General features: G+C 51.3%; 38 protein-coding genes and 5 long non-coding RNA genes across 94 annotated transcripts; 22 read left to right on the forward strand and 21 right to left on the reverse strand.

Annotated features, from left to right (window-relative positions):
• The first annotated feature begins 1,510 nt into the window (after positions 1-1,510).
• Positions 1,511-16,932, forward strand: ADGRA2 (adhesion G protein-coupled receptor A2). Its single transcript, XM_052701899.1, is given in 20 exon segments — positions 1,511-1,871; positions 1,874-2,246; positions 6,502-6,573; positions 9,200-9,271; positions 9,360-9,431; positions 9,700-9,771; positions 9,875-10,038; positions 10,137-10,350; positions 10,647-10,811; positions 11,206-11,407; positions 11,495-11,644; positions 11,756-11,917; positions 12,015-12,224; positions 12,294-12,495; positions 12,638-12,846; positions 12,976-13,103; positions 13,201-13,324; positions 13,438-13,583; positions 13,719-13,808; positions 13,993-16,932. Coding segments are annotated over 20 exon segments (4,341 nt in total). The 3' UTR covers positions 15,146-16,932.
• On the reverse strand, positions 16,876-20,159 carry BRF2 (BRF2 RNA polymerase III transcription initiation factor subunit). Its single transcript, XM_052701904.1, has 4 exons — positions 19,966-20,159; positions 19,108-19,167; positions 18,374-18,695; positions 16,876-18,028 (listed from the first exon to the last, which is right to left on the reverse strand). The coding sequence occupies exons 1-4, from the start codon at positions 20,117-20,119 to the stop codon at positions 17,317-17,319; spliced, it is 1,248 nt and encodes a 415-aa protein (XP_052557864.1). The 5' UTR covers positions 20,120-20,159; the 3' UTR covers positions 16,876-17,316.
• A 596-nt stretch (positions 20,160-20,755) lies between these two features.
• On the reverse strand, positions 20,756-33,722 carry RAB11FIP1 (RAB11 family interacting protein 1). Its single transcript, XM_052701900.1, has 6 exons — positions 33,326-33,722; positions 29,641-30,083; positions 28,263-29,049; positions 25,469-27,328; positions 24,747-24,852; positions 20,756-23,743 (listed from the first exon to the last, which is right to left on the reverse strand). Exons 1-6 carry the CDS (start codon positions 33,670-33,672, stop codon positions 23,525-23,527), a joined length of 3,762 nt encoding a protein of 1,253 aa, XP_052557860.1. The 5' UTR covers positions 33,673-33,722; the 3' UTR covers positions 20,756-23,524.
• Positions 33,723-35,446: 1,724 nt separating this feature from the next.
• LOC128089998 (prolactin-releasing peptide receptor-like) lies at positions 35,447-39,569 on the reverse strand. Its single transcript, XM_052701905.1, has 2 exons — positions 37,511-39,569; positions 35,447-36,209 (listed from the first exon to the last, which is right to left on the reverse strand). Exons 1-2 carry the CDS (start codon positions 37,915-37,917, stop codon positions 35,582-35,584), a joined length of 1,035 nt encoding a protein of 344 aa, XP_052557865.1. The 5' UTR covers positions 37,918-39,569; the 3' UTR covers positions 35,447-35,581.
• A 123-nt stretch (positions 39,570-39,692) lies between these two features.
• On the reverse strand, positions 39,693-41,747 carry LOC128090001 (nucleoplasmin-like). 2 transcript variants are annotated; one of them, XM_052701909.1, is made up of 6 exons: positions 41,299-41,747; positions 40,879-40,967; positions 40,678-40,760; positions 40,474-40,593; positions 40,210-40,303; positions 39,693-40,060 (listed from the first exon to the last, which is right to left on the reverse strand). In XM_052701909.1, exons 2-6 carry the CDS (start codon positions 40,940-40,942, stop codon positions 39,963-39,965), a joined length of 459 nt encoding a protein of 152 aa, XP_052557869.1. In that variant the 5' UTR covers positions 40,943-40,967; positions 41,299-41,747; the 3' UTR covers positions 39,693-39,962. The 2 variants fall into 2 exon arrangements, with proteins under 2 accessions (XP_052557869.1, XP_052557868.1); XM_052701908.1 differs by lacking the exon at positions 41,299-41,747 and having other exon boundaries at positions 40,879-41,275.
• A 115-nt stretch (positions 41,748-41,862) lies between these two features.
• ADRB3 (adrenoceptor beta 3) lies at positions 41,863-44,753 on the reverse strand. Its single transcript, XM_052701903.1, has 3 exons — positions 43,426-44,753; positions 42,962-43,029; positions 41,863-42,585 (listed from the first exon to the last, which is right to left on the reverse strand). Exons 1-2 carry the CDS (start codon positions 44,670-44,672, stop codon positions 42,990-42,992), a joined length of 1,287 nt encoding a protein of 428 aa, XP_052557863.1. The 5' UTR covers positions 44,673-44,753; the 3' UTR covers positions 41,863-42,585; positions 42,962-42,989.
• Positions 44,754-50,438: 5,685 nt separating this feature from the next.
• On the forward strand, positions 50,439-54,633 carry EIF4EBP1 (eukaryotic translation initiation factor 4E binding protein 1). The gene is made up of 3 exons (XM_052701911.1): positions 50,439-50,660; positions 53,041-53,211; positions 54,246-54,633. The coding sequence occupies exons 1-3, from the start codon at positions 50,513-50,515 to the stop codon at positions 54,275-54,277; spliced, it is 351 nt and encodes a 116-aa protein (XP_052557871.1). The 5' UTR covers positions 50,439-50,512; the 3' UTR covers positions 54,278-54,633.
• Positions 54,634-58,583: 3,950 nt separating this feature from the next.
• NODAL (nodal growth differentiation factor) lies at positions 58,584-59,997 on the reverse strand. Its single transcript, XM_052701893.1, has 2 exons — positions 59,314-59,997; positions 58,584-59,226 (listed from the first exon to the last, which is right to left on the reverse strand). Exons 1-2 carry the CDS (start codon positions 59,989-59,991, stop codon positions 59,074-59,076), a joined length of 831 nt encoding a protein of 276 aa, XP_052557853.1. The 5' UTR covers positions 59,992-59,997; the 3' UTR covers positions 58,584-59,073.
• Positions 59,998-61,645: 1,648 nt separating this feature from the next.
• ASH2L (ASH2 like, histone lysine methyltransferase complex subunit) lies at positions 61,646-68,450 on the forward strand. Of its 3 annotated transcripts, XM_052701929.1 has the most exons (17): positions 61,647-61,781; positions 61,860-61,938; positions 62,010-62,155; positions 63,010-63,098; positions 63,387-63,481; positions 63,606-63,701; positions 63,828-63,923; positions 64,135-64,210; positions 64,741-64,758; positions 65,886-65,979; positions 66,074-66,291; positions 66,488-66,655; positions 66,965-67,158; positions 67,260-67,352; positions 67,508-67,606; positions 67,962-68,021; positions 68,302-68,450. In XM_052701929.1, exons 1-17 carry the CDS (start codon positions 61,654-61,656, stop codon positions 68,407-68,409), a joined length of 1,857 nt encoding a protein of 618 aa, XP_052557889.1. In that variant the 5' UTR covers positions 61,647-61,653; the 3' UTR covers positions 68,410-68,450. The 3 variants fall into 3 exon arrangements, with proteins under 3 accessions (XP_052557888.1, XP_052557889.1, XP_052557890.1); XM_052701930.1 differs by lacking the exon at positions 64,741-64,758 and having other exon boundaries at positions 61,648-61,781; XM_052701928.1 differs by lacking the exons at positions 64,741-64,758; positions 68,302-68,450 and having other exon boundaries at positions 61,646-61,781; positions 67,962-68,283.
• Positions 68,442-73,032, reverse strand: STAR (steroidogenic acute regulatory protein). Its single transcript, XM_052701935.1, has 7 exons — positions 71,467-73,032; positions 71,020-71,133; positions 70,677-70,804; positions 70,437-70,595; positions 70,029-70,213; positions 69,737-69,830; positions 68,442-69,656 (listed from the first exon to the last, which is right to left on the reverse strand). The coding sequence occupies exons 1-7, from the start codon at positions 71,528-71,530 to the stop codon at positions 69,543-69,545; spliced, it is 858 nt and encodes a 285-aa protein (XP_052557895.1). The 5' UTR covers positions 71,531-73,032; the 3' UTR covers positions 68,442-69,542.
• Positions 73,033-73,527: 495 nt separating this feature from the next.
• Positions 73,528-74,972, reverse strand: LSM1 (LSM1 homolog, mRNA degradation associated). The gene is made up of 4 exons (XM_052701936.1): positions 74,807-74,972; positions 74,629-74,697; positions 74,033-74,148; positions 73,528-73,965 (listed from the first exon to the last, which is right to left on the reverse strand). The coding sequence occupies exons 1-4, from the start codon at positions 74,850-74,852 to the stop codon at positions 73,795-73,797; spliced, it is 402 nt and encodes a 133-aa protein (XP_052557896.1). The 5' UTR covers positions 74,853-74,972; the 3' UTR covers positions 73,528-73,794.
• Positions 74,973-74,992: 20 nt separating this feature from the next.
• On the forward strand, positions 74,993-78,073 carry BAG4 (BAG cochaperone 4). 2 transcript variants are annotated; one of them, XM_052701931.1, is made up of 5 exons: positions 74,993-75,120; positions 75,202-75,294; positions 75,700-75,942; positions 76,258-76,482; positions 76,778-78,073. In XM_052701931.1, the coding sequence occupies exons 1-5, from the start codon at positions 75,073-75,075 to the stop codon at positions 77,279-77,281; spliced, it is 1,113 nt and encodes a 370-aa protein (XP_052557891.1). In that variant the 5' UTR covers positions 74,993-75,072; the 3' UTR covers positions 77,282-78,073. The 2 variants fall into 2 exon arrangements, with proteins under 2 accessions (XP_052557891.1, XP_052557892.1); XM_052701932.1 differs by lacking the exon at positions 75,202-75,294 and having other exon boundaries at positions 75,041-75,120.
• A 983-nt stretch (positions 78,074-79,056) lies between these two features.
• On the forward strand, positions 79,057-87,624 carry DDHD2 (DDHD domain containing 2). Of its 5 annotated transcripts, none has more exons than XM_052701923.1 (18): positions 79,573-79,715; positions 79,847-80,043; positions 80,889-81,127; positions 81,836-81,925; positions 82,060-82,180; positions 82,526-82,615; positions 83,417-83,552; positions 83,783-83,991; positions 84,089-84,156; positions 84,254-84,373; positions 84,577-84,672; positions 84,794-84,877; positions 84,965-85,120; positions 85,192-85,294; positions 85,370-85,534; positions 85,628-85,790; positions 85,914-86,031; positions 86,240-87,624. In XM_052701923.1, exons 2-17 carry the CDS (start codon positions 79,854-79,856, stop codon positions 86,002-86,004), a joined length of 2,121 nt encoding a protein of 706 aa, XP_052557883.1. In that variant the 5' UTR covers positions 79,573-79,715; positions 79,847-79,853; the 3' UTR covers positions 86,005-86,031; positions 86,240-87,624. The 5 variants fall into 5 exon arrangements, with proteins under 5 accessions (XP_052557887.1, XP_052557883.1, XP_052557884.1 ...); XM_052701924.1 differs by having other exon boundaries at positions 87,360-87,624; XM_052701927.1 differs by lacking the exon at positions 79,573-79,715 and adding an exon at positions 79,057-79,076 and having other exon boundaries at positions 80,937-81,127; positions 85,914-87,624.
• Positions 87,625-88,080: 456 nt separating this feature from the next.
• Positions 88,081-90,720, reverse strand: PLPP5 (phospholipid phosphatase 5). Its single transcript, XM_052701933.1, has 8 exons — positions 90,547-90,720; positions 90,364-90,472; positions 89,988-90,078; positions 89,666-89,729; positions 89,183-89,307; positions 88,906-89,076; positions 88,609-88,813; positions 88,081-88,501 (listed from the first exon to the last, which is right to left on the reverse strand). The coding sequence occupies exons 1-7, from the start codon at positions 90,714-90,716 to the stop codon at positions 88,644-88,646; spliced, it is 900 nt and encodes a 299-aa protein (XP_052557893.1). The 5' UTR covers positions 90,717-90,720; the 3' UTR covers positions 88,081-88,501; positions 88,609-88,643.
• On the reverse strand, positions 90,706-127,411 carry NSD3 (nuclear receptor binding SET domain protein 3). 11 transcript variants are annotated; one of them, XM_052701914.1, is made up of 25 exons: positions 124,606-124,763; positions 123,080-123,315; positions 117,481-118,199; positions 116,877-116,945; positions 116,387-116,546; positions 115,786-115,940; positions 114,620-115,123; positions 113,682-113,814; positions 110,185-110,285; positions 107,733-107,778; positions 107,037-107,167; positions 106,417-106,545; positions 105,950-106,076; positions 105,368-105,565; positions 104,633-104,803; positions 102,443-102,592; positions 100,022-100,178; positions 99,250-99,452; positions 98,685-98,797; positions 97,969-98,238; positions 97,386-97,502; positions 97,020-97,161; positions 96,714-96,820; positions 96,234-96,438; positions 90,706-95,756 (listed from the first exon to the last, which is right to left on the reverse strand). In XM_052701914.1, exons 3-25 carry the CDS (start codon positions 118,153-118,155, stop codon positions 95,515-95,517), a joined length of 4,305 nt encoding a protein of 1,434 aa, XP_052557874.1. In that variant the 5' UTR covers positions 118,156-118,199; positions 123,080-123,315; positions 124,606-124,763; the 3' UTR covers positions 90,706-95,514. The 11 variants fall into 11 exon arrangements, 10 of the variants coding, with proteins under 10 accessions (XP_052557874.1, XP_052557878.1, XP_052557872.1 ...); XM_052701918.1 differs by lacking the exons at positions 123,080-123,315; positions 124,606-124,763 and adding an exon at positions 127,389-127,411; XM_052701912.1 differs by lacking the exon at positions 123,080-123,315.
• A 205-nt stretch (positions 127,412-127,616) lies between these two features.
• On the forward strand, positions 127,617-133,331 carry LETM2 (leucine zipper and EF-hand containing transmembrane protein 2). 2 transcript variants are annotated; one of them, XM_052701846.1, is made up of 10 exons: positions 127,617-127,789; positions 128,262-128,685; positions 128,846-128,989; positions 129,137-129,271; positions 129,440-129,643; positions 130,192-130,311; positions 130,879-130,983; positions 131,116-131,202; positions 131,649-131,723; positions 132,277-133,331. In XM_052701846.1, exons 1-10 carry the CDS (start codon positions 127,731-127,733, stop codon positions 132,325-132,327), a joined length of 1,404 nt encoding a protein of 467 aa, XP_052557806.1. In that variant the 5' UTR covers positions 127,617-127,730; the 3' UTR covers positions 132,328-133,331. The 2 variants fall into 2 exon arrangements, 1 of the variants encoding a protein (XP_052557806.1); XR_008210734.1 differs by having other exon boundaries at positions 127,629-127,789; positions 131,611-131,723; positions 132,277-132,323.
• Positions 133,332-137,381: 4,050 nt separating this feature from the next.
• FGFR1 (fibroblast growth factor receptor 1) lies at positions 137,382-159,635 on the reverse strand. Of its 4 annotated transcripts, none has more exons than XM_052701843.1 (18): positions 159,450-159,635; positions 154,731-154,893; positions 148,487-148,750; positions 147,433-147,516; positions 147,002-147,177; positions 146,138-146,261; positions 145,444-145,634; positions 143,076-143,220; positions 141,973-142,169; positions 141,441-141,586; positions 140,536-140,657; positions 140,326-140,436; positions 140,056-140,246; positions 139,850-139,972; positions 139,695-139,765; positions 139,435-139,572; positions 138,655-138,760; positions 137,382-138,573 (listed from the first exon to the last, which is right to left on the reverse strand). In XM_052701843.1, the coding sequence occupies exons 2-18, from the start codon at positions 154,819-154,821 to the stop codon at positions 138,400-138,402; spliced, it is 2,454 nt and encodes an 817-aa protein (XP_052557803.1). In that variant the 5' UTR covers positions 154,822-154,893; positions 159,450-159,635; the 3' UTR covers positions 137,382-138,399. The 4 variants fall into 4 exon arrangements, with proteins under 4 accessions (XP_052557803.1, XP_052557802.1, XP_052557805.1 ...); XM_052701842.1 differs by having other exon boundaries at positions 141,441-141,585; positions 141,966-142,169; XM_052701845.1 differs by lacking the exon at positions 148,487-148,750 and having other exon boundaries at positions 159,450-159,628.
• A 26,908-nt stretch (positions 159,636-186,543) lies between these two features.
• TACC1 (transforming acidic coiled-coil containing protein 1) lies at positions 186,544-207,904 on the forward strand. 5 transcript variants are annotated; one of them, XM_052701870.1, is made up of 15 exons: positions 186,544-186,755; positions 188,344-188,416; positions 194,592-194,814; positions 198,015-198,957; positions 200,145-200,180; positions 201,888-201,948; positions 202,073-202,271; positions 203,082-203,134; positions 204,371-204,505; positions 204,596-204,672; positions 205,006-205,049; positions 205,126-205,286; positions 205,425-205,531; positions 205,746-205,866; positions 206,043-207,904. In XM_052701870.1, exons 3-15 carry the CDS (start codon positions 194,643-194,645, stop codon positions 206,109-206,111), a joined length of 2,178 nt encoding a protein of 725 aa, XP_052557830.1. In that variant the 5' UTR covers positions 186,544-186,755; positions 188,344-188,416; positions 194,592-194,642; the 3' UTR covers positions 206,112-207,904. The 5 variants fall into 5 exon arrangements, with proteins under 5 accessions (XP_052557830.1, XP_052557829.1, XP_052557831.1 ...); XM_052701869.1 differs by lacking the exon at positions 186,544-186,755 and adding an exon at positions 187,324-187,342 and having other exon boundaries at positions 194,714-194,814; XM_052701868.1 differs by lacking the exons at positions 186,544-186,755; positions 188,344-188,416 and having other exon boundaries at positions 194,308-194,814; positions 198,015-198,659; positions 198,765-198,957.
• Positions 207,905-209,468: 1,564 nt separating this feature from the next.
• Positions 209,469-210,254, forward strand: LOC128089984 (uncharacterized). Its single transcript, XR_008210738.1, has 2 exons — positions 209,469-209,804; positions 209,917-210,254. It is a non-coding gene; the product is annotated as an uncharacterized LOC128089984 (long non-coding RNA).
• A 762-nt stretch (positions 210,255-211,016) lies between these two features.
• PLEKHA2 (pleckstrin homology domain containing A2) lies at positions 211,017-223,938 on the forward strand. Of its 2 annotated transcripts, none has more exons than XM_052701877.1 (12): positions 211,017-211,103; positions 216,024-216,187; positions 216,773-216,829; positions 217,495-217,543; positions 217,629-217,726; positions 218,892-219,041; positions 220,313-220,459; positions 220,579-220,647; positions 220,756-220,826; positions 221,524-221,587; positions 221,691-221,768; positions 221,916-223,938. In XM_052701877.1, the coding sequence occupies exons 2-12, from the start codon at positions 216,047-216,049 to the stop codon at positions 222,225-222,227; spliced, it is 1,236 nt and encodes a 411-aa protein (XP_052557837.1). In that variant the 5' UTR covers positions 211,017-211,103; positions 216,024-216,046; the 3' UTR covers positions 222,228-223,938. The 2 variants fall into 2 exon arrangements, with proteins under 2 accessions (XP_052557837.1, XP_052557838.1); XM_052701878.1 differs by lacking the exon at positions 211,017-211,103 and adding an exon at positions 213,130-213,243.
• Positions 223,939-225,995: 2,057 nt separating this feature from the next.
• On the reverse strand, positions 225,996-227,243 carry TM2D2 (TM2 domain containing 2). Its single transcript, XM_052701886.1, has 4 exons — positions 226,980-227,243; positions 226,817-226,904; positions 226,623-226,738; positions 225,996-226,510 (listed from the first exon to the last, which is right to left on the reverse strand). The coding sequence occupies exons 1-4, from the start codon at positions 227,183-227,185 to the stop codon at positions 226,297-226,299; spliced, it is 624 nt and encodes a 207-aa protein (XP_052557846.1). The 5' UTR covers positions 227,186-227,243; the 3' UTR covers positions 225,996-226,296.
• Positions 227,244-227,446: 203 nt separating this feature from the next.
• Positions 227,447-230,539, forward strand: LOC128089987 (uncharacterized). Its single transcript, XR_008210746.1, has 3 exons — positions 227,447-227,558; positions 229,412-229,497; positions 230,237-230,539. It is a non-coding gene; the product is annotated as an uncharacterized LOC128089987 (long non-coding RNA).
• A 2,220-nt stretch (positions 230,540-232,759) lies between these two features.
• Positions 232,760-254,300, forward strand: ADAM9 (ADAM metallopeptidase domain 9). Its single transcript, XM_052701866.1, has 22 exons — positions 232,760-232,932; positions 238,765-238,862; positions 239,836-239,900; positions 240,641-240,719; positions 241,966-242,042; positions 242,666-242,858; positions 243,556-243,621; positions 244,103-244,174; positions 244,801-244,970; positions 245,465-245,546; positions 245,835-245,968; positions 246,109-246,280; positions 246,379-246,471; positions 247,458-247,653; positions 248,138-248,243; positions 248,745-248,928; positions 249,132-249,212; positions 249,299-249,404; positions 250,706-250,844; positions 251,330-251,432; positions 251,746-251,873; positions 252,279-254,300. The coding sequence occupies exons 1-22, from the start codon at positions 232,845-232,847 to the stop codon at positions 252,391-252,393; spliced, it is 2,547 nt and encodes an 848-aa protein (XP_052557826.1). The 5' UTR covers positions 232,760-232,844; the 3' UTR covers positions 252,394-254,300.
• Positions 253,108-260,115, forward strand: LOC128089957 (disintegrin and metalloproteinase domain-containing protein 32-like). The gene is made up of 20 exons (XM_052701840.1): positions 253,108-253,126; positions 254,539-254,603; positions 254,798-254,859; positions 255,038-255,116; positions 255,197-255,273; positions 255,345-255,501; positions 255,728-255,793; positions 256,027-256,098; positions 256,195-256,361; positions 256,468-256,549; positions 256,659-256,795; positions 257,409-257,595; positions 257,813-257,902; positions 258,120-258,318; positions 258,473-258,581; positions 258,829-259,012; positions 259,108-259,188; positions 259,279-259,396; positions 259,791-259,938; positions 260,011-260,115. The coding sequence occupies exons 1-20, from the start codon at positions 253,108-253,110 to the stop codon at positions 260,111-260,113; spliced, it is 2,202 nt and encodes a 733-aa protein (XP_052557800.1). The 3' UTR covers positions 260,114-260,115.
• A 106-nt stretch (positions 260,116-260,221) lies between these two features.
• Positions 260,222-266,950, forward strand: LOC128089958 (disintegrin and metalloproteinase domain-containing protein 18-like). Its single transcript, XM_052701841.1, has 19 exons — positions 260,222-260,267; positions 260,858-260,943; positions 261,140-261,201; positions 261,662-261,740; positions 261,982-262,058; positions 262,131-262,323; positions 262,448-262,504; positions 262,652-262,723; positions 262,981-263,147; positions 263,233-263,314; positions 263,424-263,560; positions 264,123-264,507; positions 264,647-264,845; positions 264,987-265,095; positions 265,228-265,411; positions 265,628-265,708; positions 265,982-266,102; positions 266,181-266,337; positions 266,818-266,950. The coding sequence occupies exons 1-19, from the start codon at positions 260,222-260,224 to the stop codon at positions 266,948-266,950; spliced, it is 2,427 nt and encodes an 808-aa protein (XP_052557801.1).
• On the forward strand, positions 266,869-271,786 carry LOC128089967 (disintegrin and metalloproteinase domain-containing protein 32-like). Of its 2 annotated transcripts, XM_052701873.1 has the most exons (18): positions 266,869-267,113; positions 267,205-267,283; positions 267,630-267,706; positions 267,803-267,977; positions 268,161-268,226; positions 268,474-268,545; positions 268,660-268,826; positions 268,921-269,002; positions 269,160-269,296; positions 269,385-269,565; positions 269,696-269,785; positions 269,919-270,117; positions 270,267-270,372; positions 270,497-270,680; positions 270,878-270,958; positions 271,078-271,177; positions 271,268-271,412; positions 271,542-271,786. In XM_052701873.1, exons 1-18 carry the CDS (start codon positions 266,983-266,985, stop codon positions 271,585-271,587), a joined length of 2,118 nt encoding a protein of 705 aa, XP_052557833.1. In that variant the 5' UTR covers positions 266,869-266,982; the 3' UTR covers positions 271,588-271,786. The 2 variants fall into 2 exon arrangements, with proteins under 2 accessions (XP_052557833.1, XP_052557832.1); XM_052701872.1 differs by lacking the exon at positions 266,869-267,113 and having other exon boundaries at positions 267,235-267,706.
• A 571-nt stretch (positions 271,787-272,357) lies between these two features.
• On the forward strand, positions 272,358-278,313 carry LOC128089983 (indoleamine 2,3-dioxygenase 2-like). Its single transcript, XM_052701891.1, has 10 exons — positions 272,358-272,531; positions 273,252-273,347; positions 273,767-273,886; positions 273,984-274,102; positions 274,393-274,407; positions 274,930-275,029; positions 275,164-275,281; positions 275,497-275,548; positions 276,505-276,653; positions 277,678-278,313. The coding sequence occupies exons 1-10, from the start codon at positions 272,433-272,435 to the stop codon at positions 278,025-278,027; spliced, it is 1,218 nt and encodes a 405-aa protein (XP_052557851.1). The 5' UTR covers positions 272,358-272,432; the 3' UTR covers positions 278,028-278,313.
• A 12,652-nt stretch (positions 278,314-290,965) lies between these two features.
• On the forward strand, positions 290,966-292,121 carry TCIM (transcriptional and immune response regulator). Its single transcript, XM_052701889.1, has one exon. It carries the CDS (start codon positions 291,026-291,028, stop codon positions 291,344-291,346), a length of 321 nt encoding a protein of 106 aa, XP_052557849.1. The 5' UTR covers positions 290,966-291,025; the 3' UTR covers positions 291,347-292,121.
• A 295-nt stretch (positions 292,122-292,416) lies between these two features.
• LOC128089988 (uncharacterized) lies at positions 292,417-376,130 on the reverse strand. The gene is made up of 3 exons (XR_008210747.1): positions 375,927-376,130; positions 361,202-361,260; positions 292,417-293,511 (listed from the first exon to the last, which is right to left on the reverse strand). It is a non-coding gene; the product is annotated as an uncharacterized LOC128089988 (long non-coding RNA).
• LOC128089985 (uncharacterized) lies at positions 302,032-322,232 on the reverse strand. 4 transcript variants are annotated; one of them, XR_008210741.1, is made up of 3 exons: positions 319,778-322,232; positions 306,628-306,890; positions 302,032-305,526 (listed from the first exon to the last, which is right to left on the reverse strand). It is a non-coding gene; the product is annotated as an uncharacterized LOC128089985 (long non-coding RNA). The 4 variants fall into 4 exon arrangements; XR_008210740.1 differs by having other exon boundaries at positions 306,081-306,890; XR_008210742.1 differs by having other exon boundaries at positions 302,032-302,929; positions 304,631-306,890.
• On the reverse strand, positions 322,243-358,344 carry ZMAT4 (zinc finger matrin-type 4). The gene is made up of 7 exons (XM_052701884.1): positions 358,098-358,344; positions 347,255-347,356; positions 338,944-339,033; positions 335,549-335,705; positions 330,926-331,150; positions 327,675-327,771; positions 322,243-323,306 (listed from the first exon to the last, which is right to left on the reverse strand). The coding sequence occupies exons 2-7, from the start codon at positions 347,354-347,356 to the stop codon at positions 323,291-323,293; spliced, it is 687 nt and encodes a 228-aa protein (XP_052557844.1). The 5' UTR covers positions 358,098-358,344; the 3' UTR covers positions 322,243-323,290.
• A 3,195-nt stretch (positions 376,131-379,325) lies between the features above and the next one.
• On the reverse strand, positions 379,326-389,466 carry SFRP1 (secreted frizzled related protein 1). The gene is made up of 3 exons (XM_052701879.1): positions 388,905-389,466; positions 385,701-385,778; positions 379,326-382,317 (listed from the first exon to the last, which is right to left on the reverse strand). Exons 1-3 carry the CDS (start codon positions 389,425-389,427, stop codon positions 381,995-381,997), a joined length of 924 nt encoding a protein of 307 aa, XP_052557839.1. The 5' UTR covers positions 389,428-389,466; the 3' UTR covers positions 379,326-381,994.
• A 10,874-nt stretch (positions 389,467-400,340) lies between these two features.
• Positions 400,341-404,624, forward strand: GOLGA7 (golgin A7). 2 transcript variants are annotated; one of them, XM_052701888.1, is made up of 5 exons: positions 400,341-400,563; positions 401,070-401,222; positions 402,031-402,132; positions 402,598-402,661; positions 403,400-404,624. In XM_052701888.1, the coding sequence occupies exons 1-4, from the start codon at positions 400,453-400,455 to the stop codon at positions 402,643-402,645; spliced, it is 414 nt and encodes a 137-aa protein (XP_052557848.1). In that variant the 5' UTR covers positions 400,341-400,452; the 3' UTR covers positions 402,646-402,661; positions 403,400-404,624. The 2 variants fall into 2 exon arrangements, with proteins under 2 accessions (XP_052557848.1, XP_052557847.1); XM_052701887.1 differs by having other exon boundaries at positions 400,342-400,563; positions 403,403-404,624.
• A 223-nt stretch (positions 404,625-404,847) lies between these two features.
• Positions 404,848-407,046, forward strand: GINS4 (GINS complex subunit 4). Its single transcript, XM_052701885.1, has 7 exons — positions 404,848-404,990; positions 405,198-405,284; positions 405,481-405,594; positions 406,000-406,097; positions 406,425-406,513; positions 406,768-406,858; positions 406,943-407,046. The coding sequence occupies exons 1-7, from the start codon at positions 404,898-404,900 to the stop codon at positions 407,037-407,039; spliced, it is 669 nt and encodes a 222-aa protein (XP_052557845.1). The 5' UTR covers positions 404,848-404,897; the 3' UTR covers positions 407,040-407,046.
• Positions 407,047-413,269: 6,223 nt separating this feature from the next.
• On the forward strand, positions 413,270-414,606 carry LOC128089973 (protein phosphatase 1 regulatory subunit 3C-B-like). Its single transcript, XM_052701881.1, has one exon. The coding sequence runs from the start codon at positions 413,270-413,272 to the stop codon at positions 414,134-414,136; it is 867 nt and encodes a 288-aa protein (XP_052557841.1). The 3' UTR covers positions 414,137-414,606.
• Positions 414,607-417,032: 2,426 nt separating this feature from the next.
• On the forward strand, positions 417,033-423,555 carry GPAT4 (glycerol-3-phosphate acyltransferase 4). The gene is made up of 12 exons (XM_052701876.1): positions 417,033-417,197; positions 419,704-419,773; positions 420,063-420,360; positions 420,514-420,588; positions 421,007-421,096; positions 421,190-421,283; positions 421,515-421,630; positions 421,743-421,798; positions 421,992-422,077; positions 422,321-422,449; positions 422,531-422,610; positions 423,183-423,555. Exons 1-12 carry the CDS (start codon positions 417,033-417,035, stop codon positions 423,289-423,291), a joined length of 1,368 nt encoding a protein of 455 aa, XP_052557836.1. The 3' UTR covers positions 423,292-423,555.
• Positions 423,556-426,080: 2,525 nt separating this feature from the next.
• NKX6-3 (NK6 homeobox 3) lies at positions 426,081-428,340 on the reverse strand. Of its 2 annotated transcripts, none has more exons than XM_052701883.1 (3): positions 427,560-428,340; positions 426,675-426,784; positions 426,081-426,606 (listed from the first exon to the last, which is right to left on the reverse strand). In XM_052701883.1, exons 1-3 carry the CDS (start codon positions 427,936-427,938, stop codon positions 426,376-426,378), a joined length of 720 nt encoding a protein of 239 aa, XP_052557843.1. In that variant the 5' UTR covers positions 427,939-428,340; the 3' UTR covers positions 426,081-426,375. The 2 variants fall into 2 exon arrangements, with proteins under 2 accessions (XP_052557843.1, XP_052557842.1); XM_052701882.1 differs by having other exon boundaries at positions 426,675-426,844; positions 427,560-428,334.
• Positions 428,341-429,710: 1,370 nt separating this feature from the next.
• Positions 429,711-479,600, reverse strand: ANK1 (ankyrin 1). Of its 16 annotated transcripts, none has more exons than XM_052701855.1 (45): positions 463,278-463,356; positions 462,201-462,293; positions 453,834-453,935; positions 450,338-450,436; positions 449,573-449,671; positions 448,719-448,817; positions 448,431-448,616; positions 448,196-448,294; positions 447,892-447,990; positions 447,442-447,540; positions 447,031-447,228; positions 446,819-446,917; positions 446,437-446,535; positions 446,195-446,293; positions 445,844-446,041; positions 445,594-445,692; positions 445,411-445,509; positions 444,204-444,401; positions 443,916-444,014; positions 443,652-443,750; positions 443,272-443,370; positions 443,090-443,182; positions 442,806-442,878; positions 442,458-442,481; positions 441,561-441,663; positions 441,179-441,326; positions 440,876-440,973; positions 440,572-440,796; positions 440,233-440,387; positions 439,841-440,052; positions 439,520-439,724; positions 439,271-439,367; positions 438,890-439,118; positions 438,681-438,806; positions 438,482-438,601; positions 438,278-438,362; positions 437,971-438,045; positions 437,691-437,822; positions 437,356-437,502; positions 435,471-436,023; positions 434,631-434,889; positions 433,473-433,556; positions 433,018-433,182; positions 432,601-432,724; positions 429,711-431,899 (listed from the first exon to the last, which is right to left on the reverse strand). In XM_052701855.1, exons 2-44 carry the CDS (start codon positions 462,225-462,227, stop codon positions 432,626-432,628), a joined length of 5,802 nt encoding a protein of 1,933 aa, XP_052557815.1. In that variant the 5' UTR covers positions 462,228-462,293; positions 463,278-463,356; the 3' UTR covers positions 429,711-431,899; positions 432,601-432,625. The 16 variants fall into 16 exon arrangements, with proteins under 16 accessions (XP_052557815.1, XP_052557814.1, XP_052557817.1 ...); XM_052701854.1 differs by lacking the exon at positions 463,278-463,356 and adding an exon at positions 462,867-463,062; XM_052701857.1 differs by lacking the exons at positions 462,201-462,293; positions 463,278-463,356 and adding exons at positions 461,572-461,666; positions 461,744-461,762.
• On the forward strand, positions 455,256-473,261 carry LOC128089986 (uncharacterized). 3 transcript variants are annotated; one of them, XR_008210745.1, is made up of 4 exons: positions 455,256-455,859; positions 455,978-456,115; positions 465,004-465,172; positions 471,156-473,261. It is a non-coding gene; the product is annotated as an uncharacterized LOC128089986 (long non-coding RNA). The 3 variants fall into 3 exon arrangements; XR_008210743.1 differs by lacking the exon at positions 455,256-455,859 and having other exon boundaries at positions 455,900-456,115; XR_008210744.1 differs by lacking the exons at positions 455,256-455,859; positions 471,156-473,261 and adding an exon at positions 467,370-468,503 and having other exon boundaries at positions 455,900-456,115.
• Positions 479,601-485,618: 6,018 nt separating the features above from the next.
• On the reverse strand, positions 485,619-518,307 carry KAT6A (lysine acetyltransferase 6A). The gene is made up of 18 exons (XM_052701847.1): positions 518,197-518,307; positions 516,533-516,582; positions 515,651-516,421; positions 503,742-503,850; positions 503,159-503,274; positions 502,832-502,913; positions 502,034-502,169; positions 501,072-501,385; positions 500,009-500,127; positions 499,709-499,824; positions 498,238-498,379; positions 497,679-497,840; positions 497,429-497,522; positions 496,484-496,715; positions 495,331-495,535; positions 493,910-494,599; positions 493,081-493,399; positions 485,619-490,846 (listed from the first exon to the last, which is right to left on the reverse strand). The coding sequence occupies exons 3-18, from the start codon at positions 516,251-516,253 to the stop codon at positions 488,259-488,261; spliced, it is 6,027 nt and encodes a 2,008-aa protein (XP_052557807.1). The 5' UTR covers positions 516,254-516,421; positions 516,533-516,582; positions 518,197-518,307; the 3' UTR covers positions 485,619-488,258.
• LOC128089982 (uncharacterized) lies at positions 503,861-506,349 on the reverse strand. Of its 2 annotated transcripts, XM_052701890.1 has the most exons (4): positions 506,302-506,349; positions 506,137-506,169; positions 505,967-506,103; positions 503,861-505,606 (listed from the first exon to the last, which is right to left on the reverse strand). In XM_052701890.1, exons 1-4 carry the CDS (start codon positions 506,336-506,338, stop codon positions 505,568-505,570), a joined length of 246 nt encoding a protein of 81 aa, XP_052557850.1. In that variant the 5' UTR covers positions 506,339-506,349; the 3' UTR covers positions 503,861-505,567. The 2 variants fall into 2 exon arrangements, 1 of the variants encoding a protein (XP_052557850.1); XR_008210737.1 differs by lacking the exons at positions 503,861-505,606; positions 506,302-506,349 and adding an exon at positions 505,666-505,806 and having other exon boundaries at positions 505,972-506,103; positions 506,137-506,213.
• Positions 518,308-521,764: 3,457 nt separating the features above from the next.
• AP3M2 (adaptor related protein complex 3 subunit mu 2) lies at positions 521,765-530,208 on the forward strand. Its single transcript, XM_052701880.1, has 8 exons — positions 521,765-522,156; positions 523,737-523,908; positions 524,228-524,365; positions 524,881-524,966; positions 525,643-525,776; positions 526,778-526,985; positions 528,158-528,302; positions 528,535-530,208. Exons 1-8 carry the CDS (start codon positions 521,884-521,886, stop codon positions 528,633-528,635), a joined length of 1,257 nt encoding a protein of 418 aa, XP_052557840.1. The 5' UTR covers positions 521,765-521,883; the 3' UTR covers positions 528,636-530,208.
• A 401-nt stretch (positions 530,209-530,609) lies between these two features.
• Positions 530,610-540,420, reverse strand: PLAT (plasminogen activator, tissue type). Its single transcript, XM_052701875.1, has 13 exons — positions 540,319-540,420; positions 539,533-539,572; positions 538,985-539,116; positions 538,511-538,624; positions 537,475-537,649; positions 536,822-536,913; positions 536,401-536,575; positions 535,976-536,061; positions 535,406-535,601; positions 534,805-534,941; positions 534,573-534,713; positions 532,894-533,042; positions 530,610-532,141 (listed from the first exon to the last, which is right to left on the reverse strand). The coding sequence occupies exons 1-13, from the start codon at positions 540,397-540,399 to the stop codon at positions 531,983-531,985; spliced, it is 1,677 nt and encodes a 558-aa protein (XP_052557835.1). The 5' UTR covers positions 540,400-540,420; the 3' UTR covers positions 530,610-531,982.
• Positions 540,421-548,156: the final 7,736 nt, after the last annotated feature.

The raw sequence follows: 548,156 nt of genomic DNA on the forward strand, positions 1-548,156 counted from the left end.
CCCTGTGCCTGCAGTGGAGAAGGAGCACTGTTACACCCAAATGAGGGCGAGGGGTACCGGGTTTGGCACTGCACATCCTTGATATTGTGGCTGAGGATGGGATGCTGCGTGGTCTCCTTGCAGGAGGTGTCGGAAGGGGCTGGAGGGGCTCTGGGAAAGTGTGGAGAGGGGTTGGAAGCACTTGAAAGGACCTGGGGCTGAGCCACGTGGGGAGCCCTGCTGGAGCTGAGCAGCCATGGGGCCAGGCAGCTCACATTATGGGCTTGGACAAAGTTTTGACTGTTCTTAGAGGTAATTTTATAGGGGATTGGGATTCTGAAGACCACGTAGAGTAGCTTGATTGCTTCAGTGTGTGGTGGAGACAGCTCCAGTGCTCTGACCACCCTCAGACGGTGACAGCACTGACCAGTGTCCTCCAGGGCTGAGGGCTGTGCCAAGTCCTGCCGTGTTCATGTATGGAGAGCCCCCAGTTTAATGCTGAAGTTCTCCAGAGCCCTCGCAGCCTTTGGTTATGGAGTCACTGCCCTCAGAAAGAAGAGGGGCACCAGGGGTCGGGGTGATGTGAGCAGCTTCCCAGAGGAGAAATGGCACATCCTTTACAAACACTGCAGGGTGATGAGAAGTTGTTGTAAGGCTTGATCTGGTGGCAGAGCATTGCTGTGTTACCTACAGGAGGAGGAGGAGGGAGCACCGCTCGTGCTTTCTGCAGAGCATGAAGAGGAGGCAGGGCTCAGTGTTTGCTTTGGGGGTCAGTGGAGCCTCTTCCTCCCATTGGCCATCACCTGTTCATGCAGGATCTCAGGGCGGATGCTGGATACAAACAGTTTCCTGCTGCTCCCAGCTCCAGCTGTGGGGTCCGGGCCCAGCATCCTGAAGCAATGAGCAGTGGGAAATGATTGCTGCAGTGGAAATTTTCCTCAAAAAAAAAAAAATAAAATAAAGAAAAGGAGTGCAAAGGGGCACGGTGTGCATGACTGTGACTTGGTGACCGAGCTCCTGGAGCTGGGTTTGTGCTCTTATAATGATGGCAGTGTGATGAGTATCTCCTTACACCCACCACCACAGTGAGATCTATTTATTTAGAGAATGGAGTAAATTTCTTCCTCCTCCATACGCTGCTGGTCCTGGAAAGAAACTGCTTTCCCCAATCAGCCTCTGCCTCCATTCCATGGCCCTCTTCTCCCTCTTCCTGGAGGCGTCCCAAAGAATTCGTTTCGTGCTTTGATCGCTTTTGATTTGGAGCTGCAGTGAGTGGCGTGCATGGAGAAGATGAACGTGGGGCTGGGGGAGCACAGGGGACAGTGGGGACGTGGGAGGGAGGGAGCAGGAAGGAAAATATTGAACTTAGCATGAAAAGCACTGAGGCAAACAAAGTTAAAAGCGAGCAGGGAGGAATGCTGACTGCAGAGAAGGGGCCGGGAGGGAGTGAAGCAGTGAAGTGACAGTGAAAGTTTGTGCATTGGTTGCAGTGTGGGGCCCTTGGGGGCCAGCAGGGCTGCATGTCCCTGGGATGCAGTGTTTGTCACTGCAGGGTCACGTCATGGTCTGTATGGACCATGTGAGCTCTGTAGGTGCGGGGCTGCATCTTTTCTTGTGGATACGTGGAGCTGCATCTCCATCTCTCTGCACGGAGGCACAGGGCTCCGTCTCTCTCTGTGTCTCTATGGATGCCCAGCTCTCCATCTCTCTCTCTCCATGGATGCCCGGGGCTCCATCTCACCCGCTGGACGCACAGGGTTCCAGCTCTGCGCTTCGAGCCCCGCTGAGCCCTTTGCCCCGCAGCTCCGCACAGAGTCCGACGCCTTTCTGCCCCCTCGGGATCCCCGTTCTTCCACCCCACCCGGGGCCGTCCGGTGGTGGCCGGGCCGGGGGGAGGAGGAGGAGAAGAAGAAGGCGGTGGCGGGGGGCGGTCCGGGGGAGGCGCCAGGGCTGGCGGCGGAGCGCTGCAAGCGGGGGAGGCGCCGCCGGAGCCGCCCCGGGGCTCGGGGAGCCGGAGCTCCCGGTGCCGGGGCGATGCGGGGGGCGGCGGCGGCGGCTCTGCTCTTAGCGGCGGCTGCGGCGCTGAGCGGGGCTGCGGAATCGGCGGCGGTGCGGAGCTGCGCGGTGCAAAGCGTGGGCTGTAAGTGCGCGGCGGAGCGGCACAAGGCGAGCGGCCCCGCCGTGCCCCGCCGCCGGGTTCTGTGCAACGGAGCGGCCCTCCCCGCACCTCCCGAACCGCGGCTGCTGCCCGACGGCACCGCCACGCTGTGAGTACCGCGCACACGCGTGCCCGCGTCCCTTCGTCCCACGCAGAGCGAACTCTACCGATTCTCGTGAGCTCGGCTGCTCTGCTCCGAGACTGTAGCGGTTTTTCTGCTCTGCGTTACGCGGAGCGCTGTTCGATGGGGTTTTAAAGCCGTCGTGGAGCCGCCCCGGGATCTCTCCGTCTCCGTGGGCTGGAAATGTGGGTGCGCAGCGTGGACCTGATGTGGAAGCGCAGGAAACGGGCTCCATCCCCGCGTTTCCTTCCGCGATATTTGCTGATCGGAGCGCTGGGGGAGGATGTTTTTGTTTGAAAGCTTTTTACTGGGAATATTTGCTCCAGACGGATCTGATGTGCCGTGGATTTGGGCTTTGCGATGGGACTGAGTTGTCGCTTCTCCCCCTCCGAGCCCGCTCGGCCATGGGCAGGGGAGCTCCCGGCTCTGGGCAGGCGCTGGCAGCGGTGTGTGTTTATTTATAACTGCGGCAGGGAGGTTTGAATTAAAGCTGCCTGGGAGGGCAGTGACGGCACGGCCGCTGCTGGAATCGGCACTTTCACCCGTCCCACCAGAACCTTGTCCTGCTTTTGAGGTCCTGCAGTGCGCAGGGTGCTCCCGGTCCTGCCCAATGACCACGTATTTGCTCTTGCATGGGGGTCCTGTGGCTGCTTTGGAGCAGTTCATGTTTTCCCATCTGCCCTTCGCTGTGCAGGGGCTTCATTTCAGGGTGATGATGTTGGCCTGGTGAAAACCCATAAATACGGAGCATGTCCTCAAAGCTCATCCGAGCTGTGTGGCACCGTGAGCTCTGAAATGCAGTGGTCACAAGGGAAGCATCGATGGCCCCGAAGCTGTGCTTCTCATGGTCCCATCCCGTGCTGCTGTGCTGGAGCTGCACGCTGCAGCAGTGCTCTCCCCACGCTGCTCTGCTCTTGCAATCCCTGCCCTGGGGTGCTGTGACGTGTCAGCCCACTGCAGGCACCCACAAGGGTTGGGAGTGCTTTGTTGAGTTGTATTTGGGAGCAGCGTCCCATTCCTCGCTTGCTCTTGAGCTTCTTTTTGGGGTGACTGCATGGCAGCATCAGGACGTGACACAACCCCACTCTGACGTGACACGAAACCTACTGGCATAGACAGAAACCTACAAATACGTGGTGACCCTGGGCTCTGCTCTCTCGCAGTAAACATGATTTATGCTAAACCCTTTCCAGATGGGACAATCAAAACCAGAGGCTCCAGGTTCACCCAGCATCTCCCAGTGCTGCCAGGTGTGGTTAAGGCTGTGAGGACATCCCTCTGCGTGCCCCAGGGGCAACTCGACCGTGGGGCACACGGTGCATTTTGTGCAGAGCCATGCAGTTCTTTGCTGCAGTGCTGGCCAGGAGCACGCATGGGGTTTGGTGACACAATGCCCCCATGCAACCTGAGTGCTCTCTGCCACCCACCCTGTGCAGTTCCTGCACCTCTTTGTGCTTTGCTTCCCGTTGTGCTGCTTGCCACACGTCCTGCTCCAGTGGGCATCATCCATCCTCCTGGGACTGCAGTTTCCTTGGTGCTGGGCACTGGCATCTCGGGGCATTTGCTGGGGATGTCCCTGCAGCACTGCTGCCTTTGCTAATGGGGCTGAATGCCCCCCCTCCACCCCGTGCTCACACCCTGATGGAAGTGTGCTGCGTCCCCACCCGCCCCAATCACCCTGTTGGCCCTGCTGTCACACGGGCAGGAGCCCAAACCTCTTCCAGATGTGGAATCCCAACGCAGGCCTCATTTCTGCACACAGCTTGATTGCACCGAAATTACAGATTGTCTGCAGGGAATGGAGGGCTTTGACTTATGACCAATTTCCAGTTCTACTTGAACTCCCCTCTGCTTATCGTGGGCCCTGCAGGCGCTTTCTTTTGGGAACCTTTTGATATTGATTGGGCAGTTTTTAGGGGTCGGTGGGTTTTTTTCCTTTCCATCCCTACAGACCGGGGACCCTGTGAAGCCGTGGGGCGACGGGGACGTGACGTCCCCAGGGCCATCCCTGCACCGCTCCACTCTGACCACTTTTCCCTCTCTCCGGGGCTCCTTTTTCCTGTGCTGAGGGTTGGAACAATAATTTTCACCATCCGAAATAGCCTGGTGTGACGTGAGCTGGTGGCACCGCCCCGGTTTGGGGGGGGGGGGGGGAAAGGAGGGGGTTGGGGAGCACCAGGGGCCCCCGTTTCACCCTTCCTACAATCCCCCGCCGGCGGCCGAGCGCCGCGCAGGGCACGGCCCTATCTGCACACAGCATATGCTTTAAATTAATGCACTCAGAAAGCAAAGCATAGCTGTGCTCCCCACCCCCACCATCCTCGCCCCACTATTAACCTCCGTGCCGCGTCCTCCTCCCGCTGCACGCCGGCTGCGGGGAGCGCGGCCGCTGCCTCCTTTTTTGGTCGGGGACATAGGAAGTTTATTGTTCCAGCAGGCCGGGTTCTGGAGCAGTTATTTATCCAAGTGGATTCCAGCACGCTTGAAAAAACAAGCTTGTTTGGGTTGTTTTTTTTTTTTTTTTTTTGTGTGTGTGTATTTTGTTGGTTGGGGTTTTTTTAGTTGGTTTTTTTGTTGTTGTTGTTCCATTTTTTGGCTCCTCTTTTTTTGAGATGAGGGGAAGAAAAATGAGAAGGGAAAGGGATTTCTCCATCTCTGCGCCTGCGCTGGTGCCTCGTGGGCTCCGTGCCATTGGTAATGGGGTCTGGGGAGAGGAGGTGGGACCCAGTGGGACCCATCACCCACTCCTTGCTTTTCCTTCATGCTGTGCTCTGTCATCTCTGCATTACCCTTGGGGAGTGATCCAGCATCACTCGATGAACGCAGCGTCAGCCAACGGGTTCCTGGGTGCTGCAGAACCGTCCCACTTCAGTGCCATGTCCTGCTCGTGGTTCTGCACTTTCATGGTGTGCCAAGCCCTGCAGGCAGCCTGGGCACAGGGACCACAGGGTCCCCCTGCATCAATGGCTGTAAGGAGCCTGACAGGGACCCACTGCCATGGCTGGATCCCTCCTGCAGCCCCATGCATCCGTCTCATGCATTCAGAGCTTTCTTGGTTCCCTGCTTTGAGTGGTGCCAGCAGAGACACATCACCACTAACTCATGGATCTCCGTGGAGCCCAGTGGGGCTGCCTGGGAAAAAAGACCAGCATCCTTTGGTCACTCATTGGGAGCTTTGTTCCTTGCACAAATAGGGGCAGGGGGTCCCAGCTCCATCAGGCACAGGATGGAGGCTGCTCCCGCCTCTGCTCTCCCCGCAGCCTGGCTGCAGATCACACAGGATACTGATTTCATCTTGGACAGCCTGAGCTTTGCCTTTTATGGAGGGGAGTTTTGTTTTTATGGCAGAAACACAGCTGATGGTCCCAGGGGTCAGAAGAACAAAGACATCTCCTGGCATGGGGGCTCCTTCCTGGGGCCCATGGTGGGCTGGGGGCCATGTTCCCAGCTGAGTGCAGCCCTGGTTGTAACCCCAGCCAAAGCTGCACCCTTGTGGAGAGCACACGGTGGTGGGGACACAGTGGTGAGTGCAACATCCATGGAGAGCAGCGTTGCTCCACTGCAGCAGCATCCCTTGGGGGCTGTAGTGAGGGAACTGGGTGCCATGTGAGTGCCATGGAATGGGATGGGGCTGAGCTGCTGCTGGGGTTAGGTTGCAACCCCTCTGGAGTCCCCCAGTCTTGGCTGCGATGCGGGAATGGGGCCAGGGAAACCCGACGTCTGCCCCCTGGGACTGGGATGGTGCGGAGCTCGTCCTGTCTGCAGCACACAGTTCCCATTCAGCACAGCTGCAGGGACGGCCCGTGTGTAAACAGCCCTGGCACAGCCCTCAATGAGGCCTTTTTTCCTGCTGCTCGCCCCCGGATGGGGTTCCCGGGGAGCCCTCCCTGCTGCGGTTTCCCTCTGCACTTCCTGCCACACTGATCTCTAATGGGGTGGGGGGCTGAGGATTCCTTGATGCTGCTCAGTGCAGGTTTGGGGGTTCTTATAGCCTACACGTGCAACTCTATGCTGTGATGCCCCAGGTGCTGGTACAGCCCTGGGGACCTCCAGCCCAGTACCACCATGGCATGGTGTCCCCACAAGGGTGCTGTGTGTCCCATGTCATCCCCCAGCAATGCCACCTTGCCACAGATCCAGCTATTCCCAATCCCCCAGCCTCACTGATCCTTGGGCATCTCCATCACAGCCCATGTAACAGCACCTTCCCTCTCCTTCCATCCCTGTGCTCTCATCCCCACAGGCTGCTGAGCAACAACAAGATCACAGTGCTGCAGAACGGCTCCTTCTTCGGGCTGCGGGCGCTGGAGAAGCTGTGAGTGAATGGAGGCTGGGGGTGGTGTGGGTTAGGCTACTCAGTGAGCCTCTGGGCATTGGGTTTGCCACCAGCACCCACAGGCATCCTGGGGTCTCTGGAAGCTGGATTGGGGCAGAGGCACCGGGGGGGCCACACTCAGTGGGGGCTGGTATGAAAAGCGACATTGTCCCCCCAAACAAAGTCAACTTTCTTATCTCTCCATGAAAGGCATCTCTATGATGGGAGCGTTAATAAGAGGAGATTTATGGCCCCCATATGGATCTGATCTGTAGGTTTTTAGGAGTGGGGACAGGCACACTGAGGGTGTTTTGTTCCCCTTCAAGGGGCTCACACATTCCTCAGCCCCACAGGGATGGGATGACACTGGGGCCGGGGGGCTCCAGCTGTGGGGACAGCCCATGGGTGCCCATCCCTTTGCAGGAGGGTTCCTGCAGGGCACTGTGCCTGCACCATCCCATGGCACATGGTGCCACGGATGTCCTTATTCCTTTGGGGTGCAGGGACCCCTCCATGGTGCCCAGGCTTCTGATTGGCACCACAGCACCCATTGGTCCCAGCCCCACTGCCTAGGGGTCTCACCACTGCTCCCCATGGGCAGTGGGATCAGCACAGCCTGGGTCTCATTAGCTCAAACAAGGAAGCATTTATGAACGTGAAGCTTGTTTGAGTTATGCAGTGTGCACCTGCCCTGGCCAGCAGAGGCCAGCTGCTCCATGGGGAGTGGGTGTGCAGTGCTGGTCAGGGCAGGAACTGCAGGGCATGGCATTGCCTCTGGGCTTGTGTTCCCAGTGCATGGTGTTGAGGCTGATGTGAGATTTTTGAAGCCATGAAAATACGCATGGAGCTGTTTTGGGATTCTATTTGAAGCAGTCATTTTGAGGACCCAAGTTTCTCCCACGCTGTGGTCGAAGTATGGGGTCACATTTAGGCTCCTGGCACTGAATTCTCATTAACGAGAGAATTAATGAGCCTGGACAGGGAGCAGCCTGGCCCAGGGGCAATACCTGGGGACCGCAGCCCCTGGGTGCAGCAGGTCTGCACATCCCCATGCCCTGAGGTCTCTGTGTGTGTAGCATGGGGTAGCTTCCACTGAAGCTCAGCACAGCCATGGGCAGCATCCCCCCGTCCCCCAGCCTGCACAGGGCTGCGCCTGATTGCTCCCGACAGCAGCTCTAATTGTATGCATCGGGTCGGTCCAGGGCTGCAGCACAGAGAAGCCCCGCAGAGGGGCTGTGCTGGCACCACAAGGACCTCAGGGGCCCCCTTGCTTTGGTCATGGGGCCATGGGGGTTTGGCGTCCCGGTGTGACGCAGTCATCGGGGCTGAGCTGTTTCCAGAGTCCCCAAGCCATTCCCAAGAGCCCCACGCCCACCGCCCCTCTGGGCTGGCAGCTCAGCATCACCACTGATATGTGGCGGCGTAATGAGATTAATGAGTGTGAGCAGGGCCGGTATGCGGCCACCCTCATTAGCGCAGCCCCAACTGGGAGTGCCGTGCCCTCCGCCGGCACCACCGTGCTCAGGGGCTGGGATTTGGCCAAGATGGGTCCCTCGATGGCCCCATACAGGACCGTGAGTTTTGGGGTAGCCCCGTGGTGACAGTGGCTCCTGTCAGCCAGGCATTGGGCACTGCGCTGAAAGGCTCTGATGGGAGCGAGCACGGGAGAAAATCACACTCATGGTAACTCCATCCCACGTGCTGTAGATGGGGCTGGGAGCACAACTAAAAGCCTGTGTGAGCTGCCTGCACGTGGAAGCACTGGGAAAGGTCCAACAAAGGAATGAATGAACAACGCTGTTGTGTGGGGAGGGGGGACGTTGAACGGTGCCGTGTGCAGAGTTGTGGAGATCCCACAGTGCCGGTGCCGCAGGTGTGGGGTCTGTCTGTCTGTCTGTCTGTCTGTCTGTCCGTCTGTCTGTCTGTCCGTCCGTGGGGCCAGGCTGCTGTCCCAGGGTCAGGTGTGTTCTGTGATGGAGGGTTTTTGGGGTGGGGATGGTTGTTGGGATGGCTGGGTTTGCACTACAGGTGTGGGTGAGTGGAGCTGTTCCTTCAGCACTGGGGCTCACCTGAGCCACCCCTGTAAATCTGCACACCCACAGCCCTGCACACCCACAGCCCTGCACACCCACAGCCCTCCACACCTCTGCACCCTGCCCAGCGCCCTGAGAGCTGGCTGTGTGCCTTGTACCCATGGGACACCTCTGCTCAGCAGAAGCGCAGCAGCTGAGAGCTCTCCCTACGTCCCTACTGCAGCGGCTGCTGCGTGCCTGGCGTGCCTCTGATAAGATACATGCCTGCAATCAATGTAATAACCCAATCGAGCTTCCTCCGGGCTGCAAAGCCACTGTGAAGCTGCGCTGACATTTGCAGCGTGCTCTTATCCTAGTAGCCTTGCTGGGATAAGGCTGCTCTAGAAACAGCTCTGCAGCAGGGAAAGGTGAGCACGGTATGTGTGGGGCTCTGCTGTGTCCCTGGGGTGCCTGGCTCTGTGTGGCTGCAGTGTGCTGGGAGCGGGGCTGCGTTCCCCAGGCTTCCATCTGGCTGGGAGCACTGTGGAGCTGTGCTGATGGAAGGGGCAGGATGCTGGCTGCACGCCCTGAGCTCCGTGTCTGTCTCCCCTCAGGGACCTGAAGAACAACCTGATCAGCACGGTGCAGCCAGGCGCCTTCCTTGGGCTCCCTGAGCTAAAGCGTCTGTAAGTACCTGGGGAGTGCAGGGCAGCCTGTGGGGATTGGGAGCAGCTCAGCATCTCCAGCTCTCACAGCCCTTCTACCTCCTTGCAGGGACCTCTCCAACAACCGCATCGGTTGTCTGAGCGCCAGCGTCTTCCAGGGTCTCACCAACCTCCTCCGACTGTAAGCAGTGCCGTGGGCTCCCCTAGAAGGGCCACCATCTCCCACACACTGTGTTGGGTGGTGGGGGCTGTAAATGGGACACATCAGGGGGCTCGGACTCCTGGTCCCCTCCTAAAGGCTTTCATCTCTAGGATTGGGTTGGGACGGGATGGAGGTGGGGATGAGGATGCCCAGACCAGTGGGTGACACTAGCAGCTCCAGGATGTGAGAGGACTTTAGGTTTTCCAAGCATGTCCCAGTCTCCTCCACAGCTTTGTGCTTCTTGCAGTAACATGTCAGGAAACATTTTCTCCAGCCTCCCCCCTGGCGTCTTTGACGAGCTGCCCTCACTGAAAGTCGTGTGAGTACACCACGTCCACCCCCAAACACAGACCCTCTCTGAGTTGTGCACAGCTGTGCCACCTCCGCCTTCAGCCTCCCCACACGGCTGCTGACCCTTGCAGGGATTTTGCCACCGAATACCTGACGTGTGACTGCAATTTGCTCTGGGTGCTGCCCTGGGCCCGCAACCGTTCAGCGCAGATCTCGGAGCGGACGCTGTGTGTGTATCCACGGCACCTGCACAGCACCCCGCTGCGTAGCGCACAGGAGAACCAGCTGCAATGCGGTGAGCAGGAGAGGAGAAGGGTGTGGGTAGTGTGCCAGGGCCGGGGGGGCTCACACCACATGTGTGTGTGTCCCGTCCCCCCCCCCCCGCCCCTGCAGCCGGCACCCCGGAGCTGCACACCCACCACCTCATCCCGTCGCTGCGCCAGGTGGTGTTCCAGGGGGACCGACTGCCCTTCCAGTGCACCGCCACCTATTTGGACAACAGCACCCAGATCCATTGGTACCACAACCAGCAGCGAGTGCAGGAGGATGAGCGGGCGGGCGTCATCGTGGAGGAGAGCCTCATCCATGACTGCACCTTCATCACCAGGTGGGAACAGGACGGGATCGGGATTGAGATGGGGATGATGGGGATAGAGATGTGAATGGGGGTAGGAACGGAGGTGGGATGGGGAGAGGATTGAACAGGGATGAGGATGGGAATAGGGATTAGGATGGAGATAGAGGTGGAGATGGAGTGCATATATGCTGGGGACAGTGCAGGGCTTGCAGGTTTGCGGGTACCAAGTGCTGTACGTGGGATGCAAAGTGTTGGCATTGTTTCTTGGTGCATGTCCCTACTCCAGGGACTGCCCCTCCATGCCAACGTGTCCCCTCTGCCCACAGTGAACTCATCCTCTCCAACATCCACGTCTCCGCCAACGGTGAGTGGGAGTGTGCCGTCTCCACCTCGCAGGGCAACGTCAGCAAGAAGGTGGAGATCGTGGTGCTGGAGACCTCTGCGTCCTACTGCCCCGCAGAGCGCGTCACCAACAACCGAGGGGACTTCAGGTAGAGACCAGTAGCAGTGTGGCCGTGGCCGTGTGCGATGCGTGCCGGGCAGGGGGCTGCCTGCAGGCGGGGGCCCACAGGTGCCCAATCATCTGCTTGCAATTAGCAGCCACAGGGAGCATGAGCGCCTTTGAAGGCCTTCCCGTGCCGGCAGCGCAGCCAGGCTCCAGCAGCAGAGGTGTTGGAATTTCTCTGGCACAAGACGAAAGGCTCTGGGCGTCTGCCGTAACCTCGGCAGGGCTGTTCCAGAATATAAATTACTGCTGCAGTCAATGTGGCTTCGATTAGCGGTGCCCCCCTGCGCTGCTCTGAGCCGAGCAGGATGTGGGATGGGGGGACAGCAGCTTCGTGGGGAGCATTGCCCCACTGTCACTGTGTGTGTGTGTGCATCCAGGTGGCCCCGCACACTGGCTGGCATCACCGCCTTCCAGTCATGCCTGCAGTACCCCTTCGCCTCGGGGCCAGCAAGTGGGGGTCCAGCAGCAGAGAAGCAAGCGTCCAGGCGTTGTGACCGTGCGGGGCGCTGGGAGGAGGGCGACTACTCCCACTGCCTCTACACCAACGACATCACCCGTGTGCTCTACACCTTTGTGCTGGTGAGCCAGGTGTTCAGCCCGCACGGCTTGCTGAGGTTGGGGTCAGGCACAGCAGTGATCGTGCCCTGTTGTTGTGCCACCCTACAGATGCCCATCAATGCCTCCAATGCACTGACACTGGCTCACCAGCTGCGCGTCTACACAGCCGAGGCTGCCAACTTCTCGGATATGGTTGATGTCCTCTACGTGGCTCAGATGATTGAGAAGTTTATTGGCTACGTGGACCAGATCAAGCAGGTAACGCTGCTGTTCTTTGCTTTCCCCATCCGTGCATGGTGGGTACTGGAAGGGAAGCATGAACTGGGGATGAATGAACTGAGCGCGACCTGCAGCCGGCTCTCCTCGCAGCTCACCGATGTGATCGTGGAGATGGCAAGCAACATCATGCTGGTGGACGACCACATCCTCTGGATGTCACAGAAAGAAGAGAAGGCATGCACCAGCATCGTGCGTTCCCTGGAGAAGATCGCAGCGCACACCCTCAGCACCAACTCCCAGCACATGGCAGTGGTGAGTCCCTGCACGCGGTGGGGGTCCGTCCACTTACACGTTAGGGGTCTCTGCCCATGCTGGGCTGACAGCCGCCTCACTGCTCTGTGCCTGGCAGAACTCACGCAACATCGCCTTCGAGGCGTACGTGGTAAAGCCTGAGAGCTACGTGGGGCTGAGCTGCGTGGCGTTCCAGCGCCGGGATGGGGGCCCTCCTGGGCGCACGGCCCTGGCTGAGCAGGCAGCCGAGCCCCAGCCTGACCAGCAGCTGCGGCTGCGCTGCACCACAGGACGCCCCAACGTCTCCCTGAGCAGTTTCCACATCAAGGTATGGGTCTGATGGGGGTGAGGGGTTTGAGGGTGCGGCTTGATCTCACCGATGACTGCGTGCCCACAGAACAGCATTGCCCTGGCCTCCATCCAGCTGCCGCCCAGCCTCTTTGCCAGCCCCGTTCCACCCACCCCGCTGGCCGACTGCAAGTTGCAGCTGTTGGTGTTCCGCAACGGGAAGCTCTTCTGCAGCACGGGGAACTCCTCACGTCTAGCAGACGACGGCAAGCGGCGCAGCGTGGCCACACCAGTCATCTATGCAGGGACATGTAAGGGCTGTGTGCCAGCAGGGCTGCCTTTCTATGGAGATTAGAGCTGTTCTCCGCAGCGCTCCTGCAGAGCAAAGCTATTTCTTGTTGAAGGGAAGGTGGTGGGATCCCCCTGGCTCACCAGCTCTCTCCATCCCTGCAGATGGCTGCAGTGTAGGGAACCTGACGGAGCCGGTGGCCGTGTCGCTGCGACACCCCGGGGAGGGTGCAGACCCCGTGGCTGCCTACTGGAACTTTGAGGTGCTGGGGGGCATGGGGGGCTGGAGCGCCGAGGGCTGCCAGCTGGCTGCCCGTGAGCCCAACGTCACCTCCCTGCACTGCCGGCACCTCAGCAACGTGGCTGTGCTCATGGTAAATGGGGCAGCAGGTGGGGGGTGAGCACTGGGGCTCTGTGCTCACACTGTGGAGGTGTATGATGTGTGGAATTGCAAGCTGTGGGGCTATGGGGTAGGGTCTGACGGGCTGTGTGGTGCCGTGCAGGAGCTGAGCGGGTTCCCCAGCGAGGCGCGAGGTCCAGTGGAGGTGCTGCACCCAGCCATGTACACCTGCACAGCCGTGCTGCTGCTCTGCCTCTTCACCACCATCATCACATACATCGTCCACCACGGGTGAGCATCACGGCGTGGCCTTGGCTGTAGGTGGGGGTATGGCTGGAGGTGGACGGCCCAAGCCAGGCAGCTCACCGCTCCCTTCTGCTCCCTCCAGCACCATTCACATCACGCGGAAGTGCTGGCACATGCTCCTTAACCTCTGCTTCCACATGGCCATGACATCAGCAGTGTTTGCAGGAGGCATCACCCTCACCGGCTACCTGGTCGTCTGCCAAGCGGTGGGTGCCACTGCTGCAACAGGGACCCCAAATGGGGCCTTCCTCCAAGCTGAACAGTCGAGCCTCGCTTGGCTGCATCACCCTTGTGCTGACCACATCACCTCGTCCTGCAGGTCGGCATCATTTTGCACTACTCCTCCCTGTCCACGCTGCTGTGGATGGTGGTGAAAGCCCGTGTCCTCTACAAGGAAGCTACCTGGAAAGCACCTCGGCAGCCAGATGGGGATTCAGCACCGCCGACCCCTCGGCCCATGCTGCGGTACTGCCATCCCCTGCCTGGGAATCCTCCCTGGGTCCTCCCCCGCTGGGAATTGCACTCGGCTGCATGGCATAATTTTGGTGTGCTCTGACCCAGCACTGCATTGTGTGCTCTTGGTGTGCTCTTTCTTTTCAGGTTCTATCTGATTGCTGGTGGGATCCCCCTCATCATCTGCGGCATCACAGCGGCTGTCAACATCCACAACTACCACGACAACAACCCTTAGTAAGTGTCCTGCTGCCTTCCTCAGCCTGGGCAAGGGGAAGGGAAGCCAGAAGTGCTGGGAATCCAGGGAAATGCTTGTGGAATCCATCCCAGGAGCTGTCCATGCATAATCCATGGAGAGAGGCCATCGGGCATGTCAAGGGGCTGAAGCCATATTGATTGGATCCTTTTCTTTCTCCTGCAGCTGCTGGCTGGTGTGGAGGCCCAGCCTGGGCGCCTTCTACGTGCCGGTGGCCTTCATCCTGCTGGTCACCTGGCTGTACCTGCTGTGTGCTGGACTCAGCCTGCAGTGCCAGGCTCCCCGTGGGAAGGAGCCCCCGGAGTTGCCAGGCACACCGCCGAGGCTGGGGACCAACGGGGAGCTGCTGACAGACTCAGGCTCCATCTCAGTGACGCTGCACTCAGGGACGCATTGCCCAGAGGTGGATGGTGTGTACTCACTGCAGGCGCAGCTCTGGGCGCTGCTGGCTGTGCACGCCATGTATGTGGCCTTATGGACGTTTGGAGCCATGGCCGTGTCCCAGCGTGGAGATCTCAACGTCGTCTTCAGCTGCCTCTACGGGGTGACGGCCGTGGCGCTGGGACTCTTCATCTTCATCCATCACTGCGTCCGTCGCCGGGACGTGCTGGGCTCGTGGTTCTCCTGCTGCCCCTCCTACCGCTCTGCGCTGCCCATGCAGCCCTACAGCCACCCCGGCACGGCGGCGGTAGAGGACGGCTCCCAGATGTTCATCAGCTGCGATCCCGAAGCCGCCCGCAGCGCCACGTCCTCCTCCTCGCCCAGCAGCACGGGCTCAGCCGCCGGCCGCTGCAAGCTGACCAACCTGCGGGCGGCACAGAGCCAGGCTGAGGAAGCGGAGCACGGCGACGGGGGGAGAAGCTCCGGGGTGGGGAGAAACGCCAACAACCACCGCAGGAACCACAAGAGCAGAACTAAGCAGCACCGCGAGGGGAAGCACCACCGCTTGAAGGTGCTGCGGGGCCCCTCCTCCGAGCAGAGCGAAAGCGGCAGCGTGCACAACAGCCATTCCGAGAGCTACCACAGCAGCAGGAACAGCCCCATGAACAACTGCGCTGCGCAGCGAGCCGCGGGCACCCAGGATGGGGAGGTGGCACCCAGCCAGTCGGAGGGCAGCGACGGCTTTCTGGAGGCGCGACGGCGGAGCAGAGACAACGTGAGGCAGGCGGAGAGGGAGGCGAAGCGACGCTCCTACCCCCTAAACGTGGGCAGCCACAACGGAGGCTTGAAGGGCAGCAAGTACGACGTCAACCTGGCCGGTGCTGACGGCGGGGCCGGCATGAGAAGCGGGCTCTGGAAAAGCGAAACTACGGTGTGAGGGATGGGGAAGGAGCAGATGGCCATAGTGCTGCAGCACGTCCTCCTAGGCTGGAGGCTGTGCACGGAGGAGGCTGGAGAGAGGCTGCGAGCGTGGCTAAGTGCACTACGTGGGGCCTCATCCCCGCAGGACGGGCGTCACAGCCTGCCCAGGTTGCAGCACCGAGAGGCGGAGGTGAAAGGCAACCATTGCTTTTCAGCAGCACGAATTGCAGCCTCGCTTCCGTCGCTCCCGCACCTCACTTCAGACTGATCCTAAATGCTATTTTATAAGATACAAAGGAAACAAATGTCTATTTTTCAAATTTCTATATTGGTGAATGTATATATGTATAGACTCGATGCAAGTGCCTCCGCCTTAGCAGCAATGCTCTCCCACAGCCACGAATGCAATACTCCCAAAGACGTAGGCAGGTCGTGCGGACGCTTGGGTGGCCCCAAATGAGCTTTTTCTGAAAGAGTCTCAGTTTGAAGTGTTATGAAAAGCAAACGTTGCTATCTTAAAGGACAGCACTGAGCCCCGAGGGTTGCCAAAGCAAAAGCCATATTGCGAAGCAAGCACAAGGTAAGAGAAGGCACTGATCCGAGAAACTGTCTGCACTCTGTGGATGTCAGACACTAAAAGCACCGCAGGAAAATGCTCCCAAACCCTCCCAGGTGTGACCTATGCAAACGGGTGGAGCAGCAGCACTGCTCTGCCTGAGGTGGACACGGGTTGCCCATCTCCTCCAGGAACCAAAGAGCCCAATTGGGCGCAGGCACCAAAGCAGGTCCTCATCCTTCACCCATGTGTGCACACAGGACCCAGCAGGCTTTGCTCCCACAAAGCCAGGACACCAACAGCGCTGTGCTGAGCCACCTCCTGTCCCTCCAGTGTGGGCTCCTCCCTCACAGGAGGCTGCTCCTGGACAGTGAGATGCCCACGGTGCTGTCAGGGCCCTTCCTAAGGACTGCAGTACGTTCAAAGGGCTGGAACTTTGCTAAGCACTTATTCTTCCCCATTTAAAAACAGGTCCCCCTTTTTTCCAGCAGGCAAAAAAAAAAGCCAGACTCACTGCAGGCTGTAGGAGGCTCTAGGAGCACTCCCAGGTCTCCATTTGCTTAAAGGAGAACGAGGGGAGTCTATCTGTGCTGTTTTCAGCCTCAGTTCTCTCACGTGTGCAAATGGGTTTAATTATTTACCTACCTCCCATGGGGTCCCGGGGAGCAGCAAAGGACTGCAGTGCTGGGAAGCATTCAAGCCAGCCCTCTGCTACCCCACAGCCGAGGGATCCAGGAGTTAGCAGAGCAAAATAGCACTTAGAGGCAGATTTTTCTCCCCTTCAGAATCCAACTCCTCTCCCTTTGGAACCCCTCATCCTGCAGGGCTGCAGTTCACTTGCTTTGCTGCAGCTCTGCTGTCCCTGGGCTGCCAGACTTCCCTGACCAAACAGCCTGCTTCATGCCACGTTTATTGTGCCTGGAATTCGATGCAATTTACATCCTTATGTCAATTCTGCAGCCCACACAGTCTTGCTGATGCTGAGTTGTTATATATGCTTGCTGCACTGTGACAGTATTATATAAAAAGCTTGGTATTATTAATTACACTTTTTTTTTTGTATGTTTACATTACAAGCAAATGACAGATCAACAGAGAGCTTCTTGCAATATACATGGGGGAGGGAAGGGAAAATATGCCAAAGAAATGTCTTTAAAGGGGTCTTTTTGCATTTTTATATGAATAGAATGTTTCTAGCAGATACGTTTTGTTTAATATATTAAAGATTTGCAAAATCTGCCAAAAAAGTGCTGTTATTCCCCACAGATTCTGCATGCAAACACAACAGCCCGTCAGGCAGACACAGGTCACTGCCTCACAGTGTGTGAATTAAACAGCCAGCAATGCTTTGCTCATACACCCCACTGCTGTCACTTGGCTGCAGATCCCCACTGGTTTCCCTGTCCAGCCGACGCCAGAGCAGCTGAAACCATTCGTGGCACCTTTGTTTCTATTTACTTCTAATTAAAATGACTCATTGTGATCCAGAACACGAAAGAAGCCATCGCCCACTCCCCACCCCACCCCATTTCCTCCCTGCAGCACTCCACAGCTCTTTAACCACCAGGATTTACGCTTTTGGTTCCAGACTCTCTGGTGCTCCGGTGTTGCTGTTCCAGTGACGTTCATCTTTACTGCCACGCTTTGGCCCTCCTGAATGCCCTGATCTCCTCTGGGCCCCTCAGGTACTGCTCTATTTCACCGTCAGAGATGGGATCGTCTCCAGTGACGCCAGCATCCGAAGCGCTCAAGGCTGCAGTGCGCAGCCTCTTCCTTGGATGGAGGAGGCAGGGTGGCAGTAAGGGCCTCCGGCTGCCCACAGCCTTCTGTTTCCCTTCTGCGGGACGGCCCTCGGCCTGTGCTGTCCCTGCTGCTGCTGGAGGATTGCTGGAGGAGTCCTCGGCCTGGGCTGCCCTCTGCTGCTCCTCCACATCTGCTGCACGGAAGGCATTTTTCAGCAGGAAAGTTCGGTGCTGCAGCAGATCCCCGATGTATTTGACCACCGTCTTCTTGTCCAAGTTAAGCACCTTCAGCCAAGCGAGCTCAGCTGCCATCCTCAGGAGGACGTCGTAAAGCTCCTTCAGCCTCAGGCGTGCTGGGGGGGGCAGGTCGACGCCTGCTGCCTTGCAGAACTGTGTGAACGTGCAGGTGAGGCGGGCGGAGGGCTGCAGTGACTGCCAGGACAGGAAGGCTGCAGCTGTGACGATGGGGACGGGGTGCCGGCCTGTCACCAGCCACGTCTCGCTGGCCAGCTCCACCACCTGCATGGTCCGGGCGAGCATCGACTCCTTGTCCTCCACAAACAGGACAGGGATGTCCTCTGTGTGCTGGAACAGCCGGAAACTGGAAGAGGAGGAAACCCACTGTTAGCAGCAGGAAAAGCATCGGGACGTGGCTACAGCAACACGGCTCAGACTGTGAGGGATTTCTGCCCTCAGCCTCCTGAGGGCTTGCTGATACTCCACCACAGTGGCAGCCACTGTCATCCATCTAAATAAACACCAAGAAAGCCACAGTGAGGTCCTTAAGGGCAAACACACCCTGCTCTCGAGCTAAGCAGTAGCTCACCATGCCTAAGTCCCTCACTGCCTGCTCTCCAAACAGCTTTCCACAGCAACTGCATCCGGAAGCTCCTGCACAAACCAATGTTGCACACAAAGCACCACACGGGTCGCAGGTTCCCATTACCTGTTAAGATGAGTCTTCACCAGATCTGAAAGGCTCAGCGCCGGCACTGAGATCCCGAGCTCCTTCTGAAGGCTCAGGTAGACGCTGGTGACCAATTCCTGCTTTGCATAGAGGAGCGAGCAGATCGTTCCCAATGTCAGTGGCCAGTTGTGCTGCCGACAGGTTGCCAGCACGCAGCAGCCCACCAGGAGCTCCTTCTTCTCCAGGCTGACCAGGCGGAAGGAGGGGTGCTGCAGTGCTCTCTGGAAGTAGGAGATGGCCGTTCCCTCAAACACCGACGGGAGCCGAAGAACCTTACAGAGATCCTGGACCCGTCTGATCCCTGAAAAAACACACTGCCCTTAAGGATCAGCAGAACTAACTCCTTCCTTCGTGTTCGACTGTCAGCTCCTGAAGGATTTTTACCATTTCAGAGGTGTGTTAGAATTACAGCAAAGCAGAAATGATCCAAAGGATGGAACACTGCCCTGTGAGGACAAGCAGAGCATGGGCATTGTGCAGCCAGGAAAGGGAGGGCTCCAGACAGGCTTGAGAGCAGCCCAAGGGGCTGTAAGAAAGGGGCAGATCCTTCAGCAGAGCCTGCTATGACAGGACAAGGGGGACGATTTCAAAATGAAAGATTTAGGCTGGAAATGAGGGAGGAGCTGTTTGCAATAAGGGTGGTGATGCACCAGCATTGGTCGTCCAGAGAAATGCAGCCCAGAGAAACCCAAGCTGGGGGTGTCTGCCCTTACCTCGCTGCTCACAGCGGTTCAACTGCTCCTTCTGCCCGGTGCTCTGCGAATAGGAGACCTCTGAAAGAAACAGCAGCAGTCAGCGCCGAGTGCACCACAGCTGTGCAGAGAACCACAGAACCATAGAATCACAAGGTTGGAATCTGCAAGATCATGCTGTGCAACCGCCCTCCCATCACCACTGCTACCACAGGCACTAAACCAGACCTCGCAGCTCCTCATCCAGACGCCTCTTGAACGCTGCCAGGGACGGCGACTCCACCACCTCCCTGGGCAGCCATTGCAGTGCCTGAGAGAAAAAGTTCTTCCTTATGTCCAACCTAAACCTCCTCTGCTACAACTTGCGGCCGCTTCCTCGGGTCCTGGTTGTTGCTTGGGAAAAGAGGCCAAACTCCTCTTCATCACAGCCTCCCTTCAGGAAGCTGTGGAGTGCAATGAGGTCTCCCCTGAGCCTCCTCTTCTCCACGCTGAACAACCCCAGATCCCTCAGCTGATCCTCATAAGACTCGTGCTCCAGACCCCTCACCAGTTTCGTTGCCCTTCTCTGAACACGTTCCAGGGTCTCAATGCCTTTTTTGTAGTGAGGGGCCCAAAACTGAACAGAGCACTGGAGGTGCAGCCTCACCAGTGCTGAGTACAGAGGGATGCTCACCTCCCTGCTCCTGCTGGCCGCACTATTTCTAATGCAGGCCAGGATGCCGTTGGCCCCCTTGGCCACCTGGGCACACTGCTGGCTCGTGTTCAGCATCAACCAGCACCCCCAGGTCCCTTTCCTCTTCACGGTCACCCAACCACTCAGCCCCAAGCCCATAGCGCTGCACGGGGTTGTTGCGGTGACCCGTTCGGCACAGCCCTCACCTCGCAGCTGCCCTTCGTCGCTGTAGGTGGTGGTCAGCAGCCCCTCGGCCAGCACGCAGCCGCACGCGGCGCACACCAACTGCTGCTGCGCGTAGTGCGCGTCCTCCAGCAGCGCAGCGGAGCCGCACTCGGGGCAGCGGCCCTGCGCCGCCATGGGGACCCGCGCGGGGGGCGCACCGCTCTCAGCCAATCACAACGCCGCGCGGTGCAACCCCCGTCCAGGTCCGGGCGGAGCGCCGCTCCCGAGCTTTCCGTTCCGGTTCCGCGCGTTCCGCCCCACGTCGCTGAGCGGCGCCTCCCTGGCGGATCTCCGCGGAACTGCGGCTGCTTTTGCTCCCGGCCGAGGACCTTTCGCACATTTTCCGTTCGCAGAAACTCTCGGCTCCGTGATGAGCTCGCCCGGCAGGTTTTCCCCACCCCGTCAGATGTTTACATCACGGGCAGCGGGCAGGGATGAATGCAACACAAAGGAGCTGCAGGGCGAGGACGTTCAACACGAGGAGCTTTGCCTGCAGCAGCACAGGCTGTGGGTTCAGGCTGCGGGTCACTGTTGAGCCATTGCTGCCTTTTTCACGTTCTCAATAGGCACAGCGTGCTTCAAAGTCCCCTCTGCCCCACAGCTGCCAGGAGACAGAACATACCCAGCATCCCACACCTCAATTAGGAGATGTTATCCAGAAATCAGGTGACTCTGACCATCACAAACAGGTTGAGGAAGGGCCCGTGGAGCTGCGCTCAGACATCCGCTGCCTTTCCCTCTGACACAGGAAAAAACACAGCGATGAGAACATTGGAATTAAAGTAATTTTATTGTAGTGTTCCACAAAACCAAAGGGGGGTTAAAAACAAACAGTACCTGCAAATAAAAGCAGACCCCATAAACGGAAAAATACATATAGGTCCTTCAGTAATCAAACAAGAAAATGCACTCGATTCTTAGGTCCCTTAAAATCAAGGTAAGCACCCCTTACACCAAAGAAAAGCTTTAAATAGTGTTGCTAACCAAAGATGGAGGTCTGAGGTTTGTGCCACGTTTCCACAGCTGCGGAATGGAAGTGTGGCTCATCCAGGAGCGCTGCCTGCAGCAGCACCTGTCACCACAGGAGATAACCCACCACGCAAAGGCCATACACCTCAATGGGCAAAGAGGTAACTGGCAAAGGACAGTACAAGTTTTAAGGCTTTGTCTCTAAGGAGACTCATTAATCAGTGTTTTGTTTGCGTGCAGAACCTCGAGATGCCCATTGCTGCCAAAAGGAATGCACAAAACCCACTGTAAAAGCTTTGTGGAATCCAGACTGCAGGAGCACTGCGCACAGCATCACAGAGTGCAGCAGGAACCACAGCAGTGCCCTCACTGCTGAAGTGAGAACCATAAAAGCACATCAGGCCTTCCTCAGCCTGCGTCCAGTGATGACTACCAACAGCAGCATCTGTGATTTGGAACTGTTAACATTGTTTGAAGGCACTACTGGTTTTTCTGTCTCTCTAAACCAGAAAAATCAGGAAGGTAGAAGTTTATCCATGAGGTATTGGGAACCATTTCTTTCCAGAGATCCACAGGGAGGAAGCAAAGCACTTCTCCACCCCGCTGCCATTTCCAGGCAGGAGGAGCAGCATCCATTCCCAGCAATGCCGAGCGGAGCCACCCAAAGCCCTGCAGGAGCTGAAGGTACTGCTCAGAACTTCTGCATCTCAGAGCCATCTTTCACAGAAGAGGGTACAGAAAAGCACCACCTCGAGCCTTCAAAGACTCTTAAAGATGCTTAAAGCAAAAGGGTTTCCTTGATTTGAGCTTCTGATGCAGGAGAGCTGCCAGGAGAGCTTTGATTTCAGCCATCCGCCCAATTACAGAAAGAAAATGTGATTAACAGCACGCTTTGAGTTTTCCAATCAACAAACATCTCTAGGATAATATATTAGCTACTTTTCACTACAAAAATACAGTATTTACTTGAGAAGACTCCAGTAATTTTCAGTGTTTTATGAAACTAGTAAGATTATTGCTAAGAGGTTAATAATCAATCCCTCAATAAAGTGCTTTGCTGTAGGAAAACTGTGTTAGAAACTCCTTTCAGGCTACGTCAGAAGTGACCTAATTAATAGATTACTTCAACCACAGAAGGTAGGAGTGCTCACTGTGTTCCTCTGCTGCACACTCCTTTGGTATTTCAGCTTTCTTTCAAGGCATTCACAAACGCTGGTGAACTTAAGAGCTGCAAAGAAATTCAGTTTGTTGACCTTGGACAAGAGATGACCACAAAAAACAGGGGCATGTTTAATTTTCAGTGGAGAAAGCCTGCTGCAGTGGCTGCTTCACAGCCCTGTGCTGCTGTTCTCTGCCTGAGGCAATGCTGAGAAGCATTTGTCTCTACTGAGCTGCAAAGATGCCACAAATTAAGGAATATTTGATTGTCTTGCAGAGCCAGCAGCACGAAATTTTCGTTCCTTTCTGAGCTCAGGTCACAAAGAACACAGCAGGATCTGAGTGCTGATATTCTGACTGCTCCCATCCCAAGGGGAAGAGTGGAATTTGGTTCCTTTTGTACGCTGGATACAAAAAAAAAAAAGAGATGAGTTTTAAGCCTGATCACCCTTGAAGGCTGCTCCAGGGGAAGCTCCAAAATTCAAGGCACTTACATGCAATAAACTGCAATGGTCTGACACCAAAACCATCACAGAACTTTCACACAGGAGCCACAGGCCATGCGTGTGCACACAGAAATCCACCCCAACCCAGGAGTACTGAGCAGAATCCAGGAGTTTCCACCTTTGCCTTCCCTGTTCAAACAGCCTTCGAATCAGGAGTTTAAATCCAGAGGAGAACAGCTTCCACCACAACGTACCGTCAGCCCAAACCCAGTGCTACTCCTTATTCCCATGGAAGACAAACATCCCACAGCATCTGTGTTTAAAACCCTGTAAGCCTTCCTCTTGGAGAACTGCTTTGTTTGTGTTGTCTCATTCATTTTGCTTTGTTTCCTCCTTTCCAAACTGAGGTTTAAACTCGCACCCCGTTCCAGGGCATTAAATTGCTTTTAAAATGCAGCCCACACGGCTCTGTTCTTGAAGCATTCATTCTTTGGATTCCTCCAGTGTCAAAAGATAAAAGGAAAAATCAAATCCTCGAGCTCTACTGTATGAGATTTTATATTGCACTACAACTTCAGGTGCAGACAGATGAGTAACTGATCTATCAAAGCAGCTCAAAAACAGCAGAGAAAAAATCTTCATCGAAGGATCAGCAGCGCTTTGCTGGCAAGGGAAACACACAAAACAACAACAAACCCTTCATCCTTCCTGTGGCAATCAGACTTTGGGTTAAATGCCTGAACAAATCTTCCCCAATCATGGAAAAAGACCTAAAAATAAATATGGGAAATGATTCTACTTCTGGAGCTCCATGTACGTAAGCACTACTCCAACTGATGGCTGCTCAGAAACAGAAGAGCTCATTGTCTGCAGGCAGCACAGCGGTGTCACCTATTTCATGTCGTCTCCTTATTAATCAAACTCTGCTGGCAGGATCTCAGCCCTTTGTTTGACGTCCAGAGATCTCCTACATCTTCCCAGCTTTTCTGTTTCCAGAAGTTGAAACACGAAGAATGTTTGGGGTTTCTTCCATGACTCTGACAAGCAAGTTGTCGATGTAGTCTTCAAGCTCACGCACCTGGAGATCCTTCTTGGTGATTGTGTCCCTCTGTTTCAGGACCAGCTGGATCAGCTCATCATGTGTGAGCTGAGCATAAGCATAGGCAGGATCCGAAGGATTGTATTTCTGCAAAAGAAAGGCAGGGTCATCTCACACTGCAGGTAAGAACTGAATGCTGTCCAAGAGGTGGTTTGGAGTTCAGGCAGCAAGGAACTGCCTTGCACGTCCATCTGCCAACACAAAGCTGCTCTTCAGAAGTATTGCTGCTTCCCACCTTTGTAGAGCTACATCCAACCTCAGTGGATGCTGCTCATTGAAACCTTATGACTGCACAGACCTGAAATACGCTGAAGACCTGGGAGGTCAAATTCAGGTGAAACAGCACAAACCCTCCCACAGGCCTCAGGCATTTTGCTCTCCTTCAGATTATCACCACAAACACACTTGGAAAACTCTGCCTTAAACTCCACAGATATTTCAACATGACAGGTTTCTACCATTTAAATTAAACTTTCTTCTTTTCCACTTGTCCCGGAAGGAGGCACTGCAGGATTAGCTTTAGAGGTCACTTGAGACCAAGATTATCAGAAGAATAACCCACTCATTAAATCTGAATGGTTATACAAGCTGCACAGCGACGCTTTTAGGAAGCAGAGGATATAAAATCAACAGATCACAAGGCAGCAGCCACCCCAGGATACCTTTTCCCCATCTTTAAGATCCACAAACCTACTTCAGGGCAAAAAGAAGCTTTGCAGACTAATCACGTTTGCGTATCGACAGTGACCAATTTGTCCAGTCCTTCCTGCTGATCCAAGTTATGCAGCTCACAAGCAGGACCAGCACAGCAGCATCACTCAGAGCTGCAGCTCTGAACGTCCTGCTCACCTCTGGGCAGTCAGGCAGCAGCCTTCCATTCCCTCCACTCAGAAACCCCTGAGCAAACAGGAGGCTCTGATGCTGTTACTGATGAGATGCAAGAAAACAATCAAGAATGCCCCCACCTCTAAGGGCAAAAGGAAGCAGCACATTCCCCATGGTGTGAGCACAAGCACAGGGATACAAAACAGGAGACACAAGCCTAAGCAATGTGTGGGAGCTGAGTTTGAAGTGCTTCTCTCCACCTTACCTTTACGTTCATCTCCAGCAGCTTCTCATTCATAGCGCTGATGACATTCAGGTCTTTGCTTTGGGACTTATTTGCTGTGGTGTTCATTGGCTTCACAGGATGAAGTCTGTAACATCACAAAAGGCTCGTGTCATTCAAGCAGGACGTTGATACTGGCATTACATCTTCAGAGTGAAAACAAATGCAGTGAGAAACTGGGGGAAATCCCTACTCTGCGCTCCCTCCCACTCCAGAGATTAAAGATTCTACTTTGGGAAGATCGAGCATCTCTGCCTCAGCTCCTCTAAGTGCACTCCAGTTCTTTCTGCTGTCTTTACTGACTTCAGGCATAAAGAACTCCATAAGACTTCAGGAGATAAAGAAGCAGTAACAAGGGAAATATATCCTAAACAATGTCACAAAGGAAAAAGCAAGGTCAGTCCACAGGAGAAGGCAGTAATACCAGCAGTTATTCCCATCTTCTGTGCACCAGTGTTTGAGTTCTTAATGAATCTGTGGTTCTTTCAAAACACCAAATGCTTCTGCTCTCATGCAGGCAGTGCAATTTATCCGATGGGATTTTGTGCCATAAAGTGTCAGAAGGTGTTTTATTGCTCAGGATTCGTAGTGCTGGTTCTAACAGAGAAGGAAAAGGCAAAGCTCACATCTAAGGCAAGGCTCACATCGAGGGCAAGGCTCTCAGCACTGAGGTACCTTCAGTGTATTTCCCATGTTTCTCTCACCTGTGCTTAGGAGACACGGTTTCACCACTCTGTTGAGTTTGGTTAGGGTACGTTTCAGAGGGTGAAACCCATGCCTGAAGAAGCTTCTTCTTGCCAGAATTTCCTGCTTTATCTGCGAAGCCCTCTGCTGTTGGCTTTTTCGGAGACTCTGCTCTCTGACTTGGGGTGTCAGAGGAGAGGGAGCGAGAGGAGGAGCGAGGCTGGGAAGAACACGACAGGGAAGAAGAGGAAACAGAAGGCTCAAAGAAGTCACTCTCTGCACGCTCCCCAGCACCAGCACTCCTTTCTTGTTTCTCAACATGACTTTGCTCACTGGAATGAGGCGTCATACCTGAGTCAGGTGGCTGCTTACTGACCCCGTGGCCGTGCCCTCCTGCAGGCAGCACAGGCACAGCAGTTCCTCCTCCTGCACACAGGGTTACTCTGCCTGCAGCAGAGCTATCAGAGCTCTCCTCCTGGTTCTCATGCAAAGGCATTCTATCTACAGGCTCTGAAACATCCTGATCACCTGCAGCAACGCCGTGGTTTTCCTGACAGTCACCCTGCAGCTCATCATCAGAGCCTGCCTCAGGAATAGCAGGAAGGGCAGCCGACCTCAGGCCGTGATCTCCGGTAACTGAAAGGGCAGAGTGCAGATTCGTGAGAGAATCAAACAACTCCTCGTCCCCTTCCTTCCTCACACGTCTGCTAAGGCTGTCAGCTCTGAGTTTTACTGGTGGGACGAGGGCTGCCACTGAGCCGTTCTGGGGGAGGGACCCACGAGCACCAGGGCTTTTCTCATCCTGTAAAGCAAGGCCAGATGCAGAGCCTTCGCCCTCCCCTGAAGGCCCGACACTTAACTCGTCAGCCTGAGAAACTGGGGGGCATTGCTGCATTAAAGACAGCCGTGGTGCAGGCTGTGGTGCGACAGCCCCCTCCCTGCCAGCTCTCCCTGCTGCAGCTTCCTGAGGAGGCTGCGTGTGGGCTGGGTTCACAGATTGCACTGGAGATGCAGGAGCATCCTGAGGCTCTGATGTGGGTGAATGCTCCTCCCTCCTCTTTTCACTCCACGCCTCCTGCTTCTCTTTGAGCTTACTCTCAGAGGAAGGTGACTGTTCAGCACTGTTCTCTGTGTAGAGCACTGACTCGCTTGTATTTAAAGAAGGGTCCACCTGCCCCTGTACAGAATCACACTGATTCTTTGGAGCCACACCAAGGTTGACAGAAAGAGTGCCAGCAGGGTTTGCTACAGCATTTACATTACAGGTTGAAGCCACACTCACACCTGAAGCAGCGACAGCAGAGTAGCTCAGATCAGCAGAAAGTCCTGCTGAGGAATTGTCTCCATCACCAGGAAGGCCAACAGGGGAAGAAGCAGAGACAGCTGTGAGACCTGGCTCATCCAACCCCCATCCAATCTTGGATAGAAAGGGGTTATTGCCATTAAAGCGACCACCAGAATGGAGAGAAGGTGCAGGCAGAGGAGATGTGGAAGCACGTGCATCAGAGCCTCCAGGATCCCGGCCCCATTCAGAAGCAAAAGGATTATTGCCACTGTGAGAGACCTTTGGGAGCCCTATGGGAGCAGAGGCTGCAAGGTGATGGGATGAAGGGATGGCAGTGTGGTCAGAACCCGGGGCTGGGGACTCCCTGCCCCAGCTGGGATTAAAGGGGTTCTTGCCACTTAAAAGCTCTGCAGTGAAAGGAGAAGGAAGAGATACAGAAGTAACGCCCTCGGAGCCTGCTACTTTCTGTCCTAGTTTAGGAACAAAAGGATTGTTGTCACTACTGATGTGGGGCACAGGCAGATAAGCAGGAAGGGAATCAGGTGCAAGAGTAGGAAGAGTGGCTTTGGTTTCCTCCTCTGAAGACAGGCCCAGTCTGCAAAAGGGACAAAAAACTTGCATGTCACCTGTGGATGCAACACGAGGCAGCAACAGACAAGCTTCAGCACCAGACTGCACCACTGCCTGACAATGGAGATAAATTACACAGCAAGAGAGCCAGGAGCTTATCTAACAGACTAAATATGCTTAAGTGCTCCTCACAAACACCTGATGGATGTCAAAATGCTTCTGCTGCCATCTGCACACTCAGGTTGCCTCAACTTCTGCATCCCAAGCACTTTCATTAGTAGGACACTTCGTGTGCAAGATGTTTAAACAGGAAGAAGCACTGAAAACAGAGAGTTAGAGGCAGGCAAAACATAGCCTTATTAGTAAGACAGATGTATTTACACACATATATATGATACCACAGACACAGATATGATACCACATACACACAGGAAGGAGCAGAATTTCCGAAAAAGCCTTGAGTACAAAATGCCACAGATGTACTTGCTGCTGCTGTGAATGTCAGAAGCAGAAGGGCTCCAAGGTTAACTCTTTTGAAGACCACAGCAAATAACAGAAGGGAGAAGCAGAGATGTTAGAACTGATATTTCAGCCCTTGGATGTGTTCCAAGCCACGCAGCTCTGACAGAAGAATGTTAGTTTCTGCAAAAGGAGCCAGCAAGAAACTTACCCCAGACTGTGAAAAGATGCTTGTGCTCAGGGAACTGCTATTTTGGCATCACTCACAGGTAATATCCCTACATCAATCTATTACTCACATTGAAAAATTAAAAAAAGAAATACCTGTGAGCAATGCCTAGCTCCAAGCCCCCAACTCCCCTCCCCCTGAGCAGCACGCTGCTGCTGCGTGCAGCACATCAAGCTCACAAGTGCTGCTCTGGGGTAGGAAGCACCCTAACTAAACCTACAGCCACTGAGTGTCACCATTTATGTCAGCACGTGGAGCAAAAGTCACTGACCTGGGTTTGACAGCTTTGGTCTTTGCTGGTGCAGCTGCTTTCTCAGGTTTCCGTTCTTCACCAAAAGGGTTGAGAGGCTGCTTACTTGTGAAGCCTTCTGGCTGGATGTCTTCCGAAAGGTTTCCTCTGTTTAACTCTGTTGGAGGTTCAAGGCATTTGGCTTCCTGTTCATTTTTCTCTTCTGTGGCTTTGTTTTCCTCTTCCTTCTGAGTTCTGTCTGGAATACTTTCAGCATCGCTGGTTTTCGCTGCTTCCTTTTTCCCCGTCACCAGCGAAAGCAAGGCAGACTTTTTCTGGTCTGTTTTTTTGGTCTCTTTGGTAACTTCAACACTCACAGGAATGTTGGTTTCCGCACATTCCTCACTGCTCAGCAATTTGTACGATGGCAAAGACATAGCTTTAAAGGTCTCCAAGGATGCAGACCCAGACAAAGCATTGCTGGGAGTCGTTCTTTCCATCTCCTCAGGTCCTTTAGCAGACCTGAAAGAGAGATTCTCTTCTGAAGCAGAAACCTGCTTCTTCCTGAAGTTGCGAGGAGAGGGAGAAGAAGCTGGAGTGCTGTCCTTCAGGGTGCTCTCCTCCATATAAACATGACTGCCATTGATACACAAACTGGACTTGGAAACCGGATCGTTTTTAGATTTAAGGCCGCTAAATAAAGAGAGCCCTTCTTTCTTGGTGTTGCCAGCAGCTGGTTGGTTCAGCTGCCTGCTGTCCAAAGTTGCTGCTTTACGATGTTTAAATACAGAAGGAGAGGACTTCTCATCTAGAGGAATTTCAAAGGTTCCTGGAAAAAAATAAATAGGGGGAAATTCAAGATTTCTCTGATGTTTGCTATTAACAACTCGTTAACTGATCACAGCTACATGAGTGTGACTCCTCTGGGTCCCTCAGTGCTGCCAGCCCTCTGCACGCAGCTTCTCAGCACCTACAACCATCAGATATCCACTATGGAACCACACCACTGCAGGTTAGGCTCACGGCTGCTAAGCCAGCCCAAGATAAGCTTAGCTGAGAATGTCTGTACCTGCAGAAGTTCCAGGTCAGGCTGGATGCTGCTCTGAGCACCCTGTGGTGCCCCTGTTCATCGCAGGGTAGTTGGACCAGATGGCCTTTAAAGGTCCCTTCCAACTCAAACTCCTCTATGACTCACAGAATGGCCAGGGTTGGAAGGGATCTCAAGGATCACAAATCTCCAACCCCCTGCCAAACGCAGGGCCACCAACCTCCACGTTTAATGCTAAACCAGGCTGCCCAGGGCCCCATCCAACCTGGCCTTGAACACCCCCAAGGACGGGGCATCCACCACCTCTCTGGGCAGCCTGTTCCAGTACCTCTCATGGCTCTGAGCCCCGTGCATGCAGGGTGCAACACTCACCTTCTGAGGTCGGAGAGGTCTCCGAATCCTCATCATCCCACTGCGGCTGGAAATCCGTGGGTCTGAGCCTCACCCTGGCAGCCACGGGCTGAGGTGTGGGCAGCACCGACATGGACTGGGAGAGGGAAGTCTTCTGGAGGCCAGGTTTGGAAAACAGCGTTTTGAACTTGGATTTCTTCTTTTCCTTCTCAGATGCTTCATCTTCGCTGTCGGCAGGGGAGTGCGTGGTGTTGGGCACGATGGCTGAGGCTGTGTCAGAGAGCCCACTGCTCCGCTTCCCCTTCAGCTTGTCCTTGAGTTTGCCAAACGGGGAGCGGGCCTTGTCCTTCATGGACAGATCAAACATGCTGGCAGTCAAGTTGCTCCTCATGAACTGGATGTCCACTTCGATCTCCCCTCTCTCCTTTTCCTTTTTCCCTGGTTTGGAGCGCAGTTTGTACCACCTGCAAGAAAACAAGGAGATTTCTATCCTCAATAAGACATGGTTGAGGACCAACGATGTGAGCGACCCCCAGACACATTGAGAAATTAACAGGAGGTGCTGTAAGAATGCAAAAAGCCTACAGTGCAGAAAAAAAAGCAAAACCTTTAATCTTACGACGACGTCACCATCCCAGAACCCACAGGAAAACACTTTCTTATTGCAAAGAGAAAGTTGTTAGCGAAATTTGTCTTCTTGTTTGGGATCACAAACAACACATGGAATTGACGTGGGTCAGCTCAGCCACTTTTTTTCCTGTACTTTCTTCAGGCTTCCTGAAATTCACAGATTTAAGGCTTTGAAGTGGGTGCAAAGGGAGCTGCCGAGCTGTACCAGAAAGGTTACCCATGCCTCCCACACCCTCATACCATTCATTCCAGCTCCTTTTCAGCAGCTATGGTAATGCTTCTTAAGCTAAAGAACCCCTAATCAACACAGCAAGATCCAAAACAAGAGTTACAGAACGGCTGGGACTGCCACTCAGCTCTGAGAGAGAGCAACTGGGTCAAACCATGAGATCTGCTCCAGGCAGAGCCTTATTCCCTTCTGAAACACAGCACAGAATGGGAACCAAGCTGCAAAGCCAGCACCTGCCTGCACTGCACTTGCTCAATTCCTGCTCCTTACGTCCCCCTCAATGACATTCAAAGCACAGTAGTGCCAGAGAAGGGAGGTTATCAGTGCTGCATGCCAAAGTATTTGTTTATTTTGTGTCTATTGAGAGAGCTGCAGGCGTCCTCCCTCCACTGAGTTGATAGAAAGGACGCCTGGAGAACGCTGACATTGCCTTGCAAAGGGCAGAACTCCATCGAGTTCACACTTCAGTACTTTGTGTGGAGGAGAATAAGAAAAAGCAATTTGCTCTGATGAACAAAACAAAGCAGAAGTGAATGAGCGAAGGCTGTGGGAAGCTGGAACCTCCCTGGACAGCCCTCTGTGCCCATGCTTGATGCCAGCAAAGTACAGGGCAGACTTTGCTCTGCATCGTGTAGTTTCTAGGAGCTACCTGTATTGCATAGGCAAATTTTAGCTGCAAACAACCAGCGCTGTCAGCCACTCCAAAACACAAGCCGTGGCTCTGGCCAGCACCCAGGTCACAGCACAGGGCTCAGCAGCAGCCCCTGATGCTCTGTGCCATCACAGCAGCTACGTGATGGTGGAAGGAACAGGCTGCAAACAGGAAAGCAAGAGCAAATCAATGTTAATGATGGGGAATACCATCAGTTTTCCCAGGAGCACCAAAGTAGCATTTTTCCATGCTTCTCCCTTGGTCCCAACACAAAGAAAGGAGCCCATGCCAACTGGCTGGCTGTAAGCACGAGGCTCTGCATGTAAACACATCACAGCCTGACACAGCCCCTAATGACAGCTATGTGCTAATTAGGACTTCACAAGCTTTGTTAACAAACACGACCCAGACCTGGCTCTGACCAAACCGGTGTGAACAGCACAGGAGGAAGGTGACTCAGTGCTTGTTCTCAAACCACATCACAAAGTGCTGGTGCTGTCCCAAGCTCCAGGAACCACCCCAGGGCTTTCAGGACACCGCACAGCTGTGTACGTCCAAAGGTGTAAGTATGACACAGAGCTGCACAGCCTATTAAAGGAGACACCTTCCTGCTCACAGCCTAACAGCCAGCAGTGACAGGAGCCCATATAACGCCGAATTATCTGCTCTTACACGCAATTAAGCTCCGCTAAGCATTCATTAAGACAAATCCATGTGTGCTGGCAGCACTGTGCTTTCGTTCCCTGCCTGAACTAAGTCTCAACTGAGACAGGGGAGGTTTGGGTTGGATATTAGGAGGAAGTTTTTCACCCAGAGGGTGGTGAGGCGCTGGAACAGGTTGCCCAAGGAGGTTGTGGATGTCTCTGCAGGCATTCAAAGCCAGGCTGGATGTGGCTCTGGGCAGCCTGGTCTGCTGGTTGGCCACCCTGCACATAGCAGGGGATTGGAACTGGATGAACAATGTGCTGCCAACACACAGAGCTTCTCCAGATAACTTCATCCCTCTCACCGTGACCTGCAGGCTCTCACATGTAAATATTTAAAGAGGAAAGCTGAGCACAGCCCTGAGGTGATCGCTCGGATCACCAGCAGTGCCACAGCAGCGGGGCTCAGATCCCCATTGCCCCCCACATCATCAGATCCCAATGCAGCCCTACAGGATGGATGCCACCATTCCCTCAGGCATTCCCAGCAGCGCCCTCAGCTCCTCCCTAAAGGGCACCCAGAACCACTCAAATCCCTTCAAGAGCCCCCTGGGAGCCTTCACAGAATGGCCAGGGTTAGAAGGAACCTCAAGGATCACAAATCTCCAACCTCCTACCACACGCAGGGCCACCAACCTCCCCATTTAACACCAACCCAGGCTGCCCAGAACCCCATCCAACCTGGCCTTGAACACCTCCAGGGATGGATGGGGCATCACAGCCTCTCTGGGCAGCTGTTCCAGCACCTCACTGCTCTCATGGCAAAGAACTTCCCCCTGACATCCAACCTAAATCTTCCCTCCTCAACATCAAACCATTTCCCCTTGTCCTGCTTTCATCTCCCCTTTCAAAGAGTTGATTCCCCTCCTGTTTGCAGGCTCCCTTTAGGTACTGAAGGCTGCAATGAGGTCACCCCGCAGCCTTCTTTTCTCCATGCTGAACAAGCCCAACTCCCTCAGCCTGTCTTCATTGTGGAGGTGCTCCAGCCCCCTGACCATCTCTGTGGCTCCTCTGCACCCTCTCCAGCAGCTCCCTGTCCTTCTTGTCCTGGGGGCTCCAGCCCTGGACGCAGTGCTGCAGATGGGGCCCCACAGGAGCAGAGCAGAGGGGGACGATCGCCTCCCTGTCCCTGCTGCCCCCTCTCTGCTGTGGCCCAGGATCCCATTTGCTTTCCGAGCTGTAATCACACACTGCTGGCTCATGTTAAGCTTTTCACCCATCAAGACCCCCAGGTCGTTCTCTGCCGGGCTGCTCTCAAGGACCGCTCCTTCCAGTCCGTATTGATGCCTGCCATCCCACCGGCCCAAGTGCCAAACCTTGCACTCTGCCGTGTTGTGGTTCATCCTCCAAGCCTACTGAGGTCCCTCTGAACGGCATCCCATCCACCACTCAGCTCGGTGTCATCAGCAAACCCGCTGAGGCTCCTCCCAACGACCCCCCCCCCCCCCCCCAGGGCCCGCAGTGCCACCGCCGGTCTCTCCGTCCCCTCACCTGCAATGCCTCCGCCCTCCGTCCTCCCTCAGCGCCGCCAGATCGACTTCGGCGCGGCCCAGGAACTTATCGAGGCCGACGAGCGCTCGGTGCAGCACGGTGAGGCGCAGCGCTGCGGGTCGAGGCGGCGGCGGCAGTTCGAACGTCGCCTCCTCCCTCCACAACGGCTGCCCCTGGCATCGCTCCGCCACCGACGTGGAGAACTTGTCGCGGCCCAACGCCATGACGGCGTAAGCATCGCTGCCGCCATGCCCGTCGGCCGCTTTGGAGCGCAGCCCCCGCGCCTGAAGCACCGTCACCTGGACGTGGGTCGGCACCCAGCGCGGGGCCGCCGCCGCCGCCGCCATGGCGGGCGGTGCGGAGCGATGAAGAGCCGGAAGCTCCCGACGCGGTGTGGCGTGAGCCACGCCCTCGATCTCGCGAGATATGCGGTGTGGGCGGGGCTTGGCGAAAGGGGGTGTGGTCTCGTTGTGGGCGGGGCTTGAGAGTGCGGTGTGCAGGTGTGTGTATATAAAGGTGTGTGCGCATATAAAGGTGTATGTGTGCATATAGAGGTGTGTGAGTGCAGGTGTGTGCATATAGAGGTGTGTGTGTGCATATAGAGGTGTGTGTGTGCAGGTGTGTGCATATAGAGGTGTGTGTGTGTGCATATAGAGGTGTGTGTGTGTGCATATAGAGGTGTGTGTGCAGGTGTGTGCACATAGAGGTGTGTGTGTGTGCACATAGAGGTATGTGTGTGCAGGTGTGTGCACATAGAGGTGTGTGTGTGTGCACATAGAGGTGTGTGTGTGTGCACATAGAGGTGTGTGTGTGCAGGTGTGTGCACATAGAGGTGTGTGTGTGTGCATATAGAGGTGTGTGAGTGCAGGTGTGTGAGTGCATATAGAGGTGTGTGAGTGCATATAAAGGTGTGTGAGTGCAGGTGTGTGCACATAGAGGTGTGTGCACATAGAGGTGTGTGTGCACATAGAGTCGTGTGAGTGCATATAGAAGTGTGTGTGCGTTTGCATATAAAGATGTGTGAGTACATGTGTGTGAGCACAGGTGTGCATGTGTGTGCATACAGATGTGTTCATAAAGGGCACAGGTTTGTGTGTGTGCATATAGGGGTATGTGTGTAGGTACACGTGTCCACACAGGAATATGTTTGTGCACAGGTGCATGGCAGGAATGTTTCCAACCCCTTCTTCACCCATCCCTGCCACCAGGAGCACCTATTTCTCCTCCTTTTCGTCCTCCTCCACCCCCAGAACCCACCTGGGCTGTGAGCCCCACATTGACCCCCATACTATCCATCCCCACTACCTATTTTACCCCCAGATTCAGCCCCCAGGCTGCACATGGGTCGCCCCACCTGTGCCCACACTTCTGCCCTCCCCTCTGGGCCATGGCTGAGCACAGCCCCTCCAGCAGCTGGAATTTAGTATGAAAACAGCAGTTTTGGAGCTGTGTCCCTGCCTTGGAGAGCAGAACCCATCAGCTATAAATAGCCAGCTCCATTAGGTACACAATGTGCAATCACAGGCGGTGCAAATTGAGGCTCAAGCCCTCAGCAAATTGCACCCAGTGGCCAAATGAGCCAGGGAAGGGTCAGCATGGCTTCTGCTGCCCACAGCTGCCTGGAATGGGGACAGCTCCAACGGTGTGGGTTGTAGGGACAAGGAGCTGCACCTGAGAGCACCTTTTGGTACCCAACAGGGCTGGAAGGAAGATGGGGACCAACGCTTCAGCAGGGTCTGTTGTGACAGGACAAAGGGGAAACAGTTTCGAGCTAAAAGAGGGAGATTTAGGCTGAGTATAAGGAAAAAGCTGCTTACAGCAAGGGTGGGGAGGCGCTGGCACAGCTAACCCAGAGAGGTGCAACCTAGAGACATTCAAGGTCAGTCAGCATGGGGCTCTGAGCATCTGATGGAGCTGTGGGCACCCCACTTCATAGCAGAGGAGTTGGACCAGATGGCCTTTAAGGGTCCCTTCCAGCTCAAATGACCCTATGACTCCATGATTCCATGACCCCAAGCACAGCTCCATGCGTGCAGGGCACACACTGCCAGCTTGCTGGTACGCATAGAGACACGCCAGGTGTGACCACCTCATGCAAAATTCCATTCTCAACACCCAATCCTGGATTTAATGGAAGTCATACTATTAAATTAACACGACAGGCAGCTAATCACAACCCAACCAAACTCCTCCTGGCTTTCCCAGGGCCTTATTTCATTCATTCAGGACTACAACACCCCAGTGCCGGAGCCAAGCTCAGAGCACAGCAGCAGCACAGTGGCTGGCAGGGAGGATTCGTGGCTCACAGGAGAACATCTTGCGCAGCTCCCCACGGAAGCGGTCGTGCAGCCAGGCGTAGAGGAAAGGGTTGCAGCAGGCGGAGCTCATAGCAAACCAGTGGCACAGCAGCTGGATGAGCAGGAAATAATGCTTGTCGATGAGGTCGATGTCGATGTCACGGATGATGTTGAAGACGTGGATGGGCAGCCAGCACACCCCGAAAGCAGCCACCACCAGCACGATGAGGCGGAAAATCTTCCTCTTCCTCAAGCGGTCAGACTGAGCTTGGCTCTGCGTGGGATGCCCGGGCACCACGCGGTTCCGCAGCTTCACGGAGATGCAGAGGTAAGACAGAGAGACAGCAGAGAGAGGCAGGATGTAGGTGACAATCAGCGTGCTGTAGGCGTAGGCCAGGCGCTGCTCCTCCTGCTCCATCCAGAACTCCTCGCAGATGGCAAAGCCCTGCTGCTGGAACTCCACGTGGTACGTGTGGGCCACAGCAGGGGCCACCAGAGCACAGGACAGCAGCCAGATGGCCCCCACCACGTAGATGCAGCTGGTGAGCGACAGGCGCTTCTTCAGGGGGTGCACAGTGGCATAGTACCTATGAGAGAGAGCACCCATAGCCCTTAAAGTGTGGGGATGGAGGGTTAGGGAGCGTTTCCCACCTCAGATCATCATCACGGCAAGGCTGGGATTTCATGTGGCTCCTTCCCATTCTATCCTGCATGACAGCTGTGCCTCACTGAGGGAGAAACTGAACCTTCTGCCTGCGGTCAGGGCACAGCCACTGAGCTGGGCATGGGCTGGGAGCGCAGCAGAGCTCCAGCCAGGGTGTGCCACAGCCAAAGGGACTGGGATGAAACCACACAAGATGAAGCTCAGCAATGATTCACGGTGAGGACCGTGGATGCCTCTGTAGTAGGAAGAGCTCAAATTTCTGCTTCCATCCCCAAAAAGCAGCTTTGATGAAGAGCAAAAGAACAGGGCAAGCTCATGCAAGTTATACCTCAAACCCACCAGCACAGAAGCTCAGCTCCACAGAGTTTTCTCAGCTATTCCACCTCATCCTCCCTTGGTTCTGCCTTTCCCCTTTGCTCTAGGGCTCTCTCTCCCAATATCAGTGGTTTGGGCTCTGCCTGGCTTGTGCAGCTTCTCTGATGAAGCCATGTATTTATGGAAACACAGTTTTCATACATTCCCTCCTCCTCCCCCCCACTACCATCAGGTCCTGCCTGTGTCCATTTCAGAAAGCACAAGCACTCTCCATCCAGGTGACAGAACACAATGTAATTTTGGTGCAAATTGGTGCAGCAAAGGATGAAAACCCGGGAGGAAAATCTCTCTGCTCTGAGGTGGAGGAAGAAGGCTGCGCAGGGGCACTTTGCTGGAGCCCATCCCTGCTGTGCTCAGATAGAGCTGGTGGCATGGGAACATTGCAGACCCAGGCGTCAGCTCCATTGGCACAGTCACAGCAGTGCCACCACCATTGATTTGAGCATAGTAAAGTTGCCGGGACAGCACAGCCTCCCATTTTAGGTCCATGGAACTTTTATTTGGGGGCAAATCTGCACATTTCTAAACCACAGGCATCACCAGAGAAGGCAACATCCAGCCTGAGCTCAGAACAGGGGCACTGCTGCCCAGTGACAAAGCCCCTGGATGCCCACACCCAGTATGGTAGCATTGCCCACTGTGTAGTGCAAACAGCACCAGAAGTGCTACAGCTGGGAGCATGAACCCATCAAACAGCAGCTCTTCTGTAGCACCCATGCAGCAGAAGCCCTGGGATTTTCCTTTTCCAGCTCTGTGCCCAGCACTGAACACCCTGAGCTGCACCACCGAGCAGCATCAGCCCCATCCTGCCCACGGTGGGGACCCCGTGCCACCCCCATGTCCCCTTACCTATCAACTGCGATGGCCGTGAGTGTGAACACAGAGACATAGACTGTCATGGGCTGCATCAGGAACACAAAGTAGCACAGGAACTTCCCAAAAATCCATCCCTGCGGATTGAAGGCGTACGCCAGGGTGAAGGGCACGCAGGTGGCACACATCAACATGTCCGAGAAGGCCAGGTTCCCAATGAAGAAATTGGTGACGTTGTGCATCTTCTTGCTCTTGCAGATGACGTAGAGCAGCAGGTAGTTGCCGAAGATGCCGATCAGGACCACCAGGGCATAGCAGGGGATGATGAGGGGCTTGAAGGACTGGATGAGCTGAACCCCAGTGAACTGTGTGCTGCCGTTGGGGCGGCTCTGCAGGGCCAGCCCAGAGGAGCTGGCATTGGCACCATCGCCACCGGGCTCCATGGCCTCTTTGGGGTGGCTGTAGGATATCCCAGGACCCCAAAACCCAATGGCTCAGGTGGCTCCGATGGACATGCCCTGAGCCTGAGTTCTCCACTGCAGCCTGCTGGCAAGGGAATGGTGTGCAAGGGGGTCAGAAGAGAGGCAGTGCCAGCAAGCAGCCCCTCAGGGATGGCAGCACAAAGTGGAACAGCTCCACGGAGGGAAGAGAAAGGAGAAAGAGGAGCTCTTGGCCCCAAAGCTGGGAGGGATGCACTCACCTCAGCCCGGGCTCAGCAGCAGAACACGGAGCACTCCGGCGGCACTGCAGGAGGGAATCGCAGCTCCGCCAGAAAGGAGCTCCTAATGCTTCTGGAAATCACAAAGGACGTTAATGGGTAAACGAATAAGGATGCTCTGCTACTTTTGCACTGTTGCAGCCCTGCGCGCCTGCACTCCGCTCATCCGTCCCCGTAACGAGATTAGCCAGGCAATCCAAACGTCAGGGCTGGCAGCAGCCGGGCTGCACCGCTCCTCTGCTGCGATCCGAGAGGCTGCACTGAGGGTAACCCGCCATCCTCCCCGAAGCCACTCCGGACTTTCGTTCAATCAGCTGCAAAGGGAAAGAGAGGAACGGGGAGGGGAGGGAAGGAGGGAACTCACCGGCGCCGGCTCTGCCCATGGGGAGAGAATCCCCAGCACAGCACAGCTTCCCCCCCAACTGAATCATCTCAAACCACACCGCAGGCAAACTTTAATTTCCTGAGCTATTTCCACACATCGCCTCCCACTCTTCCTCCACACAGAGCTCACAGCTCTGACCGTTTCTCCCCGTATCAGCTGTCGTTTGGCTCTCGAGTCCGACTAAGTGAAGAAAAACCCACTCCAAAGACTTCAGAAGTCTGTGCTGTGTGCTGAATGAACTGCTCAGGGCTCCTATTGGTGTCAGCCCCAACCTTCACCTGCACCCAGTGCCACCCTCACAGTGACACAGATGGGACCACACACCTCACACTGGGGCACCAGGAAGGTGCAGAGCCCAGCACCCTGCTCACTCCTCTTTGGTTCCCATGGCACTGAGTGCCATCTATTACTTACCTGGCAGTTGCCATGGTTATGCCAAAGCCCTCTCTGTGTTGCAGGATGCGGCCATAGGAGGGGTGAAGGCATGGCCAAGCACAGCCCTCCTGTTTCAGGGCACAGCTGCAGCCATGCAGGGACCACACTGCTTTTGCAGCCAGGTCTAATTGATGGCTCATGGTTTGTGCAGAGTGAGTTCTGTCCCCACAACCCCGTGGGGCAGAGAGCTGCTCCTTTCAGGGTACCACAGCAAGACAAGGAGCTGCATCACCATCTAACTGCACTTTACCTGTTTGCTTCTCCTGTCAGCACACAACAGGAGAAACTGTCACCCTTTGATTGATTTTTGTTAGAGCAGCAAGGATGGCTCCCACACAGGGCTGGGGTATTAAAACCCAGAGTAGGGAAGGTGAGTGGGGATGCACTGCTGTGCCCAGCGGGCATCTTTGCAAACTCATCCCATTGCTGTCAGCCCAGTGTGCCACCAACCCACACCCAGCTCCGCTCCTCATTCCGCTGCAGAGAAATTCCCAGCCAGCTGCTATCATGCAAATAACTGATTTGGGCAATTTTCCTCAATTAGGAGCTTTAATTTGATTACTTCAATGGCTGCTTGTTCTGAACGGACTTTGGCTGCATCTCCCTGGGCTGCTGTGAAGGCTGCAACGTAACTTTACTCTGTTTATCCAAGCAATTGCCAGAGTAATTCCTACTGGAACAAAACCACCATTATGACTGCAGATGGATTGGCAAAAGGGCTGCACAGGGGGGACACAACACACACATTTTAAGACCATCTGGGAGGTGCCAGTGTAGGGAAGGGGCAATGGTGCTCAATAGGATGCTCTGAGACCCACAGCTCAGCAGCACAACCCACAGCATCTCAGCAGCAGCACAATCAGAACACGACTGAGATGGAGAGAAGGATCTATCCAAAGCAGAAGCCCGTTGTGTCCTTGTGTAAGGATCCATCCCATCCAGAGCTGCAACTATTCTCCATCCTGCACTGCCCTGGCATCGTCCTCATCATCTCCATCCATATCCAACAGCTCTTCCTTGTGGACTTTGCACTTGGGGACATCTTCCACTATGGGGAGAAGCATAGTCAGGCCCAGCACCCTGTTGTGGGTGCTTTCTACAGGGCAGGACTCCCCATCCCCAGGGCAGAAGCTGTCACAAAGCCGCTGCAGGACCATCCCTGCTGATATCCAGCCCCATAGCCCAGTTGGGACTCACAGGTAACGTGCTGCCCGCTGAGATAAACCGGTCCAGTTCCACACTGCAGCATGAAGGTGACAGGAGGGACAAACTCCAGACCTTTGAGACTGATCTGCAAAGAGCCAAAGCTCAGAGCAACCCCCCAGATCCACCCAGCCTCCACAACAGCCACAGGACAGGAGATGCTCTGCAGCACAGAGCGCTTTGCAGGCACAACCTGGACAATTCCAGAGCTGGAAAAAGCCCACAGATTACCCAGGGTGAATCATTCCTTGTTCTTACCATGGGGAGCACTGAGACACGCAGGGATGCGATGGGCACCGGTTTGTGGTCTCCGTAGGTGTTCTTGGACTCCACAGCCACCACGTGCAACTCATCCCTGGCATTGGCCCCCAGGGAGATCTGTGGGTTGGGCAGAGCCCCTATGACAGAGCAGAGGCCCTACAGTGGGGCAGCAAGGTGATAACAGCAAACCCCACACCTTACCGTCTTCAGCAGGACCAGGTGCTCTAGGAAGTCATCGTCCTCCTTCACCACGCAGCTCTGGCTGTTCACACCCAGCTCACAGCCTGTGGACACACAGCCCAGTCCCTGCGTGCACCAGCTGCAAACCTCAGGGGTGCAGAAAGCAAAGGGAAAAAGCATCCCTTGCTGCCCCCCTGCAATGCACTGGAGGCTGCTGCTCACCCCATAGCACAGCAGCTGTCCTGTCCTCTGACAGCAACCTGAGAGCAGGGGAAGAGCTGCTCATCCTGCACAGCACCAGGAACCAGGCCCTACAGAACAAGCACCAGAGAAAGCAGCCTTCAGCTGGCCTGTAATTGTAACAGGGGGAAGAAAAGTGACTTTAGAATGCTTAGAGAAGGTTCCCAAAGTCCAGAGCCAGGGCAGCATTATGCTGGCAGCTGCCACCAGTACAGTTTGCTTTCTGCAAGAGTTGGAGGCAGCTAGAGCAATGCCTTGTTAGCTGGGATAGCACTGTTAAATGAGAAATAAATCCACAGTGACAGCATTAAGAACAGCACAGCCTATTGAAGGAGACTCCTCCAGCACTAAGGTCTCAATGAAAACCAACCCCAGCCCCAAGCATTGCCCTGCAGCCCCCACCTGGCCAGAAAAAGCACCGAACACGAGCTCCCCTTGTGCTGCAAATAAAGAGCAGGCAGCCCATCAGCGCTGTAATTCGGAAATGCAGCGCAGGTGCTGCGGAGGACAAATAGAGGCTCTCAGGTGCTGTCAGTGCATCCTTAGATGCATCCTCTTTTGCTCAGCGCTCGAGGCGGCTGCAGAAAGCAGTGAAGAGCTACAACTGGTTCGAAGCTGCAGGACCGCCCCGGCGGATTTGTTTTTCTCTTTATTCCCGTTACACGTTACGAGTTCCGCGCAGCGCCGGGAGGTGGCACTGAGGCTCCGGATGGTGGCCGTGGCTCTGCTCAGACCCCGCAGCCTGATTCCAAATGTGAATGGGGCGATGCGGCTGTTTGCTGGGCCGGCAAACCCTAGGATGGGGCGCAGAGCCTCCCTGGGGCTGTGAGCAGCACAGAGGCTGTGCCCGGTCCTTGGGAGGGACCCCCAGGTGCTATGGGGATGGGTGCCCGTGGGCATCCAGCCTCAGGCAGCCCCCTACCCTTAGGAAGGGCAAGGCGCCGGTGATGCAGGTGAAAGCTGCCGAGTGATTCCAGAGGTTTATTTCACACAAAAGCATTACAGTCACCACGACGCACGTTTACAACCGATATCATCCCCCAAGTCCCAGCGAGGTGGGACGGTGCGGTCACAAACACCCGTGTTTGCACAGCGCCCTCTGTGCCGCTGTGCTCCGTGCTGTGCATGGAACGGCCGTGCAGCGGTGCGGTGCTGCTGCCTGTTCCTACAGCACGCAGAGGCTTCAGAGCAGAGCATCGCTGCCAGAACCCACAGCATCGTGCAGGGCTCTGGGGAAAGCCTCTCCCGCAGCACTCTTTATCCCTCGCTCCTCTCCTGCCTGTGCTTTTCCCTTGCTGTGGCTCCCAGCATCACACCCGGCTCCGGGAGCTCACTGCAGTGTTTGGGGCAGGACCCAGTGCAGATCACGGAGCAATTTCTTGCCAGCAGGAGATCCTCTTTTCCTTTGCCAACGACACAACCTGGGAAGATGGGGTCCCGTGGGCGAGCAGAGCTGCTGGTCACCACGTCCCAGTGCCAATCCATCTGGGGTGGCAGTGTCCCCATCCCCAGAAGCTGTGCTGGAACCTCATCGTGAAGGTCTCAGGATCTTTTTGCTGCTGCCTTTATCTCTCCAGCACCAGAGGAGCCCCTTTGCTCTCCGTGTGGGTGCGTGCACCAGAGGGTCCTTCCAGCGTTGTACCCTCAGTGCCACTCCTCCTTCCCCACACAGCATCCCCGTCCCAACATCTGCAAGAAGACAGCAGGAGCTGACGGTGTGCATCCCCCCAGCATCACAACTCTGGGGATGCAAAGCAACCACTCCAGGAGCTGAGCCCCTGGAAGGAGAGAGTGCAAAGGAGGGTCTTGGCCTCAGCAGCAGCATGCAAGCACTGCAGAGCAAGCTGCTCTGAAGGGGGTTAAGCACTCTGGGCAGCACAGAAACGTGTCAGTAGACGCCTGCGTCAGCTCACATGCCCGATGCAGGCACATGGCTGTGACCCAGCCAAGGGCTGAGCTCCCCCAGGGAAGGGGACAGCCAAGCTGGTCAGAGGGGACTGCTGCAGAGACAGGGGTGGCCCTGCTGCAGCCACACATTGGGGTCTCCTGTGGAACACACACTTACAGTGCTCCCTGCTCTGCTGCATTCCCAGTCAGACCGAGGGACCCGCTGGCATCTCTCTGCTGGTGAACCTTAAATGAGAGAGCATAGAGAGTAAAGAGCCCACATCCTCCCCATAACAGCAGGGGCTCCCTGAAGTCATCGGGAGTGAGGGGAGAAGGGAAAAGATCCCAGGCACAGGAACACACTCCTGGTGTCCCAGCAGCGTTTTACTACCTGAGGAAATGAACCTCATTCCGGTTGTTGGGGCACTCCCAGAAAGGGACAAAGTGCCCAGGGAGGCACAAAGAACCTCAGCTCTGCAGCCTGGCAGAGGGCTTTAGGGAAGCCCAAAGGCATTGGGCAGCAGTTCCCATTCTATACCCCATCCCAGTGCTCACCAACTCTGCATTCATCAGACCACAGCCCCATCACCAGCAGTCCCCCAGAACAGCACCCTGCACCCCAAGCACGCACACAGTACTCACTCATCCAGCTGCTCGCACAGCCTGCTCTGCGTGCCCTGCAGCCAGCACTCGCCCACAGGCCGCTGCTGGTGGCCACCAGCATGGGATGAGGCATTCTCCTCCCTCCTGCCGCTCCCCTGCACCTCGCTGTCCTCCCTGAGCTGCCCGGGGTCCACAGCCTTGCCGTCCTCCACAGGGTCCCCCCGGGGGCTGAAGGCACAGGAGCAGTGCTGTGGGTCCTGTGGGGCAGCGTGCAGCCGGCGGTCGGCGCGGCGCGGGCAGCAAAGCAGCTTGCGGAAAGCGCTCCTGAAGTCGGGGCTGCGGCAGTAGATGATGGGATTGAAGGCTGAGTTGACGTAGCCCAACCAATTGAGGAAGAGGAACAGCTGGTCGGGCACCAGCGGCCGGCAGAACACCTTGATGATGTTGGCCACGAAGAAGGGCAGCCAGCAGAGCGTGAAGGTGCCCATGATGATGCCCAAGGTCTTGAGCGCCTTGTGCTCCTTGATGGCCAACAGGCGGGAGGGCCGACGCCGCCGCCCTCCCCTGGAGCTGAGGCTGGGGTTCTCCTGCAGGAACCTCACCTTGTCCTTGCCAATGAGCTGGACGTGGCGTGTGGCCACAGCAAAGACACGGACGTAGACGAAGATCATGACGAGCAGCGGCACGTAGAAGGAGACGGTGGAGGAGACGATGGCGTAGGTCATGTTGGTGACAAAGTCACAGCAGCGTGGATCATCGTAACAGCGCACCGCCTGCTCGTCCGCCCCGTCCCGCCACCAGTGGTTCATGATGGGCAGGAAGGAGATGAAGGCAGAGATGGCCCACACCATGCACACCACAGCCCACGCTCTGCCCTTGGTCACCAGCGCCTCGTACTGCAGCGGTGCCGTGATGGCCAGGTAGCGATCCACGGCGATGGCGCACAGCGTCTCGATGCTCGCCGTCACACACAGCACGTCCAGAGAGGTCCACAGCTCACACACCACCGTCCCGTAGGGCCAGTGGCCGCTCAGCAGGATGGTGGCCCCCGGTGGCACCACCAGCAAGCCCATGACCAGGTCGGCGCAGGCCAACGAGGTGACAAAGACGTTGGTCATGGTCTGCAGCCGCGGCGTCTTGGCGATGGCCACGATGACCAGCAGGTTGCCGGCCACGATGACCAGAATGGTGATGCTCAGGGCGGCTCCCACCGCCCACTGCCGGCTCAGAACGGCGGCCCAGCTGCAATTAGGGACGGTGCCGTTGCCTGCGGGAAGCGGGGTCATCGCTTCGGCGGGGGGGCGGGGAGGGAGGCCGCCCAGCTCCGTGCACTCCTTTGCCCCCCGTGCGCTCCACGGCTGCCGGGGCCGGAGCGGGGCTCGGGGCGGCCGTCGCCGTCGAGGCTGCACCGACGTCGGACTCCGTCCGCGGCCGCTACTCGGAGGAGGAGCCTTTAAAGGCACGGGGCGGCCCCGGGCTGCCCCTTTGCGGAGATCAATGAAAGCAGAGCGGGAGCACCGCCTCCCCCCTGCCCCCGGGCCGGATACCCCCGACACTGCGCAGCCGGACCCAACTGCGCCCCTCACCCCACTCGCCCTTATTCTCCCAGTACACGGCTCCTAGTTCCTCACTGTGCATCCTGCCCTGCATCCCAGCTCTTTGCTCCGTGCTCCTCTCTGTTCTCCTCGCATTCCAGGGTACGCAGTGAAGACACCGACCCGACTGCCATCAGAACAGGGATGGCAAAATGACAGCCTCACCCCAAAGAAATCATCCCACAGCCGCTCTTTCACCCCCCCATTTAATGCCCGAACCCTTTCCCCAGCTTCTGTAACCATGCACTGCTACCCCCTTAAGTTTGAGTCAGTGCTGGTGATTTTGGGATCCCCATAATCCATCCTTTGGGATGCCCAGGGAGTTGTGCACCGTGCTGCTCCCATCCCTGCCCCTGTTCCCAGTGCTGCTCCTTCCGAAGGCCCCTGGGCAGACTCCAGGGCAGGGCAATTTTTTCACTATCAGCTATTTATACAAATACTGGAACTTCTAAGACGGGCGCTCTCCAAATATGGCATTTTGAAGTTTCGGCCAAATGGGGGGAATGTTGACAAAGAAGGAAAGGAAATGTGTAAAAAATTATCCAGTTGGCATTTCTTCCCATTCATGAGCTAGCAAAACAGAGCCCGCTTTTTTTACAAGCTTTATCTTTACAAGGCTGTTTGGGTTCTTCAAAGCGGTCAGATGAACTCTTGATGCAAACAACCCCTTCAGCTCCAGCTCTGGCACTAATTGCTGGCACAGGCTGAGTTCTGAGCTTACTATTTCCAGTGTGAGGTGTCACTGGGCTCAAACGATGCATGGCATGAGCAAAACGTGCAGAGGGAGAGCCACAATCTTCTTAGTGTGATGGCACACGTAACCCCAGTGTGTGTTGGCACGTGGAGCCATAATGAGTGTGTATGAAAGAATAAAGAAGTGCAGTGGGAATGGCAGTGGATAACAGAAAATGAAGGCTTTTGGGTGTTTTACTGCATGTTCATGGCACGCTCTGACCACCTGCCTGCTGCCATGTGGATCCTTCCCTCACCTATATGAGATCCTTCACCTATATGAGATCCCTCACCTATATGAGATCCTTCCTCCTGAGCCTTCCTCCTGAAAACACTGAGTGTGGCTCAGTGTTTTCATCCCACTTCTGCAGCTGGAAAAGCTGAAGCCCAGATGGCTGCTCCACCAGCACAGCATTCGGCTCCTGGCAACAAGCAGGAACCCACCAGCAAAGAGGCTGGAAATGCCTCTTGCAAAACAGAGATCCTGCACAGCTCTCTCTTGCTTTCTCTTCCTGCCCCCTTTGTCTCCTTGCTGTCCCCCTCCAAGGCCCAGCAGCCACCATGGCATGTGTCCCCTCTGCCACCTCTGCCATGTGCCACCTGCACAGTGCTGAGCAGTGGGAGCCCTGCCAGCCACGGGGACCCATGGGGTCAAGTGGCTGTTTGGAAAACTCTGGGAAAATATGTTTATGCCACAGATCAGAGCAGCTCCCTTGGCTGTTGCTACAGAATAAACAATGGATGTTTTAAAAATACATCTTTATAGATAGAGACAGGATGGATTAGAGAAGATCCCTTCTTGGAGAGAGCAGAATTGCAGTGGGAACAGGCAGAGCAGCACAGCTCTGTGCTCTGGGAGCTACCAGCACCCATGGGTGTGTTTGGAGGGGAGAAGCCCTCACCTGGTCCTGACAGTCTGGGCACAGTGGCACTGCTGCCTATGGGGATGTAGAGCCAGCTAGCTCCTGTCCTGCAGCCTTCCCCCATGCCAAGGAGGCAGCGTGCACACAGCAAGCCCTAACAATGTGTGTAAGGCCCACAGGGAGTGTTCAGGTCCTATTAATCCCCTGTACCCAGTGAGGGGGTGAGGCATACAGCAGTGCCTGGCACAGTGCAGGTAGTGGGGAGCACTCCTGTGAGCTTTAATCCTCCACCTCTCATGTTCAGTTTGTAACTGCACCCATGAGCCCCATAGAGCTGGCTGCGCCCTGGCTCCAAGGCATGGAGGAGGCAGAGAGGAGGGAAGGCAGCATAGAAGTGATGGGCACACGCCAGCTTCTCCTCCCAGCGTCATTAAAAGCAGCACACTGAATCCTGCCAAGCCTGAGTCAGGCTGATGCCACATCAGGATAAAACAAAAGCTTTTTATAGCTGGGAACTCTTGCTCTCCCCAGCGCACTGTCTGCACGCTTGCTGTTACAGAACAAGTGATAAAAGCAGCGTGAGCCACTGCAGGCTGGGACACAGGCTGGGTGCTGCCAGCTCCTCTTCCTCATCAGGACAGGAAAAAGAAGAGCTCTGCACAGAGCAAGGCAGAGCTGCACCCAGTTCAGCTTTGCACCAGTAAGGGATGGTGCCAAAGGGCTGCTGGAGCCAGGGTTGCATTGCAAAGTGCAGCGCATCCCCAGGGCCACACGGCCACGCTGGTAGGGCAGGAGTTGCTCAGGGAGCATGGATTTACCCCAAACCCTATGGCGTGGCATTGGGATGGAGCACCGGGGTGGGCAAGGGGCAGGGCAATGGCAGTGGCTGTTGGCAGTGGTCCCTCTCTGCCTTTACTGTTTGTGCTGGTGATTAGACTGGGGCTCGCCGTGCTGAAACATTGGGAATAGTTTCCATATCGGATTCCCAAATCTTTCTTTGAAGTTGTTTGGGACGATCTGTCAGCACGTTTCCTTGTCAGCACATAAACAGGCTGTGAGGGAGCATTAACCCCTGGGTACTGCCTGTCCCAGGAAGGCCGGAGGAAGCACTGCATAAACTCTGAGCTCTCTATAAACTCTCCTCCCCAAGGGCTGTCGGATGGGCTCAGCCAGCTGCAGGAAGTGAAGCATTCTCTGCACCAAACAATTCAAACTAATAAAAATGGGATGTTCTGCTGGCTTCCGTGCAAGCAGCCATTTTTAGAACCAAGTTGGCCAAGGCAGGCTCCAAATCCACCACATCTGCAAGGGATGCACGGTGTGCTCCTGCTCTTCCCATCCCAGCCCTGTGGGGTGGGTGGATGCTTCAGGTGGGAGCGCAGTCAGGTATGGAACACAGAGCACATGGCAAAGCTTCCAGGGCATTTCCATCCCCTGGGCTGAAGGGATTTGCTCGCTTTTATGTGCTCTGCCAAGGCTTTGCAGACACGCTCACAAGTGCTTCTCCCTCTCTCCTGCTGACTGGTTTTCCAGCAGCTATTGCTGAAGAAAAACAGAAGTGGAGGGGAAGGAGGGATGAGTCTGCAGTAACAGCGGCACCAATTTCACACACACACACACAAAAATAATAATAATAATGTGGAAAATTCTATTAAAAAAAAAAAAAAAAACAGCAAAAATAACATCTGAAAACAGCTGGGTTTGCAGACAGAGAGGGCAAAAAAATCCTTCGGGTGACAGCAGGGTGAGACCAGGCAGTGTCTCCAGACTGGGGTTGGATCCTGCTGCTTTCAGATATCCAAATACAGCCCCACGCACCACCTGTGCCATCTCCATTCCCATCTTTATCCTCATCTACCACAGCCCTGCAGCCTGCCCATGCCTGTCCCTGCTGTGTTTGCTCCATGTGCAGAAACAGGGAAACAACAGCAGCAATGGCAGCGGCCACGTCAGGCTCAGCTCTCCCATGTCATCACGGCTATTTTTCACCCCACGCTCCTCCTGGTTCTGGCAGCTTTCTCAGAAATGTGTTGCAAATGGGGAGAAGGTTCATTCCTGAGGGCTGTGCTGCTGGGTTCAGGCAGTGGGCAGGAGTTAGCAGTGGGGTTGTGAGGGATGCTCCTGCACCTGACGTGTGGCTGAACCCCACTATTTGTGCCAAGCAGCCGTGAGCATGAGACGTGGCTCCTGAAAACACAGCTCACGCTGTGCCATTCCCTGCCGTGCCAAATTCCTCTGCAGAGCACGAGCCAAGCAGCACCCAGGGTCCATTTAGGGGTGCAGAGCATCCCCTGCACACATCGTCCCCAGGATTTCTCCCTCGCAGGGCGGAGGCACTTCCCATGGGCAGGATGGGTTTGTTTACTGGGGGCAACTTTGATCTGCACAAACAGCCCTTGGGCGGGCAAAGTGGATGTGGGTTTGGCGTTATCTGCACTGGTGATCAGAGAGGAATGTAAACACGGATGGGGTGGAAATGCCGCAGCACATAACACCCCCAGCCGCCTTCCCCTTGGCCATGGGTGGGTGCCATGGGGCACCCATGAAGAAATACCCAATATTTCATGACCCACGGGGTGTGTTCTCTATGAGCCACAGCAGGGAGCTGCCTCCAATGGGAGCCTGCCAGGGGAGAAAGATTTTCACAACACCCCTTCCCTGTTTCCACAGGCAGCAATTCCCAGCAGTGGCCAAATCAGCGGTGTGCAGAAAGGATAAACACCTACAAGTGCGTTTCTGTTCCCAATTTAGAAGGCAATAAGGTGATAACCTTCTATCGCACGAGGATGATAAAGGCTTTCCAGCTCTTTTGAAAAGATGAAATACCCCAGAGATGATCACGTTGTCACCAGTGGGTGCTGCCAACATGAATTGATGCTCCCAATGTAAGTGCCTTATTTCCGATGGAACTACTGCTGATGTATTGCCCACAGTTGGCTGCTCCTGCCCTGGTCCAGGTGACTCCTCCCCCTTCTCTCTGCTTTTTATCTTCAGTCCAAGTGGGAAATGAGTGGCAGGGAGGGATGAGGAGGAAGGGCCATTGTTAGGACTGTGCATTCCTGAGGCTGCTCAGTGCCAGCTCCATCCCTGATGCAGAGATGTTATCAGTATATATGGGAATGACATTGCTTCCAGCTCAGGGCTGTCCCCTGACCCTCTGTTGGGGCTGGGGGCTCCCAGTAGCCCACAGTCCTGTCCCCCCTGACCCGAGATCCCATGGGATGCCAGGCGCCGATGCCAAGACAGCACAGAGATCAAGGCTCCCAACCCCACCCCAGCCAGGATTTGCCCCAACAGACGACCTCCCCGCAGCTCCTTGACCCCATAATGGTCTATTCTCTGTGAGCAGGAGGAGGAAATGGCCTCAGGCCTCGTTAAGCGGTGCCTGGGCGCCTCGCTGGGTCGGGGGTCAAGGCTGATGTCACCCTGCACGGCCGGACGTGGTGTTTTCCTGCCCAGTGCACGGTGATCGACGCAGCAGACAGCGAGGAGAGGGGTTGGGCGCTGCCACATGCAGAGACACTGGGGTAGGCAGGAGGCACTGGGACAACTGGGGGCAGTGGGGAATTCTTAAGTGCACTGGGGGGTTACTGGGAGCACATGATCCCTGTAACACCGCATTGATTTCGCGTCCTGCAGGACCATCCGGTACCGGTAAGGGGCACCGGCAGCAGCGGGCACAGAAACCACGCGTGCTCCGCCTCTCTATAAGCCCCGCCCCCTCATTGGACCACGCTCCTGACGTCACGCCCCTTCATTGGACCACGCCTCTCGCTCGGCCACGCCCTCAACAGCTTAGGCCCGCCCATGAGTGAAGACACCCCCCCCCCAATCCGTTTCCCATCGCACCGCGCGGCGGAAGGGGCGTGGCTTGCACCGGAAGCGGCGGGCAGGCGGCGGGGCGGCCGCAGCAGCAGCAGCCCGCGTCCCGGCGCCATGTCGGGCCGCTGCTGCCAGGGACAGACACCGAGCCGCGACATCCCGGGCCCCGGCAAGCGCCTTGCCCTGCCCGACGGCGCCCCGCTGCCGCCCGGCGATTACAGCACCACGCCGGGGGGCACCGTCTTCGGGACCACGCCGGGCGGTGAGCGCTTGGGCCCGGGCTGTGGGCCTGGACTGGAGCTGAGGGGTCCGGTGTAGGGGGGAGGAGGGCTGTGCTGTGGGGCCGTGGGTTGGGGTTTTTTTGGGGGGGTTTCTCCTTTGCGGGGGTCCTCGAGGCCCAGCGGGGCCGTGCCGGGGTTTTCGGGGCCGCCCTCCTGCACCCAGGGCTCGGATTCGTGCTTTTCTCTTTTTTCGCCTCTTAGAAAATCAGCCCCGCTGCTGAAAAAGGTTTGATGTGAGGAGCGGGAATGATGAAACCGTTCTTGAAGCCGTGCCAGGAGAACAAACCGAACGGAGGCAGAGCATTGTGTTCTGTGGGCCGTTTGGGCGTACGTTCTCTTCACAGCATAAAATGTTCCGTGGGGTAAAACGTAGAGAGAAAAGGGAAGTCGGTGCTGCTGATGCAGGCGTGTTTTGGGTTGGGGAAACTGAAGGGTTTGTGTTATTTCTGCCACGTCCTCCCTCGGATGAAAGCAGCGAATAGCTGAAGGCACTTAAATAGCACTCACAGTAATCATGTCATGGAAGAGAGGAGAAACAGAATGCTTCTCAGGCGTGCTCCAAGTAGCTGAATAGAGATGGATAATAAGGCTGCAGTGCAGCACAACGAGCCCTCCAGGGTTATCGCTTGTTTTTCTGTGCTGCAGAGTTAATGAATGTCCAGAGTGTGGAAGGAAAGCACGGAGCTGTTTGCTATGAGGGTGTGCACGCCTGGCAAAGCCCTGGGCTCTCCTGTGACAGCGCAATGCTTTTGTGCCCGGGTCCCAAAGGAGAGCAGTTCTGAGTGTGGTTTTCAATTCCTTTCACATCAAACTGCCTGTGTTGAAACACTGAGGTTCATTAGAGGTGCTTGGAGGTGAGCCAGCTCGAGCCTGGAGAGCAACAGCAAATGTCTGCTGAGAGAAGCCTGGGACTTACTGCAAAGTTGCTGAAGTCAGGAGGAAGAAGCAAATCATTACCGGGCCAAAGAATAACTGAGCACTGGGATCTTTGAAGCCCCCTCTGCCTGCAGGCAGCGCTTGGCTGAGGGGTGGAAGGAGGGCTCAGGGCCAGCCTTACTGGGGCAGTGTCAGCCCCAGCGATCTGCAGGGTCAGCAAAGGGTTGGTGGGGTGAGGAGAGTCCCTGATAGCACAGGAAAAAGCTGGTTTTCCTGACTGTGGGCAGCAGAGGTTAAAGAAAAACAACAAGCACAGTGTAAGGGAACGAGGAGCGTGTAAAAGGTGACGTGTGACCTCTCAGCAAAGCCCTGTTCTTTGCTATTCCCTTCATGCTTGTCTTGGCACCATGCCCTTTGCTGAGGGCACACTTTATCTTTCCCCGAGCCCACGTGTGCCTCAGCAACATGCAGCAAGAGCTGCTCTGTGCATCCAAACCCCTTTTGGAAGCTTTGAGCCCCTCTGCTCTGCTTGCTGTGGGTGTCAGCTTTCAGGAGCGCCGGGCACGTGAACCAGCAGATGAATGCATGGGAGGGAGAGCTGCGTCTGCCCATTATGGACTGTGCTCCTGATACTTGGTACATGAGCTGCAGTTCTAGGAACTGCTGTCCTTGCTGTTGCAACCTCCCTGTAATTTAACACTTAGTGCTCAGTTGTCCTTATCGAATCCAGGCCAGCTGCCACGCTGCAGTTCTGAATTGGATTCATTCCCCTTTGTGATCAAGCAGAACGGCTCAAACTCAAAATATTTTACTGGGGAGTAGCTTCCATTTGTTTTGGGAGCTCATTAGCAGGGTGATTCGATGTCCTTGAAACGTAATACACCGTTGCTTGGGGTTTTTTTAACAGTGCTTCAAAACAAAGTGAGTTTCATGTTGCTGGGCAGATGTTCTTGGAGTTTGTTTGCCTGCATTTGTGTGCTTGTAGCTGAAGCTTTTCAGGCAGTACTCAAGAAGTTGCTTTTCCCTTGTGCCTGGAGGGAAGCAGAGCAGCAGGGCGGTTTGCAGCATTCCTTCTAGGGACAAAAAAGATGTTTGTCAGTAATTCCCTGAATGAGGGCCGTGGTCTGTTTGGAGGAATCCAATTTTCTGTGCGTGGTTTTGAGCTTTTTCCAGCACCAGTTCCTTTACTAGGAATGTGCTGTTGGTTCTGGTGTTATTCCTAGAAAACAGCACGGAGTCCCAGCTCTGCAGCTCCCTCTGTGCCTTGCTGGAGCTGTGCTGCTCAGGCAGGGGGGGCAGGATGATGTCCTCTGGTTGAACATCCACTGTTTGCTGTGGGTTTTCCTGTGCTCTGCACCATTCTAACATAAGATCCGCTGCAAGCAGAGATTTGGAGTCTCTCTTTTCCTCTTTGCTGCTGCTTGGGAGGTGACACAGATGTACATCAAAATACTGAAATCTGACCTCGTTGCTTTTTCCTTCCAGGAACCAGGATTATTTATGATCGTAAATTCCTGATGGAGTGCCGTAATTCTCCGGTTGCCAAAACACCACCTTCTGACCTTCCGGACATTCCAGGTGTTACCAGCCCCATTGTGGAGGAGTTAAAGATTGAAAACAACCACGTCCAGAACTACGATGAGAAAGCAAACGTAGGTGGGTACATGAGCACAGGTGAGCGTGCTGCTGCTTCCTACATGGAGCCAGGAGATCCCTGTAAACCACAGCTAACACCGACAGGCTCTGAATCATCTCACTGTAATTTGTGCTGTTGCTACTCGTTAATTAAGCATTGGGGATCTCTCCTGTGGTGAGAGAACGGGTGCAGCTGTTATTTTTGGCCTTTATCCTCTGCCACATCTCAGCTGTTTGTATTTTTTTTTAATCGAGTTATAATTCAGGGCAGGAATTGGTTGGGAGTTTTTTGGGTGCTTTCTGCAGAAGCTTGCAGCTCTGCTTCAGATTGCAGGGTGGAAGTTGGTTCACAGCAGAACAGAGGGCATTGACCAGTGTGCACGTGAACACATCTGAAGTTATGGGAGCAAAATGAGCAACTGCTGTTGTTGAGATTGCTCCTTGAAGGAACCTGAACCTACCCAGTGTGATTGATGGTCCTAATCCCTAAAAATAAAGGTCTGAATGCTCATTAGCTGGCTTCCCTGCTTACTCTAAGCAAAATCTTTGCAGGGTCACTATTGCTTAATGGCTTTTTTGCACACTGGTGACCTTTAGTGGCTCACTGGCAAACTGAAGCATTGGCTGCATGCTGTGTGCCTGCTTGGCTCTGCCTTTTTGGTTTTGAATCCAGAGAAGTTCTGGTGTCAGAAATAGAGCCCTGCTGTTCCTGCTGGCATCCTATCAGGTTGCATGAGTTAGGGAGACATCTATACAGGTAACTGAGGTAAAATATCTCTCCTGTCACTGGCAACAGGAGTCTGCAGCAGTGAAATCCGGGTGTAGAAGTGACACAAAGGGCATTTCTTCTGCTCCTGGCTGTCTGCCTGAGGTTCACTCTGAGCAGAGGGCCTGTATTCTGCTTGCACAGGCTGCTCTTGGTGCCAGACTCGCTTCCTGACTGCAGACCTGAAGTCCAAACGTTTCTTAGGCACGCCTGAAGGCTGTTTGACTGCAATATTTGGTGCTTAATTTGAAGCTTTAAGGACTCTCAGACGTTTGCTCTGTCTCAACAGGTGAAGAAGAGCAGTTTGACATGGACATCTAAAGCACGTGCCCTGAGAGTGCTTCTCCAATGAAGAACCAGGACCTTGTTTGAGGATTCCCACCAGCCAGGCTTACAGCAGCCCATGCCTTCAGTGCCTTCCTGTTTCTTGGGAAAGGCAGTTTATTCCCTTCTGAGAACAGAGTGCATCCTGTTACAAGGACTGAAGCTCAGCCTCTCCGTGTGGGTGTGAATACAGTGCAGACCCTGCTGATGGTGGGGTGCCAGGGGAGACAGCCTCAATGATTGTTTTTGTTTCCAGTTTTATGCTTTTGTTAATCATTTTAATACTGTAAAAGTTACAGAAATGCAATATGAGGGAGAAATAAATCATTTGGACTCTCCTGGTATGCAATAAATATTGGTTCTGGTCTGTATTCATTCCAGCTCACGGGAACTAGCAGCCTGTTGCAGAATTGGGGTGGTTTTGCAGTCAGGCTTGGGATCAACACCTGATGACTGCAGGAAATGTGTGCTCTGAGCCTGCTTCCAGAAACAGTGATCAAAAACTCTCCATCGTGTGCTTTCAGATCATTCTTTTGCCAGGTCGTGGTGCAGATGTCCCTGAGTTTTTTCTCCTGCTCATCCTCTCAAGGCTCAATCAGGCTTTAGGAGAAGTGTCTCATCGAGTTCAATAGGAGCCACCTGCACCTGAGTGCCCTGGTGCTCTGTGCTGCAGCTCCTGCCTTTCCAAAACTGCCCATCTTCTCCAGCATGTGAGCAAACTGTCACGTTTCCTAGGCTTTCTTTAGGATTCGTGCTGAAACTGGTGTCTTTAGGTATCCTTATCATGTGATGGGAAGGAATTAAAGCTTGTGAGTTTAACTTGGGAGGCTGGAAATAAATTTGCTTGATTTTGAGGGATTTTCAGCTCTCCCCAAAAAGATACATTTACATTTCTGGTCTCTGTGTAGTATAACGAATGTGAATTATGCAGTAGTCTCTAACGTGCTGCTTCATTGCTTTAGAGGTGGTGCTAATGCCTGAGGAGGTGTTTCAAAGGGAAAGAAAGCCTGTTAGGACATGGCCTGAACTTGGGACTTCCTAAAAGACAATGAGCGTCTCTTTAAATCTCTCTTGGCCGATAATACTTAAATATCTGCTAATTGAGCTCAATGGTGGCATTATGACCTGCAAGCCTTTAATAACGAGTAACAAAAGAAACAGTCGGAGCAATTGATGCAGATAAAGCTCGCATTTGTTAAGATAAGATTCGGTGGGTTTTGAAGCCTTAATGGGGACGCATTCAATTTCCCTGCCTTCAGTGTCACTGGGTTTTGAGGTGAGCAGCTGCTCTTGCTGTTTGCTGTGCCCTGCAGCTGGGTCTGCCTCATCTTTCCAGCTCGAATTCATGCATCCAGAGGAAGGACGCTGCTGAATTGCAGAGGCTGCAGCTCCTTGTGTGCTTGGAGTTAACCTGGAGTTCACCTGCTTTCTACACAACCACAGCAGCTCCAGCTGCGCTTTCTGGTCCAGATAACAGGTTAGTTGAGAGGAGACCTCGCCCCCGTGGTGTTAATTTGTCTGATCTGGTTGTTCTGGGTAGAGCAAAGAGCTGTGACAGGCTCACAGGATGACGTTTGCAGCAGTGAGCTGCGTGCATTTGGTGCTGCAGCTTGCTGTCCTGCTGTGCCCTAACCTAAACGTTTGTCATTCATCACAAGCACGGCTTTCCAGCTTAAAGGAGTTGCATGACCTTTGAGATCAGGCGTGGTAGAAAAGCAAAAGAAGTCCCCTATCTTGAGGTGAACAGATGCACTTAGTTATCTGTAAGGTACAGAGATGGGCAGAGCCCTGCCAAGTGCTCGTGCCTTTGGGTGCTGCCTGCTGGTGCAGACCGTGGGTTCCTGTATCAGTACAGAAGCAGCTCTGAGGGTTTTGTTGGTTTGTTTTTTGAACGAGTGACAGCTATTGCAAGTAATTCCTCTAAGCCCTGTTACCTTCCCCCCTGTGCTCAGGGGGTCACAGCATGCAGCAGCGTGCATTTAGGTGCTAAGTATTTTGTCCATGCCCAAGATAGCTATGCATCGGTGTCTGCGTGCATATGTAGATCTGGGGGAGCATCAAAGCCCCCGCTGCCCACCCCAGCGATGTGGGGCAGAGGGAGGAGCACCTGGCCAGGTGTGAATCGGGCTCTGTGCAGGTTGGGATTCCTGCAGGATGGGCAGAGTGGGGCCCTGGGGCCATGGGCACATCAGTGCCCTCAGTGCTGCACCACGCAGCTGCGGGAGGTTGGTGGTGGTGTGTGTGGAACTGTGCGTCCCCAGCGCCTCTTTGCAGCCCCACATCCTTCAGCCAGGCTTTTTGGGTTGATCTCCTGCGTGCCTGGGGCCCCGAGCCAAGCAGAGAGCAGCTTGGTGCTCCCACGAAGGCCCCTTCTGGGTCAGCGTTTGCTCCTCACCCACTGCTTTGCACCAGGAGAGGGGACAGGCGGCGCTGCTGTGTGCACGGCAGGAGGTGAAGTGGCTGTGGGTGGCTGCATGGCACAGCTGGGATGCTCTCAGGGTGGTACAAGGGGACAAGTGTTGCTTTTGTCACTGCATTTTCCCTCCCTGCCCCTTTTGTCTGCAGCAAGGCAGAGCGGAGAGCCTCCGTCCTGCTCCACGTTCCAGTCATGGGATTGGAGCTGCCTGCCCGACCTGAACAGTGCCTTAATCAACCCACTGAGCAAATATTGCCCTGTGCCTTTGATAAGCCCTTCCATCTGTTTGTTCTCACTCCTTCTTTCCCCGTGCATCCAAAATAAACTGCGCTTATCATCGCCTCCTGGGGCGCGTGCAGCCTTGGGCTCTGCAGAGCAGAGAGCAGCAGCTGGGTACAAAACATGGGGCAGGAGACGGTGCCACAGAGAGCTGTGCCCATGGGAGGGCTGTGACGGGGTTGGAGCCATTGAGCTCCTGCATCCCCTCTACCCATCCCTGCCACGTGTTGCCCCTGATGGAGTGCTGAAGGGTTGACACAGGTTGGGTCTGAGGTTAGAGTTGGTGTTGGGCCCATGAGCACAGCCTGGCCGTGCTCCCTGGAGAGCAAGACCCCACAGCAAGCATCACCAAGGGCTGCAGCTGCCCCTACAGTTTGACTGTCCTGAGTCTGTCCTGCAGTTGATGTGTATTGGGCAGAGCAGCTCGCAGATCCATCCCCATCCCCAGCTCTGATACCTGTCACGGCGCAGCTTTGATGTCCCCAACAGCCACAATCCCAGCCTGTGTTTCCCCCCCCCCGGCTCTCACAGGGCCCGTCTGCCCACGATAACTTTTGAACCCGAGTCTCCTCTCAGACAGAGGTGATGGAGGGGCTGAGATGTCGGAGATACGGCTCCTGGAGAGGGTCTGGGGGCCACGAGGGGCTGCGAGGAGCAGAAGGCAAGCTGGCAAGCAAGGCAGGGAGATGCTCGGTGCCCTCTGGGTGCAATAGCATCTAAGAGCGCATTCCTAGAATGCAAAGGAAGGGTGAAATAATGTGGGATCCATCGCAGGAGGAGCGCAGAGCCCAGACCGCGGGTGTGTGCCCCCCGCCGGGGGTTAGCAGCACGGCCGCCCTCTCCCAGCGCTTAACAGCTCCCGCAAATGACCCTCTAATGACGGAGAGGGGACACAGACGAGCTTTGTTTCCCCGCCGCCGGGATGTGGATTGGAGATGTGGAATCGGGGCAGGGGGTCCGACGGGGCAGCGGTTTCAGCCCCATTCCATCCTCCCCCCCCCTCCCTCCTCCCGGCTGCGAGAGCGCAGCCCTGCCCTTATCTCCGAGGGGTAAATAAATGGAAAATCCACTCAGCCTTCCACTTCCCTTCAAAGGCTGCAGGTGCTTCCCGGCTTGCTGTTGAGCAACCCCCAATCTGCAATCAGGGTGGGAACTCCTCCTTCATCACCCTCGTTTTCCCGTTCCTGGAGCAGGCAGGGCGATATCTATTGCCGTGGCATCGTTTGGGGGTCCCTTTGTTCTACAAAAGCCCTTCTTGTTCTGCACGCAGGGAGCCCCCAGACCCCCCCCCAATGCCTGAGGCTGTGCCTCGTGGCAGAGCACTGGGGGGGCTGCGATTGTGCATTGCTCCTGGGAGGTCGGGATACCCATTTGCTGCCCAGCTGCTCGCACCAGAGCTCGGGGGGTGCATCCCAAAGACCACCCAGCAGCGAAGAGAGGAGGGGTGAGAAGGTGGGAAGAGGCACAGATTGAGCGACTATTGCTTAAATACATAATTTATTGAGGGGTTGTACAAACACAGCTCTTTCTCTACCACCCGATCCAGCGAGGGGCTGGGAAAGTGTGAGCCCAGTGCAGATGGGAACGGCAATGGATGGGGCTCTGGGACAGGAAGGAGGGCAGGGGGGCTTGGATATGCTGCTTCCAGGGGCACCCAGTTCACCTAGGCTTTTACTGGAAACTTTTAATACAAATTGGATAGAATTTTATTCCAAGTACAATAGAAAACATCAAAGAAAATGCCCAGAGCCTTGAAGAACGCTGCAAATCTCAGTTCTTTGGATGCTGAGCGTGGATGGATATCAGTGCTGCAGGTGTCCCTCGGAGATCCTCCAGCACCAGGAGGTGTTCATGGTGTGCAACACACAGAGCCCTGCACAGCATTCACCAGGAGGGAGCTCGGGGAGCTCAGACTTCTCCCGCAGAGCAGCACCCAGTGACTTCCCCACGCATCACCTGGGTCTGGCTGTGCCCTGCAGCACCGCCACTGCAGGGACGTTCCCTGCTGCATCCCCGCTCCTTTCCCAGCACAGCCAGACCTGCAGGCATGCGGGATGCAGAGGAGCTGTGGGCTGGGTGCAGTGGGGGCTGAGCTCCCTCAGTTGCAGCCGCACTCCTCGATGACCATATCCTCGTGGTGGCGGACGACGATCTCGCCCTTCTCGTAGTACAGCATGGAAAGGGGGCTCATCCTGACGGGGGAGCAGGCAGGGCACGGCACCTGGTTGGGCTTGTAGAGCTGCAGCAGGCTCTGCGGGACACATGGGGACATGGCATCAGATCCCATCCCTGTAGGGCGCAGGGAAGGTGGGAACAAGGGGCAGCAAGACCCTCTTACCTGCATGTACGCGTGATTGGTGGGCTTGAAGCTCTCATCCACAGGTGATGGGCACAGCCCCTCGCAGCGGTAGGCGTTGTACTTTTTGGGGTAGACGATCCAGCTGCCCCAGCCCGTCTGCTCAAAGTCCACCGTCATGTCCACCCTCCTGCACAGGGACTTGGCCTCGTCCCCCTGGCTGGCAGCAGGAGCATCGTTCATCCTGAGCCTCTGCCTCTCCTTCCTGGTGCGGCGGTGCCGACGGGTGCCGACATCCCTGGGACCATCACGCATGATGTGCTTGGAGTTCTCCACTGCCCTGAGGAGGCTGTGCTCTCCAGGTGCTTTGTCCTTGGAGAAGACGAGCAGCAGGACGCTGTCTGCCAGCTCCTGGGGCACTGTTGTCTCTTGGGGGTCCGGTGGGGCAGTGAGCGGGGCGGCTGCAGGATCAGGAGCTGTGTCCTGGTGCAGCCATGCTCTGAGGGTGCTGGTGATGTTGAACACTGCCCAACCGGCCTGATGGGATGAGGGACCACCAGCCACGGTGCCCAGGAAGAGTTCCTTGGTGCCTTGGCACGGCTGCCGCGGGCTGTGGTAGATGTCCATGGTGATGTTGTGGGACAAGGAGAAGGACAGAGCATGTGGACGGATGCGCAGCTCGGCCAGGCTCACCTCCTGGCTGCCAGACAGGGATGTCATATCAAAGGAAAAAGCCCAGCGGGAGCCGTTCTGCAGGGAGCCTGGAAGGCAAGTGGGGACAGTGAGCACCCATGGGGCTGGGATGAGGATGCTCAGGATGGAGATGCTCGGGGTCAGTGCCTGTCCTGAGACAGGGAGGCATGGGGACTGTGCTGTTCCAGTGCAGAGGGATGTGCAGGGACAGCGCCAGTCCCGGGACAGGGATGCTCAGGAACGGGGATGCTCACGGACAGCGCTGATCCCGCGGTAGGGGAGCTCGGGGAAGGAGATGCTCAGGCATCGGGAGAGATGCCGGTCCCGGGACAGGGGTGTGTGAGCACAGCGCTGTCCCAGTGCAGAGGGACGCGCAGGGACAGCGCCGGATCCGGTCTGACTCACCGTGCGGGGCGATGCTGAGCGCGGTGGCGGAGGCTGCGCGGAGCGGTGCGGGGGGAGCGCGGAGCAGCTGCAGCATCAGCGGGGGACAGCGCGGGGGTGCAGAGCGCAGCAGGACGGAGCCGCAGAGAAGCAGCAGCAGCAGCAGCGCGGGGCGCAGTGGGGTCTGCATGGCTGCACCGGGACGAGCACCGCTCGCTATTTGTAGCGAGGACCCGAGCGCCGCCCCGAGAGCCCCCTCCCCTCTTTTTCTCGTCCCCATCCACCCCCCATCCCTCCTCCTCCCCACCCCTCCCCGCCTTCCCATCCCTCCCGGGATCCCCCAGCCCCACTCTTATATCCGATGGCACAAAAACTCGTTAATTATTATTAGTAGTGCTTATTTATTTATGTATTTCTGAGCAGATCCCCTGCCTGGCCATCTTCTCCACGTTTACCAACCCCAACAGATTTCTCGTCTGTATTTTGCTCTCGGATTTAGGCCAGTGTTAAGCAGTCAGTGTTCTTTGGCACAGTTCATCTGCTCAGCTTTATCCCCTGCATGCAGCACCGGCGCTGGAAGGAGCCTGGGGGGGCTCACAGAGCTTCTGTTGATTCCTCCCAAGGAATGAACGATCCCATCCATTCCCTTCCTTCTCTAAATAATCTCCACTGGGGCTGCAGAGCCCCACGCAGTTATGGGGCGTTGTGCTGTAGAAGCCATTGATGCTCTCCTCTGGACTCCTCCACTTTCACTGTCATTTCAAGAAGAGGGGATCAGGAGAACCCGCAGAGCCCATGTGGGACTGGTCTGCCTTTCTCTGCTCTTTTCTTCATGATCTCCGACACGTGATTCACCTTTTTTCAGCTGCTTCTGGGCTGTTTTCATCTGTTGTAACTGTAACTACAACAGTTACAGCAGGGCAGCCCATTGTAGGTGTTCTTGCTGAGCAGAGTTGTTGTCCCACGCCACCCCCTGATGTCCCTTCCAACCTCAGTCGCTTTGTGATCTTTTTGGCTCTTCGTCCCATTTCTCTACCTCTTAGAGGCTCTGAAGCCCCGCCCGCTGGCCGGCTGACTGCGTGACGTCATGGCTGAGCATGATGACATCACATTTACGCGGTGACGTCACATCCCTCCCTCCGCCTGCCGCCAGTAGGGGGCGCCGCCGCCCTCGGGATGTGGGTCCCACCGCGAGCATCGCCCTTTTAAGCCGAGAATCGCGCGAGAGCAGCGCTTGGGACCATGAAACCGGGAATCTCGCGAGAGTTGGTCCCAAGCGCTGCTCTCGCGAGAACGTCCACAGCAATGGCGGCGGCGGCGGCTGCGGCGGCGATGGCGGCTCCCGCGGAGGAGAGCGCTGAGGCGGCTCCCGAGCCTCCGGCCTCTGAACCGCCCGCCCCACCCGAACCGAGCGCAGCCGACGCCGAGAGCGGGTAGGGCGGGAACCGAGCGCGCGGCTGGGAGGCCGCGGCCCGGGGTTGAGCCGCGCTGAGTCGTTTGTGGCCTTGCAGGGGGGAGGCCGCGCCGGGGGACGCGGCCGCCGCCGCCGCCGCTGTGGAGACCGAAACCGCGAGCGGAAAGGACCCGATGGTACGTGGGGTACATAGCGGGGCGGGGGGTGAAGGCTATGACGGCGATAACCGGCGCTGTGCCGCCCGCAGGAGGCCGCTCCTGACGGCCCCGAGGCCATGGACACACAGGCGGGGTCGGTGGACGAGGAGAACGGGAGGCAGCTGGGAGAGATCGAACTGCAGTGCGGCATCTGCACCAAGTGGTTCACGGCAGACACCTTTGGCATCGACACCACGTATGTGTGCGGCGTGGGGCTCGGGTGGCCCTCAGGTGCCCCACTGGTGGCCCCTTGTGTGGCTTTTGGGTGTTGATGGCCCTCAGGTGCCCCTTTGGTGGCCTTTGGGAGGCTCTCAGGTGGCCCTTGGGTGCCCTATGGTGGCCTCTTGTGTGGCCCTCGGATGTTGATGGCCCTCAAGTGCCCCATTGGTGGCCCTCAGGTGGCCCCTTGGGTACCTTACAGTGGCCCCTTGGGTGCCCTACGATGGCTCCTTGAGTGGCCCTTGGATGTTGATGATCCCCAGGTCCCTCTTTGGTGGCCTTTGGGTGGCCCTCAGGTGCCCCACTGGTGGCCCCTTGAGTGGCCTTTGGATGTTAATGGCCTTCAGGTCCCTCATTAGTGGCCTTCAATTGGCCCTTGGGTGCCCTACAGTGGCCCTGTGGTTTGGCATTGGCAGCCCCCCACTCATTTCTTTCAGAACCAAACCTCCTCCCTGCATACCACATGAAGAGCTTTCAGTTGGGGTTGCCCTTTCCCCTCTCCTGTCAGAGCTCAGAGTTGCTGGAGGCAGCTGTCAGCCACACAGGCACTAAAACCCCACGAAGACAAAAGTGTGAATGTTGTTAATGAGGTCTCTGTGCTTCTGTGCAGCCCTCATTGGAGCACTGCGTGCTGCTCAGTGAGATTCAGTGGTTAGGCAAAGAGGTAGAGGAGGAAAGAAGCTTACTGTTTTCCAGCGATCAACTTCATCTGCTGCAATGATTGCTGACACAAGAAAGTGTTATTTATGGAGAGAGGGAGCATTCATTTCTTACCTGAGGCAGCACATAAGGCATGCAGTAGAACTTACAAACTGATCTGCTCTTTTCCAGCTCCTGTTTGCCTTTCATGACCAACTACAGTTTCCATTGCAACGTTTGCCACCACAGTGGGAACACGTATTTCTTAAGGAAGCAAGCAAGTAAGTGTCAGAGTTTCACTCATGGAAGCCTTGCATGAGGTGAAGTTGCCTGATGTCAGCTGAAACTGGCAGAAATGACCAGAGAAGTTAGCAGCAGGCATTGGGCAGCTCTGTCTGAAACATTGCTGCTCTGCTGCTGACTTGATAAGGCGTGGAAATGCTGTGTGTGGTGTGGGATGAGGCTGGGTTTGGAGTGGTGCTGTGCATCCAGTGAGGCTGTGCTTGTGTTTGTGTGCTGATCTCCTCCGTGGAATGCAACTGGAGCTTTGGGTTATCTTTGTTTTGAAGATCTCAAGGAAATGTGCCTTAGTGCTCTGGCCAACTTAACGTGGCAGTCAAGGACACAAGATGAGCATCCAAAAACCATGTTCTCCAAAGATAAGGTACTTGTGTCATAACAGCACGTGTTCAAGTCAGCTGTGCTTTCACTGAAGAGCAGCTTCAGCCAAATGTTGGCTTTCAGACTCTGTGTTTAAGACTGGATTTGGGTGGGTTTTTTTTTAACAGGATATTATTCCATTCATTGATAAATACTGGGAGTGCATGACCACGAGACAGAGACCAGGGAAGATGACTTGGCCTAATAATATTGTCAAAACTATGGTAGGTAGTTGGGGTTCATGGGGGGTTTTCTGTGAGTGAGAACTGCGGCCTGATGCTCAAGGAGAGCAAAATGGGGAAGATTTGTTAACAAAACTCGATATGATCTCATTCTGTTCTCTGTTTCAGTGTAAAGAAAGAGATGTGTTCTTAGTGAAGGAGCACCCAGACCCAGGGAGTAAGGATCCTGAAGAAGACTACCCAAAGTTTGGGCTTCTGGACCAAGTGTGTGATGGCAGATGGAAGGAGAGCATCCTGACTGGGGTTGGGGGGAAGAGGAGGGGATGGAGGCTGGTTTTGCTGCTGTCTTATGCTGTGTGAAATAAAGTATCCAAGATCACATGAGCCAGTGTTGTGCCAGGAGGAGTGCAGCACGAGGAGGTGCTGTTTGTCTGAATGTGTGCATCTGCTTAGTTCTCTTTCTTTCCTTTTCCAGGATCTTGCCAACATTGGTCCTGCGTACGACAACCAGAAGCAGAACAACGCTGTGTCCACGAGTGGCAATTTAAATGGCAAGTTCTTTAACGAGGCTCTTTATGGTTTTTTGTTGCCCTTTGGTTTGGGGCAGAGCTGCACTTCCCCAGCCCTGTAGCTGGGCGTGCAGCAGTTAAACCCACTGTGAGCTGAGGTTCTGTGTTGTGCTTTCCAAACACACCCAGCCAATCTTGCTGCCCTTTTGCTGCTCTCCTCACTCTGGGACTTGCAAGGAGCCAGGGGAAATATTTGTGATACGTTTTCCTCAAACTTGCTGCTTGCATTTTGCTGCTGTTCCATTTTTATGCAAGGACAGCTGTGCTGAGAGCTTTCCCTCACTCGTTAAGATGAATCTCAGCCGTCCTGCTGTAGGAAACTGAAGGGCTGATGAGGTTTCTTTGTGCCCAAGGCTGTGCCATTGAGTGTGAAGCCTGCTGAACAGCTAGCAGGAGGTGGCTGGGGCTTTTAACAAGAGGGTTGAAGCTGCACTGTCTCCATTTCATGCACTGCTTGTTGTTTTCTTTACTGGAAGTTTGTCACATGCGTGGTGCCACTTCTGTTCCTACAGATGGAGCCTCTCTGGGAGGTGAATGTTTACCTTTCAGCTTCTAACACTTAAGTATTGCTGTGTTCTGGAAAGCTTTTGTGCTCAGTTCTCATAAAAGCTTGAATTGAATGAAAGATCAGAGGTGTGTCCTGGTGTGACTGTGAGAAAGATGCAAACCAAGCATTTCACTTCCTAATGTTTAGCAGTTAGAAGCTTTTAGTGCATCATATTCTGCCCCCACTCGACTGGCTTAAGGTTTTGTTTCCAGTTGTGTTGATCTTTCACTCTGTACGATTTGACCTGATATCTTTGGCTATTTTAAATCATAACGTGGGCTGGAAGCTGGTGTGATATTTGGATTCCTTGCATAAAGAAGTGATGAGAAACTGGAAAGGCTGAGTATTTCTTGCTGAAGTCCATGAGTGCAGCTTAGCTGGTGTCAGGTGCGTGCAGAATGTGGCGTCCCTTCGAGGTCTGAATCCCTCACAGCACAGAGCTGGTGCTGCTGGTGCAAAAGCTTGCTGTAGTTACAGCACACTGCGTGGTTCCTGAAGGTGTTTGTCTGCAGTGCCCACAGACCCCACAGTTCTCCTTGCAAATCAAGAGATTTCTCTATGAAATAATGTCATGATGAACTGCACGTGCCATGAAAACATCGATATCTGTGTTAGCTTGGTGAGATTTGACACACAGCTCATCCTGGACATCAGCTGCTGCAGTGTGAGGTGACACAGTGCCAGTTTGGACCGTACTGAAGAGAAACACCTGCATTGCTGTCCTGTTTTATACAACTTGGGTGCATTATTTTTGCAGATTGAAAGATGCTATCAGTGCCGGTGTTTCTGCAGCACAGCAACATCACTGGGGTGACACTTTGTGCTTAGAATCAGGTGGTGCTGTGCTGTGGAGTGGGTTTCTCTGCTGCTTTTTGCAGAAATAATCCAAGCTGTGTGACTGGAATCTCCACAAAGGGAAAGAACAGAGCTGATGGTGGTCGCTGCGCTCATCCTCCCTGATGTCCTTTTTGGTCATAACCGTGTAGGAGGAACCATAAGCCACCCAACTGATGGGAACGAGGCTTTTTCTGTCCTTGTGGAGATTCCATGCTCACAGGCTCTCCCTGCTCAGCAGCTGCTGAACGAGGTGTTTGTTTTCCTCTTGGAAAGGAGGCATCGCCGCGGGAGGCAGCGGGAAAGGAAGGGGAGCGAAACGCAAACAGCAGGACGGCTCAACGACTGGAACAGCCAAAAAAACCAGGAGGTGAGGAGGGCTGGAGCAGCACAGGGACTCAGTCGGGTCATGAACGAACTGTAGGCACGGCGAGATGCCAACCTGTAGCTTTTGTGTTTCACAGTGACCCGTTGTTCTCTGCGCAGCGTTTGCCACCCCACGGTTACCCCTTGGAGCACCCCTTCAACAAGGACGGCTATCGTTACATCTTGGCTGAGCCAGATCCCCACGCACCCGACCCAGAGAAGCTGGAGTTGGATTGCTGGGCAGGAAAACCGATTCCTGGGGATCTGTACAGAGCCTGCCTGTATGAAAGGGTCCTCCTGGCGCTGCATGACCGAGGTATGGGGTTTGCTGGTGGTGTGCAGGTCGTGCTGCAGCTCTTCCTGGGGGAGCTCCTGTAACCCCGTGTGCTGAGCTTGCAAACAAGAAGTGAAAAATGTGAAACCCACTTCTTTACATTGGCTTCCTTCTGGTATCACTGCCTGTTTTAGGGGTCAGAAATGAGCTGTGTTGTGTTTCCTCTTCCCTCGTGCAGCTCCTCAGCTGAAGATCTCAGATGACAGGCTGACTGTTGTCGGGGAGAAGGGCTATTCCATGGTACGAGCCTCGCACGGGGTGAGGAAGGGAGCGTGGTACTTTGAGATCTCCATGGATGAGATGCCCCCAGACACAGCTGCCAGATTAGGCTGGTCGCAGCCACTGGGTAAATAACTTCACCAAACATTTTTAGCAGGCCTTGGGTTCTAACCAGATGTTGGTACTTTATTTTTGTCTTCAGCAGTTTCAACCTAGACTATTGAGTGATGTCTGACTTGCCCCTTGCCTAGGATAAACTCTTTTCTTGGTCCTCTAAACTGTGCAGAACTTCACTGCTGGCAGATCTTTCTGCTGTTATGTGCTTGGCTTTGCTTAACACTTGTGCTGTGTTGAATGGAACTGTTAGCACCTGAAAGGACACCTTCTGGGCTGTTCCATGCTTTGTGTGTTCATGAGGAAACGCTGGTTTCTGCAGGGAACCTCCAGGCACCTCTGGGCTACGACAAATTCAGTTACTCCTGGCGCAGCAAAAAGGGAACAAAGTTTCACCAGTCCATAGGGAAGCATTATTCATCTGGCTACGGACAGGGGGACGTTCTGGGCTTTTACATCAGTCTTCCAGAAGATACTGAGACTGCCAAGTCGCTGCCTGACACTTACAAAGATAAGGTGAAGCACTTTGGGGCACCGTCAGCCATCAGGCCCCTGCAGCTTTGCCATTCTGTGACATGTCCCCATTTCTGAAGTAATGGTTTCTTGATACATTTCAGGCTTTGATCAAATTTAAAAGCTATTTGTACTTTGAAGAGAAGGATTTTGTGGACAAAGCTGAGAAGAGCCTGAAACAAGCGCCGGGAAGCCAGGTGAGCTGAGCACTGATCAGTGCAGATGCAGCACTCAGTATGGGTGGAGAACCTGCTGAGGCTGCTTTCTCTTTCTCTTTATTCCACGTTACCCTTGTTGATAAGCTGCCTTTTGCCAAGGAACCGACTGCAAAACTCCTCCTTTTCCTTTTCAGATCATATTCTTCAAGAACGGCGCCAGCCAAGGAGTCGCTTTTAAAGACATTTTTGAAGGAGTTTATTTCCCTGCTATTTCTTTGTACAAAGGCTGCACGGTAACAACATGCTTTCAAAGATAATGCCTGAGTCCAGCCACAGTTCTGGTGATGCAGAGTGTGTGCGTGCTGGGAACGGGCCAAGCAAGCCCAGTGAAGTGAGCAGAGAGGAGAGGCAGAGTTTTATGGTGGTGGAGGCAGCCCAGAACAATGCATTTATTCACCTCGTGTTATTTAACCTCATCAAGCTCCTAATTAATGCTGTCCTTTAATGCGGAGATGTATATTTACAAGTATCTGTGCAGGGTGCAGTTATGCTCAGGAGTGTAAGAGGGTCAGGGTTGAAGAATGGGGGGGGGAAATAAAGCGAGCCAAGTTGTCCAGCTTTGTACTGACACATAAATGTTCTCTGTAGGTTTCTATCAACTTTGGGCCATATTTCAAGTACCCCCCCAGAGATGTCACCTACCGCCCCGTAAGTAACAGCACGCATCTCCCTCACCTCACAGCACAGCATTTCAACAGAAGGGGACTGGGAACTCAGTGCTGGGAGGGGAGATTTACAGCAGGGCTGCACCTCGCATCGTCGCTTCTACTCACAGCTTGATGGTGCAGCCAGAAGGAATGCATTTAAAAATCTGGGAGAGGCAATAGCAAGAGAAAAGCAGAACAAGGATGAGAAAAAAACTTGGTGGTTAAGCCTGGCTTTGTTTAAGCAAAGGTGTTTTTGTCTTGGCCTTCTGCTCCCTTTGTAGATGAGCGACATGGGCTGGGGAGCTGTAGTGGAACACACGCTGGCAGATGTCCTGTATCACGTGGAGACAGAAGTGGATGGAAGACGAAGCCCCCCCTGGGAGCCTTGAAGCAAGCAGGGGCAGCACAATAAGGCAGCGACTCAACCCAGGTGGATTTTATTCTGGAGGAAGGTGCAGCTCAGAACAACCCATAACAAACAGACACGAAGCCAACGCAGCTCTGGGCAGCAGGTGCAGTGCGTGCACGCTCCTTGCTGGAGATTCATGCAGTGCCACTGTGCTGAGTCCAACTCACTGCTGTCCTAGTGTGTATTGTGCTGTTTGTGAGCATCTCTGCGAGGCTCCAGGAGCTCACAGTGTGGCAAGCTGAAGAAGCAACGACTGTGTTGAGATCATTTCCCATCTGACTCACACCAGTCGTTCAGTGGGACCAGGCGTGTGGTTGCACCCACCTGCTGTCTCCATCCCTGCAGAAGCAACTCTGGCACTTCTGCTTAGCTGTGCTTGGCTAAATCTCAACAGTTTCCATCCAGGATTGTGTTGTAACGAGAACTGCATGTAAGACTGAAATTTGGGCTTCTGCCCAAGCTGGATTTTTTTGTTTTTCTTTTGTTTTTTACATAAACTGGCAGCCAGTTGAACCATAAACTCTTTTAAACTCTTCCCTCGTTTTTGTCTTGTGCTTTTTGTTGAAGTATCGCAGTTCCCCCTTCATAACCTGCAACCTTAAAGTACCTACTTGAAATCTGAAGCTGTCTATGGAAGCAATGACGAGTTTCCCAGGGACTCCTGCTAATGACAATCAGTGCAGAACTTTGAATAAATAATCTTCCTGTGCAAAATCACATCAAATAACTTAGAGCTGCTTCGCTAGGGGAAAGGAGGGGAATGCATTTGAGGCTAAGCCCTGTGTTCTGCACACGGAGCAGCACTGCCTGGCCCTGCCTTCTGAACGAGGCTCCTGGGACTCTTCCCTAATAACTAATTAGCCAAGGCCTTTTTACTGCAGACTAATAAAGCTTCAAGTAATTAGCTGGGAGGTCCCAGCAACAACGTGCTGCTTCAGGTACGGCATCCGCTCGCTGCTGGCACTGCCTTCTGAATCAGGCTCCTGGCTAATTAGTTAAGCTTTATTACTACTGCCTGCTATTAAAGGCCTGTCTTGTTAGCACAGGCCAGAATTGAGTTGTATCTGACTTATCTAGGGACGAGATCCCAGCTGTCAGCCCTGAACGAAGCTCTCAGTGGCAGCCTGTGCACTCAGCAGCCCGCGCCATGCGCTGCCGGAGGTGCTTGGCAAAATCCACCTGGGTCTGGGACAGGACCTGGTTGATGATGGTCTTTGGCAGCCAGCCCTGCAGAGGAACAAGCAGCCCATCAGTGCCTCAGGCACAACTCCTGCCTTGCCTTTGAGGCAGTTCAATGCAGGATTTACCTTCAGGTCAATGCTAAGAAGCCACGTTAACTTGGTCTGCGAGGGACTGCCAGCCAGGGGGCGCAGCACCATGCATGTGGGGCCATTCTCAGCTCTGTTAGGAGGACAGGAGCGCCCGTGTCAGACAGCAAAAGCTGACATTGCCAGAGCACTTGGAGCTCCTTCACAACGACTTCTCCCTTCCCAAAACGCAAACTGACCGCTTTGAAACGTCATCCCAACCCCGAGCCCCTGCTGAAAGCCGAGGTGTGAATTCAGAGTTCATTAAACACCCCAGGTGGTAATTAATTACCTGATAAATCCCTGCTGCTCGGGCATGGCTCCGTGCTTGGTGGACATCCCTGCCAGCACGCAGGTGGAGCCTCGGCGTCGGGAGCACCTCACACTCACAAAATCCCGCGGCCCAACGATGTTCCCAGGTACAGCAGCTGCTGTCTCGTGGGTTATCAGGGTGTCCTTCCCAACCTTCTGGAGGATCTGAGCAGTTCAAACAACGACATGCTGCAAAAAATCCCCCTCGTGGCATCGTGTCTGTGCATCTGACTTCTCCCCAAGGAACGGGAGGGAAAAACCCCTGTGCCTGCAGCAATGCTCACAGCCACTCTTTGGCTGTTGTGGCAGCACACAGAGCCGTGTGAACGTGCATCAAGCAGCACAGCAGGATTCTGCTGTCCCCATGAACACCCCGTTTTCCTCCTACCTTCACCTCTTGGACGCTGGGATTCCAGTCTCCCATCTGCTCCATGTTGTCCACCAGCTCACTGTACACAGCATCCAGGGGCTGATCCACCACCACCTCCAGTCGGAACACCTTGCCCACGTCCGGCAGCACTTTGCTCAGCACTTTGTCTCCGTTGTCCTGACGGGGGAAAGGCAGATCAGCACCGCAGATACTCACACGAAAGCCACCGCATCGCTGCGCGGCCACAGGAGGGCTCACCACCACCGTCTCCGTCTTCCAGCCCTCCTGATCCCCGAGGATGCTGAGTGACTTCTGCAGGGCTTCCTCTCCTTGTTTGATGTAGGACATCTCCATCTCGCTGAAGGGCTTCTCCTCCAGCCTGGAGCCTGAGAGAGAGCAGGCAGAAGCAGGAATAAGAGCACTGACACATCACAATACCCGCCAGCTCTATCAAACCAACCTCTCCGTGCCCCACGACTCGGCCTGGAGCTCAGTTCCCACCACCAGCTGCATTTCCATTAGCAAAGCTCACAGCACCACGAGCAGATTTCCTCCCAAGCACCGACCTGGAGGAGGCAGATCCCAGGAAAGCGGCACTTACTGAGCAGAGAGCTTCGCCTGCGGACCTGGCTGATCCACGTGCTGGGCCCCGCGCTGCGGCACGACAGCTTGCTGAGCTCCTGGCTGATGGCCACTGCAGCCTGTCTGCGCAGCCCTGAGGGCAGAGAGCAAATCACAACACAGCCCTGAGGTGTCAGGTTGGAAAAGTCTCGCTTGTCTGCTTGCACCCAGCCCCGCTGCTGAAGTCCCTGGGAGAGAAGCTTCCTCCCATCGCAATACTGGAGGATGGGAGCGGATCCGTGCTGCTCAGGCTTTGCTCCAAGCACCACATGGAGAGCATGCAACAGCCTGAGAGCAGCTGAAGAGTGACTGCCTGCTCCAGAGCTGCAGCCCCACTGGAAACATCACACAGCCTCCATCCCCCAGTCCAGAAGTAGAGCAGAAAGGAGTCGTGCAGACAGCAAAACGCGTGGCGCGGGCCTCTCACCGGTCACGTTGCGCAGGTGTTGGTAGGAGATGGCAGCACACAGCTTGAAGGTGGCAGGCAGCATCTCTGCAGCGCAGTGGAGCTCAGTTCTGGTGACTGCTGCAAATACTGCTGTGCCTCAGCCCCAAGGCTGGGCCTTAAATCCACCAGCTGAAGGATGCTGGCTTGTCAGCACCGAGATAAGGGCCATCACTTACGGCAGTGCCCTGCAGGCCAAGGGCAGCTCCGTCTCCCCATGCATCTGCTGGGGGCTGTGGGTCACAGTGGGTGCCAACAGCAGCGCATGCGCACATCCTTACGCAGCTGCTGCTGCCCAGATACGTGGGGCAAACTCTGCTGTCCCCCTCTGCTGCTGCAGGGCACGTGGGGAATGCACATGGATGCTCTGTGCACGTTGTGAGGCTGAGAGAACTTTGTAGACAGCTTGCATGGAGCTGCAGCTGAGGGTTGTGCATGCAGAGCAGGGCCGCAAGGCGCATAGGGAGGCTGTGGGGTGGGGGTCCCAGCCACGCTCTGCTGCACTGAGGGGGCAGCCCCACATCTCCTGGGGGTGGAGCAAGAGCAGCGATAATGTTCAAGGCTGAAATGACATCTGTGGGATGAGTTACAGCCCCAGCACTGAGTGCTCCCCAAAAGCTGTGAATCACAGCTGCTTCCTTTGACGTCAGCTCCTGCACTCTGCTGCGGGGATGCTGACCTTGCTCCTCTTTGCTGTCGCAACAGTTTGGTGAGGGGGGGGGAGGTCACCCACTCACTGTGGTGCTGAGGGCACACGGGGAACTGCAGCACAGCCCTCTGGTGCTCAGCCCTACCTGTGCCTGGGAATGGCTGCACTGCTCCTGCCCACACCTCCAGGAGGGATCTGGATGGATCCTCTCCAATCAGACTGAGCACATCTCACATCGCACCTGCAATGGGACGGGGTATGGAGGGACCACGGGAAGGCAGCAGCTGAGCATCTCCTTCCCAGATTGCTGCCCTGGCAATGCAGACAGCACAGGCCTTCCCAGCTCAGAGATTTCCAGCTCTGCACTGCTGTTATCCTAATGGAGCAGCAGCCCCGAACACACGGCCTCGGAGCAAGGACATGCACTTGTTTTTGAGAGGAACTGAACTGCTCCCTCACAGAGCCACCCCTTCAGCTCCAGGGTGCCTTTATTCTAGGGCAAAACTTAGGGATACCTGCAAAACTGAGGTGCCCCTGAATGCTCACCGACTGCACAGTGTCACCTCAGCACCTCCTCAGGTGTCCCACAACACCACCATGCCCAGGAGCTGCAAGAAAGGAGGGGTCCCAGCCCCACTCCAGAGCTCTGAATGTCAAACCTCACATCCCTTTTGACATTCAGCATCTCAATGCACTGCCTGCACCTCACACATCGCTCACCTCTGCTCACACAGCGCCCTGAGCCACCAGGACAATTCCCTTTTCTACCCCCATTCCACATCTCGGTCCCCAGGAGAGGTTCCAGCAGGGGGGAGGCTGAAGCCATGTCCCCTCCCTGTGCAGGGGCCCTGGGGTGCCCCACCACTGTCCCAAGGCTGCTTTGATGCTATTTGGAGAGCAGAGATCAACCCACAGCCCCCCCCCCCCTCACAGGGAGCAGGTGATAAGATAACATGAGCTGAAAGGCAGCACCAATGCAGAAACAGACACCAATGGGAGCCCGACAACATCACAGAGCAGAGGACGTGTGGCAACAAAAGACCTCAAGCTCTCTTTTTTTCCTGCCTTGCCTCCAAGTGCTGGAGCTCGCAGCACCCAGTTCAGCTCCTACTTGTCTGAGCCACAAACATGGTCCTCCCTCAAGTCTGGAGGTGCTGCAGGAGGGTGAGCGGGGCAGCAGGGACAGCCAGGTGAGGCAGCTCTGCTGTTTGGGAGCAGGTAATTAGCTAATTAGTGGGCACAGCTGTAGGCAAACAGCTGCACCTGGGTGAACAGGGCTGAACAGGGGAGGAGGCACAGCACCTGAGCTGTCCCACGGGGACCTCACTGTGTCCTGGAGAGTCCCGCTGTGCCCAGCATCACACAGAGCAACACCCCAAACACAGGCAAAGCTGTTGCTGCTGAGGTCAGGGATTTATTTACAGGTGAAGGGAAGCTCTCATTCAGCTCCACGCGAGGAGCCAGAAGACACAAACCAAAAAAGAACAGAGGTGTTCATCTCTGAACAGAAACTGCCACGCACCCCGGAGCGTCCGGTTACCTCCGAGGGCGCCCCGATGTCATCTCTCCTCCTTTTCCTCAAGGAGGAACAGAAACCACGATTTCAGTGCCTGCACCACGCAGCACAGAGCTGAGTTCCGTGGGCAGCCGTTCCCATCCCATCAGTACTCATCCAACGTGTCAGCCCTGGGCACCACCAGGCCACGCTCCTTCAACGCCTGCACCTTCAGCTTCTCTGATTCCTGCTTGGCCTGCAGCTCCACTCGCTGCTCCTCCAGGATCTCCTCGATGGATACCTGCTGCAGCAGCGTGTCGCTCTCTTTTTCCAGGTCCTGCAAGCAAGGAGTTGTGTGAGCAGAGCTGCAGGCTGTGGGGCTGCAGGGCACGGGGTTCACTCACGATCTCCCCCAGCAGCACCACGTTCTCTCCTCTCACGACAAAGATCCCTCGAGGGATGTCTCCATACTTCTTGCCCACGTGAATGCGCTCCACGGTTTGATGCAGCACCAGATTTGCTGCGGCAATTAAAAAAAAAACAAAAACAAAGAAAAGCCCCATCGTATTTTTAACTGCTTTTTCACCAAACAGAGCACCTCACCTGAATCAAACCACGGCCCAAAGCACGGGGAGCAGCTCTCGGACTGCATGACCACGCGCCTCATGTGTTGAGCATCCTCTAAACCCCACCATCCCCAAAGCCTGCAGCCCTTCCAGCCCCAAAACGGGACCCCAAAACAGCCCCAACCCAGGGCTGATGAAGGCATCCCCGGTGCTGTGGGGTGCGGGGTAAGGGATCGAGGGGCTCAGCCGTAGGCACAAGTGCTGCCCCCAGGCACTGAGGGGGGAGGATGTGCTCAGACGGTGCCGCCCCGAGGTGAGATCATAACACGGGATGGGGGGGATCGTAAACTGCGCTCCTATCGCTATGCACGGCCACGTGGGTTCCATCAGAGCTCCGCTCCCGGTGCTGCTCCCCTCCCCCCCCCGCAACGTACCGAACTGATCGATGCTGCGTAGGAAGCCGATCAGCGTCCGACCGTCCCGCAGCAGGACCAGGTGTTTCTCTGCGGGAAACGGGGAAGGGATCAACCCAGGGAACGAACCGTAAAACCGCGCTCCGAACGGTTTTACCCTTCGCTCCCTGCAGTACAACGGAACCGCGGTCGCACTCACTGTCGATGTCCTGGATGAGGCTGGCCGTACCCGGCATGTAGTTCATGGTGGCGGAAGCGCCGCCGCGCACCGCGGAACCGCCCCGCACCGGGCGGATAAAGGCGGCGCTGAAAGGCGGCCCCTTTAAAAACAGCGCCGGTAGTGAGCGCAGAACGGCCTCCCATTGGTCGAGCCCCGGGGTCCTCGCATCCTATTGGTCGCTTCTTGGGGGCTTTCCATCCATTCGTCGCGCTGCGGGGCTGCCTCGGCCGTGCCGGGAGGCAGACATGGAGCCCCGCGGCCGTACCGCGCCCTGGGGCCCGGCGGGCGGGCAGGTAAGGACGGGTGGAGCCGAGCACGGCCCGTAACACCGCTGCTCGGGTCGAGCGCACCGCGTAACGGCGTTTTCTCTACAGGAGCCGCCGGGTCCCGGCTATTGGAACCCCGCGCAGCACCGAGCGTTCGGCTTCGGGCGTTTTCCCGGCGGAGCGGAGGCGCAGGAGCGGCAGGTCGGTATGCGGGGCGGGGGGTTGCGGGTCCAGCTCCACCTCCCTCCCGTTCTGCTCCGTCCCGAACCGAGCTGTGCGTTGTTTCCATGCCGTGGGATGCGCATTGAAGGCTGCTGTGCCATAAAACCCCGCCGCTTGCGATGCAGTCTCCCTTCATACAAACGTTTCAAAGCCCCGATTTCATGCGGTGGCTGCAGCTCTGCGATGGAATCCCTGCAGCTCGGGTTTGGGGGTTGGAAAACCTCACCTCCTCGCATCGTTTGTAGCTTGGAAAAGGACATGAACTTTCCTGGGGTGTTTCTCCACCCCATCAGCCACACTCAGGGACTGACAGAACCCAACTAAACCTCCTAACGTGCATCCCAACACGTTTTCCCTCCGTTTTCTCCCTTTTCTCCTTCCCAGGGCATGGATTCTCCCTACACCAACGGATCCTACACCGCCCCGTACCCTCCGGCCGCTCCGCATTACACAGCACTGCCACAGACACGAACCTACAGCTGCTCGGGGCCATCCTACAGCACAGACAGCACAGCCCCGTACCGACCCCCCCCTCCTGCCCCTCCGTGGGGCTGTGGAACACAGGACTGCCCTGCAGAGGGCTGCTCACAGCGCAGGCAGCAGCCTGCTGGATACTCCCCACCTCAGGTGAGAGACCATGAGACACCACTGTGCAGCATTTGGGGTTTGCATGGCACAGCTCCCGTGCTGCCCCACAGAGGAAGAACCTGCAGTGCACACCTCTGTGGGGTCAAAATGGTTTCTAAACCCAACCGGTTCGCTCTGCAAGCTCCTGTAAAAACTTGGACTTGTCCCTTTCTGCAGGGAGCTCTGAGGTCGTGGGCTGTAGAACAGAAAGCAGACAGCAATCCCAGTGCTGGGGTTCTTCCCAGAGCTGTCTGGCACAGAACAGTGGTGCTGGGAGTGACTTGGGATTAACGCCTGTCCCCCTTCTCCCCACAGACCCCAGGGATGCCTGTTCCACAATATCCGTATGGAGACCACAGCCCCGGGGCCAACCCACAGCCCAGGGCACAGGAGGAGGCTTGGGCTCCCCCCACGTATGGGGTGCAGCCACAGTATGCATGGCCCACAGCTCCAGCACATGGGAACCCATTCCTCACTGAATCACAACCACCCTGGACTGGCAGTGGGGCTGCATCTCATCCTCCTGCGTGGGACTCAAAGGTACAGTGATGTTCTGATGGTTCCGACACACAGGTTCTGGTTGCAGCCACAGCTCAGATCGTGCTGCCTTTCCCAAAACACGCAAGCAGCTCCTCAGTGCTCCTTTCTACAAGCAGAGTCAGCTCCCAGGAGGCAGAAACAAAGCGGCAGTTCTGAGTACTGCCAGCAAAATGTCAGGACTGTAATTCCAGAAAGCACTGATAGCAGACCTTGAGGGGCAGGTCTTGAAGTGGGGTGGATCCCATCTAAAGCCTCTGTAACGCAGATTTTGGTTTTTTTTCTCCTCTGATTGTAGGAATCTGCTTACGACCAACCCGAGCAAATTGCAAACCAACACAGCTACTATTCTGAGGGCAATCACCAGCACTCTGGGACAGTGAACGACCACAAACCACCCACTCTGCTCAACGCCAAGTCCTCTCCATCCAACCCCAAGGTGCAGTACAGCGCACAGCCTCAAATGTACAACAGCACAACTCGGAGGCGGTTGGCTGGAAATCAGGAGGCAGGCTGCAAAGCTGGCAACCACACTTCAATGAATTCTGCAGCCATCCAGCCAGAGATTCAGAGAATCCTGCACGTCACAGAGCAGGCAGAACAACTGGAACAAGAAGTGGATGAATTTGTAGGAAAAAAGACAGATAAATCCTACCGGCTTCTGGAGGAGATGCTGACCAAGCTGCTGTTAGAACTGGATTCCATTGAGACTGGTGGGCAGGACGGCGTCCGGCAGGCCAGGAAGGAAGCTGTCCACAGAATTCAGGCCATACTGGAAAAGCTGGAAAGGAAGGGATTGTGAAAGAGTATCAGCCACAACGCAGCCTGTTGTGGAGGTTCCAAAGAGTTTTTCCACATCTCAGCTCTTTCTGCTAAGCACTACTGACAATGAAAAAGCAATAAGTCCTGATTGAAAAGAAGAAAACAACCAACCCAAACCCACAGGAAAGCCCAGCCCCAACCAACAGCTCGGCAGTGGACCAATTAAGAGAGGATGAAAGCAGCAAACCGAGTTGTTTGTTCTGGGACGTGAAGAAGCAGCACCAACCTGAGGTGCTCAGCGTTGTGGGGCTCTCTGGAGGTCTGCATCCTTCACTCAGCAAGAAGAAAATTCACTGCACAAAGTTCCCCAAACCAGGCCCAATCCACGGTACTGCAGCACTCGTCACATTCGTCACCGTGCAGCCGTAAATGAAGGCTCTTGGTTGTCCATCACTGCTTTCAGCCTCAGATCCCTCGCTGCTGTGTGTCACCCCAGGGTTCTTTTTGTTTCCATTGTGTTCCTGTAGCTCTGCTCATGATGATGATGTGCTGCAGACAGCAGCTGGTGTGAAGCTGTCCCTTGTGATGCCACGTGGATGTGGGAACACAGCCTGGAACTGTGAATTCTTCACCTGGAAGAAAGAGAGGTGCAGGCAGAGCCGTGCAGCAGCGCAGCCCTGGTCAATGGGAGGTGCAGAAATGCTTTTCAGGTCGCGTGGGTCGAATCCACTTTTTAATTACTGTTAATCTTCTGGTTACAACACGTTGAGCGAATCATTGCTGTGTGTAATGAGATAATAAACCCTGATGACTTTTAAATGTTATTTTGTAATTAAGTTTCTCAAAGTCTCCTTGTTTTGTTTTGTTTTGTTTTTCCTTCTTCTTTTAAAGGGAAGTTTTGTGCAGTTTGCTCAGCTTAGAGCTGCCCTGCAGGCAGAGCCCAGCCAGGCTGCAGCAATAGGTGGAGTTTAGGGATGAATGTGGCCCATGCAGCCCTCGTTGGGTGCTGCTGTGGGGCTCTGAGTGCTGCAGCCCCACTGCAGGACTGCTGGCTGCTGTTCAGGGATTTACTCTTGGCTGCCACCCTCAGGGCAGCCTGCAGGGCAGTGATGGAGAGCAAGCATGGATTGACCTTTGCAGCTCTTTGGATGTGGCTGAGGTCACAGGCAGCAGTCAGATGCATCCCTGGGGGGTGGGAAGGAGCTGGAATTGCCAAGGAATTACCAAAGCCAATTTCTTCCTCCGTTACCCTGCTTGTTTTCTATCAGACCAGCACAGCTGTTGGCACAAAGCTGCTCATTCCTTTTGGGTAGGATCTCAACGAGGACTGGAATTTGCTGTTGCAAAAGCTGGTCCGTGTGAGTCACGCTGCAGCCAAGGGGAGCAGATGTGAGATGGCTGCAGTCGGCCCTGCAGCATCCCCTGTTGTCTGTTGTGTGAGCATCACCAGGTCCAGATGCCACAAGGGGCTGACAGTGCTGCTGCTACCACGGGCAGTCCCTGCTTCCAGGGCTGTGAAGGCAGAAGATTTGGTTGCTTTAGAATCCGAGGAGCTGGTTGAAACTATTTTCTGACATTTGTTTCATTTCCAGCAGCCGGGATCACACCGGGAACAAACCCACATCATCTCCTTGCACCCTGTTTGCTCCAAGGCTCGCTGTCAGATAAAGAGGTCGGTGGGTTCTAGCCGTGCAGGGAGACACGTGGAGCAGCCCCGGTTACCTTGGAGCCGTGACACCGCAATGCGGGCAGGCAGAGCAGAAGAGCTGCGCACAAACTGCCGCGTCGGCAGCGCTCCGTGGGTCGGGGCAAAGGTTTCCTTCTGCAGCGATGTGGTAGGAAGGGTATCTGATACCTGACTGTAGGAAAAGCTGTGCCGTGCGTACACGGTACTGGGGGGCACGGGGGGCTCTTTTGGGGCGTTTTAGTGTCAAACTCATCCAGGTAACGAATTCCTTTGCAATGCTTCCTCTTCCGGCGCTGAGCCTCCGCTGCGGGAAGGGTTGGCTGAGGGTGGGGAAGGGAGTGATGGTAAGCTGCTCAAAAAGCACGACGGGCACGGCGGCGTCCGCGGCCGCGGGAGAACCCCGCAGTGACCGCAGCCCCGAACCGCGGCCGCGCATCCGGCTCAGGGCTGTAATTAATTAACGCCGGCCTTTAATTAACGCCGGCCCCGCAATCGGGCGAGGCGTTATCGCGGCCTCCGCGGGGTGAAACGGCCGCCGTATCCACGCGTGTGCGGGGTGCACCGCCCCGATCCCCGCCCGGCCCCACGAGCAGGCGCAACGCGGAACGGAGGCAGCGCCGGGGGCGGGGAGGGGGAAGCGCCGCCCCGAGCGGGCGGAGAACGGAGCGGAGCGAGGAGCCGGGCTGGGAGCGGAGCCGGGAAGCAGCGCCGTGCCGCCGCTCGGGCCGGGGAGCCGCGCGGTGCGGGAGCGGCGGACGCACCCGACGTGCGTGAACGGCCAACGTCGGTGCGTCCGTCCTTGGGAGCGGAGGGAAACGCGGTGGGGAAGCGGAGTGCGGCCTCCCGTTGCGGAGTGCGTGAGGGTGGGCGTAGAGATCCGCGGCTCCGTCCATCCGTCCGTCCTTTCCTTTTGTCCAGGAGCGTCATGTCTGCTCAGGAGCAAAATCCGACGGTGCCCTCGCGGATCGCTGCCGAAGCTGCGGAGTGGGACGCGGGGAATGGGTACGAAGCGGTCGCTCCGCATTGGTTTTACTGCAAGGTGACCGGCGGGAGGGAACGGTGGCTGCCGTTCAGCGTTCAGGACTCGGAGCGGCTGGAAGAGGCTCACGGTGCAGGTAAGGGAGCCGTCCGCAGCCCCGGCTGCCTCCATCGCAGCCTGAGTGCAGCCAATGCGATCCGACGCGGGGATGGTGCTGCAGCCATTGCCTTCAGCTGTCAGGGCTGTGCTTCGATAGCTTTCTGCTGTAAACACCTCATCCCCTGCATGCGTGATGGGGAACCGGCCTGGTGAGGTCGATGGGAAGCATCAGGTGCGTGCCCGAGGGAAGCAGGGTGGTGATGCACGGGGAAAGCCCACAGCTCCTGCCTGGGTTGCCACATTCCCCCTTTGGAATTTGTAATTGAGACTTGTGTTTGGTGGCAGCGCATCCAGTGCTGGAGCTGTAAGTGAACGGACAGTGAGGATGGAGGAGGGAATGTAAGGTCCGGCCTCGTTAATTTGGCACGTGCTGTTAATTATACATCGTTGTGGTGCGAAGCACCTTTGAAGAGGGGACAAAAACATGAGCAGGAGGGCAGAAATGGCAGCGGGGAGATCTGTCAGAGGAGATACTGCTGCTTTACAGCACGGGCAGTGGGGGCTGTGCTGGGATCTGAGCAGAGCTCTGGGTTCTGGACGGGAACGCTTTGAACGTGGAGATCTGCAGCCCTCCAGGATCCCAGGGCCACAGTTTCACACGTTGCCACCTCAGCCCAGGCAGGGAGAGCCCCTGAAAGGCTGTGCCCAAAGCTGGAAGGGAGGTGGCTGCTTACAGCTGAGTGCTTTCCTCTCACCTGCTGCCCCGGGGATGTTTGGGCATCTCCCCGCAGGCTGCAAGGGCAGCACTGGTGGTTGCTGCTGCTGCTGCTCTTTCACGGTGCGCACCCGCAGAGCTGCTGCAGTCTCCTGTCTCTGGTTCAGCACACAGCTCAACTTTTTGGCCCTCACACGATTCATTGTGGTCTTCAGGGAGGGATAAAGGAGACGTGGTGGTGCCGACGTCGGGCGGGAGGTACGACGTGCACCTGAAGCAGAGGCAGCGCCTGGCGGTGTTCTGGGAGGAGGAGGTGTCTGAGGTGCGCCGCTGCACCTGGTTCTACAAAGGGGACAAGGACAACAAATACGTCCCCTACTCAGAGAGCTTCAGCCAGGAACTGGAGGTAAACACATCCCGGGAGCACACAGCTTACCAACAAGCTCTGCTTCTCGCTGCCAAACGCTGCCCTGACATCCCAAACTCCATCTGCGCTGCTGTTGCACCTGAGGACACGAACTCACAAGAGGCTTTGGCGTTTTCACGGCTGATTAACATAACTAAATACTCCTCTGCTTCCCCTTCCTCCCCATTCCCAGAGCGTTCTGCTCAATGCCCGGTTGTTCTTTGCCAGCCATGCAGCTCTGGCCCATCCTGCAGCCTCTCCCCGCTGTCTTTGTTCTGTGTTTCCCCCTGACCCTGCCTGGCACCACAATTCGGTTCTTGCTGTCGTAGCACAGCCACCCTCACTCTGCTCACAGCTTTGTAAATGCAAGAAACAGTTCTTCCTGCTGCAGGGACCCACAGAATGCTTGCTGGTCCCTGCTGTAAAGGCTGGGGGCTTTTTCTGCTGTGATTACAGTCATCTGTATTCTAATGTATGAAAATACATGGCTCTGGGGGGGAAGCTTTCTGCTTCTATTCACAACAGTGGCTTTTTAGAAACTTTAGCAGGCGATACAGAGAGAATCCTGCGGCCTCACCAGTTTGGGCCTGGATGATTTCTATGCCTCTTTCACAAAGCAGCACTTGAAATGGGTGGGAAATGTCTCAAGTGGTTGAATATTCATAGGAATACCCTCAGCTGACTCAGAGAGGACATTCTCTTCCTCAGGAAGCGTACATGATTGCTGTAACCTTGGATGAGTGGAAGAAGAAGTTGGAATCCCCAAGCAGAGAAGTCATCATTTTGCACAACCCCAAGGTGAGCAGAGCCTGGTGGCCGGGCAGGGACAGCCTTTGGCCATCAATGCCTCTTGCCAGCCTTCCTGGGAGCCCAGTGATGCTCTTGGCTCCAGCACCCAGTGCAGCACAGTGATCAGCCCTCCTTGCTCACAGCTGATGGTTCACTACCACCCCGTTGCCACCTCTGACGACTGGGGCTCAACTCCTACAGAACAAGGGCGACCAAGGACTGTGAAGAGAGGAGTGGAGAACATCGCCGCTGAGATCCCCAACGGTGAGCGTGGGTAAAATTGGAGCCTCCCTTACAGTTATCCAAAGCACGAAGGGAGCACAGCTCTCAGCTGCAGGCTGGTGGCTGCCTGCTGCTCGCCCTTTCCCTGCTCTGCAGCCGTGACCCAGCTCTGCAAGCTAACCTGGCAGTGAGGACAGGCACGTCTTCCTGTCTAACCCCTTCATTTTCCACTTGGGAAAGTACTTATGCAAACCAAAGTGTGTGGGAAGTAGAGAACAGAATGTTGCCCCACCTGGTGCCCGTCAGAGCTGCAGGTGGGGTCACTGGGTCAGTTCCTTTCCGAGCCTCGGTCTCTAGGGCTGAGCTCCGACCTCTTTCTACCCACAGGAGAACCTCTGCAGATCGACCACCTGGTTTTTGTGGTGCATGGGATCGGCCCGGCCTGTGACATCCGCTTCAGGAGCATCGTGCAGTGCGGTAGGTGTGGAGCCAGGCAGGGCTGCTGCTCCCATCCACACGCTGCTTTGAGCTGAGGGTAAAGCCTTGGACAATGAGAAACGCTGTCAGAGCGCAATTCAAACCATCCTGGCGCTCAGCTGGGCTGCCTGCGTGGCCCAATTTGCTGACCGCAGTGGGGAGAGTGAATCAATGCTCACTAACCCATGAAATCCCACTGTCTGGAAAGGTTTGGGCAACTGCTTTTCATCGTTGCATGCTGCTGCTGCTCCAAAATGGGTTTTTTTCACACTGGATGTGGGTTTTCCAGCTGTCTAAACCTGCTAAGCTCTGACACAGGAACTGATTACATCTGCTCGAATGCAGTCTGTTCTTCCACACGTTCATCTAGCACAGCTGTTTCCACGGCTGCCCAATTAAAATCATGGAAATGGATCTCTCCCCCTTCTCAAAACGGAGTGATCCCTTCTCCCTCAGGCTTCCCCTTGTAAAATAGGCATCTTCACAACATTTGTTCTTCCCTTTACGTTCCTAAGAGTGCTTTTCTTGCCCTGTGTGCCATCTTAAAGCGTTGCACGTGGGGCAGGAGGCTTGTCACAGATGGGGCAGCAGAATCCAGTAAACACACATGTAAGGACATGGAGCTTCCCTTGAGCTTGTAGTTAAAGATTCAAGGTCTTAGGGTGGCAGCAGCAGATTAAAGACCCTGCTGGGATTTCCCCGGGTAATGATCTTTTCTTTTATCTTATTAAGCGTCGTTGATGCACAAGCCTTGCCCTGCAGCCCTGCTGCTTTGCTAAGAGTTCATGCCTTCTTTTCCAGTCAACGACTTCAGGAGCGTTTCCCTGAGCATGCTGCAAGCACACTTCAGGAAGGCACAGGAGCAGCAGCAGATCGGCCGGGTGGAATTCCTGCCTGTCAATTGGCACAGCTCCCTGCACTCCACCGGTGTGGACGTGTGAGTGCCCACAGCCCTGGGAGGCTGCTGCCTTCTCTTGGCTGCCATTGGGAGGAAAGGGCTCTGACACTCCTCTACGGGGGCTCCTGGGCGCTCTGCTTTGGCCTCCAATGAAGGACTGCAATATCAGGATGGCAGCAGGCCTCCTCTGAACTCAAGCTTTGCCTTAGAGATGTGGGAGGGCTCACGGGCACCTCTGACTGCAGTTTCCTCTTTTTTTGCCCCCACAGGGATCTGGAGCGAATCACTTTGCCGAGCATCAGCCGCCTGCGTCACTTCATCAACGACACCATCCTGGATGCTTTCTTCTACAACAGCTCCACTTATTGCCAGACCATCCTGGACACGGTGGCCTCGGAAATGAACCGCCTCTACCTCCTCTTCCTGCAGAGGAACCCAGACTTTAAAGGGGGGGTTTCCATTGCAGGTCACAGCTTGGGTAAGGCTCACGGATGTCCCCGTCGTGTTGAGCAGGGACTGTCCTGATGCTCAGGTTTTTCCCTAATGAGCCAATGATGCTCTGTCCTGGCTTTTAGGGTCCCTGATTTTGTTTGATCTCCTGACGAACCAGAAGGCTGCTCCCGAGGATGAGCACAGCAGGGAGGTACGAGCTCTGCACCATGCATGGCGGTGGGGAAGGTAGAGAAGTTTTGTAATGCGCCAAGAGAAAAAAGCACAATCCCTGTGGGCTTCGTTTGCAGGGATCCGAGGTGACTTCAAGCAGCAGGGGTGCTGAGGAAGTAAAAGAAATCCTGCAGAAGTTGGATCTGTCTGAGTACTGCCCTGCTTTTGAGAAGGAGAAAATAGATGGGGAAGCGCTGGTGAGCAGCTCCGCTGTTTTGCTGTCTTTGTGTTTCTTTGTTTTACTTCCCGGCCCTCCCCACCTGGGTGCATCTTCCCAGTACTGAATCACCTGCACACAAAATATCTCTTAGCGCAGCAGGAGCAGAAGGACAAAGAACAAAGGTCTGACTGCACAGGAGCAGAGCGGCGCGTGCTGATATCTGCACTGCTTACTTTCTAGCTCTTGTGCGGAGAGAAAAACCTTGAAGAAATGGGAATTCCCTTAGGACCACGAATGAAGCTCCTCCATTACATCAGCTCCAGGAGGGAGATGCAGGTATGGCTTCTGCACGGCTCAGTCTCCTCCTTCCCAGCCACATCACTCAGCTCAGACTCGTGCAGGGTCCCCATGCAGCCTGCAGGACCTGCCCTCACCAGGGCTCCTCTGTGTTGTGCAGGGCACCAAAGAACACAGTGCTGCCAGGCAGCACAGCACCACTGCCAGCAGGGATGGCCCATACCCAGACATCAGCCTGGGGCAGGTAACAGCTGAGCTGGGAGCAGTGGGACCACAGCAGCACGGAATGTGTCTCATGAAACAAAAACCCAACCCTCCCTTCTCTCTGTAGGTCTCTGCCAACTACCCTCAGCTGCTCTACAAGCCCGCCATCTTCTTTGCCTTTGGGTCTCCCATTGGGATGTTCCTCACGGTGCGAGGGGTGAAGCGAATCAACCCGGATTACAGCCTGCCCACCTGCAAGGGCTTCTTCAACATCTTCCACCCCGTAGGTATAAGAGCTGCAGCCCTCCGGTGCGAGGCACAGCGCTCAGCCCAAGCTCACTGCTCTCCCCACAGTTCGACCCGGTGGCATACAGGATTGAGCCCATGATTGTCCCAGACCTGGAATTTGAGCCCATGCTGCTCCCACACCACAAAGGCAGGAAGAGGATGCACCTCGGTAAGGAGCACGGCCACCCCTGGCCCCAGCCCAAAACCACGGCCTCGTGCCTGAGAGCAGCCCTTGCCTTTGCAGAGCTGAAAGAAGGGCTGACACGTATGAGCGTGGATCTGAAGAACAACCTGCTGGGGTCCCTGCGGGTGGCCTGGCAGTCCTTCACCCGCGCGCCGCTGGCAGCTGTGGAAGGAACAAGCAGTGAGGGGGAGGCAGAGACAGAGGCGAGCGCAGAGAAGCAGCCAGGTCAGCGAGCACAGGGCTGGAGGAGCACCAGGCAGTGCTTTGCTGTGTGCTGCTGCTGCTGCTGCTGAGACAAACTGCTGTTCCTTCCTCCAGATCCAAAGCCAGAGGAGGCCCAGGCGCCAGCAAAGGAGGATCCCTCCCTCATTAACGTGGGGAAGCTGAACGGGGGGAATCGCATCGACTACGTGCTGCAGGAAAAGCCCATTGAGAGCTTTAATGAGTATTTATTTGCACTGCAAGGGCATCTCTGCTACTGGTAAGCTCCTGCCTAACTGTCGTCAAGCTTCAGATTCGTGTCTGCTGTAGGCAGAACGCTGCCATTCTTAACACCAGGGTGAGGAGAAGCATTGCCTGCTCACGCCTGTGTCCCCACCTCCAGGGAGTCAGAGGACACCGTTCTGCTGGTTCTGAAGGAGATCTACCAGACAATAGGAGTTACACTGGACCAGCCTTTGCCAGGAAGCCAATGACCACCCCGTGCCGTTCAGCCACTCCTTGTAAGTCACCTTATGCCTACACTTCCAACCTTCCTAGGAGACCCCAGACGACATAAAGTCCATTTGAGGGAATAATGTTCCTTATTTACAGCGCTGGTTGGGCTTTCCTTTGGCCTTTCAGCACACAGGGCTTCCTTCCTCTTTTATCGTGCACAAAAGCACGTCAAGAAGCAAGATTTACTCCACTGTTCTCCCTTTGCTTTCTTAGATACAATTCAATTGAGTACTCACCAGGAAAGTTCAGATTTCTTCTCTGCCTTCCTCTCTCCTCTGCTGCCGTGCCCCGCATGCTGCTTCCCCAGTACTTGCTGCTGCCTGGAGATAAAGATGGTTTTCCTCCATTTTGGGTAGGAAAAAACCCAACCAACCAAAATCCACTTCTGCAAACACACACACAGCACTTACACTGTGACTCCCTGTGGCAACACGTGCTGTCAGCCCTGAACTTGTCTGCCCAGCTTGTAGGTTATCACAGGCTTTGCAGTACTGATGCAGACAGCTGCTTGGGCTAGGAAACACGATACAAGGGCCTGAACCCAGCTGTGGGCTTAGCAAGGATACTCTTAGCTTGGGACCTTGAGAAATAAAAGCCTTAAACACACAGCATGGAGAGAGCAATAGCAGCCTTGAGCAAAGGAGATGCTGACTTCTCAGGGGAGAAGGATGAGGCACTGCTCTCCTGCTGTAGCACTGGGCTGGAGTGCTGCAGCCTTTGGGAGGTGCAGATAAGGACCGTTGCTCACAGCCACGTGCACAGCACCCCAGGAAAGCTTTACCTCCAGATCCAAACTGGATTGGGGAAAGCAGCTGCTCCAGGCACTGGGCCCTGTAGGGACAGCCCCCCTCTGCTCTGCAGGAGCACGCAGCAGTGCTGAGTTGAAAGTGGCCACAGGGATCTCATGCCTGTCAGGCTCCAGCCAGTGGTTTTGTTGGCAAGTACAGCAAATGCTGCCAGCGAAGGCAAAGCCCAGATCTGTTGGGTCTGAGCACTGCCTCAGTGACTCCACCGAAGAGATTCAAGTAGTCCAGCAAGCAGCACAGCCCACACCTTGCTGTTTTGTGTTAGCTCTCCTCCAAGGGCAACAGAGAGCCCCAGGTGATCAGTTCCCTGTGACCCAAACCACTGCCAGGCTGCAGCTGAAGCCTCAGAGCGGGCAGGGGGAAAACGTTTCAGTGGCATTAAGGTCACTGCAGCCTTTGGAAAGAGCCACTTCCCTCCTGCTGACTTCTGCCCTGCATGGGGTAACAAGCCTTGTTTCCACAGCATCCATTTGTTTGTCCTCTGTTGTATTTCGTTATTTGCACTATTCAAAAGGTGTTGTTTGCAGCCTCCAACCTCCTCCCAGCCCAAAGGAACTGCAGCTGTTCATTTACTTGACTGCAGAAGCAGACATTCTGCTCCTCCAGAGTCTGAGTTACCGATTGCTAAACGCCTCCTATGGGAGTACGAAAAGGAACAGTCTTAACATGGGACACTCGTGACCAGCTTTTTAAGTTATGCACTTTGTTAAAAAAAAAAAAAAAAAAAAGATTAAATACGTTTTAAATGTTATTTAATGTCTTTTCCAGTAAAAGCCAAAACAAATAAACAGATGACTGTGATGCATTCGGGGGAGAGGGAAAGGAGTGGGTCGAAGAATTTACGTTTGCATAATTTGAAGGGAAAGAAAAGCAATGCCTGTGAGTTCTTCTGAGGCTGCAGGGTCACGTGGGGCTGATGGGGCCCAAACTGATGACACATCAGTTACTGTTGTTCCCTGAGCTTGAGAGGCACACATCTCTCACTCTGCTGGTCTCACCTTGCAGTTTGCACACACACGTGACACAGAACGCTCCCAGGGATGGTGGAGACTCCTGAGAAACCATTAACCTACAGCAGTCCTGCCAGAAAGCTGTGCTTAGATTCCTCCTTACAGCTGTGTTAAAGCTGCAAGGGGAAAGAAAGCAAATAAGCACCTGCCTAGGAACCCATGCAGACAAACCAAGGTGCATGGACTTACATGGAACCCAGGCCCAGCCACTGAAGGAAGCTTTTGGTACCACAGCTCATTAAAATTTAAACTCCTTTATTTGCCAAATTAAGAAGAAAAAAGAGCCAGCACAATAACACAGATAACAATCACGCTAGTTGCATCTTCTGTCTCACCCACTCCATCCACGTTAAAGGCTGCAGCCTTGCATTCATTACTCCAAATTAGTTCATCTCTGACTGATGAGATGCATTTGACCCCAGCACCACAACAGGTCCTGCCCTTCACTTCAACACACGCATCCCATGGGAAGGGATGGGGCAGCTCAGCTGCACTGAAGGGGACCTGACTGTGCTTTGCTGTGGACCGACCCAGGAACACCCACAGCCACGGTGCAGCACATCACATGTCTCCAGTTTTCAGTGTAGGACCTTCTGAAGCTGGGCTGTCCTGAAGTCTCACGTGCTGAAGCTCAGCTCGTTTCCCAAAGGAAGGGACACCTACAGAATTAATTGAAACGAAGCCACACACCCACTGAGCAGGACAGCTTACCACCTCAGACACGTCCTGTGGGCCACAACCAGCCTTCCCCTGCCCTGATACTCACAGTGCAGAAGTGCCAGCAGAATACAGTGACATCACTTAAACGTCCAGGTGAAAGCTGGAAGCTGCAGGCTTTTCTTGGTGCGCTGGCAGTTGTTTAGATATAGACAGAAAAGGTTTGTGGCACATGGAGTCCATCAGAGGAGGGTAGTACTGCCTGTAGCAGAGGTACGCCAGCACAAAGCCCATTGCCGAGCCAACCAGCACATCTGCAGGCAAGGCCAGGAAAAGTTACCTTCGTCCACCTTTGCAGCCCCAGAGCAGCAGGCTGCTCCAGCCTTGGGCACCACAGCTGACCCACCTTGCCAGTGGTGCTTGTAGTCACAGGTACGGGACACGGCGATGAGCGTGGCGATGAACAGGGGGAGGAGGAAAGCACAGAGCTGCAGCGCTGAGCCTCGCCGGCCAGGAGCAAAGCAGTGCAGCTTCCCAGCCAGGTAGAAGGCACAGAAGGAGAGGCCAGCAAAGGCGACTGGAAGGAAGGTCACAGAATGGTGTGTGTGTGACAGCAAAGCCACGCTGCCCTCTCCCCAGGCTCCTGCTCTCCACAAATTGCTGTCTGGGCACCCAGAACTTACACGAGGAATGCCCACTGGGAAAGCTTTTACGTCCCTCAGCCACCAGGCCGGGGTCACCAGTGCAGGTCAGCTCTGTGTTCGCTCGTCCGTCTGGGAAGCAGCGATAGAAGAAGTCTGGCCGTGGCCTGGGGCAGAGGAGCAGAGCAGAGCAGGTTGCTCCACACTCTGTGGGATGCTTGGAGCCTCAATATCCCCTCACCAGCCCGGGACACACCACTGCAACACACCACTGCACAGTCTTCCAGGGTGACATTTTGCCACCCCAACCACAGCATGCAGTCACCCCGACCCCGGTGCAGGCCTCCATGTGCTCATCTAAATGATGCCTGGAGAACGGCATTGCTCTAATACTACATCTTTAAAACTACAAAAAAACCTTTCGTTTCAGGCTGAGCACATCCAAATTCCAGCATCCAGCCCTTCCTCCTCCTCTCCTACCTCCAACACTGCACATCCCATCCCACACAGCCCGGAGCTCCTCACCTGCCCACCACGAGCTTCAGGCTGTTGGTGAAGACTCCGTTGAGGACAAGAGCAAGGCTGGCAGCTGGGAGAAAGCAGAGAGCTCCTATCAGCCCCACAAAGGCTGCCTGAGCTGCTGGTGCTCAGCTTGCAACGTTCTGTGCCTCACTGCTCACCAGGCACATCCCGTGCAGCACTGAGGTCCACGTGGACAAGTTGGAGCCGAATCGCTCAGCTTTAACACCCCAGCATAATGTCTGTGTCCTGGCAAGGACTCACCTGCGAGACCCCCCCGGGCTTCCCAACCCCCCCAGGCAGCCCTGCGGGGCCAGGAGCTGCTCACCCAGGCACGCCTCCCTCGTGTCCTCGTGGTCAGCCCCCAGGAACAGGCGGGCAAGGATGATGAGCAGCACCGGAGACAGGAACGCGATGAACTGCAGCGAAGGGAAAAAACGGCCCAGCGTTAGCAGAGCAACCAAAACAAGACGGTGAGAAGTTCTCCGGGGTATTCGTAAGCTCAGTTCAAACCCAAAGGGCGATTCTGGATGGTAAGGGCTAAAAGGACTACAAAAAATGGCTGTGCTGCTGCAAGAGCGCTGCGCTCGCAGTGACTTCAGACGAGAACTGCAGGCATCTGCACGGCTTTGTGCCCGTAGCTTTGCTTTCAAGCAACAGCTGACAAACGAAGGCAAACCGAACGCAGGAACCGCGGCACTTACGAACATCGGCGCCGTGGGAACGCGATCCGCTTCCACGTAGGGGTTGCGATAGAGCCACATCTCCTCGGGCTGCACCACGCGTTGGAAGGGCGGCAGCAGCTCCATCACCCTGCGGAGGGAAATGAGGGCTGCGGGCATCTGCGGGGCAGGGAGCGGAGCGGATCCCCGCAGCCCGGCACTCACCCGCAAACCGCCGCCAGCATCGCCCGCACCGCCGCCTCCGCCGCCAGCCCAGCCGCGCCCGCCCGCCGCATGGCGCCCACCGCGTGGCCCCGCCCCGGGTCAGAGTGCGGCGCCGCGAGTTCGAATCCCGGCCCCGGAAGAAAGGGGGGAGGCGGCCGGTGTTGGAACATTCAGAACGATTTATTGAAGTCAACCTCAAGCAAAAAGTTCAAATCGGTGGAATGTCATTTAAAAACCTTTCCAAATGAATCCTCACGGAAGCAAAAACACATCTGAATTCCAAAGTATTTGTAAAATAAAAAAGGCAACATCTCAGTAAATATAATGTACAAAAATTATATGTTCTACCATCACACACATTCAGTAAGAAGCTAAAATATTACAGGCAAGGCTAAGTACGCTAGAACCGGCTGACAATAAGCTACCTATGTACAGGGTAACCGAGCTTTACAGGCTTCACACTATGCAAGAGAACGTAGGCCGAACGACACAACCCCCAAAAATGGTATTTCTCAAAGCCTATGTGGCAAAACACCAACCATGGTACAGTAACACCCCAGAACAGCACCCGGAGCTCCGGGTCGGCTTCCCAGCTCTAGAGTGACTTCAGTGACTGCTGATGCATTGCAGGTAAAGACTGAAAGTGATTTCGTTAAAAGAACATCTCACAGAACCTACAAAGTTTGGTACGGAGGAACAAAGCGGACAGAAATGGCGACGCTGTGAAGGTCGGCGGTGAGGCCCAGGATCCCCGCAGGCAGTCATTGCCATTGCCTTCACTTTGTGAGAAAGGAGAAGTGGCACCAAATGGACACAGAGCAGCGATGCAGGGCTCCCATCCTCACCCTGGAGAAGGGACCAAGAGCTCACAGCCGGCACGGAGTCACGCACGCTGCGCGCCCTTTTGTTTTCACATTAATTACCTGTGCAAAGGAGATTAATTCCCATCCATTCCCATTAATCTCCTGTGCAAAGCTCAGATCTCCACTCAGTTCCCCCCTCCTCCAGCAGTGAAAGCCCCTCGCTGGAGCAGAAGGACCCGAATCCGCCGCTCAGCAACGCGATACGACAGGAAACAGCTTCTCTTTTCCTCCTTAGAACAAGGTTGTGAATACATCCAAAGGATAGGAGCGTATCAGAAGTGCAAACCATTTTGCTACACGAAGGTAAGGCGGGGGGGAAAGGGGGGAAAAGCTGAGACCAAACACAAAATGGCCATCGCCGCTCAGGCGGCACCGCAGAGTCCAGTGCCACAGGAGCAGAGGTGACAGCAGGGAGGTGAACACATCTTCGATGCCGTATACAAAACAAGGGATGTATAAATAAAATAATAATAATAATTAAAAAAAAAAAAAAAAGCTGTATAAGGAATGCAGAGCTTCAAGTACATTAAACCCTGAATTCAATGAGGCAGAGGTTTCATGTTAAAGTGACCACTTCGTACCAGCGCTGGACGTCCCCTCCCGCCCTCCTCCCCACCCACCCCATAGTTCTGTAAAGTCTCCATATATACAGATTCTATGCTCATTGTTAATTACATCTAGTAATTGTGTCTCTCGTTCTATCCTGAAACAAAGATAACAAGGTTTTAGAAGAAAGGCCAAAATTCTACATTCCAGCCCCATTGTAACTCTCTCAGACCATGGTGGTGACCAGAGAAGGGAATTTGCCCATACAAATCATCATCATGCCATCCTTCCTGAGCTGCAAATAATGCCTTTGATCCTTACAATCCATTGACAGGACAAGTCTGATGAATTCTGAAAGCTACAATAATTAATGCTTGTGTCACGTGTGCAGGAAACTGCAGTAATTGACCATTGCACCATTGGGTTGTGATCTGCAGAACGTCCACGCGTGCGTACAGCAGAGCACAGAGTCCAGTAAACACCAAAGTCCTGCTAACTTAGCAGAGCAGCTCAGATGCTGCACACTACAGAGAGATCCGGGGTCAGCTGTGCACCTGAAGCACAGCAACTCCCTCCAAAAAAATAAGACAAAAGTAAGGGAGAAGCAGGATTGCATCCCAGCTAAGGGACAGGAGGTTGCACAGCTCAATGGAGCAGCTCTGGGAATTTCCTCCAGGCCTTTGCTGCCCAGCACTGCTCCCCTCACTCCTGAGACCACACAGATGGAATCCAGCAGCTGATGCCACTTAATCACAACACAGATCTGTCACATCTCTTTCCCCCCCCCCTCGTACAAAGCAATTGCACTCTCTTTCTCCTCCATTGACCAAGATGTGGTTGAAAAGGTGTGTTTCAAAGCTCCGCATATGGCATACAGAACAAACTCAGCACAACTATCAAGCTATTCTGAATCCTTCCTCATATCACCCTTTAAGATTTTAGATTCACCTTCTCTCCAGTAGTGTGACATCCAGTTCTGATTTTTGTTCATGAGCTGCACAAGCTTACAAACCAATTTCCTGCTTTCCCTTTTGAGTCCAAGCCCAGCTGCTGGCTATCATTATTACTTTTTTTTTTGGTGGAAAAAAAGGAGCACCTGTAAGAAGTTTGAGAAAAAAAGTTAACCCGGAATCAAGTGGCATGGCACAGGAGTAGCAGCAGGCCCCAATTCACAGCATTTCAGAAGTTTTTAAAGCCTTTTGCAAACCTTCACATTCCGTGCTATGCAGCATAGCAGTACATCACAGCAACAGGTTGCACGTGGCAGTTGGTGCTCACCAGCTGTGTTCTGCTCACTGCCATCTCCAACAGCTGCGAAGGCTTCTGGCATCAGCACACCTCAGCACGGACACAGAGTGAGGTGCACTCACACTACAGCACATCTGTAATCATTGGAATGCTCTGACTTCCCAAGAGAAAAATCATTTCAACACTACCAAGACTAATAAATAAAAATAAAGTAAACACATCAAGCCTTACAGACACCGCAGCAACGGCTGCGTTTGGAATCGCTGAGGAGGTGAAACACCCCCAGTAAGAGCTTAAAAAGAGACATTTATCACACAAAACGCTCAGAAAAATAAAATTCTTTCCGTAAATATTTTCGTAAAAAACATTTCAAGCAAGATTAGTGTTTCAGACATTCACTGTAGCATGGACCACGAGAAGTGCTTTATATTCCCACCAGCTGAGCCCAGCAGCGCTGGCCCTGCTGCGCCCCCAAACACCCCCAGGCTGCAGGAAGGCTCAGAGGTGCACTGACAGATCAGCTGCTGGGCACCACGGCTGCTTTGAGGGACTGTAGTGTATTTTGTAACTTCACAAGTGCACAAGCTTTTGGTTTTTTTCCCCTCCCATCCATAAGTTTGAGAATGAGAAGGACAGCAGCCAGAAGCAGAAGCTCCACAATCCCACGTGTGTCTTCCTCGCCTGTTTTCTCAGGCTGAGAAGTCACCACGTTCCTGCAGGTTTATGTCAGCAGTTTCCCAGAGACAGGGTTCTTGAGAATTAATTCAAAGGCTCGATTTAGCCAGATGCCAGCAACACTTCAAATTAATTCCTTTTGTTCAGGGCTACCTCCAAGAGCCATTAGCAAAAAGCCAGCACCAGCACACAGCCAAAGCACGCTGACTGCAGCGCTTGGAGAGGTTGCAGGCTAGAGGAGGAGATTCAAAGACCAACTTCAGCCTGGAGAGACTAATCCCTCTAAGCTCCTTGCTTGAGGATTGCAGGATAGGTTTGCAGAACAAAATCTGGAGCAGGAGCCTACCTAAGCCAACTCAGGAGCCTCACTGAAGCAGCCTGCTCCCCTGCAGATTAACAAAGGAAATACAGAACACAAACACCCCACCAGGCTGAGGGTGGCTGCTGTGAATCCCATTACCTGGCACAGCAAACACTCTGTTATGGATGAAGTGCTGTAGGGGACTAACTTGCTTTTCTTAGCTCTGCTAACAGTGAACCTTATAAAGTCAGAAAATCTTTTTCACTAACAACATGAACGTTCAAATCAAAAGAAACATGAAGATGGGTTGGATTCCTTAAGCACTCGAATTTCCTCTGGAGCCAATGGGAGTCTGAGAAGAAAGCAATAAAGATCCACAATAACATAATTGCCATCAAACAAGTGCAGAACTTGGCAGGTGACAAATCCACACACAGAACAATCCTCCACCAAAAGCAGTCAGAGAAAGTTGCTCCCAGGGCAGCACGCTGACCTCAGTTCTGTGTGCTGCAGTGCGACCAAGGCCAGGAGCTCTCCTAACTAGGAAGGTTCTCCTAGTAAAGAAATGACCAGTGTGCAATTCAGCTCCTTCTGAATTTCCACCTGTCTGCAAACACCACCAATTACAGCTCTCCAAGCAAGCAACTACTTCCTTCCTTCTTAAGACATCAGCACTTGTGCTACAAGCACTCCCAAAGAGCCATACACATTATTTCTCACAGGAAAAGCTTTACAGCAATATTCACAAGTTAAACATGATATACAACCTGCCTTTAAAAATAAGTACGGAATGGAGGCATTTCAGTCACCTGGTCTGAAACCCACTTTTGTCTTCACGATACCTGAATGTTACACAGCGCAGGGAGGGTTTTGTTCCTGTTGTAAACTAGACGTAGGAGTTACGTTGGCTTTGCTGTTTTGTTGTTTGTTTTTAAAGACACGCTGACTGATCCAAACCAGATCTTCAACATCCTTGAAAAATTAAATAAATAAATATGTTGCTATGCTTTGTTTTCTACACTTGAACATCTTTAAACAGAGTATTCTTTTCACTGTCAGAAGGTCTACTGTTTGCTTTAGAAGGCCGAGACGTTTGTTTCCCAACAGAAAGAGCTGCTTGTAGCACATTCAAGGGTAAAAGACCAAACAATAAAAAAAACAAACACCACTGCCTGCTTCTGCTTGGTAAGTGGTCCCACTCCCAGTTCACACAAGACAGCGCCGATGATACAGACTGAATGTGGCATAGCAGTCTCTTCAAGTTCATCTCCTATTTGCCCCTCCTCTTCTTCCCTCCCTTGTTGTTTTTTTGTTTGTTTGTTTTTAAACAAAAATTCACTCCTTTGCTTCTTCTACGGGATTCTGAGGTTCCAATTTGCATTTTATCTTGTTCCAGTACTCGGGTGCCACGGGAGATTTGGGGTCATGTGTGGAGCAGCAGAGACGGCCGTCCAGTGCCGATGCCACCAGGGCTCCTTTCTCGTGATCCTTACAGAACGAATGAGGGCAGAACTCACAGAACGAAACTGCAGGATTGCTACAGATGTCACACTGATGCCACGGACATTCCCACTTTCCTGAAGATAGAAGGGGAAGGGAGAAGAGAGAGACAGGAGGCTGAGCTTCAATGAGAAACAAAGAACAACGCTGAAAACCAGAATTCGAGTTGCTCTTGGTGTTAAGACACTCTTTACTTCTTCCTCCAGCAAACAAGCTATTTTGAGGAAAGCTTCTATGCTTGCAACAGAAAGGCACATAACACATGATCTATCACATGATTTGTGGGTGGTGACCTTGGCATGTCAAGACGATGGCTGTACTTCAACTAAAAGAAAAGGAAAATTGATCCAAGGAACAGAAGCATCAAGTTAAATAACATTACAATGCTTCCTCTCTCCACAAGTTCCTGTTACAGGGCACACTGCCATCTGACAGACTTCTAAAGCCAGACAGCACTGCAAAACCAGCTATGCTTCATGTAAACAGATGCCACAATTCAGCTCCAACATTGCCTCACTGCAGGAAGGAAAAGCAAGTGACAGGAATGCTCTTACCAAAAGGTGGTTGAGTCAGGTTAAGGCATAGGAGGTGGTAAGCTTTGGGACAGTCCTTTTTATCACACATGACAAGTTCTCCCCCATCTCCACACTGGAAACAGTTGTCTTCGTGCATCTGCTTCTGTTCTGTCTTTATTTTCCTCTTCTTCTGCTTTAATTTTGCATTCTTCACCTTCTCTTCGTTTGCTGTTGCAAATGCTGTCTAGCAATTACCAAGATAACAGCAGTCACTTTATAAATCCCTCACATGAAAATAAATTTAATCACCTTTGGCTGTTATTTGCGTGAATGAAGCTCACACTAAATTTGCTCAAAAAAGCTTTTAAGCTACAGAAGTCAGGAGTGCACATCCACATGAATCTGAAGTAACCAATTAGTAAATTAACTTTAACTTGGAAATGGCTGTACTTCAGTTCATAACTAAAACCTCTAGAGACTTTCAAGGGAGGAAAACAGATCCAATTTTCACCCACATACCTTTGGACGCACTCCTAGGAAACCACTGCAGTTTTCTGCTCCACAGTGACACTCAGTCCTGCCATTCCCAAGGCAATCCAAGTTATAATTAAATGTTAGCTCCATTCCTAAAATGTAAAGAACAACAATTTGTCCACACTGACTCTGAGGAAAGCAGGTTTGCATCAGTAACATTTCTACCTCAACAAGAGACCAAGTTCTGATAGATGTCACTGCTTAAGCAGTTTCCACAAAGAAAACTGGGTAAAAGTTAGAAGCTTTGGATTTTAACAGCAGTGCATACACACAACAGAGCCATCCTCTTACCTGCAGGAATGTCACACAGAGCAAACAGCCCAACTCTGATGTCACCATTCACTGTCCATTTCTGTGTTTCACAGTTTGGATTACAACTATGGTTCATAAAGCGAGAATAATTCCCCTTTGGACCAGCATCTATGATCCGATCCTTGAAATGAAAAGGCAGAGAAACAGCACAGATTATGTTTGGTACTCACAACAAAAAGTCTCCTGCTGACAAGTAACTACATGCTAAGAAGGGGAAAAAAGATTCTAGTTCAAATTAGTAAGAACAGGGAAGTTTTCCAGAGTCACTCCTACAGAAAAGGGCTTATGAAACTGAAATAGTTCCAAGCATAAACAGCTTATACTGAATGAAATCATAGTATTCACCTTCGTAACTGTTAACATATAAAAATTGGTTACACTGTTTTCATGGGCACGTTTAATTCGCAGTCTGCACTCTTCTTCATCAATGAGCTCCCCAACGTATTCATTCACAAATTCACCCTGAAAAGTCAAAAAACAAACAAAAAAAACAAAATAAAACCACGTGTAAGGTGACTTATTGTGCCAAAACTCTACAACTTCATCATCTATCATTGGTGTTATTTACAGAAAGAAATCAGCATTCAGACTACTTCTCCAGACTGAGGTCTCCCTTTTGCCCAGCAGTCACTGAGAAAACACACAGGTTTTTTCCTCCTAGAAACAAGAGACAGCGACCTCATCCCCTCCACCCATGGAACCTGAATTCAGTCACCTGAAACTCGCTTTTGTTCTGGGAGTAAATATCAAGTTTATGACAACTCTGTCAGAACAGCTGAACGGGTTTCGCCATCAGTGCTGCACCCACACAAGTGCCTTTGAAACACTTAAAATACTTCACTTGGGAGCAGTGAAACTTTCGTCTGCATTTCAAGTTGCAGCGCTCTCACCTACTGTAAAAAAGGAGTTTTGTTCACTTTCATTCTACCTTTTTAATGTTCCTTTTTGTCCTGAGACCCCATCCACGTCGATCGGTTTTGATGATTTCAGCATCAGGGTAGAGCCTCTTGGTGAAGCACTGGTTCTGACACCTCTCTCCTGCTGGGCACACCTGGGGGTGGCACTCATACTGCAGCATCCTGTTCAGACACTCGGACTCCAGACCACAGGGGTTCTCATCAGATGGCTTGCAGTTACAGCGGGGGATTTCTGACAGATCAGCCACCTGAATCTGCACCTTCCCTATTACCTTGTTGGACTGCAGAACAGAGGGACAAAAAGAAGAAAAGCTGAGGACAATGAGCACAAAGATTCTCAACAACTTTTTCAAGTACAGGATTTCTTTACACTAAAATTAGGAACTTCATATGAAAAATATGGAGCCTGACATGTCCCAAACTGCTGGCAAGGATCAGATTCCACAGCTCTTAAGTAGGCTGAGTGGGCAAAAAGGTTGTAACAGCCAGCATGAAACTAAGAGGGATGAGAGCAGCTTGCAAGCAGCAAAGCTCTGCCTTAGGTCGAGCTGATCTTCAACTGTTAACTTGGACTGATACTCTGCTAAAAGAATGGTTTTTGGTACCATGAGAGAACAAAAGATTCTTGGAAAGAACAGCAAAATGATTCTTGTGCATCTCCTTAAGCTGAAATTGTTGCAAGCATGCAATTAGCTTACTCATAAACAGAAAAAAGCAGCCAACTCACTTTAATGTGTTTATACGGTGGAGGTTTCCTTGAATTTCTTTCTATTTCTAATGCTTCTTTGCTTTCTCTTTGTGCTTTCAGCTCCTGGAAACGCTTTGCTGCTTCTTCAAGTGCTGTTCAAGGGAAGGAGTTCAAAACAGGAAGCAATTAACACCAGCTGCTGTTAATCAAACATATACTTTCTCTTTAAGCTAAGAGCAGAAATGCATACACAAAAAAATCCAGAAAGTTAAAGATGAGTTATTGCAGTACATCATGGATCTAGCTTTATCAGATACTTTTCAGCAGAAACTGAGATACTGAACAATGATCCCATGCAGCTGAGCCCAAACACCACCTTCACATTGTCCAGACTGTGAAAGAAGTGAACCTGCCCACAACAATACACGATGAGCAGGCAGTTACAATAATTTTATCTGCAGTTAAGGGATCTACAATGTTTGCAGCTTTATGTGTGAACACAGAACACCAGTCACATAATACTCCCATGCAGGTTAAGTGGTGATGGAGACACAAACACGTGGAATTTTTGTCATAAACCACTGTAAACTTTGTTTGATTTTACCTTTCTTGAAGGTCTTGTTAATACTAGTTTGCCCCTCAGCAAAGCTTTTATCTCCTTCAACATAAGGGAAAACTCTGCCCTGGTGTACCCAATAGTAGTCATGTGAACCAAAGAAAAATACTGGGAAGTCCCCGATATCATGTTTGAGGCCCTGTATGTTGAGAGGCACAGACCTGGGATTGCAGATCTCTGCTGGCCACCACCTGGAAGCACAAAGAAAAGATGCATGTAAGTTCTGGCAACAGCAGCCTAAGCCTCCAAGCTTGCTTCGCTCTTACATCAAAAAATAAAAGCAGCCACTTCTTCCCCTTCAATTAAATTAACTCCTCCCTTACACAACCAAGGCTACTTTTGCCACACAAAACAGCAGAAGCCCTTTGCTATTAAAGCTCTTGCTCTAAATTTTGGAAAAGTCTTGTGAGAAGATGACGTAAGAATGGATTTTTAAGACCACCTACAAATGCTTTTGTTCTTGCAGGTGACAAAGAATAAACACAAGCTCAGACATCAGGGCTCTGTAAGGCAGTCCCTGGTTTTCTATATTGCTATTGCATTTTACAGAACCAATGCCAGTAAAATTCAGCATCCTTCAGTGCCTGGAAAAGCAGGAGAACTCAATTTGAAGAGAAACACTGATGCCTGAAATGAAATAAATTGATCATTATATTTCAAGTTCTTGCTTTCCAAGACTCAGCTACTTTGAGTCACCCTCCTGTGATCGTACAGGACATTCAAACAGAACAACAAGAGAAGAACAAAATGGTCAACATGCCTGTAATTTCCAAGCTTGACCCAAACAATCTGCTTGTAACGTAGCTTCTTGCCAGCTTTACAGTCATTGCAATTCCAACATCCTTCAGGCATGTCTATGTTGAGACACTCAGGGTGAAAGGAAGCTGGGCAGGATTCACAGCACAACAGTTTTCCACCTTTAAACAAAGAAACCCTGTCTGGTTTATAGAAGTAAGGATTTGCCTCCTCTTGTGCACAGCAATTGATATCAATTTTTAGTCATATATTCTCAACCTTTGCTTGCCTCACAGCGAAAATATGCCAAAAGAAAGGGATCAAGTCAAACTTACAATGCTGGATTAAAAAAAAAAAGCTGCAGTGCATTTCTGCACTTCTGCAATGTGCAAATTGTGGCTCTTAATTGCATCAGCCATCTACTACACAGCAAATGCTCTTTTCAAGGTGAGCAAAGTTGGCAATAGAAGCAATTCGAAGGAAGCACTAGAGATGGAAGCAGCGCCATCAACTTCAATGCCTTTGGTGATGGCCAAAACTTGAACGGTGACAAAAAACCCAATTCTAAGAAATACTTTTTCAATCAACATTGTTATGACTGAATCCCTTAGCAATCAGTTAGTGTGCAGTACGAAAACCCACTCCCACAGCCTATAGGTCGATCAATGCTTTTCTGTAGTAATGGCATCATAGAAAGAGCTCTCATTACCAATCTGTTTGTATCAGAAAAAGGAAAAACACAGTGTTTTGAGGAACATGAACTCAATTAGATAATGCAGTGGCACCACAGATGATGTTCTTATATCCCAAAGGTTCCTTCTGCGTGCAAAGGAGCTCTCAGTGCAGCGTGGCTGACCTGCACAAGTCTCCATTTCTTTGGACAAATGTTTAGGCAGATGCATTACACATGGAGAGCCACAGCACATCTCTAAGCCATCCTCAGCAACCAGAGCAGCTCACACAATGGGTCTCAGTAAAACACACGTATTGTAGTATTTTATATAAATATATATACAGACGTATTACACATGTGTATATATATATGCATTTAAGGAGCAGGAAGAAAATCAAATGTTTGTGTCCCAGGGACCAAAAATCTGGGAGATACTTCAGATCTTTTGAAGGAATTTTTCAGTCACAGTATGGAAAAAGAAGCACCAGAACACGTACCAGAAAATCTTGTCCACCTATAGACTTTCCAAATTGTCATTACATTAATTGATTGTTGAATGTTGCAATAAGCATTCCTTAAACAAATGAATCACACGACCAATACTGTATTTCCTCTGCTACAGCCAGCAAATTCCAACCATGTGGGTTTTCCCAGACTTTCCCCAAAGTCAAACTTCAACTTCTCAAGTAATTTTTGCAAATAGGATCTCAGAGGAAATACAGCCCCAGTGTAAATCACCACAGCATTATCCAACACGGTAAAATGCCAGGAGATGCAAAAAAATCAAGCAAAATCAAACAAATCTTTCAATGCTAAGCAAGAAAATAAATTGCTCTCAGGATGCATTAGTAAGGTATTGCTCAAGCTAAGCAGAGGGCTCAAAATAATTTTTGTTTTCAGGACTTACAGAAACTACTGAAAGCCATCAGTCTAGCAACACTGATAATAACCTAACTTTAGAATGGTTAATTGGGCACCATTTCTGTGGGGAATAAAATATAACATCTGAGTATTTCATAGAGACAACGTGCATCTCCCCATACGGTGTTCTGAGACACTCCATCACTGCACCCACGCCAGCATGAAACGAGCTCTGTCTCCTGGCAATAAACCCTGCAGTTTTCTCCACAGGACAAAACCCCTCTGTTGGAGGTGCAGCCCCTCCTGCCACTCCTGCCCAGCACAGCAGCAGTGCCAGGAGCAGCAGCAGGAGAAGAACAGCCTGAGGACTGCAATACACACAGACACAGCACGACCTCACCACCTTCCCTCTGCATCTCCTCTGGAATGGCAACAGCACCCAGCGATGTTCCACCTGAAAAATCCTCCATTCCCTTGGGCTTGGCTTAGCCTACCTACAAGATCTGACAGATTTCCCCTCTTCTTCTGTACATAAAACCAATTTAAGAAGCTGTTGTTCTGTACACCATCGAGGTAAGCACTGAACTGCAATGGTACCAAGCTCTGTTTGCCTCTTCTTCCTACAGCTGCGTGAACAGCTTCCTGACAGTGGAGTAATCTAGGCCAGATACAAAATGATTTAGCCTCTTCCAAAGAGAATTTAGTGACAGCAATTATTTTAAGCCCTTTAATAATAATAATAAAAAAAAAAATTGCCAACGACATGAACACGTCACAATAATCAATGAGTGAAATTTACTGAAAAGCAGTAAGTGATGCTCGACAAGCAGACATATCTTGTTTGATTTAAAGATAGAGAAATAATAGAAAAAGCAAAAGTAAATTAAAAGAGAAAGAAACTATTTTGGTTACCTTTCTCACATTTCTTTTTGGAAGCTGACGAAGGAGGAGGAATCATAGGTAATTTCATCAACTCAGCACGATTTGATTCATTCAGTAGGTAGTGGGATTTATAGGCATATGAACTGAACAGGGGGTCTGAATGATCCTGCACTACCAGCCCTATACGAAACAAACAGAAAGAGATGAGTTGCAATGAAACTACCCATGATTCCGTAAAGGAGAAAATAAAATAAAGCAAATGAAACACCTATAATGCATAAACGAGTGAATGGAAAAAAGATAAAATGATAGATAAAGATAAAAGAAAAGTCTGGCAAAGTTTCTTCACTAAGAAGGAGGTCACAGGTCAGAGAGACTAAATTCAGTTGTAACTGGAAAAGCCTACAGCGGATAAGCTTCTCCTAACTGGAACTTCAATGGTGCTTTTACATTTGTGCATCTACAGGAAAGCACAAGAGAAGTGTCAACCCAGTGCCATCCTGTGCAAACCACCCTCCCAAATGAGCAAAAGCAAGCTCATGTGAAGAGCTGGGTGATGGCAGCCATTGCTTCTAAGGCAATACCAGCAGCTGGGGCTACAGACTGGAAGAACACAAATCCTCCACGCGGCCCCACAGCTGCAGAATTCACCATCCCACATCCTAGAAAGCCAAGATCTTACCTATGGAAGCATTCTGCCTTTATCATTGGTTTAGAATTTAAAAAGTAACAGGAGGGCTCAGTGATTCTGCAAGCAGCAGAGGAGAAAGAATGGATGGAAATTCTGCCCTACACCCATTGCATTTAGGTAAGAATTGCACTAACAGCCTCCCCACAGCTGCCAAATCAGACCTTTTGGAGTAGCATCCTGTTCTGCTAAATGCCTTTGTTTCAAATGATGCCTGCATGCTTTTTTTCTGTCTTTCTCCACCAAGAAGAGTTTTCCCACACTGCTCCAAGTCAGGCAGCGCAGGTCAGAAAGCCAGAGGTACAGGTGAGAAGCATTCAACCAATAATTCTGGGAAGTGTTACAGCTGAGATCCAAAGAAGCATGGAGGATGAGCCACCAAGACAGCCACCAACTCATTGCCCTGAGAGAGGGGCATGGAGCAGAGTGCTGAAAAGAAGGGTTGGAATTGTGGTACCTAAAAAACTGGTGAGAGCAGAATGGTGCCTGCCTGCCTGCAAAGCACGTCCTCAGAACAGCTCCTGAAGCAAGGATGATCTACACACATGCAGTTACATGAACTATGAAGTGCTTTAATGAAGGATATTTCAGGCAGGTGAATAAGAAGACTTCAATGTTTTCTTTAAGTACCTCATGATGATTAAGTTTTAATGATGCTTTTTCCCACCTCGCTCCTGTTTTGCATTTAAACACAGAGTATCTCCTTCTAACATCAACTAAAACCAATTAAGTAACTCTTCTCACACAGATGCCTAAGTATTTCTAGCTTGTTCAGCTCTCCATTTCCTTCTGAGCAGTTCTTCTCTCACAGATGCTGTCCTTACCTTGTGTCCCTATGCTGACCACATGACTGACAGAACTCAATCCAACCCATCCAGTGAGTTTGCTCTTGTAGCCTCACACAGTCTTTCACCAGAGAAAACAATGTTTTTGCATTACTTGAGTAACTGGTGTGCTGTAACTTATCTGCTTGCTGTTTGGAACGACTCAAGCGACTGGAGAACCAGAAAAGTAAAAGAAAAAAAAAAATGGAAAGAAAAAAAAAGAAAAAAAAATGGACACATGGAAAATCCTAGCATGGAACTTGTTTACATGGCATTGGAAATGCTTTCTTTTCAAAGTTCTCAAACACGATGGTAGTTTGAATTTAAAATGATTCTTTTTCTAGCTCATGAGTAAATCCTCACTCCCAGCCTTAAACACTTGTTTCTATTTGTGAGTGGTGAAAGAATCCCCCTTCTGCTTAACAGACAGTGAATAATAAGTGTTCATTCTCTGCTTGCAATGACTAGAACTGGGGGCTCAGCATCTATTCTTTTCTACTGGCAACAGAAGCATGCCTTCTGAGTGAGGGACCAAAATAGCATGTAGAAGCTTAACATGAACTGCTGACTACACCAAAAATCACAGAAAGCATTAAAACCCCTCACAGCCCTAAGAGATGTTTCTTTCACATCACTTTTATCATTAAACTGCACAAGTGACAACAGAAGAACTATAAAACAGAGGGAGGAAAAAACAGTCGTGCTCACCTCTTGCACAAACGAAACAAAAGCCTACATTTACAGCTGATGAGGAGTGATTCCTTTTGGAATGGTTACTACAGATGAGAATGTGGGATGACACAAATAAGCTTCCTGCAGCAATACAGCCATCTCCTGAGTGATAGGCAATGGGACATCTGAAACATCTCACCATGCGACCTGTTTAATATAAATGCAAAAACAAAATGCACCATGTCACCCTGGAGTCAAGATTTGGTACAAGGCAGCACAGACAGAGGCAGGACTGACTTTTATTCCACGCGTTGTGCTAGATTACAGACATTTACATCTTGGAAAAAGTTTCACAAAAGTTAGCTTTCACTTCAGAACCCTGTTGGGAAAAAGAAACACATGGTTTAAACATTCTAGAGTTCGCTTTTTTGCTTAATTATTTTAGTTCATTTCTAAAAGGATTCTTTTTTCCCCTGAATTGTTCTAGCAGTCGCTCCCAACTGTCTTTAGGAAAAAGCAAACTCCTCAGCCTCGTGCCACCAACCCTCAGCTTACACTAAACTCAGCAACAGAAGCCAACGTCAGCATTGCAGATCCAGGCTTGCTCACACCAATGGTCTCAGGCTGCCAGCTTGCTTTCCCACCCACAACAGATTCAAAGACCTCGTTAAGAACGAAGCCCTTCTTCCTCGCTGCGTTACTGGGAGTCAGACTCATCGTGGTGATGCACCTGACGTTTCTCCTGCCGTTCAGAGCCAGCTCTGCTCTCACCTTTGCTTGCTTTATGGATGTCCTTATCCACGGAGCAGGCAGAGCAGCAATGCTGAGGGCACCGAAATCCTCGTGACTCAAACAGAGCCGTGGCAAACTTGCGCACGCAGGCCTCGTGGTAGAATTTACCGCAGGTGCTGACAGAGCAGCGCTTCACATCTTTGCCAGGGAGCTTGCAAGAAAAGCACGTGTGTTCTCCTTGTAAAAGAAGGAATAAAGAAGCCCAAATGTAACCGTCAGTACTTCAGGATACAGATGCTGTTAAAAAAAAAACCATCTGAATGAACAGAACTTCGCTGCTCTGATCAACACGGATGTTTGTTTGGTGCTACAATTCACAGGCACCACTGAACTGCTATTAACCTGAACTGCTTTATGCTGAGAGGACTCTCAACAGTTTGTCACCCTTTCTCTTCCCAGTTACTTGCCAAGTGAAAATCTGGCATCAGAGGCTAAGAAAAGTAACAGAACAGACCAAACTGAAAGATTTTAAGGTTCTGTAAGTAAACCTTATTTGTTCTAATCATATTGTGGCAGAGCAGGAAATCCTTGCCCATTTCTCAGCCCTGGGAACACACTCACCATTTTTACACTCCGTGCAGAAGAACTTCTCCTCCGGCATCGCCTTCAGGCCCAGACACTCCATGTGAAAGGTGCTGCAGCACTCGCCTTCACAGGACACCAGTGACTCACCAGAGCTCTCACAGATCTTAAACAGAGTTACAATAAGTCAGGAGAATTGCCTTACATCCCACAGCAGACACAGCTTTCTCCTGTAACAGCGTGAGCCTCTCCAAAATAAAAGGAGAAGTTCTATGCAGGATCCACCTGGAGTCCTAGCTCTCTCATACTTAAATAGAAAGACGAGCTTCTCCTTAATATTCCTAATCCACAAGCTCTCCTAGGAACTATTTTCAGATCACAGAGTCCTAAAAGCCTTAATATTCTAAGATAAAAGCAAACCAGTATGATTTGTTAAGTTTACCACCTCAAACTAACAGGAACAGCCAAAACATCTTTACAGTTCTTTTTGCAGTGCCATCGTTTACCTGACAAACAGTGTCTTTTTTGTTTGTTCCAGTTCCTCTCCTGGATAAGCTGGAGTCCACTGACTGCACATCAGAAGCATCAGCATCGACAGCAGCTGATGGGCTGTCGGAACGCTTTCCAAAACTACCCTACAAAGAGGGAAAGTCCAAGGCACTCAAACAAGACACTTTCAAAGGACAAATCACACCGTGAAAAACAATATTTACATCACCACTGATTAAAAGATCATTCAGCACATCAAGAGGTTCAAACATCTTTGAAAAGTTGTTGGACTTCACTGCAGTGACACAAGAAATGCTGCCTTTTTGACATACCTTTCACCTGGACAAGCAAAAAAAAATTGTCTATTTCACTCTTGCCAGAAACCTCTTTGTTTCATACTGGCGTCCCAAAAACCCCCAGGGAATCCAACAACTTTTCAAAGAGCAAAATGAGTCAGTGACCAATTTGTTCTGCTGGATGATGTAATGTGCAGGGTTAGAAATAAAGGGTAGTTTTAAAAAGCTTGTACTTCACTTCTCAGACAATAAAAGGCAAAACGTGAAGGAAATACAGTACTCATATTTAGCAACAAGCAACTGAAGAGAGACTCTATCTGTGAGAAACAATATGCCTTTACCTGTAAATCATTGAGTCCTCTTGAATCAGAGTCAGAAGCATCTCTGTAAGCTGAGCTCGTCAGTTCTACATCAGTCGAGGCTCGACTCCTCTTCTTTAAAGGTTTACAAGAATCTGAAATCTCGCTGGCACCTTAACACAACATGCTAAAATTAGTCTTAATGTATGCTCCTTCATTTTCTTTCTTCCTTAAAATCAGTAAAGGAAAATGAAAATGAGACAACCTGAAAATGGACTCTATTTGCTATTTTTAAGTCTCAGCTTGCAACTTTGATACTGGCTTAATCCTCTGTAAAGACCTAATTAACTTTTTAACTGTTAACCTAATTAACTGGACATCACTTTAGGAAGTCCTGTGACAATCTTCTGAATATGATGACATAGCAGAGGAAGCTACTAAGTTGTGTTTAACAGGAGATAAGCCCTAATGAGATTATCTCTTCATCGTTCATCTTTAAAACAGGGCTAAGCAAAAGCATCATCTCATAATCATACTAAATGCTGACAGCACATGAACAACATAACTACCCTTCCAACTAGCAATGCAAAGCCAAACAAACCAATCGACCAAACCAAGCCACGTTCATCACTAGAAAGCTTCAAGACCTCCGCAGCTCACACAGGATGAAAAGCACTGCCAAAGGGTGATGAAGAGCCAGGAATTTTCAGTTTAAGAAAGTTTAAGTGTGTGACTCACCTTTCTGCAGGCCTGTCTTCACTGCTGCCAGTGGAACCATTTCAACCTGTTTGAATAGGAAAATCCACAGTTAAAAACAAAGGAATTTTTTCCCCTAGTATTAAAAAGAAAACATTAAAGTTTAAGCCATTAGCATCTCTGAACTCATGTGCAGTCTGCCATCCCCTCCTCAGTGCGAGCCTTCTTGTCCTGCTGGATTTAATCCTAGCTGCCTACGCTGAGTACCAGAAGACAAGGCAGCCATGTGTTCACTACCGAGGTCCTTTCCAGTCACTCCCTTTCTGCATGAAGACGACAGAAAACTGCAGCCGTGTCCAGCAGGCAGAAGCAGGGCTCAGTGTGGCAGCCAACCCTGATTGCTTTGTACAACCCCACACCTGTGTAAGCACAAGTTCACCTTCACAGGCATGACACTCAGGTTAGTGAGACACTTAAGGTATCGCCTTTTAAGGCACATCCACCAAGCATGCACTCCAGGCTCCTGGGAACACAGACCTTCCCTGTATAGAGTGCTGCAAGGCCACGGGGATGGGGGCACGGGCAAGGCACAGAGCATTGCAGAGCTCTATACAGCTGGAAACTCAATGCCAGTACACACCTAAGCAGACAAGTTTACAGTCTTGCAAAAGTACTTCAGGCTCTCGATGCTCTATCAGTAGAATCTGCTCTGCCAATGCTCATGTAACACGAGAATTTGGTGAGGGGATAATAATTAGAGAGGAAAGTCGTTGCCTTACGTCCTGGTTTTAAGGTTAAGGGTTACAAGTTACTTCTTTACAATGTGGTTACATATGCATGTAGAAACACATTTAGTAAATATTTAAGGATTATTCTATAATTTTTTTAAAAAATATTTTATTTTGTTGTACAATAGGTAAAAACATACAATAGAAGGATTTGTATAGGATACATTTCATAATACAAATATAAAATCTAAACAATCACTTTTATTTCTCCACTAGTCACTGTAACAGTAGCATTAACATTTTGTTTTTCCCATTAATTGTACTCGTTCCAGTTATAACTTTATACCAAGTTGTTGCAGACTAATTTGGGAATCAGTTGCAAGAAAACTTGACTTTGGGTAACAAATATTGTTGCATAATTGTAAGAAGTAATTCTTTTTTTTTTAATATAACTTAATACATTCAAGGTTAGGCGCATTACAGTGCATCTGTGTTTAATTTTTAGTCACACACTTTTCCTGAGAAAAGCACTTTAATGTTCATAGTCTTAGTTAGCTAGGTAATAGAAACAAGCAAAGCTAACTGGGATCCATGAAATTCGTATTGTTGGTTCTTAAACCTTTGTTAAATTAAGAAACACTTATCAACGTGAAATAACATCTGAAAACACGGAGGCTGCAACACCCCCAGACAAGAGGCTGAAAGGAACATTGGGTGCCTCACACCCAACATCTCTGTTGCTTTCAAGTTTCTTTCTGCAGTTTTCCAGAGTTAGAACACTCTTCTGCTGAGCACAGATGTAAATGCTGTGGCATCAAAAGAAAAACATGAAAAAAAAAGCAACTGGGTCTGGTCTGCCTTCAACCTCTGAGTGAATGAAGTGCAAAACAAAGTGTAAAGGGCAAAGAATAAATTAGAATAAAAAGAGCTAAAAACCCCCAATGTTCCCCTTCCCATATAAAATCTGTAGCCCAATCACCCCTTTTAAGAAATCCTCATTGGAGAAAACTATCCTATGAAACATTTCACATAAAATTCTCTGGTTTCAAGAGGAAAACGGAGAGTGAAAATCGACCACGTAAGGAAAAGAACCAACAACTTTGACAAACTTGTTAAGAAGTATTCAGTTTTTAAACATTAAATTATGTCCATTCACTGAACTTTCCTATTCATTGTCACGCAGAATTTTTGTTTGTTTGTTTTAAAGCAACAACATTTGTCTGTCTCACATCCAGATTAAAGGAATGCCCTGTACATGTTAGATCTAGTTAAGGGGGGAAAAAAGTATATCCCAGAAGAACTGTTTTGCTGATGTCTGCCAACATAGAAGTCTGACTATTAAATCATTCCCAGAGTCCATTTTCAAAAGTGGTCAGATTAATCAGTCTAACTTCGTCTGAAAAACAAAACCTCAATACAAACCAGCAGCTAAATCAAGAGCAAAAGGAAGGAACCTGGTGGTAATTCCATCCAAGAGAAATTACTGAAACAAAATCATTTTGCTCATAACAGAAATCTCAAAGAAAACATGGCAGGTTCGTTAGGAGTCTTGCATCATTGAGTTCCCATTTTCCATAGCCTGACTGATACTGTGAAGATGCCAGTAGCAGAGTCACAGCAATGGTATTGACAAGGGGATTTCATGAAGGATAGTCCAAAACGAAACCCGATGGGGAAAAAAATGGAGAAAAATAAAAAGGCACCAATATAAGCCACAACATTTATGAATACAATATATTTTAACTCTCTACATGGAGGAAGCCAACCTGCTCCTTTTTGATCTTCTTCTTTGGCACAACTTCGGTGGATTTCTCAGACTCTGAGCGGGTTCGAATCGATCTTCTCTGTTGCTTCTTTTCTACAGAACCTGAAGGAGGAAGAAAAGGTTTCTGTTACACTATTCCTTGTATTGCTGTGCTGCAGCAACACCTTCAGCACCAAATCAACAGCTGAATTAACAAAGCCAAGACCTTGTCCTCTTCTGAATGTTTTATTTGTAAATTCAGTGCCAAGCTATTTGCCAACCGGTGCTGTGGTCTGCAGGTAGCATGTTCTGATTCCATAGACAGAAAGAAGCATTGGAATAACAATAATTAAAAAAAAATAACAAGCTGGCATCCAGGTCAAGCAAATGGATTTTCACAACACACCTCTCAGTCTGCGCCCTGGTTAATTTTTAACCAAATAGTCCATATTTTGTATTTATGGAAGGCATCCACAATCAGCTTCTTCAACTAAAACAAGCCAGAAACTGAAGAGGCAAAAATCAGGTTCCAAGTTTTCATTCCCACAGACAGCTGTGCGCCCTACAGGGCTGTGAGCCTTCACCCAGGACTCCACAGAACAGTAAAGCAAGAACCTCTCTATTGCATGTGCAATAGGAATGAAATCTAAATGCTCAACAGAAAGCACAGAAGCAGCGATCACAATGCATTATTGCAATGAATGAAAGCAAAAAACTGAGCTTTCTAGAACTATTACTACAGCAAAGCAGCTCAGATTAAGGGCAGAGATTATGATATTTCAAGAGAAAGTATGAATTACTTTTTTTTAACAACTAAGGTAGGTGAATTCAGAAGATCCCTCTATGCTACACTATCTCCAAAAAGGTCATATTGTGAAACACCTACACAGCATCTGATACCAGTTTGGGTTTTGTTTTGACTCTTGGAGCTGTTCAACAGAGAGCTGAAGTTTGACATCTCACAGCTTTTACGAAGCATTATTCTCTGTTTTCAGTTTGGGTGTTTTACCTACAGAAGCAGCAGTGTAACTTCTGGCTGCAATGAGAGACATCCACTGATAAGCACACAACTATTCTGGATCTCAACACTGAAGCCAGAGGTCATCTTTTGTCACCTCTGCGTTCAGCTGAAATTCTTTGAAGCAGCTAAAAGTCAGTTTGGGCAACTGTGACCAGAAAGTTGATTCAATCCATCATGCCTTTCCTCTCCGTGAAAACAGAATTAAGATGCAAGCCCTGTATCAGAGAAGAAACTCTCAAGTTATTGCCTTCAGCCAATATTAAACTCCCTATCAATCAAAGTAACAGGCACTTTTTCCTGTCCCTGCTCCCCAGGGATGCAGCACATCACCTCCACAATGCTCCCATCCCATCTGTGTGTGTACTTTGATCCAGAGTTTCAGGACAGGTTTCAGACCAGCACTTTACCTCACCCTGACAAGGTTGGGTCAATCCTGTTCCAGCTGTACGTGGAAACCAGAGGCATTATGAATTCTCACAGTTCTCTTATTAGCAGTTTGCAGGTTACAAAATTATTCTCCCAGCATTACAGAATTCTGTATATCTATCTGCAGGTTATTATTAAGGATTCCCAGAGTCATTCTGCCCAATATTTCACATAAAGGCATCCTGAAACTCCAGTGACCTTAAATTTGAAAGAAGGACTTCGCAGCTATGTTCCATGAGAGGGGACCAACAACTGTCTGGACTTTGAAAGTGACCTATACTTCAGTGTGTACTGAAGGAAAACCCACTTTAACACTGTAACAGGCGTTATCAGGTGGAGTTTTACATCTCCAAAAAACCTATGGAAGTGAAAAAAAGAGAGGCTCAGAATTCTCACCAACCCCTGCCTCTGAAGAGCCATTGTGAAGGTGAAGCTTTTGGTTCCAAGGAAAACAAAACAGAGATCACCTATCTCCAGAGATCTCCAGCTATAAGGCAATCAAACAACTGTTTCAAAAAGCTGAAGCAACCATAGCAACTAAAATTGGAAAAAAGAACCACTGCCAAGACCAGCAGAGGAAGCCCCTCTTGCACTGGGAAACCCCACTTGCACCAGAACATCTGGTCTGCTCAGCCTGCACTGTGAAGCCTTACACAGCCCAGAACATAGCACCTATTAAATGAGCTCACCTAAAGGCTAAGGAAGTACAGAAACTGCAGTAAGTATGCAGAGGAAACTGTTCCCACCTATGCTGACCACTGAAGTGTTTGACCTGGAGTCTCATTTATGTCCAGAAAGGGAGAAACTACAAACAGCTAAAGCAGAAGTGACAGCAAGTAACTTCACAAGATTTTCCCAGCAGGTTTTCTGCTTGGGTTCCTTTTTGTGTGTTTTAACTATAATGAGTCCATCACTATTTTTAGGGTGTTTTTCTGGTTTTGCTCATCCTGCTACAACAGCAACTCAACGTGCTCTTCTGCAACCTAGAATTTACTTCTACACATCTAATGTAAAACCACTTGAGGCTGTACCAAGGCTATTACCACCAGCACACAAGCAAAGAAGTAATAGCTAATGGACTGTACAGAATAGATGAAAAACAGAAGACACTACAGGGACTGGAGGAACCTGAAAATCTCTTGGTTTAGGAAGATCTGAACTACATCTTTTCAGGAACTTCCATTTGCTCTCCAGAGGGATATTTGTCTCCTTTTGATGATGCTGAGAGAACACACTGCTGAATGAAATTCCTGCTGGTGGGGAGAAGATAAAAATGTTTGGACAAATTCCCATTAGCTATTCCTCAGAATCAAAACACACAAAAAACACATTGGTTTTCTGTTCCAAATCTAGGAAGCACTCAATCTGGTTTTCCTCTTGCTCTTCTCTATTACTGTGCTACAAATTAGGCTTCAAATAGCTTGTTCCAGGCTCTCCCTTTTCAGTCTCAAGTTCCATTATTTGCTCCAATGGTTTTCCTCAGAGAGTGCTTCAAAAATATCATGGTTGGGCCCCTAAAACACCTTCAGAACCAAGCATTGCATCATGCTGCTGATGGAGTGAGCTGAAGCAGTTAGGGAAAAAACAACACTGTCCTCTACAAAGGTCATAATGAAATTCATCAGCAAAATTTGGTAAAGCACCCACATTTCAAAACCACTCCTTACTGAATTACATCACCTCCAGATTGTCTTCTTTTGATCTCCACTGTCATATTTTACACGCAGTGCCAAAAGCCATTACAATCCTCTAACACATGCCTACTATGCTGTCCTGTCTTCTAAAACAACTTGCCATCTGCTCCCCACAAGGCATCTGGCCTTCTAATAATTTGACTTGGATACTGCAAGCTGCAAGTGCTGGAAGTTCAGAGGCTTAAGCAGCTCAAGTGCATCAGAAAGACATCCTGTGTTCCTCAAACATCTGGGCTCCTCGTGTATTATGTTTGGGAGAGCTACAACGTAAATGGAAAGACGTTCAAAATCGTTTTTATCTAACAAGAAAATGCCAGTTTTCACGTGTGAATTTAAATGCCAGACTGTTAAAATTCAAAGCCCCTGCGCTTCGCCTACCTGCTGACCCAGAAGTTGTTTCAGGAGAGGATGCGTTCTGCACATTGCACGTTGCTTTTTCATTTCTCTGGTTGGATGAAGAATTAAGCTTCTCTTGTCCTTTGACGCTTATTTCTGCTTTGTTACCAACTCCCTTAGGAAAAAAAAACAAACCAACAACACGACACAAAAAGATTTTGTCAGCCTACTTCCGTGTATTATGGCTTCCAGGCACATTAATCTATCTTCAGTCAGAACAGAAACCCTTCAATGCAACACATATAAGTGATCTACACTACTGAACTGCTTCTTTGCAAAACTTTCCATCCCTCTCCATCTCCCCTTACATACAAAGGAAAAAAAAAAAAATCCAGCAACTTTTCTAAACATTACCTTCTCTATAATGCTTAGGATGAAATAAATACTCTCCAGGTAGAGAGGCAGAAGAAGGAGGCAGAGAAATAGTCCTAAACCTTTTCCTTACACTGACTGCGAGAAGCTGCTGTGCACCTGAAGGAAGCTAGGAGGCAGAACTCATTTTAGAAGTCTGTTATGCAAAACAGCATAATTAGTTTTTCAATACTTTATTAACACTTGTAATTTCATCTGTTTCCCCCAAATAACCTCATTTTTAAGGTTTTCAGAGAATTGCTCTGTTATTTCAACTAGAATTAAACAGCTTCAGTATTTTGAACATCTCATCAGCAAGTGTGTGACCATCTGCAGGGAGCTTCTTGGCCAGCAGTCAATACAGTCATTGCCAGAGGCTTTGGGATGCACTGAAATTAAAAGTCGAATACAACAGAAGATTGTTGGAGCTTCCTGCCTTATGTTAGATTTAATCTCTCCAACCAAAGAAACGTGCACTGGGAAAGTATGGCGGGTGCTGGTTTAAGCTCCACAACAAGATAAACTTGGAATAACTGAAGAGAAAAGGAGTCACTACACAAAGTACATACCTTAGTGGAATAAACAAACTGATCGATGAGTTTGCCATCCCCTGCAGCATTCTGAAGAGCAAAAACCTGTTCAATTTTAACAACCGGAGACATGTTACATTTCTGAAGATCCAAGTTGTGCATGGTTATCGAGGCTGGTAAGGATTTTCTAGCTGCAGCTGTTTTCCAAGCAATTTTCACAGGTGGTGGCTCCTCCTCTTCCGCACTCGACTGCCTCCGTTGGCTCTGCCTTCGCAGCTCTGCACTGGAAGGTGATCCTGTTATCACACTGCCATGCTCTGGCTGGGTGTTCAATGCTGGCTTTGGACGCCGGTTCTTCTTGGTCTCTGATTTAGAAGCAGCGGCCTTTTTGGCTTTTGACAAAACCTCCTCTGGCTCTTTGTCTATATAAATGAAGGTGTATTGTTCTATCCTTTCTTCCCGAGTCATTTTCAATGCTTTCTCAGCGTGGGCAATACCAATATCCCACTGAGCACGCTCTCTTTGCGGCCTTGGTTTGCGAATCTTAAGGAACAAAGACAAGCTGCTAATTACACTGAAGCATCCTGAGGGTCCTTACATCTCTAAGGCAACAGATCTAAGTTTGCTTTCCATGTACAGGATACAGTTTGAAAGGTAGACAGCGAACCCCGTGCTCGGAATATGAGCAGACAGTGGTTGGATTGAATGACCATCAGCACTGAAAGCGTCTGCCCTGAACTGTGAACTCAGGAAAGACAAGAGCAGACAGCATTCAAAGTCCACGATCCTGCTATGAGATTAAACCTAATTTATCTACACTTTACATCCTCTGTATTTTTCCATACAAATCCTTCTCCTTCCACAACAGTATTTTGATTAGCATAAATACTGGCTTAAGTTCTGCGTATACACAGAAAAGCAGCTAAAAGTGAACACACAGATTCTACTTTTATTTAATATTCTCACTAAGATGCAAAGTCATCTCCTCGCCCAGGATGACAGCTGTCACCAGGAACAAAGTTAAGCTATCAAGCTCCTCAGTGGAAAAGGAGGAGCATGGTAACATTTCAGTTATCTCCACGAGTAACGCTTTTGCCAGCAAAATGCAGCCAAGCCTTCACACAATAAAGCACCGCTGTTTCAGAACTGCCCCCACGAGTTTCACTTTCACAGATACCCCTCTCCACAACCAGTGTTCATCCTACCTTCTGTTTCTCAGAATGGTTGCTGGCTTGCTTAGCAGCCTCTGCCAATAACTGCTCGTATTGTTTGTGTCCTTTGTACTCCCGAACTCGCTTCTCGTGCACCCACGCCCGTTCTGGCTGGTTGCTAAAAAACTGAACATGGTATTCACGGGCACCTGAAATTGAAAAGTTCTAGTAAGCAGTTTTATGAATGCCTCTTTTGGTTTAGTTTACACTTTCCTCCTCCACACCGCTCAATTGCTGCAGTTGGAAATACCAAGGTTAGTTTAGAAAGTTCAGAAATAAGACAGGCCCGGACTCAGAGTAGTTCAGGACAGGAAGATAAATGCACCCTGCCCACACTGGATGTTCTCAGACTTACCAGATGTCTTCTCATAAACACATTGACTTCAGGAGAGTGCTCACACCTAGTTTGCATAGGCTCATTTTGTGGAGGTAATTTTAAAAGCCCTACTTTTATCATTACAGTAATAGCCCTGTTTAGCACACGCACCAGCAGACTCCATCCCACAGAGGAAATCAAAAAGATGAGATTCTTTTTTTTAGTGCAGAAACAACCAGAGACACCTGATGTATTCTGGCAGTGACCTTCCTCCCTTACCTCTTGTATTGATTTTGGTATGCACATCAAGCTGTGGATCACATGAAACCATGCAAGGCCACCATGGGTATGTTCCCACTTTGGACCAAACCAGATCGCCAACCTGAAACTTGATGTCATGGCTGACTTGTGTTGGAAGAGAAGGCAAGAACTGCTGCACCTAGAGAGAACAAGACAAGCTTAACAGCTCAGATTTACACACAACAGTCACTGATCAAACAAGACACACAACAGTGGGGAAAAAAACCACACCAATGATCCTAAAACCACAACAAAAATCAAAAATAAATGTCTCCTCCGTAAGTTGATTAAGAATGCTGCTGTTAGGAGAAAATAAGACAATAAATATGGCAAAAGAGAGACTGACACAAAAGTAAGAAGCGTTTCAAGGAAATGGTGGCTCATTTATCTGACAAACTAAAGAACCCATGACATAATTGGTAGAAAAGCAGTGACAAAGCAGAAAGTGTTAATGACTACATGTACTAACCGGGGCTTCCTCCAACACTGCATCTTCTCTTGGCCTTTCAGACAGCATGCTAAGCCTCTCGTTTGGTCTCTAGGAAATGGGAAACAATGAAAAGGAAAAAAGGAAAACAAACACAAACAGCATAAGGGGAAAGTAAAACCAAAACAAGCACATTAATGAAAACAAACTGAAAAAATACATAGCAAGGAGAAAAGCAACCACAAGCCCAAAAAACAAGTGTGGTGATTCCTTATTCCAACTTCAAAGTAGCATTGCAATCCAGAAAATACCCTCCCAACCCCAGCAAAGAACAAGGTTCTGCTGTAACAAGCAATAGAGAAACGTTCAGACAGTAAACCCAATTCCACCTTAATTCACGTGCAGCCTCAGAGAAGCAGGGAAGAACTGCTGAAGGATACCCACAGAAATGTGACAAGTCCCACTGCATGTTGGTTATTTGCAGAGACTGCGTTACCAACATCATGTTAAAAAACACACCACGAAAATCATCCAACTTATGTCTAATCCCATATACACCCAGAAGAGAGGAAAAAAACACTGCTGAAGAAGCATACTCCACCAACAATACCATCATACAGATGGCTGAAGCTATTATCACACTTACATTTTGTTCCTCTGGTTCTAATTTTGGGATTTTGTGCGACTTGCGCTCTTCCGATCGGGAAGAGTCGTGCTTGCTACTCTTTTTCCTTTTCTCTTTCCTCCCTTCATGTTTTGCCTTAGCATACTCACTCGCTTGTACTTCATTTAAAAGGTCCCCACAAAGAGAGGACTCAAACAATTCCCTGCCGTTCTGGATAGTTTTGGTTATTTTTAGTTTGATTTCTGGTGAGCCAGTCTTCTTTGGAATCACCGTCTGTGAAACTGAAGGTGGGGGTGGCTGTGGAGGGGAAGGCTTTTCCAGAACTTCATGCGGCCTCGCGTTCGAGTTTTCCACGTGGTAATACTCCGGGGGACTAAAGTTTCTAACTGTACCAAAACCATTGGCAGAACCATTGGGATATTGACTGTACGTCTGGAATTTGGCTTGAGGTTCGTACATATTGATGGTGGCCGGGTAGCCATTAGCAATGGGGGGCAGATCCTCCGCCGTGGGTGTTGGGTACTGAAAGCCTTGCTGTAGGGCGGCTTCGTACGGCGTCTGTCCACCATCTTCAGCAATGTCACTGCTGGCATCAAAGGCATCCTCCTGGCGGATGTTGGCTGAGTCAATGAGCTGAGGTGGTTGCTGAATTGTGTTTCCCATGATCCCTTGCATGAAAGAGAAAGAGAAATCCATTGTTCTGCTCCAGCATCCTTAGCTTTCCCTTTTTCTCATAGGGCCTGGAGTCAGGGGGAAAAGGAGTTCAGTCAGTGTAAAAAGAAAAATAACTGAGCAAATCAAAACGTCGAGAGAAAGCAAATGTAACGACCAACTCCCTCCTCTCCATGCATTTAAAGAAGACTGGTATTACAGAATGTGAAAAAAAAATTTAAAACTATTCACTCATTGCTGCAGAGCACCTTTTTATTCAACACATCCAATTCCTTTCCCCCCTCCCAGCATGTTTCAGGAATCAAGAGAAGCACCTACAAACGCTTAGAAGATTCTGAGCCCAAAGTCAGTGCTAAAATTCAGACCATCCCTTCAGCATCCCTAGAATGGCACCAGGAAGCACTGCTCTGATGTGCTTCCATCCACAAGGATCCCCCAGACAACAGAGAAACAACTTCCTCCCCCTCCATTCTGCCAGTGTGGGGCCACAGGCAGCCTGTCAGGCAGCTGGGGACCAGAGCCATGGATTCTCCCTATGCTGGGGCAGCTGGAAGAACCACTTCAGATGATGTGACAGCCTCAGGACGGCCCTCCCCACCCCTTCTCTCAACAGAAAGGCAGAGAAGAGCTTGCTTGGGGATGGTTGTTTTCCTAACATCAAACACGTGGGGTTCTAACACTATAAAGGTTTGATTCTGAAAGCTCAGCTACTGGCTCAAAGTGTTTTAATAATCTCACAGTCACAGCACAGTGAGTCAACCTACAGCTCAGAAATACAAATTTGCAAGGTCAGTTTAGCCCTTCCAAAGTAAATACAGCTCTGTGTTCTTTATCCTACCCCTGTGCAGGCACAAAGGAGGGTTACTGTGTCCTTCTTGTCAGGGTTTGAAATGACACTAACACAACCCACCTCTCATCATTACAATTTGCACATACTCCCCCACCCCCCACATCAAATTCTTACCTTCCCAATGCATCTCAATACCCTGAAGTTGCAACAGCAAAAGGATCAGAATTTTGTCACATGCTTTGTCAGCTTTGTCCTTGAATGATACTCACATTTGTGTTCATCCTTGCTGCCCAGTGCCACCAACCACAGGCACACCTGTCCCCACAGTTACAAGATTTAGGGAAACAACCCAACAGCACAACGCTGCACAGCAAAATTTGCTCACTGCAGCAACTTTTCAATCTCGTGGCAGTAAAACCATCTTTTCCCCCAGCTGCTCTCTGCATATCAGCCACAAAAGCCAAGGAGAAGTGCTGCTGCTGATGGGAGGGACACACGTGGTGAGCAGCACTGCCTACCAGGGTCAGCCAGCCTCAAACCACCACCACCCATTCTAGGAAGAGGAAGTGGAACTGTTTGTACTATCTACAAATTAATTGCTCCTTTACATCTGCCAAACCGAAAAGCAAACAACAGATTTCTCCCACTAGGAAGAAATTTCACCCTAGGCTTTTTCCGTTACTAAAAATCAGAATCAATTGCTTTCTTTTTAAATACCTCAAAAAACCCATCTTACAAACCTGCGACTGAGCTGCCTGAGCCATCAGGCACATCCACTGCTGGATGAACAGAGACAAAGCAGAAATGGTTTAAGAAAGTTTAGAATCAATCGATTCTCAAGTTTTGTTTTCATTTTAAAGAACAACTAATTCACTGTGCCATCCAAGCACTCCAAAAGTACAATCACCCATGGAGTTTAGAACTAAGAACCAGAATATCAAACAGGACACCATTCAGTATGCTGTGCTTCACTAAAAACACACCGTGGTTTATGTCAGCATAATTATGCTTTATGTTTTGCTGCTCCTCAGTCAGACTACGAATGGAAACTTGAGATGTTTTGGGTTCTGCTGGATGATACATAGTATAAAATAGGAGTAACACTCTGCATCTCTTCCTTGAGAAAGAATCCCACTGCCTTTAGAGGGCATTTTCTCTGGTGCAAGTCCTTTGTCCTTGCAATGTCTGATGCCAAAGAATACTGCTTGTCCCAGCACACAGCACAGCTCCACTAAGCAGCAAATATGCCATGGAGCAAAGAGGGAAAAACAAAGAAGGACCTCCCTGCACCACTAATCCTCACCTGGCAAACACTGTCAGAACCAGAAAACCTCACCAGCCTTCTTGTCCTTAAATCAGCATCACTGCCCTACCCCTCATCTATTAAATAAGACTGTTCCCATGACACTGGCAGCCCTGCCTTTTCTTGTAAGACCTTCCACGCTTTAAATGCTGGGCTACAAACCAAGCCATGCTGTGCAGCATTTCAGCCACGACCACACCAGTGATGCAATACCTGATCAACACAGCCAGCAGGAGCCCTTACCCACACACAGCCAAGGAATGCTGCTGCCAGGACAGCTTGCTTTGCTCAGAAGGGCTGACATAAGGTACAGTTTGCATCCAGAAGCAGAAGCTCCCTGCTAACATTTCGTTAAAGCCATCTCACCCAAGTGGTGGGAATCAGACCCAGATGCAATGCGGACAGAATGCAAAACCTGCATGGCAGTGCCCGGCCCTTATCTCCTGCACACAGAGCCCTGCAGGTCAAAGTCTGCCCATGGTGCAGGGAGGAGCTCCCTGTATCATCCTTCACAGGACATTTAGGGCTGGAACAGGTCCCAGAGCTGTCACCAGCCTCCATAGGCACAAACTGGAGGGGGTGTGTGCAGAGGAGGCTATCAGTGCACTTTATCTTGTTACATAAAAAAACTTGTGGCTTAGCAAACTTCAAAACACCACTTAAATTGGATTTAGGAGGAGTCAGTAAATATACACATATCAACTTCTTTTTCTTTAAGCACTGCTTTTCCGGAGCTCAGCTGCATAAAAACAGACTGTGATTTCAGTCTATGTTTCTCAATAGGGACAACTTCTACACCTGCTTCGTTCTGTGCAGGCTGCAGAAGCAAAGCTGCTCCTCTCAAGCCTGAAAGCTCAAACAGTTCTTCTCCTCCTGCAGAGCTTACAACACCAAGAGCTTCCTCCTCCCCAGTCCCTTCTGTCACCACCACAACACACCCAGCTTTTCCCACCCTCTCCACATCTCTGTATCAACCTGCTCAGTTCCGAGCTGCCCACTGACTGCCAGAGCAAACCTGCAGCCACTGATAACAACACAAGGAAACCTGAACACGTCAGAATCAGAATTTAAACCTCAGAAAGGATTACTGAGCAGAAGTCACTCAAATGTTGCAATGCAAAGAACGTACCACTGTCCACAGAATACCACCAACAGGCTGGGTATGGCTCTCCTGAGCACTTCCCAACACAAGAGAAGCCAATTTGCACTTCTGTGCGTTGAGCTCCCAGCAAAGCACTTCAAGCAGTGTACATTTTTCTCAACTATTACATTATCAGATGCCCCACGTAAGCATTTAGCTTCTAAATATATCCTGCAATAGATAACGCCCTGACACAACGCAGGAACTGGGCCAAAAGATAAGGATACAACATAATTATTTCAAGCAATTCAAGCATGAAGTGGATACTTCTTAGCAGTATTGGAAAAGAATTTGGAAACAAAGATACCTTCAACACTGCAACTTAATTTACTGTTGAGAGAGTAAGAGTTCGCTCCCCAGAACCACGCAGCCAGCACCCATCACGTGTCCTTTCCCATCAAGAAGGAAAACAGGACCTGTCACTGATAAGGGAACTGCGGACTGTTCACCAATGCAGACTGCACACAGGCACTGCTGGTGTAAGTGCTTTCATGTTGCCTGCAGGAGAGTCAGAATGCAAAGAATCTGAGGAATAAAGTACACAAAACAAAGGTTTCACTGCAGGGTGAAGCGAGTCAGCCCAGCACAGCTCCTGCAATGCACTTCCTTACACCAACACCCTGTGTTTCGCTGCCCATCCACTGAGAGCTGCTCAGAAAGCTCTGCTGCACACATTCCAGCAGCAGCCCTGCAGTCACGGGCTGACACTGGGAGTCCCTCTGAGCTCAGTGTTCCACCAACAAGCACAGCAAGCTAAAGCTGTTTTTGTGACGAGCATTTTGTGTTTGCTCAGAAAACAAGGTACTACAAAGTCCTCAGATGCTGCCATCTCACGTGACCAAACCGATCTGAATGCTGCTCATCACATTTATTTATTACTCAAGGAAGTTTTTCATCCTTCCAAAAAGAGTTCTGCAGGTTTGTATGGAACACTGCAACTCGTGGACTTATCTACAAAACACACAGACGTGCATCTACCCACTGTGTTATTGCTCAATCAGAAAGAGCATGAAAACAAGTGAGAAAAGATACTGTCAGTATGCAGCACACAAAGGAAACTCCCAAGCATCAGAAAGTTCCACTGCTACCTATCAGCAACCAAAGCAGCCCCAAGGACCACCTCCAAAGGAAGGGGTTTCACCAACCACAGTGAGCCACAAGTTGGACACGGGGACGTTTCCCTGTGCCACCAAACCAAGGAGAGCAAACCAAGCACCTGCTAATGAGCCCTGCTTAAAGCAGAAGAGGCCTGCTGACCCAAGGCTGGCTGTCACCACAGCAATAAGTTGGGGCTGCACGTACTGATAAGAAAAACAGCATGGCATGCAAATACTTCCAACAGTTTCCATAAATCCTTTTTGAATTGAGGCTACCGCTCTCTGCTGACAAGCACCGTGTGGGTAACCCTGCCTACAACTGGTTCAGGAGTTGCTGAATATGAGGCATTAAAGACTGGGCACTACACAGAGATGTGGAGTGTCTGCTCTGAGAACAGAAGCTGTGCTGCTGGCTCACCAACAACCACAAGCAGCACTTTGAGTCAGCCCTACGTGCCACTGCCTCGTCAGCCTGAGCTGGGCTTTCTGTCACAGCCTTGAAAGCAGAAGTTCCAGGCTGTCTGCACAACCAAGCCTGCAACAATCCAGCTCCTCTCTGCACAGATATAATCAGAGAGATTCTCAGATCTGCTCGTGTCCTACAGCCCCTTAATTACCTGAGTCACCAGGCGCATTCACTCTCATTTTCTGCACTGTTCCATTCCAGTGCGTGCCTGCATCTGCGCTGTGCTGGCACTGCTCCTCTCAAAGCTCCACGCAGCAGCCACCCCAGCACATGCTCACTGCTATGTTTACAAACACAGCTGCTGGGCTGAAACAGACCAGGTCGTTGGGTTTGAGCGACGAAAGATGAATTCTGTCACATTTCCACACCTCCTTTCAAAATACTCTCCTGCAGTGTTCAAATGATACGAATTATAGGCAGAAGTAAAATGACTATTCACATTTCTGCATCCTGTGACTGTAGTTTGCTTCGTCCCACTTTGTTCTGAACACCCCAAAAACCACAGGCGTAAACTTTTACTTCCATCCATTAGGACAAGGCCCAGCTTTCAGCTGCATGCAGATTCATTAGCAAAGAGAACTGCAGCCTGGGGATTCCTCCTGCCTTCAGTAGGCCTGTGCCAGCAGAGACTAGATGGTGAATCAGAGGCCTCTTGACAAACTTGCCTCAGTGTTTTAAAGCGTGTGGTAAGACTGATCACTTCCCTGTGTACCTTTCTAAGGGCTCTAAGTGCCAGAAGAAACAGTCATCTCTGTCATATGGTTTTGATAAAGCAGCTCTTAACAAGCTTCCCATGAGGAAATGGAAAGAAGCAACTCGGAGGGCAGCAGTAAAAATCCTATGTAGTGAAACAAAAAAGCAGTAAGCTGAGTTTAGTGCAGTCATTTGGTTTTGGGAGCCTCGGGGTTGAAATGAGAACATGGAGGAAACTCTTTTGTTCTTTGAGGAGGCTCAAAAGCTGTTGTTCACATAAAACCAAAGTCAGACCCTTGTCAACTCCAAATATTGTAAGAACAGTGACGTGTCACACAACAAAGCCAACACAATAGCTGTAATGCATCTCATGTGTACCGCTTCAAAGCTGCAGAACTGAGAAACACACAACAGTTGTACTGAACCAGAAGATGCACTCCTTGATCAGCACCCTGTTCTTGAGCTCACACAGCACACGCCTGCTTGCTGGAGCGACCTCCTTTCGAGTAGCTCTTTAAAAACACCAACATATCAAACAACTACAACATTCTCCATGCATCCCTACCAGCCACGGGAAGACGGCAACGGGCAACAGGACAAACTACAACCTTCTCCTACAGCTGCGATCACCTTTTCCTACAGCTGCGATCGCGCGCTGCCTCTGGTTCGACACACACAGAACGAAGTTATCGCTGAAAATATACCTAAGAGCTTCAGGCCGCCCGGACAGCTCCCGGGAAGCACGGCCGGACCGGAGAGCAGCGCAGGGCCCGGATCTCCGGTTAAGGCCCGACCGCAGCCTCGAACCCGGGGCCACTCGGGGGCGGCAGCGCGCGGTGCAGCCGGGCCCCGCGTCCGCCGCCCACCGCCTCCCGTCCCCTCCCGCCCCGGGGCCGCGCCGCAGCGCCGGCAGCAGCAAACATGGCGGCCGCGGACCCTTTAAAAACCCGGACGAACGGCTCGGGCCGCCCCCGCCTCCCTCACCTTCAATCTGTTCCATTCTAACTGCCCCCGCCGCGTCCTCCGAGCCCAGCGGAGACAAAGGCCGGCGGCGGGGGCGGCGGAGGCCCGCCCGCCTCCTCCCGCACGGCAGGCCCGACGGAGCCCCGGCCTCGATTTCCGCGCCCCCGCCGCTGGCGCCGGGCTCCGCCCCGGGAGGCCGCCCGCCCCCCCACCGCCCGCTCCCGGCCGGCGCGGCGGCCAAGGGGAGGCGCTCGGCGGGGCGCGGGCGACCGCTGGCGGCGGGGGAAGGCGGCGCTCCGTGCCGCTGGGCCCGCGTCCCGGCCCCGCTCCGCGCCCTCCGCCTCCTCCCCCCCCACCGGCCGGCACCTCCGCGCATGCGCGCGTCGCCACCGCCCCTCTGCGCCCCATTGGCCACCCGGGCGGCACCCGCCGCAAAGCATCACGGGGGTTGTAGTCCTGCCGCTGCGCTCCATGCGAGCAGCAGCCCGATCGATTCAACAGCAGCTGCCCTCTGCCTGTGTGCGAACCCTGCAGCCCAACAGCAGCCGCTCTCTGTGAGGGCACACTCGCCACCAGCCCGGCTGGAAGCACAGCAGCCCATCGTGCCACTCATCTGTGCTGCGGTTACAAAACCAGCACAGCAGCTGAGATGCATTTAATTACTACTACTGGATGGTAACGAGGCCTGGGAAACAAACACCAGTTCTGCTGGGGAGATTCCAGCGTGCCTTCATGATTCTGGGTTGATCTGGCATGTGGGTTGGATGGAGAAAGAAAAATCTTCAACAGCTCCTAATCCTAATTTGGCTGAAAAATTAAGCACTGAAATGCTCACAATTAATTCCCTCCCTCCACAGCCTCCGAATTTTTTTTCCCCCCCACGGAAGAAATCACAACCCAACTATGCACAATAAATCTTTCCTGCAGCACAAAGGAAAAAAAAACAAACAACCACCATACAAAAAACAGAAAGCAAGAAAAGCACAAGGGAACAGAAAGTAAACGAGATGGAAAGATAATCCAACGTCTGTTAGCAGAGGAAAAATATCAGACAGTGAAACACAATGCATTGGGTGGCAAGAGAGGCATGATCCAACTTGAAAGAGGAAATTGAAGAGAGAAGAGCTTCACGAGTCACTGAACAAAGACTGAGCAATGATTCCCAAACTCACAGCACTGCCCAGACCCTGCGGCCCAGCGCCCACAATAATGAGGTGCTTCTCTCTTGTGCTTGGGGGTGGGGGAAGGGGATAATTGCTGTAATAAAGTGAACCTAAAAGGCAATTCTGCTCCTTCTTAAATGCAATAAGCCATCAGAAATGGAGGTGACCTAAAAAAGGCCCTCTCTCTTTCTCAAGTCTTCTCTAAGTGTTGCAGTTCAAACTATTACTGCAGGGGTACTGACATTCTTGCAGCTGAGGAGGTATTTCTTCTGCAACCTTCCAACAACTAAGCAACAAACTGACAGGAATTCCTGTTTTCCTTCATTTTTCTCCCATTCCTGCCTTCTCTCACACTATTTCTTCCTCTTCCTGACAGTTTTCGCTATTGTTCTGAAATGATCTGATGGACAAGAAACTACACTAGAGCAAGTTTTAACTCATCATAATCGAGGTGAAAGCAAAAGTCAGTGAGCAGATGATAACCTCCGCCCCTAGCAGAAGAAACGATTAAAAGCTGTGAACACAGAACTGTTGCTTAAGCAGACATTCTTTACTCACGCTGCGTGCAGGGACTGCAAGGAAGGTACAAACAGCTGCTGGGAGAAGAACATGCACTCACAAGTAATTAGAGATGCTTATCAGGATCGCCGTTCAGCCTACACTGACTGTACCCAGCAGCCCCTGCCATCACCTCAGCACAATGCTTTGAAAGTTGTGCTTTTTGCTCCCTCCAGCCCTCTGGGCTTTGCCTCCCTCCAGGCACTGCACTCCTGCTCACAGGGCTCCTCCTGAGCAGCTCAGACCAACACCAAACTGCAGTTCCATCAGCACCAGGCCCAGCATTCCTCCTATGCCACACAATGCTTTACAATAACCCAGAGAGAAAACAATGATCTTCAGCAATCAAAGAGGTGCTGCGCTCTCCCTGAAGAATGTTCTGCTTTAAATAAAGCTGGGTAATTGCTTCCAGGAGCCATGCCTCAAATCACACACAGGGCTCCTAAGCGTGGGAGCCAGCCTGCATGGCTCCCCTTAAAAACAGAAGCACCCAACCCTCCTTCAAACAGAAAGAAGCCCTGAACATTTGCCTTATGATACTTAAATCACATTCAGGATCCAAACTGTACTGTTACATGGCACTAACAAGTGGTTTTGATAGTAATACAGAATGTGGGTTAATGGCAGAGTGCTTTTCTCCCCAGAATTTGAAGGAGCTGAAGGCCAGCCTTTATGGGCAACATGATTTCAACCAATGGGCAACACTGAGGCAATAACAAGAGCCCTGCTGCACACCCTGCTGAGCTTCTTATCCAGCCTTCCCAATTTCTCATCTTAAACACCATTCACCTGCCTTAGCCACAACGAGAGAAACCTGTTCCTCATTGAGAATGCTTTGTGAGGCTGACGCGGCATCGCTCAGGGCCTGCTGGCACCCCCAGCACATCGCAGCTCCGCACAAACCTCCTCTCAGCCCTGAAGGCGTGTGAGGAACCGGCGCTGCCTCCCGCCCGCTGCAGATGAGGACATCAACAGGCACGATCTCACAGCTCTCCATAGTTGTGAGATCACCTGCAGGGCGACTCGAGGCTGAGGGAAGGAGGCAGGCCGCTGCCTTTCGCGCCCCGCAGCGCCGTACCTCACCTCACGACTTCCCGCCACCGCCTCACCGTGGCGTCACCCATAGGACACCACGCGCTAAGCCCCGCCCCTTAAATCTTACCGCCGCTTCCCTCGCAGCCAATGAGAGGCCGCTTCCAGGGTCACCTCGGGTCATGCCCCTCCCCCGCCCTTCCGCTGTTGTGTCCTGCGTTTTGATTGGTTCCCGCCGTAGAGGTTGTGCCGCGAAGCTAGGGAGCGACGCGGAGGGAACCATAGAGCTCCTCTTGAAGAGCTAGAGCGTCGGGAGCAGGGCGCGATGGGATCGCTTCGGCGGACCGAGGCTGGACGCCAGGCGGGGAGCGGGGCCGGCGGGGGCACCGCATCATGGCACTGCGCAGCTGGAGCGCGCTACTGGCGCTGGCCAAGCCCAGGCTCAGGTCCAGGTAAGGCGTGCATGCATCGGATCCCGCGGGGATGGAGCCTCGGTACCGGGGATCGCAGGGCTGGGTTCATTTATTGGGTTCTGCAGCTGGCACAGCGCGCAGCGGGGGCTCAGCGCTCCTGTGAGCACCCAGCCGGCCTCAGCAGCCACCCGTGTGCGGCCTCAGCACCGAGGGACGGAGGGCACAGGGGGACAGAGGGTACCCGGCTCTGCCCTCTGTGCTCAGGCGTTCCTGGCAGCCCGTGGAAGCTCTCCCTAGGAGCAGTGAGAAGCCTCGTGTTGTCCTCCTCCCGAATTAAAGTTGTCGCCGTGGGATTTTCGGTGCTTTGCTTACTGCTCAGTGCTCGGAGCTGCAGGCATTGAGGCAGCCGTGAGGTTATTTTCACAGGCTGTGGCACCAAGCACACAAATTGGTGTTCAGGCAGCTTAACCACGGAGCACTGTGCTTTTCTTAACCACCTCTCTGCTTCCAGAGGCTCCCAGCTCCTCCTGCACTCCATCTCTCCATGCTCTCCAGCGATTGCTTTGGTCCAACTGGTGGATTTGCACTTAAACCAGACTTGTGGACACCCTTCACAACGCCAGCGCCACGCACAGCCGGACCCCCGCCTGCCTCACCCTGCAGCTGAAGCCGTGCAATGGTTCCACACATCCACCTGTGTGCTCCGGGAGCCCCAGGAGCAGCCTGCACCCACCCGAGGTGCTGCACCCACCCCAACACCAGCAGGAGGCACAGAAAGCCCCATAGGGAAAAAATCCTGGCACCAAAAAATTGTCTGTGAAGTGAAGCATTATTACAACGGGTTCCACTTGCTCTGGATTGATACTAAGGTTGCTGCCAGGATGGTGTGGAGGCTGCTGCATGGTCAGGTTCTCACTAGGAGAGAGAGACGAAGGGTAAGTGCCAGGCACACGAACAACAACTTGCTATAATGGCGTATTCAGAGGCTTACTGTAGCAAAAGACATTTAACGGCGTGGTTTCCGTGCTTCTTTGGGACAGTTCTTTCTTTTCCTCCAGCTGAATAATAGCTTCTGCTGTGCTCTTCTTTGTGCAGTTGCTGAGGACCTGTGCAGATCTTTTCCGGCTGGTTCCTTTCCTGGTGTTTATCGTTGTTCCCTTCATGGAGTTTCTGTTGCCAGTGTTCTTGAAACTCTTTCCTGAAATGCTGCCCTCAACGTTTGAGACAGAGTCAAAAAAGGTTTGTGCTGTTCTCAGAGATTCCAGCAGTCTAGTTAGGACATCCATACAGCAGCACAAAGAGTTTTATTTCATCTTTGTCCTACAACCCCTCTCCCTTTTGGTTTTCAAGTGGAAGTTCTATTTATGCTTTATTTCTTAAATGAAGGAAGAAAAGCAGAAAAAGAAATTAAACGCAAAGCTGGAATTAGCAAAGTTCTTGCAAGAGACCATTGCAGAGATGGCCAAAAGGAACAAAGCAGATACAGGACAAGGAAAACAGTTCTCTTCCTATGTGCACCAGGTAAAATGTGCCTTTTAATTCTATCATTCTGTTTCCAGTGAGAGGCTGGAATGCCAGCGTGAAAAACAGAAAGGGATTCTTTAGAGGGGCAGAAGGTGGGATTTTGATTAAGAAGGTGGGATTTTGTTTTAATTGGGTTGGCTTTGTTATGTTTTTCTTTAATTAAAGATTCGTCACACTGGCCACAAACCCAGCACCCAAGAGATTGTGAGCTTCTCCAAGCTTTTTGAGGATGAGCTGACCCTGGAACACCTGGAACGGCCGCAGTTGGTAGCGCTTTGCAAATTGCTGGAGCTGCAGCCCATTGGCACCAACAATCTGCTCCGCTTTCAGCTTCTGCTGAGGCTCAGGACTATCAAGGCAGATGATGAAGTAAGTTGAAATCAGCCCAGATGTACAGCTTTGGAGGAATGGAAAAATCCAAACTGTGTAAAGCAGCTTTTAGCCTAACTCTGTTTTGAATAGGAGGTTGGGCTGGGGATCTCCAGAAGCCACTTGTAGCCTACATCTTATGATTCTCTAGGAACTGTGATTTGAAATGGTGTTAATCCTGCTGGGATTTAGAGGAAAGAGTAGAAAGGCTCTTCCTAGAAAGAAATGTACTTCAAAAGTACATACCTGACTAACTGCGGGTTCAGCTTTAAAGCATCCGATCTTCACAGTTCTCAGGGCCACTGAAGGATTGCACATAAAAGTGAAATTCTCTGTACTGAAAAAAAAAATCTGGACCAGCATTTTGCATCCTCTGTAGCTGGGTGGATCCTGTCATTTTTCAAGGACAGAATGCATTAGTCAGAAAGTCAGTACTGCCTCGTCTCTGCCTTGCTGTGACTTTATGCTTATCTAAAGGCATTTATTTAGCCTCAAGCTTATCAAGTTTTGGCTTTACTGTATGCCTACATAGGAATGTTTCGTTTCAGATGATTGCCAAGGAAGGAGTCAATGGTTTAAGTGTGTCTGAACTGCAGAGTGCATGCAGAGCCAGAGGGATGCGGTCATTGGGTCTCTCAGAGGAGCAGCTGAAGGAACAGCTCAGACAGGTGAGTGATTCCTGTTCAGTTATTCAGTCAGGTTTCTCCCAGGACAGAATGCTGCACAACATTCATGCAGAACAGAATCAGATTTCTCTTAGGATTCCTCCAAGGGTTTTTAGATGGATCCTGACTTGCACAGCTGAGATCTAAAGCGTGAAATATGCATGTTGCTTTGTAGAGCAAAGAGCTGGGGGTGGCTGGTTAGAAGCAAAATAAAGACTGGGAGGGGAGGGGAAAATTGTTTTAAGCTTCTGAAGTAGCCAGAACTTCTAGTAGAGCTAACACCAGTCTCTTACAAACATTCAAACAGATTACAGATGCTGCTGTAGGTACTGAATGATCTACAGCTTATCCGAAATACAAAGGAAGGGAGGAAATACGAGGAGATACAAAGGAAAGAGGAAACTTCCTCTCTAGTGTCCATTCTGTAGGTATTCCAAAGTCATCCAGACTCTCTCTTCTCATTGTGGTAGGTTAGAATTTCAGTAGCCAAACTCGAGATAGCTCTTAAGATCTTCTGTGTACAAGGACTGCTAAGTAAGTGTTGACTTGCAGCCAGTTTTCTTTTCCCAGTGGCTAGATCTGCACTTAAAAGAGAATGTTCCACCTTCTCTGCTCCTGCTCTCGCGTGCCTTGTACTTAATAGATGTAAAGCCACAACCTCTTCTAGAAAATAAGGTGAGTTATTTGAATAAAGCTCTCAGGTTAATGGTTGAACCATTACCCAAGTGAGGCGTTGTGACGTGAATCCTGTTTTGCCACCCTCCAAAAGAACTGAAATTCTGTACTGAGCTCTGTGTTCTTCCTTAGATAAGTGAAACTGAGGAAGTGATGACATCCATTCCTGAAGATCAGGAGACCCTGGTGGATCCTGCCCCCATTGCACAGGCAAGAAAGGTCAGAGAAGAGCAAAAACACAGAGCGAGCTTCAACTCAGGTTCATTTATCTTAGTTGAAGGTGGCTTCTTTTCAGCTGCCCCAGCAAACATGGGCTGAACTGTCCAGGACAAAAAGTACCAATGCATCCAGGGTTACAAAGCCAGAGCCTGTGGCTCTTGACACAAGGCTGAGGGGAATTCCTTGTATGAATCCAATCTGATAAAAGCAGCAACAGAAAACTAAAGGAGGGTATGGCAGTTAGGATGTGGTGTCAACAGCTGGAGTTATTTCACAAAAGCCCTACTAAATAGTGGAGGAGAAATGATGGAAATGGCATAGGGTTCACAAAGATGCCTTGCAGGGAACAGCCTTGTTCTGACAAGGAAGGGGACCTTATGAGGGCTGCCTAGAAGCTTTGTTCTCCAGGAGGGTTCTGTGACTTAAAGTTACCTTTTTCCTCGAAGAATGAAGAGTTTGTACCTCGGCCACCAGAGAAATTACCAGTCTCAGAGGTGCCAGTTAAGCCACTCCAACAAGAGGTAAGCTGTTCAGAATGTTTAGGCTTTCTCAAGTAGCTTTGTCACACAGCTCATAGTCCAGCTGTGGAAATTTGTGCTACAGGGTGTTCTGAATGTTAAGCTCAGCAGTGACTGGAGAAATTGTGGATCAGAGCTGCACTGAGGGCTGTTGAACACGACACAGCATGTTATTGAGGCAGACTCCAGGCAAATTGGAGGGAGTTGTCACTGTGCCCTTTGTACTCCTCCCTAGCAGTCTGCTTTAAAACACTTGGATAGAACTCATCTTCTATCAGAACCAGCCCAGTATTAAGTGCCTTTCTGTATCTTTATATATGTATGTATGTACAGTAACTTGCCTTTTCCATTATTCTTTCCTTTCTGTGAATAATAGATTGCAATACAGCTGCTTACACCTTGATTTAGGATGTCCAGGCCAGTTTGGGTGTCCAGGCTGAGCTATATTGACAGTAAAATGCTCCTTTATCCTGAAGAGCTTTGATCTGAGTCAAATGTTGCATTTTAAGAAGCCTTGGTATTGGTACTGCCTAAAATCTGCAACTTTCCCACTCAGACTAAACTGGAGGCATCTCAGAGCAGCAAGGCTGGTGCCAATGGAGTCTAGCCTGAAGCCAGCAAGGACACTCAAGGCTGAAGAAAGGAGCTTTCATCTCTGCACCTCCTTAAAAGGAAAGAGTGTCTGTCCTGCAGACTGCTTTACAGAGAGGTGTCAGTAGTCCTAAGGGGCCCTTTCCCTCTGTCTCAAACTTACTAGCAGGCAGACAATGCTACAGCTGTGAGCATAGCACCAGCTTCTCTTTGTACTGCACCCCTACCCCCACCGTTTTAACTTATGTTGTAAATATGTTCCTATTTATACTGCTGTCTCTGCTGTTACTCACTGACCAGGTATTTGCGCTCCTAAATATTAGGAAAGACAGCTTTTCATTTTCACAGGGGTCCAGGTGCAGAATGAACTAGTCTGGAAGTCCAGAATTCTGCACTTTAGAATCCTGTGCAGGAGCACAGCCACACATCCATGCCTCCCAACTTATCCTGCTGCTGCAGCTTGACGGGGGCAGCCCAGCTGCCATGGGAGACAGAGGTGTGCATTATTCAGCATCCCTCTGGGTCTTGTGAGGCAACAACCTGCAGAGCCACGTATTTCACAAGCTGAGACTTGGTTCAAACCTTACCCAGCTCAGCACTGCGTCATAGCAGCTGCCCTCAGACTTTTTAAACGTGATTCTTCATACACTCCAGCGTCAGCTGCTGCTTTGTGGTAGACTCCACAGGAGGATACTGAAACTGTTTTTAGCATTTGTTAGTTTTTGGTGTATGTAAATATTTGGAAATTGTTTTATGGACTGTAGATGTTTATACTGACTGTCAGATGAAAGCTAGGCTTGGTGCTGCGTCTTTTTTAGAGGTCAGACAACTTTTAGAACAATCAGACAAAACAAAATACAGTCATCTCAAGGTCGGGGCATTATCAGCACTTTAAACATGTGACTCTGGGCTCTTATTAGCAATACAGAATCAGAATGCAGTACAGGGATGGCTGTCTGCTGCAAGCTTAGCTCTGTACCTGCACCTCTGCCGTGGCAATAAAACCAATGTGCAATCCTGGATGTCTGCATTTTAATGGTGTCAAGGCACGCATGCACTTCCCAGGAGCAGCTGCCACAACCAGGGCTGTGCCACAGGGCCAGGAGCAGAGACTGTGTGTGCAGAGCAGCTGCAGCTCAGGAGCTGCCTCTGCAGGAGGAGCAGCTCAGCAGATCCTAATGCAATTTGAGAGAATTGATCCCTGTCCCACAGTAACACACATACATGCAATAATACCATTCCTATTGATGACTTCTTCCAGCTCTGCTCCCTGCCCCGAGCTCCCACTCTTTGCCACCAGTCAATAGTTTACATTACTATCATCAGGGGACGTGTTTTCCTACTACGAAGGGGCCACACAGTAATTAGTGCACGAATCTCAGCCAGCCTTTTCCCTACAATGCAAACCAGTGAAGCATCTCCTGATGCAGCTCTGGAGCTCTGCACCTCAGGGCAGCAGCACAGCCACTCCCAGCCAGCAGGCAGCAGCACCCTGCAGTGTTTGTGCTGCAGTGTTTGCACTGCAGGCTGCACCTGGGCAGCACTTGTGCCTGCCCTGCAGTGCCTTTCAGCCTGCATTCCCTGCAGCACAGAGCAGGGCTGGCAGCTCCAATGACCTCCACAGCGCTGTGCCCAAAATATGAAGCTGCAGAAGAGCAGATGTAAAGACCTCGTGCTTCCCAGTATCCATGCAGCCCTTTTGCTTCAAGCCAGGCTCCAGTTCTCCACATACAGGCAGCATTCAGCAGCCAGCACACACAGCTCAGCCCTGCAAAACTGCAGTGGTGGCTGCACACGTGCTGGTGCTCTCAGCACCAACTGGTCACAGGCAGAGCAGGAACCTATGGGTGCAGAGAAACCCCATAGCAGCAGGTGAGATGCTGGGCCAAGAGCTCCATTCAGCAAAAATAAAATGAAATAAAATGGTTTATTCTCCTCCAGCACAGCCCCCAGACCAGGCTGCACTCTGCAGGACAGGAGCTGCTCTTCTGCTCACACCCAGGGTTTATGGGATGCTGCCCAGGTGTCCTCCTCAGCTCAGGGCAGAACAGAGCTTTGCACAGCTTTCAGGGTGCAGGATGAGCTTGGGAGGAGCTGCAAATTGTTGGGGGTTTCAGTGCAAGAGGTGGGCAGAAAATGGCTGAGATAATTGTCTTAATTCCCATAAATGGGTGATGTTCCTGGGAAAGACTGCTTCTCTGACAATCTTTAAATACAGCTGAGGAGAACAGCCAGTCCCACCTAATACAGGATAATGGGAGCAGTTGCACCCTGCAGTCTGAGCCCATTGCCACCCCCAGGTGGGTGCAGCTCTGTGCTGCTGAGTGATGTGGCCAGGTCAGGGCTGATCCCAGGGCAGCCCCGTGACCCCTTCACTGCTCAGAACAAACCCTCTGGCAGAGCTGCAGACCTGCAGCCATATCCCAAACCTGCAGCCATACCCCAAACCTGCAGCCATACCCCAAACCTGCAGCCATACCCCAAACATGCAGCCATATCCCAGACCTGCAGCCATATCCCAAACCTGCAGCCATATCCCAGACCTGCAGCCATACCCCAAACATGCAGCCATACCCCAAACCTGCAGCCATACCCCAAACCTGCAGCCATACCCCAGACCTGCAGCCATACCCCAAACCTGCAGCCATATCCCAGACCTGCAGCCATATCCCAAACCTGCAGCCATATCCCAGACCTGCAGTCATATCCCAGACCTGCAGCCATATCCCAGACCTGCAGCCATATCCCAGACCTGCAGCCATACCCCAGTCCTGCAGCCATACCCCAAACCTGCTGCTCTCTGACCCCACAGAGCTCCTGGAGGATGGAGCTCCGGCCCTGCAGCACTGCAGGAGCAAAGCAGGGGAAATGCAGCTCCGAGCTGCACTGAGAGCAAGGAGGAAACAAACTAAGCAGAGCCCCATAAATTACTGCATTCTGTTCTGCAACAACGGGCAAATTAAATGGTGCAGAGCTCCAAGGCTGTGTGTGCTTTGGCGTGGGGAGAGCTTTTTCCAGCTCCACCAGTGCCAAACACCTTTCAGCCCTCCCTTTGGCTCCAGGGAGCCCATTTGATGGCTTTTCTCCTACCCTGGGCATCCCCATGCTGATGCTGCTATGGCACACTGCTGGTGATGCTCCCGGTCCTGAGCCCCTCCAGCACCAATCTTTGCTCCCTGCATCCCCCCTGCCCCTCTCCCCCCATCCCTGCAGCACCAATCCCTGCTCCTCGTGTCCTATGGGGCTGTGCCACAGCCCTTACATCAGCCTTTCCCCTAAAAGCCATTTGGGAAAGATGCACCGCTCAGCACTTTTAGAGCAGATTAATATTCAGAGGGAAAAGCAGTGATTTAGTGAGGCCCAAGCACAACAAAGGCTGAGATTTATGGCCTCCTGTATTAGAGCATTACATTCCTAGCAGGCTTTCTGTCTCTGTTATAAATTTGTAACAAAGACGAGCGAGCCTTACACCAGCTTAAAATAATGTAGAACACGGGCTGGAGAACCAAACCTCATGGGGAGGGGAAAGGGAGAGTTATGGGGTGTGGACAGAGGGGTCCTGGGGCTCCTGGATCCATCCCAGCTCTGTGCATCCTCACACTGGGATGCAGGAGGACCGCGGGATGCTCAGGGATGTTCTTCCCGTACCCACAGGTGGGGATTTTGGCACATCCCAGCGTCAGTGCGTGGAGTGGGGCTGTGGGATTGCTCTGCACGGTGGCAGTGCTCGGATTGCACACAGGAATGGAGTTATTGCAGCCAGCCCGGGGCAGAAGTGACGTTTTGTTTGGATGAAAGCACGGCCCAGAAGTGTCTGCTGTGCGAGCTGACAGGGAGTGATGTACAGCTGAGAGCACGGCTGGGTCTGGCTGCTGGGGGGCTGGGGAGGGGGGGAAAGCATCCCCAGTGCCACCCGTTAAACCTGAGTGGAGCTGGATGGAGGTGGAATTACGAACACGGTGTGTCGGTGCCTGGCAGCGAGACAAAGCAGAGCTCAGGCAGAACCTGGGCCGAGGCCAGGAGGTTGTCTGGGGTCCTGTGCAGCCAGAGGGCTTTAAAAGGAGAGAAAAAGGAAAAGGGGGAGAGGACAAAGAGTTGTGCAGGGGAGCCCAAAATGCACTGAGGGCTGACGGAGCTCGGCGCTGCTGGGGCTCCCCTTCCCTTGTAGCTGCCCATAGGGACAGCAGGCAGCATCTCCCTTTGCAGGGCTGCCTGTGCCCCCCCCACCCCCCAGCCCAGCAGCACCTTCCTTGCGAAGGCTTCGCGGTGCAGCGTGGAGCTGCTCTGCTTATTATCATATTTAATTGCCCTCCTGCTCACCCCAGGAAATGAGCAGGAGATGGTGAGAGCAGCACTTTCTGATGATGTAAACACGCGCTTGCTGAGCTCCCACAGCCAAACCGCTCCCAGGGAGAGCGCTGATTTATGGCCCCCCCCCCCCCCCTCTTTTCTTCTCCCCCTCCTGCTGCTGTGAGCTTAATCCCGGGCTGCAGATCCGACATAAATCACTTGATTAAAAGCCCCATTTAATTTAGGAAGGGGGGGGGGGGGGGGGGAGAGCGGCTGATCGATTTAATTTACGCATGGAAATAGCAACAAGCAGATGCTTTTAAAAGGGCCGATGAGACAGAGCTGCGACCCGCAGCTGCATTAACCAACACATGGGCACGGATGCGGGCGCAGTCACAGGCCACCAGTCCAGGACTCAGCTCTTCATGACCCCCCCTGGGGGGTACAAGGGCAGGGAAAGGGTTAACCTGACCTTAACCCTGATCCTTATCCCCCATCTCCATGGCTGGAGCCGGAGCCCAGCTGGAATCCCGAGGCCTTGGCGAGGACATCGGTGTGCAGCATCCAGCACATCTGCAGGCACCCCCGCATCACGGCCACGTGCTTTGGTAGCAAAGGAGGAGAAAGCTGAGGGTTTCCCTGATTGGAAAATGGGGTGTTTTTATAGGGAGCCGACCCCCAAAATGTGGGTGGAAGGGGGAAGGAGGAGAGCAGCTTCTGCCCCTACGCACCCCATGCATCTCCCAGCGCACGGGATGGGCGACGGCGTCAACGCACCGCTTGGTTAAAGTCTTTAATAATTACAAGAATTCCAGATTCATTACAGAAGAGTTTACAACAAATAATATTTCTCCATACAAAGGCAAAATAAACTTTTCAAGTAATAGCGCCCTGACTCCGCGCTCAGGGACTGGAGGTGGGGGGGTAGGGATGGGGATGGGGGGACGAAGGGATGGGGGGGGGGACAAAGGGATGGGGACACAGCAGCCCCCATGGCCCTTCCTCCCCATGGGGCAGGGTAAGGCACAGCCCGGGGGTGCAGAGCTCCAGTGCCCAGCTTTGGAGCTGAACCCGGCCCCACTGCAGCCCCCCGGGGGGGGGAGGGAGGGAAAGGCCATTGGCACCTTGGCCGTGTGCTCCCGAAAGGCATCGACAACGTTATTTAGTATGGTTTTAATACAACCCCATATAAAACTGAAGCAGCAGCAGCAGCAATTCCTTATCGAGGGATCTAAAACTGAAAGAGGGTGGGGGGGGGACATAATTTAAAAAAATAAAAACAGCAAATGTAGCAAAATATATGGATTTTTTTTTTTTTTTTTTTTTTTTTGTCGGTTTCTATTTTTTGTTCCTTTTTTTCTTTCTTTTTTTTTTTTTTTTTAATATATATATATGTATAGCAACTGATATCTACCAGCCACTAGTACCTTCCTACCAAACTGGTATAGCTCTGGTAACAACCTTTTTAAAAAGACATGTAAATATATATTCATATTTATACATATTTTAGCTATGTACACGGGACTTCTGTTGTCAGCACTGATGCACGGTTCGCTGCGTGGCCCCACAGATGTGGGTTTGGGCAGCGCTGGGATGCTCACAGAGTGCATCAGCCCCATAGGGACACACTGCGGCACCGCCACGTGGAGATGTCCAAGCACAGACCCTCGTGGGAAAGGTTTAAAGGGATGATGAAAACAAAGAGAGGAGAGGCAACCGAACAGGCAAACAGCGAAACGAAAGCTTTGGGCAGAGCTCCCTGCCGAGGGGCCCGGTGGGCACAGCTGCGTGCGGAGCCTCAGTGCCGCTTCAGCACCCCTTGGCTGTGCGGGGGGCAGCGTGGCAGGCAGGGCTCATCGGGCAGTGGGTCGTGGGAGAACACCGAGTCCTCCCCAGAAGAGCAGGTAGAGCTGCGTGTGGCTGGGAAGCCGGGTGAGTATTGATCCAAAGGCACCGACAGGTCCAGGTATTCCTGCAAGGGATGGGTTCAGGGGATGGGGGGGGGGTGGGGGGCTCTGCGAGGGGCACGGAGGGACGCGGGGGTCTCTCCTACCTGGTTGGATGTCATGGCCACGATCCTGTCCAGGTCTTCCACCAGCTGTTTGAAAGTGGGGCGCTGGGAGGGCACGGCGTGCCAGCAGTCACGCATCATCATGTACCTGTATGGGGTGGGGGGAGCTGAGCGCATCTGTGGGTGCACAGCTCTGCCCCTGGCAATGAGCAGTGTGTGGGGCTCAGCCCCCTGAGGAAGGATGTGGGGCAGGGAGTGGGGCTCAGCTTCTTGAGGAAGGACGTGGGGCAGGGAATGGGGCTCAGCCCCCTGAGGAAGGATGTGGGGCAGGGAATGGGGCTCAGCCCCCTGAGGAAGGATGTGGGGCAGGGAATGGGGCTCAGCCCCCTGAGGAAGGATGTGGGGCAGGGAGTGGGGCTCAGCCCCCTGAGGAAGGATGTGGGGCAGGGAGTGGGGCTCAGCCCCCTGAGGAAGGATGTGGGGCAGGGAATGGGGCTCAGCCCCCTGAGGAAGGATGTGGGGCAGGGAATGGGGCTCAGCCTCTTGAGGAAAGGATGTGGGGCAGGACACAGGGCTGCTGTGTGAGTGCATAACCCCGGGGTCATTTTGGGATTCACTCCTGCAGAGCAATAGCAAAGGGAGCCCTGACGTCGGTCATCGCAAACAGATTTAGCTGACGTTTTGCAGGTAAGGGGACACTGCAAAAGTAATTCTGAGCATCTGCCTTCCCCAGCGTGCAGCTGCCTGCACCCAGCACAGAGCTCAGCACGGATGGCACCGCAGGCACGGCGCCCACGTTCCCACTGCCCCCCCGGCACTCACAGCTCGTTGGTGCAGTTGCTGGGCTTGTCCATCCTGTGGCCCTCCTTCAGCAGCTTGAAAAGCTCCTCCACAGGCACACCAGGGTACGGCGAACCGCCCAGAGTGAAGATCTCCCAAAGCAGCACGCCGAAGGACCAACTGCAGGCAGACACGTGGGCACAAACCGTGAGCCAGCACGGGCATCACGGAGAGCTGTGGGTGCACAGGTAGAGCTTTGCACAGCTACACCAGGAGTGCCTAGCAGTGCCTGGCATACTCACACATCACTCTGATGAGTGTATATTCGGTCGAACAGAGCCTCCGGGGCCATCCACTTCACTGGCAAGCGGCCCTGTGACAAGAGAACCCCATCAGCTCAGTGCTGCCCATAGGGACGGCCAAAGGTCGCTTGGCACAGCGGGTTCCGAACGCTCACGTTTGTCGTCTTCTTGTAGTAATCGATGTGGTGGATGTCACGGGCCAGCCCGAAGTCAGCGATCTTCATCACGTTGTCTTCGGTCACCAGCACGTTCCTGGCTGCCAGATCCCTGTGGATGCACTGTGCAGAGAGCAGGGCTGTCAAACGGCGCCCGGAGCCCCACGGCCCCATTCCTAAGCACTCAACCGTGATGGAGCTCACACCTTTTTGGAGGCCAGGTACTCCATGCCACGCGCCACCTGGTACGCACAGGACACCAGGTCCTTGAAGGAGAGCTGCTCCTCGGGGACACGAGTGGGGTTGTAGCAGTACTCCATACCCGGCGGGCGCCGTGCCTGCAGGTACTCACGCAGGTTGCCTTTGCTGGCGTATTCCACGATGACATAGAGGGGCCCTGAGGGAGAACGGGGCTGAGCCACGTGCCTGGACCCCACCGTCAGCACAGTGCTGGCAGCCCCTCCTCGCCCGCTCACCGTCCTGCGTGCAGGCCCCCAGCAGGTTGATGATGTTCTTGTGCTTGCCGATCATCTTCATCATCTCCATCTCGGAGATGAGGTCAGACAGGTCCTTCTCTGTGGCGTCGGCTGTGGCAGCAAAGGCAGCAGTCAGGGAGGCTGGCCTGCATCCCCCCACACCATGCACACGTGGGTGCTGCACGCAGACCCGCTCCCATCGCCTCTTACACTTGAGCATCTTCACGGCCACTTTGGTGACACGGTTTGGCTTGTCCTTGTCCAGGCCGATGGCCTCGGCCAGCACCACCTGCCCAAAGCAGCCTTCTCCCAGCGGCTTGCCCAGGATCAGCCTGGTGGGAGGACAGACATAACGCCATACTGGGACAGCAGGATGGCCACTGCACTCAGTGCCATCCCCTTGCCCCATCCCCATTCCATCCCATCTCACCCCACCTCAAACCTTCCCATCCCATCCCCATCCCCATCCCCATCCCATCCCATTCCATCCCACCCCATCCCATCCCATCTCACCCCACCTCACCCAACCTCAAACCTTCCCATCCCATCCCATCCCATCCCATCCCATCTCACCCCACCTCAAACCTTCCCATCCCATCCCCATCCCCATCCCATCCCATCCCCATCCCATCCCATCCTATCCCATCCCATCTCACCCCACCTCACCCCACCTCAAACCTTCCCATCCCATCCCCATCCCCATCCCATCCCATCCCATCCCATCCCATCCCATCTCATCCCATCCCATCCCATCCCATCCCATCCCATCCCATCCCAACTCACCTCAACCCACCCCACCCCATCCCACCCCACCCCACCCCATCCCATCCCATCCCATCCCATCCCATCCCATCCCATCCTACCCCATCCCATCTCACCCCATCTCACCCCACCTCAAACCTTCCCATCCCATCCCCATCCCATCCCATCCCCATCCCATCCAATCCCATCCCATCCCCATCCCATTCCATCCCAACTCACCTCAACCCACCCCACCCCACCCCACCCCACCCCATCCCATCCTATCCCATCCCATCTCACCCCACCTCACCCATCCTCAAACCTTCCCATCCCCATCCCATCCCCTTCCCCACACCATCCCCCCCCATCCTCACCTGTCCCGTGGCAGTTCCCAGCGCGGGTCCTCGGGCAGCTCATACTCAGAGACACCAGCCAGCATGGGGGTTCCACTGGAGGAGAGCCGTGAGGGCCTCACCAACATCACACCCGAGTTCATGGAGGAGCTGGAGTCAGCCGACACCTGCAGCAGGGCTGTGGGTTACCTTCACGCAGCGCTGGGGCCACGGCCGCCCATTCCCAGTGGGGAGACAACGACCGGGACCCCCCCCAACTCCTGAACACTCCCTGCTGCTCCCCATTGGAGCACGCCTGTATCGTTTGCAATTGATTTCCTGCTTGCTGGTACCACAAAACGCACAGCCTGGGGATCCTCGGTGCTCAGCACGCACTCTTCATCTCAATATTAAATGGCCACAAATCCTCCTGGTTACTCTCGTTGCCACGGGGCCACGCACAAAGCATGGCGAGGGACAGCCATGGTGCACCATCCGTCCCAACCCAGGGAAAGGGCAGTGCTTTGAGGAGGGGCAGTAGGAGCCAAGAAACCCCCTCTCTACTTTCTGTTACCTGTCTGCGCAGTGGGATGCTCTTGGCCAGCTTGTGCACGGCCAGCTGGCTGTTGAAGTCTGTCTTCTTGGTGGTGCTCTTCATCTTATAGATGATGACTGTCACCACCATGCAGGAGATGAGGAAGGCGCCGGTGCAGTAAATGATGATCTCCAGGTAGAGGGGGGACGTCATCATGGCTGGTGAGTCCTCAATAGCTGGGTTGGCACAGAAAAGGCATCAGAGGGAGCAAAGAGTGAGGCTGGGCAGAGCCTGGCTCCTCTCAGCAGAGGTGAGGGTTGGTGTGGGATGCTCCCACGTGCAGCAGGGAGCGGTCAGGCTGCTGGGATGCTGCACTGCACCCATGGGGTGGGCGCTGCACCCACACCCTTGGCATAAGCATCGTACCCATGCCCTTGGGATGCACGCTGCACCTGCAGCTGCCTGGGGCAGGAAAGCAGGGGTCCGTGCCCATCCCCACTCTGTGTGGGACGGCACCATGCAGTCTGCATGGGGACTACATGGGGATTCTCCCCTGCACCGTCCTGTGGGGCTGAGCTCTGCCCACGCTGAGCTGCACACCCATTGGGATCTGTGGTTACGGTGGGCTGGAAGGCACCGCTGGGTGCTGGGAGATGGAGCCGAGCAGCCAGAAGCACCTGCAGCAGCAGCAGCAGCAGCAGTGATGTATTGCAGGATGGGAGAGGGGATCCCATCCCTGCGCACCACAACACAGCCCCACTTTGTGACTTAGGGGGGGGTGGAGGAGCTATGAACGGCGCAGCCACAAACCTGGCAGCTGCCATCACCCCCAGCAGCCCAAACCTGACCCCCCTCCCCCAAGAGAACAGAGCCCTCAGAGAGAGGCAGAAGAGCCAAAACCTTGCGTGTTCCCAGCAGCACCACCCAAGCAGCGGCTGATAACAGGGCAAAGCTTTTGGCAGAAGAGCGGCGCCCACGCAGCGCCCCAAAAACTTTCCCTGCCTGCTGTATCAGGCGTGGATCCGCGCAGCAACGATGGGCCCAGCAGCCCATCGACACCCAAAGCAAAGCGACAGCCCCAGCAATGCATCCGACACACGTGGAAACAAGGGAGGAGAAGGGACAGGAAGAGGAGTATATACCTTCGAGAACTGTCAACCATGCAGAGTGATGGGAGATCCCAATAGAATTACCCGCCAAACATGTATACTCCCCAGCATCCTCAAATGAGACATTCCTTAAGTGAAGGACTTCCATCTCTTTGTCTGTCGTGTTAACGCCAGCCGTCTAGAGGGGGAGAGTGGAAGCAAAAAACGGAGAAGCAAACGACATGAGATCTTCTGGGGGGGAGAGGCAGAGAGGAGGGAGCAGCCTGATTTGGCAGAGCCCCGGGAGCAGGCAAGAAACCGTGGAGACCCCTGGCAGAGACCCTCCGGATGACCCCTCATCCGGGCGGACCTAAAGAGACGCCACTAAAAACCCTTCACCAACGGTTCTGCCCATCGGAGCATGCTGGCAATGGGCCACATGGAAAAATAGAGCTCGGGGAGGGCCGGCTGGGCATCGAGGGAGGTGGGAGCACGAGGACGGAGACACGGGGACAGCACAGAGCAGGGAGCACAAGGGGGGGGGGGAACAGGACGCAGCACGCAGCCCAGCCGGCCCCGGCGGGGTATTTTTCCATGGCTTTTTGCACCAGAAGTACAGCAGAAACGAGAGAGCCCAGAGTTGTGTTTTCCACCGCTGGGGACTGGAGGTCCCAAAGCGTCCCACTGGGCGTCCTTCCGATTACCTTTTGCCAGAGGTCTGGTGACAGTGAGCCACGCAGACTGGTTGGCCTCGCCAATATAATTGGAAACCTTACAAACATACTCCCCGCTCTCCGCCTCTGTCACATTATACAGGGTCAGCACCTCCGCATCAGAGCTATTAATTCCCGAGTGCTGGAACAGACCAACAACAGAGGAGTCACATCGATGGGGTCAGAAACCACAGCGCCCGGAGCGATGGTGCCAGCACAGGGCTGGGGGCCATGGGGGGTTGTGGCGAGCCGGGAGGCAAGGGACCATAAACCTGCTGCAGTGCATCAGGGGTGTGGGTAGGGACAGCCGTGCACCTTGGGGTGGGGGTGGCCATGCGCCCTATGGCTGGGGGTGGCCATGCGCCCTATGGCTGGGGGTGGCCATGCGCCCTATGGCTGGGGGTGGCCATACGCCCTATGGCTGGGGGTGGGTGGCCATGCGCCCTATGGCTGGGAGTGGCCATGCGCCCTATGGCTGGGGGTGGCCATGCGCCCTATGGCTGGGGGTGGCCATGCGCCCTATGGCTGGGGGTGGCCATGCACCCTATGGCTGGGGGTGGCCATGCACCCTGTGGCTGGGGGTGGCCATGCGCCCTATGGCTGGGGGTGACCATGCGCCCTATGGCTGGGGGTGGCCATGCACCCTATGGCTGGGGGTGGCCATGTGCCCTATGGCTGGGGGTGGCCATGTGCCCTATGGCTGGGGGTGGCCATGCGCCCTATGGCTGGGGTGGGTGGCCATGTGCCCTATGGCTGGGGGTGGCCATGCGCCCTATGGCTGGGGGTGGCCATGTGCCCTATGGCTGGGGGTGGCCATACGCCCTATGGCTGGGGGTGGCCATGCACCCTATGGCTGGGGGTGGCCATGTGCCCTATGGCTGGGGGTGGCCATGTGCCCTATGGCTGGGGGTGGCCATGCGCCCTATGGCTGGGGTGGGTGGCCATGTGCCCTATGGCTGGGGGTGGCCATGCGCCCTATGGCTGGGGGTGGCCATGCACCCTATGGCTGGGGGTGGCCATACGCCCTATGGCTGGGGGTGGCCATGCACCCTATGGCTGGGGGTGGCCATACACCCTATGGCTGGGGGTGGCCATGCACCCTATGGCTGGGGGTGGCCATGTGCCCTATGGCTGGGGGTGGCCATGTGCCCTATGGCTGGGGGTGGCCATGCGCCCTATGGCTGGGGTGGGTGGCCATGTGCCCTATGGCTGGGGGTGGCCATGCGCCCTATGGCTGGGGGTGGCCATGTGCCCTATGGCTGGGGGTGGCCATGCGCCCTATGGCTGGGGGTGGCCATGTGCCTTAGGGCTGGAGGTGACCGTGTGCCCTGAGCCTGGGGATACAGCTGAGGATGGCCACGTGTCCTGAAACCTTGGCATGGATGGGGACGTGCACACACCCCAGGCTTTGCAGAGGGGCTGAGGGCACTGCTCGTGGCTGGATTGTGCCACCCATCCTACGCTTGCCCCCAGCACCCACCCAGTTCATGGCAGACACCTTCAGGGATCCAAAGGATGAGCGCACCGCTGCCTGCTGCCCACTGCCCACCTGTCACCCAGCTCCTCCAGAGCAGCCCAGAGCGGAGCAGGCAGGGCTGGTGGGGCTCCAGATGCCTCGATGCCACCTATGTGTCCCCAGCTGTGCCCAGTGAGGGCAGCGACCCCATAGGGACCCGGGCTGGGGCAGCCCATTGTGTGTGCAGCGTTACCTTCAGGATCTGCACGTAGGGCAAGTTGTCAGGGCCGATCTTGCTGCCGTTCACCTCGATGTGTTTCAGCCACTGGATGTGGGGCTGCGGGTCGCTGTAGACCTTGCAGACAAACTCCACGTTGCTGCCCAGGGCCACCGTTTTGTTGGCAGGGAGCCCTGCCTGCAGGATGGGCCGATGCGGGGAGCGCTCTGTGGGGATGGAGACCTCAGCATGGGCACCCCACATCCACAGGAGTCTCATCCCACAGCCCCACAGAGCGGGTGACAGGTGACATCCCACCAGAGCAGGGGACAGGTGACATCCCAGCACAGGGACATCGTTATCTCTTCAGGGGTCAGAGGTCAAACAAACCTAACGAGGGCCCCAGCCGCTGCCACTGTGGTGAGTCAGCATTAACAAACCCCTTTGTTCACCTCGCTGACTGTTCCCTTCAGTTTGCTCAGTGTAATCAAATTAAATCACATTCTTAATGGTTCATTTACTGGCATTTAGAGCAGCTCCACATGTGGAACTGTTCAGACCAGCCTTCCCAGCTGGGAATTATGGCTAATAAGGCGATTAGAAAAAGTTTCTGTCTGGTCTCTGAAATTATTTCCACCACAATTAAAAAGCCCCAGAAGGGTTCGAGGTGAAGCTCGCGGGGATCAGCGCTGCTGTGCAGGAAGCAGAGCAGCCCCAGAGCCATCCTCACCCACAACATCCAGCTGATAGGTATGGTTGATGCTCCCATATTTGTTCTCCACGATGCACGTGTAGTTGCCTTTATCTGATGGCACCACCGAGTCCATGATGATGCTCCAGGTGGCATAGCGGACCTGGGGGCAGGAGGATGGGGGGTGGTGGGTGAGATGTGTGCACATCAGAACGGCTCAGCCCTTTGGCACAGCATAAATCTGCTCGTGGTCACCTTTCCCCTCTCCTACAGAGGGACCATAATTGCTCCCAGCTGTCCCAGCACAGAGCCGATTGCTGAGCACCATGGGCAGGGTGCAGGGACACAGCCCTGGGTGGCACAAAGGGAACAGCACCCACATCCATGTGCTGATGGCACGCTGGCAATTCCCACAGCCCTGCGTTTCCACTCCATTTTCTACCAGGGCTTTGCACACAGATGGAGAGAACCAGCACCCTGCTGCCCTGGGGGGCACATTGAGCCCTGCACCCCAAATGCTCCAGGCTGCGCCAAAGCTCTGCAAGAAGAGCAGCACTCCTTCATCCTCCTTCTCCCCCATTGCAGTGCTGGATGTAGGAGATGAGTGGTGCTCCTGGGAGCTGCAGTTGCCCCAACCCTCCTGGCTCAGCTCTGGGATTAGTGCAACCAGGCTGGGCTCATCCTCCCCCCTCCCCCAAAGATTGAGGCTGTTGCAAACATGACCAAGAAGCAGGTCACTGCCGTGGGTCTATTTTGCAACAGGAATGTCAGGGGGCCCATCTGCCCTTCCAGAGGCACACGGCTGCACCAACGGGCAGCTCAGGGCCTCTGAAGCCCATTCATTTCCCCTTCTCCTTGAGTAACTCCCAGGCCCAGACTGCCTGGACAGGACCCACTCTGTACCTTGTACCCCCCGATGCGGTGGTCAGGCTTGAACTCCTTGCCATTCTTCAGCCAGCGCAGCGTGGGGTTGGGCGTCCCACCTGAAGGGCACTTGAATTTCACTGTTTTGGCAGCAGGGACGGCGTGTAGCTTCTTCTCCATCTTCTCAGGATAGGTCCAGTAAGGAGCTACAGCCTCTGCAGGGCACAGAGCAGCAGGATCAGCCATGGGGAGCACTGATGTTTGCTCATGGTTAACCCAGAGCAGGACTGGGGTGAGGTGCACATCTCCCTGGCACATCCCCACACCCCAGCCAGGCTCTAGGAGGACTGCAGCAGGACTCTGCCTCTCCTCTCCTGCCTCTCAGCCCCTGGATGCTGTTCACATGCATGCCTGGCTTCCCTTCACCCCCATCCATCCCACAAACCCATGCAAACCCATCCCACACGTACGGTTTGGCTTGGTGTTATCCGCCTCCTTCTCCTCCGAGGAGGAATCATCTTCATCATCATCATCCTCTGCAGAAGGGAGTGCGTCTGCAAGAGAAGAGACCCCCAGCTAAGCACTATGCACAGACCCCTCCTGTGCACCGTGCTGACACAGGCATGAGGCTCTGAGAGAACGCTGCATGGCTGGAGCGAGAGATGCTGTCCCAGCTCACAGAGCCCAGGGAGCAGTTTGCCCACAAGGCTGACTTTAGACTCAGGAAGGCAGTGCCCACATTGTGCTGCCAGGCACCCGGGGACATCCATCCATCCATCCAGGTCCTGCAGACAGAGACAGCTCTGACCTTCAGCCAGCACCTCCCGACCATCAGCACTCAGTCCTCACCACTGTGCTTCGGAACCAACAAAGAAAACCTCAGTTCACCCCGGTGCTCAGTTCCATGCAGACTCACATGTCCCCACGCATGCACTGCCACCATGGAAGAACACTCATGGAAACAAAAGGTGCAGAGGATGCTGGGCACCACCTGTGCATCTCTATGCAGAAAATCCAGCAGTGCTGGCCCTGCTGCAGTGCTCTGTGCTGATGTGGACACACAGGGTGCTGGGCACCACCTGTGCAGAAAACCCAGCAGTGCTGGCCTTGCTGCAGTGCTCTGTGCTGATGTGGACACACAGGGTGCTGGGCACCATCTGTGCATCTCTGAGCAGAAAACCCAACAGTGCTGGCCCTGCTGCAGTGCTCTGTGCTGATGTGGACACACAGGGTGCTGGGCAGGACTGAAGTGGACACACAGGGTGCTAGACAACCATCTTTGCAGCTCTGAGCAGAAAATCCAGCAGTGCTGGCCCTGCTGCAGCGCTCTGTGCCGATGTGCCCCCACGCTGAGCCACAGGGCACAACCACCATACTGCACAGATTCGGTGGCACATCCCGTGCGTGCCAGCGTGGGCTGTGCAAGACTGCACCCCACCGAACCAACCTGTGCCTGGCAGCCAGCATGCAAGGCGTGCACACAGGCACGCTGCTCCTCGCTGCTGCCCCTGCACCGCTACGAACCTGAGACGTTGACGGAGAAGTAGGTGGTCTCACTCCCCGAGGGGCTGTTGGTCATGCAGGCATAGAGCCCCGAATCCTCGGGCACCGCATCCCGCACCTCTACCTCCTCGCCGGTGATGCGTGTGCGGTTGTTCTCAGGCAGCTGCACTCCATCACGCACCCAGTTGATGCTCTGCACGTCGTCGCGCAGCCGGCAGCGCAGCTGGAGGAGATCGCCGGGGTGTGCAGAGTGGGATTCCACCTCGATGTTCGCTTTGGGCAGAGCTGGAGGAGTTGGGGAGAGAGGGAGAGAAAGGGAAAAAAGAAAAGAAATAGAGACAACGGGACACCGGGCCGCTGAGGGTCGGGTTAATGAGGCGACATGCGCTGCGGGGACGTGGCTGAGGTATGGGGGTCGACCCCGAGCACAGCCACGCTGAAAGCAACCCAAGCAGCAGCGAGGCATCGCCCCAGGGCACAGCCATGGAGCCCAAAGCTACGCAAGCGCCCTCAGTCTCCTGCCAAGCGCTGCAGAAGGGGTTTGAGATGGGGAGGAATTTGCAACCTGAGGCACGTTGGGCAGAGCTGGCAGCAGGGCAGGATGAGGAGCACCAAACCCTGCGCGGCTCCACCCCAGGGTCTCCCTGCCCAGCAGCAGACAGCCAGCAAAGCAGGCCTGAATCCCTCACTCTGGTCAGCACCAGGCAGTTACAGGGCTATGCCGGGACAGCAGGCAGAGAGCAGGGCTCAGAGACAGTGCTGGAAGCTCAGGTAGGCAGGCAGGGGCTGTCGGATGCTCCCTGCCCTCAGTCGTCCTGCGACGTCCTTCCAGCAGCACAATGATCCAATCCATCCCAGTGCTGTTGGCTCTTGGTCACCGGTGTTGCACAAACCGTTGTTTTCCCCTCATTCTGTGGTGTTGCACGAGGATCCTGCGCTGGGTGCAAACATCCAGGTTCCCAGCAATCTCTCCCAGTGCTCACACTCAGCCTGGTGCAATGCCTGCTCTCCTTCCTGTGCCAGCTCTGCTCTCGCACCTCTGCTGCTGTCTCCATAAGGAGTGTTCCCACGACTCCTCCTGCTCCTCGCTGGGCAGCCTGGAGTTGGCTCAGAGCCTCCTCTTCTCACTCCATCTCAGCATGGTGACTTCCCACGTGGAGACCCCAAAGCAAATCCTCAGGGGCAGCCCACCTGCAGGGCCTTTCCAGCTGCAATCCGGTGCTTCCCAGGGACTTCAAAGCACCCGATGAAGGCATTCTGGCCCCAACCACATGCACACCACATCAGCTGTGCTCAGACAGGAGCAATGGGGAGCTGATGTGCACCTCCAGAGCCTCAGCCCTCCACTCCTCACTCCTCCTGCAGCCCTCACACACCTGAGCATCTTCAGAGCAACACCATCCACCAACAGCTCAGGAGTTTCTCTGAACGCCTCCATGAGAACAGCGTGTGTGGGGACGAGCTCAGTGCTCTCCTCGATGGCAGGAGGGCCAGAAGCAGGGCTGCAGGTCCCACTGTCAGCTTACAGAGCCCTGCAGGTTTTGGGGAAGAGCTCTGCTTTTTGCAATCCCAACTTCCCCACGTTTTCCTCCAGCTTCAGCGCTCCCTGCAGCTCTCATTTGTGTTTCAAAAGATTCGTCACAGGCGCATACAATGCCACAGCCACGTCCCACCAAGGCACAGCCCCACAGCATCCTCCTGCCCCTGCGTGAAGACCACGGAGAGAACCCAAAACCAGAGGGTTGCGGTGCCCTCCACTCTCAGCTGGGGCTCAGCACTGCTCATGCCCATGAGAAAAGCTCTTTGGAGGGTGCACAGCTTTGGGCTGCATCCCAGCTCACGGCGACGCTCTCTGTGCCATTCAAAGGCCGCGTCCTCCCTCTTCCCCCTCCTCCCCCCATCTCGACCCAGCTCTTAACATGAGCAGCGTGATGGACAGCACAGCACGGGGAGGCAGAGGGCAGGGCGGGATGCTGCCCTTTGGTAACCCAAAGCGCATCTCTGGCACTCGGGGATAAGGCGGAAAACGCGGCATGGTGGGAACGGCCCGAAAACGAATTCACAGCCTAATGAGCATGTCCAGGTTACCCCCCCCACACCCCCCTACGGGTGAGAGCAGGGACAATGAGGCTCCCAGAGGCTCTGGCAGCCGGACAGCAGCAGCCCACGGGACGGCTCGGCTGGCACTGCCATGCAGCAGCCCTGGGAAACGCAGCCTTTGCAAAACCACAGCGCACACAGAGCGGGAGCAGCTCATCCTACTCTTAGTGCCCCCTCGGATCGTTGTGCTCCATCAGCCCGGAGTGCCTCTTCTATTTATTTTGCTCTTCTGTAACCTAACCCAAGCCGGCAGGTGCAGCCCCTCACAGCAGTTCTGAGCATGGTGCTCACACGCCTGGAGCGAGCAGGAGCTCAATGGGCCGGAGAAACGCTTGGCTCTCCTCCTCTGCACCAGGGCAGGAGGGGGGAGCACTGCAGGGATCCAAATGTTTGCAGCTCCAGCCCCAAACACAGAGGGCACAGGGATGCCCAGAGGCTCTGTGCCCACTGCTAAGCACAGGGGGTTGGTGCTGAGCTTGCTGAAGTCTGGGAGACGCACGGTGCAGGTGTTCAGTTGGGAGCAAAACGCCCCACAGTTGGGCTCCTCAGAACACATCGGGCTCAGGAGAGCAAATGCAGCCCTTCTGCAGCCCCAGATGCTGAGTGCTGCACCCCCAAGCACCCAGCAGTGCACAGCCTGCAGGCAGCGCTGCAGGGACTTTGGATCTGGGAGCACCGAGTTGGGATGGAGACGTTCAGCTCCCACTGTTTCCTTTTGCTGTGAGCTTTAAGGCAAACCCACCAGCGCTTTTATTGCTCAGTTCCAGCTTTGCAACCAGATGGAGGGTGCCACTGCCTCCTGTACCTGCTGCTGGAGCCCAGGCCTGGCCCACAAGGGATGGGGATATCAGCAGCACGGCTTCACCTTTCCCCCTCCGCATTCAGCCGCGTTCTCCTTGCCGGAGAGCTCTCACCTCTCCCCCCAAAAGGACTTTGCATGCAAATGGCCCCACGCCAAAGCTGCCCATCAGAATGGAGCAGTTCTGCATTCAGGGCTGACAAAACGGCGCGGAGCTGTGTGTGCCCGAGCGCAATAAAGCGGCCAACAAAGCAGCACAGCAACAACCCGGGCTGAATGGCCGCGAGCAGCAGGTCCTGCCGCCGGTTGCCCTGGAAACCCCACCAGGGCTCACTGAAGGTATTTCCTGAAGAAAAAGCACACACATGCCCCACAGCTCTGCTAATCCCAACAGGAAGCGCTTACCGGGACGTGGGGATTGGTTTCTTTCTTATTTAAAAAGTGCCTCTCCCCGCTGTCCCCCCCCCTGCAGCCGCCCATGGGAGTGCTGGGGAGGTGACCAAGTGCCCCTTCTGCAACCCTGCTGCATCCCACTGCAACCCACTGCAACCCTGCTGCGTCCCACTGCAGCCCTGCTGCAACCCACTGCAACCCTGCTGCATCCCACTGCAGCCCTGCTGCAACCCACTGCAACCCTGCTGCAACCCACTGCAACCCTGCTGCACCCCACTGCAACCCTGCTGCATCCCACTGCAACCCAATGCAACCCTGTTGCATCCCACTGCAACCCAATGCACCCCACTGCAATCCACAGCAATCCTGTTATCCCACTGCTTCCCGCTGCGATCCTGCTGCACCCCACTGCAACCCTGTTGCATCCCACTGCAATCCACAGCAACCCTGTTGCATCCTACTGCAATCCTGTTGCACCCCACTGCAATCCTGTTGCATCCCACTGCACCCCACTGCAATCCACAGCAACCCTGTTATCCCACTGCATCCCACTGCATTCCACTGCAACCCTGCTGCATCCCATTGCAACCCACTGCACCCAACTGCAATCCACTGCAACCCTGTTGCATTTCTACTGTGCACTCACTCCACCCTCACTGCACCCACTGCAACCCCACTGCAACCATGCTGCAGCTGCACTGCTTCCCCACTGCCCTGCTCACCAACGAAGGATGATGCCAAGCACAGAATGCAGTGCTTTCTAATGGGCTTTGCCCATCTTGCAGTCTCTCCAGCAGGAGCAGGGAATTGATGCATTGCCCCAGGCTCTGCTCCTCAGAGCAGCACGTGAAATGAAGCAGCATTTAATTACCCAGCATGTCTGTCGTTTGCAAAGCTGTCAGGATAACCACCCGCCCATCCCCCGGGACACCCAGCCGTGCTCAGAGCTCAGTGCAGAGCAGCAGTGCGGGACAGCAGGCCCTGCACACTGCAAGGGGCACCAGGAGTGCTGCAACCCATGCACATCTGTGGCTCTCTGCAATAAGCAATGGGTTTGCCCTGCAGGAGCAGGAGGGCGTCCCGGGGATCTGCTCCTCTCCCATCGTGGGGTGCAAAATGAGTTTGCACGTGGGGGGGCTGTGCAGGCAGCCCTGCAGAGCTGCCCCACAGTTGCAGCACAGCCTTGCTGCCTTTCCCAAAGCCTCACATTTCTTTTTTTTTTTTCCTCCTCAATTAAGGGCTGGAGTGACAGCATCTGAGTGGAAAGGCGGGAGGTGGTGAACAATGCCTGCAGACGGGCTGGGAGGGGAAGGGAAGGGAGCAGCGTGGTGCCCCGCAGCACACAGCCATGCCTGGCAGCACCAGGATGGAGATCCGCACCAGGAGATGAAGCTCAGAGCTGCAGCCCCTCGGCCGCTCCGTGCCCCCACATTCCCCACACACAGCAGAGGCAGAGCAGTGGGAACAGCGGGGAGGACAATAGAGGACAGGGAGGGAGGAAAAAAATCCCCTCCACAATTTTCTGCAGGTTTCTGTTTAACCTGAAGACAAAGAGCGGCTTTGTGAGGGAGGGAGACGGAGGCTGCTCATGGAAATTTCTTGGCTTTTCCCCTTAACTCGTTTTTTTTTTTGGTTGTGTTTTTTTTTTTTTTCCTGGTTTTTAACCACCTCCAAATTTAGGTAACTATAAAACGCAGCGAGCGCCCATTAATATTTTATTTGCAGCAGATTTTTCAATAAGTTCCTGACAAAGGCTGAGCTCCTGAGCCCCCTCCCCAGCCACGTGGAGGGGCGGCTCTGAGCCCTCCTCTGCACTGAGGTGAGGCTGCCCTGCATGGGGGAGATTACGGACTCCAGCAGTAAACTGAAACACCACCAACACCAGAACCAAGTCTGGTGCTGCATCTGCTAAGGAGGGGACAGCAGATCTGCCTCCCCTGGGTGATGCTCATGGGGGGATGTGGAACACTGGGACACAACACACGGCTTCAAGGATGTGATGCGTGGCTCTGGGACTGATGCATGGCTCTGGGTTTGATGCACCATTGCCTCCCACACAGCCTGGCCTGGACCTGACTCTCCGTCCCACCCTGTGAAGAGGCACATATGGTGTCGGGGACGCGTTGTTCCCAGCAGCCACAGCCAAAGGGCTGGGCTCTGTGCAGCCAGGCTCTTGTGCAGCCAGGTTCCTGCTGTGGCACTAATTGGGCCGTCCTGGTGAGAGCAGTGCTGGGAAGCATTGCCAGAGGTTACTGCCAGCCTGGCAGGCACCCAGCTCCATCCTCTCCTTGTCCCCTCCACCTCCATTGCTGCCTCCCCAACCCCTCCAGGGCTCCCTAAGGACCCCAAAACCCCACCGTCACCCCACGCTGCCTTTGCTCTGTGTACCTCCATGGCTTTCATGGGAGTGACTGTGAGGCTCACCAACACGTGGGGCTTTCAGTGGGAGGAAAAGGGAAAGAGTGAGCCTTAAAAAGCAACGCCGTACCGCTCGGACCAGACATTCTCAGGTAATTAGAACCAAAAGGCAGCAGCTAGGCAGCAATCCCTGGCTGCTCTGGTTATTCTCCGCCTCACCAAGGGAAGGGGCCGTGCTTTGAAATGCTGCAGCACTCCGTGCAGCTGTCCTGGGGGCCTGGTGACCCCGGAGGCCCATGCATGGCAGTTCAGCATGTCCCCAGCCCGGAGCTCAGCAATGCCACACATCCCAGGCTGTTCCCTCCTGCAACGCCTTAGGGGTGACTGCTGACCTTCTCCAAAGTTTCCCCCCTGCCTTAAAGACGCCCAGAGGCAATGCTGGAGGTGCGCCCCACGCCACGTGTTCACTGCAAGCAACACCCCAGCCAGGTTGCACCACGACGCATCGCACAAAACCCCTCGCCGGGCCCCAAAGCTCTGCCTTCTGCAAGGCGAGAGGTCCCAGCTATCTTATCAACAAGGAGAAAAGCAAAGAAGGAGATCTGTTGGCATTACCTTGGTCAGGAAGCGTGGGGGCCGGTCTGGCAGCTGACAGCGTGGCTGTGACCAGCACAGCCCAAAGGATGAGGGACCTCCAGGTAAACATCCCACTGCTGCGGCTACTGCTCGGCGACTGCGCTCAACCGCCCCTCCATGGGGCCCCGTCGGCCGCTGTGAGCTGCAGAGGGGGGAAAGAGAGTCAGGGCAGAGTTCAGGGCATCCCCCCACGTCCCTTTGCTGTATGGGAATCCCCTGCATCCCACAGCCCCTTTGCTGTATGGGGACCCCCTCCCCCCCTCTCCGCTCCCCGCTTGGTGGCGGTGAGGATTGAGCTCCGAGCCACCCCGCAAATGATGGCTGATGTGTTGGGAGCAGAAGTGCTGGCAAAGCAAAACCGAGCACAGCAAAACGCTGGGAGAAATCCTCAAATGCTGTTTTAAGAGAAGGGAGGTTTCTGCTCTCCTCTTTTTTTCCTCCCCCTTCATGCAGTTGGCACTGGAAACAGCAATTCTCATACAAATCAAAATGTTTGCAAGGAGCTTCGATCGTCACGGCTTGGCAGGAGCAGCTTTTGGGTTCCTTGAACTTTTTTTTGCTCAGATGCAAAATGGAAAAGGCTCCAGCCTGAGGCTCTGCGGGATGGGAGAGGTGCTGCTGCTCAGCTCCGGAACCCCTTTGTTTTGACATCTTCCTCTACAGACATCCCAGGAAGCTCCAGACTGAGAGCAGCACAGACCCTGGGGGCAGAGCAGCAGGTGTTCACACGGTTAACCCGGGGTGGGAGCTCCTGAAGCCCTTTTGGGGTGTCGGGGTGACCCCACGGGAGATGCCTGAGCCCCTTTGCTGTGGGAACAGTGCTGTGACCTCACAGCCTTAGGTGCACAAGCAGCAGAGCCACCAGCAGAGCTGGAACAGGAGGAGGACGTTCCTTAACCCTCCACTTCTCTCTGCCTTCCACCCTTCCCACCACTGAGCCGTGCTCTACTGCTCTGTGCTCCAACGCAGCCAAACCCGACTCGAGCTGTCAGACCCCAAAGCCTTTGGGCTGCAATCCAAGAGCTGCACTCCTCCCTCGGTGACATCTGCAGCTCCACAACAGCCTCCAGCCGAGGTCCCGACACCAGTGGTCGCTAATGGTCCCCCTGGGCTCCCGCAGGGCTCTGTGCCCCATCTTGCACAACATTGGGATGGATGGCTGTTCCGGGACCGGGGGGACAACACAGAAATGGGGATGCAGCCGTGTGAGCTCACCTGGTGCTGCTCTGACATCACCCCAAAGCCCCGTTCGGAGCGCACCGTGCCAACAAGTGCTTCTTTGCCATATGGGATCCACCTCAAAAGCACATTACTACAAGGTGAGTAAACCACTGCAGTGAGTAATGGGCCACCACTCATCCCCCCACGTGCTCCTGGAGACCTGGATGCCATCGTGCTCCTGCTTCCCAATGAACCCTTTCCCACCACGGAGCATCCTCTGTCCCAAAGGATTTAACCCCAGGGCAGCTTTTGCCTCTTCCCTTGCCAGCTCTGCAGCATTTGGCAGCCAAACTATTCACACAGGGACACCCAGCAAACACCAGCATCATCTCCACCGGTGAAAACACTGATGGAGTGTGAGCAATTTATCAAGGGGTTGGAAGGAGGAGGTGGTAATATTTCGTGGGAAAAAAAAAAAAAAAAGCCATTGGCATTTCTGGAAATTATTTTCTGTCTCTCTGTGGTTTTGTTTATCAGCAGCACCCCCCCGGAACATGCCCTAATGTGGAGTGGCTGCAGCTCTCCCCCCCCCCCCCCCCCCGCACAGAGCACACAGCAGCTCCCAGCAGTGAGTCAGGGCACAGAGTGGGGCTCAGCTGCAGTGGGACGGGCGCTGACTCAGGGGCCGACAGCAGAGAGTTTCCATTGCAGCAGTGATGGTGATGCACACGGGGCAGAGCAGCCCAGGAACCTTCCAACCTGTGCACAGAAAGCACAGCTCCGCTCTGTGCGGAGATACGGATCCCCACAGGAATCTGCTTGCACCGAAAGGCTGCAGCCTCAGCGTGGGTTTCCAGCTCCTTCCATGCATGCACTGTCCCTGCCCGCTGCAATTTGCTGGTTGGGGTGGATTCAAGTGACTAAAAATGGAAGCAGAAAGCGAGGAACCAGAACGAAGGGCCCCTTAGAGACCTGCAATTACAACGGCCACGACACCCACGGGGCTATTTAGGAGCTGAAGGAACACCCCTGTGCCCACCTGTGCGCACTCCCACCCGAGCACAGCCTTTGCCCACGTGCCCACATGTGCAACCTGCCTGTCCTGCTGTCCTCAGCACGACCCTGGACCTTCGCCCCGTGCTGTGAGTCAGGGCTGAGCCAGCGGCACGCACAGCCCGGCCCCTGTGCTGAGCAGAGCACAGTGGGGAAGCCCCTTCCCAGCTCATGGCTCATCCCTGGGAACGCGTCCAAGGTGAGGAGAGAGGAGCGGGCCCACGGCACTGGGGCACCCAGGGTGGAAATGGAGCTCAAGGGGTCACCAGAACGTCTCTAGGGGCTCTACGTGCCCCAGTGTGACCATGGGGACCCCGAGGTGACGCCCCTCCCACGGTGGTGACCACAAATGGGAGACCCTGACAGACACTGATGGAAGGAAGGAGGATGAATTCGGCTCCAAGCGCCCTTGCAGCAGAAGAACGCAGCAAAGGCAAAGCTCCTGGTGGCACACGGAACCTCCTCCTTGCCCTGCGCTCCTTGACCCAGCCGCATGCTCAACCAAGTATTTGCTGAAATAAAAAGCAAACACGACTGCAAATGTAACTATAGGGAAAATCAGTAATGCTTAAAGCAGACGCATGCTTGGAAAAATAAATATCCAACTGTGCGGGCTGCATTCAGTGTTAACCCTTTGCAGCCACGTGTTGCATCCTGCTGCACACCAACAGCTCCTGCACCGAATTACGGTGCTCTGCGTGCATGCAGTGGTGTGAGTGGGGGTCTGGTGGGGTGCAAGGATGGGAAAAGCTCAGTAAAACCAGATCAGGTTTAAAAGCTTCCCGAAAGCAAGGCGTCCCCACCCGAGGGCTTCATTTTCAGATATGCTGAGCACCCCCACAGGTCCCCCAAAGGCTGCTCCAGGCTTGTGGTGCTGAGTGCTCCGGCACAGGGCTGTCCCAGAACGGACACCAGATCACAGCCCCCACTCCCTGGAAGAGGCAGAGCAGTTCTCCAGCTGGGAGGGAGCGGGATGGGGTTTGCTGCACTCAGCTCCTCCCAGGAAAGCTACTGCGGGCGGAAGGACACGCACTCCTCCAGCAGACCCATCCCCTGCTGCTCACATTTGCCTCCATCCCCAAAAAGCAGAAGGTCCCAATGAGGGGAAAGGCAAACTGCTGGGACGAGCATCTGTGCTCCAGGCCCGGCTGAGCAACGGGGCTTGGAGATCCTCAGCTCCCAGTACAGTTTATTTGTTTTCAGGCAAATAAATAAACAGAGAGATCCTGTTTGCACCTGAAAGCAGCTCGGGCTCCTTCCCAGCAGGCGCGCTGTGCAGCGCAGCACCGCTCTTGCCGGGCCAGGGACGATCCTCATTTGTTTTAATCCTCTCTGAGCAACACAAGGAGAAGGCAACGGTGCATGCCAGGCACGGCGGAGATTAAGGGAGGAAGTGCTCCTGTGCGGGGAAAATGGCTGCTGGCCGGAGAGAGAGGTGAGGGGCTCCGTCCTGCAGCATCCCCGGTGCGGGCACATCCCCGAGAGCCCCGCGATCTCATGAGAGCAAATCACAAAGCCCGATTTTCCTCCTCCCGGGACTCGAGCAGCCTCCAAACCCTCAGTTTTGTTAACGCAAGCATTCGGCAGGAGAGCACTTTGGAGGTCTGGCCGTTGAGCCGTGACGCGCGGAGCAGCGCCGAGTTATCCAACAATCCGCACGGCGTTCGGCCGTCATCTGAACGCGTTGCAAACGGACGCGCAGCGCCTCTCGCTCCCCGCGGCAGCCGCCGGCCCTCGTCCAGGAACCGAACCGCGACCACAGAACCACGCGGAGCCCCGCGCCCGCCGGTCCCGCACACATCGACCCCGCAAACGTCGCGAGCGCTGCGGCGTAGGGCGGCCGCCACGCTGCGCACACGCAAGAGCCGTTCCCAGACGCTGGCAAAGAATTCGGCAGAAGAACGCTCCGATCCCTCTCACCTCCCACGCCAACACGCACAAAGATCTCAGCCCGGCTCATTTTCATCGCCTCCGCCGCCGATTTTTACCGAAAGGCCCCAACATCTCGGAGTTCCTAACGCAACAAATCCAGCTCTTTCTCCATCTTCTTTTGGAAGCCGCCAGGCTCCCGCCCAGCAACTTTGGGTGGCCGAGGGCCGGGCAGCAGCACCGAGTCCTTACCGGATCCCCAGCGCTGGGGGCCCCCGGAGCTCGGCACCGAACCGAGCAGCGCGCACCGACCCGAGAACCGGGCACCGAGCCACCGCGCCTCCGAAGTGCCGCCGGGCGGCTGCCCGGGGTGCCCCGGGGTTCAGAACCGGACCTCCGCCGCAAGCACACCGAACCGCTCCGGTGTTCCTAAGCTCTCCGAACCTCCGGTACCGCAGCCCAACGCCCGCGGTGCCCGCAAGCCGCAGCCCCGCGCTGCTCGCAGTGGGGCCCCGTCGGGCCGCCCCCCCGGCGGATGGGGATGGCCGCGATCCCGGAGCGATCCCCCTCGCGCTGAGCACAAAGCGCCTCCCCGCTCCTTCTCCCCGTACTCACCGGAGTCCCGCGGGGCGGCGGCGGAGGCGCGGTGCCCGCCGCTCCCGGGAACAATGGAGGGGAGCCCCGGCCGGGGCGAGCGCGCAGCCCCGCCGCCGCCGCGTTCAGTGCGGCCGCCCCATGGCGGATCCCGGCCCCGAGGTGGCGGCGGGAGGCGCTCCCGGGAGGCGCGGTCCGCCCCGACGGCCGCCGCTCAGAGCTGCCCGCACCGCCGCGTCCCCGCCGCGCGCTGCCGCCGCCGGACTGAGCCGCTCCCGCAGCGCCCCGCCGCCTCCCGCCGGCTCCTCCCCCGCCTTCTTCCCAGCCCTCCTCCTCCTCCTCAGCGGCCTGATGGGGCTTGTAGTCGCCGCCGGGGCGCCCCCTCGGAGCCCCCGTGCTGCGCTGCCGGCAGCCGCCCCGGGACGGACTCCCGGGTGTGGGGTGCAGGGGGGGGGTCTGAAGGCGGCTGTTTTGCCCCCAAAAACTCCGCTCGTGGAGCGGGGTGCTCGAAGGACTCTTGCTGCCTTGCTCTCAGCCATGTCTCGCCCCACTGTGTGCCCTACACTGCAGGGCTCCCTTCCCCAGCACACAGGGTGCAGGTGTGGGGCAGCCCCGTACCCCACATCTTTTGCAGAGCAATAGCCCGGGCACCCTACCCCTATCTCTACCCCTAACTCACATCATGGGACAGTTTTGCATGGAGTTTCTAGCCCCAGCTCCTTCCTGGGAGCCACCACCATTGCTGCAGTTCGTGCTGTGTGTTCCCTGAGCTCTGGTGCAGCTGTAACACTCAGCACCCCAAAAAATCTCTGCATACACAGGCAGCACGTGTGCTTTTTGCTTAGGGCTGTGCTGAATGCTTGAGTTGAGGACACGGAGATGTACGGCCGTGCCACAGAACCCAGCCCGGCCTGACCCACAGAATGCCAAGTTGGGCAGCCAGATGGAGCTCAGCACAGGGTGAGCTCCCCAAATCCAGCCCTGGGCTCAGCCCAGCAGCCCCCAGTCAGCCTCACACCAAGGCAGCCTGGAATAAAGACATCTCCTGGCTGGCAGGGAAAGATCTGCGCGAGGCAATGTGCAAGTGATTAAGTTATAACAGGGAAGAGGACAGGCTGAATTAGCCCTGTCAATCACCATCGCTATATTTGAACCAAATGCTGGGCATCCATCTCAGGAGCAGCCTCTTGCTGCTTCAGGCAACTGTTCAGAATGCTGTGCCAAGACCCACGGAATACTTTCTTTCCAGGATGACAGATGTGTGGACAGAGGGAGGGGAAGGTACCATGCGTTCTTTCTTCCCTTGGCAAACCAAGGCTGCTGAGAGCAGGGAGAGCAGGCAGAGGATTCACGTCCCTTTTGTTCTTGTGATGGTTTTCTGCTGGACTCCATCAATGGACACCGGTTCCATGGGCCCTTATGAGTAAAGGAACTGGTGGACAACAGGGAAAGCATCCCCTGCCTCATGAGGCTCAAGGACAGACCCACACCTCCTGCCTCAGCATCACAGTTGGGCACAGAGTGGGACTGACCACGAGCTGTCACCGTCTGGTGGCACAAGTGGAGCACAAGTGGGTCCTCCTGGAAGAATGGGGAGCCCAAAACCACCACTTAGAGTGATGGAGACCACTGGGATGTGGGGTGGGCAGAGGGTTGGGATGGTGCCTCAGTGCCCCCTGCACACCCAGGGGGGTTCTCCTGGCGTTGCCATGCTGTGCCGTTCCGTACCACGCTATCAGTGCAACCTGAAGGTGGCGCAGATGGGGATTTCACAGGAACCCAGGCTTGTTGTTTGACTGCCCTTAATCAAGAGCAGCGTTAAGATAAACGGGACGTGGGCTTCCATTGGCGGAACAGCTGAACAACTCCCTGTGCCAGCAGCTGGGGACCTGCGTGCGTGTGCTGCTGTGCTCCTGTTTGGGCAGCAGGGACAGAACTGAAGGCGCTGCTGGGAGAAGAGGAGCGGCACAATGGAGCAGTTCTGCCCTGACCTTCGGTTTCCCACTTAAAGCTCTGCAGCTCTCCCCTCCTCCTCACCACAAAAGGGCTCCTTTCAGTCCCTACTTCTGCATTTAGAAAACAAAAGCAGATGCAGCTAGTTTAGGTTTGGAGAGGGGGGGAGGCAGGAGCGAATGCTGAATAACAAAGAGCTTTCCCTGAAAGATTCCACTGACAAAGACTTTGCAGCTTCATCCCTCCCTGAAAAGGCCGGGGCACATCTGGGCTCAGCCTGGCTGTGGGTCTGCCTGCTTGCAAGAGGGGCTGCGTGTGCACACGGCTGCGCTTTGCAGTGCATGCCTGAGTGTGCTGGAGGTTTGGATGTGCACCGAGCATGCACCTGCACCACAGTGATGTGTGGGGCTGCAGGACGCCCAGACCGTGCTCTGATGGGAGGCTGCACTCTGATAGGAGTCTGCACCAACGCACATCACCTTTACTCTGCTTCTTTTTGCTGCTTGGCCTTCGCAGGACCACGCGTTACTCTGAAGAGCTTCCAGGTGCACTGCCGACCTGAGCAGCAAACCTTGGAACATCTGAATCACAGCGAGCAGCTCAGCCACGCTTCCCCCAAGGCTGGGGCTCTCCAGCTGCAGAGCTCAATGTCTGGTGAACCATCAGAAGGAGAAACCCACCCCAAACCCAGCCCTGGCCACCCTGCCACCGGCCACAAGGACGCTGCGGAGAGCTCGCCTGGCAGCCTGCAGAGCACCAACTTTCCCAGGAAAAAGTGACTCATGAAAACCAGCAGCACCAGGGAACAAATATTAGCTGCCGGGCATGATTTAGGAGCTGAGTACAGCTTCTACAGGAAGCCCCCTCTTTCCCTCTCTGCTCTGACTCAATAAAGCATTATTAGCTGCTTTGGCTGCAGCCACATCGCTGCCAGCATTGCTGGGCTTCGCCTGCCTGTGCCCCGCTCTGACCACACTGGCTCCAGGATGCTGCTGTCCCAGGCTAAAGGGCTGCAGCACTGAGCTCAGCTACTGCAAGAGTTCTCTCCTCTCTCTGAGGTTCCTCTGCTATTTTCATCGACCCGAAGCAGCTCTTTCCTTTGCCAGTTGCATCTTAACAGCACTGAAACATCTTCTGTCCGTGCTGCTTGGCTGCCTGTCTGACGGTGATGGAAGGAAATGGCCCCAGGCGTCACTGCCAGCCAGAGGAGGGGGCCAGAGGTGCCCAGAGCATCCACAGAATGACAGTGGGGGTCACAGATGTGGCATTTGGGAGGCTGAGCAAGGAGCCATAGTGAGCAAGGAGCCATAGTAAGCACAGCCAGGGAGAGCAAAACACAAAAGCCATCCTGCCTTGCATTCAAAGATCCTGAGCGCAGCTTTTCTGCCTCTTCCCCTGACGTTGTTCCCAGCTGGCCGTGTCCCCATGGCACCTCTTGTCCCCACTGAGCACTGCCCAAGCAGGGTGCACTCCTCCAGCAGTGCTGTGTGCTGCTGCCTTGCAATTGCCAAATTCCACAGAGCCCATTAACACGTCACATGCTATTTTACTGCCTGCAGACAGCAGTTGGGGCAGACTGTTGCACAGTGGTGTTTGCAGCCAGGGCAGCAGTCAGTGCTTCCCTAGAGCAGTGGCTCTGCACGATGGGATGCATCCCACCCTTGCTGTGGGCTCTTGACTGCTTGAAGCCCTCTGCAAGCAAAGCTGCAGCCTCCTCAGTGCTATGCCAGAATGTCTGTCCAAGAAATGTGTGTTTGGTTCGTGCATCCTTGTCTCACACCTGGGCAGCTCTTGCCAATGCTCAGCTGTTACTGCAAGGGCACTGCAGGCTCCTCTCACCTCCATCCATCCCACAGTGGAGGTTTGGTTGGCTCAGAGCTGAGCAGCACACAGAGGAGCATTCAGTGCTGTGCATCCTCTGCACAAAGCGGGTGCGACTTCTGTCCCCCATTGATTTGCTCTCTCAGTGCTGTGACGTTCAATAAGGTGTTCCAGCAGGCAGCCAGCACTTTCATCAGCTGCAGTGATGCTCTGCTCATCCTGCACTGCTCTCAGTGATGGTATCAGCAGCGCTGAGCCCAGCGTTCTGCCTTCGTGTTGCTGCAAAGATTCCTTCGCTCAGATAATCTGATAATAGCGTTTTCTGCACGCTGTCATTTAGGAGCCCAATGGCAGCTCCTTTCATCAGGAGAAGGGCTGCAATTATGTGTCATTACCCATGGGCTATGATTTTTCTCCCACTACCTACAGTGGTTGGTGTCGGGTGCTGTTTTTTTCTTCTTTCTTTCAAGCAACACTCGGATATTTATAGTGGGGAAAAAGCCACAGCCAACAACAAACAACGGGGTGATGTTCCCCTGCAAGGGGATAAAAGGAGAGTGGAGCAGAGCAAACTCTAAATAGCTTCTGAGCCTGGAAGGAAGGGGAGCAGCCCTATGGGCTGGGCAGAGTTGCTTCCCAGGTTCTGATAGAGGAAGGGCTTGCTGTGATGGCGGTGCTTCCTTTGCTCCCTCCAGCACCTGATTCATGACCTGGGGGGAAGTGTTGGGTTTGCTGCCCCAGATGGGAGAGTTTTTTTACAGCCTGAAGGATCCCCATCCATGCAGCCCAGCTTCCCTGTGCTCCTTTCGGAGGAGCTCCCTGTGCACATCTGAGTTTTCGGGAGGTGACTCCCCTTGTCTTCCCTGTCCCCTTTAACACTGGGACTCTCCCTGCTCGCAGGCTGCCTTCCTGTCTAGACAGCCCTGTGGAAGCTGCAGTATTTATAGCCCGGGGCAGAGCTGTGCCCGCTTGTTGTGCCAAACCCACACGAGGTTGCTGCTGCCGGGCCGGAACGGAGATGCCTCCCACATGCTGGAAGAGGAGAGGAGGAGGAGGAAGGCCAGGCAAACCACAGGCAGACCCTAAACTCCCTAACCCCCAACAGATTGCATGCTGCTCCTCTCACCTTCCCTTGTGGGGTCACTGGGCTCCTGTGGCCTTTTCCTGCTCCTACAAGCACCCAGTGAGCCGCTGCATCCCTCAGCGCAGAGCATCTCTTGGCCCATGGGGGGAACCTGGCACAGCCTGGACCCATCTGCACCACCAGGACCTGAGCACTCCGTGGTGGCAGCCTGGCCTGTCATCAGCAGGGTTCTGTGGGCAGAATGAGGCCGGTGCTCCCGGCTCACATTTCCCATTGACACAGGAATGCAAACCCAGGGGAGCGGGGTTAACCCCTCGGTAGGGGCAGCAGAAGGGCAGAGCTGGTGCCTGCAGGGATGCAGTGTGCTTCTGCACACAACCCCAGCCCCGGGGGTGCCTTGCACCTGCCTGCAGCCACTGCTTTCCTTGAGGACTCCGAGCGTCAGAGCTGTCTGCAGGGATGGAGAGAGCAAAAGTGGCCCCCAGAGCTCCCCAGTCCCTTAGCAGCAGTTGGTGAGAGCACCTGCAGTGATGGGGGCATATTGAGAGAGAGCAATTGCTGTAAAGGTGCATAAAAGCTTCTTAAATTAGATTCTTATTGATTAATTCCTCTGGGCTTAATCTGCAGGGCTAGGAAGCATCCTCTGTGCGCTCATTCTCCAGCACTTGACTTGAAAGTGTTTACCCCTCCCTTGGCTGATGGATGATGATTTCCAAGAAGGCTCTAAGCCCATTCTGTCTTCTCGGTACTTAAGGACAGAAGAGCACAGCTTGATGCAGAGATGGCCCAGCAGGGGTTTCTGGCTTGGAGGGACCTCACAGCTCTGATCCCCACTGCTGAGCAACCCAGAGGTGATGCAAGGAGGGAGGGACTCAGAGCAGGAGCCCCCAGTTCAGCCTGACATCAGCAGGCGTCTGTGCACGAGGAATCAGAGGAACAGGAGCCGGATTGGGCGTGCAGGAAGTCTCCCCATGATGGATTTATAGGGACGGTGCCCTTTTTACTGGAGTTCATGATGAAAACAAGCTGCAGATGCTCTCCTTGGGGTCTCCAGCAACGAGCCCAGATTTACTGCTGCTGTCTCATGCTCCAGCAGTGGACAGCAGCTGCGCTCCCAGATAGGGGGCAGGGGCTGCACGTGGCCCCCCAACATTGCAGCTACCAGGGGCAGCTCTACAGAGGCTGCTGTCCCACCAGGGGACCTGCAAGACCCTTATCCTAGCTGAGCAATCCACACCCTTCACAAAGCATCCTTCCTGTCTTTGGCTCTGCCCTGGCACTTGGTGCTTCTTCCTCTGCCCCTGGCAGAGCTGTGATCCTAACCCTGACCCCAACCCAGGGCAATGGCCTTGCAGAGAAACACCTGCTGAACTCCCAAAGCTGGGCAGCCCTGGGAGCCAGCAGCTGGCAATGGAGGTGAGAGGAGCTCTGCATGCAAAGGAGGCAGGCTCCATCAAAGCCTCTCAAGATGCAAAGCACCTCCTGCAGGCAGACAGGGGGTGACCCGTGGTGCAGGGTACCCTGACCCCATCTCTGGCAGCTCTCTGAGCACCGTGAGGGCTGGATGTGCCCTGTGCTGTAATGTAGGCAAATTCATGCTGAATCATCATGCAAATCACTTGCCAGGAGCAAAGTGCCCGTGTGAAGGATGCGCTCCATCTGACAGGTGTCACTTACAGAACCTCTCCTACCTTCGAGCTGAGCAGTTCCCAGCCCAGACTCGTGCAACAAAGCAACCACGGGGCCTGAGCCTTTCCGTGGATGCAGCTCTGCAGGACAGTGCTGTGCATATGTGAACCCCAAGTGCTTGAAGCTCAAAGCCCGTGGACTGGCTGCATCCAGGCAGATAATGAGAGCTCGCTGCCATGCGGTCAGCAGCTGCAGCCCCAGGCGGGAGGAAATGCTGAGCCTCTGGCAACTCACAGAAATTCCCCAAATGTGCTGTTCTGTCCGGCTGGGACAGGCACGAGGCAGCACAGGGAGGGGGGAGAAGCCAGCAGGAGGGCCAAGGCAGCAGCCAAGTGCTGGGGAAGGGTTGCAGAGTCCTCTCAGAGCATCGCCAATCTGGGTGAGGAGGGGAAGAGCCCCGGGAGCTGCCTGCTGCGGGATGGGGAAACCAAGGAGATTAACACTGGGATTGGAGTGAGTGTGAAAAGTGACTCCCATTTTGAGCGGATAAAGCTGCTTTTCTCTCCTGTGCGCTGGGACTGCGGAAGCAGAATCGAAGTTTAATCCCTTCCGCCTGATCCTTCTCGTTAGGGGTAATGTAATTAATGGGACGGCGAGGAGCTGCAAAGCTGTTTGTGCTGCAGGGTCACCCGGGAGAACAAGAGGGCACCAACTGCTGCTGGGGCAGACTTGATAGTAAGGGAATTTGGGGGGATTTGCACACATGGGGAGGGCGCCAGCACTGGAGGAGGCATCAGTTGCAGCAGAGCCAGAGCTGGGCATGAGGCTGGCCGTGAAGATGTGGGGATGGGGATGTGGGGTCTCAGTGCAGCCCATCCATGCTCAGAATGAGCCCCCAGCTCCTCCCCACCTGTCACAGCCCCCCGGCCCCGCTGCTATAAAGGGCCCATTTATGTCCAGCATGCCAAAGAACCCCACGGCCTGGCTGAAGGCAACCCTGGCTGTCCTCGGGAATGCTCCCGAGTGCCAGCTCCAAAGGCAGCTGTGGTGGGCCTTAGATCTTTATGGCCAGTAAAGGGGTCCGTGGCTAATTTATGCCCCTCCTATAATTTACAGCCTCTTTACAGCTGCTGTAAAATGACCTATAAATCATGGGCAACATCATAGGGCAAGGGACAAAGCCTCGGCATCGTCACCTGCCGGCTGGCCCCGAGGAGGGGCAGTGGCTGTCTGTGCAGAGGGGACATCCAGAGGCGTTGCAGCACGGATGGGTGGCCTCAGGTCTCCTCATGCAAAATGTTGTCACAGGGGGGCACTTGGCACCACCCGGTCCTGGGGAAGGAGAACCACGGCAGCTCCTGAGGTGGGGATGGTGGATAGGATCGTGGATGCAAAGCTCCCGGGTCCCTCCAGTTCTATGGGGTTTGCTTTGATTTGAAGGGAGCTCAGCCACTCTGGCTGAGGCTTTGTTTGTCACCGTGCCATGGAAAGGGCTGACTCACTCAGCCATGGGGAGGAAGCAAAAACCCCCAAAACCGCTGCATCCGAACAGGCAGGAGGTGGTTGGCGTTGGGATTGGAGCACCCGGCTCCGTGCTGCGGCAGCAGCCTCTGTTGGCTTTGGCAGCTCCCTCTGTTGCTCAAATCCCGCGGCCGCGCTCAGCTGGCGGTGTCAGATTCCCAGCACAGTGTTGCCTTTGTGCCCAGGTGTGAGGGCAGAGCAGGTGCTCAGCACGCGGCTGTGCAGGGCACTGCAATCTCAGGGCGGTGGGGCCGTGCTGGCCGCCCCTCTGCAGGGCAGGTGTCACCTCCGGTGTTTATTTAGACTTGCTCCAACCTCTACTTACAGCCCTATTTTTGCTGCTCCGTGACCCCGAGGCACGGACAGCAGGATGGGTGCGTGTCCTAGGCGTGCACCCGTGCCCTTTTCCTAAAAGAGGGGCTTGGCATTGATCTTCCACCTCGCCTGGGTTTTAAATAGCTCTGCTGGTCAGCTGCGGTGTGTTTATATACACATGTGGGTATTTATATGCACCAATTACCAACTTTTTTTGCAGGAGAAAAAAAAAAACAACAACAATGCAGGTGATGTTTTTAGGTGATGGGTGATCTGTAGGACGTCCGTCCTCCAAGCACTGGGGAGCTTCAGCCCAAGGGTGCGCACGGGAGCCAGGATGCAGTGATGGGGAAGGGTTGTTGGGGGAGCTGCCCCCCTGCCCACCCCTGCACTGGGCCACGTCAGGGCTCGATCGAGGCTGCTGCCTTGCTTTAATGCAATTACCGGTGACATGCGCCAGCAGTAAAGCTATTACCGAGCCGCAGTGTGCGTGCATTGCTGATCAGGGAGCAGCAATTAGGCCAGGAATAGCACCGCCACCGCGGGGGTGCACGGACCCCACATGTCCCCTCCTTGCACTATGGGCACCGTTGGTCCTTCGCCACTCTGGAAACGGCACCGCAGTGAAGGCCGGGCAGGAAGGGAAAAGCAATTTTGCTCTCGATTGCAATGCCGTGGAAACAAGAGGTGGGCAGGAAGCGGCTGCCCGATGCCATGGCCGAGTGCCTCGGGAAGATGCCATGGGAGACCACAATTGCATCTTGAGCACAGCTGTGCCCGGGGGGTTGCGGAGCTCCGGGGTTGTGCTGATGGGATGGAGATGCTCGTGGGCCGTGTGGGGCTGGGCTGCGGGGCGCATTGCTGAGATGCTTTTGGTTATTTTGGTTTTAAGGCAAAACAAAAAAAAAAAAAAAAAAAAAAACCAGAAAGGGAAATTTTATCTGCAGGAGAGAATGCGAGGTTTCAGTGGAAAGAAAAATCCAGATTTTTCTCTTCTGTTTTGTTTTGACAAAAAAGGCCAAGGCCGTGTGAAAGCATCCCAGGGCTCCTCGCTGCAGGTTTGCTGGCAGCAGTGGGGCAGCCCCAGGGGTCTCACTGCACAGGTGGGGACTCTGCAGGTGTTTCTCCATAGGAATCCCCTGCCGCCCCACAGCTGTGCCCTGCTGGATGCAAGCAGCAGCTCCCATTCTCCTGTAGGGTTTTTTGGACAAACTCGGGTGCTCTGTGTTTTCTCTCTGTAGGACAAAGGTTCCTGCGGCTCCAAGTTCTGCAGATGTGTTGCTGCTGCTGGGGCACATGGGAGCAGCCACTTGGCTGCGGGGCCAGCAGTATGGGAGCCAAGTGCATTCCTGGCACAGCTGTGGAGAGGGATTGTGCCAAGGACGGGGGCTGCGGGACCAGGATGTGCCCACACTGCCTGACACAGGCTGGGCAATCCCTGCTGCACCTCGTGTCTGTCTGGCAGAGCTGGCAATCCCTCTGAACGTGGGGGGAGGGCACAGCAACAGCCCCATGCCCCACGCACACATCTATCCGCTGCAATCCTGCACCAAGTAACGGCTGCCAGAGAGGGGCTGCAGCCCCCTTTGCAACACCCATTGTGCAGGATGGAGCCCTCCTGCCTCGATTTAAGCCCAGGAGGAAGGAGCATGTGCAGGGTGTGCAGCGCAGGGCTGCGCTTCCAGGGTGAAGCTCCTAATTACAAGGGCTGCTCCACGCTGTAATTGCGGATGAACTCAGCAGACACGTCTCATTTGTGGTCTGAGACAGATTTAACCTGCACGAGGGGAGCCAGGAACCTGCCAGCAGTGCCCCTGCACAGTGCCTGGCTGGGGGGCTGAGAGGCACAGGCAGATATGGGGTCAGGGCCCCCCTATGGCTCCATGAGTGTCCCCACAATGTGCCATGCGGGGACCCCGCGGTGCAGCTGTGCCACGGCCCCCCTGCTCACCACAGTATGAAATAAGGGATGAGAAAGAGAGGAATAAGGGGAAGATGATGTCACAAAAATTACTGGAGGGACAGAGGGAAAACCAGCAGTGTGTTGTTGGAAGAGAACCACCCAGAGTTTTCCGAGCAGCTCTTGCCAGCACAGCTCACTGCGCAGAGGATAACACAGTGCATCCTTCTGGGGGCTGCAGACGTTCAGCTCCGTCGGGCTGCTCTCTGCCTTGCTCCTGTTTGGCCCTCTTCTGATAAATTATTTAGCAATTACGCTCTCTGTTGCTCTGACACCTCTGGTGCACGCAGTGTCTCTGGCAGATGGGCGCTGATGGGCTGACGTGTGCAGCTCCCTGGGCTGGAAGGTTGTGGTTTCCAAAAGCAGAACCTGTTTTTCCTTCTCTGCTTGCTTTCTGACTCGCAGCAAACCAAAACCACCGGGTTTTTCCTGGAGTGTGACCCACAATTCTGGGAACTTCTGCATTTTCCCAGGTGAAGCCATGCTGTTTTGCAGGCAGGGGCCGTGCAGGGGCTCTGGGGGGGTTGGGGGCGATTTGTTTCTTAAGGGGAGAGCAGCACTGCTTAGGGGGCTCCTACAGGACCCACAGTTACAGTACACAGAGCTGGGCTGCTCCCAGTGGGATGGATCATCCTGCTAATGCGCAGGGTGCTCTGAGAGAGGCATCATCCCTGGCATTTGCTGGCTCATTAAATGGGAAAGTGGATATTAAGAGCAAAAAGCAGAATCTGTGGGGAGGAAGGAGCCCCAGGGAGAGGGAGATGCTGAGCTTCTGCCGCTGGGAAGAGTCGCTGAGGGAGCAACAGCAACCCTGGCAGAAACACAAACAGTTTTGCTGTGTTTTCAGACCCTTGTAAGTGCAATAAATGCATTATTTACAAGCAAGTAAGGCAGCCCCACACAGCTCTCCTCCCTTCTGAAGGAAATGGCACAGAAGAAGGGGATGAGAGGGAAAAATCCCACCCAGTGCCCATCAGGATCCACAGAGCAGCCGTCATCGTCCCTCTGGGAGCCACCATGTATGTGTATGAAAGTGCTGCTCCAGCATCTGCAAAGCCCACCTATCAACCGAGGTGGAGGTGTTTAATTGCTGCCTTCAGCAGGTGCTAACAATGCAGCGGTTAACACGATCTGTTAAGCTGCTGCTCTGCACTGGCTTTTCCCAATGGATGGTGCCAGCCACCAGCGTTTTGGATGCACACAGAACAGCAGGGCAAGATGCTGGATGTGTCCCCAGGTCCCCTCTTGTGTCACTCAGCAGCACCGCAGCTGTGTGGGATGTGAGAGGTGCATGGGAGCGTGCCTTTCCACGCACAGCCGTGCTGTCCCCATCCCACATCCATCCTGCAGCCCACTCCGTGCTCTGGCCCTCATCCAGTTGAGCACTTAGGAGCCTCTCTTTAAATACAGAAAATTCTTTGAAAACACGTAAAAGCTGTGGGTTGTGTCCTCAATGGCCGGAGGCAGCGTTGCCTGAGCCCCCAGCAGGGATGGAGTTGGTGCAGCCCTTCCTGCTCCCCTCCTCACCATCACTTCTCCCTTTGCACTCCCGGCTCTCGCTGTGCCATCTTCTGCAATGTTTGATTGAAGAGCTCTCCAGCACCCAGCATGTGCTGTGTGCACATCCTCAGCCATCCCAATCAGGGCAGTGCTTATGATCCCTTAATTAGCACAGAACTTTGCAGCTCCCTGGGAGAGGGAGGAGCTGAGCTCATCAGGCTTTGCCAGCACCATGCAGGGGCCTCCGTGCCACACTCCTGCCTGCCCCAACCATGTTCCCACTTGCTCCCCTCTGTGCCACCTCCCATCATCTCCCACCCCCAGCACGGTGCAGAGGTCTGTGCCACCCTTGGGGCTGCTGAACCCCCACCTCTGCACCTCCTGCACACCTTCCCAGCAGCAGAGAGCCTGCAGCCACCAAACTCCACCCAAACAGAAATACAAAACAACAAAAAAAAAGCAGCTGAGTTTCTCTTGGAACCAATGCAGGAGGCTTCCAGGTGCCTCTGAGACACGTTGCCCATAAATCAAGGTGATTAGTGGCTTTATAGCAGCAGGAGCATCGATCCGGGCTGGCGTGCTGAGCCACCGTGCCGTGCCGCCCATCAAGCCCTAATGGGCAGTGATGTATTTGCAGAACCAATCTTATTGGATTGTTGCTGTGTACTTTTATTTTATTTTATTTTGTTTCTGTTCCAGAATTGTTCAATCAATGGCCTCGTTCAGGATGGGGGCTGTTTTGGGCAAACACTCCTGTTGGCTCGTCCATAGCCAGAGACAGGGGCAGGGAGAGGAGCAGAGAAAAGGAAAGGGACAGGGATAAGGGCAAGGGCAGGAGGCTTTGCACAGCTGAAAGCTGCCAAAGCTCTGAGCAACGCTGGGACCCGTTAGTGAGCATTACCTAAGCAGCTCTATTTCCTTTCCTGAGGCCTAATTAGGGTCTGAAATCAAAGGCATAACAGCCCTACTTCCTCTCGCTCAATGGAGCTGTGAGGAGGAGGAAAGCAGCCTCCCGGCTGGTAACAATGTCAGCAGGAGCACTGGGCTGCACGGCGTGGATTTTTTGGAGTGGTTCTGTTTGCACACCCAAACAAGGACCAGATTTCCCAACAAGCTGCTTCACGTTGGAAGGAAATTGGGAAATTCTCCATCGCTGCTCTCAATGGGAACTGTTGTGCACTAATCTGGTGCTGGAAACATGAACCCATGTGACCAAGAATTTGTTGGCAATGGTATAAAACAAAGGCTCTGACCCGGGAAGTCGAAATGCCTGCAGAATTATTGAGATGAATACTTCAGATTGTCCCAAGAAGAGCCACTTCGCAGAGACAGCTTATGCAAAGGAGCCATGCAAATCGGGCTGATAAATATTCAGCAGCAAGGGAAGGCAACAAAAAAGTGGTTGTGTCCTGCCTTCAGGATGCTGCAGCAGTGCGTGGGGCACACAGGGTGAAGGTGCAGAAGGGGTGTGTGGTGCATGTGGTGCACAGGTCGTGTGTGGGGCAGGTGGTTGCACGGTGCAAAAGGTGCACAGAGTGTGTGCCATGCATGGTGCAAAGAGTGCACACAGTGTGTGCCATGCATGGTGCAAACGGCGTGGACAGGCGTTGGTTGCAGCACTTGTGGCAGAGCCAGGAGATGCCAGGTTTTCTCTGTTTCTTTCCAGTAATCTGTTAAAATAGCTGGAATAAATCGATGACTGCATGCTCCATTCCCCGCCTGCTCCTGGCTCAGCACCATTCATTGCAGGCTGCTGGCTGAGTGCTGCTCTGCAGGGTGACAGCCCCAGGCAATGCACACTGACAAGGGCTCCCAGTTTGCTTTCCACCTTGGAAACGCCTTGTAAATCCTAACGTGAGGTGGCAGGAATAGGATCTTGTTTGATTGTGCTGCACCCTGAGCATCCTCCTGGGAATGGGAAGGTTAGGATGGCAGCGTCTGCTCTGCTCGCAGCAGTGGCACAGACCCACGGGTGAGCTGTGCACCTTGCTGAGGCCATTCTGCTTTACAGGAGCTTCCTTTCAGGCCAATACCAGGATCTGGTGAGAGCTGTAGAGGACAGGCTGGGGAGCATCCTCGCAGGTAGGCAAACAACCTGGGTGTGAGGCAGAGACCTGGATGGAGACCCATTGCCTGGGAGCAGGGATGGCTGAAGAATCGCTTCCTTCTCATCTTCCAGCAGTGTTGAAATATTAATTAGACAGAGGTGCTTGCCATCAGTGGGCACACGGAGCGAGCCCAGCCCTTGGCAAGTGGATGAGCCACTGGGAGCAGCTCCTGATGCACCTGCACTGTGGGAGCCTGGCACGAAGCTCTTAGAGCAGACGTGAGTTAAACAGGGGGAAAAGCAACAGGACCACAGCAAACTGGGGAGCTTCAATCACAGCCAAAGGCAGCCAGCAGCAAAACGAGCCTGGAGAAGGAGAAAAACCCAAACTCCGAAGGGAGCTTGGAGCGCATTCCTACAGAACAGCCCCGCGCAGCAGCCAGGCTGTGCTGCCGGCATCTGGCTGCCTCCCCCTCTGCTACCATCGTAATTAGGAGAGAGCTTTTGTTCCATTTGCCCTGCCTCATTTCACCTTCTTTGTTTTGTTTTGTTTTGCAAAGCCGACGTTCCCGATTTACGCTGAATTCTGCAGGCTGGGTGATGCGGTGTGCGCCTGCTTAAGTTATCACCTCCAGTCTCTCACACCCGAAGGGCTGCAAGCTCAGGAAGGCTCAAGCGGGGCTCCCGGCAGCCCCTTCCCCGCAGGACAAACGCACCTCCTTCACCCGAGGCTGGCAGGTTTTTGCGGCCCATCGATCAGCGTCCCCGCAGCAATCATCCAGCTGGTTGGGGGACACGGATTCCCACGGGCTCAGCGGAGGGGCTGAGATGGGGGGGCTGGGGACTCATCCAGCCCGACCCCCCGCCAGCGCCGTACCTTTGTGGAAGGGTGCAGAGTGAGCACCTCCCTCCTTCCTCCCACCATCCCTCCACCATCCCTCCTCCCAACCCCAGCTCGTTTTCTCCTCCGTTTTTTCTCTCTGTAATTCAGGCTTGCTTGCGGTTTTTGACACGCAGATCACTCCAGATAAGAATTCTCCACCATTATTATGCAGATGAGCTTATGAATGCCCCTAAGTGCTTTTTGCTGCTGCAGCGAGGGGCTTAGAACAATGCGGTGTTTATTTGGCAGACGAGGGGTGAATGCTAAGCGGCAGCACCGGGTGAGCATCTCTCAAACACACCAACGCTGCCCAGGGTTGGGGCTGCCGGCTGTGCTGCTCTCAGAGCATCTCCCGTACACACAGCTCACAGGGAGAAAATGCCTCGTTCCTCTCTCCCAATGGCTTTGCACAGGGAAGGAGCAATCCAACATAGCCTTTGAGTTTTTGGTGGAATGGAGAGGGATGGGATGGGGTGGGATGGGGTGGAGGAGAGGAGAGGCAAAGGAGAGGAGAGGCAAAGGAGAAGGATGGAATGCAGTGGAATAGAATGGACTGGAATGGCAAGGGATGGGATTGGAAAAGATGATAGGATGGGATGGGATGGGGTGGGATGGGATGGGATGGGATGGGATGGGATGGGATGGGATGGGATGGGATGGGGTGGGGTGGGGTGGAGGAGAGGAGAGGAGAGGAGAGGAGAGGAGAGGAGAGGAGAGGAGAGGAGAGGAGAGGAGAGGAGAGGAGAGGAGAGGAGAGGAGAGGAGAGGAGAGGAGAGGAGAGGAGAGGAGAGGAGAGGAGAGGAGAGGAGAGGAGAGGAGAGGAGAAGGATGGAATGCAGTGGAATAGAATGGACTGGAATGGGAAGGGATGGGATTGGAAAAGATGATAGGATGGGATGGGATGGGATGGGATGGGATGGGATGGGATGGGATGGGATGGGATGGAGGAGAGGAGAGGGGAGGGGAGGCAAAGGAGAAGGATGGAATGCAGTGGAATAGAATGGACTGGAATGGGAAGGGATGGGATTGGAAAAGATGGATAGGATAGGATAGGATAGGATAGGATAGGATAGGATAGGATAGGATAGGATAGGATGCAGTGGAATGGAATGGGATGGGGATGGGAAAGAATAGGACGGGACAGAGCAGAATAGATTGAAGTTTTTCTCAGATGAGTTTGGAGCAGCAGGGAGGGGGGCTGAGCTGCCTCCCCAAGCAGCCCACACTCTCTACACAGGCGGGAGGTAAACTGGATTTACGGTTTGGAGAACCTGGAGTGAGATGGATGAGGCAAGTGAAGAACCAGACCGTTTCCTCCCCACTGGTACCTCCGTCTGAACTCACACAGAACACCTCCAGTGCTGATAAATAAGAGCAATGTGCTTCCTGCCCGGAGTTGCAGCATCCATCAGAATTACGGCGCTGCCGGAAGGCTGCAGAGCACAACTGTGACAGAGCCGTGTGATGATAGATGGGACAGGAGGGCACTTTGTTCAGGAGAGATGGGAGAAGTGAGAGATGTTAAATGGCAATAACCCCTTGATGAAGCATTTCTCCACGTCAGGCAGCTGTAAATGATGGCAGCTGTACCCAGCCTTGATTACCCCGTGTCTATTTGCAACCCTCCATTAAAAAACGTGCACGCTGCCTAATTCAGCAGCCCTCCCCATCTATTACCTGCGTGGTCAATGTATCACACAGCACCCTCAGATAATGAAATTGTAAGCAGGAGGAGATTGCATTTTAATAGAAACCCCATCAACACAGCAAACCACGTTGCAAGGGGGAGTGAAATTCCCCTATGGGGCCACCAACCTGGAAAACACAACAGCCCCACTCAGTGCCATTCCCCCCACTGCCCTGCTGCAGCCCCACAGCTGCAAGGCCAAATTCCACTTTCAGGGGCTCGTGCTTACCTCCAAAACCAGGTCATTTTCGTGGAAAGTTTTGCTGCAATGCATGCATTCTTTCGAAGCCAATCCGGGTCCATTTTCCAATTTTCCATTGGAAATTTGGGCTGTTTTTCAAACGAGGCCCATTTCCAAGCAAATACGGGCTCGGCTTTGGCTTGCTTTCCAAGAGAAAAGGGGATTTTTGCCTCACAAACATGCCAAATGTTTGCTTTTTCAAGGTTGTGTGTTTTTTTTTCCTCTTTGTGTGTGAAACTTGCAGTTTCATTGAAGTTGGTGGAAGCGGGGAGTGAAAATCCACACCCTGAGCTCTGTGAAAGAGGAGCCTTGAGTGCATCGAGATGCTTTCCTGGTTGTATTAGCCATCGTGGCCACCAGGATGTGGGCACCAGGACATGGTCTGGTGCCCCAAACAGCAGTGGCTCTGGGATACCCAATGCCAACCATCCCCAGCAGCTCCCCAAACTTGTGTCAGGCTGAAGGAGCAGTTGACAGCAGAAGTGCTTGTCTGACAGGAAAAGCAACGCTGGGCTGCACTTCAATGTGCTATTAATAACGGGCTGCTGCAGAGAAGGCTTGGCAAGTGGCAGCAGTTCTAAATTATGATGAAAACTACTGATAATAACAACCACCTGAGTGCAATTGGCTCCAGTGGCTGCGCCTCTCCTGGGGAGCTCCGATGAGCCCAGGGGGAACACAGGGTGGGCTCTTGGGAGCCCCCTGCACTGCAGTCTCATTGAGGTCACAGCTCTCCTGTGGACCTGCGTGGTGCCACCTGTGTGGCCCTGTGGCCCATGGCCAACAGCAGCTGCAGGCTTTCATCCTGGGCAGGAATGGCAACGAGCTGCTGGTTCTCTTGGTGTTCTTACCCAAAAACTCAGCCCCTAATCCCTCACCTCTTGCACAGAAGATCAAACCCTGCAACGCCTGTTAACATTTGCACAGATGTTCTGGGAGGGAATTTAATCTTGCCCCCAGTGCACAGGTGGGAGCAGAGCCTCCCTCAGCACTGCTGGATGCTGCAGTGTGCCGGGCTGCATCGCTGCTTCCAGTGGGAGGAGGGGGATCCCAGTGCTGTCCCTGCAGAGCTCTGAGCTCACCAGCAGTGATGGCAGCTCTCCTGGAATGCTGAATTCTCACACCTCTCCAGCCTTTATCTCTTGCTGTCTTAATGGAGCAGATGTCGTGTGCACCACCATAGGGCAGGAATTCTCCGACTGGATCTACAGCCCGAGTTTAATCAGCCACCTGAGCCCCATTCTTCCTCTTTGGCAGCGTGCTTGCACTTTAATTAATCATTCCATTTTATTTACAGTGAGAACACGCACTCTGCTTTGCCCTGCCTGCTGTCTGCTTTTATGGCAGCGCAAGCTGAGCGCACGGCATCGCTCCAGGCCACAGCACTGCTGCATGGGACCTGCACTGAGCTGCTCTCAGCCCCAGCACTGCTTTGCAATGCTGGAGGTGCAGATAACACCCTCCTGACACCATGCTGTAGTGCTGAGCCCGAAGGAGCAGAGGGCTGTGTTTGCAACAGCCCTGAAGGTGCATCCAAGCAAAGGACAGGACCTGCAGCTGGCTCCAGCAGTTGGCACTCGGGTCTCTTTGCAAAAGAAAATAGAGGGGAAAAAAAAAAAGCCCGTAGGAATTTGTTCCCTTGTCACAAGAATGTAAGGGTGAGGCCATGGGTGGTTGTTCAGTTGTGGCAGAGCTGCGAGCGCAGGGAAAAGTGCAACCCATCCCTGTGCCAGGAGCCTCAGCAGGGAGGACGGGGAGCATTAAAAGCTCCAACTCAGTGCAGCAGGAGCACAGCTCTTCTGCCCGCCCCTTCCTCCCGGTTTTGGTGGCTTGGGCTCCATGCAGTGGCTTGTACAGGTCAGCAAGAGCAAAGCCTCTTTGCAGGGGGTGATGTGGGCTCTGTCTTGGAGAGGAATTGCACTGAGAGGCCTCTGTGGGCTCCCATGTCAGAGGAGAAGGGAGGAATGATACGGAACGGTATTGGGACTGAAGGAAAGAAGGAAAAGGTTGCAGAATGATGGTTGTAAAAACGTAACCCATTCCATATGTGCTGGAGAGAGGCAGCGGGGCTGGCAGTGCTGTACTGAGCGCTGAGCAATGGCATGCAGGCGCCCCACGCTGAGCACTGGTACCAGGAGGCAAACAAATGCAGTGCAGGAGCTGCAAGGAGACCTGGCTGCCCCGACCCCAGGCACTTCCCAGCTGCAGAACTTTCCATGACAAAGAAGGGTTTTCAGGAGAAAAACACTGCTGCTGCAGCAGGAGAAGGGAGAGTAGGATGGGGATGAGGACAGAAGCTGCCTGGCACTGCACTCCTTGCCCTGCCCTGGGACACACAGAGTGACACCAAATGAATCCCATACCCTCCAAGCACCCCAACCATCCGTGCACAGACATCATGAGCAGAGCTGCTTGGGGTTCAGCACGTGAGGCAGTGCTGGCCGGGCTCATAGGTGGCTTTCTGGGTCAGGTTCCATGCCAGACCTTCCAAAAATAGAGCTTCTATTTTAATCAGTTCGTTATTTCTTTATGGTTTCCAGAGCACTCGTTATTTATATGTGCCATGTCCATTTGTCTTCTCCTTCCAAGCACTCCCACTGCCAGGCTGTGAGCTGTGCCTGTTGCTGGTGAGCCAGACTTGCACCACGTGTTCGGCAGCACATTGCTGCAGAGTCCCAGCATGGTGGGTGCTGTTTGCACGCTCCTGTGCTCCATTTGGTTCCCCCTGCATCCTTCTGTGCCCGTTCCCAGGACAGAACATCACCCGTGTGAACATCATCCGCATTATTGCTGCACGGGGTGATGATGTGCAGCTCTCGGAGCCGTTCTGCTGGACACAGACCGACGGTGAGGACATCATCCCACCCCGTTTGGAAGTAGGACCGCCCTTCCCCATGTCTCCTCCCCATGGGTTCTCCTTCTCCCGGTGTCTCCGGAGCACGCTGCCATCCGGGGAGGGGCTCAGAGCACAGCGGGACCCGGCGCTGCTCATCTGGTTGGGATGGGGCGGCTGCGTGGGGCTGCTCAGGCACGGCACCGTGCTCTCTTCTCTGCGGTGCAGCATCTCCTTGAAGCGTGACAGCTGCGATTGCTTCCAGATGCTTTCTTCCTCGCTCCCAGCCGGTCGGGGTGGATGTGGTAAAACGCTGAGATGGAAACCAAAACTCGGAGCAGATGCACTGTGTGGTATCGTGCACATCTGGCTGTGATGCGAGGGCACGGCTGGAGCCGGAGCTCCTCCTGCATGGGGTTTGCAGAGCCCTCCTCGTAGCACAGAGCTGGAGCTGCTGCAGACAGGGGTACAGCATGGGAACCAGCAGCTCCAGCACCGTGCTGACCCCTGCAGCAGGGATGTAGGATGGACCCACTCCTGTGCCCCTGACATCAACGGTGATGTCAGGAAGGACCAGCACTGGTGACATCATGGGATAGAGCAGGAATAAGGAGGGAGTGCTGATCTTGGCAGGAGGTGAGAGAAGAGCAGCGGGAGCCCAAAAAGGGCTTCAAAGGGAAGAGGCTGCAGGGAGGGAGGGGGGCTGACACCCAGCTCAGCCCTGCCCTGCACCACACTGTGAGCAGCTGCAGGGGCATCCAAGCCCTAACCCTAAACCTAACTCTAACCATAACCCGAAACCTAACCCTACCTTATACTAAACCAACCCTAACCCTGACCCTAGCCCTAACTTAACCCTACTCTACCCTACCCCTAACTCTAACCATACACTAAACCAACCCTAACCCTAACCTTTATCCTAACATTAACCCTAATGCATCCCCACAGCCCTCAGCAAACCCATTCTCCAACACAGCCCCCTGTTTCCACCCCGACCCCTGCTCCATACCTTGCTCCCCGCACCAATAACAATTATCCCCATGTACCTCCTTCACAGAGGACTTGAGAGAAGCAATTAATCTCAGTAACAGGCTTTGAAGAGGAGAAGTGCTGTCTAAGCACTGCGCTCTTATCCTTTTGATGGGGTTAGCTGCACTGGAATACGAGCGAAGACATTTGGAGTAAATTAATAAAGAGTTTAATGGCATCCAAAAGTTAGGAAGATGGAGCATTTGAAAGGAGTTTACAGCTTTATGGGGAAGGAACAGCACAGTGAAGGGCATCTTTTCTCCACTGAGCTGCTGGGCTCCACGCGATCCTATCCTGCACTGCAGTGCTTGCCCTTGGCTGTGCCCTGGGCAGAACCCCATAGGTGGTGGGGAGGAACCACGAGCACACAGCAGGTGATTTGGGTCGTTGTCCCACGAAACAAAAGCACTCCAGAAATAAAGCGTTTCCTAGCTGTGTGTTTCTGAAGGAGTCGAGGCATGGGGGCAGCTGGCCCCACTCCCAGCACGAGCATCCGATGCCACGTGTCCCATAAATGGTGTTTTTTTGCATTGTTTCATGTGCTCGGGGTGATTAATGCCCCTGTGGTTGCTGGAGTGTGGATGCTGCTTTGTGCACACTCTAACATAATTTCTACCACGGTGCTGGAAGGCAAGGACACATAAACAGCATTTGTCACCAGCTCCATCCCTACTGCCAGCCAGCTTGCTGGTTTCCCCATAGCCAGGAACACATGCTCAGGGAGTGACCAAATTAGCCCTGCAGTGGTGCTAATTACTCTGAATTAATTAGCAATCAGTTAACTCCAGGTTATAAAAGCCCCTGGTGAAGGAGGAAACCCAGCTAGAGGGCTCTGGGGGCTGCGTGGAGTGGCTTTGTGCAGCTTTTCTTTTTCTTCTTTCTGCTCTGTTGGGGAAATGGAAAGGCACAGAGGGGACATAAGGACTTAATGCAATCCCAGCCACAATCAGAGCAGCGAGCAGCAGGGAGATGCTGCCATGGAGCATCTGGGATGCTGGCTGCAGGCAAGGCAGATATGGTGCCTGGAAAGCGCTGCCAGCTCCCAACAGTGGGTGGAGGAGCAGGAGGAGGGATGGAGATGTGGCCTGGGAGCTGGCAGGCAGGGGCAAAGCCCCATCACAACCAGGACTCTCCAGCAAGACGTTCCCCTTGGCTCTGTGTAATTGTTGGCACTCTGACAGGGTGATTAACACTGCTGCACCATGGCTGCCGATGGCACACATGCGTGGAGAAAGCATCACTTTTTCCAGCGGCCTCTGCCTAAATGCTTTCAGCCAAAGGATCTGGGCTGCTTTCCAAAAGCAACCAAGCTTTCTGCAGGCAGAGAGCACCACAAAGTGCCCAGAGGTCCTATTAAGGCTGCACAGCCCTGCCCTGCAACCTGAAAACGTGTTCTGCTCCTGGAGGAACAGAGGGAGACGGCGCTGCTCTGTGCTTGCTGGAGGTGCTGAGCAGGAGCTGGTGAAGGACAGAGCAGTGGGAGGTGGGCCTGGGGCTGGTAGGGGGGCTGCAGTGGGAACTGCATGGGGCCATGAACCCCTCTGGGTGTGATGGAAGGATGCGCACAGCGCTTGGCCTAGAGCAGCCAGTGAGCTAAATGGTTTTAAATAGGAATGCTTTAAGAACTGTCTGCCTGTAAACATACAGATGTGTTTGTGTGGGTGTGCGTGAGTTTATACACGCGTGTATCTTTGTTTAAAGGCTGCCTGATCATCGTTTTAGCAGGGAAGACATCTGTCTTCGCTTGGGCTGGAGCGTTACCGCTTTCCTCCTGCCCTGGGTTTCACAATGCCTCCTCTCACGTCTCCCACCTCCACGCTGTTCCAGGGCTCAGGCCTGGCCTCCCACCCCCCAGGGCTGTCCCTGTCTCCCTGGGATGTGCCCAGTGCCATCCCTGTGCCATCTTGTGGCTCCTCCACCTCCCCTGGAGGCAGCAGCTGAAACGCACTGCTCTGCTTTTGCGCAGGGCTGACACGTTGCATTACATAGCTGCAGCCATCCCCTGGTTCTGGGCTGTAGCTACGCAATCAAGCTCTCCAGTGCAATAATTCCAAGCCCTCTCTTGATTCCTGTATTAAATAAAGTACATTTACAGAGTATATGAATTCCAGATTCAGCCTGAGACTCCAGGGACGCATATTCCTCTCCTGGAACTTGTATATCCGGTCCTAGGATGAACCCCCCCCTCCAAGCCCTGAGCATAACAAGCATTTCTTGTGTGTGTTTTTTTTCCTTCTGTCTCTGTCACATCGGGCATGTAGTGTGTGCAGGGCTGATAAACAGCATCTGGTTGGAGTCAGGTAAGGGCCACTCCGGGGAATCGGTTTGTGGTCAGCTGCCAACCTTTCTCTCCCTCCTTAATGCGCTTTTGCAGATGGATGAGGACTGCAGCCAGCTGAGGTTATGGTTTCAGATAGCACTGGGGAAAGGAGGGAGAAGGTTGAGCTTGTCCTTACCCTATCAGCTCTGCTGCTGGGGCTTTGCCTTAATGAAAGGCACATGAATGAATCGCCCTGCAGCTCGCAGGGGGGTGTGAGTCCTCCGGGTCCACGCAGCTCCACGCACTCAGACCACGCTCTTCTTTCTGCTTGGTGCAAGCAGGGGGCTCCCTGGGTGCCCCCCAACAGCTCTGCTCTCTGCTTGGTGCCTGCAGCTCACCCACCCCACGCTTTGCCCTGCTGCTCTCCAGCCCCCCGCTTGCTTTTCCCCTTTCTGCTGCCAATTGCGCCTTCGTTCCCACGCAGAGACAGCGAAGCAGCACATCTCCCCCCTCCTGCAGGGAGGGAAAGGTGCCAGGGGGGGAAACACGAACCCAACGGCTGTGCAGCCTGCTGTGCCTCGGTGTGGGGAGGCTGCTGGGCCGGGAGCAGCCATCGCCTGGTGGCCAGGAGAGCTGCGATGCTCTCGAGGAACAGAGCTGAGCTTCACAGAGCCACTGGGTTTGCTGGAAAGCCAAAGTCCTGCCGGCCCCGTGGCCTCGCTGAGAAGCTCACTGCCAAGTTCTGGAGTGCTGCCCCAATCCGTGTTTCTCACAAGTCCGTATTTCTGCAGGAGAAGGAGGAAATTCTTGTATAAAAATGGAAACGCACCCCTTTTGCCAAGCTATTAATTCTGCTTCCTATGGAAACCAAGAGATCCCTGCCTTCGCTGTGCCTCTGCACTGAACTTCCCAGTTTATTTTTATGCCCAGATTTGGCAAAGCTTTTCAGGCTACGCATGAGCTGAGGTCCATCCCTGCTCTGAGAGCTCCACAGACAAACTCCCCTCGCTCTGGGTTTGTTCCCTGCTGCAGAGACTTTCTTTTCTTCTCCTTGCCAAGCTATCATTTGCTTTAATTAATTTTGCACAGCGAGTCTGGGAGTTCAGTGGTGGTTTCAAGCCTCTGGAATAGCCAGGGAAACCGACTTAATTAGATCGAGTGAGCCAAAGTTACTTAAGCGATTTGTAATAAGTTCCAGGTTCTCCCACACCAAAGGCTTTCAGTTGAGGACAGGAACTTCCTGAGCGTGTTCTGCAATGCAGGGCTGCAGCCCGCGACTTTCAAACCTGCACTGAGTGTGCAGACAGAGGGGAGCAGCGCTGGGCTGCAGCTCCAGCTGTAGGGCTGTGCTTTGGGCTGCAGTTCTGTGACCCTAAATTCTTTACAGAGAGAGTGGAGGAGCTGGAACGGCTGCCCAGAGAGGCTGTGATGCCCCGTCCATCCCTGGAGGTGTTCAAGGCCAGGTTGGATGGGGCCCTGGGCAGCCTGGGCTGCTGTGAAATGTGGAGGTTGGTGGCCCTGCGTGCGGCAGGGGGTTGGAGATTTGTGATCCTTGAGGTCCCTTCCTGGCCATTCTGTGATTCTGTTACACAGTTGGCCTGTCCAAATCCTGCCTATTCATGTGTTGAGATGCTCATCAAAGAGCCAGAGCTCTGCATCCCAGTTATTCTGCCAGAAAGAGCAGAGATGTGTAACGTGGGGAAGGACAGCTGTGGGCCAACTGGGTGAGCAGGCAATGACCTCCTTTCTAGAAGGACCTCAGCCTGTGCCAAAATTGCACCAGCAGAGCTGAAGGATTGCTACACAGACACTGAGGAGGAGCCCAGGTGCAATCACAGACACTGAGGAGCTTCAAGGATCAGAGGTGGGTTGGGAATTGTGCTGGAGGGATTTGGGGAGCGAGTTGTCAGTGGGGCTGATCTGTCTTCTCCCACATATCTCAGTTATCAGATGCAGAACATCATCAGCACACAGAACAGAACCATGCAACCTTTGCTTTGCCACCTTCCTCTGCAGGATGCAGAGTGCTGTGCCTGCAGCCAGGTGCCTCCCAGTGCTGCTTGCAGGCTGTGGCTGCTTGTATTTACGTTGTGAAAAAGCTGTGATCAAAACAGTTTTCCCTTTTTTCTCCTGGCTGGGAATTTCGTGTGGGTGTGTAAAGCTGTGTGTAAATCTGCTCCTTTCGCAGACAGATGGAGCTGGTTGTGCTTGGCTGCCCTGGCTCTGCTTGGCATTGAGGTTTCCCTGAGCTGGAGGCGGTTGCTCCCTGCTCCTGGGGTGCATCCTTACCAATGCACACAGCTTCCCAGGCTGCAGAATCACCTCCAGGGGTGCAGCCCAAGCCTTTCAGAAGCAGCAATAGGTTTTAGCACGCTCTGTGCACGCGTGCTGGGTATCACCTGCAGCCCTTTGCAGCATCCCAACAGCTCTGCTGCTCCCTGCACCTTCCCAGTGAGCACAGCATCCCCAGCTCTGCTCCAGCACCCGCTCCCCCAGGGAGGCACAGCTCAGAAGGAAACGTAAATTAAACCCACGCAAAAACCAACTTAATTATCAGGGAATAAAGATCCCATTATTCTCCCTGCCCTGAAGCGAGAAAAAAGCAAATTCTCTCATTTCCTTCCTAAAGCCAAAGGAGGGTGGGAGAGATTTACACAAGCGGCACGAAGGGCGCAGGAGCAGAACCTGCATTGCTCTGCATCTGCTCTGCCCCGAGGAGGGGACAGCAGAGCTGGGACTGAGCTGCCTGCTTGGGCACCCCCATGGTTGCACCATGAAGCAATCCATCCCATAATGATGCCATCAGCAGTGCTGTGCCACAGCAGCAGGAGCTGCCCTGGATAGCAGAGATGCTGCGACAGCATTCAGGCCGAGGGAACAGGAACCCACCTGGGGGGTGAAAATAACCACCCTGTGGGCAGAACGGGTGCTTTGGGAACAAAACCAGCTGAAACCAGGCTTTTTTTGGCAGCACAACAGTTGGGTCTTAAACAAGACATTTTAAATTTACCCCGCGAGCCAAAAGGAGTTGTAATTTGAATATACAGCATGGTACATTCCTCGGAAATTGATCATAAAGCTCTGCTAAAACGCAGGCAGGGCCTGAGTAAAATAAATATTTTTGCTTCCAGAGAAGTGAAAGGTCTGGGCAGAGCATTGATTTTGTAATATTTTTAGCAGGTGATTCATTGAAGAGGGGAAAAAAATACCCAGGGCAGCTGAAGGCAGCAATGGCTCTTTGTGTGCTATGGGGCTGGTAGCAGTGCAGGCTGTGAGCACAGCTCTGCTCCAGCAATCTCAGGCTGCTGCAGCTCCTGCAGTGGCACTGAGGTTCCTTTTTGGGTGTTGTTTGCCCCTAGCAGCCCTCTTGACCATGCTGGAGCTTGGTGGGCATCGTTGGTGGCCACTGCCATTGGGTTCCATTGGTGGCCAAGGGAAAAGTGTGGCTTGCAGCTCGCTGCTTGTGGCACACAGACACCTGCTGCTGGCTACAAAACCCAACTGAGAGCCGCATCTGGAGCCCATCCAGGCAGCAGCGCCTTCTCCAGGATATCATTTGGCACGCAGAGCCTGCAGCCTGAAAGGATGATGAAGGGGAGCAAGGGGACGAGACGCAGAGTTAAAAGGAGGGTCTGGAAGCTGTGATCCTCTCCTTGGTGGAGAATCAGAGCAGCCCCAGATGCAGTGCTGTCACCAGGCAGTGGATGCTGCCTTCCATTGTGCTTTGTACTCCGGTCTGGTCCCAACATGCTCCCAGCTGGCCGCCTGTTCAGCCTGGATCCAAACCCCCCAGAGCAGCAGATACTCATTCATTGTAATCGGAGAGTTGGAAGAACTCCATGGCCCAACACAAATTGAGTGCTGAGAGACTGAATAATAAGGAAGAGCTCTTAACAGAGCACCCAGGATGCACGATGCCAAAGGTGCTGCCCCTAACTGCTGCCCTGAGAACCTGCATCCAGCCCCACTCGTGGGTGCTTTGTGGGCTGGCCAGCTGGGCTGTGCTCACATCAATGTAACCCTGGTGGCCTGGGGGTCCCTGTGCCTGCAGTGCTGGTCCTGCTCTCACTGCAGTGCTCAGCAGAGGAGCAAACACACAGCGCAGCACTCAGAGTGCTCTGCAGCAGGAACGACATGCATTGCCTCTGCTCACCTGGAAAACCTGATTCCCCTGATAGACATCTGCCACAGTGCAGCTCTGCCTGGATCGTGAACCACATGTGGAGTTTTATTGTGCTCCGAATGCCAATTATTTCAGGTACTCCCGGAGCAATCTTTACCTCAAATGATGCAATAGGAGAACTGGAACTAAGCAGGGATTATATTTGGTGATTGCTATAAATCTGCTTTTATTACAGGCTTTCCTGTCAATGTGCCACTCAGCCCTGCTGCTCTGGGTTTGACTGACACTCCGTGGTCCTTCCCATTCGTGCTTGGGGCTGCCCCTTGGAAAACAACCGGCAACATCGAGGTTGCAACTGGAGGGTTGTGTTTCCGACCGATTTGCAAGGCTTGGGGAAGCGCTGAGATTTGCATCGTTCTGCAACAGCCGGGATCAAAAAGGTGCAGCACTGAAATGTGAGGGGTTTTGGAGCAACCTGCAAAGCAGCTGAGGAGGGAACGGAGCTGGCAGCTATAGAAGACTGAATTGCTCGGCGCGTTGAGCAATTAAGCCAAGCTGAACGGGGCAAGCGTGAACAAAGTGGTGGGGAAATCGCTGCGGCACAAAGCTGAGCTCACTGACCGCGTTGTGGTGAGGGGGCACAATAAGGGTCAATTAAGCTCCCACCGCACCGCCTGGCAGAGGGAATTAAGTGCCAATTTTCTGCACTGCTGCAAAGGCAGAGCGTTAAAATGATAAATAACGGGAAGCTTCAGCTGAAAAGAAGGAGCGAGTTGGGAGATGAGGGTTTGAGGCTGCCCTGAGCACCACTGCCCTCTGGAGCAGCCGCAGCGCCCTCCACAGCCAAACCCATAGGGATGGCTGGGCGGAAGCTCGCAGAGCCACGGCTGCTGGGCTGCTCTGCTTAGCGCGCCCCGATGCTTAGCTTTTGCCTCCGGCTCATCGGGAAGCTCATTTTTCGCCCGTAGGTGGGATGCTGCAGCCCTCAGAGCGTGGTGAAGGAGCAGAGCCCTTCCTTCTGACCGAGGTACCCACGCTGTGCTCGGGGTCAGCCGGTGCAGGCAGAGCTCCCGTTAGGGCGGACGGCTCCTGGGCTCTCATACGTGTGCGTGGCACAGCTCTGCTCGTGGAGCTTCCCGACCTCCTCCTGCTTTTTGCAGCAGGTGGGCATGCAGAAGGCTGCTTTCATTCTTATTGCCACGCGGGGTCTGCGCAGCTGCTGCGGGTCGTGTGGATTTGGGAACGAGCAACGGGCCGGGAAAGCAAACCGCGGTCCGTTTGTGGAGGTTCCCGAGCTGAGCAGAGCTCTTCCCCTCTCAACGCTACTCTTTCCGAGCTGAAATGGCCGCTGCCTCCCGCATTGCTGCTCCTGGCGCTCCCTCTGCAGGGAGCACAGAGGCAACGAGGCCGCATCCAGCTCCGCTCGGCAGCAGCCACGCACCGGCGCTCGGAGTGCGATGGAAGTGATTTCCGTTCGTGTGTGTGCAGCGCTGAACCCCGGCCTTTTGGGCTTTCTGGGACCAGGCCGTAATTTGGACGAACTGGAGACTGCGAAACCCTCTCATGGGTCTGTAGAACGGGGGGAGGTGAGGTTTGCCCCCAGGGAGGGCAGGAGCTGGCCGGGATGGGGTGCGGGATGCAGGGATGCTCTCCTGATGGAGCTCAGCAAACTCAGCGCTCCCTCCATGCCGCAGCTCCGGAGCTGCAGCTCCTGCACTCTGTAAGCAGGGAGGTTCCCTCCCCGTCAGGGGCCAGGCTGCCAAATTCCAGCCAAGAGCACATTTTTACAGCATGACAGCAGTGAGGCCCGGCACGGGATGCAGGCGGGAGGGCCACGGCTGTGCCATGCGTGGATGGTTCACCCAGCACTGCCTGCCCCTCCGTTTTCCTCTCTCTGTTTGGGGGAGGCACTCCAGATATTACAAAACATCCTTTTTCCTTTCGCTCAGGGTGCGCCGAGGTCCCCTGACTCCTCCTGGTCCTCCCCACCCCGTCCATCCCCTTCCTTCCTTTGTGCTCCTTTTCCAGGCAGAGGTTTTCTGAGGAGCTCCAGGACAGGTGGCAGAAAGTGACGGCGCCTGGACGGATCTGTGCTGGAAAGGTAGGAAGGAGAAGGGCGCTGAGAGCTGCGAGCTTGGCAGCAGGATGGAGGGAGAGGAAGCAAGGAAGGAGCGAGGTGTCCCCGGACAGCCATGGTGCAGAGCTGGTCCCCAGCAGCCCCTTGTGGCTGCACGCCTTACTGCCCGCTCTCGTGGTGCTCCCACGTTCTCTGCATGCTCTCAGTGTTGTGGCTCTGTTTACGTTGCTAAGGAGAAGTTGTGTGAGCTCTCTAGGATGCTGCGTGCCGGCATGGGCACGTCGGGCTTCGTGCTGCACGCCAAGCTGGGTGACCGGCTGCTGCTTTGGGAACCTCGGTGATGCTCTCGGAGCTCTCATCTCTGAGAAAGCTGCTGCATGAGGAGGATGGCTTGGGCACAGCAGCACTGCAGCGGGGCTGCAGAAGTGGGGACCCGCATGTCGGGCACCTTGCAGCCCAGTGCTGAGGCTCCGGGTGGCTTTGAGGCGGTGCTGTTGCGATGGGAGGCATCAAGGAAGCATTTAAACACAGCCGTGTGACCGCCGCAGCTCTGAGTCACAGTCCTTGGACTCCAATGGAATTCTGCCCTGGGGTGGCAGCGAGGGCTTCCCGTGCCTCTTTCCCAGGAAAAATAGAAATTTCCATGGCATGGTAAAGCTGATTATTCCCATCTGCTGTCCCTCAGACAGCAACCAACCAACAGAGCCGAGCACGCAGGGCGGGCACAGCACCCGCCGTGGGCTATGGGGACGAGCAGGGGGTTGTGGTGTGCATCGCCGTGGACACATGGGGTTCTGATGCCTTCCTGCAGCTCAGGCACGCCGGCACCAGGGCGGTCAGGCTGGTCGGGAAGCTTTGTTTTCATCCAAGGAAGGTTTTGTGTTGTTGTTTTTTTTTAATAGTTTTCTTTCCTTCCTTTCCTTCCTTTTCCTTCCTTAGGAAGGTGAGAGCTTGCAAGGGTGTCGACACTTTTCTTGCATAAAAAATAACGCAACCCCTCCAAAAAAAAATTATATGATGAATATGTGAGTTTTTCTCAGGACTCCATGGGCGTTGGGAGCTCGGGCTGCGGCTGCGACCCGGCGGTGCTGTGCTGAGGATGCTGTGCTGAGTCCCAGCAATGCTGCCCTGAGGTCCGGGCTGCGCGGTTCTGAGAACCGAAGGCAAATCGTGTGGTTGCACGGAAAGAAAAAAGGAGTCAGACTGACTGACAGACAGACAGGAGCCGTAGGAAACGCGAGGGGCAGATTCCTACCGGCGCCTGGTCGGATGCCGGAGCTCCAGCTGCGGGTTGCCAGCTCCGGGTCCGCCTGCGGTGCGGTGCCGAGCGGAGCCGTGCCGTCCACTCCCCCGCGGAGGCGGGGACGCCGTCGGGGCCGGGACAACGCGGCGGCAGCTCGGCTCGACCCGGCCCGGTTCTGCCCCAAACGTCCCGGTGCTGCGGTTCTGCTATGGGGGCGGCTCAGAGCCAGAAGTTGCGGGAGGGATCCGCCGAACGCCGGTGAGTGCGGGACCGGGGGATCGGGAGAACCGGACCGGAACCGGGCAGCAGCTCCAGGAGCTGGGAATCCAAACTGCAAAGCTAAGGGGTAGAGTTTGGGTTGGAAACAACAGAGCGAGAGGAAACTGAGCGTGGAGTGAGTGAGCGAAAAGGCTTTTCTTTGCCTTCCCTCTTCTCTCCCTCCGTTCAGAGTTCCTGACAAAACAAACAGTTTCCCGTTTGTTGTCAGCACGTTGAGTTTTTCGGGCTGCAGCCCAGCCCTGCATGGCATAAATCACAGCGCGAGGAGCCGTAAAAACAACAAGAAGGTGCGGGGTTTGGAGCTGGAAGCGTCCCTGGTGGCAACCGGGAGTGCTGTGAGTTACCAACGGAGTTTGGGAGCTGGGAACAAAAGGAAAACACGTTAACTGTGATCAATAGGAAAACCGAGGACGTTTAGCTTGAAATCAACCCGAATTCTTAATGGAGCACAGAAATGTTGGCTCCCAGTGAGACGCACAAATAACGGCGGCTGGGAGGTTTGCTGCTGATCTGCTGAGCTGGAAGGCTCTGATGGACCCCAGGAGGGCCTGAGGTGCTGCAGGTGTGTGGGGAGAACCTGCCCTGCTCTGCTTTGCTCTGGAGCTGTGCCCGGCTGTACGGAGCAGGTGCCCCCTGCTGCTCTTCTGAATGTTTGCAAACATTCCTCTGTTTGCGAGCACCCGCTCGGACAAGAAGAAAAACAACTTCAACGGGGAGAAACCAGCATGTTCTGTCCTCTGTCCGCCGCGCAGCCCTGCCCAGTGTTTCCTTGTGTTGTTTTCCTGAGTTAGAAGTTGTTCCTAGGCAGAAAAACCCAAGGCTGGGTTCTTCAATCCAAGGGTGCAGCTGTGCTCCGTGCAGCAATGTGGAGATGCTGCCCAGGTTTCACAATATTTCCAGCTCTGAACTAAAATCCAGCAGCCTGACAACCCCCCCCATAAGAGCATTCTACCACGTAGCATGGATGTTTTTAGCAAGGGGGTTGAGAAGGGAGCAACAAAGCCAGGCAATGAAGGAAGGTGTCTGTGCAGCATCCGTGCGAAATCACAGATGGAGCTCTCACGTTTCAGGGCTGTTTCTATTGAGTTGTTTTGCCTGAGCTCACGTCCACACGGCTGGGATCAGCGAGATTAAAGCCGTGCTCACTGTTTGTAAAACACAGGATGAGCAACGTGCTCATTTTTTTTTTGCCTCGCTCCTTTTGAAAGCAGCCACAAATGCCTGCCCTCATTGGCCTGACAGCTGCGTGGTGGGGAAGGACAGCTGAGGCCGGGGGGCTGCTGGTGCTGTCAGGCTCATGGGTGACAGTTGTGTCCTTCGCTGCTATTTTTACAGAGCTATTTTGGTGGAATGTGGAGCGATGGGACAGAAACCTGGGGCTGCTGCAACCCTGATTGATTGCTCTTTTTCCCTCTGCCTGCCTTTTCCCAAGGCCCTTTCTGATTTAGGCAGAGACGAAGCTCTCCCTGGCTGTTCTCCCAGCCCGGGTAGGTGAGCTGCAGATGGGAATCATCAGCACTGATCTCTTCAGCATCACTGCACAGGTCAGGGAACACATTATGAAACCTCTTCTCCTCTTGCTGGGATACATAAAGCTTTGGGTAGTTTCCTTTGTTCCCCAAATTTGCATTTTCACAAGGTAATGGCTTAGAATAATCCGTGCTGAGCCCAGGTGGGGGTGACAGCAGTGACACAGGCACTGTGTGCACAGTTTGCCTCATGCTGCTGGGAGCTGCTGGCAGCTCTGTTTGGAGCAGGTCAGCATCCCTTGCAGAGATGTTGGCTGTGCCAGGCAGCTTTTGGCAGCCTGAGCCATCGGTGTGACCGAAGCAGTCAGGTTATCTCCTCAGCAAATGATTTGCAGTCGGTGCTGCTGCCAGGCTGGGTTGGGCGCCAAGCTGAAAAACGCCACTGGAGGCGATTTCAGAATTGCTCGTTGCAGACAGCAGGTGGAAGCAGGCTCTGCTCGTTAACTGCTCCCAATGAACCGCCGTCTGGCTGACCCCGCTCCTGCTCCTTCCCCTTTGAGGCCACTGGGAGCGGGGCCGGCTCTGTGCGTTGCTGCACAATGGAAGGATGCTGCTGATTTCCTCCATTGGAAGCTGCTGGTTTCCTCCCACGCAACAAGTGGGCGCTGCAGCAGCCGCATCTGTGCCACGGCTGATGCAGATCCCTGTGGCAGAGGCTTTGTGCTCCCTCTGCCAGCATCCAAACCCGCTGCTGCTCCTCTGCCCTTTGCGTTTCTGTTTGCTCCGTGGCGTCCCTGCAACTGTGAGCTGCTCTATGGAGCAGCAGTGCTGTCACTCCAGTGGAGTCTTTTGGGTCAGCAGCGATCTGTGAAGTGACTGATGGGAAGGGGAGAGGGAGGAGGAGGAGCTGAGGCTGCTGCAGAGTGCCGTGCACACGCTGGAGAGCTCGTTATGTAAAATTCATCTGCAGAAATCAGCCCTGCCACTTCAGATGGGGGGAAGTGGCTGCGTGTTTCTGCTCGGCGCAAGCGTAGGCAAGAGGATGTTGAGGTTCTGCTGCTTCAGCCTCTTGTTTTTCTGCAGATGAGCTTCGCTAAGTGCCGCAGACCTCTGGCAGCTGAGTGCTTTGCACAGGGCAGAGTTCTGCAGGGCTCAGTGCCCCCGGGTTGCTGTGATGTGGAAGTCAGTGGCTGGGCATGTGGCTGCTCTGCCTCATCTGGGTTGGCACCACCAGATCTGCCAAAGATGGGGGAAATTTGGAAAGGTTTAGTAAGGGGGTAAGAGCCTTTTTTTGACAGGGTGGAAGCCTGAAAGAAAGGGTCCCCATAGGGAGGTTATTTGAGAAGCTGCATGGTGAGGAATGAGGCCCACGGACAGAGACTGGTGACACAGAGGCAGCCAGACCAGTCCATCCTGGTGCAGAGCCCCTGCCCACCTGAGGCACTCCTGGCACAGGGAGCTGATGATTCACAGAGCACAGAATGGAGGTCTTGGCCTGGCCTGTGAGCACTTTGGGTGGTTAAAGAGGGTTGGCTGTGTTTCTCTGCAATGGGTCGGGCTGGTTGTGCAGCCAGACAGTTCTGCCCTTCACCAGCTCAGCCCCAAGGGGTGCAGGGGATGCAGCCCGGGCACGCAGCCCCGCTGTGCAGTGTCAGCACCTCTAACAGATCTGCTGCCATACCACGGCCATTCCCTGCAGTGCTTTGGATGCTGTAGCAGTAACACTGTGCTCCACTCTCTAGCAAGGGAGTGGGAGGGAACGGGTTTGGGAATGAGCCCTGTTTAGGGTGCAGGTTCCCAAGGGAGGCCCGGGAGGCAGTGCTGCTTTCAGCAGGGACTGTTTGCTGTTATTTTTAAACAATACTTACATAAATAAAGAAACAAACTCGCCGCCATGGAAGGATGCACCTCGAGACGGGGCTGGCGAGCTCGGCGTTTCCCCTGGAGAACGGGAGGGCAGGTGTTTCCCTCCATCCCCGTGTTCCCAGCACCCCGGGTAGCGGTGTCCTCCCCTCCACCCCCTTCACCCGACCCCCTGTGCCGATGGGAGCAGCGCTCCGTGGTGGGGGGGGGGGGGGGAATTTGGCACCTCGGCCGGAGCCGCCGTGCTGAGCGCAGGTGCAGCGCAGGTAAACCGTGCGGTTTCATGGCTCCTACCTTCCACGGGGAGGGGGGGGGGGGGTCTCTTGGCGGAACACCCCGAATCCCCGCAGGGTGCCGGGGAACCGGGCTGTGGACACCGAGCGATGCTCCCCCCAGCGCCCCCCTCCCGAGTCGCCGCAGCCGCGGGCGGATCGGGGTCGGAGTGGGAACGCGGCAGGGAACCAACCGCCTCCTCCTCTCCGCAGCGGGGCGGGCGGCGGAGGAGCTCCGTTCGTCCCCCCCGCCCACCCTTCCCTCCCCCCCAAGGGCCGCTCCCTCGGTCGGCGTCGCCGGGGGGTTGTGCGAGGCGGCGGGGCGGAGGCGGCCGCTCTCCCCGCGGCAGTAGTACGGTCCGGGGAGGGCCCCGCGCCGGGCGGCGGCGGCGATGCGGGAGGCGGCGGCGGGGGCCGGGCCGGAGCGGCCGTACTGAACCCGGCGGGGATCGGCGATGGCGTTCAGCGCCTGGCAGCTGCTGTCGCCGGTACAGTGGGCCAGGTGGACGTGGTCGGCGGTGCGCGGAGGGGGCGGCCCCGACGGGGAGGATGGAGGGGTCGGGGGAGACGCCGAGGAGGAGATCAAATCGCTGGGTTTCAGGCAAGTACACCGCGCCCCGGGGACGGGCGGCCGCGGGTTTATGCGTGTGCAATGCGGGGCCGGCGGCTCCCGATCCCCGGCTCCTCTCCGGTCCCCGGCTCCTCTCCGGTCCCCGCTCTCCGCTCGCTGCCTCGCATCGTATCGGTCCGCAGCCGGCCCCGCTGCTTCGGGAGCCGGGGGGGGGGAGGGAGGGTGCATGGCTGAGCCGGAGCTGCTCGAGAACGGTGAGCGCTGTGCTCCCAGCTGAGGTGCTGGTGCGTGCATCGAGGTGCTGGTGTGTGCATCAAGCCTTCCCAAACACATCCCACAGCAGCCCCCTAAGCCATAAAGAAGATGCCTCTGGGTTGCAGTGTTCTCAGAGGTCAGTGGTGACTGCTCGGGGTGACCCAGATGAAGGCAATGCTGGGGCACAGGGGTGCACAGGGGATGCTCTCAATGTTGTTTTACTTGCTCTCCCTTTTCCGTTTGCTAGCGTGGCCCTGCTGGACAGGAGCGTGGCAGCCGCAGGAGCCGGTCTGGCTGGATGTGTAGGCAGCGATTCCCAGCTAGCCTTGAAAGTGGTAATTCCTCACTCTTTTCCCCCCCCCTCGGCAGCTCGGACTCCGAAGGTAATTATGAGACCCCCGAAGCAGAAACGCCGACCTGCTCAGCACTAAAGGAGCCCAGCGAGCTGCAGCCCGAGGCCGGGACCAGAGGTAAGGGGTGAGAGCGCACCTCTGGCTCACGGCTTTCTGCTCTGGGTGCAGAAAAGCAGGGTGGGGTCAAGGAGAAGTCTCTTGGTTTGAATAATGCCTGCCACATTTTTTGTGGTTAATGGCCTGAATGGTTCAAATGCCAGCACTTGGGGCTGTGTGAGCTCTGCTGTTCTCTAGTGTGGGTTAAACGCTGAATTTACCCAATCCTGCTAGGTTGGGAAGGGGTGACACTGCAGGAGCGGAGGAGTTGGCTTGGCCCCCCCTTGGCTCATTGCCTGGGCAGTGCAAAATTATCATCGGGCTGTGCTGTAACCACTGGTCACACCCTGCTGTGTCCCCATGCTGAGATAAGCAGCGTTATGGAGCACCGAGGCTGTGCCTGGGGGTGATGGGTTGATGTCCCAAGCGCTCCCTGCTCTCTCCCAGCTGCCCTCACTGCTGCTCTGTGGCTTGCATTGCTGGGCTTGTAGCAGCAAGCTGGAGAGGTGCAGAGGTATCCCCACTCCTCCCTTGGTCCTGGGTGCCATCCCCAAGGAGAGGTTCCTTTGCCTTGGTGGAGAGAGCGTCTGGTTTGTGCTTCTGGTAATCTCATCTCTCAAAGTAATCCTTCCCTTTAAGAAGGGATAGAGGCATCTTTAGTTTGGAGGATAATGGCTAAGGAGGAAAGATAAAAGCTTTCCTAGGAAATTCCCCTTGCAGGTGTCTCGGTCATTCCTGCAAAAGCTGCTGTGCGTTGCTGTGGATCTCTGTGTTTGTGCCAATCCCCGTTCCGTGCACAATGGCCGCAGTGCCATGGGGCTGAGGGCGATGCTCTGCCTCACATGATGGAGGCCGCAGTTCTGTCCTGAAGTTCTCTTTCAATCATCTGCCAGGAGGGGATTTTCTTCTGTGCAAGGAAATGAGCAGAAGCAGCAAATATGGAGCGCTGTTAGTGCAGAGCAGCGCTGTCAGCCCGCGCTGCTGCTCCCCTGGTGCGGGGCACGTGTTATCCGGTGCGCTGCTGCTCCTTTGCCGGTATGCTAATTCTTAACAGAAAGGATTTAAAAATAGCCCGATGTCTGCAAAACAAAAGCGGAAAAGCCGAAAGAGGAAAGAGGCCGTTAGCAACGTAAAGCACGGCCCAGATATCCTGTCCTCGGCCGAGGGAGGGATGCGTGACTCATCCGCGCACAAAAAGCGAGGGGCGACCCCAGGGCTGCGCGCAGTGCGGGCGGAGGATCGCAGCGTGGGATGGAGGGGGCTGCTGGGTTCTGCTGCTTCGCTCAGCTCTGCGGATAGACGCAGCCAAAATGTCACGGGCGCACAAAGCAGCCGTAACTGCGGGTTCTGTCCTCCCTGTGCGTTTTTCTTCGGAGAGCCTAAGATCTCCATGGTCACTGCGTAGCGTTGGCAGAACGACGCGGCGCCCGGTGCAGCAGGAGGGCACGGAGGCGTTTGCACGGGGCTGGAAATGCTCCGGGGAGCTGCACCGTGTGCAGCCTCTCTGCTTTTGGGCTCACGGCCACGGTTCTGAGCGATGGCCGCGTCCCTTCTTCTCCCCGCCCCGAGGACATCCGCAGGAATGGGGAGAGGTGGTTTTGTCTGCTGCTTGTTATTCAAGACGTAATTATTGCTTGGGCTGGAAACCAGGATGGGCTCCGTCTGTGAGAACCCGATGGGAACGCAGCGCTTTTAAAGGGCGCCTTCTGTCCCCGCTTTGAAGTCTGTGCTTCTGCCCAGGGGTGTCTCAGTGAGGTTAAAACATCGGAGCAGCGCAGCGAGAGCATGATGCAGTGTTCCTACAGGTCTGTGGGGGAGGCTTTTAGGGCGGGAGGGCCTGGCAGGGCTCTCAGAGTGCTTTCTGGCTGCACTCCAAGTACATCTTTCCTTTTTTTTTTACCGGGTTTGTGTTCACCGATGCGTTCTGTGGGGCAGCACAGCGGCCGCCTCCATCCGGACGGAGAGTTTTGCAGTCTCAGGCACAGCAGCCCCTCGTGATTCATCCCCATGGCTTTTAGCATCCCGGAGATCAGTGGTGCAAACCTCCAGCCGTCAGCTGAGTCAGGGCTGCTGGCTGTGTGTGCTGGACTCGCCCATATTCGCTCTGCTTTCCTGCCAGCCCGTGCCTCGCTCGGATGCCCCTGAACTGCAGGGGTGATGCTGGCTGTGCTCCTATACCGGCTCTGGGTGTAGCTTTCAGGATGCCCCGGTGGATAAGGAGCTTCCCCATCCCCTGACAGCAACGAAAAGATTAAACAGTAAAAGGATTTAGAGGAAGGGATTGGAGTAATAGTGATTAAGTCATGGAGCGGGATTTGTGATTAAGGAACCCCGGCAGCAGAGCGGTGCTGGGTGGGATCTCTGCGGGGATGCAGGCAGTGTGGGGCTGAGCTTTGAAAGGCAGCTCCCTCTCTCCAATCCCAACCCGTGCTCCCGGGCTCTGCTTTGCTCTCCCTCCTGCCCCAGCACTGCTTGCATGCACAGCTTTTGCTCTCCATCACACCGATGCACCGCAGCGACATTTTGTGAGCAGGAGCACCAACCTCATGCAGCTGCTGTGAACAGTCGGTGTTTCACCCCATGCCAGCCGTGTGTCTCTGGTGGTGGTGGAGCAGTGCAGATCTCCAGCGTGGCCGAAGGTCGTGGGGCAGCTCTGCTCTGCCTGCTGGGCACCCGCAGCCCCGTGCCAGCCCCCAGCTCCCCTCTGCTGCCCATAATATGCTTCTTCATTAAGTGCAGAGTCTCATTCCTGTTCACCCCAGGGCTTAATCATGTTTCGTGGTGTCACGCTTCCCTGAATTTGTCCTGGTGACGTGTGACACCCACCCAGGTAGTTGCTGGTGGGATGGTTTGTGCTCTGCAGTTGGTCCTGGCTGTTCAGTGGCGTTGGCATTACAAAGGCCCTCTGGAGCTGGTGACACTCTGGGGGGGGGAGCAGGCGGCAGGGAAGGGGGAGGACATAAATGGAGATGTTGGTGGTGTGATGTGCGCTGGCACGGTGCAGCACAGCGCAATGCCTCCCGCGGGGCTCCCCTGCACCCTCTACTTTATGCACAATTCCCTGCTCTGCGTTCACGAGCTTTGAGTTTTAAGGTTCCTGAAGCCAGAGATCAGCGGGGATCCTGGCAGCACGGGAGGGCATTCCCATAAGAACACAGTCCTGGGGCAGGGATGAGGGGGGAGAAGGAGGCAGGCTCTGATGCGCTGCTTTCTCTTTGCAGGGTTCAGCGGCCATGGGGAGCTGCAGGGAGGGGAGCAGCACCATGAAGAGGAGGCTCAGCCCGAGGTCGGGGCCTCTCCAGCCCACATGGGGACCGAAAGTGGCCCTGAAGACTCTGCTGTGACACAGCTGCCGGTTGAAGCCCGGCCACTGGTGCCCCATGTGGGTGCAGCCGGGTGTGAGCTGGTCATGTCAGGAGGGGACACAGCTGATGATGGTTTGGGGCTGACAGAGCCAGAAAGGGATGCTCTGGTGCAGGAGAGCTCACCCTGTCAGCTCCAGAAGGGAAAGCTGCCTTCCCAAGGGAGCAAAGGAGGGGAAAGCACAGAGCCTGCACCCAGTGAGGAGCCTTCAGTGCCTCTGGCCTCAGACCCTGAGCAGTACAAAGAAGCTGACAGTTCTGTCATGGCAGAGGGCTGCACGCTGCAGAGCTGCCCGCCGGCCCCCCATTGCCTCCAACTGAGTGAGCCAGAGGGGGACCTGGGCCCCCAACCTCCAGGGCAGCTCCCAAAAGCTGAAGTTGATGCCACAGAAGGTGGAGATGGTGTGGAGACGCGGAGAGCCTCGCCGAGGAGGGCCAGCAGGATCCCGGCCAGCAAGCTGACACCCAAGAGGCACAGGAGGCCCATAGAGGACACAGAGAAAGGTCCCCAGGGCCCCCCCAAGGCCTCCCCTGCACCGTGGGACAGCCCTGAGCTCGGTCCCTTTAGTGGCAGCTCAGCATTGCAACACTCGCCTGCTCTCCCCAAAGGCTCTTACCAGTTCGACCCCAATAACTTTGACTCCGTGGATCCATTTAAGCCCACCAAGACCCTCACCAGCACCACCGACTGCTGCCCCACGGCCGACAACAGCCTGAATGAGATCCTGGAGTCCCAGACGCTGGAGGATGAGCTGGGGAAAAGCAGAGGCTCCCCACAGAAGGCCAAATCGCGTCTGATAACGTGAGTGTGGAGCACGGCCAGCTCCTTCCTCCCATGCCCGGGGCTCCCGCGTTCCTCTACGCCCATCCTGTTGCAATGTGCCACCTCAGTCCTGCTGCCCCACCACCCAGGAGTGGATGGGATGAGCAGGGTGGGCTCACGGAGCGGTGCTCAGACGCTGCTGGGACATTTGTGCACTGCTGCTGAGCTTCCCTTTTTGCAACAGGGGGAGAGGATGGAGGTTAACAGGTGGATGGTTGTTACTTCTATGGCACTGCACAGGTGGTGGGACCTTGTCCCTTCCCAAACTATTCCAGGGCATGCGGGAATCTGTGCATATTTAGCTCCTGAAGCTAAATTTCAAACCTATTTCAAACCCTGCTGTAAATGCTGATGTTTCATAACGCCTGTGGGGGGGGAGGCAGCATTGCCCTCCTCCTCAGGGAGCAGGTTTAATCACAAACCTCCTATTTCCTATCACAAATGTCCTGCAAATCGTGCCTGGGCAGCGCTGTCTCGGCCTGGATCTCAGCTCCTGAGGCTGTCAGATGTGAAGTAGCAGCTGCTGGGACAGGATTGGCTCCGTGTGCCCACTGTGGGTCTCTGGGCACGCAGTGGGGCAGAGGGAAGACTGTGAGAGGGAGGAATTGCCCAGCCACTATCGGGTCCTTCCAGCACCATTGCGCTCAGTGCTGTTGATTGAAACCAGTTGGAAGCAGTAAGAGGAAATCAGCTTAAAAGGGGAAATTTTAGCAGCACTGAGGTTGTGGCTGGTTTGACAGTAAGAAAAAACCGAGCTGTCACCCTGCAGATGGGAGCTCCAGTTTTACAGACTGCAGATAACACCTAGCGGGCAGAGCCAAGGGCAGGGGGGGGATCTTCCTCTTAGCAATGCCATGCAAAGGTTGATGCAGACTCCTGAAGGACCTGCGTTGCTGTGTGACCCCAGGGCAGGAGCAGCCGTGGATGGGAGAGCTGGAAGGTCTCAGCCCCTTTGCGTTATCCCAGGAGCTGGGGCAGTGCTCGGTCTCATCCCACCTCTGCTAATAGCAAACTCAGAATCCCTTGTCTGTGTGCTCCTCCCCCAGAGCTTGAGCTGTGCGACTCAGTGTGTTTCTCCAGATGAGAGCAGTACTCAGGTCTTTTCACACGCTTTTCTTCTCTCCATCTGTCTGTCTCTCTTTCCTGTCTATTCTTGGGTGCCTCAGGACTACTGAACAAGTGAAATTTCTCTGTTTTCTGTTGTAAGTACTCTCTTCTGCCTTTCTTTCCTCTTTCCCTTTGCTTCTGTTCTCTGGGTGTGTGTTGGCCCACCCGTTTTCCATGGCATGGACCCCATCCCGTGCAGCTTTGCCTTGCGGGTGCTGCAGCCATGAGCTGCACTGCAGGCTGTGCCCCTGCTTGCTGCAGCAGCATGCCGACCCGCCGTGCATTCTGATGGTATAAAAACTAATGACAGCACCGTGAGGGCCTGGCTTCCAGCTCCTTACAGGGAGATTTCAACCCCAAAAGGGCAGGGTGTCCTTTAACCCTCCCCATGGCAAATCCCATGGAGGCAGCTGCTGCAGAGGGGCGGGCTGGGAGGCAGAGGCTAGAGACGGTCCCTGGGCTGTCACTGTCTCATGTGAGGGCACCCACAGCGTGCTGGGCTTATCCCTCATCTTATGTCATCCACCCGAATGCCCTTCTTGTTCTGCTTAGTGCCAGCTGCCATATGCACGAGAGCTTGGCTCAAGCACTGACATCTGTGTCACGGCTGCAGGCTGATGGGCCTTTTTGCAGCGTGGTTTTGAGCTGTGGCTGCTTGGCTCCATCACTTTGAGTTACAGAGCTGCTGTCTTGGCACTGGGGGAGATCAAAGCAGGTACTGGGCAGTGTGGGAACAGCATCCCAGAAGGTGGTGCAGGGCAGAGAGCTGCAGGTGAACTGCTTGCATTAGGGTGTGCTATTCAGAAATAGAGCCAAGGGTGAACTTTATCTGATACAGATGTGCATGGCAGCCTGCAGATGTTCCGTACCACATTGCTCGTGCTCTGCTGGAGCATGTGTGGGTTGAAGCAGGCAGAAAGAGAATTCCTCAACCCAAGGGTTGTCCTGCTGCAAATCTGCTCTGACCTCTGCATGGCTGCAGCTCTGATGTGGGGCTGGAAATGCGTCCCCCCCCCCACGTCATGTCAGCACTGGTTTTGGTGGCACAGACCTGGTGCTGCGTGCACCCTCCTCTTGGGGATCTGTGAGCATCCCTGCGCTGCCTGCAGCCGATTCAGGACACCAGCACCACACATTGGGATGGGGTTGTGTCTGCAGTCCTGCACAGCCACTGGAATGGGACATTTGGGAACGTGGGGTGAAAGCCCTTGGAAGAGGCACCAGCCGTGCATCACTGCAGGAGCAACCTGAGCTCAGCCTTCAGCCCTCCTCAAGGCTTTCCTCCTCCAGACAGTGTTTGCAGCACTCACCTGTGAGCACAGCAGGGCTCTGCCCAGCTGCTCAGACCTACAGAGGTGTGGGGTGCTGCCATGTGGGCAGGGACAGGGCAGCACTGCCTGCAAGTGCCCTTTCTGCAGAAGATCAGCGTGCATCAGATGTGACACCGTTGGCACTGGACATGCAGGCGAGGTGCAGCAAAGGAACCCTTCATCATCACGTCCTCTCTCGCCGTCAGCACCTCGGGTGCTTCTTTCTGTGCTCCCTCCCTCCAATAGCAATAAACATCTCAAAGACAAACCCGATCGTTCTGTAGCTGTGTGTTTTGTTTGCTTGTTCCTTCGGCTCCTTCCAGAACTCACTCTGTCCCCCAAGTAACTCACTGGTGAGTGGTTTTGCTGCGGGTGCAATGCTGGTGCTGGGGCTGCCTCCCCCTGCTTGGGCTGTCCTGCACGCACCCCCACTGTCCTCTCCTTGGCCTCCTTGAGCACCAGGTTCATGTGTTCATTTCCCTCTGTCTGCAGGAGCAGCTGCAAAGTGAAGCAGTACGAGACGCCGGCGCTGGTGCTGGATGGCTGCACTCAGGTAGGTGGGAGCAGGCAGGGGGTGCTGAGCATCCTGAGCTCCCTGCTGCCCAGCTGCATGGCCCAGCTCTGATCCCCCAAGCTCATCTCTGCCCTGCTAACCCTTGCATGCCTTGATCCTGCAGGATGAGGGAACGCTGATCTCTGAAATCCCAGACATTGCTGCTAGGGATGGACGTGCCACCGATGAGGAGAAGCTGGCATCCACCTCCTGCACACAGAAAGCGGCCGGGCTGGAGAAGAAGGGAGAGCCTGAGGATGACCTGGAGTACTTTGAGTGCTCCAACGTCCCCGTGCCAGCGGTGAAGCCCGGTGTGGAGACAGGTAGGGAGCACCTCACTGCCCCTGGCTGTGGCTGTGCCCTGTATTGCTTGTCTGCATTATGGAAAAATCAGCGTGCTCTTTATATTCAGCCTGGAGCCTCCTGGCTTTAGAAAACCCTACGTCCCCTTCCCTGCCCTGCTGAGCTCCCAAAATGCACTGACCTCAGTAATAAGAACACAAATGCAGAGTCAGGGCTGTTGCTGAAAGCTCTCATCCTGCTCTGGTTTTGCTCCTGGTGCATCCTATCGGCACACACTGCCAGCTAATAGAGAGCTCCAGGTCACTGCTGAAGCCCACACTGCTGCTCCTGCTGTCTGTCTCCTATGTAATTATCTGCTGTGACCAATCTATTAAAAAATAATTAAAAGCCAGGCAACGTGGCACTTAATCGATAGCGGAGTTATAGGTGCAAACAGCAGAAATGGCCTCGTGGAGGGCTTGCAGCTGGTCATCCATCAGTTCCTCTGAATGCTGTTCAGAGCTGCAGAGCTCTGAGAGAGGACGGCAGCACTTGGTCTCAACGGGGAGGGATTCCATAACTGCCCATTTCTGGGCATCTCTGCTACCTGGGCATCGTTGGTGTGGCAGCTGTGGGGTCAGACAGGGGCTGGGCTGCCACCAGAGGGGAGTATTGGCTGCAGCTGCAGCAGAGATGCGAGATGTGTTCTCCCCTGAAGGGCAGGAGCAGGGTATAAAGCCTTCTTGAGGTTGGTCAGACCACGCTGTACATCTCTGCATCCCAGTGAAGCTGCACGTGCTGCCAGGGTCTCATTTTCTAGCTGCTAAAACGTTTTATTTCTCCGTCTCCAGGCTTTGAGGAGATCTCCAAGCATACAGACAAGGACAGATCTGTTGCCTTCCCTGTGAGTGCCGCATGCTTCCCCCTCTCTGCCCACCTTGGGCTGGCTCTGCTGGGGCTGCTGCATGGCTGTGGGGCTGATGGTGGTGGTGGGGGGGGGGGGGGGGGGGAGGGGGTAGAGGAGGGGCTGTGCCAGCAGAGCTGCCCCAACAAGGAGCTGACAAGCAGGTGATGAGATTAGCAACATCAGCGAAATCAGCACCTCTGAGACAGATTTAATTGCACTAAGCCTCACAAGGACACCGGGCAAAGTGAACCTTGTGTTTGGTGTTGCTGAGGCTGCCCCTGTGGGTCGGGCTGTGGGGCAGGCAGAGCTGCACAGCTGCTTTGCGTGGTGCTGCAGGAAGGTGCTGAGGGGCTGAGGCTGTGTGGACCCTGGGTTGTGGCCTGAGGTGGTTGCCCATGGCTCCATCATGTGTGGATCTGAGCAGTGGCAGAGGAGGAGGAGGAGGAGGAGGAGGAGGAAGGGGGAGGAGGGGAGAGGGAGAGGAGGGGAGAGGGAGAGGAGAGGAGAGCAGTGGCAGAGGAGGAGGAGGAGGAAGGGGGAGGAAGGGGGAGGAGAGGAGAGGAGAGGAGAGGAGAGGAGAGGAGAGGAGAGGAGAGGAGAGGAGAGGAGAGGAGAGGAGAGGAGAGGAGAGGAGAGGAGAGGAGAGGAGAGGAGAGGAGAGGAGAGGAGAGGAGAGGAGAGGAGAGGAGAGGAGAGGAGAGGAGAGGAGAGGAGAGGAGAGGAGAGGAGAGGAGAGGAGAGGAGAGGAGAGGAGAGGAGAGGAGAGGAGAGGAGAGGAGAGGAGAGGAGAGGAGGCTTCAGTTTCCAAAACACTGCAGAACCAGGCTGCCTTCTCCCAGCACTTTGCTATTTATGGCCTTGCTGCCTGTTTCCAAGGAGATGGCTGCGATGGGCTGCACTTCTGTGGAGACAGTGAAGGGAGGAAGAGGCTGTGAGAGCCGTGCAGCATAGGAGCACTTTGCTGGGCACATTCACCCGTGGGATCCCAACACCCCCCAACCCCGTATGTAGCCCCCACCCCCATTGTGCAGCCCTAGCTGTTTCAATGCCAAACACAGAGCAGAGCAAAGTGACGTTGGATGGGAGCATGTCTGCCCCTCCCAAGGTGAGCCCCCGCTCTGCCTCTTTTTTGGGTTGCAAACCCAGGGGACGGCGAGGGGGTGACCTCAAATGTGGGAACCAGGGAGAAAAGATGAGCCACGCACAACACCCAGCTGGGTGATTCCCCTGCAGGGTCATCCCGGGCTGTGCCTGGCAGACAAACCCCCCACAGCCATCATCAGTGGCAGCAAAAGCGACAGCCCTCTGGACAGCATCTGCCTGAGTGCCTCTGAGAAGGCAGCTGTGCTCACACTCATCCGGGAGGAGGTAAAAAGTGGGGGCTGCTCTGCAGGGGGGAAGGGGGGTGGGCACAACGGGTCTGCAGGTGGAGCAAGGTCTCATTCTGCTGCTCCCCAGATAATCACAAAGGAGATCGAAGCCAGTGAGTGGAAGAAGAAGTACGAGGAGAGTCGTCAGGAGGTCCTGGAGATGAGGTGGGATCCCACCCCGGTGGGATGCTGTGCTCAATGTTTCCCCCTGGTGGGCTGTGAGGCCGTGATGGGGTGACACAGTTCCCCTTTGCTGGGATGGCACAAGTCTCAAGGCATGTCTGCTTTGTGCCTGTGCTGCGTTGAGCCTGCAGTTTGTTTGTGGCAGGGATGAAATCCCATGAACTGCGGCTGGAGGGGGGTCTGGGAGCAGCAGCGGGGGGTTCCCAGGCTGTTACAGCACTGGGGCCCAGGGCTGTGTGCTGGAGCAGAGCTGTGGGCATTTATGCCTGCAGAAACTGCTGTTTCCTACCTGCTTTTGTTCTCATTTTGTTGCAGGAAAATTGTGGCTGAGTACGAGAAAACCATTGCCCAGATGATAGGTGAGGTCCCAGTGCTGCAGGGCAGGGCGGTGCTGTCTGTGCTCAGTCACTGCATCCTTCTTTGTTCCCCTCACAGAGGATGAGCAGAGGACAAATATGACCTCCCAAAAGAACCTGCAGCAGCTCACCATGGAGAAGGAGCAGGCGTTGGCAGATCTCAACTCGGTGGAGAGGTCCCTGTCAGATCTGTTCAGGAGATATGAAAACCTGAAGGGTGTCCTGGAAGGCTTTAAGAAGGTCCTGATCCCGGTGTTCTCCCCATCCCTGTGGCTGTGGGGTGCATTGCCCCCACCCTGTCCTGTGCAGATCTGTGGTGGCATCAGAGCAGCACGTTGTGCTCTGCCCCAGTGCAGATGGCTGTACTTTGTTTTCCAGAACGAAGAAGCCCTGAAGAAGTGTGCTCAGGATTATTTAAACCGTGTCAAGCAAGAGGAGCAGCGATACCAGGCCCTGAAGGTCCACGCAGAGGAGAAGTTGGACAAGTAAGAGCTGGGAGGTGCAGGAGGATGGGCAGCAGATGCCTGGCCCTGAGTAATGAGCAGTCACCTCCGTACAGCAGGAGGAAAATCACCTCTGATGCGTGCCATTCTGTGAGGTCCCTTCCAACCCTGGCCATTCTGTGATGTTGCAGAGCTCCCACCCCATCACCTGCAGAGCACCCAACCCGTAACTGTGGTCCCATTTCTCCCCATGCAGAGCCAACGAGGAGATCGCCCAGGTGCGAACCAAGGCCAAAGCAGAGAGCGCAGCTCTGCATGCGGGGCTGCGAAAGGAGCAGATGAAAGTGGAGTCCCTGGAGAGAGCCCTGCAGCAGAAGGTAACGTGCCCACATTCAGCACACAGGTGATGCTCTGTGCTTCCAATTCGATGCCCTGCTGATGCTGGAGCTGTGTCCTATGAGTTTTTGGGACCGGAAAGTGTCCCAAAGGATCAGGGGAATGGGATCATAAGGGGAATGAGGAAGGATGAGCCATGGATCTGCTTCCCTTCCAGAACCAGGAGATCGAGGAGCTGACCAAGATCTGCGACGAGCTGATTGCAAAGCTGGGCAGGGCAGACTGAGCTCACCGCCCCAGCGCTCCGCACCCGGCTGCTTTTCTCCTACCTTCGAGCACTTTGCCTTATTATTACCCCCGGAGCGACCCTGCCGAAAGCACAGCGTGGCTGCTGCACCCCCAGGTGTGAGGGCAGCCATCCCCACGTGTTGTCACTGCCCTCACGTGCTGCATCTCACAGCCCCAAGGCACACGTGGTGCGTTGTTCAGAGCGCTGGGGAAGGGGCTCTGCTCGGAGCTCCTTTCCCCACTCGGCACGGCGAGGCACAGAGCAGCAGTCACTCTCTGGGTCTTGCTCTGCTGTCACCAATTCCCCTGCAGCACTGCATAATAAGGGAAGCAAACAAAGCCGGCCTTTACAAAGGCAGATCCAGGCAGCGTTTCCACGCGGGCTGCCTGCTGCTTTTTGGAGGTGGTTACCTCTTGGTGAGCCCAGAAGAAGTGCTGAGGCTGAGGCTCCTTCCCTCACCACTCACAGACAGCCCTGAGGTGTCAGATAAGGGAAATAAACGCTGTTGGACTGTTTCCTACCTAGCCTAGCTAAAACCTTAGCAAACCTTTTTGCTGCTACCTTTTTGTAAAAGAATGGAGCTGTCCTCCTTCTATTTTCTAACCCCTGTGTTCCGCATGCAGTGCAGACATCTGTTAAAGCAGAGCCATACACCGGAGATATATTTTATTATGTATAGAAAGGATTTATGACACGGGCACATGCAGGGGTCCCCACCCGCTCCCACCCACCCAAAAAGGGGCTGATGGCTGCTGCTGTGCCCCTGCAGGGTTGTGTTGAACGTTCACTGTTTTGCACAGCTGACAGAAAGGAAAAATCCTTTTTTTTCACCCTCTTTTCTTTCCACTGCTGGGGAGCCAAAGTGCCAACCAACCGCATCCCACTGCAGCACGGCTCCCCTCCCCAGCACCGGGGTGGCTGCAGGCTGGCACCACTCTCTTCTCTTATCCTCCCACTCGTTGTGCTCTATAGCAGCCCTCCCAGCCCCAACGTGGCTGTGGGGTGGCTGTGGCATCCAGGAGCGATGCCAGCAGCACAGCCAGCTCAAAAATCCTTGGTGATGCACACGCGTTGCTTCCCAAAACCACGCGGAGCACCCGGAGCGCTGAGCTCCTCCTGCAGCACTGAGCTGTGGGGAGGCAGAGCAGGGATGTGACGTGGCAGCATCCTCACACTGCTCTGCTCTGCTGTCCCACGGCCACTCTGCTGCTGCCTCCATCTGTGCCTCTCAGCACGCACGTACAATCTGGGCAAAGATTCCTAAGGAATGATTTATTAACTATAATATGGTTATAGTTGCACATATATAAATATATGCATACAGGCCGTAGTTATCTATAACAGAAGGCGTATTTTAAGCTCACTGCTGCACCCCCCCAGCGCTGCAGCACGGCTGGGGGTCACCTTTCCTGCAGCAGCAGTGATGTGCTGTGATGCTGCGATGCCCCTTTCAGCAGCAGAGTGCCCGTGAGCGCGGCGTTGCTGTGTGTAGATCTTCTGTCTGCAGTGAAGTGCCAATGAGTGCCCACCCTGATTGCTCTCTGCTTCCACTGCATCCCTCCATCCTCCCCCCTTTGTGCTGACTACTACCAGGACCGCTTTGTACACCACACATCACTGCCATCAGCATCGATTTTGTACGTGCCGTTATTTCCCTTTTATATGTCAGGTAAATATTTGTAAGAGTTATACTCACACAAAGGAGATTATGATGATGATTACTAATATATTTTTTTTTTTCCTTCCATATTTCATTGCCTGAGTAAAAATAGTGTTTATCACTCTTGAAAGGTTTCGTGCTGTTTGTAAGGCTGGTGAGGGGCTTGGGAGGATTTATGTCATGGGAAGGGCCTGATTCTGCCTCATGGGTGTGGATGGGGTTGGGGTTGGGACTGGGGCTGGGTAAGGGTTAGAGGAGCAGAGTGCAGCCCTGGGGATGGATTTGGGGCTGGGTTATGGGTAGAGGAGCAGAGAGCAGCCCTGGGGATGAATTTGGGGCTGGGTTATGGGTAGAGGAGCAGAGTGCAGCCCTGGGGATGGATTTTGGGCTGGGTTAAGGGTAGAGGAGCAGAGAGCAGCCCTGGGGATGGATTTGGGGCTGAGTTATGGGTAGAGGAGCAGAGTGTAGCCTTGGGGATGGATTTGGGGCTGGGTTAAGGGTAGAGGAGCAGAGAGCAGCCCTGGGGATGGATTTGGGGCTGAGTTATGGGTAGAGGAGCAGAGTGTAGCCTTGGGGATGGATTTGGGGCTGGGTTAAGGGTAGAGGAGCTGAGCAGAGCCCTGGGGATGGATTGGGGCTGCGCTGTGCCCATTGCCGTGCCCATTGCAGTGCCCATTGCTGCCCCTGGGCAGCCCCTGCCCTTGGAGCTGCGTCCCCTCCCAGCTCAGGTGGCATTAGGACGGGCTGTTAAGTGCGTTATCCTCAGCCCATAGATCCAATCGCCCAAGCAGATTACCGTTAAAACCTCGGGACAAAAGAAAGGCTATGTGCCCCGAGCGCGCACTGCTGACCATGTTGCCCCTGAAGACCCTCCTGGCTCTGACCATCGTCACCTCCCTGGCGCGGGATGGTAAGTGACTGCGGCTGCCGTCCCTGCAGGAGAGTGTGAGGAGGGGAGGAACAGTCCCTGCCCCGGTGCAGGACCGAGGAGCAACCAGCGCTGCTCCCCGCCTGCCGGCAATGGGTGCGCGGTGCCAGCAGGCTGAAGCGCGGGGGGAAGCCGGGGATGCACTCAGCTCGCTCTGATGTTGGGATCTTCGCACCGAGGGGGTGATGAAATAAACGCAGCCGCCGTTGTAGAGCAGGGAAGTGAGAGGCGTGCGGGTCCGTTCCCTTCACACGTGGGGTTGTTTGTTTTTTTCCTGTCCACGAAAGGAGGCAGCAATTCGTGCTCCGCGCTGCACAACGCGCTGAGCGGGCGCTGCGTGCCGCGAGATGGCTCTGCTCGTCCAGCAAAACGGGCGGACGTTTTCCTCCCGAAATAACCATTAATTCAACCATCGCTGTAAAAACCGAGCGGTCCTCCTGATGGCCCGGCTCGGGTGAGAGCGGCTCTTCGGGGCTTTTCGGAGTTGCTCTGTCCGCGTGTATTCAAAGCAGCGTTGTTATTTCAGGGCTCTCACTGTCAGACAGAGACAGCGGCGCTTTCACATTTGCTCAGGCGGTTCCTGAGCTTAGTGGGACCTCCGCAGCCGCGCAGGGTCGGAGTTCCTCCACCCGCACAGAGCCCGGGTTCCTTGCGAGCTCCTCTGGGTGGCACAGCTGTGACATTTCCACCCATCACCCCTTTGCCAGCGCCGTGCGGTGCCCCTGAGCTGTGCCGATGGGCGCAGTTCCGTGCAGCGCATCGCGCTGGGGAAGCAGCCTGCGTGGCACAGCGTGCACTGAAACCTCTCCTGCGGTGCGGACGAACCCCTCCTCCACTCATTACAATTAAAATCGGCGCAAAAAAGAAGAAGGTTGAAGGTTTTACGCCTCTTTGAGCCGCGCCTGGGAGAGAGCTGCACCCCCGTGGTGCCGGCAGCGCGCAGCAGGCGGAGGCTCAGCACCGCCTCACCGCTCCTCCCCTTGCGCAGGTGCAGCGCTGAGATGCCACAAATGCGTCGCATCCAACGAGAACGACTGCAACAAGCAGGGCTCGCACAGCTGCCCTCAGTACGCGGACGCCTGCTCCACCATCACTGCGCCCAGTAAGTCCGTGCCAGGGCTGCAAAGCTGCCACCACATCCTGCTGCAGTTCGGTTTTAGAGCAGGAGGGGTTGCGTGTGCTCTTAACCTTGTGTGCTCCGCCTTCCTTTGCAGACAGCATCATCAAGTCCTGCTCCTACAAGTCCTTTTGTGACCAGGCACGGCGCAGCTCCGGGGGAGCCACCCTGCACTGCTGCTTCGGCGACGACTGCAATGGGCCGCGGGGCTCACGCAGCTCTGGGGCAGCCACGATGCCACAGCTTCCCTGCCTGCTGGCTGCAGGGCTGGCAGGGACGCTGCTGCTGGGTGTGCCGTGATGGGCACAGCACGGCCAGGGGGTGGCACGGCCATGGGGGTGGCACAGCATAGCATCTCAGTGCAGTAGTGCAAGCCTTGCTCACCAGGAGCACGGCACGTAGAGACGCTCAAATAAAGGCTGAAGCTGAAAGCCACGTTCCTTGCCACTGCTTTTCATTTACAAGGGAAGCCATCAACCAGAGAGAGAATGGCCCCAGCCAAAGCTATGGTGCTTCCCGAGGCTCTGATTTGAATGTGTGCTCATCGGAGCGTGGCTGCCGTGGGAAGGCTGCGTCAGTGCAGTGCATGGCAGCCCTGGGCCCCACTCCCAGCACTCTGCCATGACCCCACACCTCAGGGCTGTGCTGGGGCCACTCGCAATTTTGCCCTGTAGACAGACCTTGGATGTGCTGGGTGTGAAATGTGGGCCGATTCTGTGCAACTGTTTGCATTGCTTGAACAGAAGAAAGCATCCCAGGTTACCCCTGGCAGCACCTGTCCCCATGCTGACCCTGGGACACGGTTGGGTGAGCCACTCTCAGGGAGATTAAAGATCTTTCTGGTGACTAATCCACGCTCTGGATGTCACCACCACCTCCAGGAGATCTCGCTTTTCCTCTTTCCACCACGCTTTCCCTTTGAACCCCTCTAATGATTAGGTGTGTCCAGCAAGTGCTGCTGTAAGGACCTCTCCTCGTGTAGCCTGACCCCCATCTTGGGATGCTCTGATGCAGGTGAGACAGCCAGGAGCACAGAGAGGGCAGTGAGAACCCGACTACAAGAAGTGTTTGCAGGGTGAGACAGCAAAGTGCTGACTGAGAGCACTGCTGTGTGCTGGGAGTTCCCCTGAGTGAGAGCACAAGAAAAAAAGGGAACGGGTACTGAAACAAACAACAACAACAACAACAAAAAAGGGCAAGTTCAAACAGAAGAAAAGAAATAATTTGTTGTATGCAGATTCAGCTGTGGAACTCAATATTGCAGGATGTTACCGGGACGACTGGGTGAGTTTTGCAGGATAAGTGGGTTGGAAGTCATGGAGAGCAGGAATGTTGGGTCCCGTGTGGGTCAGTGCTGGTGGAGGGATGCAGTCTGGCTGCGGGGTGTCAGCAGATTTCTGGGCTGTGTGGTGATGGGACCTCCAGGCTCTGATGGCCCTGCTGCTATCAGGGGTTTCCTGTAAGGTCAGGCATTGCTCGTACCCCCAGGCAGGATGCAGCAGTGAAAATCATCATGAGCGTTGAAGACTCTTTAAATAAAGGAAGAGCCCCAGTGTGACCAACTGCCATGTGACTGTGCCCATAGAAAATTGAGCTGCTTCAAATCCAATGAGTCACAAGGTCAGCAAGAGGTGCCCCTGTGCAAAAATACCCTATGGAACAGTTTAGTCCTTGTGGAGCAGGCAGGGATGGGGGGAGCTGCAGGGAGAAGTGCTGTCCCCCATCCCATGAGCTGAAATGGAAAAGGGCCATCTGGGTGTTCCAGGCTGTAACCACAGCCCTGCTGGCAGCAGATGTGCAGGGAGGTCACAGTTCTTTGCTCCTGATGTAATGAATGATGAGTTCAGGGCTGCAGCTCCCAGCAGGGCGGGTGGCCGGGCTTTAGCATGGGAGAAGCCCCAGGTAGCAGCAGGGAGGGAGTGCTGTGTGATGCACGTGGCTTTGGAGATAAGGGTGGGAGAGCAGCCCAATGGAAGGATTCTTGAAGAAACAGCTCCTTAAAGAACCACTGCCTGTGTGAGCAATGCACCCCATGCACTGCACCACGGTCAGTTTCAGCACACGGGGAGAAAGTGCTCTGGGGCCAAATGCAGCTCTGGTCAGAGAAAGCGAGGCTTCCTGCATGCAATCTGTCTGCATTTGGAGCCCTGCTGTCCTGAGCACGCAGCAGGTTGCAGGATTGCAGCATTGCAGGAGCTGGAACTCGAGCCGAGCAGCTCATCTCTGCCCAAGGCTGTGCTTAAAGCCCAGCACCTCTGGGCTCTGTGCTGCAGCCATGGGTTCCGGGCAGCACTGCGTTGTGATGCTGTGGTTTAACCCTCTCCTGAGGCAGACACACAGAAATGAACACACACGGTTTCAGTAACAGCATTTGGGCAATCTTCTGTAACATGGCAAGGGGGGGGGGGAACCTTTTGTTCTAAAAGTAACCTTGGACATAGGAAGTGCTTGGGGTGAGGCAATGTGTTGACTTAACAACACTTCACAAAACAAGCATATAAGTACACGGGGAGGTGGGATTTTAATGCCTAGCACTGCATCCTCAGACTAATCTTGCCTTAAAATGTGTGAAGACAACCCCTCCCCCAGATGCACCAGCAGTGAGGTGCACGGAGCTGCAGGCTGGGGCTGCGTGCTGCCCAGGACAAGGCTGGCTGTGCCATACGGGGCTCTGCAGACCCTCCCTGGGGGTGCTTTGTGTTAACTCCCGATCCTGGTGCCCCCCTTTCAGCTGTGCTGAGCCTCTCCCCTGCTATGTGCACAAAGCAGAATCTGGGGGCACCTCCAGACTGCTGAGAAAACGTGTGAGCAGACCCAAGCGTGCCTCGCTGGGCTGACAGGACCTGGATCTAAAGATGCACAAGTTTGGGAAATTCACCACCAGAGATGCTTTCCTCCATTCTCGTGTTTGCTCACGGCAGCAGCGTTTTCCTTCCTGCACCGTAAGAAAGGTTCGGTAAAGCAGTGACGGTGCGCCGGGTGATTTGGAGCTGACTGTGGGACAGGACCCCGCCGCGCACCTGCCGTCTTCTCTCTCACCGAACCCATTCGCTCCTTTGTGCAGCGGCCGGAGCAGCTCCGGGAGAGCCCGGAGAAAGGGGGGGGGGACGGAGGCTGCTGAGTTTCGGGCGCTCGGAGCCGCGTTCCCACGCGGAGCCCCGGATCCGACCCCCGAGATCGCCGCAGGTCTGGAGGAGCGGCCACCTCCCTGCGCACCCACTCGCATCCCCGGACACCCGCGGCCCCGCACTCACATCCGGGGCCGGCTTTACTAATGGGAGACGTAATTAACCCGGAAAAAAAGCGACGGCTGAGCCGCGGGCACACCCCCTCCGCGCCCAGCCCTCCTCCGCGGCTCCTTTCGGCGTGCGCGCAGCCCCAAGCCCGGCCATGCGCGGGGCCGACAGCACAGCGGCGGTGCGGGGTGAGTGCGGGGCTGAGGGGTCACGCTTCGTCCGCGGAGCTTCACCCCACGCGCGGATGGAGGAGGAGGGGGGATCCCAGTCCTTTCGCTTCCCCCGAGCCCTCGGTGCTGCGCTCTCGGCTCTGCGCGCAGTGGAGCCGCCTCCGCTGTTCGCCCCGTCGGTCCTTGAGTGGGGAGGGGGCTGAAATCTCCTCGCAGCGGTTGGGAGCATCGGACAGGAGAGCCGTGCAGGGCTTTGCGGTGGCGGTGCACGTCAGTGCTCGCAGCGAGGGGTGGTGCGGGGTGGGCTGGAGGCAGAGCGGGGTTTGGGGCGCTCGGGATGCGGGGCTGCGCTGGGCGGAGCTGGGAGCAAAAGCGCAGCGAGGATTTGCGCTCCGCGGCTGTTGGAAGTGCGTTCTTCCGACAGAGTTTTTCGGTATGATGATGAAGTGTATTTTCTTTGCTTCGTGTCTGCGTGTCCTCGTACTCCAGCCGGTTAATTACTTCATTAAGGCACATGCTTGCGCCTAGCAGGAGTTGCTGGGCTCTTCCTGCACCGTCTCTGCGATGTGTCAGCTGCCAGAGAGGTGTTGGTAGGGCGAGAGCTCTGCTTCAGGTAGGAGGAAGTAACGCTGTCACCGCTGCGGGCGCCGCGTGGGGCCCTCGTGACATTCAGCGTCCCGTGTCTCGGATGGCACCGGGACACCAAAGACGGGACGGGAGCGAAATGGGGACGCCGTGACTGCAGATGCGATGGGTTGCAAAGCAGGGAAGGGTGCCGGGGGTCTGCGTGCAGCCAACGCTGCCGAGGTGCAGAGTGCGGGGCTGCTGGGGGGTCCCTGCAGCGCAGTGATCGTGGCTCCTCACTGAGCACCGGGAGCAGAAGAGGAGGGGACGCAGCAAAGTGCTGCTATCGTGGGATGCTTCCTGCAAAGTCTGGTGCTGCAGCTGCACGTGAGGTCCTGGAGCCATCGGGAAGCACGGGGGGGGGGGGGGGGGGGGCGGTGTTGCACATCCCCAGAGATGCTGATTTTCTGTGTGGTCCTTCATGTGTTCAGTCCCACTTATTCTCCACCTTCCAGATTTAGTCTTGTGGCCTTCCTATAGCAAACGTGTGCAAATATTTACGGCTCTGGATTTACAGAGTGCCGTGTAAATAGTAAACGTTTAGTGCAAAATGAACCCCTTCCTGAACAGCAGGACCAAATGCCCGCAGGCTGACAGAGCCGGAGCTGCTGCTTTCATCATTTTCCTATGTAAAAGTGAAATTGGGGTGGCTGTGAGCAGGCGGTGATGGTGGAGTGCTGAGAGCTGGGAGCAACGGGGCTCCCAAAGAGGGTGGGGAAGGGTGGGGACGGCTCCTGCCCTCAAAGAGGGAATCCAGCGCTGTCCCGAAGGCAGTTTGGAGAGATCGTTATCTCCTCTCCTCGATGGGTTTTGCATATCCAGGTGCAACCCGAGGTCAGCTCGTGGAAGAGCTGAGCTGTTTGCATGCTCTGTTAATGCGGGATGGCAAAAGGGAGAGGTGAGGAGCTGCAGTGTGTGTCCTGGGGGAAGGGGGGGGAGGAACTGGGTAATAATCCCCAAACCGACCCCAAAAGCCACAGGAGTGCTTTGCCGTAGCCCAGTCCCTTCCAATTTTGTAGGAAACGAATTTTTGCTCGCTGCAGGAGGTGATTCAGGAAGCTCTGTCTGCTCGTTTGGGTGCCGCTGAAGTCGCTTGGGAATCTGTTTCATGTGCACTCCCTGACCCCACAAAAATAAACCCACACACACACACAAAAAAAAAGAGGCAGTGAAATGTGAAGCACCCACACGTCCTTTGTGTCGGGGCAGATGTGCTGTTTTGAAGCAGCCCTCCCCACTGAAGCAGCACCGTTTCCCCCAGCAGAGCTGTGATACCCATCTCCTGTGCGCTGATGTGGGGCTCTGAGGTCTGGGGTCAGGCTGTCACCTTTACTCCCACCTCTGCTCCACAGCTGCACCGCAGCTCTTGCACAATGCTTGCCACTCCGCTGCAGCTATTGGGCTCAAAAATAGTATTTCCTCCTTTTCTGCATGAGATATTTTGTTTGTGTGGGTTCCTTCTGGCACCTGCACGAGTCACCTTCCTTTCTGCTGTCCGGACCGCACCAACCCCAGCCTGCATCATCCATCACCACGACTTCTACCTCCGTCTCTCAACCACGGGGCTCTGCTGGACTGAGAGCTGCCCACGTCTCCTGCCTGGCTCTGGAGCTCTGCTCTGCTCCTTGGAGATGTTGGTGCTCACAGCACATCGGGGCTCTGCCCATAGCTGTCCCTGCTGACTCTGCATCGCACGGCTCGCGCTTCCTGCTGGAGCTGCACATTGTTGGGCATTTCCTGGGAGTGTGCTCAGGCTCTGCGTAGCACGCAGTGCTGCTTTTGGTCAGCGATCCCCAGGGGCCTCGCACTGCTCATTCCAGCCCCTTGCAGCTGCTCTGTTGTCCTATGGGGCAGCGCTGGGCTGTGGGGCTGTCACTCAGCACAGTCCATCCCTGCTGGCTGCGGTGCCGGAGTTCTTGGAGCGATGCAGATGGGTTGGAAGCTTTACTTTGGTGATGCAGTCACCCTGCGCTCCTTTCTCATCGCAGAAGCATGCTGGATGACTTCTGTGTTCGCCTGGCAGCTTCCCCACAGCACGAATGTGCAGAGGGAGCAGTTTCATTCTGCTCTCACGGCTTTGAGCCGCGTGCTGTGGAGACCTGGGAGAGGCAGCAGAAGTTGGGGCTGCATTCAGCAGCACGGCGCTCACCGCTGCCACCGATCCTTCCTTGCAGGGTGATGCCAGAAGGAGCCCGGCATGCCGTACTTGGACCGACAGAACCGTATCTGTGGGTTCCTGGACATTGAGGAAAATGAGACCTGTGGCAAATTCCTGCGGCGTTACTTCATCCTGGACACGCAGGCCAACTGCCTGCTGTGGTACATGGACAACCCGCAGGTAGGGCTCAGGGTTGATCCCACCCAGGTCCCTCTGAGGCTGAGCTGTTCCCTGTGCTGTGGGACAGCCAGGTCCTGGGGACAGCACGGTGTCACTTTTGTGCCCATTCCACTGTGGTTTAATGGGTGGGAATGCTTTTTGCATGAAGCACGTGGGTAGGGTTTTTCCCCCGTCTATTGCTTTCCAAGCTTGGGGTTGAATTTTCCACTGCTGCAGCCCCATTCGAAGCCTGGTGAGGTCTGTGGGGATGTGTTAGGCTTTGCCTACTTGGGGCAAAGCCACGTAGTGGTGCTGAGCATGGCCACATCTGGAAGCAATTCATCCACTCCAAGTAGCCCTGGTTCCTCCGCTGGGCTTTCCAAGGAAGCAGCAGCACAGTGGGATTGTACCTATTAGCAGCCCAGTCACCAACAATCCTGAACTCTGCATCCCTTTGCAGTTGCATCCAAAGCAAATAAAGCAGAGTTCCCATTTGCATGAGTTTGGCTGCACCCTGAGCCCCACAGCAGCACCTGACCCAGCGATGCTGACCCTGGGTCTCCTCTGCCTTCTGCTCTCACCTCCCTTCTGTTGTGTGCTTTGCAGAACCTGGCGATGGGAGCGGGTGCCGTGGGCTCTTTGCAGCTCACCTACATCTCCAAGGTAAGGCCTGGAGAGAGGACAGTTGTTCTGTGCCATGCTATCCTGACCTCTCCCAGGGAAGGGCAGAAAAGGTGCATCAAGCAACGACCAGCTGGATCTGCATGGTGTGAGTGTGCTGTGAGCTGGGGTAGCAGAGCCGGGAGGGAACGGAGCAGATTCCTCCATTCTGCTGAGTTATGATTTATAAATTAAGCACAGATGAAGCAATGCTGTGGGGCTGAGCCTTTCCCCACGTCGGAAGGAGCCACGTTTGTAAATTATAGACGTCGTAGTCTGAGTGGAAATTGCTGTAAGACAACGTTTGGTCACAAACTGCGGGGCTGCGTTGTGCCGGGGGGCTCTGAGTCCCAACTCTGCGTGTGCCAAAAAATGGGGCTTTGCTGGAGAAAACATACGTGAAGCATTAAGGACTGGCTGGGAAGGAGGAAGTCTGTCAGAATAATACCCCGTGAGCGCTGTGCTTGGAGCCCTGGGGGATGTGATTCTTATATAAATGATTCCTCCACTTTCAGGGAGAAACCACTGTTATTTGCCTCCAATTTCTTTAATTGCTGACAAGAGTGACTGCGTTAGTCCAATAGAAACCTGAACGTTCAGGGCCTTGAAAGCTTCCCAGCGTGTCGACAGCGTTGGTGCTGATCCTTTCCCTTTAATTTGCTCTGCAGGTCAGCATCGCCACCCCGAAACAGAAACCCAAAACTCCATTCTGCTTTGGTGAGTGGGGGGATGCAGGAGCTGTGGTTGGGGTGCCCCACTACACGTAGGGGGGATTCCTGACTGTCAACCCTTTCCCTGGCAGTGATCAACGCTCTGTCCCAGCGCTATTTCCTGCAAGCCAGCGACCAGAAGGACCTGCAGGACTGGGTGGAGGCTCTCAACCGTGCCAGCAAGATCACGGTGGGTCACAGGGCTCTTTTCTCTTGCTTCTGTGCTGTGCTGAGTTCCCATCCTTCCTGAAACGCTGTGCATTGTGCTTTTGGAGGGCCGTGCAGGGCAGGCTGTACCCAGATTTCAGAGCTTTGCCCACAGCCTCCTTTCATTTTCATGCAGCCGTGAAGTGATGGGCGCTGACCCAGCAGCCGCTGGTGTCTGCAGCCCGGCGCTGCGGGCGATGAGGGATGGATGTGAAGCACAAAGCACCATCTGTGCTCTGTGTGCAGCGCTCCATCTGCGTGCTGGGAGCATTTGGGTGCTGCGTACCCGGGGCACCCCCTGTGTCTTTCCAGCCCAATGCAGGCTTGTGCTGGGGACAGGAGCAGGGCTGGCAGTTTGGGTGCTGCTCCCGGTGCCAGGCTCAGCTTCCTCTTCTGTCAGAGACTTCTGCTCTGTGTGCACCACTCGGTTCCTGTGTTTCTGCACTGCGCACGCATGCGGTGCAGAGCACGCGGCTCATGATGGTTGCTGTGATGGTGACAGAGGCAGCTGGGTGCTGCTCTGCTCTGTTCAGCACGAGGAGCTCATTCCTGCTGCACCGTTGCACTGTGCCGTGCGATGGAGGCTGACAGGAGCTGCAGCTGCTGCCCACTGCCTGCTGCCTGCATGCAATGTCTCCATGTGTGCGTTGTGAAACTGCTTCCTGCAGCTCCCCAGCACCGCTGTGCAGAGCTGAGCAGGGGCTGGGGGCAGGCAGGCGCTGGGCATGGGGCTGCTTGCAGTGCAGGTGCAGCTGGACATTGCTGGTGCTCAGTGCGTGGCACTGGGTGTGCAGAAGCACCCACCCATCTCCTACGTCCCCGCAGACGTGCTGAAGCCCGGCCTCATTAGGCAGATGAGCGCACATCATTAAGCCTTGGCTGGAAGTAGAGCGGGGACAATTAAAGGAGCGATTGTCCCACAAACGCACCGGGGCTGCAGAGGCGATGCAGACTCCTGTGGGGTGATGCTGAATTATTCACCACCTCTTCATGTCTGTGCCTCCTGTGAAGCACTGGGGTGGGGGGCCGCACCCTCCCTAATTGGGCTGTCGGCCCCATTGATGTTTTTTAAAGGGCCACGGCTGCGTTTTGGCTGGGAACACCAATGTGGAGGTGCCCACGGATCACTCCCTTTCCTCCCCTTGCAGGTCCCAAAGGGTGGTGCTGCTGCACCCCCCACCACTGAGGTCACGAAGCCCCCTGCAGCGCTGCAGGCACAGGACAGGAAGCCCCCGGTGGCCTACAAGACTGAAATCATCGGTGGGGTGGTGGTGCACACCCCCATCTCCATCAGCCAGGTGAGCTGTGGGCACTGCTGCACTGGTGTCCCGTGGTGGTGTCCCCAAGGATGGAGTCGTGGTGATGTATCCAGCTCGTTTCTGGCTGGGAAGGTGTGGGAAGAAGAGAAGCAGCCCAGGATTGCTTGGTGTGTGCCTGCCCTGGCACAGCACGAGGCTTTGGGGGAGGCTGTTCCTGGCCGTGCTGCTGGAGGCTGCTTTGCACTTTTGGTTCTGGAAAGCAGCGCTGTGCCTGCAATGCCTTCCCACTCAGAGTGTATAAATAGTTGCTCTCAGCACCTCAAGCATCTCTGCTGTGTCTCACGCTGAGGAGTGATGAGACGTGGGGGTGTGAGGAGGAGGGCACTCTCTGCTCCCTGCCCATCCTGTGGCACTGCTGCCTTCCAGACCTCAACTGCTCGTGTCGGGGACTGGCAGCCAATTTTCCCACCGAGATGTGGGGATGGATCCTGCCCTTGAGCCCCATCCTCAGCCCTTTCCTGGCATTTTTTTATTTTTTTGCAGAGGAGTTGTTTTTAGAGGCAGTGCATCAGCTGCTGGGCTATTTTCTGTGCACGCTGCCTAGCCCAGGGGGAGATGGCTGCTGCTCCCACTGCCATTTCCTGGGCACGCTCACCATGTCTTGGAGCTGTCTCTGTGCAGTTCAGGGACTGCATTGGGGAGCCCCAGTCCCACCACCCTCAGCACACAGCAGCATCACCCACTCAGCTCCTGGGGCGGCGCTGCAGATGTGCCCAAGGTGCAGAAGGAGGTGGTTTGGTGTACAGGGAAGTGGTTTGAAGCACGAGGAGCTGCTCAGTGGGGGGGTTTGCACAGATCCAACAAGGGCTCCGTGCTGCCTGCTGCAGCTTGAGGTGGCTGAACTGCTGCTGGTCCCTGGCCTGGGAAAACCAAAGCACCATCTTGAAGGTGCTGGAAGGAGCAGCGTGAGCACAGGGCGGTTGCTGGTTTAACCACATGGTGCCATATAAGGGTGGTGCGGGTGTGAGCCAGCAGTGGCTGCTATGGCAATGTGCAAACCTCAGACTGAGAACGGGAGGAAGGGGCTGGAGGGAGCTGAGCACGGATGTTTGAGCTCAGCTACAATCTGTGCTGGGTGGGGACGCCATGGTGCTCCTACCTGGGCTACAGGCATTCAGTTTCCAGCAGGTGAATAGCAGCTCGGCCATAAGAACGTGCAGTGGGACTGGAAGGTCAATGAGTCTTTTTGCTGTGCCCAGGACACGCTCTGGCTTGCTCTCCTCCCAGTAACTGTGTGCTCCCATTTGCAGAATGGTGGGGATGGAGCAGAGGGCAGCGACCCGACTGCACACCCACTGCTGCGCCGCTCGCAGAGTTACATCCCTGCCTCTGCCAGCAAGCCTCCCGCCGGGCCACCGGCCATCAAGAGCGGCTTCTGCGTGAAGCAGGGCAATGTGGTGAGTGCTGGATGGGTGCAGGCTGCTCCCTCAGGCTGGGGATGCTCCAGGTGCCTCCAGGGCATCCCTGGTGTGGGGAGTGTGGAGCCCAACGCAGAGCAGTCCTCTCTGTTTTCCAGAGAAAGAGCTGGAAGCGCCGCTACTTTGTCCTCGATGAGTTTTCCATCAGTTACTACAAATGTGAGCAGGTGAGCAGCTCCTGCCCCGCCTGCAGCTGGCCATGCTGGAGCTGAGCACTGGGACCTCTGTGTCCCAATGGAGCGGTGATCCCCAGCACAGCCCCTCTCATCCCACAGGACAAGGAGCCGCTGCGTTCCATCTTGCTGAAGGACATCTGCAAGACCCACGAGTGCCTGGTCAAATCCGGGTAAGGCTTCCGTGGAGGAGGAGGGTGGGGGTTTGGCTGCCACCCCCATCCCAAATCCCCTTCAAATGTTGAATTTCCCCTATGGGAACACACCGGCTGCTCCATGGGGGCTGCATGGCTCCCAGCTCCTCCAGTTCTCCCTATGTCCCAGGTGTCGCTTCTTGCTTTCTCCAGACACCCTGCAGACACCTCAGTTGTGTTTTGCTTTGAAGAAACCCGTGTTCCATCAGTCCCCAGGTGCAGGCGAGGGTGCTGGGACGCAGGATATTGCAGCTGCTCTCCGCCCCGCTGATAGCCATCTGTGTGCTGGGTGTGCTCACACGGCGCTTATCTCCCAACGGAGGATCACAAAGTGCTGCTCAGTGCGTAGCACTGTGTGACAGCAGCACAGAGGTGTTCCTGAGGCAGCTGGGAGCCACGCACAGGCGCATTCCCTGCGCCATCACAGGTGGCTGCATAGAATCTTGGGAACCATTTGTTCGGTGGATGCTGATAAGATCGACCTGGAAGAGTTGCAGTGAGAAATGAACTCAGAGAACAAACCTCGTTAGCTTGTTACAAATAGAATATATTAATGTAGATTCATCTGATGGGACCCTCACCCTGAATGTGTCCCCGTATTCTCCAGTTAAAGGAATGTACATGGACTTTTGCTACCCAGTGTGGCATCACCAGTGCCCCTTTCTCACTGTTTCAGTGACCTCCTGATGCGGGACAACCTTTTTGAGATCATCACAAGTTCCAGGACCTTCTACATCCAGGTATGGAGCGGGGTGGTGGTGGGCACAGGGCTGGAGCCGTTCCCAGTGGAGCTCCTGCACTGGAGCAGGGTGAGCTCTGGGCTTCGCTCCTCCTATCCCACAGGCAGACAGCCCTGAGGACATGCACAGCTGGATCCGGGCCATCGCAGGGGCAGTGCAGGCCCTGAAGACCCGCCCCAGGGTAGGTGAACCCATCTGTATCCTATTTGGCATCTAGCAATGATTCTGCTGACTTACAAGATGCAAAGCACGTGCAGGGCTGTGATCCCAGAGCTCTGCATGTGGCTCCGGAAGCACAGAGAAACCAACCAACATTGGCTCCGTGCAGGAGATCTCCTTCATGCGCTCTTGCTCCATGACCAAACCCGGGGGCAGCTCGGTGCCGTCGCATCCACAGGAGAGGAGAACACCTTGCAAGGCCCCAGCCACCGCCTGGCAGCCCTGGACGCCGGTGCCACAGGACAGGAGGCAGCCTGAAGTGCCCAGCCGGGATGCGGTGTTTGTGCCGGCGCTGACGGAGCGCGATGGAGCTCCTGTGCCGGGTCAGCGCCTGCGGCATCGCTCGGAACCGCAGCACCACAAGGAGAAGTCGTTCCTCTTCGACCTGGACGATGACAGCATCCGGACCTCTGATGTCTGACATTGCCTCTGCCCCACGGCGTGCCCCCTGCGTGGCTGTGCGGCATCATTTCTCCCCCAGCACCAAAATATGGAAGGCAGTGCAGGAGGCACGAGGGGGGTGAGGCGGCCTTTCCTCTCTTTGGAAGAACGTTCATCTCCCTTCTGTGCCGCTCAGTCTTCCCCAGCACAGCTGTGCCTGGAGCAGGAGCTGCGCTGCAGCCTGCAGTGTTGGATGATGTTTCTTGGAGATCGGCTCCATGCGCTGCTCGACTGATGGGATACCAGCACACCCAGTGGCATCTAACTGCCTCCTTTTGTATCTGTGGCCATTGTTACGTCCCAGTGAGGTGTGCTGCTCACTGGTGGGACATCAGTGACCGGGGCTTTGGTATCCTCAGGTTGTTCTGGGGTTTGTTAGGTACCAAAAAGACCCGTCTGTGCACAAAGCAACAAAAGCTGAGAGTGTAGATGAACCCCGGGAGACTCGTCCAACCGCCCTGCGCTGACTCAGAATGAAAATGAGAAGAACCTTTCTTAGCAGTGTGAGCAGGTCATTTCCATAAGCAAATATCCTCCTGTGGGAGGTGTGACACATAGCACATGGAAAATGCAAGTTCTTCCCATTGGAGTGATTGTTTGATGCCTTTAACCCAACAGCACATTGTAGGATGCCATGTGTGCTGCAAGCAGGGCTTGGTGCTGTGTGCACTCAGAGCTGCACGCAGTGCTGGAGCTGAGCTGCCCAAACCTGCATTGCAGCTGAAGGATCAGGGCTGCAGGTGTGGGGCTGCGCTGCAAGCCCAGCAGTGCTGGAGTGCTCTGCAGTTAGCAAGGTGTCCCTTTGCTTTGTATAGTTATTTTCTTTTCTTTTGGTTATTACGCATTCTCTGCTCTGCAAAATCAGCCCCAGTGTGGCAGGGTGTTGTCAGATGGCATTACTTTGCTTTCCCATTGTGTCTGTTGTGACCCGTGGAGAAGCAGCTGCAGATACACTTTATACAGTGAAGGAAGGTGAATGGGATCCCCCAGACCCAAGGGGGCAAGGGCAGCTTCGTGCAGGAGTGCTGGAGAACACTGAAATGATGAAAACGAGTGGGAAAACAATGCAAATGGTACTGGGAGAATGTTAATATTTGTTATTTAATTGTAGAAACCTCAGTTAGGCTGTTCCTTTTTGCCTTTTTCCTTTGTTTTTGCCTTCGGCTGACCTCTGCTTGCTGGTTTGGTGCTCTGTTCCCTGGAGGTTTTGTGCTGTTGCTCACACTCGCAGCACTGGGTGATGTCGGCGCTCTGACCTCATTTTGGGAACCCATTAAATGATGGTTCCTTTGTGCAAGGCTTCAAACACAGCACCAAGCCGTGTTGCTTAGCAATTGCAAAGTTTCCTCAGGCCTGGGATGGTGGAGCAGAAGCTAGTTGCACAATTAAGGTTAATTATCCAGGAAGGTAACTACCTGTGGCTGCAGCGCTGTCGCAACGCTCTCTCTTCTCCCATTCCCACCCTCCTCATCTCTGGGATAGAATGAAGCATTGGTGGGAGATGTGTGCAGGCTCTGGGGGTTTTGAATGGGATGTGATGGGAGAGTTTGCTCTTTGATATGAAAATGCCCAAATGGTTCCCAGCCGTGCTCCAAGTGCTCTTAGGGCCGGGGGTCCCTCAGCCTGCAGATGGGTTTTGGCTGCAGATGAAACTCTCTTTTGCCTCTTTGTAAATAAAGAAGGAAACCCCAGGTGCTTTTCCAGGCTCTCTGTTGGTGCTGTGCTTGGTAAGAGGTGAAAGGAAGTGAAGGCATTTGGGGGGCAGTTTGTTGGCACACAACGGGTGCACGCACCTTGATGCCTTCTCCCGATGAGCCGTTTGCTGCCTTTGCTTTCCGAGCGCTGCAGAGGGAGCCCTGCGGGCAACCCCTCCTTCCATCCCCGATCCCCCGCGCTTCGGAGGCGTGCAGGGTTTCATTTTGGAGGTACAAAGAGCTCGGCGGGACGTGGGCTGCGTACAGACAGATGCTATCGGTGAAGCGCCAGACCAAGTGCCAGACGGCGCCCCGGGGCTGTGGGACCGCAGAGCGCAGCGCTCGGGGTCAGCGGGATCCAGGGGGTGAGCGCTGCTCCTCGGCTCCCCGGTCGGGGCTGTGAGAGCCGAGCTGTAATCAGCAGCCGCTGCCCCGTAGGCGTCTCTGCTCTTTGCATGCGGCCGCGCACCGGGAAGGCAGCAGCCAGGAAGTCAATTCACTCCCTTCATTTACAGTGCCAGACGTCCTACAAGGAGAGAACTCCTCCACCCAGATTTGCTTTGAAATGTTTTCCATTAGCCTCGCTCGCAACGGGAGTTAAAAGCAGGGAAGTTCACTTTATGTGAGGATAAACTCAGACCCCACGCTCGTGTCATCTGACTTCTCATGCAATACAACTCTGTGGCAGCTAACGAATGTAAATTTCTGTATCTGTTTGTTATTAAGTGAAGATAATAACCGAGCGTTTTTCTTTTTCCAAGCGCTCAGAAGCCCTTTTAATTTCAGAGCAATTAAAAAAAATAAGAGTAACTATCACACATTATGATTGAAATCCCAGAGAGAGAATTTTATGTGGGAAACTGCAGAGCAAAGAAGTTCAGATCAGAAGGGCCGAATCCCTGCAGCCAGGGAAGCTCCAGTGAATTCTGCCTTGCTGAGGGCACAACGAAGGGTATCAGCAATGCCCAGGGTCCCCCTCACTGCAGTTAATGACAGCCTCACTGATGGAAGGAATGCGAGCTCCTGCTGTGAGCTGGCAGCTGCCGGGCTGAGAACACAGGGAGATGTTAATGATGATGGGCTTTTACACACAGGATTATTATTTTTTTCTTTCTGGCTCACAAATTAATTTTTTTTTCCCACCACGGGCTCCCCAGCCCTGTTGTTCCACTGGGCTGAAGAATGTGGTAGATTTATAATGAAGGCTCCCCCCCCTCCCCACCTCACCCCACAGCCCTGAGACCCGTTCAAAGCTGCCAAACTCAGATTACTTGTGACCTAAATGGGATATAAATCCTATTCCCCAGAGAGGAGGAGTTGTTGCAACAAACCACAAAGCAAAACTGGAACGGGCGCAATTAATTCCCTGCCAGGCTGAAACCTTTTGCAGTTCCACAGGACAGAAGTAACACCAGCAGAAGGCAGCTAAATGCAAGCAGGTGGAGGGTGCTCAGTTTGCAGAACTCCATGGGAATGGAAAGTATACATCTGCTGCATCTGCTGTCAAATCTTATTGGGCTTTTGCATGTATGGATTTTTGTGTCTGGTTCTGGCTGTCTGTGTCTTGCTGTAGCTTCCCTTTCCCGTTTTTATTCAACTTGGGAAGTTCTCAAACTGCAGCTGGCAGAGCTTCCTCTTTTGTGTGTGTGTGCAGTTGCTTGAGGCCTCTGCTTGTTCCAGTACTGCATGAACTCTGTGCCATGCCTGAAGCCCTCAGGTTCTTTTATTTCCCAAACCCATTTCTCTCATAGTATGTGGACAGTATTACTTTTACATCCCGAATCTATTTTTGCTGTACTGTGGCTTTTCCAGCCTGAAAGAGAGGAAAGTGACATTCTTCAGAAGGTTCCAGTCTCTCTGCTAGATCTTACTCAGCTTCAACGTGCAGCAAATGCGTGTGGGCATAAGCAAACAATTAGAATTTGAGCTTGTCACTTCCCCTCTATAACACTGTTAGGTTTCAGCTTTAAATGTCTGCTAAACCACCACACAAAACCACAGGCTGGAGGCCTGCATCTCTGTCTGTAGCGTACTAACATCAAAAATAAGTGGAGTCAGCTCTTTCCAGACTTTATTAATTTGACCACTTGTGTTTGCAAAGTCTGAGTTGTCAAACTTATCATTTGAGAAGAAAAAAGCTCAGATTGTTTTAAACGAGCAAAATATATACCCAATTTTGTGTCCAATGTATGTACAGAGGAATTAACAAGAACAACTGTTCTGCAGATTAAGTTATAGCTTTGTAAATCCATATCTGTGCAAGGCAGAAGTCCTCAAGTGGAGTTTGTTCTGATGCTTTGAAGCAAGAGGAGGAGTCCATCTCCAGTGAGCTCCAGGGATCCGCTCTGGTTCTGCTCAGTACACAGTGCACCAATTGCTGCCATCGCTGGGCATCAGCCCCCCAGTGATGAGGAGGATCAGATCCACAAACCACCAGATCCCGAGACCTCCCAGAGTCAGCAGCTTCCCCACAGCGGTGCCCGTGTGGCCGAGGCAGAAGCGATCCACACCAAAGCAGCCCAGGAAAAACGAGTAGAGCAAAGTAGTGATGAAGTAATGGCCGGTGTACCTGCAACGGGTGGCCGGAAGTGGGTCGGAGGGGTGGGCAGACAACCTCTGCCCTCCACCCCGGGGCTCCCTGAGCCCAGTTCCGGCTGTGGCTCACTCCAGAGAGCCCCTACCTGACGCAGGGCCGGCTGCCCCGCAGGAAGCTCCGCGGCTCGGCGCACTCGATGCCGTCCAGGGCCCGGCACTGCACTCGCGTGTGATCCACATCGCCGTGTGCCTGTCCGCCGAACTGGGCGGGGAGCGGAGGGGGGGGGGGCGCTGAGCTCAGCCCTCAGCCGGCCCCCGCCGCCCCCGGCCCGGCCCTCACCTTTACGCAGCCGTGGCCCAGCTCCTGCTGCGCTGTCGCGTTCCCGCCGTGGTCCACGGGCTCGTCGCACTCCACGAACTCCTCGGGGCTGCGGGGGAGGAGGAAGCGGTGAAGGCCGCGCCGCGGGGCCCTCTTTCCGCGCGAGGCCCGGCCCGGTGCTCACAGGTACGTGCAGAGGACGAGAGGCGCCTGCGGGTCGCTGTAGGCCCAGGTGGCGGCAGGCGGCTCTGGGCCAGGCGGCTCCGGCTCGCTGCCGTTGTGCGGGAGGCCGCGCGAGGCGCCGTGCAGCAACAGCAGGTTGCCGAGCAGCAGCACCGCCTGTCCGCACAGCAGCGCGTAGCCCAGCGGCCCGCCGCGCCGCGGCGCCATGGCGGCGCCCGCTGCTAGGAAACGCCGCTCCCGCCTACCCAGCCCTGCCGTGCCCGCCGTTTCCGTCGCTCTGCCGGCAACCAATAGGAGAACTCATTCTTAGCTCGGGAGGCGGGAGACCGTCGTCAGCAACCAATCAGAGCTAAGCAGGAAAGAAGGCGAAGAAATGCGGAAGTACACATAGGACCGGAAGCGATTGAGCGCTTCCGGCGTCGCGGTAGCCAATCGGAAAAGAACGAGGGACGAGGGAGGAGCCCGCTTCTTTTAAAGCGGCCGCGGCTGTGTGAGGGTGTGGTGGGGCTTCGTCTGCGGCGCTTTGGTCTGCAGGGCGTGCGATCCCGGCCTTCTCGGTTTGTGGGCGCGTTTCCTCTAGGTGTGTGGTGCTTCTTTAGAGGGAGAGCAGTGAGGTGCTGGAACAGCTGCCCAGAGAGGCTGTGATGCCCCGTCCATCCCTGGAGGTGTTCAAGGCCAGGTTGGATGGGCCCTGGGCAGCCTGGGCTGGTGTTGAATGTGAAGGTTGGTGGCCCTGCGTGTGGCAGAGGGTTGGGGATTTGTGATCCTTGAGGTCCCTGGCCGTTCTGTGTGCTGTGGTAGGAGCTTTCCTCAAGGTATGTGCTGTGGCTGCTTGTGTGGAAAAACAGGACCCGTGCAGAGCTTGTTAGAACCCCTGCCTGCCCAGGCTTGCTGTCAGCTTGCTGCAGGTAGGCTGGTGGTTGGTGCTTTCCCCTGGTGCTGTGTCAAACCGCTCTGGCTAAGCACTGTTTTCATTGTTCATCACAATGCTGTGTAGCATGGGAAGCCACTTTAACCAATGTGGGCCAGCTGTCCCAGTTCTGCCCCCTCCCAGCTCCTTGCATACCCCCACTCCCTCACTGGCAGAGCAGTACAAGTGGCTGAAATACCCTTAATTAGCATAAGCCCTGCTCTGCAGCAGCTAAAATACCAATGTGTTACTAATGTTATTGTTCCTATCTATTTGTTTTGGGGTGGATTTCTTTCTGGTTTCTACATGCAGTTAATAAAAGTCAGAATTAAATACACTTAATTACGTTCCAAATTTCAGAGCATGAAGGAGGTTGGGGAACTGCAGTATCCTCCCTTCCACTGCTACTGCACAGCCCACCCCACTTGCATGATGCTCTGAGCTTAGCAGCAGCAGATGTGGTCACAGAATTGTCCCACCTGGCTCACAATATAAAGCATGGCAGTGGCCATCCTGCTGGGTCCCACAAGGGTCGTGAACCTCAGGCACTAAATAGACACAGGGGCAACTGCAGTTCCCTCAGCTGGGATTTTTGTGAAGGAGAAACACTGACCTGTTGGAGCACATCCAGAAGAGGTTAACAAAAATGCTTCGAGGGATGGAACACCTCCCTTGGAGGACAGGATGAGTGAGCTGTGGCTCTGCAACCTGGAGTAGAGAAAGGTCCGAAGAGACCTGAGAGCGACCTTTCAGTAACTAACAGGGGGCTGTAAGAAAGAAGGGGGCAGACTTTTTCATAGGGGCTGTTTTGACAGGACAAGGGAAATGGTTTCATACTAAAAGAAGGGAGATATGGACTGGATATAAGGAAAACATTATTTTATGGTAAGGGTAGCGCAGCGCTGGCACAGGTTGCCCAGAGAGGTGGTGGTTGTTCTGTCCCTGCAGGCACCTGAGTTCAGCCTGGATGGGGCTCTGAGCATCTGATGGAGCTGTGGGTATCCCTGCTATTGCAGGGGGGTTGGACCAGATGGCCTTTAAGGGTCCCTTCCAACTCAATTGATTCTATATTTCTATCTAAAACATGGTGCTGCAGGAGCTACCGGAAGAAAAATAACTCTGTCTCAGCCATAACAGAGGCTTCCAAGTGGCTCTATCAATATGTTAAAGGTTGCATAACGCAGCTGTGAACTCACTGGGGTGTGACTTTGGAAATGTCTTGAAGATAAATGGGGACCCAGCGCTTTCAGTGTGCTTCTCATTAGTAGGCAAGCATCCGAGGCAGTCAGCTGGCAGAATCTGTGTATCTCAGCTCCCAGTGCCCCTTGTACAGAGAGGTTGATGTTGGGAGACCCCTCTGGCCCTTCTCTATTATGCTCAGAGCTGTAGAGGTCGCTCTTTAAGGGCTTTTTGAATGAAACTTGGGGATTAACTGAAGAGTGCTCAGCAGTATAAAGGCAGAGGGTTGGAGATTAAGATCCTGCTCTTCACCCTCTAAATCTGCTGCTGTCTTTCTCCCTCAGTATCCTTCTCCAGAGGAATACCAAATTTGATCTCCCCAGTGATTTGAGGTCCTTAGATTGGAAATGCCAAGCACGCTTTGAGGCAGGTACGTGGCATTCATTACCTCCAGTTGGAGGCTGGGCAAAGGATATAATTTGATAAGAATGTATTTGGGAAACAGAGCCATTACCAATGTTTGTAGATGGGATCACTCAGCTAGTGTTAAGGAGGGCGCTTCCTAAGCCAGCTGGATTGTTGCTAGTGATGTCAGGGAAGTCCTGACTGCATCCAGAGTCTTTAATCTGTTTTCTTTGCAGTGTTTATAAACAAATGCCATGCACATGGCGTGTGGAGAGGATGTGGAAGCAGCAGGACTGAGGTTGTAGAGAGAACATGACACGTCTGCCTTTGCTATTTAAAAACACTGTTATAAATTTAGCTGGTTTAGTTGGAGTCCTTGTAGGCCTTCAGTCTGACAAAGATAAATGTTTGTCATTCAATGAGAGAGGGACTGCAATGCCCAGTCCTATCATGGGGGTTTCTGGGGGGTTTCTTTTCTTGCAAAGTGGAAATAACTGACCAATGGCCTTTGAGGAATTAGTTCTGTGTCTTCTCCCATCCTCTTGCTCTCTGCTTAAGCACAGGACTCACCAAACTGTAATTTTACAATGTCTGTTGTCCAGCACCCAAAGGCTCAATGGTCCCACAGGTATCCATATAGTCAAGATCAATTCCAGAGCTGGCAAATTCACATTTGGCCCAAAAGATGTGGTTAAAATCCTTCCTGCCTTCTTTCTGGTTTGCTTCTGCAGTTTGAAGCTTTGAGGTGTATTTCTTTGTTGCAGGGCTGGAACAGCAATGGTGAACAACAGGAGAAGTGCAAAGGAGATGTGCACAGCTCTTGCTAAATGCAAAGCTGGGAATCTCATGCCCCTTAGGCAGGAACCACTTTTTCATGGGATGATTCACATTTGTGTGTTATTTGTACAGTGCACAGTGATAACTGTGATCCATGATAAGATCATAATCCCTGGGAAGCCTTATGTACCTCAGGTAAGGTATAAGCCTGGCTTATGAGCAGCACTGGATATTACCTGACTCAGAAGTCATGCACAACTTCTATGGGGGTTGAAGGTGTACATCCTGTATCCCACATGGTGTTTTTTTTTCCTAACATCAGGCTGGAATAAAATTTTCTGCCTTACCTTGCAGAATTATGTTACTTATTGCGCTGGCTTTCTGTCTCACTTTGTGCTGTGGTCCATCAGAGTAAGTAAAACTGGCTTCAGGAAGCGGAGTTGTTTCCTCCCTCCCACAGGAACAGGAGGTTATCTGCCTGCTAGAGGCTCCAGGGAAAGAAACCTGAGTCAGAGGTTGTCTTCCTCACAGCTCTGGAAAAAAATGGCTGTAGATTTCTGGGCTGTGAAGGGCCAAGCAGCCTTGCTCCTTAACCATTCACTGCAACAACAGCAGTATAACCCTCCTGTACCTTCCAAGAGCTCAGCATTAGGCCAAAAGAGAAAGCTTGCTCCAGTTGGTCAGCTGTTTATTCACATGCATTCAAAAGCCATTTTTAAAACAGCTATCAGCCAGACCCATGAGAGTGTGGGTGTGTGCAGGCAGACACTGTTTGTACTACAGCATGCTCTGTCTGCTGTACTGCAGCTTCTCCACAACCTGCTCAGTGACGTGAGTAATTTATCACATGTTGTTTATTGCCACCTGCTCTCAGAGGAAGGCACTGCGCTGTGTTTTGGAGAGGTGTTTAATGCGTGGCTGTGCTGTCAGAGGCAGTCACAGATGTGATGCTCTGAGCGGAAGGCAGTAAACTCCGACGGTGTTTCATTCTGGAGTTTATTCCCCTTATTCACCTGTGTCATGTGGGGTCAGAGCAGAATGCTAATGTGAAGCTTTATCTCCATGTGTTTCACACTGTAATGCAGGTGATTGGTTTTTCTCTAAGAAACGGAGGGCCAAACTCTTAAGCTGGATTCCAGCAGTCCTTGCCACAGGAGGAGGTGGACAGATGTTCCTCCTCAATCAGCAGAACCCTTCCAGAGCCACGGTGCTGCTCCATGTGGCTGAGGTCAGCTCAGCTCAGCCCCGTGCTGCAGGGCTTTGGTGCTGGGCTTTCATTCCAGCAGTGCTGCTGTGGGTGGCACAGTGCAGCTCTCATCAATGCCACCACACTCCTGCCCTGCAGCCTGGCTGTGTGAGCATTTCTAAGCACTTTCTGTGCCAGATTTGCACAGCTTCTTAAGGCTGTGCTTCAGCCAGTGCCCACATTGAGTCCAAAGCTGTTGCTGCTGTCAGCTTGTGGGGGCAGCTCTCAGACACATTGCTGCCATCAAGCAGCCAGCTGAGGGCTTTACCTGCATTACAATGTGAAGCACATGGAGATAAAGCTTCATATTAGCATTCCGCTCTGATCCCACTTGATACAGGTGAATAAGGGGAATAAACTCCAGCATGAAACACCATTGGAGTTTACTGCCTTCTGTGACACATCCGTGACTGCCTCTGAGAGCACAGCCATGCATTAAACACCTCTCCAAAACACAGCTGAGCTAAATGTAGAACACTGACATCTGCAAGCTTGCTACCCAGCCATATCATACATAAACTGTTTTTTGGGCCCAGCTGTCTGTGTCCTCAGGTGCCTGGAGGAATCCTGTGTCAAAGGCCCTGAGCTCTCCATCTGGCCCCTCAGTGCAAGAAAGACATGGAGGCCCTGGAGCGGGTTCAAAGAAGGGGGACAAAGCTGTGAGGGGTCTGGAGCACAGGGCTGATGAGGAGAGGCTGAAGGAGCTGGGGTTGTTCAGGCTGGAGGAGGCTCAGGGGAGACCTCACTGCTCTCTATAGCTACGTGAAGGGAGGTTGTAGCGAGCTGGGGGTCGGCCTCTTCTCGTGTAACTGGAGGGAATGGCTTCAAGCTGCACCAGGGGAGATTTAGGCTGGTTAGGAAATATTACTGCTCCAAAAGAGCGGTCAGGCACTGCAGTGAGCTGCCCAGGGAGGTGGCGGAGTCACCGAGCCTGGAGGTATTGAAGGAACGTTTGGATTTTGCGTTGAGGGACGTGGTTTAGTGAGTGCTGTTGGTGATGGTGGGACTGGATGATCTTGGAGGTCTTTTCCAACCTCGGTGTTTCTGTGATCCGGCTGTATTTTTGTACACCTCCCCACGCCGCGCATCCCGCAGCCTTTGAGCACCGGATTCCCCGCAAGTCAGAGCTCCGACCTCAGCTCTGAACCCTCAGCCGGGGGCTCGCAGTGCGAGGCAACAACAGCCCCGACAAGCGGCCGCTGCCCTCGGGGTCCGCCCCGTGTCCTCCGTGCTGCCAGCGGCGGGCGGAGCAGCCCCGCCCGGGGGGCGGCGCAGCGCAGGCTGCGGCCCGGCTGCATAAGCGCGGCGCTCTGCCCGCTCCGAGATCCGCACGGCCGACGCGGTGCACGATGGCTTGGGTGGCACGGAGCTGCCCCTGCCTTCTCCTCCTCCTCCTCCTGCTGCTGCTGGCCGCGCCCGCGCTGCCGGGCCCCGCGGGTGAGTGCGGAACGCGACCCAGGGGTGGAGCGAAACGAAGCGGCCTCTGCGGCCCGGGAGACGCGGGGATTTTGTTTCTCTCCCTGCCCGACCCCGGGGTGACGGCTGTTGGGTCGCGCGATGGGACTTTTTGTCGTGGGGAAGGCCGGAGCGTGGGGCTCTGAGCTGGTGGGGCTGCTCGTCATCACCTTGTGAAGCCTCGGAGGGATGCTGGGCGGGATGCGTGTTTGTGCTCCGGCTGCAGGTGACTGCTGGTCCGTGGGGAATCGTGGGTCTGGATGGGCAGCGTGGTCACAGCCCTCCCAGAAGCATTTGGTGAGCAGACAATCACAGGATGGACAAGGGTTGGAAGGAACCTCAAGGATCGTGAATCTCCAACCCCCTGCCACGTGCAGCCTCCCCATTTAATACCAGCCCAGGCTGCCCAGGGCCCCATCCAACCTGGCCTTGAACACCTCCAGGGATGGATGGGGCATCCACAACCTCTCTGGCCTGTTAAATAGAGGATACAACAGTGCTGCTGCCCAGCTTGGAGGATGCTTGTGCTGTCCTGCACGGAGGTGACCGTACAGCCATGCTGTCTGCACTGCATTCGGAATCGTAGAATCATATAATGGGTGAAAAAGACCACAGTGATCATGGAGTTTCAATCCCCCTGCTGTGTGCTGGGTCACCAACCACAATGATGAAACGGAATGATGGGGATGCCCTGCTCCTCGTGCACAGCTGCAGCCATGGCTGAAGGCATTGAGGGCATCACTGGGGTCCCTCCAAAGCAGCTGCTCCCTGTGCAGAATCTCAAGTGCTACACAGTGCAGTTGTGACAGCGCAGTGACAACGTGCTTTGTTTATAGGCTTTTAATGAGTTGACACAGTGCTCTGTTATAGTTTCAATTCTTTGAAGCCCGTACTCCGTTTATGGACTTCTAATGAATTTAAATGGTGCTCTGCTCTGGGCTTCAAGGATGCTGATCCTGATGCTCCGTGTAGACGATAGGCTGAAATGCCTCATCTGTTGTTGTGCTCTTTCTATGGAAAGAGTAGATGCAGCGTGTTAAACTTGTGTTTGCCATGAACACACAGTTTTATTGTCAGGACTTCATAACTGAGAAAGCTTGCCTGAAGCTAATAGTGCTGAGAAGTAATTCACCTGTGGTCTGAGTGGCTCAGACCCAACGTGCTGCTCTGGACTGGTTTGGAAGCTGGCTGCTAGCTGGCCCTGCAGCCCCAGGTGTTGCACCCATGGGTGCTGTGTGTACCACAGGCTGCTGCAGGCAGAAGGTTGGTGCTTCCATCCCTGCTGGGATACGAGGAGCTGCAGGTCAGTGGCGTTACTGGAGGTGTGCAGGCAGTGCTGCTGTGGCAGCTGTATCCCAGCTCGTCATCCTCAGTCTGTGATGAAGGATAATAAACCTTTGTCTGATGTCTGAGCTCGGATGGGAGGGGAGAAACAAGTCACCTGCTTCAGTGCATCCACACCTCCAGCTTCTTGGGCTGGGATGTGAGTGCTGTGAGGTGAGATACGAGGCAGAAATGAGGTGTTGCCGGAAACTGCTAATTAAAAATTCCTGAATTAATGTGATTGTAGAGTGGCAGGTGACCTTAAGGGGTTGCCTGTCATGCAGCTTTTCCCCTCCTGTTTGTGTGTGGAGAAGACCTCGGCCTTTGGCTGTGTGAATTCATAGAGAACCAAAGCAGCATGGCCGTAGGCAGGGGCTTTGCTTCTTGCCTCTTGGTCTCTGATATCAGATGGCCTCGCTGTGCTTTATCAATCCTTAAAGGAATTTTTTAAGTGCCTGAATGCTCGGGTTTAAATTTTGGGAGGAGGTGCAGTGTTTTTGGTTAAGATAATTCTTCTGTTCAGCTCATGAGAAGCACGGCCCTGCCTCTCCTGTGTTGTGAGAGATCTGGGACAATCATTCTGCAGGGCAAAGAGGTTTTTGTGGTTATTTCCTCTGTGTGAAGAATAAAAAGAGGGAAGAAATATCAGTGTAGCTCACGTTGCCTCTCGTAGCAATTTGGTTTTGGAAAAAGGAAGTTTGAAACATGACTTTGTAGTTTTTGCCTGTCTTGAACGTTCTCATTTCTTAAGATAAAGGGAAAAAAAAAAGAAGAAGAAGTTTATTTGCCCAACTCTACCGAGTTCTGTGATTGAACGTGTGCTGCGTGGTTTCCTTTGGAAACCAAACATAGACAGCAGCATTTCTGAGAAGATGCATTCCCACGAACCTCTGCTGTGAAGGGAGCTGACATCCAAAGGGCTGCTGAGGTCTGGAGGAAGTGAGTGGGCTCTGGGAGCAGCACGGGTGGGAAGGCAGGGGCTCCTGGGCCCCCAGCCTGGGAGAAAGGGTGTCTGGGTGGGCTGTGACATCTGGCACCGTGGCGTGGCTTTGCTCTGTTTCCCTTCAAAGTGAGGTGCCACGACAGAAGGTGTTAGTGGTGATACCAGGAGACGAGAGCAATGGCTCTTCTCTTAGCAGAGTAGCTGCTGTCCTGCAGACTGATCAGTTTGGCTGTGGAGAGGGTAGGAGGAGGATTAGTAAGAGCCTAGGCAGGAAGCACTTACAGCATCAGCTGGGATTTCAGCATGAGGGACACGAGAGCATTCCAGCAAACACTGCCATAGGAATGCTCAATATCCTCATTAACTTCCAACACCTCCAGTAAAATGTTAAGAGAAGTTACATCAATCATTCTAGTCTGATTTAATGCTAAACAAGCATTACATCAAGTGGATGAACGTGCTTCTCTTGCTGTGACAGCTGGTCATCTTTTCCTACCTTCTGAACAGGCTCTGTGACAACAAGGAGAGACACAGGGAGACCTGCCTTCCCTGCACATAGCAGGTTGAAGTGTACCACACAAGTGATCAGTGATTGTCATTCTACAAGGACATCTGTGGCCCTGATCACACAGGTCTCTCCCCAGACAGGTGCTGCCTGGCAAAAGTCCTTTGTGGTTCTGATCATGGGATACAGAGAATGCTTATTGAATTTGCAGTCCAGGTAATGTGGGGGGTGAGAAAAATGTCCAGCAGTGAGGTGCAGCTTTGGAAGGACAGATGCAAAGTGCCTTTCTGAGGTGGAAGTAATTGTCTGCACCGTATGAATGGGGTGCAGGAGTGCCGTGGCAGGAGAGGAAATGAGCCTTTAGAGTAGCTTAAGCTGCAAGTGAATCAGCCTTGCTGCTTGGTGTGGGGAAAAAATAAACCAATGTAGGTAAATAAATACACAAAGTCGTCTTTCATGAAGCACAGGAAGCCTGACCAAACTTTTAAAACAGCTTCAGCCTTCCTTGGAGCAGCAGGTGGCTGTGAGGTGGGTGCATGCAGGCTCCCTGCAGCCTGCGCTGGAGCAGCTGCGTGCTGGAGCTTGGTTTGTGCAGTGGGACTGCAGCTGAAACTGTTTGTTTATTTCTCCTGTCTATCTGATCTCACCGTAACAGGCTTGGGAAGGAGTTACAGGAACAGAAAGGTGATGAATGAGGTGATGTGTTGGTGTAGGCGACTGTGGCTGTGTTGCTGTAACTGAGCCAGCAGGCGTGCTGTGAGCAGTGAAGGTGGAGATGCTGCCTGACCTCTGAATGCAGATCTTACCTGTCAGGGTAAGGGCCTGACGTCTGACCTCGGTGTCTGAAGAGCCCCAACACGGCTTGTTTGGAGGGCTTTCCTGCTCCCAATCACAAAGTTCTCACTGCAGATCTGGGGCGGGGAGGGCAGGTGATTCATTCCTTCCCAGTTGCCTGGTAATTAAGGCAGTCTTTAATGAGACAAGATAAATACAGCGGTCGTAGTTGCTTTTTCCTTCTTGGAAATAGCGTGTGCTGCAGCCAGGTGGGATGATAAGCAATGGGCTCCCAGGTGCAGTGCACACAGAGCAGTGCATGAAGCCCTGTAGGTTATTGCAAGCTGCTGTGCACAGGACCTGTGCTCATTACACTACAGTAAGATTTTTCAACAGGCAGAGGAGTAAAAGCTAAAAAATAAAGCAAAAAAAAGAGCTTATCTTGGGAAAACACAATGTGAAATCTTCAAACCTACAAACCAGCTGAATATCTGGGTTTGGTTTTTGCTGGTACTTCTGCACCTCCTTCACAACAATTTGCTATGAAGTGAGTTGTCTTTGTACCGAAAGGTGTGGATGGATTCTCATGGGCAGCATCCATCCGTCCATCCTGGAGGGTGGCATCTTCCTGCAGGCATCGCTGGTGAGTTTTTAGCACAATGAAAGGAAAAGGAAGGCATTGTAGCACCACGTTTTGGTCCCCAGCGTGGTGGTAGTGAAGTGGGGGAGGACAGAAAGCTGGAGGAGAGGTGTCAGGATGCTCTGGAAGCTGGAAGTGAGCTCCCCATACTGCTGTGCCTCTGAGAGCTGCCGTTCCCAGAAATCCCTCCCACTGCTTTGTGCAATGATTCACTCTCCCAGCTGCTGGGGGGGCTGGGGTTGAGCAGGCAGCCTGCTGAGCACAGTGGGGCCAACGGTTCTGTCCCTGGGATAAAGGCTGTGGGGTCGGGGCATGGAAGAGCAGGGCTGTGTGATGGCCTGGGGGCAGGACGTGAGCCTTGTGCCTGGAAATGGAGAGCAGTGCCATGCTGGGGCACATGGTGTGATGGGTCATCTGGGAAGGAAGCTGCCCTTCCCTGTGCTTGGGGCCAGGGAGGTTCTGACACTGTACTTTCTGTGGCCTCTGAACATAAGGGCTATTGTCAGGAAGTTTCTCTGATTAGTTTTTTATACTTTTTTTCCTCTCCAGCAATCACAGTAATTAATGAGAATTGTGCAGCAGAATGTGTCCAGTGGTTTTTTTTTTTTGTTTTATTTCTTGAGAAGGAATCCAGCCTATACCCGTGTGACAGAACGGCTGTGTGACAGATGGTTGTCCTGCAATACCTCTGCATTCTGCTTCTGCTTCCACAAAAATAAAACCACCACAGGCATGTCCTGGTGCCAAGGAGCACAGCTATTCCCTGCCCCTGGGTCCTGCAGCTCGCGTTCTCCTGATGAGCTCACTGATTCCATTGCCATGAGCTAGGAGAAGTGCTGCTAATCCTGCACAGGGAGGCCCAGGGAGCAGCTCCAGGCAGCAGCATGCTGATGGGGAAAGTGATTAACGTGTGCAACTTGTTATTGTTTGCATGTCTGTGCAGAACTTGCAAAAAGTGGTGTCTTTTTCTTTCCTCCTTTCCTCCTTTCCTCCTTTCCTCCTTTCCTCCTTTCCTCCTTTCCTCCTTTCCTCCTTTCCTCCTTTCCTCCTTTCCTCCTTTCCTCCTTTCCTCCTTTCTTTCCTTCCTCCTTTCTTCCTTTCCTCCTTTCTTCCTTTCCTCCTTTCTTCCTTTCCTCCTTTCTTCCTTTCTCTCCTCCTCCTCTCCTCTCTTTCTTTAATTCAATCAGGTGATCTGTTGCACATGCAAATAATTTATGAAGGAATCTGCAGAAGGCTGCTTGCCTGTTCTGGTTGTTTTTATGAGCTCTGTAAATGCTCTCTAAGAACACAAGGAGCGCTGGTTCCTTCAGCAGCTTGGTGAGATGTGCAGAGCTGAGGGTTGCAGCGTGGAGCTCCGTGGGGCTGGCTGAGAGCTGAGCACTGCTGGAGCCCCAGGGGAGTCAGAGGAGGCTGCAGGCAGGGCCTGAATTTGGCACCGTCCTTCTGCGTGCCCTTGAGCAAGTTATCTGTGCTGGCCTGCTTTAGGTGCTCTGATTTCTGCTAATGAAAGGAGATGGAATATGAGATGGGATTTGCCCGTGCCATTTTCTCCCCTCTGCCTCATCCTTGTGGTTGTTTGTTTCTTTGGCCAGACTAACTTGGTGGTGGCAATTCTCTTTTGCTTTCTAGGTTTCCAGGAGATTTCTCAGCTGTCTTCCTACGAAGTTATAATCCCACAGAAGTTAGGAAGAGAGCGACGGGAGACCTCCAATGTCTCCTCAACACAGGTACTGGGTTACCAATGCCCTCATTATCATCATTACCAATGACCTCAATGCACTCAGTTCAGTATCTTCTTCCTGACCAAGTGTGTTCAAAATCAACCTGAAGTTCTCACACACAAATGAATCAGCCAAGTCGTTTTGCAGCAAATAAGTATCCCTCCTTACAAAAGACATCCTATCTAGCATCCACTTCCAGCCAAGTTACTTCATTGCTGCAGAGGTTACAAGCTGCAACAAAGGATCTTTAGAGTTGTTAAGCGCTCAGAAGAGTTTCAGAGAGGTGAATCATTAACCTGGGAGATGCTGTGGATGTGACTGGAAGAAGCCCTGAGCTGCCTGGTCCTGCTTTAAGCAGTGGTTGGATACCTCAGGGGTACTTTCCAGCCTGTGTTGTTCTGCTGTAATAACTTAACCAAGGGCTGCACACCTCGAGGTATTTGGATGAGACCAACTGCCTTAGTCACAAATGTTACAAACTGTGGCAGACTTTAATATTCAGAAAAATGTCTTAAAGTGTATTGCAGTCATTAGTAGCTCTTGCTGTGATATTTAATGTAGAGTTCAGGTGATTCAGCTTATCCACTTAGCAACTAGGGTCCTTCCATGCTGAGTGGAGCCAGCTCACTGTGTTCAGTCATAGAACAGCATTGTCCTCTCCAGCTGTAACTCAGTTTATCTGTGGAAGTCTTATAAACAAAGAATGTGAAAACCATGAAGCTATTTTGAAATAGCTTCCTTCAGATGACTTTTCCCCAACTACTCAAGAAATGCCAGATTCTGGAGGTAGGGACAGTTATAAAACAGGCTTCAGGCTCACCTCCACGTGCTTATTTCTGCTGCAGTGCAGCCAGCAAGATCTAACAGGGAAGGGCTGTCTGCTCAGGGTCAGGCAGCTTCCATGCATGGAAGTGATGAAGAATCCTAGCCTGCTTTGTGCTGGAAGGGACCTTTAACAGTCTTTTATCTTTACATTCAGGACAAGGCATCATATGCTATTGAGATAGAAGGCAAAGAATACACGATCCATCTGGAAAAGAACAAGTAAGTGATGAATTCCTTGACTTTTATTGTTTTCAACTCCATCTGTTGTGTCCAAGTAACGAGCTGGCAGGTAGCATGCTAGTTTTGGTGGCTGAGGTTCTTCATGAGAAGGGCAGCCACGACCTAGATGTGAGAAATCTGCAGAGGAAGTCAGTGAAAGTGAATCCAGTCCCACAGTCTTGGCTATGAGCAGAAATGTTGAACTGAACCCTGTGATCCTTCTCAGAGAAGGAAGCAGTCGTTTGCTCAAAGGGGACCTGGGGAATCGTTGAAAGGATTCTTCCTTTTCACATCTAAAAATAAACAAGCTGAGCTATATTTCAAGTAAATATTTTTGCTTTCCTCTGGGTTTTGTTTGTTTCATTTTTTCCTCTGTCTCGCTAGCAGAAGACAAACGAGGAAGCTTTATTCCCAGGTCTTAATATCTATAACTTACAGAGAATATGTTGTCTGTCTTGCTTTTAATTTTTAAAGGGATACTTGCAGCAACAGCAAGTAAACATATATCAGGCTATTTCCCTTGTAATACTGTTCCACCCTCCTGATATCTTGGATTTTGCTGCAGGAGGGCACAACTTCTTTGTTAGTTTGTGAGAGTTTCCCTTTGTTTCATCACTCAATTGCAATTTATGTGTTAGTGACACTCGTGGTCAGGATCATCATGCTGTCCTGCTGTAGCATCAAAGTCAGTTCCTGGTTTTCCTCTGGTATTTATTCTTCTCTGTCCCCTTTCCTTGCAGAGATTTGTTACCCAAAGATTTTACAGTTTATACCTATGATAAGGAGGGGAAGTTGCAATCTGAATACCCTGATGTCCAGGTAGGGCTTCTTTCCTACTTGCATAGCATTGCATTTAATCCATGTTTGCAGCTCTCTTTTTCTGTGCAAGCAGACTGCCTTCTAGGCTGCCTTTGAAAATCTGATTGCTGCTGTAGAGTGAGAATTAACAGCAGCTTGTGTGATGCAAAAAGCACGAGGGTATTTCTGTTGGCTTCACTGCTCTTACAAATCAACATTGTTGAAAGGGAAGCATCAGTCACCTGATTTGTAAGAGCTGGTGTTTGAAAACAGGGCACCTGAGTTGGCTATTTCCTTCCTGTTAAAAAAATGATTAAAAAAAGAGAGAGAAAAAGCCTTTTCTGCACGAGTTCACAGAAGTCTCGGTGACCTTGAAGCTTTATTACATGCCTTAGCATTAACTGCCAAAAGCACAGGCGACGTGATTTACCTGACCCCTAGCATTTAAAGACACACTTGCCAGATAATTTTGAATGCCTTTGCCATGTATTACCATCTCGTTTAGTTCCCAAAATGTTTAATGCAGAGGACAAAATGGAAGTATTGTGCCTCGCAGGGCTGACGAGGGACGTTCTGTGTGACTGAGCTGTTAGGCTGCACAGCGCCGTGGTGAGGACAGCAGATGTTGGCCTTCTCCTCGTTAGCAGGAGGCTGCATACAAGCCAAATATTCTCCCAACTGTTTCTGTAGATGTTGGAATGATAATTTGGCTCAAATCTGTAGGGAGGGGCTGGCCTCAGAGTATTTGAGGTGGGGTGAAGGGCTGCAGTTCAGAGCAGGATAGCTTAATGTCAGGCTAAGAAATCCAGTTGCTAGGTAATGCTTCTGAGCCCTGCTTGTCAGTGTTACAGCAGGGTCAGCTCTGAATCCAGCTTCAGGTAGAATGAGTCAGTGAGGGGGTTTCCAGCTCAAATCTAATTGGTCCTATCGAGCTGTGAGGTGCAGATGCCTTACAGAACAGGATTCAGACTGGATCCCTGTCTCCCTGCAAGCCTGACCTTTTGATCAGCTTCTGGTGTAGAAACCCTGCTGGCACGAAGGCAGGTGAAGAGGTTTAGCTGTGTGCTAGAGGAGGAAGTGCTGTTACACTGCAATGGAGCCACAGGAAAAGTAAAACTAGGCTGGATGCAGGATGCGTGGTGGCTTCAACTTCAAACATACGATGCTGTCGAATTGCAACTGCTGCTGGTCAGTGGCAGACAGCAGTTATGTGATCACTGGATGTGCATGGAACACGTGTGTAATGCACCTTTGTTTTCCTGTGCAGGATCACTGCCATTACCAGGGATACGTGGAGGGGATCCTGGACTCTGTTGTTGCTGTCAGCACTTGCTCAGGGCTCAGGTAGCAAACTCAGCCTTTGTTGCACTGCTGTCACGTGGGTCTCACAGCTCACTGAACACGAAACAAAATTCTTGCTTTGTTTTTAACCACTGTTCAACCAGATGGGAATCATTGACAGGGACCAACTGCAGCAGTGTACGCCTCTGTGTGGTTTCACTGCAGTATCTTTTGTTCATTTAGTGTTAACAGATACGTGCAGTATCTTCAGTGATGCAATGAAATGGGAAGTGGAACACTGGCCTGCAATTTTTACACAAAGCTTCAAATGGGGTTGGAAAATTCCTCCTGCATTGGATTATCTTCCCTATTTTTTGGAGTCTATTTGACACAGAATCACATCAGATACCAAAGTGGGGACAGTAATTGAACTAAGTATTTCTGCTTCAGGTCTGTGGTTTAATTTCTTGGGCACTGCAAAATCTTATGGCTGTGTTTATTTTGCTGTATTTGCAAAGGCCCTTCCAGGTGACGGGCAGCTTCTAGGCATTGAGTGAAGGTTTGCAAGGGCTGTGATGTAGACATGCCTTTAGTTATGAAAGAACTGTTGTTTTGTTTCACTGTAAAACCCTGCCTAACCATCCTGTGTTTAATGCAAGAATTCTCTGCACATCTGCATCTCTTAGGGGTTTGGTGACAATAGGGAATGTCACCTATGGCATTGAGCCCATGGATTCATCCTCTGGCACTGAACACATCCTGTATTCTTTGGATAATGTGAAAAAAGAGCCCTCGATGTGTGGGGTAACCACTGAAGGCCATGAAGAGGGGGAACACATAGGAGAAAATCACCATCCTAGTATGACTCAGCTGCTACGAGTAAGTGCACCACTGTTTTCTCCACTCCCCTGCAATGAATTTCATGAATGTTCAGCTAAGAAATATGGCAGCAGCTTAGCAGATTTCTCTGGGGCTTAACACATACCTGAAGGTTTCTGAGCCACTGGGTATTTCTGCACTGCTGGAAAATGGCTGGTTGCAGTTTTTGCTTCTGCACACAGCAGTGAGAGTTCAGTGGCAGTGAGATTGCTCATTGGCAGAGCTTTTGGGGGCTTTTAAAGGGCAGGAACATTGGAGCTTCGTTGGAGAAGCTCATTACCAAAGTATGGCATCAGAAGCCAGCAGCATATTGTGTTGTTTATTCCATTCTCCTAATAATCAGAAGAACAGATTGACGTGTTGCTTAAAGGCTGGCTGTATTGGAACAAGGTCACAGGGAAAGCAGGAGTATAGAAACATTCTCATTCAAAAACAAACCGAAGGGCTGCTGGTGTTTGGTTGATGCTGGAAGTCCTTGTATAGCTCAATTTCAGTATAAAATGCTAGTAGGGAAGTTGTCATTGCTTTGGACTGCTCTTCTTGGTTCTGGCTTGTTCACATCTTGGCAGTATGCCTTGGGTGTGTCCCTGAAGCCACTGGTTGTATTGAGTAAAATATGACAGGATATTTTGTTGTTGTTGTTGCTGTTTACACCTGAATTAATCAACTTGAAACCGTCTAAAACCTTTTTCCACAGAAAAAAAGAGCCATCCTGCATCAAACGAGATACGTGGAGCTGTTCATAGTTGTGGATAAAGAAAAGGTACGGCTTGGATTGGGGGCTGCCTCCCCTTCCTTCTCCCCAGGAGATGGGTTGAAAAGCTGCCAGTCTCCATCACTCCCCAATGGATTGTTGGAAGACAGCCACGCTTTAGCCAAGATGATGCAAATGTGTTCTACCAGGCTGTAACTGAGACAAGTCCTATATGCTGTGCCTCTGGAAAACAAAAAGCTGTCAGACGTGGAGAGGTTCTATCAGCAAAGAGTTTAGTAATGATGGAAAGCATATGGCAAAAGCTGCCTCTTGTGTTTTCTCTTGGATTATTGAGCAGCTGAGTAATAGCAGTGAAGATGCTGTTTTCCTGATGAGTGCCTTCCAGGCAGGGATTCAACCTCATGTATTCTAAGCAGAACATTGGGAACCTGGCAAGAATGCCTTCGGTTACTAATCTGAAAACACTTTATTCATTTTGCTAAGCCTTGTCTTTATCTGCTTTTCGCCACTGAGTTTCTTTGTCTTGCAGTTTGAAGACTTTGGGAAGAGCGAAACGGAAGTGAGAGAACATATGGTGCAATTGGCAAACTTCCTCGACAGCGTAAGTGAAAGGCACTCCATCCTTCCCATTTAATGCTCAGGGTGGCTTTTCAATCATCGACCCTTTTGCTGATTGAAATCTGTTTCACTGGGAAAACATTGGTTTGAACTGTTTGGGCTGGAGCACCTCTCCTATGAGGACAGGCTGAGGGAGTTGGGCTTGTTCAGCCTGGAGAAGAGAAGGCTATCAATACCTGAAGGGAACCTACACCCAGGAGGGGAGTAAACTCTTCAAAAGGGCTGACAACAGCAGGACTAGGGGAAATGGATCCAAGTTGAAGGAGGGAAGATTTAGGTTGGATGTTAGGGGGAAGTTCTTTACAAGGAGAGTGGTTGGGCCCTGGAACGGGCTGCCCAGGGAGGTTGTGGATGCCCCGTCCTTGGCCGTGTTCAAGGCCAGGTTGGACGGGGTCCTGGGCAACCTGATCTGAATGTGGATGTTTGGTGGCCCTGCTGGGCAGGGGGGTTGGAACTGCGTGATCCTTGAGGTCCCTTCCAACCTGGGTGATTCTGTGATTCTGTTTAATAAAGAAGTAGATTTTTGCAGTCGGATGCGGGACGCCAAACCGCTCGTCCTTCTTCGAAGCTCTTCAGCAAGATTTCTCCTCCTTGTTTTTCCTTCCCCAGATGTACGTCATGTTGAACATCCACGTCGTGCTGGTTGGCCTGGAGATTTGGAAGTACGAGAACATCATCAGCACAGATGGAGGTGCTGGTGATGTGCTGGCAAACTTTGTGCAGTGGCGAGAGAAGAACCTTGTTTTGCGCCGCAGGCACGACAGCGCCCAGTTTGTGCTGTGAGTTGAGGTTCCTTCCCTTTGGCTTTTAAGAAGCTTATTCTATTCCTGTCTGCTTAGCCTCGCCTTACTATCAGGAGTGGCTGCTCACTTTCAGCAGGGAATCCAGTGCTGTGTTCTACATTAAAACATTCCGTGCCAAATTAAGCATTTTAACGCTTCTCTGCCCTGTGAATTCAGCATCTTTTCTGACAGATCTATTTCTAAACCATTTATTTTCTTGTCCCATACATCCTGCAATGTTGTATTTCATACTGTGGACAGCTTGTAATCAGATAATCCTTTGTAAGGACTGTGCACTGCTTAGACCTGTAATTGAGGGCTTTTTCACATGAAAAGGGTTTAAGCCTCGTGCTGAGCATTGCATCTGAATGGATTAAAAGCTGCCTTCTGCATTTGCTATCTAGAAACCAAGAGCACGGTGTGAGCTCTGACACATGGCATGGTGTGTCTGTGTGGTTAGAATGATTCTCTTCTTCTCTTAATGACTGCAGGAAGAAGGGGTTTGGTGGAACAGCTGGAATGGCCTATGTTGGAACAGTGTGCTCCAAGAGCCACGCAGGAGGCATTAATGTGGTGAGATATCTTTAGTAATACTGTGAGTATGAACAAGATTTGGAAAAGTGCCTTCCTGGAAGTGCAGAATCTTTAATATTAAGCACAGCTGAAGTGGCACTCGAGAGGAGGTGACAGGATTTCTCTGCTGATGTTTTAAACACCCCTGCTTGATGTTAATGTGGTGACAGAGTAACAGAATTGTCCTTTTGGCATTTATGTAAACAATTACTTAAATTGGCATTGAAAAAGAAAAATGAATCTGAACGTAGAATGCCCACTTCTTTTGTCTGTTTTGCTCTTGTGCAGTTTGGAAAAATCAGTATACAGATGTTTGCTTCAATTATGGCTCATGAGCTGGGACATAACCTGGGGATGAACCATGATGATGAAAGGGTCTGTCACTGTGGAGCGAGCAGTTGCATTATGAGTTCTGGAGCATCGTAAGTAACTGATAAAAGGGGAAGCTTTTCCCTTTGTATGTGCCTAGTTTGAACAAGTTGTGGGATAGCAGACATTATGCTTGCTCTATAACCTGAGGGATTGATTTGATGGAGAAATCTGCTCGTGTTTTCTGTTACAGAGGCTCAAGGAACTTCAGCAGCTGCAGTGCAGAAGACTTTGAGAAGCTGACCCTCAACAAAGGGGGAAGCTGCCTGCTTAACGTTCCCAGGCCTGATGAAACCTATACCATCCCCTACTGTGGGAACAAGCTGGTCGACATGGGGGAGGAATGCGACTGTGGGTCACCAAAGGTTTGTAGTTTGCCATGTTTTACAAATGCTGCCTGGGGAGCAACCTTTGCACGGCTGTGGGTGTGATTTCCTGACGTTGACAGAGCTTCTGTTTTCAGGAATGTGAAAGTGATCCTTGCTGTGAACCAGGTACCTGTCGGCTCCGACCCACTGCTGAATGTGCCTATGGAGACTGCTGTAAAAACTGTCAGGTAAGACTGAACCTTGTTATTTGGGTTTAGAAAAGGAGGACGTTTGCCTTGGTGCATACATGAGGAGCATCATCCAACACCCCCAGAGGGCAGCAGATCAGTGCCTGTCTTGTTGAGGGCATGCTGGGTGTTGGGAGCACTGCTCTCTGCTTTGAGGGTCGTATCACAGAATCACAGAATTGTAGGGGTTGGAAGGGAGCTCCAGAGATCATCGAGTCCAACCCCCTGCCAAAGCAGGTTCCCTACAGCAGGTCGCACAGGTCGGCATCCAGGCAGGTCTTGAACATCTCCAGAGAAGGAGACTCCCCCACCTCCCTGGCAGCCTGTTCCAGTGCTCCGTCACCTCACTGTAAAGAAGTTCTTGCGCATGTTTGTGAACTTCCTATGCTGCAGTTTCCGGCCGTTTCCCCTTGTCCTGTCTCCACTCACCACTGAAAACAGTCCGGCCTCACCATTCTGCCCCCCACACCTTAGATATTTATAGACCTGGATCAGGTCCCCTCTCAGTCTCCTTTTCTCAAGGCTGAACAGACCCAGTTCACTCAGCCTTTCCTCATAGCAGAGATGCTCCAGGCCCTTCACCATCTTCATGGCCCTCTGCTGGACTCTTTCCAAGAGATCCTTGTCTTTTTTGTACTGGGGAGCCCAGAACTGGACACAGTACTCCAGATGAGGTCTTACCAGGGCAGAGTAGAGGGGGAGGATCACCTCCCTCCACCTGCTGGCCACGCTCTTTTTAATGCACCCCAGGATGCCATTGGCCTTTTTGGCCACAAGGGCACACTGCTGGCTCATGGCAACCTGTCATCCACCAGGACACCCAGGTCCCTTTCCGCAGGGCTCCCCTCCAGCAGCTCATCCCCCAACCTGTACTGGTGCATGGAATTATTCCTCCCCAGATGCAAGACTCTACACTTGCTTTTGTTAAACCTCATCTGTTTTTTTTTCTGATCCTGATGCAGTTTCTCCCTCAATTGCCTCTCCAGATCCTCCCTGGTGGAACTGAGTGTCGGGCGAGTAACAACGAGTGTGACCTTCCAGAGTACTGCAATGGCACATCCCAGTTCTGCCAGCCTGACTTCACTGTTCAGAACGGCCACCCCTGCCACAATGAGGAAGCATATTGCTACAATGGCATCTGCCAGTACTACGATGCACAGTGCCAGGATATATTTGGCTCAAGTGAGGAAGAGCAAAGTGTTACTGCTTTCCTAGCAGATGCACTTAGAAGAGAACACTAAGGCTATTTAAAACATCCAGTTGTTTTCCTGTAGCAACACAAAGAATTTGGAGCAGTGGCATTTATGGCTTTGCCTTCTCATGTCTTTTGTTACAGTTAACGCCGTGCTGGTGATTCAAGTAGTAATTTTCTTGCATTGAGCATCACAGTTCAGCTTCTGGCTTATAGGGCTTGCAGAAATAACATCCAGCCTATTGTACCACTTGATAAGTCACTCTGTTTTTTATTTGGGACTTTGTAGTGTTGGCATTTTCACTGTTTATCATTTTGCTCAAGCTCATAGGCTTGATCTGCATATCTGCTTTGTGGGGAAATTGTTAGACATAGGATAATTGGGCTGGAGGGTGGAAATATGATGGTGTGAGATGTTTCTGTCTCTGTTTAACCTGGTTCTTCTGTCTGGGGGGGGTGGGTTATTGTTTTCAGAAGCCAAAGCTGCCCCCAACATTTGTTTTGCTGAAGTGAATTCCAAGGGTGACAGATTTGGCAACTGTGGTTTCCATGGCCATGACTACAAGAAATGTTCCAGCTGGTGAGTTGAACCAAATGCATTGGGAAGCTCCTAAATGTATGACTGACATTTTATTTGGGTGCCATAGTATTAAATTGGGGTTTTATGGCAGAAGCACTTGGGAGAGTAACATTATGCTATAGCCTAACCTTAGTGGCAGTGCTTACATCATTCAGAAACCACCGTGAGATAGCTTAGAAAAGATCTGTTTTACTCTAAATTCTGATGCTGTTAGTACATAACAGAAAGCCCTCATGCTTCTGCTTTTGTAGGTTTTGTTGGCTTTTGTTTTAGTTTATCTGGGTCCAACTCTTGCCCATAATATTTGAAATGAGTTTGAAAGTTCAGAGGGTTCTTCTGTAGCTGAGCTTGAAGCTGTTGCCTCGGGGTATCTTTGCCTGACACATTCAGATTTGGGGCTATGGCAGGGAGAGTTTGTACTCCATCTCCCATCACTGATCTCCTAAGCTCTTCACATACAGGAAAAAGCATCACTACAGTATTTGTGTGTTGATGTTGTAGGAATGCCATGTGTGGGAAGCTGCAGTGTGAAAATGTGGAAACTATGCCTGTTTTTGGAATTAAGCCTGCCATTATCTGGACTCCCAGTAATGGCACCACTTGTTGGGGTGTAGATTTCCAGCTGGGCTCTGATGTCCCTGATCCAGGAATGGTGAACGAAGGCACCAAATGTGGTAATGGAAAGGTAATTAACACGTTGAAAGTGACTTTTGTAGAAGAGTTGTGTTCCTGTGGAGTTGAGGTTTGGCATGGAGGAGTGTGTGACCTGTCAGAGAGCAGAGCAGCTGCAGAACCATCGGTGTGGGAACAGTGAGAGGGGAGAAGAAGTGGGGTACTGTGGTGAAAAGCCATCTGGTTTGGTTAGCATGCATCTCTGAACTCCCCTAGGTCTGCAGGCACTTCCAGTGTGTGAGTGCTGCTGTTCTGAACTATGACTGTGACGTGGAAAAGCAGTGCCATGGACGTGGGGTAAGTGATACCTTACAAGTGAAAGCTTCACAGTTTTGTTTTGTTCCTGTGCTCTTGTAATCCTTGTGCTTGTTGTTCACATGTAGGTGTGCAACAACAACAGGAACTGTCACTGTGAGCCAGGCTGGGCTCCTCCTTTCTGCAATATCAAAGGCTATGGAGGGAGTATTGACAGTGGACCTCCCTATAATGGCAAGTAGAAGAGGGGCAGCTGTGGGGCTGTGTTGCTAGGGATGGTGCTGGGCTGAGTGCAGAGTGCCTATTGCTTTGAAGCAGCTCAGTTCTGGTGGCTGAAGTGCTGGTGTGGGGCTGTTCACCAGGTTTCACCCCCTAGCAATCCTAGCTGGGGTTCTGAGCTCGAGGTGTTGCACTTCTTTCTTTTGGGATGCTGGAGATCTTTAAAGACACTGGCCTGTTTCAACTTTCTTCAGGTGATTTCTGCCACCTTGGGCCAAGATCAAATTGGGCTTCTCTGTATCGAAGCTGGACGTTGAAGCCCTTTCTAATCTTAGATCCAAACAAAACATGAAATTTGGCATAGGGTTCAAATTCATGGATGTCAACAGGCATCTCTGTGAGGATGGACTCGCAGCAGTGGTGGCAGAGATGGGTTCTACCCTGCTCTGATATCTGCATGTGCACCTGCAGGACTGTCAGCTGGCCATCATGGGCGTGTTGACGAGCCACTATTTTATTAATGTCTATTATTTGAGTGCAGACAGCATGCTTCGTTTGGTAGTAAATACAAATGTAGTCCCTGCCCCAAACATCTTACGCTATAGAAGACAGATACACCATAAAGAAACGGGGAGAGACAGAGGTTTGTGGCACTGCCTTGTTTGCAGACTTTTGCATTGCTTTTTTTTTTTTGTGGTGGTTGGAAGAGATGGGTGGGGAGGGAATTTTGTCTTGTTTTCATGCAACTTTTTCCCCTCCCAAGGAATAGGTGCTGGGTCAGCATTTGACACAGCAAGAAGATGCTGTGTCTGTGCATATAGAAGATGCCTGTATGGGTTTGCATGGGGAGAGTGGTGCCTGGGGCAGCACAATTCGTGCAGAGGAGGGAACAAAGTGAAAGGCTGTGACACTTTTCTCACTGATAGTTTGAAGATGAAAGAGGAGGCTTTAAGTTGGTGAAGACTTCTGCAGTGAGTTTGTGGAGCATGTGAAGAAGGGACTGATGTAGAGTATTCCTACTCTAGGAATGGCAGAATAGGTGGCAGAATGAACCTGGAGACCCTTGTTCATGAGATGGCGTGGGTTTTGAGGGAAGCTAGATAGTAGCAGATGGGAGAGTCCCACCACAGTGGGAAGATCAGACCTAGAAAAACATTTCTGCCTACGTCTTGCAGTCTGAACAGATTCTTCAGATATTTCTGCCACAGAGAATGGAAGCTTATTGTAGAACCAAACCTAATAAGTGCTACAACAAGACATGTGACGTTACCAGCACTCAGTACTTTCTTCCTCTCCGTCCTTTTGTCCCCCAACAGACAAAGACAACTCACTGAGAAATGGGCTGCTGGTATTTTTTTTCCTGGTCCTGCCTCTCCTTCTAGCTGCTGCTTTGGCATTTGCAAGGAGAGACCGACTGAAACGATGCTTCAGAAGGTTGATGTCACGTTGTCATTCGTAAGTACAGTCCCCTCTTCACCTTCTCTTCTGCTCTTTTGAGGTAGTCCTTAAACATTTCTTTACATAAGCCATTGCTGAAGTATGGAGATATATTCCAAGCTGTCAAACAAAGACAGCTGCACCAAATGATGCATGGAAATTGCTCTGGGCCATGGCAGAAAAAAAAATAGATCAAATTTTACCTAGTGGGAGCAGAGAACTTTATTTTTACCTTTCTGTTTGTTGTTATGTCTTTGGTGATGGGTTTTATGCTTTCTGGGTCCTATCTTTGGCGCGGAGGCAAAATAAAGCTGTCATAGTCCTAAACAGAAAAAGGATTATGTTGTTTCTTAGACATGTGGTAAAAACCATCCTCCTGACATTTGGTATTTGCTAGGATGCTCTAAATCCATCTAGCAAGTAAGAAGCACTTGGATTCGTAGCCTATTCAGTCATCCTGTCAAGGTTATGTGCTCACCCAGGTAACATCTCTTGGGTTTCAGGTCACTTCAGTCACCAGCTCCTAGAACAGAAGCAGAACCAAGAGATTTCCCTCACAGAGGTGTTCCACATGGCATGCCTTACCCTTCCAGAGGTGTACCTGTGGTAGGAATTACTTGCTGTCTGTTTTTATTTGTCTCTGAAGTGACTGATGAGGACGGTTTATGTTATTGTACCATTGTAGAGGCTTCAAAGCTGTGGCTTTGAGGCTTACTCTCTGTTAGGAGTGAAATAGAAGCAGTGTTTCCTAAATGGGTTTAAAAGCTCCTCAGTTATTCTTTCTACTGCTTAGAAGGAAACAACAAGTGTCATTTCCAGGGCTGGTTGCAAGCCATCTCAGATATCACCTGTATGGTGAAACAAATTTAATGCTCTGAAGTGCAAATCTGTGAACGTTCTCATTCTGTTTTATCCATAGGACATGGAGCCAAATACTTATCCTGTGCCATCCTACCCCATTAACCAGCATCCCCAGCAGGCCTACCACCAGTCCTACTACCCATCTCCACAGTACCAGGCCCTGCAGCCACAGAAGATGCCTGCAAGGTTGGTTTGAGTTGCTGCAAGTAATGTAACCAACTGTCCTGATGTGTATGGCTTGTTGTTGCCTTCATCTTTGTAAGTATCAGGATGTTTCATCAGATGCTGTGAGCAGAGCTGACCTTTTAGTGAAAGGAGTTTCTCCTTTGATTCACACTTTGGAATAAAAGCACATTTTATGCTCTAGGGTGCTCTGAGGGCAGCAGAATTTGACCGTGGGGTGTTGGAAGTGAGCCTACATGAGGCACTGAGTGTGCAGGAAGGGGAGAGTCTGTAACAAATGAGCACGGGCCTTGCTAGTGCAAAGCAAGAGGAAGATAGGGCTGCTTTGCTGCGTGCATTCTGGGCAGTGTCAGGGCATTTCAGATGCTGTCATGTGGACTCACAGCAAGTTGTCTGTCTTTACCACAGGCCACCTCCTCCCCAGCAGAAATGTGTACCTCAGAGACCTCCTCCATCACAGCAGAAATGTTTACCTCAAGGACGTTACTTTCCTTCTCGACCGGCACCTTTGCCCCCCAAATAGCTTTTGACTTCTTTGGGACCTTCACGTGAGCTGATCTGTTCACTGAAGCAAAGCTGAAAATGGCATTTATCCTTCTTGCATCCAGTGGCCCATGGTAAACCCAGGAAGCCTTCCTTCTGCAGCCATGGATAAGGCAAAAGAGATACGGAAGCGAGGAATGTAAACCTGCACACAAATACCTCTGCCAAAGCTACAGGAGCAGAAAACATCGAGCCTGTTCTTAGGTCTGAGTGTTGTGGCTCTGCATGCTGCAGCAGGGCTGTCCAGCTGGAAGTGCAGCAGTCTGCAGTTAAATCACCCTTTAAGTCCAGCGCTCAGGAGTTGCTTTAGGTTTCCCCCCCCTTTCTGCAATGAGCCCTAAAAATGAAGTTCTGTGTTGTCGTCTTTCTCAATGTCCCATGCCATGTTCAAATCAAGGAAATCTGGCTAATTAATCTAAACTTAGTTTGCATGGACTGGAAAACGTTACCCATTTACACAAATGGCACAAGTGGAACAAGGTATCGGTGTACTTCATCAGAGGAAGATAAATATATTCTAAACACGTTTATGCATGTATATATGTTTATTGATGTGTAATAATGCACTTAAATTCTTCATTTCATGCTGACTGACACTAAACTACATGAACATTAAGTTTTATTTCATGATTTTAAACCAGTTATTGTGAGTTGCTAAGTGAGAATCCTGTACTAACTTCCACTAATACCATAAATGGGGAAGGAGAACAAAGGTACGAGAAGACGTGGCCATTTTGTTTTGGTTAAGACAAATGGAGTTTTTAGCTCTGGGTTTTAAGTTGGACCTAAAGACTCTGGAGAAATCCCTGCAGAACACTGGGAAGCAAATAATGTGAATCTGCTGAGATCACCTGAGCTTCTCTGAGCACTTTAAGCAGGAGCTGTTGGCTAACGCAGCGTTGCCACCTAATCTTCAACCCTTGTTAGTGTCAGTCAGGATGCTTTCCTAGGCTTACATGCAGCTGCCATCGGTTTCTGTGCCACTGCTAAACCAGGTTTAACACAGTACCCAGAAGGGGAGCTCAGCACTTGGTGCTGTGGGTAGGAACTGATGCTGGAGACAAACAGGAGAATGAAAACGGGGAAGACAACCCTGGAAAGGTGTGCTTGGCTTTTTCACTTTGTGCTGGCCACTGAGTACAAACTTGCTCTGCAAAGATCCCCCATCGTATTGCCAAAAAAAATTCTTATCTTCTGTATATACATATATAAATATATAGAGAGAAAGTGTTTGCATTTGCAGTAATAAAATACTTGAACTCCTGTGGTTTCCCATAACCATAGACTAAGATTTATAACACTATTAAAATCCATCAGATGTCACCTAGGCTATCAGCAGACTCGTCCATGGGGGTCTTCTGTCTGTCCCAAGCTGTTCCCTGTTCCCATTCTGTCCCACTCTTGTCAGGCTCTGCCATTTCCTGGCTCTGCTTTGTGTTTGGCAACGTGGGGAGCTCACATCACAAAGTAATCCGGGATCTCCTTAATTGTACTTCAAGCTGTCCGTGTGAACTAAAACTATGCTGAAAACGGTGCCTTCTAATACGTTTTTATACTTCCTTGTGCATGTTAGCAATATTTGCAGGGTGGTGGTGTAGGGCAACCAACGTGCAGTTTTTAGAGGCTGTTCTGTGGAAATGGCTCGGATTTTAAACGTGCCGAATCTTGCAGATGACTACTGATTTCCTTTTATGAAGCAGACGTGATCCCTGCCCCCGTTGGCTTGGGGGAGGGTTCCCACTTTACAGTGGGAGCAGCATCCCCCCGTTCCCATGAGCTTCTGGGACGCAGTGCGTGTGTTTGTAGCGCTCGGGGGCGACGGACTTGCTGTACCCAACCTTTGTAAGAGCAAGCAAGCAATAAACACGCTGGTTTTGTAGAAAAACACCCTTTTTGTCCTCTGCTGCTTTTGGCCGTTCCGTTGGGGCCGTTGCTGGTGGAGCTGTTCTGTTGGGGCCGTTACCAGCAGAGCTCTGCTGGTTGCTGCTGAGCAGGCAGCAGCAATGGGGCCGTGCCTGATGTTGGGAGCTGCGCTGCTGGCTGTGATGTGTGAGTGCTCCCTGTGGAGCTGTGGGGCCGTGTGGGGGCTGCTGGCTGTGATGCTGCTCTGCTGCTCTCTCCCCAGGTCCACGAGCGTTGTCACAGATCACAACCCCGCTGCAGCTGCCCCCCAACGTGACGGGGCTGTCGGTACAGTGCTCCCTTCCTACTCATGCAGGGGTGGGTGGGTGCAGTGGCTGGGCGATGGGGGTGATGTGCTGGTGGGTGAGGGGCTCTGCCAGCCCCTCAGGGAGTGTTGAAGCTGGTTGAGCTTCCATTATCTGCTCTCTGAGCTTGCTGTTCTGCTTATAATTCTCCCCTTCTCTGCTTTTCTGCGCTCCAAGGACAAGCTGTCCTACATCCTCACGGTGGAGGGGAAGCCATACACCATCCACCTTGAGAAGCAGTGAGTTGGACCTGCCCTGCTGTTCTGGCATGGGGCAATTCCCACCTGTGGGCACTGGGGTGGAAGGGGTGGGGGGTGCTTGTGGCTGCAGCCCCGATGGCAGCAGTTTGGGGTCTGCAACTTCAGTGGCAGTGTGGGATAACGCTTCAGTATTTGACTTCACGCTCTTCTCCTGCAGTCTCTTTATACCTGAGGATTTTAGGATTTATGTGTCAGATGAGACAGGATCCTCGATGGCTGATTTGACCCGTATCAAGGTAAGCTTGGGTTGTTATTATTTGGTGACCAGCACTTGAGACTCCCCAGCTCAGAAAGGGTTCCCTCTGCTTTGCCATAGGGCGACTGCTACTACCGTGGCTCCATCGAGGGCATCCCTGGTTCAGCAGTGACCCTCAGCACCTGTGCAGGGCTCAGGTATGGGCGCAGGGCTCTCAGGTAGGAGGTACCAGGCCTGGCACTGCCGGTGGCACCGTCTCCTCCCGCAGGGGCCTGCTGCAATTCCACAACGCCAGCTTTGGGATCGAACCTCTGGGCTCCTCTCCCACCTTCGAGCATTTCGTTTATCGGCTGAGAAATGAGAACACGGCGGGGTTCCTGTTTGCTCAGAGCCACCCCAGGGCTGCAGGAAGAGGGATGCAGGAGGTGAGAGTGGGGCCGTGCCATGCGGGGCTCTGAGCCTGGGCAGCCTGGATGGCAATGGCTTGCAATGAGCTGCTGTGTGGTCACTGTGCTCCTGCCTCATCTAGCAAGAGGAGCTGCTGAGCTGAGGTGGCTCTGCACATCATTGAGATTTACGTAGCACAGCAAAGCTCAGGGACACAGTTCCTAGGGTGTAGGAATACAGAGCATCCAGCTGTTCTCTTTTCAGCCACCATCGGATGCAGCCCAGTTGCCCAAGTACATTGAGGTGTATGTAGTTCTGGACAAGGCTCTGGTAAGTCAGCAGCATCCGTTTCCTCCCTGTGTTTGCTCTGATTGTGCCATTTCCAGCTTCCACTAATTCGTGGCTTCCCTTTGGGGTGGTATTTGTGCTGAGGGTTTTGCAGGAAGGGAAGGTGGATGTTGGTAGCTTGCACTTACGTGATGGGCATAGGGAACACTTTAACGTTGTCTTGTGCTGTCACAAGCCATGCTTTGCCCATTTTCATGTCTCATGCTGCTTTTCAGCACAACTATTTGGGCTCAGACCAGAACGCTGTGACGCAGAAGATGATCCAGGTTTTCAATTTAGCGAACAGTGTAAGTTTGGCAGAGGTGCAGCCCCTCAGGCTGACACAGAGGTTTAATTGCTCTGAGACCAAGGCGTGAGCAGCCACTGTTGCTGCTACATTTCAGATCTTTAATCCCCTGAATGTGACCGTGGTGCCGTCCTCCCTGGAGCTCTGGATGCAGCAGAACAAAATCTCAACGGATGGGGCAGCAGATGAGCTTCTGCAGCGGTTCCTGCAGTGGAAGCAGTCGCACCTGGCTCTGCGGCCACACGACGTTGCCTGTCTGTTTGTGTAAGACCAAAACACCCCAATAACTGCAGATGAGCAGAACTCAGCCCACAGCTTCCAGCCGTAGGGCATCACAGGAAGGTCTGTGCACAGAGCTGCTGTGTTCCAGGTACCGGGACCAGGCTGACTTCACAGTGGCAACATCTCCAGGCACGCTGTGCCACAGAGATGCATCTGGTGCTGTGGCCGTGGTATGGAGCTGTGCTATGGGGCTGTGGTATGGGGTGGTGCTATGGGGCTGTGCTGAATGGGGGGATGTGGCCAGGCCGTATCACAGCCAACAGCACTGCTCTCCTGCAGCTGCAGCGCGCCGTGACTCTGGAATCGTTCTCCGTCGTCCTGGCGCAGCTGCTGGGGCGCAGCCTGGGCATGGGGTTTGATGATGGCCGGGGCTGCCGCTGCCCCACACACACCTGTGTCATGGAATGGAGAGCACTGTGAGTGCCCGGGGGTCCCTGTGTTACAGATACCCCCAGCAGAGGGCTCTGCTGCAGATGTGGTGGTGGTGGAGGTGGTGCAGGGGTACCTGCTTGGGAAGGGAGGAAGGATAAATAGGGATTCGCTTTTGAAAAGCAAAGCTTTATTTCTGAGAGCAAGATATTCCTGAATGCTGCCCAATCCCCATCAGAATCACAGAATGGTGAGGGTTGGAAGGGACCTCAAGGATCACGAAGCTCCAACCCCCTGCCATACGCAGGGCCACCAACCTCCCCATTTCACAGCAGCCCAGGCTGCCCAGGGCCCCATCCAACCTGGCCTTGAACACCTCCAGGGATGGACGGGGCATCACAGCCTCTCTGGGCAGCTGTTCCAGCACCTCACTGCTCTCATAGCAAAGAACTTCCCCCTGACATCCATCCTCAATCTTCCCTCCCTCAACTTCAAACCATTTCCCCTTGTCCTGCTGTTATCTCCCCTTTCCAAGAGTTGATTCCCTTCCCGTTTGTAGGCTCCCTTTAGGTCCTGCAGGCTGCACTGAGGTCACCCCGCAGCCTTCAGCGCTGCACGGAAGCGGCGGTGCCAGCAAAAACGGCTCATCCTTTCTTTCAGACACATCAGTGGGACAAAGGCCTTCAGCAGCTGCAGCACTGCAGACCTGGAGCAGTTCCTGAGGCGCGATGCAGGGCGCTGCCTCCTGCACAGCCCTCAACTGCGGGGTTCCTCCCCACGCCGTGCGCCCATCTGCGGTAACGGCGTGGTGGAGCAAGGCGAGCAATGCGACTGCGGCGGCACCGAGGTGTGCACTGCAGCATCTGCAGACAGAGCTGTGTGTTGTCCATGCAGAGCTGTGCAAGGCTGTGCTCAGATCCTGGCTTCCATCTGATGGCAGCTTTGCGCACTCTGGCTTGATTCGCGTTGTGGGGGTGAAAAAGGGGAGAAGGTGTGATGGTGAGAAGTTCTTTGGGGGGGGACGGACAAAAATGTGGTGTAATGTGGTGCTGCTGTGTCCTCAGGCATGCTTGAAGGATAAATGCTGCACTAAAGGATGCGTGTTTAAGCCAGGAGTGAAATGTTCCTCTGGGTTATGCTGTGAAGAATGTCAGGTAAGGCTCTGATCTTGTAACCATCATCGATCGTCGGAGAAATATCTTAAGGATGGAGACAAACTGCTGCAGCCCAATTGAGGTGGTTCCTGGGTGGGGATTTCCAGCTCAGCTCCCTTTAATTCTGGACGGATGTTACTGGGGGAGGTGTTATTGCTGGGGCTGTGCAATGCCCCAGAGCCACGGGCTGCAGCCAGCAGTTGGTGTTCAATCCCAGTTCAAAGCTCCCAACACTCCGTGCCGTCCCTCCGCCGACGCTCAGTGCGATCTGCCCGAGTTCTGCAACGGCTCCTCTGCCTCCTGCCCCCCTGATGTCTACGTGCAGGACGGGCACAGCTGTGAGCACAGCACAGGCTACTGCTACCACGGGCGCTGCCAGTCTGCTGAGCTGCAGTGCCAGCGGCTCTATGGGAGAGGTAGAGGCACCCAGCACAGCACTGGGGACGGCAGGTGGTGGGATGCTGGGTGGTGGCAGCGACTGGGGTTTGCATTCTGCTGTGTGCAGCCTGAGGAAATAGGAAGCTGTTGAGGGCTGTGTGTGAAGAGCAACGTTACTGGTAAAACATGCAGGTTCGAGGAGCGCTCCCGTGGTGTGCTATGAGGAACTGAACAGCCAGAGGGACAGATTTGGACACTGCGGGTACCACCCCCGGCACGGCTACAGGGCCTGTGCATGGAGGTAGGTGGCTGAAGAGGGGCACTTCCCTGCTAAAAGCACACAGTTGGGTTTAATTCGGGCTGTGCAGAGCAGTTAAGCATCAATGCTGTAGTTGTGCTCAGCAGCAAACGCAGCGCTGCGTGTGTTCTCCTTGCCAGCACTGCAGCCCCTCTCCACACTGGTGCTGTGAACGATGCTGATGTTTCACCACGCAGTGTCTGTCCATATCCGTGTCCAAGCATCCATCTGATGCAGATTGATGTTCCAGGAACCTTCGCTGTGGCAAACTGATCTGCACCTACCCACACAGCGCCCCGCTGGAGACTGACGGCGCTGCAGTTGTTTATGCCCGGGTTCGGGAGCAGCTGTGTGTATCTCTGGATTTCCTGAATGCATCACCAAGGCAAGATCCCCTGCTGGTCCCACCGGGCACAAAATGCGGCTCTGAAATGGTAGGAAAATATTTGATCTGCATTTTTATTTAAGAATGCGTTGAAGATTTTGCTCCGATGTGGGGGGCTGAGCTGAGCACTCTGTGATGTTCCAGGTGTGCATAAACAACACGTGCCACCCTCACTCCGTGCTGGGCTACGACTGCAGCAGTGAAATCCAATGCCACGGCCACGGAGTGAGCAACAGCACCATATCATGATGGATGGCCCTGGGCAGAGCTGTGCCTGACCTGAAGACCCTCTGCTCCCCCCCGTATCTCCCCCAGGTGTGCAATAACCACCGGCACTGCCACTGCTATCCAGGATGGAAACCTCCCGACTGCCGTCAGCGTGGGTCGCGCCTCGGGGGCAGCGTGGACAGCGGTGTGCAGCTGCTGCGCAACAGTGAGTGCAGCAGTGTGGGGTTGTAGAACCAGAGAACCCTAGGATCACAAGGTTGGAAACGACCTGCAAGATCATCCTGTCCAACCTCCCATCACCACTGCTACCACAGGCACTAAACCAGATCTCGCAGCTCCTCATCCAGGCACCTCTTGAACGCTGCCAGGGACGGCGACTCCACCACCTCCCTGGGCAGCCATTGCAGTGCCTGGGAGAAAAAGTTCTTCCTTATGCATGGCCACCAACCTCCACATTTAATACCAGGCTGCCCAGGGCCCCATCCAACCTGGCCTTGAACACCTCCAGGGATGGACGGGGCATCCACAGCCTCTCTGGGCAGCTGTTCCAGCACCTCACGGCTCTCATAGCAAAGAACTTAACGCTCTCTTTGCCCCAGGGCCCCACCAGCACCGGACGCAGCGGAACGCGGCGAGGAAGGCAGGGTTACTGGCCGCCTGCTTGCTGCTGCCCGCTGTGCCCGTGGTTGTGCTGCTGCTGCTGCTGCGCCGGGAGCTGCGGATCCGTCAGATGAGGAGCGGAGAGCGGTGAGTGCGGGGCGGTGGGGTGCGGGGCTGAGCCGCTCCGTGCGCTTACATCTCCCTCTCTGTTCATCGCAGCATCGCCGAGGAGCGCAACGAGGACGCGGAGGAGGAGCAGGAGGAGGAGAAGGAAGAGGATGAAGCGGAGGGGAACGCGGCGGAGAGCAGCGGGAGCGAATAAAGCGTTGGGAGCGCCGCGCGGCCGCGTCTCTGTCCTGGGGATGCGGGGGGGAGGGGGGAAGGCACGGAGGGGCCGTTACAGAGGGGCCGTTACCGGAGGGCTCGCAGTATGGAGCTGCTCCTGGTGATGCTGCTGGCGATGCTGGACGTTCTGCGTGAGTCCGACCCTTTGTGGGGCTGTGCGGGTGGGGATCCCGGCTCAGAGCTCAGCCACAGGGTGATCGGTGGGCAGAGGGATGAGGGTTTGGGGCTTTCTAAGGAGGAGTCCTTGGGAGGACCCCGTGCCGGTTGGATTCGCTCTCAGCAAATGTTGAGCTCTGCTGTTGGGGGTTGAGCTGCTCAAAGAGCCCTTCTGCTGCCTGCTGCAGTGAGCACGAGTTGTGCTGCTGTGCCCAATGTGCAAAGTTCCATTCAGGGACAGCAGCACAACGGCGTGGGGCAGAGCTGAGCTCCTAGTGAAGCAGATGTTGGCATGCAATAAACAGCGAGCGTGGGCTCCGTGAGCCCTGCAGGTGAGCTGACCTGGAGCCTCCAATCGTGCTCCCATTGCTCAGAGTTCATACGGCCAGGCTCAGGTCCTGCAAGCGATACGTGGGCTTTGGTTTAACCTTCATAAAAGGTGCTGCATGGCTGCGAGGCAGAGCAGGTGAAGTTCTGCAGGCACAACCCATGCAAAGCTGCCTTTCCTGCTGCGCACCGACCCAACCGCAGCTCACAGGTGCCCACAGGAGGGGCTGTGATCACTAAACCCAGTTCGTTTCTTTAGATTCACAAGTGCCTCTGCACATCACGGTTCCCCAGAGGGTGCTCTCAAACACAACTGGAGAGATGGTATGGATCAAACTGTTCTGTGTGTGTGTGTGTGTGCATGCCTACCAGTGCAGGGTGCAGCCCTTACAGTGCAGCTCTGGGAAGAGACCCTGAGCTGCCCCAGGGTGGGTGATGGAGTTGGCAGCATCTTCTGTAGCTGCTCCCTGTGTTTTGTTTCCCTTTCCTAACTCTTACTTTGCTTTTCTGCCCATGCAAGGACACGCAGTCCTACATCCTCTCAGTGGAAGGGCGGCCGTACACCATTCACCTCAAGCAGCAGTGAGTTCATTCCATCCTGTTCTTAAGTTCTTTGCTATGAGAGAGTGGTGAGGTGCTGCAACAGCTGCCCAGAGAGGCTGTGATGCCCCGTCCATCCCTGGAGGTGTTCAAGGCCAGGTTGGATGGGGCCCTGGGCAGCCTGGGCTGCTGTGAAATGTGGAGGTTGGTGGCCCTGCGTGTGGCAGGGGGTTGGAGCTTTGTGATCCTTGAGGTCCCTTCCAACCCTCACCATTCTGTGAATCTGTTTTGGCGATTCCAACCTGCTGCCACCCCCCCATGGCTGCGCTGGGGGCTGGGGCTGCTCCTGCCTGCAACTCCAATGGCAGTGGTTTGGGGTCTGCAGGGACTGTGGGCTCCGTACGCATGCAGTGTGGCTGCAGCAGTTGGTTTGATCTGGGGAAATCCCAGATAAACATTTCTTTGGGTGTTTTCAGAGCGTTTTGCTGTATTTCTGTTCCAGGTTCTTTTTACCTGCTGATTTCAGCATTTACACATACAACGAGACAGGATCGTTGCGCTCTGATTCACCCTATATCAAGGTAATCTCAGCTAGCTTCTCTCCGTTGGCAGTTTGCAGGGTGGCCTTCCTGCTCAGTGCTTTCAGACTTGTCTCTCCTTATTACAGGAGAGTGGAGTTTCCCTCCTTTCTCCACTTTTTGGCATCCTAAACCATGCAGGAAGTGCTGGGGTGGAACAGAAAGCTGTCCATGCAGATACGCAACCAGAGCCATCGTTGGGAAGGTTTGGGATGTGCTGAGGGTTCCTTTTGCTTTGCCGTAGGGCGACTGCTACTACCGTGGCTACATCGAGGGCATTCCTGGCTCAGCAGTGACCCTCAGCACATGCATGGGGCTCAGGTATGGGGCGCAGTGCTGCTGTGCTCAGTGCTGCCCGGCGCTGCTCACAGACTGACGCTGTGCCCCCTGCAGGGGCCTGCTGCAATTCCACAATGCCAGCTATGGGATCGAGCCGCTGGGCTCCTCGCCCTCCTTCCAGCACGTGGTTTATCCCGTGAGCACTGGGGCTGCAGTTGAGGCTCTGCTCCCACACGGCCACCTTGGGGTCAGCAGGGATGCCCTGGCGGCTGACGGCAGCTCTGACACAGCACAACCAGCTCTGAAAGTGAGTGCTGTCATTGGGACTGACCCAGCACCAACATCTCTGGCTCTGTCGGAGCTCAGCACCCATTACGTCTCAATTACATGGATAGATCAATTAACAGTGACCAGCTTTTTTTCTCCTCCAGCTACTGTCAAGGCACCGCAGAGAGGTGTTGCTCCATGTGGTTCTGGAAAGGAGTTTGGTAAGCCTGGCGCAGCCGACTCCAGGCTGTGGTTGTCCTCTGCATTCCTGCAGAGCTTTGCAGTGGTCCCACATCTCTCTGTGCCCCCTTGTGGCCTTCAGCCCATCACAGCACGGCCAATAGCCACCGTGCATCCCTGTGTTCCAGTACAGGCACCTGGGGGACGACCAATACATCGTGTCACAGAAGGTGGTTCAGCTCATCAGCTTCCTTGACAGCGTGAGTTTCACCTGTGCTTTGTATGCTGCAGTGGGGAGTTCTGCTGGTCGGGTTCAGCTCGGCGCTGCTCGGCTTTGTCTCACGTTTGCTTTCAACCGTGCTGTGCCGGGATTTACTCCCAGTCCCTAAAATCGCTTTGGTGCCGTGTTGTCCTATAACGAAACGCTCCACTGAGGGGCGGTGGTGCTCCGTGCGCAGAACGGCAGCGGGCTCTTCCCTGCCCGACATGAGGGTCATCTCTGTCGTTGTGCATCCAGATGTTCAGCTCCCTGAATGTGACCGTGACGTTGTCCTCTATGGAGGTCTGGAGGTTGAGGAACAAAATTCAGACCACGGGGGCTGGAGAAGTGGTGCTGCTGCGCTTCTTGAATTGGAAGAGGAGCAACGCAATCCTGCGGCACTACGTAGTGCCCTACCTGCTGATGTAAGAAAGCCACTGCCTTAGCATTGAGCTGCTAAACCTTTGTGCTTTGGATCATTGGGCATTGCACAGAGCTGCTGTGTTCCAGGTACCGGGACCAGGCTGACTTTGTGGGTGCGACCTCTCCGGGGATGCTGTGCCGCAGAGATGCATCTGGTGCTGTGGCCGTGGTATGGAGCTGTGCTATGGGGCTGTGGTATGGGGTCGTGCTATGGGGCTGTGCTGAATGGGGGGATGTGGCCAGCCCGTATCACAGCCAACAGCACTGCTCTCCTGCAGCTGCAGCGCGCCGTGACTCTGGAATCATTCTCCGTCGTCCTGGCGCAGCTGCTGGGGCGCAGCCTGGGCATGGGGTTTGATGATGGCCGGGGCTGCCACTGCCCCACACACACCTGTGTCATGGAATGGAGAGCACTGTGAGTGCCCGGGGGTCCCTGTGTTACAGATACCCCCAGCAGAGGGCTCTGCTGCAGATGTGGTGGTGGTGGAGGTGGTGCAGGGGTACCTGCTTGGGAAGGGAGGAAGGATAAATGGGGGTTTGCTTTTGAAAAGCAAAGCTTTATTTCTGAGAGCAAGAAATTTCTCAATACTGCCCAATCCCCATCAGAATCACAGAATGGCCAGGGTTGGAAGGGATCTCAAGGATCACGGAGCTCCAACCCCCTGCCACATGCAGGGCCACCAACCTCCACATTCAATACCAGCCCAGGCTGCCCAGGGCCCCATCCAACCTGGCCTTGAACACCTCCAGGGATGGAGGAGGCATCACAGCCACTCTGGGCAGCTGTTCCAGCACCTCACCGCTCTCATAGCAAAGAACTTCCCCCTGACATCCATCCTAAATCTGCTTGGGAAGGATAAAGGCTTCTCTATTGCAAAGCAATACCTTTTCTTTCCAAAATCCAGATGGAATGCTGCCCAGTGCCACAGCAGTGGCAACGCCAGCACACAACCCCCGAGGTCCACCCTTTCTTTCAGACGCATCGGTGGGGCAAAGACCTTCAGCAGCTGCAGCGCTGCAGACCTGGAGCAGTTCCTATGGCTAAACCCAGAGTGCCCCTTCCTCAGTGCCCTGCAGTTGCACCCCGACCCCAGAGCCGCCGTCTGCGGCAACGGCGTGGTGGAGCACGACGAGCAGTGCGACTGCGGTGGCGATGTGGTGAGAGGGATGGGGAATGGTTGTGGGGCTGGGATCCCTGCCCTGCTCCCTGACGGCAGGACGGGGGCAGCACTCATCCTGCAGCGAGAGCAAAAGCTCATAGTGTGCTTGCAGGCGTGTGCAGTGGATGCGTGCTGCACTACGCAGTGCAAGCTGAAGCCCGGCTCGGAGTGTTCCTTGGGACTGTGCTGTGCAAAATGCCAGGTGAGACGGGCGAGTCCCTGCTGGGAGTTAAGGCAAGCATCACGCTGAACAAGGCTGAAACGCTGGGTGGGAGCCGGATGGACGGGATGAGGGTGCGGTGCTCACAGAGCCGCAGCCAGCAGTTGGTGCTCAATCCCAGTTCAAAGCTCCCAACACTCCGTGCCGTCCCTCCGCCGACGCTCAGTGCGATCTGCCCGAGTTCTGCAACGGCTCCTCTGCCTCCTGCCCCCCTGATGTCTACGTGCAGGACGGGCACAGCTGTGAGCACAGCACAGGCTACTGCTACCACGGGCGCTGCCAGTCTGCTGAGCTGCAGTGCCAGCAGTTCTATGGGAGAGGTAGAGGCACTTGGCGCAGTGCTTTTGGGGCCAGAACCCCCCCCCCCCCAACTGGGAACGGGTCCCTCTAACCTAAAGAACTGATCTATGCTAAACACAGCCGTGTTTAGCCATTCTGTTCCGTTGCTTCCAAACTTCCAGGTGCAAAAAACGCCCCTTTGGTGTGTTATGAAGAAATCAACAGTCATCAGGATAGGTTTGGGCACTGCGGCCATCGGCTGCTGGATGGCTACCAGCCCTGCTCCTGGCTGTAGGTGTAACCCAGGGTGTTTGGTTGGTGCTTCCCTTTACTTCCCAAGCAACACTTCATGCAAAGATCTCACACTGCTGCGTTCTGCACACTGACTTTTCTTCCTTTGCTGTGCTCTAATGAATTTCTTAGGAATCTGGGTTGTGGAAAGCTCATCTGCACATACCCAAATCAAGTTCCCTTCACCAAATTAAAGGGTGCCATCATTTATGCTCAAGTGCGAGAACATCTGTGCGTGTCTTTTGATGTAATGCATGCACCCAGTGAGGCAGATCCTCTCCTGGTTAAGGACGGCACAAAATGTGGTCCTGGAAAGGTAAGAAGTGTTCCCCAAGCTGGCCATTGCTCTATGAAAGATCCCTTGGTCTTAGAGACGATCAGTAAGCCAATGGCACAGGCAATAAGCAGATTATACTGCAAAATAGCAGCTATTTCCAAAGCTGTTACACCCTGTGATCATGGGACATCATCAGCTTGATGAAGGGAGATAGAAAAGTGCCCAGCAGGGTTTTTTTCCCTGTTGTACTTGCAGGTGTGCATGAATGGCACGTGCCACCCACACTCCATTCTGAACTATGACTGCAATGCAGAGAAAAAATGCCATGGGCACGGGGTAAGTGACAGCAGCGCTGCTGGGGAGGCGATGCTGTGCTGCTCAGTGTTGAAGAGGAGCGAGAGGTTATTTCCAGGTGTTTGGGACTTGGCCAAACCTGGGGGGGTCCTCGTCCTCCAGAGTCATCGTGCAGCAGAGTGGGAGAAATCGAGTGAGACTATTTAATGTTCTAAGGCCAAAATTAAATGGGATGAAGGAACGTGGAGTATTTGCTCGTCTAGATTAGCGGAAAACTGGAAACGGAGAGTTTTCTTTTCACTCTGGCACTTGCAGGTGTGCAATAACAAGAAAAACTGCCACTGCCAGCCAGGCTGGAATCCACCCCACTGCAGCACGCGGGGATCTGCGCTGGGTGGCAGCACTGACAGCGGGCAGCGGCTGCGGGAAATGGAGAGTGAGTGCGCACAGAGCGACTCCGAGCAGCCCCAGGGCTCTCAGCATCACCTGGGCTGCCGTGCGGTTCTGTCCCCAGGCCATGCCCCGAAGGTCTCTCCGAAGGATAGGCTGAAAAACGCGCTGCTGCTGAGCTTCTGCCTCCTCGTCCCCATCCTCATCTGCATCGTCATCCTGATCATGAAGTGGAGCCGGCTGATGCGGCGCTGTGCCAGGAGTGAGATGGAAGCTGCTGAGTGAGTTGACGTTGGGTGGGTGAGCAGGGATCCGTAGGAGCTCCTGGAAAGCTGTTGAGATCCAGAGGACATATTCCATGCCACCCAGCTGGCTGTCTGCAGAAAAGGCCTGGGAGAAATTGCTGGTTCCAAGGGAAAGGAAACGTAGAAGGGGAAAAAGTTAGATGCAGGAGGAGCTACAGGTGTCACAGCTGGAAAGCAACACGTCTGTCCCGCTGTGAAGCAGTGAGAGAGTGAGAAAGACAACGTGAGAGCAGGTCCAGGACAGGGCAGGCATCTTTGGTGTCCCTCGGGGCGTCACCGTGTGCTCCGTGACGGTGTCCCCAACCCAAAATAATGGGGCACAGATTTTGGGATGCACACGTTTTGGGAATGGAGATGTGATGGGGTCTGGCAGTCGGTCCTGCTGGAGGCGGCGTGTGAGAGCAGGGACCGGGCTGCGCTGAGCCCCCCGTGCTGAGCCCCCATTTGTCCCTGCAGCTCCGCAGACGAGGCGACCAGCAGCATCGGGAGCAACGAGAGCAGCGGGAGCAGCCGGAGCAGCCGTGCGGGGATGGAGCCGGAGCCGGAGCGTGGCTCGGGGCAGCGCGCGGGGGATTCACGCGAGCAATAAAGACGTTGAAGCAACCGGCTGTCGTCGGGGCGATGCGGGCGGCTCTGGGGCTGGCGGTTCTGCTGGCGGTTCTGCTGGGAGGAGCGGCCCAGGGGCGGCCCCGCTCCCGAACCTTCAGCATCCCCATCGCTGGCCGTCCCCGCACCGTGCGGCTGCGGCAGCAGTAAGCGGGGATGGCGGCGGCGAACGGGGGCGGCCCCGGCGGGGTGCGGAGCGGAGCGGCACCGCGGAGGGTCCATCTGTTCTGTGCGCAGAGTTTTTCTCCCCGAGGAGGTCCGGATTTACACCGACGGCCGCGGCGGAGGCGAGCAGACCGAACTCGCGCATCTGGAGGTAACGGTGCGGCCGTGCGCTGCGCCCGACGGCTTTGGGTAGGGCTGGAGGGGACACCCGGAGCAGCAGCGGTGCAGTTTCCCTTCTGCACGGACGCTTTTTGAGGCCTCTTGCTTTCTTTGGGATGCTCTTCCGCCCCTGGGGAGCGCACGGAACCTCAGTGGACGGTGCGCTGAGGCCGGGAGGAGCGGCCACCAAATGCCGTCTGTTCGGTGCTCGTTCCTCGGAACCTGCGGGGATGGGACGGGACCACAGCGCTCAGCTCTGGTGCCCGGCGCTGTTTCTGCTCCCTGCTGCTCCCCACACAGCAGGCACCGCGCTGATGGTGCGGCTTCACTGCTTCCAGCGCGACTGTTTCTATGAAGGCTACGTGGAGGGTTTCCCAGGGTCAGTCGTGGCACTCAGCACCTGCTCCGGGCTCAGGTAAGCTGCCCGCCCTGCTGTGACAGCAGGAGCACAGGCAAGGGGACCGGCAGTGCTGCAGCAGAGCCGTTCCTGCCCTGCATCTTCACCCTGCAGTGGGATCCTGCAGCTCGCCAACACCAGCTATGGGATCAAGCCTCTGGAGGCTGCATCTGGCTACCAGCACCTCGTTTATCAGATGGAGGGGGAAAACGTGGGCACACAGCCGCTGGGAGGAAGCAGCTCCCTCGCCTGGGCTGCAGAGGTGTCCCTACAACCATGGGATGGAGCGGTGAGCACAGCTCGGGGCAGTTTGCTTCGGTGAAGTGATGCCATAGACCTGGGAGATCTTCAGTTCTCTGCAGCTGGGTGTTGTTCCTGCATTTGTTCAGCACCTCAAATGTTAATGACTCCCCTTGTTAAAATGTGTGTGGGGATTTTTTGTTGCTGTTTGATTTGTTTTGTTCTTCTCAAGGCGAAGGAAGCTGTTCCTAGGTCCCCTCTGTATCTGGAGATGCACGTCATTCTGGACAAAGCTCTGGTGAGTTCGCATCTTCTCCATCCTTAAATTGTTTTCCCTAGGAAAAACCTTCACAGAACATCAGGGGAAATGTGCACAGGGCTTGGCAGGCCTCAAGAGGTGGGAAGCAGCTTCCCTGGGCATGGAAAATGACACGGAATGGGTTGCAATGGGAGAGCTGCCCAGTGTGGGGGCAATGCGTGGTGGCAGCTCTGTGGGCAGACCCTGCACGGGGTGCCCCTGTGCTCTGCAATCTGTCATCTTTCAGTACGACTACATGGGAGCAGACAAATACGTGGTGACAACGAAGATGGTGCAGCTTTTCAGCTACGTGAACAGCGTGAGTGCATGCAGTTGGGTGGGAGAAGTGCTGCAGAGGGATGGAAAAGGCCCCACACCAAAAGAGTGGGGAGCAAAGTTGCCCCGACCAGCCACTGTTTCTGCCTCTTTCCAGATGTTTGCTCGCCTCAACCTGACCATAGTGCTGACTTCCCTGGAGCTCTGGACAGAAAAGAACAAGATTCAAACCACGGGAGCTGCTGAAGAGTTACTGCAGAGATTTCTGCAGTGGAAAAGCACACATCGTACCTCGCAGCTGCAGGACATAACATTCCTGTTTGTGTAAGGAGGGGATGGCTGGCGTGGGGATGACAGGAATAGGAGTGTTGGTGTAGTGCAGGGCAGCACCACAGGGCTCGGTTTGTGCTGTCCTCAGCTACAGGGAGCAATCCCATTCCATGGGAGCATCCTCTGCAAGGAAGCTGTGCCTCAAGGACCGCGCTGGAGGAGTAGCTTTGGTATGGAGCCCTGTGTCCATGCAGGAAGCCCTGTGCCTGGGCACAGCATTGGGCTGTGGGTGAGGGCTGCTGGCAGCAGGGATTGCTCTGCTGGGTGCTGAGCTGTGGTGTGGGGGCTTTGGGCTGGCGGTGCCCCACAGCTGCAGTGCCCTCGCAGTACCCTCGTGCCACAACGCTGGAGGTGTTCTCAGTGGCCGTGGCTCAGCTGCTTGGGCTCAGCCTGGGGATGAGCTACGATGACCCCAGGAGCTGCAGCTGTGTGGGAGCCACCTGCATCATGCAGAGCAGTGCAGTGTAAGTAAGGCTCCTGTCCTCCTAATGTAGCTTCTGCTGATGGGAAGGGCTGTGGAGCCCCGGCACAGACCTCACCCTCTGCTTACAGTCACTCAGCTGGCGCCAAAGCCTTCAGCAACTGCAGCATAAGAGACTTGGAGCGTTTTCTCACCTCTGGAGAAGGGCAGTGCCTCCTGAACAGGCCACTTGTGAACGTGTCCTACAAAGCTCCAGTGTGTGGCAACAAAGTGGTGGAGCTGGGAGAGGCCTGTGACTGCGGGTCGGCGGAGGTGGGTGGTGAGCCCTGGTGGGAGCTGTGCCTGGGGAAGAGCCATGCCAGGAACCCCTGGAGCTCTGTCCATATATCCCTGTCATATATCAGCATGAGCTCTCCTGACAGTCTGTGCTCGTTGCTTCCAGGAGTGCCGGCGTGATCCCTGCTGCACTGTGGGCTGTAAGACAAGGAAAGGGGTGCAGTGCCTGTCGGGGCCGTGCTGCTCCAGGTGCAGGGTGAGCCGTGCTGCAGCGGTGTTGCATTGCTTGTTTGCAAGACCTGTGTGCAGAGCATCCTAACAGGACCCTGTGCTGCTGCCTGTGGGTGTGCACTGTGCAAAGCTCTTCTCGTTCTGCCTCTTTCCACCAGTTTAGGAAGAAAGGAACCCTGTGCAGAACTAGCTCTGAGGATGAATGCGAGCTGAAGGAGTATTGCAATGGCACCTCTGGGGCGTGCGCACCCAACCTGTGGGTCATGGATGGGCATCCCTGCAGGCAGAACACTGCCTTCTGCTACAGGGGGGTGTGCCAGACTGCTGACAAGCAGTGCCAGGAGATCTTTGGCAAAGGTGGGGCAACATGCTGCTGGAGGAGCTATTTTGCAGGGGTTATAAAGGGCCAAGAATCAAAACCACTGGGTGCAGCAGGTGGTCCCAGTGATGATGCCCAGCTGCGAGGTGGGGTGAGGCTTTCTGACAGTGATGATGTGTGTTTGCAGATGCCAAAAACGGACCCTTGGCCTGCTATGAGGAAGTCAATGGCCAAAGGGACAGAATGGGGCACTGCGGCTCTGATCACAGTGGTTACCACAGCTGTGCCTGGAGGTGAGGGCTGTGGAAATGCTTCTCTCCCGTGGCTGCGCTGAGCCCTCTTGTGTCAGAGAGCGACACAAAGAGGAGCAGAAGGGTGAGGGTGGTTTGCAAAGCCCTGTGCTCCTCGTGCCTGCAGTGATCTCCGCTGCGGGAAGCTCATCTGTGAGTACCTGGGCACTGTGCCCTTCACCAAGGAGAGGGCTGCCGTGGTTTACGTGCGGGTGCAGAATGTGCTGTGCGTCACGCTGGACTACATGCAGCCTCGCACAGAGAGGGACCCCATGCTGGTGAGGGATGGCAGCGTTTGTGACGACCGTAAGGTGAGCGGTGCTGAGGTGTGGGGTGGCTTCTGGGGAAAGGAGGAGCTGTCAGAAGCATTTCTGCAGCAGTGGAGACCCAGGGGCAGTGGCTTTTCCATTGGTTGGATCCCAAACAAGTTGAGATCCATAGTATGAATGCCACTGAATGGGGTGAAGCAGGAGGTGGGTGTCCATCGTGTGCTGACTCTGTGCTTTAGGTCTGCATGGGACAGAAGTGTGTGTCTGCTGCTGTCTTGAACTACAGTTGTGACATAAGGAGAAAATGCCACGATCACGGTGTAAGTGACAGTGCTACGCGTGCTTGGTTTTGGAACCACTGCGTTCTCTGCAGCTTGCAGGCGTGAGGATGCGTTCATGGTCAGCTGATAGAAATCATTTCTCTTCCTCTGCCACGCAGGTGTGTGACAGCAAAGGGGATTGCCACTGTGATGTTGGCTGGAAGCCCCCAGATTGCAGGGAGAAAGCAGAGTCACGGGGAGGGAGCAGTGAGAGTGGTGGTGAGCAAGGAGGGCTGTGAGTGCAGGAGGGGCTGTTTCCCCTCTGTTTCCCCTCTGGCTGCTGTGGGTTGAAGGAGTTGTCCCTTGCAGAGCCCTGGAACAAGAGCTCACTGAAGACATGGCAGCTTCTCACCTTGTGTCTCAGTGTGCCCATCCTCCTTGGGCTCATCTTCGTGGTGATAAAGAGAAAGGAGCTGAAGCAATGTCTGTCCACAGAGCAGCCACAAGAAGAGAAGTGAGCCTGCTCCCCTCCATGGGGTGTGGGTGGCAAGAGGGGCAGAGCCCAGAGCTTGCCATAGGCATGAGGAGGGGAAGGCAAGTGCTGTTTGGCACTTACAGGAACCCCCTTCTGCTCCCACTGTAGGTTTGAGGAAAGCACTGACAAGGAAAGGAGCACAGTGGATGCATAGCAGCACAGCTGGAAAGGCCTTTAAGGATCTTGCCGAATTCGTGGGTGTCTGTGATGATCTTCTGAATGGAGGCAGCAGCAGCAGCAGCATGGACCCCTGGGCAGGGGGCTGGAGTCTGTGTGAGGGACACTGAAAGGCCGTGTCCTTTGTGTTGTGTCCTCGTGTGTGTTGTTCAATAAAAGGTGTTTCTGGTGCCTGAGGTCTGTGATCCCTGCAGGGCAGGGCAGGGTGCAGGTGCTCCCTTCATACATTACTTCTGCTCTCATCCCCCCCGGAGCTGTTGCCATGGGAAGAGCATGCCATCCACTAATGCACATTTAATCCAACATTATAGCCTTGTGCTTTGACAGCAGGAATTTAAAGACAACCTCAGCTCATGTTCAGCCATTAAGAAGTTAGCTGGAAATGCAGATTAATCCTCAACCTACATGAAATGTGACTCTGGGAGCTTTGCTCCCTGCTATGCAGCACTTACTGCACGGCAGCAGCTTCAGCCGTGGCTCCCCTTAATTTACCTTGGCTGCACCGAGGCTGTTATGAGAACGTAAATCAGCAGCACTGTGCAAACCCAGGGCTCAGGACTCAATTGGTGCACACACCACTCCCCCAAGGGACAAAATCCCCAGTCCTGGAGGGAGGACACCACTGGGATGCCATGCTGGAGCTTCTCCCCATGTCCCCATACTCACAGCTCCATCCCTGCTGCAGGGGCTGGAGCTCAGCACTTGCTTATCAGCAACCTTTACTCGTGTTTGCTCAGCCCCTCTGGCCACAGGCACCCCCCCCCAGGCCAAGGTTCGGGGCTGGCTCAGCACAAAGCAGGGCAGCAGAGTGTCCCAGCTGGGATGGAGGCCGGGGACGGGAAGGAGGAGAGCCTACAGCCCATGGCACTGAGCCGCTTCCAGCTCTCCGAGGAGTACGGCTTCCTTCTGCCCAACCCTCTGGTAGGACACGGCCGTGCCCTCGGGTCTGCGTGCTAAAGAGAGTCGGGGCAGATAAAAGTAAAGGCAGATATTGGGGTTGGTGAGAGCTGTGCTGGTTGGGTTGCCACTCAGCACTGCTTTACAGTAGTTTACAGAACCAAGGAGGAATGCATGGGAGATTTTGGCTCGCTTTAAAAATGATTACGCTGGCTGCAGCAAACGGCACAGGGGGAGAGGAGCAGGAGCTTTGCAATTCAGATAGCGGCTGTGGATTTACGAGGAGGGAATTTAGATGGCAAATCTCCTGCGCTACAAGCGGTGCCATTTGTCACCAGGCGCAGCTTACAGCAGGAGCTCTCAGGGACAGGCAGACAGTTGTTTATCGGCCATTAGTTCACAATCACAAGGGCTGGTATTACAAGTGGAGGAACCAGACACGAGCCATTAGCTGCAAATCTGAGGGCTGGATGGGTGCTCCTGTCCCTTGCCACAGAACCTTTCCCCATGCAGTGGAGCACTGCCCTGTGCACACCTGGCACTGCCACTGTGCTCCCTTTCCCCGACCTGCAGCTGCTTTGCACCAGGATGAAGCAGCTGTGTTCAAGTGCAGACTTGATCTCCCAGCCCTCTGTGCCCTGAGCAGGATCAAGCTCCCAGCCTCAGAACGGACCTGTGTATCTCTCTGGTCCCCAGCATGTGATGTGCTGATGCCTGATGCTCTCCCTCCTGCCATCTCCCCAGACAGAGCTGCCACCTTCCTACAGCCCTTGGATGGACATTGCCCAGGAGTTGCCCCAGCTGATCGCCAGCCACCAGCTCCGTGCACGCATCCACCAGGTACATGTCACTGCATCTGGCTTTGGAGTGCTCTTAAACTTCAGTCTGATGCAGCTGGGTCTGCAAAGGTCAATGCAAAGCAAACCAATAGTGCTCTGACTGGGTCAGGTTAGCACCGGTCACTTTTGTGCCTGCAAAAGCAAAGCCTTAATTTGGCATAGAGCTAATTCATTGCACAGCTGCTGAGACACCTCACGGTGCAGGGCAGTGAGATTCCAAGGGTTACCAGGGTTCATCACATGTAACCCAACCAGTTCCATCAACAGCAAACCCTGAAGGGGTGGGAGGAAAAGAACAGATATCCACAGGGAGAGCACAGGACTGGGGGTGTGCAAGGCGAGGTGCCAGGAGGGCACTGCTGGGCTGGGAGCACACAAGGCACACGTGCTGCCCATTGCTCGTGAGGGTCTCTCTGTCAGATGCCACAGCTGAACACTCAACACCTCCAAGGACGAGAGGAGCTGCACCTGGCTCACCTGGTGCTCAGCTTCCTCACCATGGGCTACGTCTGGCAGGAGGGCGAGGAGGGCAGCACGAAGGTAACATCAGCCCCTGCTCTCTGGGGGCCACAGCCTTCGTGCAGGGGTGATGCCAGAGCTGATATAAAGCCCCATGCTGTGCTCTGTGCCCCCCCAGGTGCTGCCCTGCAACCTGGCCGTCCCCTTCTGGGAGGTGTCACAGGCCCTGGGGCTGCCCCCCATCCTCACCCATGCAGACTTCGTCCTGGCCAACTGGAGGAGGAAGGATCCCAGCGGGTAACCAGGCGAGCGTGGCTCCTGTCCAGCACAGAGCTCCCATCACAGCCAGAAACCATTTGGAACCACCACAGCCTGGGGCTGACCCATGGCTGAAAGCCAGGGAAGGGTTTTGCCCCACGGTACATGTGGGGGCAAGTGGCCAAAGGCTGGACCTCCCACTGGCAAGCGACCCTGTTTGCATCCTATGCAGCACAGCCCACTGCTAGAACCGTTTATAACATCTCTCTATCTCTCTGCTTCTCCCCCTTTTCATGTGTATTTGCTGTCGATGCTCAAAATGCCTCCAGGCCCCTGGAAATTAAGTAAGTATTTAAGATGCTTATTTATTTTCTAACAGCATTAGTTTTGTTTGAATTGGCATAGTGCTCCCACACTGCAGGGCTCTGCTGGGTTAAACCTCTCTCACCCAGTGAGAGAAACAATTCAGTCCCTGGCACACAGACACCACTGCAACAGCAGCAATGCACCATGGCAGAACCACTACAGCTCCAACCTCTGCAGAGCAGTGCTACCAGGGAAGGGTTTAGGATCCCTCAGAGGCAGAGCAGAGCATTTCCCTGCCTACCTGTGCTTGAAGAGTGGGACATTTTGCACCTGGGAGGTTTTTCCCCCCAAGGATTGAGTTATGCTTTGGCCCAGCACTGGAGCAGGCAGCTGCACACCGAGTCTTGTGCAGATCATCCAAACCACTCACCCATTTCTAGGATGCAGCACTGCATTGGTGCTCAGTGCAAACTGCTGCAGCCCCTGAGCGCAGCACACGCGTGGTGTCTGGGCTGGAGACAGGCAGGGAAACAGGGAAACAGCTGCTGGCTGCCCTGCAGGAACCTGGAGCCCATCATATCACTGCCTGGGGGAGAGAGCCTGCGCGGATTCATCCTCGTCACACTCCTGGTGGAGAAAGCAGCTGTGCCTGGCATCAAGGTAGGGTGCTGCAAGCCCCGCAGCCACCTGACCCCACAAGTATTCAGGGCACAGGCTCTCTAGGTAAGTGGGGTGCATTTCCCTCCACCCATCTTAGCCCATCACTTCACGCTCTCCTTCTCTGCTCCTTGCAGGCCACCATTCAGGCCATTCACGCCCTCCAACACTTTGATGATGAGCGCCTGCACCAAGCCCTGCAAGAGCTGGCAGAAGCCATTGGAGACATGGACAAAGCCCTGCAGCAGATGCACGGTACCAGGAATGGATGCACAGTAACAGCAGCCTGCACCCTCAGGGCTCATTGGATGCATGGTGTGAATGCACTGTGCTTTTGAGCACCTCACCAAGCCCTGCTCTGAGGGCAGAGCGGGGTCCCCTCTGCTCAGGGAGCCCACGGGAAGCATTGCTGCAGGAGCCACCACCTGCATTTTCCCCACAGTAACACCTCTGGTCTAATTTCCACCTAGATTACGTGGATCCAGCAGTATTTTACACCGTGATCAGGATCTTCCTCTCTGGGTAAGTGGGGTGAATTTCCCTCCACCCACATCACCTGCTCAGAGCAGCAGAGCGCAGCGCCGTGGCTTTGCTGTCCCTCAGCTCCTCACAGGGCTGCCAGCATCACAATCCTCTCTGCTCTTGGCCTTCTCAGAAGGTTTCTATTTTTATTTCTGTTCAGCATTTCTCAGCATTCCTAAGTCAAAAGGCTCCATGCATCCTGATGATGTTTCTTTCATTTCATTTTTTTTTTAATCCAAGCTGACCTTGTCATGATGGTCATCAGCCTGGAAAAACATGTCTCTGAATTCCCTTCTGCTTATAAGTACTTCCCACTAGTAAAGGCTACTATAAATACATCCCTGGGAGAACTAAAAATATTAAGGTATTCGATAATGAATCTATTTTCTCTGCAATTTGAGCAAAATCTGCTCCTGCAGTCAAACAGCACCAGCAGCCAACGCTGAAAGCCCCATGAAACAGTGCATTCTTCAGGAGGTCAGGAGATATTTTTGTGCCAGGCACATTATGGCTCTGAAATTATAACTCCTCTCTCCATTTGTAGGAGAGCATTTATCCATTTTTGCACAAGCAGGGTGACACGGCTGTGAGTTAATGGCGTGCAGAGGGGGGAGGCAGCAGAGCAGCTCAGTTCCTGGCCTTGCTAGGGATGAGCATCTTTCATGAGAGGGAGGAAATCACATTCTGGGCTCGTTCTCTGCTGAAATAAAGGCAGTGGATGAGGATGCAGCCCCGGGGCTCATAACAAAACACACCATTATGGTTTTCTCCCTGCACCGTGACCTTGCAGTGCACCTTGACGTGCTGTTTATTCCCGAATTTATCTCGCATTTGAGGACAGCTCTCAGGGCGCAGTGATGCACGGCTGGGTGCAGGAAGGCAGCACTTCATCTACCAGCCCAGGGTCACTCCTGCAGCCCAGCACTGGTTGTGCTGACCTGTCCATGTCTGTGCAGCTGGAGGGACAACACGGCCATGCCCCACGGGCTGCTCTACGAAGGAGTCTCCGAGCAACCCATGGCGTTTTCAGGAGGCAGCGCAGCACAGAGCTCCGTGCTCCACGCTTTCGATGAGCTCCTGGGGATTCAACACAGCCAGGAGAGCAGTAAGTCCAACACTTCTCCCTTTTCTCAGGGGCTGCACAGAACCAACCCGCTGCATTGCCCTTTGTGCAGCTCCCGTTGTGCCTACAGCAGGTACAGCAGCCCACCTTGCCCTCCAAAACCCTTCTGCTGCCTCTGGCTGTCCTCAGTACATAATATGAGGAAGTCCATAAACCAGGCTCTGGCACACTTCCGTGCTGCTATAAATTCCCAGAGGAACAGACTTTGTTTTTTTGCACGTCAGCTCTTTGCTGAGGTTATATATGGGTACAGAGCTGAGCAGAGGAGCACGCCAGCACCCTGCCAGTAACTGAGCTCATCCATTCACATCGCTCTGCCCACACCAGAAAGTGTTTATCAGAAATTAGCAAAGCCGGCCTAATAGCAAATAATGCACAAACGCCGAGAGCAAAGGCTAAAATCTGCCTTTTAGGGTTAAAGCCGACACTAATGAAGCCTTGACCTAATAAGGGTTTGCTTCTCAATTAATTTAACGCGTTCAGAAAGAGCTGAGGACAAGAGGCTGCGCAGGGATCTTGCTGATACTGAAGAGCAGAACTCAGTGCCAGGGGCAGAAGGGAAAAGCCAGCAGGAAGCTGGTTTGGGGGTTTTGGGGTACCCCATAGACCCTGCAGCTGTGGGGCCCAGCACAGCCCTCCAGCAAGGCTCAGCCCCTGCGTGCTCCTGTGCTCAAGGATCTGAAAGGTGAAACCTTTCCCATAGGCATCCAGGAGAAGGAGGAGAGGGCAGGGGAAGTGCCAGCAAACGTCAACTTCTTGGAGGGCATTTGCATTGAACTTTGGACAGGGACTCATCCTTCTGCATCTCCTCTTCCCTTGGATTTACATCACACCAACTCCTAAAGGTTCTCCTGTGGTTTAACATTAACTCTTCTTTTTTTCCACCCCCCCTAAAGCATAGGCAGGCCTTCCAAGGGCAAACAAGAAGGGGAAAAGCAATCTAATATTCCCACCTACAGAAAGGCCTCTTCTCATTTCTCCCAACATCTCTGCTGGTGTTTTGCAGCCTCGTTCCTGCACAGGATGAGGGACTACATGCCGCCTCCCCACCGTGCCTTCATCAGGGACATCAGCCAGGCTCCCTCCCTGCGGCAGCACATCCTCAGCTCTGCAGACCCGCGGCTCCGTGAGGCGTTCAACCACTGCATCACAGCACTGGTGGACTTCAGGTCCCACCACATCGCCATCGTCACCAAGTACATCGCTGTGGCCAAGGCCAGGGCAGGGCAGGAAGAGGCTGCTTCCATTGGCAAGCCCCCAGTTGCACTGGAGGCCAAGGGAACCGGCGGGTCACACATCTTCATCTTCCTCAAGAGCGTCAGGGACAGCACCAGACAAGGGCTGATCAGTGTCTGATGGCACAGTGCTTGCTGCACCTTTCTGCTCGTGCAGGTCTCAGCTCACTCCTCCCCACTGCTTCCTTGCCTGCTCTGCAGCATCTCTTCAGGATTTCATGATTCCACGCTGCTCTGAAACACGAGCCTGCCTTGGGGAGGAGAGTGCTGCCATCCATCACCCCAAAGCACACAGGGAGCATCAACCCAAGGCACCAGCAGGATTGTGCCACCGATGGCCTCTGTGACATTGGGACTCTGCTGCAGGAATAACACAGCCTAATAAAGCTGCAGCTTCTAGGGACGAACCGCGCTGCTGGGCTCGTTAAGGGGCGATTCCCAGGTGCTCATCTGCCCTAGAACTCCTCCAAGAAACCCAAACACGCTTCCCCGGCTGAAAGCCTGCTGCCATCACGAGGTGGCAGCAGAAAGCTGCTTTTCTCCCGGTGCCGTGCAGCCGCCTGGGTGCGAGCTGCCAACAGCATCACCGGTAGCCCAGGAAAAAGGGGGGAGTGAAAGGGGGGAAGAGAGCAGATGAAACAAAACATTAGTTTGCGCTTCGGGAGTGCTGACTGTGCCAGCAGATTGCAGGACAGCGTTTCCCACTGTGACCCAAAGCCTCTGACAGCCAGACCCGGCATCTTTTGGGCACAGACCCTCCTGCCTGCATAGCAGCAGAGCACAGTATTGCAGTGCTGGGACAGGGCACCATTCTGAGCCCAGGGGGTCCCAGCAGCCACGGGTCACAGGCAGCTAGCTGCACTGCAGGTCACCAGGAGTGAGATACAGTGATTCTTGTGGCCCTTTTCAACCCAGGATACTCCATGGCTCCATGATACCTGGGCTGGAAACAGCAAGCTGTCCAGTCTACGAAATAGGGCTCTGATTGCCTTGCATTTCATTATTACTTCTGTGTCAGACAGTTTTGCTTACTGCAATGCCTGCTTCCAGGCTGAGTAACAGGCAGAAATCCTAAACAGACGTTGCAGCCACAGCCGGACCACAATTACTCACAGGGTGTCTGCTGGCAGGCACTGACTGCCCTGTCACTGCAATGCTCCAATCATCCAGAGCCAGCTGGGATGGGGAGAGCAGAATGGTTCCGCCGGGGCTGCACACAGAGCTGCAGCCCTGTATGTCTGCAGAGATTCTCAGCTACACCCTGTGCACCCCTTCCCCAACCCAGGCTGCAGGATAGGGGGGACACGCAGCCACATCAGTGCCAAGATGGCTGGGAAAGCTTTTTCCACAATGCCTGCTGTTCAATTGGCCTGGCTTCACCAAGAAGCCCCAGATTCCCCAGCATCTCAGGGGAAATCAGGCCATGTACATCCATGCTTTGTCTGCCTGGGTCTGCTGGCACAGCCACCAGAGACAGATTTCACACCCAATCAGTGTCTCAGTGCAAAAATAGCGCTGGCAGTGCCACTTCTCCTGCACTATCAGAAGAAAGTCAAGGTCCTTTGAAATGAGGCTTCATTCCCATAAGGGCAACAAAAAGCTCAGCACACCGGAGCTTGAATTGTTAAAGCTCCTTGCTAAATTTTATTTGGTGCCCTCTTTTGAAAGGCAGTCTTAAAACTGGAGCTTAGGAGGAAATATCTTCAGTAAACAACCTATAGGAGCATGGCAGCACCTTTAAATCTTTATCTGGCAGCCCTCGTTCCACTCCATCTTCGTTCCTGAATAGCTGCTGCATATTTTATGTGGGAGATATTTCATGCTGATGATTGTCTCGGGCTATTACACTTCAGACCATTTCAGGCAAACAGCAAACTAGAGTGGGGGAAAAGTCACTCCAAATGCAAAATGTAATGAGGGCTCTCACAGTGAAATGGGACAGGGGGGCCAGAGGGGACATTGGGACCCCCCCTGCATGGCCCTCAGCTCTGCCAGTACTGCTTAGGGATGAGAAAAGGTAGAGACAACTCACAGCTTTTCCAGGTGGACAAAGGAAGGCCTCATTGTACCTGTAATGCTATAATGTGATGGAAAGTACAGCAATAACAGCAGAGTGGCAAAGTCTTTGGCTGCAGTAGATGAGGACAAGCCCAGATGCAGCAGCCATAGGTGTAGAAATTAAGAAAAAGAGCTGCTTACCTTCAAAAGGCCACAGGTAGGCAGGGATCTCCAGTGAGAAACCCTCAGCTCCACTACCAACCTTTAAATGAGGGCTGGGAAGGGGAGGATCCTGGCTCCAGCTCTTCTGGTTACTCGGGTGCATTGCTTACACCTGAGCTCCCCTGGGTTGGCCCTGCCTTCCCACCAGGTGCTCCATCACTGCTTCAGGTCATGATTTAGCATTGCCACTCCAGTACCCACCTGCAGTTTATGGAATGCTGTGTGAGAGCAGCACAGTGACAACGCTGGCACAGATCAGACCTGCTCTGTACAGTGGGTGTGTGCAGATCCTTCAGTGCTCAGCCCTTCCTGTCTGCTCCTGGCAGCTGGGACGGCTGCTGTGCCAAAGCTTTGATTCCTCTCTGTTTCCAAACTGCTGCTGTCTACTATTGATCACAAGGCACAGACATCTGAGGTCTCAGGTGCATTACAACGGGAAGCAGGCTGCATTTCAATAATTCAGTGGGCTCTCTGCCTAAAGATGTTGTGATGAGTTTGAAAACAGCACAGCGCTCCACACTCGTTGTATGGGAGCATAGCAAATTTGGGTGAGTGGAGCATGGTGCACTGGCACAGAAGGGCTGTTTGTTGGGCTGCACTCAGCTTCATGCTTTCTCCTGCATCCCCCAAGGCTGGGGGAGTTCCTGCCATGCAAGCCCAGCACAGCAACAGTGCCATAGAGCTCAGCCACAACCACTGCAGTGGCTGCAAACCCAAATTAGTGCTGCCCACACAGCAATCCACCTTATCAGTACAAACAGAGCTGCTGCACACAATTCTACTGTGGGACTGCAGCACAGGAGCCACCCAGCACCATGGTTCGGCAGAGCATGGTGCAACACAGCACGGCGTGGCATAGGATGGCATAGCAGAACAGCACAGCATGGCGCAGCACCACATGGTGCAGCACAGTGTGGTGTGGCACAGCATGGCAAAGCACAGCATGGCACAGCACAGCATGGCTCAGCACAGCATGGCACAGCATAATATGGCACAGCACAGCAGAGTGCAGCAGCACAGCATGGCACAGCACAGCATGGCACAGCATAATATGGCACAGCACAGTGCAGCAGCACAGCATGGCACAGCACAGCTCCAGGTGTTTCCCAGCTTTCATCAAACCCATGCAAGAGCCCCTGAGCTGCCTTCCCTTTAGAAGCCACAACCAGCTCTGCCCCACAGCACCCACATAGCACGGCACACAGAGCTCAGGGTTGTGTCTCTTGCTACATCTTTTGTCCCTGTGAACATCTGAAATCGAACAAAAATATAAACATTTGGATTCCAGACACTTCTCAGCCCTAACCTTATTTATCATACTTGGCTCTGCTCCTGGAGTCAGGGCCAGAAGAGGCTCTGAACATTTTGAGTTATTTAATATGCTGCACATAGATCAATCTTGCTCTCCCCTCTAGCCACAGGTTTCCCTTTGTGGTTTGCTGCACAGCTATTATGTCCATCAGTATCTAAGTAATTAAAAATCCACCATTATGCAGGTCCTGGCTGCCTTATGAGCTTCTCATAAGCTATAAAACATTTCATGGTCAACTTTCCTTAAGTGCCCAGGAGGTCTGTAGCACCATCACAGATCTCCTCAGCTGCTGCCATCATCCTGAAGGTCCCATGCACAACCACCCTGCTGGAAAAGCAGTGAATGCCTACAACCTCCTGCCAGCTGTCCTGCACCACCACCCTGTGATTTGTGCCAGAGGAGGCAAACTGGGAGACAAGTACTTGTCCTTCTCCTGCATGGCTCAGCTGCTGGTCTCATAGGGATTTATCAGTAACAACCAAGTTTGCTTTGCAGTTTCCACTTGGGAGGAACAAGAGGATGTGGGATGTAACTGCCATAACCTCCTTGGCACCACTGCTCGCTCGAGACGTGATGCTGTGCCTGGTTCATGCCCTGGGCACTGAGTCCCTCAGAGCACCTGGCCTGGCTGGAGTGCAGAGGGCTCTATCACTGCCTGCAGGATTGCTCACCTTGGCAAGAGTGACTGCAGTCCAGAGATGATGAAAGGACATGACTCAAGGCAAAAAGCACTAATTACAGCTCAGACGGAGGAGGAGACAGGAACTGCTACATTATGCCTAATAAAGGAGAGGAATAAGGAACAGATTGAAGAGCCATCTCTGCAGAGATGATGAACAGGGGCTGTCCCAGTGGCACGGCACTGCCCAGGGCTCAGCATCTCTCATGGATTGCTTCCACCATTTGTGCACCTTTGGAGTATACCTGCCACGCCACGCTCCTTGCTTTGGGTCCTTGCCAGTGCTTTCCTGGCTCTGCCACCAAACCTCAAATCAGCCAAAGCAGGAGGCTGCTCCTGTGTTCCCATGGACTCAGTGCTGGGAACCAGAAGCACTGCAAATTGAGCAGCCAGCTGGAGGCTGCCCGAAGGGCCCTGAGGGAAAGGACTTGTTTTGAGCCCAAAGTCCCCAGGGTTGGTGCAGCAGCTACAAAGCTATGCACCATTAAAGCCGTTCATAAATAGAAAGAACCAGCAACTAAAACATTAGCATTTGAATAAAAATAACTTTGCAAAGCAGCCAGAGCTAAAACCAGGTCTTGGCAAAGGTCTCTGGCCTCCTTCTAGGATTGAGATTGCAGCAACCGCATGCATCCCTGCAGAGCATAGGAACAGCCTGGGTGTGCAGGGACAGGACAGTGCGCTCCCCAGGCTGGAGACACAGTGGATGCTGTCCCTTAATGGAGCCAAGGGCACACAGCCACCTGTATCCTCACCACTGGCACTGGGACATGCTTTGATTGCAGCATTGCAACAGCAGGGCTGTCGCCTTCGGTATTTACTCAGAGCCGTGCACAGCAGGTTCCTTCTTTATGATGAGGAGCTGGGGTAATTTGAATAGTAAATACTATGAAGAAAGTAGATTACTATGAAATACAGATTTTTTTCCAATATATAAATCATGCCTGTATTTGCATGTATAATACCAAAAGGAGGCATCTGGGACTGCTGCTAGTTGCAGTACTGCCTGATACGATGATTAGCAATAACCCAAAGTCTCTCTCCTCCAGCTCCCCTGCTGCTCCACCTGGTTTCATGTTAGGGATAGTGAGGTGCTGCTGCTCGGGCAGAGCCCTTTTCCTGCATCTCCTCATGGAGAAAGCTCTGCTACGAGCAATGGCTGGGATTGGTGCAGCCCCAGCACTGCCCATGCCTGGCCACGCCATGCCAGTGCCGTATGGGCAATGCTGGGCGCAGTTCTCTGAGCACATGCAGTGCCTCTCCTGGGTTTATCACCTCAGCGTTCTGCTGATGCTCTGCTCCTGTTTGCAGTTTGTCATGCAGTTCTGGTTGCTACACTGGGATAAACAGCAGCAAATAGCGACGGCCGCATCTCCAGCAGAGCGGTGCTGCGAGGCGAGCCTCAGCATGCCTTCCATCAGCTGTGTCAAATGGATTTCTTAAATAAAAAGGAAAAAGGGGAAGAAAAAAAAAAAAAGTAAAGGCTCTGCTATTATTGCAGTGAGAGGCTGCCTCATGCTGGGCTCTGCTGCTAAATCTGTTCTGTGTTTACTGTCTGCAGGAACAGTAGGAAGCCTTCCGAAAAGGCACTGGGGTTCCTCCATTTTTCAGCAATCAATCATGCTTTGCTTGAGCCATTTTTATCCTAACAGAAACGGAAAATATTTTCCTGGTGTAATTTCTACTGATCAAAGAATTTTCCTCAACAGAGAGCAGCCCCAGGGCCCCGCGAGGAGAAAACCACAGAGGAAACTATTCCCCTAACGAGGAGCAGGGGAACGGGTTGAATTCGGGGGGGGGGGGGTGAGCCAGGACACGAGTCTTGCAAGGCCAGCAGTGGGCAGCAAGGCTGGCAGTTCTTTCCCCAATTAGTTTGCTGAACAAGAGCCTTGGTGTGTGCCTGCATGCAGCAAAGCACAGTGCCTGGGGGTATCATCTGTGTGCAGACAGGGCTGGCAGAGGCAGGCGTAGCTCTGCTACTGGGGACCAAACCCTGTGCTAAAGGACAGCCATCACATTTTGTTTACTTTCTCCATCAGTTTTCCCTAAACAGCTTCAGTAAACGTTCTTCATTGTGGCCGGAACTGACTCAGCTTGCAGCACGGAAAGGTTTTTGTGGAAGGGCTCACAGGTCTCGGTAACCCCGCGATGCAATCGGTGCTGTTTATTGATGGAGGATTTTATTTTTTTTTAGCTTCCATTTGTGGTTGGCGTCAGAATGGCGCACGGAGCTCCCAGCCCATCCCTGCAGCCCCCACATTCCTGGGGACAGAGCAGCCAGGACTGCTGCCACTGCCACATGCTCATCAGCCCTGCAGATGTAACACCCCCAGCTCTGAAATGCTGTCACCTTTCCCTGCCTGCTGTGGGAGCAGAACCCGTTTGGCCATGTCTAAATCCACGCACACGGCATCATCCTCGTCCCCTTTCCTCCCCTCTGACACGGAGCTGAAATAAACTTGCAGCACTAAAACTGTTCTTTTGTGTTTGAACCGTGCGCATAAATAAACCGATGCAGACAGATGAAAATATCCATAAAGCAGATCTGACATTTGACAAGGATTCAAGGGCAGAGCTCTAGAACAAAGACAAGGCTTCCTTGTAAACAAGGCATCAGTCACTTAGATTACAGTAATTAGGCAAAGCGACAGCTGGGAAACTTCTCGAAAGCATCGCTGCAAAAGCAAAACGCATCGGACGCAGCGCTGGGTGTGCAGGACCCTCATTTCTGCCCTGCTCTGCCCTGCGGACTTCAGCCCAGTGCTGGGAGCTGCCGCCTCACCTCATGCTGGGGATGGGCTTTACAGCTCTGTTATTGCTCCTGAACAGGAGCTGACGTGTGATAGGAACCAATGCTGGCGCAGTGCAGTGACCTGACCTGACCCCAGCCATAGGGTTGCGCTCCTCTGGGCAGCACACAGCCATCGTGGGGGTCCCACTTTGGTACCCCCCTTCCCCCCATCTGGGAACATTCCAGACCAGCAGCCAACCTGGCATTTGTGCTATGGCCACGTTGGTGTCACAGCCAAGGCAAATCCCAGCAGCTCTGTGGTGTGCCCCAGGAATAGCACTGAGATGGGGGTGCAGAAATTGCTTTTCATTGGGTACAGAGTGAAGGCTGTTGGGCCGCAAGAGAGGGTGACAGAGAGGCAAACACCATCTGTTTTCTCCGAGGAACTCTTTTATTATGAAGGAATGACACAGGACTGATGACACCACAATTTCAAGCTGATCTCCCACACAATTTACATTCCCACCGATTTCCTGATAAATCCCCACAGCGCAATGCTGGGTGTTTTCCCAGCTCTGATGAGTTCCCTTCACTCAGCATCACCCAGCTCAGTGCTCCCCAACCCCGCTGGCACATTACACCCAAATAGCTGCAGCCATTCCCAAAACAACAGCCTCGCCTTGCCTGGTGCTGGGTGGCACTGCTGTGAGATAAGGAGCAGAAATCAGCTCTTGCAAAGCTCTGCTATCGGCCGTGCCCTTGGGTGAGGTGCTGAGCCCCAGGGTTTGGGCGGCATTGTGGCCCCAGCAACAGCACAAAGCCACACAGCCCCACTGCAGGGCAACCCAAAGGCGGTGGCAGCCCCAGAGTGGGGGGCACTGCAGACCCCCTCCCCTCCCACCAAGCAGGATTTCCTCCAGCCCATCCCCTCACAGCAGACAATGCGTTGTCTGACAGCCGCCGCCGTCGCCCTGCCGCAGCTGTCGGGAGCTCCAGGAAGATCAAACAGGAAAGTCAGCAGAGAAAGAGAAGTTATTTCGTGCCTGGAAGTCTGAACTTTCATGCTCAGCCTGACTGGCGCGGGAGGAAGATGTTGAAGTCAGCACGTTGAGAGCTGCCCCACTCCCCTGGAAATAGGGCACTACGCAGGGCCCCCACCCATCGCTGCCCAGGGCAGAGCTGCTCCTTGCAGCTGTACAGCACTGCATTTATACAGCAGCTGGAGTGCCACCACGTAGCATGGCACTGATGCCAGCCCCAGCCTCCCCATCCCCAGCAGCCCCAGACCCAACAGAGCCTTTTTCTCCAGAAATCAGTGTTGAACTCAAGGTTTCTCTGAAAGCACGCAGCCTTTGAGAGCTGCCAGAAGTTTCTCTTTTTGTTCTGTTTCTTCACAGGCATGATTTACTTACTGTAAGTGGCTATTCATTATGTCCTGCGCTGCATTATTAACTCAGTGATCGTACATTTAGCAGGGAATTTATGAGAAATGGGGAGACATTCATTATCAGGAATACCACAGACTTTACTCTTATATGGTCTCCCTCCAGGCAGCAGCTGAGCAGTGTTCTCAGCCCGATGTGGGGCTGCTGTGCCAGGGCTGCACACTGCATGCAATGCCATCACCCCCCTGGGGTCACTTCCCTCCCAGCACTGCTCTCCAGAGCTGTAGAGAAAGAAAAGTATTAACCAGACTTGGTGCACATTTCTTCCCCTATTGACAGCTTGGAATTAGACCTTATCACGTCTTCTTGCTGCTGAGAGGTGTTGGCCTTTTCCCCATATTTTAGGCAGCTGCAATTAGAGTGCACCACATTGTGCTGCACGGCTCAGCACAGCGCAAACACTGCAAACACACTCAGTCAAGTGGATTCCCTGCTTTTATAAGCAAAGAGCACAGACTGCACTGTGATCTGGGGGGGGACAAAGGTTCCCAGATACTCTGCTAAAGAAACAACAACCACCAAATCAATAAAAGATAAAGGGGGAAAAAAACAAAACCAAGAGCAAAGCGGAGCGCTGCGCACATCACTGGGGCACTGGGCAGAGGCTGCTGGCAGCTGGGCCAGGTGCTGCCACGAGTGTGCCTGCAGCTCTGTACATGATGAACCGGTTCCTCCCTCGCCTCCTATCACCCACAGCACTTTGGGTGCATTTCCAGATGCGTCTCCTAGCCAAGAGCAGACAAGTTATGAACAGTTGGTATCGTGCCTAAGAAGGGCAGAGCTCCTCCAGTCTGCACAGACAGCAGGTTGTGGCTCAGGGCACGCCATCCCAGGGGGAGGGTGGGAGAAAAGAGCTGCCCTCAGTTTGTGGCCACTGTCAGAATCTCAGATTTTTGCTCTAAATGACTGAAAGGTGATCCTTTGTGTTCCCAAAGGGAACCCCCACACCACGCTGCAATGCAGGAGAAGAGAGCTTCGCTTCGCACCGAGGTGTGAGCCAGGCATCCGTGTGTTTTAAGGCAATAAGTTCCCTTCTCTCCCCTCTTCAGAGCCTTCTAAATGCTCTATTTCTGAATATTTAAGATAGGACTTTGCCAAACGAAGATTAGAGAGTTAATCCTCGTTTCTTTATGAGGAAAGTAACATGGTTTAACAGCTCACTGCTGTTCTCAAGGCAGCTGGTCTGAAAGGCAGAAAACTCCATTCTCTAGGGTGAGTTGGCTAGTTCCCATTTTTTTTTTCCCCCTGAATTTATTACATCTGAATTCCTTCTGGCCAATGAATCTGATAACAATTGGTGCCATCGAGCACTGACTGAGCTCCCACCCCCTTGTTTGAGCTGTCTCAGGTCTGCTTCCTTATTCCATCCCGACTGCCAGAACCAACAGCTGCTCGTGTTCCGCTGGCAGCTGAGCACAGTGCCATCCTGCTCTGATGTCTGCTGCCCTCCTAAAACCTCGGGAGGTTTGTGAGCAGCTTCAGCTCTTTCCTTCGGGAACAACAGCATCCTGGAGGACTTGAAGCCTTCCTGGAAATCTCTCTGAGGGAACAACGATGTTTTGCTTCTTAGGGGTTGCAATTGCTCCAGCACCAACAGTCTTTGGGATTGCTGCGTCTGGCAATACTGAGGCGATGTCACAAGTCATGCAGGCTCAGGCAGGCTTGGTGAAAGGAAAGCTATGCAAAACATGCTTTCACAAAATGCAATTCATCCCAACTTGCCTTGTTTGGAGCGATTTTGGATTGCTGCAACAAAAGCAGACCGGGTTCTCTGCAAGGGTTTGAGGGGCAAAGGCAGTGGCAGCTCCCAGCTGTAAAGCTGCAATCCAACACTATGGGGCTGTTCTGGGAGCAACACTGGGCTGCCCTGCACTGCTGCAATGGGGCAGTGGGGTCCTGCCATGCCCTGCTCCTGTCCAGCTCAGGCACTGGGGTTGGTGTAACGCACAGCCAATCATGTCAGCATGTCAGCACCCACATCTTGAAGGCCACAACCTGGGGTGGGACAGCTGTGGGGTCAGCTGGCAAGGAGCACTGCTGGTTGCTGCAGGAGGACCCCAAAACCCAGAGCTGGCGTCCTGCTGACAGCCCCACAGCAGGATCATCTGAAAGCATCACGTCCTGAAAAGCAGAGCACAATTAGGGCTTTGGCTAAACTGTTCTGCAGAGACAGAAAAGTGGGTTGGAATTAATCCTCCCATTAATGTGTGAAACAGAGCGTTTACATTCATGAAGCAATTATACAATAATAGCAGGAGAGCTACGATAGGAATCACATCGTGTCTGAAGTTTCACTCCAACCCAATACATGAATAATTCCTCCTAGGCATTGCTGTGAAAGCAATATTAAAAAAGTAGGAGAAAAAAACACCAGATGAGGCATGCTTCATCTCTCAATTAGGGTTGAACACAACTAAATTTATGCAAAGTGGGAAGACAAGCTCCAAGAGGCAAAGGCATTTGTTACTGCTCGATGCAAGACGAGCTCACAAAACGCATTCTTCATCCTGGCAGCTTTCTGATGTCTTACTCCTGAAGCATCAGTTTTATTCTCGGTTTCCATGGCAGATACTTTTCTGAGCTTGTGTCTGCCATAAATACTGCTGATTTATTCTATCAGCCATATCTGCAGATACCTGCAGCATGATTCCGTGTGCAGTCGGGGTGGTGAGAGGTGGGCACGCTAACATTCCTCAGCTCTGCTTTTCAACCAGGGGAATCAAGCCTTGCCAAAGGAGCACTTATTCTCTGCTGCTACACAATCTCTGCTGATCTCCTGGTGCTGACTTTATCCTGAGTCCTTTGCAAGTGTGCAGTGTCCAATGCAACGTGTTTAACAGTTTGGTCAGATACTTTACAGGCAGATTTCCCCCACACAAGACCTTAGGCAGCAGCTGTCCTTTCTGCTGTTTCCCCCATGTATTTCATTTTAGCAAGCAGTGATAAAACATGAGGCTCTTCATGGGCAGAGACAGCAGCTAGCCACATCACAAGGCCCTATTCTGCGGGTGGATTTACCCCATGCATGTTGAGCAAACACTGCTCGATGTGTACTTCTCTCAAATTCAACAAGTACGAGGCTTTTCAGCTCTTCTGGCAGGAGGAGAACTGGGAGGTTTTGCAAAGGTAGCTTTTCAGACACCGATAGGCAGAATAGCACACACAAAAGAAACTCTGGCAAAACGGCAAGAAGGAAGGCATGCAATGCAGCAAAAGCAGAAAGGGAGGAAGAGCCCCAGCACGTGCAGTGTGCAGGAGAGCCCCTCAGGAACAAGCCAGGCCAGCAGGATGCAGAGGCAGGGTGTGCCGCTCTTAGCTGTGATCCTAAACTCACAGATAGGAAAGCTGTCAAACATTGAAGTGCAACCCACTCCCTCTCCCAAAGATAAAAACCAAAGAGCCCCACCAGAAGGAAGTGCACTGGTTCAGTTATTGTCTCAGTGCACGGGGCTGGGGACTGCCCATTGTTTTGCATTGTCCAGCCAGCAGCACAGCCCACAGCCATTCCTATTTTCTATTCTTTGCCTACACAAAGGCCCAGCACGGAGGCTCAGTGTGCTCCTCTCAGGCTCCACAGGTGGTTGGTTGCAGGATGGGGTTCTGCAGGGCTGTGTGTGGGCGCGTTGCTCAGCTCTGTAGCAGGAACCACAGTTTTGGAAGAGGCAACAGGAGCGATGTGCAACCAGGCAGCGTCAGCACTCTGCTCCTGTGGGGGCATCCCCACAGCTCTGTAATAAGGGAACCCCTGGGGGTGGATGGTGACAGCACATGGGGACACGTTGGTTGTGCTGTCCTCCTGGTGATGAGTAACAGGGGTCATCTTACTGCTGGTAAACAAGCAACTGATTTTTCTAAACATTGCCTCTGCAACATCCGGCCCGTGCTGAGCTGGTAAGCAAAATGCACTCTCCACTGCCTTGAGTTGCCTTTGTACCCATGGCCACCCTCTATCTGTCAGAGCCACATCCTCAGCATGAGGGATGCACAGGTGAGGTGCTTTCAGGGGTGATTACATTTTTAATTCGCGCTGCTAAGCTGAGCATCAGAGCAAAAGCTGCTCGAGGCAGGAGCAGAGCAACCGAGCGCTCAGAGCATTTATGCTGCAGCACTGTGCTTAAGGTGGGGCAGGTGTTTCACCTCAAGCCCTGATGCACGCAGCTGAGGTCCCAGGAAAGTCACTGTGGAAGACACTACGGAGCAGCTCCGCTCATAAAGCAATTGCCACTTGGAAAGTCCAGCTCTGTGAGCACGCAGCAGGACCCGTGGCCATTTGGGAAGCAGCAGATGCATCCCCTGCACAGACCTGAGCAGGTTTCACTGCTTTGTTGTGCTCCCGTCTGACACAAGCACATACCTGCAGGCACAGCTAACACCCCTCATCGGCATGGCAGCAGTCTGGCACAGCTGTATGAGCACAAGGAGAGGCTTCCAGAGCGTCCCCAAGGCACAGAGGTGCTGGGGGTCGTGCAAAGCCCATTCTGCACCGGGGCAAAGAAACCACCCCCATCATAACAACACAGCAAACCGTTCCACTCGCTTGCACGACAGAGGAAAGTTGGCAACTTAAATGTTAAACTTGCCTGCGACCGAGCAGCGTTGACATCAGCGTGACCTCACCGCTGTAACTTGAGCTCTCCTCTTTCCCTCGGGCTGCCTTTATAAAGCCGCGCAGAGCTCCGGCTACCTCACGGATCCCTCCAACAGAAGGAGAACTCCGGAGCAGCGGCGGTAGATGAAAGCAAAGAGAAGGAACACGGCCTCAGCCATGTCCACGTCGCTGAGAGTGAGCCCGTCGGTGCACGGCTACCGCTTCGACACCGCCCTGCGCAAAAAAGCCGTGGCCAACATCTTTGAGAGCATCGACGAGGAGTCGCTGCAAAAGCTCTTCAAGCATTCCGGGGACAAAAAGGCAGAGGAGAGAGCCAAGATCATCCTCGACCCAGACCAGGACGTGGAGGAGAAAACCAGAGCGCTAATGGCTCTGAAGCAGAGGCGGAAAGACAAACTCCTCCAGTTCCTGAAATTCCCGAAATATTCCATCAAAGTGCACTGAGCTTGGAGGGAGCAGCCACGGAGGAGAACGTTTTGGGACGATGCTGCCATAGGCAGCAAACTCCATGCTGCTGGGACTCTCCTGTGCCCGGTGCTGCCAGCAGGATGCTGCGTGCCCAGCGCTGCAGGTGGGACGATATGCTGCTGTGCCCAGTGCTGCTGTGCCCAGTGCTGCTGTGCCCAGTGCTGCTGCCAGAACGCTCCCGTGCCCAGTGATGATACCAGATGGGAAAAAAAAAACCCAACACACCCCATCCCACGGCGCTGCAGCAGGGAGATGAGCCGACTGCACCCATCTGCTTCACTTGCCCCGACTTCTTAGCTGAAGTTTGAAACTTCCTAAGCCTCGCTGCTGTCTGCAGAACGGAGATCCCAGGCATCGATCAGCTCCTGGGCATCCCTCATCCTGCATTTGTTGAAATGCATCGAAGCTCATCGTGTGACTGCAACACCTTCAGGGAATGCATTGCCCTATGGACACTGTGCGACTGTGCCTTTTCTCTCTCCAGGAGCGTGCTTGCATTAAGAATTGTTTGCACAAAAGCAATAATAATGACAGATTTCCCTGAATTTACTGTGAATTGCCTTAATATTTTGTTCACTTCCCATTAACATGAATATTTAAGCACCATAATTGCAGTTCATATTTGTATTGATTACATCCGATATTAGACAAGTACTTCACGGTATTATTTTATGGCAACGTTATCATTATATTGACTATAATTTATTTCATATGGCGACCTGAAATTTAATAAATTATAATGTAAATATAATTTCTCGTCTGAAATGCTCACTTCTCCAGGAGGGGGGATCTCCTCTTGTGGTTATTCCTTCATATAGCAGTCTGCCTATACCTCTCCATAATGACCCAGGATCCCAGGCTGAGCTCCACTGCCAGCCAGCAGCCCCCCCCTGCTTTCCCCAAGGCCCCAGCACAGCACCCAGCCCAACAGCACCAAAGCTGCACACTCTGGCATTCCCAGAGAGACCTGAATTTGCACTCGCTGCAATGCAAACTCCACTGCTAGCTTCTTCTGTGTGATAAAAGAGAGTGGACTTTTATTTTCATTTTAATAGAATCACCAGGAAAGTCAGACTAAAAAATGAACAGTGAGTTCTCAGCTCTCATTATTCCTGCAGGACAGAGTTAGGGCTTAGGGCTCAGCCAGCCAAAAACAGCCCTTGAACCAATAGAGGAGGGCTACAAGCACTGCGACAGCAGAAGCCGTCTTTGCAGAGGTTATTCAGTACCAGCACGATAAAGTATGTAGAAAATATTTATAAATAAAAGCCTTGGCTATTTTTAAACATGCCCTCTAGTAACCTCATCCAGAAAATAAATGTTCCCATGGCTCTGTTTAGAGAAACAAAGTAAAAGACATTTTCAAAGAGCCGATTCGGGGGGGCTGGGGGGGTTTCATCCTACAGTTCAAACTGCAAATTGCCCGTAGGCCAAGGAAGAGAAGAAATAATCCCTTACATTACTTAAGAGAACGGATAACTGTGATTAATTACAGTGTGCTGCAACAGATGCAATTGCTCCCCAGCAGCATGGCATCACCACATCTGGAAGCTGAGTGTCCCCAGCACAGCCCCGGCTCAGGAAAATCTGCTTCAAAGCGAGGTTTGCACAATGGGCAATCGCTGCTTTCCTGCTTTGCTCAATCCCAGAGTGCTGCCCACTGACCCCACGGTGCATCCTCACAAAAACCAACCCAGCAAAACAAAGCGTCTCAGAATGGCTGCTTCCAAAAAAGGCCAATCCGGGCAGCGCAGCTGTGAGCTCACGGCCGCCCCCGGGGTTCTGTGATGCAGCTTTTCCTCCCGCTCCAGGAGGTTTTCCCATCACAGCCATTTCTCATACAACAAATATTTCACAGAGAAGCTCAGTGAGGCCAAAGCCTTCAGGTGATGGGGTACAGTGTGTGTCCACCACCCTCACAGCTCTGCACGGTGCTGACAGCCTTATATTGGCAGCACAGCATCCCCAGCTGCTGCTGCAGCCGCTCTCACTGCCGGCATCCAGTGCTGTGCTGCCCCATGCCCTGCTGTTGAGGGGCATCCAAAGGAAGTTGTGATCATAGAATCACAAAACGGCCAGGGTTGGAAGGGACCTCAAGGATCACAAATCTCCAACCCCCTGCCGCACGCAGGGCCACCAACCTCCACATATAATACCAGCCTGGGCTGCCCAGGGCCCCATCCGACCTGGCCTTGAACACCTCCAGGGATGGACGGGGCATCACAGCCTCTCTGGGCAGCTGTTCCAGCACCTCACTGCTCTCACAGTGCACTTGCATAGCGTGATCAATAAACCCAGTCCCTCTTGTCTCACTGCATTTACGTTATTGGCTCAAGTGGTTTCCTGAAAAATAAAACCTGTCTACCAAAAAGTTGCACTTATTTGATCTTGCAGTTTAGAAAAGGTGGTTTTCCTCGGCCTCAGACCGTAGTCAGCTCATGAAGCTGCCAAAACAGCAGCGCATCTTCCAGCACGCTGAGTACAAACTGCAACTCATCGTTACGAAACAGCCGACGACGAGTTGGAGCAGAAATGCCCAAACACTGCAGGCACTTCTCCCTCCTGCTGCTGAGCAGGGCTGCACTGCTCTGCTTGGGGCTGTGCTGAGTGCACACCAAAGCAGTTTGCTTTGCACTGTGATCCCAGCACAGTGCAAGAGGGCAGGGCACCCGCATTGGGCCGGGTCCTTCCTGAACGCTGCTGCTGCAGACTCAGTGTCTGTCCAAACACGTGTGCTGACTTCATGGGACTGCTCAGGAATGCTCCTGCCAGACACAGAGCCCATTGTCGCCCCACGCAACAAAAAGAGGAAGAAGTCTGTTCAAGGTATTTCCTCCCCCCAGGAGCCGGGCGTTTCCATTAATTCTTCTCTGCGAGTCAGACTGGCTGTACTGGGTGTCCCTCTGTCACAGCATCCTGAGGAACATGCGTCCCAATAGCTAATTTTATCTGACTTATACAGTGCTGTGCCACAGAAGAAGGGGCGAGGGGACACCCCCAGCCTGAGCCAGCCAGCAGGGTCTCTATGGCCAGCAATGGGCAGGGAAGCAGGGAGAAAAGCAAGCAGAAGTCCTTAGCACCCAATCAGGGTGGTGAAAGAACAAGTGGCTCGTTGGACACTGGTGAGGAACAGCAAAGGGAGTTCAGATCCAGCGTCCCAATCCCTGACCTCATCTGACATCAATGCCCACCGCTAAAACTGCTCCTGCAGCTGTTTTGCTGATGGGAAAACAAGGCTGGCAGAAGGCAAGAGTCCAACTCTACAGGTCCACCGTCTTTGGAAAGAAATAGGATGTTTCCTGATGTCCCAACAGTGGGGACAGTGACCTCCTGTCAAACACACATTGCAGGAGCAGAGTCCGATGGGAGCGGAGCCATGACTGCGTGCAGGGACAGGACAGGCTGCTCCAGCACAGCACCAGGCAGCCGTCCCTCCCATTGAGCAATGGGTGAGTTAAACATTGACTGCTGAGCCGAGCTCCACGTCTGCATTACCCACACGTAGAAAAAGCAAACGGGTGATTCAGCAGCCTGGGTGCACCCAGAGGGATCGGCACCCGTGGGCGAGGAGCTGAGCACAAAACACCCGTTGGGCAGGCAGTGCCAGCACGCAGCACCCAAAGCCAGCTCAGCACCAGGCAGAGCACATCTCAGCTATGGCTGCATCTCTACTAGGAAGCACACTGAAGGGATGTAATGAAGCTTATGGGCAGGGTAGTGCACTTCTCACAGCAAAGGGCTGGCTGGGGATTTCAGAGCACAAATGCTTCACAAGCAGCAAAACGATACTACAGTGCCATTTTGGTGTGATAGATGGAGGCTGTTTAGGAGAAGGAAAGCCTCCATAGGACTGTAGCCAAGAGGAGATGGCACAGTTGCCATTTATCTCTGCTAAAAATTAAAAGGTAAACTACGATCAGAATCCTAATATAGGAGATCTCATTCTGAGACATCGTCTTCTCAAAGCAAAGGTGCTTTTATGCCTCAAGGAAGCAGACGAGCTGGCATACAAATGTTGTACAGAACACACGGTGCTTTCCCAGCCCGCCTTCTTTCTGCTCTGGCATTGTGATGTCTATACCAAGGGACCAAGCACTGAATATCTGAACTTGAACTGACTTGCCTAATCCAAAGGAAAGAAAAAAAACTGCCAACATGATGTGCTAGTGCACATTCTCCAGCTGGGCCTCTATTCAAAGTTCTCCTGCCATCCCAAACGGTAAAGCATTTCACACCCAGGTCTCTCCCTTTCTCACACACAACACTGATTGCCACTCCACAAATTGCTGCTGAGCCACCCATCCCCACACCTCTGTCAGAGCTTTGGGGAGGCTCTGAATCACATCTGAATCACCACCTTCCCCTGAATGCTGTTCTGGAGCCCACGTGCAGAACAGCTGCAGAGGGCTGAGGGAGATACAGACAGAGGCAGCACTCAAAGCTGTGTCAGAATTCTGCCCAGAGGGCAGAGCTGCAGTTTGTGCAGAGGTAAAACCTTGAATAAGGCTCTTCCCAGAGCGTTGTCCATTCTAGCAGCAATAGAAAGCATGCAGAAATGCTTTATGATGTTGGAGAGATTTATGAAAGCCAAGAAGCATATTTCCCCAGCTAACTTGCCAGGACATAAAATAGCTTTTTAATGCTTTGTGTTTGCTTTATCTACCTTGTGAAATTAATTATCTGTGGATCAGATAAAAAAAAGTGACCTACACCTCCCCCCACCATCCACAGGCATTCCTTAGAGACAACAACGTGCAGAGAACATTCTGTTTGCTGTAGCATTCCAGTGTCTTTTAGGGCACTTTTTTAATATGGCAAATAGAAAATGTTATATAAAGCAGCGTGGTAAAAACAAGGTCTGGAGTCTGCTTGTAGAGCCATCTGAAAGCTCACTGATGATCTACACCTGGAGAAACCGAAGTGTGCAGCTCTGGCTCATGGCTGCACTGCACTGCAGGGATGTATGGGGATGAGCAGAGATGCCAAGATGTATGGGAATGCATTGGGATACTGGGAGCAGCTCCTCCAAACAAACTCACGGACACTTTATCTCCTGCACAGATCACAAAACTTCTGCAATGGGGTTGGAGCCTCAGCATCAGAACATGCATGTTCCCCACGTGGGTGCGTGGCCCAGCAGGAAGGATTGCTTAAGCCACTTCTCAAAGAAAACTCCTCACGTCCAAAAGCACAGCTCTGCCTCCTCAAATCCCTCGCTGCAATGGCAGGAAGCAACAGAGCCACGTTCAGAGCTCTGCAAACCTGCACAGCCTCTCTTGAGTTCAGAGCCTGCATGCACACCGCTGCATTGCAGATAAACCCTCCCTGCTCCTGCCATGATGCTCCTTCCCCTTCTTCCTGCATTACCCCCTCTGTTTTGCTGCACCCACAGGATGCTGTCACACACCTCTGCACGGCTGATGGGAGGGCTCAAGGCCTGCCATAAGTAAACAAATCAGATGTAATTTGGTATTTAATTGTAAGAGCCACTGTTCTGTATGTTACAGCTTCTCAGGTGAGTAATTGAGCTCAGCGAGGTGCCCATGAATCCTCACAACTCAGAGTGCTCCCCTTTGCCTCAGGGGAAGCTTTCCCCTCAGCTCTGTTTGTTTTGCTCTCTGTTGCACCACTGCTCTCAGCAGCCCTTGTGCAACCTGCACCTTTGAGCCCTTCTTCAGAAGCAGCTCAAACAGGCCCTCAACCCGATTGCTCCTGTGCCATCCTGTGGGAACCACGTTTGCAACATGAGCTCTGCCCACACAGCTGCAGATAAAGGACCCAACACCCAGACTGCCAGTGGAAAGCCAATAAAATAACACCCACTACTTTGGGGGGGGGGGGGATTCCATGTCTGCACTTGTTTCTCAGGTCCTAACCAAGAGGAGTTCGGTCTACCACTCCCAGGTTGCCATGCAGGGGTTGTTCTGAAGGACAGGGAGTGATGGGAGCCCATTGCAGGGTGATGGAGCTTTGACTCAGCAAAGCAGAGTCATCCTCAACTGTCTGAAACACCCCTGAGCCTGCACCAGCCATTCCAACCAACCACCAAAATCCCATTTACCTGAGCCAGAACTCAGGTTAAACAGCAGCTGAGCACCGAGTGCTGCAGATTTGCCCATTTTCATACCATTTCCATTTTGCATGAGCTCCTTTGAGCTCACATCTGTGTTCTCCCTCTTGCCAGGGCATCCCTGAGCCCTGCACTCCCGGCACCAGCACTGCTGCACTGCAGAGCACCCAGCAGCCACTCAAACAAGACCCAGTTTTCTATTTCAATTGCTTCTCCAGCCTCTGTAAACACACGACAGAACAGCCAGTAATGTAAAACTTCCCCCTTCACAAGAGATTTAAAACTGAAAATACTCTTTGTATACGAATGGTGCATTAAGGCTGAGGTGTCCCTGCAGTAACTGTGGTCACCAAGAGGTCCCAGGAACAGCCTGTAAATCACTCTGGCTTTCCCAGCTCCTTCAGCCTTCCTAGCACAGTTTCTGCTCTGCTGCATACTTTGTGACCTTCTGGCCTTCCTTTGATACTCAAAAAACTAATCTGGGGGAATAAATCTGGGTTTGAAAGCTGATTTCCATCTGCCTCTGGAAGCCTCGCTCTTAGAGCAGCCCACGCAGCCTACAGAGGGGAGAAGTGGAAACCTCTCCTGGTTTGTGGTTAGAACTGCGCTGCTGGTGAAGTCACCTTGGGACAAAGCAAAAGAAAGCCTTTGCAATGAGTTTTCAGAGCACTTGGAGGGGAGTTTGAGTATTTTAACAGGAGCTCAACCTGAGCTGCAGATGCTGTGCTGTTTGCAAGCCTTGCTGCCAGTCCTCACAGCTTGCTGTGTGCTGCAGACCGTGCTGCTCCACAATGCCTGGTGGCATGAAGCAAAGGGACTGCAATTGGCACAAAGAAAGCCAAGTGCTTTCAGTTCGTTTACGAATCAATTAATTCCCTCCTCTCCTGGGCCCGCCTGACAGCATTACTGTGCTCAGCATCTCATGCCAGCACTGTGAAATTTCAGCAACAGCCTCAAATGCAGCAGCAGAAACTTGAGTGTGGGGCCAGAAAGCAATCAGCTGCTTTTGGCAATGCGTTTTGGAAACGTGGCCTGTTAAAGCAGCCCATACACACACACACCAAGTGCTCTGGGCAGGTATTAAGGATCTCACCCCCCCCTTTTTTCCTTTTGAAGCAGTTTTGTTTTCTACCAAACGCAGCAGTCTTGGCGAGCTGGGAAAGCACTTTTACCGCCCTCCTGTGGTTGCAACACTGATCGAGCTGTAATAAAACCAGCTTCAAATGGGATGTGGGAAATTTGCATTTCTGGCCTCGGCTTTGCTTTGGTCCTGCTGGAGCTCCCAGCTGGCACCAGCTTCCAAATGAGGGGTTCTATACACCACCACGCTGTGGGCCACGCTGTTGGGCTCTGCGTTGCCATAGCAGAAGTTGCACTCGAGCAGAAACAAACAGTGATTTCCAGCCCTGCGAGAAGAGTTTTTCCAGGCCTCCCTCGTGCAGACAGCAGCCCTCAGCATTGGCAGCTCCTCGTGCTCTGAGCACACACACCCAGGATGCTGCTCCTTCCGGCCTTGCACAGCTCACACACACCACAAGGTTTGCAAGGAAGGAGATCTGGGACAAATGTTTCATTGCAGTGACTCACCCACGTCCATGGCGCGTCCCGGGTTTCCCAGTTACGCTATGGCAACAACCAGAACAACACATTTTTGTGCAGTGTTTCATGCCACGACCTTTTGCCAAAGTGGAATTGCTAAGAAACCACGTGGAGCATCGCACAGCCTTCACCCACCAAGGGAGAGCAACGCGCAAAGCTAACAGCACCTTTAGAAACTGCAAACTGCTGCTTTGGTGCAGAGCAGCCATAGAGGTGTGCTGCCAAACTGCTGCCCCTCTGTGTGCAAAACAACAGATTTTAACCAAAACCAAATGCATTTTGGTTGAGAAAGTTTTGACGGAATCTCCATGGCTCATTTCTTAGACAGAGGACAGACATTCTGCCACCATAAGGATTTTGGCACAGCCCAGACTAAGGCTGTTTCTGCTCTTGGCTGACTTTAAGCAGAATGCCATTCAGCAAAGGGAAACCAAACAAGCACAAAGCATGCTGCACCATTCATCTGATCTCTGAATTCTTTGCTCTGAGAAGGACTAAGCAGAGGTGACTTTCGTCAGTAAGAAGTGAGCTCTCAGTTTTGCAGACCAGCTCTGTGGGCATCAAAAATGAGATAGCAGGCAGAGGGAGCTGCTTTATGGCTACTATCTCAGCTTGTGTTTGCTACCTTTAATGCCAGCAGGGAGTTTATAACCACCCAGGAGCAAAGAAGTCTATTTGCTTTCGTGCTAGCTTTATTTTTTTCCACTTTCACAAATGACGTTTATCAAAACCATACAAAAACTGGAAAGCATCTGAACTCACACAGCACTTGGTGAGATCCTAAGGCCTGCAGACCCCAGGGAAGGGTTCAGCTCAGCACCCACAGCCTGCAGCAGAGCTGAGAACAGCCAGCACTGCCCCCATTGCTTGGCGGGTGGAGGAGCTCAGGCAAGGCATTGCCCTGGGTCACCACGCTGTGCTGCACCGATACCCAGCAGCATCCTGCACGACGTCAGCACGCACATTTCCACACCATAAACACGCTTCATTAGCCAGCACAGGCCAAGGACTGGCAGCTTCACAGCCAGAGCTGCTGGAAGCAGCAAGGATTATGCAACAGCTCTCCAGGAACGCGAGTGTTTTATGGGCACTGTGAGTTGCAAGGGAATTTGTGCTGCATCAACACAATCCTGCATGGATTCGGGATTAAAAGCGGGCTCGATTCACTTAAAGGGACGTGTCAAAGCTTCCCTTAATTGTGATAAATCCCTCTCTTTCATTTGAGAAGGTGACATTTCATGGTAAATAAACCCAAGAAATTGGCTGGAACAAGGGAAAGCTTCTCATTTGGCGATTCCCTACAACGAACAAAGCACAGCATGAAGGCAGCAGGCTGCATGCCTGATGCTGAGGATTTCTGAGGTCTTCACTGATCCAATCCCAAGAAGCAAACCAGGGGCCAACCCCCCTCTTCCAAGCAGAGGGACCAAAGCAATCCCTGGTGCTCTAGGAACCGAGCAGGCACTTACCTCAGAGCTGTTCCTTCTCCTGCAGAGGGGACAAATTCCTCCTCATTTACCAAACCCAGCACATTCCCACACAGAGGAAAGCACGCTACCCCAATTATTCCCTGCCATTTGTCTGACATTTTCATTATCCCTGATGCAGTACCCATCAAATACCGTCTCGTACCAAAAGCCATTTCTGTCAAATTAAGTTGAAAGGAAAGAGCAGGAAACTAAAAGCTCCACATCTAATCCTACCACCTGGAAAATCAGCAGAGAAATATAATTTTGTAGTCTTTCAAATTAAATCAGATTCTGGGCTCTCTACTGATGAGTTAATCCAATGCTGCGTGGAATGGCTCCACTGAGCCATGACCAGCCTGAGACACATTCAGTTCACAGCAAAGCAGTTCCACCTCACAGACACTGCTTTTATTTCCCTTCTCAAGCTATTTCTTTTAATTTTATAATTTGCCTCAGCTGCTCCCAGTTAAGAAGCCATCAGCAGGAGGTGGCTGTTAATTGCAGAGCTGTGTGCTCCCTGAGCCCTGCAGCTGGTGCTCCCAACCCTGGGGCAGTGCTGTACCCAACCCCAGCCCTGGATCCATGGTGGGATTGGTTCAGGAGCAGGGCTGGCTCAGATTTACTGTAGGAAATGTTTATTATTTTCCATTTTTATGTTATTTTTCAAGAGTTGCCTCTTGCGACAAGTGTCCATCAGGTTCCTGGCTGGAATATTATGAGGATTTATGGCTGCTAGTCAGAGGAACTCAATATTTATTAAGCACGGGGCTTTCAAATGTTGCCTAAAGTTGCAGCAATTTGATGGCTGTGCCATTCCTTCTGCTGCAGGGCAGAGCCTGGGGGGACAGCTTGCACTGCAGGGCTGTGACTCAGAGATGAGAGCTTTTCCCTTAGCTTTGCACGGGTTCCTCACTCAGGCATGAGCACACACAGGGCGTGCTGACAGCCCCATTATTTCTGTGGGGCTCCCTGGGTGGCTGTGCTGTGAAATTGCTCTGGGGCTGCTGCTCCCCAGCGTTGTTCCCTCTGTGAGCAGCAGCTCCCACCTCTATTTGATGTTTTATGTAGAATTGACCTGCAGACGGTTCCGTGTCGCTTTATCCCCCTTTAAATGTATGAAGTATAACCAGGAGTCTCTCTCTCATGCTTTATTTTATTCTAATTTTTTTTTTCCCCCTTTAGAAGTCTGGAATGTCACATCTGATCTCCCCTGGTTTCTCCTGCAGCTCTTTGGGGAAATCTGATAGCAGCTGTTTCAGAAGCAGAAAAATAATTGAAAGTACCACGGCGCTGAATGGTTTCCACAGCCTCCTGTCCCCAAAACACAGACTTTGAATTGAGTGCTCTCCTGTCTGTGCTATGGGGTGGCCACTGTGTCTTGCAGACAGCAATGCAGGGCTGCAGAGGTATTAATGAGAGCAGAAATGGAGAATTTCTTCAGTTGTTTGAAGGGGGAAGCGTGAATGAACTGGTTCGCTCTGAGCTTTTCTGATAGCAAGAGAAACAGTCTCAGCACAATATGGTGTTTGGGGTTGGTTTCTATTTTGTTTTCTTAATTTACAATGTGTTTGAGCATCTACGCAAAATATCCCTCAGGCTTCCAATGGCAACAGGACACGGAGCAGTGATCTTATGTAAGAGAAGTTGTTTCCATGCGCCATATACCCAAAGCACAGAGGGGTAAAAGCCCTTCAGGATGGGTGCCAACCATCACAGCCCTACCCACAGCATGGGGAGCGATGTGCTGGGAGCAGCCTGACCCAATGGATGGTGACAGGAGGAGAAGGGAGGGCTGAGCACTGCTCCCTTCACTTGAGTCTGAACCTTCTGAACCTTTCTTCACGGGCAGGGAAAAAACAGTTTGCACTGCAGCCCCTCCTGCAATCACAGGGCTGCTCGAGAATGGGATGAAGAATTCCTCATCTCCTCTGGGCGGGTGGTGATGGATCATGGCTGGGGCAGTGGAATTTCCCCAGCCCTGGTGCAAAATCAATCTCCTGGCAATGTCTTGCTGGCCATAAAGAGGGCTGTTTGGAAACTGCTGGGTCCTCCGGTGCGCGGCTCTACCTGCAATCGTCTGGGCTGCAGCGTTTTAATTTGTTTCCTTCAAAGAGACCCAAGGGTGCCATCGAGAGACAGTTTTCAGGATTCAAAGGAGACGGCGGAATTTGATCTCCTTCCATGGCCTTGTGTGTAATTACTGGAGAGAATGAGGCAGGCAGTGCAGATGGAGAGGCTCAGAGAGGTGAAAAGGAGTTGTTCAGAGCCAGCAGGCAGAAACACACCTGCCTGGTTTGGTGCAGGAGCGCTGGCACTGCTGAGCAGAGAGCAGAGCCAGGGCTGATCACAGCAGATTCGCACATCCCTATGGCTGGAAGCAACTTCCTTGGGAGCTGAAAGGAGCACATCACTGCCTTCCACCTGCAGCAAGCACAGCCCAAGGCTCAGCTCCGTTTGTGGCCACATTTCATTTCCCCCACCCCTTTGCAAGGTGTTTCTTTGTGCTGTATGGTTATAGAAGCTACGCAGCTTTGGACACTTGCAATACTCCAAAGCAGTTTGTTTCTCTCCTGTTTTAATTGTACCTTACTTCAGGGCATGACCTTCAGCTAAAAACCATTGCAAGCTCTTGGCAACGCCAAGCTCATCCATCTGACTGCACAGCTCTGCACTTTAACAGCCCTCAGCCCTCCTCAGCACTACCACTTTCAGAGCATTTCTTATGTGCCATCTAGTTTTAGTGCCATTCTATTTCATTTGCTACCTTAGCTTAATAATTTTTAACACTCTTTCAGTTTGCTTTTCTATCTCTTTTCATCATCATCTGTTCCTGAGATTTTATTTTTCCAATAAACTGTGTAATTTAATGGCCCTAATCCCAAGTCTCCTATTTAGAGCAGGGATGTGGAGCTGTGAAAGGAATCCCAATTTAAATCTGTCACTCAAATGTAATTTAATCCATCTCTTTACATCTAAAACTGCTTCTTTAGATGAAAAGCATGGCTGGGGTTCTGTTTACCTTTCAGACACTCAGCTTTACAGCTTCCTAGCTTGCTTTCTTACACATGGGCTATTAGAAAACGAAGGAACCACACTTTGTGCAACAGGAAATCATCACTATTCAGGTCTAGAGGCAATCTAGAGGGTGTTTAAGAGGACACATCCACCTCAACCTCTGCCAAAAACATCACTTCGGAGTGTTTCTTTGCATTTGCTTCAGCATTTGGTTGCTCTGAGGGCAGCCAGAGCTCAGCTCTCGGAACACCGCTGTGTTTTTTCCTCTCTCATCTCCTTCTCAGTGTGTTCAGCCCTGGGCCGCTTGCTTTGCCTGCAGCCCAACCTGCGGTGAGCAGCAAACCAGCAGCTGCAGCAATTCTTTAATTACCCTTCTGCTCCAGGCCCATCCGAGGAGCAGGATCAGGCAGCAGCAGGAAATGCTCAACAAGGCTCCGCGCGCAAAGATTGCGCCTCTGCAATCAATCTGTGCGAGACAAAGCTGTTAATTACCATGCAGGCATGTGCTGCACCTCTCAGCCCACAGCTGCCAACACAGGAAGGCTTTTAGGCAGCTCCAGCACCTTGGCTTTGGGTTTGTCGTGACGTGTGTAAAGGGAAACCTCTTGTCTTCTTTCTCTGCTGGGTTCGGTGGGTGGGAAGGAGGCTCGGTGAGGAGAGAACCTCTTCCCCCAAAGTGCCGAGCGCTGAACAGCCGCACTGCGCCCACGAGATGAGCCGTGTAACTGAGATGTCACTCACCATGCATAATGAAAAGTATTTTCATCAAAGTTTTAGCAGCAGCTGGATGCTCGGCGAGGGCTGCTTGCTGCTTCCAGAGCTGGCAGCTGAGCAGTGCAAGGCACAACACAAACCAAAGGCGCAGGGCATGCCTCCATGTGCCCCACAGCCTCGGTGCCGTGGGCTCCAAGGACACGCAGAGGATGTTTCGTTCTTCCCCTTTGCTCCACCTCGAAATACAACCATAAATCTCAGGCCCTCAAGCTTCCTGCAGTAATACCCTCTCAATAAATATCTCCTAAATAGCCCCACCCTCAAATGCACAGCTAATAACAGCACTTTTTATGGCTATTAGGCAACTGAAATGTCCCTGGACTGAGCAATTACCTTCAAATATCTGCTCAGAACTGGCTGGGAGTGGAAATCCGTTTTTCTATCCCAGGTACAAATCCATAATAAGGATTTATTTCTGAAGCGGTGGGAATGAGGTGATCTTTCTCCTTCTTAGAGTGAGATAGGAAGCAAAAAAAAACCAGAAATAAAGTGATATAAGTTTATACCAAAGCACCTGGAAAAGCAAATGATTTGCAGGAGGAAGGGGCAGGAGAGAAGAAATCGTATCATGCAGGAATAGAAACTGTCACCCTCTCTCTGTTCCCCAGCAAAAGCACAGCACAACTGCAGGAGAGCCCTATGGAAATGCAGTGATTTAAGAAATAGTGCAGATTTGGATAAAGGCGGGCGCTTATGAGAAACAATTGAGCAAAATGCCTTTTTGCTCTCCTGGGATTTCTGCTCTGTTCGCTGATCAGCTCTGCTTGCTCCCAAACCCAGCTCTGTGGTGGGCAGAAGGGGAATTTGTTGATGCTACAGAAAATGAAGTCCTGCCCAGCAGTCAATAGAGAATAATGGATATCAATTACACAGCTGGAACTGCTGACTTGATCAAATTGTATCCGTCTTTACACTGGGAGCCTTTTTAATAAATCCACGGAGAGAAGTGTCATACCCTTTACAGCAGTATGTTCCCACGTTTTATTTTCTATGAAGAACAACTGGCAGCTTTACAAAACGCTCCTTGGAGTCTCTACGAAGGTATCAGAGGTGATGGAAGGTGGACATGAGCGATTTGTTCTTTAATGCAGGAACCAGTTCGCCATAACGTGAGCAAATTGCTGCTGGAAAGCAGATGGATTCCCTCCCTCCTGTTCCAGCCCTGCTCACAGCACCCTGCAGGTGATTCAGGGGGAGCTTTGCAGCAAGATGCTGAGCAATCCGGGCACCTGAAAGCAAATCACCCACTGAGGAATAGCTTTGCTGCAGTCCGAAGGCAGTGCTGTGCCACAGCTGTGCAAGCAGCTGCCTGGAGCAGAGGTAAAACAACACAGCCATCCAGACCAGAACGGGAGCTGCATCCAACAGGGAAAATGAATTCACCCTCTATGTCACTTGCAGACTTCTATCTGCATTTTTATTTAATCCAGTCCCCATCTCGAGCGCAGGAGTCTGGAATGCAACCTTCTTGCATGGCATCTTCCCTATGGTAAATCTAATTAAATAGCCATTAAAATGTGTGTTAGCTTGATGTTATCAAGGTGACCTGGAGCTTCTGCTAAATGTTAATAACAGCATTCCTCGCTCACTGGCATTCAGCAGGCTGTGCCATTTCTATTGATGCTGCCTTTGGATGAGTGTAGTTATTAAAGCTCTTTGTGTATCAGATTCCCAAATAAATATGTATCTCATTTCTTGGCAGATGAAGTGTTCCACGTGCCCTTCGCCCTCCCAGCAATGATGTGGTGCTGCTGATAGGTCCCCAGCCATCCCCTGGACTGACCTCCCTGCTCCCCATTGGCAGCAGCAACAGACATTCTCCTCATCCTCTCTTCTCAGGATCACATTCATGTTTGCAGAATTCCATAGAACCCATCTCCAGATCTTCATCCAGGGCAAGATCTGCTAACTATCAACAACGAACTGCAAGCAGGCAGTTTACCCTGTGAAGGTTAATGATCACACAGGGCTAATGATCAGAGGGAGAGCTGAGAGCACTACTTGTCCATGGCTGCAGTTTTCTATCGTGCACTCCAAGAAGTATCATTATGTTGAAGAAAATCTTCTCTATGTAATAAAACAGAGATCTGCATCTTAAAAACGCCTTCCCCTGGCATTTACCTTACATTTGACTCTACAAGTTCATCCCTAAAGCTGCAGCTGCAGTTCAAAATAGGAAACATCCCACCATGCTGCAAAATAGCTGAACAGGTGGGAAATGTCTCACCTCCCCCCCTGCACATTTCAGCAGAGAGGATTTGGGCATTTGGGCAATGTGACTGCATGCAAACCCCTCCTGTCAACAGCGAGCAAAGACGAAACTGACTTACAGTCATCTCCAGCCACTTCATGGCATCAAACGTGAGGCTCAGAGAGGGACAATGACAGCTTCTAAAGCACAGCATGATGGGGGTCCCCACCTCAGCTCCTGCAGATCTGGGGGTTCCATCTGCTGTGCTGGAGCCCGGGCTGATGCCTTCCTGCAGTAGCAATGCCTTCCTTCCATGGTGCCAGTTATGTTTCAGTCTTACGGCTTCGTGAAGGAACAGAGATCGCTCTGCATGATTATGCAAACAATCACCCGAGCTAACAGCTGAAAAGACAAACAAATAACCGAGATCAATGCTGAAGGATGGAACATAGCACTAATGAACTGGGCTGGATTCCAGGGCTGTAATGGTGAGTGCCACACAACCATTTCTACAAGGAAACCCATGCACAGCTGTGCTTTGCAGAACGGCCTGCAGCACCGCCAGGCGAGTGAAAACAGAGGAATGATGAACCTTAATTGGGTGCAGTGATAAGGAAATTAAATAACACTAAAAACCAGCAAGAGGAAGAAAAGAGGAAGGCTGTAACGCAGAGGGCTGCTGCTCTGCTGGCTTTGGCACCTCTCACAGAGGGAAATGCCTCTTCCAGCGCTCTTTTCAACATTTCCTTTTGCATTTATCCAAAATAGGTTTGCTGTGAGTTAGAGTGGTCAGATGTTAAACTGCGCTCAGCGTAGAAAATGATCAATGCATTCACACAAAGGGTGGTGTGCACCAACCGCACGATAATGCTGCCATCATCGCTGCAGTCCGCGAGTGCCTTTCTGAGGCAGTCTGTTGAATGCCCTTCCCCATGGCAGCGCTCCTCAGCTGCTGCTGGAGGATTCAGCAGCGTTATCTGCGTCGGAGCGGAGGTTGTGGACGAGGAGAAATCCCAGAGCTCACTTCTGGCCTTCTGAGGGTCGCTTTTATTGGGAGCGCCATGTGTCCATTGCACTGCAATTTCAACTTGGCCGTGGTCAAATCTGTGTGCTTTCAGATTTTTTGTTGTTCTTTATTGAGTTTGCGTTTCGATTCTGAGCACAAAATTCATTTCCCTTTTAAAGCATGCCTTCGTGTTAATCCTTCTGCTATTGAGATATATCTCTGCCTAGCATAGAAGGTGCAGTAAAACTCATTAAATAACACCCCCAACTCTCAGTACTCCCATTTATTACTATTACAGCAATACATTAAGCTGCAAGAAGCTGCTCTTAAAGACTCACAGCAAAGGGTGCACAGCTCATTTAGCACTGCTTGTGTAGGTGCTGCAGGAAGAGAATGGGCGCCCCTGGGTGCAGACCTGGACAGCACAGCCACCAATGCCCATATGTGCAGGGGAGCAATGAGGAGAAGAGAAGGAGGAGAGATAGGGTGGGCATGGAGGATTGCTGTTGGAAGGGACATGTGTGAGCTTAACAATCAATTCTATGTGGGAATCCACCGAATTTCACAGGGGTAATGAATTAAATGAAGTGGAAAGCGCAGCGCGAACTGGAGATTTGCTGTAGCGACTAATGCAATTAACCTCTATTGAAATAATTAAGCCTTCCAATTTGTGCCACAAGACCAGCACAACCAAAGGGCCGACAGCAAGCAGGGGACACAGGAGGGGGCTCGTCCCATCTGAAGGAAGCCATTCCTTCCCATCCCACTCAGGTCCCTCTCTCTGTACTTCTGCTCATAGAAGCAGAGGATCCCCATGTGCAAGCCCAATGCATGGATCCTTGGGCTCCAAATGTGCTGCTCCTCAGCAGAACGTTACTTACAGCTGTGCCACCACACAAATAAACCACACAGGTTTAGGAGAAAAGACAGCATGGCCCATTCCTTTCAGGCCTGACCTGTTTGCTCGTAAACTGATGCGCTCTCCTTCCCTCAGCAAAGCATTGCTTTATGCTGGCCTGCAAAGTGGGCTTCTGTTGTCTCTAGTTATTAATTCACTTTTATTGGCTGCGGTGCCTTTCCCTGTTTTATTACAGAAGAGCTCACAGTAGCAGAATGACTGTTCTGTATCTATAAAGAGTGACTTTCCCAAACAGGCGCCAAGGAGAGGCAAAAGCCACCGCAGCTCCACGCACGCACAGCTCTGCACCCATCACTGCTCAGCGCACAGGATAAACAAAGCAGAAGGTTGAGATTGATTCCTTCTCTTTCCTAAACATCTGCTCCCAAGTGCTTGCACTGTCACACCATTGCTCTCTCTGTGGTAAGGAGCATTTTTCCTCCATAGCAATTAGTTTCAATGCCGCTATTGGATGGACTGTGCAGACCCAATGGCATTGCTTAAGGTGGGAACTGCATGGTTGGGAGTTTGGCCACTGAGCTGACACTCCTCGCCCTGCCTGTGTCTCCAGGCTGAGCACAGCCCCCATCCTGCCCACGTTCTGCAGCTCTCTATCTTCCATATATTTATTTCAGTTTGTTTTCCACTCGGCTCTGCAGCCCTGCGATAAGGCATCGTCCCGTCGTTACAGTCTGGATTTTATTGCTTCTCCTTTCCCCCATAGACTTAATGGCCACCTTTTGCAAAGAGAATCTTCTTGCTGATGGCTTTGCCCTGCTGTTGTTTTCTTTTATTAATAAATATCACTTATTTGTAAATCACGACATGGGAAGGGTTCCAGGGCAGGGAGATGTTATTGGTGTAAACGTGGCAGCGAAGGGGTTGGAAAAGCAAGCAGCAAACTGCAGATTTCAAGACAGTAAAATACAGCTCAGCCAAAAGAGAAGTTTATAATCAAGATGCGTAGCACTGAGGAAGTTATTTGCATTTAACCTGGACGGGAACATATAACTGAATTTACTACAACAGTTCTCCTGAGATGCAGCATGCAGAGCAGCACTTTATCTTTGCCTTTGCCAAACCTGGCTGCTACGACAGATGCAGCAGCCAGGCTGATTAGGGTCATTAGCATTCATAGATACTAAGTGGCATATTAGCATATTCTCAGAGGGCGTGGGGATGGGATGGATGGTCCATCCCAAGGACTGTCAGCACCTGGGAGCAGTTCTGCTGTGTAATTCCTTCCCGATGGATCACACAGCCCTCATTTTCCTGTGCTTTGTTAACAACGAGCATTCACATAACTCATTTCTGCGAGGACAAAGGAGAACATTATTGATGCTTTGTTTCCCCTCATGCATGTCAGGTATTTTCTGAATGCAAACTTGAATGAGCAGATGCCACCCAACCACCTCAAGCAGTATTTCGTTGCAGACAAAGCACAGGTGCTGCTGTACTCAGAGTAATTCTGCAGCATTATACCCACCGATTGCATACAAATAACAGAGCAGGAGGGATGGGTACCCAATTGCAATTAGCAGTGACCCATCCCCAGCTCTGAGGTTGGGATCCACCTGCCCCATACAAACCATTCCTGGCCATTCTGATCTTCCTGGTGCTTCACAAACCTTTAAGGTTTTATTTCAGGTCTTCTGCAGCACAAGGAATGAGATTTGCTTCCAGCTTCTTCTGACAGAGCACTTGACTCTATGGGAGCATAAACCATCCTGGGAAGCTGCTCTGGTCTTCCTATACAAACTTCTAAAGTTTTTCCTCCCTGACCTGTATTCTTGGAAGAATTTTGGTATATTGTTACTGGGGTGTCTCTCTCAAACACTATTCTTTGGAATTTACTTCTGTTTGCCCTATGGGGAAATAGGAAGATGGAGAGGCAATGACAACACTCGAGTGCAATCTTTAGATCTTAGTAAGTCATTAATTAAGAAATGCAGTGGCACGGACTGCAGAAGCAGGAGGGCCTGGCAGCAGCAGAATGGACAGGGAAATTTGTTAATATCTTTCCTGCTGCCTGCAGGCAGGTGGCATTTTAGAAACACAGGATTATTAATCTAGTTAAGCATTCTTTAAATGCAGCAACTTTTAAGTAAAAAGGGACATCTGATAAGCATGAGAAAACCTCACAAAGCGTATTTTAGGAAGACAAAGCCGTACACTGGGAATCAACAGCCCCTCAAATTAATATTGCCACTCTAGGTGACTGCATGGCAGTTGTTTCAAGCTGTCTTTGCTTTTACCGTGTTCTTTGCTAGCCAAATCGTGCCTTGAACATGTATTTAGTGGGCTGCTAATTGCACAGTTCATTATTGCCTGCAGCAGTGCCATTCTGCAGACAGAGCAGCACTGCTGCAGCACAGATCTCACACACATACATGGAGGCCCTCTTGAGCACTCCCCCAGGGAAGGAGGGTCAGGTAGGGGCTGCCCAGCCATCCTCAGCAGCACTTCAATGGTGCTTTGAAAGGTCTCGAGATATTAAGGCTATAAAAGCTCTCGAAAATTGTTCTCATTAAACCTTTTCATAACCTAGAGGCATTGGAAGATGACAGTTAATGCAAGGACATGTAGCTCCAAGCAGCTGCACGCCCTGAGCCTCTATAGCCAACTCTATATGCACAGACCCACCAGTCCTGACTCACACTGCATGAAAACCCCCAGGATTTTGTGCATCCTGGTAGGCAAGGGTTGGACGCAGTAACTCAAGACAACTTCTTCCAGCACTCCCTGAGCTTTCATTCCTCTCTATTTAAATGTGCCCTACCCTTTCACACTTTCCTCATAGGCACGCATGATTTCAGTTGAAGGCAGCCATGCTTTTCTCACTTTCTGCAGTGACAAACTGCCAGACTGAGTCATAACGGGAGAACACACGATGCCTTGGATAAATCACTGATGCATGCAGACACCCTCACAGAATCATTCTGGTGTGGTTGCTCAGAGGTTACAGAGCCTGAGATGCGATCAGCAGCACTGACACGGGGCCCATTTGTTACATGGGAGAAATGGAACATTTGGTGTAAATCCAGGAGGTGGAGCGCAGTAACGGATGAGCTCAGCCTGCAGAAGAGCCCTCTGGGTGAGGCAGTGTATTGATTTCAACGTGATGAGGAAATGAAGAAGGATGATATGCTTCATATCACTGATTCTATCTGTTAGCAATAGCAGCGGGTCGCTCCATCCTCCCTGCTGCCCTCTGCTACCAGGGAGTGAGATCTGCACTGAAAAGGGCAGGCAGCCCTGGAGGGGTTTGTCCTAAAGGACACCCAGCCCACGTAGCTCCACAAACTGCAGTCAGAGCTGGACCCCTGCACAGCACACCTTTGCTTGCCCTAGATAAGGGACACAAATACATCCAATCTATTTCCTCTCATTCCTCTGCAATTTGCTCTCATTTGTTCTGATCATGAGAACCAAAATTTGGAATTATAACAGACCTCAGATCAGAAAACAAGCAAATTGCAGATGGTAAGGTGGCTTTTTTTTTTTATATACAAGTTACAGTCCATGCACTGAAGCTTAATTGCATTTGCCCTCCAGCCTTTCAATTAAAAATAAAGCAGAAAACAGCACTTAAAGGATGAAAGTGAGAATGAGAACTAATTCTCCTAAAGAGAAAAATGCTACATTTGGAGGGGAAGAATAATTACTGCCAACGATATAATGAAGAGGGAAGGAGAATCCTTTGCTTTTGGACCCAGGGGCCAAAAGGGGTTTTCCAAACAAGGCCATCACCATAACCAGAGGCAGAGAAGATGACTGCAGAGCTCGTGGGTCTGCATCACTGCTCCTGAAATGCTGAGACCCAGCGGTGCTTTGGCCACTGACTTCAGGAGCAAAGAAGAAACGAAGAAGCAGCCAAAGCAGGCTCCTGTTTGGTGCACCACTGCCTTGGGCAGCTTTGCAAGCCAGGAGAGGCAATCTCAGCAGGGAAAGGCATTGACTTGGGGCTCTGTGCTCCTCTGCTGTCTGATGGAGGTTTGCCCACGCTGCTTCTTAAGACAAACTGACTCCGTTTCCATTCATGACATGGAACATTCGTTAAATCACACACATTTCCTTCACCCCTGGCCTCCTAGCAGCAGGGCAGCTTGCACTGCCAGCACCCAGATGGCATTTGTTTCAGACCACTTATCTGTAAAGGAGACACCAGGCTGGACAAGAGCAGAACAAAAGGGAGCAGCTTTCTGCACAGCAGGATGAATGCGTTTGGGAGTTCAGGGGGATGGGGAGCATTAGTTATAATGGGTGGCAGGGCCACAGAGCAAAGCTGCAGAGCATCACTGTGCTGCGTGGACAGGACTGGGCCAGTTGTGCAAATTTTGATGCCTAGAAACCAGAAAGCATTACTGGGGATTTCCTACAGCCCAGCACAACAGAAATGAGAATGAAACCAGCAATTCTCAGCTCATTCCTCTAATCAAATCCATATTCTAATTTCATACAGCATCGGAGACTTTATCTACAAGCGGGGAGGGGTGGGGGAAAGCATTTTAAATAAGGTGCCAAAAGCAAAAGCCCCTGCTACTGCAGAGCAGCAAGCAAACTGTTAGCAAACAGCTCCATCTCCAAAGCAAAACAAAAGAGGTAATTTAGCAAGCATTAAAGACATCTCAGCAAAGCACTTCTAATTGCAGAGGAGAGGCCTGAAGGAGAAACAAACATGGAAAAACTAGCTGCAAGGAGGATACGTTAAAATTCTTAGCTTTGCCACTTAAGATGCTTTCTCTGTACAAAACACACGTGCACCTGCAGGCACACTGAACTGGGATGCAGCACTGGACCTTTCCAGCTCTTGGTGTCACCAGCACAGCTCAGGCTGCTCCAGGAGCACCCAGAGCAGAACAGGAGAGAGAAGCAGCCAGGTTTTCTGCCTCCTTTTATGACAGGGCATCCTGGCCAATTACATAATTCATCCTTCATTGACTTAGGGTGGTATCAGCATGCCCCAGTGACCAGCTGAGGTTCTGCAGTCATTTGCTGATGGTGGAGAACGACAAATTAATCAATGCTCCACACAGGAATTTCTAAGTGTTTGTTCATAGCAGTTGCAGCATCAGCCCAGCACAACTGCTGGCGCCACTGACTGCCTGAAAGACAATCTGGTGTGCAGCTCAGGGGAGATAAGGCAGTTAATGAGCATTTCTCCTTGCAGCCACAGGCATCGCAGCAGTCTCCAGTGAGCCCCAGGCCTTCCTCCTGGGTAATGGGAGCAGAAACTGATGTTGTAGAACTGCTGCTTAAAATATTTCTGGCAGAGATTGGAGCTGATTGGGATTGTGAGCACTACTGCAACTATTATAGCAATGCTGAACATGCAAAATAAGCCTCACGTTTCTAAAGCAAAAGCTTTCGAGCCACTCACATACAGTGCTGGGGAGGGTTAGGAGCCACTCACAGCCAGCACAGCAGGTCAGGAGATCTTTGCTTCTGATGCAGGGTTTGCTCCTTGGCAACTCCATCGCTCCACAGCGTTGGTGCAAAGCTCAGCACATCTCTGCTGCACCACTTGAGCACTCAGGGCTGCCTCCTTCCAAACAGACCCCACTGAAAGCACGGCCCTGCAAACTGCAGCAGCACGGGGTGACCCAGTCTGTGGCAATCCAGGGTTGCTCCAACCATCAACCCATCACCACCATACCCTCTACACCACATCACTCAGTACCACCAATAAAGTTGAGCAAACATTGCTGAGAAATTCCCAACTGGAAACAAAACAGCTCAAGCACGAGGTGCTCATGGAGACGAGAACAAGAAGAAATCCAGCAGAAGAAGCAAATCCCACAAATCCTGAGCATCAGCGCCCTGCATTCCCACAGCACTCCATCCCTTAAGGAAATCCATCTCCCCCAAAAGAGAAAATCCAATCACCCAGTCTGAATTTCAAATCGTTTATTTTTAACATTCCTTTTGAAATACATCTCTGATTGTGCTTGCTTCAGAAATGGGACGTACACAGAGATGCTGTTCTCAGAACAGAAGTAGCCAGGCTGGGCGCTGCCCCACACAAACAACAGGCTGTGCAAAACCCCCACAGGCAGCTCTGCCAAGGGCCAGTTCCAATTTGTTTGTCCCTTCCAAAACAACAAATGCATTTTAAATACTGGGAAATCGGGTGACGGCTGTAGCAGGATTCCAATATCCCAGATTTGAAACGATACACAAAGTTTGTAACAGCTGATCTCACAGGTGCTTACTGCTGGATTTTCCTCCTAACTCTCTAATTTGTTGCCATAATTATGTTAAACTGAAGCAGAATTTTTTTTTTTCCTGCCTGAATCTTGCTTGAAGCTTTTTGTGTCTGTTTCAGACCCAGAGAAGTCCTTTGGGGCCTCTCTGCCCAAAAGCTTACCCATGTCCTATTGGATGCTCTGATAAAACAAAAATAAAAGCTGTGCATTTTGCTATACATTTTGTTTTTCACTCTAAACCTTAATTTGCCTGTGCTCTTAGATCACCACCACCACAACTAACACTGATTTAGAGCTGATGATGAAGGTGAAAGCCAGCAGGAACTCCCACAGTCCCTGTTCCCATTATCACAAAGCCTGCAGGCAGAACCCCACATCCCAACAGCCCCACAGCCCACACTCCCCATGTCTGAGACCCCACAGAAATGCTCAGCACTCCCCAACTGTGCTCCTGCTGATTTTGCCTTCTTGCTTTCAGGCACTCACTGTTAAGCGGCCACCAATGCAATGCTGAGGATAACATTCAAAATAAAGATGACTTTTAGCAAAATGTTGCTTTCTAGTGGTAAAGAAGGACCTGACTGCTTGTCTGGTGGAAATGATTTAACAGCTTGCTGGAGCTTTCTGCTCACGTCAGTGCAGCTGGGCTATGTTGGATGCTTTGCTGATTTATACTGCCCTGCTCATCAGCTGTGCCTCATTGCCCCTAAGTAAATTCACTAAGAAAGAGCACGTCATCATCTGGCTCTTCAGCTCTGTTTTATAAGGATTTATCCCAGTGGTGGTTTTGGTCTCCCCAGAAGTTGCTTTGCTTCAGTTCTTGCATATTTATCCTTCATTTCCATTTGACTTCTGCTCCTGGAATAACATCCCGTGATCACCACCTCCAACTCATCGGTGCTAAAAAACCTTATTTCATTCAGTACCCGCTTGGTCTTGTTCTGTACAATGCATCCCAAAGTTGGGGCATCACCAGCACAAATGCACTCCTTCAGTCTAGGTAGGACTGCACTCTACGTGCCAATGTACCTCCCCCCAAAGCCACTGCCCCATAGCAATTCATTGCTTTTAGTTGCACCCCACAGTGTCCCTGCAGGAACACAACACCACAACAACAACTGTGTGTCTGCTCCAGGCTCCCTTTGGGACCCAGACGTGATTTGGCAGAAAACTGGAGCTTCCCTCTGCCTGATTCAAAGACAGAAATGAACCTGAGCAACTGGGGCACGGAGTGGGTGGAGGATGGGGGCTGCTTTTATCAGCGCTGCCATTTTACTGAGGTTCATTTGAATGCATCTCTGCTTTCATGAACTAAAAGCGTGCTTGGAAGTGACTCATAGCAGGGCAGGGGGAGGCAATGGTGGTACAGAGACTCAGCTAGGCTTGGGCCAGACCTTGCCAAAGGTGCACACTGCTGAAACCTACAGGAGTGATAGAAGGCATAGATGTGAGCTATCTGCCCTGAGGACAAACTGAGGGATGAGAGCCCCATGGCACCGACCAAGCAGGAGCCCAGGAGCCCTTTCTCAGCAGAATCCAAGCACCCAGCAGCACAAACACCTCCACGCTTCTGCTCTGCAGGGATGAACACAGAGCACCTCCTTGCAGTGTCCATCTGAGGGCCCCCTCGTCCCCAGCAGGGCACCATCAGTTCTCCTGGCTCAGGCTGAGCCTCTTGTTCATTATTTAACACCGTGCATCTGCTGCATTCCACATTTCCCAACAATGATAATAACGCCCTCATTAAGAGAGCTATAATGGAATTGAGGCCATTCTCCTGTTCAGACCAGCACCAGCCTCATTAAAAGCGTGCACAAGTGGGATATCACGGACAGTGCTATTTTGAAGCCACTTTTTACTATTTTCCCCTTTTGGATGGAAGTGCTGCTCTGATCTATTTCTGAACGCAGCTTTCTCCAGGCCTTTGAAACCCCCCTCCATCCTCACAGTGCTGAGCTCACTTCAATTTGGCCACCACAGCCTCCTGCAAAGAGCCCTGGGACCACCACAGTGGGGTCTGTCCTGCTCTGTCCTGGCTGCAGGGCTCAGCATCCATCCTGCACAGAGCAGAAACTGCACAGGGTGAAGCCCTCGTGTGACCCTGACCAGAGCAGCAGCTGCTGGGATGCACACACACTAATTAGGGAGGCTGCTGCTTAGCGTGGGGAGATGGACTGTGGCTCCCATGCCCATCTTGGATGCTACTGAAGGTTGAGGGCCAACACATCTGATAGAAAACAAATTAAGGTCATCCTGGTTATTCATTGCCGTGGGCTGACAAGGTGCAAAGCAGCCTTTTTGTATTTTCATGATACCATTATTGCTATTATTGCAGCTATAGCAATGCAGCAAAGGGCAAGCTGCCAAACTGCCACATACTTTGATTCAAGCAATTGATTAAAACATGAACTTGTAAGAGGCTTTATGCTTTGGAGAGCAAGAAAAATCACAGAGTATGGTCCTACCTAAATGCCTAAAGGGCTGTTGAACACATTGTGGGTCTATCTGATGAAATAAAATAATTCTCCAAGAATTCAGTGTGTACTCACAAAGAATCAGCGTCGTCAAACACTGAATTTGAACTCAATCAGTTATTTACATTTACTGCGATAACAACTATGATTATATAAATGGATTGGAGCTCTGGAGTGAAACATCCATCCCACGCCTCTGCTTGCTCTCATTACTCCATCCACCTTCTCTGCAGCGAACGCTGACGGGGATTTCTCCCACCTCGCAGCACTTTTGTCCACCCAGCAGTGGATGCCTGCAGGATTCAGACTGATTTCAGAGCAGCAGCTGCATTTCTTTTCTCGTGGAGCCGCTGTGATTGAAAACCCCTCATTTCTGCACTGCCTCCCATCTAGCGGGGAGGTTTTTCTTTCACAATATTGTCACACAGTGTTTGCAGAGCCCTGTGAGCAGTGCCTGCTCTGCTCTGCAGCTGTGTGCCTGATGCTGCCATCCTGCACAGCACAGGGGATGCTCACGGGGCTCTCTATGAGTTCTGCTCCTTGCAGGAGGGCAGAGATCCGCTCCCAGAAGCCGGTGGGATCCCACACCCCGTGCTGGGAGCTCCTCAGCAAGAACAGCTTTGTTGGCAGAGGGGGACAGATGGAAAACAGAGCTCTGTTCTCCTTCCAAAATGCCTTTTGCTGACTGCGTGCTTTGATCCCGGATTAGGAGAGCATGTTGGAAACGAAGTGATGCTAAAAGCGGGCCGGGCTGAACGCTGCTGCTCGGTCCCAGCAGCACACAGCAAGCTCCTCGGCACCCAGCCCATGCTGGCCCAAAACATTTGCTTTTCCTCCACCTGCCAGGGAGCTCCAACGGCAATTAGAAAGCTCAGGCTGCTGGGGATGCACTTTTCCCTCTGGATTTTTTTTTTTCTTCTGCTTCCAGTTTCCTTCATTTCTCTTTCAAATTTCTCTCTTTTAACTCTTGGCTTTTTGCCCTCGGGCCATTTTCCTGCTGAGCCAAGTGGGAAGGAAGGCGAAGAGCAAAACCAAGATGCAGAAACTCACCTCCCAAAACTCCAGAGCCCTGGCAATATCAGCACTATCTGACACAGCAGGGGAGGAGATGAGGAAGGGGACAGGGAAAGCAGAAAGAAATCAAGCTTTTGCCCCTTTGCAAGTCAAAAATGTCCAGTAGTAGAAATGTGATATTTAGGCTGGCTTGGAGCTGTCACAACAGCCAAAAATCCTTTTAAATCATGCTTGTTCAGAGGGGAAAAAAAAAAAAAAGCAGAAAAAAGAACACACCCCTCTGAGGATATTAAGGAAAACGAAAGGCAGGGATAAATAGAGAATGGTAGATGGTAAAACATGTGCAATTGCACCTCTTGTACAATAGACGTGGTTTCTTTCTCTGCTCAGCTTGAAGGCTGAGCATGACAGCCGCCTCATTAACAGCACTGTACAATAACATCTCCTTGCTATTAATATGCAAATTGAAACGCACACACCGATTAAAAACATATTAGACAAAGGCTGGTGTCAGAGATGTGCAAGGCACACCACGAGGCTCGATTAGTGAGCAGCAGACCACAGAGGGGCTGCTGCTTAAACTTGCCAGCCCTGGGATGGCAAACCTCAACTGATGGTCAAGGAGCTGTTAGCATCAGCACAGCAACACCTGCAGGCAAGGATCTGCAAATGGAGCCCTCTGATGTGCAGGACGTGGCTCTGTCTGGAGAGCCCTGCAGCTTGGAAGAGCACGTGGCAAAGAGAAACATTGCTGGGACAGCAGGAATACCTCCATCATCCCCATTCTGACACTGGAAATAGACTAAAAAAGGTCTCCTGAAGTCTTGGGTGCAGTAACATAAGTGGGGAACGCATTGGGATGTTAATGCCTGTTTGCTTTTTCTTTCGTTAGGTCACAAATATTTCACAACCAAATTGGGTTCTCTGTGCCTCTCACTGCAGCAAACACAGAGATTCCAAACTGCTCTCGTGGTGGGAGAAGACCAGGAGCTCAGAAGGACTCAGAGAACCACGGTGAGCACCTGGCACAGCCTGGAGGAGATTTCACTCATAGAACTCAAAGAGAATGGAAAATGGATCTAAAGGTCTGGGCTTGCTAATGAGGCTGATGCAAGAGGAACTTAACAAGGCAAGCACCATTTACACACGGGGAGCATTCTTCTCCCATGATTAATTTCTTCCTACCAAGCGGTGTGCCTCAGGGCAGAGTCACTGTACAGACTGTTGCCATAGAGCTTTATTGCCTTAACACGGGAAGCCAGTTAAGAAAACATGCATTATTTGTGCTGTCATGTGTCTGAGCACAGAACAGCACAGGAAGGCAGCCTGTGGCCCTCTGAGACATCACTGGACAGCTTCACATCACAGCCTGAGGAACGGTATTGGGGTTTGCCACAGAACTTGAGTGGAACACATCTACAGGATCGCAGCTCTGGTGTTAGAATCACACCTCCAGCCACCAGCAGTGCTCTGTTAACACTGCTCTGCAGGAATGTGTGTGTGTGATGCAGCCAGACTGATGGTTATTACCTTTCCTGACACTTTGACGTGGAATTTCGAGCTGCAAAAACGTTTGAGCGGAGCAAAATCACCCCCTGTAATGTTCGGCTGTGCTGCACAAAAAATGCAGCCTGCGTAGCTTTGATGAAGAAATTATAAGCAAAAGTCCTCACCCCTCAATTTAAACTAACCTTGAGGGATGCAAGGGTTTCACTGCTTCCATTGCCAAAGGTCCCAGATGTAACTGCACAGCCTTTAAGCTTGGGATGCTGTACCCATCTCAACATCAGAGCAAAGTGCGTGGTCTGGAGGCAGTTCTGCAGGGATCGCTGACTTCCCACCAGGAGATTTGTCTTTTTATGTCTTGCTTTGAAGGCCTAGTGAACTTCAGAAAAGGAAGAGATTAGAAGGATTTAGGGACCAAAGCCTGCGGCCATGCAGGCAGGCAACACATCTAGGGAGGGCCATCCTGGCTGCTCAGCCCAGCACACTGCAGCAGGAGCAGAGCTGTCTGCACACCTGCCCAGGAAAAGAAATTATGTTTGTGCTATGATTAATTTGCTGCCATTAGTTCATTGTGATTACCTGAGCACACACGTTAGGAACTTCTCCTTTCTCTTGGCAGCATCACCTCTGCAGCACCCTGAGCACAGAGTGGGAGGAGGAGGAGGGCTGTGGGAGTCTGGGGGGGAAGGAGCTCAGAGAATTCCCCACCTGCCTGCATGGTGTGCTGTATTCCTGTACCACGTTCCCCCTGTCAAGAGGCAGTTTGCTTTTTCAGAAACACTGCCTCACATTATCACCCAGACCATGATAATGAAAGAGCCCCATAGCTATGGAACCCAAGGAGATGCTTATTCATCTGCAAACAGCCCGTTCTCCTGCACACATGAAAGGCATTGATGCAAGAGCACAAATTAATCATGTAGAGCTTCTTTAGCACTTCTACTGACCCCAGAGAGTAAACAATTCCATGCTGCATCACAACCCAACCTTTCCCTCTGCACAGCTGAAGGCAGAAGTACAGCAGCAGTCAGGGAAGAGGTGACAGCACCAAAGGTCACGCTGTAAGGCTGCACTCCTGTCCTCCTCAGCAATGCAGTCATTTTCCTCCACCATCTGAATTTTGCTTCTGTGCCCCCTTACCTGAGGATTGGGCTCTTTGCCCCATTTTCTTTGCAATCTCTATGATCAAACACGACCATATTCATATTTATTCCATCAGCAGCGAGGATGAACAATGGTTTGCCCTGTTTGGTTGAGCAATTAGCCCAGCTATTGTAAAGATGTAGCCTGTCCCTTTGATTAAATGCCAAATGAAAATAAAGTGCTGATCATTGCCCATTATTTACCAATAGATTTCACATGACAAAAACAAACGAGCAAAACCAAAAACACAGACACAGGAAACCCACAGTGCAAAACCACAGAGGTCTCATTTCTTCTTCTTCAACTGGTGGGGGTCTATTGAGTTTCATTGCTGGCAGGCAAAATAAACACAGCCTTCTGCAGAGCAACGTGTGTTATTGATCAGCCTCCTGATTTAGGAGAATTATTTCTCTTCTCTCCCAAAGATTTGCAAAGAGTCCTTTAGAAACACATCTGGGGAGCTCGGGCTTTTAATTGCTTTCTCAAGGTAACATAATCATTTTCACCAACAAAAGAGGGTTTGTTTTCATCAAACAGGTAAGCGAGGTAGTGAGGGATTTCAGAGTCCCAGGTGAGATAGTAATTAAAACCGGTGGCACAGCACTGCCAGAAGGGAGGAGAGCTGAGCAGCTTTGCAGTGCCCATCGGGTGCAGCAGCACAGCCCTGCAGCAAACATCCCAGAGTGGGAGAGGCACAAAGAGCAGAGCTGCCAGCAGCAGTGACACTGTTTGCTGTTCCTCCACAAGCAGGCACTGCCCACAGCATCCTCTGCTACCGAGCTCGCTGACTTACCAGCAACCACACGGCAGACATACAGTGACAGCAGTGATGCTATGAACACATCAAATGACATTTGCACCACAGCTGCAGCTTTCCAGGTGATGTGCCCAACTGCCCCTCATCTGAAAGACAGCTCTGCTCAACACCGAAATGCAGAGCAGCACGTCCTTCCTCTGCTTTGATTTATCAGTGTGCACAGAAGCGGGTGGAGGATGGCAGATTGACCTGTTTGTTCAGTTTGTTCACCAGGCAGAGAATTCACAAACCTGTGGGTGAAACTCAGTTTCCCAACGCAGAGCCAACAAGCAGAGAGGGGCACCGGCTCACTTTGAGATGCAGCATTTCTGGTAAATGAACTGATGGAGCTGTAGGCATCACCATTCTCTTCCAAAGACAGCAGGCAGCCTCTGGTTGAGCGTGCTCAAAGAGGAAATGTCAGAGCCTGTTATTTCGGAGATGCAGAAGCAGGGAAATGGGCAGTCTCAGAAGGATTGTGCTACTACAGATATACAAACCAACCAGATTGCTCTGGAAGAGGTGGTGCTTAATCTCTACCAACATTCTCAAGGCAGTTTCGCTGCATGCAAAGTGCACTAAAGGAGCTGGTAGAACATGGGGCACAGCAAGGGTTGCTCTGCATTGCTCGTAGGTCATACTTGCAAATTTGATCTTGGTTATCTCAGTTCTCCGCGTCGCAGCAGGCTAGGCAAGAAATCTGCTCCTAACACCATTGCAAACCCCCTCATTTCCACTGGGTAGGTACTCACATCTCAGCTCACCCCAACACCGGTGAGGAGTTCATGCCTCGCAGATGAGGACCCAGCTGGGATCCGCACAGCACTCCTCCTGGACATCCGAGGCCATTGCACTGTTTTCTTTCCAATCCTCTGTGGCTTTTTCCTCCCTGTTAGCAAGGTCCCACTCCCCACCATGGGGCCTTGGCTGTGCAGCCCCTCTGACAGGTCCAGGAAGTTTTCTGGAGCAGCTGGCACTGGGAAATGTCCCCACAGGGCTCCTGCATCCATGTCCTGCAAGCAGCCTCCACAGCAGCCTCCCTGCCTGGCACCCACCGCCCTGCTGCAGAACGAGGGGTGTTGAGCATCGCTGTGCATCCAAAGTCAGCAGAGCAGACAGCTCCCATCCACCCAGCAGCAGTCCTAAGGGCAGGGAAAGGATCCTACGCTTTCACTTCAGCTTTCTCCTCCCAGTGAACCGTTTGTTTCTCTGAAGATGAAGAGGAAAGGAAAAACATTCATCCGTTATTCAATCCCTGCGGTTCACTTTTGGCGGTCAAGGTGTCGGCACAAAACCATGCTGGAGAAGGTGAAGGAAGCGTGTTTATTTCTGGTTGGAGGCTGATTACATCACTACCGTGGATTAATGCAATAGAATATTTTTATACTCTCGGAAGAAATCTAAGAATAAATATGAAAAAAAGTAAAATAGTTCCTTTCTTCTGTCTGTGGCGATGAGTGATGAGTAAGCGTCGTATTTACAGGATAGGTATCATTCTCTAAACTCTGTGCTGAATAAATATTATCTTGAAAGGGTAAAAAAAAAATCCATTGAAATATTTTTTAACTCACCACAAAATTAAAAAAAAAAAAATTAATAATAATAATAATAATAATAACAATAAGATCCGTGTATCTGTCCAAAGCGAGGGTTAATTACGTGTCAGTCATCCACTGCATGGGGTCAGTGTCCAGGATAGCAGCCTTCCTCCCTGCAGGTGAGGCCTCAGTGCTTTTCCTTGCTCCGATCCCATGCACTGCTACTGATTCTTCAGGCTGCAACACAGAAATGGAGCAGGGTCACACTCAGCCCTGGCATTCCTGGTTCGGATGCAGGGCCCTGCTGGGTTTCCCTTGGCTGAGTTTTGAATGGGAGCAATGAGAATGGTTTGGTTTGTAAAAAAAAAAATAAATATATATATGTATATACAGGAAACTTTAAGCATAGAGATGGGTTTTGTCAAAGGGAAAAGGATGCTTTGCTTGGATCCTCAGTTTAAATGGATGAGATCAGCATCACCTGCAAAGCCACCAGGAGACAGCTTTGGCCAATGAGGGGCTCCTCACTGGTTGATATCAGACTGATAGATCAGAAATCAGCTGTTTATGCTTGGCATTAAAATAATTAATCTGCACACCTGGCACCACAAAACCAAGTCTATGGCTTTCAAATTATGATCAAAACAGCAGATATCAGAGATACCTTTATTTTCCCTTACTTTAAAGGGAAGGGAGAGACGATTTAATCCTGTAATGAGAGAAAGTATTACTTGCTGCTCTTCATAGGCAGTGTAATTATTCAGCTGATCTCTGGAACCACTGAAATAATGACAAATTAGAATGCCTTTCAGTTCCATCTACCTTTTAGAACTGTTCATCTTCTGGAGTTATTATCACTCCAAAGGCTTCTTTATATTTTAGGCAGTGGCCACCATACATCACAGAAAACACACAGAAAATGTTTCTGCTGCCAATAAAAGTTGCCATCAGCCACAACAGGCAGCAAATATTTGTTTATGCTTTCTGAAATAGACTGAAAAAGATACGGGAATGCAATCTGGTGAAGAGTGACATTTGTCCAGGCACGATATTTACAATATTTTGATTAGCTGCGATGGCTGAACGGCCAAGCAGCTTATGTTAATAAATGCCCCATTCCAATTAGACATCTGTGCTCTGAATCAGGATCAAAAAAAAGGAAAGGAACCTTCGGTGGCACGAAGCCTGCAGTCATTGCTCCTGAGCTGCCCATCTATCTTTTGGGCTTCGCAGGAAGGGCTGGGAGGGAACAGTTTACATCAAACCACAGAGAATGAAGAATTCTGTTGCTTCGGCCCATTCCAAGGCCAGCACGTGGTTTTCCCCCAACGTTTTGGATGTGACACGACCTCGTTCTGCAGCTCCTCACAACCCCATCTTTCGGTTGCCACCAATCCCCATAGAAACAGAGTGCTGGCTGCAGCCAGCTGAGCTGAGCATCACTGGGTTTGGGGAAAGGAGGAAGGGAGAAGGGCAGATTACAAAAAAAAAAAGCCAAAAAAAACCCCCACATCTATTTCTGGAAAGTAAGTCAAACAATGACTCAATCACCACTGCACAGTTCATAAATCCCTAATTAAAGGTTTGGAGCTCCTCCCTGCTGCAGATGTTCCAGAGTCCAGCTGCAGTGCCTGCGCAGCATGCCCAAGCATGGCAGCACCCAGCGGACTGCAGCTCCCAGCAGCGCAGGGCAGATGATTCTGTGATGATTCTGTGATGTTGGCAGAATGGGGAGCTTGAAAGAAACGTTCTCCACCTGGCTGGAGAGGCAGATCCCTCACTTTGGTCAGAGGTATTTTTAAAAGATGCCTTTTTGCTTCATTTTCAAACTTAAAGCATCTGCATCCTGCAGAAAAAGTGGAAACGAATACTCGTTACCTTGCTCTGTAAATTCACTGAGCAGAGGGATAAGGACAAGTTCAACACCAGCTGCCTCCTCCTATGTTTTTATTCAACACCACAACATCAGCAGAGGCATTTCCAGCTACTTTTCCTCCAGCACTGCATGGAGATGCACACGAAGGGCTGAGCCCCACATCCCACAGAGCACCACCTGAAAGCTGCTCTGTGTTGGGTTATTTAAAGCAGCTCCAGCAATGGCCTGGATGCATGGTGCCCTCTGGAGAGCTCTGGAGCTATAATCAGTATCTGTTCCTCATCTCAGTCCTCATAAACATTCCTCTCTGCCAAAGCAGCTTTTCAGAGAACTCATCTCCCTGGTACATTATGGGTGCTCCCAGCTTCCAGCCTGCAATCACCATTCTGCCTGTCCCAAGCTAAACCTCTTCCTTTACAACTCCTTTTTTTACGATATTAAGTATGACAAGCTACATAAAATGTTTTGTTGCCTTGGCAACTGCAATGCATTAGCTTCAGTGTGGGTTATGAGGAAGAGGACAGCCTTGATGCTAACCCACAGTAATGAGAATGGCACAAACCAGTGGGCAAAATGCTGGGCCAGGCATTGAGGGCAAGGGCCCCCACCACTCACAGCACCCTGCTTCCCTGTGCCCACATAGAGGACAACGAAGCTACAGAAATGCCTTTAAACAAAGAGAGCAAAATCTGGTTATGCATTAATTACAGGGTGGGAAGAGCTTTTGTTTTGCACGAACCCAAGCTGCCGAGCCATTGTCTCCCCTTCTTCTGCACTTCCCTACAGTTGTGCAGTGCTCGGATCCTGAGGCTGAAAGATGATTGTGTAAGAATGAACAATGGGCAGAGGAAAGGGAATAATCAGAGCAATTTCCCATAGAAATGGGACAGACAAATGTCTCTCATTGGCATTCTGTTATTACATTTGTACCACGCTTCCTTACAAATCCATCGCTTTGTTTTCCTTTGTCCTGAGTGCCCACAAAAATCTCTGGGGATGAGATTTAAATCATTAGCAACGAGTGATAAGCAACTAAATTTGGAATGACAGATAAGAATATTAATTTGTAAAAGGAGGAGGTCCTTGGAAGAACAGTGGAAGCCCTGCAGCCTTGCAGCTACTCCTGCGCTCCTCCTGCCCCAACTTTTGCTTCCAGCCAAAGACAACAACCCAATGCTCTGCTGCAAACACACTCCATAAGGCTCCGAATTCAGCCAAGGGAAAAGGATGAAGCAAAGTGCCTTTGAAGTTTGTGTCAGTTGGAAAGAAGCTTTTGGGAAAGCAACAGATGAGAAAGGAATCCTCTTTCTGCAGGAATCGTGTAAGGGCTGGAGATGGGACTCTGCTAACTGCAGGACATTGGGCAACAAAGCAGGAGGTGTGGGCACTAAATAGGGAACGGCAGGCACTCACTCACTCCATGCTGAATAAAAGGAGTGCATCTTTTCTGCACATCCCTATTTCCCGTCCATGAGGCTGCTTTGATTTGAAACAAACTCCTTTTTCCTTTGCAATAACAACAGCAGCAATGACAGCGATAATAACACAAACACTGAAAGCCTGGCAGGGGAAGGATAAATTACAGCTCCGCGCCTCAGCAGCACATTGCAGCTGCTCCCACCTCGTGTTTCCACCAGGACGAGCTGTCAGCTCTGCTCTCCAGCAATGGCACTGACACTGATCCATCAGCACTGTCCCCGTGTGTAGCCCAGAGCTGCATTGCACACACCAAGGAGCAGGGAGATGGGGTGGGGGCTGCCTGGGGCTCCCCATTCCCTGCACAGCCACCCCGGGCATTCCATAGCTGCCTCCCACATCCCAGCCCCCAGTGGCACGGAGCAGGAGGTTCATCACCACTTCCTCCCATTAATGAAGATATAAATCCAGGAAGAGTAATATTTGTATTAAACAGGACAGAGCTAAAGTAAATAGCAAAGAGAATCCTGGAAGGTCTAAGATCAGCGAGGGGAGGGCTGCACTTGTCTCCTTTTGCTTAAGCCACCAAAAGACATGCTTAAGACACCAAAAGCCACCCTTAAAGCTGCTTCAGGTACTTCAGTAACGAATGACATCTTTATGTCCTTCCTCTAATCTGGGCGGCCCTTGGTCCTCCAGCCTGAAACAGTTCCCAAAGCTCACATGTAAGTGTATTAAGAGAGATTAGTTCATTAATCTACTCCCCTTTACCGTGTCTCTTTACCACTTCATTTTAATAATTTGCACTAATTGACAGAGCAGATTCCCTCCTAAACTCAGGAACTTGGGCAGGACATTTGCTGTAAATCACAGCACATTTTCAATTGGAAACACCTGATCCTATCCACCCCAGTGCCTCCGCTGGGGCTCAGCACACCAAAGGTGCTCCCAGCACAATGTGACCACAGGTACCCACAGCACCCCAATGCACACACAGAGCATCATCAGCCCTCAGCAAGAAGCACAAAGCATTGCTTCCTATAGTCAGAGAGAGCAGTGAGGTGCTGGAACAGCTGCCCAGAGAGGCTGTGATGCCCCGTCCATCCCTGGAGGTGTTGGAGGCCAGGTTGGATGGGGCCCTGGGCAGCCTGGGCTGGTATTAAATGTGAAGGTTGGTGGCCCTGCGTGTGGCAGGGGTTCGAGATTTGTGATCCTTGAGGTCCCTTCCAACCCTGGGCGTTCTGTGATTCTGTGCCTCATCACCCCAGCAGGCACAGATGGGCAGAGGACCCCCGGAACACGGTGGTACCCACTTGGTCTGATGCTTGGAGCCCTTCAGGTGCGCGTGGTACTGCTCTATGGAGTTCAGTGTGACGTTGCAGATGTTGCACGTGTAGCTGCGCTTCAGGCCTGCAAAGAGAAGCCAGGTTTGTTAGCTGTGTACCTGTTGAGCCTTGTTGGTGCAGGCTGAGGGCTGTGCACGGAGAAAAAGTATCTCTGTGCTGTAGGAAACGGCCTCTGCTTGTGCCACACACTGCTCAGAGTCAATGCAGCAGACAGAGGGTACCAACAGCTGCAGAACCAGAGAAAGGAATGCGTACCATTTGCCCCTCACAAGCTTCTAATTAATCAGAAAGCACTCAGATCTCCCAGCTTGATAGACTTTTCTCCTTACAGTAACCTCTCTATGTACTTTTCCAGTCCAGGGTATCCAAGCACTGCTGAAGCCAAAAAGAATATTTGGAAAGGCACAGAACCACGCAGGGCTCAGAGGCAGCTGCCCAGGGACACTGTGGTCCCCTCAGCCATCCCATGGCTCTCACAGAGCATCATTGTGCTCAGAATAATGAGCACTGAGGCCCCAGCTATTCCCCTGCTTTCTGCTGCACGGATCGGGGCCGTTCCTCACCACATTCAGAGGCTGCAACCACTTGGGAGCTTTTTTCCCAAGAGGATCAACTCATCCGTTCAGCTGAGGTCCCCTCCACGGCAAGGAATGGAGCAGCTCTGCATGCAGCCCTGCGTGCCGTGCCAGAAAGAAGGGCAGAACAAAAGCAATTGCTGGTTTTCTATAAACGGAGCAAACTTGGCAACAAGGCACAGAGGGTCGGTACAACTCGTGGGAAAGGATGAGGCTCTCCTCTTCTGCAGAGCACTCCAGTTAACTTTGTTGTTCTTTCACCTTGGGAAAAGAATACAGCGGTTGCAAAGAGGAATGACAGAAACAGGCACTCCTGTGCCTCACCTAACATGTTTGCACAGCAAAGGCAGCGTGGCTGAATGTGCATTAAACACCCGTTTCCCTCCTGGACATCCTTGAAACAGAGAGATGGCAATCAGAGCTTCTGACTGCTGCTATGCTGCCGAGGCTTCACATAAATTAAGCACATAAATGCAGACCTAAATGTTCCCAATCCCCGATTCTGTTGTCTCCCTTAATAGCCTGCATGTAAGAGACCCATTTCTGCTCTCCTCCTCTCTTTTGTATTTAACATCCCAAGAATTCCCCGGGCATCATGGGCGGTATTAGCACTGCTGCATTAAACACACATCGGCATTACAGCAAACCATTGATGCTCAAATAATTCTGCCTTGTTCTCTTAGGAAAAAAAAAAATAAAAAAAAGGAGGGGGGGAATTTTAAATTCCAGTGTCAGGTTTCTGCTTTGCACTGATTCACTTCCACGAAGATCTGAACAGAGCATTTCAAGCTCAACGTGGAAACACAGAGGTGTGGGATTCCTACCGCAGGCTGCAGTTCTCTGTAAGAACAATTCTAATGCACCCTGCAGCCATCCTGTTGGTTTCCCACACCAGTGCAGTTATTCCTGCACTGATCCCAACCAGAGAAAGCTGTTAGGAAATTCTGTCCTGTCCATCTGCACATTTACTTTGGTGTCCTTGTGACACATCAGCATTCCCTCCCTTGAATCATGACACGCGTTCATGTAAAATTGAATGCATTCATATCCATTCGATAAAATATTAAAGAATGGAGTCATTAATGTCATTCTGCATGAAATGCATTAGAACACATTCCAGGAGAGCGCTTGTTCAATCACATTTCACCAACCAAAATTGACAGCACAGAATGAAAAGTATTTATAAAGCATATGAGGAAATTATGAGCCAGGAAGGAAAATTCAACTCCTTTGCAAGACAGCATCCACACCTGTGGCAATTCATCCGTGCACAGAGAATGCAAAGGCTGTGGGTGATGGCATCCCGTGCAGCCACTGATTCTGCCCCACTGCTGAGTTGCATCCCAACCCCACGCTGTCACCTCTGCTGCTCACCCCAAGCAGCCCCCAGGCAAACACCCAGAGCCCTGGGACAGAGCATTTGTGGACAGCTAAACCTCATACAGATGGGAGAAATGGTGCTGCCACTGAGGCTCCTTTCTCCCCTCCCCTTTGCCACTTCAAAACAAGACTTCAAAACTGCAGGATGAGCACTTGGCAAGAAGGACCAATGCTTTTGTTTCCTATAAATATCAGCTGTCTAAAAATATATCTCTTCTTATTTCTCGAATACGCATTCGTATTTATCAATAAATATTTTATTACAGCCGTTATCAAAACATCAAAGGCTGCTGAAATGTTGTGCTTTGACTGACACTGCTCATCCTGGGCTTACATAACGCATCAAATGTTCATCTCCCACAGCAGACAAAATAGAATTAATATTTCAGTTGTGATGGGAAAGCTGGGGATACATGGAGAGGAAATGAGTTTGCATTCCAGCCAACACTGAGGCTGCAAAACGAGCAGTGGGAGCAGACAGAACGCGGCCATGACCCGACCCTGCATTGCAGGACACCTGCAGCAGTGCCTCAAATCTCCAGCACAGCCCAGCTGCCATGGAGCATCCCTGAACGCTGCTCTGGGAGCAGCCCACAGCCCCATCTGCCACACAGAGCAGCCTGCTTGGAAGCACAGCTCCTGTCCTGGGCAGAGCACTGTCCTCTGATTGAGGGAGGACTAAGCAGGAGCCCAACCTCTGTTTGCGTCACCGCGGGTTTGTTTACAGATAATGACATCCCCCACCACTCCCAACCTTGGCAATTCCACGTCCCTGCGTATTTCCACACGGTGACTCAGCCCAATGAATCATTTAGGATGTTTGAATCACCCCGGGCAGCACCGGAGGGTCGGGGTAACAGAGCAACGCACAGCGCATTGCGCGGCCATCGGCACTTCAAGGAAAACTATTTCATTTTCACAAGGAAAGAAAAAAAAAGAAAGCTTTCTTAAAACATTAACCCAAGGTGGGCAAGCCAGGCTTCTCCCATGCGGTGTGCTGAAAATCAAACCTGCACTTTGTGCTCAAGCCCACTGCAGTCAAATACACGGCATGCATGCAGGACTGTAATTGGAGACCGCAGAGAACGCTTTTGCAGGAGGCCCTTCCCTCTCCTCCCGTAATTACATCTCTGTAACACAAAGCAGCTTTGGGGATGAGGCCACATCCTCATCAAAAGCAGCACATCCCATCCGGGTTGCACCCATGGTCCCACATGAGCCTCGTGCAGCCCCATGCAGCCCCATGCAGCCCCACGCTCTCACCTCTCAGCTCGCCCAGGTCCAGCGTCTTCCCCAGCTGTTCCAGCAGCTCAGCCCTGGCCGCGTTCTTCTTGTGCTTCTTGCCATCATAATGCTGCTGGGCCATCACGGGGTTGTTGAACCACGCAGCACACAGCTGGCAGTAGCGATCCGAATCCCTGCGTGGCTGAGGTGGGGATGCTGCCGGAGGCCGATCCACGCGGGGCTGCTTCAGTGAGCCCAAGGTCTCTGCAGGAGGAAAAAAGCAGGCATCAGTGCTGTGCTGCACCAGGCTGCCAGAGCCCAAAGCAGAGCCGTGTTGGGCACAATAAGCAGCAGTTATTTCATAGAATGGCTTGGGTTGGAAAAACAGCAACGCCATCAGCTGCTCGGGATAGAGAGACAGGTTTATAACCACCTCAGGATTATTACTTTTCAATGTGTTTGGTCTCGGAAAGAATAGGGAAAGCTGTCACAATTTTTAGTGTCACAGGTGAAAAAACTGCTCAGTAGTCATTCTGCTCACTCAAATGTTGCACTATGGGTTGACGAGTGCAGCAGCCACGACCTTAATTTGGTCCCATTTCCCTTCAGATTCATACGAAGCCGTCTGGGGTCACAAACGTGACCTAAATAAAAGCAAGAGAAAGAAGGGTGATGGGTCCTCACACTGTGAAGCCATTGGTTTCCAATGGCCTTGCCTGCCATTGGTTTCCTCCGATGTACAACATAAATCACAAAGCCTTGGAAAAGCAGGACAATACAATGCAGATAACACCGGGATGCAAAAATGCACAGCTGGTCATTAATTATCACACCTCATTCAAAAATGCCTTCTTTTTTGCTCCCAAGTTTGTTCCAGATGAGATGCCCGATATCCACACAATACACCACGGTCACTCCGTGCTGAGAAGGGGCAACTTGAAGGCTGTGAGCACAGCATTCAGTGCCTGCGTGGTTCCAGAGAGTTCACATTGCTGCAAATCTTCTGCTGACCTGCCCGGAATGAGCATCTATTAACTTTCCTGAAAGAAATCGTATCTTCCATCTCGTGTTACTTAACAACCTTATCTATTTCCAGGGCTTTATGAGCTCCCATTGTCCTGATGACAGCTGCTGGGGTGTCGGATGCTCACTGCCCACAGTGCTGCTGGTGCTCTGCTTTGGAGGAGAATTTTCTCACCTCAGCCATCGCGCCCTGCGACGCACCCAGCGCTGGCAAAATGAACTCTTTGGGGTGTTTGTTAATAAGATGACTGCAGTCATTAACTCCCGCTGGTGATGTTTGTTCTCTTCGTTTGACCATCCAGCCAACCGCCCGCTCACTGCCTTTGGATTTATTTCACCCCCTCCAAAAGGATTCCCATCACGTGGCCTCCATGTAACTCTGCACTGCACCAGGAGAGATTTCCACGCTCCATCGCTGCCTTTGGAGCACCTCAAAGTGCAGCCTCAGAGCAATGTGCTTTCAGTGCTGCTTCCAGCCCTGGGCCCTAAAGTTAAATCTGATGGATCCTCTGCTCAGCTTTCTCCCTGTTTGTATGTTAGCTGCTGCCAGAGGGGAACCACGGTGGCTTAACTCTGCAGAACTGGTGGTGTCTGCAGGAGTTACATCTACTGCTCCTTAAGGAGACCCGAAAGCAGCATCTCTGCTGCAGGGCTGAGCAGTGCCCCCACCTGCAGCCCCCAGCCCCACACCCACCCGGTGCCTGGGGTCTCCTCTCAGCTCCCACAGCACAAAGCATCTCCTCAAGGCCAGTTTACAGCCCCTAAGGCGTGCTGAACCCGTCCTGACAGCCAACAGAAACACCCTGCATGTTCCAAATCCTCCTGCAAACAAACAGATGAAAGCTGACTTCCCACAAAGGTGGATTTATCATTCTGATCTCTGGTACGTAACAAGAACTGAACAGGAAACATCACCATTCCCCGAGCTGCAACACGAACATTAATAATAAACACTCCCAAGACGTTAAAAATGTTGCTCTGTCCTAACACACAGACATAAAAGCTGTGAGTTTGACTATTCCAAGTATTTCGAATGCTAAACAGCTCACGACACTCTGCCTTACATTCCCCTGTGCTGTGGGAGGGAAGCGAGAAGCCTTACTTTGCTGCATGAGGCAAAATGCAAAGTTAGAAACACTTAGCACTCTGCTGATGAACTCATGGCTGACTCTTTTTTTTTGCTTGAACAGTTTTGTATTCATAGCTGTGCGTAAATGGTGCCCAACCTGTCATCACTGCTGCTCTCCAAGAACTAAAGGAGGAGAGAGCAGCTCAGCCCCAGCTGAGGGCACTGCATGCCCTGTGTGTGGAGCAACGAAGGCAGCAGCTCTTTTCCCCCACAGCCCTCTATAACTCATCCCGGTGCCTGGATGCAAGCTGATGGTGTTGGACATGACTGCAGAAATTCATTGGAAATAGCAGTGACATAAAGCCTCCGAGGGCTACAACTTCCTACAGGAGAAGCAACAGAAAATCATCACCAATGTTGCCCTGTAGTGATCAGACACTGCTTTCCCCTTGTGAGAGCCCTTACTGCTAGGGCCCTCCTCCCTCTTCTGAAAGCACCAGCAGAGAAATTGGAGATCTGTGTTTCATCAGGATGATAAAATAGACAGGGAAGGTGTAGCCCCGTAAAGAGGCTGAGAATAAATCTAATTTTCTGTGAGACTGATGAGACAAAAAAACAGAATATTAAAGAGGGATTTGCTCAGCAGCAGACTGCAGCCGTCAGCTCGTACCGAGCATCTGCAGAGCTGCAGATCCAGCAGGAGGAACTGCCAGCATCAGGGCTGGGATTGAGCCCCTGCAGGTGTCTGCTGGGAGCTTGGGGGTCCCACTGCCTCCAGGAACTGGGGATGGAAATCCAGCCACAGAAATTCTGCAAATGTTTTGCTTTTGTTGAGCACGTTACCTATTTTTCAGTGCATTTTCTTTACTGGAAAACACTGCTCCTGAAAGAGCTCCGGGAAATTCAGCCTGAATTTCCCTGCAGCTCCAACTGCATTCATTAGTCTTCATTTTGTCCCCTCAACTCATTCCATAGCCACACACCACAGAGACATCCGTGTGGATGAGATAACTTCCAGAAACGTGCACAGAATTTCACAAATTCACCCCTCCCTTTACAATCAGACCCCCCCATTAAGCAAGCAGTCAATTGAGAGCTCTCCAGCAATGCTGGGTAGCAGTGTAGATGTCTGTGTAAAGCAATAAACCAGGCTCTGCCATCTGGAGATGGTTTCCCATTTTGGTGCACTCAGCACCCCAGGATGGAGCAGGACGTGTCCCATAGGGAAAGCATTGTGTCCAATGGGCACATTCCTGAGAATGGCTGGAGAGCCAAAAAAAAATACACTTATTAGTGTATTCCTGCATCTCAGCTTCATCAGATCAAGTGTACGGAAGGCTCAATGAGTCCTTGAGTTATTCCTTCCCAGTGATTACTGCAGCTGAAGAGCCCATTACTTACAGAGCATGTGGTGCAGCTCACTTATTGCCTCTGTGAGGCTGATTCAGATGATTAGAAAATTAAATGGAAACACAATGCGAAGCTGCAGCTCTCGGAAGCCATTGCCTGGGGACGGGAGGACTTGCTGCTGTCTGACCATCATCCATCCACACGACCATCATTTCTCTGCCTTCACTCTCTGCAACCTGGGACCCCAAATTGTATATCTGTGGGCCCAAGAGACAGCACAGCTCCCAGGACCAGCACAGGGAACTGCCACACCTGCCTTTAATGAGCCTTCCTAGAGTGCCCTCGTTAGTGGGAAGCAGCAATCCACCTACTGGCACAGCCCCCTGCATCCCCCAGGGAAAAGCCATAGCTTCCCTCAAGCCAATCCTGACAAAGGACAAATGATGCTTTCTGCATCAGCATCATCAGCCTGCAAAGTTAAAAACAACAACAAAAGCACACAGACAGATTAAAAAAAAAAAAATCCCTTGTATCACAATTGGTGGGATTTCTGCACGCCTCATTAGGCAGGATGTAAAACACACAGCAATGCCTGGGCTGGTATTAAATGGGGAGGCTGGTGGCCCTGCATGTGGCAGGGGGTTGGAGATTCGTGATCCTTGAGGTCCCTTCCAACCCATTCTGTGATTCTGTGATGCTCCTGTCATGCTCTAAGCAGCAGTGAAGCACAGAGCTCAGACTGCGGGACAGCACAGCGATGCCAGCGCAGCTCCTGCTCTGTGTGCTGCTCTGTTATGGTCAGGCACACTCTGGCACAGCCAGGTTATCTGATTGCAATGTTTGACTTTTAAAATGTGAAAGTTAATAGGCTCGCATCATTGGAACCACCGCCGAGGAAATGCGTGAATGCCCATCCGGGCGAAAATCAAAAGGTGATCGATCCGAAACATTTTTAAAGACTGCATTTCCCTCTGAGGTAAAAGCAAATGGGATTCTGCTCCGTGCAGTAACAGGAAAGGTTTATTACATGCATTAGCTAAGCTGTCAAATAACTTCTGATAGTTACGGTGAGGCTCAGCCACTGCCTGGCAGAGCTGCTGCCTTCCAGGGAGCAATTCATGAACACGGAGATGGGCATCTGGCAGGAGGCAGCACCGATGAGCATCCATCTGCCCCAGCCCAGCAGACAGCAGTGATGTCTCCCCACCACCCCCACCTACCTGTGGCCTTCAGCGCCGGTGGCTCACCTAGCAACAGCTTTAACCTTTTGGCATGGATTTTCCCTTGGTAATGCGATTCAGCCACCACTGCTGAGGTAAAGGACATGTTACATAGCGTGCAGCATTTGTTCTTATCCACTGAGTCACCGTCGCTGCCCTGCAAGGTGATAGAAAACACAAGAAAGAGGTGCATCATCCCCAGGAAGGAGGAGGAGGACCTGAGTTATGTCAGCTCCGTGCTTCGCATGGGTCCCTCCACCCACACTGCAATGCAGCTTGATGGCCTCGATCTCCATATCACATCAACTGCACAGGCAGCTGGTAAATGCCTTCTGCAATTTGCCCAAATGAAGAGATAGAAGAAGACCCAGGATTGTGGTTGGCCCAGTGCTGGACAGCCAGCAATGCTCTCAAGCATGGGTTCCCTTTGGCAACCACAGCACCCAAACCAGCAGCACTGCGGTCACACAGAGCCCCAATGCTCTATGAAGCTATTCCAGAGCTATGGAATGGGACAGAGGCACTGAGTGAGGACAGCAAGCTCAGAGCTGAACCTGCAGCCAAACCCGACCCATAGTCAGGGTCATCCTTCCCTAAGAAAGAAGCACAATTAGAAGGAGGACTGATTTTCATCGCTTTTTTGTTATTAACTATAAATCAACTTAAACCTTAAGGAGAAATCTCAAGAGGTGATAAGTACTGTTCCGTGTGCAATTTGCAGCTCTTTTAAGCAGGATTCTCTCAAGATATTTTACGTCTTCAAAGAGAAATCACTTGAAAGTTAAGAGCAGAGTAGAAAAAAATTCCCAGCCTCTATTGATCATCAGCAGTGGTAACATATACAGAGCCTCCAACAGAGACCGTTTGAAAACCTGATACTTCAGTGTGTAGCAATAGGGTCTCTCCTCTTGTTCTGCTCTTTGGCAATGATTTTCTCTTTCCAATCCAATTTCACAGATAGGCTACAGTTAAAATAAAAAAGCTTCAAACAACCCTTGGACCCCTGAGCTTCACATCTACACCAATGGATGCTTCCAGGAGAGCATCTCAGGGCATGGGTGAGATGTCACCACCAGACCAGGGGTGCATCCTCAAGCACCCACCCCAACAGCAGTGCAGCACCACTCTGCCCTGCCATGCCCTGAAGGGTAATTATGCCTGGCCTCTTTGTCAGCGGCTGTTTTACCTGTAACCAGATGGGCTGGGGGGAACCTGACCCGTTGTCTTTTGTCACCTGCTGATTGATGCCTTGCTGATGGGATTGTGCAGCCAAGCGGTAAAACAACATCACTCCTCAACCAGGGCACAGAGCCCGGCAGCTCCCCATGGCCTTTGTGCTGGGGGCACAAGCCTGCAGCATCCCTAACCCTGCTCAGCCCAAAGCACGACAAGCAGGCACCATTTAGTTCCATACAACCCATGCTGCACAAGCTGAGCCGGCGTGCAAAGGATTTTTCTCCCTCCCGTCTGCTTCTGTAACTTTCTCCTGGCAATCCTTCCTCTCTGCCCTTTGCAAAGTTGGGGTCACAACCTCCATCAGCCACAGAGCAGCACAGTCCTGGCAATCACTGTCTGCTTCCCAGCGCTGACTCTGCTCTGCAGCAGCACAGGACAGCCCAGCACGCAGGGGCTTCTCTTTGTGATATTACAAACTTCAAAGCAAATCTCGGGCATCCAACAGAATTAGCTTCAGCCATTCAGCTGCCTGTTAACAGCTGCTAAAAGGCATAATCCTCACGCAGGGCCAGGCAGCAGCAGTGCTTTGCTGGATGTTCCCTAAGCAATCCTCAAGAAAAGTATGGATTTTTAATCCGTAGATACAAATCTGCTGTCTGCATTTCCTGGGTTTTACTGAGAAGAAAAGATTATCCAAACCCTTGAAATACAGCAGTACAAAACGTGGCACTCAAAGCACTGCAAAGTGTCTTAAATTTGAGTTAATTTTCTGTGCTTGAAGAAGGTTCTGCTGTGAAGGTGCTAGCAGGAATGCAGGATATTTTTATGCTCCCCAAAAAACAGCAGACAGAACTCTCCATGCCATTCAGAGGCCAGGTAGCAAACACTGAAACTCTCAAAGCCTTTTCCATGGAGCATCTATAACTGCAGAATCTTCTCTTTCTCAGCTGTGATTTGTGGAAGGAAACCAAAGTATTTCAGTTTTATGGCCTAAAGGATACAACAGAAATGGAATGCAGCTCTGCAGCAGGGCAGCTTTTTTTTTTCTTAGTGGCAGAAATGTACTTGGTTTGCAAGGACTATTTCTAATATTCATTAAAGTCAGTACGTCACAGCTTGACTGATACTGGTAGACATCTGAGCCGGGCAATGCAGCTGCATCCTTTATGCAGTAATGATGTTACTCTGCTGCCTCAGAGATGCCCTAAATATTTCTGTTCCCCCTGCATGCAGAATCTTGGATAAAGCTGATAAGCAACAGGGCTGCTTTGCAAACACGGAGCTGTAAACATGGGCAGATTTTCCCTGCCACGTTGTTACGATATTAATAACTTCAGAATGTAGGTCTGGTGTAGCAAATCACCCACCTGGTTCATAAGGACTCGCTCAATTCAGCCCCATTAAGGGGCACTGAATCAGCACTGAATGACCTGACTTCTTATAAAAGAAATGGGAAGTGGTTCAGCTCCGACTTACTTAAGGTCTATTTGCTTCTGTAGTCACCATCTCAGTGTGCTGAGGTGTGTGTGTGTGGGTCTGGGGCTCATTAGATGTAAAGGAGCTCGTTAAAGAATTATGTTCCAAGCCTATATGTGCATGTCCACTCTATCTTTCACATCCTGCAATTAATCACTCAGTAAAAATAGGCACGAGATCCCGTTGTGATGGGGCAGACTGCATCTGCAATTACCCTGCGTGCAACATAAAAGTTCTGCTAAAATTTTAATTACTGCGTGAAGGAGCTTTCAGATCCCTTTGGCAACTCTTGCAGGCTTCTGTCTTTAATTAGAAGATATCTTGCTAAATATTGATAGCGTGAGCCACAGCCACACGTGGATGCTGTCTGCTGGAAGCTCAGCAGCAGCTCTCATGCAGCCCAGCACACAGGGAGGGATGGATGCAGCTACTCCCCAACCTGCAGCACAACCTGACCCGGCTGCTGCAGGCTGCTTGGACCTTGTGAAGCTGAATAAAAGTCAGATATTGGCTGCCAACATATTCTTTTTCCAATGAAAGAGCATTGCAATAACTAAAAATGCAATTACAGCTGCTGATGCACATCATATTTCTTGTACAGTTTACTGAGAATTATTTCCAGTTACTTAGCATTGTGGCTAATCTAAATGTTACCTCTGGGGACCTGATTATCTGCAGCAGTTACAAAAAAATGCACAGAGGCAATGATTCATGGAGCAAACAGGGACTGGAGGTATACCCACGTTTTCTGAGCGGAGTTTTTTGGCTGGACAGCCTCCGTCGATGGGGTGAAGCATGTAATAGAGGCGAACTTTGCTGGCGTGTTTCCGACTCTGGAAAATGGGAAAAAAAAAGAAAAAAAAAGGAAGAAATGAGGTTTCAAAAAGCAAACGTGCCTTGTAGAAAACCAAACTGCAGTGACATTTCATGTCCCGTTGAGAAGTGTCTCCAAGTGAAGGACGCCACGTCTCACGGAGCTGAACTTACAGTGGGCTCAGAGCATCTGCTGTCTGCACTGACAGCTCCGTGGGCATGGGGAAATAGAAGAGGTGAGAGGAGAGCAATGGTTGTTATCAGCCCATTTCCATTCCAGGAGAGACCGAAGAGGTCGGGGCCATTTGGCTTCAGGAGGAGATGGGATGGCATCACCAGGGATAGGATGCACGCACGCAGACAGAAGCCTGCAGAGTTCTTTCACTTCCAGCAGAATAAAATAAAATAACATAAAGGGAATAAAATCTCACTCTAGGAAATAAGCCAACCGATACCTGCCAAAGGTTTGAAAGAAATTTCCCCCGCGGGTAAATTACCAGATAATTGTGCATTATGTGAAACCTCCTGCTCTGCTGGGAAGCAGCTGCTGCTGGCCCCGCATCACCCTGCAGACAGCACTGCCAGGACCTGGTCCAGCTGCAGCCACACAGGGGTGCTGGGTGCTCTGTGTGCACCTCCTGAGCCATAACTCCATTGGGGAGAGCAGCCTGAAGCCACTAACTATGTGCATCCGTGGCCCAGGCCTGCAAGGCAGCTATTATTATGCAAATGTTCCTCCCAATCTCCATTTCTGATTGCCTCGCAAGAACAACGGCCCCGTAATATTATAATTTCAGATCACAGATTTGCAATTTTAAAATATTAAATTATCATTAGCATGTACTGGAACATTCTTCTTCCCGCGGCGTGAACTTGGAGCTAAATTTGCACAGAGCTAAATTTGAATGCATAAATGTGAACTAGGCAATAATTTATTTTATTTTATTTTTTTAAATGGAGCAAATCAGTCAAGATAAATAATGACAAATATCTCTCCCTTCCTCCTCTTCCTGCATGCATTTAGGAAATGCTGTTTTGTCCCTGGCAGAGCTCAGCTCTACGCCTGTTGCTCTGAGTGGGGCACAGGAAACCCCAAAAGCTCCACCTCCCAGTGATTAGCAGCCTGGATGGTGATAATTAAGAGATGACATCAGAAACATTTGGAAGCCAAAGGACAGGTGTGTGCTGGCTGGCTGTGTGCAGCTACAACTGCTGAGTTCAGCACACAGCAAAGTTTTTCCGTGTTTTGTTCTGGGTATAAAATGTTTCTCACTTTATTTATGCATTTGTTCAGACCTGAGAATGCCAAGGAAAAGGAACAACTTATGTTTGGCATCATCGTAAACGACACGCTCCTTATGCAGCCTTATTATCCTACGGTTATAAAAGCAGAGCTTAAAATCATCCCTGGCTTTTAGCAGCCAGCAGTGAGTGTCTCATTCCCTCTGAGGAAGCAGAGGTAGCACAGCCCATTTGTCAGCTCATGTTATCTCTGGCCTTTCCCACATTTACATGTGCATTTATCATCCTAACACTGCAGCTGGAGCGAAGCAGCGACCCTTGGTGTGCTGCTCACCAACAGCCCTGCTGGTTTTCTCCTCCCCTCCACAGAGCCACCAGCAGTGGTGACACATTGGGAGGGTGACTATTGGTAGCAATGCTCCACAACAGTGATGCTCTGCAGCCACAAGATGAGCTGTGTGGGGTTTGCTGGGTTCCAGCCCTGGAGAAAAGCTGGGAAGAGCAGCGCTGCTGGTCCAGGAGGTGCTCAGCACCCAGCCAAGTGCAGGCACCAAAGGAGCATCCACATACAGGGAAAACTAAATTGGGATGGATGGGATCACACAGATCCCATTCTGGTCCCTCTTACAGCACGCACGAACCTTAGAAAAGGAAAAAAAAAGCTTTGACACAGACGTAAATTCATGGTCTTCAACAAGAGCACTGCCTTTGAAGACGTCTGCTCCTTCATCAATAGGCACCACAACTTCATCTTAAGAGTTTCTGTGCCTCTCAGTGTTCTTTTTGTAGATCTACAAAGCGTTATGCCAAAGGCATTTTCACTTCAATCCTCTGTCTCCAGTGTCTGCACACAGCTCCTGTAACGGGGAAGAAGTCTATAGACTACATCAGTACTGCACACCTCAAAAACACCCCTCTCTGTGGGCTGGGGAGCTCCGGAGGAGGCTGTTTTCACATAGCAACTGCAAGCTCCTGCACTGCAAGCTCATCTATTGTTGGAAGGCTCATCCACAAAATAAGGCAAATGGATCATTTATATCTCTATCAAATCTATTCTAATCCCAAGGACTGTGGCAGAGGCAGCAGGATCCCAGAGATTCAACCTCAACAAATGAAAGGGCAGAGCCCTACATTGTGCTAGGGAATGCAATCTGATTTTGCATAAATCGAGTTTTGCAGCACAGCTCTGTCCTGAGCACACAGCAGGGGCAGACAGTGTGGACTCTGTGGGCAGATGACAGCTGAGGACTCGTGGCTGCAGATGAGCCCTGGGACACAGCAATGATTTCTGCTTTTGCAGCCAGGACAGGAAGGGATGAGAGATGAGAGCTCGGGCTTACAGAGGATTTGCTTGCTCCCTTGCTGCAGTAACTGAACAGATTTTTGTGCATTTCCCAGCAGCAATGTCCTTGGGAAGGATCTCAGCAGGTAGGGAGTTTCTGACAGAGACTTTGGCTCTGGGTTTGCTGGGCTGCAGCCCACAGCAGCCCCAGGGTCTGTTCCCACCCAGCACCATTGAAATGAGAAGACCTGACAGCTGCAGATATTCCACCAGCTTGATCCCAACCACCTCACCAGGTTCAAACCGCTCTGCTGCTGAACTGCAGCTGTTTCTGATCCACCTTCTCTTGTCCCACAGTTGGTTCATTGCCCGCTCTGCACCCACTGCTCACAGCAGGGGCACAGACAGGGACAGGAGCAGGAAATGAGAGCAGGAACTGTGAGGGCAGCACTAATGGCTGTGGCATCACTTCACCTGCAATAAATTCTTCCCCAGAAGCCTGTTGGTTGGCTTTTAATCCTTTTAGCGTGCACCGTTCCCTTTTTTGCACGCTGTCTGTTCCTTAATTAAATCATCACAAAACATGCAGTCATACAATTACATCAACTGCATTATCTGTATGTGCCCTACTTGCGACCTCCTCGTAAGAGATGAAGGTCAGCTCCCCAGACCTCGTGCAGAATCCCAGCCATGATTTCTCCATGGAATGGCCCCACGGAGCCCCTCCTGGAGCTGCAGTGCCCCCAGTGACCCCTTCCACTGGCCAAGAAGCAGCAGTGACAGCATTGGGCATGGGAACAGCCCTTTCTGGTCAACTGAGCTGCAAACAACTGGACCAGCTGACTCAGTAACGCAATAGATTTGAAAATCTATTCAACAAACTTTCAAATTTCTACTGGAATGGAACCAACTTCTCCCTCTTTCTGTGATATAACAACATCCTCTGCTTTTTTTAAATAGAGGACAGAAGTATTTTCAGAAATCTCCTTCCTTTTTCTGCCTCCCCTGCCCACACAACAAGCAAACACTATTGTCAGATCCCCGTTGGTCGCAGAGACAAACTCCGTCTGTTATTCCAGACGCTGCTGGGTGCCAATGTCCTTTTTCTCCCTTTGTCATTTTTGCAAAGCCTCATTTATAATTGACGGTCATTTCCATCCACTTCCTCTTCTTCCTCCGTGAGTTAATTTTTTAAAATGTGTCTGTTCATACTTGTGACTTTGTGAGCACACAGAGACGTGTCCGCAATTCCTAATTGCGTGCAACTGAATTTCCACCACCAGGAAATGCTTCTTTATAGCAACAGGTGGAAACGCTGCCAGTTTGGACACTAATCTGCCCACACAAAGGCAATTAACTGGTGAACTATTCGATACCTGCTCAGCTTGTATTCTCTACCTGTTAAACCCAGAGCACTCCCTGCTCCTGAGCCCCACAGAAGCAGCCTTGCTGGGTGCCATGGGGACCTTCTATGGGTTCACTGCACTGCCAGCACGCAGCGAAGGTCCTGGCACGGGGTGGGAAGCAGCACCAGAAGGGTTAACACAACCACAGCATCTCCACACCGTGCTCAACCTGCACGGTGCTGCGAGCAGCAAACAGCAGCAGCAGCTCCTGCTCTCATCACATCCCCACGTGCTTGAAACAAATCACTTTTAAAGCATGTCAGTGCAAATCGCTGCTCTGCCCCCGTGCAGTACGTGGGCAGACTTTGTCACAACACAGAGACAACTGAAGGCTCTGCTTTCAAACACCTGGAACCCAAATCCAAACACGGCTTGTGAGTTTAAAATATTAAAGGAAAGCAGGAATCGATACCTGGTACACAGCAATGCCTCCCTGAGCACCATCAGCACAAAGCAGCGTGCCGCTGCCTCCAACCCAGAGCCACTCTGGCTGTTTGGGGACATCCTTGGGGCTGCCCCATGACCTCTGCCCCATGAGACCCCCCCCAGTGTGTTTGATTTCTCAGCAGTCCAATGAACTTGGGCTGTTTTCAGCCAGAAACGGGAATTGCACCGAGGAGCCACGGAAAGGGAGCTGGGTGAGAAGGCTTTATTCGCATTGCTGCTATTTAGCAATAGATTTGGACACTGGGAGTGCATTAAAAATAATGTTTGGCCATTAATGTTGACAACAGCATAGTAACACAGAGCCTCATAAAGTACCAGCTGAAGCTAAAGAGGTTTCCTGAAGCAGCTCTGAGCACATGCTGCATGCAGAGAAGGCAAGGGGCATCGCAACAGCCCCCCCATAAGTGCTGACACCAATGCACACCTCCCACAGACACTGCTGGGTCACACACACCTCACTGTGCTTCCCTGGCTGCTGGCACATGGCACAAAGCAGTGCTGAGGGAGCCTGCAGAAGGTCCCTGTGAGCACACACAGGAACAGAACAACACCTGCAGCACCCAAACCACGCACAAATTCTTCCTTTAGTCTCTTTGTAAAGTCAGAGCAGCCACTAAAAACTGTGTCATGTCATCCAGCACAACAAAGCCAATTCTCCACAGCTGTGGGAAGGACGCAGGCACAACGTTGGACACATTCTCTCCTCCTCCAGCCCCTGTGAAATCAAAGGTTGCTCTCTCTAACACAAACCCAAGGGGCAAACAGCAATGCTAGCACCATTACTGTTCCTTCACCAGCACACAGCCAGCACCAGTGGGCACCAGTGTGTCTTTTCTGACCCCCCACCCTGGAAATGCCCACACAGCATCCCCTGAAGGGAGCTCCCACCAGACACAGAACATCCCTGCTCCCTGTGTTCTGCTGCAACACGTATTTTGTTAACAGGAATTCATGCTTTTAGGTTAATATGTGCACCGTGTTAATATTTCAGATACAGGATTGGCTTTCTGAGCACACACATCTTGCTGCTTGGAGCACCGACGTGCCAATGGTAAACAATGTTTATTATTCCTTCAGACAAACCATCATCCTATGCAAAATATCCCAGAGCAGGACTGACTCGTGGAAGCAGATGAAGTTGGGCACCAAGCAGACGAGCAGCACTGATGGAGCTGTTGATGCTGCCCATCCTGCTCACTGTGGCAGGGTGAGAAATTCCAAAGAGCTCTCAGCTCCCAGCGATGAGCCAAAGGGCACAGCACTGTTTTTGTTCCCTGTTTTTGTTCTGCATTTCAATTTTAATACACCTTGCCTCTGCCCTCCCCCTGCCTCCACAGCAAGCGTTGAAGCAGCGCTCCCTCATGCCACAAGGTGAACCAATAACAGCAAATCCACGTGATGTATTCCTGGGCATCTCTTCCTACCAGCCTGCTCCATTTCTTCATTTTAAATGAAAAAGTAAAGTACTGCCTGAACACCTGAAGCAATAAAGATTACCATGAAGGAAAGCGTTATAGCAGCTTAAGGAGCAGCGTAGCGATGAGCATGCAGCTCAAGGTGGGATCTGAGAGCAACTTTGCATATTTGGTGATTTTCCTGCATGATTTTCAAGGAGAAACTTGAAAATGAAAGGTAACATCTTTCTAATGGCTGTGAACGCCTCTGTGCAGCAATGAGGACTTGGAGCTGACTGAGGAAGCTTATCTTTCTAACTGTACACAGCAGCACACCAGAGGGACTGCTACAGCCCTATCTCAAAGAGAGAAGTGGAAGGAAGTGTTAAATTATGGGTGATTGGATGCAGAAGAGCAGAAATCCTCTCCGGAGCAAAGGATTTCAGTGCAGTTGCAGCAAATGAACCACATTTCTTCCTCCCTCTCCCTCTTTGTTTGGCACGTTCCACAGCACTTCCAACATTACTGCTGTCCTCTGATTTCTCCCACACGTGGCACAGCAGCTCCACAGGGACGGAAAGGTGAGCAAAGGTGCCACAGATGTATCAGAGAAAGCCAGAGAAGGGACTGCACAAAGCACATAAAATCAGGGCAGGATTTTGCTGTATGTCAGGTTAGAAGCAAAAATATGCTGCAAACACACTGATTCTTTTGTCATTTTTTCCACTACACTTGCCCTTGGAAATAATACCGCTTAATACTGTGCGACTGACATCAAATTATTTCTTATTCCTGGCAATGTAGTGCAGCAGAAAAGGAGAGTTATTGGTGGATGATTTGGAGAAGGAGATGAGACAGCGATTGGAACTGACTATTCCTGTTTGGCAAGATAAAGCATCCCCCTTTCATAGACTGTTTTCCTCTATTTTCTTACAGAGAAATGTCTTATTCTGCACGCACAAAGGAGCCAAGATCCCAACGCCTGGCACAAAGGCTGCAGATCTGGGCTGTGCTGGAGAGCTAAAGGCTGAGCTGCCCTTCTCCCTGAGCTCAGTGTGGATAAGGGCACTGCTGACCAAACCAAACCAACCACAGGGGAAAACACTGCACAGCCCAACGGGCACCTCAGCATCGTGGCACTGCCGTGCTGGGAGGTCCCAAGAGATGACACGCAAACACAACACACCTCAGACTGGAAATATACAGCAAGAAAACCTTGGTGTTTTCCACGGTTTGAAAACACCTGCTAGAAATTAATGATTCAGCTCATACCTACAATTAAAGGCACGGAAGAAAAGAGATTGGCTGAGCATCCCACTGCTCGCACGGGCCGCTAATGCTGTTCCTGCAGCAACGTTTCTGCCTCCAGTGGAGCAAACCTTGGCAGCCACTCACCCGTTGGCCCGGAGCTGAAGGTGTCCCTGAGCTGCAGCCCTCCTGTCTGCCAGGCTCCGTGCTGCAGAGTGCAGCCAAGGGAGCACTTACAGGAAACGTCTCCAGGAGTTTGCCAAAGCAGAAGCGTCAAGTGCCTTATAAATAAACGTGCATTATTGTTGTTGTTTACTAATCCAGCACAGCATCCTTGGATACTGTGCACCCATTAAGCTTCTCGCACGTCTCCTGTGGTCGCAGGGAGACAAGTGGTTCTTCATTGCTAAACGCTCGCAGCAAAACTCCGGGGCAAACTCCATCTCCAGGGCCTCGTATCACACAGTATCTGATTCTGCTGAGCTGCTGCAGACCCTCTCAGTTCACCACGTGCAGAAGCAAGGCAAGGCGCAGCCCAGCCTCTCCATCCCTGCAAATACAGAGACCCTCAGTCCCAGGCTCCCCATTTGTGAGGCTGCAGGGGGGGGCTCAGACCCACAGCCCCAAGAAGCAGCATTGCCAGGCAGCAGTTTTCTTTCTGGATGGATCTCGCAGCAGCGTGCCTTTCAGTAATTTCCTCCCTCGTTTAATAGGAATTTATTTAATTTTGTTTTGAAGATATGCAGTGCCGTTAATTGCTGTTCTAACATGTCTCTAATGATATATCCCTTCTAATTGTTTATTGCTTCCCTACCTCTTAAGTGCTTGAATGCATTCACAAATACTAATCTGTTCTCTGCACAATCAGCTATCCCACTCAGCAAAGTACAGCGAGGCACATTTAAAATAAAGACTTGCACTTGTTTTGCTGAACTCTATAGCAATCTCCTTGCTAGCCACATTTCTTTGCAACCGTCTTTTAGCAGAGTGTAGCCTGACTTTGCAGATTTAGGCAGGCAAAATAAAGCAAGCAACATTGCAAGTGACATCATTTACAGCATAATGTAAAAGCAAAAAAAAACACTCTTTTGAATTCTGACTTTTCAGAGAGGTGCTTTGAAGGCTCGTGTACCCACTTCACAGGAGAACAGCTGAAGCCACGGGTGTGAGAGGCACCGATGGAGCATCACAACCCACCCGTGATGAACAAAGAGCATCCTACCTCATAGTGAGCCACGCGCTGGGACTCGGATATCAGCTGCGCGCTGCACACTCTGCAGTAACTTTCAGTGAACAACTCCTGGTCAATGTCAGAAGATTTCATCTGTTCACGGCAACAAAGAGAAGAGACAACAAACAGATTTAGTTCCAAAGCAGAAGCAGTTGTGTTCGATGGAGGTCCCTGTGGGCCAGAGGTCCTTGGCAGTGCAGGATGCACGTGGGAACCTTCAGCTTTCTGCCCACCATGCAGGCACCCATGGGTGTCAAACCCTGCTTTACAGCCACGCTGAGCCCCAGCAGAGCGAAAACCACCATTAGGAACTTCAGAGAGAGGAAATTCAAACCAAACCAAAACAAACAATTTGCAATTCAAGAGGGAAATAGAGGCCAATGCTTTCTGACTAATGCCAAGATAAAGCGTCTATTAATTCATAATCATAACAAACCCAGGCGCAATGAAGACTGATAATGTGGTTTTTATAGCATTTATTCTGCTGATTGGGAAGGAAAACAACACGACAATAACCGAGTTATGAGCTCTCATAGCAGGCGGGGGAGGCCCTGCCAGCTGCAGGAAAAGCTCCTTTTGGTGTTCTGGATCTGCCAGACAAAAGGTGCAAACCCCGGAGCTCCCCTGCTGCCCTCACTCACTGATTCTGCAAATCACTGCTGGTTTTCCCCTCTTTCTTTCTAGGTTTAATCTTCATTTACTCTGTCTGGAATACTGCTGTATTGGGAAACTTTCAAAGATGCCAGAAGAACCTTTTAGGAGTACAAGTAGTGCTGCAAAATTGCATCAAAGGCAAAATAAAGTGGGAGAAACAACCTCTGAAACACAACAGATTGACACGAGGCAAACCAAAGAATCTCATTAAATCTTAATCCAGCAGCCAAACAGAGGCGTATCGCCTTCATCTGCATGCAGTCTGCAGCACTCACAGTATAAACTCTCACTGCGAAAATCAGAGTGAGTCAAAACTGCTCAGTGTTAGCTCAGCCCTTCCTGCTCTGATAACAGATCCCAGGTCTATTTTGCCTCTGAATTACAGCCATGTGAGTGGAGCTGTATCAACATCCCCCCCCCCCCCCCCCATTTCCTTTATTGCAGCAGGGGCTAAACAGGCTTATCCAAGAACAAGATTTAATGTCCTTTCTCTAAGCAGTAACTTCTGACTCAGAGATAGGATTTGTTAGCTTCAATATTGTCTGCTCGGTTTTATGCACCATTGTTACAACAGAAGGATGAAATGCATCCCAACAGGTGAATGCAGTCATTATGCTGACAACGTGAAAGCTCTGCAGCTTTGTGGAGTGATTCATGTGTAACTACTCAAGTTCCCTAATAAAGTCTCGCTGGAACAACAGACTCTAAAGTAATGCATCAGGAGCCCATGGCAGACTGTGCAAGACAATTAAATTAGTGTTAAAAGGTAACCAATCTGGAAGTCTTCTCCCTCAGTCACCATCCCCAGTATTCACACGATGTTTGGAGTGCTGGAAATGAGGAATTACCACCACGAGATCACACGTGTCTGGCCTTGGTTCAGACCTCTGCTGTGCTCCCATGCACAAGCAAATCCACAGCTTGAGGAGCTTCGCTTTCACCCAAAAAGCCAACCTCTGTGGCTGGCTTTCTGCTCAGCCTACAGCAGCATTCCCCTACCAGCACCCACCTGAACACACCACCCTTGCAGAGCTACCACTAAATCCCAGATACCTCGAGGCTAAGTTTGAACTCAATGCCTGTTCAGAAAACAGACTCTTACCTGTCCTACATCAGCATAACAGGAAGGCAAAAATCCCCTTCTCTTTTCACTGTGCTTCTTCACTGCCTCTCTGCTGCCTGAGAGCATCTCCACGTAGCCTGGAGTGCCACTCTGAGTGCTGACACTTGTGCACATGGCAGTGTGAGCTGCTGGCTCTGGACACAGCTTTTGTGTTCATTGATTCATTCACATTCCCCAAATATTTCTTTCATTTTCCATTCCAGGATAACAACGCTGCTATGGCAGTATATCAGAAAGGTGCCAAGGAAACCTGCTGCCAAACAAATGAACACACACACACCTCTACATCACATAAACCACGCTGCCACTGCTGGAGGACACCGGGGATCCTGCACAGCAACTGCAGGACTATGCCAGCATCAGCTGAGACCCACCTGTCCCCTGCAGAGGGGTCTGCACTGCGGGCAGCCCCACTGGTGGCATCTGCTGCAAGGGCTTCGTCTGCAGCAAAGGCAGATCCCAGACACGAAGCCTGGGGGTAAAGAAAACAGTTCTGTTGTGTCACTCCCTGACCTAAAAACAGTGCTTTCATGTGCTCCAGAAAGGTCTTTCCCCCTCCCTCCCCTCATTGTGTCTCAGACACATTCAGTATTGTTTTGTGGGTCAGTGCCAGCAGTGATTTATTAACTTCCTCTACCTGAGAGTGTCATAAAGGGAGTCCATCAGCAATTAATATTTATGCATTTCTAATCACTTAATTCCTTTTTAACTCTCCCTGCCTACCAGCACCTTACAGCTCGCAGAATTGCTGGGTTGGGACGATCCCCACCTGCACCCTTTGCCAGAAGAGATCCAGGCTGTGCCCCACCAGCACCGTGCTGGAGAAGTGCAGATGCTGAGCAAGGAGAGATCTGTTCCCTGCATGTTCCCAGAGGTTTTCTTGCTGAGAGCTGAGGAATTAATGTGCAATTTACACCCTGCCAGCCACACTCAGTGAGCAGAAGCATCGGGCTGCACTGCATGGTGTGAGCACCCAAAACTCCTTGTCTGCTCCTCCTCAGGTGCAGATATGGGTGACGGTGCTCCCACCACAACCACCACCTCTCCTCCTCTCCCCACAGCGGGGTTTATGACTCGCTATTTCCTCATGTTGGCACTCAGGTTTTGGTGTTCCTCTCCTGCTCCGTAACCCCTGCACATATCAGAATGGCAAACTGTCATGAGAGCCCTCATTTTAAATACCTTCTGCCATATGGCCACGATTCTTCTCAGCAGTTTCAATGACTATAACGGCTTAATGAAAATCAATTTGATGGGGCTGACTCCAGCTTTTGGCAACCACCAGGAAGATGCTAAGTTGCATTCAATTTTTAGAGGAGAGAAATCAACATCTTGACACCAGGGACACCTCAGTGCTCTTTTCCAAACGCAATGGTTCTATGATTCTACGACGTACCCAAAGCCACATTGCTTCTTTAAGGAGCTGTGCTGCAGCTGAAACCCAGCAGACGTGGACACGTGCTGTGCCACGCTGGGATGTGAGCACCCAGCTCTGAGCCATGGATGTGGTGCTCCATCACTGCTCAGTGTGAATTTCTGCAGAGGCTCGTTTTTCATGTTGCACAGCCAAGCACAGGGAAGGCTGTACTACAAAGCACTGAATTCAGCAACTCCATTTCTTGCAGTCAAGAGGAGAAAAATGTTGTCCTTCATACCATTTACTCTCAAGGGCCTTAATCACCTTTCCCAAAATTAACAGCTTCCGAAACCCCTGCACTGAAGCACCAGAGAAGTGACGACTGAGCATGTGCACGAATGCCAGAAGCAAGCAAGCCAAAAATTAAATGCCCTGATTTTCATTTTATGAATTATTGGTGCCTGTCACTCTCTCATGGATTAACATCTCATGTAACACTTCCTGTTATCTTCAGTTGTTTAATTTGTCTTGCAACAACAACAAAAAAAAGTCTATGCTAATAATTAATGTGCTTTCAGCAACTGTGTCACCGCACTTACAAGAAAGCATCTGAAGAAATGCAAAACATTGCCTTTTGAAGTGCTGTATTTCAACACTACGACGGATGGCTGAGCCTGTTCCATGAGTTCAGTTCTCCTCAGGCTGCGTGCTTTGGGGTTCAGCTTGCTCTGCTCCAAACCAAGCTGCTCTGTGCTCCTCCAGCTGTGCTGCACATCTGTCTGCACCCCTTCCGTGCTTCACTTCCCCTGCATCTCTTCCCTGGTTCAGAGTTCATCCACCACCTCCTTCCTTCTCTCCTCTCCAGTGTCAATTTGCCTCACTCCTGCCTTCAGTCTTTGATGCATTTTGACACGCTTTATTGGAGCTTTGAAAATCAGAACAAGACTGTGTGTGGCGTGAGCTGGAGAGCAGGAGAAACGCTGCACGTGTCTGCTGCATGTGTCAAAACACAGAGGAAAGGCTGAGGGGAGTGACACGGAGGAGATGGAACACGGACACAACCTCTGCCAGCCACAAACCAGTGCTGCACAACTTCCCCATCCCCAGCAGCTCTGTGCTAGGAGCCACCTCAGCACAGACTCAGACAGCAATGGAGAAGAGTGTGCATGCAGCAGAGAGCACGACCCAGTGCCATGGACTGCTGCATGGGTGGCAGAGGTGGGATGCTGCAAGGTTTAAAGGGAGGAACGCTGCAATTTGGAGAGCAGCTCGGTCCCTACAACGCGTGCAGCTGGTTATACCTACAAATTCTTTTGATTATTCACACTGCTACGGTGCGGCAGAATTTAATTGCGAACATGCTGACTTGAATAAAAACGTATTTAAAGAGAAGATTGATCTATTGTGACTGATTTAATAAAGTTGGTGGGAACAGCACTAAGAGCAATCGTATTTCGTGCCTCACTGTGTGCCCAGCACACCTCAAGGACGAGGCTTTGGCATCTGCCCCAGAGCAGCCCGGTTGTGCAGCTCAGGCCTTTTCTCAGCAGGGATGTGCCCAAAAGAAGGGGCCAAAGCAGCCCTCGTGCAGGCTCTGGGGACAAAGGGGCTGACGCAGCCAAAGGCAGCAGAAGGACTCACTCATATTGGGATGCAGGAGCGGATGGGGGCAGGAAAGCGCAGCCCTGGGGCTGCGTGCTGCACGGTGGGCATCGCGGGGCTGGCACTGGGTGCCCAGCAGGCTGGCACACTGCAGAGCCAGGGTTACCATGTGATGCTCGTGGTTGCTATGGAAACAGTAGTTTCTCATGGAAAACACGCATCAATAGTCCCTGTGCCTCCCAGAGCAGAGCGCAGTCAGCGCTGCCAGGGTGCGGGCACACAGGTCATGGGCTGCCCAGTGCTGGGTACCAGGGCTGTGCTGCAGAGTGCTGTGCTGCTCAGCCCCCACGTGCAGTGCCTGGGTACCACCTCAGTCTCTGGGTAAGCAGGACCTACTTTTTTCCCTAATGATGTACAAAGCGGCAGGAAACGAGTCAAGCTGAATCCCGTGCCTGCAGTTCGCAGCCTCTGGTGCTTTGCATAATCAGTGCTTGTCATTCCCCATCAGCTTCAGCTCAGCAACCCAGGAGGCAAAGCCCTGTAAGGTGCCAATGAGCTTAGAAGGATCCTTTGGAGAACAAATCTGTCCATCACTGATGGGGATTATTTTAATACTGCATTCCTCGATAAAAGTCTGCGCGCCGGCCTCGCTGGCTGAGCTAAAGCACCTCTACAGAAAACAGCTTCAGCCTCAACAGCACAAACTCCACATCAGTTTAATGTCACCGTTTGTTTGAAGCCCAGCTGCTCAAGGAGGCCCAGTGGCTCTGCCCAGAGGCCCCCCCCCCCCATTGCACTGACCCATGGACTCCGCTCCCTCCAGTTCCAGTCCACTGCTGTAGCAGAGCTTTTCATGATCAGTGAAGTGATTTAGAAACCAGACACCAGGAATGCAAATGCTGTGCATCTCAGTTCCCTCGTTAGCATGGGGTAGCTAAACCTCTGGCCTAATTTAATTGCACTTCCAAATTCCATGGCCTCTAAAGAGTATCAGCAGATTTCATTAAACTTCTTCCTATTATCATGTAATCTGTCAATTAACTTTGCATGCAACTGCAAACAGCAAGGAGATTTACCTTAAGTAAAACATAAAACATTCGAGTTCCCCCTAAAGCCTTTTCCTTTGCTTTGTCCACCATTGATTTTTGGAAAAGAAATCCCTGTATTTGCATTTGTGTTATTTGAAGAAGCCAGATCATCTCACACTCATCCATTAAAAAAAAAAAAACAACAACACACCTCTATTCTCTCCCTCATCACCAGATGAGCAATGAGAAATGGTTAATCAGTGCCCATTGTAGTATTCCTGGTGTGAAAGAGTCTCCAGAAATGCAAACTGTTCTGTTTTTGGCTTTGGGAGAAATAAGCTGCAGTTGCAGAAGGGCCGTAGCCAGGTGGGCTGCAGGTTGGCAATGCCTCCTGCAGACAAACCCAACACAGGGGCTGGGAGGGCCTCAGCTCTCTGCGCTGCCCAAGGACTCCCATTCCTATGTGATTTATCAGTGGCACCAAGAAGCAGCGGAAAGGTATTAAAACAAGGTGATGTATTTTATGCAGTTTTAGTTTTCAAAGCAGGGTTTGTAAATTCTCACAGCAGAGCAGCAACAGAACTCACTCAGCTTCAGAACAAAAAGCCCCAAACGCCAACCAGCCTGCATTACAGAAGGAGATTATGAAAATGCTGAAGAGTTTCGTAAATGTGGAACAGTGACGATACCTGCAGATGGCACTGAGCTGCTGATGGCACTGAGCTGCTGATGGCACTGAACTGCCTGCACCCTGCTTTGCAGAGTTCTTCCTCACTGTGCAGCAGAGCAGTGCCCTGCAAAGCAGCACCACGCACCACTCCAGCACCAAAGATGCCTGGTGGTCCCAGAGAGAAAGCAGCAGGCCCTGTGCATCAGCACACACTGATGCAAAGCCAAAGCAGGAGCAGCCCTGCTGCCAGCACAGGGGCTGTGTTCATGCACAACACCACTTAGACATTTTTTGCATGGTGGGAAGCAACGACCCCCCTGATTGCTCTGATCCCTGCTGCTTGCAAAGAGAGCACGGACGCATCCAGGCATGGAGCAATGCACAGCACTCTGCCATGCTGCACTGAGCAGCACAGCATGCAGTGCAGCACAGCACGGAGGGCAGAGCTGCGTGGCTCCTGCTAACACCATCACTTCACATGTGCTTATTATATTTCTAATAATAGAGGAGCTCACCCAACATCCTGTACAACAGGGGGTTTGAGCTGATTAATTTACGGCTTTGGAAGTCGTGGGTGTTCCATTTCATCCCATTCTGGAGTTTCTGACAAGCTGCTCTGGGTGCTGCAGATCCAGCCTCAGAGCCTTTCCCATTTGCTTTATGTAATATTGAAACCAGTGTGCTCTGAATATTTGTGGGTCTGTAGCCGTGCCCTTTACGACAGCCTTAAATACCCACGTCTCACTTTTGCCACAAGTCCACCCCACTGGTTTTAAACAGCTGGATCAAACCCAGGAGCACTTTCAAGTTCACACAGCAGCTCTCTGCTTCTCCTGCATTGGTATCGCCTTCCACATGCAGCTCCATTGCACCCAGGCCCATGGGCAGGTATGTGCTCTGACACAGATCATGCATGTGATCTACAGGTGGAGAGCCTGACAGCCAGGCACATCTCCCATGGGTGCATGGAGGCGCAAAGCCATCAGGCACTGCACAACAGGCCAGCTGTAATATTGAGGATATTCATCTCCAGCCATTCCTGGTTAATGACACAAAGCAAACTGTCAAGAAAAATGGGAACATGACAGTAAAAAGAACAACAAATGAAATCCTAATGCAATTAGAGAGCAATTAGGGATCTGTCCTCTGGGAGCATTTTGGAACTCGGGGTCTTTCTCAAAATCTGATCTCTCTGCAACTTTCTTCCTTTCTAATTAATAAAACACAACACGAGTGTCACAGCTCCCCCCAGCCCCCACAAAATGCCATCTTCCTGCTCTGCAGGAGCAGATGGTGGTGCAGGTAGAAGTGTTCACACCTCTGAGCACGAGGGAAACGCAACTGTCAGCAGAATGAGGAGCAAAGGCAGTGGGAACAGAAATCTCTCCCTGCAGCTGCTGCAAGGTGACCAAGGATCACACAGACCCAGACATTCTCCTGCAAGGGCCAGGTGAGAGGCATGAGCAGAGAGCAGAGCATGAGTGACCGCAGATAAAACGTATTTCTCCTATGCACGACTTCTATAAAGGCCACAATCCATACAAGTATTTATTTAATTCCTCTTGACTTTTTAAACTGCCTAGAAATAAGCACCCTCAAATTGCTCCAGTGTGCTGCAAAAGGAGCAGGACGGCCTTTGGGTATCGGTCTCTGCTCCATCCTGGCATGGGGGACTTCCAGCATCCCCAGTGCCACACAACTGGCAAGTCTGGAGAGAGCAATCTGCATGTCCTTCATCTGGGGACAAGGGACACTGAGCTTGGTGTCCCCAAGAAATCACAACAGAACTGACAGAAAGGGGCAAAGATGCAGCATCCCCCCGAGCCTGCATCTCTCCAGGCTCATCCACAGGCTGCCTGAAGGTCAAAGCTGCTGAACTAACACAGCAACACCTGGCTCTGCTAAACCTCCCTCAGCAGATGCAAATAAAGTCAATCCCACTGCAGAGGTGGCAGCGTAGCATGAGGGGAAACCTTTCCTTTGTTTCCTGAAGCTGCTGCTGTTCCCAGGATGGCTCATTCCACACCACGCAGCTCCTGCCAGCAAAGGGCATTTTGCACAAGTTGTAAGGAATCACTGAACTTCCATATGGTGCCATCAGGAAGGCAACTGCCTCTGCACACAGCACCGTGCAACGGAGAGAGAGATGGATCCCCTGAAATGTATTCATTTCTGTACCCAAATCCACCTTTGGGAGCATCTGCACCCAGGTTTTGGCCTAGAAATTGGCCCAGTTCTGATCTCTCCATGTGGTTCTGGGTTTCACTGTGCACCTCGGGAGTTTAACCCAGATGTGGCACAGCACTCAGACAAAACCTGGCAGTGCTGGCCTCTCTGTGCTCCTCAGTCCCAAAGCAGAAGGAAGGTAAAACCCACAACGAGACCAGCTTGGCTACCAATGCTCCCAAGGAAATCTCTGTGCATGGAGTGCTGTGCTGGTACCAGAGCGAGGTGTCGCATCAGCAGTGATCAGCAGCTGCAATAAACCCACTGCAAATGGGTATCAACAGGCAGGTATCAGCAAAACATCTCCCTGCACAGAGGAAACCTTTTCCAGAATGGTTAGTGGTCAGTCAGCAACGATGGTAAGAAAACCTGTTGGGTGGATGTGCTCTGCAGCACACCTGAGGAAGCAGAGGTGCAGCACTACAGCTCTTCTGGGATCCCCGTGGCTCCAGCACAGCAGGAAGAGCAGAGCAGAAGAGTGCAGGAAAACTCGAGGGAGGATTGAGAGGAAAGCTACAACAGAGCAGCACAGAGCAAAGCGAAGTGACTTCTGAAAACATACACACCCAAGTCGGGCAGTTAGAGATAGAAGAGCTAAACTGTTATACAGGAGCAAGGATTAATTACTTGGGGTGACTCAGAAGTGACTAAGACTGATCAGAAGAAATCAATTTGGGGGGAGGTAGAAAATCAAGTCGTGTTTTGGGCAACATCCACCCCAGGGAGAGGGATGCAGAAGGCAGCAGGGCAGCTGCAGGGACACCAAGAACAAGAGCTTTCTGACTGAAGGGTTTTTTGCTCTGGGGGGCAGAGAGCTCCGCTCTCACCGCTTCTGATCAAATACTGGGGGAAGACCCATTTTCCAGTTTCACCCTAAAAAGCTCCTGCACTTCCCTTCCCTCCTGTCCCTTCCTATGGAAGATGAGTCACTGTCTAGCAACCTTTATCAAAATACCTCTTACGGAATTGTCTATTGCAGCAGCAGGGAGAGCAGAAGGAGACCCCCCACTCACCGCCCCTTTTCCCTGCACTGAACCCCTCCTGCCCTGCACCCCGTGGCTCAGAGCTGCTTATGTGTTTGCACAAGCACAAACACAGCACGTGCTTGTGTGAGAGCCAACGGCACAACCTGCAGAAAATGCAAACCGGGGATTTTTAACTGCCTACTCCAGGCTTTGCAAATCTTGTTCTGCACTCAGTCATGCACGCTAAGGTCATTCCAGTACTATGGGATGAAAAAGGAGCATGTGGCCGCCTGAAGGGCAGCACTAGGGCACGTTCCTGGTCAGGTGCTACCTACCAGTCCATGGATAGGGATCACCAACAATTCATACGTCCCAGGAGTCATGAGAGGAGAGCTTTCAGGCAGCTCAAATGGCAGTGCTCATGGTGCATGAGGACAGCTGTTCTGAGGCTCAGACCTGCAGACAGCTCCAATGCAACACGTGGGGTCAGCTGACCCCAGGAGCACATCGAGCCCCCCCTGCCAGCAGCTGCTTCAAGTTTGCTGCTGCTTTTCCTGCAGGTTCTTCAACAGTGCCCGGCTCAGGGCTGCCCAGGAGCGGCCGTCCTGCTGCTCAGCTACCTCCCCAAAACCTGCTTTTGCTCTCAGAGCACTGCTGGCCTGGGAAGTTCTCCAAACTTTAAGAACAGCAGAGGTAATATGTTGGATTCCTGCATCTGCAGACATCGAGTCTGCAGTCAAAGGAGCTTGTTTTTAGGGCTGTGCTGGGGAAAAGCCTGCACAAAGCACCCCTCATTTCTGCTGACCAACCAATGCAGGACAAAGTCCCCACCGAGGCACCAAGTCGACTCTGGTCACCTCTGAACAGGTGGATGTTGCACTCCATAGCACCACTGGAGAGCATCCTGGCACCCGACAGGCTCTGGGTCACACACAATGCATGTCGGCCACTTCCAACCTCTGGCACAGCATGAGGGAAGCAAGCATTGCCAGCGGGCCCTGCATGCAGGCTATGCCATAGCAGCAGCACCAAAACAGCCCCAGCTGCCCCGTACACCTGGCACTGCATCCCAGCATCACCGCCCATCCCTCCCACTGCCTTCAGACGGGCGCTGTCACTGCACACAGCTCATTTCCCCATAAACTTTCCTCCAACTCTAAGCAGCAATCGAGCAACAAGCAGCACAAGAGCCGAGAGGAGGGGCAGTACCTTCGCGTCTCCGATGTGCAGAGGGTAACGGCCGCTCCTGCGGTGCTGCTGGGATAGGAGCGCGTCGGAGCCGCAGTCCCGGCTTTCCTCTCCCCACGAACAGATCTCTCAGTCGCCCAGACCAACTGTGCTGGAAAGGCACTCGGTTTCATCTGCTGGAGCTCCAGCTCCACCCCTAGCAGCAGCGATTGGCTCCGTGGTGCTCTGCAAGGCTGCGCTGGCCCCGGCAGCCTCCCTTCGGCTCCAGCTCCTGAGACCATCGGGAGCTTCCCTGAGCAGTAAGCAGAGGAGAGCAAGGGGATTGGGTTCATCCTCAGACCAACAGCTGACACGGGTTCCTTCAGGCAGGGCCCACACGATGCAGAAGCCAAGGAGCATTTGCTCGAGGCCCGCAGCAGATGAGAGCGCGGCAACAAATGGGGGATGGAGAAACAAAGGGGATGCAGAGACCTGCAAACCACATGCAATGAGGGGACAACACCTACTGCAGCACCATGCACACAAGTCTGGGAGTCTGTAATGCACAGCCAGGTTTACACTGAACAGAGCTTTCTGAACCAGGCGATCTGGAAAGCAGAGCAGGCATTCATTCTTTTGTGAGGAGCATCTTCCAGGCACGCCCAGCTCACAGCTCAGGCTGAAAAACCTGGGCACCACAGCAAACACAGGCACAACCTCCTGCATCTTTCCTCTGACAGCACAAAGCCTCAGAGACGCCGTCTCTCCTCCCTCCATTCTGCTCCTAACAAAAAAAAAAAAAAGATGCTGAGGACTGGCTGGGTTCCACCGAGTGTTTCTGTCCCCGTTTGGCAGTCTTGGCAGCACCACCTGTGCCTGCACATGAGTCTCAGCTGAAGCAGCTGCAACAGGGGCCAGGAGCTGCATTTTGCCCTGCTGGGACCTGCAGGCCATGCCTGGTGGGTGAGCAGCAGCGCTGGATGCTCCCAGCCCCTTCCTGCAGCTCCGTCTGACTGAGCCCCACCTGTTTGGCTTGGGAGAGGATCAGAGAGCCCAGGATAGTCCTCAAAACAGCTGCTTATCCCTCTGCCTTCTCAGCAGCTCATAAATATTCTCTTTGATGCTGTGATAATCCCTTTTGTGTTTCGTAGGCCAATTAATTTGGAGACTTAGAAAACGCACATAAAAAAATATCAGAAATCTGTTACTATTTTGATTTATATTTAAAACCAGATCTTCTCTGGTGCACAACAACATTACAGTGACACTCAGAGAGCACAGTGATTCTCATTTCTACACGAAGTGCCTCAAGAAGCTAAAAGCACCTTCTGCTGGCACATTAGGATGGGATCACTCGCAAAGGTGGAGCAGAGGTGTTCCAAACCAATGGATTTGGGTTGTGCAAGAATCAGGCTGAGCCACGCTGCTGCATTTCTGCTGCTGGGTGTCTGGAACATTCACTTCAGTGTCTTTAAATCACCTAGAGGTCCTCAGCACCATTTTTTTTTTCCATTCTGTCTGACAGTAACACTTTTACAAAGTGTTTGAATGCTTGCTGATCCCGCCTGGCTCTTTAGCTGCAAATGCTCCTCAGCATTGTTAAGCTTTAGAAAGTAAGCATGCTTAGTTTTTAAGCCATGTATCTAAGCATCCAAATATGACACAAACTCCTCAGAACTGCCACCTGCTGAGAGGTGCAGGTCAGACACTGCTTGCAATGATGCAGCTGCCATTCAGTGAAGGGAGATTCCTTAAATCTCTTCCTTACTTCCAGCCCCCCTAACCCATTCCTCCAACAAAGCTGCCTCCAAGCAGAATTCCCTTTGCAGATGATAACAACGAATGTGAGTGATGCTGCACTGCCTTCTAGGTGCCAGCCAAAGAGGCAGAGCTCTCCATAGCTCTCCCTGATAGGCTTGGACAGTCCTGGCTCAGACCAAAGCACAGCACTGGAAAATTCAGTTTTTCTCCATCCCAGTGCACTGCCAGGACTGAGGAATGTGTTTACTGGCCCTGAACTGGACTAATTACAGAACAACCTGAAATGCCTCAAAATACGGAGCAGGAAAACAACGGCTGTGACTGATTAATCGCAGTAGTGAAGCTGAAGGGTTTGATCATTCCCAAAAACACTTTAATATCTCATTCTCCAAAGAGGGAGAGGCTACTGCAGGCACAGAACAAAGCAGAGCTCTGGCCGGGTTCTCTTCCCCCCAGTGGCTCCAAGCAGACTGCGGTGCCTGCAGCAAGAGGAGAGCACAACACTGCATGAGCAAGCACCAGGGCACTTTGCCCCTCGGAGCAGCCCATCTGGCCAGAGCCAGCCCATCCCTTCATCATGAGATGATCCCAGTGGGCATCATCTCCTTGTTCCCATTTCTCCTTGCTGCACACTTAAAGCAGCACCCTGCTGGTGCCACTGAATGGTGATGGGTCGGACATGTGTCCACTGCTCCATAGGCACCAGGACCCAGCAGCACCCAGCACAGCAGGGCACGTGCAGAGATCCCAACTGCAAGGCACATCTGACACTGCCAGGCTCGAGGTACAAAGCTCCCTTTGCTCACAGAGAGAAGCCAACAACCTCACAGGTGAATAACATCATTTCCCTTCAAATCATCCTGCCCAGAGGATCTCACCCTTCCTCCTGCATGCATTACAACCATGAGGATATGGAATCCTCAGACTCCTTGCAAACACTCCCCTCCTCTAGGACAAGATCCTTGCTCTGAGGAACCCTCTGAGCAGATCTTGTGCACACAGAGACCAAAGGTGCAGAGCACAGCTGACCTGGAATCCCAGCTCAGGGCCGTTAGCACTGCAGTGATCAAATTTTGGGTACCCGACGTCCTCTGCTCTCAGTGCCACTGCCAGACTTTGACCTGCCAAAAAGCAGAAACCAGATTTTTCCTAAAGAAACCCCAGGTCTGACTGCCTGCTGCCAGTGCAGCACTCTGTGGTGACATTCAGCTCCCAAGGCAGCACACAGCCCAGTGAATCCTTAGAAAAATCTCCAGAAATAGATTTTTGTCGCACTTATAAGCACAGCCTCCTGTTGCTTTCATAGAATCACAACATAGCCCAGGTTGGAAGGGACCTCAAGGATCACGGAGCTCCAACCCCCTGCCGCACGCAGGGCCACCAACCTCCACATTTCACACCAGCCCAGGCTGCCCAGGGCCCCATCCAACCTGGCCTTGAACACCTCCAGGGATGGACGGGGCATCGCAGCCTCTCTGGCAGCTGTTCCAGCACCTCTCCGCTCTCACAGCAAAGAACTTCCCCTGACATCCAACCTCAATCTGCCCTCCCTCAACTCCAAACCATTTCCCCTTGTCCTGCTGTCATCTCCCCTTTCCAAGAGTTGATTCCCCTCCTGTTTGTAGGCTCTCTTTAGGTACAGAAGGCTGTAATGAGATCACCCTACAGCCTTCTTTTCTGCAGGCTGAACAAGCCCAGCTCCCTCAGCCTGTCTTTGTGGTGGAGGTGCTGCAGCCTCTGCTCATCTCTGTGGCTCCTCTGGACCCTCTCCAACAGCTCCCTGTCCTTCTTGTCCTGGGGGCTCCAGCCCTGGACGCAGTGCTGCAGATGGGGCCTCACAGGAGCAGAGCAGAGGGGGACGATCGCCTCCCTGTCCTTGCTGGCCACCCCTTTGCTGATGGTCTTTCTGCCCAGGAGAACAAAACCAACCCATTGTTCTGCTTCTCCTTCACACTGGGACTGCACATCAGCATTATGGCAACCAAGCAGACATAACTCACAGCACCTCATAGCCACACCATCAATCTGTCCCCAATGCCACATCCCCCACAGCTCATTTCTTCCCCCTTTCCCCAACGGTGAAAAAAATAAAAAGAAACCATCTCTTTTCAAAGTCATTTTGTTCATAAGCAACAGTGCCCAGATGAAGGGGCGAGGCAGAGGCACTAGATGGAAGGGAAACAGCCAAAGTAGCAGCACCTGTTTTGTTTTATTTCAGAAGACCCAGCTCACAGCGCACTCACAGCTCAATGCCTGCACAGCAGAGCGTGTCAAAGGACACTGCACAGCCTGCCTGAGCACATCACAGCCAGGGCCAGCGAGGTGTGGGTCACCTTGTCAGGCAGAGGGGGTACATCTGAAAGTAGATTTATGCTGCACTTTAAAAATCTCTGGTATTGCAGTGAAACAATTGAGGTGTGGGAATGCTCTGCTGTCTGGGGAACTCAGAGCAAAGGCTGGAGAGAAGATAGATGGTGCTCCGCCATGCATTGCAGCAACATCTGCTGCTCTTCTCAGTGCTCACTGCTTACCTTCCCTTCTTTGGGCTGTTCTGTATTGTCCACGCTTAGTTTTCTGAGCTGGCAAGCATGGAGGAGTTAAGAGGAGAAGAAATTTTAGGCAAAGGCACAGTCATCTGTGCACTGGGTTGAGAGAACCCTGCAGCAAACTCTGCCTGAACTGGCAACTCATCTCCAGCAAGACAGGGCACAAATAAAGCAGCTGGCCCTCGCTCCAACACTGTGCAACGGTGGGATGTCCCTGGATAGCTTGCTCTGGTTTTGTTAGCTCATCCTCAACCACAGTTTTTAATCCAGGAGAAAAAAAAAAGGCTGAGCCCTGACTCTGGCAGAGCATTCTCAGCTCTGTGCATGAGAACTGCAGCACCCAGGGAGCTTAAACAAAGAACCCCAAGGCAGTCCCAGCCTGAACCACTGGGAACAGTGCCATCCTCCTCAGACAGGAGATGGTTATTTGGAAATGTAATTTCCGAGGTCACCTTTCATCATCCAGGCAAACTGTGTGAGCAGCACAGAGCACAGGCACTGTTTTGCTGAGCTGAAGGCAGCGCAGGGACTTCCCACAGGGCACCGTCAGTCTCTGATGTGGGTTCTGCACTACGTTTGGCACCATGAGCCATTTCCCCGGCCCTGTATTGCAGGGCACTGCATGTCTACCTGGTTATAAATAATTTGTAGCACTACTGAGCAGGAATTAATGACTTTTCTAATTATACCACATCAGTTGGTGACAGTGGGCTTAGCATTCCGAGCCCACTCTGCGTTGCTGTCTGCAGAACATACCTGTGCATCACCTCGTAGATCCAAGGAATCTCAAGTCAGAAGAGCAGCAGATGAAGAAGGACGTGCTTTAGTATTAAAGGGGACATCAGGAATCCATTCCTGCTCTAAGTTAACGAAAAGGAACCTTAACAGCTTTGAGAGGCACCTCAGAGCTGTGCTCCCACAAACATCATCTGTGATTCTTTCCATCTCACATGGCTCTCTCTGCATATGCAGGAGAGCTGTTCCATATCAGCTTCCCAATTAACCCTAGGGTTTAAATTGGCCTTCCTTGTTTACAAGGCAGCTGCTCGCTTTGACCTCCTGGAAAGGAGCATTTTCCACATCTTGCACTGCCACAACTGATCCCCGTGCTGCTGCACAACTGCTCACATTTCAGCAGCTCACAGCAGATGCTGCATTTCTCTGCAAGAGCTATCAGAAGGGAAGGGATCAGGCAAGTTATTTTGTCCAGCCATCTGGAAACAATACAAGGCAATCCTTGCAACACAGATCCTGGTCTTTGTCAGGTTTCATTTAAGGCCTCCCAGGATAACAATTCTATCAGCTCCACAGGCAGCACCTTGGGCTGCTCTGTTAGGGATGGGGACCAGAGCCATAGGAGTGGCTTTCCAGCTGATGACTTACATCTCCTCCAGCCAAAGCGACCCGACACGAGGAAACAACCAACCTCTGTTTCGTTGCCAAGGTTTCTCATTTTTATGTCTGAGGATGTATATTTATTTATAGTGCCCCATGCTATCAAAAAAGAGCAAAGGGAACAGCAGATAAGACAGCCCAGCAGAATTGTTTCTCAACAACAAAATGTTTTTCACTGTTTCCACGAGGCATCAGCAGCTCTTTAAAGTCTTTTTTATTACATTTCTGCATTGGAATCAAAACCGTATTTCAAAGGCGCTTTCACTTTGAAGAACAAAATGCAGATTCTGTTCCACGCCACCTGCAAACAGCAGAGCCGTGACCCACATTAGGAGCTTCCCACAGAGGAGGGAGCTCCAGGGATGAGAGATGTCCATTTAAAACACTTTAAAAATAAAAGGTCATGGGGAAATTGCTGCCTCCCTAATTATAGCCGTTGCTCTCGTGTTACACGGCCACAACTCGGGTTCCTAATTTAAATTATCATCAAGCCTTGCTGCAGGCCTGGAGCTTAATGAATTTTGCTCTCCGAGAGATTAAGAGCACATTCGTATCAGAGACAGCTGAGGAAAAACAACACAAGAAGCTAAATAAGGAGCAAAATCACAGCACATCCCCAGGCTGCCCTCCCTTTTTCACAGGGTCTTGGATTGATACACGATGCCCACGCAACGTGCTTTTTTTTTTTTTTGCTTTTTTTTTTTTCCTTTCCCCATTTTATTTCAGTATTTGCATTTGTGGCTGCCCTGAGGAGCAGCTTAGAACCCAGCTTAGAGCTTAGAGCCCAGCCTAGAACTTAGAGCTCAGAGCTTAGATCTCAGCCTAGAGCTTAGATCTCAGCCCAGAGCTTAGAGCCCAGAGCTTAGATCTCAGCCCAGAGCTTAGATCTCAGCCCAGAGCTTAGAGCCCAGAGCTTAGATCTCAGCCTAGAGCCCAGCTTAGAGCTTAGATCCCACCCTAGAGCTTAGAGCCCAGAGCTTAGATCTCAGCCCAGAGCTTAGAGCCCAGCCTAGAGCTTAGAGCTCAAAGCCCAGCCCAGAGCCCAGCTTACAGCTTAGATCCCATCCTAGAGCTTAGAGCATAGCCTAGAGCTTAGAGCCCAGAGCTTAGATCCCATCCTAGAACTTAGAGCCCAGAGCTTAGAGCCCATCCTAGAGCTTAGAGCCCAGAGCTTAGAGCCCAGAGCTTAGATCTCAGCCTAGAGCTTAGAGCCCAGAGCTTAGATCTCAGCCTAGAGCTTAGAGCCCAAAGCTTAGATCCCATCCTAGAGCTTAGAGCCCAGAGCTTAGATCTCAGCCTAGAGCTGAGAGCCCAGAGCTTAGATCTCAGCCTGGCTGTGCCACAGAGGCACCATCCGACCTGAGCTGGGATGGAGCCTCCAACTGCTGCACCTCGTGCAGCCAAACAGGACGTGTGCAAATCTCAGAAGCAGCACCGCAGCGCTCTCAGCATAAATCCTTTTAGACGTGATCACTTAGAGCTTGCAAAGAGCTGCTTCGAGCGTTTGGACTTCAGGATGCAAAAATTCAGGCGAATTCATCTTGCAGATCTTCTCTCAGCGTTTGCAATGTGAAAAAAAAAATAAAATAAGGTCCAGAGCTGAGGAAAGAACGACTGTAGGAGCAGCGGAGCGGGGCTGAACGCGGCCGTTCGTGGACCAACGGCGACACCGCGCGGCTCCCGGAACGTCGGGCGTCGGACCGGGCGGCACCGGGAGCGGCGGAACCAGGCCGTAGGGCCGGGCTGTGAGCGCTGCCCCCACCGCACCGAACAGGGATGCAGCGCGGGTGAAACCTCCTCCCGCATCGATTCAGCCCTGGATCCGCGGCAGAGCTGAAAGCAGCAGCAGATCGAGGGTTTGTGGCTCTCTGAGAGACGCGGCGGTGCTTTACTAAGGATGGACTGAAGACATTTCACTCGACTGACACTGACCTTCACGTTTTGCATGCTGCTGTTCCCATCTCCCTTTAACTGACTCATGAAATTGCAGACAATTTGGCTTGCAGGCTGTAATCTGATATTTGCACTTAAGTGACTCCTTGAAAGGGTAGATAATAGCAGGACAAGGGGAAATGGTTTGAAGTTGAGAGAGGGGAGATTGAGCTTGGATGTCAGGGGGAAATTCTTTACTGAGAGACCGGTGAGGGGCTGAACAGCTGCCAGAGAGGCCATGGATGCCCCGTCCATCCCTGGAGGTGTTCAAGGCCAGGTTGGATGGGGCCCTGGGCAGCCTGGGCTGGTGTGAAATGTGGAGGTTGGTGGCCCTGTGTGTGGCAGGGAGTTGGAGCTCCATGATCCTTGAGGTCCCTTCCTGGCCATTCTGTGATTCTGTGACACAGTTGACCTGTCCAAACCCTGCCTATTCATGTGTTGAGATGCTCATCAAAGAGCCAGACCTCTGCATCCCAGTTATTCTTCCAGAAAGAGCAGAGATGTGTAACATGGGGAAGGACAGCTGTGGGCCAACTGAGTGAGCAGGCAATGACCTCCTTTCTAGAAGGACCTCAGCCTGTGCCAAAATTGCACCAGCAGAGCTGAAGGATTGCTACACAGACACTGAGGAGGAGCCCAGGTGAGACAGAAGGTGCAATCACAGATATTGAGGAGCCTCGAGGATGAGATGTGGGTTGGGAATTGTGCTGGAGGGATCTGGGGAGCGAGTTGTCAGTGGGACTGATCTGTCTTCTCCCAGATATCTCAGTTATCAGATGCAGAATGTCATCAGCACATGAAACAGAACAACCGCACAGGAAAAATGTGGGGAAAGCAGATTTGCAGTTCTCTAACTTTATAAACCCCCCCAGTCTCACAGATCCTCTGAGAAGGCAGCAACCAGTTTCACAGGATTGGAAAAGCATTTCAAGCACAGAGAGGTCAGCAGAAACAATGCACAATTTTACAGTCATAAATAGAACAAGAAAAATCCACAGCCCGTGCTGCACTGGGATTTGTGCAGCCATTCTATCAAGGAAGGAAACAATAGCTTCCAACTTGCCAGCACAGTATGAGTTCCAGACTGCCACCTGGGAATGGTCACCGTGCTGTAAACAGCTACGGAGTGAGAGCTTACCCACTGTAAGCTTTCACCAGCAATCCGGGAGAGCAAACACACTGCATTGCTTCCAACCGCATGGGGTAAAGAGCAAAAACAACAGTCAGTGTCATTGGGTTTGTTACCCACTCGAGTTGCACGTTCTGGGATGCAGGAGCTGCTCTGAGAGAAACATCTTTCCCTCGGCCCCAGCTCCAGAACAGACTCCCACCCTCACAGCGTGTGGATTTCATGCCTCAGCATAAAAGTGATAAATAGGAGCCTGTGCAGGGCACATTGAGTTCGGCTATTGCTGATGCACATTCCAGCTTTGGGAAGTCTTTGGAAGCCTGGTATTCATATTTCAGCTGAGATTTACAACCAGGAGAACAATGCTCTGCTATAGGAGGGCTTCGCTCGCCCACCCACACCAGTAATTCTCAGCAGCTTTTCCTTAGCTGTGTTCTGGCTCCCCACTTTGACTCATTGTCTATTGTCACACATCTGTCAGGCGTAACAAGGAAAGCTGTGTAATGCTTTACCCACTGCAAGGGAGTTCCTTTCGGCATTGAAATTCCAGGGCTCCACTTCCTCCTTAACCCCTACGCTGCCACACAGATGTTCAGAAAAAAAAAACATTGTGAAAACCAAAGCAAGGCAAGCAAACACTTCTTTGCCTCATTTCCACAGCCCTCAGATGCAAAATCCCTTAAAAGGCATTAACGTACTTCCATACCACATCAGTGCATAACCAGAGCAGGGCAACACAGATGCAGCTACAGATGGATCCTCAGTGGCACCTACCAACTCTGCTCCCACTTGTGGCTTTCCATATTTAGCTGCTCACACCAGGGATGCTGTGACCAGCAGCAAACCCTCAGCAGCCACGTTCACATCACAGAAACACACAGAGTCACAGAACGGCCAGGGTTGGAAGAGACCTCAAGGATCACAAATCTCCAACCCTCTGCCACACGCAGGGCCACCAACCTCCACATTTCACAGCAGCCCAGGCTGCCCAGGGCCCCATCCAACCTGGCCTTGAACACCTCCAGGGATGGACGGGGCATCACAGCCTCTGGGCAGCTGTTCCAGCCCCTCACTGCTCTCACAGCACAGAACTTCCCCTGACATCCAACCTCTGACTTCATCAGAGGACCCCGAGTTTTTGTGGGACCAAAGGCAGCACTGAGTTCCATTCCCCCAACACCGGTTTGAAGCAAGAAAAGGGATCCAGGAAAATGTTTTCCTGTGAATGAATTACTGCAAAAAGCTGGCTGCAAGCACAGTGTGTGCAGTCCAACGAGCATAAAGCTGAATGTTACCTGTCACAATAAATTGCAAACCTTTGTCTGTATGTTCCGTGCAGAACTGGGGAGGTGGGGGAGGCAGAGGACACTTGGGGTTCTGTTTGAGCTCATAACCATGAGAACTCTCCTAAAGGAGAGGAGAGACTGCAGCCCTCTGCTATTTGGAAAGAATAACACAGACAAGTCACAGAGCTTTTCTTAATGCTGCCATGATATACAAATAAGAGGCTTAAGTATAATTAGAGGTTGTGTAATCAGCAGGAATAAAGAAATATGTCATAATTTATGCCATATTTTATAAATATCCTAACTGTTTAAGAAACTGAAAACGTTTTCCAAAGAAATATGTTAGCATAATGATTATAAAGCCCTTTCATGTGAGCGAGCTGCTTTCTGAAGCCAGTTTTTGACTCAGTTTCGTGGGCATTAAATAGAATTAATTGCCCTCCTGCACAAGCTGGCTGTTAGCACATTCCAGCAGAGTGTGTATTTTCCAAAGCACCGATTCCAACACGTTTCCACCCCGTGCAATATCTGCCTTTTTATGCACAGCACATAAAATGCACACATCTGGGCAGGGCTGCTGACGGTCGTGAGGCTTGGAAATGGATTGAGATATCAACTGTCTGCCCAGATGTTCTGTCAGTGTTCAAGTGCAGCCCCACTGTGACCCCTCCAGGCTGCAGTAACTTCAGTGAGGGACATCCCTGCCCCACACCATACGCTTCTCAAAGCACAAAGCTCACTTTCCCTGCATGACACGCAATACCGAGTTATAGATGAGAAATGCAAATGTAAACACAACACGATTCCATCAGGAGACCTTCCAGAAACAAAGCATTTCCATCCCCGAAAGTAAGCGAGAGCTCAGATTTGGCCCTCCAGGGTGAATATAGGGCACGCTTCGTAAGTAACACTAAAAATAATCAAAACGTCCCAGTTTGGATGTGGATTCAGGGCGCAGCACAATGCTCTTTCACAAGTGCCAAATCACTGCTGCTGCCACATTTTGCACAGATGACCCATTGCAGAGGGCTGCCCCAGAGCACAGGGCTCCTGGGGATTGGGTTTCCACATTCAATGAGCTGGTGATGAGTGAACTCTCCCTCAATCCCAGCCCTTCTCCCTAGAGCAAGGCAGAACCGTTTGAAATCTAATTTCCTCTTACAGATTTCCTGCAGCTGGGAGCGAAGCACACTGCTGAGCAAGCACAAGTCCTGGCTCCACACCACGGCCCCACCACTCCACTCAGGCATCTGTCACCACGTGCCCAGCCAGGCAAGAGGTGGTTCAACGCATCTCTGCTTCCCTGTGGCTCCATTCCACCTCTGTAGCTTCCAGACACGTCACACCCTGCTGCAATCCCCTTTCCTCTTGCAAATGAGGTACGATGCTGTCAGCACTCCCCACCCAGTCAGCATCTCATGTCTCTCGTGTGCTCTGCCACAGCCAGGGATGTGCTGAAGACAGCCCTGTGCCCACTAATTGCTTTGACACGTGGGCAGTGGGAAGATGACCAGGCTGCACTGAATTCAGCAATTGCTTCTCTCTCCTTGGAGTCACCTCCTGTCTCTGTGCCTTCACAGCAGCACACGAAGGACCCATTGCTGCAGGATACATCTCAAGTGTGACATCTGCTATTGCTATACGTTCCTAAATGCAACTGTTCCTCCAGAGCCAGCTTTTGTGCTCCTAAAGCACCTCTCTCAGCCTTGTAAAACAGACACGATGCAGTCAGCCATCGGAGCACTCTGTGCTGTTCCAGTTCTGCTGTTGCTGTCCTTACAGTTGGGCCTGAGAAAGAGTTTGTGTTTTGGGTCCTGCAGTTTAGAAAGGACAACACTGCATCTGGCTCCATGCCTGAGTTAAAAGCTGCCCCATCCATCAGCAGTTTGGCTTCTCCTCCATATGATGGGCTTGATCTTGAAACCATCTGTTTCCCCTTAGCTTGCATCCAGCTTTCACTTGGACAGCAGAGTCATTTCCAGCTACAGCCCCTGGGCACAGAGGTGGGAAATCATCTCCCTCTGTCCTCTCTGCAGCTAGAAAGTGAGTTTGGCTGCAACTGCATGCCAACAAACCGGAACAAATAGATTCTGAATTCTGTCACCGAGGGGCTCTGAAGGTGCTGGTTGTGTTTTGGGGCTTCTAAATCCTGGAAGCCAGATCCAAAAATCCTCCTAATGAACTGCACAACACTGTGTACCCCTTGTGCCACAGAGTGGAAGGAACAGCATTTCCTGCAGGCATTTCTCATTCACTGGGACAAATTTAGACCTGGCATGAGCCAGTGCAGTGCATAGAAGAGCGACATCAGAAATCACCTCCCACGCTGACAGCAAGTGCAGAACTCCTGCCCAGCCTGTGGGGTCACCACGTGGCATTGCTCTGCTCTCCCAGCAGCTCGCAGTGCCAAGTTGACAGAGCAGGTGAGGTACCACATAGCGATGGTAACAAAAACCATCTGCCACGGAAGTGTCTGGAGACAGCAGCCAACTGTCAGGCTCAGGATAAGCAGCTCCTAGAGCACGGAGACGAGATAGCTGCATCGCTGGGAGGGTCCTGCAGAGGTCATTTTGCAGGAATGGATATGGAGATGTTCGTGTTAACCCTTTGGTGGGTACGAAATCGCACACGGTTAAAGCCCTGATTATTTAACAGCAAGCTAAACGTCGTCCAACAGAGCTCCTGGGGTCACATCCTCACCTACCCCTCACCCCGCATCTCCTGCCTCGAGGATTACAGAACCATAGAATCACAAGGTTGGAAAGGATCTGCAAGATCATCCTGTCCAACCTCCCATCACCACTGCTACCACAGGCACTAAACCAGATCTCGCAGCTCCTCATCCAGACGCCTCTTGAACGCTGCCAGGGACGGCGACTCCACCACCTCCCTGGGCAGCCATTGCAGTGCCTGGGAGAAAAAGTTCTTCCTTATGTCCAACCTAAACCTCCTCTGCTACAACTTGCGGCCGCTTCCTCGGGTCCTGGTTGTTGCTTGGGAAAAGAGGCCAAACTCCTCTTCATCACAGCCTCCCTTCAGGAAGCTGTGGAGTGCAGTGAGGTCTCCCCTGAGCCTCCTCTTCTCCAGACTGAACAACCCCAGCTCCCTCAGCCGCTCCTCATGACTTGTGCTGCAGATCCCTCACCAGTTTCGTTGTACTTCTCTGGACACGTTCCAGGGCCTCAATGCCTTTTTTGTAGTGAGGGGCCCAAAACTGAACACAGCACTGGAGGTGCAGCCTCACCAGTGCTGAGTACAGAGGGATGCTCACCTCCCTGCTCCTGCTGGCCGCACTATTTCTAATGCAGGCCAGGATGCCGTTGGCTCCCTTGGCCACCTGGGCACACTGCTGGCTTGTGTTCAGCATCAACCAGCACCCCCAGGTCTCTTTCCTCTTCACAGTCATCCAGCCTCCTGCAGCGCTGCATGGGGTTGTTGTGGCCAAACGCAGGACCCAGCACTTGGCCTTGTTGAACCTCATCCCCTTCACCTCAGCCCAGCGATCCAGCTTATCTGGATCCTTCTGGAGGGCCTCCCTACCCTCAGACAGACCGACACCACCTCCAAACTTGGTGTCACCTGCAAACTGAGGGTGCACTCAATGCCTTCATCTAGGTCATCAATAAAGATATTAAACAAGATGGGCTCTGATCCCTGGGGTCCACCACTCGTAACGGGTCACCAGCTGGACTTTGCTCCATTAACCACCACCCTATAGCCGGGATCGGAGCGGGAGCGGTGGGGATGCGGGCAGCACCAAAGCCGCCAGGTGGCAGCCGCAGCCCGCGTGCGGGGCTCAGCCGCATTCCCTCCCGCAGCCCCGAATCCCCCCTGAGCTTTGCGGGATCGAATCGTAGAGAAAACCGACGTTACACGAGTTTTGCTCAGAAGCCGAGAGAGGGGAATCATCACAGAACGGCCAGGGTTGGAAGGGAGCTCAAGGATTACGGATCTCCAACCCCCTGCCGCACACAGGGCCACCAACCTCCACATTTCACACTAGGCTGCCCAGGGCCTCATCCAACCTGGCTTTGAACACCTCCAGGGATGGACGGGGCATCACAGCCTCTCTGGTCATTAATTAGTGTAGAAAACCTCCTGTGAAATTACCAGTAAAAAGATCAATGTGAACCGATCAGATTTGTTGCTTCTGGGCCCTGCTGGATGCCAGCTGGCTGCAACACGTATGCTGTCCTTCTGCACCTCTCTTTTTTCTTTTTTTCTTTAAAGTAGCATGAAATATTTATTTTGCTTTATTTTTGTAAACAGGTCGGTGATGCTGAACAGAAATAATTGTGCCAGCGAATCACAAATCAACGTAGTGCAGATATTAGACACAAGACAGCCCAGACTCATAATGCCTCTGGCTGTCATCTGAGTCCTGGGGGATTTATGACTGCCAACACAAATAGCAGATTCCTATGGGAGTCCCTCGGAGGCTGTCAAGTGCTGCGGCTGGGAAATCTCCTCGCTGTATTTACTGCATCAGCAGTGATTGTGGGCAGGGAACGAGGTGGGCAGCACTGCACAGCCTCAGCAACATTGCCTGCATAGGAAGAACAGCTGCAGCCCCACCAGCACAGAGCATCATCTTCATGCTCACCTCTTGCACCTTCTGTCTCCACCGGGTGCTCAGCAGCAGTTTTCCCTTTCCCCTGCTCTTTTCTTCTGGTCTCACTGCACTTTTTTTGAATCCTAATATCCCTGCTTCAACACGTCGGGGATTTTCAACATCTGCTCTCAGAAAGGCGCTGCCATTTCTTGCCTACCTCGCAGCACTGCTGCCAGCATCTGCACCGCGAAGCTTCTGAACAAGGACTGGCCCGGTGTTGGCTTCAGCCCCGCGTAACAACACCGAAAGAGCAAAGAGAACAAAAGCCCTTCGGTGCAAGCACATTAAATTTCCCTTCTTTGCTGCCGGCATCCCAGCACTGGTGGCATTGTCCTCAGCCAGCAGGTGACAGCAGACACTCCCCAGGTCCTGCATTGCGATGCAACGACTCCGGGCTGCACTGCAAACACTTTTTAACCTCCAGATGCATTTGGGCTCATCCAAGGGGCTGCTGCTGGCTCAGAGCCCGGTGGTTTGGCAGACACCGTTGTAAAGAAAAAGAGGAGGGGGGGAAATGGTGGAAAAATGTCCCCTCCGGTCCTTGCGTTGAATTAAACCACATGTATATTTTTAAAATACAGTGCAAAGGAACAACTCTCCGGCACATGTTCAAGAGCAGAGTCTTATTTCAGAGATTTCAAAAAATTAGTGGCTGAACGCTGAAACAATATAGCCTTTAGAGGAAGGCATTTGGAAATGATTAAAGAGCCTGAACTCGTGCGTCCCAAATAAAATAAATAAATAAATAAATTAGTGCCTCACGTTGGTAGCAACTGTCAGCTACTAAAAAAAAAAAACTCAGAGGAAGGGGGAACAAATCAAACTCAATCTTGCATAATGCAATGCTACCAACCAAGGAGAGACCGCCAGCCCCGGAGGGGGGGGGGGGGGGGGCCGCGCAGCCCCGTCTGAGCATCATGCAGAGCCCCAACGGAGCTCCCAGCAGCTCCAGGGGCCGAGCAGCGGGGATGGGAAGAATCGCACCTCGAGCCTAGCAAAGCTGCTACCGCCTTTGGAGGGGAAGGGGAAATAAAGCAGCCCCGAGGCCAAACACTTAGCAAACTAATTGCTCGTTAATGATCTTCCAAATAGCTCGTGAAAAAGGCTTTGAGTTGCCATCGCTCCGCGCATCTGGGCCAGCAGTTTAACGGCACATCAGCGTGTGTGAAACCTGATGAACGGACTGCAGATAAGGCGAGATTTCCCGGATCCCTGCATCGCTGTCTCGCGGTGCCTCGACCCTGTGCAGAAGATTCCTCTGCATTCCTCCTTCCAAGCCCAAGTTTCCACTAAGATAACAGTGAAATCCAGCTTTTGCCTTTGGTTTTACAAGCTGGTTTTCAGCTACGTGGAGATTTGGAAAGCTGTAGTGCTGCTGGGAATGCATCATCCTCATCCTACAGACACAGCACTGCCCCAGCTGGGGTTTGGGGGCTCCTGGGCCGCCCACCCCAACCCAGATCCCTGCAGATACAGGGGAAGCAGTCAATATGGAGCGATGCCACAGCACAACCCTGCCAGCCCAGGGCTGCTCTGCACGTTGGTCACAAGCTGCACAGACAGGAACTTCCCCATGCCTCGTGTCTGAGACCTTAAGGACAAAAGAGGCGTTTTGAATTTGCTTCAGTAAGGAAGAGACTTCGGTAACGTGACCAACATTGGGGAGCTTGAAATAAAACCAGGCTGTGCATCATCTACAAGGGACAAACATCCTCAGCATGGGGAGCTGGCAGCCCGTGTCACCAAGCAGCCCAGGGGACACACAGGGCAGAAATGGGATCCAGCTCTGAAATGGCCCCAGCTGCACACCCTGCCATGCGCTTCCTCCCTGCCTTAGCCAAGCTTGGATCTTTCAGCAACACCCAGAAACGCACGGCATTTTAGAAATTAGGCCAGGATTTTCCATCCTTCCCATTCCTCTGCTCTGTTCCCAAGTCTGCCCGCACTGCTTGCTGCTTTGCTGGTTTTCCCTGGGCCAGGAATTTTAAATGAAATGTATTCCTTTGTACGACGCGAGGAATTATGAATCGATAAAGACTTCCCATTATCGTTTAACATCTACCACCCCGATCCTTCAGCATGGCTGTACCTTAATTGCAAGCAGATGTCTCTCTCTGCTGACACGTTAAATAGAAGCAGGAAGGCCCACTGCTATCTCCCATCAACAATTTGCACAAGAGCAGTGAACAGATTTTCTAAGAACAGAACCTCTGCAGGAGAGGGGAGATTAAGTTCCTGCAGACCAGATTCGGAGCAGCACAGCAAAACAAGGCATAGCTTGGGAAACAATGAGCCCTAACAGCCCCTAATCTCAAATAACCAAAAGCTTTTGTGAAGAAAAATGAATTTGCTGAAATTAATACTGCGTGAGCGCAGCAGAGAGCTTGGAGGTGGAGGCAATGCAGTGCAGAAATGACACAACTGGCAGCACCGTGTGCCAGCTCCATGTCTGTGCCCCATTCAGTGCCCACCCAGGGCAGGGAAGCACTGAGAACAGGGACGTGCTGCCTGCTCCCACCTTCCCCATCAGCCCCATCCCACTGCAAAGCTCTGGGGCTGAGCAGAACCAGGGAATTGTCAATAGAAGTGAAAGTGACAGGGTGTTTAGCAAACATTAAACCCAGAAAGCTTAAAAGGTCTTTCAGGATTATTAAATAAACATTTAGGGTGAGTGAGAGGGAAGAACAGGGAATGGTGAAGAAATTGTAAACATTGAAGTAGGCAGTTAGGGGCTACAGTAATTCAGCTGGGCAGCTCCGTGCTTAATAATTAAAGTCGTATCACATGTAATTACCCCTCAGCTGTCTGGCAACCATTAATCCAGGGGGAGATTTTCATAAACATTTAGCTCAGTATTTTTTTTTTAGACCATTTAGCATGGAACATTCAATGCATCACCTCAGCAGCCACCCCTGGTTGCTCCCTCACACCCAGGCTGGGCACTGGGGGTGCTGAGATCTCACCCATGGGTGCCCAGCAGTGGCGCTGCAGGTGAGGAGGGCAGCGCAGCCACCAGCACCTCACATATGGCCACACCTGGAACTGCCACCAACATGCTCTGTCCTCTCACAGAGTCACAGAACGGCCAGGGTTGGAAGAGACCTCAAGGATCACAAATCTCCAACCTCCTGCCGCACACAGGGCCACCAATCTCCACATTTCACACCAGCCCAGGCTGCCCAGGGCCCCATCCAACCTGGCCTCCAACACCTCCAGGGATGGACGGGGCATCACAGCCTCTCTGGGCAGCTGTTCCAGCACCTCACTGCTCTCACAGCACAGAACTTCCCCTGACATCCAACCTCCATCTCCCCTCCCTCAACTTCAAACCATTTCCCCTTGTCCTGCTGTCATCTCCCCTTTCCAAGAGTCGATTCCCCTCCTGTCTGCAGGCTCCCTTCAGGCACTGAGGTCACCCCGCAGCCTTCATTTCTCCATGTTGAACGAGCCCAGCTCCCTCAGCCTGTCTTCGTGGTGGAGGTGCTGCAGCCCCTGCTCATCTCTGCAGCTCCTCTGGACCCTCTCCAACAGCTCCCTGTCCTTCTTGTCCTGGGGGCTCCAGCCCTGGACACAGCGCTGTCCTGGGGCCTCACCGGAGCAGAGCAGAGGGGGACGATCGCCTCCCTGTCCCTGCTGGCCACCACTCTGCTGATGGAGCCCAGGATCCCATTTGCCTTCTGAGCTGCAATCTCTCCAGATTAGTGATTTACCCTGACTGTGCAATAGCAGAAGAAATTGCCCAGGCTGGGTGCAATTACTCTGCTGCTCTGTTGCAAATTGCATTGGCTAAAGGAATTGCAGTCCATCATTGGTGCACTTTAATGAAGTTCTGAGCACTGCATGTCAGAGCCATGCATGTGCTTGCTCTCCCAGCAAAGAAAAATACCTTCTAGCAAATCAATCTCTCATCCACGTTAATAACTCAGGAGTTTGGTGGGGGTCTCACTGAGCAGCAGCAGCACTGTGACCCAGGTGTGGTTCATCCAGCCACAGCCCTGCTTTCCCACATCTCCTGTGCTGGAGTGAGGACTTGGCACACATCTCCAATAGAAAAAAAAAAACGTTACTCACAGCATTTCCAGGCTGTGCACATTTCTGCAGAGACCATTTGCTGGCCCCTCACAGCTCCCTGGATCCTGGAAGCTGTGTGTAGCAGAGCTGATGGCCCTGCAGGCACCATCACCCTGCACTGCAGAGCTGGGCACACCATTGCCCTTACATTGCTACCAGGACAGCTTGTGGCCAGCAGCCAGCCCATAGGAGATTCCAGCCTTCACTGAGAGGGTCTTGGAACAGAGTTCTCATTTTCCAGAGACTGGGAGGCTTCTGCAGCTCAGCCAGCCAACCTGATGGGCCAACCCACGGCTCCTGGCACAGCACTGCCCAGGGAAGCCACATAGTGCAGAGCCACGGCCCCATGCATAGAGCACAGGAGCCAGCCAGGCTCCCAAAAAGGGCATTGAAACGTGACTTTGTCACCTCCAGACTAGCAGAGGGGTGCAACTCAGCCAACAGGTAGGATGCTCAGAGGCTCGGATGGGATTACTAGAGAAGAAATGACAATAAAACGAGTCTGAGCCCTCACAAAACAGAGGCTTTTACAGCACTTGCTGTGAATTCTGAGGGATTTTTCCCTCCCTCAATCTGATAGAGGACTTTCTCTGCACTGAGATTGAAGCAGAGCTTCCCAGGTCTGCATGCCCTGCGGCTCAAGGCACACTCAGAGCAGGGAGTTTTGCATCCCTGTATCCTTGATGGATCAGTTTTTTCCACAAAAGCGTCTGAAAGGAAAGGAAGTATTGCTTTCCCACTTCCTGTTCTGTTCTTCATCGTGGTACATTACAAATCCCTTGTTTTCCTCTGTGCATCTCTCCCAGTCTATAGTTTGTGTGGCTACGTGCAGCAAGGCATCCTTTGCTTTAATAGAGTTGAGGCATAAATAGAGTTGAGGCACCATTCCCCACTGTGGAGACATCCACACGTCTCCTTGCCACTCCATGTAGGACTTCAGCCCCTCAGCAGCACAAAGAGGGGCAGTTCTGTGCTGAAGTTGCAGCACGTGTCCCAGCAAAGCTGAAAACCACCAGAGCAAAGGAGGGCTTTGGTGTTACACCGTGCCCAGACAGCACTGCAGATAAACACAGGCAGCATTTCCCTTGCAGACATGTCACCAGACTGCCTGAGCAGCTGTGGTGCATCACCTCCCCATCCTGCAGAACGTTAATAGAGCTCCTTGTCAGACACACCAGGCTGGTATCTGCTCTTCTCCAGGAGAAACCATCCCTAATTGCTCACAATTTCCAGCCCTGTGTTCCCCAGCAGGGGTCAAAGAAGAACACAGATTGCCAAGGACAAGAAATTAATTGTAAGATGGAAGATGACTTTGTATAGCAGGAAAGCAAACTGTATTTATTTAGAGCTTAACTATGAACTGGAGACCAGAAACTCAATTAACAGACGATACTCAACAGAAAGAATGCTGGAGCAAATAAGATAAACATTACTGGGAGGATAAACTGAATCACAAGAGGATGATATTTTGTTTTATGCAAGATTCAGACAAGGCCAGGGCAGGCTGCTGGCAAGGCTTGAGCATCCTCATGCTGCCAGATCAGCTGTTTCACCCTCACACAAGCAAGAAGCAGTTTTCCATGGGGCACAGCACACAGACACAATGCAGTCACTGCTGGGCAATCCTCAACCACCCCCAAGCTTTCTCAGCCTCCCTGCATTGTGAAGCCAGACTCAGAGCTGGACACGAGCCTGAAATAAAAGTGCATTCAGGTCAGCAAAACTCCCCTAACTTTGGGTATTTCTTTGCACCCCCAGCACTCTGCTGGATCTAAGCACACTCCCTACTTTACAGTTACATACATGCACGTGAAAAATCTCACCCTGGATTATTACACAGCAGAACTCATAAAAATCCTGGTTTAGAATGAGCACTCTGCATAAATAGAACTCGTAGCAATCAGTATTTGAACCAATTATAGCATAACTCATATGTTGGAGCTGCTCTTACTTGCTCTCATGGCACCTCGTGCTGTTGCTGATGTCCCTGGCCAAGGGCACTGGAGGGCAGGAGCTCCCTGATTTCTCCACTATCAAACCTCCCCTCCACCTGAGACCAACTGCAGGCTATGCTCAGCCCTGCTGGCTGTTTCTCAAAGGATGGCTGACTGCTCTGATTGGAATAACCTGAGAGCTGGAGCCAGGGCTGATTAATGGGGTTTCAGGTGTGTGCCTGCTTTCCTTGCTACCAGTGACAGCAACAACATTTTCTAGGAAATAATTCCTGCAGACAATGCTGTTTGCTGTAAGGAGCTCATTGCCTTCGCTTGCACTGGTGAGAGCTAGCTGGTTTGCAACAGGGGTATTAATGTACAGATAAAGCAGTGTCTAGAAGCAGCACTTTGACAGCACTTCTCTGTCTCAGCACTGTGGATGTGTGGTTTAAGCTCTTGCATCTCTCCTTGCCAGGCAGCAGTGCAGATAAGCTGTGTCTGTATAGAGACAGTGTGCTGAACCCTTGAATGTCAGAGTGAGTAATGCAACTGATACGGAAAAGGCAACAATAAAAATAACTTTGAAAGGGAGGAGGAAAAAAAAAAAACCCCAACGTTTTATTGAGAGGTTTTCTTGCTCCAATCACAGAAGAGAGAGAACAGAAGCCATAATGTGTTTATATCAACCACAAGTTTAAAACAAAGCAAAACAATCAAGTACAGATTTCTTTATCAAAATATACCATGAGAAAAGCAAGCAGCGCTCTGCTGTAATGCATTGTGCTCACATGAGAGGTTCCCACAGCAGCACAGACTCTTCACACAGCTCTGGGTTGTGCCTGCTCACAGCACTCACACATCTGTGCTCTTCTTCTCCGCTGTCACAATTGCATTTGGAGCATTTGTCCTTCAAAACCTATTTGATGTGGAGCTTGGGCTGCTCCCCCCGAGCCTCACGAGCAAATAAGGAATGCGGAGTCCTCAAAGCCCACTGCAGCTCTGTGCCCTGCATGACCCCCACCTGGCTCTCACACCCCCAGACCTATTTGCAGAGTGCATGGGCTGCACTGCAAGATGATTTCTGGGTTCTGAGAGCAGGGATGCACCGCTGGGGAGCGTTAAGTTTGGCTCCTCTTGTCCATAAAGCTGCAGCACATCCAGCCCAGACATCCCCAGCATCGCATCACGTCCCACTGCATCGCACTGCAGCCACCTCTGACAGCACCAACGTGGGACAGAAAACGACGTCCCTATAAAAACAGGGAGGGGGAATCACGTCGTTGTTGATTAATTTAGCAGTTTTAGTTAAGAGACGATTGATACATAAAAGACAAAGCATAAACAACAGATATGAGATTTGAAAATAAATGCAAGCCGTAACATCAAAACCAACAGCTGAAACCATCTACCGTGAGCACACTGCTGTGGTTGCAGTGCTGAACACCTTCACCATGTCTGAGGCTTCCAGCCACGCCAGGGAAGCAGATGCTGATGTGGTTCTGCAGCCTCAGCCTCGGCACTGTGGGCCTGGACTGCAGCCCAGTGCTGCTCCATCCCCGGGTTGGGGGAGATGGGAGCCCAGGGGGGCACAGGCAGCAGCTGCAGCTCTGATTTGGGGCTGCCACACAAGGTTCTAAAATCACATTAGAGCAAAATGTAAATATATATCCTGTCTACAACACGATGTTACATCAAACTCTTAGTGCTGTTATTTTTTTTATTATTATTATTATTATTATTATTAAAATCCTCCACATACAAAGAGAGCACAAGGGATGCAATGATGCACAGGGGCTCCGCCTGCTCCATCTGCACAGAACTGCTGGCAGATCCCACAGCAGTTTGGCAGGAGGGTGGTACAACGACCATCCAGGTACATGGAGATGCCCAATGCACCGTGTCTGAAACATCACACACAGCTCAGCAGCCCTGAGCTGCTTCTAAAGCTTAGGGTGGATCTTTTTTGTGGTTTTGCTCTTTTTTTTCTTTTTTTAATTCACTGATCAAGTACATTATCTACAATGATTAACTTTGCATCACAGTAACAATGCTAATACACGCTGTGGTCTAAGACACTTAGTGGGATTTGCTAAAGAGTTCACATCCTAAATCCATCTCTCTGCTAGTTCTGAAGCAGCATTCATCAGGGTGCTCAGCATATTTAGGGAGTTTATCTACAATAAAGTCCATGGTTCAGTCATGAAAGAAACACACAGCGCTCCCGAGCCAGAGAACAATTCATTCACCAGATCTGAGCAGAGTTAACTGCAAAGCTACAGGATTATTTCAAGTTTTAAGACAGTCATTCTCTTAAGAGCAATCATGATTGATGAGAATGATGAACAGAAGCAGGATGGTGTAATTAATGTGGAGTAACGTGGGACTATGCAGAAAAGAACACGTCCAATTAACAGAATAATGAATTTCAGCCCGGTCAATAATCATTTGGATGCAGTATTCATTGTCTTTCATATAATGACACAACCTCACGCTAATGTGGTATTTTGATGACAGGAAAAAGAAAAACAACAGTACAAACAAAGCCAAGTTGTCATACATCAAAACCTGGACACCAATCAGTCCCAACTGCAGAAAGAGGAGCAAGGAGAGGATGCAGTCCTGTGCTGCTCCACAGGGATCACTCCTTGCCCTTCTGCAGTGCAATATTTTGCTGACAGCCTGAAGAAACTACAAAATATTGGTGGTAAAATGAGCAATAACACAAGCCAGCAAGCAGAGCCTCGCTGAGGGACACAGCCAGGTATGTGGGACCATGCAATGGTTGGGAATGAGACCCAGCAAATCAGGGCACTGTGAGGTCCTGGGCTGAGGCTCAACCCAAAGGCACTCAGACTGGAATAATGGTTGGTTTGTATTTACCATGAGGGCAATTAGCTACTAAGAGGTTTTATCAGGGGTTCGATGGATGCTGCTTCACTTGTTTATTAACTTGTCAGGATGGAATGCTTTTCCAATAGGCTGGCTCTGGTCCTGTAGGAATTAACTCAGGTGCTCCTGCAGCCACAAATACAGGTGGTCACGAGGGTCACATCCAAAATCATGTTGTCTCACAGCCCTCTGCATCTGATCGTTGCTATTTCCATGAACTCACAGCAATGGGTCTTTGGCTACTGCAGATGTATGTGGTTTGTGACCTCGGGGTCTGCTCAGTGCTCACTCTGGGAAATGCTGGCATGGGGCAGGAGGTGGGGCTGGGGGAGCTCTGAGAATGAGGAAGAAAGGGGGGGGAGGGGGGTTTGGCCCCCATGGGGGTCACTTGAAGACAGATGGGAACGTTGGGCAGTCCGGAGCTTTCACCTTCTTCATGAACTTCTTGAACTCTTTGTTCTTCTTGTCCCACTTGTAGATGGCTGTCAGAAGGTGCTGGGTCTTCACCTGGCGGCCCATGATGAGGAAATGGTGGCCGAGGTTGTCCAGCTGGTGGCAGGGGCAGTCAGCCCCATTCTTCAGGAGCAGCACCAACTTCTTCAGGTTCTTCTTGCGGATGGGCCCCAGCTTCAGCGCCTTCCTCTTCTGTGGAATGATCACTTTGTCCCCGTTCTCCTTCTTCACCTCCTTGATGGTCATCTTAAGAGCTGAAAAACAAGCCAAGGAGAAGGGAAAAAAAAAAAACCAACAGAAAGTTCTCAGCACAAAACAATTTTAATTGAGAAGGAAATTTGTTCAGCAGCACAACGCATGATTTGCTAGCAAAATGTTAGCTGAGCAATGACAGAGACTCTTAAGAGATCAACTCAGCTCCTCAAACATTTGCTTTCAGGCTCTCCTGCCCTCAAGCAGCTGTAGAACACATTCTGAACACTGAGTATTGCTATGTGTGAGCTGGTGGGGACCTGGGGAGCAGGGCCAACCCCATCCCATACCAACAGAAGAATTCTCCTCTTTGGATTCAGTGCCTTCCTGAGTAAATAGCAACCCAAATAAAAGAAAATTAATGCTCATTTGCCATGACCAAGAACAGGAATTCAGTAAGCATGGGAAAAATGATGGAAATGTGTTGTACATTAAAGTACCACTTCTGTGCCATTTGGCTCTGTCTCGTTTTTGGGGAAAAGCACATGTGGCCAAAAATGACTAACATATTTCCATCATTTGGGAGTTTACTTCAGAGCCACAGATAAATAATGCTCAGATATGTGATTGTCTGCTGTCCCTTCCCATTTGATTCTCAGACGTGTGAGCAGCAGGTAGCACAGCAGAAGCCATGGGCTCTGGCAGGGGAAAGAGTCCCCTGCATCACTGCTCCTTGAAGTTCTGCCCTGCTGGAACTTGTAGCAATAAATACACGTCATATTCAGGTCACCACTGCAGACACACATGGCAGCAGGACAGCAATGACAGCCTCAAGAAGGCAGCACAGTCTGTGTGCTACCCTCGTGCTCCCAGCCACTGCACTGGCAGTGAGAATAATGGTATTTGTCTGCCCACATGCCAAAAAAGGCTGCTGTGCTTGCCAAGAGCCCTGTTGTGTTATACTATTACTGTACAGGAAAGCAATCCAGGGCTGGAAACTAAAGGAAAGCTTTCTTTCTATCTGCTTTCCAAATTCAGGATGCTCAGGGAGCTAGAGATGCAAGCTTTACAGAGCAGGAGAGACCAGAGCAGCTCCATTTGCACCGAGCCCTGGAACGGCACAAGGCACAGGAACACATCACTGACATCACCCCCACCCCAGGTGCACCCCAGCCCACACCACTTGGCTCCATCTCAGCTCTCCCCCACGTGTAGGAGCCCCACACCAGCACCCCCAGGGGCAGGGAAGGGAATGTGAGAGAGTGGAAAGCTCTGCTGTTCCTGCAGCCTCGTTGCTCCTTCCTTCAGGAATCGCACAGAAGAAGGAAACCTGCCAGAAGACACATTAGGGCTGTAACTGGAGAAGGGTGCAGGCAAGGAGCTGTCAGTCAAGGGGAAAAATAAACAGCATGTATTGATTGTACTGCAGTCCCGGTTCAGCAAGAGCCCGCTGGGCAGGATCTCTCAGACCTCAGGGAAAGGGCAGAAATGATAAATACACCCACCAAGAGAAACAGAGAGCAGCAGCATGCCAGGGCTGCCCAGCCCCGAGCTGCTACAAGCAGGCAGAGCACCAACAGCACAGCCCAGGGATGTGCAGGAGCCCTACAACAAGGGCACCATGTGAACTGGGGAAAAGCGGTGAGCAGAGCCCACCACCAGCTGCCCCTCACAGTACACGTAGTTTAAACATTTACAGTACATGTCTGGCTGTGATGAGGTTCTGTAACCTGTCAGCTGCCGGTGTTTACCTTGCTGGATGTGCATGAGAAACCTCAGTTGGAGGGGACGGGAGTTTATGTTAGTGCCAGATAAACAGCTCTCCATGAGAAATCACCCCCACGACAGTAACCCCTGAAGACTAAACAGAGATCTAAGGATCCTGCGGTGGGAGAGCACTTCCTGGGGCCGATCCATCGCTCACCAGCTGCTCCCCACTGCCAGGCATCCCCACAGCATCCTGCCTACATCCTTCACCCCAGCTCCCAGCACACCAGAGTGGCTGGAGGGACCTCTCCTCAATGGAGGAGGAAGAAGAACGCAGAGGCAGAAGGAAGAAGTGCCAAAGGCAGCAGCTTGAAACCTACACCACTGAGAATCCATGCAAATGAACTTTTCCACTGCTATTTATTCTGGTGACAAGAGAGGAAGAGGAGAACAAAAGGCAACCCAAAATGCAACCAGCTTTCCATTGTGAGGAAAGAATGATGCCTCACACGCAGCAGACACCAGTTATGTCCTGCTCAGCTGCTCTGGACTCCTCTCCAGGAAGAAGTTGTCTCGTTTTCATAAGAAAACTCCTGGGCCACAGATGAGGAGCTCAGGACAGGCAGCTCCCAGACACAGTGAATTCTTGCACTCCGGGAGCACGCACATTCCTGAGGAACTATTACATGGGTGTTCCTGTGGATGATTTCCCCCATTAGAAAAGAGTCTGCACTTTTGGCATACCAAACCTGCAGGCGTGGGGAATTCATTTCCAGCAGAAGGGGTAAAGCATCAGCACAGAGCAGGTTGGGGTTTGCACAGCACACGTTCAAGTGCTAATCCCCCCGGAATGCACACCTTGCTCAATGCTCCTTTAATAGCTTTTCAGGAAAGTTACAGACACCAGCAAGGATGTCAAAACCGGTTAATGCTGGGCTTGATCTGAAAAAGCTCATATTTTTCCCTGCAACAGCTTTCTTTCGTTGTTTCTTTGTGGTTTTTTCTTGTTTTTAATGAAGCTCTGTTTCCCTATGATTGTCTGACTCACTTATGAGCCATAATGGATTTAGGACACAGCTTTCCAACAGCACTGCATTTTTTCCCCCTTCGCTTCTCAGCCTTAAAAAGGCAAGGGATGGGTTTTTGGGTTCAATATCAATATTTGGGTTTTTGGCAAGAAGAGCAGAATTCTGCTGAGACCCAGGGGTGCCGGCAGCCTGGGCAGCAGACACCCAGAGACACCTCCCTGCAGAGCTGCCATGGGGCCACGCAGCTCCAAGATCCATTTCCCACCAGACACATCCCACACACTGCTGCCACCACGCATCAACACTGACATCTAGAGGCATGCTTGCCCCCAGGCTGCCCGCAGACAATGAGATTGTACTGCTGACCCATATCAACCACAACGGTGGTGGGAATCCAGTGGTCCAGGATCCAGCCTACGCAGAGCTGCACTGCCCTGCACAGCCCAGGAAGCCTCCCAGCACCCCAAAAACACCTCCAAGCCCACAGCAAGGCAGCCACCAACTGGCCTGGGTAGCACAGTGGTTGCTGAGCAGCTGTAGCATCCCGTAGTGCCCTGCTCCCTGCACAGAGAGATGCCCTTCCAGCATCATGTACCCAACCTGCTGCAGCAGGCACAGCTGGAAGGGAAGGAGGATGCTCTGCAGCCAGGGCACCAAGTGTCTTCTCCTCTCCACAATACAGAGCCATAGCAGCAGGAATGCTTCCTTACCAAACTCGCTGGCACACAGGTGCTCAACAATGGCCTCCGACTTCATCTCGTTGTCACACGGGGGACACACAGTGGTTCCTGGTGAGAGGAGAGAACAGGTGATGAGGAACGAGCCCAAGAGCACCACAGACCCAGGAGGGCCAAAAGCAGCCTGAAGTCCTGCCCTGGGCTGTCAGCAGCCAGCTCAGCAGGGCAGCACCTGCCTGGTCCCAGTCCCAGCCTCAGCCCAGCCTCCTGCCAGCCCTGCTCCCCCCAGCCCAGGTGCAGGCAGCTGCTTGCAGAGGACAGGGTTGACATAGAATGGAGTTTTCAGGGCCAAGCTTCTGGCTGGAGAAGCTGCTTGCCATAGGGCATGGTGAGCAGCCTGCTGATGCTGTGTCCCACGGTGCACCAAGCTGGCACACAGCACAAAGGTATGGCAAGGAAGGCCCACGCAACAAGGGTAACCACCCCAGAGCCAGACAGGGTTCAGGACACGCACAACCCAGCTCATCAGAAGAGCTCCTCACATCCAGAGGATAATCAACTGCTTCCAGGTTCCTGCCTCCAGCCAGCAGAGACCACCCAGCAGCACAGACAGAGGTTTGTGCTACTGACGGATGAATTTATTGAAGCAGGGAGATGCTCTCGGTCCAGCACAAGGGCTCTTTCCCACACACAAGAGCTGTTCTCTGGAGCCACGCTGCAGTGCAACGTCTGCCAGTTTCTGCAGGCAGAAGGAGCCTGGACCTGCAGCACAGCAGCTACCAGCAGGAGGGTATAAAGCCGCACACCTCGTGCAGACCATAGTGCTGCTGCCTCATCCACAGATGCCCCGTGGGACACCCAGCTGGACACTCATTCCTGTGCAGTGCTTCTCCCCTCCTGCCACCCATCCTGCTTTGTGCCAAACCCTCATTCATTCCTGGGGTCAGAAGCCACGTCTTTATTAATCACACGTGTAGAGCAATTGGCCTTCCAATTGTCCCGGTTTGCCAGCAACAAGGTAATCCTCACTGCGTCCAGGAGCAGCCCTAGAAATGCCATTCTTGGTGTGCCTGAGCTGGGTGACATCCCCTTCCAACACCCTGCCAATGCCATAGCCACTTTACCAGCTTAGCTTACAGGGACACGGGGAGAAGACAGTTTCTGAGACATGATGACAGCCCAAATGCTTTATTTTTTAAATGAGCAGTCAGAATCTTTCCATACTGTACACTTAGCAAGCTCATGGCAAGGGGATGCTGGCGGGAGGACCCCACACTGTCTGCTGCCAGGAGGAGAGCAGCTGTGCTGCAGACCACCCGATCCCATACCCTGGGAGCAGAATGGTATACCCCTCATCATCAGCTTATCTCATAGCCAAAGAGCACACCAAGAGGTCGAGCCCACACAGGGCAGATAGCCAGCAGGAAAGCCACCACAGTGCCAAACCTACAAGCTTTCCAAGCTCCGACCAAAAAAAAGTAAAATAAAACTCACTGTTCCCTGGTGAAAAGTCAGGCTTTGTTTGAGCTGCGTGCGTTGCCCCAGGGATGCTGTAGCACACCCACAACGTGAGCTGGGGCTGCTGCTGTGCACCCTGGGCAGCTCGGGGACCCCAGCCCAACCCCCAGCACCCTGAGAGCACCCAACAGTCCGAGCTCTGACACCTTCCAGCCCACAACAGCTGGGACAGAGCCCACGTTCTGTATGTGACAGCTTCACTCTGAGGACTGTTTCCACTTTTTCTCCCTGCTGACCATTTTCTAATGCCTGGCTTTAGAGCTAGCTTACTCCAGGGGCAGGGAGAAGGAATGTGTAATGCTATATTAATCTGCAACTCCCCTGATGCATCCTGTGGGCCTGCAGGCTTTACTGCCTAATGCTTAAGGAGAAAGGAATTCAGCAGGTCAGCTCTTTGAGAGGCAGAAACAAATTCCAATTTTAAGGTGTTAATGGGAAAAAATACTGAAAAGACTCGTTCTTATTAATGCCCTGAGAATGGGGTGGGGGGAGGGATACTGCTGGGGCTCTGACCTTCTTCGAATCAATAGGAAACACCCCAGAGCCTGAAATCCATGGGGCTCCAGGAATACACACCAGCAGAAGTCTACACACAGCTGCAGGCAGCAGAGGGGCTCTGCTGTAACAAAGTCACTGCAGTGATGTGAGTGACAGCGTGGTACTGAACACCGTGCTGCTGCACAGCACCAAAAGAAAGCAATGCTGCCCCATCTGTCTAAACAGGCCTGAAAGTTCATCGCAAAGACGGCTGTTGAACCACACCAAGGAAGACTGGCAGATGCTGCTTGCTCACAAGGGTGACCCCAGGTCTGGAGCTACTAAAGCCTCTGAAGATACTGACCTGCACACAGCCCAGAGCAGGGGCAGCTCTACAGGCTGCAGTTCTGCTCTGCTTGGCTGCAAGTCCCTGAGGAATAAAAGCAACCTTTGTACCTGTTCACAAGACACAGCAGCAGTCTGGACCAAGGGTCTGGGTTCACCCAGAGCAGAGATCTTAGAGCTTCCCCTGAAAACAAAGAGCTCCTTCCAGCAATTGCTTCAGTGAGTGCTGTGCAACCCTACAGCCCCTGCCTTCTCCCTCTGCAAACACCTCTCAGTAGCTTTACAAAGTGCTTTAACACAGAATGCTTACCTTACACCAGAACGTTCATTTGATTATTTTAAAAGTTTCCAGCAACTAACCAGACTCCTTGCAACTCACTGTGGGCAAGCTGGTCTGACACAGGCAGACTCATGGACCATGATGGAGAAAATAAGAAACATATCCACTTTCCCCAGTTGCTTCTTGATGGGACACCCTGCCTGCAGCCTCCCTCCACCATACAGCCCCCACTGGGAAGGCAGGGCTGCTTTTCCTGCACTGTGTGCCTCCACTCAGGCAGGCTATTGAGCCTCAGTGCTGCCTGGGAAGCGTGGTGCTCTGTTGGGACCACTGCCACCATCTACTCCAGCCAAACATTCCTGCCATGTGTAAGCACACATCCCACTGCAGCTGAAGAGTGGTCCCACAGCAGCCAAGCATGGAAGAGAAACACTTCTCAGGAGAAGAGGGATGCACAGATTACAGCACTGCAACTCCCCAGGCTCCACCTGCTCCACGATTACTGCTCCACGAGTGGCAAGGAGCAGGCAGCGCATCCATCCTGCTTGGGGACAGGGATACAGCCTTTCTTGAGCTGACATCTGTTCCCCCTCCCCCCGGCTCTGACCATGCCTTACCTTTAGGCCTGGAGACTTCGGTGGCATTGGGAGCTGTCATGGCAATGCAGACATCATCCTGTGGGAACTGGTCACATTTGAGCATCTCCGGCCAAAAGAAGCCAAAGAACTGCATGACGGGCTCACAGGAATCACGCACAGCCTCGCAGAGCCAGCGGCACGGGTAGACCGGCCGGTCCAGGCAGACGGGAGCAAAGAGGGAGCAGAGGAAGACCTGGGTGCCCATATGGCAGTTCTTGTTGAGCAGCGGCACCCAGCTGCTCGCCTGGTGCTTCACCTCGGCCATGGTCTCGTGGTCCAGCAGGTTGGGCAACACCATCTTATCATAACCCACGCTGTGACACAGCCTCAGGTCGGCGGGGATGGCCACGCATTGGTGGGGTTTGGTGTAAAAGCGACCCCCAGGGTAGGGCCCCAGATCGGACTGGTAGCTCACGTAGTCGTACTCGCTGGCCCCGCCGCACGCCAGCAGCCCCGCGGCCAGCGACAGCAGCGCCCGCAGCTCGCCCCGCACTCCGCCCATGGCCGCGCCGACGGCCGCCCCGACGGCACCGCCCGCGGCACCGCCACTCCCCGCAGCTTCACCCGGATTCCCCCGCTCTGTTCCCAGACGCCCCTTCCCGGGACTCCCACCCGACGTTCGGCGGCCCCTCCCGCCAGACGCCCGTCGCTGCCGCCGCTGGCCCCTCTCAAAGCCGCCCGCTCCCTCCCCAACCCCGGCCCCACTCTGGCCCCACCGCCCCGCGCCGCGGGTTTGTGAGCCCCCGGCAGCCAATCACGGCGGTACCGCCCGCCGCGCACTCGTCCTCCGATGTCAATCAGCGGCACCGGGAGCCAATCCCGCACCGGCCCGGCCGCCTCCGCACCGCCCCAGGCGAGCCCCGACGGCGCCGCGGTCCGGCAGAGGAGCTCCGTGCCTCGGAGCGAGCGGGAGGGCGCCGCACCTGCGGCACGGCGGAGGGGTGTTCAGGGAAGGCGAAAGCACGGGGAGGCTCCCTTAGGCTTAGGAAACGCGTGAGCGCGGCCGTAGATCCTGCTGCTTCCTCCCAGGGAGAGCTGGGGGTACCGGGGGCAGTTGTGGCACGGAGCTGAAGCAGCTCTGCAAAGCCCTGGTGCTCCTCAGCAGCTTTTCCGAGATTCTGAATGTTTCTGAGTGCCTGGAGCGGACCGTGCAGATCTCATTTCCCTGTGGACAAATTCCAACCCAAATTACGGTATTTGCAGGAGAAAAAAAAAAAAAAAAAGAAGGGGGGGGGGGGAAAGCAGGAGAAAGAGTAGGTCTGTTTCTTAAAGAGGAATTACGCCTGGAAGCATGCCCACAGTGCTGGAGCCATGCAGCAGCAGCACCCAGTGCTGCCCCACCATCACACGTGGGCACAGCTGGGCCCCTCGGTTCTGGGCTTGCAGCTCAGCCAAGCTGTGTGCAGGAGTTGGGCCATCATCAGGCAGTCCCTGTGCTCCCCTGAGCCCCTTCCCCTGGCCCTACCCTGAGCTCAGTTACTGTTGCTGCTTTCTGCTGAAACAGCTTGCCATATTAAAAGCAGGAACTACACCTCATTGAGAGGTAAATGGAAGAGGTTCTGCAGCCTGCAAGCGTGAAAGAGCCACTTGAGGCCCAGTAGAAGAGAGCAGCCTGTTAGCACTGCTAATGAAGTGGAGAATTCAGTAGTAAACAAGAGAAGTCTTCGCCGTAAGGTGCCAGTTACTGAATGAAAAGCAGTGGGATGGAGCGGGCTCTTCCCTGCTGCTCGGGCTCAGGGAATGGCAGTGGAACCCTGATTGGTGTTTGCACGAAGAAACAGCTGCAAAATGGGCTTTTCATCCCTGGGGAAATCCTGACATCCTAGAATTTGCTTTTACCAACATCAATTTAGAAACACTGAAACATCTCACAGAACATAGAACATATTGCAAAGTCCAAGCAGCGTGTTGCAGTGTAGCACAAAACAGGACATGGATCTGCTTAAGGCTGTTTGGCTGCATTTCTCTCCGTAATATTTATTCACAGCCAAGTACTATGCCTGCAGGCACAACTGTCTGGTCCTGAACACAGATCCCTGCTCTTCTGGGTGCTCATAACCACGCTCTGCAAGCAACGCTCCATTTTTAACTGCAACAGCACCAGAAAGTCTTAGAGCTCTCCATCAGAGCTGCTTACACCCACCTCAACAGAAAGAGAAACAAAACCATTCCAGAGATGCACTGCATCACATATCCAGAGCATCCATGCTGCTCCTTGGGCTGGCTGCATCCTGAGGCACAGCGATGCATCTCCCAGGGCTGCCCACCCCAGCTCAGCCCTCCCCATTCCAGCAGAACGCTGCAGGTCTGTTGCTTTGGTTCTGAAGCATCCCACAAACAGCACGGACAACTCCATCCTCAGCCTTACAAACAGTTCTGCAGGCACCCTTCTGTATTTGATAGCCACGTTCATGGCAGCTGCACCTGCATGGTGTTCATGAGTGAACTGTGGGCTGAAATAGAACTGCCTCCAAAAAAAAAAAAAAGGAAGAAAAAAATCTAGCAGCTCTGGTCTAGACCACTGCATTGCATAACACACGGTATGAGCAGTATATATAGCAGTGCTCTTTCAATAAACCCTTTCCAAACTGGGCATTAACTTTTCTAAATGCCTGTGCAGCCATTCCCATTCACAGTTACGTAGCCCTCTGCTGCTTCCTAAGTTTCTGCAGTGTCATTATTTGACTTTACTTTACAGCCATTTATTGTTGCCTCTCCCAAAGGGGCTGGCATATCCTTACTGAATAACAAGATGCCTTGCAACATGCACCCTTTTGGTTATCCTGAGTCCTCCCTGCCCTGTGACAAGCCCAGCTCAATTAACCATGCTTATTTCGGTCTCTGTTGTTTGTCCTGCAGGCTGTGGGACCCTGCAGGACTGCTTGCTCTGCTGCTTGGGTGCTCCCATCCCCCCTGCCATGGGCATGCAGTGTTGAAGGCTCAACACGGCCAGCACACTCTGGCAAACTGCAGCCCCTGAGCTGTGCCCACTGCACCCCATCCCTTCTGGCCCCGCTGCTCTGCCCACAGTGCTTGGCTGCTGGGACTGGAATGTGCCTTTCCCTCCATGTTGTCCGGGAACAGGCAGGCATGGGATAATAGAATATATTAGCCCTGAGCCCATTCAGCCCCAGGCTCTTTACGAACAATGGCTGCTAACTGAGCTGATTTTTGCCAAATGACTGCCTTTCGTGCATGAGCAGCAAAGTGGAGCCCCCAAATAGAGTCCCATGCAACAATCCAATGAGCGCTATTGCCCAGGGCCCATTGTTCCACTGCTGCATTTGAGGGCATGGAGGAGTCGTGGCCTCGCCTGCCCTGGCATTTCTTCCCCAGTTTCCCACCACTGTGCCTGTCCCACCCCAAGCCCAATGGGGCAGTGGTGACACAACAGCCACCAGCAGCGAGACAAGGCTGGCAGCAACTGTTCCATCCCCATCTCCATCCCCATTCCCATCCTCAGCCCCGTCCCCACCCCCATCCCCATCATCTTTGTTCAGGGACCCTGCCGTGCCACCTCCTGCAGCAGGGCAGCTCCTGGAAAACGCAGGGGATATTTGCTTTAGCTCAGACCCCCCTGGTAGCCAGAAGTGATAGCCCCTGCTGGGGTCAGGCTGCCATGGAGGATGTTAGCTTTGCTGTGTTTGTTTTCTGGTTTTGCTCAGCAGATAGCTCAGAGCTTTCATTAGCCATGAATGCACCCTCACCTTCGTGCCTGGGGAGCTGCACACAGAGTTCTGCAGCTGGGCAGCCCTGTGCTGCTGCCCACATGGAGAGGGCATCCTGGCATGCAGCAGCCCATGCTCAGCTGGGGTCAAGGCATGTGCAGTTCCACTGACATCTCCTGTTAGTGTGAAATTAGCACCATTAAATTCTATAACTAAACACAACAAGCAAAGGGTTTACTAGCTGAGATAACACTTAGAGAACTCCAATGGCACTGCTGAAAACTCTGACCGTCTGCCCCTAATCCCAAGAGGGAACCCATGGCAAATATTTACAGGCGCTTATAAATATTTATCCCATAATAACTTGCTGCATTACAGCACATTTTTCTCTAGGAGGCTCAGCTTTGCCCTGGACCAGGTGCAGGCTGCTGTAGCATATATAAAGTTTGTCTCAATAACGTGCAGCGAGTGCTGGCATTCAATAAAATAGCAGCAGCTGAGCAGCTTGTGTGAAATGCACTTCAAGTCATTTCTACCCAACAAAAGAAAAACGTGGCTCGGCAGCACAGGTGTGCAGCCACCTCAGTGTGGTGTGAGCCCTTCTGTGCTGCCAATGCCCAGGAGGTCAGCAGGGAGCCAGAGATTTGCAATTCATCCCCAGCTTTTCCCAAATAAAAGCTTCTCTCTGCTCCTTCCCAGCCCTCCAGCAGCACAACAAGGTGGGGCAGCACTTTGCAATCCTCTCTCCCCCAAGCAGTGCTCCTCATCCGTGTGGAGCAAACCTGATTTGCTCAGCAGCAAAGAGAGCCCAGCATTTTGTTGTGGTGGTGTTCCATTTGTTTGGAAACCAGACGCTTATTTTCCCTCTAATAATTTATTGAGCTGTCTGTCCGTTTATTTATTTATCTTTCTCATGCTTGATGATTTGCAAGAGCAACCAGCAGCCTGTGGTTTGGAAACTGTGCTTCAGCCTCTCTAAGCTGAACTACAAGAGATGGAGCTCTGAACTACTTTCTAACATGGATAAACAAACAGCATGGAAAGGCTCCATTGTGTATATTCTAGGTTGCTATTTTCTTAACCCCATCTCATTAAGATGGATGGAGTTTCTGCTTATTAGTAATTTGGCAAGTTCTTCTTTGTGTACATTCTGCACTTCTCACTAATGATGCTCTGCTTCAGTGATTAACAAAGGAGACTTCCAACCCAGTCAGGGAAAACACAGCCCTGCACTCGGGGCACTCGGACAGAAACCTGATGTTCTGGAGATGTGATTCGTGGAAGACATGAAACTGCAGGGAACCCAGAAAGGGAAAAGCTGTGGCCATAAAACCTCTCCTGACATCCAAATAATTTTGACCTAAGGACATTGGCTCTTTGATTTACATGCACAATTGCAGAGCTGACAGGGCCTATAACAAAGTGATTCAGGGCCCTTATGCTGCTGTTCTGAGACGTGTCCAATGGAGTTGGAGTTGGCACTGCTACCGTCTGGATTTACAGCTGGCCATTAAAGCATGTTTACAAGCCTTTAGTACAGTGTACACATCTGGTAAATCATTGATCGAACAAATAGCTCCTGTTGTCATGCTCTCACTGTCAGATTTCTGCACCTTACCCAGCACAGATCCATCCGCACCAGAACCCCCCCATGCCCCTGCGACCACATGTCCCAGTGTCAGCAGACCCAGCCACCAACCACACACCTTTTCAGCTCCGTGGCACACGTTGGGGCAGGGATGGAAAGAGGTGCATGAGAGAAGAGAAAGCAAGCAGGAGATAAATCCTGCAGTGGTGTAGAGCGAGCCCCAGGAGCTGCACCACAGTTTCATTGTGCTGCTGTGGGATCATCTGTCCAGCTGTGCAGTGATCTGTGGCCAAACCCTGCCTCCTTGACCACACTGCTGGGCAAAGGCCAAAGGGTAAAGGGCAAAGCGGGGCAGCAGAAACAAAGCTGGGTCAGCTCATTCACGCAAAGCTTTTCAAGAGGCTTTGGACGGATGGACAGACAGACATGGGAGAGCAGGTTGTGCCATGAATAGCAGCAGCAACTGCTCTGGCATCCGCGTTGCCACCCCTGCATCCATCTTCTGTCCTGGTCCGTGGTGGTGGAAACTGAGCCACGCATGAATGCAGCACAGAACTGCTCTGAGCTGAGGCAGATTCTCTATCTTGGGCCTGCTTGCACATGGGCAAGCACAGCTGCCACAAATAATTTTGAAACAACAAAAAAATGCAGTCAGATCAAACTGTTAGCCATAACCTCCGAAGACAGCAGCTCATTAGCCCCAGTGTCAAATCCAGCAGTGCTTGAATCCACTTCACTGAGGAACTTCCAGATCATCCTGGAAGCCGAGGTCTTGCTCAACTTTCTTGAATAAAAGCTTTTCAATTTTGCAGAGAAGTGCCTGAAGGGCAGCAGCAGCCCTGCTCCCTTGCCTCCTAAAAGGGGTGGGAAAACGTGCTGGCCATGGCCCAGGGCAGCAGTGCCTGGGGTGCAGGGAGGAGGTGGATGCTCCCCCCAGCCCTACTGCAACCCAGCTGGGAGGTGTTGGTTTGAGGTGGGTTTTCTGGGCCACAGCAGCCTCCAGATTTCAATTTTCTTAATTGCAGTGTGTCCCGGAAGGATGAGAAGAAAACAGACTTTTCCTTCTCCCATAAATAGTTTTATGGAAGATTTTAAGACAGAAGTAAAGGAGAACCTCTTCCCTTCTCTGCTACACTGTGCATTTCAAACCGTTTGCAGAAGGGAATTAATTAACACAGCAGCAGAGCCCAGAGTTGTGCAGCTCTGAACAATGGAGATCCGAATTCTTCTCCCCTACCCGAGAAACACGAGCCCCAAATCCAAGTCCATAATTTTTTTTTCTAACCCGAGTCATTTTCTAGATTGATGGAGAAAATCTATAGCAAACATTTATGACTTTGCAATAAATAACCCTCACAGAAGGCAGGAGGAGCTCTGGCGAGTCTCAAGGTAACTTTCAGTGAGTGCCAGGGGTCAGGGCAGATCGGGATACGCAGAGTACAGCCTTGGGCTCATCTGTTTTGAATTATTGCTATTAGCCAAGCAAGCAGAGCCCTCAATGGAGTGGCTGTGCTGTGGTTCCACGCCGTATTTTACTTCTGCGGTGGGAGAGGAGCTTCGGAACTTCGGATCTGCAGGCAACGGAACTGGGGATGCGAAACGGCCCCGAATCATCCCGAACCTCGCAGTGCACGGACGGGGCGATGAACGCCGACATTCGCCGTCGAAGTTCCCCGAAAAGCAGCACAACCTTTGTTTGGTCGTTAAAGCAGGAAGAAAAAAAAGAGGGAATCCGAGGAAATGCTTGAAGCGATTAGGTGATCTTAACTCCGAGGCGCTAAACAAATGCAAAGCGGTTTCCCCCCCCCTCCCAAGCAACCCCCCTCCCCAGCCCCTCGTGCGGCTGCAGAATGTAATCTCATTTCTAAACACACAATTACAGAAAATAAAAAGAAAAGAATAATTAATTTCTGCTTCCTCATGCAAATCCTCTGACCAATCATTTAGGGATCAGGGGCAATTCAGCTTCTTGTGCAAATTCCAAGCTGAAAGCTTGGAGAAAAAAAAAAAAAAAAGCAAGTGAATGGATTTACTTTTCTAAGAACCAGAATTAACAAAGGTTCCATTTTCCACGGTTATGTGCCTGGCCAGACAGCCCTTGCTGACAAGCTCTCAAAAAACATGTGTTGGCCTGTTGAAAAGGCCCCAGTGTTGACTGACAGACAATCGAAGTGACAAATTGTTTCATTGTACTTGGCAGGGAGAGCGCGGCATTAGATAATTACAGCGAGGGGGGAAGCGGCAGGTCGCAGGTCAGAAGACACGTCTGACCCCGTTTTCTGAAAGCCCTGAATGGAGCCTCCTTCGGGAGAACTGCCCTCGCCCGGCGGTGATTAAGAGCTAACGAAGGCGGAGGGCAGCAGGGATCGCCCGTCCCGACGAGGGGTCCGGTCTCAGATGGCAGCGTCGCAAGCGGGAGATGCGTTGCTGGCAGCGCGGATGCAAAGCGGCAGGAGAAAAAGCTCTTCTTTTTAACGCAGCAGCCTTCAAACTTCTCGCTTGCTCCATTAGTAGGTGCGTGGAACCTCATTCCAAAATAATACAGGCAGATACCTCTGTTTTCAGGTATTCATCATTTTCGTTTTTGGGAGCAGGCGTGGATTATTTGGCTGGAAAGCACTGCAAAAGCGTTGCGTGGCTCCTGCTCAACGACAGACATTTCACTGCCTTGAAAACCCCTCCAAACTGCTCTCCAAAATGCCACTCTCCGAACTTAATTCAAACCATACAGGGAGCCCCGACGTAGAATCTTTCAGGCCTATAAAATGAAACAAATTGCCTTTGCGAGCATATCTCCCAATCTGAGCCATGCCTGTAAATTCATTTTGTCCTCTCGGATCCATACAGCATTAGGTGGCCTGAAAGGCTCCTTTGTTCCTGAGTCCTCCAGTCCCTTCCTGCAGCCCAGGTGCTGCTCTGTGTCGCATCAGGATGGAGGAGGCCCCAATGGGTCCCAGCAGCCCCTCGGATGCACCCAGCAGCCCAACACCAAGCGAAGGGGAACAGCAACAACGTTTGGTGTTTCTCACAGGAAGGATCTGTGGATCCAGCAGCCTGTGGATCGCAGCTGGTTTGATTTACCACCAACAAACACAAGTCCTGTTCCTCCCTCTTGATTTTTCTGTGTAACACTCAGTGCGGTACCCAGCAGCACAGGTTCAAATTGCCTCCCTGGGGCATAGGAACCTCCTCCTGCCCACGTGTGCTCAGTGTCCCGTGGGAACACAGCAGCCTGGGACATGCCAGGGGTTGGCAAACAGCTCCTCCTGCATTTCTCCTCCTCACCCCAAGGTGCAGGCCATGGAAACACCAAGGTCTTGAGCCTGGCAGACCCAGTTTCTGCCCCTTACTGAGACAATGCGTTACTTTTCTTTAATATTTCGTGCACGCTCGCTATGCAATTTTAACCTACGATTGAAAGATGGTGGATCAGAATAAGCTGTTGAAATTGTGAAAAGCTCCTCGTGCTTATGCTTGGTGTCATAAAACACTAAAAGAGTGAATGGATCTTTCAGAAAGAGACACATTACATGGTTACCATTTCCAGGTTCAGCACAGCAAACCCAGGAGGTTCCCTCTGGTCACAGCGTTTGCCAACTTTTTATTCCAAAAGCTCAGCAGCGGATATCTTTACGTGAAGATCCAGACACCCTGAAAATATATATCTTTTGTTTCTATAAACTCCAGTAAAATCGTAGTTGGATCAAAGTTTGCATTCAAAAGCACATTCTTCTAGAATATTTTATATGCGCATAAAACATCTGAGAAAATTTTAACATCACGATCTTAACTGCTTTCACATTGCAAGCAGCTAAAGGTTAAGGAAACGCACTCCATCTGGTGCAGCATTTTTAAGCAGATCATTCCTGAGAGCACTTCAGGCAGGCGAGGGCTGCAGGAATGGGGCTCAGCCCATGTCACACTTTGTCCCCACGCTGCTCCAACTGACCGGGCGCTTCCTGCAAGAAGGAGCAGGGGTTGTTTGTTCAAGCAAACCCATTAGGTGTTTATTAGTCTTCATTATGGAGTGCTAGAGGGTTAATTAGTTCAGGCTGTTCCTATGGGGGGAGGCAGAGAGATCACAGCAGCTGATACCCAGGTTCCTGGGACACTCACCATTCAGACAGATTTCTGTTCTTATTTTTATTTATTTTATTTTTATCTCCTCCCTGAGCAAATTAAGGGTGTCATTATCACATTTGCAAACTGCTTAGCACAAAGAAGAGCCCTCCTCCCGGCCAGACGGGTGCCTCTTCCTCAGCTGCCACCCCTGGGCTTTGTGCTGGGGACAGTGACAGCCCTGTTTACTGGCTTTTATCATTGCAAAATTGTTAGTTTTGTTTGGAGCATGACATGGCGTCTGCTTATTATGCTCTGTTAAAACTAAACAAAATAAATCATTCTTGTATTTGTTTCCTCTGTGTTGATTTGTGGCGTGGTTGGCAGGGGACAACAAATGCTTCATAAATCTCTGCAAGGCATTGAACCCTACAGATCAGAGGCCATGCAGCACTCCTGCCCAGCACTTGGGGCTTTGGAGATTAGGAGCGATGGAGAATGCTCCTGACCACCAGCATGTTGCCTCAGCCCTTCCATTAAGGCCTGAGTTCATCTAGTTTCAGCTTCCAGTCGACCTCAGTATATACACATTTTGCCTGCTTTGATCAGAACTCTGCTCCCTTTGTAAATAATTCCAGCCTGTGGGAGAGGGGCAGCACGGGGCCTCACAAGCCTCAGCCACCCATGCTACCCAACAGCTGCAAGCCTTTGTACCAAACTCCAAGCCAGGCACAACAGCTACAACCCACCTCCCCATGGAGGGCTGAAGTCACCTTGCATCAGCCAACAGAAATCCAAATCCAAAACTGCTTTGCTAGAAAAGCAAGGCTGTGTTCTCCCTGCTTATGAGGCAGGGTCCATGCAGTTCCAGCTGTCGCTGGTGTGCAGTGCTGGCATCCTGCTGTGCACAGGACATGGCAATGGGCAGTCCCAGTGTCCCAATGGACTCTGTTGCTCCCAGCTGAGGATTAAGGGTTAATGTTTCCTGCTGCTCCACACTGAATACATCCTGGTCATCAAAAGTTCTCTTGCAGAGAAAGGACAGCCCGGCACCACACTCTGATGTGATGTGAATAGAACAGACTGACGAGGCCAACGTGCAAAATGGAAAATTGCAAATGCTAATAAACATAGGATTGGAGGAAGGCTTGAAACTCCTGGGGTGGCCCCAGCTTCCTCCAGCTGTGTCCTTTATGCAATCTGTGTGCATCCCTGCCCACAGCCCTCCCAAAGCCTCCTAGACAAAGGCAAAACCCAAACACAAAAATATATCTTTAAAATTATGTGGTGTAGGATGCAGACAGTAGCTCAAGGCTATTTACAGCATGGAGGAATGCAGCAAGAAAGCTTGGCAACTCTTTGCTGTATTATATTTTAAAATAATGAATACAGGCATGGTGGAGGAATGCCACTGTCCTGCATGCAAAACATGAACGTGTGTCCCATGGTGACACCCAGCACCCAACAAGGCCATGTCCTGCAGCTGGGGCACTGACCGTCTCTGAACCCTGGTGCTGGAGCCTCATTCTATGACCCACATCTGGAATTACAAATGCCCTCGCACAGATAATGTTTGAATTAACTTTGCCTTCCATTTTTTTTTCCACGGCATTTTTAATTGGTAAAAAACAAAACAAAACAGCATTTATTACCGCAGAGTAAAATTCCACGACCGTTTTCATCCCGCCTCGCAGCCCGCAGCTCAGCGCACACGTGCGCATTCGCGGGACCGGGAGTGGGCGGTGCCAGGAGAGGGCGGGGCCCGGGATTAGACGTGGCCGGGAGTGAGCGGGGCCCGGGATTGGACGTGGCCAGGAGTGGGCGGGGCCGGGCTGTGCCACGTGATTTCGAGGCAGGGGGAGCAGGGCCGTACCATGCCAGCTTATGTTAAGGGGTGTGCACCAGAGCGGCGCCATCCGTGCGGGGCGTTGGCAGAGGTCACGAGAGCAGTGCCTCAGTTGTGATTGGTGGAGGAATCTCCGCGCAGCCAATAGGAAGCGGGCAGCGAGTGCTCATGCGTGAGCTCGCCATTATGTTTCGTGGTGGTGCGGGCGCATGCGCGCTGCCACTCTCTGGGCCCGATGAGGCTGCGGCGCATGCGCACAACGTCGCTTCCGCCTTTGTCCCGGCCCGGAGCTCACCGGACGCCTTTGCGAGTAGCCTAAAGCGAGCGGCGGCGCCCGCGGGAGCGGAGCGAGGCGGCCGCGGTGCGATGAGGCCGCAGCAAGCGCCCGTGTCGGGCAAAGTGTTCATCCAGCGAGATTACAGCGGTGGGACCCGCTGCCAATTCCAGAGCAAGTTCCCGGCCGAGCTGGAGAACCGGGTAAAGCGGATAACCGCGCTTTATTCGTGCTGCCCCGCCTTTGTGCTTTGTGTCGCTTTATGGAGTTTGTCTGAGCGGCCAGCGGGGAGTTACTGCTGATCTCTGGAGCTGCCTGGTTTGCTTTTTCGTGCTCTTTTTTTTAGTCTAGCTGCCCGTTGTGTATGAAGTAAGCTGCTTTTGCTGTTTTTCCACTGCAGTCGGTTGTTATTTAACTGCAGTCGGTGGTTATTATCGGTTTTGGAATTGCAGTCGGTTGTTATTTAACTGCTGTGCGTTCAGGTTGTGTTGGCATTCACACTTGATCTGGGCAGATTTTTGACAAGAAGTTCGAGGTCTGTAACTCACAGCATCCTCTGGACTTTGCTCTAAATGCAGCAGCTGTTTAAAATGTCAATTTCTGTGAGGAAAGACAGAGAAAGTGGAAATAAGTGAAGGCTGTTATTGGAAGATATTGATGAGTTCTGGAGTGTGAAAGGTGTGATGGCTAAATCTCATTTCTCTTTCAGATTGATAGGCAGCAGTTTGAAGAGACTGTCCGAACACTGAATAACCTTTATGCTGAAGCTGAGAAACTTGGGGGCCAGTCGTACCTTGAGGGGTGTCTGGCCTGTCTGACTGCCTATACTATCTTCTTGTGCATGGAAACGCATTATGAAAAGGTAGGTTTGTTTTGTTTTCCTTCCTTCTTAAAAGGAACTGTATCCTCCAGACTTCAGGTGATTTATGTCCTGGTAGGTTTTCTGTGACTTGCACCATCACTGTATAAATTCCACATAGACTCTAGATCTTACTGCAAGGTGACATAACAGAGGAGAGCCACAAAGATAAGAGGGCTGCAGCACCTCCACTACAAAGACAGGCTGAGGGAGCTGGGCTTGTTCAGCATGGAGAAAAGAAGGCTGCGGGGTGACCTCAGTGCAGCCTGCAGTGCCTGAAGGGAGCCTGCAGGCAGGAGGGGAGTCAACTCTTGGAAAGGGGAGATAACAGCAGGACAAGGGGAAATGGTTTGAATTGAGGGAGGGGAGATTGAGGCTGGATATCAGAGGGAAGTTCTGTGCTGTGAGAGCAGTGAGGTGCTGGAACAGCTGCCAGAGAGGCTGTGATGCCCCGTCCATCCCTGGAGGTGTTCAAGGCCAGGTTGGATGGGGCCCTGGGCAGTCTGGGCTGGTGTGAAATGTGGAGGTTGGTGGCCCTGCATGTGGCAGGGGGTTGGAGATCCGTGATCCTTGAGGTCCCTTCCAACTCTGGCCATTCTGTGATTCTGATGCTGTGGCAAGTCTGTCTGATACATGAGCAGTGTAACATTTTCTGTATATTGAGGAATAATGCAGTTTCTGTCTCTAGTGGTCTCATGCTGTATTCTCCTAATGTTGTTATATTTGTGGTATTGCTGATCTATGGCTCTAAGATAGGGAAACCTAATTAAGAACCCTGATTTAATAAACTTCTGTGCTGTTCTGCTATCAGGTTCTAAAGAAAATTGCCAAGTTCATTCAGGAACAGAATGAGAAGATCTATGCTCCTCAGGGCCTCCTTCTGACCGACCCCATTGAAAGAGGACTAAGAGTTGTATCCTTGTGTGGTTTCTAAGATTATTTCCTAATTTGTCAGTCTACAATATGCAACCTGTGTCTCTGTTAACATGGCATCCTCTCGTCATGCTTTGTCTGTGATACTGCAGAATACATGATCAGTTTGGTCACTCTCAGCTATGTGCTGCTCTTTAGTCAGATATTTATACTTCTGTCTGTTGTGTAGCTTTTCCTGAGATCTTGGAGAAGATGGCAAGGTTCACAAGCTCTTTGTGTGCAGAATTTTGTGTTCTTGTTGTTGGGACAGTCCTGAGCTGCATAGGTGACTGGTCTCATCTGACAAGGCAGATGTGCTGTTCTGTTTGCTTTATAGCTCTGAAATTAATCTTGGAAAAAACAGCTATGAAGCAGAAAGATCAAAAGTTCTGATATCCTAATGATTTTTCACTTGTGTTTTTGTAAACTTCTTATAGTATATTTCCCTAACAGCCTTTCTATGCAGATTGAAATTACCATTTATGAAGACAGAGGCATGAGCAGTGGAAGATAAAACTGTGGAGTCTCAGGTACTTATCAGCATCACAGTAGATGCCAACCTTCCTTTCCTTCAACTTTCCTTTTTTGTGCTCAGACTGGTAGACTTTCTCCAGCTGAAACAGAATATTTATTCAACTTCTGTGTGTTATCAGTGGCTTTCTACTGAAGTCTTGGGTGGTGTAGGTTTTCTGAATGTGTAGCCATATATATGATTAATTTTATGCTACCAAACATGAAGCCACTTCAAAGAATAGCAGATTTAACTTTAAACAGTCAAGATTTGAGTTTGGTAAAATATGCATAAACTTAACTTGCACTATGTTAAGCCCAAAATGGCTTTCTGTATTTAAAGGATCTTTTGATTTTTTTTTTTTTTTTCTATTTCCACAAAGGTTTTCTGGCATAAGTTTCTGAGCACACAAATATAAGACTTTGCTCTTCAATCTCGACTTTAAAACAAAGCACTATTTAAATGCTTATTTTGGTTTTCTAAACAAATTTCAGATTGATAATGTAAGAGATGAAGAAATACTTAAGAAAATCATTGGTGGCACTGTGCTAGCAACTGTTCTTCCTGTACTGCTGTGAAAGATGCAGCTTTTCTTTTTGAATGTTTTTAGAGGTATCTTGTGGCAAGCAAGTTTTAAAAGGTTTTGTGTTTCAAGCATCTATGAAATCAAGGCCATAACCCATGTTAAGAAGCCCTGAGTAATTCTATGATTCTATTTTACCTGGAAATCAATTCTGACATGTAACTTCTTTTCTAGCAGACAGCTCAACAGTGGACTTGATGTATCAGTTCCCCTACCTCCTACTTTAGAGCATCATTCCTCTTTCTGCTGCCAGATCCACAGTGCCATTTTCTACAGGGACTGACTTCCTAAAACTACTCCACGTGGTGTGACCCAGCTGGTCAGCATACATTTTGTGGCAAATTATTGAGCAGTGAGATCTCTCTTACGTTTCTCAAGAAAAACCAGAAGTGGTGAAGCTGTGTGCTCTTCTGACAGAACTGCTTTGGCCCGACAGAAGTCTAGTCATGTAAATGTGGTGCAGTTCCTCCCTACTTCTTAAACCTTTCCGTACGTCGATTGGGCTTTGGAAACCTACAAGTCAGAATGGAATTTTCCAGAAGAAAGGCTTTCCCTCAGGTTCAGTATTTCACTGAGGGGATACGTGGTGCCTCTTCCTGGTGAGAAGTGACTCAAGGCAACGAGCATTTTAAAGCATTGTGTGCTGATTCTTGTGGAAAACTAGAAGGCAAAGAGTTTCTTGTTTTAATGTTTTGGTTATTCCTAGAAGAGAGGGAGGAATAGCTGGACTTTATTCTGAGTGTTTTTTCTACTGCTGTGTATGTGCTGTTATTGTGTCTGTCAGTGCTGATCAGAAGAGGGAGTCCATTCATGGATAAAACAGGAAGTACAATAAAATGGATGCCGAACCAATAAACGTAACTCTTTCCCTATTCTGATTAATATGTGAAGTGTAAAACTGTTTCTTTATGAATTTATTGTAACTTAGAGGAAAATGCTGATTCGACAAACTTAGCTGTTGTGTGAGATGGTTTCTTAACTCTTGTCTGCTGGCACACTATTGAGAAGTAGAGCTGTGCATTATTTCGTATGTTTGTGCATTAACATTCCTCAGCAATACCTAAAAGCACGGTTCCTTAAGGAAAGGATGTTTGGATTTCAGTTCTGAGTGCCATTATCCAACTGTGGAAGGATTTCAAGAACTTAGAAACTGAGAAATTGTACAGAAGTGATGTTTTTGGCTTTTGGTGGTGCTGTAGGTGCTACCGCGTCTGAAATTCCAGGCTTGTTCCTCAGCCACTGGGTTCTGTTTGTTTGTTTGTTTTCTTTTTTGAGATTGAATATTCTCACAAATTAGAAAAAACTTGTTTTTTCTAAAATGTAACAGTGGTTGCCTTTCATGTCTGTTGCAATACTGGCAGAAGTACTAATGGATCAGTAAATCTTTTCTTAAACTGTGTCTGTGTCATGTTCAGTAGCGCTGTTTCTGAAACGCCTTCTCTTCGTAGCGCGAGACTGGGTAAAAGCCCGTTCATAAGGCCGAGCGCAGCTGCACCTCACCACGCCCCGCGGCCGCCATTTTCTTGCTCTTCGCGCCGGCGCAGTGGAAAACATCCGGGTCACACGGCGCGCCGGCACAGTGAGGAACATCCGGGTCACACTGAGCGCCTGTGGAGAGAAGAACATCCGGGGTCACGCGGCGCGCCTGCGAATTGCAGCTGCGGCTGTTGGGATGGCGGCAGCGGGCGGTGAGGAGCCGGACTCGGATGATGGTAGCGAGGAGCTGGTGCTCACCCCTCTACAGCTCATCCGAAGCCTGGAGCAGGTAGTGCGGTCCAGGGATGAGCGTCGAGGCGTCCTGGGGACCTTTCAGACGATCGGCAGTTGCGGCTGTCCGAGGAAGGCGCGGGGAGGCTGATGGCGAGGCCTGTGGGCCCGCTGGGCGGAAAGGGGCGACTCAGGGCCGGGGTCCCGGCTCCCGCTGCACGATAGGAGCTCTCTTCACCTTTACTCACAGCGTTCCTTCTCCTAGGCCTGGCTGAACGAGAAATTTGCCCCCGAGCTGCTGGAGAGCAAGCCTGAGATCATTGAGTGCGTGGTGGAGCAGCTGGACCACATGGTGTGTGCTGCGGGGCGGGGGGAAATGGGGGATGTGCTTCTGAGCCTTTGCAGTGCTCGTTCCTGAGGAGAGCACTGGGAAATGTAGTCAGTTTTTATTTTCCTTATGTGTCAAATGGTCGTCTTTCTCTCTTTTTTTTTTTGTTTTAATTGTTTGGTATTTCAGTCTTTTCAGTTTCCTTTGCCTTTCTTTGCAGGAGGCAAACCTAAAACGAGCAAAGAAGGGAGACTTGAAGGTCAGCATCCATCGCATGGAGATTGAAAGGATCCGTTATGTGCTCAGTAGTTACTTGAGATGTAGACTTGTGAAGGTAATGCTGTATGGAGCATAGAAAAGGTTTATTTTAGGAGTGATTCCTAGCCTGTTTTAATGATCTCTTCCCAAAGAATTTCAATCCATAGGCACACTTTTCTGTTGTGGAGACTCACAGTATTGCTGTGATGTTCCTTTATAATGGCATGTTTTTTTAAATCTAAGCCAAGGTATGTGATCCTCCTGGGTCCTGTCACATACACATATATCTGTGCAGCTTTAAGACCCCAGCTGACTATAGTGTTGCCAAGTCAGCAGCAGGTATTTGAGCAGGCCTGTGTTTACTCTATACTGTTCAGGGGAGGATTGCTTGTCAGGGAAGTCTGGTGGATTTTAGGCACTGAACTACGGGAAAGTTGGGATTTAATCTTTTCTTTCTTTTTTTCTTTTCTTCCAATGACAGATAGAGAAGTTTTTCCCACATGTGCTGGAGAAGGAGAAATCTCGAGCCAAAGGAGAGCCTTCCATTCTATCACCAGAGGAGTTTGCCTTTGCTAAGGAGTAAGTGGGCTTTCAGTCCATCTCCCTCCCTTTGCATGGGGTACAGAACTTGCCCTTTTGTTATACTGAACAGTTCTTAAGCCTTAGGCAAGGTTGCAGTAAGATTCAGGTGTTTAGCTTTCCTTATGGACAAGGAAAGAAATAGTTTTCTGAGTCTGTGGCATACTTAGCATCTGAGCCAGTTCTGTCAGTGGGTTGCTTGTAACTAAATGACCAGGAGGTGTCACCTGTTGGCACTTTTGAGCAAATACTCTCCAGGCAAATTTGCATTTGACTTAATTAGTGGATGCTCCAGTGTTGTGGGGTTTTATTGTTTTTTTTCTTCAGGTACATGGCAAACACTGAGACTTATCTGAAAAATGTAGCCCTAAAGCACATGCCACCCAACCTGCAGAAAGTAGCCCTCCTAAAATCGGGTGAGTACAGGCAGACTACAAGCACTCAGGAAAATTACTGCAAATGAGGTGTGGAGAAAGCTCTGTGCTCATGCTTGCCACCTCCATCTGCTTTTTTCTTAAGCTGGCTCAATGCAAACTACTTCTTAACAGAAACGTCTGGCATTCTCTTTGTTGGCAATGCATTTGCTGCCCCTAATACTACTTCACTGAGCATTCTGCAGAGGAACAAGAGTGAGTGTTGAGTCTGTGCTCTGAATCTGTTGTATCTGCAGTCCCGAAACCCAACCTGGACTCTTTCGTGTTCTTGAGAGTGCTGAAGAGGCAGGAGAACATCCTGGTTGAGCCAGAGACTGATGAGCAGAGGTAGGTGGTCCTTCCACACCCAGAGCATACGAACAGGACTTGTTTCACAAAAGCAGCTTAACACCCTGCACCTGCCTCTTTCAGAGAGTACACCATCGACCTGGAGGAGGGCTCACAGCACCTGATCCGCTACAAGACCATTGCCCCTCTGGTGGCCTCAGGAGCAGTGCAGCTCATCTGAGCGAGTGGTGAGCGCTGAGGTGGGGTCGTGCTGCCTCCTGGTCATGGCCCAGGCCCAGGTGGTGGTGATGGGGGGCAGAGCAGGGCTGGGCTGGGTGCCCCACAGTGTGGCTTGGAGAGGGATGGCTGAGGGTAGCAGCAGAGCTGGAAGGTGTATCTTTGAAAGCATTCAAAGCATTTTGCGTCCAAGCCTTGGGACCCCAGTACAGGAAGGATGTGGAGATGTTAGTGTGGGTCCAGAGGAGGGTCACTGAGATGGTCAGAGGGCTGGAGCAGCTCTCCTGTGAGAAAAGGGTGAGAGAACTGGGGTTGTTTAGCTTGGAGAAGAGAAGGCTCCAGGGAGACCTCACTGTGGCCTTCTAGTATATGAGGGGAGTGTATAAACAGGAAGGGAAATGGCTGTTTACAAGGGTGGATTGTGATAACACAAGGGAGAATGGTTTTAAAGTGAGACAAGGAAGGTTTAGGTTGGATGTTAGGAGGAAGTTTTTCGCACAGAGCGTGGTGAGGCACTGGAACAGGTTGCCCAAGGGTTGTGGATGCCCCATCCCTGGAGGTGTTCGAGGCCAGGCTGGATGTGGCTCTGGGCAGCCTGGGCTGCTGGTTGGTGACCCTGCACACAGCAGGGGGTTGAAACTCAATGATCATCGTGGTCCTTTTCAACCCAAACCATTCTGTGATTCAAGTAAATGAACAAGGCATCTTCCCCTCTGTGTTTCCAAGGGCCTTATTGCCCCCCACCCCCATATAATCAAGATCTCGATTGCTTATGACACACTTAGAATACAGCCAGGCTCCTTTCTCCCAGCTTTGCTGAGTGAGGGCAGTCACAGCACTCACAAGGCTTTGGCAGAGCCCTGCCATGGTCCCTTTGGAGTCCCAGGGGGTGGATGAGCATAGACAACATTTCTTGAGATCTCAGACTGGTTTGACAGCAGATGTGTACAGAGCACTTATCTTCAGAGATAATAATGCCTTTGTAAATGCAAGGATACACTTTTTAAACCTTACATATGTGTGTTCATTCTTGCCCCAGTTTAGCGTTGTTTGTTAAATTAGGCTATCAGGTGAAAATTGGCTGATGGAACGGTGTGGTTAACTTGTGTAAACTCCACCTTTCCCCATCAGCTTTGATCTCATCACAGCCTGTACAACCTTGGATGTTGTGCAAGTGCCCAATTGCTCTGAGGTGAACTGGGGGGATTCTTCTGCGCCACCTTTGCCACATGATCCATTGAGCAAAGAACACACATGAAGGTATTTGCTGGCAGAGCAGATCTTGATTATCATGCGAGGAGCAGGAAGGATTAGGAGCAAATTAAGGATGGAAACTGCAACTCGGAGCAAAGAGAATGTTGTGAGCAAGCAGGGGAAAGCCCTAGGGTCATGTGAGAGGTGCTTAACTCCAGCTTGTTACCAGCAGTAAGAAGGCAGGTTGGAGAGTTTACCAAGGTTTTTATCTTCTGTCTTTCTCAAAGTATTGCCTGGAAGATGGCCATGAGCTTAGGAATTCGGTTTGTCTGCTCTGAAGGATAGTTATGCAGGCCAAGCAGCAGGTCTGTCCTTTAGAACATCTCAAGGCAGAATTTACCTTGCAGATGGAATCAACTTTGTTCTTGCCATGAACAAAGCAGCTTCTGTCCCAGTGTGGACACAGTTGTCCACAATGCCTTCTAACTTGTCTAGAGAGAAGTTACACTGATTATTTTATTTCTTCCTGGTGTTCTGGCAATAGTAGCACTGTTCTCATAAAACATCTACCTTTGCCATTTCAGGTATCTCAGATTTGCCTGCACTGTAGGCTTGGATTTGGAATTGCTTCCTGGCCTTTGTGCTGATTGTAGCTTTTCTTGCATGGTCCAAAGAATGAGTGCCTGCAGGAGCCCTGGGCATCCATGTTTTCTCTGATCAGGCTGTGACTCATTACAGTTGTGATGGAAGCTTTGGAAATGTCAAACAGCATTTGTAGGTTTGTCACAAACCTTCACCAAGCAACTGATTCACATTTAGTGGGTCTTGATGATGCCCACGTACAATTTGTATTTCATTCCACTGTATTGTTACACGCACAAGCTTTGCATAAAACCAATATCAGAGCAGATTCTGCACTGAAGATTTAAATGCTATCATTTCACCTTTTGAAATTCCTGGATGTTGATCAACTCCTGCAAGGGGAATTAAAAGGCTTTCCTGCTTTTCTGGCCTTTTCTGACCCCCTTCTTTGGGCTCACAGGCTTCAGGGAGATTACAACACGGTTACAGCTAATCCTCAGGTTTGAGGCTGCCTTTGTCAGTGAACTCCAGGGCAAACAGGGTCTGCATGATCAGCAGCTGAGGACTAGAAGAGCTCTGAGGAATTCTGTAAGCTTGTGCTTTCATGCTGCTTGGAATGGTAACGGAGCACAAGTCTGGCAGGGCTTTCCTAGAGCAGTCTTTTGCTGCAGAGTGAGAACAGAAATCGTCTTGATTTTGGCCTTGCCTCCTGTGCTTTGTGTGCTATTCACATTACTTCTTCTAAGGCCAGCATGCTGCCCTTGATTTCTGCAGCAGAGCATTCAGCCCCGTGTGCAGGGAAACTTGGATCAACAGCAGCAAGTGCAAAGTGACAGGGCAGAGGGCATATTCTGGAAAGCTTCAGTGTGTGTGGTTGGTAGGATGCCTTGTTTAAGAATTGTGACCAGTTTCACTAAAATGGAGTAACTGTAATGATGGGCTCAGGATAAAAGCAGCTTTCTGCTGCGTGTGCTCTGAAGATCCTCTTTCCAGAGAATGTGGGGTTCTGCTGCATTCCCTGCTTTGTAATTTTGAGGGTGGAAACTGCCCAGTTACTTTGTGCTGAAACAAATGCTGGGGTAAGGGAGACAAGCTGTCCCTTCCTGTTGATTACATGGGGCAAAAGCTCCTTTTGCCCTGCATTTCCCAATTCCCTGCTGTTACAGCCTGGTACCTGTCAGGTGTGTGGACAGACAGGCTCACTTTCCTTCAGGACAGGGCCTTTCTTGCACCATACTCTGTGGGGAACAGGCTGGTGCTGCTCTGATGCTCCCCTTTCACTGCCAGGCAGGCAGGGTGTGACGCAGTGCATTTTGCAGTGCGAGTGGCTTTGCATGTGTGGTTTGTAGTGTTCCTAATGAATCCATTTAGATAAAGTGGATTCTTTTTTTAAGTATAGACGTTAAGAGGAAGTTGTGTTTAATCCTTAGGAATCAGTAGCACACACCTCTGCCCGGCCCTGAAGAAAGGGCTTTGGATTGTACCCTGCTCATGCCTGTAGCTCAGGCAGCCTCTCAGAGGTGACAAAGCTCTCAGTCAAAGTCATTCTTAATCTGCTGCTGCAAAAACATGCTCTAGAAGAGCTGCTTGGAGAATGTCTGTAAGACTTTCTCCTTAGCCCTATTTAGTTTGGCTGAACAGTTGTCCAGGCAGCTTGTACTTGCCCTGCTGCTGCACCTCACGTGGCTGCTGCAACGTGAGCATCAGGCCCCCGTGCCCTGTTCTAGAAGCCAAATCTTCACCAGAGCTGATTTTTCCTAGAATACCTTGAGCACGGTTCCTCTCTGGAGTCTTGGAGCCAGCAAAATTACTGCAGGCTGTGCAGGATTTTTCAGAATGGCTGTTAGGCTGCAATCGGTCAGGCTAAGAGTGAGATTCAGTTTCAGCCTATCTGAAAATGCTTTTTGTGTCCTTCCATGACTGAATACCTGAGATACTGATGGGACTGGATAACGTTTCACTGCTGACACAGTGCTTCTGTTGCCTCATCTGCATTGGAGGAAGGGGAAACATCTGCAACTCTGTCAAGGAAGAGGTGCTTTTGGCTTGTATTTTCAGATGGAGGGGAAGACTCATTCATCCACCTTAGTCTGTGCCTGTGATGAGAGTGGGAGCAGCTTCTCTAGGGGCTGCAGTAGAGATTGGACTGGAATGTCCAATCCAATGCCTGTTCTTTGTTCCTTCCAAGGTGTTGATAACTTGGGCTTGCTGTGCAGTAAGCTCTAAATGCAAAGTGGATGGGTGGTGAAAGAGGTCACAGGGAAGGCACTGGTTGTGAGTTGTGATTTCACAGTTTAAGCCGGATCTGCTCTCCTGAGGGCAGGAGAAATGTGGAGTAAGTACTTAAATTAGTAGGAACCCTTTTCCGTGTCACTGTTGACTCCCTCAAGTCACTGAAGGGGAATGCATGCCGTCAGCCTGAGAGAATGTGAGGAAAGAATGGTTCTCAGAAAGCAACAGGTGAGAACTAACAAATTGCCTGCACTATATGTGACCACACATGGAAACCTGTGCAGTTCCTGCTGTGCAATCCATCACAGCAGTGCATGGAGACCCAAGCATATTTTCATGTGGGCCTTCTCTTTCACTGCCCTGGCTCACCCTGCTGTGCTGCTGCTGTGTGACAGTCTTTCCCAGAACTGAGAAATATCTGGCTTAAAGCTGATACGAGGAACCAGTTGGAAATTCTGCTGGAAAGGTGTTGAATAGTCAAAGGTCCAGAAGCAGACAGGTTGTGAAAACCTGAGGAATAGCCTTGAGTTCTGCAAAAAAAAAAGTCAATTTGCTGCCATGCCTCTGGGAGATGTTGTTTGGGTTTGGAATTTGGGCAGGTGCAGCCACAGTTAGCTGTTGCAGGGGGTGAATACAATGTGGCTTGTCCTCCACCACCCCTTCCTGCAGGCCCTGCCATACAAGTGTATCTGGATCCTGGTTACCCCCAGTGTGTTCTGTTGTGCTCCTCCCCATGCAGGGGTGTCTGACCAGCAGTGACCTGAGTGCCACACAGCCTTGTAGGGGAGAGTACAGCTTTGGCTCTCTGTTTTGTTTTTTTTTTTCCTGATGTATGTTATGGACTGAGGTCAGGGCTGAACTCCAGGCTTCTCCCAGCCACACACAGAACTCATGTTTGCTTCCACCCCTTCAGAGCGAGAAGCAGCATCTTGCATTGTGCTGAAGCAGTGGCAATGGAAAGCTGTGTATAAATACTGATAGATGGGTTGTGTCATGAGCTGATCAAGATCTGTGCTGTCAGCAGGAAAAATCAGGTCTGCTTAACCTAAATGGCTAGACAGCTCTGGAGAGATTAGCAGGTAGTACAGGGCAGGGGTGATCTGACTTAAGTGACAGTCTTTTCTATCAAGGAGTCACATGTGAGCTAAACAGTGAAGGTGATTTTGAATGTGAGTGTCAGGGACTTCACAGCGACCTGTTTTTCAGTGCAGGGGGGTAAGAAGCTTCTGAATTGGGTTTTGATACGAAGCACCTATGAAGACAGGGTGAGGGAGCTGGGCTTGAGTAAAGAAGGCTGCGGGGTGACCTCATGGCAGCCTGCAGGACCTAAAGGGAGCCTGCAGGCAGAAGGGGAATCAACTCTTGGAAAGGGGAGATGACAGCAGGACAAGGGGAAATGGTTTGAAGTTGAAGGAGGGGAGATGGAGGTTGGATGTCAGAGGGAAGTTCTGTGCTGTGAGAGCAGTGAGGTGCTGGAACAGCTGCCAGAGAGGCTGCGATGCCCCGTCCATCCCTGGAGGTGTTGGAGTCCAGGTTGGATGGGGCCCTGGGCAGCCCGGGCTGCTGTTGAATGTGGAGGTTGGTGGCCCTGCGTATGGCAGGGGGTTGGAGCTTCGTGATCCTTGAGGTCCCTTCCAACCCTGGCCGTTCTGTGATACAGAGCGAGTCCAGAGTCTGGGATTTTCTGTGCTTTTAGACACCGTGGAAATAGTTGTTTCAGAGTAAGCACTTGAAGAGAGACGCATGAAAACAGTTCAAACCTCTCAACGCTAAAGAGAAACGAATTTTTCTTCCTGTAGCTTCTCGTGGCTGGGGCAGGCGGTCCGGCTGCGGGGCTCCCAGCGTGCGGAGCCGCCGTGGACGGGCGGGCGGCGGCGCCGCTGTGCCGGAGGAGCTGGGGGGGAGGGGCGGAGAGGCAGCCCAGACTCTCATTGGCCGATCCGGAGCGCGTTCCCGACGCCTATTGGCTGCCGCGACAGCCGTGGGGTGTCCCGGCCGTGGGCGCTTCCACGGCTCCATTGATCGCGCGGCGCCGCCGGTGGAGGGAGCGGACGGGACGCGATGAGCTGCGGCGAGTGAGCGCGGGTGGGGCGGGCGGAGGGAAGGGTGCGGGCTGGGAACGGGGCTGCGGCCCCAGCTGTCCGGCAGCCAGGGCTCATTGCCTGACCCCTCTTCACCTCTAGGCTTTTCCAGGTCTATAGCACGCGAGCTGTCACTCCCCCAGCTATGCCTGTGGACCTGGCCATGCGGCTCTGCCTGAGCCGTTCACCCCCTATTCGCAAGCTACTGAATTCTTATGAGGAGCTCCGGAGCAGCCGGGGACGCAAACCGCTCCGCTCCTGTCTGAACCTGAAACAGAGCGCAGATCATGAGCCTGAGTGGAGGGAGAACACCAAGAGCTCCAAAAGTCAGAAGAAGAAGAGGGTGGTATTTGCTGACATGAAGGGGCTCTCGCTGACAGCTGTCCGATTCTTCTCAAAGATCGAGGAGGACCTCTGTGATTTGCAGCATGCCCTGTCAGACCTCACCTGCTTCCGGCCCAGGTTCCGGGACTCGCACTCAGAAGCAGGCAGGTATGTGCTGGACTTCCCACAACCCTCTGCAGACTATGCAACCTTCCGCAGCCGCCTGCTCAGCAACCTGGTCTGCCTGGAGAGCTGCCTGATCCAGGACCATGCCCTGTCTGGGACAGTGAAGGTCAGAAACATTGAGTATGAGAAGAAAGTCCTCATTCGCATCACCTTTGACGGCTGGAAGAGCTTCCGCGACATCTCCTGCCAGTACATGCATAGCACGTATGGCTCAGCAGACACGGACACCTTCTCCTTTGAGCTCTCCCTTCCCAAGCCCTCTAGCTCCTCCAAGGCCACAGAGTTCTGCATCTCCTTCCGCTGTGGGCAGAAGACCCACTGGGACAACAACCATGGGCAGAACTACAGGATCTACCACTTGGGTGTCATACGCTCACCCTCCCATGCTGTGAAGAGTGCCAAGGGGGCCCGGGAGCACCTTGGCACCTCCCGGGCTGCTGCCCTCGTCCTTTCTCACCTGCAGAGCTGGCGCCATTCAGAGCCTCAAGCCCCGTACTGGTAGGGAGGTGCTTTGGAGGGGGCTGTAGGTCCCTTATGTCCCTGCTTTGGTACAAGGGCCCTGGGGGAGGATGGGGACAACAGCATCAAGTGCTGCTCCCAGCTGTGTTAGCTTCTCCACGAGCTTGCCTGGCTAAGGTACAAGCAGCTGCTGGGCTTCAAAGCTGGGCCCCGCTACATCTTAAGCTGGGAGCCATTTCGGTGAAATTCCTGCCGGTCCATCCTCCAGGCAGCGCTAGCACGAGAGAACAGGAGTGACGGGCGTGAAGCCGGCCGACCCCGCATGTGCTCCGGTGCGAGCCTGGGGCGCGATGAGCGGGACAAGTGCCTTCGTGCAGGCAGAGGGAGCGGCTCGGGGCCGTGGCAGCGAAGCGGAGGCGGATGCTGCGGGCGGGACGAGGGCGTGACGAGGCCGCTCGGTGCGCCTCGGTCCGGCCGCGCTGTTACGGGAGGCAATAAAGTGACGGCACGGTGCGAGTTCGCCTCTCATTTCGGCGGCGTGCGGCGCCCCCTGCCGACAGGGAGGTTTGCGGCGGCGCTGCGTGCGCGGCCCCGCGAGAGACGTGATGACGTCAGCGCACGCGGGGCGGAGGCGCGGCGCGCACGGTGCGTGGCGGGGGCGGAGCCGGGCCCGGCGGCAGTGGAGGCAGGTGAGTGCGCGAGCAGCCCGGCCCGGCGCTCCTCCTCCTCCTCCCCCGCCGTCCCGCTCCGGTCCCGACCGCGATCTCCGTCCCGCTGCGATCGGCGGAGGAAGCGGAGAGACGGGGCCGGGCCCGAGCCGCCCGCGGACCGTTAACCGGCTTCCGCGTTACGAAGCGCGGCCTCCTCCGTGCCGCGGGCCGCGCCGTACCGCCCCGCTCGCGGTGTGAGCGCCCCGCCCCGCCCCTCCGCACCGGCAGCCGCTGCCAGCGCGCGCGAAGGTCGCCGCCGGTCCCGGCCCTGCCCGGATTCGCCGCGCCCGTGGGCGGTGTCCCGTAGGCCGTAACAAAGCGCTCCCGGCCTCGGCTGACCGCGTTGGGTGGAAGGGCGCGGCTTCGGACCCCGAGCGCGGGGCTCCACGAGAGATCGGGGGCTGCCGGACCGTGGCTGCTGCTGTCGGGTTGAATCGGGCACCGCACGTGGCCCTTGGCTCGTAGGGCCGGGGCACGGCGGGGACGCGGAGCTGAAACGTGGAGCTGAAACGTGGGACTGAACGGCTGGCGGGGCCAAAAGCTGCCGGGGCCGGGCCGACAGTGAGAGCTGTGGCTGAAGGACGGTCACGTTTGTGGCTGCAGAACTGCTGCTGACAGGGAATAGTTTGTGAAGGTTTGTAGAGGTGCAGTTTGTGTTCTTCTGAAGCAGTAACGCTGCAGTGCCAGCAGCTGCAACTCTCTACGTACAGGGGAGCAGAATGGTATTCCCACCTTCATCCTCTGAGTTCAAGCACTGTTCCATCCCACCCTTAGGCTGACACCGTGCCCTCTGGCAGCAGGCAGAGATAATATCTGGAGGGAGTTCTCCCCTCAGCAGTCGCTCCAAGCAGTGCTGGCCTCACGCAGACCTGTTCTGCCAGGTCATCCCCTGCCAGGGCTGCAGTGCTATGTTGACCTTTGACTGCTCCCCGTGTCCCGGTGAGTTCCACCGTGGCTAATCATCAGCAGTAATTCTCCCCTTGGGCTAACTTCCTGTCATGCATTGTTTGTAAAGCTGCCCTGTGTAAGCAGTAGGTGAGCCACACCCCAGGAACCTGTGTACAGGGGTAGAGGAAGTGATTCCTTCCCAGGAATCCAACACACTGCTGGCTCTCTGAGCTTGGATTCCTCTGAAATGAGAGGGGTGCTGAGGGCTCTGTCATTCAGAAGGGTTTTCTGCTACTTCATTGGCTCTTTTCCTGTACTTGGGACCTGTTTAGATACACTCAACATCCTGTGCTCTGGAGTGGCTCTGGTCGGAGCCACTCAGTACGAGGTTTGTCTGGGAGGAAGGCACAGGATGTGTGTCTGATGGTGTGAAATGGAAGCTGGAGTACCAGTCTGAGTCTGAAGTGTCTCAGGAGCTGCTTGGAGTGATGTGTCCTCAGGCTGATCAATGCCCTCATGCTTTCAGCACCCACTGTCCTTGGCCTCCTGCCATTGACGTCTCTGAGTTGCGTGACTTGCCTGACTTCAGTTTCTCTTTCCTCCTGTAGTGCTGGTGACATGTGAGTGCCTGGTCTACCAAGAAGCCAACGCACTGTTTGGAGAGCTTTCCAGGGACACGGGTTTCATTTGAGTCAGTTACAACTCTTCAACGTGAGTGGATGCCAGAAGCCTCTGGAATTAAACTTGTTACAGGCGTCATGTGAGGATCTGAGCCAGTCTCTGTATCCTGGAAGGAGAAATAATAGCTCCACATACAGTAGGCTCCTGCAAGTGCCAACTCCCTCAATTTCCTCCAATGCAGGCTCAGAGATGGACTTCATCTTGTCCCCGTGAGGAGACTCTGCATACTCTCAGCAGCCTGAAACGAATTCTACTGCCAGTGTCTTCAGAAGCTGCTCCTCAGGAGGATTTGCTCAGCAGTGCTGTGGAAGAGCCTGTATTCACACAGCTGTTCCAGGACTGTACTCACTGCAAACCCATGGAGGAACCTGCCTGCATGCTCCATCTTCTTTGAGCTCCTTAACGTGCACTGTTTGAACTGTTTGGGACTCCTGGCAGTATTTGCTTGTTTTCCCAACCTCTCTCCCAGATACTGTTCGTTCCCTCTCTCACAGAGCCCGAAAAGGATGTGAACTTTGGAATGGGGTCTGTGAGCAACAGCGGACTCATTGCACGTGTGAGACTATTACTGAATAGTAGGAGGACTGTTTAACTGCTGCAGGCAGCCTTCCTGTTTGGCTGCAGGGTCGCAGGGCACCAGCCTTGCTTGGGCCCTTCATCATGTTCCTCCTGCTCCCCTTTGACAGCCTAGTTGTCAATCTCTTGGGAATCTCCATAACCGTCCTCTTCACTCTACTCCTGGTTTTCATCATTGTGCCAGCAATTTTTGGAGTTTCCTTTGGCATCCGCAAGGTTTACATGAAAACATTATTGAAGATTTTTCAGGTAAGTCACGTTTTCAGAGTTTTCTGTGCTGAAGGATGTTTACAGGGGTCTCATAAGTGCATTAATGGTAGGAGGAGAAGCTTTTCCCATTCTGTAGAGCACAGCAGACACCAGGGCCGGGAGCATGGTTTGCTGTTAATGTGCTGGTGCCAGATGACCTGCTGCAGTCACCTCAGCCAAATGCAATTTACTGGATTCCTGTTCACAGGTTGTGGTTTTTTTTCTCTGTGGTTAGGCTACTGAGTCTTCAAACGAAGCAGTAAGACAGCATAGCCCATAAGTATGCAAGCAGTACAGCAGTACCAGGGGATGTGCTGGGAGGAGGTGTGTGCTTGGCCACGTTAATGCAAGGCAGAGAGCTGTCACAGTTTGATATGGAGGGAAGCCAAAAGGGGTGTGAGATGTGACAGAAAGGAACTGCAGTCAGCGTGCTGCTCATCTCCAGTATGTTTGGACGAAGCAAAAGCAGGCAGCAAGGTGGAACTTCAAGTGGCTGCAAGCCCTGGGCAGTCTGTGGCCAGAACACAGAGTTCCTGAGTCCCAAAGTGCTGCCTGCTTATCTGCTGAGCCCAGCAGTCACAGCTGGACCTGCAGCTCTGAGGACAGCAGCAGCACTCCTTGCTCCTCTTGGCACGAAAAAGCCAAGTGGAATTTTCCATGTTGGGGTCATGCTGTTCCCCTGGCTGCCTTCAGCAGACTTATTTCTGGGCCATCTTAGCCAGCGCCTCTCCTTGAATCAAATCCCTGCTGAGAGCAGAATTTTTGCAAAGCTCCCAGTAGATAAAACCCAAACCAACCCAAATCAACCCAAGCCTGGCAGCCCAGGGAAAACGAATAAGATAGCACTGAGCATAGCAGGGAAGTTTCAGGCTTTTAAATGTGATGTCCAAACTTCTACAGTATTCAGTTAGCTAGGAACAGAGCTGGTCTTGTCTGGGAGCGTCTCTGTACTGGCTGGCTGGAGAGGGCAGCCCTGCAGCTTGCTGTTTTCAGTGCTTTGTCCAAGTCCTCCCAAAATTTGTGGTGTGAGGGGGAAGACCCAGTGCTTTGTGACGTGCTTCATTATCACTGGTGTCTGAAGATCTGGTTTTTAATTTAGTGACTGAACAGAGAGGGAAAAAAAAGAATAAGAAGAATTTTGGCTTATCTGAAATGGAACATTTTGTTTTACTGTAATTATTTTTCCTTTCTTTCATTCGGTGAAGGAACGTTTAATCTCAGCACATTTTGGTGTTCAATTTTGCAGCCGTTTTTCTGGGAAGAAATCTATTTCAGCTTTTATCAAAGAACCTTTGTGGTGGGAGAGAGGAGCTCTGTGGCAGAATATCTCCTAGATTGACGTAAAGCTCAGTGGCTGGGTTTGGTCATTCGGAATTGTAAGAGGAGTATAATTCAGAAGGAATATTTTTCAAGTTCTTGAGGCCAGTGATGCAAACACAGCCCAGGAAGCAGCACCTCAGTCTGGCAAGATGGGGAGTTGTGGGGCCCAGGGTGGCAGCCACACGCCTGTGTTTGTGAGGAGGGAGATCTGCCCACTGCTTCCCACGTGGCAGGCTGGGTTTTCTGCCACCGTGGTCTCTACTGTGGGGCTGGCAAGGAATGTGCCTTCTGTACAGGCTTCCCCCCTTCTGTTGGGTCAGAGCTTCTCTTTTGCCTTCTGGGAATGGCAATGTCTGGACAGTCTTCTGCAATCCTTGTACTTGCAGAGGAGGCTGCCAGATGAGCTAGAAGCTCCACCCCCAGTTAACATTCCCACATCACTGCTTTCTCATCTTACAGTGTCATGAGTTGAGACTGGGAACCATGGAGTTCTCAGCAATTTCTGCTTCTTCATGGATGACTGATGGAGTAACTGAGGGTTACTCAGTCTGAGGGTGCTTGCTGCTGCTATTTTGGACTGACTATGAACTGAGAAGCAGTAGGGAGGCATCCCATCTCCTCATCAGGCTGGCCTGATGTGCTTAGCAGCAGCCTGAAAACAGTCTCTGCTTTGAGTCTGAAGGAATTCAATAGTGGAAAATAGTGCTGGTTCTGTTATCTGCTTGCTGAGCTACATCACCTTCCAGGAGGGCATGCAGGATGAAGGTCCATCTGGAGGCTGTGCAGTGGCAGCCACGTGCAATCAGCAACAGCCTGCAGGAGGCTGTAGAAAGACTGGCTGGGCCATCTCACCACTGAATACCATTCCAGCTTCTGGCACTCATTCTGCCCCTGGAGCTCTGCTGTGCAGAATGGTACACAAGCATGTGCACAGTATGTCTTTCCTAAGTGCTGGTCACCTTCCCATTACTCCTCCTGTTCCATTTCTTCCCAGTCTAATGTCTGCTTCCACTTCACTTCAGCTGCATGTTCATCACTCACACAGTTCTGTATGGAAGCATCCTGCTTTCATCTCATTTGGTCCCCTTAAGCACGATCTTCTCCAGAAGCCAGCTGTGAATCAGGAATAGCATCAAGAGGAGCTGCAGGCTTTGACAGTTCTGTTTGCTGTGTGTGTCTCTTGCAGTGGGCGACACTGAGAATAGAGCGTGGTGCCAAGGAGAAGAACCATCCATTATACAAGCCCTATGTCAATGGTAAGATCCTGCCCTTCTTGGGCACATCTGAAGCTGATATTTCTGCGTGGTAAATGGAGTGTTTTTGAGAGCTGAAGTGTGGTGGATGCCCTCTCCACATAGACGGATTGGCAGTGGATGTGGAAAGGTTTGGTGCGTGAGGCACCCAGGGCGTTTCATGTCTAGGTAGTCGGGAGGGCTGGAGGAAGGAAGGGAGCCTTGTGTGGGTCCACAGAGATCCCCCTGGCCCTCAGCTGCCATTCAGCAGGCCAGTCACACTTTGCTCAGAGCTGCCCTTGGCTCGTTGCAGGTATCATTGCAAAGGAGCCAACATCTCTGGAAGAGGAGATCAAAGAGATCCGTCGGAGCGGCAGCGGCAAAGACCTGGACACCCCTGAGTTTGAGCTCTCAGATATCTTCTATTTCTGCCGCAAAGGCATCGAGACCATCATGGATGATGAAGTGACCAAGAGGTTTTCAGCTGAAGAGCTGGAGTCCTGGAATCTGCTCAGCAGGACCAACTACAACTTCCACTACATCAGCCTGCGCCTCACTGTACTCTGGGGACTGGGTGTTGTCATCCGCTACTGCTTCCTTCTGCCCCTCAGGTGGGTGCTGCTGCAGAAACCTGTGACCTGTTCCTGGTGCAACTGGTCCCCCAGCTCACAGACCCTGCTTGACGTGTCTGGGAGAGACAGGTTATGTGATGGGCAGAGCCTCTGGCCTGGATTTGCTAGCATGTAGCTTCTGTCTTTCTGCAGGATAGCCCTGGCGTTCACTGGCATCAGCTTGTTGGTGACTGGTACTACAGTGGTGGGATATTTGCCAAATGGAAGGTGAGTTGGCCTTTGTAAGAAGTGATGGGCAGCTCCCTGTGCTGTTTGAGACCTGATAGTTAGGAAATTTTCCTGCAAAGCCTGTCTCTTCTGCGTGCTGCAGATGAAGCAGGGGGTCCTGTCATCTGTAGCCTGTCAGGAATGTATATGTTACTACTTTAAATAAAAGGCCTAGATGTGAATATTAAGCCTGTGACAGAGCTCTTAGCCCAGGTCTCTGAAAGGAGTAAAAACAGAGAAGAGTGAAAGCAAAAGCTTGGTTTTCATGAGATATGAATCAGTAAGCAAACAGCACAACCAAACAGGAGGTGTGTTTACGTGGGCACCATGTGAAATGGGATCTCCTGACCTCATACAGCTGGGCTGAGTGGCCCCAATATGGGCAGCTGGGGCCTGATGCTCTCTGTTCTGGGTGCAGGTGTAAGGAGTTCCTCAGCAAACACGTCCACCTGATGTGTTACCGGATCTGCGTGCGTGCCCTCACAGCCATCATCACCTACCATGACCGGTAAGGCAGCGCTGTCTGCTGCAGTATCTGTGCCTCTTGCAGGCCTCACTCTTCATCCTTCTGCCCTAATCTGTGCTTTTGTTTTGCTTTTAGAGAAAACAGACCCCGAAATGGAGGCATTTGCGTGGCCAATCACACATCCCCCATTGATGTGATCATCCTGGCCAGTGATGGCTACTATGCAATGGTAAGGTCTGCACCCCAGCTCTGCCTGCTGTTGTGTTGCTTGCTTTCCAGCAAGCTTGACCTCCCTTGGTGCTTGCTGCATCTTTACATTTAGAGCCTGGAATTTTTCCTCTCAGCCTTACAGGGACTGGGGTAGAAAGATGAACTTCAGCTTAGCAACAAAGCTATAGGAGCTGCCTTGGCCTGCGTGTGTCCCCAGGTCTTGTAACTTACGTTTTCTCACCCTGTTCAGGTGGGTCAAATCCACGGAGGGCTCATGGGTGTGATACAGAGAGCCATGGTGAAAGCTTGCCCCCACGTCTGGTTTGAACGTTCTGAGGTCAAAGACCGTCACCTCGTTGCCAAAAGGTGGGACAGCTGCTAGCTGCAGGGGGGCTCTGGAGGCTGGGAAAGGGTTGGGGGCTGCTGTGTGGATTGCCAGGACAGCTCCAATGATGATTGGTGACTCTCTTCTGTTTAGGCTCACAGAGCACGTCCAGGACAAGAGCAAACTGCCTATTCTTATCTTTCCGGAAGGTGAGTTGAGGAGTGGGGCCAGGCAACCACCTGGTGGAGGAAGGCACAGCAGCCCTCCTGTCTCAGTGATGTTACACATCTTGTGCACATACAGAGCAGGGTTTGGAGTGTCAGGGGCAATTGCTGGGTTGCCTGTAGGTGTATAGCTTAGACTTCTGAACTGACCTGCAAAGATTGTGCTTGTCTCTTACAGGAACCTGCATCAACAACACGTCCGTGATGATGTTCAAAAAAGGGAGCTTTGAAATTGGAGCCACAGTTTACCCTGTAGCCATCAAGGTATGAGAAGGCAAACGTTTTTACAGCAGAAATAGTTTTCTGCTTACAAAGTCAGCATTGATAACCCAGTATTGGCACCACTGGGTCACAACAGCCTGGTCCTCAGGCCATGGGATATGGGGATGCTGAGCACTGATGTGCAGTGGGGGAGGAATGGCCCATAGTTGGATTTGATGTAGAACTCGGAGCCTCGGGGAAGGTGCATCCATTACCTGACATTCATAAGCTCTCCTTCCTCCACAGTATGATCCACAGTTTGGAGATGCCTTTTGGAACAGCAGCAAGTATGGCATGGTGACCTACCTCCTTAGGATGATGACCAGCTGGGCCATTGTGTGCAGTGTGTGGTACTTGCCCCCAATGACCAGACAGGTAGGTAAGGTGAACCTGCCCTGTCTGATCTGCTGCCTGTTTGGCCTCATGCTCTGTCTGAGCAGTGTCGTTTTCCTTCAGTGTGATGAGGATGCTGTCCAGTTTGCCAATCGAGTGAAGTCAGCTATTGCCAGGCAGGGAGGCCTTGTAGATCTGCTCTGGTGAGTCCTGCCAGACATTTCTCCTCCCAGCTCTATTCTTTGTTCTTGGGTCCTGATAACGTGTTTGTAAGCTGCAAAGCTGAGTTTGTGTCTTGCACTGGGCAAGTAGACCTGTGTAGAAATGGGGATGCATGTCCAAAACTGCCTTTCTATAGTCAAGACCAGCATTTTGACTTCTGTTCTGTGTGTTGGGCACCAAAATTTCATTCTCTGAATGCAGCTTGCTCTGGGATACCCCAGTTCTTACTTGATGTTGTTCAGCAAAGCATTGTGAAGCTTGAGAACCTCCCTTGTCAGGCATTGAGATCTTTGGAGCCTGAGAGGTTGAGGGTGCCTGCAAGCAGCATGCTGCAGTGGTGCTGGATGTGCTGAGCACTGTGCAGGGCTGTGTGTGACATTCTTGGCAGAGCATGAGGTGAAAGGAGCTGCCCCTGTGTACAGTCAGCCTTCAGTATGCTCTGTTAACCTAAGGGACAAATGCACCCATCGGGTTGATGTGGGAGTTCCAACCTGCTCAGAGCAGCAGTGTCAGTGTGTTCCTTTAGCTGCATTGTAAATGATTCTTTTTCTAGGGATGGAGGTCTGAAGAGGGAGAAGGTGAAAGATACATTCAAGGAGGAGCAACAGAAACTTTACAGCAAAATGATTGTAGGCAACCACGAAGACCGGAGCCGCTCCTGAGTCCTCTGTCTCCAGCACTGTCTCCAGAGCTCTGCCTCCAAAGTGAGCCAGGTCTTGTACAAAGCAGCTCCATTTCTTTTGGACTTTGGCTACTCCAGAGCTGTTTGGACTTTCTCCTTCATCTACTGGCTCTTCTTTCCAGGAGGCATTATTACTGCCTAAAGCCTTCAGGCCTTAGGCAACTCTTGGCACAGATGCCTTCTTGTTACTGTTACAGTAAAGCCCCTTGCAGGGGCAATATTAAATGAAACACTTCTGGTGTCATATGCTTCCATATGGTGTTTACAGGCCCAGGGGGAGGGCTGGTGTGTTGATGTGCATGTGTGTCAGTCACAAGTCTCCCACGGCACAGAAACTGGTGAGCTGTGCTCAGATAAGCTGCCTTGACAACCAAGGGAACCTTACAAGCCTGTGCCTCTCAGGGCTGCAGCACAAAACGTGTATTGCTGCTCCAGCCTCCAGGCTCATGGAGCTTTTCCCTGCCTCAGGTCCTTCACACTGAGCCCCCCAGGTGTGCCCTGCTCTGAGTGGCTTTGGGGAGCCACAGGGAGGATACCCAGTGCCCCCTTGGTGTCTCTGCACTGAGCTGCAGACAGGCATGCTGCACTGGGCTGGGGACATGAGCATCACTGCTCATTTGGGGCAGATTCTCCAGTCTCCCTTCACCTTTCCCCAGCCACTTCTCCCTGAGCACTGATCACAACCAGCGCTCCACTTTTCCAGAGGGACAAGGCATTGCTTTTGGCTGTGCAAATAGCTGCACACAGAGGCAGGGGCTGTGCCAGGAGCAGGCGTTGCCATGCTGGGTGCCCATAATACCCCTGCACCCAGAACTCAGACCTGGCTGCAGTTGCTTGCTGGTCTGCCTGCAGCAGGACCCTGGCTCTGTCACGGGTGCTGTGGTGGCAGCAGCAGCCTGTGGCTCCTGGCTGCTTCCATCCTCGTTGTGCTTGGGGCCCATCTTCACCGTCCTGCTGCCGCTGGGATGCTGTGCAGCAGGCTGGGCAGGTGAGCAAGCACGCATCCATCTTTCCTCAGCTCCCCCTCCCTTTGCTCCCAGTCAATATGTCTCTCTCCGATGGGAAAGTTAATAAATTTAGCTCTAGATTAAAAGTATTGATCATTTCATTTGTAAGCGATAAATAACTGGGGGGAGCGTGGGGCAGCCCTTGGGGTAGGGGCTGCCGGCCCTGGCAGCAGCAGCCATGCAGCCCGTTGGGGCTGGGGGCCCTCATATGCATTCTGCCCAGATGCTGGCATTGATTTGCTATTAGTCTCCCCACACCACCCAGTAGCACATCATTCCCGGAGCCGCTATTAATGGCCTTTTGATAAATAATCACTTGTAAGTCAATAAATTTTTATTAAACAGTGTGGCGCTTTGATTTATGAAAATCCGACGGGGTTTGTCTGGGAGAAAAGGGATGTGGAATTGAAACGGAGCTGCCATCCATCTGCCTGCCAGCCCACCCTGCTCGAGCTCCACAGTAGTGCCCAGTGAGGAGCACAAGGAGGGCCTGGGACGCAGCGCTGGCTCTCACCATGGGCTGGTCTCTGTGAGCCCTGTGAGCTCCGGTGCTGGCTGGAACATCCACAGCAGCCATCAGCCGTGCCACGTGCTTGGCACCATCCATTGGTTCTGGCTGCAGGGCTGTGGGACGAAGAGAGCTGGAGGTGGGATTAATCCTGCAGTGCAGCCCCGTGAGCAGCTCTGCAGCTCAGGTACAGCCGTGGGATGCTGAAGGCAGCCAAGCTGTGGCTGCGATTTGTCACTCCTGGGCTGCAGCCGGCCCTTTGCCACCTGCTTTATTTGTCTCCCAGCACTGACGTGGCATCAGACAGGTGTTAAACTACTTAATCACTTTAAAATTGTTTTAATTTTCTGTTTTCTATTGATCTCCACAGCACCAATTAATCAGCTCACTGGACCAGGCAGTTAGTACATTAAAAATTGTCAGCCACGTCGAACAGCTTAGAAAATGTCAAAAAAATATCCCAGCAGCAGCCTCACACTCTGGCCACGCAGAGAACGCTCCTGCACTGCAATGCCCAAGGATGGTGCATGACTCCACAGCCCTGCAGCCGAGCAGCATCAGCTCAGAGGAACCCAGTGGCCGCGTGGTTGGGGTAGCATTGCACCTCCCATGCTTGCTGGGGCAGTTCAGCCTTCCCCAAACCCCCAGGATGTGCAGCAAAGCTGTCCGGGATACCTGCAGAGCTCAAAGTGCGATGGAAAGCAAGGACCTGGAGCTGTGTGCGTGCCTTGGGGCTGGGCAGCTGGAGGCCCAGTGTCAGCCTGCAGCATCCCAATGCCATAAGGGAGCATCGGGGGCTGCTGTGATGCAGGACCTGCGCTGTGCAGGTGGGGACGTGGACACTAATGCTGCCTGCAGCTGCCAGAGGGGCCCCCAACAGCACCTCCGCTCCCGTGCCACGCTGCCAACCACTGCGCAATGGCTCAGCAGCACCTTATCGTTGCCTATTGATTTCTCCACCAGGACACCGCAGCACTGTTTGCTTGCACTTTGTCAGCTCTCGGCGGCCCCAGCAGCAGCAGCCCCTTGGCACCTCAGGCAGCAAGGACAGGTGGTGGCCCTGTGCCATCAGCAAGCAGAAGCTGAGCCAGTGGGAGCTGAGGAGGGGGGCACGGCCCCAGGAGTGCATGCAGCCTGCACCGAGCTGGGTGCAGCATGGGGGGGCCCCCACAGGTTGGCAGCAAACAAGCCAGGGCTATTGCTGTCGCATCAATCCTGCAGCCCCGACAGGTGAATGGGCTCTCACTCACACAGTTAAGATAAATGATATTTATTTGCTGCTAATAGGTTCCAACAAGAGGCCCTAACGAGTGACTTTTGGACAGCACTTCTTGCTACCAGCACACACCCAATCTGGGGAAACTCTGGGGGACATTCCTGCCCCATACATGGACCCCCAGCCTCAGCCCCTTCCCAGCCCAGCCTTTGGGGCACCCCGCATTGCAGACCCATGTGGGGCAGGGGCTTTTATTTCACTGCTGCTGTTCCCAGACCCTGAGCCCTGGGCAGGAGCTGCAGTGGGGGCACAGCAGAACCCATTCCCAGGTGCTCAGCCACTGTGTGTGCCCAGCCCCAGCACAGAGAAGGCTGCACGGTGCTTCCTCAGCAGCAGCCGAATCTTCTCATCGTCAGAGTCAGGGTCCAGGGGCTTGTTGTACTCATCATCCTCGGTCTCAGAGGCTGCCCGCTCTCCACTGGAGCCCCCCGCCCGCTGCGAGGAGGAGGAGGGCTCCAGGGCACTCTTCTTCCTCCATTTGGTGCGTCGGTTCTGGAACCAAACCTGCAGCCCAACAGGGCTGTTAGCAGCCGCCTGCCACACGCCCCACACACCACACAACCCCCACTCACCTTCACCTGGGACTCAGTCATGCCGAGGGAATATGCCAGCCGTGCCCTCTCTGGCCCTGCCAGGTACTTGGTCTGTTCAAATGTCTTCTCCAGAGCGAAGATCTGATGCCCTGTGAAGGTCGGACGCGTGTGCTTCTTCTTGTGCAGGCTGTCAGTCAGGTGTGCAGGGGCTTTGGGACAAGGGCAGTGGGTGAGCACCGGACTCATGGCTCTGGGCAGCCCAATCCCCACGCCCCTTTATGCCGCTGCTCTCCTCCAAAGTAAAACAATATCCTGGCTCCACAGCTTCGACCTCGTCCTGGGAGAGCTGTGTTGCCTCCAAGGCTGGGCTCTGCACCTCCTGCTTGGGAGCAGAAACTATTTGCTGTGCTGAGAAGGGAACAAGCATTAGGAGCAGCATGTGACTGTGGAGCCACGCTGCACTGGGAGCACCGTGCCCATGCCCCCCACCTCCCTAAGCGTGCAGTGGGAAGGAAGTATGAGCTGATCCATCTGCTCCACGGGCATCACCTGGAGAGGGGAACAGGGCTGCAGGTCACTGAGCCAGAGCCCCAGCCTCCTGGATTTTCTGTGGGCTCCTAATGAGCTAGTGCCTGTGCTCACTCAGCACAGTCCCATCATGGCAGCAATGTGCTCCTCAATGCCCCTGCCAGCTGCGTGCCAGCCATGACAGACCTTGTTCCTGGCATTCACCAAGAGATGCTACTGCCAGGGACTGGGAGTCTCTGTGAGTAGACGGTCTGCCTGGGCTCTGCCTGTGCTCTGCCTAAGCTCCCCAGCCGTGCCCCCCCAGCACATCCCCAGGTGTCAAGCTGTGCCTCACACAAAGCAATGGAGGAGATGGGGTCCCACCAGCTGCCCACCCTCTCCCAGCCCCGTACTTACGGCCACCGCACTGCCGGCTGCCCTGCCAGTCGGGTGCCTCTGCCCAGCAGCTCCTGCCCCGTGGCACGTAATCGCTGCTGGCTTTAGGGAGGGCCCCCACCTGTGGCCCATAATAGACGCCTGGGGAGCTCAGTCCATTAAATCCACCTGCGTGGGGGTAGCTGGGCAGTAGGCTGCTGTTTGGAGTCGCTGTGGGCCGGCCGAGGATGTCGGAGATGCCGTGTGGGGTGCCGGCAGCCAGTTGGGCACCCAGCCCAGGGGGACCCAGCTTGTAGAAGGAGCTCTGCACCGAGTACTGGCAGACAGGTGCCTTGGCCTCAGGGAAGGGGGCCAGTGAAGGGCCGCTGAGCAGGAAGGTGCCTGGCAGGTTGGTGTCCATGGCTCCTGGACTGCTCTCAGAGGCTGGCACTCCGAGGGCATGATGCGCAGCCCATCCCGGTTGGCCTTGGGGCTACCGGCTCGCAGCGTCCACACCAGCTGCCACGGTGCCAATGGGCAGCCGAAAGGCTGGTGAGCTGCCCCAGGGGGGCCAGGGCCACGGCAGCAGGTGGTCACTGCCTCGGTGGCAGCTGCCCCCGGCTGACCCCGCACCCGACGTGGCACCGGCACCGGGCACTCAACTTGGGCTTGGGAAGAGGCAACATTTCTCTGATAAAGATGAGGTCTATTAGAATACGGCGCTCCCATTGGCCGAGAGGTTTCAAAGGCTAGCGCCCATAGGCCGGATCTCCGCAACCTCGATTCTAATTGGCTACGCTCACGGGCAGCCCGGGATTGGTTCTGCCCAGACAAATCGTGCTTTGAGAGCCGGCGGCGAAGAAGCCGCCGCGGGGCCCGGGCTGCGAGAGGCTGCGTTGCAGCACCACGGCCGCTGGACAGCGCCGGGCAGATCGCCGGGGGGGGGGGGGGGAGGGGAAGGAAAAGGGGGTGACAGAATCACAGAATGACGGAAACACCGAGGTTGGAAAAGACCTCCAAGATCATCCAGTCCCACCATCACCAACAGCACTCACTAAACCACGTCCCTCAACGCAAAATCCAAACATTCCTTCAACACCTCCAGGCTCGGTGACTCCACCACCTCCCTGGGCAGCTCACTGCAGTGCCTGACCGCTCTTTTGGAGCAGTAATATTTCCTAACCAGCCTAAATCTCCCCTGGTGCAGCTTGAAGCCATTCCCTCCAGTTCTGTCACTGTTACACGAGAAGAGGCCGACCGCCAGCTCGCTACAACCTCCCTTCACGTAGCTATAGAGAGCAGTGAGGTCTCCCCTGAGCCTCCTCCAGCCTGAACAACCCCAGCTCCTTCAGCCTCTCCTCATCAGCCCTGTGCTCCAGACCCCTCACAGCTTTGTCGCCCTTCTTTGAACCCGCTCCAGGGCATCCATGTCTTTCTTGCAGTGTGGGCCCAAATCTGGACACAGCACTCGAGGTGCGGCTTCACAGAGCTGAGTACAGGGGACAATCACTGCCCTGTTCCTGCTGGCAGCACCGTTCCTGATGTGAGCCAGGATGCCCTGGACCTTCTTGGCCACCCGCGCACACTGCTGGCTCGCGTTCAGCCGCACCAATCGACACCCCCAGGTCCGTTTCCTGCATGCAATCTTCCAGCCATCACCCCCAAGTCTGTAGCGTTGCCTGGGGTTGTTGCAGCCAAAGTGCAGGACCTGGTATTTGGCCTTGCTGAACCTCATCCTATTGGCTTCAGCCCAGCTTTCCAGGCTGTCCAGATCCCTCTGCAGGGCCTCGCTGCCCCCAGGCAGATCCACACTTCCAGCCAACTGGGTGTCAGCTGCAAACTTCCTAGGGTGCACTCAGTGCCCTCATCCAGGTCACCAATAAAGATATTGAAGAGGACTGGCCCCAGCACCGACCCCAGGGGGACACCACTGGTTGCCAGCTGGATTTGGCTCCATTCACCACCAGTCTCTGGGCCCGGCCCTTCAGCCAGTTCCTTATCCAGCCAAGAGCGCACCTGTCCAAGCCACGGCCTGCCAGCTTCTGCAGGAGAACGCAGTGGGAAGGAGAATACTGTGAGAATACACTCCTCCACCCCACATCCTGCAGGGCTCGGCTGCCAGCTGGGCTTCACTGCAGCACTCAGCAGCCTCCACCTTCCCTTTCCCCTTGGAAAAGCAGAGACGAGACGTGGTCTGTGTTAGTTTCTTTATTAATTCATAGTCCGATAGCTGGTGTACTGGGATATGATCTATACATCAGGGGCTAAGACAGGGAGATCCAAAAGGCTTGTTTCCATAACAATTAAAAAAAGGAAATAAAAGTAATTTTTAAAACTTCTAAAAAGCTTCTAGTGTGCAGACTGCAGCATTCTCTAGGCTCAATGTTGGGTGCAGCCTCCCCCTACCAGCCCTACGAGCAATCTGAGCGCAAAGCAATGTCACTGCAGGTGCCGGGCACAGTTGCAGCACAGCACATTCCCTAAGGCGTAGACTAGGCCAAAGCACAGGACCCACACACAACTCTACGGTGATGCTACAGGGTCAGCTGTTGCAGTGGGTCTAGGTAGGTTATTGTACACAGCAAGGGTAATGGATGGAGTCTGTGCCTACTTCGAGGTGGGGTGAGGAAGGGGTTGCCTTGCTTTCCATGGCTAAGCTGGGCCATTTGCTTTGCTGCATCTGGGCTTTTTATCCAGACTGCAGCAGAGCCAGAGACTTTCCTGGCATGTGTGCACCCACTGTGAGACAGGGCTGCCCTGCCTGAAGCTGGAGGTGGGCTTGTTCTGCATGTGGCCACCGAGAGCAGCATCAGGCCCTGCTAAACAAGTCCACAGCCACCTCTGGGGAAAGGGCAAGGGGGTCTCCACACCACCATGCTACAAAGGCCAGGCCCCCTCATTGCTTAGGTAAAGGAGAGAGCTGGGGACACAGATCTACTGCTGTCTGCATCCTGTCCTTCCAAGGTCAAGTTTTGTAGCAGATTCAACCTTCTGCCCATCTCAGTGCTGCCTGGGCAGCCCTGAGCACCACGATTCTCCTGCCAGAACAGCTGCCCCAGCACTGCCCTTGCTTTCAGGGTGACTGCTTAGCTCGGTGGCTGCAGAAGGGCATTCACTTGGCCAAAGTGCAGCCACTCGAGGAAGCAGCTCCCTCCATTTCTGGGATTGGTCCTGGGTGGGCCAACATCCACAGGGTCAAGGGTCTGTGCTCATTTGTGCCCTCACAGGAGGGCCGGGAGGCCCTGCAAAGTAGTGCAGGGCTTCTGGCTCCTGCCAGCTCCTGGCCCATCTCCTGAGCAGATATTGTGCTGAGTAGAGCTAGGCACAATCCAGTGCGTGGCACAAGCCTTCCCTGCTCTCACTACCTATCCTCCCTGGGCCCCAAGCACCTCAGTGCAGGCTGCCAGCCTCACCCCAGCTGAAGCCAGCACAAACTGGGGCTTGCACCATGGACCAGCCCATGGGGCTGCCCCCGTGGGCCTCTCTCTTCAGGCCAAGAAGGGACCAGACTCAGATGGAAGGGCAGGACAAGACAATCTGCCACCCTGTCACACCTGTAGGCTCCCAGCTCTATTCACCAGAGCTGCTCACATACTCCAAAGGCTTTGCCCATCCTGCAGCCTGAAGAGGTATTTGGGAGTGGAGCTGTTAGTGCTTTGTACATACTGCTAGAGTGTCCCTAGGTGTTTGCATAGTATTTATTGGTTCATATACACAAGGCTGATTGCTGTACAGTTTACACTTTCAACATAAGCAACGAGCTCAGTGCTCGGCCCAGAGCCCTGCCCTGGCAGGAGATGCTGCACATGCTGGGGAGAGGAAGGGCAGCCCTGCATCAGGCAACACTGCACCCACAGCCCTCCTCTCTCACATCCCCCTATTGCTGCCCTCCCCCTGCCCCAGCACTCACTGAGAGGGATGAGAAGCGAGTCCAGCAGAGGCAAGAATGGTGACAGGGATAGAGCCCCTCTTCTCCTTCAGTGAGCAGCCCCAGCCTCCTTCCTGCCACTGGAGCACTGCACAGGGATGTAGTGACGGAGGCGGATGTGCGAGGGTGGATTCTTCTCCCCTCTCATTTGCTGCCAGTCCAGCTCTGGCCTCCCAGAGGAGCTGAAGGATGCCCCTTGTGCGTGCTGCTGTCTTTAGGCTCCTGATGGCAGCAAGGCAGGGACAGGGTCCCTCTGTTTGCTGGAAGTACTGTAGCTCATGCGTCTTGCAGTCAGTCAGTCATGCGGATAGGACGGTAAGTATCTCGTACAGAAATCATGCCTTTAGCCTATTGAAACATGTACAGCCAGCCCTGCTTCCCTCCAATCTCTGTCTTCCTCTCCTCTCTTCTCAGGTTGGTGTGGAGATCAGTGGTTTGGTGTTGAGGTGAGATCCTGGGGAGACACAGAAAGACGCAGAGATGGGGTCACCAGGCTCACGTAGTCCCAGCCTACACTTGTTCCAAATGCACCCGTTCTGACCACCCACAAGATGAGTTTTACAGCAGGGTGCCAGAGAGGCAGCATCAGAGCATCGATGAGTGCCCTGCCTGGAACCCACAGCAATGGCACAGATGGTACCAGTGGCGCCACCTCAGATGCAGAGAGCAGCAACAAGTAGGAGCTGAGCTTCACCAAAGCCAGAGCAGCAGTGGAAGGAGCTGGGAAGGCTGCTGTAGAGCCTGGGACAGACATATCCCATCCATTGGAGGCCAGCCCTGTTTCAACAAGGGTGACTCACTGCACCTTGTTCTCACAGCAGCATGGAAGACCCCATAAGTTGTTAATGCATTTCCTGAGCTGCTTTTGCATGCTGTAGAAAATAGCAAGAGTAAAGCAGCAGGAAGACTGCCTCGAGTGAGGCTGGCCCAGGGACTCTCTAGGGACAGCTGCAGACAATAGACACTGTCTGTATGACCATATGTCCACAAACACAAAGGTCTTGACTATCATATACCACAGATATCTCACTAACAAAAATTAGAAATTGGAGAGAGAGAGGAGACAGACACCATCATGCACATACATCCCTGCTACATTTAACCCAGCAGTACAAAGAGCTGGCACAAAAGGAAGAGCAAAGGGGGGGGGGTTACCTCCAAAGAGGCCATTTGAGGGGGGTCAATGCTTCCCCCTTTTCAGACTGGCTCGTTTCACTATCTGAGCCCCCATCCTGCTCCCGGAGACCTCCAGTTTTGGGACACGCACTTGCACCTCCTCCTGAGGGAGCCACAGGGACAGGAGGCAGGACATCACCCAGGTGAACAGACAGACACAGAGAAAAGGACAGGAGAGGGAAAGGCTGAGTCAGTCAGCAGAAGACACCAAGCAAGAAGACTGGTGCAGGAGCAAGAGCAGCCCCTGGCAGCCTTAGGAGGGAAACAGGTGAGAGAGGAGAGCAGGACAGAAGAAAGGACAGAGGATGGAGGAGCCCTGGAGCCCACAAGTCCTGCAGAGGCAGTGCTGGCCCCGAGTAGGGGACTTGCAAGGCACAGCCATGAACCACACCATACCTTGGCCCCCAGACCGTCCCTCTGTAGGATGGAGTACATGAAGTGATCAGCCTCTGCCTCCAGGTCTTGGGGCTCCTGCAGGGAGCCCTCCAGGATCAGGTCCTCACGCTCCTGCCTGTCATCTGTGTCATTGGGGCCCAGATGACGCACCACCTTCCGGATGACCTGCGGAGACCCATGCAGCCTTCATCACTGCCAGCCCCGACACCAGCCCACACAAGAGGACACGGCCAGCCCCGACACCATGCCTTCCTTCTTGCAGGTCTGGCCCTCAGCCCCGTGCACACCACCCCCTGGCAGAATCTGTGGCTGGAGAAGAGCCACGACAGTAATTAGAGAAAGCAGAATGCAAGCACCCTGTGCAGGGCCCTGGGCTGCAGAGAGGGGCCACATGGAAAGAGAGAGGAGGAAGACTTTGGAGAGCACCCTACAAAGACTTGGCCCCATTCACTCACCTTCTTGGTGATTATATTGCCTTGTTCATCTGTGAACTGCTCCTCAGTCACATGCTCCCCAGGTAAATGGAGGACTTCGTTGCCCTGGAGGGACAGGAGGAAGAGCATTTCAGGGTGCAGCAGAGCTCTCCAGCACGCAGCCCGGCACACACACAGCCCCAGCCCTGTCTCTGCTCTCTGCTGTGCACCCCAGCACTGCTCCCTGCCCATTACCTTCACAAGGACACGCCGGCGGACGACCCTGGTAGAGAAAGACTCCTCGTCGTCCGCCAGCCCCTGGCTCTCCCCGAGCTCCTTGTCCAGCTCGCGGTGCGCATGATTGAGCAGGAAGCGCACAGAGCCCCTGACGATGTACAGGACATTCTGGCAGCTGACCAAGAAGAAGGCCAGCAAAACCACGACAATCAGCAGCTGGACCAGGAAAGACCACATCCTGCTCCTGCAGGGTCGTGCATGTGCCCCACACCCCCTCTCAGAGCCCAGCCATGCTGTCGGTTGTGGCGGGCAGAGCTCTGGGCACAGGAGCTGCCCACAGGTCCGCACGTCTCTGCAAAGCACTGCTGTAATCCTAGCTGCTGCAGATCAGCTGCCCGGGGCGGGAGAAGGGAGAAGGCAGGTGGGGTGTCCTTTGCACTCACAGCTTCTGTCAAAGTCATGGGATTGGGACTGCAACAGCAACACCCGTCCCCTATCAGGCAGTGACAGGGACAGCCATGACCCCCTCCCCAGCAGCCTGACAGGGCAGAGAGCAGTCATCTGTCACAGGACAGACGGAGCTACACGTGGCACAGAGCTGAGCTCTGCCGTGTTGCAGCTGCAGTCCTGCTGTGCCTGCTTGGGGGCACACGCCTGCTCTCATCCCATCCCTGTCAGATCCACATGGCCATGGCGGGATGCCCATCACCCCTCCTGGCCCCCAGACCAGCTCTATTTCTGGCCCAGTAAGCTGTCAGGCCAGCGGCCAGGGCAGATACTCAATAAGGAAGCAAGCAGAGGGCCTGCCTGAGTTATAAATGGAGAGCAAGAGCTCACATATTGGGTGTGCAGCATTCTATTCTGGGCCAAGAGGCACCCCAGGGGCCAGGGCAGCAGTTCTGCCGGGACTTCTTGATCTGGTGGTGGGCAAAAGGCTGCACCCGCTGCTGCTCTCAACCTCACCTGCCCAAAGCCGTGGCTGTCGGGCTCCTCTGGCCAGCCGCCCGCGGGGTGCTGGGGCTGCCAGTCGCTGTCCTCTGTGGAGCTGACCCGCATCAGCTCCACGTCCGGCGCCAGGACCTGCTCTTGCTCCTGGCCCTGCGCCCCAGCAGCCACGGTGTGTGCTGGGCCCAGCCGTCGGGTGACCCCCTCCTGCCAGGAGCCCTCTGTCAGGTCCTGTAGGCAGGAGATAAAGGAGCCTTCTGCATTCCAGTCCCTCAGCCTGGACGCCGGAGAGGGACAGGGAGAGAGAGACAGAGAGAGAGAGGCAGTCAGCTTTGTTGGAGTGTTGCACCCAGAACACCAGCTGACAGCTGGGCACAGCTGCACCCCGCCAGGCACAGAGCTCCTGGTGCTGCCAGTGCCTGGCACAAGCAGCATACAATGCAGATGCACAAAGGGCACGGGCCTTCTCCCTGCCACAACTCTATGCCCATCCAACACCCCAGTTTGCAGGCTTCGGGGCCATGCCTCGAAACATCACTGGGCTGCCATGACACCAGTGCTGCTGTGAAGATGGCAGAACAAAGCCCTGAGATGCTGCTGGGAGGCACAACCCACATGCAGGGCCCGGCTGTCTGCAGGGATTTCCCCTGGGTGCTTTTCAAGGAGCCCCTAGAGAGACTCCAGAAGGTTTACAGGCACTCTGCCCAAGCCACTGCTCTGTGCGGGGTGCTGGGCTCCAGAGCTGGAGGTTAGCAGGGAAGCAAGCGAGGCTGGGAAGTTATTGCAGCTGGCCCAGCACAAGGCAGTAGCTGGCGAAGCTCCCCTTCCACTGCCCCCCTGTCACTGGGACCACCATACCTGTCTGCACTCCTCTCCACTGTGTGGCTCACAGTCGGCGATGCCACGATCCTGGCTTGTACCTTCTGTTGAACTGAAACAAAAGAGACTTCACCCTCTGGGTTTTGCTCTCCAGTCCCCAGCTGGCGGTCCCTGGCTGGCGTCTTCCCTTCTGGCCTCTGCCCTTCCTCCTGCTCTAGCAGTTCAATGAGCCCGTTCATGGCATCTGAGTCCACTGTGTCATCCTCAACTAAGTCCATAGAGCCCATGTGGTCTGGGCCGTGTGCGTCTGTCAGAAGTTGCCCTGGGAAACGACCTTCGCTTGTGGCATCCGAGTCCTCAGCCTTGCTGCACTCCAGAGAGGAGTCCTCAGCCGTCACCAGTGAAGGGGTGAGCCCTGAGGACCACACCTGCATGTCAGACATCTCCATCAGGGCGTCCTGCTCGGTGGCGGCCATAGGGATGGCGTCCATGATGGCCACCTCGTTCCAGTACTGGTCAGCACGCAGAGGGGATGGCAGCATATAATGCAGGGAGGCAGGGGAGAGCAGCTCGTCCTGCAGCGAAGCATAACCTACATGGGCAGACAGAGGCGATGTCTCCAGCAGCCATCTCACACACACACAAGCACAGCGGGGCGAGAAGAGAAGGAGCCTCTGGAAGGTGCGCGGTCACAGCAGCTGCTGTCTTCGCGCAGTCCCTCCTGTCCCTGCAAGTGCCCCCGTGCCTCACTCTGAGTGCTGGGGCTGGGCGGCCCCTGAGGCTGTCCATTCCCCTGGTGAGGACAGGCCTGGGGACTGGTGATGCCCCATCCCCACTGCAGGACATGGTGCCCTCTCTAGCACCCTGCTCTACCAGCCTCCAGTCCCTGCCCACAGCCCCCAACCAGCATCTGAAGGTCAGCCTGGAGCTCAGGTAGCCAGGTGCTGCAGGCACCAAATTCCCCAAGCTGACCCATGAGCAAGGAAGGATGATCCTGGCAAATGTCATGCAGCCCTGAAGCCCTGAAGGATGCAGCCAGGGCCCTATAATCCCATTGATGTCCTCAGGTCTATAAGCAATCATTGTGTCCTCATGCACAGCCCAGGCACACCAATAGGGACTACAGCCAAGCCAAGCAGTCTCAGGCATGCAGGCAGCAATTTTTTTTTCCTTTGCTGAGCCACAAGCTCAGCCAGCGATCGTCAGGAGCAGCTGGAGCACAGTGTTCAGCCAAGAGCCCCCAGCCTCCCCAATGCAGGGGGAAAGTAGTGCAGGGCCACTAAGGGAAGAGCATGACACAGCCAAGAGAGAAGAAGTCCTGGGTGACATGCAGCTGCTGGAACAGGACACTGCTCCCAGAGGCTCAGCTGAGGTGGAAACAGTGTAGACAAGCAGAGAAGGAAGATGAGAGAGGCCAGGGTGAACTCGGAGGTGACAAGAAGTGGCCCCCAAGAATGCCCACATCTGGTGGCAGTAGGTGGCACATTTAAGAGAACACAACAAAGGCAGATACGAAAAGGGAAAGCGATGAGCCAGAGCTGAATGGGTGGTGCCTGGGGGCAGGACAGCAACAGCCCCATCCCTGCCCATGGCACTGGCTGTACTGTGGGACACGTGGCTGGTCCTGCTCCCAGGCACAGCCATGGCTGGGCACAGGTGATACTGGGAGCAACAAGCCAGGTGCATCCTGCACTGGTACCTCAAGAGGAGGGATGCCCCACGTGTCTGTTCTCCATGAAGAGCAGGACCAAGGTTCCCATAGCACAAGTCCCCATGGAGAGACTGCAGCTATCTGCAGCACCTGGTGCTCACCAAGCTCCTAGGGGCAGTGCAGCTGACTTGGGACAGACATCAGCCCCACTGTGTCCGCAGCGACTCTGCTCCTAGCCCCTCTGGTATCCCCTGCACAGGACATGGGGCTCACCATTCATCTGGGAGGGTGAGAGTGAATAGTCCCTGTCTGTGTAGCGCCAGCTGCCCTTCATGCTGCGGCTCTGCCGGCCGGAGCCCTCCAGTGTGCTGACGATCTCGCTGCGGTCAATGTTCCTCAGCGCCGTGTACAGGTTCTCAACTGCAGGGAAAGCCAGTGTCAGTCAGCAGGCAGGGCAGGCTGGCAGTTGTGGCCATGCCCCAGCTGCCCTCCAGGTAGGTGTGCAGGAACCAGTGGTCCAAACTGAGCCAGGGAGCCCTGAGCACACACATATAGGCTGCACGCCCAGCCCAGACACCATCACCCTTGTAGCGGGAATCAATACTCACTCTTGACACCCTTGCCCTCGCGGCTGACCCAGAGGTTGAGTAAGGCTATGCTCTGCTCCAGCAAGGAGTTAGGGTTCTCCACACGAATCCTGTTGATGTCATCCACCCCAAACTGCAGCTCACGTGCCAACTCTGGGAGAGACATAGCATCTCAGCATCACATCCATGGGCAGCTCCCCAGATAGCATAAAGCACATTCACGCCACCCTGCAGCATCTTTTTAGTCTTCCTAAGTGCTGAGCTTCAAGGTGCACTGAGCATCCATCAGCTGAGGACTCACCTGCCCAGCTGAGGCCGAGCTGCTCTGCGATGTCAATCATCTTCTGGTCTGCCCTGTCAGTGCTGCTCAGAGAGCCTGGAGGAGAAGAGGGGGTCACAACTCCAGCTGTGGGTTGGGGTAGGAGTGAGGTGCAGGCTGCAGGGGCTCAGCATAGCCCCGCAGGCAGGACCAGAGAAATTCCCTGGGAACAGGAGGATGCCACGCACGCAAGTGCAGTAGGGTCATCCCAGCCCTTCCTCCTGGACTGGGCACCCCTACCCTAAAGCAAAGGAGGTGAGATGCTTGAACAGACCAGTAGGCTGCGTACCGAAACTGCTCTCACTTAGGATGCTGTATCGCTCCCTCAGAGACAAAGGTGTCAGTGTCCTCCTTCGCTCCTCAGTGCCACTTCCCTGCAAAGTGGGGACAAACCAAGGGGTCATCAGCCAGAAGAGAGAGAAACAGCTCAGCCCTGGCACCTGCACAGCCCCAGCACAGCATGGTGTGGCTGCTTTGAGAAAGGAGAGCTGACCTTAGTGCAGGGTGGAATGCTGATGTTGAGGTGACAGAGCACATGCTGCAAGTCTTCATACTTCATGGCCTTGCGCAGGAAGGACAGGGAGCCACTGGCTTCCCGGCTGCTGTCCCGGACCTGCACACCAAGCACCCAGGTGGGGGGTTGGAACAGGGCACAGGGTCCCACCACAGTCCAACTCTGCACCTGCCATTACCTTGATGGGGAGGGCAAGGCGGTTCTCCCGGAAGGACTGGAAGAGGAAGGTGCGCGACTGCGTGGCCTTCTTGATGGGCACCAGGTTCCCTGAGAGCTCGACATGCAGAGGCATTCCCTCCACCACCTGCAGGGAGTGAAACATGGGATAGGACCCTGCACAGAGCAGCTTTTTCCTTCTGTCCTCTAGGAACGTTGCAAGAGACAAACCTCAATGTCCCTGCTGCGGGCCACCTCAGTGAAGTTCTCGTGCTGCTCCAAAGTCTTGTCCACCTTGTCATCAGTCATGCAGTAGCAGCGCAGCCGGCCTTCCCGTCCATCATTCATCTTGGCAAATACCACAAATTTGGCCATGTAGGGCACAGCTGTCAGTTCCTTGTACAGCATGGTGGCAAAGTGCACAGCCTCAGCAGTGCGCGGGCAGTCAGCCAGCCAGAACCTGTGGGAGAGGTGAATCAGCGTAGGGCACCGGGGGGGGGAAACAGCACCACATAGGGTGTGAAGGAGCTCCAAGTGTGGAAAACCCATCCAGGGCAGGGATCTTCCCCAGGACAAGAATCCCATTCAATTACATGCTCAGCCACGACTCACCTGGCAGACACATTGGTGGTAAAGTTAGCACACTCTTTTTCATAGACCAGCTTCGTGGTGCCTGTGATGTCTTCCCACTGAGCTTGTGCTGTCCCTCCTGCAGCAGCAGAAAGCAGGATTAAGCACATTGCTTTCTCGCTGCAGCAGATCTGCTCTCCCTGCTGGACTGTGCAACCGATCCTTGGCTTCCAAAGCTGCATCCCACCTCGGCTCATCCTGTTACCAGCCCACTCATGCACCTGGCCTCACCTATCACAGAGCAGAGCAGGCGCAGGCTGGTGGTGTCACCCTCGCCACTGTCTCTGGGATTGTCCTTCCAGGATGGGGGCAGAGGGATGCGGAGGCCAATGGGGCGGTGGAACTTCCTTCGGCGAGGCTCCACTGTGACGATGGGGCTGAAGGTTGCCTGGTTCCCCAGCAGCTTGGTCACCAGCTCATCAGGCACTGGCTGCGCCTGTGGGCAGCACAGGTGGGGTGATGGGGGCTTGCTCTCTGCAGTGCTGGGGTGCAGCTGGATAAGCTGCCTTTTCCTGCCTGCTGGTCTCCAGACCAGGCTCTTCAGCACCTCACCTGCAGAGCCAGCCTCACTTTCTTGGTGACAGCGGTGTCTGGGAAGGTGGCCTGCACCATGGGCACCAGTGTGCTTTTCAAGCACCCTCCCTCGGGGCCAATCATGTCACAGTCCTGGCAAATCCGGGACATGACCACGAAGTAGAGAGGAAAGTCAGTGGTGATGATGCGGCAGACCCTCTTCTTCTCCAGCTCCTCTTGGCTCTCCAGCTCTGCAAGTGCAGCACAGTCATCAGTGCTCCTCCACAAACCAAACCCATGACATCTACCTCCTCTTTGGCTGCACCAACCATGCCACACTCGTTTCCATACCACCACCTCCCAGTGCTGGCCATTCCCAGGACAGCTGCAGTTCTGGCTGGAGTGTCAAGCCCCCAGCCTGGCACGCTCACCCTCATCCATGCCGTTGAGCAGTTGGTCCATGTAACTCTCCTCATAACGGTTGCGGTGTTCCTTCCAGACAGAGCCATTCTCACTGCGTAACACCACCAGCTCACGGTCCCCTCGTCCGTAGGAGGCAAAGTGAGGAATCTCCACGATGACGGGGCTGCAGATAAGGGAGGAGGCATGCTTACACCATGCTGCAAAGGCCCACCCCAGCATTGTGCTGTGCTTGGCCAAAGCTAGGACATCTCCTGCACAGAATCCCCACGGACAGCCAGCAACAGCCCCTAGAGGAGCCCAGATCTGTCCCTAGCCCAAGGGATGGCCCCATTCCCTTCCATGCTCACCTGAGGAACTGGGCGCCAGCGGGTCCCAGTGCAATGATGCGGCTCGCCAGGCCCTCCTCCTCAGCCAGCGGTGGGGGTGCAGGCAGTTTCTGAGGCTTCACCAGGCGGCAAGTGATGCGGGTGGGTGCAGCACAGGCACGGGGTGGGATGACCACACGCAGCCCGTGGTGCCGGCTGCCCCGCATGGAGCCGCCGCGTGCATCCACCATGAAGCTCACCAGGAACCTGCAGCGGGCAGAGGCATAGGCAAGCAGTGCCCTGCAGCCAGCTCACACACACAGTGCTGCCTTGGGCAGGGACTTACCCTGTGTGAACGGGGCTGGCCACGGGGCTGATGTTGTCTGAGGTCTCGGTGGCCGGGCTGCTGGGAATCAAGGAGTCCTCATCGAACTCCTTGGAGGGCTGTGCAAAAGCAGGGAAGAGTCCCAATGGGCATAAGGTCATGTCTGGTGGTGCTGGGTCTGCTCAACCCTCTGCACTCCTGCATTCTGCCTTGGCAGCCCTGTACCATCAACCCATCCCCTCCACCCCCGACGTTTTGGCTCTGGGCTGACAGAGGAGGGATATTCCCCCAACAAGAAATATACTAGAACTGTGTCACACTCACCTCCTGTGGGGACACCGAGGGTGCGTGCAGCAGGCTGCCTTGCTCAGCTTCAGTCTCCACAGATCCCACCTGCTCAGGCTCCTCTGCCCTGGTCACCACAGTCTCAGGGGGCACGCAGGGGACCTGTGGGACAGCTACAGACTCCTCCCTGGCAGGAGAGAACAGTGACAACCACTGCAGCAACAGGTCAGGGCCCCCCAGGCTCCAGCCACCCCCAAGGGCCACCAGGCACAGCAGGACCCAGAGATCCTTGCCCACAGACATGCTTGATCTGCTGGTACCCAATGCCTGCAGCTGTCCCTGCCCTGCTGGCATCCCACCCCAGTACCAGGCTGGCCCATGCCCTGTTCCCACTCCCTCCCCACCATCCAGTGTCTCATACGTTTGCTCCAGTGTTGTCACGGTCACAAACTCCAGCATCTCCCTCTTGACCTCCTGCTCCCTGGGTTCAGGTGTTCTGGGTTTCGGTGCGATCAGCTCCTCCTCTGAAACCAAGAGCTGGCTCAGCACACAGAGGCAGCAGGACAAGGGAGCACAGCTGCCCAGCTTTACTCCCATCCCTGCTCCCACCACTGGCCACACGCATTCATCCCTCGGTCTCAGCAGTGGGAAGGCTCTTCCCTCTGCCAGAAGCCTGGGCTGTTAGTGTGGCAGGAGCTGTGGCATGTTAGGAGCCAGCCAACCCAAACCTCACAACACTCAAGCACAGAGCCAAGCCTGCTGGGGCCCCCCACCACTAGGTGGGGCTGGGGCCATAGAAAGGACTCACCAAGGCCACCAAGTTCACCCACACATGTCTCTCTGGAGGCATGAGCCGAACCATCCTCACCTGCCACCCAATTAACACCTGCTAAGGAATCCACCCGGGCTGAGCTCATGCTAGAGCCCTGCTGGAAGGAGCCCAGCACCTCCCAATACAGGGAGAGCCAGAGTGGTGAGCAGCACAGGGACCTTCCAGTGCTCCACTTCATACCCCCAAGGCCAGAGTGGCACGGGCTGGCTGTGAGCAGGCTCCAGAGCTTACAACAGGAGCAGGCTCCTGCTGCTGGGAGCAAGGCTGATGACAGCCAGGGCTCCCTCTGCTCGGGGATAGTCCCCTTCATGCAGTCACACCACAGCAAGCAGCATGGACGCAGATGGGCAGGGCAGGATGGCAGGGCCTGTGCTGGGTAGCACCAGCCCAGCAGCAAGGTTCAGCAGATGGAGGCGGCGTGCGGATGGTTAGTGGCCATGGGGTGAAATGGGCCATTGAGCTGGGGCACAGGGACAAATTTCATACCCATTACTGTGACATGAGCAGTGCCTGCAAAGTAAGAAGAGGCAAAAGTGAGGTCTTGGTGGGAGGGGGTAGGAGCAAACCAGCTTTAGGCGGGCTGTGGGCTGGTACCACCCAGGGAGCAAGGCATGGTGCGGTGCTCAGAGTGCCCAAGTTCTCTCTGCACACCATCCTCAGGTCTGGGCACCACCCTCCTGCACAGCACAGGGGAAGACCAAGCCAGGAGGTGGCTGCTGGGCTTCTGTTTCCTTGTTGCGAGACCCCAGTGGGGCCAGGCAGCTCCCCACCCTGTGCCCATCCCCGGGGCTGCTAGCAGACCTCTAAGGGCATGACCCAGCTCCAGCCTCTCACCTTCATCCTCTGACACATCCAAAATCTCATCCACAGTCTCTGGGAAGCTCATGCGGTACTTGTCACTGACTGGCTGTGGAGCAGAGGGCAGTCAGAGCAGGACAGCACACAACCCACAGCCACCCACAGCCCCCATCCACATGCCTGGGCACTCAAGCTGCTCTTTAGCAGCCCACACCCTGAACTGCCTGGGGCCAAGGCTGACAGACCCTCACTTAGCTCACAGACCCCAACCCTTCTCCACAGGATTCTGCACCCAGCCAGTCCCGTGCCCAGAAGCTTACTGGGATGCTGGTCTCCTCTGTGACAATCTTGAGCACATCCGTGACGGAAATGTAACCGAGGCGCTTCGCGATGGCCAGCGGAGTGGTGCCATTCTGTGCAAGGGGAGAGGATGTAAGGGAACCCAGGCATGTGCCCAAGCATGTCACACAATGAGGAAATGCAGGCAGTTTGCCCTACTCACCGTGCTGATCTCGTTGGGAGAGGCACCGTGCTTCAGCAGCAGGGTCACCACGTCCGTGTGGCCCTGCTGCGCTGCCTGGTGCAGGGGCGTGTAGCCAAGCTGTAGGGAGAATAGAGACTGATGCATCAGCTTTGGGGAATGCTGCCCCGCAAATGCCCCCCAAAGCTTCACAGATGCTTCACATGGGCTGCATCCTGCTCTCTGTGGTTAGTAAAGGGCTGTATAGGATCCATAGTGCGCCCCAGGGGCGCTACAACAGCTTCCAGCCATGGAAACAGGAGGACTTGGAGCAAGGTATAGGGGTTGTAGTGGCACAAAACCTTTCCCATCAACCTGCACACTGTTCCCCAAGGTCCTTTTAGCACAGAGCATCACTGTACCTTAGTTTTAGCATTGACATCAGCCTGGTGCTGCAGCAGAAACTTCACCAATTTGATGTTCCCATAGTGGCTGGCTACATGCAGCGGGGTGTAGCCCATCTGAAAGACAAGATCAGGTCTCAGAGTGCTGTCAGCACTGCTCCTGGGCCTTCTGGCTTGGGTATGTTGAACTGCATGGGCCAGCCCCAACAGCTGAAGGATGGGGTATGTAGAGGTAGTTCCCAAGTGTTTTTCACCCCAACCATGGCCAATGCACTACTTTACCCTCGTTGTTGCGTCCACTGTGACTCCGTGTTTCACCAGAACGTCAGCAACTGGTACATGTCCCTCTTGGGCCACGAGATGGAGAGGAGTCAGGCCACTCTGCAAAAAGAGCATGTCACATGCACAAGAGAAGTACTGCAGCTCGACCAGCAGAGAGAGCAAGTTGGGTTGTAAATACAGCAAACTGCCCAACGTTACGTTATAGCCAAGGTACTGCTATTTGAATGCAGGGAGGCACTGGATCTGCGACTGCCTACCAGCCTGGCAGGAAGCACTAGCACAACATACCTTGTTGCCTAAGTTTCCATTGGCTTGCTTGGAGAAAAGCAGTGCTACCATGTCTGTATGCCCCTCCTGAGAAGCCAGGTGCAGAGGGGTGACTCCCTGAACAGACTCCGCATTTGCAGAAGCACCATACTGCAGCAAGCTGCTGGCCACCTCCATCTGGTTCTGCTTGGCAGCAATGTGCAGAGGGGTGTATCCGTTCTGTGGGAAGGGACCATGGCAGCTCTCAGCACCCACTGAGCAGATCTGCCTGGACAGGAAGTACCACCCCATCTCTCCAGGCCAAGTCTGCCCTGTCAGGCTGCTTCCAGGTCTCAGGGACACAAGCTCACACTCAAACCATCTCCCTGACAGCAACTAATCCTACCACTGGAGCCAATCCTGCTTCCCTAATCAAGACAGTGAGGAGGCTCCAAGACCACCTGCTTCAGGTCTGGTTAGTGTCAGCTGTCCTGGGGTTTTCTTTACATGAGTTTCTAGCATGCGGCCACTTGGGGCTGCAAGAGTCAGGACAGGCAGGCACTACTAGGACTGCCTGGTAGAGGCGTGGGGCAGAACCCACAACATACAGGATTAGTATTCAGGCAGAGGCTGCATGACTGCTTGTGCTGTCATTTGCCAGCAGAGAAGCAGACGCCCTGTGCCTGTGATGACGCAGGCTGCCGTGACGCAGACCAAGGGGAGATCGGCACCAGCACCAGCTGCTCTGCTGCCAGCCCAGCAGCCCTGCCAGCAGATGCACGGGGGAAGAGGGGAGGTAGCACCAGCAGCCACTTGTCTGCCGAGATGCTGCAGCTTCTGCAAACAATGTGAAAACCAATTCTGCTGGGCTGATCCATGAGGAAAGGCTCCTCGTGCTCTGCTAGAGCGCAGGATGCTCACAAGCTGCTGGATTTTCTGCCTTCACAGCTTCCCAGCTGCATGGAAACATTCATGTGTGGTTTCCCAAACTGCCAGACCGCAGCACTGCTCAGCAGGGCTTGCCATGGAAACACATCCCCAAGCAACAGCCACTAGGCTGCCAACAGGGAATATCCCTTAAAGCTATTCTGCCGGGAGAGTGCTCAGCATCCCCATGGGCACAAGCAGCAGGTGTGGGAGCTATGGTGGGACTGGCAGGTGTCAGAGTTGAGGGGTGACACATCAGCCTTGGCTGGAGGGTACTGGGCACACACCATCCTCCCACCCCAGGGATCCCATCCAGCCTTACCCAGGCTGAGCTGTGTGGAGAGCTCCCCTTGGGAAGCAGGAGCTTGACGATCTCCAGGTTGTTGTGGTACACAGCTACGTGCAATGGGGTCAGGCCGTTCTAGAGAAGGGAAGAGGGCACGGAGCAGTGAGATAGAGTCTCAGCCCATACTCACCTCTCTCACAGCCCTAGAAGAACCCTCACCTTCCCCGCTGCATTGGGGTGAGCATCATGCACCAGCAGCAGCTCTGCCACATCCACCTTCCCATACTTGGCTGCAACGTGGAGAGGGGTAAATCCTTTCTGAGGAGATAGGCAGCCCATCACTGGGTGTAAGGGGATGATGAGGAGAATGCAGATGCACACTGCAGCACAGGAGGCTGTCCCTTCTGGGATGGAGACACTGTCCTGCCAGCCCTGCCAGCCATCTTTCCGCAGCATGCCAGCAGCCTACCTTGGTCATGCAAGTCTGAGAGGCTCCCTTTTCTAGCAGGGCCAAGGCTGTGTCTACATGCCCCTCTCTGGCAGTGATGTGCAGAGGCGTGTGCCCTGCTGTGGTGGCCAGGTTGGGGTTGGCACTGTTCTCCAGCAGAAGTCGGACCATACTGGTGTGGCCAATGCGTGTAGCACAGTGCAGAGGAGTCTGGTCATCCTGTAAGGGTGGCAGAGAAGCTGTTGCTCGCGGGCTTGGACTCGCTGCTTCCTTGCAGCACTCCTGCTGCTTCACAACCCCTCACCACAGGGGCCTGGACAGGTGAGAGCAAAGAACTCAGCACTGGATGAGCACATGGGAGCTCCTGCCTACCTTGGCCTTGGCGTTGACTTTGGCTTTGTTCTGCAGCAGATACTTGGCCACATCCATGTGCCCAGCTCTGGCTGCCATGTGCAGGGGAGTCTCCACTTTCTGCACCATGGACAGAATAAAGCGGTGAGGCCACAGGAGGGGACATGTCACCCATTGCCCAGGAACAAAGAAAGCAGGGTGCAGCTCCTCCACTACACCCCACCACAGTGAGCCCCAATGGCTCCAGCCAGGCCAGCACTCACCACATTGGACACATTAGGAGATGCTCCACGCTGCAGCAGGGTTTTGACGATGGGCAAATGCCCCATGAAGGCAGCCACATGCAAGGGGGTCAGGCCAGACTGTGGAGAGAAAGCAGCAAAGAGTCATGTTGAATGGCCTGACACAGAGGTAATCCCCCCATTCTCTCAGCCTCTGGGAGCCCCTAGCTGAGCCGACAGCAATGCACAGAACTTCTGCCCTGCAGGAAACAGGCAGCGGATGCCACCCACACAGTGGGTCTTGAGCTGCAGTTCTCCCCAGCCACAAAGAAGAAGATGCTGGTGGCAGCAGGGCAGCAGTGACCCAGCCCTGCTGTGCATGGGCAATAACAGAAGAGCTGGGGCTGGGCTGCAGCTCACCCACCTCCGTGACAGCATCAATGGAGGCTCCTGTCTTCAGAAGCAATTCCATCACCCGAATGTGGTTCTTCTTGCAGGCGATGTGGAGAGGCGTGAAGCCATTCTACAGACAGAATGACCATCAGTCAATTGCAAGCACATTCCCTCTTCCGCTGCCTTTTTCTTTCTCCACTCCCAGCCCATTTATCCTTTTCTTGCCCACCCCTCCTGGCTCACCAGGGCTCTGGAGTTGGGCTTGGCTCCCTTCTCCACCAGCAGTTTAGCCACACGGTGGTGGCCACAGTGCGCGGCTACATGCAGTGGTGTCAGGTGGTCCAGGGTGATGTCATCTATCTCAGCACTGTACTGCAGGAGTAGACGCACACAGTCCAGGTGATCACCCTGTGCTGCCATGTGGATCGGTGACAGACCGTTCTGTGAGAGGGGAGCGGAGCCTTAGGGCTGAGTGGAGGGCACTGGGCATCCCACCCAGCCCTGCTCCCTGCCATAGCTTTGAGCAGAAGGATCAGGAAGCTGTTTGCCTCTTGAGGGCCAAAAGTTCGACCCTGGCCCAGCTACAGAGAGCATCCAGCAAACGCATGCAATTTGTGACGCCTGCACTGACACTGAGCGCAGTCCCACAGGCACCTTTGTTTTGGCTTGAATGGGAGCACCATGGTCCAGTAGGATCTCTGCAATTCGCACATGTCCATTGCGAGCTGCACAGTGGAGAGGCGTCAACTCATCCTGGGGAGAGAGAAGGGTTCAGAGGCTCAGCAAGGACAGGGAAAGGCAAGGCAAACCTCAGACCAGAAAGGAACAGAAACTTGGGACTTGTTTGCAAAATAAGATCAAAACTGATCCTGCTCTCAGCCTCCAGGCTCAGCCCACCACCCATGCAGCTTTCTCTCAACCTGAACACACACCACTAAAAAACCCGGTCCACCCCCTTAGGACATCAGGGACTGTGCTCATGCCCTAGCATGACATTCCCAAGGTATGGACTGAGGAGAGCATTGCATCAGTGCTCCCTGGACACAGGAAGAATGGAGACAGAGATGGCCCGTGCAGTTGCCAGTGGTTTAGAAAGGGTCTCACCTTGGTCCTTGTCTCTATCTGGGCCCCACGGTCCAGCAGCAGCCTCACCATGATGATGTTGCCTCTTCGGGAGGCTATGTGCAAAGGAGTGATCCCATTCTGGCAGAAGGAAGGACAGCTTGTTACAGGAAGCAACCCCTCCTCTTTTCCCTGCAGGGCTGCCAGGAAGCACGGGGCAAACAAGGGACAGAGGGCAGTGGAAGGCTAAATTCCTTCACAAGGATGGACAGGTGAGAGGCAAGCACATGCCCACCCGTGGCTGAAAGCTGTGGATGCCGTAGCAGCCACCCCACATGGCACTCACCTGGGGTGTGAAGTTGACACTGGCTCCACGATTCAGCAAGAGTTGGGCCACACTGAGATTCTCATAGTGGGCTGCAATGTGCAAGGGCGTAAATCCAGTCTAGGGGAAAGAAGGGGGATCAGCCCAGCCAGATACATGCTCCCTGCCGAAAGGATGGATATATACAGCATACCAAGCTGCTGTTCCCCCTGGGAGGTGGGAAAGCTGGCAGGGACAGGGTGGGAGAGCCACGCACCTTGGAGAGGACGTCAGCATTGGGGTCATTCTGCAGCAGCACGGCGGCTGTGCGGGTGTCATCATTGCGAGCTGCGATGTGCAAGGCGGGCAGGCGGACTTTACCCTTTGTCCCATAGTTGATAAGGTGAGCAACCACATTCTCATGACCCTGCTGCAGAGCCACAGCTAGCGGTGTGAAGCCATCCTGCCAAGGAGAGGCAGGTGAGTGGGGAGAGCCAAGAAGCCACGGCAGCCCCTGGCGCAGCCTCAACAAGTAGAGCTGCGGAGTTCTCCCCAAGGATCGTACCTCTGTGGCTACGTTCTGGTTGGCTCCATTTTCCAGCAGGAACTTGACAACTTCCAGGTGGTTTTCCTGTGCTGCCATGTAGAGTGGTGTGAATCCCTTCTGCAAACAGAGCCATACACATCAACACAACCCTTCCTCCAGCTCCTTGAAGAGCTGCACCCCACCAAGCTTACAAGTAGGAGGGGGACTGACTTTTTACACAGTCTGACAGTGGCAGGACAGGAGAAATGTCTTTAAACTAAAAGAGGGGAAATTTAGGTTAGATGCTAGGAAGAATTTTTTTTGCTCAGAGAATGGTGAGGTAATGGAACAGGTTTCCTAGAGAGGCTATGGATACCTCACTTCTGGATGCATTCAAGGTCAGGTTGGATGGGATGCTGAGTAGCCTGATCTAGTGCTCTGCAACCCTGTCCATGGCAGGGGGGTTGGAATTAGATGATCTTCAAGGTCCCCTCCAACCTAAGCCATTCTATGAACACCCACACCCCCGTTTCTTTGTCAGGGAGCATCTTTCATGAGTTCTGCCAGGAAGAGTTCAGCGTGCTTGTGTGTGCTGCCATGGACTCCCACCAGACACAGACCATCTCCTCACCATCTCCACAGACCAGACAGTCACCATCTCCACCCCCAAACTTATTTCCCCATCACTCACAGACTTGTGGTCCTTCAGAGATCAGGCAAAGCTACCCTTGGTGGGTCAGGCACCCACCAAGGTGCCTGACCTTGGTGGCCCGAACAGGACCAAAGAGACACTAAAAGGCTACTGCAGAGCCCTTGCTGGGCGCAGCTCTCACCACATGGACATCACCACACACATGTTGGAGCTTTGCCTACCCCAGCCTGGATCACTGTACCTGAGACTGAGCATTGACATTGGCCCCATAGTTCACCAGTTCCCGGACCACGTCCTGCTGTCCAGCGAGGGCAGCGATGTGCAGGGCTGTGTTTCCCTTCTGAAAGACATCATCACAGGGCAGCACTCAGGGAAAAAGACAGGCCAGATGTGCGTACTAACATAGGTGTGAAAAGGGCTGCTGCCATCCCGGCCAGTGCAAGGTGGTGGGGCCGTGCTCTGCACCCCATTCCTGCTACAGACACATTTGCTGGCTAAGGAAGAGGGTGACTTCATATTTCTTACGAGGTCACTGGCAGCCAAAGTTCTGCGTATTGTCAGGCTCTGCATATCTCCAGCACCAGGAGGTGAGCAGGGGAAGGGAGAAGGGAGCGCTGAGCTGACAGACCTCAGGCAAAAGCACAGAGCATGGGAGCCAAGGCTTCCCAGTGGAGCTCAGGGAGAAGCAGACTGAAAGACACAGACTTCTCCCTCCAGTGTGTGCCCTGGGGTGGTGAGGGCAGGACACCAGTCTCTGCTCTGCATCCCAAGCCTTGCTAGGGCACAGAGGTGACATGCCAGCCACTGCAGCTTCCACAGCCTTCCACACACTACCAGAGGCTGCTGGTTGTCCAGTCCTGCTGGCTCATGCCTTTGTCACAGAGAGAGAGAGCCACACCTCTGCGTGATGATGCAGGGAGAGAACTATGCATTATTTATGGAGCACCAGCAATGGCAGGCTGTAGAGCAACGACTGAGGAATGTGACCAGACTCCTTTGTTCTCACCTTGGTCGTGGTCTCCAAAACAATCTCCTTGTGCAGAAGCTCCACCACCATTTTCGCGTGGCCTTCCTTGGAGGCCAGGTGCAAGGCGTTCAGCCCATTCTGCAGGGCACAAAGAGGGGGTATTAATCACAGGATGAGACTGATGATCTCTGGGAACCACCCTGGAGCTCCTCTATGGACCTGGCTGTGGGTGCTTGCTGTGTACTGAAGGAGGTGCTGGCTGCCAGGAGCAGAAGTCACTGCTCTGCCTTTGAGCCCTGAACAGTTGGCTTCACGCTGCATGCAGCCCCGTGCACTGAGCTGCTGACTAATGCTGGAGGTTTCCCTGTGACATGCAGCCCTCGTGGACTAGTTCCTATAGATGGGTGTCACCATGGCACAGTGGGTGTGCATGGCTTCACAAGCACTGTTTGAGCTCTCCTTGCTCATGACGCACTCCTGTTGTCAGCTCCCATCTCCGCTCCAGTGACTTCCCAGGGCTCCCTCACATCTCCTGCCCACAGCCACATCTGTCACAGCCAAAGCCCTCTGGATGGCCCAGAGTGAGGATGCACACGCTGTGTAAGTGTGGCCTTGCAGGCTGACCCTGCCAATTCCATCCCACAGCCCATGCTCAGCACCGGGGCTGCTTTGCTCCTCCAGTACTGAGCTGCAGCAGAGACTCTGGGGAAGCACTGGTTGTGCAGCTGCTCAGCTCTGTCAGATCCAGGAAGCTCTTGAACAGTTCAGGTGACTGCTTGGGAACACTGCTTCGGGTGCCCCAGTTCAGCCCTCCTTTTCCAAGCTACATATGAAACCACAGTCCCAGGAGCAAGTGGAGCACAGCCCCTGAAAAGCACCCTTGGAATATCCTTGTGCTGTCAAAAGTGGGGGGTTAGGCCTGCCAGCACCCCAGAGGCAGTTGAGAAAGCTTATGCTCCATTATTTCCAACTTCCCAGATGTGAACAAAAGGGCTGAGATATTTACTGGCAGAGAGGTTAAATATTTGCAGGCAATTTCAAATGGCACTTTTTTTTTTTTCCCTCCACAAGGGAAAAGTGCCGCACTTCTCCCAGATGGATGCACTGTGCTTACTCACCCCTGTGCAGCTCTCATGTGGCAAAGAGCTGCCAGCTCCCCAGAAGCACACAGTGCTGCCCAAGCACTCCACCCCCCAGCCATCTGCTTTGGCTTATGGAGGGTGCTGGAAGGTCACTTTGCAGGATTGCTTCATCCCCATCTGAATACAGGTAGGGGAGCAGAACATGCCAGGGCAAGCTCCAGTTGCAGCCTTCAACATCCCAGTTAAACTCACAACAGCTTCCGGAGGGGGTTTATCATAGCACAAAAAGGTCTTCCACTTCTCTCGTGCTCAATCCAGGAGCCTTCCAAGATCACAGACTCTTTTCTACCTCTCATGTATGCACAGATAGCAAGCCTACAGGCTATCTCAGCACACCAGCTCCAGCATCTCCTGGAGCTCCAAGCACAAGGGGATGGCTGCCAAGGGAAAAAGAAGCAAGAATGCTGCAGCTCTTGGACCAGGGCACAGCTGCACGGCTCTGCACCCACATCTTGAGAGCTCACCAGCTGGGTGAGAGCCACAGATACAGCACATGCTTTTTCCCTGTTATACCCATGCAACAAGATGCAGGGAGGACAAAATCATGAATACTCAGCTGCTCCCCTCGCACATATGTCCTCTTACGCAAAGGATTCATAAATAACCTTTTGAAAGCTGAAAGCCATTGAGGAATCGTTATTCTCCATCCTTCCAGCGATAAGCACAATGTTTACTGAAGGCTGTTTCCCAGAGGCCCATCGATATTTGTGCCTCAGGAACAATGCAGGTTGTTTTGCAGGTTTGCTCTGGTGTTTGACGGCTCTTCTGACCCAAAACCGCCATGGGATGCACTTGATCTGAGCAGTGCTGCACTCCCTCACCAACTGCAAATGCTTCCCAGAAGCCTTGGGCGCTGCTGCCAATGCAACAAACTCAGCTCTGCAGAAAAATGCTCCTTCGTGTTGCTGTACCCTGAGTGGACCCTGCCCTGGGTTGTGACCCAGAAAAGATTCCTGCCCACGCAACCATGACTGCTGGGTTCTGGCAGCCAGCTCAGCTCTGCTTCTCCTCAGCTCCAACTCCTCAGCATGCATGGATTCAGAACACAAGAAGGATACTGATGCAGATGGCAACCATGAAGAAGATGGCAGGATGAAGATCAGATGGCATGTCAAGGTCTCTGCACTTGTGTAAGAATACAGGGCCTGTGGGATAGGTCTGACCACATATATCCCTCCTTATTCTATACAGGACATGTGAGGTTGGACCTTTCCCACAGGTCTGATATTCCTCAGAAGGAAACCCTAAAGTGCCATCTAACCTCAGGGAGATGGCAGGAACCAGTGCAAAGGCACCACTGAAAGGAGCACCTCATTCTGCTGCAGCCACGTGCTCCCCAGCAGGATGTTAAACCCCCTCATTGGCTGCAGGAATCTGGCTGGAAGCAGGACTGCTCCCAGCAAAGGGGGACTGCCCCTTGTGGGGAAGAAATTGAAAACTATTTCATCTTCAATGGACTGAAACACAACATTTTCTATTTCTTCTCCCCACAACACCCCTCTGGTTTCAATCCTGTCCTTGCCCACACACCCCAGGACAGGAACACCTGGATGCTGGTTATGCGCTGACAATAATTGGGAATGAGGAATAAAATGGGCACCTCATGAGCTTTCCCCAAGCCTCCTCTAGCATTCTAGGGAGGAGAAAACAAGGTGCAACATGCCCCAGCTGCCAGCAGAAATCCAGCATATCTGCACAGTACTGTCAGTCAGAAAAGAAAAGGAGACAGCAACATTTCCTGGGGGAAAATGTCTGCAGCAATGCACCGGCCACTGCAGTGCATAGATTGATGGGTCTGAACCACGCTTGGTTTGGAAACTTGATATTGAACCAGAGGAACATCCGCTTGTGCTACCTGCCAAGTCAGCCTCCCCAGCATCACTGATGCTCTGGAAAGCAGCTGACAGTGCCGTCTGCCTGTCTGTCCCCCAGCTCAGCCCAAGTCCCTTGTGTCCCTCCTTGCAGCACCTACTCTGATTCAGGCTGAGTCGATGCATTTGGCAGCTGCACAGGTAACAAAATGTTCTGTCAGTTATGTGCAAACCATTCCTCTGTGCCTGCAGCTTTCCTTTCCAGGGGCAGAGCTGTCCCTGCTCTGTGTTAGAAGGGGCTCCACCTGAACAGCACCTCCTGAGGCACCACACTGGCGTTCTGCAAACATCCCCTGTTTTTAAACACTTCCCACCATTTTTAAACTTGCTCTGCCCACTTATGGTCTGCTCTGTACCAGGGTCAAGGCTAAACAAACTCCCTGGAGCCTTTCTCTGTCCCTCTCCCATGGAGCAGAATAAAGAAGGGACAGAGTGACTGTCACCTCAACCTTGGGGAGCCACAGCATGGCAATTTTCACATAAGCTAGCAGTGATACCAGAAACCTCGTGGGTTTCACCTACCTGATTACAGGTGTTAATATCTACCCCATTCCTGAGATGATCCAAGGCTTTGTCCAGATTCCCAGATCTTGCAGCTCTCAGAAAACTGGTCGCAGCATCAGCCTTGGGGAAAAAAACAAACAGCATGAGGTTTGGCATCATACTTCATGCTCTCCCGTCAGCAATATGGGATCATCCCAGTGCTTGGCTACAGAGACCCGGTGGGAAAGAGGCCAGGCAGGCAGAGATGGTCCTCATCAAACAGGACAAGGCAGGGCTGGGAGTGAGGCTTAAGGGAAGAAAAGCCTTTGGCCAGGCCAGGGAGGAGAGATGTATGGATCTGAGCAGTGCTGGTAGGGCTGGGAAGGTGCTCTGACAGGATTGCTGCAGCCTTTCTAGGCACAGGAAATGCTTTCTGTCCTGGCTGAGAGATCAGCAATGGACAATATACTGCAGAGTTGGTTGTGCCTGCCTCTGCTGTCCTCCAGAAACCAGTACAGGAGTCACAGTGGCAGTGGCAACAACCCCAACTGGGCACATTGCAGCCAGGAAAGTCACAGCAAGGCAGTGTCACCACCCCAGGCAAGGCACAGCAATAATTTGTGTAACACTATTAAGGCAGCAAATGAAGACAATGGGATGGCTCACCAGAAGCTGGAGAACAAGGTGGAAATGCAGTGAGAGCTCTGTGTGGCTCTACCTATGAACTGGCGCCTGCCTGGTAGGTCTAGCCCAAAGGGCTGTCCACAGCACAGAGCCATGAGACATCCATGGCAAAGCAGCAGGACACACTCCTCTGTCCTTGGCTCCACTAGAAAATCAGAGCCCCTTTCTTACCAATCACGCTGGGATTGTCCAAGAGACCTCCTGTGCTATGTGAGCACACATCCTGCCAGCCTCAGCCCTCCAGTTCCCACAGCCCTGGGGTCATCAAGCTCTTGGGGCCAGCACTGAAAGCAACAGAGCTTTGGCAGCAGACCCAGGCAGAATGGTGCAGGTGAAGTGTTCAGAGCTCCTGTCTTACCAGCCTCGGTCATTCCAGCTCAGAGATGGAAGCAGCACTGCTCAGCTGCCTCCTGCTTTCCTCCATCCTTCCCTCATCCTCCTACCCAGAGAAACACAGCCCAGCACAGGGCCCACTCTCCTGCTACCCCTGCAGAAAGAAGACCTGCAGATGGGTGTCCCAGCCCCCAGCAGTGCAAATGCTGCAGCCCTGCCCAGGACAGAGGGACGGGCAGTGGAGGGCAGCATCGCCATGCCCCGTGCCGGCGCAGTCTCTGCACGCAGGGAAACACGTGCAGCTGGCATGTCCTGCTCTGCCAGCTGGCACCACAAGCTGCTGCTTCGCAGCACAACCCGGTCTGCCTGGGAGGAGCCCCCACATTTGAAGCTAGGCTGCCAGCTTCACGGAGGGCTGCAGGTGCGTTGGAGAGTCAACACGATGCCTGGGTGCACTCTGCTCATTCAGGCTGATCTGCTGGGAAAGGCTGAGCACGGTGCTGGTGCTGCCCTTAGAAGTGCACATTTGCACTCAGAGCCCTGCATGCTGTCTAGGGTGAGCAGGAAACACTGATAGCTCCAAGAAATGGTTAAGTGCAAAGGGCTTTTCTAACTCCAGCTCTTGCTGGAAACTTCTGCATCTCAGGTCGAGCCCTCAGCTACGCTGCAGGCATGGCAGCTTCAGCACAGACCTACAACAGCAACGCCCTTGGAAGTTCAAAGCACAGCTCAGCCAGACCTGGGATCCCACCCACAGGACACGCATGGAGCTGCAAAGATTAACATGGTAAAACTTGACACGCTCCAGCAGCGAAGCACTTCCAAAACCCTGGTACACCAGGAGCAGAGACCACAGGCAAGAAGCAAGCAGAGAAGCAAAGCAGAGGTCTCTTTGGGCATGAAGGAGAAGCACATTGTATACTCACAGCCACGTCTGGACCAGACTTGCCCTTTCGTGCTGCCATAGTCCAGCACTTCAGCTGAAACCTGAGCCCGGTGTCCCCTCTTCCCCTCCTTGGTTATCTACTCCCCAGCTTTAAGAGAGCCAGTAAGTTGCATTGCATTCTCTCTAAAAATACCAACTCCCTCCTCGCCCCAACGCAGAACCTGCAGGGATCGCCAGCCACTAATGGAATTTGTTCGTTTTCTTTCCATTACTGTGTCAGACAGGATATTTAATAGCAAGATGCCTGTGGAAAGCAGATGCTTGCTGCCAAGCACAGAGAACAGTCAGAGCTGCAGGGACTACCTCGAGAAGAGCAGAGAGGAGCAGCCCCACAGACATGCTGAGGAGCATCTTGCAGGTAACACTACCCTGGAGGAGAGGGGTGGAGGGCCCTTGCACATGGCTGAGGTGTGGATGCTGCAGAACGATTGCCCTTCTGCTTCCCAGAACCAGAGAACTGATGGGTGCCGGGCAGCCATGGGATGGAGACACAGCTCAGACAGCAAAAGCAGACGACAGATATCTGCAGTCATATTCTCCTCTTAAAGTCTCTGCGTACACAGGGACTGCCTACCTGGCATTGGGTTGTACTCTTTCACAACAGCTTATTACTCTGGGGTGTCACAGGCAGCCTGACAGCATGAGATTAGCCAAGGAACTAAAGCATAGATTGGGTCAATGCCATCTCCTTTTTCAACAAAAGGGAACAGCAAGAAATGCAGAGACTCCATGGGTGTAAGTATGTATGCATATCGAAAAGATGCATGCACATCCCAGGCAGCACAACACAAATGCTCCTTAAGGCAGACACACACATTGCACACTCGCCATCCACAGCTAAGCACAAAGTGCAGCACAGACACACTGCGTGCACTCGCTTGGCATTTGTGCTCATACTGCTGCCTGCACCCACAGTTGCTTGCTATCCGGCTGCCCTAGGATATACAGCAGTTGCTTCCAGATGAAAAAGAATGCCCCCAGTGGTTTTACTTTCCTTTGTTTAATTTTTTTTTTGGCAGCTTGCAGTGTTTCTCTCCATTTTCCTTCTCTTTCCCAGCCATTTTTCAGGAAAGAGTTATTCCAAGCTGAGGAGGTAAACTTGCTTATTTGTGTACCTCTCACACAACTAAGCCCCACGTATAGGTGTCGTGTTCCATACACTTGGGGATCTTCAAGCTGTGAAGTGGCAGGATGCAGCTTCCAGCACTTCCTAGATCTGGACTTTGCAAAATGCTCCAAGACCTTCTAAACACAGCTCAGTGCAGCTGTGCCTCTCCTTCAGTTTCTCTTCTTTCAGGCAACAGTCAAATTATTTCTCTTTTCCAGCCTTGATAGGAGAATTTCTCAGTCCTTATTCACAGGGTATCACCACAGCCTGATGATTGCTCCTTCACCCCAACAGAAGCCTGGGTCTGACCAAGCTCCTTGCACTGTAGCTGTGGGCTAAGGCAGTATGCAAAGGGATGTTTTGCCAAGCCAGAGGTTCAGGCTGGATTTTGCTAATCTTGCTCTATTTGTCTCCTGCACACAGTCAAAGTCTTCTCTAATCTTTTCTGGCAGTGCCATCACTCTTACTCCCACCTAGGGAGGAGCTCCTTCTGCAAATTATTGATAAAGAAGGGTCTCAACATTGCCTCTTTCTATGGACGGGAGCCATGTTCATAAGGAACACTCTGTGTAGAGGCTGTTAAATGTAGCGTGTTGATCATTCCCAAGAGCAAATGAGTTCAGAGGCTCACGCTGCTCTCATGGTGGTTTCTGGGCCATGAGGAAGGAAGAAAATTGTCCTGCTGTTTCAGACTGGCAAAAGACACATATGCATGCTGCTACACTGCTCCATGTGTGCACCATGCCTGGGCCTTGATCAATTTGCTTTCTTCCAGGCCAAGCTACTGAAAATCATTGCCTCAGACAGCAGTCTTTGCTACAAGAAAAGCTTTCTGTGTGTGCTCTGTAGCAGAGGTCTTCAAAGCAACTACACCACTGCACAGGTTTCTATCTCATGAGTTTATCACTAAAGATAACTGCATCTTCAAACTTTTGCCACTGCTGTATTCTTTGGAAGCCACGTTCTCCTGCCAGCAACTCCTGCCCTGCACACTTAGTGGCATTTGCAGCTCCACTGCTCTAATGCTCCTGAAACCCCACCTCTGGAGCAATATGTGCCACTTTTTCCTGGTATGCATTAGGAGTGAAGCCAGTGGAGGCATCTTGAAAACCAGGATGAGCAAGCAGTTTGTGAACAGCAGAGAAATAGTAACAGAAGAGGCAGATGCTGCTGCTAAGGGCAAGGCCCTACCTGGGGATCCCCCAAGGGGTCTTCTGACCCTGCTAAGCAGATGCACTCCCCCCTGCCTGGTGTCAGGCTGCCCATTGCTCATGGAGGTCCAGCAAGGACAGACGAATTGTGTAAGGTAGCACACAATGCTCCAGCAATGCACAGAGCCCCAGCAGCAACAGGGAGATGCAAGCCTGACTCCTGCACTGTGGCCATGTGTTACAGAGGGCATCCTACCCGGACAGTGCATAAAAGGTCCAGACCACATCCCAGCAGATGACCCAGTCACTGTCAGCTGTTAGTACCAGGGCACTGTCAGCACTGCCAGCTGGGAAGGAAGTACAACAACCCTTGCAATGGCCTTTAGTTTGCTTTGACATTTCTTTGCTCTTGTGGGCATATGTCCAGCAGCAGGCATGGTCCTCAACTTTGAGGTATTGTTTCCAACAGAGAGAACAATGTAGTGCCTTACTTTAAGCAGTTCTCAGCCTAAGGACTTTTTTCAGGCCAGAGCTCTCCATGTTCTCCCTACCCTGCAGACATCAAATGCCCAGGTCAGCGGGTGCTAATGGTGATCCTTTCTCCTCAGATGAGAAGAATATGTCAGTTCTGGAAATAAACTAAAGGCAGATACTAAGATTAAGTGCATTTAGAGATGGCCCCTGGGGTCTCTCTAAAAAGATAAGGGAAGTTGAATTGGTTTCAACTTGGAATGCCCAGAAACAGAAACCACACCATCTGATCAGCAGGAACTTTCTCCTCTATCTACATTCACAGAAGCTTGACATGGGTGGTCCCTGCAGTGGAAACAAAACCTACCAGCAAGTTTCAGCCTTCCTGGTGGAAGAAAGCATTTAATAGTGCACAGCATCTCCAGAGAGGCCACAGGAGCGAAGCCTCAGGCAGGCAGCCAGAGCAGCACAGAGAAGAGACTGCCAGGCACATACTGCAAACTCAGATGAAAGAGAAAAGAACACTGGGAAGAGCTCATCAGATGAAAGGATAAATCCATATACCCAAATTCTACCCTCCCACCATCTTCACTCCTGCGCACGCGATTTAGGAGAGGTCTGCAGATCTTAGTAGAACTTACGAGAACGAAAGCATCAAGAGGTCATCTCTGGAAACCATTTGCTAAGTGATTTTGCTCTCCTTTCATGCATCACCTTGAGCAAAACCTTTGTCCATGCTCATTGTTGCTGAGTGGAGATTTCACAATACCCCAGGCCTCCCCAAGGCACAGAACACCAGAGGCCATGGCTGATAGTGCTGATAGCAGCAGTGATCCCCAGTCATGAGAATGCAGGGGTGCACATGGCACTATGATCTGGCTGCAAGAGAATCAAATAATGCAGAAATGAAAGACCTGCACAAGTTCCTGCATCAAGGGGCTGTTAATGCTGGAAGAGAATTTGGCACAAGTGGCAGAGCAGAAATCCCAAAGTAAATGAGGGTCCCTGTCAGGTTTCTGAGAAGGGAGGCAACTCTTCAATTAGTTTTTGAGCTTTGAAGTTAGTAAAGTGGGGGCACGTTTTCAGGTTCAGTCGCAGTCATTGGGCCCCTCTGTCAGGCACAGTCCTCCATCCTTACAGTATCACAACTAATTAGCATTTGGAAAGCCTGTTTTTATGCACTCTGAATGGGACAGGGTTGTTCTGGCCTGTCACTGGTGGTGTAGTTCAGGGCCAAATTCACTCTGTCTCTGCTGAGCATGTTCAGATGCAGACAACTGGTCCCTTTCCTCCCACCTCACATCCCCTTTGCTAGATGCTGAAGCTGGAAAGGGTTCAGGAGTGTGTGAGGAGACGGATCTCTCCTTAATCTGCAATGAGCAAGTATTAGGGAGCTGCCCCTGCATAGTGAACTGATCCTTCCTGATAAGGATCCCCTGGTTCTATGAAAGTCTGCCTGCCTGTCATTTCCCAGATAGTACTAATGGAGTTTCTAAGCAGTAACGTCAAGACCTTTTCTGAAATTTGCAAACCACCACTTGTCAATGAAGTACAGTGCTGAGTCCAGCAGCAGGGACTGGACAGAGGAATAGGGAGCTGAAGACCAGGACATTGTTCCTCTGCACAGAGCCAAAGCAAAGCAAGAATTAGCACAGCGAAGGCTCCTGCCAGCTGGGGCAAGGCGCATCCAGGGGAAAGCTGTCACACTCCTTTGATGTTAGCAGGAGCCTCTGCTCTCTGCACAGCCTGAAAAAGAAAAGCTATTTTTACCTCGTCAGAAAATACACAGACTGTGACTGAAGACAATACACCGGTGCTTGTCACTCAGGAGCTACACCTCTTCTTACAACACAATAGGATTTACAGCTGTGAGAGATGCAGCAGCACTGTGACTGCTTTTTATCTCCTGCTTTCCTACTGCACTGCCTTCCCCAGCCGTGCCATGGCTCAGGCAATACGTGCAACAGACAACATCAGTACAAGGGAAGACAGGGACTTGCTTTAAGGGACTGAGGCACATCCTGCAAACCAGCTTCCAGCCTGCCCCAGGCTCTGTGCAGTGCCATTGCACGCAGCAGAAGCCAGAACGTGCCACCAAGGTCTGACTCAGTGCCTTATGGAAAAAAATTCTCTCTCTTTGCTAGTGTTTTGAATCAACTGTTCATAATGTCTGCAATCTCTTCTGGCTGATCTTTTCTACCTCTGCTTCAGCAGGGCCAGCCCGCACCTGCTTCCATGAGCAAAAGTGCTGAGGATGAGGCTTCCTGCTAGGATGGAGAGGCTGTGAAGGATCGCAATGTGCATGGTTGCAGATTCACTGCTAGCAGTGTGCAGCCAGGCTGCCTGAGCTCAGTGTAGCCTCCAGAAGCCATGCAGGGAAGAAAGCATTGACAGGAAAGTACCTGAAGCACAGCCTGGAAATAGATTGTTGCCAACTTATCCCCAGTGAGGACATGCAAGCAAAAGCTGTGGCAGCACAGCCACCTGCTCCTCAGCAGAGCTAATAGAGCACTATGCCTAGAGAGAAACGTCATCCTGTGCACCTGTCCCAGAGCTTCGTGTGGGTGAAATAAGGAAGGTGATAGCATAGAAATCAACATGTACCACTGAGAGGAAAACAAAGAAAAAAACCCCTAACAGCCCTCACTTGAGGGCACCCCCATCTCTCAACAAAAGCAGCAGCAAGAAAGACAAGGTGAGCACAATACCAGGGGGACTTAGAAATTCTGGATTTAATGCCAGACTCCATTGCTGAATCCCAGCATGACCTTAGGCAAGCTTCCAGCAGCCTAAGAAGGGCAGCAAACCCCTTCTACCATTCCAGGGCCCATTTGGGGACAAGGGCCCATTTTGTCTGGGGCAGACGTAAAACTATTTAAGTGGCCTGGATGCACCTAAACTCCTGAATGTAAAAAAAAAACACCAAAAGCCCCCAAAATAAAATAATAATAACAACAAAACAAACAAACACCACAAAACCAAAGCAAATAAAAACACCCCTCTTCAAACAGACCTGATTCCTTTCCCCCTAGTGCAGCCCAGACCAAGCCCCTGACCATGGCAGAGACTTGCCCAAGTACTCACCCTCAAGTAATGCAAACATGGCATTGCTGCAGGAGAGTCAGCTCACCCTGGGCAGCCAGGGTCTGCAGGTCTGATCAGCTCACTGATGCTGAATGCTGCAGCCAAATAAATTGTGTGAGCAGCCAGACTGGAAGCGTTATCAGCAGGACTGAACCCTATCATCTCCACTCACATGTGTCTGCTGGAGTGGCAGGAGGCACTTTCCCTCCCAGGGAGGTAATCTCCCTGCCTGCAGCTGGAAGATTACAGCTGCCCTGCACGCAAGCACTCAGCCTATGTTGCACCTGAGCCGTGCTTCATAAACATGCCCCTGAGCTGTAAACAGGGAGGAGCCCGCTTACGTGAGCCCTGTTCTTCAAACAGCAGAAGGGAAGATGGAGCTTCAGAAATACAAGGCAAAATGAAATAATCCTGTGGCCTGAACCACGCTGGTTCTCTCGGTTTGTGCTGCGCAGAGCCCAAACAGCTCATCGGTTGCTGCAGACCTTGGCTGGGGCACAGGTCCCAAAATGGGGGACACTGAGATGGAACTGAAGTGAGAGATGAATTCTGGTGACAGCAGCTCCAGGCCCTTCGTGGGGCCTGAGGCTCGCTGCAACGCAATGAACGCGCCCCTTCCCCCCTTCTACCTGCACAGCAGACTCCTGCTCCAGCATCCCTTCAGGAGATCCTTGCTTGCAACAAGAAGGCAAGGGGTCCACAGTGGTTGGTGCATGCCCTCTCTGAAAGACACGCAATGGAGTCACACCAGTTGTCCAAGGAACAGCCCTCTTGGAGTCCACTCCCATCCCACCCTCTCCTCCTGCTCACACAACACAGAGCCACGCTCACCTGGCACTCTGTGCATTCTTCTGCCAGTGCTTTGCTACCCTATTTGGGATCCTTGAAAAAGCCCTGGGGTGGTGCAAGGCAGCCACGCAGCTTGGTGCCTGTTTCTAGCTAGCAATCAGCAGGTCCTTGATACCAATTACAAGTTCAAGAACTTTCTCCACTGGGACAAACTAGCAAGGCTGTGACCTGATCACACCTGGAAGGGTCTGGGCATCACACTGATAAACGCAGCTTGTGTCACTGTTCAGTTGCAGAGGGAACAAAATCAGCTGCATTCCTCTAGGGAATTCCAATAAAACAGACCAGCCCACCACTGGCTGAGCTTACACCAGTTGGAGCAGGAAAAGAAAATCAAGAGAATCTGTTAGGATAGAAAAATGCTTTGCACTATGTAGAAATTGAGGTTTTTTTTTTTTTACTGAGCCAAGTCCGGGTTGAAACATTAGAGCAGGAATAGTCCTTACCTCAGTCCAAGGAAATACATTCCCCTTGTCCAGTGCAATTCAGTACTTCACAGGAAGTGTGGGATCCCTTAAGTGTTTGACCTATAATGAACTCCTCCTCCCATTGAGGCAGGGCTCAAATGTTAATTATCAGAAGGATGAGCAATGTAACTGCTGCCTGGCACACTGCATTTGCTCTAAAATGTATTGCTGCTCTGAACCTCCAGGCAACATCATATCTCAGATCCTGCTGTTTTTTTCCCCTGTGTAACTGCATATCATGAATGCAAATATGAGTCCTCTGAAGATAGAACCCTACCAGCCAGGGCTATGAGTCCATCCAGAGCTACTGGCTCAGCATAATGCAAAATTTCTGCAGGTTCTTTTCCATGAAAACGCTTCAAAAGTCTCAGGCAATGCTTTAACACTTACCTGTTTTCAGAGCTTGAACTGAGATGGACTGGACTGCTCACTCCTGGGATTTTGCACAGTATCACACAGTACACCTATGTGAACATCTCCTTACAGGCCTCTGAGACTGCACAAGTCAGCATCACATTGCATGTTCAGTTAGCTAACACAGAGCTAAATCAGAGCTCTGAAAAAGGAAGAGATTCCAGTGGATGCAATAGAAACAGTCTGTTAGAAAGTGCAAACCAACGTCGAGAAAAAGCATCCAGGACAAAGAGTGAATAATTGCTGTCAGCTCTCTTGTGCCCCTGTGTGCAACCCCAAGGACTTCAAGGAGATTTTTGCCAGCCAGGGCTCTGATATTGTCACAGCACTGTTCCCCAGATGCTATAATATCTATCATACAAGGGAAAAATAATCTCTCCTACCATCTTGTGACAGCACACAGCAGTCCTAGTGCTTCAGTGCCACAGCATGACAGGTTTACGCCTGAGATTGAACTCCAGCACCAACTGCAGACAGAGGTGGGACAGAGGGAAGTGATCTGTGAGCAGTTAGGTGGAAGAGGGGATCCCTGAAGAAAACTGCTCCTACAGCCACAGAAAGTTTGGGGTTTTGTTTGGTTTTTTTTTTGAGAGATATGGAGTCCTGCCTCTGACCTTTCCTGAGGGCCTCTGGAGAAGATCTTCAGCTGCACTATGATGTAGCTGTGAAGGAATGCAGGGCTCCTTTCTCTGCCTTGTTATCTTCCATGTAATTAGAGAAGGGATCTCCGGGCACCACAGGCTGCTGCCAGTCCCTTCTCAGCTGTTATTTTCCTTTCACTTAAGGGAATGGAGAGTGCATGAAGCAGAGTATCTCACACACATTGCCTTGGGGAAGAGTAAATACCTCTCTTTAACAGTGGGCTTCAGTTCTTTGAGGACACAGCACGGTGCTTTTGCTCAGAGAATGATGTACATCCTTTCCTGCATTCAGCATCTTGAGAAACAATGCTAGGACAGGTCCAGGGCTGAAGTCACTGAAGGGAAGCTGCTCTTCCAAGCCATCACTGCAACCTCCTGGAGCAAGGACAAGTGTGCAGCAGGGTTTGTTTTATCCAGCACATCCCCTTTCTGCTCACTGAGGACAACAGTCCCTGTGCTCCAGTCACCTGCTGAGGCTCCGAAGAGCAGCCAGCTCCCTGGCTCCTCTGGTCAACAAGCTGTTATCTTAGGAAACATGAATGCAATTTTAAGGCTGAGTCAGGCACAAAAGATGAATAATTTAAATCCTTAGCAATTCTGTTGCTGTTGCCCAGCTGTGGGTAATGGAAGGTACTGAGCTTCATGCAAGGAGAGAGTTGCAATGAAAACCAGTGCTGCTGTCAGGCTGCTTCCTCCTGCTAGGAAAGAATTGCCATGATGCAGGCATAAATAAGCAGATAACAGCACTCTGCAGTGCTGAGCCAGGCACTCTGATGCTAGGAGCAGGCAGTTCTCTGAGCATAGCAAGCTTGCTTTCCTGTGGCATTTGTTGTTTCTGGCATCTGTCATTTCACAGAAAGTCAGTGCAAACTGCTGGTGCCTTCCCTCTCTAATGTCAATTCCTTGGCTTACAAAGTGCTGGAATCATCAGCCATGGGCCAGAGGAAGGGCATGGAAGGGGCCACACTGACACTTGCTCTTCAGCTTTCTGTCAGAGCAGGAGCTGTGCAGTGTTATGTGATGGAAGGGGAACAAAGATTTGCTTTTCTCACATCTTCCAGGCCGTGTTGTCATGCTGGTTGCCTCCCCATCCTCTTGTGTGTGTGAGAGAGAGAGAAAACAGGAAGATACTTGTCCCAAAATCAGTCTAAAAACCTGCACCTAGAAGCATGAGGCAGATTAAAACTTGCAAGAAAACCACTGGACTGCATTTGCAAAGCTGAGCAGCAGGTAAGTATAGGTAATCTTTTCCCATTGTACCCTTGGATCAAATAAATCTTTCATGGCTTTCCGTAAGTTCAGAACTGTTTGAGCTGTGGAATTCACAAAGGAAATCCAGAAATGCAAATTGAAAAGAGCAGCCCGCCCTTTTACTCCAAGAGACAAACTGCTACTACCAGCATCACCGCTGCTTGGTTCTTAGAAGAAACAGTCTGAGCATGACATCAGAAGGTTTGGGCAGCCCTTGCCCCTCACTGCATTGACACTGATCAAACAGAAGGCCCTCACTGTGTGTCCCTTTGACATTTTATGATACGAGCCATAAGATGTTCTTTTTGCTCCTCATTTGGATGAGCCAGGCAACGCAGCTGAAAATGTTATCTCACCAATTCATCTTACGCTCATTCACGCACAGAAATCTCAGAGACTCAGATTCATTGAGTGCAGACATGAAAGAAGTGCAGAATTCTCACATAAAAGCAATATCCATGGACTCTTGCCTGTGCTACAGCTTAGCTCTGTGCTGTCCTGGCTGCACAGACAGATAGAAAATGCTCAGCAGCCTCTGCATTTGCTCCCCGTCCATTGGACCAGAAGACATCTTGCCCACAACATTAACAACTGCTGTTGTTTTTGTTGTTGTTGTTTTAATTCTTTTTCCCTCTGCTGAAGGCCAAGCAGTTCTGAGAGCAAGGAGTATCACCTAACTGAGCCCGAATCGGAAAAAAACAGCTCTGGGAAATCAGCTTGGCATTATGCCCATAACGTGGGCCAAGGGCAAATCACTTCTTAATTACTGCTTTAGGTACAAGTTTCTGCTTTCACTCAGGCGGGTGCCGACCTGAAAGACATAAGGAGACCCTTATCAAGCTGCTGCTAATTAAGCCCAGCTATTGATCCTATTGAATCCAGTGATTCTGCTGTAACAGCAAGATTACAGATCCACCGAGATTCCCAAATGTTATTATGCCTATTTGGGGATCTCAAGATGGACAAACATCCAGCATTGAGCTGTAATGCATGCCTGGAGGCAGTGCAGACTGACATCCTGTGAGAGCAGATGAAGGCACAGTCCCCACCTGGCAAGATGCACTCTGCTCCTTTTGGCAAGAAATTTCTGACTCCGCTGCTCAGCATCAAGGGAAGGAAAAACCTTTTGCTGTACCTCCACTCTCAGCAGCCACCTGGTCTTTGAGGTCTGCAGTGCACCTAAATGCTGTGGTCCCACCAAGATCCTCCTGTTCTGTTTGATCAGATCACTTCAAGCAATTGAACAGAACTTAGAAACCATTCCTGTAAACCTTTTCTATATTCAGTTCTCAAATCATTTTCTTCTGAGTTGGTACCAGCAAGAAAAGCCTTCAGTCAGCGCTTTGTGGTGTATGCAGTCCTGTCACCAGCTTTGCAGCAGTCCGACAGGTGTCAGGAGCTCTGCACAGAGCTCAGAGGGAGTTATTTTGATATTCAGAGCAATAAGCAAAACAAGCTGTACACCTGTGATTTGACACAGAAATGCTCTAGAGTTTGATGAAAGGCTCAAATATCAACAGCAAGGCAGGAAGGTTTGCACCAAAAATTGAAATAATTTCAATTAATATTCATGCCACAGTCAGCTGCAACTTGTACAGCTTTTTCCTCTGAATAGTCGTGGATTGCAGCTGGGCAAAAATAACAAGATTTGATGGATTGACAAGAGACATGGTGGCACTGCAAGTGCAGCACAGCCATTTCCAGGAACATCTGTGGTGTGACAGTGCTGTGCTGCAGGTTAGCATGAGGGGTGGTTACAGAATCAAGGTACAGTCGTGGAAAAATAAGTCATGGGAAACCTCCATCCTCTTCATAGCTCTAATGTTAGATGCTCCCTTCCTGGGAGGTGGATGAGCAATATTAACTGGGTTATGCCATCATCAACAGAATCCACTCAAGGCATTGCCAAGACTATTTGTGAAAACTGTAGAGTACTACTAAAAATTTTTGTTGCTAATATTTAGTCCTGGGGATTGTTTGATGGAAAGCCATTGAGATTATGGTGAATATTCGTTCTGCAGGAGCTCGCAGAGCAGGATTTGTCCCTGCTTTTCTGGCTCCCATGCAGAAAGAAAAAAATCCCAACAATGCTAACTCTTCTTCTTGGAGCTCAGAGCTTCTTGTACCGTCAAAAGCAAACTCTGCACTCACAAGGTCACTCCTCTTTTTTCTACAGATGCTATCCAGAGGGACTGTGACAACATTAAGATGCTCATCCTGGCATAGAGCTGCCCTATAAAGGTGCCCTATATAGGTGGTCCCCACCAGCTTGCAGTGCCAGTGCAGAGCAGACCCCAGAACAAAACCTACTTGAGAAGTGGCTTCCTACTCCTTACCTCAATCCCAGAACTTAGAAACATGTTGTGAGCCTTTGCTGATCACCTTGCTGAGTAAGCTAAGAGCCCAAATGCTTCCTTGGATTCTTTTCCACTCATGTTCTGATGACTGTGCATCTTGTGGGCATGACTATTCCAGATACCATTGGTTCATCTATTTCCTCAGCATCCTTGGCATGCCTGCACCACATGATATGAGCATTACAGCAAGAGCAGCAGCTCACACCAGTGTGCTGCTCACAGTACAACAGCCAGTTGTTCTCCAGTTACTGCAATGCTCTGAAGAACCGTTTGGCAGACCTGCAAAAAATCCACTTGAAATCTTGAACCTCATGGGTTCCATTTAAGGATAATTAATGAATGATTCAGAAGAGATGTGCACACCTCTGTTGTATGCCCACAGCCCTGTTGTCAATGATCAGCATTTAGGATGATTCCATCTCTCAGTATCTTTTCCTACGGTCTAATTCAATTACATAAGATGCTTCTGGATGACAGAAGAAGAATCCCAGAAATAGTCATTTGTACATGATGTTGGGAAGGGAGCAATTCTGTAGAATAAGCGTGGAGATAGAGCTCTACTGACCTAGCAGAGCTTATGAGAGTCTCACAATTGTTCGAAACTTGAAGGAGATCAGCTATTTTATTTCTCCCAGTGGACATCTTTCACTGAACACCTGCAGTATCAGCACTTTTCTCTGACCTCAGCTACAGAACTTCACCCCTGAGAGCTCTGTCAGCTACTACATGGGAGATGTGGTGTATTCACTGTTGGAAAGTGTCACAGAGTTATCTCTAGATCTGTCTGTGTCCATGATGGGGGGACAGCAGGCCACAGGACCACAGCCCAGAAGAGATGGGAGGATGCTGACAGTTTACAGGTTGGTTTGGTCCAACTGTGACTAATGGGGCAGGGGGACCTATTGACCCACACCCCAGGAAAGGGGAAAGGGGACAAGGGGAAAGGGTAAGGAGATGGGAGATGGGCCTAAAAGCAGAGCAGATCTGAGGAGGAGAGTTAATTTACTAAATATGATATTGGAATGCAAGATAACACAATAGAATAGAATAGAATAGAATAGAATAGAATAGAATAGAATAGAATAGAATGGAATGGAATGGAATGGAATGGAATGGAATGGAATGGAATGGAATGGAATGGAATGGAATAGAATAGAATGGAATGGAATGGAATGGAATGGAATGGAATGGAATGGAATGGAATGGAATGGAATGGGATGGGATGGGATGGGATGGGATGGGATGGGATGGTATAGGATAGGATAGGATAGGATAGGATAGGATAGGATAGGATAGGATAGGATAGGATAGGAATTGAGGCTAATCAATCCCAATCTCAAATAAAATGAGAGAGAGTGTGTCCAAAACTGAATGCCTTACTCTAGAGATGAAGGCAAAATGGTCTGAGCATGCACAGCTGATATGAGCAGCAAGAAAAGGAAAGATCTTGTGACTTGTGAGTTTCGCTCTGAACACAATGTGCTTTTTCACTCAAAAAGCATTATTTTGGAGATGTAAACAAAACACATAGCATCAGTTGGAAAGCCCATGTAGGAACAGAGTGTCCTCAGTCGCTCTAGGGAGTCTAGTCTAGCCTAGGAGAAGCAGAGACTGCTGGAGACTGCTGTGCTCCTGGAGGCAATGGAAACGGAACGCATCTTTTGATGCACATGAGTTTGGAATTAATTCAGCTGATTGCAGAGAAACTTGCAATGATGCCATACCCACCACAAACCACGTGACAGCATTATCTCTACCACGTCATCATCTCCCAAAGGATGCAGCAGCACAAGGAGCAGGAATGGCAACTGAAATGACCTGCTTTCCTTCATTGCACCAACCAGCAAGCAATTCTGAGGCTATAACTCAGCTGACCTACTTGCTGTGCAGCGCAGCATCCTTCTCTCCCAGACCAGAGGAAGCTGAGGTGGGCAGTCCAGAGGCAGAGGTCTGCATCACAGCACCCCAAAATGGGGAGACAGCCCCTTGCACTGAGCAGACCTATGAGGATGCTGGCCGTGGTCAGCAGTCCCCTCTGCCCCAATGCACCCAACAGCACCATCCCACCCCAGAAACATCCGAATCCTCTCAGCTGCTGCTGCCATGGAAACGCCAGAGAGAGGCTCCGCCAGCCTTTGATGTGCTGATCTGTTTAAAGCATGCAAAATGCAATTCAGAAGCTGGGGAGCTGTGTGGGGTGCATCTGGCTGCCCTAAAGATGGAGGCTCTCTGAGGAGCAGGGATTAATGCACGATGGTGGGCACCGTGGCCATCCGCTGCTAGAGCAGTCACAGCGTGCTGCTCTCTGCCCCGGCTCACACACTTAACAGAGTTTAATATTTAACATCAGACAAGCTGCTGTTTCACAGGGTAATTTGAGTTATTAATAAAAAATCTGCCCTAAATAATTCAAAAATAAGATGCTGTTACTCCAGTTTATCAGCACTGGCAGCAAGTGCTGGGAGCTGAGCACCAGAACAGCGCTGGCCACAGAGCAGTTAATGAGGAGCCTGGAAAAGGCTGCTGCAGCGTCAGAACATCAGTGGAGCCAAGCAACACGCAGCTTAATGCTGTCCCCATCTCCTGTCACATCATAGGCAGAGAAGTAGGAAGCAATTCCCAATGAGGAACAAGGAAAACACAGGACAAGCAGGCTGCTTGATCCCCTCTCCAGGAGCTCACAGAGATCCCCTGCCTTGAAAGGGCATCTCCAAGCCCACAAAGCACTGCACAACTGCATACCTTCAAAGATGCATAGTCTTGTAGCATTTAGCACTACGGTTCCCTGAGGATTTGCTGTCGGTAACAGACAATGTGAGACAGCATCCCCTGCATCCCAATGTACCCTTGGTGGGCACCCAGATTGTAGGGGTCCAATGCAAGCCAAGGAGCCCTGAAATGTGAGGGCACAAAGGAAGATTTCATTTGTTTGAGGGGGTTTCATGCCAGACTTCTAACAGAATACGCTTTACATCATGAAAAGCAGGCACCCAAAGTGGTCTCCTACAGAAATAACGTCTATGTCCTGCACTCTGCCATTCCCAACACATTCATTTTAATGACATCCTACTCCACAGCTGCAGCTGAAAGCCCCCAGCTCTGCAGTCTCTTCTCTTACCTTTTTGCAATCTATTGTACCTTGGAAGCATCTTCCAAACAACATGTTTGTATGCATGTTTGCTCGTGCTGACCTTCAGAACCATAGTCAAAATTAGGTCCTTGTTTTCACGGTTCAGCACCCAAAAAGACTCCCTGAATCTCTACTGTTTCCTGGTAGCTCACAATCACATCGTCGGCATGCCTTACATCTCTCTTAATGTAAACACAAACATGATTAGTGCATATTTTTGAGGTACTTTTTGCCTTACACCCTCACGTTCTGCCCGTAACCTGCTGGCAGAGCTCAGCAGTTGGCAGCACAGAGCAGACAGCTGGAGGAGTGGAGCTAAACGTAGTGGTTGCAGCTCCAGAAAAAGTACAAAAAGCACATCGCTTTCTTTGGGCTGGTTTTATTTTTGTTTGATTGTTTGATGTTTCCCCTGAAATCTCACAAGAACTACAGAGGCAATTCTGAGGATGCTGAGCTCCTTTCTTTATCCCAATAGGTCGCGATAGATTCTTTCTGCCAAGAGCAAACTACAGGATCGTGTGATATTTCTGAGCCACCTTCCTTTGTCTTCTGTGTGCAACGTTGCATTTATTTGCAGCACAACGTGTAAAAACACACCACTGCTTCAGGGAGGAAGTCTGCAGACCACAACAGCCAACATGCAATGCCTCTTTCCAATGCAGACTTGATCTCCCTGCTGTATAAAGGAAGTGCTTCACTACTGCAGTTGCGGACTGGTTGCTGGCTGGTCTGAGATGCATTTCTCCCTGTTGACCCTATTGATGGGGATGAGTTCAACAAGTCATGTGGAGGAGCTGTGCTGATGCAGTACTGATGGGGAGCAGATATTTTATACTTTTGTCTTGTGATGCTGTAGCTCCTTTTACTGCAATCTTAGCACTGCAGCAGGCTTGACGGGCGGCATTTTTCCTGCTATGTGCAGATAGGGATCAGCCTGCTGGCCATCACGTTGTTTTTTTAACAGGAACATGTTATTGTGCATCAATACATGGCCAACCTGTGTGTGAAGAGGGCTGCCATGCCATGCTTCACTGAGCAATTTCTGCTTGGACCAAATCTAGCGAGCTGAGCTAATCCTGCCAGGAACAGAGCTGAAGAAGGGAAAAGATGAGAAAATCATAACCTGCAGGACAAATATAGACCCTATGAAGGCATCTCTTGCCCAAGAGCTGAAATATTGTCACGAGAAAGACAGTGGCCCACAGATATATTTTCCATTTCAGCTTTTAAGATGAGAAGCAGAACCGTAACCGTCCCCACTAAAGGGAAAATAAGTACAGCATAGCAAGCCAGTTAGATAAGTTTTCCCTTACTGAGAGCTCTGCAGCACATTTCCCATCCCCACACCACCACTCTTCAAGCTCATCACCAGCCTGAGTTCTTTCATCCACCGCAAGGAAAACTAGGAGCAGAGAGAAGCAGCTGAAAAGGAGATCCATGCAGAGACTTGCAAGGACAGGGAACGGAATGACTGAAGTTCAGCATCTTATTTAAGAACAGACTATTTACTCCTATAACGAAAACCATGGAAACAATTAACAGCAAAAACATTACTGATTCAAACATCAGAGTAAGAACCTAGAAATGGAAGAGGGGTGCTTGTAATTACAGCGCCCAGTGAAAACTCACGCCAGTCATCAACAAAGCAGAGCTGATTCCCAGGCAGACCAAAGGAGGACACCTTTCACACTCTCCCCTCCCCATTCAACAGACTGAAAGAGCAAGTTTAGTTGGCACATGGTCTCTGCCTAAGGCTTGACAGTGAGAGAAAGGTACAGCCCAAAACAGCCCTGCTCTTCTTGTACAAGAGATTCTGAAGTTTTCGAGTACCATTCAGAGCAACTATGCTTTAAGTGACAACACAGAGCTGGGCTGTGGAATAGCGTCTACTGCTCAGTAGAACAGTTCTCTCCAAGTAGAGCAATGTGAGCATGCTAAGGCACAGTGCTTTGCACGAGAAGCAGTGCCTGCAGCTGGGGACAGAAGACATCGAGTTTAATTGCAACGTGTTTGGAGATGGAAAGGTCAAACGCTTGGAAAACCCAGAACAACACTTCCCACCACGCTCACCCAAGGTTTGGAGACCCTGTGTGGGGACCATCCACAGACAGGGGCAGCTCCCATCCAGTTTCTGTTTGGAGATGCTCAGTGCAAGTAGGAAGCGCACTGTCGAAGCTGAAACTGTCCTCAGCTCACCCCACACCTGTCTGTCTCATCCACCAAGCAGCACTCCTCATGGCATTTATCTTATTCTTTGCTTTGTGCTGTAATCAGCAAGTCCTGAGTAAGATACAGAGCTCCCCTTCCAGGCATGGCATCAGGACAGAATTAAATGGACTCTGAACACACAAAAGTTTTCCTGTAGATTATTTAGAATCTTTTGTTTTCTGAACAAACATCACTGTACGAAAAGTAGAAATATGTTTACTGTTCCTTTGCAGTGACCACCAGATGAGCTGAAGATACAACATGGTTTAAGGTATGTTCAAGTAGTTTAAGTATAAACACAGTTTATACTCTGCAAAGGCTGTAGGCACTGTGTTCTCTGCGTTTCCCATAGCAGAGGTCCAACATACAGATATGAGCACACTGCAGGACCTGAACAATCCCGTTACCACACTACAGTAGAGGACTGTAACCATCACTTCTATTTGGTGTTGGCTTCTATTGTACGTTTTTGCTTAAGTAAGAGGCTTCTCAGTGACCTGAGCAGGCAGACGTACAGACAGACAGACACGCACTCACTCTCTCCCTCTTCCCTCATCACTGTATAAATATAGAAGCCTCATCTGTTTTCTGAATGCTCTCCTGCTGCTGCATTCTCTCCCTCCGCCTCCCCAAGACACTTTGGTGAATACCTGCTACTTTTGCTTCTACTGTAGATTTCTCACTGCAACATTCCAAAGTCCTAGATTTAACACAGTCCCCTATATTTGCAGCCCTACACAGAACTGTATGGCTCCGGCTTTGTGTTTCAGCCACTCAGCAAAATTTGGTTTGCAAAAAGGAAGGGAGCTTGGATTTTGCTGCTGTTTGCAGCACTGTGGCTCAAAACATGACACAGTTCATCTGTGAAAGGAAATGTGAATTTTCAGATGGTTCTGCTGTGCAGAACTGTCCCTTCATAGAGAGATGTCAGAAATCTCCCCGTGTCCAGGAGGATGCCCTCTGCACACCTCAGATTTGAATGAGACTATCCTCTCCAGGGGCAGTTTTCAGAACCCACCCTCATGGCATTCTGAGAGCTGGAGGTGATGGTTGCTACAGAGATAGAAGTAGGGCAGAGAACCCAGAAATCTCTGCAATCCTTGACCCATCCTTTCATCATGCCTCCAGTGATGCTGCATCTTCCCAGACCGGCGAAGTGACTGTACATTTCTGAAGAACACTGACATACTTAGGCAATTAAAATGAATTAGCATAATTCAGACCAAACTCCTAATTTTAGCTCTCTGTAAAGCTGCTTTCCTTCGAGCTCACATCTACCCTGCTGTGCCTCAGCTGCAGCACAATAGAAGCAGCTTCTTATCATGAACAAAGTGAGCTGCACATGCTGCCAAGCTCAGGTCTGTCACAGAAGGCACCCTTGGCCTCATCCCCTGTGCATAGGAATTGCTCTGCTTGGGCAGACCCTTGGGATGCTCCACACTGCACACGGAACCAGGTACAGAGGACAGGGCGCACTTAAAAGACTTTGCACCAGAAATCGATTTTGGAATGCTGCAAGGTTTAAAATGCTGCTTGCCTCGTCCCGGTATCTTGATATCTGGAGGGTTCACCAAACCTGCATGGATACCTTTATTACCTGAATAATTTAAAAACCTGCAAAGCAGCCGTGTGGAATGGCACCAGCTTTGTCTGCGTGCCTCCTCCCCCCGCCAATGCGTGCCTGCAGCAGCAGGGGCTGCTCCGACCTCCCATCCTTTCCTTCCAGATGCCTACATTCAGCTCATGTTTTACACGCCAGCCACTCCCCCTCCCATCACCGGTGCTGCAGTTCCTTGTCTGGAAATGTCAGGAAAGGACAGATGCACAGGCTCTGAAATGCCTTGCTAGCTCAGCAGTGCACACACTGTTCTTCACTTACAACTGACTTGAGTTTTTGTGCGCCATTTGGGAAAGCAGTCAAACACGGCCCATTATACATCAGCTCCCTTTACCTGAGAGATCAGCTGAGCACCGCATCCGCCAAGAGCCGAGGCGGACAGTGAGAGAAGTAAAAGGAACCGCTGCTGAATACGTGTTCTGGTTTTTCTAACTGGGCCATCTGAAAGATCTCTTGGGCTGCGCCCATTGCAACGTCACGTGCTCAGCCACGAGCTCCTGTAACCTCTCTGCTGTTGCAGGAGCACGGAGGGAAGTCTAATTTCTGCACTGCCATTTTGATTTCTGCACGTAAATATGACACACCCTGCCCTCTGCCAGCCCTCCTCCCATACTTCATGTCATCACTGGGAAGAAAACCCGAATGTTAGGAGGACAGATGCTCCCATCATAACCAGTGTATGCTGCATTGCAAGCTAATGGAAGAAATGCTGGAGGGTGGTTGCGAGTGGCAGCAAGTGAAATTTGACAGAGTTTAGTCAAAAGTAAGTTTGAAAGAGTCTCCTCTACCTTCTGACTCCACGCCAGAAAGAAACAGAGATACAGGAAGGCTTGGAGGGGAGGCCTCAGTGTGTGCTCACAGAGCCCAGCACAGCGCTGATGCTTTCTCTCCTCCTGACAGCTTTTCCATCGGCACAGCACTCCAGTGGCAGGTCAGATCAACAGCATCAGAGGAAGCTGTCATCACACGCTGCCCCCATACTTCCCAAGCCTAAAACACAAACTAAATATTTATTATGCTTCTACAAAGTCTGAATCTCCTCACGGTGCAGCCGGCTGATGTAATCCTCCCCAGATCCTGACAGGACTTGCTTCCCCAACAACCTTGACAGTGCTCGGAGGGTCACAGTTACCTTCTTGTCACACAAATCAATTCCTTGTTGGCACACTCGGCAGACAGAGGCGGGGATGTAAATCCTCCACCACTGCGACATCAGTCGGTGCATTGGATCACCTTAAAGGAGCTCAGTTTTGCCCCAGTCTATCAGCAGCTGCGTATACAAAACAGTTTCCCAGCTTTACACCCTGGACTCTTACAGCAGAAAAGGTTCATCCTTGCACTGCTGTCTCGAGCCCAGCACACACACAACACACAGAAAGATTTAAGATGGCACTGCGATTGCAAAGTCCTTTCCTAAGCCTAGATAATAGCTAGATGGCTAATGACCGAGCCCATTCCTAGAAACACACTCTAATTCTTTGCCTACACACTACCCTGGTTACATTCACAGTGGTACTTCCTTGGCTCTCAAAGGCTTTGGTTGCCCTGATACTCCGTGCCCCTCCTCGCTTCCACAGCACAGCATCAAGCTTCAGGCAGAAGATAACAGTGGAGTTTCTTCTGACTCCTTCTGTGATGTATTTGAGTATAAGGTAATGAGCACTGAAGTATTTCCTGCTGCAGCACGTAGAGGAAACTCTGCACCAAGCACAGGTTGCTGTCTGATAGCAGGGAGACATATGCCTTCAAAGTAGTCTGTTTTGTTTCCTGGAAATGGGCAACTAGGAAAACAGCCAGAAGTTTTATGCTGAAAGTTTCTCATTAGGAAACATTTTCCTTTAGCATACAAGGCTGTATTGTGTGAGATACTGTACAAATTCAGATTGACAGACTGTCCTAACCTTGGACAATTGCAAGCCAAAGGAAATAGCAGTGAAAAGAGAAAATAAGTGGCTTAATTCTCCTTGTTCAAAGCAAACAAAATAGAGGCAGCAGTGCAAGCGCTGGGCTCTGTTCTGTAGAGCCCAAGCAAAACTTACTCTGAACGTACTGAGAGGGTGTAGCACAGAACACACAACATACACAACAACACAAAAATGGCTGGAAATGCTGCAGAATGCAAACCACTCGTGCCCCAAGGCATAGACAGCATCAGCTTGCATGGAGTTAGAAGCAAGTTGTTCTGTGGCTATTGTCTCCTTCCTCTGGCTACCTCCACTGCTTTGTTAGCACCTCTTAGGATGACTGGTTGTCCCTCTGCTATTGACACCAATAAAGTGAATTGCAGCAGTGGGCTCAGATACAGACCAAGATATGAACATACAGCGCTGTGCAAACTCAGGGCAAACAGTCTCTGCCCACAGGAGCCTGTGTTTGCATAAAGAGCAAGAGACAACCAGCTGGCACATGTGGAGAAGTGGAAGGATCCAGTAACACAACGTTTTCAGTCCACACTGGTGGCAGTGTGAGAGTATTTTGACAGAGAGGCCTCCTGTGTGGATATATGGTGAGCTGCATGCAGACTTCCAAGGCACCAGCCAGGCACCCAAGCTAACATGGCTAACATGGAGACCCCCTCAGCTGCTGCTGCAAAACAGAATGAGAAAACTCCAACATGTTCTGGTAGCCCTTGCTGTGGTGCCAACACAGACTTGTGCAATAAACTGCCACCACTGCAGACACTCAGGCGGTGGGAAGCAAGGGATAAAAAGGGAGGACTTTTCCTATAGCAAAATCTCCTGGTTCACCGTAGAACTCCTTAACTGCTTTCTGATGGCATAAGAGACAAGCTGCTCTGTAGAAGAGTAAAAGGCCCTGCAGGGAAAAGCTGTGAGCCTGCATGCAGTAAGCAGTTATCACTGAAGAAAGCGATGTTTGACTTGCCAGTGTGGTAGTTAAAAGGCCCCATACCCAGTGACAAGCTGCTGTCTACAGACTTTATATCTGTCTGTTGCTCTCTCCAAATTCATTGTTCTCTGCAAACACAGAGCCCTCCTGGGCTGCCCTGGTCAGACATCCCAGTGCTCAGCCCCATGCAAAAGCATCCCTCACCCCAGCTTTGGTCCCAGAAGAAATGGAGGGCAAGCAGGGGCTCTGTCTGTCCTGACTTTAGGCTGAGCTGTGAGGCAGCCCAGCTTCCCTTCCCAAAGCATGTTCCCTGGGCATAATGCTTGGGAAGGGAAAGCTGAAGCTCAGGTACTCTGCAGTGTGCCAGAATCCTGCTGAATTCTCCAAGAAGACCTTGCACCATGTCCCCCATGCTGTGACAGTCCTGAATAGTGCACTGCAATGCTTATGGCTGCATGATCTATTTCATCTGCCCAGGGAGGTGGGGGGAGTCTCCTTCTCTGGAGATGTTCAAGACCTGCCTGGATGCCTACCTGTGCGACCTGCTGTAGGGAACCTGCTTTGGCAGGGGGGTTGGACTCGATGATCTCTGGAGGTCCCTTCCAACCCCTACAATTCTGTGATTCTGTGATTCTGTGATCTCAGGGAATCAGAGCCCCTGGGTTTATTCAGGGGAGTTTTGCCATCTCCATTGTTTATGTCACTGTCTTGGCAGTAAGCATAACTCCAGTCTCTCACAAGGAGCTGACAAGAAGGTCCCCCCTGGTCCTTTCCACCTGAAGAAGCCCAGACACTTTACAGAGATCTTTGGATTTCCCAGTCCATCACTGATACACGCTGGCACCGTGATTCATGGTGAGGGGCAGAAGGGAATAACATGGTTTTCTCAAAGGCTCACAAGGGATGAGCATTCTCTTCAAACAGGCATGAATGAAATTGGGATTCCAGTGCCCAGGACTCGCGCAGACTGCCTAAGTGGGCAGCTGTCTGGCAGTGGGGCAGGAAAATAAAACTCTGAGGGCTGCTCAGCAGTGCCTGCTCTGCTCCCTCAGCAGGATTTCTCTCGTGGCTGTGCAGAAGCAGCCGTTGACACATTCTAAGCAACAGAAGTCTGCTGTAAACCTCTTGCTCACAGGAGATACACAGAAGTCTCAGACTCTTGTGCTAAATACAGAGGAGAAGCCCCCTAAGACATCTCTGTGTTGCAACCTCCTCTCACACATAACCTGGATTACCCTTGGTGTCACCTCATTCCTCTTAGCCTCTCTGCATTGGTGTATAGCATAGACATCAGGCCCTGTTGTGAGAAGAACAGGAGATCTTCAAGCAGCAGCAAAGCAATCTTAGCCACACATCTGCTCCTGCGGAGAGCTGGCAGCAAGAAAAACTGACAGTGGCTTTCCAGAAAGGTGCTACAGCTCAGAACAGCAGGCAGAGCCCAGGCTCCTGCGTGCTGATGTCGGCAGAGGGGACAGGCACCTTTTCTTGCTCTGGCCCCCTGTTGCCTGAGAGCGTGATGCCTTTGCTGGGAGGGATGAACCACATCCCCCTCACCAATACTGTCTGTGCCACGCAGCAGCAGCAGAGCACTCGGTCCCTGCACAAAACTGCTCCTTCTCCCCAGGTGGCCTGCTGTCACTGTACCCTGGGTGCAGTGTCCTGGCAGAAGCAGGGCACAGACAGAATATTAGAAACACTCCTCACTGGGAAAAGGGGCAAGTGTCACCTGCTCCTTTGCAGTCTCTGGGAGACTGCATGAAGCTGAAAGACAGAAAATTTATCCCAGAGATCAAATCCATTACTAGCAGATGATGAAAGGACTTGGAAATAGGCTAAGTGAGACTTTGATGCTTACACAAACCCTTTGCTTCCTCTCTCCCTTCACCCTCCTTTTTTTCTACCCCCATCCCTGCACTGTCAGGATAAACAGCAGACTCCTGGCCCCAAAAGTTATCTTCTGTTTTGTAGGGATTGTTCCTTGTGCGCATGGATTTGTTCTGGGAACAGAGTGCCCCTCATCATCTCCCCCCCTCCAAAAGCAAACAGCACCCACTGCCACAAGAACAGGCATCTGAATATAGGGCTGCTCACCCCAGCATCACTGACCTTTTTCTTCCGGTCCCGAGAGCGATTTCTGCGCTTGCGATTGGATTCTTCCTTCTCCTTCTGCTCCTGTAGAGCCTGAGCCTCGATGTCTTTGATTTTCTTCAGCTGCTTTGCTGCTTGAGCCATGGCTGGTCAGACTGCAGCTGCTCCAGAGCTCGCAGCGGCACTTTCTGCACAGCGCACTCCTGTTCCTGGCCAGGAAGGTCCCTTTCCAGCTCGAATGCTGTCGACCCAGATGGATGTGAAACCAGTAACGAGAGGAAGATAGAAAGCAGACAACAAGCCCCAAAGGACAGACGGTGTCTCCGGCTAATTGCTAGATGGAGTCCAGAACACCTTTATAAAGCATTAATAATCCCAAATCCAGCTGTTCCAGAGGTTCTGTGCACCATTGCAGCAGCCCCTGACTGCACTGGCACATCATGCAGAACCCTCTTGATGGGACAGGGCACCGGGCTGTGCTGTGCTCGCTCCCTCACTGCCTCTCCTGCAGTATGAAAAGAGATGCAGGCAGCTAGCCATAGGAAGAAAAATAACTCTCAGCAATTAATGCACGATGACAGCAGAGAAGCAGAGGAAAAGGAGGCCGCTGCATTTCATCTCGACTTCTGTTCTCTCCGTAGCAATACATTGAAAGCAGTAACCTGCATGTAGTCAGTCGGTGGCTCTACCACTGCAGTGCTGCTGAGGCAGGCACATATTCCAGTCTCTCCGATTCCCTCAGTCACTCTCTGTGCAGCGGGCGATGCGGCTGGTTGTGATTCCAGCTCCTTTCAGGGGGAGCAGTAGGCGATCGCTGCGTTGCTTAGAAGGCAGGCAGCATCTCTGCTCAGAAAACAGTCAGTGCTGCAAAGGCTGTGCCAAATGGTGGAGCAAAGTGCAGCTTAACAGCATCCTTTTCTGCTCTCATCTCTTCACTGAGTGAAGAGCGACGGGAGGGGAGGGATCTTGGCTGTGAATGGGAGACAGAAACCAGGGGCTAGGTTTGCTCCTTGACTACACAGCTGCAGAAAAGAAAACCAGAGACCCCAGCTCCTGCCCCACAGACATCAGCAGAGGATCCCTGGTCGTGGCACCTGGAGGCAGCCACCTCTTCTCCATGCGCATCTGACCATTTTACCTGCAGCCTCCCTTCCAAAGCAAAACAAATCACAGGTTGGAAGTCAGGGTTTTAGCTCAGAGATGTAATTTTTGTTCCTGCAGATTGCATCAGTGCAGGAGGGGTCCGGGCACAAACTGAGGTCTGCACTTTTATCAGTTCCATTCTCCGCTCTCTCTCTGCCCCCAAAATGTCACCCATCTGCAAACTTATGGGCAGAGCACTGGGAGCATTATCTGCCCAACGTATGCTGCAGGTTTTTGGCGTAGCTCATCCTATTTTAGACAGAAAGGTCCCCTTTCGTGTCAAAAGATGGGGAAGTAGGGTTTAATGTCAATTCCTTAGCAACTACCTGACAGTCACTTACAGGTTATGTAGAGAGATGGGAAGCTGAAAAATGCAGAATTAACTGTAGATAATGTAGGTCACTTTTCTGGCTAAGTTCTCCTGCATTTCTTTTCCCTTTGAAGTCCTTCCAATTCTCTTGCTTTACCCACAGACCAAGAAGAGTCCAAAGAACAGAAAACAGGTTTATGTATCTGAGTTTTTTTCAGAATGTGATGGGTGAGAATACAGAAAAGGTTTACGGGGTCCTAATAAAATCTAAGAACAGGAAATCATCAAATTTTACAAGTCTTTTCCAAGAGCAGCTTTAGCTCTTTGACCTGAACCCATATGGAGAAACACAACTCTCAGGTTCAGATAGAGCTACACATCCTCATACATCTTGTGAATATGCACATAAAGAACAAAAAAAGACAAACCAGAATTAAATAGAAACCACACAACACAGCACTCCATAGGCAGGAGATGCCATGTGCACAGCTGCAATGGTCAGAGGCACCATATTTAAAACAACTAAAAATCTATACTCTTTCCATTTAGTGTCAGAGCTTCCAGGCAGTGCTTTCTCAGAACATCATCTCTCCCTTTTTGCCTCCTTCCTGCACCATCATTTGCTGCTTGGACTCATCCAGCCCTGCACAGGATTTCCTGAGGACAGTGGTCACGTTTGCTAACACACTGAAGTGTCTGTCTTACAGCTGGATGCACAGAGAGGTCACCAAGAGCATCTGCAATGGCCTCTAAAGGGACTATTTTCAGCTTTCCTGTCTTCAGAGTTTTTATAATCACCCGCTGATCTCTTGCTGTCTGTGCCAGGGCAGGTCTGAGTGCTTGCTGAGGACCAAGCTCTGCAATTTGCTTTGATTTCAACAGCATTCCCTCTTAACACAAACCAAGAGGGGACAAGGACAGTTCTAAAGTAACCGCAATCTTGCCTAAAGTAGGATGCAAAAAATGACCATAGACATTGATTTTGAAACATCCATTTTGAATGCTGACAGCATCATTTAAGAGACTAAGTTAACTGGAATTCATTCTCTCTGTTTTATACACAAGGTTGTCCTTCTCAGAGGCTTGCAATTGTAATATTCCAAGTTGTGAAGCACTTACCTTGGGTTGATATTCAGCTTTTGTGTGCTGGTGTGTGGTGCATGGTTGATAAAGTGACCATGGAGATCTGCTATACATGAGGAAGAGCTCATCTTCTTCAGTGTTCTTGCTGTTTCAGAATGGAGCCAGGACTCTGTTCAGAGATGGCAAGAAATGTTGAGGAAATACAGAGGAAAGAAGAAAACACTTTATGGATCATATTCTTGTTGCTGCTTGTTCCTAGTGGAGAAATACAACAGCACTTCACAGAATCACAGAATGGCCAGGGTTGGAAGGGAGCTCAAGGATCAAAAATCTCCAACCCCCTGCCACACGCAGGGCCACCAACCTCCACATTTCACACCAGCCCAGGCTGCCCAGGGCCCCATCCAACCTGGCCTTGAACACCTCCAGGGATGGACGGGGCATCACAGCCTCTGGGCAGCTGTTCCAGCACCTCACTGCTCTCACAGCACAGAACTTCCCCTGACATCCAACCTCCATCTCCCCTCCCTCAACTTCAAACCATTTCCCCTCATCCTGCTGTCATCTCCCCTTTCAAGAGTTGGTTCCCCTCCTGTTTGTAGGCTCCCTTTAGTTAGGCTCCACTTAAAAATGGAGAAATGGAGGATGACTGTGCACAAACCTCCTCTTTCAGCTGAAAGACACCACCTGCACGTAGAGCCAGCACAATACTATAAAAGAAGATTTTAAAGAGCTTTATTTAATTATTTGACACAGAGCACTGTATTTAACACTTTTTCCTTGAAAACAGAATATCTGTACTCTATCTCTGGTACCTCGGTAACAGATTGGGATTCTACCATGTCAGACAAATGGCAATCATCAACAACAGTCCTGTTGCAAAGAGCTCACAGGATAAAGGGTTGGGCAAGGGAAAGCAAGGAGAAAGAAATGGTCGCACAAATGAACAAGGTTTCTATGTGCCAATTCAACACACAGCTGCCCTGCAGAACAGAACCTCGTGTGAGGGAAGAACAGAAACAAAGTCCTGTTTGCCTACAAGGTGTTTCCAGGAATGAAGCATAGCTGGAGTCCTGCTCTGCTCTGAGTGAAGAACAGTTTGTGGAAACTGCTGAGGTTCTCTGTAATAGGATTTTACATTCAAACTCCAATTAGGTATTTTTAGCCAAACTCTTCTGGTTGACAAGCTGCAAAGATAAACGATGCTGCAGGCCGCACCTCAGCCGCTGTAAACCAAGCCTTGTTCAGTCCATCTGCATTCCCCATTGCTGCAGAGGGAGGATCTCAGCACAAACCTCTCTCACTGAGTCGGGAACTTAATTTAAATTGTTCTTTTTACCTGTTCTCAGCTGTCTCACTGATGATCAAAGCCTTTCAATTCACCTCTTTGAAATCCCGGAAATCTTCAAGGCCAAAGCTTGTATGTTTGCTGTGTGTTGCTTTCAACATACGGAGCCCTACGTGTTGTGTTGCTAACAGACATTTTGGTCCACATAACAGCTAATCTGGAGCAAATCTGTCACTGCTGAATGGAACTGTTCTGTGTTCACAGCGGGATACCTGGCAGTGGCAGTGCAGAGCACGCAGTAGCAGCTGCTCATGCCGTGCTGTAAGATGCTGATGGTTCTTGTACTGCCTGATCTAAACCCTATTTTAGCCTGGCAACTCTCCAAAATCAAACCAAAACCAAAACAAAGCAATCACTCACTTCTGTAGGCCTTCACTGACAGCAGGATTTCGATGAGATATTGAAAAAGATCTCCTTGTTTATGAGTCCCAAATGTGGCTATCATCGAGTCAACCCACACAAACAGCGTTTCACGTATTCCCTTTTCCTTAAAACATAATAATAATTAAAAAATAAAAATAAAAAAAAATATCCAACACCAACAAACAGGGTTATTTACAACGAGGCCCATTTGAGCAAATAATGTTTTTTATAAACCATCCTTCAGCAGCAATTATTTATCATCTAATTAACGCCGGGAAATCACATTTCTGTCATCTTGTTTATGAATTCCCGTCAGCACTTATTTTTGTTCCAAGCCTAAAAGCTAGAGAGAAAGTTATGGATACCACAGACCTGTTTTTTCTTCAAACAGCTTCAACTCCCTTAAGAACTGAGAAGCACGCCAATGTTAATTATCATTAGTGCTGACCCTACCCACACCAAACTTGGCCACTTAAGCATTGTCAAAGCGCTGCAAAGATCTCCAGCAAAGAACTGAAGAGCATTTCAAAACGGTGCGTGTCACCATTGTTTGCTACCAGATGAAGGCTTAGATTCGCCCTACCCATCAGTTTATGATAGGATCTTACTGAAGGAGATCGTGATCTCATTTCGTTGCAGTGATTTGCCATCATCACTGTGAGTTCTAGAGATAACTAAATCAATAGAGTGATGTTTTGGTCCAATCGCTGCAGAAATTTGTAGTGGAGAACATACAGCTGTTCTCCAGTAGTATTTTACTTTCAAAATTTGCATTGCGTATAAAAAATGAGAGGAAATGTCTGAAAATTGGAGCTAAATAAAGGCGGACATTGTGGTGCAGAGAGCTGACAGAGCAGACTGCCCTGAGCATCACATACAACAACTTCTGTCTGTCCTCACACAGCCAGAGCTGCAAATCTGGGGGGAGAGATGTGTCAGCTTAAGGGACGATGCAGCAAAAAGAAACGCTTTATCTCCATGAGGAGACAGCAAAGCACGTGCATGAATTTTTGTTCAGAAGTTAATGGTTCTCAGGTTTGACCATCACACAGCTGGCCTCTTTTGCAGGCAGCGTTGTGACGCTGTGGCTGTGCAAAGGCCGCGGGCTGCAGCCGTGCAGCCATGGAAGCTCTGCTGCCGTGCAGCCATCTTTCCTCCTGTACTCAGCTCTGTGAGGCCGCACCTCGAGTGCTGTGTCCAGATTTGGGCCCACACTGCAAGAAAGACATGGAGGCCCTGGGTTCAAAGAAGGGCGACAAAGCTGTGAGGGGTCTGGAGCACAGGGCTGATGAGGAGAGGCTGCAGGAGCTGGGGTTGTTCAGGCTGGAGGAGGCTCAGGGGAGACCTGATTGCTCTCCATAGCTACATGAAGGGAGGTTGTATAGCAAGCTGGGGGTCGGCCTCTTCTCGTGTAACTGGAGGGAATGGCTTCAAGCTGCACCAGGGGAGATTTAGGCTGGTTAGGAAATATTACTGCTCCAAAAGAGCGGTCAGGCACTGCAGTGAGCTGCCCAGGGAGGTGGTGGAGTCACCGAGCCTGGAGGTGTTGAAGGAACGTTTGGATTTTGCGTTGAGGGACGTGGTTTAGTGAGTGCTGTTGGTGATGGTGGGACTGGATGATCTTGGAGGTCTTTTCCAACCTCGGTGTTTCTGCGATTCTGCTCCTCTGCAGCCGTGCAGCTCGGAGCTCTGCTGCCGCCCGGCGCTGAAGGCGGGCAGCGCAGCTGTCGGCAGGCGCCCGGCGAAGCTCTCGCGGCCGCGGAACGAACGCGGTTGACAAAACGGAGCTGCTGCACTTCGCTGAAGCTTCGGGCGGCTCTCGCGGAGAGGAACGACGAGGGAACGACGCTCCCGGGACAAAGAGCAGAACGGAGCTCGGCGCTCAAATGGATGGGGAAAAAAAAAAGAAAATCCACGTGCACAACAGACATCCAAAATGGCTCAACATAATTTATTTTTTATGTTAAAATGTACAGAGTTCTTTTGAAAGTACTTGCTAGAAAGGGGAAAAAAAAGTGATATTACATACAAGTAGAGGAAGGGAGACCATCCAGCCAGGAGCATGACATGGAGAATTACAAAGGCATCTAGGCACCCCTTCCCCTTAGCTTACAAGTCACCATGAACGAAGTACAAAGAGATTACAAAACAGGAAAAGCAAATATAAACAGACAGGAATAAACTCAGCTTCATTTGTACATGCGGCTTTTAGAGGCATCTGGAGCTCCTATTCACACACTCTAGAGATCTCTTTAAAGAGAATTTTTTTTTTTTTTCTTTCTTAAAATAGTTTTTAATATTCTACAACAAAGATAAAAAATTTTGAAGATGGAATGAAATGAAAAAGCTCTTATTTTAAAAGGCATCAAAGTCACTAACAGTGAGATTTTTTTTTTTAATTTCTTTTAGAAGATTACCCAAGTTATCTTGCTAAAAATACATTTATTTATTTTCTTTTTTTTAAACAGAAGTGAAAAAATGGTAGGTACCAATATTACTGTGTTGGATAATTTCTTTTTATATATAGAAAAGAACTTCTTTTTCTACAATAGTTCTACAGTCACAAAGGCTTGTGGAAAAGGGAGCTGCCCAATTGATTAAAAAATAAAATAAAATAAAAGTACAAAACCAAACCAAACGTAACAGCAAACAAACTGAACTCACGGCCCTCGTCTCAACAGCTTCTCCTCCTGTCTCAGACCCATTCCACCCCACCACCCAACCCCAGCAACCAGGAAGCAGCGATGCAGCTGAAGATCTAGGAAGGAGAGGGCAGCACAGTGTGCTTCCTACGTGGGTTATTTGGAACTGGAATCGTATATACAGAGAAATGGAGTTCCTACACAGCCTTGTACATGCTCGAAAGGAAAGAGGAAAAAAACAAACGAGGAAGTCCTTTGAATTCTGCCTTTTACGGTTAGCAGTTATTGGAAGAAAGCCCAGTTTAGTGCATACGAAGAAACCCAAACTTGTAGATTCTTTTGGTTGGCTTTTTTTTTTTTTTTTTTTTTAAACGAAATAAGAAATTAGTCTTATTAACGTGTATTTCTGCTTCATATACAATAATTAAAAAAAAAAAATCATCTCTACATCGAGGGGTGTCCCTTTTTGAACTGGGTGACGTGCCAGCAGGTGCTGTCTCTATTGCAGAGCAGTGCAGCCAAAAATGAACACAAACTGGATTATGCAGTAATGAACAGCAAAATCCTGCCACCTGCATCCTGCTGCGGTGCTTGGACTGTTTCACTCCTGTAAAACAGGCTGACTCCCTTCGTTTCCCACACGAGATCAAAAGCCTGGCTATTCTGACTAAATGGTCTTAAATAGTGGAAGAATCAGGGAAATGTTCAATGTGATTCCCCCCAATAGCAGCACATTCACAACTGCCTGTGCCACACCAGGAATGGAAGAGCGACAAGGACACCACAAGGCTCTCACCAAGTCACTTAAACATCCATTTTATCTTGCAAGATAACTGAAGTAGAGAGACTACGAGGCAGATGACTGCAAACAGACGCTTTTGAGTTCAGACTGCTCAAAGGTTCAGAACAAGACCCTCAGCATTTCCAAGTACACACTAAAGCAGAGTTTGGGATCTCAGAGTTGTGGTTGACTTGCAGTTCACCAGAAGAGCCTGCAACCCTTTATTTTTTTTTGTCCAATAATCATCCTACCCTCCTCATGACTGCACGATGGTTACGAACAGCTCATAGATGCTTCCAGTAGTTGAGAGTGACGGGTGCACGTGCAGACGTGCATGCCTGGCTTGTAAATGGGATCATTTTAAAAGTACATTATACTTTCAGAATGAAACATACAATCTCAATTAAACTCATCTACAAAAACACCAATGTGAATAGTTTGTTTACACGTGTCTCCAAATTTTACTGTAGGCGAGAGTCAGGAGAAGCTCAAAGCTAAACGGGTTTCTCCCGACTTGCAGAAATAAACAGCTTCATTTATCCTCTGTGTCCCCTTCCACTTCTCCCAATAAGTGCCTCCTGCTAGAAGTAGAAAATCCTACGTGGGGTTTGGAGGGACGGGTTGTTACTCTTTGAGATGTCAGACATTTTACATTACTGCAGCGCTAACAAAATGCGTTCGGAGGGACACGGGGGCAGGGAGGAGGACGTACGTTTGAAAACAAAAATCAGAAAGATGATTTCACCATTACACATATTCTGTCCACATGGTCAGCAAAGTAAGGCTCTTTTTAAATTATGAAAACATTTTGTGCATGTTTTCCCTCTAAAAAACATCTGTAAATGATTTCAGCTGTAAAATGTTTCAGGATTGTGAAGAAAACAACCCCTCTTTCCCTCCCCCACCCCCCCGAAAAAAAATAAAAACCACAAACAAAAAACAAACAAACAAAAAAAAAAACAACCCAGAAAACCAACAACAACAACAAAAACCACCAAGCTTTCTAAAAAATAAAATAAACCAAAGAAAATCCCTCTAAATCTACAGCAATATTTTAACTGGAAAAAGGTCCGTTTTCTCTGGTTCGTCAGTATAAAAGGTTCCTTTATTTATATATTTAAGTTTTTTGGATGCAAGCTCATCTTGCTCATCTTCTCATGTACGGTCCATTGAGAGACTGCTTGGGCACCCCAGCAGCATTCATGTAGCTGTGATGGGAGGGGCCAGTGTACATCATATTTCCATGAGGATTTGGCTGCATAGGCTGCTGGGTATAGGCCTGGCTCCCCATCATTCCCATCTGCATCTGCATAGGATACTGTGCTGTCTGGTTCATGTAGGCAGGGTTACTATGGTAACTGCTGTTCATCATGGGTTGTGTCATTCTGTAGCTGTTCATGGCATTAAGGGTGTTCATATTCATGGAATTAACATTGTATGGGGTGGTTGGCATTAGGTTGACCCCCATGTTCATACCACGCTGAACAGCCAACGTACGAGGGCCAGCCTGCATGGCAACAGCAGGTGGGCTGCGGCCATAGAGTTGCTGCTGGTGTGCAGTTGCAGAGGGCAGGGGTGCTGATTTAGAGCGAATGGAAATATGCCCCTTGACCGGCATTTGCCCCTGCAACCTCTGTGTGTGTGGAATGCCAATATTGGTAGCAGACATATTACACTGAAGCAGAGGCGACGTGAGGTTCATGGTAGTGGATGCCAGGTTTGGTGGGGGTGTCATGGTGGCTTGTGCTTGTGGTGTGCCTGCTAACGGATGAGAGGGAGCTAGCTGAGCCAATCCTGTGTTGGACAGAGAAACACTGGTTGCATAGGAAGTCACAGCAGGAGAATGGCTATAAGGCATGGCATGAGGGTCCATAATGGTGTTTGTCAGCTGCTGCAACTTGGCTAAACTGAACGTGGCCGATGGTTGTGAATAGCTCCCAGCCCCAAAATCCCCTGGAATCCTCTCATAGATACTTATGTTACCAGTGGTTCCCGACTCAGGTATTTCCATGATCATAGGTGCTGGGGTGAAGCTGTTGTTCATACTGCACTGGGACAGTGGAGGTTGCTGCTGGGGTGGAGGTGGAGGCTGTGGCTGCTGTGACTGAGGCTGCTGCTGTTGTGGCTGCGCTGCTGGCTGCTGGTTACTTGGAGGTCTTTCTATGACACAGCTCTGAGGTGACTTGATATTACAGTTTGCTGCAGGCTGGACAGTGCTTTGCTGCATCATGCTGCAACTGCTGCCAATGTTTGCCATTTGCTGAGTGACAACACAACTGTTCTGCGTGAGGCTGCTGGAAGAAGACAGTCCCCCGTAGGAACAGCTGCTCTGAGAAGAGTTATTTCCACAAATGCTGCCTCCCATAGTGGAGTCATAGCTGCTCGGGTTTTCATAATTCTCTGTAGTGCTCTCAATGCTGCCAAGGTCACTGAAGCCACTATCCACCACCTGCTGAGAGTGGTCTGATACTGAAGGCACATCCATCATGGGGCTGGTCTCCATGTTCTGCATAGAGGGTGCGGACAGGGATCCTTGTTCAGGGCTTATCTGGGTGTAACTGCTCTCCAGAGCAGGCACATTTGGGCTGCTGACAGAACGAACAGACTGGCTGGGGTGGGACTGAACAGAGGATATTGGACTGTTGTGTTCTGAGGCCTGGCAATCTTCAACCATCGATATCTGAGGATCCTCCTCAGTTTGGGTGTAACTCTGCAGAGTTTGACAAGCGGCAAGAGTCTCTTCACAGTCCTGGTAAGCTACATCATGTTCATTGCCTTCCTCCTGCGTCAAGGACTGCACTGCTTGAACAGTTTCAAGATCTAGTTCACTATGAGGAATCTCTTCCTCCTCTTTTAATTCAATTAAACCTTCTTTATTACTTGGATCTTCTTCACGATCATCTTCAGACCCAGGGACGTGCTCTGAGCCTGCTGATGTTTCATTGGAAGCCTGCTCTTCCTCAGAATCTGCCTCTGCTTCATCTTTTCCTTTTATATCTTCTCTACTGCTTGGTATATTTGTTTCTAAAAAACATTCCTGAACATCAGGTTCCTCCTTCACCCCTTCTCTTACAGGCTGTTCCTCCAATTCTTTCTTCTTCACAGACTCCAGATGACCATCATCCTCATCATCAGCATCATGGTCTTCGTTTTGATTTGCCACCACTGCAATTTCATCATCTTCCTCATGGTCCTGCTCAGGTTCATCTAGCTCTTGCTGCTCTTCTTCTGATTGCCTTTGCTCTTCTAATACTTGTGGTTTCTCCTCCACCTCCTCTTCTATTTCAGGTTCTTTAACTTCTGGCACTGGACTACTGCTGCTGTCCACGGGAGAAACTGCTCTTACTTCACTGCTGGCTGCATCTTCCTCTTCTCCCTCTCCAACCTCTTCTGCTTCCATATTCACATCTTCCTCTTTCCTTTCCTCATTAAGAGGCATCTCTTCTTTTTGCTCAACACTTTCCTCTTTATCTGAAATTTTGGACTTACGCCCTGTTTTTGAATTAGCTGTCACAGCATCGATTCCCTCTCCCTGCACTGATGGTGGCACTTTATCCCGGTTCAGCTTAAATCCCGGTTTTCGACCGGGCCTTTTCTTCCAATGCACTGGTTTTCGGCTTTTGCCTTTTGGCCACCCCTTCTTCTTTTTCATGGGTGTAGAAGTATCTGGATCAAGCGAAGAATCATTTGCTTCACACTTTCTCAGCATAGATAATGGTTTCAAAGTTGGAGTATCTAAAAACACAAATAGAAAAATGCTGTTCACGCCGAGCATTCATGGAAACTTTCCCAAGCATTCTACCATGCTGAGGAACTTAGATATTTGGCTTAGCAATTTTAGTGAAGGATAGCAAGAAAGTTCAAGGTTGGCTCATCAGTTGCAAAGCATACTGCATTTTCAAAGAGCAATGCTTTCAGGATGTTGCATGGTCAAAGACCTGAGCCTTTAATAAACAAGTCAAATTCAACACTAGGCTACGTTACAATAAAAGTTATGTTTCTGTTCTGTATTTCAGATCTGTATTTCGTGCATCTGCTGCAGAAATATTTTTACTTTGTCATGCCTTACATTTCTGAATGTCTACAGAAATACACAGATGACTGAACTCGGCTGTTTTTATCTTAGGAAAACGCTTAAAAGGAACCTAAATTCCTCTCTCATCTGACTTTTATTTGATGAAATATTATTTTGCATTTCAGCAGCTTTCCAAGTACTATAATAGCTCCACAGCCTACACTACCAGCAATGGATGTTTAATGAATTTACCAAACACTGTAAGGCCTCCCCCTTAGTAATTCTGTTTTGAACCTGTCCATTCCAATAGTCAGTGGCATTTCATACAACTGCTGAAGAACTCTTGCACTGACACTAGCCAATATTCACACTTTGTCATTTGAATTTTGCTTTTCAGACACTCAATCTTCTTCATCTGCTTTTGTGTTAGTTTTTATTTTATCTGCCGGACAGAGAATCGTTCTTAGCAATTAACCGTTCTCACACAGGAAAACAAAAGTAGTAAGTTGCTCTTGCCTCTGCTTATTAATCCAAGGTGACTGAATTCTTTCATTCTATCGTAATAACAAATTTGCTTCAGTGCCTTTATCAACCCACGACTGTTCTTTGACATATTTCAATTTATTGATACTCTTATCAAGTGTGAATAAAAGTATAGACAGCAATCATAGCTTCACAAAGATGACAAGATGTCTCTGCTCCACTTGGGATTTCCCCATTCATACACTTAAAGACCATCCAAATCTTTGAGCTAGAATATTACGCTCACTTGATTACTAGACATGAACTTCAAATGCTTTCTTACACACTATGCATGCCACCAAGATGTCTTTCACTTCATTTGCCAAATCCTTTCTTTTCTTGTCAGCTGTAACACCGTTTCTTTAATATTTACCCATAAAATAGTAAACAAAGCAGACCTGAAAGTCCAACTCAATTCCATTCTAGGCACTTTCCAAAGAGAGCTGTTGTAAATCCAGTTACGCCAAGAATTCAAAAGGTAACACTAAATGTGTTCCTAGTAATAAAAAAATCATCTTTAGCACCAATAATTTGTCAGCTTACTCTTGCCCTTCGTTCAACTTTAACCCTGCAATTCTGTGAACTGGATGTGAACAGTGTTCGGTGTCTGCAGAAGTTACTCAATCTGCTTACAAACAAATTAATCCATGGCAAGCCACTTTTTGTTGTTGTTTTCTTTAACTTCCAAAGAAGCTGTTTACTCCAAGTTAGATATCCACTAAAAACTACATAAAAGAAATTCTGACAGGTATTTATCTTCAATACCTCACACCAGAAGCATACTAGAAAAAATATTCTGAGTATGAAAAATGAGCTTAAGCATTGAGTTTAAAGTTTAACAATGCCTTGAAGTCATCCATTAAAAAATATTTTGAATATGAATAAAGGAAAGAAAGGATCTGCCAGATGAGATGAGACAGGAAGAAAAAATGCTGCTTTCATAGCATTTGTTAAAGCATTAACATTAAAAACTTTCCAAATAAGTAAATAAATAGAATCCATGCCTTTAGAAAAGCATAGAATCTATTTCTCTTCTTCACTTCCTATTCACTACAGGAGATTAGCTTTTACTAGCTCTTTAGTAAAATCCTGCACTTTTATCTGTACTGTCCTTGATTTAACAACATTAAGGAGAAATAAAAAAGTAAATGATTTTATGATGGTGGGCTTTCTGTAGAGTAATTTAATATTAAATGTGTCCTGTTCTGGTCTCCCTTATACATGAAAGATATGGACATACTGGAGAGAGCCCAGCAAACAGCTACAAAAATGACCAAGATGGGAGCATCTCTCCTGTAAGGAAAGTCTGAGAGAACAGGGACTGCAGAAGGCTCAGGAGGATCTTAATATGCACAGATACCTGAAGAGGGGCAATTAAGAACACGGAACAAGGCTTTTGAACCAGACTTTTGAAGCTTACCACCAAACATACCATTATTGTCATCAGACTCCTCCTCATCTTTGGACTTCCTCTTAGAAGAGGGTCTGTTCCTGAGGGTGTCTTGTGGGGCTAAGTGCTGAAAGTATCCACTGGACAAAAGTTCATTCTCCTCATCTTCCTCGTCCTCTTCTTCCTCTTCCTCCTCCTCAATTTCAAATGTAGGCTCTAATCGGGGCATTGGTCGTTCAGCATCTGAGTCCTCAAATGGTTCATCCAGCACTTCTGTGGTCTCCGAGATTGTTTCAGTAACAACACTGCTGTTGTGGTGCTTACGCTTACGTACTCTCCTCTTCCGATGAAGAATTGGTTTCTGAGAGAAGATGGTGGGAGAAGAGGTTTTATTGACTGCAGAAACAACACACTTAGAACAAAACACATGAACAGCTGAGTTTTACTTCTTAATGCAGCATCCCATGAGGATTTTCTTATTCGTGTCGACTGCACTGACCTCTCTATGGTTAATCATTTCAAAGACTTCACGTTGTGATTTTAGTTGTTTAGATAGTATTTGTATTTTGAAAGCTTCTTTTAAAAGTAGGAGCATATCTATTTTTATTTCGACTGAATAAAACTTCAACAACCAAGCCAGAAAACATCAAAAGCACAAGGAAAAAATGGGAAAAAATTACCTCTGAACCAACAAAAAAGACCCCTAACAGTAAGGGAACAGCACTCTCCAGAGTTCTAGAATACTGAGCAGATGCTACCTGTACATTTAACACCTACCTCATGAACTGCACTGACCCTCAAAACAACACCAGCTTATTGACATAATAGGCTGCATAATACAGTCAAAGGCAACAAGAAATAAAGCACAGACCTTTCGTTTTAACGTTGGTTTGGTAAGAACAGGTGGAGAGCTTGACCGGGGACTCACAGGATCATCATCTTCCTCTTCGCTGCTCTCACTAAAACACCTCAGAAGTGTCCTATCACTATCGCTGTAGCAGTGGGGTAATCTTTCACAGTCCTCTGGGAACCTATTCTTCAGTGGCTCCGTGTTCTTTTTCAGCTGTCCTCTCCACCTTTCCACACCTTCACTGTAATGCTGATGGGGAACTGCAGATTTTTCATTTTTGCCATACTGCGCTTGGGAAACCACCGATTTTTCCTCATCTTCAGCATAGTGGCCTCTTGGGGTTGGAGACTTCTCTTCACATTCACACCTTTCCTGCAAGGCTGATGACTTTTCCTCACATTCACTGCACCGGCCTCGCGAAGCTACTGATTTCTCCTCGCATTCGCTGCACCGTTCGCTGGGAATGGCTATTTTGTCCTCCATGGGCAACGCTGGTTCCTTCTCACAAAAGGGTTCTCGAAGTTTTTTGCCCTTGCGGTTCCATCGACCTCTTCGTGATGTCTGACTGTTTGCTGGAAGACTGTCCAGTGAAAACACGTGTTTGTTTGGCCGCGTGGAATTGACGGGAGCGATGACATCTGGCTTTTTTTCATTCTTGGTTGGTGAATAGGGTTCTTGTTCTTTCTTCTCCCATGACACAGATTTTACCATCTAATGTAAATAAAAACAGATAGATTTCACTCTATGTGACGCAGTGGAAGCTTTTGAACAAGAAATCGCTGAACTGTAACAAGGACAACCTTACAGAATCTGAGAACAATTGAGTTGACCTGTACAAGGTTGTCACAGCACCCACGGCCACTCCTTCCCCCTACTACACAGAATCATAGAATCACCAAGGTTGGAAAAGACCTAAAAGATCACCCAGTCCAACCGTTCACCTATTCCCAATAGCTCCTACTAAACCATGTCCCTCAACACAACATCCAGTCTTTCCTTGAACACCCCCAGGGTCGGTGACTCCACCACCTCCCTGGGCATCCGTTCCAGTGCCTGACCACCCTTTCTGAGAAGTAATACTTCCTAATGTCCAGCCTGAATCTCCCCTGCCGTAGCTTGAAACCATTCCCCCTGATCCTATCACTAATGACATGAGAGAAGAGGCCGACCCCCAGCTCACTACAACCTCCCTTCAGGAAGTTATAGAGAGCAATGAGGTCTCCCCTGAGCCTCCTCTTCTCCAGGCTGAACATTCCCAGCTCCTTCAGCCTCTCCTCATATGGCCTATGCTCCAGACCCCTCACCAGCTTTGTTGCCCTCCTTTGAACACGCTCCAGGGCCTCAATATCTTTCTTGCAGTGAGGGGCCCAAAACTGGACACAGCACTCAAGGTGCGGCCTCACCAGTGCTGAATACAGGGGAAGTAACAGATTCACTCTTACACTGGACTCTGAATCTTTATCGTGTTGTTGCTCTTCATTTTCCCCATCCTCTGTCTCCTCTTCCTCATCCTCAGAGACAACAGAGTTGGAAACTATGACAGGTGTCCAACGCAGACACTCTGCATCCACATCAATTGGTCGCACATTGTTTCTGAGCTTTGCCATATGTTCTTGGATAAGCTTCTCCCGACGAATGATGACAAATCTAAACAGTAATGATAGTCATTAACAACAGGCTACACAATATACAGGGATAAAATAAGGTACTTTCATCAATGTAATCTCAATGTGAGTAACTTCAGAGTTAAATTCTTAAATGCTTTCCACTTCTTGTTAATGGTGAAGCCGTTATCCCTACATGAGTAACATTCAGACGGAGAGCAACACTTTTACCATGTGTTAAATTGGCAGAGGGCAAGCAATTTGGCTAAAAGGCAAAATGAGACAAAAAAAAAAAAAAATAGGCTACTTTAAAAAGTTAAATTTCACTACCAATGTGGATTTTATTCAGCTGTCTGGGAGTAACATCACATTATTTTTGTAGCAAAGTAGAAAGTGTCATAAAAGTGCTCTAAAGTAAGTTTAACACAAACTAAGACTGAATATTATACCGCTTCCAAAACAGCAACTGTCTGTATTAAGAGCAATTACCAGAATTTCATTTGACTGGTACTCTCCATTGGCCAAACAAACTACCTCTCTTCTCTATCCAAAGAGAGTGATCTAGCCCATTATCTAAAAAAGTTAATGACACTTTGGATGAACAGCGAAAAGGGGGAAATGACTACTCAGTATCAGGAAAATAAAACACACTTTCCTCTAGAGATCCTCTTTTGCTCCATTCCAGAGGTTACTGATTACTTAGAAGGACTGCAAGAGAAAATGGCCAGCAGGCCAGCTTGCTTTCTTCCAAAGATGCAGATTACTTGAAAGTTTCACAGCTGCAGAGCTCCACAGATAGTAATGTGGCGCAGCTTTGGCACTGAACAATTCTTCCATCACAAGAAAGCATCACAGATCTCAACAGACAATATGTGGACAACTAACTTTTAAATAAAATTAAGCTAATTAGAAGTAATTTGCCTCCAGACACTATTTAACTTCCTTCAAATACATACGAGCCTACCTGGAAACACAACAGAATTGTACTCACTGATCACTACGGAAGTCAAGCATTCGGAGGTGATGCAGAGTGGAAGTGATATCTTGAGGGCAGATTCCAGTCAGCTTACTCAATTTCTTGATGCTTAACTGCTTGTCATGTTGATGATAAAGGCACTCCAATATTACGCTTTTCCAATAAGCCATGTATGAGAGCCGCCCCAGGTCTGACAGGGGCTTCTCTGGTGACCCTGCTTGGCCCTCACGCTTTGAAAGCAGATAGCCTAAGGAAGAGCAAGAAAAAAGCATTGATTTCTCAAAACAATTCCCTGAGTTGCTTGGTTTCAGCAGTACTTTCAGGAGAACAACAGATTATACACACAAAGGATTTTTTTAATTCTAAAACTATTCGACTATAATGAGATAAGAAACATTTTTCCTCAAGACATTAACTCGACCATTGGCACATCCACACAGAGGTCTGTGTCAGCAAAACGAGAGGTACAGTTAGAGCAGCAAGCTTTCCAGTGAACATGCGGATTTCTGTAAGAATGTGAGAACATTAATAGAACATCCACTGCTCAAACCCAGTTTTTGTTGCTCTTAAAGCTAAATTATAACTATGACTACATTCAATTAATCAAGCTGCTCAAGTTTCAACAGACTGCAGTTTTACAGTTAGCTTTCAGAATAAATAACTACATACACAAGGTAAGCTTCTGCAAAAACTCTGTACTGACATGTGCCTGTAGTTTCCACCATAAGCTGCTTACACAGGACATGAGATAGGAAAAAATATCATTTTTTTCTTTCAGAATTTAAGCCTTTCAATGAAGAAAGCGAGTTAAGTTCAGATGACCTTGAACTTCAGTATTCCTCTCCTAAGATTTTTTTTTTAATTGAAAATAGATAAATATCCTCTTCCCGAGATAAGCTTCTATTTAAAATGTGAAAGGAAAAAAAGAGTTAAAAAGCAAAACAAAGGAAAATTCCTTACTGAAATCAATGAGGAACCTGCCATAGCCCTTACGCTGGTACTGTGGAAGAATCATGATACAGGAAACATTGTATTTCTGTTGGCAGTGTTTTTCCTGGTGAGATAAAAGAAAAAAGGTAGCACATTTCAAAAACAAAAGAGCAGATATAAATACCAGATGGTGTTCTGATACACAACTTCATAATTACTTTTAATGAAAGCTGAGATAGCTACAAGGCTTCGTCCAAGTCTGAAGTATTAAAATACTTGCCTTGGAAAAGTAACCAACAAGGTGACAACCCTTGACATCATTCTGTGTCAGCACGTAGAAAAGAAATGGTTCCACATCATAATAAAGAGTCTTATGGTCCAGGAAGAGTTTGGCTAACAAGCACAAATTCTGGCAGTAGATAGTGCTGACATTGCCATCAACCTACGAAAATGAGGAACAGTCAGGTCACTCCATATGCTGGCATACAAGGAAATGCTTCATCTGGGTACCCCCACACATTTGAAACACCTGACACAAAATGAAAGCTTCAGTGCTACAGGTAGAATCTCATGAGATTTCAAATTGCACAGCATAAGGGCCCTGGCCAAGTCTATTAGATTCATTCATTTAAAAGAGATCTTAAAATTCTTTTCCCTTATTACAGATTGCTTATCCATTAAAAGAAGGTCAGCAACTGCTGCTGGCTTGCACCTCTTCACTCTTTGCATGTGAGTGCTTAACAAAATGATTTTGAGGGCTACAGAACATTTGTCACACTACTGGGTACTAAAAACTCTGCTTTAGAGATAAGAGTGAGAGGCTCAATTTCTTAACTTACCTCAAAGACTGAAATATTGTTTTTTCTATAAATTTCATTGGCTGGAGGATGGAACCAGCCACATTTTTTCATATGCTGTTGGAGAATAGTTCTGCTTTTCATATACTTTAGACAGAATTCACAAAGGTACAGCTTGGGTAGCCTATAAGCAAAGGTAAAGAAAATCAAAGACGGAAGAAAAAGACTTTCATACAAAATTCCTCACTCCTGAAGATTAAAAACTTGATGAAAGTAAAACCTGTATATATAATCACAGTTCTATGACTCTATGATAGAGAAAACTTTTGTGCACAACTCATACAAAAAAAAAACAAACAAAACACAAAACAAACACCCTTACCGTGCTTGAAGTCACAGCATTTACTTATTCTACACCAAATACATATCAAAAAAAGAAGTACTTAATATCCTACCTAATTACTTTTACATTATTATGTCAGAAGAAATAAATGCACCAATTAAAATGCTAGATAAGTAACAGCAAATAACAGTTTTGCACTAGAGATGCTATGATGGATGACATAAATAGCTCTTGTTCTTCCACTTCTGCCTGTGGAAGAAGCAGTGGTACACATTCCTGGGAAATGGCTTACAATGTCAGCAAGGTTTTTTAACATCATTTTTCATATTATATTGACACAAACAATTTGAATGCAAGAATCCTGATACTACTGTGATTTAATTCCATTTATATACACTAGCTTGGGCAGATCTACTCTTCTCTGTTACCCCCAATGCCTTTAGCAAAGCTACAATAATTCCTGATGAGAGACCACACGTTCTGTGGTCTAAATGGTAGAATAATGAGTTTTCTTTCATTTTCTCTCTCTAGCTATGGCCCTTGGAGGTTATTCTTTATGTCCCAACTTTATGTTGGGAGAATTTACTGTTAAGACAAACTTGCAAAGTTATTCATCAAAAGAACATCATAACATCACAGCAACAACATCTGAGACACCAAAACGTGAAACATTTATAGTTCAGATGTACTGAACACCAAACAGTGTAAAAATAATACATCAAAAGTGATTCACATTAAATTTCGACTTATTTTTCTCTTTCAAGGCCTGAAGAGCATACAGCCCTCTCTAACGAGCTCATTTAATAAGCAGTTAACATCTTATTACCTCAACAATTTTATCATATCACGCTGACGTCAGGTGTAAAGAACTACTGCAGTCACAATCAAGATGCTCTATCATGTAGCTGAGGCTGCTCTCTCTGCAGGGCAGTAAGTCAAACCTTTGAGAATCCATGTGATTTGTACACTCCTATGGCTCACAGTACTAACAGGTTGTTAGAGAGTTTACAGCCCTTCTGACTTTGTCTAAAAAAACATTAAGACAACGACCAACTGACATGGAAAGTATCTGTATTATGTGTACTTTTCCTCTGCCCTACACAGAATCTTATTGGAATACAGCTTTCCCATAAACACTGAAGCAGAAGGAAGAAGAATGTTCAGTCATACCTCGAATATTCTTGTGGATATGGGGAAGAGTACCAGGTCTGAATTTCATACTTGCCAAATTCGATGACAGAGGGGCATCGAACTTGTGGATCAGGAGGTCCAGTCACCCCTACTTTCTATGCAAGAAGGAAAAAAAAAAGGATTTTGTGATTTTCCAAGTGAAAGATTTCTAAGCTAAAATTACAACACTTACACAGCTTCAATGCAAGCTGTCTTATTTGAACTCCATGTTCCTCAGTATAATTTTACCTCTTTTACAAGTAAGGTACTTCGCACCAAATGCTGAAAAAGTAACTTTACCTGCAGTGCTTGCTCCTGAATATCTCTAAACAACTCCATATCTTTTTCAGTTAAGACATCCTGGCTTCCAAAAAAGCGCTCTTCATTTTCCTGCTTTCCATCCCAGCCATCCTGATTGTCTGTAAATAAAAGAAAAAAGAAAAAATTGCCACATCTGTATTTACAAAGGAGCACATGCTTTTCAGTGCAGCATGAAGCAACCTCTATCTGCATTCAGTCACTTTGTTGAGTTTCATAATAAGATTTTCTACTCAGATTTGGGACCACAAAGGAAAAACCATTTCTGGATTTCTGACCACGTGAGAAGGAATGTCAGATATTCAACCAAAACTCATCACTTAGGATTTCACGTTTCAAACGCCATCATGGAACTAACGAGACCACTGTGGATAAATGGCTTACCACTGCTCCTCTCACAAAGAAGGATCAATATTATTTAAATGCTATATTTGCTACAACTAAAATCAGGATGCTTACTACCCAAGCAACCCTCCCAAAACCAACCAAGCAAACAAAACATAACAAACAAACCCCCAAACCAGCAACCCCAGCAAACAGAATAAAAAAAAACAAACAAGCAAAGTAGAACCATGTTCAAGGAAGGGATTCTCTCCAACAGGAAGACAAACATTACATGAAGCAAGCTCCTCTATGGGAGGAAAAGTCAAGAAGCATTTGCATGCAAGCCTGATCAGAAAAAAAGTCTTTCAGGCATGTTTTCATTATCTGTTTCCCATTTCATACTTCTACATGCTGCTCTTCATTGCATTAGTTACACCCTATGTTATTTCTTTCAAACATGACATTATTTACCAAATTTGTTTGGGTTATCAGCCAGCTCTTCATTATCAAAAGGACATTTTATCTGATGGTAATCATTTAGTTCCTAATCACATCTTGCCATCATAAAGTGACAAAGGTCTCCTCTTCCCTTTTCCAGCTGTTACAATGCAGATAGCTGCATTTGAGTAACTTCCCAGCCCCATCACTTCAGCATCCTAACCTTTGTGAACATTTTCCTCGAGTACAAAATACCTGCATTGGCAGAGTGAAAAATCTTTACCTGTGGGCCACTCTGAAGTGCTAGATTTTCTGGTACCCTTTTTCCTGATCCTATACTGCTGAGAATAGTCTACCACTTCCCCTCGAGCTTTTCGTCCGTCAGGGGAGGGAGTGAAGAATTTAGTAAGGCCATCTATAAGCCCTTTGGTTTTTTTGTTAAACTTCAAGGTAGCACTGCTTTCTCTGCAGTAGTCCAACATATCTGTCTGCTCCAGGTATCCTCCTTCTGATGATGCTGACTGGCTGGACAGAGTTATCTTACGCTTCCGACCCCGACCAGGGCCAGTTCGAACTTTGCTGAAGGGTCCTTTTGATCTAAAGAAACAAAGGGAAATATATGGTAAGAGCCAGTAAAGTGGTTTGGTTTTGCTTACAGAGTGGATTAGTATCTTCCCTATTTATTTATGTATCACACAGAAGTTAAATGTGAACTAATTCTAAGCACCTCGGTTCTGCACGCTGAACAGTATGAGCAATTAGTTTGAGTATAAATAACAGATAGTCATTAAATTCAATAAATGAAATTACAAAAGACAGGAGACAGAACGAATACACAGAAAGTTTCAATTTACATTTTCCAATTTATGTTTCTCTAAGCATCAGAAACAATGCAAAGCAAACCTATCAGAAGAAGCAGCCATTCAGAATAACAGATCTGACACAAACAGCAGAATAAATCAGTGACTATAAGGAACAGCTTGTAAGAAAATGGGAGCCATTAGAAAGAATAATAATAATAATAAAAAAATCAAGACACAAATGAAGAGATTTATTTCACTCTGAGATTACTGATCCAGATCACTCTGAGATTACTTCATTCTTTTACAGAGCTCTTCAGAAATTTTGTATTAAAGAACGAAAAATTCTTCATAAAAAATCTCACAGAAAGTAGACACAACACTTCAGAAAAGCTCACTGTCCTACAGAATCACACACCTCGTTCCTTTTCATAGAGAAACTTACGTTGCATTTTGATTCTTTAACCTGTTTTTGGGACGTCCTATTGGATTAGCATAGCGTCGTTTTATCTGTGCTGCCTTCTTGTGTAAAAGTTTTCTTCCTTTCTTACGTGGCCGACATATCTGGCATATCCACATACCTATAAAACACACAGTGTCCACTGCTGAACGCAAGGAACATCTACGTTGAAGAAAGGCAGAACTAAAGGCCCCAGGCTTTCCAAAAGAAAACGTAAGAATCGGATCAAAGGTGCTCTCCACAGATACGTATGCAAAGAAAAGTAATGCATAAACCAGGAATCTAAGTTCATATTTGGTTAATTCCCACTCCCTCATACCCCACCATGATGTATTTCTCACACCCATTTGCAAAGCCTCTTTAACAGGCAGCATATTGTCAGAAAAACGTAAAAAAGTAACATTACCACACCCTCTGATCACCAACAAACTAATTCCAATCATCTTCTATAGGATTTTTTTTTCAATTATCAACAAGAATCTTCCACAGGTGACCTGTTCTCTGATACCTACTGTCCAAACAAATACTGTTTCAAAAACATACAAGCCAACCTCTTTCTTACATACAAAGCTATTCACTCAAATCAAAGCTGACCGCTTTAATCTGCATGGATCAATTCTATTATATCTCAGTTCTTGAAGACTTCTTTTAAATACCTGAAAAGCAATAATGTAAAGAGCAGGTTAAAAGTAACTAAGAGAATAAAGTGTGTGGAAGCCCTTTCTAACCACTGATCCCTTCCTACACCACATTAAATTATGCCTTTCATCACAAACTTCTCACCTTTTGGCATCCTGGTAAGAGGGGGATCACAGCACTCCATGTGAAAGCCACGGTCACACGAGTCACAAAATAGCATGTTATCCTGTTGAAGACAGATACAGTTAATCTCTCTTTAATGTGCATAAATCCCTCCATTAAAATTTGTCACCATCTGGGAGAATACACACATAGCTCTCAAACTACTGACAGTGCATTTGACAGGTGTCAGGAAGACTATAAAACAGGAGCTGCAAATATTTAACTCCAGAACTGTTTTATGTTATATTTTAACAGAACATTCACAAGGCTGATGTCACACTAAATCAGTCCATTCTCCACTGTACTCACAGCATTTTTGCCCTGATCTCGACAGGAACTGCAGGTTTTGCACTCAATACATTGCCATCGCAAGGCTTTGACTCGAACTGTCAGCTCTGGTGAGAACTTCAAACAGGAAGGATGACCTGCAGGAAATGGAGAGCATGATACCAGTAAAACCACCCTACTGCTGCTAATGATCACAGGTAGCTCACAGAGAGTTCACTTTGTTAATCACGTATTTCCATGAAGAAATATGATTATCCAGATACTCCTGTTTTTAGGTGCCTCTACCCTTATCCACTCATACACAGCACCCTAGAAAGTAAGTGGCAGGGCCATGTTCAAAAGCACACCAAGATATTTTTTCACAACTTGAGTTATGCTAGCCATCATCACTAGATTTTCAAGAAACTTCCAGGGAGTAAATGAACTGCTTGTGTGTAAGGTTAATTTAAGTGCTTCCTCCCAGAACCAAGAGATTCATTCAGCTAGTCTTATCATGTCACACATGCATACTCCCAGTACGTATGGATCAGTGTCAGTCACTGCACTAAACTCTTCTGTCTCAGGTGATGGGTTATTACCAGCAGCATTGGAAGTGGTCACCTACCACTGTTGCCACAGTCAGCACAAGAGATGAGCTCTTCAGGTTTCTTCTCCCGATTTTGCTCTTTTGTACCAAGGCAGAAACTGCAGATTGGAATTGGTTCAGCAACCGGCTGCGTGAGAAAAACAGATAACAAAGTCACTCAGTATATCAAAGCAGCAAATTACATAGTACAACTAATCGTGCAGGCATTTATATCACATGTAAATAGAATGTACTGCACACTGTGTTGCTTCTCACCTCACAGTAAATACTGCATTAGCACTGTAACCCAAAGAAAAATGAGAGCACCAAAGACAGCAGAAATAATGCCAGGCACAAAGGCAAAAGAGAATGGAATTCCAAGACTAGAGGAAACTTGGAAAAATAAGAGCAGCAAATTAATATGTAAGAGAAAGGAAACTAGAGCATGTTGATGTCTTAATTTGTCACCAAATGAACGAGCTACGAGGTGACACACATATGATCCCAGAACAGAGTAATCTTAGAAATTCCCATCACGTATCCAGAGAGCCATCGTCCCAGAAGCGTTTGTGATACGTTAACTGAAATAAAATATCTTATGGAACAACGACAACTACCACAACACCATCAACATGCGTATGAAAAGTGAAAACAAAAGGAAATTCTTGCACAAGAAATTATACAGGTGTCCTATTTAGCACTCAGAAGCAGCACACAAAAAGGTCTGTCCGCTCTGGAAAAGTTCAGGTTATTTAAACATTCCCTAAGAGAAAAAGATATTTAAGAGGAGGAGCAACACTTGCAAAATCACAGCTAGGTATTAACTAGTCAGCAATACCTTTAATTTGTGAAGTTTTTATGCCACAGGACTGGCATTATGTAACAGCTTCCTCAAGTAATGAGCACAGTCAACTGATTGGTTTAAATTAAAGATACTTGATCAACTAATGAGAAGGAAAGTACAGCCTTACCTCCAGTAACATTAAGTGTTGGATTGGGAATTTCTGCCTAATCCAATTCTGCATTTTCCAAGAAAAGTCTATCAGTTACAGTTTGAAGAGCAAAGATACAAGTCCAATTTTGACTTGTGCGAGCATACAGAATAAAAACATTTGTTAGAAAAACAAATGTTTGTTAAAACAATGGAAACAATGAAAAAAAGTGGCACGTTTCATGGCACATTTCCAGGCACATAAGTTGCACAGCTGTATCATGTTACAGATTATAGCAAAAGCTACCTCCAGAATGGCTTCCTGCAGAATCAGCTCGTTACATATTGCTCCCCATTCACACAGAAAGGGGAAGTTTCAAGCTGTATCCTGACACTGCTACAGATCCAGCATTCTCCCAGGCTGATGTGTGCACCTTACAACAGCCACTAGGTGGAAGCAACCTGAATAAATTCACTGTCAGATCAAGGCCGCACAGCAAGGAATGGCTACTTGGAAATGAAAGCCAAGCACCCCACGCCCTGAATACCGGTGTTTATCCTAGCCTTTGGTAAGTCACAGAAGGTGTTTACATTATATTATAATGAAATCATCTGACAAACTCTTTCAATCTGAAACATATTCATAGGTTTAGTTTGTAGAGAGATCACAGTTTCTGCTGAGAAAGAGAAAAATCAAACAACTGCAGGGAGTTATGCAGAGCACAGTCTGCAAGTGGGTGAGGAAAAGACAGCATCTTCACTGCCACAGAAAGCCAGGAAAGGATTCTCCAGCCATAGTCATCCCAGAAACACTGGCCAAAACCCCTGCTTAGGGATCCTTCATCATCTTTTAACACAGATGTGTCTCAGTTACCCTGTGCTTGTGCTTGCAAGTGACTTGATATTGTTAATCAATGCCTTCGTTCACTTTTACTCACACTGCAAGTGATCCAACACCAAAATCCAACACCACCTATACCAACACCAACACCAACATCCAACACCACCTATACCAACACCACACCAAAATCCAACACCACCTATGCCAGCACCAGCACCAAAATCCAACACCACCTATACCAACACCAACACCAAATCCAGCACCACCTATACCAACACCAGCACTAAATCCAACACCACCTATACCAACACCAGCACCAAATCCAACACCACCTATACCAACACCAGCACTAAATCCAACACCACCTATACCAACACCAACACCAAATCCAACACCACCTATACCAACACCAGCACTAAATCCAACACCACATATACCAACACCAGCACCAAATCCAACACCACCTATACCAACACCAGCACTAAATCCAACACCACCTATACCAACACCAGCACCAAATCCAACACCACCTATACCAACACCAACACCAAATCCAACACCACCTATACCAACACCAGCACCAAATCCAACACCACCTATACCAACACCAGCACCAAATCCAACACCACCTATACCAACACCAGCACTAAATCCAACACCACCTATACCAACACCAGCACCAAATCCAACACCACCTATACCAACACCAGCACTAAATCCAACACCACCTATACCAACACCAACACCAAATCCAACACCACCTATACCAACACCAACACCAAATCCAGCACCACATATACCAACACAACACCAAAATCCAACACCACCTATACCAACACCAGCACCAAATCCAACACCACCCATACCAACACCAACACCAAAATCCAACACCACCTATACCAGCACCAACACCAAAATCCAATACCACTTATACCAACACCAAAATCCAACACCAAAATCCAACACCAACACCAAAATCCAACACCACCTATACCAACACCAATACCAAATCCAACACCACCTATACCAACACCAACACCAAAATCCAACACCACCTATACCAGCACCAACACCAAAATCCAACACCACCTATATCAACACCAAAATCCAACACCAAAATCCAACACCACCATACCAGCACCAACACCAAATCCAACACCATCTATACCAACACAACACCAAATCCAACACCACCCATACCAACACCAACACCAAATCCAACACTACCTATACAAACCTCATATGGCTAGAGCAAAGTTTAACAACAGCCAGAAGAAATCCTAATTTGACTGTTTACAAATAAAGGTCGTTCAAATGATCAAGCAGCAAACCTTCATGATACTTCCAGATTGCCACTCAACACTGCATCATGCAGACTGCTAGAACACATGCACTAGGTGTAATACAAAATACCTTGCTCCTGGATTAAAAAAACAGCCCTACTGTGGTCTGCAGACTTGCATGTAAGTTATTAAGAATTGCCTGTACTACCAGTTCACATCTGAATTGTTTCAGTTTAGATAATGCTTTCAAATGATTGTATGTGCTTTCCAGCTGGGTGAGTGAGGTTGTGAGGAAATGCTGACATGACCTTAATAGCTGCATATTCCTTACAAAAAATATGTATAGAGAGAGAGACACATGGATAATCCTACCTGTTATGGTTTTCCCCATATCTTATTTTTCTATAACTTATTGACTGGCAAAACTTTGGGGTGAATTTCATTAACTGTTCCACAAGTTGAGTTTTTCCCTTTCAATATATAAGCAGTTTTCTGCAGACTGGAAGAGGATAAAGAACAAAGTATTTCACAAAAAAAAATAAAATTCCTCAAACACAGCTGGCCTCATTTAACAACAGCTGTGTTAATAGTTTGTGAAAGCAACCTTCTAGCAAAGCTGCAACATTCACACAATTTTAGGGGAAAGAAGTCAAATATTTCACGTATCCTCTGCAGGAGGTTTGAGAATAATTTATTTAGTCAAAGAGAATTTTATAGGGCATCTGCAAGGACAACAGCCTAAAATAATCTTTTTCAACTCTTCTAGTTGCTATCCCACAGTCCTTCAAATCTGCATGCCCACACGTAAGCACTGTCCAGTCTTTGATCCAATTCTTCCAATCCCAACCTTCACAATTTGGATGTTTTCCTGCTTTTACCACCTAAGACAAACTGCAAACACATTTAACAAGAGTTACAAAGCAAAGAGTTCAAGTTTGGGGGGGGAATTAGGTACTATTAGAACTCAAAACATTTTAGAATAATTAATTTAATTGAAATGATGGTCAATAGATACAAGACTGCTACTCCTCTAAAGCTTCTCAGCGAAGGGCATTATGTTAAAGCTGGGAGAGACCTCACTGCTGCTCTGTTTGTTCAGCAAAGAACATCCTGGCAAGTGAAAAATGCAAGCACACAATAAGAATGAAAATAAGACTGGAAGCAGCCAGCTCAGTTTCATACAGCAAATTTTTGGCAGACTTTCAACTCCTTCTGCTGTTTTTCTCACAAGAGCATCCATCTGCATGATGTCACCAGACTCAGTGAGGGAGGAAGCCAGAATAAATGAGACTGACAGCATCTTACAGGCTGCCAGCCTCTAAGCACATGTTGTTACTATACAAAGGATGTCTACAAACCAAACATGCTCTACACAAACCATACCCTCTCCCCTTAGGAGACTTCAAAAAAGTACCTAAGGGGGAGAAGAAACAAATAAATCCAAAAAAATCAGTTTTGGCCAATCCATCTGCTTTTGTCTTCTTAAATCAGGAAAAATGAGTTAGGAAGCTACTCAAAATGGACAGATAAGCCTTCATAGCAAACTCTGCAGCCCATGTTGTCAGTGGTAATTGTCAATAACCTGAACACACTCCCTTCTGCAAACATTTCAGTACCACCAGAGACTCACTAAATATCAGGACTGCGTTTGCTCCATCATCACACATCTGCTTGTAGTTGTGTCTGTTGTCGGCATCACTTCAGTGCAAAGTCAAAGCTAGAGTAAAAGAAACACACACACATACACACACACACACCCCTCACCTCCCTTATTTTTATGTTTGTTTTAAACAACAAAAACATTCTGAATGTTAGTTTGTCAGTTCTGCAGTGAAACAACCCACCATCATCAGTACTGACAGAACCACTGTCACTACAGCATAATAGAATCCTAACTAGAAGTTACTATCTAGCAGCACTGACAGATGGCTTCTTAGAATTCATGCTAGGCAATGGGTTTTTGTTAGTCTCTGTCCTGGTTTTGGTTGGCATAAATTTTCTTCCCAGTAACTGGTGTGGTGCTGCTTTAGGCTGGGTTTCAGGTTACCAAAGCTCTTTTACAGATAATGCTTTGATGTTATTGTACATAGTGGAAAAAACAAACCCCAAACAATATTTCCCAAATTATGTTATTAAAGTAATTTTTGTGCTGAAGAAAACAAATCTAAGTAAACCGTAAGAACCTTTTGTGTGTCTGTTACAACAACAGGCATGTGTTTGCCTGTGGAGACATTCTGTCTCTAACTCACTTAGCTGAGTCTTGCTTAGGGAAGTGCATTTAAATGGAAGAATAGACAGCCTAAAATGAGATAACATCAAAATAAGAGGAGAGAAAAAAATAAAGACAAGAAAAGTATGAAATGCATCTCTCTTAATAAGAGAAACAAAACAGGATCATTAGAAGAATTGAGAACATTCAAATCAAATCTTTTCTTGCACTATTACAGAAAGAACATCTGAAATGCTGGTGCAAGAGTAACGTGGAGGTTAGTAGTTTGGATAGTGCAGTATATACAGATGGATTCTATGTGGTGATTATGGTATCCATAAATCTATGGGAACAAAATCACTGAGGATTTGAGGCTGGCACTCAAACTAAAGTAAGTGCCTTGCTGCGATAAGAACTTCACAAAATGTTAGCTTGAAATATTTAGACACAACATCATTAAATAAAATTCCCAGAACCGACAATAAATCTCCTCTCACAGGATTAAATCGATTTGTTTGCCAGAATCACATCACAAGATTTCCTGCCTGCAGGGTCACTGGGCAGGGGGGAAGAGAGCAACCTATGGAGAGAGCTCCAGATTTCCCCATTTGCAGCCCAAAGGCACTCACTGCAGCTCACCATCCGACTCAGGAGCCTGGCAGCTCTCTTTACTCAAAGCTTTATCTTAGAAGCTCCCTTATATCCTTTGTCCCTAACTTTTAAGTTGCATTCCATGATCTTTTGTTTTTCCACAGAAATGACTTTGATTTCTAACAAGTAATTATTTTAGGGAAGAGACCTCTGTGAACACCTAATTTCTGTGCGTCCAATAAATAATTACATCTTTAGATACTACACCCTGCTTTCCTTCAACATCAGCTGCATCCCTGAAGGCAGGAAAAGCAGTTCAGTTAGAGAAGTAATACAAGCAGATAGGAGCATCTGACACAGTGCAGTAGCCTACATAAAGGCACTTGCAGGAAAAGTATGAAACAGAGCTGTGAATGATAACTCAGAGCACATTAAAAACACCTGACAGAGGGCTGCAATCTGTAGTTCACTCAGGATAACCACGCAAGTGGAACTACAGGACTGAATTCTACCCTTTCCTTTTGAAGCTGTAGGGCCTCGAACACCAGACGGACAAACCGACAAAACAAAACAAAGCCCAACACTCTGCATGTAATTATTCAACACAAAAATCCACTGCTCAGTGTTTTACCATATTCATCACAGTAAGATTTAAGAAACTCCAGGCTCTTGACCCACAGAATTCAGCATTTTCAGGTATTTAGCTGAGTAGCAAGAGAAATAATTTGTTCTAACCCATTTTTTAACACAGGCAACTGATGTAGGCATTGACAATAATTAGTAAGTTTGGGTGATTCATAGGTCTTCATAGAATCATACCTGGAAAACTCAGTACTTTAGACCTGTAATTCATCATTCATACAAGTCCACAGAGTACTTAATTTGTCTTCAACACCAAACAAGCAAACAGATTATCAATGGGATTTTGGGTGCTACGCACAAAGACTGTTTTTGGACACCCTTCTCTGTCCTTTCTTTTTAATCTCACTAAAAATCCAGTACAGCACAAGAGCAGCAAGAATGGAAAGGCTGTCAAGACTCTCAAATAACAAAAAAAAGCTACGATTTCTCATTCAGTGCACAATGCAGTTTTACTTGCTGCAAGAAAAGGCATTCTACAGCCAGGGAGATTGTTGAGTCTAGAGAAGTTAAGGCAGATGTCAGATGGCAGAGGCAACAAATAAAGGAAAACAAATAAACAAAAAATCTAAGCAGGCAGAATGAAGACTGACACGACTCAGAAAGTTTAGCTTGCAACTCTCAAAGGAGCAGGCAGGAATAAAACATACTTACCCACCTGCTCCAGAGTTCAAAGGACTCAGCAGTCTGTCACACATAGGATTTATTTAGCAGATTTTCTGCTGATTGCATGTTTGTACCTACTGTAAGAACATGGAAACCATCTTTTGATGAAACGGACGTTACTTCATTTCATCTTTATACTTTTTTTAACTGTTTTATTCTACCATCGCTTTGACATAAGATAAAATTGCTGGGAAACTAGGCAGAATGACAGCAGATTATTTTCTTTCTCCCTGTTGTTTCCTCCCTTCTTACATAACGCAGCTGACTCTGGAGTCAAGCTGTCATTCATTTAGCAACGTTCTCCATCATCCATCCACCCTGCCTGTCCATGCTTTATGACTCTGCAGTACATAAGATTCCTTTAAGAGCCAAACTTCAGAGATGCATCTTTCCACTTCTGTTAACAATCACCACGACAGAAAGAACTACCGACAGGGATTCAGCCAATGCACTGGCCTAATCTCATCCTTTTTAGACAGGTACTCTGTATTAACCTTCTTCTGAGGGTGTGTGCCATTACAAACACCTTCTCCTCAGTAGTATCACTCCATCACAACATCTCATGTCTTCCCACAGTCACAAGCCTTTGCTTAAGTCACCAATTCTCCAAATTCTTGTATCACCATGCATCATTTCATCCTAAAGGCATTATTTCAGAGCGTCCACTTACAGACAGTAACATTTCTGACACGCTTACATCTGCTTTATTATTATGACCTACTTCACCTGTTCACTAATCAAGCAAATCAATTTCAAGGTAATTTTTTCAGCACTTGAGTTTCCAGAGTTACAGAGTACAGATGGAGACCATCTGTTATCAACCACAATTATTCAGACAGAACTACAACCTCTTTTCCAAGGAGCCAGCTGGAAGGGAGAGAATCCTAATCCTCCTCCAGCTGGTAACCAAAGCTTGAAGAGCACCTGTGGAGAACAGGGGTGAGCTCTCAGAATGGAATGACAATGCTCCAGTTGCAGATCCTTTTTGTACTCCACCCAGAACAGACCAATCCAGAAACAAGTTCCTTATCAGTACTGGGAAAGCTCTTTGCTTTAAGATATGGAATTAACAGGTATTTACTTAAGGCAGACACAACCTAAGTGCAACAATTGTGTGCTTAATTCCTCCAAAACAACCACAGCGCCCTTTAAGCAGAGAAACTTTTTGAAAAGATACAAGATGTTTGGCTTCCCTAGGTAAACACCACGATGTAATAGAGGGATTTAGACCTATTATTTGCTATAGGGAAAGCCTACAGGATGCTGCATTTATAGCAACTCCTATCTGTACCAATAGGTACACACAGCTGAGAAACAGACATGCCATAAGAACATATGAACTACCAGCACAAGGAATCCACTGGAAATATTTCTTCTATTCCAGCTACAGGGATACTCCTCACTTTTTTGTTTTCCAGGGAACACTTTTTGAATGTCTTGTTTTGCTCTTGGCTGCACTGCAGGACAATATTTAGGTATTTACATCTACTACATCCCTATCTAGTTTTAAATGACACAAAAAGCAGTTTCACAGCGCAACTGGAAACTGCACTGTAACTTTGGGATTGTGTTCTTTAGAATGTAGCTTGTATTGTTCTCTCCCTACAGATGTGAGAAGAAAAGCCACTGATGGATAACTGTCTCAGTGTAGAATGTTCTTTGCTCCATGCTTATCATCTCTTTGACTAACCCAGAACGAGAGGCCTGCCATCTACACTTCCTCACATATTCTGAAGAGGTGGTGTCTGCCTGATAGTCAGGCAAGCAGCAGCAATTCAGCAGTCTTCTCTTTCCTTTACACCTAGATATTGCAACGATTTGCCATTCCCTTTCCTATCTTCTTATTTTCCTTTATGGGGGGAAGCACTGTGGATCTTCCCAGTCTATTACTTACCACACTATCAATGGCAAACTCAGTTACAGTCAGAGAAATGCTATGATACTATGAAGTGCAATTCCCATTCTACCTCCTAAAGTACTGGACACTGAAAGAAAAAGATGTTACTTCCTTAAGTAGACAATTATTATATTTTTTTAATCAGCCATTGTCACTAACAGATAAGCCAGTTTATGCACTGAACTCTACTCATCAGCAGGCTTTGTTCTATTTCCTTGTTTTCATCCAAGTTGTGTCTTCAGGCTAGAGATATCAAAGCATCACTGCTACCTGATGAACCATGATAACTTGCTAGTAATTTCTGCCCTGAATTCTGTGATGTATTTGCATAAGTTGAGGAAGAGAGATGGTGGAAAAAACAGTAAGTAATATTTACGAAACAAACTTCTATGGCACCATTTTATATTAATTTTATATGAAAAGTTTAAATGTCAACTTTCACACAGGCAAATACACATAACAATATTCACTTTCAGGCATCTAAACAAAGTGACACTGTGGTCAAACACAGACAGGAAAGCACTTGCAGCTGAGTAGAAAACGTATTTCTAAATGAAACAAAGAACTATGATACCTTAAGAATCCTAAGTTTGGACATGAACACATAAGGAGCTCTCAAGAGGATGTTAAAGGCTGAAGAGTCACAGGATAAAAGAAGACTGAACATGAAAAATGTCACTAGGATTTATCAGTTCTGGGAGACCAAGGCTTTGTTTGTCTTATTGCCAAAACCATTTCAAGATCCAAACTAAAGAAACGGGGCAGTGAGATTTCTGAAAAAGCTGTGCTGAATGATTCCCCTAAAGAAAGCAAAGAAAACCTCACCACTCTCAAGCACTCAGCAAGAAAACTACTACACCTCAGCATGCATTTGCACACACCTAACTGGTGGAGATGCAGCAAGACAGTAGAAGGGAGGAAGATTATCACAACATCTGCAGAAAGAAAAAAAATGTGTTCAAAATCCTGTAGAACAGGAATGATCTTTTGGCTTCCACTGACACGTCAGTTAATGCTGACAGAATTTCCACAGGTGTTTTCATACAGTATCTTCAAAATTACTCAAGAAACTAGCATGAAACTCAGCATGAGTTACACTGCATGGAGATGGCACAGGAAGAGTAGAAACGTGGAATCTTAATATAAAAGATCAAAAAATAAGTCAGAATTTAGCAAGGAAACCCTCTGCAATATTTCTACTGCAGCTAATGTTCAAAAGCTTACAGTAAGACCTTCTAAACCCAATAACCAACCATGTTGTGTTCAAGCTCCTCAGACTTGAGCAGGTAGAGAAGGAATGAGTAGAATATATGGCAGCCTGAACACAAACCTCAAAAGAAATTCAGTATTTATGGTAGCCCATACTATCAGTGACCAATCTGATATATTCTGTTCTGTGACAAAAACAGGGAACACTTCATCTGAATCTCAGACTGGTGCTGGGTTTTGACAGATGATTGATGAGGCTGTGAAACACACATAGCTAACAGTAACATGCATGGCAGGTATGTCCCACTCTCAGTCCAGCTCCCACATGTACCAGGTTTGTTTATCACCAGTTTTCTTTACTGATTTCATTACAGACAGTTGGAGAAGTACGTAGGACACAAATCTGGATGGAGAACTTGAAAAAGCTACTGGGAGTTTCAGCATATTATTACATTCCACCAGCCTACAACACAACTCCATCAAGGTCTTCGTCCACACCAGAACTCCCACAATTAAAATTTCAGAGAATCTTTACTGGTATTAAAGCAGCTGCTACCCTTCTTCTTAGGAAGAAGATTCCTACAGTAGTTTTAAGTCTTCAAATCCTAAGAGATGGTAAACACTCCCTGTCCCTGCAGAGTGGAAACTGTGAGCAGAATACTCAAAAACATCCTTGCTGGTCAACAACAACAACAAAAAAATCCATCAAAAATATATATATATTGTGGTAGAAAAAATAATTTTCAAGTTGTGAAACTCCTGGAGATGAGTAATATATAGATATGATTAGTGGCAAATGGATGGTGAATAAACAAAGACTTCAGTCTTACTCTGCTTCCACAGCAGCATAAAAATGATAGGAAAGACACTGCCTGGGTATCAGTTTCAATCTAACCACTCGATCTTGAGGTTTGACTCCTCAGTCAAAGACCTCAGGCACACAAAAGGATGGAAGAAAGGGGAAAAAGGAAACATGAAAATAGGAGAAAACAATAGAAAAGTGCTTTGGTTTATATAATGAGCTACATTCAAGGATGGGTAGAAGGCACACAAAAGAGCAGTAGCTCATGATTGCTCATTACAGCACTTCCTTTGCTCTCCACATCCTCTGATTTCACTCCTCCTTTCAACTGCTATCACCTACCTACCTTCTCTTCATATTTAACAACAAAGCTACACGAGGACAGAAGCTGAATTCTTCACTGGGAATGCTTAAAGCCTCTATGACAATATTTGGCTCACCAGTACTTTGCAGTGTTATCTGTATTCAGATAAGCTTTTAAACTGGCAGTCAAATTAAAACACAAAAATTAGATCATCTCAAGTTTGCTTTATCAATCTACCCTATCTTAAAGCAACTTAAAATGAGGAGGCTCACTTGCCTAAGTTTTGCTACTGTAACCACGTGGTAAGCCCGTCATGTTTCCCTACAGCAGAATTGAGCACATAAGAGGTAATTTCCCCACAGTTCTTCATTTGCAGATTGCAGGTCCAATGCACAAATCATCATCTCTATTCAAGTTTCTCTGGTCACGCTCAGAAATACGAACAGAGGATCCTTAAAGTATATTTGCCATTTCTATTTTACCAGATGCAAGTTAAACAAATCGACCTCAAACTGTGACTGCGTAATGGAACGTTTCACCAAGGACACAAAAATACCTACGTAAATTGGGTCTTACCTTATCCTTTTCATGAGGAAGGAGACACACCGGAGGCAGACAGGAAAGAGACTCAAAACTCTCCTTCCCATCAGCATTAGTGGTTGCTTTAGTGTTGAGTTGGTACAGAGGTCCGTCTTTAAGGAGCCTGCCATGGCCAACTGCACGTTTGACAGCTAATCGTAGTTGCTGGTGAAAAACGGAGGCAGCACTACCTCCAAATAATGCAGACACATCTTTCTGACCTTTCAGAAAACGCTCGATGTTCTTCAAGGATGAGCCACCAGACTCACCCAAGCCCTCAATTGCCCGTTTGATGAGTTTATTCCAGTCCACATTTGGCTTACCATCCAACTTCCCATGGTTCCGAGGCTTCGGAAGTGCTATTCTCCCAGGATTATCAGGATCTTTATAGGAGTTGAGACCCTTGTTGGAGACTTTTAAAATAGTTCCATCTTTAACGCTCAACTCTAACTGTTCCAGCACAGTTTTGCGATCCAAGCCATGTGATGAAGACACTGCATTGCATATCCTCTCTTCTGAAGGACGCTGTTTTTGCTTCTTTACCTTTTTGATTGCCTCCAGAATCCACTCCGTATACAGGGGGTTGGCGAGTTTTACCATGGTGAAGACTTCTGTATATCCATAGAGTCGTTATCCTTTATCCTGATGCTGAACAAGTTTCACACACTGGGAAAACAGATTCTCGGATGATGGGAAACAGCTAACCATAGCATACACGTTTTCTGTCCTGAATTACTTCTCCTTTCTCAAACATTAAGTGTCGTCACACTGGGGAGAAGAAAGCAAAACAATTAGAAATTTCCTAATTATTTCCAATAAATCCAGTCACAGCTTCACAAAGGTTTTCCACGAAGATATAAAGATTTCAATGCAGCTCACCTCAGCTTTTGGTCTGCACGCTCGCAATTAGAAGCACTGTAACATTACACCTGGAAGAGAAAGAGATATTTGTAATTAACAATTGCAAAAAAATAACAGCCAACATTAATTCATTGCACACACAGGGCAAAGCTTTAATCAGTTACTCCAGTTGTTACACAGAAGTAACAATTAAGGTTCTATCTTCATTGCTAATGAACAGTGGTTTAATATTGCAAAAATTAATTCTATACAACCTTGAGGATGGAAAAAAATAGTGTGCTCTTGTTGTTTTGATCTACAAAGTTAACATGAATTCTACACCAACTTTTATATCAATGCTGAGCACAACCTATACGAACATTAAAAACATTCGTATGTCAAGGATCTACAAACGAAAAAACCACAACCAAACAATAACAACCCAAGCCAGCAGTCCTCTTCATTTCTGCACACAGAAGACACTGCCTGGAATTTGAATAGAAAACAGTAGGAATAATCAAAAGTCTTGAGCAAACAGCGAGGAACTCTCAGATCTCTTCCAGGAGCATAAATCATAGACCTGACTCCCTCCCACTAAGAAAAGCCAAGACAGTTGTTGCATCAGGTAAAAAAAAGTAAAGAAACACAGCTTGAGATTGTCATTAAATATGCCACTGTAGAAAAGACTACAAGTGTATAATCCTCCATGGATGAAGCACACTTGAGGACAAAGTAACAAGCGATCATATACAAATGAAAAAGGAATGCTTATGTCACTATTAATTAAAGATGTGAGGGTAGGAGGTTCTATTTTACAGCCTTCAGTTCTCTTCAACGAAGACTTTTCCTTAGCATGGTAACAGTGCGTGTGTAAAAGCACACCAACCCTGAAGAATTCATGATCTATTTATTAAAAGGAAAAACATTTTTCTGCAAGGTAGGCTTCATCCATAAGCCAGGTGTTCTCTCTGTTCTCTTCCAATTTGATTTCTAGTAAGTATTCAAGAAGTTATCAACGCACCGAACGTATTTACATACAGACATCAAACCACACGGCTCCAGCAGTAGAAGGACTCACAACCACCGCGCAGCACAGCTCCGTGCTCGGAGTTCTCTTTCTTTTCACCAGCAATCACGAAAGGCACAGCTCCGGGCCGTTACATAACCGGCTCAGGACCTTCCCGACTCCGTTCGCTCAGCACGGCCCTGCACCTGCTACGGCTCCAGCCCATCCCTCTCCCGGCCGGGCCGCACGCACGGCGCCCCGCCTCAACCCAGACAGTCGCACCGGGGAATCCGGAGCCGCGTGCCCGCTGCAGCCAGGCGCCGCTCCGCTCCGCTCCCCACCCCCCGCCGCCGGGCAGCGCACCCAGCGCCCGCACCGCTCCGGCCGGGCCCGCGCGGAGCCTCATCCGCGCTCCTTCGCGCCACTGCAGGAGCGCGGCCCGACCGCGAGCCCGCGGCCCGACCGCGAGCCTCGCCTCATCCGCGGCCTCCCGAGGAAAGCGGCCGGCTGGGCTCGGGGCGGCGAGCGGCCCGGTCCGGGCCTGGCGCACAGCGGCGGCGGGGCCGGAACAGGCCGCGAGCCCGGGGAGCCCGGCGGGCCTTCCCCTTCCTCGGGCCGCGAGGCCCGCAGGCCGCCGGTCCCCGCGTTACCCGGCACCGGGCGATAGAGACGGGGCGATCCCGCCGACGCTACTCACCGAACGCCGCGAGAGACGGGAACCGAGAAGCAAAGGCCGAACGGCGGCGAAGCCCGAAACTGACACGGCGGCCATCTTGGGTCCGGAGCTCCGCGACGGGGGGAGGGGGCGCGGCAGCGGAACAGCCCGCGGCGGGCGGGGGCGCCGCCCGGGAACAGCGCGGCGGGCGGCAGCGTCGGCCTCGGCTCGGGGCGGCCCTGAGGAGCAGCGCGGGATGGGCTGCGGGCGAGCGGCGCTCGGGCGGCGGAGCGGCGGAGCCGCGGAGCCGCGGAGCTGCGGAGCGGGCGGCCGTCGGCGCGGCTGGGCTCCCGCCCGGCCAAAATTCGGCGGGAACGGCACGGACGAACCGCCGTGCTGTGAAAAGGTGTTGCAGCCCTAAGGTAGGACGGCTGTCTGCCCCGTAGGCTGAGTTCAGGGATGGGTAACGGTGTCGCCGCGCCTGCCCCTCGTTTAGTCAGGCAGTTTCAGTGACTTTCTGACGTCTTCGATTTCTGCTGTTAGGTTTTTTCGGTACAAAAGAAAATGTTGCGAGTGGGGTATGAGTGTAATTTCCAGAGAATAACGTGAGTGTGGCAGAGCTTGCCCATCACGGGAAGGGTTCGGTGATGAAGTAGCCCTGCAAACCAGCTGCGTTCCACACAGGTGCACCTCTGGACTCCGTTCTGTCTCCAAATTTACAGGAGTTTTTTTTTCTGGCAACCTTTCAGAATTACTTCTTGTTCAGTAATTTAGGAACAAAACCCAGCTTGCTTTCGTCTGCTCTGTTTCATTCTCACAGCACCGGCTAACAGCTGAATCATCAGAATTCTTATATTTGGCAAACTGCAGAAGAAAGGGATTGTTTTACGAAGGTAAAGCTGTTGCCAAACTGTGCACTTTTTTTCAGCATTGATTTTTGCCCCTGAGGACTCAGCTCCCCTTAACTGAGTTGCTTTCAGGCTGTCAGGAACTGAACCAGCAACGTGGAATTCTGTTATTGCTGTACCTTCTGCCGTGTTCTCCTTTACATTTCAGTTTATATAAAGTTCTGAGCCATTGTGGAGAAAAGCATTTGCTGACTTTGAAAGCAAAACATGATCCTTCTGCTCCTGATCCTTCCGTTTGGAAGCAGATAGGCCACGTTCCTGCAGCAGCAAGCAGCAGTGCAACGTTAAATTCTTCTCAGCAAGGTATGGGAAAATTCTTAGAGAAGTTTAAGGTTCAGATTAGCATCCCAGGTACATGACAACTCCTCAGAGGCCAGTGATTTTTGGCAAGCTGTCTCTCACGATTAGTTCTTCATAAGCCTATAAGATTGTGAGCAGAAATATATTCCCCTTCTTCCCTCAGCAGCCTTCACCTTGGTTGTGCAGAAAGAATTTATTACGCTGTGATGTCTTTTGCATTGGCTGTAAAGTTCTTGATGATTAAAGAAACCAAAATTACTGTAAAAAATAAATAACAACATGAACTGATTGAACTATCAACAGTTTTGATGAGAAGCACAAGCAACCAGAGATCAAGGTTTTCAACCAATGTATGTATGATACAGGGAAAACGGATTGGTGTTTTGTGAGACAAGTGAACACTCATATTGATAAGAAGTGTCTCATGACTGTAGAGTTTAATTTCTAGGTTGGAAACAGAATGGTTTGAGTTTCTCAGAGAAGCTGGCAAGTGCATAAAGGCTTTCTGTTGTTCAACTTAACCGTGTGCTGCTGCTTTCTATCTATGATGCCTGTATGATTTCTGATAGCACAGCAAGAGCCTCTTAGCAATGATGTTAAAACCATGCACAATTGTTTAAATTTAGAACAGAACACCATAATTAAATGACATATACCTCTTTGTTGCTCTCAAATATGTAGTTCATTGGAGTGTTTCAAATTAGACATTTAAAAAAAAAAATCTTGCTTAAAAACTCACTTGAAAACAAACCTGAAGTGTAAATGGCAGTAAGTAGGTCAGTTCTCCTTTTTGCTTTTGTGAAAGAGGTTAACCTTTTGCATGCTGGATTAAGAAAATGTGATGTCGGCATGAACAGCCTGACCTCTGCCCCATTTTGGGGGGAAATAGTTGCAACAAAACAGGGAAATTGGGGGGAAATAACTACGAGTAGTTACAGCAAGATCTAACATAAGCTTCAAACAGCCCTGTGAAGAACAGGTGGCAGCAGACTCAGATCCGAGCCTGCCAGTGCTTTTGCAGCAGTCCTGACCAGTAGGCTTCCTTCCTTCCCACGCAGTAAGAGCTGTATGCTCACACAGTTCTTTTTGTGCAGAAGAAGCTGTTTTTCTTTTCCTGTATTGGAGCAATTGATCACAACCAGGTAGAGGTGGCAGCACAGCCGATGTCATTTACCTGGACTAGAGCAAGGTCTTTGATATGGCCCCCCACCACGTCCTTATCTCCAAATTGGAAGGATGTGGATTAGATGGGTGGACCACTCGATGGATAAGGAATTGGTGGAAAGGCTGCAGACAGAGTCTGTGGTTCTGTGTCCAGGTGGAGGCCGATAACAAGTGGCATCACCCAGGGGTCTGTCTTGGGACTGGTGCTCTGTAACGTCTTTATCAATGACACTGGTGATGGAATTGAGTGCATCCTCAGCAAGTTTGCTGACACCAAGCTGAGTGGTGTGGTTGACACAATGGGGTGCCATTCAGAGGAACCTCAGCAGGCTTGGAAGGTGGTCTTGGATGAACCTAATGAGGTTCAGCACAGCACAGTGCAAGATTTTGCACTTGGGCGAGAGGGATGCCAGGCATCTGTACAGACGGGAAGGAGTGGTCCTTCAGAGCAGCTCTGCAGAGAAGGACCTGGGGGTCTTGATGGGTGGAAAGCTGAACATGAGCCAGCAGTGTGTGATTACAGCTCAGAAGGCAAATGGGGTCCTGGGCTCCGTCAGCAGAGGGGGGGGCAGCAGGGACAGGGGGGCGATCGTCCCCCTCTGCTCTGCTCCTGTGAGGCCCCATCTGCAGCACTGCGTCCAGGGCTGGAGCCCCCAGGACAGGAAGGACGGGGAGCTGCTGGAGAGGGTGCAGAGGAGCCGCAGAGATGAGCAGGGGCTGCAGCACCTCCACCACAAAGACAGGCTGAGGGAGCTGGGCTTGTTCAGCATGGAGAAAAGAAGGCTGCGGGGTGACCTCAGTGCAGCCTGCAGTGCCTGAAGGGAGCCAGCAGACAGGAGGGGAATCAATTCTTTGAAAGGGGAGATGAAAGCAGGACAAGGGGAAATGGTTTGAAGTTGAGGGAGGGCAGCTGGAGGTTGGATGTCAGGGGAAGTTCTGTGCTGTGAGAGTGGAGAGGTGCTGGAACAGCTGCCAGAGAGGCTGTGATGCCCCGTCCATCCCTGGAGGTGTTGGAGGCCAGGTTGGATGGGGCCCTGGGCAGCCTGGGCTGGTGTGAAATGTGGAGGTTGGTGGCCCTGCGTGCGGCAGGGGGTTGGAGCTCCGCGATCCTTGAGGTCCCTTCCAACCTGGCCATACTGTGATTCTGGCGCAGCGTGCCCTGCGCCCCCTGCTGGCGGAACGTGCCCTGCTGCGCGGTGCGGCGCTCCCCCAATGGAAGCCGTGCCGCTCTGTGCGTCATCACCAGCGCGCCTCTCCTCGGCTGATCGGGCTCGGCTGCTCTCGGGTCGCTCCGTTAGAGCTCTCGCTGCGAAAGCTCGCCCCGTGGGTTGCTTTCCTGCCGTGTGACGGCGCAGTCATGATCCACAGCCTGTTCCTGATTAACGCCTCGGGGGACATCTTCCTAGAGAAGCACTGGAAGAGCGTCGTCAGCCGTTCTGTCTGCGATTACTTCTTCGAGGCGCAGGAGAGGGCTTCAGAAGCGGAGAACGTACCGCCGGTCATCTCCACCCCGCATCACTACCTGCTCAGCGTGTACCGCCACAAGATCTTCTTTGTGGCCGTTATCCAGACGGAGGTGCCTCCTCTGTTCGTCATTGAGTTTCTGCACCGTGTCGTCGACACCTTCCAGGTTTGGCTCACGTGGAGGAAGGACGCGATGGTGTTTGTTGGTGGGTGCTGGGAGCTTAGGAAAGGAGAAGCCTGACATCACCACTGTTGCAAAGGATGACAGTGATAGGAGAAAAAAGGGAGTCTTTCGAGTTTGTGACAATTAGTTTTTTCTTTTTTCTCTCTCTTAACTTACGTCCTATGCCTGCAAGGATTTAGTGTGTGTGCTTTTTTATATTAAATGGGGAGGTTGGTGGCCCTGTCTGTGTCCGGGGGTTGGAGATTCATGATCCTTGAGGTCCCTTCCAACCCCATCCTGTGATTCTGACTGCTTGCAGTAGCTAGGAATTAACTTCTCAGGTTGATGATGGACTCGAGATAAATGTTTGCTTACAGGAAGGAGCTTTCAGCAATCAAGAACTGCGTTTCTGTTTTGCAATCTTGTATCTTCTTGGGGCTGCGCTTGTGAGACCCAGCTGAAGTTGGTTTCACAAGTCTCAGCAATTTTCAAAGGAAATTCTGCAATTTGTGTTCCTTAGTCTGACAGTCTGCCTGCACGTTTACAGCACAGTGTGTCTTGGAAGGGTACCTTGCTACCTAAAGAAGTGAGCTATAGGAGTTGCCTCAGAGCAACTGCATTTTCTCTCTACTGACACAACTGAGAGTTGGTGGTGGATGTAGAATGCAGAACATATCTCTCTACTGCCTGCCAGCAACATGATTGTATAGTCTGGGTTTGAATTGTCTTGTGATCAGCTGAAATGCAGGAAGTATTAGTGCCTGGTCAGATGGGCATCATGTGAACTTTTCTTCCAAATACTGCTCAGAATGCAACAGCAGGCTCTGAATTATGTTTCATCAAGTTCAGAGCGTGGTTGACTCTTTGTTTATACCCAGAGTTTGAATCCAAGCAACTTGTTTGGTTGTTTTTGGTTTTTTTTTGGTGTGTGTGTGGGTGGATTTGACTTGCTTTTGGTGAGACCTGTTAGCTTTAGGTTGCCTGAGGCTGATTCTCATCTTGTGCTGAGCTATTTGGCCAGGTATGGCTTGAGTGGAAAAGCATTTTAATTGGAATTTCTAAATAATGCTGTCACAGGTAGATTCCCAACCACTGTTCTGTAGTATGGTGGTTTTTGTTTGTTTGTTTTGAAGGCCATCACTATTAAAGTAACTAGGTAAAAGCATTATTACAGTCAAAATCTGAGTTACTTCTATTGATATGGAAGTCTTGTGTTTCGTGTTCAAGCCAAAACATTCTTCAGGAAATTGCTTATTTTCAGTTAATGTTGCTGCTTATCCAGTTGCATCAGAGCTGCTTTCAAATGCCAGTTGAAAACTCTTGGCTATTAGAGTGAACCCCATTATATAGAAAGGAAATAGATGTATGCAGCAATGCAGTGATTGCCAGCTTTCTGGGGCAAAGGTGGAGGTGTGCTTAGAGTTGTGCTTCTTGTTGCAGTGTTCAGTATGTTGTGCTTCTACTAACATGTGTCAGTGCTGTTTCACCTGCTGCAAGAAGCTTGATTGATGTATTTGTGGGAGAAAATGAACTGAATGGTCACTCCTCGTCTCCTCTAGAGATTAATTATTTCTTTTGCACAGGATTACTTTGGTGTCTGTTCAGAGGTGATGATCAAGGACAACGTTGTGGTGGTTTACGAAGTGCTGGAAGAGATGCTAGACAATGGCTTTCCATTGGCAACAGAATCTAATATTCTCAAAGAACTGATAAAGCCTCCAACTATCCTGCGAACAGTAGTCAACACCATCACAGGTATGAGGAAACTAAAAGTAGATAAACTGCTGTGACTTTGTGGCAGTATTCCTACATGAGTCAAGCTGGACATAGGTGAAGAAAATGTTTGTTGTTCCATACCCTTCTAAACCATAGCACAGATTTTAGGGAGTCTCACGTTATTGCTTATGGATGTGGAGACGCTGACTGTAGAATACAAAGAATGAATAATTAATTCTCCCACAAAGAGACAGAGGTTTCTTGGAAATTAATTGCAATCTAGTGAGATGAGGCCAGGAACTTGTTCTGGAACACTGACTATGTTCTGTGGTTGATGTGATTACTGTTCTTCTTCCAGGAAGCACTAATGTGGGTGACCAGCTTCCTACTGGACAGCTATCAGTGGTGCCTTGGAGACGTACTGGTGTGAAATACACCAACAATGAGGCATATTTTGATGTGATTGAGGAGATAGATGCAATAATTGACAAATCAGGTATGGAAATGGCTTTTTGCTAAGGCCAGGGCAACTTGTTGTAATAATTTTTTGTTTTCCAAAGAGGTGCTCCTTCATGTAAGTGTGGGAAGTTTTGTTCCTCTTCTTACTTTGAAATGTTGCAAAGCTGTAGGTGCCATTCAGTCAAAAATTTTAGAGAAGGATCAAAATTTTCACTTGTTCTTCTCCTCTGGCTGTTCATAAGGTCTTGTAAACAATTCTGTACAGGGAAAATAGAAGGTGGCTAGAAATTCTGACAGCAGGACTGTCTCCTTAGTTGGGAGCTACTGCTGTTGCCCATTGGGGTGGGCGCTGTAGATGTCAGTGGTTCTTGTCTGTATGCATCTTCTCTTGAAGCATTTGGAAGTGAGAAATACGTTGAACAGGCAACGTAAGATGTGGTGACTCTTCATAAAGATATTAAATTCCCTTCTTCCTCATTAATAATTGTTTCATGTTGTGATGAATTTTAATAAGGTTCGTATGACCTCCTGTGTTTGCTTTTATTGTTGTAGGTTCTACAATTACTGCTGAAATCCAAGGAGTAATTGATGCTTGTGTCAAGCTGACTGGGATGCCAGATCTTACTCTTTCCTTTATGGTAAAGCTCGAGGATGTATCTCTACTTAAATATTTTGAAAAGAGTTTCTCAGCCATGCCACTAAGATCCCTGGTTTACAGTGATGGTTTCCAGTAGGTCAGAACTTATGTATATCAAATAAAAAGAATTGACGATGGAAACTCACAATGAACTTCAACCACTTTGAGCCTAAAGGTTTTCTTTTCAGGTTCTTTATTAAAACTACTGCTTGTGTTTAAATTTCTGAGCTTTGGTATTTAGGTAAATATCCTAACGAGGTATGTTTTTATGAATGTGCATCAATGTAATTGTTTGACGTGCCTGAATTTGCTAAGATAGAATAGAATAGTTTAGTTTAGCCTTTAGGGATAAGTAAAAGCTAAAGCATGTTCCTGAGGCTGTTATCCAAGTGCATCTCAGATGCTAGCAGGCACAGGGCATCAACAGCATTTCTAAGAAGCCACTTCCACCGTTTGACCACAGTAAAGGGATTTTCCTCTGATATCCAGTCTGAATAGGACTAAGAATATCGAGTACCACTATGCACAGATGTAATCAGCTAACTTAGCATCCTCAGTGTAGATGTGTTCAGATGGGGAAATGTCAAATGGTGGGCCCTTCACAGACAGAAAATTGCAGAGAAGAATTCAAGCAGTTACTTCATCAACTGCCTTCATTAGCCTTTCTTTTATTTCAGAACCCTCGGTTATTGGATGATGTCAGTTTTCATCCATGTGTGCGTTTTAAGCGCTGGGAGTCAGAGAGGATTCTCTCCTTCATTCCACCTGACGGGAATTTTCGCTTGCTGTCTTACCACGTCAGTGCTCAGAAGTAAGTGTTGAATTTGGAGATGCAAGCTGTGGAATTTGGGTCTTCCTGAGTAGAAAGAAGGAAGGGCTGGGGGAACAATAAGAATAAATTTGCTTTTAAAGGTTAGGTGGCTTGCTGTGCCAAGTGAAGTAGGAGTGCGTGGTAACTTGTGCTTTTTTAAAACATGTGTCTCATTGTTTGGAGCAGTGATTTTTTGGCTTTCATTTCTAGTCTAGAAATTTTCTAGTGGTTTTCTTTACAAGGAGAGTGGTTGGGCCCTGGAACGGGCTGCCCAGGGAGGTTGTGGATGCCCCATCCTTGGACGTGTTCAAGGCCAGGTTGGACGGGGTCCTGGGCAACCTGATCTGAATGTGGATGTTTGGTGTCAGGCTGTGTTTTTTCAAAAGCAAGGAGCAGGTAGGTGAACAAACTAGAGTGGGAATGAATTAGGCAGTATTGAGTAAACAATTACCTGTATTTATAAAGAACTTTAAGATAAAACAGTCTGATAATCCTGATCTTTTTTCTTTCTGATGTCTTTCTTAATAGAACTAGGAATTCTGAAAGCAGGCTGATGATAGTTGAGATTACAGATGCTAAAGCATTTTGTTAAACCTTATCAGACTTAAGTCAGTGAAAAGGAGCAGGGGAAAAAAACAATTTGAAAGCAGGCAGTTGAAGTGCTGCTGCACTGTTTGGGGCTGCTTACTAGCTTGATGATGACGTGTAAGAAGATTCTGCTGTCTATTGCTCGTTTCTTCCATTACACTGAATGTCTTCACTTGTCTTGGAGGATGTAGAAAACTATGATATGGAAAGTTTGGTTTAAAAAAGAAAAAGTAATTAAGGCTTCAGGACAGCATTCTGAATTTACTCTTGGATTAATAAGACTGGGATGTCCTTCTCCTTTAAGAAGATCACGTTTCCTGCAGTCCTTCCTTGTATTTTTTTTTTTACTGGCAACAGTGAAAACCAAAAACGAAGGTGAAAAGTTAACAAGGGCTCTGTTCTCTTTATTCCAGTCTTGTGGCAATTCCTGTGTATGTTAAACACAACATCAATTTCCGTGATAGCAGCTCATTGGGACGCTTTGAAATCACAGTGGGACCAAAGCAAACTATGGGGAAGACTATAGAGGGAGTGATGGTTACCAGCCAGATGCCAAAAGGGGTCTTGAATATGAGCCTCACACCCTCCCAGGGCACACACATCTTTGATCCAGTTACAAAGGTGAGAGAAATTAGATTTTTGTTTGTTTAATTTTATCCTTTCAGCAAATGAAGTTGAAGTGCTCAAGCTTAAGAGAACATTTCTTTGAATGTTGATGCCATGAAGGCAGTATCTTTTCTTGGGATGTGAACTTAATATACTCCTGTTTCTTGAACACTTGCACACCTCCTGTTGTCTTCAGCCACACGGCAGATAGCTGGGAATGGATTGTAGTTCTGGATGTGTGCAGGAAGTCAAGGATTGGTGTTGTACAATGAGGCACGAGTCTAGTGAAAGGTTTACAAATTTCTGCTTATCTGATTGTCATGCTTCATGCTGCCTGCCAACATTGAATCCTATGCGAGCACTGAGGATTTGTGTTTGTTAGTGGGTTTGGATTCCTCCCCCCAACACATGCACCAGGATTCTTTTCTTTTTTTTTTTCTTTCTGCAAGCTGTAAGGTTTATCCATAGTAGAGCATGGGGCAACACTGCTTCAGCCACATGGAAGGGAGGTGATTCTGCATTAATTATGTCACTCTTACCCATAGGAAGTAGAACTCATGGCACAAATAGTGGGCATACTATTCACAATGTGCTTTTGAGAAACATCACTGGAAAGATAAGGAGCAGCTGTCTTTGTTCTCCCTAAGTGTTTGCTGTATGTAAAGTGCAGGACCCTGGACTTGATCAAGGAATGGGTATCCAGTATGTAAAGGAAGATACTGAGTGTAGTGGAAATGCTAAGTCACAGTTTGAAACACCTGGTGGGAAGGCAGGGCCAACCCAGGGAAGCTCAGCTGCATGCAGTGCAATGCACCTGAGGGACTGAAAGGGCTAGAGCCAGGATCCACTGCTTCCAGCCCTCATTTAAGGGTTGGCAGTGGAGGTAAGGGTATCTTGCTGGAAATCCCAGCCTGCCTGAGGCTTTCCAAAGGTTAGCAAATTTCCATTTGTTTCTGCATCCACAGCTGCTTCGTTTTGGCTTGTTTTCATTTGCTGCAGCCTAGGACTTTGCCATCTCACTATTATTGCTGTACTTTGCATCACATTACAGCATTACACTGAGACAAAGAACTTTTTTCATGGAGAAACAAGAAAAGTTGGCATTACAACAGAGCTCTTCTTTAGAGAGTTTTACTGCTTAAATGGTGGTATTTCTGCTTACCTGCTATATTTGCTGTTACTTGAAGTTGCTCACGTGGGATGTGGGGAAGATAAACCCCCAGAAACTGCCAAGCCTGAAGGGTAGCATGAATCTGCAAGCTGGGACATCGAAACCAGATGAAAACCCCACTATTAACCTGCAGTTTAAAATTCAACAGCTGGCTATATCTGGTAAGTGACCGTCAGGTAAAGAAGCTGAATGTTTTCTGCTCTGCCAGTGCTCACTCTGCACAGCTGATGTAGCTCTGCAGGCCTTCTGAAGCACGTTCTGACAAAGAATTGTATGCTTAAGCAACAGTTAAATGGATTTATGACACATTTCTAGTATGGTCTTTTCCTTGATCCCTCCGTCTGCTGTATTTGTGGCAACAGTCAGTCTTATTCTGTCTTCATTTGTTTTTAGGACTGAAAGTGAATCGCTTGGACATGTATGGGGAGAAGTACAAGCCCTTCAAGGGGATAAAATACATGACTAAAGCTGGCAAGTTCCAAGTCCGAACCTAGAGGATCCTGAGAGTGAGGAAAAACACCTTCTTGTTTCTCCTGTCCCTGGCTGCTGGATAACAGCTTCTCCCTGGTCTATTTAGGGTTACTCCCTTTCCTTTGGTAGCATGAGCAGGATAGCCAGTGCTTATGTGCTAGGGAGGAGGGAAAAATAGGGTTGACCTGAAACTATCTCATCTTTAGCTGAGCCTGAAGTATTTGCAGCTCTGGCAGATGGGAGAGGATTTCAGATCCCTTGGGACCTGCAAGTCAGATATCAGAGTTTGTATCACCTTCATCATTCTGTCTTAAAGGAAATTCTAGGGATTGTTTTTGTAACTGCTGTTTCTTATATTTTGGCTGTGTTTTATTCCTTTGTACTTGATGTGAAGTTCCATTTCCACGGAGTTCAACTGCAGAGTGATGGTCTGGCATCGGCCCTTCTCCATCATTGGATGTGAGGTTGGAGAGCTGTAGCTTTTGGCAGCAGTGAAATTGGCTGGCCTTTGTCCTTTGAAGGGGCTGAAAGAAGTGGAGAAGTAAATTGTCTCAACCAGGATGGGATTTTAAGAAGCACGAGTTTGGGGGAGGTAATGGCAGAGGGAGGAAGTGGAAGAATTGAACTCTTTTCCTTAATATTTCTTAGTCTGTGTTGGTCATTAAGTATCTTAAAGATTTTGGGATAGGCTGGAACTCCCTCAGATCTTAATATGAAATCCTGTGGAGAGCTGACTGTAGCACTTAGCTTGTAACCAATGGGCGGTGATATCTGAATGTAGTTTGTTTCTATTCTTATGTCCTCAGTATTTAGAGGTAATTTTTTCCAAGTTTCTTTGGGGCAGAGGCAGGGGAAGAATTTGTGTGGAGATGTAGCACTCTGATGGAAGCCCTTCTAAATTGAAACTGCGGCAAAGTGATGATGGTCACTATTCTGTAGCATGTTGGAATCTCTTTTTCTTTCTGCCTCCCTATTGCAAATGAAGGTGATACTGCTGTTTCCCTGCTCACTGGTGTCATTATCTCAAATAATTATGTCCTGGTACCATTGTAATATTCCTGACTGTACTTCATTCCAGTTCCAGTCTCAATTAGCTGCTGTGATAATTGGTGGGTTCAAGCCTGATTTCTCACTGAGACTATCTCTTCTGCAAGACTTGTTGCTACATATGCCCATCCCAGTCTGTACTGCATCTCTCTGTAAAGCTTAAATACGAAATGAGAGACATATGAACAGTTTTGTATTGTTTGCAGTGTGCTCTTTGGCCACTAGATGCCAATGTGTTAATTTGTTGATGACAGAACTGGTTCATAAACCGCTGTACGTGTGATTACAGCATTTATCAGGTGGCTGTGCAATCCAGCATGTGTAGTCCATGCTTGTGAACAGAACAGCATGACCCCAAATAAAGAATAATGTGCTCTCTGTTTTTCCTGTGATGGAAACTAGCAGTGGATGAGTGGCATTTTGCTTTTGGAATTGCATTTTCCAAGTGCAGCTGATGAATGCCACAGCAGGTGACCTCAGATTGGGAGCATGTTCATTGCAAACATAAACTTCAACAAAAGCATAAATAAAATTAATTTCTACTTCTCACCCGTGTCATTTCAGAGTGGTTTTTGTGGGCTTTACAAGATACACAGCTGAAGTTTTAGAGGGCATCTGTTAAATAACCTTAACTGTTAGGAAGTACACTGACACCACTTAGCATTGCATTGCAATGTATTGCATGGCAATTGGAGTGCAAGTAATGTTTGCTTAGTGTTAATTACCAAGATTCTGTTTTGTGATGTCATTGTTAAACTCATCCTGTTTTCTGATAAAGGATAAATGCAGCCTTTGTGTGATATGATCTTTACTTTTAGATAGATGTATGCCTAGCAAGCACTTGAAGAGGCTGCAGTTAGACTTATCCTTTTGCTTTTGCAATGGATGGTAATGCATGGAAATTACGTAGTCAGAAAGTGAGTGTTGATTCTGTGACAGGTAAGACTGTGTTACAATTTTTACCTATTATTTATTTGTTTATATATTTGGCTCCTGTAGGGAGGAAAAGCAACAGCAAGAACAGAGTGTCCTAACAAGCATGCCATTCTGGTTTTGTTCAGATAGCTTAAGCTTAGTCTCTGCTAATAAATTTGTTCCAAACTGAAAAAGCAAGTGGTACATTGATAAGGAAGTAAGCAGCACATGCCTAAACATTTGTTATTTCTATTGGAGTCGGAAACCAGCTTAAATAACCAGAGTAAAACATCGTAAGGACAGAGCTTAATCCTAACCAGAATTATTCTAATATGCATTCAAATAAGAATTAGCATTTTTATTTACAAATCCATTGTTAATACTGTGTTACGAAGACTGCAGTTGTAAATTCAGTGGAGCTAAGTGTGGATTATTGTTTTGCTGGACAAGTTTAGACCTGTTGGTTCTTCTTACAGTGGTGGAAATTTTACTGTTAAGCCAGACAAGTACAGAATAACTTAAAATACCTGCATGGTATTTCAACAACAAAACCAAAAAAGCACACCTTTGCAATTGTAAAGAAAAGTACATTGAAAGACTTATTCTCCCCTCTTCTGCCCCCACACACAAGTGTTACAGCAGTGTGTTTTTTGAAGGGGACAGTGCACAGTGTGAGACCCAAATGGCAATAACCCAAGCCAGAAGAAATCTATGTAGAGTAAAGGCTCAAGCTCAACCCTTCTTTGATTCACCTTGCTGCAGGCAGTTGTATTTTGAGTAAGAAAGTATCTGTATTTCCATTGCACCTCTTTTTTTTTAAGGATGTTTTTTCATGTGAGTTGTGAGACTTTCAGGTCTAGCCCATTGTTTGTAGGGAGGTATTTGTCTCGTGGCTTAAAAGCTAGAAAAGAATATTCCTCTAAAGAGGAGGGGTGAGGAAGGGGTTTGTGGGAGTAAATTTGAATAATGAACATATTTCACAAAGGAAATTGTTTAGGTATGCCCTAGGGCCATGTTAGAGAAGACACGTGTCTGTGTGTCTCTTGAGTCTTGGTGATCTAAAGAGGGAGATGAAAGTATCAGGAAGTGAAATCTGTCTCAGTTGCCTTAAGTTCACCTCTATTCCCAAAACATCATAGCTCACATTTTGCAAGCCAAAATTTAGTTTTAGTTCTGCCCGTGTGATTTGATGGAAGGAGAAAACTTAGAGATGCAGAGGGAAAGAGCAAGAGCTGTGATAACCTGCAGTGAGAAACGTGGAGTACTGAGAAACTGCCCATACCACACACAGCAGTGTGTCTTCCACCATCTGGACAGGTAGGATGCCCTGTCAGTATCCTTAAAACACCTCAGAGCAGGTTGTAAGGGCACACTCTTATTGTGGGATTGTGGATGGTTACTTTCTTGCTCAGGATTTCATGTTGTTCTGAATCCAGCTGAGATAACGGTTCACGTTTGTATAAACACCAGGTGTGTCTTTGCGGCCGCAGCCAATTCCCCAGCTGATGATTCCTATTAGATGCATGCGGTCGTCCTTCATGCAGACCAAAGGCCCTCCAGAGTCACCCTGCAGAAAAGTACCAGGTTAGTAAGAACCTCCTTTTTTTGAGTGTATGTTTTGTGTTGTTTCCCTATTCGGTGGCTGTAATGGTACACTAGATGCCATCTCTCATGTCTCCTTAAATACTCTGTGACAAATCAGGACATCGTGCTTCCAGTGCTCTCAGTAACAGCACTTTCACATAAGTACCTTCTGTGTTTCAGACAGAATTCTTTAGTGCTCCTCTCGTATCAGAGGAGAGACCCCAAGCAGTCTAAAACTAAGGTGTCTACCCTTGTATAGCACACATGTATGAAACATGAGGCATTTTTGTTAACAACGAGACAAGAAACATCTGTTCAAACTCCAAGCTGCTTTATGCTATCGTGAGTAACGTGTGATTATTGAACAGATAGTGAAACTGGAAAGGTGCTGATTTTTATTTAGGTATGCTTGCTCACAGAATAGAAAATAATAGGAAACTGCTGAGGTGGGGTTTCCTGTTCAGTTTTGTGGTATTTCCTGTATTTACAATTTTCAGTCTGTATTCTGGTTTGCTTGACTGAATGTAGCTTGCATTCCTAATTATGAGGAAAAGATGGAGAGGGAATTACAAAAGAAGACCCAACAGATAAGTTCTGTTAAACGAAAGTTCTCTAGAATTTCCATGTAGTCAGATGCAGGACTTCTTTAAATGCCTTTTATGAAAATTTCTGTTTAGTTAATTATCAAGAATAGACCTAGGGGGAGAAAAAAAAAAGGGATAAAACTGGGTTTACCTTACAAGCATCATCAAGGTGCCTTGTGTCTCCTGCACATAACATATTGTCTGTAACTGTCCTGTTGTGTAGATGCTTTGTGGTGCACCGACTGGCTGGAAATAGTCTGACGTGGCCTTCCTTCAGGTGCTCTGAATAAAAGGGAGAAACTGAAAGGGATGTGAATATATATGAATACAGAAAAAACATTTTATATAACTTTGCAGTTTGGTTTCTGCAGTTTGGGAGAATACAGTAACTAGTGGCAGGACAGGAGGGGTGGCAAAGCTAATATTTCCTTGCCAGGAGTCTTTTTTAAATTATGGAGGTTCTGCTTTGCCACTGAGAACAATTTAAATACAATTGAAAGACAATTTTGCTGCTTCAGCAAGCTTAGAAGTTAGAGATTTTTACAGGGTGCAAATTGCTAGGTGTCTTAGGGGGTTGTCTTTGCATGAGTGACATCAATGTAAATGAAGTGCATCTAATAATCACTACATGTATGAAAAGGGATCCTGTATTAGATTTGGGTTAGTTAAAAACAGATGTCTTGTACCAAATACTGAATAACTAGATAGGAATGCACACTCATGTTATCTTGGAATGGAATTGATTTATTTCTGCCTTGTATGTTGGTTTTATTCTTCTGCATAGCTGCAACTGCACGAAGCTGAAAATTGGCAGGGCTGTTTTTCAGTCTGGTTTTAAATTACAATTGCACTGTCCTTTTGCTCTGAAAGAGCTAACTGTTCTCTCTATGGAAAAAGCTAAGGACTAGCTTTAGCTCTTGTAAAACATTTTGTGATAGGCTTGTCTGTTCAAATTGTATGCTAAGTCTGTTCCAAAAGCCTTAACAGCTCAAATCATGATTTGTCCTTGTTACGATGGATGCTTCACAGGTTAGTCTGTATGTACTTCCAGACAGGTTTTATTCCAGGCTTTTTCTTGGCTCTGGTTTTTAAAGTAGCTCTGTTTCAAAACCATTCCTGGTGAGGGGGTTGATACTGCAGGCCTGTCAGAGTTCACAAGGTATTGAGGGCATAATCAGAATACTGCGATTGAACTTCTGGTTAGCCCCGAAGCAGCCAGGCAGTTGGACTTCATGACTTTTGTAGGTACTGCCCAATTGAAGTGTTCTGATTAATTTGGCTGACCTTTTAATATATATCCAGGACTTTTACACCCTTTATTATTATTATTTTTTGCTAATTGCTGTGCAGTCAATGTATGTTTTTGATTAATGCAACTACCCACAACTGCATGGTATATTAAATCTTGACAGAAATGGATTTCTGTGAGAATGACAATGTCTAAGTTAATAATTAAATACAATAAATAGTACAGCAGAAATGCGGGAGCCTTCACTGACAAACTTTGTCTTATTCACTGTGCCATTTTCTGTGTTTCTACTGTTTGAGAATTTCAAGGAAAACTCTGCTAACCCAGGCAGCTGACAGATCTCAGATGAATGAAATAAACCCAAACTTGTTCTTATGTATGTTCCACATACAGGTGTATTTTGGGGTGCAAATATAATTCCATGAAATAATTCAGAAGTCACAGATTAAACAGTGCTAAAGGCTTGAATTCTTTGGGGCAGAGGACCTAGATTTGGTCACTTCTTTAGCATCTTTTACTTACATTCTACTTCTAATTATATTCTACTTCTAATTACACATCATTTGGCATCTTCTACTTACATTCTTCATTTCTACCATAACCAGAGATCTCACATTCAGTCCAGTCAGGCAGCTGCAGGTCTGGTGTTGGGAGGCAGGCTGCTCGAACAGTATCTGTTTCAATAGCACAGTCTTCTGTGTCTGAGTTCAACTGCAGCAAAGCTGAACAGCGGGGTGGGAAAAAGAACAAGAATCACCACTTGACTAACATCAAGCTTTAGCAAAACACAACCCATCAAAAAGAAATCCTTACCAATATCATTGTTGTAACTCTCTGAGTCGTATCTCTCATGTACAATGTAGTTCTTCACCTGAAACTTTTGTTCCTTCTCCTCTGGAGTTGCTCGAGAAGTCCTGCCCAGCACAATCTTCAGCTGATTAGTACTAAAGCTTTAAAAATGAAAGCGTATTTACTTTCTTCCATTGTTAACTGGAGTAGAACCTTACTTTGAAGATGTGCTGTTGGAGCTTCCCTTATTTTAGTGTTACTACTACTTTATCAATCAGGCAGTTTGATCTCAGATGTTCTGTTTGCTTTAGTTCTTGCACTAATTGCTTAGAGCCACCATGGCAAAGCTCCTCTTGCTATTAGATGGCTCTGCATTCAGTGCTGACAGCTTTGTTCTTTAGCTGTTTGATATTCTGCTGTGGTACCTCAGTGCTAACTAGTTTGTCCAGCAAATGCCTGTCTGTAGTACTGATCACATTTAACTGTACTTCGTTACTGTAGAATGGCTTAGTGGAGTAATACAGGCTGTAAGTGGGCTAATACAGGATGCTTCAATTTTCCAGACTTTTTTTTTTTTTTTTTAAAATATCATGATTTCCCAAAAAGTACCAAATCCTCAACTCACCCTTCCTCAAAACAGTGAGCAGCTGACAAAACCCAGCAGGAACTGATCAGAATTCCTCCGCAGAGGAAATGTTCTCCGGGTGCTCGGCGATACTTCACAAAGATGGCAGCTTGCCACGGGTGAGCTTCAATGTCTGCATAGGAGCCAACTTTAATCCGGTACTGGCGTGCTCTGTGCTGCCGAAGACCACAGCTGGCTGTAGATGACAAACACAGAAATAGGTTTTTTGTTCAGGGACTCCTGCAGCGAGCCAGGGTCGAGAGTCTGTTGGTTGTCAGTGCATACTGAGGCAGCCTGACATGAACTGTTCGGTATCTGACTCATTCCTGTTTCCTAGGAAACTTGTACTGATTTGAAAAAACACAGTAAAGAAACCCTGTCTTTCCTATTTCCTCGTTCTGTGATCATCTCATCTGGCAGAGGAGGTATTTCTGTGACAGCTGAGGCATAGAATCCCTTTATATCCTAAGGAGCTTTTCCTCATCTCTTGTTTTACTATAAGAGGCTTGCAACATGCAGTACAGTAATGCTGTGGAGAAAGAGAAGAATCAGGAGTGTTAGGATCCTTACAGCAAGTAGGCACATCGCAGTACTCCCATGTGAGCTGTTTTCCTTTCAGTACGTGGCACCAGGGCTTGCTGTCATTGTCCGGATTCCTGCAGTACAGGAAGGAGAAGAAAAACTTGTATCACCAGATCTGCAGAGTTTAGGGAGAAGGAGACACTTAAGGACGGCAGATGGGGTTCTGAGTGTATTCTTTTTGATCTTTTTAAAGACACGGGGCACAAGGCCATGTTAAATTTTCATTTATGGACTGTGGTGTTAGAGAAGTAGAGGCAGACCAAGTGGAATGCAAATGACCATAGGCAGTGAGTTTGATTCCCAGCCGTAGCATCCCTACTCTGCTCTGATAACTCATGTAAACAACTGGACCCTGCCTCAACTTTACCACAAGCAAACTTGTTTTTCAGTTCATTGCTTTACTGAATACATACCTGCAGAAATTGTGACTGCCAAGGCCTAGCTGGTAAGCATCTCTTCTCCAAGCAGTATATAACTTGCTGACAATGATTTGAGAATTCCACCTCAAACAGGTGGCTCCAGAACTGGTAACACTGTGACTACCTCGGTAATCTGTGCCTCTTCCAGTTTTGCAATTGATGTTTCCAGCTTAAATAAGAAAGCTGCATGTTAAATGCTGCACGTGAACCATCAGCTGTTCCAATTGTGATTTCTGTCAAGGCTTCTGTATATTGGCTATACTTATCTCAGGCTCTGTAATAAATATTAAAACCTTAAACATGATTTAACGTGAGAATATCTTAACCATTAATTTTCACAAGGCTACAGAGAACTCTTAGAGCTGCCATGACTCGCTATTTATCTAAAGCCCATTCTCTGCACTCCTGCATGTACCTTTTGAACAGGAGGGCACACTGCAGTGTTCCCAGGTGTACTTTCCCCCTTTGTAGACATAGCACCAAGGTCTGGAATCCTCATCTGGGTTTCTGAAAGAGTTATGACATTATGCATCGTTACAAAGCTATAATTACTAATCTCATCTGTGCCATCTAGTTCAGTAACTTGATTGTGCTTAGCAGTGAAGGGATGAAGTGAACCTGCAGAAGTCATCTGTATTCTTATTTTAATTATAAAAGCATGGAGGTGAGGATGAGACTGCCAGTAGCAAGAGTGGATAGCTTGTTTGTGCAGTTTAGATCACGTGCATGAAGTACTACGTTGTAGAGTTCTGAGGAGTGTCTACATCTGCAGGCAAACGTGATAAGAAACTGGCTTGCAAAGGGGGTTTTTAACACTAAGAAGGCAGCAATGGGCACAAGGGAAAGGCTATGAAGTGAGAGAGGCATGCATTTTGTAGTCTACCAAACATCCTCTCTTAGATGATTCAGAAACAGAAATCTATCAGTTGCTGCTCTTGGACTGCACCATGTTTGCACCTATTCATAGTGTTCTATGGTTGGTACTAGGCTGTTGCAAATAGCCTTTTTTGCCCTAAGCTCTCAGAATAATCAGATTCTTACAGCTTTAATGTGTTCTGAGTCCCTCACCTGCAATAGTTGTGATTGCCCAATCCCAGCTCAGCAGCATCCTTTCTTCGGCCGCTGTATTTACGGTCCATCAAGCCATTGATATTCCAGTTCAGGCATTCAGCCCCACTTTCTGTTACACTCCACGTACCCCTGTATGTTACTCCAGCATTTTTGTAGCACTTAACTTCAGTATCTGAGCGAGAGGGAACAAAAAACAGCATCACAAATTCTGTTTCCTCTGACTTGTCTCTAAGTCAGTGAAGCAAGTTCCAAGCAAGTTCTACATATACACAAATGTCTTTGTCTTCAAAAATTAGTATTTTATCAAGAGGCCAGAGAATCATAGAGTAGCTTGAGTTGGAAGGGACCTTAAAAATTATCTAGTTCCAGGCCCACTGATGTGGGCAGGGTTGTCAGCCACTAAATCAAGCACTTGATCAGGCTGCATAGGCCTCATACAGCTTGGCCTTAAATATCTCCATTGATGGGGCATCCACACTTTCTCTAGGCAACCTATTCCAGCACCTCACCACTCTCTGAGTGAAAAATATCCCCCTAATATCTAATCTAAACCTCCTCTCTGTTAGTTTAAAATCATTCTTCCTTGCCCTATTGCTATTAGTATAAAAAGTCTGTCTCCCTCCTGTTAGTACTGGAAGCTGCTATGAAGTACTGAAAGGCTGTAATGAGGTGTCCATGGAGCCTCCTCTTCTCCAGGCTGAACAAGCTCAATGCTCTTATCTTGTATTTTTAGGGAGGTGCTCCAGCCCTCTCATCATCTTTGTGGTCCCTCCTCTGGACTCACTCCAACAGTTCTACACCATTATAGTGCTGGGGGCCCACATCTGGATGCAGTATTCCACCTGAGGCCTCATGAGACACAGAGAAACCAATGTGTCCTTTCCTAAAGTTGTTTGAAGCATTAGCTGTACCACAAAAAGAGGCAACTTAGTGGAGACCTCTGTACAGCAGCAGTTTCTGAGTGCATAATCCTTCTGTACTGCATAGCTAAAGCCAGCAGCGTCGTTCACAGTAACTGGAGCAGCATGCTTACCTATTTCACACTGCTTCCCAGAGAAACCATGGTGACAGAGGCAGATAAAGAGCTGTGGTGAGTAATATGCCTGTGAACACTGGCCGCCGTTGTAGCATTTATTTCTAGTGCAGGCTGTGGAATAAGTAAAAACCAGGACATTATTTAAATTCACAGAAGTAAGCAGCTGGCAACATGCCCACCTGTCCTCCTCCTGTCAGTCTCCTTTAGCCTGTTCTGCTTTCCCCTAACGTGTGTATGCAGTGTTAGACTCTTCCTTTGCTCCATTCTCTCCATTAACAGTATCATAAGCTTTTCTCAGCCTCTTGCCCATTCCTCCTTAATTCTGTCTGAGTCAGCGTACAATGATGCTTTCATTTCAAGCCAAATTTTGTGTGATAACTCCTTCCCTGACAATGGAGTTTTTCTTTAGGATGATTAGATGGATATTTATCATCTCCCACCCTTTCCATTCTTTTTCTTCTTCATACTCACCTCTGATGGGCACAGTGTGGCAGTAACTCCGACCACTGTCACACCTACAATATTCCACTCTGCTCCCTGAGAGTCTCAGCCAGCTCCCCCTGTGCTGGTATATTTGTCCAGATGAATAGTCTGTGCAAATAGCTGTAATTGGAGAAAGGGAAGCCTCCTTTAGAGATTCATGGAAAAGACCTTGCTGAGCAAAATAACTCTCTTGCCAGGCTAAAAAGTATCCACAAAGGGATAAATCAATCTAACAGGCCGCTCTTTCTTATTCCCAGACCCAAGCTATCACATCTCTGTCGCTGTTATGCTGCTGAATGTTCTGTTCTGCTAATGACCATCCTCATTATGACTCTGAAGAACAGAGAGAGAAAACATTGCTCTTTCAGGTGTGGATGGTAATACTCCACTATTTTGTCTTCCGAATCTGCTGTTCTCAGGGTTGCCCCTCAGCCATGGAAAACAACTTTCAGGCTCCATTCCTTCAGTGTCATTTCCTTTCCTCTTCCCTGTTTTTAAAGCCTCTGGGTCATGCAGCTGTAGTTTGCCTGGCTTACCTCTAGATCTGGCTCCCCGTTTGTAACGCATGTGCAAGCCCTGCAAACAGAGAAGGTGAATTCTGTGAGTAACTGCTCTCTTAAGCAAACTGAGAGAACAAGTGCCTTCAAGAAGCCACATCTCTTCTCGAGGTCTTGAAAATCAAGGAAACAGTGAGAACTGTATTAAGTATTTCAACATGGGTACTGAAAAACAGCAAACAATTTAATTAGCACAGATTATCAGGTTACTGCTCGTCACTTGAGTGATGTGAACTCGGTGGTGTGTTGTACTTGCATCATTTGCGCAGTATTTATGTGCTGGTGGAGCACTCCAACTGCTAACTAAAGCTTGTCAGCTTTCTGCTATTTGCAGGAGATCCATGAAAATAATTTGCAAATGTGTAAATGTGAACAAGCTTGTTTTTGCTTGGCAGCTTTTGCTTGCAGTTCCCCTGTGAGTACTTTGATTAACTTTCATTTTTCAGAGCATTGTGTTAATAAGATTAGTCATAACAAGAGCTCAGCTTGGACTGGATGCGTATGCAATGAAGCGTGATCCTTCAGTGAGAGACTTTCACTTGCTGCCCATCATATTTAAATACTGAAAGTGGACTGGGAGGAAGGAGCAGAAAGGTACAGATGCATATCCTGCAGCCAATTGTTTTTCTTCCTCATTTCTAGCAGTAGAACTGGATCCTTCCTTTGTCTGATACATACAGCTGGAGCCAGTGGTAAGAAGAGCTGCTGAAAACTAGGTTAAGTGTCTGGATGGCAAGAGCATGACTTGATGTGTCACCCTCTTACCTGGCACTGGGCAGTCTTGATTGCTCCCACCAGCAGAAGGAGACTTAGGAGCTTGCCTTTCATTCTGAGTGTTTTCCACATCACCTCCAGAGCTCAAGTTGTCTGTGGAGGTAAAAGAAAAAATAAACTGTTGAAAAGGATGTTTTACAGCATGAATGACTTTCAAAGCTTCAAGTTTAAATAATGAGAATGCTTTTTACATTAAAATCCACTTTCTACTCTGCAGCTCTCTGCAATTCAGTCTAGTTGTGAATACGGACCTTGCCTCCACTCATCTCATTTGCTTTGAAAATCTGCTTCTTCCCTCATTAGAAATTAACTTCTTCCCTGGAAAAATTCCTGCAAAGATCTGGTTACAAATAATTACAGGTAGGACGTTTGGATACTGTGATCCTGCTGTATTTCATGTTATTGTTGCAAAATACATACAGGTATTGGCTTTGAATGGGAAGTTTCTTGGCAGAAGCATGAATTTGGGATTCTGTAGCTTCTGACTGCAGGGGACGGATATGTCACAGTCTTGAACTCGGTTCTCTTCACCCAGTTTGTTTCCTAACAAAGGAGGCAGATGGTTTCTTTCACTGAGGCTAAGAAATATTGTCTGAGTGCTGCCTGGTTTTGAGTGCTCACTGGACAGAGAACACATTGTGAGCATCAGGGGACATCTTCACAGCAGCATCAGTCCTGGGTACGTGGAAATGTTGTTGGTGAAACTAAGCAATACATATTCTTTCCTTTGCTGGCCAAAATGGCATTTCTTATCTCATTCTCATGTCATAAAAATGCAGATGGTCTAATATGTGTAAATGGCCTGCAGTCTTTTGCTCTACTGCATCCTTTTTTTCCTTTCTGTTTTTTTCCTGTTCCAGCTGGTTTATATTATGGTGCTACACCCTTTCTTTTCTTCTTCCCTTCTCCTGTGCCTTTCCAACCACGGATGATTGGTGTCCTGCTATACATGGAAAACTGTTAACACATTTTAGCAGATACTTTTCAGTCTTGAGAAAGGTACAGTATATGCCAGTAGATGGAATGTTCTGAGTGATAAGCCTATCACACTGAAACCACATAGCTGTTTGAAAAATACTGTGTTTACAAAACTCCAAGTGGAAACCTGCCAGCAGTGTGCTTTCTGGTAAAGTTCTCTTGAGCAGACACAGACCTTGCATTGACCTAAAGAACTGCAGATGTACTGGTTTTGCTGAAGCATCATTATCAGTAATGCTTTAAATTACACACTTCCACTATAATTCATTAACAAGCTGAGTAATACTCACTCTCTTAGTACAATCTTACAGATATGGCATAACACCTCAATTTTTTTTTCTTTTTAAATACAGCTTAAAAGGTCAAACAAAAAGTCATTGGTAGTGATTGAAAGTAGCTCCCTCTTCTGTTTACCCCTCAGTAACCTAGAGAACCAGGAGAACTCCCTGCTGTTGCAGCCTGAGGCTGTTTGCCTTTTTACTGGAACAGCTTGCTGAGGCTTGAAGCAACTGGAAGCTAGAAGTCTTATCCAGCACTGTATGTCTCCAGAAACTGAAAGGCAATAGCTCAGTTGGTTAACTGCCATGGTATTTTAGTAGAATTTATTGAAAGCATGATAATGCCAATCACGTCGAAAACAGAAAATGCAATTTTTGAAATGGGTACAGAGTAGCACATACCTTTTTTGGCTTTTCCTCTCTTGTTTTCTGCTGCTGATTGGCTTCCCAGACCGCTCTGTTTTTATGTTTTCCACATCTCTGTTACAATCTCTGAAAAGCTCCGTCCTACTTAAAACTGCACTGCAAGGGGTGGAGCCTGAGGAGGGCAGGAGGGTGTGCTTCCCACTCCTCCAAGAGAAAAAACAGCAGCCAAGATCTTGGGACGGTCTGGGACAGAGCGGCCCGCGTCCAAACTGTGAGGTTTCTGCATGGGACAGGAGGAGAGCTGACTTGTGGATTTTACATACTGGATTTTGCAGCCAGTTTGCTTTGTTCATTCAATCGGAGAGCAGATGCAGCCTTCAAAACAAACTTTTCTGCATTAGGCACCTTAAACTTCAGTGAGACTGAGAATGGTACAAAGAGCCACAAAGAGCTGTCTTGTCTCATTGTGCTTCTAGGAATGTGAGGGAGGAATGGAGTAGGAGCACCTCAAGTGAATGCACTGAGCTGTCGTTTCCAACATGACCAGAGGCTGCAGGCTTAGCAGTAATGCTGAGAAACTCCTGCTTTGAGCTGGAGCAGCGTGCTGTACTGGAATGACATCCCTCAGAATCTTGGGCACAGAGACCTTGTGCCACAACATGCCTCATTGTGCTGGAAGAAGAAAGAACTCCAGAGTTAACTGATAACCATGAAGAAATGTTAGGACCTGTAGGTAGAAATAAGGAAGATGTGTTAAGGACCAGAGCTAAATGTTCACTGGTAATGTCCCAGAAAATGAAACTTCTCAGCCAGAGTCAAAAAACCAACAGTCACAAAGTTCTACATTATGAAAGTGCAGCAGCCAAAGCCAAATGAGGAATTTTAGAAGCGAGTTTAGAACTGGGTTATGAAAACTATTGATGATACAGTCATTACAGTAATAGGTGTGTGCAGACTTTTAGGAATTGGTTCTCTAGAAATTGGTTTCTGATAAAATTTGGTGTGAGCACAGACAGAAATAGCATATGAGGGGCTCCCATTTTCAGGAAGTAAGTGCACAGAATCCAGTCAGCAAACATGTTAAGGGTCATTTTGCACATTGGCAAAGAGGAAGCTATTTCTCTTGAATGTTTAGGTCTTCTCTATATGGAAATCTGTGTCAAGATTGTCATCCGTATCTGAGTAACACTGCAGGTGTTAACGTAAATGCTACAAATCTGCTTTAGGAACAGTTGGAATTGACTGTTTCCAGAGGAGTCCGTATTGAGAAAGGATGGTTGGGCACTGCTGAACAAATTTAAGGGGAAAAACAGGGATTTCTAAGAAAATAAGCGATATTTTTAGGTTAAAAACAGGGATTTCTATGAAAATCAGCGATATTTTAGGGGAAAAACAGGGATTTCTATGAAAATAAGCAATATTTTAGGGGAAAAACAGGGATTTCTATGAAAATAAGCGATATTTTAGGGAAAAAACAGGGATTTCTATGAAAATCAGCGATATTTTAGGGTTAAAAACAGGGATTTCTGTGAAAATAAGCGATATTTTACGGTTAAAAACAGGGATTTCTGTGAAAATAAGCGATATTTTACGGTTAAAAACAGGGATTTCCGTGAAAATAAGCGATATTTTAGGGTTAAAAACAGGGATTTCCATGAAAATAAGCGATATTTTAGGGTTAAAAACAGGGATTTCCATGAAAATAAGCGATATTTAAGGGGAAAAACAGGGATTTCTATGAAAATAAGCGATATTTTAGGGTTAAAAACAGGGATTTCCATGAAAATAAGCGATATTTTAGGGTTAAAAACAGGGATTTTTATGAAAATCAGCGATATTTTAGGGGAAAAACAGGGATTTCTATGAAAATAAGCGATATTTTAGGGTTAAAAACAGGGATTTATATGAAAATAAGCGATATTTTAGGGTTAAAAACAGGGATTTCTATGAAAAAAAGCGATATTTTATGTTAAAAACATGGATTTCCATGAGAATAAGCGATATTTTATGTTAAAAACAGGGATTTCTATGAAAATAAGCGATATTTTAGGGGAAAAACAGGGATTTCCATGAAAATCAGCAATATTTTATGTTAAAAACAGGGATTTCTATGAAAATAAGCGATATTTTATGTTAAAAACAGGGATTTCCATGAGAATAAGCGATATTTTATGTTAAAAACAGGGATTTCTATGAAAATAAGCGATATTTTAGGGGAAAAACAGGGATTTCCATGAAAATCAGCAATATTTTATGTTAAAAACAGGGATTTATATGAAAATAAGCGATATTTTATGTTAAAAACAGGGATTTCTATGAAAATAAGCGATATTTTAGGGTTAAAAACAGGGATTTCTATGAAAATAAGCGATATTTTATGTTAAAAACAGGGATTTCTATGAAAATAAGCGATATTTTATGTTAAAAACAGGGATTTCTATGAAAATAAGCGATATTTTATGTTAAAAACAGGGATTTCTATGAAAATAAGCGATATTTTAGGGTTAAAAACCGGGATTTCTATGAAAATAAGCGATATTTTAGGGTTAAAAACAGGGATTTCTGTGAAAATAAGCGATATTTTATGGGAAAAACAGGGATTTCTATGAAAATCAGCGATATTTTAGGGGAAAAACAGGGATTTCTATGAAAATAAGCGATATTTTAGTGTTAAAAACAGGGATTTCTATGAAAATCGGCGATATTTTATGTTAAAAACAGGGATTTCTATGAAAATAAGCGATATTTTAGGGTTAAAAACAGGGATTTCTATGAAAATAAGCGATATTTTATGTTAAAAACAGGGATTTCTATGAAAATAAGCGATATTTTAGGGTTAAAAACCGGGATTTCTATGAAAATAAGCAATATTTTATATGTCACAGTCTTGAACTCGGTTCTCTTCACCCAGTTTGTTTCCTAACAAAGGAGGCAGATGGTTTCTTTCACTGAGGCTAAGAAATATTGTCTGAGTGCTGCCTGGTTTTGAGTGCTCACTGGACAGAGAACACATTGTGAGCATCAGGGGACATCTTCACAGCAGCATCAGTCCTGGGTACGTGGAAATGTTGTTGGTGAAACTAAGCAATACATATTCTTTCCTTTGCTGGCCAAAATGGCATTTCTTATCTCATTCTCATGTCATAAAAATGCAGATGGTCTAATATGTGTAAATGGCCTGCAGTCTTTTGCTCTACTGCATCCTTTTTTTCCTTTCTGTTTTTTTCCTGTTCCAGCTGGTTTATATTATGGTGCTACACCCTTTCTTTTCTTCTTCCCTTCTCCTGTGCCTTTCCAACCACGGATGATTGGTGTCCTACTATACATGGAAAACTGTTAACACATTTTAGCAGATACTTTTCAGTCTTGAGAAAGGTACAGTATATGCCAGTAGATGGAATGTTCTGAGTGATAAGCCTATCACACTGAAACCACATAGCTGTTTGAAAAATACTGTGTTTACAAAACTCCAAGTGGAAACCTGCCAGCAGTGTGCTTTCTGGTAAAGTTCTCTTGAGCAGACACAGACCTTGCATTGACCTAAAGAACTGCAGATGTACTGGTTTTGCTGAAGCATCATTATCAGTAATGCTTTAAATTACACACTTCCACTATAATTCATTAACAAGCTGAGTAATACTCACTCTCTTAGTACAATCTTACAGATATGGCATAACACCTCAATTTTTTTTTCTTTTTAAATACAGCTTAAAAGGTCAAACAAAAAGTCATTGGTAGTGATTGAAAGTAGCTCCCTCTTCTGTTTACCCCTCAGTAACCTAGAGAACCAGGAGAACTCCCTGCTGTTGCAGCCTGAGGCTGTTTGCCTTTTTACTGGAACAGCTTGCTGAGGCTTGAAGCAACTGGAAGCTAGAAGTCTTATCCAGCACTGTATGTCTCCAGAAACTGAAAGGCAATAGCTCAGTTGGTTAACTGCCATGGTATTTTAGTAGAATTTATTGAAAGCATGATAATGCCAATCACGTCGAAAACAGAAAATGCAATTTTTGAAATGGGTACAGAGTAGCACATACCTTTTTTGGCTTTTCCTCTCTTGTTTTCTGCTGCTGATTGGCTTCCCAGACCGCTCTGTTTTTATGTTTTCCACATCTCTGTTACAATCTCTGAAAAGCTCCGTCCTACTTAAAACTGCACTGCAAGGGGTGGAGCCTGAGGAGGGCAGGAGGGTGTGCTTCCCACTCCTCCAAGAGAAAAAACAGCAGCCAAGATCTTGGGACGGTCTGGGACAGAGCGGCCCGCGTCCAAACTGTGAGGTTTCTGCATGGGACAGGAGGAGAGCTGACTTGTGGATTTTACATACTGGATTTTGCAGCCAGTTTGCTTTGTTCATTCAATCGGAGAGCAGATGCAGCCTTCAAAACAAACTTTTCTGCATTAGGCACCTTAAACTTCAGTGAGACTGAGAATGGTACAAAGAGCCACAAAGAGCTGTCTTGTCTCATTGTGCTTCTAGGAATGTGAGGGAGGAATGGAGTAGGAGCACCTCAAGTGAATGCACTGAGCTGTCGTTTCCAACATGACCAGAGGCTGCAGGCTTAGCAGTAATGCTGAGAAACTCCTGCTTTGAGCTGGAGCAGCGTGCTGTACTGGAATGACATCCCTCAGAATCTTGGGCACAGAGACCTTGTGCCACAACATGCCTCATTGTGCTGGAAGAAGAAAGAACTCCAGAGTTAACTGATAACCATGAAGAAATGTTAGGACCTGTAGGTAGAAATAAGGAAGATGTGTTAAGGACCAGAGCTAAATGTTCACTGGTAATGTCCCAGAAAATGAAACTTCTCAGCCAGAGTCAAAAAACCAACAGTCACAAAGTTCTACATTATGAAAGTGCAGCAGCCAAAGCCAAATGAGGAATTTTAGAAGCGAGTTTAGAACTGGGTTATGAAAACTATTGATGATACAGTCATTACAGTAATAGGTGTGTGCAGACTTTTAGGAATTGGTTCTCTAGAAATTGGTTTCTGATAAAATTTGGTGTGAGCACAGACAGAAATAGCATATGAGGGGCTCCCATTTTCAGGAAGTAAGTGCACAGAATCCAGTCAGCAAACATGTTAAGGGTCATTTTGCACATTGGCAAAGAGGAAGCTATTTCTCTTGAATGTTTAGGTCTTCTCTATATGGAAATCTGTGTCAAGATTGTCATCCGTATCTGAGTAACACTGCAGGTGTTAACGTAAATGCTACAAATCTGCTTTAGGAACAGTTGGAATTGACTGTTTCCAGAGGAGTCCGTATTGAGAAAGGATGGTTGGGCACTGCTGAACAAATTTAAGGGGAAAAACAGGGATTTCTAAGAAAATAAGCGATATTTTTAGGTTAAAAACAGGGATTTCTATGAAAATCAGCGATATTTTAGGGGAAAAACAGGGATTTCTATGAAAATAAGCAATATTTTAGGGGAAAAACAGGGATTTCTATGAAAATAAGCGATATTTTAGGGAAAAAACAGGGATTTCTATGAAAATCAGCGATATTTTAGGGTTAAAAACAGGGATTTCTATGAAAATCAGCGATATTTTAGGGTTAAAAACAGGGATTTCTGTGAAAATAAGCGATATTTTACGGTTAAAAACAGGGATTTCCGTGAAAATAAGCGATATTTTAGGGTTAAAAACAGGGATTTCTGTGAAAATAAGCGATATTTTAGGTTAAAAGCAGGGATTTCCATGAAAATAAGCGATATTTTATGTTAAAAACAGGGATTTCCATGAAAATAAGCGATATTTTAGGGTTAAAAACAGGGATTTCCATGAAAATAAGCGATATTTAAGGGGAAAAACAGGGATTTCTATGAAAATAAGCGATATTTTAGGGTTAAAAACAGGGATTTCCATGAAAATAAGCGATATTTTAGGGTTAAAAACAGGGATTTCTATGAAAATCAGCGATATTTTAGGGGAAAAACAGGGATTTCTATGAAAATAAGCGATATTTTAGGGGAAAAACAGGGATTTCTATGAAAATAAGCGATATTTTATGTTAAAAACAGGGATTTCTATGAAAATCAGCGATATTTTAGGGTTAAAAACAGGGATTTCCATGAAAATAAGCGATATTTTATGTTATAAAACAGGGATTTCTGTGAAAATAAGCGATATTTTATGTTAAAAACAGGGATTTCTATGAAAATAAGCAATATTTTAGGGGAAAAACAGGGATTTCTATGAAAATAAGCGATAT

This window comes from Tympanuchus pallidicinctus, unplaced genomic scaffold, assembly GCF_026119805.1.
Source record: "Tympanuchus pallidicinctus isolate F22 unplaced genomic scaffold, pur_lepc_1.0 scaffold41, whole genome shotgun sequence".
Taxonomy (NCBI): domain Eukaryota; kingdom Metazoa; phylum Chordata; class Aves; order Galliformes; family Phasianidae; genus Tympanuchus; species Tympanuchus pallidicinctus.

Coding starts and splice junctions, on each gene's coding strand:
- BRF2 (XM_052701904.1), bottom strand. CDS start 20,119: ATGGCGGCGCAGGGCCGCTGCCCCGAGTGCGGCTCCGCTGCGCTGCTG. Junction 19,168..19,965: donor CGACGAAGGGCAGCTGCGAG/GTGAGGGCTGTG, acceptor TGTTTCTTTCAG/AGGTCTCCTATTCGCAGAGC. Junction 18,029..18,373: donor GTGAAGACTCATCTTAACAG/GTAATGGGAACC, acceptor CTCCTCTTCCAG/TTTCCGGCTGTTCCAGCACA.
- RAB11FIP1 (XM_052701900.1), bottom strand. CDS start 33,672: ATGGCGGCGGCGGCGGCGGCCCCGCGCTGGGTGCCGACCCACGTCCAG. Junction 30,084..33,325: donor GGAGGGCGGAGGCATTGCAG/GTGAGGGGACGG, acceptor GTTTTCTTGCAG/GTGGTACAAACTGCGCTCCA. Junction 23,744..24,746: donor TGCTGGAGATGAACGTAAAG/GTAAGGTGGAGA, acceptor TTTCTTTTGCAG/AAATACAATCCTTCGGATCC.
- LOC128089998 (XM_052701905.1), bottom strand. CDS start 37,917: ATGGAGCCCGGTGGCGATGGTGCCAATGCCAGCTCCTCTGGGCTGGCC. Junction 36,210..37,510: donor ACGGCCATCGCAGTTGATAG/GTAAGGGGACAT, acceptor TCTCTCTCATAG/GTACTATGCCACTGTGCACC.
- LOC128090001 (XM_052701909.1), bottom strand. CDS start 40,942: ATGAGCAGCTCTTCCCCTGCTCTCAGGTTGCTGTCAGAGGACAGGACA. Junction 40,304..40,473: donor GTGTCTCAGTGCTCCCCATG/GTAAGAACAAGG, acceptor GGCTCTTTGCAG/ATCAGTCTCAAAGGTCTGGA. Junction 40,061..40,209: donor CAGCGGGCAGCACGTTACCT/GTGAGTCCCAAC, acceptor TTCTCCCCATAG/TGGAAGATGTCCCCAAGTGC.
- ADRB3 (XM_052701903.1), bottom strand. CDS start 44,672: ATGACCCCGCTTCCCGCAGGCAACGGCACCGTCCCTAATTGCAGCTGG. Junction 43,030..43,425: donor CTGTGCGAGCAGCTGGATGA/GTGAGTACTGTG, acceptor CTCTCATTTAAG/GTTCACCAGCAGAGAGATGC.
- EIF4EBP1 (XM_052701911.1), top strand. CDS start 50,513: ATGTCGGGCCGCTGCTGCCAGGGACAGACACCGAGCCGCGACATCCCG. Junction 50,661..53,040: donor CTTCGGGACCACGCCGGGCG/GTGAGCGCTTGG, acceptor TTTTCCTTCCAG/GAACCAGGATTATTTATGAT. Junction 53,212..54,245: donor CGATGAGAAAGCAAACGTAG/GTGGGTACATGA, acceptor CTGTCTCAACAG/GTGAAGAAGAGCAGTTTGAC.
- NODAL (XM_052701893.1), bottom strand. CDS start 59,991: ATGACATCCCTGTCTGGCAGCCAGGAGGTGAGCCTGGCCGAGCTGCGC. Junction 59,227..59,313: donor CCAATCACGCGTACATGCAG/GTAAGAGGGTCT, acceptor TGTGTCCCGCAG/AGCCTGCTGCAGCTCTACAA.
- ASH2L (XM_052701928.1), top strand. CDS start 61,654: ATGGCGGCGGCGGCGGCTGCGGCGGCGATGGCGGCTCCCGCGGAGGAG. Junction 63,702..63,827: donor ATAATATTGTCAAAACTATG/GTAGGTAGTTGG, acceptor TCTCTGTTTCAG/TGTAAAGAAAGAGATGTGTT. Junction 67,353..67,507: donor AACAAGCGCCGGGAAGCCAG/GTGAGCTGAGCA, acceptor TTTCCTTTTCAG/ATCATATTCTTCAAGAACGG.
- STAR (XM_052701935.1), bottom strand. CDS start 71,530: ATGCTGCCTGCCACCTTCAAGCTGTGTGCTGCCATCTCCTACCAACAC. Junction 70,214..70,436: donor CCAGCGTCCAAGAGGTGAAG/GTAGGAGGAAAA, acceptor TGAACTGCTCAG/ATCCTCCAGAAGGTTGGGAA. Junction 69,657..69,736: donor TTCTTAGCATTGACCTGAAG/GTAAATCCTGCA, acceptor GTTCCTCTGCAG/GGCTGGCTGCCAAAGACCAT.
- LSM1 (XM_052701936.1), bottom strand. CDS start 74,852: ATGAACTACATGCCGGGTACGGCCAGCCTCATCCAGGACATCGACA. Junction 74,698..74,806: donor CCTCATCCAGGACATCGACA/GTGAGTGCGACC, acceptor CGTTTCCCGCAG/AGAAACACCTGGTCCTGCTG. Junction 74,149..74,628: donor ACGCAGCATCGATCAGTTCG/GTACGTTGCGGG, acceptor TAATTGCCGCAG/CAAATCTGGTGCTGCATCAA.
- BAG4 (XM_052701931.1), top strand. CDS start 75,073: ATGGAGCCCCGCGGCCGTACCGCGCCCTGGGGCCCGGCGGGCGGGCAG. Junction 75,121..75,201: donor GGGGCCCGGCGGGCGGGCAG/GTAAGGACGGGT, acceptor TTTTCTCTACAG/GAGCCGCCGGGTCCCGGCTA. Junction 76,483..76,777: donor CTCCTGCGTGGGACTCAAAG/GTACAGTGATGT, acceptor CTCTGATTGTAG/GAATCTGCTTACGACCAACC.
- DDHD2 (XM_052701922.1), top strand. CDS start 79,854: ATGTCTGCTCAGGAGCAAAATCCGACGGTGCCCTCGCGGATCGCTGCC. Junction 84,157..84,253: donor AGGATGAGCACAGCAGGGAG/GTACGAGCTCTG, acceptor CTTCGTTTGCAG/GGATCCGAGGTGACTTCAAG. Junction 85,535..85,627: donor GAGCGCAGAGAAGCAGCCAG/GTCAGCGAGCAC, acceptor TCCTTCCTCCAG/ATCCAAAGCCAGAGGAGGCC.
- PLPP5 (XM_052701933.1), bottom strand. CDS start 90,716: ATGTTCCAACACCGGCCGCCTCCCCCCTTTCTTCCGGGGCCGGGATTC. Junction 89,308..89,665: donor CTGAAGCTCGTGGTGGGCAG/GTGAGGAGCTCC, acceptor CCTCTGCCCCAG/GCCACGGCCAGACTTCTTCT. Junction 88,814..88,905: donor CTACAAGCACCACTGGCAAG/GTGGGTCAGCTG, acceptor CCTTGCCTGCAG/ATGTGCTGGTTGGCTCGGCA.
- NSD3 (XM_052701918.1), bottom strand. CDS start 118,155: ATGGATTTCTCTTTCTCTTTCATGCAAGGGATCATGGGAAACACAATT. Junction 98,239..98,684: donor CACCGTATAAACACATTAAA/GTGAGTTGGCTG, acceptor TCTGTTCTGCAG/TCCAACAAGGTAATAGGGAA. Junction 97,503..97,968: donor CAAAAAGGAACATTAAAAAG/GTAGAATGAAAG, acceptor TTGACTTTTCAG/GGTGAATTTGTGAATGAATA.
- LETM2 (XM_052701846.1), top strand. CDS start 127,731: ATGGCACTGCGCAGCTGGAGCGCGCTACTGGCGCTGGCCAAGCCCAGG. Junction 127,790..128,261: donor AAGCCCAGGCTCAGGTCCAG/GTAAGGCGTGCA, acceptor CTCTGCTTCCAG/AGGCTCCCAGCTCCTCCTGC. Junction 130,312..130,878: donor TGAAGGAACAGCTCAGACAG/GTGAGTGATTCC, acceptor TTCTTTTCCCAG/TGGCTAGATCTGCACTTAAA.
- FGFR1 (XM_052701842.1), bottom strand. CDS start 154,821: ATGTTTACCTGGAGGTCCCTCATCCTTTGGGCTGTGCTGGTCACAGCC. Junction 140,437..140,535: donor GGCCGTGAAGATGCTCAAGT/GTAAGAGGCGAT, acceptor TTGCTGCCACAG/CCGACGCCACAGAGAAGGAC. Junction 139,573..139,694: donor TACACTCATCAGAGTGATGT/GTGAGTATGCCA, acceptor GTCTGCCTGCAG/TTGGTCCTTCGGCGTGCTGC.
- TACC1 (XM_052701870.1), top strand. CDS start 194,643: ATGTGTAGGCAGCGATTCCCAGCTAGCCTTGAAAGTGGTAATTCCTCA. Junction 201,949..202,072: donor TGCTGGATGGCTGCACTCAG/GTAGGTGGGAGC, acceptor TTGATCCTGCAG/GATGAGGGAACGCTGATCTC. Junction 204,673..205,005: donor CAGGAGGTCCTGGAGATGAG/GTGGGATCCCAC, acceptor ATTTTGTTGCAG/GAAAATTGTGGCTGAGTACG.
- PLEKHA2 (XM_052701877.1), top strand. CDS start 216,047: ATGCCGTACTTGGACCGACAGAACCGTATCTGTGGGTTCCTGGACATT. Junction 216,188..216,772: donor GGTACATGGACAACCCGCAG/GTAGGGCTCAGG, acceptor TGTGCTTTGCAG/AACCTGGCGATGGGAGCGGG. Junction 217,544..217,628: donor CAAAACTCCATTCTGCTTTG/GTGAGTGGGGGG, acceptor TTTCCCTGGCAG/TGATCAACGCTCTGTCCCAG.
- TM2D2 (XM_052701886.1), bottom strand. CDS start 227,185: ATGGCGCCGCGGCGCGGCGGGCCGCTGGGCTACGCGCTGCTGTGCGGA. Junction 226,905..226,979: donor CTCGTCCTCTGCACGTACCT/GTGAGCACCGGG, acceptor CCTCCCCCGCAG/CCCCGAGGAGTTCGTGGAGT. Junction 226,739..226,816: donor TGGGCCACGGCTGCGTAAAG/GTGAGGGCCGGG, acceptor CTCCCCGCCCAG/TTCGGCGGACAGGCACACGG.
- ADAM9 (XM_052701866.1), top strand. CDS start 232,845: ATGGCTTGGGTGGCACGGAGCTGCCCCTGCCTTCTCCTCCTCCTCCTC. Junction 244,971..245,464: donor GACAGCGCCCAGTTTGTGCT/GTGAGTTGAGGT, acceptor TAATGACTGCAG/GAAGAAGGGGTTTGGTGGAA. Junction 246,472..247,457: donor ACTGCTGTAAAAACTGTCAG/GTAAGACTGAAC, acceptor TTGCCTCTCCAG/ATCCTCCCTGGTGGAACTGA.
- LOC128089957 (XM_052701840.1), top strand. Junction 255,502..255,727: donor CAGGAAGAGGGATGCAGGAG/GTGAGAGTGGGG, acceptor TTCTCTTTTCAG/CCACCATCGGATGCAGCCCA. Junction 257,903..258,119: donor TATGCTGTGAAGAATGTCAG/GTAAGGCTCTGA, acceptor GTTCAATCCCAG/TTCAAAGCTCCCAACACTCC.
- LOC128089958 (XM_052701841.1), top strand. CDS start 260,222: ATGGAGCTGCTCCTGGTGATGCTGCTGGCGATGCTGGACGTTCTGC. Junction 260,944..261,139: donor CAAACACAACTGGAGAGATG/GTATGGATCAAA, acceptor TGCCCATGCAAG/GACACGCAGTCCTACATCCT. Junction 263,148..263,232: donor GTAGTGCCCTACCTGCTGAT/GTAAGAAAGCCA, acceptor GCTGTGTTCCAG/GTACCGGGACCAGGCTGACT.
- LOC128089967 (XM_052701872.1), top strand. CDS start 267,408: ATGCTCTTCCGCCCCTGGGGAGCGCACGGAACCTCAGTGGACGGTGCG. Junction 270,959..271,077: donor GAAAATGCCACGATCACGGT/GTAAGTGACAGT, acceptor TCTGCCACGCAG/GTGTGTGACAGCAAAGGGGA. Junction 271,413..271,541: donor GAGCAGCCACAAGAAGAGAA/GTGAGCCTGCTC, acceptor CTCCCACTGTAG/GTTTGAGGAAAGCACTGACA.
- LOC128089983 (XM_052701891.1), top strand. CDS start 272,433: ATGGAGGCCGGGGACGGGAAGGAGGAGAGCCTACAGCCCATGGCACTG. Junction 273,887..273,983: donor GCGAGGAGGGCAGCACGAAG/GTAACATCAGCC, acceptor GTGCCCCCCCAG/GTGCTGCCCTGCAACCTGGC. Junction 276,654..277,677: donor TCAACACAGCCAGGAGAGCA/GTAAGTCCAACA, acceptor GGTGTTTTGCAG/CCTCGTTCCTGCACAGGATG.
- TCIM (XM_052701889.1), top strand. CDS start 291,026: ATGAAAGCAAAGAGAAGGAACACGGCCTCAGCCATGTCCACGTCGCTG.
- ZMAT4 (XM_052701884.1), bottom strand. CDS start 347,356: ATGAAATCTTCTGACATTGACCAGGAGTTGTTCACTGAAAGTTACTGC. Junction 331,151..335,548: donor ACCGGCGCTGAAGGCCACAG/GTAGGTGGGGGT, acceptor TTCCTCCTGCAG/AGACCTTGGGCTCACTGAAG. Junction 327,772..330,925: donor GGACCTGGGCGAGCTGAGAG/GTGAGAGCGTGG, acceptor TTCTCTTTGCAG/GCCTGAAGCGCAGCTACACG.
- SFRP1 (XM_052701879.1), bottom strand. CDS start 389,427: ATGGGCGGAGTGCGGGGCGAGCTGCGGGCGCTGCTGTCGCTGGCCGCG. Junction 385,779..388,904: donor CGAAGTCTCCAGGCCTAAAG/GTAAGGCATGGT, acceptor TCCTCTCACCAG/GAACCACTGTGTGTCCCCCG. Junction 382,318..385,700: donor CCTGTGTGCCAGCGAGTTTG/GTAAGGAAGCAT, acceptor CTTGTTTTTCAG/CTCTTAAGATGACCATCAAG.
- GOLGA7 (XM_052701888.1), top strand. CDS start 400,453: ATGAGGCCGCAGCAAGCGCCCGTGTCGGGCAAAGTGTTCATCCAGCGA. Junction 400,564..401,069: donor CGGCCGAGCTGGAGAACCGG/GTAAAGCGGATA, acceptor TTTCTCTTTCAG/ATTGATAGGCAGCAGTTTGA. Junction 402,133..402,597: donor TTGAAAGAGGACTAAGAGTT/GTATCCTTGTGT, acceptor CTTTCTATGCAG/ATTGAAATTACCATTTATGA.
- GINS4 (XM_052701885.1), top strand. CDS start 404,898: ATGGCGGCAGCGGGCGGTGAGGAGCCGGACTCGGATGATGGTAGCGAG. Junction 405,595..405,999: donor TGAGATGTAGACTTGTGAAG/GTAATGCTGTAT, acceptor TTCCAATGACAG/ATAGAGAAGTTTTTCCCACA. Junction 406,859..406,942: donor CCAGAGACTGATGAGCAGAG/GTAGGTGGTCCT, acceptor TGCCTCTTTCAG/AGAGTACACCATCGACCTGG.
- LOC128089973 (XM_052701881.1), top strand. CDS start 413,270: ATGCCTGTGGACCTGGCCATGCGGCTCTGCCTGAGCCGTTCACCCCCT.
- GPAT4 (XM_052701876.1), top strand. CDS start 417,033: ATGTTCCTCCTGCTCCCCTTTGACAGCCTAGTTGTCAATCTCTTGGGA. Junction 419,774..420,062: donor ATACAAGCCCTATGTCAATG/GTAAGATCCTGC, acceptor GGCTCGTTGCAG/GTATCATTGCAAAGGAGCCA. Junction 422,078..422,320: donor TTTACCCTGTAGCCATCAAG/GTATGAGAAGGC, acceptor CTTCCTCCACAG/TATGATCCACAGTTTGGAGA.
- NKX6-3 (XM_052701882.1), bottom strand. CDS start 427,938: ATGGACACCAACCTGCCAGGCACCTTCCTGCTCAGCGGCCCTTCACTG. Junction 426,845..427,559: donor CAGCCGGCAGTGCGGTGGCC/GTAAGTACGGGG, acceptor CTTGTCCCAAAG/CCCCTGCACACCTGACTGAC. Junction 426,607..426,674: donor TGACTGAGTCCCAGGTGAAG/GTGAGTGGGGGT, acceptor GTTGGGCTGCAG/GTTTGGTTCCAGAACCGACG.
- ANK1 (XM_052701848.1), bottom strand. CDS start 462,359: ATGGGAGTGGACTCCAAGAGGGCTGTTCCTTGGACAACTGGTGTGACT. Junction 450,437..453,833: donor ATATTAACACCTGTAATCAG/GTAGGTGAAACC, acceptor TGTGCCCTGCAG/AATGGGCTGAACGCCTTGCA. Junction 437,503..437,690: donor CGAGGGCAAGGGTGTCAAGA/GTGAGTATTGAT, acceptor CTTTCCCTGCAG/TTGAGAACCTGTACACGGCG.
- LOC128089982 (XM_052701890.1), bottom strand. CDS start 506,338: ATGGGTGGTGTTGGATTTGGTGCTGGTGTTGGTATAG. Junction 506,170..506,301: donor TGGTGCTGGTGTTGGTATAG/GTGGTGTTGGAT, acceptor GTGTTGGTATAG/GTGGTGTTGGATTTGGTGCT. Junction 506,104..506,136: donor TGGTGCTGGTGTTGGTATAG/GTGGTGTTGGAT, acceptor GTGTTGGTATAG/GTGGTGTTGGATTTGGTGCT.
- KAT6A (XM_052701847.1), bottom strand. CDS start 516,253: ATGGTAAAACTCGCCAACCCCCTGTATACGGAGTGGATTCTGGAGGCA. Junction 501,386..502,033: donor TTAAAGAATCAAAATGCAAC/GTAAGTTTCTCT, acceptor TTGTTTCTTTAG/ATCAAAAGGACCCTTCAGCA. Junction 497,523..497,678: donor TTGTTGGTTACTTTTCCAAG/GCAAGTATTTTA, acceptor TTATCTCACCAG/GAAAAACACTGCCAACAGAA.
- AP3M2 (XM_052701880.1), top strand. CDS start 521,884: ATGATCCACAGCCTGTTCCTGATTAACGCCTCGGGGGACATCTTCCTA. Junction 524,967..525,642: donor ATCTTACTCTTTCCTTTATG/GTAAAGCTCGAG, acceptor CTTTTATTTCAG/AACCCTCGGTTATTGGATGA. Junction 528,303..528,534: donor TCAACAGCTGGCTATATCTG/GTAAGTGACCGT, acceptor ATTTGTTTTTAG/GACTGAAAGTGAATCGCTTG.
- PLAT (XM_052701875.1), bottom strand. CDS start 540,399: ATGTGGAAAACACTCAGAATGAAAGGCAAGCTCCTAAGTCTCCTTCTG. Junction 539,573..540,318: donor TCAAGACTGCCCAGTGCCAG/GTAAGAGGGTGA, acceptor CTCTGTTTGCAG/GGCTTGCACATGCGTTACAA. Junction 534,714..534,804: donor GAGTTACAACAATGATATTG/GTAAGGATTTCT, acceptor CCCGCTGTTCAG/CTTTGCTGCAGTTGAACTCA.